This window comes from Lissotriton helveticus, chromosome 1_1 (assembly GCF_964261635.1).
Source record: "Lissotriton helveticus chromosome 1_1, aLisHel1.1, whole genome shotgun sequence".
Classification (NCBI taxonomy): Eukaryota; Metazoa; Chordata; class Amphibia; order Caudata; family Salamandridae; genus Lissotriton; species Lissotriton helveticus.
In genome coordinates, this window is record NC_136057.1 from 307,371,862 (window position 1) to 307,843,815 (window position 471,954).

The 471,954-nt window shown below is 44.7% G+C and overlaps 1 protein-coding gene across 1 annotated transcript; it reads left to right on the forward strand.

The window, feature by feature from the left end:
* Positions 1 to 31,399: 31,399 nt before the first annotated feature.
* On the forward strand, positions 31,400 to 408,653 carry LOC144799650 (solute carrier family 23 member 1-like). Its single transcript, XM_078671141.1, has 12 exons — positions 31,400 to 31,759; positions 252,264 to 252,431; positions 253,182 to 253,339; positions 329,581 to 329,740; positions 350,039 to 350,220; positions 364,783 to 364,903; positions 366,878 to 367,034; positions 379,795 to 380,048; positions 389,853 to 390,017; positions 395,005 to 395,113; positions 396,283 to 396,378; positions 407,949 to 408,653. The coding sequence occupies exons 1-12, from the start codon at positions 31,682 to 31,684 to the stop codon at positions 408,191 to 408,193; spliced, it is 1,893 nt and encodes a 630-aa protein (XP_078527267.1). The 5' UTR covers positions 31,400 to 31,681; the 3' UTR covers positions 408,194 to 408,653.
* The last annotated feature ends 63,301 nt before the right edge of the window (positions 408,654 to 471,954 follow it).

A 471,954-nucleotide genomic window follows, 5' to 3' on the forward strand; every position in this document is an offset into this window, starting at 1 on the left:
GTATACTACATAACACAACATAAATAATATGAACAGTTATAACAAATGATGTAAGTCTTCAGTTGTATTAAGCCCATTAGGATATTTGCTATCCAGCTCCACTATGTACTCTGTTTCTTTTTTCCTTAGGAGTCCCTCTCTGTCACCTCCCTGACTGAGAGGTGCCACCACATCTATAACAAAATATGTCAACTGTGACAGATCATTGCATTGAGTTGATTTGAAGTGGCGTGCTACTGGGTATGTGTTATCGTTATTTACTATTGCACGTAGGTGTTGCAAGATCCTGACATGCACCTGTAACTTGGTGCTGCCCACATATCGCAGACCACAGGTGCATGTCAGGACATATATTGCAAACTCACTGTGACAATTGAAATTACCTCGAATAGTCTTACTGATGGGACAAAACGGCGTGCTGTAGTGAGTGGTGTTCACACCGAACTTGCACGCCCTACATGTGGAGCATTTAAAAAAGCCTTTGTATTTGAGCCAGGTATTGCCACCACCTGACTCTGGGCTGGTTTTCACTAGACTGTTGTGCATGCTATATGATTTTTTATAGGTTATTGTTGGAGTAACTTGTAATAACTCACTATAAAAACCATCTGTCATCAAAATGGGCCAATGTTTTCTAACAATAGACCTAATTTGTCTTTCTTGTTTGCTATAGGTCAGAATCAAGCGAGGAGTGTTGTTCTCAGTTGTGGGTTTTGATGCCTCAGATCTGAGTAATAATTCCCTAGATTTTTCTCGGCTTCTTCTCAGAGCACTATTCAAAACCTTATCACTGTACCCTCTGGCTTTGAGTCTGTCGATAGTGTTTCGGGCTTCTCGTTCAAATATTTCAGGGGTACTACTTATTCGCTTGACCCGCACCAATTCTCCATATGGGACATTATTGATCACATGTTGCGGATGGTTACTACTGGCATGTAATATGCTGTTTCCAGCTGTCGGTTTACGGAAAAGAGAGGTGGTTACAGCATTATTTTCAATGATTAGATGAACATCTAAAAAATCTGCTTGTACCTTACTGATATTAGAGGTGAAGAAAAGATTTTCTTGATTATTGTTAAGTGCATCGACAAATACCTGAGCACTAGCCTCATCCCCTTTCCATATGCAGAAAACATCATCTATAAACCGTTTCCAGTATCGCACATGTTGAAATCCCGGTGTGGTAATGAGACCGCGCTCCTCCCACCAGCCCACGTGAAGACACCCGTAGCTGGGGGAGAAGCACGATCCCATCGCCACACCTCGTACTTGTCTCCATATGCTTTTAGCAAACATGAAATAATTGTTAGGCAAGCACCAATGTATTAATTCACATAACATTTTGTTGTGAGCATAGTATTCACATGATCGTAGACCAAGATAATGTCTGATTGCTTCTAAACCTTTAGAATGATCTATTGACGTATACAACGACTCTATGTCTAGAGTAAGTAGACACCAATTCTCTTGCCACATGATAGAGGACAATTTCTTCAAAAAATCCCCTGTGTCCTTAATGTAACTCGGTACGTTTTTTACAATGTCTTGTAGAAAAAAATCAATATAACTTGAAATGTTCTCTCCTACACTATTAATGGCCGCAATGATAGGTCGGCCAGGTGTTGGAACTTTCTGTTTGTGTATTTTAGGGATCAGATATAATATGGGTATCACTGGATGTTCAACATGTAAAAAATCAAACTCAGTTTGTGAGATCAAATTGTTTCTTTTGTATGACATCAGCATCTTTTTACATCGTCCTTTGCTCGCTTGTATGCCATTCCATTTGATCTATCATAACAAGAGGTGTCATTTAATTGTCTCATGGCTTCTACAATGTATTCTTCCTTTTTCCATAACACATTATTTCCACCTTTGTCAGATTTGTTGACCACCACTTCTTGATTCTGACTCAGTTTTTTCATTAACATGTTATATTGATTCACTTTGGCATTGTTTTTGTAAGTTTGAGCCTGCACTGTGCGGTTTAATTTTTTAAGATCTTCTATGACACATTCATGGTAAATGTCTACCGCATCTTTTGGCATTACAGGCAAAAACGTGCTTACCGGTTTAAACGGGCTGTCACCAGCTCCTTTCTGGCAGATGTCCACGTTGTAAAGTTCGCGTTGCGTGGATGCAGCAACATCATCCTTTGTAGTTAAATTCCCGGATTCCCCCAGGTCGCACAGGGTCAGAAGCAATCTGGCATCTCGTGCTGCTGGCGCTGTTGCATTGCCAGCAGTTTGCATCGTTCGTTTGGCAGTCTTTTCTTTGTCTTTGGTTGCCGGTTTTGAAGAAAAGAATTTCTTGAGTTTCAATTTGAACTTGAAAACATCCGCTCTGGTGTTTGTATAATTAAAAGAACTCTCAGGACAAAAGTTTAATCCCAGGGCTAAAAGTTGTTCTTCAGCCGTTGATAGAACCACGCTGGTGAGGTTCGTGATGGTACAGTCCCTTATTATTTCCTTTTGTTGTACCATTGCCTCTTCTTTTTTTGTGGCTGCTGCTGAGGCTTTTCGTTTTTTTCGTCTTGCGTGACGTTTTGCATTGCGCCTTTTGCATTGTGATTCTTTCGCACTCTAGGTCGCAATGTTTGCAACCGGTCCTCGACTAAAAAATCAATCTCTTCCGCAAGGTTAAGGATTCTACCCATGTGGCCTCCTTCTGCATTACTGAGATCTGAAAGCGAGGTGCTCGAAGTGCTGGCCAAAGAGAGTGATTCTACATCAGAGTTCTCGCTCTGTTCTTCCACTGGGTTGGCACTTGCTGCGCCATCAACCCTGACCGTTTTCTTGGTCAGTTTGGATTGCCTCGCTTTGTCAAATTTGCGGGAAAATGTATATATTTGGCCAGATGTGTAGTCATTCAGATCCCTCGCAAATTTGTGAATTTTTCTCACTTTAATGCGCTCCTCATGTTTATGGAGCCGTTCACTTATTTCCTTGCGTGTTGTCGTTACCAACGATTTGGTGTCAGGGTCGGTGATAGCGTCCAATTGATCATTCAGACTTTTGATCTCCTCCAGTAATTTTTCCCGGTCTATCACGGCATATTCTATGAGAACTTTCACCAGGTTCATTGAAGCATCCATATATATATATATATATATATATATATATATATATATATATATCCACAAGAAACTCCTTTCGTCACCGAAACACAGGAGACAGACCACAAGACCAGATGTCAGGTTTCTTTTTTATTTGCTCAAGTTCGTGGAAAAGTGCATAACGCGTTTCGGGCTACTAGAGCCCTTGTTCACATGCAACCAATGTTTGTACATTTTTTATTTTTATAGTGCACACTTTCCCCAATCGCCTCCGCCCCCTCAATACGTCACGTGATCATGGAAATCAAAGAAATATTCAAAATAGAAAAGCCTATATATCCGTATAAATACATAGATACATTTAAATAAAATCACATATGTACACAAGTTTGAGCCAGAAGTCTCCGGATAAATCCATCAAAATACTTGTATCTAGAGGGGGACAAAAAAAGGGCGAATTATAAAAAATCCTTCTTTAAATAGTTAGAATATTTATACAATGTTCAACAAGAACAAAGTCATAAATGGGTAAGATCTTGTTGTGCTATTTTTAAAGTACAAACAGTGCATGTCCATAAAGTGCAAAAGACCAATTATGACAAATATTTTGTCTAGAGGAAGAAAAAGTGCCAATGTGCATGATAAACCAGCTTGTAAACATTTGCCTCATCATAGCATTTTCACCAATTAGGTAAGACCACATTTTGCTAAAATTAAAAACATGATAAAAGCATTTTATGATCCAAGCAAGCATAATCATAAATAAGTAAATATTATAAAAACACCCCGTGTATAAAAAATGTGTAAAAATACAGAATAAATATAGGTAATAAATTACATATATTTACAGATAGGGAATAAACCAAGAGAATTTCATAGTTTCCGACTAACAGGGAACCTGACTAGACAGAATGAGAATGTAATAATTACATAGAGGGACTGTCTTTACATATGAAAAAAGCCAAAGCAACCTCCAGGCAACAGGGAACCTGACTACCTGGAAGCAAAGATCAGTGACTGACAATCAGACCCAAAAAAAGAGAGAATTTTTTGACAGTATATGGGGGATTCTAAAGGAAAGTATGCAGATCCTCCGTATTATTAAGGCCATTCAGACTTTTACTATCGAATTCCAATATCATGTTTGATTCCAATTGCCTTAATTTTAAATCCCTGTCACCACCTCTTCGTAATTTCGGTATTGCCCCCACAACATAATAGGATAAACAGTTTACATCCTTATTATGTGTTGACTCGAAGTGGCGTGCCACTGGATAACTAGAGTCACTGTGCAGAATTGCACGTAAATGTTGCAGGATCCCGACTTGCACTTGTTTGCTGGTACTGCCGATGTAATTGAGGCCACAAGTGCACGTCAGGACATATACCGCAAATTCAGTTTTGCATGTATATTGACCTACAATCGGGATTGCAGTCTCACTGAATGGGGTAAAGTAGTGGGTTTTATTAGTACCAAATTTACAGGCCCTGCAACTGGAGCATTTGCGAAATCCACCTGCTGTCTGCATCCAATTCGCTTTTTGCTTAAGTTCTGGACTTGGCTGGTCCAGAACGGCTCCCATATTGCGTGCCCTGCGGAAGGTTATCGTGGGTTTAGGGGGTAGTAATGCACCCAAGACCGAATCTGTCATAATAATGGGCCAATTTTTGGTAATGATCTTCCTGATTGTACTTTCCTGGTCACTGAATGCTGTAATAAACCTAGGGCATGTCTATTGTTTGTGTCTCCTTTAGAAGGGGAGTCTTCTATGACATTATCGACCGGGAGGAGGCTATCTCGAGTTCTCAAATTTGCTTTTGTCAAAGCTTGGTCAAAGATCTTCTTGGAGTAGCCTCGTTCCCTTAATCGAATTTCTAGGTCCCTCACACAGTTTGTAAAATCTTCATTGGTGCTACAGATCCTTTTCAATCGAAGGATCTCTCCATAAGGGATGCTGTGGATGGTATGTTTGGGGTGAAGACTAGACGCATGTAGGGTGGTGTTACCTGCGGTTGGTTTCCTAAATAGTGTTGTTTGAATTCTGTTGGCATTATCAATATATACTTTAACATCTAGAAACTCAACCTCCTTCCTACTGATGTGGGATGTAAATTTTAGGTTCAAATGATTGACATTGATGTCATTGACAAAAGCGATAGCCTCTTCTATTTCACCCTGCCACACAATGAACACATCATCAATGTACCTGAGGAACTTGATTATTTTTTCATTTACCCATGTTTTATGTATCTTGTTGAGGACCTGCTCCTCCCACCAGCCCACGTGTAAACACGCGTAGCTGGGTGAGAAGCAGGCCCCCATTGCTACACCCCTCACCTGGCGCCAAACATCTTTTTCAAAGGCAAAAAAGTTATTGCACAAACACCACTCTATTAGGCTTAATATAGCCTTATTATGTTCATAGAATTGTGCAGGCCTACGGCTCAAAAAGTGTTTAACAGCATTGAGACCGTCAGTATGGGCTATGCTGGTGTATAATGATTCGACGTCAAGCGTCATTAACACCATATCTTCCTGCCATTCTACTGTTTCAAGTTTTTTCAAAAAGTCAGTGGTATCTCTCACATAACTCGGTAGTTGTTTCACAGGTTCTTGCAAGAAGAAATCTATATATTGGCCCACTTTCTCACCCATGCTGTTTATTGCTGAGATAATTGGTCTCCCAGACAAGGGTGAGATGCCTTTATGTACTTTAGGGATAAGGTAGAAAACTGGCTGGGTGGGGAATTCATTGTACAAGAATTTGAACTCCTCTCCTGAGATCAAACCTTCTCTCCTCCATTTATTCAACAGTTTGTATAGGTTATCTTTGGCCTGACCATACTCTTTGTTGCTAGCCTTGATATAGCACTCGCCATCATGCAACTGTCTGTGTGCTTCGGTAATGTAGTCAGATTTTGGCCAAAGGACCAAGTTGCCACCCTTATCCGCTGTTTTAATCACAATGTTCGGATTGGTACCTAGCTTCTTCATCAATGCAAAATAATTTGCCCGTTGCTGACTGAACTTGTCTCTTATTTCTGTTAACTTTCTTATAGAGTGTTTTTACGTCTGAAATAACACAGTCATGAAAAGTATCAATCGCATCCTTTGTCATTAGTGGTACAAAATCAGACTTTCCTTTGTATGGAGTTAATCCCGCGCCTTTCTGTACCATATTGATTTTACTCAATCGTCTTTGAATTGAGATTTCTTCATCTTGAGCTATCGATTGCAAATCCGATGTTGCATTTAAATCATGCATATCCAAAAATAAGGGGACATCAGCTGCAATTATCTCAGGAGCCCCAGAGACTGAAGCAGCAGTACGGGTGTTAGTGCCGGTTTTCAATTTTTGCAGAGCAAAGAACTTTTTTTGTTTAATCTTGCGTATATAGCAGAACACATCAACACGAGTTGGTGCATATTTGAATGGTTGTGTTGGGCAGTAATTCAAACCCAGAGCCAGCAATTGTTCCTCTGCTTTTGTCAGAACAACATCCGTAAGGTTAATGACGGAACTATTTATTGATGTTTCTTTTTCCGCCAACCTTGTGGTTTCTTTTGCTGCACATTTTTGTTTTTGCTTCTTTCGTCTCTCGCGTCTTTTCGTGTTCCGGCGTTTCCGCCTAAGTTCCTTTGCCGCGGTCGTAGTGTTAAGAGTCTTTCCGACACTAAAAAATCTAGCTCTTGCTCTAGATTAAATATTGTCTCCGGTTGTTGTTGAATAAGTGAGTCCACACTTGAGACACTTAAAGCACTCGAAAGGGTATTGGATTCCACTGAAGTTATACTCAATGTATCATCATTATTTCCACCGCTTGCACATGTACTTATATTTGTTCCCGCAGCTGTTGCGGTCTGCTGCTTGTTACCCTTTCCCATGTATTGTTGTCGTTTTGTATTGTTGTACTTTCGTGCAAAAGTGAATATCTGGCCGTTGGCATAGTCTGCCTGGTCTCGTGCAAACTTACTTATTTTTCTCATTTTGATTTTGTCCCCTTGTTTTTTCAGTTTTTCCAGCATTGCATCCTTTAGCTTTTTTGAGCTTTCAGTTTCCGTAATTTTGTCGATATCTTCTTGGATTTTTTCGATGGTTTGCAAAATCTCTGCCCGGTCTATGGCCGCATATTTTATTAAAATCCGAACCAGGTTCATAGAAGCAGCCAAATTGCTTTCGCCCCATTCTTTAAGCATAAGTGGGTTTGGTTATATATATATATATATATATATATAGTTCCACAAAGTTCCAAAGTAACGGTGCTCTCAGACCACAAGATAACACGACACCACTCAAGGCTCCAAGGGTGTTTATTTAACTAACAACATGTTTCGGCTGCGGACAGCCTTGATCACGTTAGTTTGTGCAAGACAGTTTCCGGAAAATAAAGCACAATTCATGGCCATAGAAACAGGACTGGGTTAACATAAAACGTAAATGTAAAGTTACATGTGTATAATGGATATGTGAGCATTAAACACATCAAAACAGGTCAGGAAATTCAAATACATATCCCAAACACCACAATTGAATTAATTTGTCTGTTGCTCATATTTCATGCTCTGACAAATAACGTATGGATAAATGTGTGCCCATGCTCAAATACTCTTCTGTTAACTTCACAGGAGGATATATGCATAGTGTCTCTTAGAATTCGCCTCTAAAATAGAAAGCAAACTCCGGCAGGGGCGTCCTACGCCATATTTGTAGTTTAAGTAAGCCACAGAACTACCCGTTACTGTAGTAACCAAACGTGTTGGAAATACATCATGGAATGGCAGCCCAGCAACATGCGCTGAGCCTGGAAACCCACTTCACACATAGCAAAAATATATAACGGCACATCTAATAACTGCAGTTACTCTAGCCTGTAGCATAAAATAAATATAAATGATTGTATGCAAATGGTCCCAAATGGCACAAACTAACGTGATCAAGGCTGTCCGCAGCCGAAACATGTTGTTAGTTAAATAAACACCCTTGGAGCCTTGAGTGGTGTCGTGTTATCTTGTGGTCTGAGAGCACCGTTACTTTGGAACTTTGTGGAACTATTTGGACTACCGGCGTGCTCGGCCGGCATTGGTGCCACTTCCCGAGGGGCCGCGGTCAGCGTCTCTTCAGCGGACTAAGAAACTGATATATATATATATATATATATATATACACATGTACATATATATAATATATACAATATATTATATATATATATATATACATACATATATATTATATATATATATATATATATATATATGAGTTGCCCCTGGGTGGGATGCACTTACAGGTAGGAATTAAGGCCAACGCAAGGGCGCGAGCCGCGAACAAAGTCATATTCCTGCCAGACGCGTTTCGGGCCAACGCCCTCTTCAGTGGCAGACCATGTGACATGACGGCAAGCACCATTAAATACCCACAGTAATTATACGCAGGTGTAACACCTGCAGCAATGCTTTCTGGGACCTCAGTTTTTCCGCGGTAGTGCAAACTCGCGACCGGGCCGGCCGCTAACAAATGGAAGAAAGAGTTGCCCCTGGGTGGGATGCACTTACAGGTAGGAATTAAGGCCAACGCAAGGGCGCGAGCCGCGAACGAAGTCCTTTTCCTGCCAGACGCGTTTCGGACCAACGCCCTCTTCAGTGGCAGATCATGTGACATGACGGCAAGCACCAGTAAATACCCACAGTAATTATACGCAGGTGTAACACCTGAAGCAATGCTTTCTGGGACTGGTGGTTTAGTAGAACCCAAGTGGGCCGCCGCCGCCATTCACATGCAAAAAAGTATTAAAAGGATTGCTAATGTCCCCGCAAGCACCCCGCAAGTAAAAGGCACCTCCCGTACCACACTAAGCTGCCCAAATGGGGTAGCTGTGGACCCGCAGTTTTTCCGCGGTAGTGCAAACTCGCGACCGGGCCGGCCGCTAACAAATGGAAGAAAGAGTTGCCCCTGGGTGGGATGCACTTACAGGTAGGAATTAATGCCAACGCAAGGGCGCGAGCCGCGAACGAAGTCCTTTTCCTGCCAGACGCGTTTCGGGCCAACGCCCTCTTCAGTGGCAGACCATGTGACATGACGGCAAGCGGCAAGCACCAGTAAATGCCCACAGTAATTATACGCAGGTGTAACACCTGCAGCAATGCTTTCTGGGACTGGTGGTTTAGTAGAACCCAAGTGGGCCGCCGCCGCCATTCACATGCAAAAAAGTATTAAAAGGATTGCCAATGTCCCCGCAAGCACCCCGCAAGTAAAAGGCACCTCCCGTACCACACTAAGCTGCCCAAATGGGGTAGCTGTGGACCCGCAGTTTTTCCGCGGTAGTGCAAACTCGCGACCGGGCCGCCTGCTAACAAATGGAAGAAAGAGTTGCCCCTGGGTGGGATGCACTTACAGGTAGGAATTAATGCCAACGCAAGGGCGTGAGCCGCGAACAAAGTCATATTCCTGCCAGACGCGTTTCGGGCCAACGCCCTCTTCAGTGGCAGACCATGTGACATGACGGAAAACGGCAAGCACCAGTAAATACCCACAGTAATTATACGCAGGTGTAGCACCTGAAGCAATGCTTTCTGGGACTGGTGGTTTAGTAGAACCCAAGTGGGTCGCCGCCGCCATTCACATGCAAAAAAGTATTAAATGGATTGCCAATGTCCCCGCAAGAAAAAGGCACCTCCCGTACCACAATAAGCTGCCCAAATGAGGTAGCTGTGGACTAGAGGGAGTATCCTCGAAACGCGTCGAGTGGAGCCTGAATAAAAGCTTGTATTTCTGCATAAGTTGGCCCAGACAATCCTTTCTTCAAACTGATCGTGGATAAAGTTTGGTATCTTTTGAGATTCGCTTTCCCGTCGGGGCCCGCCGCCGGAAGAGGCAGGGGTTTAGAGCGACTGACAATTTTATATATATATATATATATATATATATATATATATATATATATATATATATATATCCTCCTCGAACAACAAGAAGAAGAGGCCACACAGGGGAGACAGCGGAGACGTCTTTAATTTGCAGGTAAACCAATCTTTAAGGGCGAATGCATTTCGGCGTTGTGTGTTGCCTTCATCAGCACCAGATGGTTCAAGCAGGAAATGGGCGCAGTCACAGGTTTAAATACCTTGTGCCCCTCCTGTTTAGTGTCGGCATGCTCCGCCCCCCGGATAGTGAATGTTCACAATGTTCGATGTTATTCACGTAGGACGCCCAATGTCACATCACTACAAGTCCCAGCATTCAATGCATTGACCTGGTCGAACCTCGGTGGGATATATATATATATATATATATATATATATATATATATATATATATATATATATATATATATATATATTCACTGAAAAAACCATAGGTTATAGACCATATATAGTTAGGAATTAGCATTTAAAAAACCTTATTTTACTCACACAAAACCATTGAAATTCCATATATAGTTAGTTGCACTAACTATATATCGCGCACCCGCAATCCACTGCTGATCATGTCACATATTACATCATTCATGACATGGTCAGTGACATCACTGATGACATCACTGATGACATCTCAAATGACATCACTGATGACATCACTGATGACAACATCCAGTGACTGTATGTTTCTGTAAAGTTAAAATATGTCTTACATATTGAAGAATGAGTGGATGTATAAGTGTCTGGATGAAGGATTTAGTAGGTGCGTGACTGACTGTATGAGTGAGTGATTAAATGTGTCTCACTGAATGCATGGGTTAGTGACTAAACTGTCTTAATTTGTGCATCATTATGTCTGTTGTGATGTAAACTGCTGCATGTGTTGATCATTAGCTATACGAGAGGCTATATGTGTTATTAATTGGTTGCCCAAGTATTTCTATGGGAGATTGAGTTTGTGTGGGGGTGGCTGGAAGGTGTGTGACTCTATGCATAGATGTGTGAGCAGTTTATTCACTAGGTGTATGAGTTCAAGAGTGCATGTGGAAACAGCTACATGGGCAGTTGACTGTGTGCATGAGTGTATTGATGAGTGAATGGATATCTCAATGCTACATGTCATAGTAAGTACATATGTAAAACACAGTACATGTGAGAGTTGGCTTATATAAATAACTGTGCATGAGAGCCACTGAATGAGTGAGTGGTTGTATCGATCATTGTGAACTTGTATCAGGGATTGTATAAGAGAGTAAATATGTGTTAGTATATGTTTCAATAAGTAAGGTGTGTTTAACTGTATAGTTGAAGAAATGGAGGTGAGATTGTTTCTTTGCATGACTGACTGGGTGTGTGAGTAACTCCATGGATGAGTGGCAGTGTGTGAGTGTCTGTATACACTGAGTGTATCTAAGGTTATATTAGAGTCTGAAGAGGTTTATCGTATTAGCACAAGAATGATGTCAAATGAGATGTCATCAGTGATGTCATCAGTGATGTCATTTGAGATGTCATCAGTGATGTCATCAGTGATGTCACTGACCATGTCATGAATGATGTAATATGTGACATGATCAGCAGTGGATTGCGGGTGCGCGATATATAGTTAGTGCAACTAACTATATATGGAATTTCAATGGTTTTGTGTGAGTAAAATAAGGTTTTTTAAATGCTAATTCCTAACTATATATGGTCTATAACCTATGTTTTTTTCAGTGAATTTCAATGGTTTTTTAATAGCAAATATCATAAGCTGTCGAATGTCAAGTACGTGGTAAGTAAAAACATTTTCGTGTTTATGCACACTGATCTGCTTTGAATGCTGCCCCCCACCCCTCATTTCTATTAGGAGTACTCTCTCTTTGCAGATAGTGAAGGGTAGTTAACGCAGGCCTTTGCCCCCGTTGTAATCCGTCGTGCCTGCTTCTCTCTCCATTTGATTGATTGTTCTCTTTGGTTCATTCTCTATTTACAAACAAGCACAGAGTCGCAATACTCTGTTTAGTCTTTGCAGATAGCGAAAAATCGTGTAAAAAAACAAAAGGAATCGAGCAAAATCAGTAGGCCACTAATGGGATCTCTTTTTGACCTCCCTAAAATAGAAACATTAGGAACAACCTGTTGATAATACCAATGTGTATGTACATAAGCGGCGTTCATTTGTGTTCACAGTACCCCTTGTTGATTGTTTGAATCGAGCATTGAATTGTTCGAAGTTGGTTCTCTTAAGAATCTTCTCTGCCTGCAAACGAGGAAGAATAGGAATATTCTCTCTCCCTTTGCAGATAGTGTAGGGTAGGTAACGCAAACCTTTAACACGTCGTGCCTATTTCGTTCCTCATTGATTGATTGTTTCCCCAAACATTGACTGTTTGGGAATTGGTTCTTTTTGGAGGTATTCCCTGTTTGCAAATATACGTAGGAAAATCTTTGCAAATAGTGAAAGGGTACGTAATGCGGACCTTTCTCCCCCGTTGTAATCTGTCATGCCTATCTACTCCCCACTGATTGATGCACCTGTTTCACCCGGACCATTTACTAGAGATACGTCATCTGGCCCGACCAGAGAGCACCCCTAGTGAAAAGGACATATGCAATAATAACGAAGTGATCACTGTATCCTGTTAACAGAAACTTTAGCATGAAACAACCTGGAAAGAAAAGAATAGGAAAACGAAAATCAGTAGGCCACTGATGAACATGAACTTTTATTAAACAACGAACAAAGAAACGATAACATAACGTAATGATAAAACCTATTAATGTCCTAGAAACAAGAAAACGTTAAAATATGCCAGTGGTGAGAGACCAGAAAAACAGTAAGAGAAACCAAATCACCCCTCGCTGTCCCACCGCCTGCCACGCCAAAAAAATCGATAGACTAGGGAAAATGCAAGTCAGTAGAACATCCGCCCCCACTCTGGAAACTTCCAAGGTGGGGCAGGGTTGCGGCTACGCCCAGCCAGGAGCAGCCCATATAAGGCGGGTCCTGCTGCCACGCCTCGGCCAGGAGATCCTAACGTAGGGTGTAGCCGGAGGAGAGGCCGAGGCCAGCGGGACCCGGCCAGGGGATTGCCTTTACAACGCTGAAGAGTTGCAGGGGGGGGAATATCTCCTCGACCCTCCCCTCTCTCTCCCAGTCCGGCCGCGGTGGCCCTTGACAGTTTCAGGTAGTCCCGCCACATGCTCTTCCGGTCCGGCCACCAACGGTCGGGGGGCCGAGGCCGACGGGATCCGGCTGCAGCCGATAAACCAAGGAACCCGTTCATGGGGCCAGAGCCAGGGGCGTCCGGCCGACATCCACCGGAAGCCCGGCCCGAAGACGGACGGGACACTTCTTCTTTCTTGAATAATGGCTGCGACAACACTGGGGGGGGGGATGTCTTGCACATGCCTCCGACCCCCCCCCCCTCGTCCTCATCGCCTGGTCCGGCCATAACAAATCTCAAGCGAGACGCCGTGGGGTGCACTGGGAGGGAGAGACGGTGCGAACAGGCCTCTCCCGCCTCCCCAGGTGGAGGCTTCCCAGCTGCACCCTCAGCGCTCCAGGCGCCCGGAAAAGGGTTCTTCCACTGTGGCCATGCTGCAACGTCTCGCCCGGCAGGGTGGAGCCCGTCCGCTCATTTGACCCCGCGATCGCCAGTAGCTACCGAACTCTCAAAATGGCGGTCGACCTGGCAAGAGCGGGCCCAGCATAAAGAAATGGCCCGGTCACTGGTTGACTCCACCACCGTAGTCCTCCACGACCTTGAAGATTCTAGAGGAGCCACGGGAGTCTCCGACCCCCGATGGGGAATGTCTGCCATGATCGCCCGTGGAGTGACGAAACTGTATCCGCGGGACGTCGGCGCTCCCATGCTGGCGCCAGCCTCACTTTGAATTACTAGAATCCTGCAGACCTCAGTTCCGGTGAAAGCACAGTGTGACCCGGTAGGAAAAATTGTTGCACCCCCTCCCCTTTTTGACTGATAGTTCAAACCACCGATCCTTTCCTTTGCCCTTTTAACGGAACTTTGGACTGCCTCCCCCTCTTTTACATTTTCTAGAGAAAACAAAACATTAACCACTACATTAGCATAGCAGTTGACACCAGAACTGTTTTCAAATTGAAAACCAACAACATCTTCAACAGAATCCTTTTTGTTTCTGCTGTGACCCTGCTACAGCACAGGCATTGTCCCCAGCAGTAATTCTGCAATGCCGGTAAGAATAGCTGTGGTGCCTACTGGACTCACTCACCCCCGCGGCGCCCCACGCCGTTATTTGCTGGGCGGCAACTTACTAGACATCACTTTCGTGCCATCTAGATTTCAGCGCGTTCTGCTGCCTTGGAACTATTCGCACAACAGACTGCTACTGACGACCCACCCCCAGGCAACATCTTCTGAATTTTCATAATTTGAAAGAACTAGTAACATGTCCTCATCAGGAATTCAAAAGAAATTGCCACGGTCTCTTCGTTGTTTAAATGTTTTTACTGTTTTTGTTTTGTTGTATATATTTATATGTTATTAAAGTTTTATATTCCTACTACTTTGTTGGAGTGCTATATATTTTTAATGTGACACATAATTGTAAAAACTTGGATGTACAAAGAGTCATTCCTGGAATCTTCCGCTTCAGGCTCGGTCCCCTCCCCAATCACAATACAGGATGGTTTTCAGATAGTAGGAACACGTGTGGTGTGACGGATCTCATCGGGTGTGGGCCTTGATCTACTATAACTCCTTTGAAGAGGGGTGATTCTTTACAGCTGGAGCCATAAACTACATCTGCAGGGCTAGCTGATAGCCTGGACAATCGGACACAGAGGAAGAGGAGTGTCAGAGGGTGCGGTAGTGAATAGGGCGAAAGGGAGGTGTCGGGCGGGCACAGAGTGTGATTCTCAGGGAAGAGCAGCGCAGATGGGGGGAGGTTTATTGCCCATGCATAAGACAGAGAGCGGGGTGACCAGTGCCTGGGGAAGATGCTTGCGAGGGTGGGGAGCCATGTTACGAATCGACAGCGTGCAGAGAGTGGGTCTGGTCAAGGCATCTAAAATGGCTGCCGTGCACGACAAAAGTGTGGCATTTCAAAAAAGGCAAGATGGCGCAAACAATGTTTTTCAACACTTCCTGATTTCCTTCGAATCGAACGTTAACAGACGTTGGTGCATATTACCAAAGTTAAGCGATATTTATCGCTAACGATGCTTACCAACGAATTTTTTACCGCTAAGCATCGTCAGAAATTATCGAAGATAAACCTTGCTATTATCAAGGTTTATCGCAAATGCAATAATAAACGGCCGCAATGCATGAATATCGCTAAAAAGTCAGCGATATTCATGCATTACCGAGCTAATGCTCTTAGCCATGTTATCCACCTCCCATTGGATAACATGGCTAAGAACTGCTCAGGGCAGGTGTTACTTTTTGGAGATATTCGCGCTTAGCGCGAATATCTCCAAAAGTTGGTAATAGGAGATAGATATCTTGCATGTTGTAATGCAAATTATTGTGGTATATGGAACTCATACCATAATCTCTCAGGAAAGCAGAAACTGATCCTTTTGGGACCGCCTGAAAAGGCCTAGGGGGTGAGGGGTACTCTACTTTGCCCCCTTTTCACGTTCCGAACTATTTTATTTTACTCTCTTCTGTAATTACACAAAATAGCAGCGATAAGATGCATCGGAGACACACAGTGAGAGAAAGGAGGCCGGAGATGAAGAAGAGATGTCAAATACACATTGGAGATAATATAGTGGCAGAAGGAAAGTAAATATGAGTAAACTTACCATGTAACATAAAAATTTTGCACTCTATACTATAAGTCTCATTTTATACTACAATCACTTCGCTACAACCTCATAAATTAAAAATAAAAATGAATGTCTCAAACAATTTTTGATTTCTAAATATAAATTTATTCTTCAGAATTTTCTAAATTTGAAAGAACTAGTAACATGTCCTCATCAGCAATTTCCTCATGAAAAGTCTGCAATGATGATTCTTGTAACTCTATGGTCTCCAAACATTCGATAAATTCGCCATCAACAGATTGATCAAAAAAATCATTCAAGTCATCTCCTCCTTGTGACAATATTTCATTATTGGTGCTGTCAATTTCAATCAATGTAGTGGAATCATTCAAGTCATCTCCTCCTTGTGACAATATTTCATTATTGGTGCTGTCCATTTCAATCAATCTAATGGAATCATACAAGTCATCTCCTCCTTGTGACAATATTTCATTATTGGTGCTCTCAATTTCAATCAATGTAGTGGAATCATTCAAGTCATCTCCTCCTTGTGACAATATTTCATTATTGGTGCTGTCCATTTCAATCAATCTAATGGAATCATACAAGTCATCTCCTCCTTGTGACAATATTTCATTATTGGTGCTCTCAATTTCAATCAATGTAGTGGACAATTCAAAAGAAATTGCCACGGTCTCTTCATTGTGAGCCATTTTATTTTGAAATTGCTTGCTGTAAATTGCAGAAAAAAATAATCACTTTCATTTATCGTTTTTAGTAATACATAATATAAAACTAACTTTATCAAGTATTTAGTATAACAGAAGGACTGCAAATAAATAACAGAAAACATTTTTCAAATTATCTTCAAGTGTACAACATAGTTCCCCTTACAAATTAACAACTCACCTTTTTAAAAGTAGGAGAAGTGTCAGTACTGTGTAAATCAAACACCAGAAATTCACCACCAAAAATTCCTCACAAATGTACCTCAGACAGTAGTATCACAAAATGGCTGTGGTTTCCTCTCATTTGACATATATACATAACCAATTAACTTTCATCACACACAAATACAAAACCAAAGTAACATTTTAATTGGTTCTAAATTTCAACACTTTCAAATGTGTTTTCCCCATGCAATTTTCCATAGGACATTTACATACGTCTACATCCTGAATGGCTGAACGGAATTACACCAAACTTGGCAAAATGGTACATCAAACCTAAGAGGTCAGGAAGGATCTACTATGCCCCCTTATGGTCATTTCCCCCTTCGCTTTGGCCTCCTCTTGTCTCTCGATCCTACCGAGAGACAAGATGGAATGTTGACAGACGCCGGAGAACCAATCAGCTTCGCAAAGCTCCGTAACGCGAAAACTACGCGAAGCGGAGCGCTGTTACAGATATATATTTTTTTTTAACGTTAATTTCTCAAAATCCACTGGAGCACATATATTGAGACCTAGCAAAGGCACATCGGGCTACCAGTCCCTAATATTTTGCCAAGTTTCGTGCAAATCCATTCAGCCGTTCGATTATTGACATTTAGATACGTCTACAGCCTGAATGGCTGAACGGAATTACACCAAACTTGGCAAAATGGTACATCAAACCTAAGAGGTCAGGGAGGATCTACTATGCCCCCTTATCGTCATTTGCCCCTTCCCTTTCGCCTCCTCTTGTCTCTCGATCCTACCGAGAGACAAGATGGCGGCCGCTACGGACTGTTTGGAATGTTGACAGACGCCGGAGAACCAATCAGCTTCGCTTCACAAAGCTCCGTTGCGCGAAAAGTACGCGAACTGGAGCGCTGCCCGGTCCGCTGTTACAGATATATATCTTTTTTTAAACGTTAATTTCTCAAAATCCACTGGAGCACATATATTGAGACCTAGCAAAGGCACATCGGGCTACCAGTCCCTAATATTTTGCCAAGTTTCGTGCAAATCCATTCAGCCGTTCGATTATTGACATTTAGATACGTCTACAGCCTGAATGGCTGAACGGAATTACACCAAACTTGGCAAAATGGTACATCAAACCTAAGAGGTCAGGGAGGATCTACTATGCCCCCTTATCGTCATTTGCCCCTTCCCTTTCGCCTCCTCTTGTCTCTCGATCCTACCGAGAGACAAGATGGCGGCCGCTACGGACTGTTTGGAATGTTGACAGACGCCGGAGAACCAATCAGCTTCGCTTCACAAAGCTCCGTTGCGCGAAAAGTACGCGAACTGGAGCGCTGCCCGGTCCGCTGTTACAGATATATATCTTTTTTTAAACGTTAATTTCTCAAAATCCACTGGAGCACATATATTGAGACCTACAAAAGGCACATCGGGCTACCAGTCCCTACAATTTTGCCAAGTTTCGTGCAAATCCATTCAGCCGTTCGGGCTAAAAGTGAGGCCAACCGCCCTATGGAAAACTCAATGTTAAAAACACGTTTTGGGACCCCCCTTTTTTCTCGACCCCCCTGGACGAACCCCCCCCCAATTTTCAGGGGCTGCTCAGAAACAAAATGTGCCATTTTCCTGAAAATTTCAGCCAATTCCGTCCACAAACGCCAAAGTTATTAGACATAGAATTTTCAAAAAACCATAGAGAAAAAATCCTAACTATATATACCTACTGGCGACCGCCAGTAGGTAATATATATATATATATATATATATATATATATATATATATATCCCACAGCAAACAGTTCGCTCTTACCCGAGCCTCCAACTATGGCGTTCTGTGACGGGGAGGGGAGTCCCAATCAATCAAAACAACGCTGCTCTCCCATCACAATAACAGCATGCCACGGACTCCCAATATTGCAAAGTGGTGATTTATTAATGGTATGGCAACAACTCAACGCGTTTCAAAGCCTGCGCTCCTTGCTCACGAGTAATTTTGTTGTATTGACACAGATTTGTAAATAAACATGTGACCTTTCATCAACAACATGGTACACAGACTACAAGCTTACATCGAGTTCGTCCACTCGAGAAACATTTCATAGTTTAGTTACATTTTACAAACATGACCAAACAATAATAAATGTTGTGGTTGGTTTGACAAGTGTGTAAAGATTAACAAATAAACATTAGACTACAATTGTACAACTCCAAGTCTACCGATTGTTCACTGCCCGTCTCAAAGATTGAATAAAGTTTTGATCTAGCTTTATTGTCAATTCTCATGGAGCCCAGCCAAGAAACAAAATGGCAGCTGACTCTTTCCTTTTAGGTTACAGCCAGACAATTGAGGCCTTGCTTATCAACCAGATCAGCGGGTACCTGTGGAACCCAAGCAGATCTGCGAAGGCTCTGAGTCCCTGGATATCTAAATTTTTCTTTCCTTAAGAACTCCAAAACAACTGCACATTTTTACCCCTCTCACAAAAAGCACATTCAGCAGTTTGGGCTGCAGCCATGTCAAAAACCTGCAAAATACCCATAGACATTGCATGGAGAAAAAGTGTTTTTCTTGGCCCCTGCTTCATGAATCACCCTGAACCTTTCCAAACAGCAGCTCAACAAACGTGTATATACCAGTTTTGAAATATCATGTTGATTCGTCAAATGGCACTAAAGTTAATAGCAAAACAAAAAACACTCCATCTATGGGGAAAGTTGGTACTAACTATAACTACCTACTGGCAATCCCCAGTGTGGGGGTGGGGTGGGGTGTGCGGGGTTGGGAGGGTGTGGGTGGGGGGGGGTCACTTGTGTAGAACGATCTACACAAGTGACCCCTTGATGAATCCAAAATGTTGTCTAATTTTTAGAAATGTATAGATTTCCAGGATCCATCATTACTTTCATACCCATTTTTACCATTAACTGGAAGGAGGTTGAAAGCACAAATAACAGCAAAAATAGGCTATGTCCCAAACAAATGCTAAAACTGCGTAAAAGATTATTTTTTTTGACAGAAGCCTGTTGTCCCTGAAAGCTGGGAAGATGGTGATTTCAGCACCACAACCCCTTTGTTGATACCATTTGTAAGGGAAAAAAGAGACACTTTCATCTCGAGCCCTTTTTTCCCATTTTTACCAAAAGAAAACAAAATGTAGCTGTATTTTGGCTAATTTCTGTGTCCCCTCCAGGGGAATCCACAAACCTTGGGTACCTTTAAAATCCCTGTAATGTTGGAAGACAATGACACAAATTTGGCGTGGATACCTTATGTGGGCCAAACGTTACAGGGGTCTAAGTTCAAACTACCCCAAATATAAACAAAAAGGCTTAGCACGGGGGGGGGGGAAGGCCGAGCAGCGAAGGGGTTAAGTTGGAGGTAGTTGAAGTGTTTGTTGGGTGGTAAATTGAAGTCCCTGTGACAGTGTTCCAAAGTTAGTATATCATAATTATGAAAGAGATCCTTCAACATCAAACACCCTCCCTCCCTCCAGGCGTCAAATGGCCCTTCCAGTAATGCCAGGGGAAACTCTGGGTTAAAGTGAATTGGTGTGTAAGGGGAAGGGAATGTCATCCATCCCTGCTTCTTAGTTACCTCAGCCCAGACCCTGAGCATGGTCCTCATGAGTGTGCTTAGATAGGCGTTTGGTGGCCTGTCCTTTTTGGGCTTCCAGATCACATCCCAAATTGTCCTTCCCACAATAGCTCTATCCATGTGCAACCAGTGTTTGTCCGATTCCCTCATGGACTATTCCGCTATCACCCGTAGCTGTGCCGCTATGTAGTAGAGATCAAAGTCTGGAAGCGCCATCCCTCCCTCATCTCTCTGCCTTCTTAGAGTTTTATTTATTTATTTATTTATTTTTTACACTTATATGGTGCACAGCTACCCAAAAAGGGTTTCCTGGCGCCGTAGAGTTTGAAATGGAACGCGAGCCTTGCCAGTTTGCAATATATATTGTGTGATAAGTGACCGCAATTTGGGGAGAATCGTAAGTTCCTGAAATACATATAAAAATGTTTGCAGCAGTCATTGTTTTGTGTGTATCCGCCCCAGCCAGGAGATATATAAGTGGGTTTCTAGCGTTTGAGGTCCTGTTGTATCTGGTGTAGGAGGGGAGGATAGTTAGCCTTGAATAGCCCATCCAAGTGTGGAGTGATCTGAATTCCCAGATATATAAGGGTGTGTTTGACCCAATGGAAAGGGATCTCCTCCCTCAGGCAAGTCGCCTCTCCTTCTGGTAGCGTATTGTTCAAGACGAATGACTTATTCAAATTCACCCTGAACCCTGCAATGCCCTCAAGTGTTTTCAGCTCTTTCTGTAGGGCGGATAGTAAGGTGCGTGGAGAGGGGAGTGTCAATAAGACATAATCGGTGCACAGGGACAATTTTATGTTCTTCTCCTCTGAATGGTATCCCCTAGTTCTCCGGTGTGGCTCGGATTCATGCTGGCAACGGATTCATGCTTAGGGCAAACTGCAGAGGGGACACGGGCACCCCTGCCTCGTCCCCCTGCATAGACTGAACGGCTGTGAACACACCCCATTCACCTGTACCCGTGAGCTACCCGTGAGCGCAGGAGCGCGTAGTTAGCTTTGATCATGTTAATAAAAGGGGCCCCAAACCCAAACCTTTCCAACGCCTGAAACATAAAGGCCCAGTCCACCCTGTCGAAAGCTTTTTTCGCAGCCATCCCTACCACTATCGCGGGTATTTCGTATTTGGATGCTTTCTCTATCAGATGGAGGGTACGGCGGATGATATCATGGGTCTGCCTTCCCTTTGTAAAGCCCCATTGGTCTGATGGATAAGGTCGGACATCAGAGTTTCTAACCTAGCTGCTAGAATCGCAGAGTACAACTTCGCCTCTAGGTTTAACAGGGTGATTGGCCTATAAGAGGCACAGAGTTGAGGGTCTTTCCCTGTTTTTGGGATCACTGTTATGCTGGCTTTGACCATATAATCTGTCACATTTGTCCTTTCTGCAATGGAATTAAAAAGAGTAGTCAGCTGGGGAATGAGCTCCAGGGCATACGTTCTATAGAATTGTGCTGTCAGACCATCCGGTCCTGGGGATTTGTTGGGCTTGAGCCCCTCTACCACTTGTCCCACTCCCTCTTTAGTAATGGGGGCATCCAATTACTTTCTCGTCTCCGGGGAGATCTAGGGAACGAGACTGACTCTAGGTAAGATGCTTGGGCTGCTGGGTCTGAGTTTCCTGCTTGATAGAGAGCACTATAAAAGGACCCAAATATATCTGCTGTACCCTTATCTGAGTGTTCCACTACCCCAGTCATCCTTAATCCCTCCTACGTATTCCTTCTCTCTTTTTTCACTGAGCTGTCTATCCAGGTAGGATCCCACTTTATACCCCTGGGTATAGAATAACTGACACAATCTAAGGAGGGTATATTCCGTCCTATTGGTGTAGATAGCGTTAATTTTCCCTTTGATGCACTGATCTGGTGTTGTAGGCACCACAAGGGGGTCTTTTTATGCTCTGTTATTCTATCTCGAGCTCCGCTTCTAGTGCTTTGCATTCTTTAGCTCTTTGCCTATTTAGCGTGGCGTTCAGCTCGATGCATTTGCCCCTCAACACCGCCTGAAAGGCATCCCAATTGTTCGCGGGGTAGGTGGTAGTGGGTTGGTTCAGTTGAAAATATTCTTTGATTGCTGCCCTTAGCTCATCTCTTAACAATCTGTGTCTTGTCAATGAGACATGGAAGAACCATTGCGGCGGGCCCGACGGCGGACTATTCCAGGACAAGCAGACCTTTACGAGGCCATGATCGGAGATGGTAATCGATTCAATCTTTCCTGCTTGTAGGGATGCCATAAGACTCTGGCTGACAAATATGTAGTCCAGTCACGAAAACGTTTGGTGTACATGCGAAAAGAAGGTGTAATCCCTAGTGGTTGAGAATTTTGCCCTCCACCCATCGATGAGACCCATTGTATGGAAGGCCTGTTTCAGACCTTTAGGGAAGTTGCCTGTGGGTGTCCTGTGTGAGTGTGTGCTATCTTCTGTTGCTTGCCGAGTCTTAAGTCCCCCATGAGCATTAATGGGCCTTCTGCAAACCCTCCCAACATATTCAACATGGAGGTCACGAACCCGGGCAGACCCATGTTGGGTGTGTACGCTGAAACATATGTGCATAAACTCCACTTCAGTTTCCCTTTTACCATTATTACTCTCCCGTCCTTATTGGCTTTTATGCCTTCTGTTTGGAATTTAGTCATGTTGTGGAAGAAAAGAGCTACCCCTTTTTGTTGCATCCCTGCGGATGACCTGTATATTAGGGAGTAGTTTTTATGTCTGAGCCTATGTTCTCCTGAATGCTTTAGGTGGGTTTCTTGAAATTCCACTATATTGTGTTGATGATCTAGTAGATATTTCCACATTTTCTGGTGCTTTCAAGGGGAATTTACCCCTTGGCATTCCAGGGGGCCATACTATCCATCTTGATTTTTAAGCACCCTCTCTTCTTGCTCCACCCTCATCAAATTGTGTACTGCAGCTTTCTCCCAATTGCCCCCCTCAGGCTTCCCCATCAATTCTGTGATCGGGCACTCCCCATTGCGGATTTGCAGTGTGGACTGACTATGACCACTGTTTGGACATCACCTTCCCCCGAAACAAGTCCCTCCCCCCCAACAGTAAAACCCCACACCATATTTAAACCTGGGCCAAAGTTGGCCCTCAGCTATGCCGTCCATCGTGTTGAAGAACATGTTGGTGGGCATCGCGGTCTAGGCCCGCCGCCCCAGCTGCTTCTGATCCTTAATACATGTAATGTATCTGTATGTTGTCCTTATCATCCCTAGAGTCCTTAGAAGGTAGACCCTCCCTGCAATTCGAGTCAATGTCCTCTTGACCTGTCCAGGCCATCCATTCCGTCATCTCTTACAAATTCACAAATGTGATAGTCTGTGGTCACCGATGTATCTCTAGCATATATTGAGGCCATTTTACATCTTGGTTTTCCTCCCCTTTGGTACAGTTTGCCACTGAGGTGGCGTTGTTTGAGAGGTTCTCCCCACTTTTGTGGAAGCTTGAGACTCTTCAGCAGGAGTTCCAGGCCCTTCTCCAAGTCTGTGACATGCCGTGCCTTATTATTCAATTCAAAGGCAAGCCCAAACGGGTAAGTCCAGTGATAGCTGAAGTTGTCGGCTCATAGCTTTGTTGTCAGGGGCCAGAAGAGTTGTCGTCTTTGCAGTGTGGACTGGGCCCGGTCCTGAAATAGCGTACTGCTGAAACCTTGAAAGGAGATCTTGTCTTTCTTCCTAGCCACTTGCACTATAGCTTCTTTCACCTTAAAAGAGTGCAGCTTGATCAGGATATTGCGGGTTCATCATCTCTCTCCTTCAGACAGTGCCCCCACTCGATGTGCTCTCTCTATTTTGATTGTCATTATACTTGGGCTTACTATTTCCGCAGAGAGCACTTCGACAAACGCTTCTAGGTCCGATCCTTCACCTTTTTCCTCCAGGTCCCTGATTCGAATATTGTCTCTCTGAGACCTATTTTCACAATCCTATTTTTTCAGCAGTGCTTGCTGTAGCGGAGTATGAAAGGTCCTGAACTCTTTTGTGCATGTCTACTGTCCTGTCCAACTCCTAAGCCTGGGCCGCCACCTCAATTTCCATCTTACTAATGGAATCAACATCTTGTTGGAGGGTGGTCATACGATCCGCGAGGTCGTACTTAAGTTGTTTCATGGAGGCTTTTATATCTAGCTTCAGTTCTGTGCATAGCTCAACTTTAAATTCCCTTAGGGAGGCCAGGAGGTTGTCTTTAGTAAGTGCCATGCTAGCGTTGGGGTCTCCCTGGTCTCGTGCAAGCCTGTTCTCTATAGGAGTGAAAACAATTGTGACCTTACTTGCTGACTTTTTAGGTGGCATAGGTGCGCGGTTGGTTCTGCCCGTGTGTGGGCGCTGATGCCCGTTGGCCACCACTAGTCATGACCCCCTTCCATGGGGGGGGGGGGAAGTGTCGATTGCAGGTCTCTGTCCTCTCTGGCTGCCCCCACCTACTCGTTGCCTTGGTCCCTGGTCTCCATCTTAGGGTCAGGCGGGAACATCCCTGGAGGGCTCCTCTCTTTCTCTGGTCTGTTTGCTCTCCGGTCTGTGCTTCACTGTGCCAGCTGAATTTCATTGCATTCTACCACAAGGCATACCTTTCGTATCAGCAGTCCTTATGGCAGCATTCTCTCCCGTCTTGCTCATCTCTCTCCTGGAGTTGCCATCTAGGGGTCAGGCAAAGCGGATGTCTCGCCTGAGCTCGCCTATGAGGCCGTGCTGTGTTTTCTCTCTGCCCTCCCAATCGTCTCTCAGACCCCTATAAAGTCTTATGTAACGGCTAGCCTCTTTCCCAACTCATGGCTGGCAGCGAGTGCAGTGAGCGTGGGTACTCTTGTGTAGTTTCTTCGTCGGCATAGTCATTCCCAGGGCCTTCTGCGGTTCACTGTCCATGTCAGTGTGAGAAGTTGGCCTGCCATATGCTGTCCACTATGCTAGTGGCCACCATGCACCAGTCCAAACAACCCTTATTGATGGTAGGTTTAAGACAACCTTTATAGAAAGCTATCCTAGTGGTAGCTCTGGAGAGCAGCCTTCAGGCTAAGTCTTGAAGGAATGTAAAACAGCTTATTTTACCAGTCTATAATCTCATGAATGACCAAATGAAAATAGAATCATACCAGGTATATGTATAAAATATATGTATTTATTCTAAACACACCCCTCTAGTCTCTTTATGGGGCTAGATGCAAAAGTACTTACAGAAAAGTTAAGTAGCACACAGTAAATTAGCACAGTATATGTTTTGCCCTAGGGGCCTTACAAACCATATACTAAGAAAGTGGTATAAGTACCGCTGTGGACATAGAGACAAGGCCTAGGGCCTGTAGAACTGCTGGGGCAACCAGGAACCACCCAAGGTAGGGACGCAGGAGACCCATGGCGGACGCATGCAGTGTCTAAACACAGCAGCGAATCACTATTGACTTCTATGTAGAAAGTCGCGATTAGATTTTTAAGGAATAAGGACACTTAGGAGTGGACTAGGAACAAACCCCTTCAATATTGGACAGTTCAAGAGTCAAGACCCACGGGAGCACCGAAGTACTTGTGTTACCTCACCCAGAGAAGCCCCGGGTGCATAGGTGTCTTTTCATGTCGGTTTTGTCGTCGTTTCCTATGGAGAGCTGCAAAGAAGTGCTGCAGGCAACTAGATGAAAAGTGTCCGGATGGATCCAAGGGTGGATCTGAGATCTAAAGAACCTGAAAGCATAGAGGACAGAGTCTGGGTCACTTGCCAGTGACCAGGGAAGCAGTAAGAAGATGCCCCCTGATGTCAGGTGATTTCAGGTGATGCAGGTGAAGCTTGACTCTTCAGCCACGAGGACCAGGAGGCGTCAACGATGATCAGGAGCTGGATTTGAGCTGTCCCACGTCGGATGTCGAGTGCTTCAGCATCGGCATCCGGATTGGACCCAACAAGCCTTGGCAACAGCAACCCACGAAAGATGCAAAGATTGGCTTCGGAGCAGACTAGCAAGGTCTGAGGGACTCACCCTTTGGAGGGGAGTCAGTTCACATTTGGAGCAACCGGGGAAGCCCAAGAAAAAAAAGAGATTCCTTTGCGGGGACCCACCAGTTGACGGACCAGGGATTGCAAATGGACCTTGAGCAGAAATGCAGGAAGCAGGCCCATGGAACACTCGTGGAGTGTAGGCCCACAAGCTTTGGTGCAAAAGGTGCTCAGGACTTGGACTACAACTAGCCCAATGCACAACGTCGGGAAAGCTTGGGAAGTTGATGCACTAGCAAATGTGCTGGGTGTCCAGGAGTTACGGTCCCATGTCTCTCGTAATGGCTACAGGTCGCTGCTCTGCAGAGATCTCGTGTCGGCCTCGGAGATGTCTGGAAGTCCATGTCCTATGTCGCAGATTCTTCGGGATCCAGCAGGAGCCTTGAAAATGCAGACCGTCAAGGTGCTTCTTTGGTGCCTGTTTGAACAGGGGAGTCACTCCTTGACCCCAAGGGAGATTTCTTCCGTCTTCTAGTCGATATAGAATGTCAAAGGTCCAAGATATATGTTGCAGAGTTTCGTCCAGGGTAATCTAAAGTCCTAGGGACTGGGTTCCTATACTTATACTAAGTTTAGGGGATGGACTAACTCTATGGTCCCACCTATGGGAGGACCTGGGGAGGGGGTGGTTACACCCCTTCCCCTTTGTCCAGTTTTGTGCCAGAGCTGGGGCTGAGTGCCCCAACACCCGGTTTGAACTGGGGTATGCACAGGGACACCTTGTGTGCCCCAGGCACTGTCTGAAAAGCATTCACTGAATGCACCCACCCTGCCCCAATACACTAAAGCCTGTCTGGGGAGGTGGTTACACCTCCCTGGGCAGGAAACCTATTGTCCAGGCCTCCCCTGCTGGAGTTTCGTCCAGCAGTAGGAGGTCAGACTTGTGTCTGTGGCAGCAGCATCCATTTTGTGATGCTGTGGCTCTGTTTAACCTTTACCGGTTAGACCAGTGTGTACATGTCTTCTCCCTCTAGAAGGGTGGAATGCGGGGTATTATTCCAAAGTGTTTGACACCAACCACGACATGTTTTGATGCAGCCATTCCAAAGTTGGCATTAACCGCGAGGTTATAATGCACTTAAGAGTATATGGTAGCTTTGTATCACAGAATAGCTGTAAGAAAGGGATTCCGAAAGCTGCAGAGGGGCTCAGCTAATGCTTGGGCACCATCTTACAAAAAACCAAGCACTCTGCCTTCAGGATTGTCAAGGCCTGCCATAGGAGTGACTTATAGGTTTATATGATTATTTTTATTTAAAAGGTTTTATAGAGCCCTGGCTAAACCCGGAGGTATTAGAGCACTTTACATGGGTATCAGACAATAAATTGCAGGTTACAGCTTTACAAAAGGTTACACAGTTATTGGAGCATGGCAATTTTAGTTACAAGTAAGGTTGAGAAAAACAAAAAGGAACCTGTAGGTAGGGGAAAAAGCTGGCAAGGGGAGATATTCCGGGGAATGGGGGGTTAGAGCAGGGGAAGTAGACCGAGAGTGGAGGAGGGAAAGAGGAGGGGAGGGTTAGAGACACGGCATTGCAAGAGGAAGGGGAGGGTGACAGGGACACAAACCGGTAGGTGTGTCAAAGCTGTGCCCAAAGTCCAGAGGCTGTGATCCCAGGGGGAGTGGTATAGTTTCCCCATCTCTGTTGCGAATGGCTCCCTTAGCGCAGTGGACTCTCTCAGAGGGGTCTCTGAGACTCCAAGGCCTATTTACTCGATCCTTCCCCAAAAAGGGGAGAGGGAGTGCTTTGGCAAGGGGTGCCATACCATACCTCAATTGTGAGTGGTTTCCTTGGCGCTGTGTACTCTCTCAGCGGGTATTCTGAGACTCCAGCGTATATATCTTGGATCTTTCCCCAAAAAGGGGAGAAGGAGTGCTTAGTCAACGGGCACAAAAGGACAGGGGGCTAGGTGGTGAAAGCAGGCAAGGGGAGATATTCCAGGGAATGGGGGGGTAGGAGCAGGGGAAGTAGACAGAGTGGAGGAGGGAAAGAGGAGGGGAGGGTTACAGACACGGCAAGGCAAGCAGAGGGGGAGGTTGACGGGAACAAAAACCAGTAGGCGAGTCAAAGCTGCACCCGAAGTCCAGTAAGCTGTGAACCCAGGGAGAGTGGTATCATTTCCCCATCTCTGGTGTGAGAGGCTCCCTAAGTGCAGTGGACTCTCTCAGAGGACTCCCTGAAACTCCAAGACCTATTTTACTGGATCCTTCCCCAAAAAGGGGAGAGGGAGTGCTTTGGCAAGGGGTGCCACACCATACCTCAATTGTGAGTAGCTCCCTTGGCGCTGTGGACTCTCTCAGCGGGAATGCTGAGACTCCAGCATATATATCTTGGTTCTTTCCCCAAAAAGGGGAGAAGGAGTGCTTAGTCAAAGGGCACAAAAGGACAGGGGGCTAGGCGGTGAAGCGGGCAAGGGGAAAGATTCAGTTGAGAGTGTATATGAGCAAGGAAGTAGACAAAGAATGAAAGAATGCTGAATAGGAACAGATAGATAGGAGACAAGGAAAAAGCAGAGTCACAGAAATACAATGGGGGGTGAGGATGGGCAAGACAGGTAGATGGGGAGAAAAACTGTACCCAAAGTCTGGCTGGGTAGGTGACGGTCAGGGGATGAACCAAGGCCGATCTCAATAGCTGAACAGAGCAGCTCCACCGGGCGTCAGACATAGTGCTCGGACTCTGCTGTCAGGATGGGGATCTGGGCTGGGCACTGCCAGAGCTGTTCCTGGTCTTTGGTACGGGTGTCCACTGTTTTTTCAAGGTCATCTGCCCTCTCCCCAATGTCTGTTACCTCCTTTCTGATGTCCTTAATAAAAGTCTGGCCATCAGATTTAAGAGATCCAATTTCAGTTTTAATTTCCTGCAGAAATTGCGTCATAATAGGTCAGGTTAGAGGATCGTCGGGGCTTTCTGATGAGGACTCCATAGATGCAGTGGCAGTGTGACCAGCTTTGCTCCACAATGAGGTGACAGGATCCTCTTTTAGGGACAGTGTAGCCTCTTTGCCTGCCTTGTTGCGTGGCATGGCCCTCCAGCCAGCAGCTCTCCCTGAGAGGAGTTATGGTAGAGGGATCCAACCAAGACCCTGCGTGCCCCAGAGCACAAAAGCAAGCCACTCACAAGAAGGATAAACAACACCACCAGGATGAGCAGATGACGCCTCCAAATAGGAGTAGTGGCTGTGTAGGCGTGAAGGGCGTGGTTAATACGCTACTAAGCTCTGGTTGCAGAACCTGTAGCAAAGATATGGGCAAGAGCAGGCAAAGGGCCGGTCGCTTCTCAGGGCGTAATCAACTTTTAGCAGCCCCAGAACATCACTGAACTCAATCCGCAAGAACAAGGAGCCAGATTAATGCATGGAGCAAGACCGCTCATAGGGGCCACATCTGAGTAGCAGTCTAAGCTGTGTGCTCTAGGCGATGAAGAAGATCGAGGGAGGCGGCGGACGAGTCCAGCCCTCCTACACACCCCCACAAGAGGCTGCACCAGAGTCCCGCATCCCAGGTGTGCACAGTGCAGCCATTCCGCAAATGTAACATATAATGTATATAGATAGATGTAGGTATACTATATCTTAGTAAGGGGTACAGGTCCCACCTTACCCAGCCTGCAGTAGCAGACCTGTGGTGCCATTTTGGAAGGCTTCCCAGGGGTGGCATAATACATCCTTCAGCCCCTGGTAGGCCTCTGGGGTACCTATGCCCTTGGTACCTAAGGTACCATATACTAGGGACTCACAAGGGTAACGCAGTAACCCATCTGGTGTGTACCTAATGTACATGCAATCAATTTAGAGAGGGAACAGCTAGGCTGGGGTCCTGGTCAGCAGGGCCCCAGCCTGACTAAAGTCGATAAATCCGTGAAACACAGCAAAAAGTGGGGGTAACCATAGGAAGCAGATCCTACTCTCCTACAGTTGGCGCAGTCCCGCCCACAGGGTGGGCTAGAAATCTAAAAAATAATTTTATCAGGTTGTGGTTTGGGGTCCTTCCTGGTCTCTCCTACGCAGGGCCTTGGATCTAGGACATACCAAGTACTCACTGCAGACTGTGTAAAATGGGGGAAGAAAACATTATTCATCTAACTTTACTAGTGAAAGAAAGGAAGAGGCTGTTAAAATCACTCTTTAACCAGCGTTGAGTGCACATGTGCCAGCAACCAGGATTTGCAAGCCTTAAGTCATCAGTTACCCCTTGAACAGCAGTTATACAAAGGGGCTAATTTACAAAAAAAGTGACCTACCGACGGCGCAAGGGGCTTGTAAATAAGCCCCAAAGTTCTGAAATCTGGCGGCAAAAAAAAACGGCAACTGCACTAGAGTATCTCGACTTAAATCCGCCGCTCGCAACTAACTCTGTAGTTACAAACGGTCCCATTCAATATTAAGGACACTATTACTGTGAAGGATTCTGAATGTGTATACGGTGTTTTAGAATAATGTATTGCTGCTTTTGCTTTTCTATTATTGTTTGCTACTTTTAATCATAGACAATGCACTTTATAGAAAAATATGAATGGATATTTTAATGGTGATTTAATATCCAGCGGTTTTTAACTAATTGTATGTATCTGACTTAAATGTTAACAATTTGGCAGGTTATTGTAATATTTTAATTAATATAACAATAAAAATGTGTACTTCTTTTGTCACTTACCCTATCATATATTTACCTTGCATGGAAAGGCATGAGAGGGTAAGGCATGCGTTGCATTGTCAAACAACCCCTAACCACGTACATTGTCGTCACACATGGGTGCACTTTGCTCATCTGTGTGTACAGTCTACAGTGTAGGGAGTTAAGGTAAGGGATTTGGAAAGTGCAAGGAGGTCACGTTGCCCCCTTACATGATCTGAGGTCTCGTTTTATACCGATACAGTCCTGCGTTTATAATGTAATATCAAACCAAGCGGAAAAGTGCACAAACCGGGCAGGGCTGGGTGTGTTCGCCTCAGCCCATGAAGAGCAACAGATCCGTGATGGCGACATCATATGTCCCTTGTACAATGCCCTGGTACCGGCGACGGCTAAAACAATCGGTCTTTCCTCCTTTGAGTGCCTACCTGTGACTGATGGTCCGCGCACAGGCACCTCGCGGACACCCCCCGAGTGTGTTGCCTCTTCCTTGCAAACAAAGTCCAAACCCAAGGGGCGGTGCCAGCCTCCGCCTCTCGGGTTAGCTATTCACATTTATTTCCTTACGTTGGCAGGTTTTCCCCCTGTTAAGCTCTTCAGAGAGGCTTAATCAGCGACACATAGTCGTGCAACCACGAATCGAAGGGAAATCTCCATGCGTTTCACATGAGGTAACTGATTGGATGTGGGAATCTGAGAGAGGTAGCCACTCGCTCGCCACTGCCAACAAGAGGTCCCGGCAGAGGAGGCAGAGCAGGGCAGTGCCGGCCACCGAGCGAAGACGCTGTTACCCCCTTTGAGACGGCCCCACTTCAGCCATCCGCCACTCTGCCATGAGGGGCACAGAGGAGGGCATACCACTGCCAAGCAAGGACCACAGCTTCAACGGGATGGACAACCCCACGTTTACGGTGAGTGGCCTGTTGGCATCTGCCTTGAGGCGAGGGCTTCAGGGAGCCGCACAAAGGGGGTGGGAGGCACTTCCATGTTCCAGAGTTATCAATCTATCGCGTGACATCATTTCATAGCATTTTAATCTGGCTCTGTCTTTTTTTTTTAGCTAGCGGCATGTTGCATATCAACCAACGGTCCCAGATCCGTGCCGTGAGTTGATTGGTCATTCATTCCCTGTGTTTTCTTAGAATTCTGGGACTTGTAGCCCTGGTTAAATACTGGTTTAAATAAGACTACAAGTTCCAGAATTCTAAGAAAAAAAACTAGCATTGACTAATTAGCCACCATGGGGCATGTGGAACTTGGCAGCTATGACTTTGCATACTAGGACTGATGCTTCCAAAAATCCTGCACTGAATAAAGGTGCGGACGCACGGTTACAAATTCTTTTTACAAATTTGTTGGCGTTGAAAAGACCAAGGGACAACCAATTTCATTTACCAGAATGTTTTGGAAATGAGTTGAAATGCAAGAATTATACTATAACTATAATAGGTGGATGGCATAATGTTAAGAAAACTTCCAGAATGCAAGTAGAGCCCTCGTGTTGTCTAATGTCGGCGTGAGATGTTCTCCCTCATCAGTGGCTCCTTAACATGTCACATACACCACCGTGAGCCAGTCCTGGGTTTTCAACCAGCAGCACATTGCATGCTAGGACTTGTAGTTTAAATTCTAACACTGTAAACAAGGACTTACAAATCCAAGCATTTCAAGTGCTGATGACTGTTGGCTGTTTTGGATGTAAAGCTATAAAGACAGGACTGGCTGAAAGTGTCAAACATCTATTCCCCTCAGCTATGGCTCTTTATCACTTTACAAATACTTACATGCCACATCTCTTGAGGTTCCATAGTTCGTGTATGAGCAGCTCGTCAGGAAGGTTGTTTCCCTTTGCATTTTGGTATTTGTAGTCCAGTTAGCCCATTATAAATTCAGGACCATAACTGTAGAATGCTAAGAAAAGCCTGGATTGGATGAACTACCCGGTCATTGAAGCAATATCCTCGAGAGCTCAGGTAGTTCGCTGGGCTTTTATAATGGTAAAATAAACTACAGGTACCAGAATGCAAACTGATTCGAGCTCAGGAGACTTAGCACAACCGGTTATTCTGATTCATAGGATCGTTCCTAATATTGACCCTCGTGACATGGGGCCATTAGGTGGGCAGAAGTGCACCCGTCAGCAGGCACCTTGAGATTTCGGGAGAAAAGGGCATAAGTAGCTAATTAACTCCAGATAATTGGAGTTAACACAAACCCACCCTCGCGCCGAGATAACAGGTTTACGAATAAACCAAAAGATTGGAATGAGCTGTCAATGAACAATGGACAAAGTTTGTTTGAGGAAACGAGGGTCTGGCTGTTGAAGAGTCAGTCAGACGTCAGACTGGAAAAAACCCCATCTCCAGGCACCTGCAGTGGTGACGTGCTTAATTTGTGCCGGTGCTTAGCACCGGCACTTAAATATCAGGGCCGGGGCTACGCATCAGCTGCGCTCACACCCACATTGATTTGTTTTATAAAAAATAAATATACGGTGTATATACCTTTCACTGCCTTTATTGTTGAACTCATACTCTCTGCAACCAAAGGCACGGTTGGCGGCCGCAGCGTGTTTTTTCATGTGTATGTATCCCGCCGGCCGCCGAGTGTGAGGCGTCGGGGCATTTAAACTGTTTAGTATTGCGAGTGCGACTTGCAAGTTAGTGAGTGAGTGCCCGTCCTCCGTGACTCACATTTCTTCTTAATCACGCGAGGTAGCACTAGCAGCCCTGGTGCCCCTGCCCAGGCCAAGAGGTGGGGCCGGGCTGGAGGTTCTGATGGGGGTAGGGGATGTGCGCAGATTTATTTCACTTTGGCTCAGGCTGCCACGCCCAAGCATAATCACCGCGCTGCGCAGTTACGACAGGTAGCAGCTCCCCACGCTACGGCCCACGAGTAATTCACATTAAGTTAGCCTGCCTGCCCCGGCCGACAGCGACCAACAACAACGACAAAGCCGAAGGGCAGAGCTGGCTAGTGGCTGCCTGTCCTGGCTGTGCTGCAACTGCTGAATGCCGTTACCGTCCAGACACCGAGAGCATAAGAAAGGTGCGGGGTGAGTGATTTTCCTAATGAGGAAGAATACACACGTTTATGTATCATTTATTTTAGTTGCCTGTGTGGCAAGTGGCTTGGGTTTTAGTAACTGCGGAATGACAAAAAGCCTGCATTCAAGCCCTCTAAACCAGCAGCCCCTTTAATCAGTGCCCGGTGTTTTCCGTTGTCGAGACTGATGTTGGTATCCCCGAATCTCTTGAGATACTTCCACAAGCAGCTTCGACTGTTAAGGGTGGAGTTACAAGTTGTGCTGCATGGCCATAGCCTGTCAACAATCAGCACATGTGTGTGTCCAATTACAAGTCCTCCTCGAGGCCCAACTGGAGTAGGAAAGCTGGTCCGGGGGTCGTAAGATGCAAGGGATGAGTTAGGATGGGGGTTGGGCCATAAAGGTACAAGACAAGAGTAGAAATATAAAGGGCAATGCAGTGGGAGTAAATGGCCTGGCTGGTGTTGTGAGTAGTAAGGTGCAAGACTGGCATTGTACACGGCAAGGCGGTGGTAGTAAGAAACAAAGCAGGGGGGAGTATAGAACCCGGGGTTAGGAGAGGCTCTAGGCTGGTCTGGGGGTCACAAAGTGCAGATGCTTAGTCTAGGAGAGACTGTGTTGGAGGAGGTAAGATCGGTGCAAGACTGGCATTATATGGAGTAGTAAGGGAGAGTAACGGGCCTGTCTGGGATAAGAAAAAATGGCATCAGGTTTGTGAGGTGTAAGAGCTGGCTGGGCTGGTGGAAGAAAGGCACAAAAATACGGGGAATAAATGCTGGCTCCTCCTCTATTATTAAAACACCGGCATGACATCACTCATCTAAATTAGCAGTGGAGTGGACACTGTAATTAGATTAGATCTTAAGGGAGGCAATGAGGGGTTTGAATCTTCAAATGCCTCCTATGAAATACTGACACACACTGTGCAGAAGTTTTTTCTTTTTATATATAATGCCTACCATCAGAGAGAGAATTATTCCGGGCAGGGGATGCGAGTGAGACGAGGAATGCGGTGCCTGCCTTTTTGAGCTCCTCTGACTCTATTTGTGCAGCAGCGACTTTCCCATTACCTGCTTCTCCTGTGGTCCGACCGACCTTTTGATTTATTATCACATCACATTTGTTGAAAGTGAAGGCATCCCAGAGACCATGATTTCCACCCAGCACTCTGCCATGGTTTGTTAAAGGAGCCTGTTCCTGTCATCATACAAATTATGAACTGCTCCTCATGGAGGTTAGAGTTCCTGAAAACTTGAAGCAGACACGACTGTCACCACTACTACAGAAACCATCATTGAGCCCAGTACAGCGCTACAGCACAATATTAGATATCCTCTATTTGTAAAAAAAATATGGGCAATGTGGTATTAAAGCAAGTTTCATCACACATGGAATGGAAGCCATTGGTCTACTAGAGGACTTGCAGCCTCGGTTTAGATCCCTCCGCGATATATATAAGGGAGCACTTTTGTATGATCGCAGACCAGGGGGAGGCAGCATTACTGTTGTAGGACCTCTCAGATCTGTTTGGACTTTGGTACCATTGATCATAGCACCCCATTGAATCAACAACAGCTTGATGGCCAGGGCATCACATCAGCAAATACTTTTCAGTGGATTGACTCATTTCTCTCGGACAGGACTTTCCTAGAGATGGAGTCCTAGAGTGGCCCAGTGTTTGGGTACATTTTTATCGTAGCTTCCACTGGGTCAGAATTTATTGGTTTGCTAAATAACTCCCAATCACAAGTTTGTCCCCATTAATGGGAAATAACATGAATTGTTATGCTTAATGGACCAACATCTTTCTGCCGTGAATTTTTACACTTAATGCACCAACATCTTTCTGCCCTGGAAACTATCAGGCATTTTTCCCTTGACAAATTTCACCAGGTTTTACCTGCCGAAATGTATTGGGGGAAGCTATGAAAGTTCAGTGTTAGTCACCAGCCTCCTAATTGTGATATTTGACTAGTAACAGGACTTATCACACAAATTGTAATTAATTGGATCACTCATTATGAGAACCTATGAGATGGCTGTTCTAAAAAACCAATGTATTAAATAGTGTTTAGGACCTAGACCTGGGACCCCCTCCCATAAATGCACAAGACATTAAAAGTGCATTGTTTCCTAACAGGGAGCCAATGTAGACTTTGGCAGCAGAAGAAGGAGCATCATAGCTTGTTGTTGCTAGCTGGCAGGCAAGAAGGAAGAGTCTATAAAGACATTGCACAGATTAGTCATGACCTTGTAAATAGGACTGAAAGTATATGGGGAGTAGAGGGTTGAAGCAGACAGCCAAACATCAGGGTAGTGGAATGAATCTAGTCAATATGTGAAATTCACTCAAAAACATGTCCGGCTGAGGTGGATAGAAAAGGTGTAACAAGGATCTCAGCACTCTCTGTTTTTTTTAAGCAGCAGGTGCCATGCCCCTCCCTGCCCGTTGTTTCTTGCTGGCTGCCACTGCCAGTCGCCGCCTTCTTGTAAATTAATATAGTGCCAAAGTGCCGATACACATACATCTGCAGCGCAGTGCCAGTGCCTACCCTTTAACCTGCCCTGGGCTGGTAACTACACCCCGCTTTAATCTTTTTCAAAATGGTTCACGGGGAACCTCCTATCAAAACCTTACGAAGACTCCCTTTCTGAAATTCAGATCAGGTATTATATTTGACTTTTAGCAGTGCCACTTGAAGATGTGGGTGGAGCTAATAGAGTATGTGGGTGGAGCCAGTGGAGGGAGTGGGTGGAGCCAGAAAAAGTAGGTGTGGTCTCCGACAAAAATTTGAGCACCTGCACTTCATATTTTACAAATTAAGCACTGTGACTGAAGCCGGGTGCAGGGGAGAGGTGGGAGATAGGAAAAGGGGGTGTGCATAGTTTTTTTTTACCTAATATTTACTCTCGTAGCATGGGGTCATTACATGAGCAGAAGCGCAGCAAGTCACCAGACACCTCGAGATTTCGGGAGAAACTGATCTAAGTAGTTAATTAACTCTAGGTAACTTGAGTCAATATAAATTCACCTTGTAATGAAAGGAGACGGTTTGGGAGGCGGAGGGGGAGCTAGCAAAAGTGTGTGCGCAAAATTTTCTTAGCTAATTAACTCTCTAAATAATTTGAGTCAACATAAATCTACAAAAGGGGGTATGCACAGTTTTTACTGGTGCGCACAAACTGACAGGGACTTATTTATGAGGCCCTTACGCCGCCGTTGTCACGTTTTGTGAGGCTGACGTAGTGTAAAAAATGCACCACGCTGCACCAAATTTACGAAGTGACACATCTAGTCAGATGCATCACTTTGTAAACCCCTACACTACATTATACCGGTGGCAGGTATAATGTATGCGGGGTGGGCGTTCCGACGTAGCTAAGCCACGTAGAAGTGACACAGTCAAATCTATGAGATCTCACTGCAACACTTCTACGGCGTCAGTGCGTCAAATCCTTATGCCTGCTTAAAGCAGGCATAGGAGGTGACGCAGTGCCTTTCACATGGGGCTTGCCATACCAAAGGGTGAAATGAGGCATTGCTGGAGTTGCGTCTGTTTTCAGACACACTCCTACAGACACGTCAGGATTACTGAAGTATCTGTAAATCCTTGCAACATGGAGCGCTGTACAGTAAATACGGCGCATTCATAGTGTCGGAAGGATAATATTATGAAAAGTGTTGCATTGCTGTTTTTCCACAGCGATGTGACACTTTTCATTAATGAGGCTCTCATTGTTTACTCGCAAGTGTTTTAAATAGCGCTGAAAATTAATGTGCGTTTTTCTTGCAAATTAACTTTAAAATACTATTCCACAAGACTTCAAAACAAAACTGATGTTGCAGAATGCAGCATACATAGAAAAAGGAAAAATAAGGATAAATAAAGATATTTGTCCTCGCTGTGCCTTCCTTACACCTCCCATGGGGCGGCGTAAGTTTTTGGCGTTGCCTCAGAGTTACGGTTTCTAGTAAATCTGGGGCAGTGTCAAAAAACCAAGGATGTTCCTGGGAACACCCATTGTATGCCCTTTAACGCATGAAAACAACATTAAAGGGAACGATATTTACAAGCCAGCATTAAGCTGAAAAAATGGCTTTGTGGTGCCTGGTAAATATGGGGCATACTCCTGCGCCACCTCAGCGTCACAAAAAGTGAGGCACCCGCGGCACAATGGGCTTATAAATAAGCCCCCCTGGGTGGTAGTTGTTGTTGCTTTTTCCAAAGCTCAGTAAAGCTCCTGAAAGAAAAACGTTGTACTTCCACACATTTCCGTAAATAGGATTTTGGCCTATACTCAGAGCCACTGGAAATATGCGGCAGAGGAGGACCAAATTATTTGGCATGGTTGACTAAATTATGAGGGAAGAAAAAACTAATTATATGGCATAATGTGACATATTTTGTGATAGTATTACTGAATTATTGTGTAATTTTACAACTGGCAACACGATCTAGGAAAATAGTTCACCTTTGTAGTACCTATTTCATACGCAAATACACCAATAAACAACTGAAAGAGGAAAAATCAAGCTTTGTGATGGGCCTTCAGATATGCAGGAACATGAGTCGCCATGTTTTTAGTAATTTTTGTTCCATTAGAGCTAGCATAACTCCAGTAGCCCTGCCTTTACTGTGACTTTCAGACACAGTAGTTGACAGTGGCCATACCGGTTCCCTTCTTGGTAGGTGTGTTGCTTATTTAGCTAAGTTGTTCTTTTAGACACACCATACTTATTACCTAGCACAAAGTGGTCTAAGGTGGAACGCTGTGCTTCCAAGAACAGCTGTTGATGGCAGGGGCAGCTTGTACATTGAGTTCCTTTATGGCATACCGTGCCAAGGCATTTTAACAATAGATATCTTCTAAACCAAAGGGTCTGGATAAGGATTTACAATGGACTTTCATTAATTACTGACTGTAAGAAATAGGGAAATTAGTTGAGAGGGGAGGAGGCCCACTCAAATAACAAACAAAATCCTTGTTAGGGTGAACCACAGCAGGCACTAAATTAACCTGTGCTTAAATTACAGACACAAAAGCAGTACAACTTAAATTGGAGGTAATGCGTAAAGTATATATGCAGCACTCAAACGGTAACAAAGTGAAAACACAACACAAGAAAAATCCTAAACCAATTTAGAAAAATAGAGTAAATTGTAATAAAGAATACTTCTCCCATTGTAAAAAGCATTTTCTGACACTGTTGCGGCTGGGGTAATTCTTCCGAAGGACTTGACCCCGAAATGGAAGTTTACATGGCCGGCAAAAGAATGCCCCTTGTGCGGACAGGGAGAAGAGACGCTGCTACACCTTCTATGCATCTGCCCCTCACTATTAGAAACTCTAAAAACTGTGCTTCGAGAGATCTTTATGAAAATTCAATTAAGGTCATGCAGAGCCGCGGTCATACAAAGCCTTGGAGGCCTGTCAATCCAACTGTCCTGCCGAGCCATTACTTTTTGAAAAATGGCAGCCAAAGAATTGGACAAAAAAATTAATTAATCCGAGTGGCTATGACATGACTGCCCAGACATTTTTTACCTGCACTGACACTATTTTCTGATGTTTTTTCATTGAACCGCCATGTATCTTTTATAAATTTCACATATTACAAATGTAATATTTTTTATTTTAACCGCTGATGATGATTGAGCATATGATCGCACTGTGTTTTTATCTTTTGTACTTTACAGACCCCTATTTTAAATCATTTTGTGTTACGTGCTTTTGCCATTCTTTTATGATTTTTGATGAAATCAAATAAAAGTATTATTAATGACTGGCTCTGCATGCTGGCATTCACCTCCGAGTAAGACACAGGCTTCACTCCTAGACCCATACCTCTCCGCTGTGTCACACCACCTTGAATTCAGCAACAGATCTCAAACCCAGACACAGATTCACTACCCTGTCATCCAAGCACATACCTTACATCTTGACACACGTCCCTGCATGTTGGCATAGGCCCCTATGCACAGACACAAACCCGGTACCTAGAAACATATCTCAGGCACAGGTTAAAATTCTGCACTCGGGTAAAGACTGTCACAGCCAAATTCTAACTATAACTTCCACCCTGCCGTACACTGCTTATAATTTCACATATGACATCACTCAGGGAGAGGTGTGGTGCAGTAGCCAGGGCAGCTGAATCCAGAGCACGGGGCTCAGGGTTCAATTCACGGCACCAGCGGTAGCTCAGCCTAGCACCCTGTGACTCTGGGCAATAGCTCGCTTAATCTCCCCAACGGCCCTCAGCGCCTTGAGACCCTTAGGGGTGATTAGTTTGCGCTTTACAAATACCAGATTATTATCATTATTATTATTATTATTATTACTCAAGACATGTTCTATGACAATTTATGATATCATTTAGGCCATGTGGCAAACCTACTCCAGCAGGCAGTCAACATCATGCAGCATACAGCCTTTGCCGTGTGCAGCATAACGTTGACATTCAGACCTTTGGGCCGAGAGCCCACCCAGGGCCAAATATAAGAAAAATGAGGAGGGGGGACAAGCAGCTCCCCTTTCTGAGCCTTGTTAGGCCCCAGGAATCCTGGGGCCATACCAGTGAAAAAGGGGCATGTGCCCCCCATCTCCAAGCCTCAATTTGCCATTGGGCACCTCATCCCCATGGCCATTTTTCTTTACAAGGGTAGGTGGGCACTAACCTCATTAAGCCATGTGCACCCATCCTCCAGGGCTGTTTATTGTTTAAGAGGGGAGGGGTCAGCCCCCCCAGAGTCTTATCAGGTCCCAGGAACCCCATCCCTGGGGCCAAAATCTAAGGGAAGGGGGGCATTCACCGTTGTTAGGGCCCATGGAACCCGTTGTTTGTTACAATCCCTCAGGGGTCCTGCGGGATCTCAGCTAAAATTGCTGATTTTATTTCTAGTTTGATCCCAGAGGGGGATCCCTCTGTTACCCCCTTCCCAATGCGGTTTAGGGGTCCGGGTATCCCTATCCTGCCCCTTTACCTTTTTTTCATACTTCAGGACTTTCAAAACCCTGAGTCCTTTAATGGTTGCTAAAACATTTTTCTGATGTTGCTGGCAGCCCTTCCGAGCGCTCAGTCCCGCAGAAGTCTGACTCCCATGGTAGTGAATTGGCCCCAGTGAAATAAAGCTCTTTGGGCCAACCAGGATGCTGTATTTTTTAATTGGACTTAACCTTCCAGATATACAAATAGTTTTGACTCTTAATTTCTAACAAAACTACTGTACTGATTTACACCAAATCACAATAAGCACAATCTACTTGCCAATATCTAGCTTCCTGTCAAATTACGAGTAATTCTGTTCAGCAGTTTTTGCTGGAGCCCAGACCTAAAGTCTATAGAAAATGCATGGGGATTTTGCATGTTGGGACCCCCATATGACGGGTCACCCCTACATTTTTTATGCACAAAGTAGTCAAAATAGAGAACTTTTTTGGGAAGATTTGTGGAGATTTGTCAAACGGTGCTAAAGTTATTAGTAATACACAACACCCTTACCTAACTTGGAACAGCTGACCTAACTACACACATATATATGATCATGTAATCTGTCCCCAACCTGTTTTCTCATCTACGAAATCGGAATGTGTTTGATATATATGTATATATGTGTATATATATATATATTGATATATGTGTGTATATACATCTATATACTAATATTATAAAGAGAGAGCCCTAACCTTTGAGGCGGGTAATCTCAGTAACCACAGCACCAATCACAACACCCAATACAGCATTGGAAAGGGCAGTTGCAGCAGAAGGACATAGGCTATACAGATGGCCACCATATACATTTGACAGGTAAAAGAACCTTGCCAGCAAAGTAGTCCCTTGTGGGCGTGGGCGGGGTGCGACATGACGACAAAAAAAACGTTCCTTAAACGTGTGCGTTGTGCTGGGGGTGTGTGCTGGGGGCGTGACAAAGGCTGGGGCGTGTGCTGGGGGCAAGACAAACGACAATGGGCGCGGCAATTGCAGAATTGCACGGGAGCAAGGGGCGTGGCCAATGGGCGCGGAAATGCACGGGAGCAAGAGCGTTCAATGGGCATCTGACTTCAGCTGGAGGCGCGCCAATTGCGCAACTGCGTGGGAGCAATGGAAAAATGCAGCTGTAATCCCACTACTAAAAAAAGCCGGCGCGGATATAAACGATCCAGCCAATTACCGTCCCATCTCACAGCTTCCATACCTATCAAAGGTTTTAGAAAGATTGTTAACTAAACAGTTGTCAAGTTTTCTGGAAATTAATAACCTGCTGGACGTCTCTCAGACAGGTTTCAGATCGAATAATAGTACTGAGACAACGCTCCTGGCTGTGATGGACGATATTCGAACGCAGATTGATAAAGGCAAAACGGTCGCCCTGATATTACTTGATTTATCAGCGGCGTTTGATACCGTCTCCCACAAACTGCTAATAAATATGCTAGCTGCTAAAGGAATACAAGGTAAAGCCCTGAACTGGCTGGAGTCTTTTCTATTGAATAGATCCCAGTCCATTTGCTTAGGAAACTTTACCTCCACTCCTCGGAAGATCAAATATGGGGTGCCACAGGGAACAACATTGAGCCCAACATTGTTCAATGTTTATGTTTCTTCATTGGCATCCATAGGCAAAAAATGGGGTATCAATATCTGCTCTTACGCTGATGATACTCAGCTGATGGTAACCCTAAATGATGAAGAGGACGCCAAAAATAGGCTACATAACTGCTTGTCAGAGCTATCTAACTGGATGCATGGTCACTACCTGAAATTAAATGCTGACAAGTCGGAAATTCTTCTATTTGGTGGATCCAAACAGCTTTGGGACAACTCTTGGTGGCCAAATACTTTAGGCACTCCACCAAACCCAACCCTGACCGCCAGAAACTTGGGAATCCATATGGACACTACTTTATCCATGAAGCATCATGTTACCACAATATGTGGCAAAGGATTTGCCACATTAAAAATGCTGAAACGTGTCTTTCCCTGGATTCCGATGGAATGTAGACAGATTTTAGTTCAATCTTTACTGATTAGTAGGCTGGACTACGGCAACTCGCTGTTTGTTGGTATGGCGGATTATTTATTCTCAAAACTACAGTTGGTCCAGAATGCGGCAGCCAAAGCTGTCTGCGATAAGAACAAGTACGATTCTGCTACAAACTGCCTGAGAGCGTTACACTGGCTGCCTATGAGGCAAAGAGCATCTTTCAAAATGTTATGCATTGCTCATAAAACTTTGCATAATACTGGTCCTTACATTATGCGGAACAGAATTAAGCTCTATGCACCAGTTCGGAACTTCCGCTCACAAGCCACAGCCAAAGCAGTCACCACACGAATAAAACTATCCAGGATGGGTGGACGTGCCTTTTCGCACCTTGCCGCCAAGTGTTGGAATGACTTGCCTATCGATCTACGATGTACTGACTGTTACCTCACTTTTAGAAAAAAACTAAAAACTGCATTATTCCCTAAAACAGAATAAATAGTAGTCTCGGGAAATTGCTCATGGTTTACTGCTCAATTTTAGCGCCGTGATATCTTTGTTGGATGAGTGTTGCGCTTTAGAAGTACATATAACAATAACAATAACAAGGGCCGTGACAAACGAGAATGGGCGCGGCAATTGCCGAATTGCACGGGAGCAAGGGCGATGGCCAATGGGCGCGGCAATCGGCCGCCAACAATCGCGCCACATTCATAAATTATGATGCCAATCGCGCACCTGGGTGTATGCATTCAATGGGCGTCTGCGTTCAGCTGGAGGCGTGGTAAGTAACCATTCGCTCTACTCACTTGTGGGCCTGCACGTTGTGCTGGGGGCGTGTCACACATACTGGGGCAGAATGCAGTGTGTGCCTTGTGCCGGGTGCGTGTCAAACAGACTGGGAACCAATGCCGTCGGTGCTTTACTAAATTGCCGTTACGTTCCTGCCTTCACGCCATGTGGGTCCTAAAAAAATGATAATACTGGGAAATAACTTTCAAGGGTCACATAATTCGCATTGTAATACGGTCGCAGCTGGAGCCAGGACTCAAGCGTGGTCACACGCCACTGAGCGTGCCTGCGGGAACAATAACTGCAGCGTCTCCTGCGCGCTGTCACTCAACTCTCTGCATAAACAAATTTACACACGGCGCCCAACATCATCCAGGGCTGAAGCCGGCCTCAAGCGGTGGCTGACGCGACTAAATGGCCCTGCTGGCACACTAACCTTGAAACTGACTGCACTTTGCCACACGTGCAGCGTCTCTAGCGCGACCTGTCACCCACTCAACTCTTCATACCCGGACAACGTCGGGACGGGCTGCTAGTATATATATATATTGATATATGTGTGTGTATATATATATATATATATATATATATATATATATATATATCAATCCATACAAGTTGCCCTGAAGCAAGATAAAGCCAACAGCAGGATGGTTTGAAAGCCACGTATTTATTAAAACAGCACTCGCCCAGTCTAGAGTATAATCATCATCTCCTGTCGCGTTTCAAGGCTACCACGGCCTCTTCATCAGAGGAGTAAAGTCACAACCAACAGTCTCTGCCGTTCACGGCACCTTTAAACACATGCTAATTAATTTCACAGGTGTGCAACTTTAGCAGCATGCTGGTACCTGAAGTTCCTGATAGCCGGCGCTGTTTTACCCCAGTGGGTTCCGTTGGTTTGCAACTATTATTGTCCATAAAAAACCCCAGTGGGCCTCCGGGTCAAGAAGGTGAGTATTATTCAAATACATTTCTTGCTGTGCCCCTAATTTCGACACAAAAGTTATTTTCCGTCGAAGGCCCCGCAAAAAACTGTCCCGGTGGCTAAATCTCTGCGGCCGGGCTGCCACAAATAAATCCATCCACACAAGTTGCCGTGATGCGAGATAAAGCCAACAGCAGGATGGTTTGAAAGCCACGTATTTATTAAAACAGCACTCGCCCAGTCCAGAGTATAATCATCATCTCCTGACGCGTTTCAAGGATACCACGGCCTCTTCATCAGAGGAATAAAGTCACAACCAACAGTCTCTGCCGTTCACGGCACCTTTAAATACATGCTAATTAATTTCACAGGTGTGCAACTTTCGCAGCATGCTGGTACCTGAAGTTCCTGATAGCCGGTGCTGTTTTACCCCAGTGGGTTCCGTTGGTTTGCAACTATTATTGTCCATAAAAAAACGCACTGGGCCTCCGGGCCGAGAAGGTGAGTATTGCATTCCACATGCATACAGTTGTGCGCTTTCTGCCAGTACGTTTGTATTAGAGGGCACTGCCACAATATATGAAGGAAAGTCCCCACCTCCCCACAGCGTCGTCTACAGAGCCCGTCCTCACTCCTGCCCATCAACACCAATCGAGAGCCAGAAATATAATCTCGGTGTAGAACTTTCAATTGTATCAATCTTAATTTTGCTGATATTGCTACGTCTTTGGGCGAGGAGAGTGCTTCCCTCCACTATTCGTCGTCAATCTCAAGACCGTCCGCCTCCCACTTTCTCCTGAGTGCAAGTAAGGGGTCTGGGGTGTGATTTATACGTTTTCTTTATGTGAGGGAGATAGCCTTTTCCGGAAGGTGTCCGTCCAGAAGTCTATCCTCAAGGGGGGAGGGTTCCGGGAGTGTCGTCCTGGGCGGGATGTTTGCCTGGAGGGAGTGCCTGACCTGCATATATCGAAAGTGTTCCGTTTGTGCTAAATCATATGTGTGCTGAAGCGATGCGAATGAAACCACCCCATTAGGTCCCATAAGTGTTTTACATGTGAGATCCCTATCAGATCCCAGTTGTGAAACCCCTTGGTGCGACCCAACATACCCAACTTTTCGGAGACCCAAAGCGGGGTAGCCATTGTAAGTTTGTCAGCCTATCCCAGTTTACGGTTAACAATATGCCAAAGTTGGACAGAGTGTCTAGTGGGCCCCGTCAAAGGATACCTGCTGGGTTTAGAATAGAGTGCAGCTTCAAAGTTCCCACACAAGAGGAGCCACTTATCCATCCCATAACTGGGATCATCTCCACCACAATACGTGCCCTGATTTATAGCCGAAAGGTGTGCTGCCCAATAGTATTTCCGGATATCTGGAAGTGCTATTCCCCCGTCATACCATCCCAGCGTGAGTTTCTGGAGTGATATCCGAGGCGCACCGACGCACTAAAGGTCTCTTTGATGGCCTCAAGTTCCACAAAATAACAATGTGGGATTAAATCTGGATAGTTTTGGAGGGCATATAAGAAACGTGGCAACAACATAATTTTGAAAAGGGCTGCCCTACCCAGCAGGGACAGCGGGAGCTTCTTCCAAACTGTGTCATCTCTTTTGAACCTCTGTAAGGAGGTTTCTTTCATATCGCGTCATCACATCTTTGGAGATGAAGATTCATAGATACATGAAACCCTCCGTGGCCACTGTAATCGTACAATTGCACAGAATTGCGGGGGGGCCCCCGTGGAGGACGTATAGGAGTGACTTCCCCCAGTTAACCCCTTTGCCGCGGGGCTAATTCCCCTGCGGCGCGGGGGAGGGGGAGCGCGCCCAGCACCACGGCGCTTGTGACGAGCTCGGCTCGTCATGCTGCACGGTAGCGCTGTGCTCCTGACGAGCTGAGCTCGTCATGACCACGCCCATTTTCGTGAAACGCACAGCAGGGGAATTATCCCCGCATGTGAGCGCCGCGTTGGTCATGATGAGCTCAGCTCATGATGAGCACAGTGCAACCGTGCCTCATGATGAGCTGAGCTCGTCATGGGCACGGAAGGTGTTAATGCTATACCCTGAGTTCCTCCCGAAACTGGTAAAGATGTCTAGGGCAACTCTGAGGGACTTGGAAGGGGATGTGAGGTATAAGAGTATGTCGTCCCACCCATCTGCCCATCTGAGCCCCCGCAAAGAAAGATCTTGCTGTATCTAGGCCACCAGTGGCTCTAGGGCAAGGGCAAAAAGTAGGGGCGAAAGGGGGCAGCCTTGCCGTGTCCCCCTTTCCAAAGTAAAAACCTCAGAAATGTTATTGTTCACCACTACCTGTGCTAAGGGCTCAGTATAGAGGAGGCGCACCCATCCTATAAAATTAGGACGCGTCTTCCTGGATCGTGTTGCAGCGTCCTAGCACTCCATGGAGGCGTCGAAAGTTGAGCACAGTATTCCGGTGTGGCATAAAGCCTGATTGGTCTGTGTGGACCGGAGTTGTGATGATCGGCTTGATCCTATTAGCCAGCACCTTCGCGAGGATCTTGGGCTCGGCGTTTAACAATGATATGGGCCTGTAAGAGGTGCACAGCTCTCTAGGTTACCCTTCTTTAGGAATGGCCACCAATGTAGAGATGCGCTGGTCTCTCGGTAAAATCCCTTGATCTTTACTGTCCTCGAACATAGTTTTAAGATGGCGACTCAGGCAATCAGGCTTGAGCTTATAGAGCTCAATAGGGAGGCCATTGGGTCCCAGGGCTTTCCCAGGCCGGAGGTCCTTGATCGCCTTGGTCTGTTCTTCCATTGTGAGCGCACCCTCCAGAGTCTCTCGATCTCCTCAGAGAGGGTAGGTAGCTTGATGTCAGTCAATAGCGTGGAGGAGTCTTCCTCTGGGAGTTCCGACCCCTTCCTATACACTCTTTGGAAATGGGCCGTAAATTCGCTAATTATCTCTTGAGGTTCAACAAGAACGGCACCCAAGTCGGTCCTAAGCTCAGACACCACCTTCTGTGCCTGTTTCTTTTTGTCTAATCAGGCTATTAATTTGCCCTCTTTGTCACCTTGGTCGTACAATCCACCCTGTCCCTTGCTAGGGTTTTAGCAGCGTCGGTGGCCAATGCCTTGTATTTGGCCGCTTTAAGCTGCATCTGATGTTGAGTTCCCGAATCCCAGTCGCTTTGCGCTGCCCCCTCCAATGCGAGCAGGTCTCGGTCAATGATTAACATTTGTGCTTCCTTTTCTTAGCATTGCCCAACAATTGCGGAGAGGGCTTCAGCCCTCCGCACAGTTTTAAATGCTACCCATAGAACAGCAGGGGACTCCACCATCCCAACGTTTTCTTGAAAGTAGTGTTCGATCGAGCGGGTGATCCTCCTCTTAGTCTCAGAATTGTGAAGGTACCAGGGGTTTATGGGCGCAACACAACCTACCCTCTTATCCCCAACAGTAAGGTGTGCCCATCTAGGGGAGTGGTCATAAATACCCCGCTGATTTCTCGACTGGTTGTGTCCTGCTGCAGAGGTGTGAGGATGTAATCTATCCTAGAGAAAGTGTGGTGCGGACTCGAGAAGAATGTATACTGTTGTAGATTCGGGTGGCGCAAGCGCCAGAGATCAACTAGACCAAATGTCTCAAGGAGATGGGAGAGCCACATTTGTCCAGCAGCTATGTCCCGAGGTGGATGCCTATCCATTCCTCCCGCCACTACTGCATTGAAGTCCCCTCCTATTAGGAGCTGCCCCTCAGGTAGGGAGAGGAGAAGTCCACCCAAATCATGATATGACATAGTTTGGAGACCCTGCGGCATATAAACTGTCACAAAATTGACTCGGCTTCCCTCCCACCTCCCCGAGAGTGCTGCAGAGCGCCCCAGTGGATCAGTCTCTGCAACGCAGCGCAGTGGCACTTCCTGGAAGCACCTGGTGGACTACTTGGCCCCCAGGGTCCCTCAGGATTGAAGATGAATTTTTTCCCCAACTTAAAACGAGCCACATGGCGTGTTTGCACACGTCACCTCAGGCCCCGTCCCCTCCCTTCACCACTGTGTAAACGTGCCCCGTGACGCTTTTTAAGTTGGGAGATTAAGTCCCCTTGAATCCTGAGGGTCCCTGGGGTCCAACTAGCCCACCAGGTACCTCCAGTAAGCGCCACAAGGCTGCGTTGCAGAGAGGTGTAAAAAGTGGCATGGCCTGGACCATCTCTCTGCAACGTAGCCCTGTGGTGCTTACTGGTACCTGGTGGGCTACTTGGACCCAGGGACCCCCAGTTTTGAAGGGGAATTAATTCCCCCAATTTAAAACGCGCCACAGGGCGCGTTGCAGAGTGTTTTTGTGAAGGGGCGATTGAGTGTCTTTATTAAAAAAAAAAGAAACATTTGGGAAAGTGGGCTGTGTGGCCCTCCTTCCTTTTACTTTTCTGGCCCCCAAATTAAAATAAAAATATTTTATTTACGGGAAGGGGGCCGCGTGGCCCCCCCTCCCATGACCAATTCCGGGCCCCGGGGACCCCATCCCCCGGGGCATTGTCAATGTTTTTTATACTTTTATGAAGGGGACTGCGTATCCCCCCCTCCTCAGGCCACTTAAGGCCCCGGGGACCCCATCCCCCAGGGCCGGCCATTGTTTTTTAAAAATGTTTTATTTTGATGGGGGCCGCATCCACTTCTGGCCCTGAGGACCCCATGGCCTCTCGTTGGGGACAGTGGGGGGTCCCCAATCCCCCCACGGTCCCGCCGGTTCCCCGCCTCCTGCGGGAGCCGGCATTGCTCAGACCCCCCAGGATATAGTGGCATAGATTTGCAAATTTAGCGGCACAAAAAGTTTAATTTAGTGGCACAAAAATTGAAATTTTGCGGCATCATAGTGGCACTTTATTTTACTCATAATCATTCCTTTTCAGTCTTAAATCAATGGAAACTGTTTTATCAGAGTATTCCACTTTCAAATAGGCATGTTTAAAGTGTCTGAGAATATTTGTTTTCTATGCTAAGTCATATGACTTCGCATAATATTTGTTTGCTATGGTAAGTCAACGAGGGAGGAACAGACACTTGCACCTGATTAGGGATGTGCTTGTCCCCACACGAAGAGCTGCATACCCCCATGTAGTGAGTCTGTAGTCAGGACTTCCATGATATACATCGCAGGTGCAACTGCACTTGGAGTTCGCCCTAACGTAACTAGGGCCACAAAATGTACCTATCTCAAGATTTGCCACACCCTTAGATTGACAAAAGAAAAACACACTTGCAGCATGTGTCTTGTTCGAAATGAAAAATGCAAAATTCTAGTCCAGCAAGTAGATGTTTTTTAGACGACAACATGCAGTCATTACAAGCCAACAATTTATGGAACACCTCATTGTCAACTAGTGAATTAAAAAACATATTAACAGAATGGGCAGATCTGTCTCCTTGCAAGACAAAGCAACTTTGACGAAGCTGGACCATGCCTGGCAAGTCATTGACACCTACAAGTCATTACGCCTCAGTCATATTTTGATAATAGAAATTCAAGTCTTATAAAGTGTTACATGCAATATGCTTTGTGCTACAATGGGTGAGACATGGGCGTTCCAAAGCAACCACATATGGATTTTAAAGCAAAGCCTTATCTGCCAGCGGGCTTTGTGCCAAAAATATGAACCTCTCAGGAAGGTGTAACATTGGAGAACAATTTTCTTTTCTCCAACTTTTCCATCTTTCGCTGTGTGCTGTAATGTAGGGCACACATACAACTTGGAAACGTCTTAAACTATGTCTAGGCATAGAATTTAGTATTGGAAGGTTTGCCTTACAGTCCAAAACCTATGGTAGACATCAAGCACACGCCTTTGCACTATTGTGCTGCATGGCACGAGGCGGACTATATTGCATCAGAAAGAGAGAGAAACTGCGCCATATCTTATAGGTACAGCACTGTTCTGATCTCTCCTGTTGACATAAAGCAGTGCAGCAAGTTCAGTTCTTGCAATATCTGTAATCATTTTTCTGCCATATGCATTTTAACAGCCAGGGAACTGTTTGTTTTTACACTGGTTGTATCCATGGATATTTTACTCACAGCCACGTTATTGTACATTTAAAGCAGCAGGAATTCTGTAGTATTCTCAAGGCAGGAAGGGTACTCTGATCAAAACCATAAAAATTAACCTGTGTATTCAGCAGGGGAGTTGCACTTCTTGTCATTGCCGGGGACATGAAATGAAGCCTGTTAACACAGTGATCGTATATTCACTGCCTAACATATAGGATGGCTAGAATGGCAGAACGTCTTGATAAGCATGCTGAACGGCTGGATATGTCTGAAAGGCTCTTAACGGAAGTTGAAGAGGCACACACCACCCTTGACGCTGACCATAAGCAACTAGGAAAGGTTCTGCGCGTCCTGCAGGACAAGACAGAGGACATTGAATCGCGTTCCCGGTGCTGCAACCTGCGACTCGTTGGCCTTCCGGAATTGACGGCCACAGGAAATATGGAACAGTTCGTCGAGAAACTACTAGTGATGCTGTTGGGAGACGATGTCTTTTCGGCAATGTTTGTGGTGGAGAGAGCACACAGGGCTCTGGGACCTCGACCTCCGCCAGGTGCGACACCGCATCCGATAATAGCGAAGTTACTTAACTACCGGGATCGAGATGCGGCCCTCCGTGTTGCGAGGGAGAAGGACATTTTGCAGTATGAGGGGTCGGAACTATCTCTGTATCCTGACTTCACTGCCCGAGTGCAGGAGGCTCGCAGACACTTCGTACCACTCAAGAGACAGCTCTGAGATATTGGTGTGGACTACGCCATGCTGTACCCTGTGAAGCTGTGGGTAAACAGACAAGGGAGATCGCATATTTTTACGGACCCTAAGGTTTTGCAGAAAGCCATCAAGAGCTGGAAGAAATACCAGAAGGGTAGCCGGAACGACTGCAGCTGGAGGAGTCGGAGGGGACTGTGCTGGAAGAACAGAACTAAAAAGTTGAATTGGAAGATATTGGGTGGTGAGAGGTGCTGGGGACTGTGGGGCGGGGTGGTTATTGTTTCCAGATATGTGCTATTATTGCAAAAATTTATGTAATGCCTGGTTATAGTGGGCACTCTGCTGCTCTCCACCTGGTTTAGACAGGGAGGCTGTGAATAAGGGAATTAGTCTCTGTGTAGTAACTGGGATTGCCTCATAACAATAGAATTCATAAAGTGAACCTGGGTCTGGTGACACTAGGGCATCTCTGTGAGTGTAAGCTGTGATTATTAACATGAAGAGTACTTTGGAGGCCTGTCTATATGCTTGTGGAGCGTACAACGTTTAATTACTTATGCTGAAAATATGATTGTGATGACACGTTGGGGCTAGGGCGGGTACTAATTGTTGTTAGTATTTGTAGAACTTAGACACGAGGGGCTACCTCCGCTCACGTGTGCCTGGCACTGTTGTTGCTCTCTCCTTCAAGGTTGGGGGTTATGGGGAGAAGGGGACATGGGATTGGATTACATGCGGCCATGTTGGGGGAGGTCTGCTGAGGGAGGGGGGAGGAGGGGGGGAGAGGGAGGTTTATCATGGGCGGTTGTTCTGGATGTTGGTTGTTTATTAAGTGGATGATGCATTGCACGCTAGTTCAGAAACATACTTGCTACACAATATGTACTGTCTACGTAGTTAATGGCACGTGATCCGCAGGAGACCCGGGAGCGGGTGGGGAAAATGTGTGTACTGTCATGGAACGTGAGGAGACTCAATGATCCCCGTAAGCTTAGGAAGGTCCTGAATTACCTCAATAGGCAGAATGTGGATTTGGCTCTCCTACAAGAGACGCACCTGCCGCAAACGAGCACCATGCTGAGGTCCAAAGGGCTGGAGGGTAATATTAATTCAGCGGGATTCACTACACATGCCAGAGGGGTGCTGAACTGGATTAATCCCAGGTCATCACTCAAACTTACATTGCTACGAGAAGATCCGAATAGCAGGTATGTCGTGTCTAAGTGCCGGGGCCGGGGTCGGGGCTTGGACTTTCTCATCATTAATATATACGGACCCAACTATGACTGCCCTGAATTCTTTGGGGACATTGCTAGGATTATCGCCCATTATTGGGATTCCAAGATCCTTTGGGGGGGGGACTTTAATTTGGTTAGGGACCCGGACATAAATAGATCAGCGGGCCCTCCTAGAAGCCCAGCGGCGGCTGTGAGAAAGTTGGAGGAAGTTCTGGTGTGTCTCGACGTGTGTGACGTGTGGCGAACGAGGAGTGGAGAGGCATACCACAACATACACACACGTATCGATTATTGGATGGTATCTGCTACACTGATTAATCTGGTACGACAATGTACGGTATTGCCGCGTACCCTATCGGACCACTCGCCATTACTGCTGGTATTGGAGCCCCCTAGTAAGCACCTACCGCCATTTACTTGGATGTTTCCTCCATACTCCTTATTGGATCCAGTATTTAAGGAGGAGATGGCTGACGCCATTGAAACCTTTTTTGACACTAATATTGGCTCAGTAGATAGTTTCCAGACAGTCTGGGAAACGTTTAAAGTGTACCTTAGGGTTCTTGCAATGGCTAAGCACTCGGGTGTTCTTAAGGCTATCCGGAAGACTCTGACTGAACTAGAAGGTAAATTAAAAAACCTAGAGCAGCAGCGACTCGCTGGGGGCGATGAAACTTTAGATGGGGAGATTAAGTCAATGCTTGAGGAATACCATGCTGCTGCTGATAGCGAAGTGAAGCACTTGTACAAGTATGCTACGGCACGCTCATATGGAGAGGGAGAAAGGTCGGGGTCGGTACTGGCACGAATAATGAAAGTGCGGCGTGGTAGGACTCAGCTAACTGAAAATAAGGCGGAGAGCGGTGTGCTATTGACGGAGGAGGCGGCAGTGGCTGAATGCTTCCGACAGTACTATGCAGAGCTATACGGGTCCCGGTCTGCAGGGACCGAAGACCAGATTGCGGAGTATTTGGAGCATATACAACTCCCTTTTCTTCCAGACTCGCACAGGGAACTCGTAAGGCACCCGATAGAGAGGGATGAGATCATTGAGGCTTTGGGCGGCATGAAAGCGAGTAGTGCCCCGGGGACTGATGGCTTGATACAAGACGTTTTTAGAACAATTACTCCCTCACCTCGCAGCCCTGTTTAAAGATGTGTGTGCAACGGGCACCGCACACCCATCTATGAGGGAGGCCATGTTGGTCGCCATCCCTAAACCGGGTAAGGCATTGGATGAATGTAGTTTGTTTCGCCAACTATCCCTGCTTAATATGGACACAAAACTATTCGCTAAAATATTGGCTACTAGACTTGCTCTGATGTCTCATATACTAGTTGCTCTGGAACAGGCGGGATTCATTCCATCCAGAAACTTAACTTATAATATTCGTACGGTGTTCGGCACGATGCAACATGTCCGTCAGCAAAACAAGGCGGTAGCTGTTTTTCTAGATATGGGAAAAGCATTTGATTCTGTGGAGTGGTCGTTTTTAAAGCAGGTGCTGACTAGAATGGGGCTTGGGGCGTTTTTTTTGCAGTTGCTTGGGACTTTATATTACAAGCCCATGGCTCGTGTGCGGATTGGTGACCTAGTTACCACCCCTTTTAATATTACGAGAGGCACCAGGCAGGGCTGCCCCCTATTTCCGCTGTTATACGCGCTGGTGGCGGAACCTCTGTCTTGCGCCCGGTGGGACTATCATAGTAATGAGGGTATTGGATTTCCGACGTATAGAATAGTAGTATCAACCTATGCTGATGACACGCTCCTGTATGTGAGAGAACCTGAGAACAACTTGGCCTCAGTTATTAGGGAAGCGGTTCGCTTTGGGGCGTTGTCGGGGCTTAAGGTTAATTGGGAAAAATCACTTGTGTTCCCACTTATGCCGGCCACTACTGAATTTGCAATGGAATATCCGTTGCAATGGACTGAGGACTCTGTACGATATTTAGGCATCAGACTGCATACTGATGCTGACATTGTATTTAGAGAAAATGATGGTACGGCCAATGCTAGGCTGGTAGACGATGTAGATCTAAGGTGCCGCCTTCCACTGTCCTTAATGGGGCGTATTTCCATTATGAAGATGGTGGTCCTGCCTAGACTACTATTCCTTTTCACAAACATTCCCTTGGTGCTACCACGCATTTTCTTCCACAGGCTTAGGCAGTCTATGTTAAAACTGGCTTGGGCAGGTAAGCAAGCTAGGGTCCAGTGGGGAGTGCTCACACTTCCGTACCATTTCGGGGGTCTGGGTGCGCCGGACTTCGAACTGTATTATAGGGCGGCGCAAGGAGCCCAACTCCATGCCTGGATCCACGGTGGGGCTGACATCCCCTTCCTACGAATGGAGAGACTTTTCGCTGAACCTATCCCTTTGCCGGCGATAATTATGGAACTGGTCGATCGCAGGACTGATATCACGGACTCCTTAAACACTACTAGGCATGCTTGGCACTGGCTCCTGCAGAATCAGGCAGGTGCATTTCTGTATTCACCCGCTATGCCTATAGAGTGGATGAGATGGCTGGGACCTTGTACAGAAATGGGTGTTATTCTGGCATTGCGCGCATTGAACTTGGTGGTGGCGGGGGAACTCTTCCATGAGGGGACGGTTCGTACCCCAGAGCAAATGATGGGTACTCCGGAAGGTGCCACACTCCTGAACAAATTCCAATTTCATAGGGTGAGGGGGCCCTCCGGGCACTGCTGGGTGACCGTATGGAAGAACCCCCAGAGGTACTGGAGTTAATACATCTTATCAAGACCACATCCCCCTGCAAAATTATTACAGATATTTATAAGATAGCAGTTTCGCACAGGGCGCATAAGTATACCGCAGCTAGGCTTGCATGGCAACGAGATTTGAATGCTCAGCTGGAAGATGATACGTCATTCTATTGTTGCATGAATACTAGGAAAATATCGCTCCATGGTAGGCATAGGTTGGTCCATTTTAAATATCTTAATAGGACATATTATACCCCCGAAAGACTATGGCCTACGGGAGGATGCTAAATGTGAGAGATGCCACTCCTCAACTGCTGATTTCCTGCACCTGGCATGGCTGTGTCCGGGAGTTTTCTCCTTCTGGGAAGGTGTATTTGAGGAATTGGGAAGGGTGGTTGAAACTGAACTCACACTGGATCCATTGATGGCGCTCCTGGGGTACACTAAGGTGCTGCCAAAGGCAATACACCGATTGGTAGACATGGGGCTGCTTATGGCCAAGAGAAGAGTGGCTCTGTGCTGATGAGGGGGCCCGTCCCGACGCTGCGGCAATGGTCTTGGGACATGATGTACTGTTCTACACAATCGGAAACCTATAGTGAACTGCTTCCACCCAGGAGCCGACCAAAAAACTTTTGGGGATTATATATCTCATATATGCAGGGTGCAGGGAGTGACAATGGGGAGGAGACAGCGAATGTGCAAGTCATGGGTGATGCAAGTGTTGATGAACCCGTGGGAATTGGCTGAGGTCTTGGGTGGACGACCTGCCTACTCAGTAGCGTGAGATGAGAATGATGTGCATGCTATTAGTAAAGTATATGCTAACGCTGAGACTACAAGCATGGGAGATATGAGGAAAGATACCCATTTAGAGAGCTTGATTTGAGCACGCTTGAAGGAATGCGACTAGGAGGGCCACGCCACCATTATACTCCTGGGTGCTAGTTGATGTTACTCATACCTTTTAGTGATTTCTTGTTCCTCGCTGCCTGCCCAAATTGGGATTTTGGCAGAATGGCTTTGTAACAAATTCAGTGACCGTACTAAGTGAACTATGTGAAGTTTGGCTGAGTGCGCTGTATCATGACGTGTATTTGTGTGCTATTATAATAACATGTTTGAAAAAAGTAGTTTGCCTAGGACTGGAACCAGATGACCTCTGTGCCATGGAGTCTTTTTTTTTTGCAGTATTATAAAGCACGAAGGTTTCACAGCGCTTTACATGAGCACCAGTTGCATTACAGACGTAAACGGGGAGATGAGGTGATTTGCCAAGAATCACAGAATGTTTAAGCCTAACGCCAGACTCGAACTTGATCCGCCAGACTCGAACTTGATTCCCCAGCTTCGAAGTTGGCCGCTCTAGCCGTTAAGCTACATCCTCAGTGGTAACACTTACCATGGGTTGATAGCACAACAGTCAAGCTGGCACCCATTTGGCACATGAACGATGTCAGGAAATAAATACTTGGATAGCACAACTAATGTTTACAATAACAATGTCTACAACACATTCCCTCGGGCCTGTGACACACACATCTCCGGCACGGTGCACGCTTTCCAGGTAGAAAACTGCATTAGACCTCAAGATGCATCGTCACTGTGCCATATAGTAATCAAAGCACAGGGGTGATAAAACCCCTCCTTGTGCAAAGACTTTGAAATTGTTTTATTTACGGAAACCAACACACAAAAGTGGCAACCTATTGTTTTAAAACTCCCTCAAGGATATAGTTATATAAATTAACCTGTTTACTGCTGCAAAAATGTTGCCGCGTGCGGGCGTTCGCGGAGTGGGCGGGGCTGCGTCGGCCATTGGTCGCGCGCAGTACCGTTGGCCGACGCGAGCACGGAAGGGGTTAAGCAACAGTGGAAAGAGACCATGATGTTTTCCTTATGATTTTTACATCTCTAAAGCTTCTCTGTAAGACTTTAACAAGCCACGGACTTCCCTCGAATCAAACAGTAGGAAGATGTGGGTATGCAAATTGTCAACTAGGACTGCCCACTATTTGAATTTTCTCAGAATTAATGGAAAAACGCACCATATACAAAGACTTTCAGATTCGCTCGGACCTGTCCAGATTCACTCTTGACAAACAGTGGGAGTTGGGTAGAAGAATGGATGCTTTTCGAAAGTTAGGCGCTACTGTGCAGATGGGTTTTCCTGCATCCCTAAAAATAATGCATAATAACAAAATGCACAACATCCGATCGGTTCAGGCTGCAGATGAACTGTTATTGTCTTTGGGTAGTAGGAAGGAGCCAGCAGATTAAGATAGGCAAGCGGCTTATTTTTCACTGCTAGCAGGTTAATCCTGTTTTTAAAGTCCTCCCTCTTGTATCTCTTATAGTAACAGGCTTAGATCTATGGTATTGCTGGGAAGCAATTTAGAATGAGCTGGGTAAACCCTAAGCCAGGGTATGGTATTATATTATATCAAAATTTTAAGGATGAAATAACAAATCACGTGCACAAAAAAAAAAAAATATATATATATATATATATATATATACATACAAAATAGGGCGAATTGAACACAAGTAAATAGCAATAAAGAGGCACTTATGGGGGGGTTCGGGTAGAGTAGGGGTACCTTCTTCCGGTATTTCCGGATAGTGAGTACAAGGGTTTCTCATGGGAGGGTGGGTGGTTGGGGGGGTCACTGGGGGGTGATGGGTTGGGACAAAAAGGGAAAAAAATACTCGTTCCCAATTGAGCTCCAATCAAAGTTTATTTTGAAGGGAATCTACTTCTTATCGGCAGTTAGACAGGGCATCGTTTCAGTGCGGGACACATCCGACAGCATTTTCTGTTACCACCAACTCTCAGTGCTATGAGTAAGCTCAGGATCTTCTCCTGGAATGTAAATGGTCTGCGCACAGCAAATAAAATCTTGCAGTACCTTCGTGACGTAGATGCGCGGATCATTATACTCCAGGAGACACATCTAATTGAGGGTGAGATGCTTGAGCTAGTGAAGAAGAATAGGTGGTTAGATACCTCAGTCTCTACCTCCCGTTATCGCTAAATATAAGGGGTGTGACTATCTTGTTTAAAAAACCCATGAACATGAAAATCATACAGCAAAAGGTGGACACTGGCGGGAGGTGGGCCATTGCAGCGGTTGAGATGGGTGGCATTGTTTTAACATTGGTTGGGTATTATGGGCCGAATCGTGATGACCCTTCGGTACTTGAATCTTTATTTTTACATCTCCTACAATTTCCAGAGCCGGTTATAATAACTGGCGACTTTAACATCGTTTTAAATCCTTTACTGGATAAGTCCCCAACAAGTAGGCAGCAGGTTCTTTCAAAATTTAGAAACTGTCTTCTTGGTTGTATGAGCCAATATGGCTATGTTGATATTTGGAGGGCAAGAGCAGGGCAGGGGCAGGGATTTTCGTTTAGAAATCTCAAATATCGACATCGGTCGAGGATAGACTTTATCTTAGTTAGTCGTGCCCTGGTTGACTCCGTTAAGAATGTAAGCTATGCTCCTTCACATCTTTCTGACCACTCTTCCATGATGTTAGACCTTGAGTGGGGGGCTAAGCTTCCCACTAGGATCTGGTCGTTTGATAGATCTGTCCTTACCTCTTCTGAGGACGTGGAGTTCATTCAATCTGAAGCCCAGGAATTCTTCGTAACTAATACTGGTTCAGCATCACCTGGTGTTGTTTGGGACGCCTTTAAGTGCACATTAAGAGGGCTGATAAAAAATAGGACTGTTTACAGAAGAAGGCAGTATATGAAAGAGGTGTCCTCCATTGAAGCCAGTATGATAGCAGTACAGACAGACATTGATGATTGCAGGGTTGATGGTAATCATGATTTATCCCTGAAACACGAAAACTTGCTAGACTTGAAAAATAAATTGTCTTCTGTTCTTGATAAGCGTATTCTACAGAGATGGGAGGCTAGCAAACTATCTCACTTTCAATACGGGGAGGGGGCCGGCAGGTTTCTGGCATGGAAAGCAAAATCAGATCGGGCACAAAATATTATTGAGTCGGTTACAACAGATAGAGGTACCCTTATAAAAGATGCAGATATTAGGGCAACCTTTAAGGATTTCCTCCAGGCAATATACCAGGAGGACCTTAGCGTGACATCTGAAAGTATTACGAGTTGGCTGGAGGACATCTCTCTACCATCTTTGTCGGCTGAACAGAGTAACTTCCTAGACAAAGAAATAACAAAGGTAGAGGCGGCCATACGCGGAGCTAAGGGAGGTAAGGCTGCAGGAACTGACGGCTTGCCGTCTGAAATTTATAAAAACTTGCTATTAGAGGTTGCTCCCGTCCTGGCAACTTTGTTCAATCAGATATTGAGGGAGGGTGAGGTTCCTCCTGCCTCCTGGGACAACGCCTCCATAACACTTATCTTGAAGCCAGGAAAGCCCCCAGCCGACTGTGGCTCGTATCGGCCAATTTCGATATTAAATGCCGACTACAAGATTTTTTCTACAATATTGGCTAAGAGGCTTGGTCAGGTAGCCCCGGATATGCTGCATTCTAATCAAAAAGACTTTGTAAAGGGGAGGCAGATGTATGAGCTTATTTATGATCTTATAGGCGCCATAGATATTGCGACGAAGGAAGGTATGCCCCTGTCGGTTCTCACGTTGGACGCCACCAAGGCCTTCGACAGGGTGAACTGGCTATACCTGTCGGAGGCCTTGTCGAAATTCAACGTGGGGGATAAGTTCCGCAGAGCAATAAATTTGCTATATAGGAGTCCGTCTGCCTCAATACTGGTTAACGGGGGCCTATCCGAGCCATTTCAGGTAACGAGGGGTACGAGACAGGGTTGCCCCTTGTCTCCCCTGTTATTTGATTTATATATCGAGCCGTTTGCGCAGAAATTAAGAGAAGACACCTTAATTAAACCTTTTATTTATTGCGAATGGGTTAAAAAAAGTGGCCCTTTATGCCGATGATATTATGATCTTTTCATCAGACATTAATACAGCATTCCCAGCGGCTATAGACTTAGCCCTCGAATTTGGAAGGGTTTCAGGATATGAGGTGAATGCCTCCAAAACTGAGTCAATGTCATGGAATGTTGACTTAAATAAGCACAGAGATATATCAAGTGTCAACCTGCGGTACCTGGAGATAAATATAGATAAAGATATAAAATTGATCGCCCCTTTAAACTTTGCTATAGTAGCAGCGCAGTGCCGAAAACAGATGAGAGCTTGGGCGCATCTCCCGCTTACCATCTTGGGGAAGGTAAACCTTGTTAAAATGTCTATATTGCCGAAGGTTTCTTTTTTATTTAATTCAATTCCGTTGTTTTTTGACCCTAATATAATTTCAAAGCTGCAGAGCGAGATTTCCTCATTTATTTGGAATAACAAGAATCCAAGAATTGCTTGGAATAAGATAAGGCGTCGAAGGGAGAAGGGCGGGTTGGCGGGCCCTGATCTCCAGGCTTATGCGTGGGCCTTTCAGTTATCACATGCATGAATGCTATTGAAAACACCTACGGAGACAGGCGTGGGCCTTATGTTTTCCACCTTGCTGAGCTGTGAGGGAGTTGGGCAGGGTAGTTTTTTGTTTAAATTCGGTGACCCTAAATTAAAAAAATAAATAAAGCTGAAGGTACTACAGGGGATGGCTAATACCTGGTACAGAGTGAGGTTCTCGATTAAACTAGGTTATCATTCTAGTAGAGCTCCAATATGGGATTTACCTGCGCCCCCAGCCTGGCCGGGAGATGCATTAACATTACCACTTAAAGAGGCTGGAATTGCATCTTGGGGCGACTTGTTTATCGACGGATCTTTGCTTCCATGGAACTATTTGGTCAACAAAGTTGGGCCAAGACTTCCAAGATTTAAATATTTACAAATCTCAAGTTGGGCTCAGGCACTTCATATACAGTTTACACGGAACAGCAGTTTCCTATAGGGGGAGAAAGTGAATTTGAGGCGTGTCTGGTTAATAAAACCCCCTGTAAAGAAGGAGATCTCGCTCTGGTATAATATGATCTTAGAGGAAGTAGACGGCAAATTTTGTCTTCCAACGATGGTGTGGGGTGAGTTGATGCCAGGAAAAGACATGGAAGAACTCTGGGCAACTTCATGTAGGGTGTTGTGGGACTTGGTCAAACCCGCCTGGCTCCGAAGGAAGCATTTATTCACAATGCATAGGGCCTACTATTCCCCGCAGAGGCTGTCTAAATTCTCCCTGACAGGTCCGGTCTCTTGTGCATGATGTGGCTTGGAGGCGGCGTCCGATATACATATGTTTTTCGAATGACCGCAAATTACCTCCTTCTGGGACTCCATAAGCAACAAACTGTCCTTGATGTTGGATTTTCCCATCTCCATAGATCTGGGTCTTGTCATTTTTGGCCTGAGCGGGAAATCCCGTAGCGCAGCCTCGAACCTGGTGTTTTATTCCATTCTGGCGGCTCGCAGGGAAGTTTGCAGGCACTGGAAGGATGCCTTGCCTCCCTCTTTCTATGAATGGCGTTCCTCTATCCTCCAAATCTCGAAACTTGATTTGGAAGGGGAGGGAATCAGGAAAAGAGAGCTTTTTGGTATCAGCTGGATTGGTCACGTTGAACCTGGGTTTTGGTTTTTTTTTGTTTTTTTTTTTCTTTTTTCCCCAGGTCCAATGATTACGCAGACATGGTTCACCTTCTGGTTCTGCTGCAGCATGCAGCGGTGCTTATGGGGCCCCGGTGGGCCGGGCGCTATCGATCAACAAAATAGCCCACATGTCAGAGATTTCTGGCTTGCCAGCAGTTACTGTTGGGATTTGGTCGCCATCCTCCCTATGTTATCCCTGCCAGCCGACGCTGAGGCAGTACAGTGGCACTGCCTGCTTTTCTGCTCTGTGGCAGTTTTGTTTTGATAGATTGGAGCCATGCACGCGAATGAGGATAAAAAAAAAAAGAAAAAGAAAAAAAAAAGAGCTGCGTAAAATGCTTTGAACTAAACTAAGTGCCCCAAAGTCAAACATGCCTGCTCACCTCTGTGGATATCGTGCACACTTGCGAGAATCAAAGGACGTATGATAGCATTATAAGCTAAGATCACATGTAAAGCCAGTCATGAAGTTATAGGTCACAACACGTTGCATTCTGGTACTGGTAGTTTTAATTTTGCCTTTATGGCCGTAAGTGCTGAAGTTCATAGCGACGACCACAGCTGACGCTGAAAAGCCGGATTGCTGCAGGGTTCACAGCTATAAAACGATGTTTCACCTTCCTAGAGTATGGTCGCTGATCACTGAGGAGGAAGAGAGTCACGGTGAAAGGCAAAGGGCTGGGAGACAGGACATAGAAGTGGGAGGAGTGGAAAGGTAGGACTATGGAGAAAGAAGGCAGATGCCTTTAGAGGAAAACAAATATATAGAAAACATTGTGAAAGAAGTGGCAATTAGATTAAATCTCGAAAGGAACAGAGCCAGTGGGGAAAAGGAGCAAGCAGGTTAGAGAGAAAGGGGAGTAAATGAGGGGTAGATGAATTGAAGGCGGGATGGAAAGGGTACAGCAAAACGCAGGATAAGAGACAAGCCCGGGAGTGTATATAATGAAATGAATGAAAAAGAAATTTCTAGAGCGCACTGCGGCCAAGCGGCTTCCTGGCGCTGAGGAACACAACCCTAACTGCCAGGGGTCCAGGGGAATTAGCCAGGGAAAGCCTGAAGAAAAAGGAAAGTTTTTAGAGCTTTACGGAAGTGTGAGAAAATAGGAATGGAACGAATAGAAAGAGGGAGAGTGTTCCAGATCTGAGGAGCCCGCACCGAAAAGCGGGTGCCTCCGGTGCGGGATTTGCGGAAGCGGGGAACGTGAAGAAGAGAGAGAGAGGACGAACGAAGAGAACGGCAAGGGGCGTGAGAAGAGATTAAGGAATTGATAAAGAGAGGAGCGGAGCGGGCATGCGCCCGAAAAGCCAAACAGGCAAGTTTAAATTGGGATCTGAAATGAACGGGGAGCCAGTGAAGAGATTTAAGGGCAGGAGTGATGTGGGAGAACTTAGGGAGCCGAAAAACAAGACGGGCCGCCTGGTTCTGGATGGCCTGGAGCCGGCGAGTTTCGTAGGCCGGAATGCCTACGTACAGGCCGTTTCCATAATCCAGGCGGGATGTAATAAGGGCAGAAATGATGGCTTTGAGGGCATCAACAGAAAAAAACCGGGAAATTTTTCGAATGAGGCGGAGGGAAAGAAAACAGGAGGAGACAACGGAACTGATGTGCGCATGCATAGAAAGATCATTACTGATCTTGATGCCCAAGGTCCGGACAGAAGAGACTGGGGAGGGGGGAGGACCAAAGGAAAGGGGCCAGTGAACAGAGGACCAGGGGTTAGAGGGACCACCAGTGAGAACAAGCTCTGTCTTGTCAGGATTGAGCTTCAAATGATTGAAGCTCATCCATTGGGAGATGAAGACAAGAGTAGAGCTGAGCTTGGGGAGAGAGTGAGTAGGAGAAGATAGGTCAAAGATGAGCTGGAGGTCGTCTGCGTAGTTATACACCGAGACCCCCAGCTCAAGAAGAGAGGAAATGAGGGGGCGGATATAGAGATTGAAGAGAAGAGGGGAAAGAGAAGAGCCTTGGGGTACCCCACAAGTGACCGGGAGGGGGGGTGCAGAGAAATCAGAGAGGTGAACTGCCTGTGATCTGCCCTGAAGAAAGGACGCGATCCAAGAGAGGGCGGTGCCCTGGATGCCCGCTGCGCTGACACGGTCGAGAAGAATGGCATGGTAGACTGTATCAAACGCAGCGGACAGATCCAAGAGGACTAAGGCCTGGGGGAGATTACTGTCCGCCTTCCTTTTCAGTTCATCCAGGACCGCGAGGACCACACTCTCAGTAGAGTGGCCGGGTCGAAAGCCGGCCTGGTGAGAGGCCAGGATGTTATTCTCCTCGATGTAATTGGAGAGACAAGATGTCACGTAGCTCTCAAGAATCTTCCCAAGATAGGGAAGAAGGGAGATCGGCCTGAAATTAGATGGAAGGGAGGGGTCCAGGCCAGCTTTCTTCAGGATCGGAAGCACAATGGCAGTTTTAAAGGAAGAGGGGACAGAGCCCAGAGCTAGGCAAGAATTGAGAAGAGTTAGAGGAGGGGTAGGACAGCTGGTGTATAGGGTTCTAAGGATCCGAGCGGGTGCACAATCCGCCGGAGAGCCGGACTTAACCTTAACAAGAAGGTTGCGGAAGAGCTCAGGTGGAATGGGCTTGAAATGATCCAAGACAGAAGAAGAAGAGAGGGAGTGATCCGGCAAGTTAGGTTGGAGCACGATCGGAATGTTAGCCTTGATGGTGATTATTTTATTAATAAAATAATCATTAAGAGAATGGCAGAAAGATTGAGAAGGAGCAGGGGAAAGGCTAGCACGGTCGGAGGTGGCAAGACTACGCACCAGAGAAAAAATCTCGCGAGATTTATTGGCCGAGAGGGCTACGCGCTCCGTAAAATATTTGGATTTGGCCGCTAAGATGGCCAATTTGTAGTTGTTTAGAAGAGCCTTGTAATTGAGGCGGAGGGTGGGGCAGTAGTTACGGCGCCAGCGACGCTCAGAGCGCCTGAGCTCTAGTTTCAGGGATCTGAGGTCGTTGGTAAACCACTTGTGAGCATCGTAAGGGCGGGCTGATCTGATCTTTTTTAATGGAGCAGCCTGGTCACAAGCCGAGGAAAGCCAGGTGTTAATGGCAGCCGCCTGATTCTCCACAGAGAGGTCGGTCAGGGTAGGAGCCGATGAAGACAGCGAGGAAAAAAGTTCATTAAGATCAGTCTTATTCCAACTCCGAGCCCAGATGTTTTTTGGCAGGGGGGCTTTCTCGGGATGGCCTAGGTGGATAGAAAAAGAGATCAGAAAATGATCTGACCAGACGCAAGGAGAGATCGAGTTGACCGAGGGACAGCAACGTAAAGACCAGATCTGGTCCAGGGTGTGACCATGGGTGTGGGTGGGAACGGAGACGTGAGGGAGAAAGTTAAGACAACGAAGGGTGGCAGAGAAGTCTTTAGAGGAAGAATCCTCCCTCAGGTCACCCGGCCAAAAATTGAAATCCCCGAGCAGGAGTAGCGAGGAGTTATTTACAGCCAAAGTGGCCAGGAGATCCTGCAGGGTGGACACAAATGATGGCATGTTTTGAGGGGGGCGGTACAGGAGGATCACCGTGAGGGGAGACAGGAGGTTAAGCGAGCGGGCCACCAGAAAATCAACACCAGAAATGCTAGGATGCGGCAAGAGCTGAAAGTGTAAAGAACGGCGGACTATCATGGCCACTCCACCTCCAGTTTTTCCGTCAGGGCGGTCAGCACGGAGGGCATAGTGGGTGCCAGGGAGAATGGCCAGAAGGTCAGGGAGAGAATCCGAAGAGAACCAGGTCTCAGTGAGGAAAAGGAAATCCGGGGAGGCAGTATCCAAAAGGTTGAAAAGAGCAGTTTGGTTTTTTACGGCGGAGCGAGTGTTAAGAAGAACAGCAGAGGCAGCAGGGAAGCCAGGGGTAGCACCGGTGAGGGGAGGCGTGGAAGGAGTTAAGGGAGGGGGGGTGGATGGAGCAGAACCAGTATGGGGGGGGACATAGATGCCATGCGAGGATAGGGGTTCGACTGTGGAAGGGGAAAGAGGGGTAGAAGCAGAAAGAGAGGACAGTTGGGCAGAAGAGTACATCAGTGGAAGGGCAGAGTCTATGGCCACAGGTCCCGGCCCGTCGCGGACGGGCGCAGACGGGCTCGCCTTAGGCGCGCCTTCGGCGCGCAAACGGCGCGCCCGCTGCGCTAGTCCGCTGCGCGTACGAGGAGCGCACATGATTTATGGGGCATTCAGGGCGTGGCCAGTTGTAAGTGGGCGTGGCTTGTATGGGCGGGACGCCGAAGACGGCGACCAGCAGAGCCTCGACCCGCTGCAGCGACCACCTCGGCTGCGCGGAGAGGACTGGGCAGGCAAAGTGCTTGCGAGCAGAAAGAGGTAGGAGTTGGTAAAAGGCAACACAAGTAAAACAGAAAAAAAAATGGTTTTAAAAACAGAGCGCTACAACTAGGGCTTCCGCGGAAGGCAAGGGAGTGTCCAGGGACGAGCTAGCGATCAGCTCCTACTTTATGCCCGGAGGGGGCGTGGCCAGTTGTAAGTGGGCGTGGCTTGTATGGGCGGGACGCCGAAGACGGCGACCAGCAGAGCCTCGACCCGCTGCAGCGACCACCTCGGCTGCGCGGAGAGGACTGGGCAGGCAAAGTGCTTGCGAGCAGAAAGAGGTAGGAGTTGGTAAAAGGCAACACAAGTAAAACAGAAAAAAAAATGGTTTTAAAAACAGAGCGCTACAACTAGGGCTCCCGCGGAAGGCAATATGTATATATATATATATACACACATCATATATATATATATGCATTCTCCAGTGAAATTATATACATGTGTGTGTATATGTATGTATGTATATATATATATATACACACACACATCATATATATAATTTCACTGGAGAATGCATGCAATTATGGTTGCGGTGTACTCCGTAGTTTGTTTGTAGCCACGCCCTATGATGAAGGTGAAAGTCACCGAAACGCGTCAGGAACCCTTTTATTCTTTGAGAAATGGTGTGCTGCTTCTGAAATAAAAGGTCATATATATATATATATATATACACACACATCAAAAGGTCTTGGCTAATGGCAGACCAAACAAACATTGGCAAATGCAATAGGTTTAGCCTATGTGTTTAATAGTGAGATGTTTCTTTTTTGTAGCTTGGTGAGCAGTAGTGCAATATAAGTTACTGAAGCCCCTTTTAAGATTTATAGTAAATACAATAGATTTCACAAGCACAGCTCAAGCACTGTGCAGGTGAAAACTAATAAACACAGCACAAGCGCTATGCAGGCGAAACCTAAAAAAGAAAAAACAGACCAAGCAATTCACTTTTGGGCATTTGCAAAGCAGATACCATGCTTTGGGGCATTTAGTGTCAGAAGAGAACTATGCCCAGCCTCATCTATTTACTTAAAGTACAGTTAACACATCGTGTAAGTGAGGCTGTGGAAGTCCCTAAAAAAAAAACATTCAAAGGTATTAATCCTATACAATGTTTAAAAACTAGAACACCATTTTCAACAAAACGATGCTGTGCATTGGAAATCACTAATTTGACGATACCTTTGAAACCTTTAATGTTCCCCAAAAATAAAGAGTCTTTTAATATAATTATATTTGAATAAGCATCACACGTGGGCTGAGTAGGAAAGTGTAAGATCACCAGAACACAGGAAGAGCAACTAGAAATGCGGCGCCCATTGGCAATCCTTGTGGGCCTGGGAAAAGCGTATCTTTTACTGCCTCAGTTAAACTAATTGTAATTTGTAAAACGCCCTGTAGCTCGACCATAGACTTGATTGATTACCGTAGGCTGTTGTAGGAAATTGCTGATTTCAACTCTTGGTTTGTGGTTCTTTTTAATGTTAAGGGTAAACCTTACGGCCAATTAAAATGTCTGCCCTAAATTATGCATGCTTTATTGTAAACTCGAAGCAATAAATACAAATTATGAGTTCTTATGTTTAAACATTTGAGAGCAGCATGTGTATAATTTGTACTTGACATATTTACATTATTTCGTGTACTTTCATGATTTTAACAAACTTAATCTCAACTCCTCTACACGTGTCTTTAGTGATGTCATCTACTATAGCTGTCGTATGAGATGTATTATCACCACGCGCCGTCTGCTAATATCACAAGCATTGTGATTTTAGGGGCGGAATGCATCCCCTTTGCGCTTAGAGATCCGTTTGTGGCTGGGTTGTTTTCAGAGTATTTATGTGGGCGCTTTAGTTTTCTTATGTTTCAGTTCGGCGCTACTTTAGTGACGGTATACGGTAGGGCTTTAAGTGGGCCGGGTCTTACCAAGTCTGATCACCAGCAGATATTTAAAGGGGGGCCTCGAAACCAGGGCTGGCACTAGGCATGGGCAGTGTGGACGGCTGCCCAGGGCCTCTCACTCAGCCAACCAGCATGGGGCCCGCACCCTACCAGCATGGCGCCCCTTGCACCCTACCAGCATGGGGGCCCGCACCGGTGGTGTATCCTGATGTTTCCCTAGCAATCGATTTGGAAGAAAGGTGTCTCCTTGCAATTAGGGTACAGGGGAGTCCCCCCCTCCTTGGGTCTCTCAGGGATGTTGTCTGGAGGCCTAGGGGAGGGAGACGCTTCCTCTTGTCCCGATTGCAAGGAGACCCATTCACAGACACTGCGGGCTACCCATTGTCCAGCATATTACCGCCCCCATGGTTTTAACTTTTAGGCCACAAGCAATTCTGAGGGTGTGAGAATTGGTTTTGGGTTGAAAGTTAAAACTGTGGGGCGCTAAAATGCTGGACAATGGGCCTCCCGCAGTATCTCTGAATGGCCTCCTTTCAAGGGGTCACTTATTTAAATTAGAGGGGTCTCACACATTCTTTTTTGGCCCAGGGCCCCGCAAATCCTAGAACCGGCCCTGCTCGAAACAGGTCTCCATAGGGCTCTGTATTGTGCGCCGGCACGGGCGGTCCATTTTTCCCAGACTTCAGTGACAGCAGGCACATCGATGGGCGTGTGCTCACACTGCTCACTGCTCACTTCTCAAACGTGGAGAAGCTACGGCATGACGTCCTGACAGATGAGCGTTGTTGTAGAAGGGGGAAAACCTTAAAATTGAGTCATTTTCTCTCTGGATTTCCCTTTTCTTTTTGCAACTCAGGAGCAGCAACATTGTCCTGATGTCACCAGGGCTTTAAGTGTAAGCTTTTTCAATATTATATACAAGCCATAGTTCCTGCTTATTCATCTTATGCAACTAACAGCCATTGACAAACCCAATAGTCCTGACTTGTAGGTATGATGTTACGTGTTGTATCATGTATCTGGATGCAGTGACAGAAACAGCAAAATACAAGTCGGGTGGCACATTATGCTAAGCACATATTTTTAGCTTATGTGTTTAAGCCACGCCCTTAATTACATTGGCCTAGCCCCTTCGAGATACCCCCCCCACCCCCAGTTTTTGTATCTCACTTAAAGCCCTAGGTATGTGAGCAAAAATGATTGAACGCTTGCCCCTGACCAATAAGTTCTTCTGAAAGCCATGCTTTGGAATTTGGTAAACCAAATCCAGCCTTCCATTCTCCCGAAATAGTTAATTTTAGATCCTTATTTGTTAATAAAAGCATAATTTATTTGAAGCGCTTAGAAACTACCTTAGTGTAGTATGAAGCGCTATATAAAACAGGCTATTATGACTGGTGTGATAAAGCTTTTCGGTAGGGTCCCGATCCCCTTGGCCAGGAGAGGTGGCTGAATTCTCAGTCGGTTAGAAGCAGATAGGCAGACCTCTTCTCTCTGAAGTGGGAGGGAACTGCCTGTTTGGCAGAGGTCTGACAATGAGAACAATTATTCAGAGGAAATGTCTGGGTCCTTTTCACCTGGGCTTTGTGGCATCAAGGGAGGGCTGGCCCCATGCCCTGTCCTCTGGGCTAAAAGGCACGTCTGGCCCGTGCAGCTCAGATCCTTGGTCCTGTCACGCTGTAGCCTTGTCTGGGGAGCTTTTCTAATCTTTCAAGTGAAAAGTTGTTAAGACACTTATGTAGTTTTCTTAGATCACTGCTTTATCAAAGAACCAGTACAGTAACACCAGCTCTGCATGCAGAAGGATTGTTCTCCTTGTGTTTTGTAAGGCTTGTATAGGAAGGCATATCTGTGAAGTTATTGAATCAGATATATGTGAAAGATATTAATTTTAGGAGACTGGGGGCTCCAATAGGGATCTCGCTACTACACAAATAGCATTACCTGTGCGGAGACAATAACAATCTGTGGGAGGAGCAACATGGGAGGTCAAGCTGCTGCGCCTAAGGAAGAGGTTGGGGGAGGAGGGTTCAAGCAGGCAAGGGCTGGGCTGTCTGTAGTGGGCAACGGGTGTTTCCCCGGTGGGCCTCTAGGGTGGGGACTGGGTTTGGGCCCTAAAGGGGCCATTTATGTTACCGGGGGTTGCAATATCAGGCCCCTGTAACAAAATTGTCCGGAACCGACCCTGGCAAACAGTTCAGGTGCCGCTCACCCTGCCGTCGGAGCAGTTTGCCTGGGCCGTTTTCGGTTTCTAGTCCAGCTATCCTGGCTGATGACGGCTGATAGCCAGAAACCGGTCCTAGGATGCTTGATTCCGGTCCAGGGAAGACATGGCTTGGCAGTTCGGGATGCACTGTTCCCATGAGGCATAGGGTCAAGGCTGATTTGCATGTGGCCATGTCTGAACTTGGGTGGTGTGGAGTGCAAAAATGATGGATTTAGGCCCAGATCTCTGTACTGGGGTGAATGTCTGACATTGTTCTGCATTCTGTTCATCAACTGTTGTTTTTGCATTTACCACCCCGAGTGGGACGGGTTTGCTCAGACGTGAGTCCCGTGCTCTCCACACCACTGGAGTCAAGCTATACTGGCTGATGATGGCTGATAGCCAGAAACCGGTCCTAGGATGCTTGATTCCGGTCCAGCGAAGACATGGCTTGGCAGTTCGGGCTGGACTGTTCCCATGAGGCACAGGGTCAAGGCTGATTTGTATATGGCCATGTCTGAACTGGGATGGTGTGGAGTGCAAAAAAAACGATGGATTTAGGCCCAGATCTCTGTACTGGGGTGAATGTATGACATTGTTCTGCATTCTGTCCATCAACTTTTGTTTTTGCATTTATCAAATGGGCGTGCCAACATTTCCATCTGTATCTATGCGGCCAGGAGTTCCATGTTGTGACCGACCATAAACCACTGCTCCCGCTGTTTGCAAGCTCATCCTGGCTGGCGCCCCCGATGATCGAATGGTGGGCAGTGCAGTTACAGTCGTACAACTTCAAGGTAATCTATTGTCCAGGGGCCCACAACCCAGCCGACTATCTGTCTCGTCACCCAGAGCCAACAATGCCATCAGACCCGTCGGCGGATGCATGTATCACCGAAGCCTTCATCGACATGGTGTCGCAAGGGGCATGTCCCACAGCCATGACGCTCGAAGAAATTGGCCGGGCCACCCAGGAAGACCACACTCTGTCCCGAGTGAGAGAAGCACTGGAGAGCAACGGATGGGCCCACTTCATGGATGGAGCACTCGTCCTCCAGCCTGAAGCCAGCCACGCCCGACAACAGCTCTGGCAAGTCTGCCATGAACTCAGTGTGGGGATACAAGGAGTTGTGTTAAGAGGACATCTGATAGTAGTCCCGGAGAGGTTGCAGAAACGGATCCTCACGCTAGCACACGTTGGCCATAAAGGAATGGCGAAGACAAAGGCCCGGTTGCGGAACAAAGTCTGGTTCCCCGCGATGGACTCCATGGAGGAGGAAATGGTGAGACAGTTCCACGCCTGTATGATCACCGGAGGAGATTCAATGCATGTACCCATGATCACTGAAGAACAGAGCAAGACCCCCTGGACACACATTAGCCTGGACTTTGGGAGTTTCCCTGATGGACATCACATGCTGGTTATGGTTGACTCATTCTCAAAGTTCCCCATCGTTGAAGTAGTGTCGTCAACGGCATTTCCCCAAGTGAGGAGGGTCCTGGACAAGACTTTTGCAATGATGCGACTGCCGGCAGAGGTAAAGTCTGACAACGGACCCCCGTTCCAGGGCCGAGAGTTCCAGGAGTACCTTGAGAACAACGCGATTCGTCACCGGAAGATCACCCCCGCTATGGCCACAAACAAATGGGGAAGTGGAACCTCTGATGAGGACACTCAACCGAGCACTGCGCATCTCTGTGGATGGGGGAGAAGACACCAAAACAGCTCTCGACCAATTCCTTGGTGCGTATCGACAGGCCCCGCACAGCACAACCAAGTGTGCTCCAGCTCATCTACTGTTCAGGTGGGCCCCACAAGACAGTATCCTGTCGGACCCGACGTGGGTGCCCGTGGAACGGGATGATGAGGCGATCCAAACAAGGAGGGAGACAACAAATCGAAAGGCCAGCGAAGCCCGAAGGGCACAAGAACTTCAGCTAAGAGTGGGAGACCGGGTAGTTATCAAAGACCGACACCCCGGTTTGAAGTTCTGAAGGCCCTACGAGCCAGAGGTATGGATCGTCGTGGGCATTCAAGGGACCATGGTCACGGCTCAGAAGAGACAGCACTGTGTAACGAGGAATGTGTCCAGCTTCAGGAAGACGGCTGACAGGGAGCTGGACCAAGAAACATCCGACTACCAAGATCCACTTCCAAGCTTCTCCCCTCCTGCCTCACCCAGTATGGGAGTCCACCCCTGGAGACACCCCAGCAAGTCAGCCAAGGTGGTGCTGACGCTGCCAGGTCAACTCCTCAAGACACCAAAACTGAGTCGTCCGAGAGTCTTCCATCCAGTGCTTTGGCCGGGTCCAGTTCCCGGAGCCAGAAGTATGGTCTCCGGCCGAATCCGGCGCCAAGTCAGAGACTGAAAGACTTTGTATATACATCTCCATGAACTGGGAGGACTTGATGGTCCAGAACCGAAAGAAAGGAGGGATGTAGAGAGCCACTTGGGCCAGCTACTACATAGTTGCAGTTTTTCATGCATCCCTACACCCCTTGGGGCGGGGTCGACCCGAGGGGATAAATAAACGGCCGGAGACCGCTCGGGGTCTACTGGCCACGAGAGTGAAAGTGTTTGCCTTGTGTAAGTATTATAGCGTTGCTGCGGCCTAACTTTACCCAGGCCCCGCCGCGCTAAATTTATGTCATTTTTTTTGTTTACTATACCCGAATGCACAAGGCAATGTATAGATAACATGTTGGACTTTACACCAGGCCCATGCATAGACACTAGGGTGGTCCTATGCTATGTTTGATACAGTCGATCAGTCCTGGCTTTTTTACCAATAGACTTGCAATGAGGGGACAGAGGGAACAAAAGTACAATTCACAGAATGCAAAGTGCATTTGGCAAAAAAGTTAGAATTAGCTGAAACTGATATTAAGTGCAGGCAGATGTATTTGAGTTAGTACCCCGCTGAGGGAAGATGGTCCTAAGTGAGCTACTATTCAAAATGCCAGCGTATTATATTAGCAGTATATTACGCTGTAGAGGAGAAAAATACGAATTGCTTCACGGACTCGCATCATATTCGACGCTATCGAATCTCTATCAGGGACATATATATGTCCGTCTAGTACCATTCATTGAGTGCTTTCTAACATTTAGCCCACAACTTCAAATACCAATATTGTGGTATCTTTCTTGTAGCATTCCTGGACTTTCATACATTCTTACATATATTTTTATTTGGGATGCGGCCGTAATGGATTGGTGCAGAATAACAAAGTAGGAATCTTAGACTCAACGGAAGTAACTCTATGAGGTATGCCAATGTGTATTAACCCAGTAGAATAGTAATTAACATCGGGAGGCCTTGGCTCTATATCTTTGGACCTAACATTCTTTTCATATTCCCCTTATAGGATATTGTTCTATCGATCATATATTTGCATTGATGCTTCTCCAATTGCACAGCGCATAAGAGAAATTTTGGTAAGACGTTAATGACCATCGCTAGACTTCTACTATGGTATATAATTTGGTCATTGGTACTTATGATATGCAGTCCTCTATTTACTCACAGAGTCCGGCCACAGTACTTAGAAAAAGATTTCCTAAAGTCGATAATAGAACTCTGGTGGAGTAATATTGGTAGTAAGTACAATAGAGGAGCTTCTATCCTGTATATAAAAAATGCTGTCCATTCTCTTATACAGAGTTAACAGGACACTTCTCATTACCGGTGGTGCTCTTATTCTGGTCCACTCTCTTGTTCTGTTTTTCATGGCACATTTGTGGTGGTGGTGGCACAAGAATTATTAATATTCTTTTAGACTTTAATAAAATCCTTCCTGAGTAAGTAGGTGTTAGAACCGGGGTCACCGATTCCGACAAGGTAACTTGGCGCGCGGCAGGAAGGCACCCGAAGGCAATGTGTTAAGCAGTGGTGCAGCACAGACTCACACTGACTCAGTAATACTCTTGCAATGAAGAGACACCACACCAGGCTGTTTTATAGAACAAGACACTTTATCTACTTTTGGTTCAGGCAGGTAACGCTAGGTTCTCACATGAAACAGGGTAACCAGTTCTCATAACATTAGGTCCATGCAGGTAACACTTCTTAGGCACTTGGCTAATGTATGCAACATTTCTTAGGCATAAATATAATCCAGATAACAATTTCCATATTCAGGGATAACGTAGGCAGTATTCCTTAAGCACACATCAATTAAAGTCAACATTTCCCATGCAGGTGAACTCTAAAAATAACAGTCCCTATGCAAAGGGTAATTCGGGGAACATTTCTTAGGCAGTGTAAACACAACTGGGCAACACTCCCTACACACCAGGCGATATAAATGAACCGTCTCAAGGTTCCTACTCAACGTGGGCATTCAGGCTCGTTTAGGTCGGGAAAATCAGTGACAATGCCCATTCTAAAGGAGCAGCCAGATAGCAGTTATATTGAAGGCACCCCTTCTTTACCAGCAACAACTCTTAGGCAGGCCTATCTTCAATTTAGGCCCCCAGACCCCCCCTTGCACTCATTCACATAAGGCAGTTGTCAGCAACAGAGGTGCCATATACGTAACTACTCCTAGGCTGTGGGTCAATGCAGGCGATATGCATTCTGTGGTGGTTCAGGGCAGGGTTAAAGGAGACCCCCGCGCCGAGGAAGAGGCATTGCCCCGGCTGGTGTCACTCATGGAGGCAAGATTGGAAGGGAGCACAGGCCCCCGGAGCATCTGGGCTTTCCTGGTGGTGAATAAGCCAGAACCTCTCATCGGGGTAGGCCAGAGGCAGCAATACAGCTGCGTAGTGCAGAAGGGGGGTTGAGTTCAGTCCCCTCAGGTTGGGCCTAGATCTCCCTCAGCAAGCGGCGGTCACGGGGCTGCCGCCTCCCTCCAGCCCCAGTCTCCAGCAGCCCCTCTCCCCGTGTACGGAAGCCTCCCGCCCAGGGTGTTACCTGGCACGGGAGGGGGGGTCAGAGCCCCTACGGTCTCTTCTTCCTCCTCGGGGCTGAATCTGTGATCTCAGAATCAGCACCACCCCAGGTAATCAGCGGTCTCAGCACGGCCTTCCCACAGGAAGCTGACGGCAGCGGGGGCAAACTTCGCGAGAGGCCCGGTTGCTGGGAGACGCTCCTAGGAGCACCACTCTCAGCGCGGCTCCCCTGACGTCACGGGAGGAGCCTCCTCGCAGCGCCCAAGCCGGAGGCAATGATCCCCGGCCCACAGCGCTCCACAGACACAGCACTCCTCTGGAATATAGCCAGCACTGCGGCAGGTCCCGGACAGCACAGTGAGTATGCGACTACCTGCACTCCTTCTCTTTCCTCCTTCCCGGGCCGCGGCGGTGATCTTGGACAATTAGCGTGTCTTCAGGCACAGTGCTTACTCCTTAGGGCACAAGCAGGACATTGGGGGTACAGCGCTAGCAGCGGATGACAAGGTCTTGACGTGCAGTGCTTAGTCGGCACAGCACTCGCAGCAGGGGGGCAGTTTGTTGAAACGAAGCGCTGGGAGGACACAGTACCAGGAGGAGGTGACAGATTTTGGTAATCCAGCGCTTTCGGGGGGCACAGCACTTTACCTGCCGTTTCCCAGCAGTAGCAGTGCCCACAGGTTCCTCAGCGCCAGCTGGGGTGATCCAGATGCTATGTAGCCAGTGCTGCTTCTCTCAGCGCTGGCAGTAGATGGCAAGGGTTAGTTGTAGAACTTAGTTGCAGTGGGAGGGGATGTTGGTAGGCACGAGAGGCAGGATGGTTCCCTGCGGCACACTGGAGTTGGTCTCCTGGGTTTCCCCCTCACTGGGCAAGGTCAGCAGGCTGGCAGAGTCCCTCCAACCTCTTGAGTGCAGTGGGTCTTAAGCTCAGTCAGACTCAGTAGTGTAGCTTCCCCCCTAGGCCCAACCGCCTATACTCTGGCAGAGGTTCCCTCAGGTCCAGTGGTGCCCCAACTGACTAGTTAGGTTTCCCTCCTTTCCTCTTATACCCCTAGGTCAGGTGACCCTCCTGAAAGGCGGCAAAGTATAACTCCTCCCTGGGCTGGAAGGTTCCAGGGGCTTCTACCATGTCTGTCTATGTGACAAAAAGGCGGGACGGCAAGGATACAGTAACAGTGTGTCCCAGCCTGATCCTAACTACTGGTGCGTGTATGTACAATGGCCACTCCGCAGTAGCAGGGGCCTGTGGCAGCCATATTATTAGGGGAGAGCACCTGCGCCTCAGCACTGTTTGGCAGTGGTAAGGCACCCAGAGGCCTTGGTCCAACAAAGAGATGGTGGCAAAAATGAGGCCAAAAGGGAAAAAAACGGGGTAAGACCACCCTTGGGCTGACACGTCTAACGGTAGGGATAAGAAAAGCTGGAATACTCAGCTGACAGATGGGATTCACTTGTCGGTGCTGTGCACTGTCTGTGTATATGTAGTATGTCTGGTCACAATCCACTATACTTGTACACTTTTAAGTCCATGTATGAGGGTCCAATCAATAAATTATGTTGTAAATCATGGGCTGTGAACTTACTGTACTTATACCCTTTCAGGTATCCGCTGGGTTATTGAGATTGGTCTGATATCTGGCAGGTCCTGAGGAAGGTGGTGTTATCCATTCTTCAAGCCACCGAAACGAGTCAACCCATGCTGTTCAGATCCTGCTATATGCAGTTGCTCTAAATGATCGTGGAGACTTGAAACAACTTTTTGTCTCCCACTCTCCAGATATATGTTTTATTGAATGTGGTATGAATGTAATTGAGGAGGTATGTATGTGAGACAGCTTGTATGAATGATTTATTTTCTTTTGTCTTTCTACCCGAGGGTCTAAGATGATGACACATGACAATTACATGTCATTATACTGCAAAATTGTGCGTATATGTTGATGAAATGGGTTTTATATGTAAAAATATGTAAAAGAAAGTATAGAAAGAATTTTGATAAAGCAAAGAAAATGTAATAAACAATGTGAAGATTTATAAATATGTGTATGTTCTTGAATTTTGTTATTGCCTAAATCTATTTCAACCCATGTTGAATACATTTTCAAACAGATAAAAGAAATATAGATCACAAGGGAGCATTCTCTGATAGTATTGATGTTCTCCCCTCTTCTCCTTGCCCTCAAAAGTTCTTGTGTAGAGGGGGTCCCCTTATTTTGCATAGCAAATGTAAATTAAACTCCTGAAGGGCTGTCCCTTTGTTCAGGTAGATAGGCTAGCAGCAGGAACAGAGAGGGGAAACCACTGCGCAAACTGGGTTTTCAGTGGGTGTGTAGCCCCCTGGTAGCCACACTTCTAGGGTTGAATACCAAGCTCCTAACATCCAAGGAAGCTTTCAGACATCTTGGCAGTGGGCAGAATAGTGCACTCTAGGATTGATAGAGCCACACATAGCCAGAAATCGTCATAAGGCAGGAGTGATCCTGGTAGCCTATTGGATAGTGACCACATAATCCTCCAAGGGCACCCTGATCCTCAGATCATGTCAGAACTTGAGAAAGGACCCAAGAAGGACTCCCCTGCTGACCCATGGACTTGGCAAGAGAGGCTGCACAGTCTGCTGGACTGCACCTGCCGAACCTTGAGCAAGCACAGAGAGGACTGTGGCTCCTACGTCGAGGGAAGTCGCTCCCAAACCCCAGACCAAAGAAGTGACTCCAAGGGTCAGTCAGCTGATACCCTGGAACCAGCACCAGGCCCATCAAAGCTGAAGAAGCCCCATCTGCCAAAAGTTGCATACGAGTACTCTGGACTCTGGAGTGTTGCTTGAGTCCGAGTTAGTCAGCCACAATGGACACTAGCCTCCACAAAAGGATACCGCTGACCCCGCTGTGTACAGAGACCAGTAGCCCAGCAGCAGATGACCCTCTACTGGCTTAAAGAGAACTTTGAGGGACCCCCAACCTCTGTGGCTGAAGATGCTCCACCTCATCCGTGCACCGAGGAATACCTGCAAGGATACCCCTGCCGGCTGACCACACCGAACCCAGAGCATCCTCCGCTTACTGCACCCCCAGCATCAAGACCACTCCATTAATGTTTACGGCAGTTTTGATGTAAAGTGTGGAACTGGATTTGAGACTGGTTTGGTGATCAGGTAACTGGTGGATTTTGCTCATCTTGGTGTCTAAAATCCATAAAAATATGATCTATTTTTATGAATTGGTGTCAGATTTTTTTTGTGTTGCATGACTTTCTTATTTCGTTGTTTGGTATTTCTAAATGCTTTAAACTAGTTCTTTGTTTAAGCCTCGCTGTTCGAAGTCACAACTACCCAGACTATAGATAAACGTTTTATAAACAAGCATGACTGGACCCAAAACAGTTGGCGAGTGTATTACACGGTAACGTTGCACAATCACTCTATATAATACACCACAATCCTCACATCCGCTGTATAGTTTTATCAGTAAAAATGTATGTCTGTGCAAATGTTATGGTCATTTCAATTGAATATGTGTTGTCTACAATGGCAGTACGCGACCACACCATGCATACTCCACACTATGCTACTCCACTCTACACCACTCCATCCTATGCCTCTTCACCCTATGCCACTCTATTCCACTCTGTGCCCCGATACTGCACTCTACGCCACTGTATGACACACAACTCCACTTTACGACAGTCCATTCCACTTTACAACACACTCCAATCCACACTACAACACACAACTCCATGACATTTCACTCTCCCTCACTCCATTTCACTGCATGCCACTCTACTCTACACCATTCCCCTCTATGACCCTCCATTCTGCACCACTCCACATTATGATACCCCACTCACTTCTATGACAGCCACTATTCTACGGTACAACACTCTACTCTATGATAGGCCATTCTACTTTACTGCAAGCCACTACACCCAACACCACTCCACTCTATGACGCTCCACTCTACACCACTCCACTCTACACCACTCCACTCTATGACACTTCACTCTACTCTACAAAGCGCCACTCCACTCTACCCCACTCTAATGTACGGCACTCTAATCTACACCACTCCATTCTGCTCCACTCCATGACACTTTACTCCACTCTACGCCTCTTCACTCTAAGCCACTGCACTCTCAGCCACTGCACTTTATGCTACTCCACTCTATGCCACTCCACTCTATGACACTGTACTTCACTCCACAACACTCTATGCAAGTCTACTACACTCTATGCAACTCCCTCTACCCCACTCCATGCCGTCTTACTCCACCCTACTCTACGACACTCCACTCAACTCTTTGCCAATCTATGCTACTCCACTCTAACACTCTGCACCCCTTCACTCTGTGACACTGAACTCCACTCTGTCACTCCGCAACACTCTTTTTCACTCTACTTCACTCCATGACACTATGAGACTCCCTCTACACCACTCCACGTCTCTTTACTACACTCTACAACACACTACTCTACTCTCTGCTACTCTACTCCAATTTACTATTCTCCAATCGATGCCACTCAACAACACTCTACGCACCTCCACAACATTCTACACCCCTCCATGACACACTACGCCCCTCCACCACACTGCATTCTACTCTACACCTCTCCAATCTGCGATACTCTACTCTACGGCGCTCACTTTTAGCCATGCTGAACAGCAGCCAAGCTGGTGTACAACATGACTAAAACACATTGGCAAAAGCAAACCAATAGCTCTTGCATAGGCTTAGCCCAATGGCTTTGTCAATGTTTGTTTTCCTAGGATTCTGGTTTTGTACTGTTTTAAATAAGACTAGAAGTCCCAGAATTCTGCAAAAAAGGGGACTGGCCTAACTAATCACGCATGGGCCTGGGAAGCTTGGCAGCTAAGGAAGGCTAATTTACATCTATTTGCTCCCAGTCTGCATTGGCTCAGTAAGCAATATAAGTGAATGCACCCTGTCGTTGTCACCAGTAGTAGAAGTTAATTCCAGCGATTACCCATCACTTCTTTGTTTTTAATCTTTTTGAAAAAGCCACGAGGCCTGTGGCAAAAGTATACGTTTTGGGCATCAGTGGAGGTCCAAACACTGTGGTACACAGAAACAGTACTTTGGGAAACCCTAGACAGGTGATCCTTCACGGTATAAGCTGAAATACCTTCCCAAAGTCCTTTGAAAGACATCTGCATGGAAAACAGCAATAAGTCCCCGAGGAACTTTTCCTTGCAAGTTTGCCTTTAGCTGAGTTTTCTATTAACCAGTGGCAACGTGACAAACTTTGTAATTTTCGTGTAATAAATAAATAAATAAAATAAAACCAAACAATCCATTGGCATTTGGACTGAGTAGAAATAATTCCATAGGCAATGTTACTGTGTAACTGCATGCACAACATGTGGCATGAAAGAAGTTGAGGGCAAAGTTACTGGTAAATGTAGGTGCTGGAGTATGATTAACTCTTTGGAGTAAATACTACACAACACTAATCCAAGTGCCTCGAAAGCACTGGGGAAAGCAGGAAATGAATAAACAAAGTAGAATCGACTCAGAGTGGTGGTGATCCCTAACGTGATGGGGAACACACAGTGTTGTTTAAATGCCCCTCACACACCAACAGGCCCCTTGGTGTCATGCTTCATCATCGGGGCCTTCGCACCCCTCTACGGGATGCGGTGTGCTACGACTCGCGGGTACGCAGGAGCACTTGGAAGTGAACTATGTGAGGGGGTGTGTTGCTAAAGTGTGAGTGAGGTGAGGTGAAAAAATGTGAATGGTTAAAAAATACCTGGCACGTGGGTGAAACAATTTTATTAAATCCCCGGCTGGTATTATTAAAAAAGAAGTGCAAGGCGTGGTTGTGAGAATACGAATTAGGGTATTACAACCACTGTAAAAAGTGTCAACATGTTTCGGAGCTCAGAGGCTCCTTCTTCAGGACAAGGATAGCACTTACCCTCCCCTTACTCACATGTAAATGTAAAAGTGTAAAAAATAATTACAACAATGTGTAATATACCTAACAATGTTATATATGTAGGTGAGTGTCGTTGCGCCCAATTGGCGATGAAAACCTGTAGAGAGAAAGCATACATAAACACACTGGTCTAAGATGCACAGACCATAGGAGAAGAAAAAAACTTCTCTGAATACAACAGGGTCAGTCCAAAAATAGTGGAACCCTGTAAGGAATAAAAAGGAGAAGAATATATATACATGGACATAACACAACTCTCACAGATATATATATACACAAAACACAGAATTACTCTCTGCTCTGATGGAAAGAGAGCACAAAGTAGGTAATTCAAGGCTTACTTAAAGTTCTCAAATATAAGACCTCATGAGCCTGTGCGTGTTATTGGGGGGTCCTTCCTTTCTGTTCAGAAAATGACCTATAAAAACATTAATATATGGGATTCAGTTTGTTGTAGGTACAAATGCACCAAAGCGCCAGAATCAAGCTCCTTTCTATGACCCAAACTCACGGTTACTGCAATGACTAATCGCCTGCCTTCCCTCAACGCGGCTCCGATGAAGTGAGCGTGCATCGTGTCAGTTACCTTTTATATACTCTGCCGTTTGGTCATTAACGATGGTAAATTGAATAATGAGGCCCGGGGGAAGCCCAAATACGGAATTCGCATGTCGAGGAAGTCCGGTGCTGCGCGATCGGCCACCGCTACACACCGCGCATGCGCATACCCATCAGAACTAGTGTTGAATGCGCATGCGCGGAAACAGAAGTAACCGCGCATGCGCAAAACAGCGGCACTGCCGCTAAGGGTCAAAACGCATGTGGGAGAGAGATGGAGGTACAGCGAGCATGCGTGCTGAGATGGAATTGACACAAGAGCCTATGTCTCAAAGTTTAGAAAGAATGCTATATATAGAATGAACATACGAGCCTACGTTTAAAGGTTACAAGAAGAGGCAGAAAATAGACAGGGCTAAGAGGAGATAATCCAGACAGTAGTTTACCATATATTCTGGAAGGGGCAGTGGGTTTTTATGATGGAAATGGAGACTAGCTTAATTGGCTATGTCTACAAGAACCCAGATTAGTTATAACTAGCCCCATCAGCTATGTCTTTCTCATATCAATTCACAGGGGTACTGGCAGAAGAAGAAGGAGGGTGAGACTAACTCTATGGTGACAATATGACCTGATACAACCCAACATAATGATTCTAAGGAGTCATCCAAACAATGTTAAGTGGAATGACCCAATACAGTTTATCTCAAGAGGTTCCAAGGAATGGAATCATTGAGCCCAGTGGAATTCCGTATTTGGGCTTCCCCCGGGCCTCATTATTCAATTTACCATCGTTAATGACCAAACGGCAGAGTATATAAAAGGTAACTGACACGATGCACGCTCACTTCATCGGAGCCGCGTTGAGGGAAGGCAGGCGATTAGTCATTGCAGTAACCGTGAGTTTGGGTCATAGAAAGGAGCTTGATTCTGGCGCTTTGGTAGCATTTGTACCTACAACAAACTGAATCCCATATATTAATGTTTTTATAGGTCATTTTCTGAACAGAAAGGAAGGATCCCCCAATAACACGCACAGGCTCATGAGGTCTTATATTTGAGAACTTTAAGTAAGCCTTGAATTACCTACTTTGTGCTCTCTTTCCATCAGAGCAGAGAGTAATTCTGTGTTTTGTGTATATATATATCTGTGAGCGTTGTGTTATGTCCATGTATATATATTCTTCTCCTTTTTATTCCTTACAGGGTTCCACTATTTTTGGACTGACCCTGTTGTATTCAGAGAAGTTTTTTTCTTCTCCTATGGTCTGTGCATCTTAGACCAGTGTGTTTATGTATGCTTTCTCTCTACAGGTTTTCATCGCCAATTGGGCGCAACGACACTCACCTACATATATAACATTGTTAGGTATATTACACATTGTTGTAATTATTTTTTACACTTTTACATTTACATGTGAGTAAGGGGAGGGTAAGTGCTATCCTTGTCCTGAAGAAGGAGCCTCTGAGCTCCGAAACATGTTGACACTTTTTACAGTGGTTGTAATACCCTAATTCGTATTCTCACAACCACACCTTGCACTTCTTTTTTAATAATACCAGCCGGGGATTTAATAAAATTGTTTCACCCACGTGCCAGGTATTTTTTAACCATTCACATTTTTTCACCTCACCTCACTCACACTTTAGCAACACACCCCCTCACATAGTTCACTTCCAAGTGCTCCTGCGTACCCGCGAGTCGTAGCACGCCGCATCCTGTAGAGGGGTGCGAAGGCCCCGATGATGAAGCATGACACCAAGGGGCCTGTTGGTGTGTGAGGGGCATTTAAACAACACTGTGTGTTCCCCATCACGTTAGGGATCACCACCACTCTGAGTGGATTCTACTTTGTTTATTCATAAAACTAGGGAGGCTGAATCCACTGACTCTCTCTCTCCCTCCTCTTGTTAAATTCTTGAAAGCAGGAAATGGCAATGAGCATGCGCAGAGGTGAGCGGCTTCTCATGTGACGCCCTTTACAGACTCAACCGGAGATTGTTTGCTGCTTCTGAGAGGCCAAGTAGGCGTTCTAGAAGCGCCCCTTGAAGTCGGAACATCCGACAACCCATTTATAACATGCAAGTGGTCTTTTGAGGTTTGTGTTGGGGCTTCCGCCTTTGCGCACGTTGGCAGAGGGTATGTTAATTTATTTCATTTATTTCCACAGCACTCGCATCTCTGAGGAGATCAAGGCGCTGGGAGCATTTGATAGCCAGGCTGCAGCTGACAAATCTAACATAAAAACTATGGTTGTTGTAAGGCCTTCGTGAAGGCCAGATGACTCTCATTTTTTCATCTGTGTAATGGCACAATCACACTTCCCCCGCACACCTTCTTGGGCTTTCCTCATCCCAGAGCTGCTGAAAGTCACAGGTGCCTCAGGGAACGAACATGTTTGTAAAGAGTTTGTAAATTAATAACAATGTTATCACATAACTGGCAAAAAGGGATTTTGACCTAATTAGCACAGATACAAGGACTGCAGATCTGCGAAGTACTGGTGCTGATAAAAGATTAATGTTATATGGCAGCAGTTCTTACCCTTTTGACTTCTTTGAATCCCCACTGAATCACTACCAGAAGTTCAAGGCCAAGGTAAGCAATTTCTATGATTTGAACCTCAAAACAATACACAAAAAGAAACAAGTATACATCAAACTAATTCACATATATAAAATATTTAATTTAATTTATTATTATTATTAAAACTTTTATAGCGCGCTCTATTACCACGGGGTATCCTGGCGCGGTGAGTAATTTAACAGCAAGAGTGATAGATCAAGAGCAAGTCTGTTAGAGTGGAACGTTAAACAGATAAGTCTTAAGTTCTTTCTTAAAAACAGTAATGGTCGTAGAGGCTCTGAGGAATAGAGGGAGGGCATTCCAAGCAGAAGCTGCCTTAACTGAAATTGATTGACCGCCCAGTCGGGCGTATTTGTATTTGGGAATGGCCAATTGGCATTGGTTGGCCGATCGTAGGGCACGATTGGGAATGTAGAATGAGAACCGTTTCTGCAAATACGTCGGTCCCTGGCCATGAGCTGCTCTAAATGCCAACACAAGAATTTTAAACAAAATTCGGTGTGGCACTGGGAGCCAATGCAGGCTTTGTAAATGGCTCCGCACGCTCGACCTCCTGGGAAGAGAGAAGAGCAGACGTACTGCAGCATTTTGTATCACCTGAAGGCGATGAATCATGTACCCAGGCAAGCCGCTAAATAAAGCATTAGCGTAATCGAGCCGAGACAAGATCAGGGCTCGAAGGACAGTCTCCTTGGCTGCCCTGGGAAGGAGAGGGAAAAATCTTCTCAAGGCTCGCAGGGAACCGAAGCAGATGCCAGTCAATTTTTTAATATGGTCCGAAACCTTCAGGTCCTGACCGAACCATACCCCCAGGTTCTTAGCTGGGCCTCCCATCGCACTAGGGCAGGGCAGGTCTGGGGGCCAAATCTGGTCCTTGAAGTTGACAGGAAAGGAGCCAAAAAACAGAACCTCAGACTTGTCTTCGTTGCACTTAAGTTGGACTTGTGCAAGCCACCGAAAAACATCCAACAGACAATGCTGGACTGCTGATGGGTCAGACACACCCTTAGGCCAGGTGAAAAGCAGCTGTGTATCGTCAGCGTAGGCCATTATTTTGGCTCCCAGCTGTTCCGCTAGATAGAGTAAGGGGGTCATATAAACGTTAAACAATAAAGGGCTTAACGTAGACCCCTGCGAACTCCAGTTGTCAGTCGCTTCGGGGCCGAAGAGTAGGGGGGCATCCAAACCTGCTGGGTTCTATCGCTCAAAAACGATGATAACCAGTCAAGGGCCAGCCCTGAAATACCAACGGCTCCCAGTCTTGCAATAAGCAAGGCATGGGGCACCGTATCGAAGGCGGCAGAGAGGTCCAGTAGAATCAGGACCGCTCTGCCGCCCCCGTCCAAGCACTCCCGAACTGCCTCCGAGACCTCGACTAGTGCCGTCTCGGTACTGTAGGCCGCTCTAAACCCTGACTGAGCAGGATGTAGGGCGTGAGAGGACTCGATGAAACTATCCAGCTGTTTGAAAGCCACCTTCTCACACACCTTCGCCAGAGCTGGCAGCAGTGAGATGGGCCGATAGCTCGATGGCGTTGATGGATCTAGACCAGCCTTTTTTAACAGAGGAAGCAGTTTTGCCTCCTTCCAGCTTCTCAGAATCGAGGCAGTAGAAAGGGAGAGGTTGATGATCTGAGTCACCTCTTGATTAATGATATCCACTATCCCTCCCAAAACCCTGGCCGGGCAGGGGTCCGAGGGAGATCCGGACTTTAAAGCCGCCAGGATTTGCCGTATGTTAGATTCCGAGGTCGGCCGGAAAGCAACAAACTGAGCCTCTAGACATCGCCTATCCGATAATGAAAGGGCAGATGAAGTCGCAAAGGTCTTTTGAGCCGCTTCTAGGTCCAGTTGGATTTTTACAATTTTGTCCGTAAAGTAACAAGACAATTCTTCACACCATTGAGCGGAAGAGGGGAGCAGGGGTTGGGCAGCACATGGGGATAAAAAATGTTGGACAATCGAGAAGATCTCTTTACTGTTGTTGTCCGCCTTCTCGATTCTGTCCGAATAGTATCTGCTTTTTGCTGCCTTAATCGCAGCGTAATATTCCTTTTGAGCTGCCCGTAAAGTCTTCTTTTCGGCTGGCAAATAGGCTTGTCTCCATACTCGCTCTAATTTCTTACAGACCAACTTCTGTTCGCGCAGAGCATGCGTGAACCATGGTTGTGAGGGTCTCGATCGCATCCGACGGATACCCCCCACATTAGTGGAGGCAGCGGAACCATTCGCAATCCAAAGATTGAATGCGTCGACCGCCGCTTCCGTTTCCGTCATTGGGTCCGGACGGGTGCCGGAGAGAGACTCAGATAGTGACACCAAATTAATTCGTGGCCGATGTACCAGAGAAGGAATTTTTCTCAGATCCTTATCTAACTGCCAAGCGAACTTAATCAAACAATGGTCGGACCACAACATAGGCATCGGGGGGGACAGACTAATGTCAAAGTTGGTACAAACCAAATCAAGAACGTGACCTCCCGCATGCGTAGGGGCATCCACCCATTGAGTGAGGTGAGCCATACTAAAAGTCTCACTGAGACGAGTAACTACAGTGGTATTCCCGGAATCCACATGAATGTTAAAATCGCCCAGCAGTAGATAACGGGAGAACCGTAAAGCTCGTGGCACGATAACCTCCTCCAAGGTTCCAATAAAGTTTCCAACATAACCTGGGGGACGGTACACTAACGTGCCACCTAAGGTAAAATGCGGACTAAGCTCCAAACAAAAGTGGAGAAGTTCTGCCTCTATCAGCTCATCCGGGTATTCGCAGGTGAGGGTCCAATGATCCCGATAGATCACAGCAACCCCTCCACCTCTTCCCTGTTGGCGATCTGCACGGCAGATCCTAAAACCACGGGGGATAGCTAACTCGACTACTGGCGCGCAGGAGTCGGTCATCCAGGTCTCGGTGACAAAGAGCAGATCAAAATCATTTTCTGCTAGTAGGTCAAAGACCTCAGCCGTGTGGCACACCAGTGATCTAACATTGATTAGGCCCGCCTGAATGCTCTTGATTTCATGGCCGGGTTGGGTAGGCGGGGGTACAGGACTATTAAGTTGATAGTTACAACAAGGGCAAGCTCTGAACCGACTATCAATAACCACCCAGGTATGCGCAGCCTCACAAGAGAGGACATTTAAAGTCCTTAGATCTGCAGATGAATACCGGAGAACTACAGGAGGGACAGATTTAGAAGGAAAACGGCCGGGAGTCATGGCCCTGTGCCCGGCCGAGGCACGGACGGGCACAGACGGGCCATCCTTTGGCGCTTCTTCGGCGCGCAAACGGCGCAAACTGCAAATAAAAAATATACAACTTTGGAAACTTTAATTTCAATGGAATGGTTGAAGTTTTTCAAAATGTATTTTTATTTGTAAATGATGAAGTAATATGTTAGACTCCCACTAATCAATGAAGCTAAAAACACCAAATCGAATCCCTTCACATTTAAAAGGCATTTACAAAATCTATCTATCTATCTTTTTTTAATCTGCTAATATTAGATTTTCTAAGCATTTTCAGACCGACTGAGTATACGTTATAGACCCCAGACTAAGAACCTCTGTTCTATGGGTTCATTATGGACTCCCACCGCTGGTCTGGTGGTTGCTTATATAATATTCTGCCTTCTGAAAAATGAATCACTCATGGGGATGCTGCTGTGGTCCAGTAGATCTTATCTTGATTTTATTGTTCTACCACATTAGCCAAAGCTTTGTTGGCTATCGATGTACTATGTTCATCCATACTTGGTATGTTGTGCAGTGTGTCAGACTCACAGCGTTCAGGCTAAGCCCATAGGAGGAGGAATCTTGCGGTTCTATTAGAAGAGCGGGCGGATCGCCGCTGCCCTTATGGCAGTGGCGATCCGCCAGCAATTCTTCCCCGCCCGTCTACCATTTCCCCCCGCCATATTACGATGGCGGGGCGGACCCCGGCGGACGGAAAGACTGTCCGCCGGTTTTCCGCCCGTCTGCGAGTTAACCAGGCGGAAAAGGGGTAGAATATGGTGGTGGTGTCGGCAAGACACTGCCATATATAATATAATGCAGGCGGTTATGTGCCTTTCCATGGCGGCGTTGCTGCCATGGAAAGGCATGCCGTGTCTGCATGTGGAAGCCCGTTGTGGGCCCCCAGGGTGTTGGGGGGTGCAGATGGGGGGTACCATAGCCCTGCATTTGCATGCACAACGTGGCAGGCACCGTGCAGTGCCTGCCATGTTGTGCATGCAAATGCACAACATGCCTTTTTAGGTCTCGCCTATGCTGCGCGCATGCGCTGCATAGGAAAGAAACCTCTTGAGATCGCTTCACCTTTCTAGGCAAAAACGTGCACGCATTGCATTGCTTTCATTGCAACGCGGGCATGTTTTGGCGATTTCCTTCCAGGCGAGAGTGCGCCATATGGTGGTGCCATATGGTCGCACGCTCCCACAAGGGAAAGGCTGCCTGCTCTCGGACGTCTGACCCCACACTCCCCCCGCCCCCGTCCTCCGCTCTAACAGGAGAGGGTCCACACTAGCAGTGGATGTAAGATGAGGGAACAGGGGGTTGATTTTTACGGAGAGTTCTTCTCTTTCCTGTTTGCTTGTGTTTCTTGCCTTTTGTGATGTAGGTGTCAACAATATTACAATGTATTTTTAAGACCGAGTAGAGACCCGTCTGTGGCAGATCAGTGCACCAAATACGGAGAACGCCTCCAGTGTTTTGCGCGTGCACTTGAAGCACACAGGGTTGCACGTATTGCACAGTAACATGTCTCTTGGGATGGCGGAATTATCTCTCAAATTAGTTTTTACCGAATAATGCACTTCATACAGGAATGTGTAAACACCACTAAAGATAGCTTTGAACTGTCATTTAATCAGAATAGTCGTAGATTTTTGTATTCCTAAAACGAAACAGGCTATTAAACACAGGAAATGCGCACCTAAGCTGGTAATGATAATGATATTTATAAAGCGCGCAAATACCAGAAAGGGTGTACCGTCGCTAGAACCATGAGCAGAAAACCAACCGACACCCCTCACTGGAACAACCAGGTTTTCAAGTTCTTCCTAAAGCTCATAAGAGAGCTGGCCTTCCTAATCTCGGGTGGCAGCAGGTTCCACAACTTAGAAGTGCCGTGATGGAAGCTCCGTCCGCCCCAATGCAAAGTCCAAATCTTCGGCACTGTTAGTAGTTTTGCACCCGTAGAGCGGAGTGATCTGCCTGGCTGGTACCACACAAACAGCTCCTGCAGGAACAACGGACCTTTTTAGGCCACGCAAAACGCCTTGAATTTGATCCGTTGCACCACTGGAAGCCAGTGCAGCTTCCGAATCTCTTCTGAGATGGATTTATGCCGGGGTAGGCTCAGCAAGAGGCGAGCCACTGAATTTTGAACTGCCTGAAGTTTTCTCAGGCACTGCTTCTGGGCATTCAAATAAAGCCCGTTACAATACTCCAACTTGGACTGTATAAGGGAGGTGATGACCACTTTCTTGGTTTCCTCAAGGATATAGGGAAGTACCTTCTTGATTTTTTTTATCAGGAAGTAAGAAGCAGACACGATGGCATTGGTTTGTTGAATGAAAGTCAGTCTATTGTCAACCAGAATACCCACATTTCTAGTCTTAGTCGTTGGAATGGGCGGTGGGCCCATTTCTGCAGGCCACCAGAGATTACTCCAGGAAGGTTGTACGTTGCCAAAAATCAGCACTTCCGTCTTATCGGAGTTTAATTTAAGGCAGTGACTACTCATCCAGATGTTAATGGCGGCCTTGCAATTATGAAATTGCACAGCAGGGGAGCTCTGTTTTTTATGAGCTGCAACCACAATCTGAGAGTCATCTGCGTACGATGTTAAAGAGAAGCCATGATCACCTCTCCTGCAAAAAGGAGGCCAGCAAGGCCAGCGCCTTGCCATCCACACCTAAGGTTTTTAATCGGTGAATCAGGAGAGTATGATCAACAGTGTCAAACGCAGCGGAGAGGTCGAGTAGCACCGGTGCCTCCGCCGACCATGACCGCTCTGATATCTTCGGTCGCCTTAATGAGTGCTGTCTCGGTGCTGTGTTCCTTGCGGAAGCCAAACTGAGAATGCTCCAGCAACCCATTGTCATCAATAAACTGCGTCAATTGGACGTTCATAATTTTGTCCACGATTTTGGCAGGAAGAGGAAGGCATGCAATAGGACGATAGTTTGATGTCATAGATGCATTTAAAGTAGGTTTCTTAAGAAGCGGGATAACAGAAGTCTCCTTCCAACTAGTGGGAAAGCTTCCCGAGGAAAACATACTATTAAAGATGTCTGCCAACACAGGACTTACCAGATCTACTAGTTCCATCAGAAAGGCTGACGAACACGGGTCCGAGGGGGAGCCTGATTTAGAGGCCAAAATGTAATGGCTCACTGTATCAGTCGACACAGGGGAAAACTTGAGAAATCCACTGGTGCCGGTAGCTGCAACCTGCATGCTGGGGGCGATTGAGCACCTAAGCAGTCCTTAAAATTGCAGACAATATCCAGAACTTTGTTTTTAAAATTGGACGCCATATCGTCAACAAACTGTTGACTGCCCAGTTTATTCAAAGCCTTGGGAACCGTTAGTTTATTTATAACTAAAAACAGCTCTTTGGAAGAGTATTTTGCAGACTCAATCTGAGATTTAAAATACTTGCTTTTCTCTGTGATCACAAGTGTTTTATAGGACCTAGAGTCCTATAATTGCATGGTGGATGGCAGAACCCTCTACTAGTCGATGTCACTAGTACGAAAACTAGATTGCAATATATCCAGCCATCTAGACCCCAGTGCAGGAACAACAACTAGTAAAGATGACCACCCTTTGTACTGAAAGGGTCGTTAGAGCTACCTAAAAGCAAATAATATGACATACTCCCTCTCTCACTATACTAGCACGTGAGAAAGTTACACAATAAAATCGGACCAAATAAAAAAAATCTCTAAATCTGTATGCTTTGAGGCAGTACTTCTGATGTCACACACATCCAGACTTGGAGAGAGACAGTGTAGTGGCTGCAGAATAGTTAATGGCTAAACTGCTGAAAATTATGGATCTTGCACACACGAACACACTGTTTGATCCTGGGCAAACCACTGTGTCTCCCCTGTGCCTCGGTTCTTCCAACTACCAGCAACACGTCAGTCCTAGGTTCGAGGTCGAGGAGGGCAGTGCCATCCAGTAGGAGTCAGGCTACTCTCAGGCAGCGCTGATTGGCCGCCTCGGGATGTTCCCTAAATGACCCTATATTAATCTTATCTCATTTGTCCAATTGTCAATTGTTGTCCTCTCAATGGCTTCCTGGACTAGCGTGGGCACGTGTCTATATATAGACCGTAGGGATGTTGGCTTCAAAGGGCAGGGAGGAAGCGGGTGCCAGGAGGAGCCGGCTTTTGTTCTTATAGTCGGAATCCAGCTGCCTTGCGCCAGTAATGAGCAGGAAAGGACATTAATTCTGTTCTGTCCAATTGAGCAGTTACAGCGACTTCAAATCTTAATGACACTTCCAGTGAGCCTTCCTGCAGATTTTTTTTTTTTTGAAGTTTCAAAGACCTTTATTGTGCACTTCCGCCAAAACACAGCATCGAGCCTACAACCCAACGGGCCGGCTGCGTGAGATTTAAGTTTCACTCATCTCTTCCTAAGAAGTCATGCACAAATCAATCAGTCCCTGCGGAGTACTACCAGCGTATCATCATTTCGGATATGATCCAGATCTGTACATAATCCTCCCCATCTCCACTCGTCTAGGTCCAAAGCGACTATAATACAGCAGTCATATGCGCTCTAGAGTCCCTGAAACCAGACCACTTTTCAAACAAGAACGTCCCCCTCCCCCTCCCCTATGCACACACAGAGTTCAGGAGATTGTCCACACAACACATTAGATTAATTTAGAATTACGCATGTAAGGAATTGTCTATGCCAATCTATCTAACAAGCTTGCATCATTATGGTGCAGCGGCCGCGCCCACCCGATTCCATACAGTCTTGCGTAGTACAAAGTAGCTCAGCGCACTCTCAATAACTCGCTCTATTCCAATACGCTTCTTAACCCTGAGCATCTCTAGGGGGTGCATCTTTCACTCGCCTATCGCCCCTCTGTCCCAGTGTATGTTCCCGACCCATCAGCAGTGTTATCGTGTGTGCCAGAGGGGCCATCTTCCACATCTGAGGCCCCTTCTCGTGTGGCGTCACTTAGGTATGCTTGGTATAAGCCCCAGAAATTTTTAGGACGGCTCTTTGATGGGAGGAGTTCGCTATAGTGTTCAGTTTGGGTACTGCAGTACAGCATATCTCTTGCCCATCTGGCAGTAGTGGGAAGTGGCCCTCTCATCCAACAGTGCGCCACCACTCGTCTAGCGATCAACATGCCCATATCAGCAAGCCTTCGGATGGCCACCGGTTGTGTTCTAGAGTATCCGATGAGCGCAAGGGCCGGATCGGGAGTCAGCTCCACATCCAATATCTTACTCATCTCTGCGAAAATGTTATTCCAGTATTTTTGTATCCCTGGGCAGTTCCAAGCCATGTGCAGGAAATCAGCGATAGGTGCCCGGCATCTCTCACACGCCGCTGTCTGGCGTAGGCCGTATCTGTGCAGCCTCTCGGGGGTGTAATACACCCTTTGGAGAAATTTAAAATGTATCAATCTATGTCTCCCGTTTAGGGAAATGTGCTTTGTGTTAGTACAGCAGTAGCGCCACATATCGTCATCGATAGTAGTCTGTAGGTCTCTTTGCCATGCCACTCTGGCCTTCATGAGCTGGTGCTCTCCTCGGGACATAGCCAGTCTGTACATATTTCTTAGTAGTTTATGGCGTGAGACAGATTTCATTACATAAGTCAGCTCTGGTACCTCGGGTGGTTCCGCCAGGTCCGGGCCCAGCAGCTCCAAGAAGGCACTTCGAACTCTGTGAAATTGGAAGCGGGACAGCAATAAACGTCATTCCTATTGCCCACCACCTGTTCCCAGGTTTTAACTACTCCGTCCACGAAGATATCTCCCACCTGTAATAAACCGAGTAGCCGCAACGCCCATACCACTCCTCTCTCCCCCGCTGGGGGAAGCCATAGCATCCATTCTATAGGCATGGCAGGCGAGTAGAGCAGCGCCCCCCCCCCTCTGGAGTAACAAATGCCAGGCATGGTTGGTAGCCGTGATCGAAACCAGGATCCCAGTCCTGCGATCCGGGGGTAGGCACATCGTGGCCGGTAGCGCAAGTTGTGATGTATTCCTATAGGTTCTGTATCGATCCCCCTATTCCTGACCCTATTCTGGTTAACAAGTTAACTAGCAGCCATCCCATGAGGCAGAAAACCCCCATGATGCAGGAACCGTTATCTGATTAAGCCACACTACGGCACAGGAACGTGTTATCTGATTAGGTCATAAAGCTTGCCATCTAATTAGACAAGCGATATTCCTCCAGCCCCTGATAAGGCATGCGGAGTTCTCAAAACAAATCAAACCTATGACAGACCTGGGAAAAACCCTGCGGCCATTGTTTTGATTTCACCGAGAACTTCAGCAAAGAATGTGCTAACGACCAGGTCGTATGACATCCTTATTGACGTATCTATGTCCATCCTTACGTCAATCTCGGCACCTTAAAGGTATAAATATTACCGATATTGCCCTATGCAAAGACACGCGGTGGTGACGAGATCGGAGCAGCCAGACGTGCCGAAGCCCAGAGCAGAGCAGACCCCGCTGGCGCAGCCCCGCCTTCCTGACGCGCTGAGAACGAGACGCTGCTTTCTCCTGCCGAGAAATCCAGCTCCGGCGCTTCCGGGTAGCCCTCGCAGGCAGCCTGGAATATCGAGACCAGAGACGAGAGATACCATCCCTCATTCATCCTAGATTCCAGGTACAGAACTGAATAACCCCTTGCAGAGAATTCTTTAGTCAGTCACTTGGCAAAACAAACTTAACTTAAACTGTAACTTTCTATTCCCGCCCACGTATTAGGCTTAGGTCAGGTACACGGGAAAGGGGTCCAAGACAAATAACATGAAACTGCAAAATGTCATTCACGAAAAATTCGGACAGCAACGCTAGTAAATACAAGAAAAGGTTTAATCAATTCTGTATACTCCCTGTATATGGGATAAAGTTCATCATATATATTTCATTGCATGTAAAACAGATTATTGATAAGCATAGGTGCCCACATTCACAACGGGGAGGGGGTGGTGAAGGTGAAGTGAGGGAAAATGATGGGATCACGTAATAGTGAGATTCATTCAGTGACACAAGATATTATAGGTTTGGGAGTCAAATCATATGGTCCCAACAAAAAGGGCCAAATCAAAAGCGCTCAAAAGAGTCCAACCAAAATTGTTACATCACAGATCCAAAATCCCTTGCAACCATTAATGTTCTGCTCGGGGTAGGAGATTTGGTCGTGTGTTTATAGTCGACGTTTCGACCCGTAAACAAGGTAGGTGAATATTCCTTATGCGGTGGGTCTTCTTCAGGACAATAGAAGTTGTGGGTGAGCAACCTCCTAAAAGGTAGAGAAATTTATTCATTATATGGTAAACGCCATTCTTGTTAATTAATAAACATAGACGGCGGATCAGTGAGAAAGCAACTTAAACTATTAAAAACGTGTTGTCAAAGAGGTAATCCGATTGATATACGTAGATGGGTGGATCAATATAATACAAAGGACATAGTCATGGTCTATCGTTCAAGAGTTGAGGCAGAATTCCTACCTCCTGATTACTCCGTAGGTAAGATAAAAGACAAAGGAAATTATTCTTCCCACTAGACACAATCAGGGGCTTCATCCCCTTCTATTAAATAAATAAACATGATCCTGCTTACCACTGTTGTATTCTGGCAGTGGGTATTCTTCAAAAAACATAAAAAACGTCTCATCCAGACTGACACTCGAATTATTCTATCTAGATGCAGAGGTAGAGAGGCAGTAATTGGCAAGTGTATTACAAAAAAAGAGAAGGAAAGATCACAGGTTAGACCAATAACCAAGGGGAAAAGCTTACCAGAAATCCTCAATGGGAAATTGGAAAATTGGAGACGGATAATTCAAAAAAGCAAGGAATGTGAAAGACTATGTTGTGTCATCTTTCTTGGAAAGTCCGCCTGAACCCACTTTGGCATCATGTTGGAACCAATTGCCAGTTGTTGGACATTTTAGATGTGGCAAATGTAAAGCCTGTCCATCTACTATCCAGTCCAAAGAATTTGTCTTTAAGAACCACCGACACATGTATAAAGACCACACAAAAAATGTGATTTATGGGATTATCTGTCCTTGCAATTTAATTTATGTCGGCCAGACCCAACAGTGCGTCAAAACCAGATTCCTATCACATTGCAGTAGAATAAGATGCAAGGTTGTGGGCGCACCCCTGGTTGAACATTGTGAAAAACACAATCATCTGCCAGAAACACTGAAATGGGCGGTTCTGGAACACATAACACTGGGTCCCAGGGGAGGGAATTTATCCAGCATCCTAAACACAAGAGAGATGAAGTGGATACACATCTTTAACTCGGTAATAGAGGGACTTAATGAATCAGAAAGTAGCTTTGTACAACTAGCAAACTTATGAATGTGTTTTTTCTGAACCTGATTTTGATATTTCAGTTCTGTCTTATACATGCTTCATACATCAGGATATGACTACTGAGAAAGTACACTGTCACCTAGAAAACCAATGTGATGGTTATATGATTAAGATTCACGTTTATCTTGTTTTTCATGATGCATAAACACATGAGTTTACACCATCCTATGAGATAGGTGCACTCACGACCTGATATATAGAACCAAATGGCCTGTTTATTAACCCTATGTGATGTTTTGATCCGTGGTTATCTTGATCTCCATTCTGCTTTAAACACATGAGTTTACACTATCCTGTGAGACAGGTGCACTCATTATCTGGTATAAGGTATAGAATGGCATGTGTACCAATTCTATAGAATGTAATATGTGCTATGATCACCTGGTTACGAAAATGGTATATATCTTGAGATGATTAATGTTCTTTGAGTAAAAAAAAAAACCCTTTTCTTATATGTTCAGCGTCAGCGCTTATAATGATTTGGCCAATGGTGTAAGATGACTATAACCCTTTATACTAAATATGTCACCTTTGCAATTCCATGTTGCTCAGAATACTAAAACCATGCGAAGATGCATTTAATGTGATGCATCCACAGACCCATTTATCAATATGACCTTATTCTGATGGTTGGTCACAATGAGGGACGGTAGAACTACGTGTTATCTATCCTGGTGAATATTTTAATATATTCCTCAATAAATGCAAATGTATCTGCAAATGCGATACGTATTTGCCATTGTGCAGCATTTAGATGCTTGTACAATTCCTTTTTTCCATACGGGTAGTCTGTCCGCGATTTCTATGAAACCTTGGGACGTGACTCCGCCCAGTGGTTCTGACAAACCAGGAAGTGAATAGACAGACGCTGTTCTGTGTGAAGACCGGTGATACACGAGCCTATTGGATTCTCCCAGGTATAAGCCACGCTGTTGTTTTCTTTTCATTTCTTGTAGAATTAATAGCAGAAATACGCGATATATCGTTAGTATGCGGACTGACACGCGTTTCAATTTTCCATAGGGGCTTTGATTCAAAAATCGCTCCTACGACCCTTTGACTCTGCTAAGGAAGTGCAATGATGTTTTAAGAGCGGTGCATGTTTTGCCCGACGGCGGCTGCCTGTCAAACCCCAAAATTTGTTTTTTCTCTGAGGTATGTGATACTTTATTGGCTTATCCACTTAATCCACTTCTTGATCGAAAGTTGAACTTCATTAGGCGGTTATACTGATCCCTGATGTTTTATGTCCCCAGGCTATAACAATAGGGCATACTATCTGTCTACAATCAAATAAGAAATTTATTCAATGAATCCATCGGGCTGGACTCTGATTACTTTCATAATGATGACTTCTGGTAAACCTCCCCTTTTTACATTAATCTTTTACGTTGGTCCGTGTCGGTCTGTGCTTCTTCAATCACACCACAGTGTTCTGTAGATATCACATTGTTGTTAATTTGACCATTAACGTGATTCTTTCGACACGTGCATCGCACCCCGTTAGGGGGGACGTAGTTTCTTTATATTGCTTGCTTTAGGCATAATATACAAGAATATCTGACCGGTAACGTGTTTTTTAATGACGTGTGCATTAAACCCCGGGAGGGGGTACGCTGACTCTTTAAATTACATGTCCTCAGGTTTCACATACGAATAACTATTTATCTTCAATCAAGAATCTGACCCTACCACTTATGAATTATCCGTCTCCAATTTTCCAATTTCCCATTGAGGATTTCTGGTAAGCTTTTCCCCTTGGTTATTGGTCTAACCTGTGATCTTTCCTTCTCTTTTTTTGTAATACACTTGCCAATTACTGCCTCTCTACCTCTGCATCTAGATAGAGTAATTCGAGTGTCAGTCTGGATGAGACGTTTTTTATGTTTTTTGAAGAATACCCACTGCCAGAATACAACAGTGGTAAGCAGGATCATGTTTATTTATTTAATAGAAGGGGATGAAGCCCCTGATTGTGTCTAGTGGGAAGAATAATTTCCTTTGTCTTTTATCTTACCTACGGAGTAATCAGGAGGTAGGAATTCTGCCTCAACTCTTGAACGATAGACCATGACTATGTCCTTTGTATTATATTTATCCACCCATCTACGTATATCAATCGGATTACCTCTTTGACAACACGTTTTTAATAGTTTAAGTTGCTTTCTCACTGATCCGCCGTCTATGTTTATTAATTAACAAGAATGGCGTTTACCATATAATGAATAAATTTCTCTACCTTTTAGGAGGTTGCTCACCCACAACTTCTATTGTCCTGAAGAAGACCCACCGCGTAAGGAATATTCACCTACCTTGTTTACGGGTCGAAACGTCGACTATAAACACACGACCAAATCTCCTACCCCGAGCAGAACATTAATGGTTGCAAGGGATTTTGGATCTGTGATGTAACAATTTTGGTTGGACTCTTTTGAGCGCTTTTGATTTGGCCCTTTTTGTTGGGACCATATGATTTGACTCCCAAACCTATAATATCTTGTGTCACTGAATGAATCTCACTATTACGTGATCCCATCATTTTCCCTCACTTCACCTTCACCACCCCCTCCCCGTTGTGAATGTGGGCACCTATGCTTATCAATAATCTGTTTTACATGCAATGAAATATATATGATGAACTTTATCCCATATACAGGGAGTATACAGAATTGATTAAACCTTTTCTTGTATTTACTAGCGTTGCTGTCCGAATTTTTCGTGAATGACATTTTGCAGTTTCATGTTATTTGTCTTGGACCCCTTTTCCTTCATTCTGATATTTACCCAGGTCCAAATGACAGTAGTGGGTTTAACCCTGTTTTCTATAATCAGGTACACGGGGTAGGCGTAGTTAGAAACACCAGTTGAGTACGATTAGTCAAATGTATATGTGTATGTATTCATTTTATTCATTTTAAACCATCATATGGCTTAGAAACCATATCAATGTTTTTACAGTATTATTTTATACTTCTGCTTTTAATGTATGCACTTTACTTAACCATAAGTATTGCAATAATATCGATCCATTTCTCTTGTACGAGAAAAGAGACTGATCAATAAATAACATCTTTTATTGAACACGCCCGTCTCTTCCTTTTCTCTACAATCTGGTGAGACTAAGAATGCACGTACTGACTGAGTAAAATAAGTCGTCTTTTGTTTTCACACGACTCTAGAGATACACTCTTGATTAGGGGAGAGCAAAGTTGTCATGTTCTATGGTTGTCAGAAACTAAATCCCTTCTTGTCTATCCAGGGAGGTTCGACTCCTCCTTGCCTAGTCGAGAAAGTTTCTAGTGAACTCTGAGCTAGCTGGCAAACCCAAAACTTTAAGTCTAATATCGACAGTAGTAGACCTAGTTAACGTCTGGTCTAGGCCTATACTATTGAAGGTATTATTCCAATGCGCAGAGCCTATTGGGATAATAGGAACTACACTACATGGCGCCCAACGCGTTTGGAAGGGCGATAAAACTAACGTAAGACATTTAGAGTAACTCAGTCGTGCTTTTTCACTCAGACCCCTTTTTTCCCATAATACTCCAAAGACGTCTGGAGTGGGTGAAAGGTAATATCCGCCAGACCTCGCAGGAGGAAACTCCTATGTATGGTTCTTGGTTTAGTCAACGTTGAAGGATACACTGTTCCAAAATATTGTGCATCTAATCTTTGTTTCCATAAGACCCTGATCTGCAAACAAACTAAATAACCTTCTGGACAGTACAATGTCAGACACTGAAGGAGAAAGAGAGGCAGTTAGGATAGCAACTGAACTCGCAGCAGCTGATAATGCACTGCAAGACGCTGACCAGGATATAATACTCATCCCGGTCAACACAAGAAAATCTATAACTTTAAAACTTATAGAAAATGGACTGACACCTAGAGGTGGCACAGTCATATTCGTAATTGAGGCACACGAATATCGGCAGACAGAGGTATTCTATTCATGGATACACTTTCCAGCAGCAAATGCTGTAACAAAGGTCTTCCACTATTACAAAACAGAGGAACCTCCTAATGAGTACACTCCTTTCGAGGAGGTGGTAGTACCACTTAAATTTCAAGAGCATCTGCTCTTATTTAATGGCGCCCTAAAACATAATAATCACATCACCAGGCTCGGTCCCTTAGGTAGACCAGGAGCAACGTGGCCGGTCCTAGCCGGATACAGACCACATCCAGACATCGAAAGAATGCCTGCACCAGAGCTTTTGACACAGCTAAAACAATTAATAAAAGTACATAGACAATTAGTCCAATATGTAATGCGGACTTCAACAATTCAACCAGCAATTAAAATTCCACAGCTGACCCCTCACCAGGGGAACACAAATAAAATTACACCACAGAACATACAATCCTGCCTAGGTAAAGTACCAGCTAGACGGGAACAAATACCATTCTGGTTAGCACAGAAAATCACCCAAATAGAGGCGGTGCTTCTAGACACCACCCCGTTAGAAAAACACAGGATTCTGACTATCTGTCTTCCAATGGGAATCGCACCACACGTGGAGGACTGTGACACTTGGGGCACAGTCTTTGCTTCCATCTACACAAAAACGCACGGTGTTCCATCCATTTCGGTAATACCAGATGTGCTAAAACAAATTCAAGACGAATACGGTCCAGAACCTGCTTTAACTCTTGGTATGAAATTACTAAAAGACTTCAAGCAGGTCTCGGCTATATTATTAGCCAACATAAAGGGAGAAGCAGCAAACGTGGCGATCCGCCAGAGGTTAAAGGAGACAGATATAGCAGACCAACCAGCTGAAATTGCCAGAATTATAGAAAAGTCCTATGAGGAACTAGGTAGAGATAGTTTAGGTGGAATACCAGTAAAACCACAACTGATTGAAAGTCCTAAAAAATATTTTTTAATAATAATTCAACATCACAAAAAAAGAGCTGGGATGGAAACAAACAATCCAATCCTAAAGAAAAGAAATTCCAGTCCAGAGGAAGGTCTCCTCGGCGAAGAGAAAAGTCTCCGAACCAAAGACACAGGTCACCCCAAAGTGACCCCTCTGGGAAAAGATATAACCTTAGAAATAGGGATAATATAAAGAAGCCTGATAGATATCAAGACATTGATACACGTCCCTCTCAATCTTTTCAGACTTCCTCGCAGAAATCGGAAAGAAGAGGACGATCAGAACAAAGAGAAGAGCACGCCAAGTCCAAAGACAAGGAACCTGCTCATCTAAAAAAGAAACTACAATTTCCAAAAAAGAAGGTAGCCAGTATCAAGGTAGTTAACAATGCCGAGAATACTGAGGACACAACTGAAAAACGGAGAATGGGCTCAGACAATGCTAGACAGCGCAGCAGAAGTGAGCATAGCTCGCAAAGTCCTTATGAATCATCTGGAGACAGTGGACACGAATGAATATCTTCAAGTGGAAACTGCAGACACCAGAGTTAGCAAACCTCACAAAATATATGAAATAACTTCACGTATAGAAGGGGATAAGACTAGAAAAATAAGGGGACTATTTTGGGATAATCTCTCCAAGGGCTATGACATCCTTCTAGATGAAAAAGACTGGCCACCAGAGTTTGTCAGGGAGTGCCCTCAGGGCGAAGAAATAATTATGCCTGCCTTCTCAAATCATATCCCAATTCATAAAAAATATACACTTGCCAGAAAGTGGGCAGTAGCTCTAGCTCCTGCTTTATATAAAAATCATGTAGGATGGGATGAGGACTCTCCTCCTCACAAAATCCAGTTAAAATCACAACCTACTGCACAAAGACAGTACCCAATTAAGCAAGAAGCTAAAAAACAGGTAAAAGAAATTCTAGATCAATTAGAATACCAGGGGGTGATTGAAACTTGCACCTCACAAATGAACAACCCTTTGTTTCCGGTCTCCAAACCAGACAATTCATATCGTCTAGTTTTGGATTACCGACACCTTAACTCATGTTGCAAAACTTTTGCAGTACAAAATTCGCATAGTGCTGCACTAATGAATAACATAGTGCGCAAAAAATACAAAACAACATTAGACATCTCTAATGGATTCTTTTGTCAAAACATAGCACCAGAGAGCAGATATTTGTCTGCGTTCTCAATAAATGGCACTCAAAAACAATTCTGTCGGTTAGCCCAGGGGTACAAGAATAGCCCAGGGGTATTCTCAGCGAGAGTAACAGAGTTACTACAAACATATGATGACGAAGCATTATCTTATGTCGACGACATATACCTAACAGATGATGACTTGGATACTCATTTGAAGAGAGTGAACACCATAATACTTGGGTTCGCAGCAGAGGGTTACAAATTCAACTTTAAAAAATCGAGAATTGCCCATCTAACAGTCCTGTTCTTAGGATATGAATTATCAAGTGAAGGCAAAAGCCTGGCTGACAATTTCCTAGAGAAATGTGCCGTACTCCAAGCACCTAGAACACTAAAAAACCTACAGTCAATTCTAGGCTTCCTAAATTTCGGAAGAACATACATTGCAAATTACGCAGAAAGGGTCAAACCCCTTTATGATCTAATAAAACCAGATTTTAAAAGAACCAATTGGACTCAAATACACACAGAAATTCTGAGATCCTTACAAACAGACATGTTAATTAAAACAAAATTAGAAACACGTGATAACACACGCAATCTTGTGATTCGAGTCATCCCAGGAAGATGCGGATTCACATACCTGACATCTAATGAGGGAGAAAAGGTACCAATTGCATTCAAATCACACTTGTACACTAAAGCTGAAATGAAATTCAGCCCAACGGAAAAAATTCTAACTGCAACACAGACAGCTATAGCAAAAGAAAGAGCCCTGGCACAAGGTAAACGAATAATAATCGTGACACCGATACCAGCCCTAGAGGCTGTAACAAAAGCAAGCATTCCAAATGCTAAAGCGCTCCATCCGAGATGGATACAATGGGCTAATTCTCTTGCTGCAACAGACGTGGCATACGAATTTGATCCTAACTTAAAAACACAAGAATTTCTCCAATATGAATTTGAATGTCCTCCGCCGACCGAAATTCTGCCTCTAGAACATTACGGCTGTATAATATATACAGACGGATCAGCACAACCCGCAGTAGGGGGTAAACAAGCTTACAGTGCTGCGTGCGCGATTGTTAAAGGTCGCTGGCACGAAGGGAAATTCAAACCGGCTATCACCAAGACACAATCTCTAGGAGATTGTACAGCTCAGCGAGCTGAACTACTGGCGTTCAAGATGGCGCTTGAAAATACCGATCGAGAATTCCCCACACTCATAGTGTGCGATTCGTATTACTGCGTTCAGTCTTACAATGAATACTTGCAGATCTGGCTTCAGAATGGATTTAAGGATGCAAAAGGAGGCACAATCAAGCATAAGACGCTCTGGGAGCAAGTAGTTCTATTACAAAAAGAACTACCAAAGACTCACGTGATACATACGCTGAGTCATCAACGTGATGGCGTTCACGTTGCAGGGAATTCATTGGCTGATGAGGCCGCGAAGGCAGCTGTGCAAACGGCTTCCGTAGCTGCCATCACACGGTCAAAAACAAAAATAGACAGCGAAATATTACAGGCTGTCAGCGCTACAGAAAAGGATTCGATAGAAACACTCCCGAAAGGCTTTCCAGTAAAATACTCATACATAACTGATGCAAACAATGTTCCTTTTGCTCGAATCCCTGGAGTGGGGGATAGGGCAATTCCAAACATGGAACATAGGTTAGGACTGATAATAGCGGCACACGAAGGGCTTGCTTCTATACATGCTGGCGTCTCAGCCACAGTATCATTATTAAAACAGAGATACTGGTGGCCACAAATGAGAAGACAAACAAGGAACTATGTTTTAGAATGTGAAATATGTCAAAGAATGAAAGTATCAACGGTGAGACGTCCAGCGCAGACGCCCCTTCTAATCTCGGATAAACCATTAGCCTGTGTTTACCTAGACCACTGTGGTCCCCTTACAAAGGGATGGTAACTATAAATATATCTTGGTTGCAGTGGACTCATGCACGAGATTCATATGGATGTGGCCCCAGCGAACGGCTGACGCCAGAACTGTTATAAAAGATTTGCGAGTCTTTATCGGCACATACGCAATTGGCATGCTGCATTCGGACCATGGTCCTGCTTTTAGCTCTAAAGCTTATAAGGAGGCCATGGTCAGCATGGGCGTTACATTGCGGTACTCTTGTCCATTTCACCCTGAGGGGAACGGAATTGTTGAAAGAAAAAACCGTGACATAAAGCAATCTCGGCAAAGGTATTAGGTTCGGGAGCTGGGTGGGTCAAACATCTAATAAGTGTCCAACGTAGTCTAAATAACTTGCCAAGAAATTCTCTGAAGGGGTTCAGTCCGTATGAATTATTGTTTGGAACTAGGATGTTAGTCTTAGACCTCGACAGTCAGACTTCAGTGGTGAAGGAAAAAAGCTTTGATATCAAAGATCGTTTGGCTATTTTGCAGGACTTAAACGAAACAAGAAAAGACCTGAGCAACATAAAGTTGAAACAGCAGCCAACAACCACTGAAGAACCACCACCTGTCCCAGCAAGACCTGTCTGGATTCCAAAAGTCGGGGATCTAGTCAGAGAAAAGATCGCGGTAAAGAAGGAATTTGGGCCTTCTTACAGAAAAGCAGTTCCTGTCTTGTCCATCAACGGGACAAGATCAGTTGTACTACCGCCGCTTGCTGGTAAAAAGGAGAACCGAGTTGTATCCATCGACCTGGTAAAACCACAATCATGTGGCCGATAACAAATAGTAGGCCAAGTGGACTCCCGATAAGTAGTAGAACACCAAGATTTGCTACAAACACAGAGGTTCAATCTAAGAGGCTAATCACATTTGAAACGCCTACAGAACTACAACAAGGACTATGCAACAATGCAATGGAACTTAGACCTCTGAAAACCCAAATAAAAACATTTAGCAGAGACACACCAATCTATAATGAAGTAACAAACGACTATGCAAGAAACAGTAATCCTGAAGCAATCGGAACAATTGACAGAACTGCATCCGGCTACTTCATAAACTTCGATGATTCCTCTGAAGGCTTCACTGAATCAAAAACACAGCCATCAACAAAAACCTTTAAAGATAAAGTTAAAGTACTTTTGAAATAACTGAAAGAAACATATCTGATTTCTCCATGGATTGAATTTTGGGTGGGTTTTGGTGCATTTATCCTCATACTTTGGCTCATCACGATACTAACTTTGGGACGCTTCATTGAGGGAAAATATGCTAAAATGGACACAGCAAGTCAGAAAATCAACTTGATCCTCAAACCACACACATCTTCACACGTCGAGAAAAGAGAACTTTCTTCAGTCAACTTCACAGCCAATCCTATACCGGGTGGGGTAGCATGGGACAACACTGACTACGAAATTTATGGTCCGGTTGAAATTCTGAAATATCCACACCAAATTAAGATCTCGTTGAGTGACTTTGTAAAACCAAGCTCATTTGCTGATGATTGGGACTTTGAAAGTATAAATAATATGATGTCTGACTTAGTAATGTCTGCTAAATTTACCAAACATGATTATTTGCAGGGTTCGACAAATTATGATAGTATGTACTGTTATAACCACTATGGTAACCATTTTCTACATAGATCTGCACAACCTAGAAATGTTTTAAATTATAATCAATGGGAACATTGTGCAACCCCTCCAAAAGGAAGCTCAAGAACCGTTTATGACAAATATTCATACTTCTCAGGTTTTAACATAAGTAATGCTGAAACATTTTATTTCAAATTGTCAAATAAGACAGGGACAAAGACCATGATAACAAACACGAAATTGATATATTCAGACTCATAGTGTTTGGGGTACAAAAGAATGGCAAGTACAGGGTGTAGAATCTTTGTTTAGAGCCTGCATGATCCCAGAACAAATTATATTTTTAAATGACACTGTTCAACAAACTACCTGTCTTGGCTTAGCCAAAATCAAAGACTTAAATAAACCGTCTATTCCAAAACCAACAATGAACAGCAATATCTCTACAGATGAGGAGATAGACGTAAATTATGTATTAAACAAAAACAGAACACATCCAGATTGGAAAAAGTGGTTGATCTGGCCCACAGATACTAATAACTGTCAAGACAGATTCCTGAACAAAACACAGGGGTTCAAAATGACCAGGCCAGACCCTAGATATTCCCAAAGACAACACCCAGGGATAATAACCACCTACAGTGTGGGCAAATTATGCCTTCAGTGGCTACAAACTTCCACACTGGCAGAAATTAAGCAACACCTAACTTTACTTACTGATGGTGCTGACTTGCGTGATTTCATTATGGGACCGCGCAAACAGCGTCAGAAACGTTTCATAGCAGCCTCTGTATATGCAGCATACAACGAGGCCTGGAAGGTGACTCAAATTGAGACAGCAGAAAGTATACGGGAAATTGACCGTATTAATTTGGAAAAATCACTTTCTGTAGTGGACAATGGGTTAATGACTCTGTCCTCCAGAATTTTTTCTCTGGACAGCATTGTGTCTTCAGCAATCGACATATTATCGCAAGACTTACTGTTGTTACAACACGGTCAGTCTCAATTGCGTTCTATTGTACAGCTTGGCTGGACGTTACAAAATCTGCGTTCAGGCTATGTGCCTTGGCGTTTAATCAACACAACGTCACTATTCAATATCTTTAACCTTACTGATAAACAAATCAGTATGGCACAAAAGGGTGCTGATTATACAATCCTGAGCATTGAGAAACTCGAGAGATTACCAGTGACAATGTCAGAACAACCTGTTAGTGAATGGATAATACATGGGATAATTAATATTCCAATATCTACCTTCAGGTTTCAATACTGCCAAAAATATATACAGGCTGGCATGTACGAAAAATTGGGAAAAGGGTACATTAAAACAACATGGAACCTGCCCTATTCACATGCATGTGTCAGTAATAAAGGACAGAAAGTGTTTCTTAGTGGCAATAATTGTGCAATGTCACTAAGCGGTACACTTCTGTGTAACGGAATTAGTTTGCATGGAGCCTGTGAAGGGAACTCAAATAACCTTTCATGTCACCAGCTAGGCACACCTGCAACAGAGATAGAACCATTCTTTCAAAGACTCTATAATGGGAGTTACATTCTAATTGTGGACCGCAGATGTTGTAGTCTTATGCCCGGGACTCCTTATCTCGTAACTACGACTGCGAAGGTCAAGTGCTGTGGACGCTTATTGTTCCCCAGCTCCCTTCCAGACAGGGAGGCAAGGGCATGGCCCAACTTGAAAATTACTTCTATTCGAATAGATACTTTAAGCAGAATGAAAACAGTGCTTCTACAGACGCCGACCAGGCTCACGTCATCAAAAGAAACGTATGATCTCCTAGTCGCAAGGACGACTGCAGAGATTCACTCCTTATTATCAGCTAATTACCCCATACATTTCGCAGAAATCCTGAATGAAATCTTAAATATTTCTGATACCAGTGGAGTCTCAAAAGTATTTAAGACAGTATTTTCGATGGCATTAACACCATTCAAAGCCATACTGGGTATTTTCCAGATTTCGTCCATTCGATTTTTGGCGGACTTCCCCTCATTTTGGGACTAATTGCAGGAATCCTATTCTTAGTCCTTATATTTCGTTATGGCAAACCATGTCACAGACAAAACACCTGCGTCAAGGGAAGAAACAATCCTAGCCATTGGATACCGGGACCGGATGTCAAAAATCCTGGGACTATCCCGGCTTAGAGACCTGAACATGACTTGGTTTCTTTCATTTCGACCAATGTGGCATCGATGTGTTTTACCTGTATTAAGGTGCTTGCTATGCGGAGAAGAATGCGTGTTAGACACCTGTCTGACGCTACAATCAGATGCGCCAATGGATGCAGAAACATTGTTGAGTCCGATAAAGGCTCATGCTTTGTGCTGCCCTCAACGGCTACCAATCCTGATGACGGCATTCGTGGAAGCTTCACCACTACGATTAAGGGGTAGTGAAGTTCAAGATGAAAGCAGCATTGATCAGGTACGACCTTCTGTCAGCAATACTAATCAAAATGTCAATGGAGACAATCATGCGCACGAATGCATGGTTACACCTTTTTCCGAGTTAGTGGAACTCTCCCAGGAAGCTGTTGACAACTTTTTCGAGAGTCTAAATGATATAATGTTCTCACCAGAGCAGAAATAGAGACTTTTGAGCAAGCTCGTACACGGCGTTCCCTGAATTTGGCCTTCAACTAGAAAAGCAAAATACCATGAACACTTTTCCCTCCAGTTCACGGACAGCAATTTTTTCAGCAGCCCCAAAATATTTTTGCATATTTTTCAGGACACTATCTTCTGCTTAAAGTAAGAACTATTCTTAGAGAACTAAAATTTCTAATTTTAGATAGTTTACAGACATTAGCTGCCCGCTGGTATGTTCATAATTATTTTATTTTGTGATGGAATGGTCTCAAACCTTTTTTCTGTATTAAGAGCCATTTCATGTGTAAATTCTCATATACAAATTAGTGATAATGTATAGATATGCGTGATTACTTTAGCATTATTCTACAGCTTGAGTGCATATATTACATGTGACTGTTTTTTCCGTATATTTGATAATTTCAAAATGCATTTATGTATTTTGGGGTGGTAAGGTATACACGATACTCTACAGTATGTTTTACTATGCATAGATTCGTAAATATGTCCATAGTTAGCGTGGAGTGGGTGTGATGTATTCCTATAGGTTCTGTATCGATCCCCCTATTCCTGACCCTATTCTGGTTAACAAGTTAACTAGCAGCCATCCCATGAGGCAGAAAACCCCCATGATGCAGGAACCGTTATCTGATTAAGCCACACTACGGCACAGGAACGTGTTATCTGATTAGGTCATAACGCTTGCCATCTAATTAGACAAGCGATATTCCTCCAGCCCCTGATAAGGCATACAGAGTTCTCAAAACAAATCAAACCTATGACAGACCTGGGAAAAACCCTGCGGCCATTGTTTTGATTTCACCGAGAACTTCAGCAAAGAATGTGCTAACGACCAGGTCGTATGACATCCTTATTGACGTATCTATGTCCATCCTTACGTCAATCTCGGCACCTTAAAGGTATAAATATTACCGATATTGCCCTATGCAAAGACACGCGGTGGTGACGAGATCGGAGCAGCCAGACGTGCCGAAGCCTAGAGCAGAGCAGACCCCGCTGGCGCAGCCCCGCCTTCCTGACGCGCTGAGAACGAGACGCTGCTTTCTCCTGCCGAGAAATCCAGCTCCGGCGCTTCCGGGTAGCCCTCGCAGGCAGCCTGGAATATCGAGACCAGAGACGAGAGATACCATCCCTCATTCATCCTAGATTCCAGGTACAGAACTGAATAACCCCTTGCAGAGAATTCTTTAGTCAGTCACTTGGCAAAACAAACTTAACTTAAACTGTAACTTTCTATTCCCGCCCACGTATTAGGCTTAGGTCAGGTACACGGGGTAGGCGTAGTTAGAAACACCAGTTGAGTACGATTAGTCAAATGTATATGTGTATGTATTCATTTTATTCATTTTATTCATTTTAAACCATCATATGGCTTAGAAACCATATCAATGTTTTTACAGTATTATTTTATACTTCTGCTTTTAATGTATGCACTTTACTTAACCATAAGTATTGCAATAATATCGATCCATTTCTCTTGTACGAGAAAAGAGACTGATCAATAAATAACATCTTTTATTGAACACGCCCGTCTCTTCCTTTTCTCTACAATCTGGTGAGACTAAGAATGCACGTACTGACTGAGTAAAATAAGTCGTCTTTTGTTTTCACACGACTCTAGAGATACACTCTTGATTAGGGGAGAGCAAAGTTGTCATGTTCTATGGTTGTCAGAAACTAAATCCCTTCTTGTCTATCCAGGGAGGTTCGACTCCTCCTTGCCTAGTCGAGAAAGTTTCTAGTGAACTCTGAGCTAGCTGGCAAACCCAAAACTTTAAGTCTAATATCGACAGTAGTAGACCTAGTTAACGTCTGGTCTAGGCCTATACTATTGAAGGTATTATTCCAATGCGCAGAGCCTATTGGGATAATAGGAACTACACTACAAAGTGGGTGCGCAAATAGTTGTTCCATACGGACGTGTGGTATCTGTTTGTCTCCATGTATCCATGTGTGTAAATGTGATGCCTGTGCAATTCAATAATAGAGTTCTAGGTCCGGCGCTCCTAAACCTCCCGCACTGTATGGCAGGGTGAGTAGTGACCATCTAACTCTGGGCTGCTTGCCCGCCCAAACAAGGCTAATCATGAGCTGAGTTAGTCTTTGGAAAAAGGCCTTGGATAATACAATAGGGATGGCGTTAAATAAGAAGAGGAGGCGTGGCAGCACCACCATTTTCATTATGGCTATGCGACCCATAAGGGAGAGAGGGAGCCTGTTCCAAGCGGCCACATCATCCTCCAGCCTGCTTATCGCAACGGCGTCGTTTTCTCTGAGGAGGAGTTCTGGGTCAGTATGGAGTCGTATCCCTAGGTATCTAATTGGGTCATCCGACCATTGAAGCGGGGACTCCATCATGAACTTCGTAGTAACTGGGGTGAGAGGAAAAGCTAACGATTTCCCCTAATTAACTCTTAGACCCGAAAGTGCACCAAAATGTACAATCTCTCTAAGCATTGGAGCTAGGTTAGTTTCAGGGTCGTGGACATAGACCAAGGTGTCATCAGCGTACATGGATACAACTATCTTGTAGGTCGGAAAGCGTATACCCTCATTGCCATGGTATTTCCTCAGAGCGCATGCCAAGGGTTCTGCCACCAGGGCATATAATAGTGGGGAGAGTGGGCATCCCTGCCGCGTGCCTCGTCCAATAAGGAAGGATTCCGATACTATGTTGCCTATACGTACCCTGGCCGAGGGCTTGTTGTATAGGGCACCAATCATTTGGAGAAAAGGGGCGCCCAATCCCATCCTCTGCAGCACCTGGGTCAGGAACTGGCACTCCACCGAGTCAAAGGCTTTTTCCATGTCCAGGAACACAGCAATAGCCTTCACATCCTGTTTGACATGTTGCATTGTTCCCAGGACAGTGCGAATATTGTATGTCAAGTTCTTGCTGGGTATAAAGACCGCTTGTTCTGCTGCCACAAGTTCCGGGGCAAGTAGCGCCAATCGTGTTGCTAAGACTTTTGCGAATAACTTTGTATCTACATTCAACAGGGATAGTGGTCTGTAGGAGCTGCATTCATCTTGTGCCTTCCCCGGCTTCGGTAGCGTGATTATCAATGCTTCTCTCATGGACTGTGGCATACACCCTGCCACGCAGATTTCGTCAAACAGTGCGGAGCGATGGGGAATCAACTGGCCTTGAAAGGCCGTGTAAAATTCCACAGTAAGACCATCGATTCCGGGGGCGCTACCCTACCGTATAGAGGCGAGTGCTTCTATGATTTCATCCTTAGTGATTGGGTGCATGAGAAATTCCCTATCTTTATCAGAGAGCACGGGGAGCTCTATGTCCTCCAGATACTCTTGTGTTTCAGCAGAGAAATCCCCGCCTTTCGAAGAATACAGATCTGAGTAGAAGCCTCTGAATGTGTTAGCGATTTCCGTTTCGTCCGTAGTAGTATGGCCATTGGGGTTTTTCAGCTCCGTGACCAGCGGTTTCCCTGTCTTACCCTTCAGAATCCTCGCAAGGACCGAGCCAGGCCTGTCACCCTCCCCGTAAGTTCGGGCTGTGGCATTTTTGCCCATATGTTTTACTTCCCTATCCACCTCTTCGTGGTATTCCGCCAGAGATGGCAGCGTCTGGTTCCCTCAACTGACGACTCTCAAGGGTCAACAGCTGGCGTTCCAGCGCAGCAAGCCTTTGCCTAATGGACTTCAGCACACTGGAGTGTTTGGATAATGCAATGCCCCGTATGTAGTCCTTGAAGGACTCCCATACCGTTTGGAAGTCCTCCACCGAGCCCACATTGCTCTCGAAAAAAATATCTATAGCTTCAGCAAGTTCCCCCCTAAAGGGAGGATCCAGGAGTGAGAACGGGGGAAAGCGCCAGGTGAAGGGAGGGATCGCCCTCGTGGGGGCTTCCAGCGTCAACAAGAGTGGCGAGTGGTCCGATAAAGTACGCGGTAGTACTGTACAGTCTTTGATCCGACGTACTACAGATGAGGTCACCAACAAATAGTCTATTCTGGTGTGAATGTCGTGATAGGCAGAGTAATGTGTGTATCCCCCCGTGGTAGCATGCCAGCGCCTCCATACATCCTCCAGGTCTAATCTGGTAATCCAGTCATTCAGCATCTGGCCCGCAGCCGAAGGCCTTCGCGGAGGGCCAGCTGATCTGTCTAAGTCTGGGTTGAGTGTAAGGTTGAAATCCCCACCCCACAGCACCTGTGAAGCATCTAGAGTGCTGACCGTTTGAGCCAAATTTTGATAAAAGTCCGGGGAGTCATAGTTTGGACCATAGACGTTTACCACCACTATGTCTATTCCCGGGCCCTTGCAGCGTGCAATCACAAAGCGCCACTTCTGGGTCAACTCTCATGGGGGTCAGTGTAAATTTTGACCCAGGTTATCACTCCTCTGGCATGTATTGTGAAGCCTGTGGCTACGATGTCACCCTCCAGTCCCTTACTACGTAACATTCTACTGTTGTGTGGCAAGTGTGTCTCCTGTAAAAGCGCTATGTCTACTTTTTGCCTGTTCAGGTAGCTCATAACTTTCCTGAGTTTACGGAAGTCATTAAGGCCTCGTACGTTCCATGTGAGGATGCGGGTCATGGCCCACTGGCCGTGATTCTCCACTCTAGGTGTACTGGCTATTGTGTTTAAGGTTGTGTTGTGCAAGAACAGTGAATGTTCCCAAGGCAAACATATTCTGTGTGTGCATTATGAAGCAGAACCGTACCCTCCCCCCCCAACTGTCTGCAGGAAAAGCAAAGAACTATACCCTCCCCCCCTCCTTCTGCAGTATGATACAACACAAACGGCCACCCTCCCACAGCAGACCGCCCCTAACCTGGCCTTGCCGGTTCCCAGACCCTCCCCCCCATCTTCATCTTTCCTCTCAACTTAAGTAACACAGAAGCGAACTTCGGGAGCATTGCACACAGGGGTAGAGGTTGCCACACCCCCAGCAATCAGCGCTTGCCAGCACTGCGTTGGGGTCGCCCCAATTGCCTAACCCAAAAGAGAGCTTCGTTTGGGTTTTATCTCCTCGCCCCATCCTGCCGGGCACTCGGTCGTGTGTTCAGCTTCGCGCTCCGCGTGAACCGCTGGGTGCCCCTTTACCTCCGTCGCCCACAGCCAATAATTGCTCTGTGCCTCTCGCTGGTTGCCCCCACCAAGCTCCTGTATGCTCCACCACTCGCCACAGTCGCCTCGTAGTCAGCAGACCCTATGTCGCTATGCACTTTTGCAATGGTTGTTCTGTGGTGTAGCCCCACTGCAGCAGCGCCGTTCTACTTGCGCCCCATCCGATTCTGTTACTGTGGGCTCTCGAGCCGCCTCAAGACACTGGCGCGCTCTCCCAGGTGAGCTCCCAGGCAGCACCTGCTTTCTGCTGCCCACGCCCGTAGGGCATATGGTAGGGTAGTCTGCCCCCTTCACAGTCTTTCGTTAGGCAGGCGCTCTTGGTTTCCCCTGGGGCACTGCTATTTCTCTGCAGACATGTTACCCTATGGGTTGGGTCCTCACCACCCCCGTATCAGAACCCCACACAACAATGGAGCTCCTCTACTTAGAGACTGTGTCCGTGCTCCAGCTCAAGGCTCCACAAGTTGCATTTAGGAGCCCCCACTCACCGGCAGATCGCTTCTCTTCAGGCCCAATCCTCCTGTGCTATCCCGTAATGGCCGCCACCACCACGCGCTCCATCGTCCCTTTCGGATCGGGCCTGCCGGGGGTGTGACGTTCGCGGCTGAGTGTCCAGGCAGTGCGCTGAGTCCCACAACAGAGGTTTTATCCTCCGGTATTACCTCCGCATATTCAGCGGCTGGCGCGCCGCGACAGTGAGTCCGGGCCGATGCAGTCTCGTGGTGGGCGGGGCTAATCTGCCGCATGCTCTATCACGCCAGTCGGCCCGTGTCCCAACTTCAGGCCGCGGCTTGCGGCCTAACAGGTCTGATCCGAGCCGCTCTCGTCCCCAGGGCAATCGCCTCTATGCAGCAGCATCGGAAGGGCAGTCCCGGAGTCCTCCGCCCCTCGCAGGATCAGGGAGCCGCTTTACCGCTGTTGTTTCGCCGTTTGGTGCAGGATAATGCAGGATAGTAGAAAACCACAGAGCGGAGCTCTCGCTTTACCCGATCATCTTGTTTGCCGGCAAGCTCCGCCCCCCCAGCCTTCCTGCAGATTTAATAGGCTCTGCCACAATACAGATTGTGTTGCAAGTGCAACGCAAAAAGTATTGATGCACCTTTACCGTTTTGCAACATTTATATAGCACTCTGTGGCGTGGAGGCGTTTGGCTTCATGGGTAGCATGGTACCCCATGTAGGGTGTGTGGTTTGCAAGCCTGCTGTTTTTGTTTTGATCCTATGTGGGAAGCATTTCCATGTCTTGCGTTATGACCACGAGGTGTGGTTATCATGGAACGCTACACAGCGCTTAGCAGTGTGATGGATGAAGAGGTGTGAGAAATAGACACACAGGTTATTCTTTTTACTAAGCTGGCAGCATGGAGTATCTCCGCTGGTCCCTTTATAGTATTTCTTATAATTGCATTCTACTCAGCTGCTTACTGCACTGGGTTGCCCCAGAGATTTTGCTTATATAGTTTACCATAGAAAGTGTTCCACTGATCCACACAGCTACCAAGTGGCATGGTGTTAAGTGTCTTTTTTATTTATTTATGTTTGATTATTTAAAATCATTACATATAATTCTCTTAAAAATAATAAATAATCGGATTTTCAGATGGATGAATAGTAGAAAAATATAATATAGAGATGCGTAAAATTTGGCGTTTAACTAGAGTAATCCATTAAGATCAGTTATTCAAGGCTTGTGTCCTCTTCGTCAGGAGTCTCGCTTGTTTTTGTGAGGGTTTGCAGTAACGCATTTACAAGAGTTTGAGCTATTGGCATTGTAAGTGACAATGCCTTTTATGTATGTGTTAATTATCAAAACAGACAAATAAAAGGCATGGTCATTTACAATGCCAATAGCTCAAACTCTTGCAAATGCGAGACCTATTGCATTGCAAATGTTTGTTTGCATTGCATCGAGTGCTGCTGAAAGCACCACCCGCCGCAATGTAAAAAATGCTGGATGAGCCCGCCATTGTGGCGGGCGTATCCTAATCTGCATCCTGGGACCGCCGAACATATGGCGGGCGGTCACTTTTGCCGTTATGGCCGCCATCATAATAGACCCCTTGGATCAGATAAAAAGCAGCAATTCCCTTAAGATGGCCATCATAAATTTTCCTGCTCTTGGCGGGCATGCAACAGGGTCATGATATATTACTTTATCAGCTAAAGGAAGGATCACTGAATTTATGAAATGCAGCTGTATTTTTCAATTAGTTATATAAGTGCCGCACAATACCCATCTGAATGAATGAATCAATGAACGAATTGCCTTTATTGTATATAGTTAATTAAAACTGTTTACAAAATTCATGTTTAAAAATCAGATTCAATACAATCACATCCAATATTATAATATGTACAGGTTAGTTTTTTTCTTTTTTTTAAATTAAAGATTAAGAACTAACTGCCCGATGTAGGTCACCAAATACCGGTCGGTAACGGCCGAATTCGGCCGTTACCGACCGGTATTTGGTGATTGAGATGTAGGGGGCTATATTTTACAGAATCGGTAAATTTACCGATTCTGTAAAATACCAAATCGGTAATGTTTCCGATTCTGAAAATTCCTGATGTAGGTAGCACTGTTTCCAGTGCTACAGGCCTTTCATGTTCTGTATTTTACCACCCAATCCAACTGGGTGGTAAAATACCGAATCCAGGTGTGCATGCACATGTGTGCATGCACACCTATGCCATGTGACAGACAGACATGCCCTTAGGGCATGTCTGTGTGCCACATGGCACACATGCCTGTATTTGGGGTGCTAGAGGGTGTCAAAGTGACACCCCCTGCACCCTTGCTGGAATCGGTATTTACCGATTCTGTAAATACCGATTCGGTAATGCCCATTGATTCCTATGGGCTTCAATGCCCATTGGAATCAATGGACATTACCGAATCGGTATTTACAGAATCGGTAAATACCGAATCTTAACGATTCTGTATTTACCGATTCTGTATTACCTACATCCCCCCCTCTATTTTACCACTTCTTAAATACCGATTCGGTATCATTCGGTATTTAAGAAGTGGTAAAATAAAATTACCTACATCGGGCCTATTGTCTGATAGAGTCTTCTTGGTCAAATTGCCCTCGGCTTGTATACTTCGTTCAACTTAATCGGCCATGCAGGTACTCAGTGTGCGTAATTCTTCCATTTTATTTTCTACCATATCTAAAAAGTTCACTAATTTGCAGTTCAACTGCGTGTCATCAGAGTTGAAACACGCTATCACAGCTTGCCGTCTTGGGCAAATCCCCCGGACATTAAATTCAGGTTTAAGTAGCCGTGCCCTTTCTCGCTTAAAGTACAGACAGGTACAAAATCAAATGAGCCATATCCTCCATCCCATTTCTACACAGACGACAATTAGATGTGGATTGGAGGTGCCATGGAGGGAGGTGCAGGATGGATGGCAGCTTTCCTAGTCTGTGTTTGAGGAATCTTTCTTTTGTGCACCAAGAGTACCCCAAACTGAAATAAGATTGTAAGCTGAGTGTTTTGCTACCGATAGCCATCCATGCTTGGCTCCGTTTAGCAAAGGCGGCTTTGTCATCTATTAGTTAGAGGGACTTGATTGTTCTGCGTACTGCTTTTTTGAAGAGTGTATGCGAGGTTGGTATTGGCCCAGAGCTCGGAGAGCCCTGTAGTTACGAGACTGCATTTTACACAGTTCCTGGCTGCCTTTGTGAGCTTAGCTGTAGTTCCTTCCATAGTAAATGATTTAGGAAGTTCTCAGGGGCATCCCTTATTTTGTGCCAGCTAGTTCGGTAAGTCCCCGTCTTGCTAGCTGTTGGTTGGTGAGTCTGAATTCCAGGCTGATCTGGGCCGGCGATGCGAAAGTTGCAATGTCCTGTAAGGGGTCCTGTAAGCTCTGATGATGGTACTGTCAAGAATTTTAGAATCTCTCACCCTCAGAGCAATGCTTCCATATGAGATGGGTGGTAGGATTTTTGCTTGAACAACCTGAAGTAAGGGAGAGAGTCTAGGACCTGTCATCTTACATTTTAGTTGTTTCAGAGTTGTTGCTTTAACCCAAGCATTTTCTTCTAATTGATTTGAGTTGGTTAATAAATTGTCCACTGTTATCAATGTTTATGCCTAGATATTTATAATTTTTAGCATTCTGAATTCTGACATTTCCCAGATACCAAGCATAAGAATTATTTAAAGATTTTTTATGGACAGAGTTTTTGTCTTGTCGAAATTTACTTTCAGGACATTTTCTTTAGCGTAGCTCTCTAGTGCATTCAGGAGGTGCTGCAACCCTACTTTCGTGTGGCTAATCAGGACTACATCATCTGTGTAGGGTTTGCTAAAGAAGACCTTATCTCCTATCCTTGGGGCATGTGCATTAGATAGGTTTAGGGATTGCGTCCTGGCTGCCACATATAGTTTGAAAAGGATCGCCGCGAGCACACAACCCTGATTTTGAGACCGTTGGTTGTGTGGATGCGCCTTGATGAATGACTTCCATTCCCCAATTTAATCTGAACCCAGGTGTTAGTGTGTAGTTGTATAATCATTTCCATGAGAGAACTCGGAATATTCCAACCTGCCAATTTTTTCCACAGCCTTGCCCGATCGATGCTGTCAAATGCGGCTTTAAAATCTATAAGGCAAAAGTGTAAAGAAAGATCTGTAGCCCTTGCTTTATCTATAAGGACTGACATTGTTAAGATGTTAGTGGTTTTGCCAGTTGATTTACAAAATCCGGTCTGTTTGTATGGAATAAAATTATGGTCTTCGGCCCGCTCTTGTAGTTCCGCTAGTAGAGTACCAGCAAAATATTATGCTTCTATATCGATCAAGGTGATGAGGTGATAGTTTTTCAGGAAGGCTTTGTCGCCTGCTTTGTGGATTGGTGAAATAACCGAGCCCTTCCATGAGGCTGGAAGCAGGCTCGTTGGCCTGATTTGGCAGAAGAGTGGATCTAAAATGTCTGCCCAGAATATTACATCCTGTTTGAAGAGGGAAGGTGGAACTCCGTTTGGACCTGGTGCACCATCTTTTTTACCCGTAGATATTTGTTGTTTAATTCTAGCTAAGCGAATTGACTTTGCTACCTCCAGATGTTGTTTGGGGCTCCCCTGAGTACTTCTAATCTGATATATACTATTTACAGTGGGCCCAGAGACATTGTGGTTAACTTTAGGTTCCCCGATGGTAGATTAAAGTGGGATTCCAGATACTGAGCCCGCCTCTCCTCAAGTATGCCACTCCACCATGAAAAAGTGCTTTGGGTTCAGACAGTGCAGTGTGCTTAATTAGGATGTCACAGGGAAAGAATCCACTTATGGAGTCCATTAGGGGAGTTATATTGGCTATCTGAACCCTCACAGCAGTATCAAACTGTGACATAAAATAGACCCAGGCACCAAACTAAAAGTGGACCTCAGTAGTTAATTAAATAGCTAAAAAGTGGCTCATCTTTGCAAACTCGGGCAGTTTGAACTTGTAGAAGTGTTTTGCAAGGTATGGACAACTGTATGATTTGACCTTGCTGCAGGAAACGTTTGTTTTAATATTAGGCAAATTAACAGTAAATACTGGCCCAGTAGACCATAAAACAGGTCCACAAACAGCTAAACCACCGAACAACACACAGACCTTACAGACCAGCATATCAGGCACTCCCTGCTAGCATCCAAAGCAAGGATGAGCTCCATACTTGGGATACCGAGGAAGACGTCATCGTTTGAGATCTGGTGGGACACCAAGATTCCATGTGGCTACCTGCCCTCAGATATAATGATGTAAACAAGCGGTAGGCCGCAAAACTACATTTGGTGAGATACCTAGCCTTGAAAAAAGCATTAAACATTTAAAGTGCCAGTTTCCATATTCAAATGCAAAAAGAACAATTGATGGGCAGAATGCAGAACAATGTCATACATTTACCCCCGTACAGAGATCTGGGCCTAAATCCATCGTTTTTTGCTCACCATGCCATCCCAGTTTGGACCCAGCCATATGCAAATCAGTCTTGACCCTGCACCCAATGGGAACAGTCTAGCCCAAACTGCCAGGCCAAGTCCTCCCTGGACTGGAAACAAGCATCCTAGGACCGGTTTTAGGCTTTCCTCCCTCATCAGTCAAGATAGCTTGACTCCAGTGGCATGGCGAGCACGAGACTCACATCTGGGCATCCCCGTCCCACCCGGGTGACAAATGCAAAAAGAACGGCCTGGTGAGCAAAAAACCAATATATTTAAGCCCAGATCTCTGTACTGCGGGGAATGTATGACATTGTTCTGCTTTCTGTCCATCAAGTGTTCTTTTTGCAGTTTCCGTATTCAAGCACCTGTTGTAAGAAAGTGGCTCTATATATACTGGACCAAAGTAAGGTACAGTGTGTATAGAGTCCCCAATCTCCAGAGGTATAATAGAGGCTAAAGTCAGATCTGACCTTACTCTCTAAAGTGGTAGCTTGGTCGAGCAGTAAGGCAGTATCAGAGGACAGTATAAAGCATTTGTTTTACACACTCAGTCAGCAAGAGGTTTCACACACTCAAGAACTGAACTCTAGGCCAATTGTTTTTATGTCAAAAGATATAGTTGTTTTATTTTAGAACCAACAGGTATCAAAATATACTTTTCTTAATATGAGTGACTTTAGGTAATTACTTTGCAAAAAGGCAATAGACTTGGTAAGTACAATAGTTACTGGGGTTGCAATAGGCAAAACAATTCTAAACACAATTTAACATTGAGCTCAATGGGTTTTCTATAAAAATGCAGTTGATTACTTTCAGAATTACTTTGTTAACCACAGGACTGGATCCTGGATTCAGTCCCGAGACCTAAGCTGTAAACAGTTGAGTAAAAGCGTTTTGGTTACAATTGTAATTTTTAAAGGATATAAATGTATTTTCAAAGTTGACACTTCAAAACTTTTCAGAGAAAAACTAGCAATGTTATCCTATGGAAGGAGATTCAAGTCACAGGTAAAGTTAGTTCTCCTTACTTTTGTAATCCAGTACTGGACTCCTAGGTTCAGCACTGGTACCTCTACCTAGGACAGGTAAGTATTTACGTTACAGTAGTTGGTACGATTTTTAAGGAATATTTGTAATTTGCAAAAATCGACACTTAGAAGAAATCTCAGAGAAAAACAGTCAATGGTTTCCTATGGAAGAAAATACAGGTAACTGGTAAGTACAGTTAAGATTCCAGTTGTGGTTAAGTACTGAACTAGAAAGTACAGCACTGGCTTCTCGTTACTCGGCTGATTTTAGAGGAATATTTTAAAGATTCAAAACTCCACACTTAGAAGTAATTTTAGTGAAAACCAGTCAAGTTAGCCTATGGAAGGAAAGTGAGTTATCGGCTTTCAGGTGAGTACTCGACTGGTGAGGTTAACGTTCTGGGCATAGACTCAGGAGTCTCCCAGGGTCGGAAAGGTACAGTTGTTACACACTCAGCGGCACAGGGGCAGCCGGGTGCAGAGAGAGTAGGCCCAATGCAATACAATGGAGGGTAGTGGGCCTTTGGTTGGTGGCTGCAAGCAGGCAGGCCATGCGGCTGTGGGAGCTGAGCTCCTGGCCACTTACTCAGGGCAAGTGGGGAAGTAGAGTAGGGTAGTAGATGCACTTCCAGCGGCACTCAGGCGGCTGGGTGCAGCGTGCTTTTCAGCCGTCGGGCGCTCAATGTTATCCAATGGGAAAGTTACAAAGTGAACAAAGGCTGCAGGCGCAGGGACGGAGATTCTTCAGGTGCGACTACCACTTCGAGAGGTAAGTTGGGTTCTTGAAGAAGAGGTAAGTACCCCAAAGGAGGGCACAGGGGCTGTGGGGCGCCGGATGCAGGGGCGTCTTTGGAGGTCGGGAAATCTTACTCTCGGCTGGTCGCGGTTGGAGCGGTTCCTGGTTCTGAGGCTGCAGGCGTCATCTGGGTAGTCGAGGAGGGTCTTTGGGCACTGGACTGGGTGCCAGTTGCCGGGGGGACGTCCTCGTGGTCTTGGGTCACTCGGGCACAGGCCGGGTTCGGAGGGTGCAGAGTGGGCTGGATTTGCGGTTCCTGGCTGGCACCAGGGGTATGGTTGTTGGAGCAGAGCCTCTGCTCAGGAGAGTCCCAGTCTTTGAGAGGGTCAAGGTAGGCAGGTCCTCCGGGTTTCCAAGGTTGCTGTCCGCAGGAGTCGCCGGGATTTAGCAGGGGCAGGTTCCAGGGTCGACAGGCCGGTAGGGCTGGGGCCAAGTCAGTTGGTGTTGTCCTGTTGTTAGCAGCTGCACGGCGGGTCTTCTTCTTCTTGATCTTCTTCTTGTTTTCTTATCGGGATCTGAGGAAGGAAGGTTCAGGGTGCCCCTAAATACTGAATTTAGGGGTGTTATAGGTAGGGCAAGAGCAGGGACCAATAGGTCCCTGTCCTGGGGTGAGTACACCCCCTAGTCTGTACCTCTCCTGTGGGAGGGGGTCAGGAGCCTAGCTGTGATTGGGCAGGGCTCCCCATCCTCAAGATGGCCGGAGCCCGGGGTCATGCTTCGCCTCGCCTCTCCCACCTGAGGGGTGGGGTTGGCACAAGCTGGCACACCCCCTTTCTGATGTAGGGTTTCCCACCAGTCTTCCCGCCAGAGTGGGGGTCAGAACTGGTGGGGGCCAGTTGCTGAGTACAGCAAGCGGTCTGGAGAAGCTCACAAAGGCGGCAGGCCTTTGAAGCTTCCCCCTGCCCATCCTGGGGGAGGAGGCTTAGCACCTTGCCCAGGATGTGCATTGTTGCAGGTCCAGGAGAGCGGGGGGCTCTCCACCCAGGGGTCCAGCAACATGTCTGCTGTGTGACAGCCTAGGCAGCCTCTCAGTCCAGATGTGGATTGTAGGTTAGGTTTTCAGGGGCATCTCTAAGATGCCTTCTGGTGCATTTTGCATTAAATCCCACACTGGCATCAGTGCAGGTTTAATGTGTTGAGAAGTTTGATATCAAACTTGTCAGTCTTCAGTGTAGCCATTATGGTGCTGTGGAGTTTGTAATGACAACCTCCCAGTACCATATACTCTTAATGGCATCACTGCACTTACAGTGCCCAGGAATGGCCCTGGGTACTGTAGGGACACAGGGCTCATGCATCTGTGCCCATACCGCTGGCATAGGTCACCCAGCTAGAGGGCTGACTGAGGTATGCCAGGGCAGTGAGTTTTGTGGGCATGGCATACAGGGATGGGTGCCATGTCGATTCTTTGTTTACTTTTGCACTTAGACACTCAGCCTGCAAAGGCAGTGTGTGGGTGTCAGGGTACAGAGCCCCTAAGGGTGGCACAATAAGTCCTGCAGACCTTAGGGGTCTTTTCTGGTCACCATGCCCTGGGTGCCTAGAGTACCATTTACTAGGGGCTGACATGTGGCCAGAGATGCCAATTGGGTTTGAGTTTCAACACAGTTTTTAGGGAAGGAACACAGGCCCTGGGCACCTGGTTGGCAGGAGCACAGGGCACACTCAGTCAAAGCACATCAGCAGTTCAGCAGAAAGTGGGGGCATACCAATGCAAGAAAGATGGCACCTGTTAAGAACCCTTGAAAGGTAAATGAAATGTGACTAATGCAGGAATCCTGGTTTAAGACTGTTAAGCTTTTGAGTGTTCCCCAGACCCTCTGGCAGCTCAGTCTCTTTGAAAAATAACACACACACTTTCTATCTCACTCGTTCAACAACCAATAAAAAGCCTTTTTCTTGCAAAAATCAAGACCAACTGATGTTATCAATGCATGCTATTGTGAATTTTATATACGAAAGGCTATCAATAAGGCTTTACAAATAAGTCTGGCTGATTCACTTACCCGACTGGAATATCCCCCATCCACCCACCCCCCCCCCCTCCCCCTCGCCCCCTCGTGTTACAGTCTTGGCACTTGCATCGGCGTAGTAAAGATGCAACGGGCCTCTTACACGTGGTGCTCAGTACAGGGTACCGCTGCACCTGCTGCACTATTGAAAGGTACGACACAGGATATGGAAGCCATCTGAAAAATGTTACTGTACATACATTTTGCTTATTTCAAAATCATTTTGTCAAATGTATAGTTGTTTATTCCCGACTGTAAACGAGGCTGGCATTGCAGGCCAATATGGCGGGTGGAACTGTTAGAATCTGTGAGGTCATCGGAAGCACGAGGCCACGTGCAGCTCTGGGACTGTCGGCGGGACAGCAGGCGAGAGAGGGTCCGCGAGGCGTCGTGGAGTCCACCCTTGCTGCTGCTGCGCGTGTTTTATTTGTGTAATTACAATTACGTCCGGTCTGTCCCTTTCCTCCTCTGCAGTAATACCACAGTGGCTACGGTTGTCCGGAAGGAGCCGCTCACGAGGTTTTTGTTTTTATTTTACAGGGGGATCAGTCAGTTCTGCGCCGTAACTAAATGTTGTGGTGTTCCACTGAGAAGGGAGCGGAGTGCGAGAGACAGCCCACTATCCCCTGGCACAGCTGGCGCCAGTTTGTATTCAGTTGCGCCCTTCATAGTCACATCAGGGCCACATGAACCCCCGCCCCACATGCCCAAACCCGCAAATAACACAAGGACACAAATGTTAGGTTTGGGTAAAAATTGCTGCAGGTTTATTACATACAACATATGTAATGACGGTGGGTTAGCTTACGGGCGATCCTAGGGCAGGCCGCATTCTCGCTACCTGCCCGCCTGTTGAGCCAAACAACACAGTGGCGAACCACCCAACTGTTGTACAAATACCATAATTATACTGACACGCCCATTTACTGGGCGTGACTAGGCAAACCCCCGGTTGCACAGGCCCACAACCGCCCGAAGGACTACTGGGGCGCCGACACGGATTCCTGCACCTCCCATGAGGTTCCAGGTTAGGCTCTGAGGTTATGCTCTGGCACCCCTATGTGCCCGCTGACGTCCAGCGTTTGCACCTCTCTTCTTCCGGATCGCCCAGTAACTCCGCCTGCAACGAAAAAGAAACATATTAAAAGCTCCCCCCGGAGCCCCCTCAAGCCGACACTCTGGGTTCGAGGAAGGGCGGGAAAAGAGTGTCCCAACATGGAACAGCGACGTCCGGGGCGGCAAAGAGGCCTCCCCAGCAGGGCAGAGGTCTGATGAACTCCAGACGGCTCCTCCCCACCGCCCCGGACGTGCATCACTACCAGTCTCCACCAACCAGGGGAGACTGCCTCAGGAGAGGAACTACTGCGTCATGCGGGGGCGGGACAGCCCTCCGTGACTAGGAGCCCGCCCTCCTGATGGCCACTGCGTGGCCTCGGGCAGGCGCATAGTCACATCAGGGCCACATGAACCCCCGCCCCACATGCCCAAACCCGCAAATAACACAAGGACACAAATGTTAGGTTTGGGTAAAAATTGCTGCAGGTTTATTACATACAACATATGTAATGACGGTGGGTTAGCTTACGGGCGATCCTAGGGCAGGCCGCATTCTCGCTACCTGCCCGCCTGTTGAGCCAAACAACACAGTGGCGAACCACCCAACTGTTGTACAAATACCATAATTATACTGACACGCCCATTTACTGGGCGTGACTAGGCAAACCCCCGGTTGCACAGGCCCACAACCGCCCGAAGGACTACTGGGGCGCCGACACGGATTCCTGCACCTCCCATGAGGTTCCAGGTTAGGCTCTGAGGTTATGCTCTGGCACCCCTATGTGCCCGCTGACGTCCAGCGTTTGCACCTCTCTTCTTCCGGATCGCCCAGTAACTCCGCCACAGCCCGTGAGGTGGTTCCCGCTGCCGCACGGGCCCCCCACCATTATTACTGCTCTTTACCTGCAACCTACACCTAGAATTGCTACCTCCAGACAGAGGAGGAACAGGGCAACGCCCAAGGCGTGGGGTGCTACCATCAGGCACCAATAAACCTGTCCTACAACCCCTCAGGGAAACTAAAGGGATAGGAAGGGGCCCCTACCACAGAGGCCCTCAGTAACATGAAATAGGCTGTCCAGCGCAAGCCGTTGGGACACCACCATATCCCTTCCCACAGAGCGTCAGAAAACTGCGCCATGGAGTCACAGATACATCTGAATTACTGTCTTCATAATCCAGCAGGGAGAGTAATTGTGCTCACTGACACGAGGGAATAGGAGGGCACCGGACATACTATAGAACTTGGACGAGTCCCAGATAATGGATAATCCGGGTTCCCAGGCCAAACAGCCGGCATCCCCTGCCCTCTAGGTTTTAGGCTGGAAGCAGCTTCAGACATACCGTTAAGTTAGCTAGACTGAAGGCCGACTTGGGTTTTGGGCTGGTAAGCAGCATCGGCCATGATACCATAAGTTAACTAGTCTGTAAGCCACCTACAACCACCTCCCGGGGAGAACTGCGCCTGCAACGGGGAGCCCCCTAAGCTCCAGACCTGCGCCGGGATATGCCTGGAGAAATAAAAGCCACTCAGGCACCCATTGGCATAACCCCTACAGAATACAGAAGTCTATTGCAGTATGCAAATGTATATATTGGAATAACTAGCGACGTGGTCTAACAAGTGAAAACAGAAAAAACCACGGGGACGGCCGATAACACATGCCCCCCAGTCCGGCCTGCCGGCTGCCAGTCTATCCTACCACAGGGATAGCTTGTCCTAAGTTAACTAGGACCCCCCCCCCCCAGGGATAGGGAACCGACACCGGGGGGGGGGGGGGGGGCACCGGGTAAGATACCAGATAGAACATTCTCTAAAGGACTTCTAGGGACCCACCTCAACGATTATAGACAGTCCGGGCTCGGGCTGTGGTAGCCACGGATGTTCTCCTTATACCTGAATTGATTGTTACACTAAGGCTGCAGACCGCGGGTGGGCTGCCAACAGGTACCCGAGCCTAAGATGAAAGATAGACAGCAGGACCAAAGGAAGGAGGGAAATGACTATTGACATACGACCTTCCCTATTCATGGTAGAGCAACACATGTGCTGTTATCAGGAGTGTACAGGTAGTATTTCTCAATTTTACGTGTTTGCCATTATTGCAGTGCTCCCTATGTACCAGTGTGTGGTACTCTTTGTTGCCAGCCACGCCACTTCTCTGAACGCACTGTTTGCTATTTCCCACGTGTTTATCTTTGCACTTACACTTTCTCACGTGTTTAGCTTGCACTTACACCAGCGCTAACATTGCCAACGTCCCGTATGTTCTAATGCCCTGGTGTCTATTGCGTGCTATACCTATTGCCTCCACACTGGGTGGCAAGTTTGCCGACCAGCATGGCACAAGCGCTTGTGCTGCACTCCCTTCATCTGCCCAAAATACCAGGGGGGGGTACTATCAACTCCCGGAGTTTTTAGCATTTTTGATAACCCTAGTCAGAATACAACACTCAGAAAATCGCTTTCAGGTTCTGGCCAGAAGAAGCCCAAGAATGGCCACACCACTAAAATTGCCTGGCAAGAAAACATGTCTAACAGGGACGATTTAGTTGGGAGAAGGTTTATTCTGAATGAGATATCATAGGGGAAGAGTCTAGAATGTAGATCCATTCCGAATTCTCCGGTGTGCCACAGCACTAAGCCTGGTGATGGCTACAGCAGATTTGATAAGTGTGAGGCGCACAATACATACCCACCCACCCACTCACAAAGTACAGTCTGGGTAGCTGGGACATGCCAGGAGGAGGTGTCTGGCCACAATTTAGTATATTATCGTAGCAAGAAATTGTTGGTTAGCATGTAAACAAAACATTTGGGAACAGTACATCTTTACTGGCGCTAACAGACTACAGGGCACGCCAAGGCAGTCCCATATGGCCTTGGCTTATTTAACATGAACGCTCACTCGTGTAACATGAAACTTAACTGACGCAGGGGAGTTTACGCCAATCCACATCCTACCAAGTGCCGGCTGCTATGTGAGACATTTTATAATTTGAGTGTAATTATGAGTGACAATTCAATAGCTCACAGTGCTGCTTTCTCGTGAAAACGAGGGGAAAAACAGTTGCTCCACAAGGGCTCGAAATTAGCGGCTCAAATGACTTGTGCCCTAGCGCATACACTGTTTGTAGGCTTGTATATTCACACCTCATTCACACCCATACATAATATGTATTGTACCTGTAAAACAATTGAACCCCTAGTATTTAAAATAATAGCAAGCCTCCTGTATAACTTCCTGGAGTAAATACGGGGACCTATACATAGCTGACAGTTTGAGACTAAGTATGTGTGGCATATCCATTCATTTTACGTGTGACATATGATGTCTAATATCTAGCACTTCGCCGCATGTTAGAAAAAGGACTGAAAAGAGATCAGCCGTAGAGCCTATCAGTATGATGACCACCTCTTGTGTGGTGAATGGGACCAAGTTATAACGAAAGTGCTTCGAAAATAATAATAACATAAAACTATACTGGATTTCCTTTAAGATTACCTGCGGGTCAGATACAAGGCAGAACTATCGAATTAAAGTAGTCGTGCCTTGCCAAAGCGTCAGGTTACTTTCCGAAACATGGCCCGGCGTGCAGCATTATCTATAACTGCAAATGCCTTGTTTTCTTTGAGCAGGAATCGCAAGGTGTGGGTGCGGGGAGCAAGCCTAATAGAGTAGTTGGTGTGTCATAGGCACTGTTACCGGAAAGATATGGGTCCCAGGATAGAGATAGAATGAAAATTACAGCCATGATCAAATACAACAATAAGGAGGAGACAGGCGTCCTCGGTGCCACTGCACCCGCTGCCGCTACGCTCTTGTTTGCCTGTCTCAGTGAGGGAGTCTCTTCATATAAAAACAGGAATGGGTTTATTCTCAAATCCTGTCCAGCCTCCAGCTATAATATTATTAAACCAGTTCTATCACATGCTATGCTGATGACATACTCCCACCCACACCGTTGTAGATAACTACCTGCAAAGCTGATCAGTTCCCGTATGGTTAGAGGGTTACTTTCCATTTTTATTCCTGATAATAGCAGAAAGAACACAGCACTAATCTCTGTCATACATGGGGCTTAAGGTAATGTATTATTAGGAATAGAAGCAGGGCTCGACTGAAGGATCGCTTTCAATAAGTGTATAATGAACCACTCGCACCCTCCATCGCCAGAGAAACTGTCCTGCTAAACTCAAGATGACGCTGGTCGAATATCCAATATTTATCTTGGGTGATATGATCGTAGGCATGTCATTTGCCACCAAAATGCCACACATTGTAATGGAATGGTTAGACAACTTATAGTAAGATACCATTGGGACAGGAAGTTGCGCATTAGCCTCGACTTCCCCCTATGCCGGGCTCCCAAACCGGACCAAATTGGCGTACAGGGGGGTCAATGAATTTGAAAATATTCTTAACTGCCCATCCTACAAGATGAACAATACTGATGACGTTTAAGGCTTGTGCACTCGCACCTGTTCATAGAGACTTATAGGGAAGGCACAACCGATGCAGGGTGAAATTACAAAGAAGTAACATGAATCAAGGGTTAGCACCGCACGGCTGGTCCCCATTCAAATCGTATAGTGCCCTTCCTTATAAATAGCTTGTCAATTTCATAATAGGGGTACATGTGAACACACCAGAATAGTTATTTCAGCCTACCAGAATTACCTACTTAAGTATCTGTGCAACCCTTTCAGTTTGGGGCCCGGGCCTCTAGGTTTGTGCTTGTCTGCTAGGCTGACATGGCTACTCTACACCCCTCATTTTCCGGGCTAGCGGCATCTAAAAATTCCGATTTAGGTAAGAGGCCTAAATATTTGAGGCTAGTACTGGGAACTGAGCTAGGGGACTTGCTCCCATGGGGGGGAAAGATGTGTCTTTGGAATACCATGATGCTACCTCTAAAAATGACGGACAATATTGAGCATTTCTTTAACCACAGGCAACACCCATCAAAAACATATCCAACACGCCGAAGATTTCATAAAGACATATCATTCTCCCACCCACAGCCAAGGCTTGATACAGCCGCGGTACACACCAACGTGCTTCGTTAAGGAATAAATAATTTAGCCAGAAGACCATCTACGTATCCGGCACAGGTAAGAACTAGTGGTCCCGGACGTCGTTCCTAACAACTGCAATTACTCAAACCATAAACATACCGTAATGTCAACCTGCACGCACGAGAGGCTGAAGAAGGAACTTGTGTATGGATTAGACGCGTGAATCAGCAGATGTGAGAATACAAAGACTTGGATGCGCGATGAAGGTGTAGACCAAGAAGTTTACAGAGATTCAGACTGCCCCTTTGAGATGATATATTTTTTCGCTCTCCAAAACCTTCACAGCAAAATTCTAAAGACTGCGGGCGAGTCCATTTTTTAACAGGGTGGCGTAATTAGACATTCATCCGTACATATATCTCGTGCAAAAGAATTAAGCAAGTGCAGGTACACAAACTACTGAGTACCCGAATGCTCCTTAGAGGTGCGGCAATCTCCCTTAAATGATTTGCAGCAGTACTGAACTTGCAGGTAACTCCCTTTCAAATCACACGACGTTAATGTACTCTGCACGAGACAATACCAACCCATAATCACTGCTTGTATATGACAATATAAATGAGGTGAGACTTAATGTAACAGAAGCCAGATGACAAAATTCGCGCTGTACTTGCAAAGGAAGGAGACTAAACATGACTATGACCCCATCTGATAATACTACCTAGCAGGAGGCCTGATGCAACGAATCGGATACCTGAGGCCCCCTCAACACCACACCCTCCTGTTTGCCAGCATACATACCTCACAAGGAGTGGTTGCAGGAGCTGCCTGGTCAGCGCGGCGCCGGGAGTTCGCAAAAGGGGGCGCGGGGGGGGCGAACAAAGGGGCGGAGTCTGAAATAAGAATGGCAAAATTAGGTATAGAAGCCCACACCAGAAGTGCTGCGTGGGTCGGAAGCAACAGTCACATGCTTAAGAAGCTGAACCTCGTGACTAACACCGCAAGTCATAGAGAACCCGGCTGCATCGCAAGCCAGGCGGAGCGAAAAGGAAACATAATGGGGGAGGGAGGACCCGAACACAGTATCCTCTTAACCATGCATTCCACGGAAATGTCCGTCAAAATTGTCCTCACTTACTCACATGCGCCGATATCGAAGAACCGTGACCCAAATTCACCGCCAACAGGCGCCATACACGTCTTGCGCCGGTCAAAGGAAACAAACCACCACCAAAAATAGCCGCACTGGACGCCATTACCCTTAAGCGCCGGACATCACACCATGGTGTCCCTAAAATGGCCGCACCCTTCAGCCATTACACACGTGCACCAGGATAGTAGTAAGCAACTGCAAGGAACCAGGACCATCCCCACGCTTGCCCATATATGCATGTATATTAACAAACCACACTGCGTTATAGAATCGCGCCGTTCTTAGTCGTTGGGAGACTGGTGACCCAAGTGTCAGCACAACAAACCTACAACAGACATGCCGCGAAAGGCCCGAGGATGGCCGACACCCAACAATGGTAAGACTGAATGATGTGCTCGGAGTGAATACACCGATGTCGCAGAATTTTAAATATACCCATAATGCGAGTAATAAACTGAATTAGCGCCGCGGTCGGAAGCATGCCACAAGCAACCACAGCCGCCGCGTTATGGATCCGAATAGCCCGGGGTTAGTGCAATGAAAATGACTCCATGCCTCTTACAACCGCCCCTACGTGACAAGTCCCGGGCCGCAACCACAACATGCCGAAGATGACTCAGTTTCCCCCGGGGCGGAAATCAGCATAGAACTGGCGACGCCCGCCTGTGAACACCTCGCACCAAGATACCCGCGGAGCTGCGCTCAGCACAATACGACACCACCCGTGCTCCAGCCGAACTCCCGACAACTTGCCCCACAATAAAGATGACCGCAACCCATATGCGCAATACTTATTGCCCCCAGAAGTGCGAACCCGCCCGACGCACCCGCTGCTCTACCCAGGATGCGCTTGAACCCGCTTGAGCCGCGACGTGACAATACCACCGGCAGCAAAGGCCTCCACGCCCACGGGACGAGACCAGCCGACTCCCCCGGCAGCTACCGCACCTGCAGGAGACCCCTACTGCCATCACACCAAGCACACCCGTTACTTGCGCGCAAACCAGCCACTCAGAAAGTGCCACGATTCAACAGAGTCAAGCTGAGGTAGCGGTATGAATCTATCCCCCGCGCCCGGGTGCTGCTTTGTTCGCGCCCCCTCACAGACTTCAAACCTCGGGACCTGCTGTTCTCCCGCCGCGTAAAAAGGGGGGGGGGGCGCAATGCAAACTGGTGTATCCCGCAATAAACAACGCCGGGCAAGACTCACCGCACCGGAAGACGCCAACAAACACGACGCCAGACCATCGAGGTGCCCCCATGGGACCTCGGCACTGAAGGAGACCTCCAGCCGACAGGAAAAGAGAGTCCCTCTCGAGGACACTACCACGCGTCGAGGCAAAAAGAGTGTCCCAACATGGAACAGCGACGTCCGGGGCGGCAAAGAGGCCTCCCCAGCAGGGCAGAGGTCTGATGAACTCCAGACGGCTCCTCCCCACCGCCCCGGACGTGCATCACTACCAGTCTCCACCAACCAGGGGAGACTGCCTCAGGAGAGGAACTACTGCGTCATGCGGGGGCGGGACAGCCCTCCGTGACTAGGAGCCCGCCCTCCTGATGGCCACTGCGTGGCCTCGGGCAGGCGCAAAGTGCATGGGATCTTGTGTACCCGCACCGCGTTAGGAGTTTTTGTACACAGTAAAATTCAGAAACTGAGCTGCGGTGACTTCGCTCGGCCCTCAGGTCACAATTGACTCAGGGAAGTTCCAAGATAAATGTATGCATGGCACAAACAGGCAGACGGGTGCACCGTGTGCAAGCTTAGCTCATGTCAGTATGTCAGTGCCAGTATTTTGTCATGGTTGCACCCATCCTATATGGCGCAGTTATGCTCCCTTATCTCACATTAACCCATACACCCAGACTTTCCTCCAGTATGGCAGTGTCAGCATTTTCTAAGAGTACCCGTTATGACCAGTATTACCTTCTGTATTCTAACACCAGCATTTTGCCATGGGTGTCTGATATGCCATGTATTCCTCTTGTATACCAGTGCCGATATCTGGTCATAGGTGCCTCTTATGCTGAGAATGGGCTCCAGTATGCCAGCAGCAATATTTTGCCATGGGAGCCTCTGAGCCAATAGCAGGCGAGCAAGCATGACACAACCTTCACATTGATACTCCCATTCACTCACTCCCTCTCATTTGCACCCCCACTCCCTCGTATCTCATTCATTCTCACTCAGTCTTGCACTCACTTTTTTGCTCACTTCTTTATTCACACTCTTTCACATTCTCTCACTTCCTTGCACTCACGCTTATTAATGCATATACGTGCTATCAGTGGATCACTAGTAGCATCCCCATGGGCACACAATTTTCTCCTCCCACAATTTCTTAAAGGAGGAATTCACTCTTTTTGATTTTTTAAAGTTACTTCTTTATTCCATTGTTTTCATGAAATTGTAGTTGATATCATCGTATACTTTTCATCATATTCTTTTCATTTTTCAATTTTTACATCTTTTCAGACATGACATCATTGCAAATGATTACTCCTATGCATTTCGGGCAAAAGAGAAGCCCTTCCTCAGGGAGTAGCACTATAAAATCTAAATATAGCATGTTGTGGGAGGAGAAAATTGTGTGCCCATGGGGATGCTACTAGTGATCCACTGATGGCACGTATATGCATTTTAGGACGCCCAAGGCTGGAGGACGTCACCCACGGAGCACCTTGAACAATTACAAAGAATATATAAAAAAACTAAATTTATTTAAAAAAAGGCTGTGTATCTAAGTGAAATCTTTACTCACGCTTATTAACTCATACTTACTTATTCTAACTCAGTCTTATTTATTCTCAGTCACTCTGACTCGCTCAGTCTCACTCATGTATTCATACTTACTGGATCTCTCAAACCTCATTCTCTTGCACTTTTTCTTACTTTCTCTTAATCCATCTCAATTATTTTCATCCACTCAATCACCGCCACTCTCGCATTTTTACTCTCAATATCCCTCACATTCATTCTTATTCATTCTCACTCGCTCGCACTCACTTGCAGTTATTCTTACTCATTCCCAGTGTGAATTGCTCATACTGACTGGCCCTCACTCATTCTATTAACCCTCGGGGCAGGCCCACAGCTAAAGCAGGAACCTGAAAGCTTGAAGCTATGCGGTTGCACATTCTAGGTTTCAGCGTCATGCATTTTCATCCTCCTATTCCTGACTCTATCATGAGCTGGCAAAGGGTGGGGTGACCGGCTGATTGGTATGTAGAACTGCAGCATGTCACAAATGGGAAGCCCTGAGGTATGGCAAGCTTCTAAATCCAGGGATCGGACTATGATACCCCTGGACAATCTGGCCTGTGGTTGTTGCTGGTGCCTCAATGCATCTGTGGCAGCCTTCTTATAGCGGCCACTTATTGCTTCAGGCGATGACCTTAACTCACAGCCAGGGTTGGCATTTTTTAGGTTTAAAAAATGATTTATAATTCACTGTTAGTTTAATAGAAACAGGGCAGAAAACAAGGGTGGTGAAGCACTGAGGGTGAGCAGCACCTTCAAGTGATTCAGATTTCCATATCCCAATGCACCACTACAGTTGCCCCCAACTTCTCCTACCAGGCAGACTGCAGATATCAGGATTTGTACGTATATACACGACCACCAGAAGAGCTAACTAGAACTTGACCTCCTTCAAAGGCTTCACAGAGCTCTTTGGTTCCATCCAATGTTTCCTTCACTCCCCTTCCTTCTCCCTCTGATAACAGCTTCTACAACCACCACGGCTCTCGCAGTCGTGCAACAACCACAGATTGTACATCAAGTGCGCTTTCCCTCAGCAGTGTCATCATGGTGAGCACTACTGGGGCCCCTTAGTGGTACAGAAGAAGTCCAGGTTAGTCCCAGCAAAGCAGGAAAGGGTAGGAGTGAAGCAGAAGTTAATCTTCTAAGGATGTGATAAGTGATCTGTCCTTTGCGCGTCGATGGGATCTGAACACACACTTTTGTACTGAACATTACAGCAGGTTAGTGAAGGCATTTTTTACATTTAGCTCCAGCACTTGATTTAAATAAAAATATATGTTGAGACAATATTTTTACGCAAATTGTAGATGTGTGGATAACACCTGTCAGACATAGGGGGTCATATAAAGTATGGCAGGCAGTCTGCCTCGACCCTTCAAGGTGAGACAGGACATTGGAGGTTATCACCTTCCCAGAGGATGACTACTTTCCATAATTGAAGATCCCTGCCAGGCAGGCAGGGATCTCTCTGCCTTCAGTGGAGCTGCTGCAACTTCATTGGAGATATTGAAGCTTTGCCAAGTGTGATTTGGCAAGCAAGCAGCATATCTGATTTGTGCACTCAGCTAAGTTTTTTACTTTTCAAAAATAAACTACCAAAGTGGTAACTAATTCTTGAAAAACAACATATTAAACGACCCAGCTGCATGGGGAGCCATTGATCAATTTCCTTGAGTTTCCAGTTATTCACTTATAGTTTGTGCATGCTTGCTGCCCAAACATAAATTTGTAAGTTTCATTAAGTACTTGCTTATACCACTGCCACAGTTGGGATAGATTCTGCCTTAAATGCCCATATATCTCCACCCAATGCCCACAATATGCGAAGAACTACCACCAATATAGCAAGGCCACATTTTGTTAGCTAGCTTTTTACATAGGGTGGCCACCATCGCGCTGTGGCCTTATACTATTCTTTTAACCCATTTCCAAATTCCGCTTTATCTGTGCATGCTGCTTATGTAGGCATTGATTTCATATTTCTTTTTAAGATTCTACATTTTGTGTCATATCTTTTTTATACAAAGGCAAAAGTGTTTCAATGCTTTAATAAAACAGAAACCAAGCAGACTCAATGCAAAAATGCTTCTGTGCTTGGCAACCATTTGCCTGTTGAAATCAAACAACTCATTGCAAAGAGGGGTCAATATGTGACGCTTATATAAGAAGGTCAACTTGTCGCTATCATTTCAGTTCTTTAGACAGATGGTGATATCTCCAGATAGACTCACTTACATTGTTTACGGGTATAATAATTCCCAGACAATATTTCAAAGTAGGCCCATTTCACTCTTACCTATTGGCTATGCAATCTACCACTCTGATTCTGATATATTGAGTCATAAAGCTGTATTTCACTGCTTGCGCGACCTAGTGACGCATAGTATTCAATACAAGAGTAGGCAATACAACAATATAACTCTGCTAAAATAGTTTTGTGTCCGACACATGCTGTCACCTATTTAAATGTTGATAAAACACACTGTATAAACTCAGGCCTTTAGCCAGGAGTATATGTTCTGTGGAGGGGATGGGGCCCTTGTAATCACAATATAAAAGGGATATAGGGGAAGGGTCGAGCCAGTTCCCTGGTTAATTGTTTTTTAACTATTATATACCATTGTTAGATTTTAGAGGACATAATACATTTCATTGTATTTTTTATTTTTACTATTCTACCGTGAGACATATTTTGAAAAATGGTGATTTACATTTACATTAGGGCACTTTAAAGCACGTTTTGCCTGGTACGTCGGTCAAAAGTGGAAATCATTACACATTTTTGTAAAGTACATGTAATGATTTCCACTTTTGACTGATGCACCAGGATTGTGTGCTCTTAACCGTTACTAGGACATTTGTGGAAATCATTTATTTCAAAGCAACTTAGAGTGCATTTGGTGAAAGCTGAAACTAATTTAAATACATAATTGTCAGAAATGGGGGTCTCTAGTTAGCAGAGGTATGCACCTTGTCCACATAGGGACCCTTGCTTCCAGTCAGGATAAGGGAGTTACACACTTTAGATAACCCCTGCTCACCCTCTTGGTAGCTCAGCACAAGCAGACAGGGTTTTTTGTAAAGTATTTGCAGCCAGACACACAGTAACACAGTGAAAACACTACAAATGAACACCAGACCAGTTTAGAAAAATAAAGTATCTTTATCTAAACCGAATAAGACCAAAACGACAAAAATCCAACATACACAATTCAAAATATGACTTTTAAAATGATTACTGCATAAAAAAAAGATAATAGAAACATATAGCTTTAACTGGGACTTTTACGATATGTTGACCGGCAAAAATCCAAAGTACGGCACAAACCACGAGGTGTGTAGAACAGCCACTGAGTCCCATAGACCCCCAAGTAACAATACCTTGGAGAACGAAGTCAACGGATGGCGCCCGGCGTCGTTGAGGTGAGGCTTCGATGGTCAAGGCAAGACCGGCTCGTTACTGCAATAGGGGAGGCGAGGCATCAAGTCCAGGCTGGCAGTGGAGGTGAGGCGGCTCTGGTGGTGAGGCTTTGGTTCCATTCAGGAGTGCTGTGTCGATGAGTTTGGGAAGTCACCCACATCAGTAACTGGCTCCGTGATGTCCAGATTTAGGCGTTGGCGGCAACCGGTGTCGGTCCGAGCACTAGCGCCAGGGAGATCGATCACTTGTAGGCGTCAGCGGACAACAGAACTGGGGTGCAGGCAGTCCACTTCCAGAGCCGTGTCCACGGCCTCGATGTAGATTACGGTGTCACTGATGGCATCAGTGTTGGTTTTCTTGGGTAGAAGCACCAATCTCACGATTTCAAGGGCCCAGGAACTGGAATTGGCACCTTTTGGCAATCAGGAGTCCAACAGAGGAGTCCAGGTGCTGTTTAGCAAGATGCAGGTGAAATCTTTGTGTTTCTGAGACTTCGGAGCAGGAGGCAATCTCTACTTAAAGCCCTTAGAGAATCTTTTTAAGCAGGAAAGCAAGGCAAACGTCCAGTCCTTTCCACTGCCCACAGACAGAAGGAGCAACTGCAGGCCAACCCAGCAAAGCAGCACACAGCAGGGGGCAATACTCCTCCTGACAGCAATTCAGCTCTTCTTCTTGGCTGGGTCCTTTAGTCCAGAAGTAATCTAAAGTTCTAGGGCTTTAGGTATAATATGTATACCTTATTCTCTTTTTGAAGTCTTTGTTGCAGCTCAGTAAAAACAGTTCTCTCCTCCCTAGTCCTGCTTCACTATAGGAGGTGGAGATAGCATTGTGCAGAGCAGACACAGCTTATTCAGGTGCTAGTGAAGACTCCTCCAACCACTATAAATGCAGAAGGGTCTAATCAGCCTGGCTATGAGTCACCAAGGAAAGGCAGGGCACACCTCAACCCCCCCCCCTTTCTGACTGTCTAGAGTGGATGCACATCCCCAGCCCTTGTTACTCCAAAACCAGAGGGTGAATACACAAACAGGCAGAGGCACACCTGATGGTTAAACAAGAATATGTCCACTTTTTAAAAGCAGGGTTTTCAAACACACAATTTAAAAAAACACGTTTACTAAAAGATGTACTATTAAATTCTGAATTCAGAGAGCCTAAACTCCAAATCTCTAGCTGTTCCCAATTGAAAGTTACACATGTAAAATGTTACAGTGCAGCTTCAATGATATCCCATGGGCCAGCCAGACTTTTAACAGTGAAAAACGAAATACACAGTGTTGGAAAACGAGGCAGCATCTGTGAGGCCTGCACAAATAACATGACTACATTTGTCCTTCACTGGGAACCAAACACCCCATTGTAGCGCCTGACTCTCAGAGGGTAGCGTTGCAGAGCAGTCTGAGGCTTACTCAAGGGAGGTGGTGTGGGCTAGTAATCGCCATTTGCAGGTGCGCAAAAATAACACTCAATAATTGATTGTCCAGTCTGTATTTTGCTTTATAAAAGTAAGAGTACATTTATTAAACACACACACCACTCAATACTATACACCAATTTACACATATACATAAGCTGATGGAATTACTTTGTGACATTGCATAACATCTCCACCCCTCCCGCAGGGGGGGTGGGGTCTAATACCACCACTCCCATGTATGCACATCATCTTGCCCCAATGCAGTGAATTGGTCTTAACCTGGAGCGAGGGCCCTGCGCACTGGCACCATCCCAGTGGCGACCCCCCCATTACCTCAACAAGCATTAAACAGGCTACACCTGCCTTTTTGACACATGACTCTGACTGAGCATCTCCTACTGACCATACAGTATGCACCTCTACATCTTAAGGGCTAATAGTCTGGGGTCTTCACCTAAACGCAGCAGCAAGAATACATGTTTAAGCACACTTTAGAATGACAGTACTCCGCACATTTGGATATCATTAAAAATGCATTGCAATTACAGCCCCTAAAGGCATCACAGATGATCACAGGATTAAGTTGTAAATACTGCCAGACACCCTAGCGAGAGTGTCTGGCCACTTAGCTTATGACATCACCTTACACCAATACTTCACATTGAACATCAGTCCCTCTAAAAGAAATAACCATTAAAAACTGCATTTCTGTGCAGTTACACCTCTTCACATCCTGGGGATGCCCTTCTGCAGACATCCCCAATTCAGCCCTTCACTCCTTGATGCGTTTTTTAAATCACCCTCAGCTGAAGAACAAAAATTGCAGCCCAGAAGGTGTTAACTGCAAGTTGAGCCCTGGAGGGGTTGATTCCTTTGAATCACCAAGACACTTGGGGTGAGACTTTGCTCTTCGTGCTGTGGGGAGACTGCTCTTCCTCAGCAGCTCCCCAGCACCTTTATACATGTAGGGTGGTGATCCCGTTCTCCTGGGGCCACCACAAGCCAAGAAAACGCCGGGTTGCCCTTGCAGGCCGGTCCTGGCCGGCAAGGCATTATGGGCATGTCTGCGTAAATGATGAGCCTTGGTGGGGGGCCCGGTCCCACCTGGACCCCCAGGTAAGAGGATGCGGCTCAGGGAGCCCACCCCCTGCAGCTCTGTCTCAACTTTGTTGTTCTGAGGGCCCCGAACCCACCTCTGGCTGCTCCCGCCGACTCCCCTTGCAGCTAGCACTCTTCTGTGCTGCTGTGGGAGCCGGCCGAGCACTTTTGGTCTGCTCGCTCTGGCGGGCAGACGCGGCCTCAGCGGTCCCGTCGGGACCTAGGCCTTCTCCTCATCGTTGGGGCCTGGGAATGGGGTCCCGGGCCCCCGGACATCTTCGGAGAGGGGCGCGACGGTGCTCCCCTGCTTCCCGATTCCGCAGGGGGCCAGGGTGGGTTTCTGGCACCCCCTGGGGGCAAGTTTCATGGAGGGGGCACGACGGCGCACCCCCGCCCTCTTCCTTCACATCACCAGGGGCCAGGGTGGGCTACTGGCTACCTGTTGGCATCTTCACGGGTAGCGCGATGGCGCTCCCCTGCTTTGCTTCCTCCTGGGGCAGCCCCCGGGACCTGACCCACCCCAGGGGCATCTCTGAGACCGGTGGCGGAGCCCCACGTGCTTCGTCATCGGTCTTCTTAGGGGTCAAAGGTCACCTACCTTCCAGGGGCCATATCTCAGCCCCTGGGGGTCCGATCTGCCCCATTTTCGCGTCTTCTTGCTCCTGGTGGTGACCCCCAGCCACTGGGAGAACTCTCCTTCATCCTCCGGGTCTTCAAGAGGGTGCATTCTGCAGGGAGCGGTCTTCACTGGCTCCCTGCGCCTCTCTTCTCCCTGCGCAGAGGCCTCTTCTGTGCTCCGGTCCTGGGCTCTTCCTCTGGTGCTTTTAGGGGCCTGAGCGGCAGTCAGGGGTGTCCTCCTTCCAACTGCCCATTGCGCCAGGCTCCAGCACCTTTCACCTCAGGAGACCACACCCCAGAGAGAGCTTCTCTTCCTGTGCAAGTACTTTTTAAAAGTTGAGTAGGGGGCTAGCAGGAAGTCTCTGTGTGTCCTATCAAACAGCGACACATCACTTCCCTGCCCCTGCTCCCTCCTTCTTGTCCAGCCCCTGGGTTTGTTCAAAATGGCATCGTCCAGTGTCTTTGGCCACATGGCCTCTGAAACCCAACTCCTTCCCCCCTCACTGTGGTAAAGCTTGGTGCCTGGCACCCAGCGACAGCAGTTGATGGATTGGCTTGTAGCTTCACCTATCGTTTCACCTTGGAGGGAAGATCTTTGCTCTGGGAAGAAAAGTCATTAATCTAACCTGCCAGGGCCAGACCCCAGCCAGGGACTCAGAGAAATATGTCATTTCTGGCTACACTGGACATTAGTGCGTGTCTGGAATCTGTAGGCTTTGTGGAAGTCATTTTAGCCATGGGCCCCACATCCCCATAGGGGAATAATGAAGTGAAAACACAGTAAAACACACTGACTTTCCCTGGCATGTTCCTTCCCAGCATATAAAGCCTATTCCATGTCACCACCCAATTCTGCATAAGTCCTGCCATACCATTCACTCTGTAGCTGCTCCTGGACTGCGCACGCTAGGAATCTCCCCTGCGCAGCCCCTACATGTGTGCACACGCATGTATACCCGTGTCTGCATGTAACCTGCACGGTGTCCCATACTCCAGCTGCTGCGCTGGGGCCTAGTCAAGCCAGGGGTACATCAGTAAAATCTCCATGCAGTCTCCTTCATTATGAGTTCACTGTGGGTGAGGCCCAGATTATGAGGCTCCCCCACAGTAAAAGCTCAACAATTAGGAGCTCAAACTGCGAAAAATCCGGGCGGCCCATAGTGTCAGAACCACCTTCTAACACACACTGCACTCAGCTGATTCCTACAGGGAAGAAGTAGCCACTCTACATGGGTACACTTCCCGTAGTCAGCGATAACTAGTTATAAGGGGTTCTGGCCAGACCCCCCTTACTCACCAGTTATCCCTTCAAACCACCTGCTTCTCCCATCCATGAAACCTCCACTCATGACAGGGATCCCAGAATACCCTAAGAACCCACCAGGCTCTAGGTTTGATATCTCCAGGTCACTTATGGTCTACATGGACTCAGCCTAACTAGGCCCACCTTTGCCTGTGGGCATGCAACACTATGCCTACCCCTTCTCTGGACAAGGGTACAGTGCCTCAGCACTGATGCGGTCTCCTGGGATAGGTCTACATCCCATCCCCGGGTCACTAGCTGGTCTTCCTTTCAGAGTTTGTTCCAACCAGTACCCTCTCTCCGTTTTGGTCGATGCACACCAAAGATGCAACCTCTCTGGACCCTCACCCTCAGCCTGCCGCTGAGGTCATTCTGCTGCCACCACCCTTTCGGGATGACTGGCTTACCTAAAGAAAGCACAGCCACTCATGCTTTTACCACACAGAAAAGCTCCTCTGGCCACTGGCCTGACTCCAAAAATAGGACCTCAGATCGGCCTCACTACCACACTGGCAGTGCTAGGGAGGAACACTGAGGGTGCCTCGTCCGACCCCCTACAGCTCATTCCCCTTGTCAGTAGCTCCACACAGAAACTACCCCGGGAACCTAGACCCCTTCCTTGTTCTCCCTATGCACCCTTCCCTCCGAGAGGCGCACTCTCCTCCCGGAGTACCCTTAGAGAGCCTGTGTGCCCTGAGTTAGCTAGACCCAGGTCCACTTCTCAAGGCCTTGGGAGCCTTAGGACCTACATGGTCCATGGATGGCCTGCACTACCCTTTCTGAAGAGCAGGGTCCCTTCACTTAATATAGGCCCCACCTGCCTTCAGGGTAGTACTACCACTCTCAGCCAGGGACCCTAAAGATCCAGGCTAGGCCTGCACCACTCCTTCATGAAACACAGGGTCCCTTCACTGAACATAGGCCCCACCTGTGTTCAGGGTGGTACTACCTTGCAGAAGTCCACCTCCTGCCTCGAGCTAGGGGAACATCCCCATGCCCCTGGTCCTTGGGTCCAAGTCCCACAGGACCTACCTGACTGGTTACCGGCTAGGCATCGCCCCAGCCACCACTTCAGGTTCCCTCCACCAGCTCCTGGGGTTCAAGTCCCACAGGAACTACCGGACTGATCACCGTCCACCACTAACCCTTCACCTGGAAACTAGGGAGCACATCCCCCCCACTTAGATCTCCACTGGGTCAGTTACCTAGCCCACCTAGGGTACCTAGGGGCTACCACTACACACCATCACTCAAGAACGACCCTCCTTTGGGGCCACCCACTACCTGGGGCCACCCCTGGGTTGCTCACCTCCCCACCAGTTAACCTGGGGGGCCTACCGGACACTCAACTCTACCACACCCTCCTCCCACCAGGGTAAATGTTTGTTGGGGTCCCCCACCATGGGAACCCCTGGGGTGTTACTACCCAGGGTGAAGAAACCTCCTGCCCCACCCTTCCAGTGATTTTGGCCTGCACCAATAGCTAGAAACTTTCAGCGGGGAAGGATATCTGGGGGCCCCTTCTGTGGAAACCCTCCCTGCTCTTAATAAGCACCGGAACCTCCCAGGACCCTTTTTTTTCTCCTGTCCCCCATAAAGGTCAATCCACCCCTACACCCCCCTCTGTGATGTAGGTATCAGTTGCTGTCCCTATCTCTTGAGGAGACACCCTCCTCATGCAGGTGTAGTGCGTGTAGTGTTAGGGTTCAAAGGTGTACAATATGGTGTAGAACATTTGTTTGTAATCATTTCCAGGAAAGCACCATCCTGCTAGCACATGATAATCAACATAGCACAGTCCTATCAATACAGTTTTCATTTAAATCATAACATCTTCACATGACACATATGGGTGCGGGGCTTTCCTTTCCCATACCTTTAGTTCGCCTAACCAAAACTTTGAACCCTTCTCAGAGCCTTGCGCTCTTCCATTTGCTCATTACTGCATAGGTAATGTGTGGCTAAACTGGACTTATCAAATGCTATAAATGCGCACCAGAATGGTATACTATGTTTCCCGTCGCTAGACACCAATGTTGGAAAACGAGGTAGCATCTGTGAGGCCTGCACAAATAACATGACTACATTTGTCCTTCACCGAGTCATCTTTATGATCGGAATACTATTGCCTGTCTCAGGCGGATTGGTTGAGTCCATTTTATGTATGACGAATATCACTACCCTATTGTTCAATAGCTGTATGTAGTGTAAAGCTTAGCTGGGGTGGGTCCCTCTTGGTCTTATCTATACACTTCTTATCCGTTGGGATTCAATCGTGGTTATAATATGTATATTTGGTAGCACATTCACCTAATGTTCTTTAACTGTGTATTGTACTACGTCCTGCAGTTTCACAGTCCTCTGTTTGTTATTCATATATTTTATATTCCTTTTGTACGAATTGACACTTTCGAATGTATGTATACCACCTCAACCATTTATGTTCTTATACTGTAAAGTGCTCTGATACCCTTGTGGGTCATGTTCATGCTATATAAAACTTTATAAATAAATAAATAAATGAAAATAAATAAGGGGGAGAAGCAGGGGATTACTAGGACCATGGGAAAACTTCTTCGTAGCAGGTAGCTCATAGCCTGTGTAGGTGAAATGTGTTCTTGAACTTGTTATTTCACCACTATATTGTTAATATGTTGTGGCTTCCTCTTTTTAATTTTGTTATACTTTTTGTGACTAATACCACCATCCCTCAACAGGGATGCCATACATTAAGCTGTACTACCACTACCCAAGAGAGCTTCTGTGTTTTATGTGGAGGAAAGGAAATATTTTGAGGAGGGCTATCGCACATCTGAACACCTCTGTGGGCTGATAAACCTTCCACAAATTGCCACACTTTTATGGTTTAAATTTCTTTATTGTAGTTGCATGTAGAACAGATAAAGATGGTTGGTGACAAGGGGCACCAGCTGCATTGAATACAATTGTAAATTAACCCCAAAACTCCACCCCGGACCTGGCAACTTGTTTAAAGAAAGCTATAAGAAAGAGCCAGTATCTCCCCCTCCTAACCCAATTCAATGGCCATGGGTTGGTGTAATGTTGGCTTCCGACAAGCGAAGTAAGCATAAGTACTTGGGACATGTGAGCTCGTGAAATTCGGTTGTCAGTTAAATAAAAATTGGCCCCAGAGCTTGGGGGATGTTGAGCCCTGATTCGTTAATGTGAGGGTGATTCGCTTCATCCCCATTATATACCGCAGTCTGTGGAGTCAGCCTTGGTGTGTGGGAATGTGTCTGGTGCCCCAGTGCAATAGTATATTCTGGAGAACCTCAAGTAGCGCCAGTCCAATCTGTCTACCCTTCGGGATTTTAATAAAAAGGTAAGCGCATTAGGGAGCCCAAGAAGAATGTTACGGGCTGTGTGTCTGGCATGGTAGTGAATATCTTACAGTTCTTTTGGAGATAACTCCCGATCTATCTCGGATTCCCATCAATTTTGGCCTGGGGATTTCATGATTGTGCTTTCAGAGGCCAGTAGTTTATAAAAGTGGTTAATGTGTCGTGTATCCGTCGTTCTAGAAAGTAACAAGCGTTTGTATGCGGTAAGGTGTTGTTGTGCCCCGGGGCAGTTTGCCGGAGGCATCACCCAGTGGCGGATCTGGGTGTAGTGCCAATGTTCACCTTCGGGAAAGCTGTGTTCTTGGTGGAGGGAGTCAAATGGAATGGGGCCTTCTGTATCAAACATGTGTCCCACCGATCTGCATCCCGGTTGGTTCCAACGGTGAAACCCCGCTTCAGTAAGGGGCGGAGTGAAGTCGGGATTCCCTAATATGGGTGTCACGGCAGAAGGGAAGGAGGTGAGGGTCCTCTTAGTTGGCACCCTGTCCCATATTTCTAGCACAAGTTTAGTGATGGAGGAGAGATACAAGTTGGGGGGGCGTGCGCTTTTGGGAAGAAAAGGTATTTTCCACAAGAGTTGTTCTGCAAGTGCCCTCTCCATGAAAAGCCAGTGTTTTCCGGACTCCGCGCGTGACCACTTGATAAAAACTCTTAGTTGGGAGGCCTGATAGTACCGCCCATACAAAATGGTTCAAGGTGTCCTGGAGGGAGCAAATCGAACCCGGTGGTGGTTCTAGTGGCAGAACCTGGAATAGGTAAAAGATCCATAGAAGAACTGACATTTTCACTGCGGCTATCCTCCAAAGCCAAGAGAGGGAAGGGTGTCGCTAGCGGCCAAGATCGGAGCTTATCTGACGAGTCAGAGCACGGTAATTTAGAGTCACTGTCTTGAGTATCGTAGGGGCAATCTGAAGTCCTAAGTACTGAATATGTGTAGTGGCCCATTGGAGAGGAAAGGTCTGTCAGAGTGTGGTTAGCGATTGTTGTTGCAGACTTAGGCTATGGGATTGCGACTTATGAATGTTTATTTTAAAACCTGGTACTTGGCCAAATGCTGCAAGCTCATCAAGGAAGGCCGGTAGGGAGGAGGTTGGGTTCTCCAGAGTCACCAGAACATCATCTGTGTATAGACTGATGGTGTGTTGATCGCCACTGAATGTGATTCCCTGTATTGCCGGGTTGGATCTGACTCTATGAGCCATAGGCTCCATGTGTAGAGCAAAGAGTAAGGGTGACAGAGGGCACCCTTGTCTGGTGCCCTATTGATTGTGAGTGGGGTAGAGGGATGGCCATTTACCCGAATTCCTGCAGTCGGGTGGTCATAGGAGCTAGAGGTCACTTCCTGAATCTTTTGCCTATATCGAAGTGCTGCAAGGTGGCTTTGAGTTAGGGCCAGTGGACTCTGTCAAACGCTTTCTCAGCATTGACTGATAGTAGCATTACCTCTGGCCATGTCTCTGAGCTTTGTCTATGAGACATAGGACCCTTTGCGTGTTATCGCCACATTGGCGTTGTGGGACTAAGCCTGCTTGGTCTGGGTCTATGAGGCCCGGTAGTAAGGGATTGAGGCACACCGCTAAGATAGTTGTAAAGATTTTAAGATCAACATTTAAAAGGGAAATCAGTATGAACGAGGAACATTGCGTTTTATCTTTCCCCGTTTGGGAACCAGTGCGATTGAGGCATTCTTCATCGATGGGGGGGAGGGGTGCTTTTGAGCTCCCTTGGTCATTAAAGAGTCGAATAAGGAGGGGTACCAGGGTCAGACAGAACATTTTGTAAAAATGGGCTGGGAAGCCATCCAGGCCCGGGGAATTAGCAAGCTTTAGACAGGATTTACAGGAGAGGACTTCCTCGATTCTAAAAGTGTAAACCAATTCTTCACTCTGTTCCGAGGTTAGGGTGAATGTGTGCGTGTGTGTGCTTCTTGTATATATGTTAATATCCCCTGCGGATGGAGGTTATGTGCCATGTATAGCTCTTCATTATAGTCTCTAAATGTCTCCGCTATGAGTGGGTCCTCTGTCTGTGCCCGTCCCTCAGAGTCCCAGATCTCCTGGAACCGGTGCTCCTGTCGCTGGATCCTCAAACTGTTGGCCAGAAGGCACCCAACCCTGTCTCCTCTGACATAATATTGGTGCTTTAAGCTGAGTGCGGCCTACTTTCCCCTATCTGCATCAATGCCAGCTAATTGGGATCTGGCGTCCTCCAGCTGTCTCCACACCCTGGGGGCCCCAGTTGTTTTGTGAATGTGCTCAAGTTCCACTACTTGATGGGAGAGGGCTTCTGTTTAGTGCCTGCGTTTTTTGTTTTCAGCTGATGATATGGCGATCAGTTCCTCCCTTACTGGTGCCTTAAGTGCGTCCCATATAATGGAGACAGCAGAGTCAGGTAGCCGCTGATGACTTCGGTAATTTGATCTATGTTTTCCGGACATTGCAAATGAGTAGACTGTATAGTCTCAGGTCTGTGTATGAGTGTTCTTCCAGATATGGACTAAGCCCATGTCCTTCAGCCAGTCTAATCCCTCTTTGGATAAGGCACCTGTCTGACCCTGTCGTTGTGCGTATCTGTCCATGTCTTTATCAAAGACAAGGTTAAGGTCACCCCCCGCACCAGGATTGAACGTTTCAGGGTCCCCATGATCTCTGTCACTGCTTGTCTTAGAAAGGTCTCCTGCCCTTCATTAGGCGAGTACGTACATGCTATTGAGAGAGTTCTGAAGCCCATTTGAAGTGAGTAAGCTAACAGCCTCCCCCTAAATTTGGACTTGATAGTACTTTCCCCCTGAAGTGTCGGGAGATTAGGATGGCCACCCCGCTGTTTTATTCTGGAGGGATGAAAAGTATTGGTTTGGGAAATGTTTGGTGCTGAGCCTATGCTCATTCTTCGGGAGGAGGTGTGTCTCTTGCAGTAGGCAGACGTGGGCCCCTGAATGCTCGAGATATGATAGGAGAGACTTTCTTTTCAGGGGGTGGTTAAGGCCTTTAACATTCAGTGTGAAAACCTTCAATTGGTCTGTCATTGGGCACTAGGAATAGAATCTACACAGAAGTCACAGTTGAACGGACAGGGAGGTTTGCGGGTGCAATGTGTGAAATGTTTTGCGCTAGCCAGCAGTGAGGCCAGGGGCTCACATCGGCAGGTCCCAGGTCCGACCCAAAGAAAAAACATTAGATTATCTAAGCCCATAACAGGTAACAACAATACAAGATGAAAACAAACATAAAAGAAGGTAAAGTCCATTTTTGGTGAGTCCATTTGGTCACATGTTGGGGTTGTGGATGCAGCTCCCCATCCCTGCCTGGGCTAGCCACCCAGTGCTCAATTAATGAGACCAAGCACGGAGACCCCAGGGTTTCCCGACCATCTTCAGGGAATTGCAGGTCTTGAGATGCTCCAGATAGTGTGTCTTTAACAGCCTACTTCTCCCTAGCTATTGTTTCAAGGTCTGGACGGAGTCCCCCCAGGGAGCCTCAGCACCCCGCCCCAGGACATTTGCTCTGCCTGGCTCCCCTCCGCTGCCCCTCATAGTTTCTGGTGAGACTCAGTTCAGGCCTAGTGTACGGCATGCTTTCTCCAGTATCTGGATTTGGTGCAATTTTCTGTCATGGTGGAAGATTAGGCAAAGGGGATGCTCTCAAGAGTAGCGTACTCCTGACGAACGGAGGTGCGTGGTAATCGGGAGAAAGTCTTTCCGTTCTGGAGGGTCGACCCCGCCTGTTCTTGGTAAAGGGCTGGGTGAGGACCTTGATATTGGAGAGGATGTTTGCTTCTAGCGTTCTGGAGAATGCTTTCTTTCAGGGGGAAGGATTGTACGCATGTGAGGATATCTGGCGGCAGGGCTTTAGACAAGTGTCTGGGGCCCACTCTGTGCGTTCTGTCGAGCTTAAAATTTGTCTCTGGGGTGACGCCTAGGATATATCGGAATAGGTCCTGTACGTAGGAGGTGATGTCTGATCCTTCCATTCCAGAAGGAATCCCAGTATGCAAACATTATTCTGGTGTGATCTGTTCTCCAAATCTTCTGTGTGAGCTTGGAGGTCTAGACGTTGGTCTCTGAGGCGAAGTATTTCTTGTTGAAGTTGTTCTATTTCCTCCTCCCTGCCTGTTTCGTGGTCTTCCAACGTGGAGACCCAGTCCATCTAGGTCATGACGGGTTTCTTTTAGTTCCTGCGTGAATTCCTTCACCTCCTGGTCCTCCTGTTGTCTTAAGGAGAATGTCCTTAAGAGTGCAGTCTTTCTCCACCCCATGAATATTTTGGGTGATGTGCCAAAAGGTGGTCTGTAAGGGTGGTGGATGGGCCTGCCACTACCCTGAGTGGGGGACTGATGTCTAGATTAGCTTCTGGGAGATGCAATGTAGGCCTCACCAATGTTATGCAGCCCAATTCTGCTGCCACTACTAGTCCCGGTGCACCTCCAGCGGCGCAGGCTCCTCCGTCTCAGTTATCGGTGCCTGTTAAGTGGTCAGGAGCCGCGCAGGGTGTACAGGAGGGGGTCAACCCCAGTCGATTGCCTGTAATGTGTTATGTGGCTTCTTGGAAGCTTAGGTTCTGACACGGAGCGATGTATATCCTTCAGTAGAGGTGGCACGTACTGCCCTGCTCCTACGCCACTCTCCAGCTAGCGGATTCAATGCGGTGGGGCCCTGGATGTCTGTGATGCTCTCTGCACACTGTTCAGACCACGATGCAGGGAAGGGGCACCCACTGGTCGAGCAGCGCTAGGTTTAGGGTCACTGGCCTTTAGTCCTTTTCATCCAGCAAGGCCAGTGTGTTGCTCCACAATGTAGGACCCCAGCTCCTCCACTGCAGGGGGCCACAGTTCTCCAGTGCTGAGTTGAATCCCCCTCTCCAGAACCCATTGTTTGTGGTCCGTCCCCTTCGCCCTCTCACCTGGCATCCGGGATAGGCGATCTCTGCGGGCGGTGGCCCCCTCTTTACTTCCACGATCTCCTCTGCGCAGACTCGGCTCCATACAGGCTCAGCCTCCCCGCCTGGCCGGCCTGCCATGAGAGCAGAAGTCAAACCGGTCTCTGCCACGGGAAGGGCCGATTGCGAGCAGCACTCTCCTGCAGCTGTCTGAGCATCCATGCCCGGTGCACATGCCGCGTCTCCACTCCAGAGTATAAGGCCGAGGAGAGGGCATCCACACAGCCTGTGAGGCACCTAAGCCTCTCAGGCTCCTCAGCCGGGCCATGGGTTTTCGCAGCGAGCTCCTGCCACCTCTGCATAGTGCCGAAATAGGCAACTAGACCCAGCGGCAGGGAGAGGAGAGACTCGAAAACACATCTCAGCCATCCGCTATCTTAGCCACGCCCCCCAGTGCCACACTTTTAGAGGATTAACAAATAGCCAAATACACTGGTTAACTTAACACATCTAATGCAATGATCTTTGCTTGAACTTTTGTCATAGCTTTGGATGACAGCTTTACCACTCAGCCTTTCATCATCATGAGGAAGATGAAATGTTTATCCTGGAGTATGGCAACAATAAGCATCTGTTATCTGACAACCGTGCCCTGTGACTACTAGGGATAGATGCATGCCCTAAGAATTAACATCTCACTTTAAGCATTTCTGCAATCTATATATTGCGAGGAGTGAACAGAACTGCCTACTGATCCTATGCCAGTCTTGCTTTTTGGCATGTTCATGACTCTGTCTTCAAGGATTAGTCACCACCTTCCCATGTCTTGTTTCACTGTCTCTGCATGCACTTGTCATTGTTCAGGTTTGGACTTTGTTAATGCCCTCCTGTACCTATGTTCCAGTACGCGAGCCACAGAATCAATAGAATTTGTGCCTGAGTGAGTTGGATCCATAACCTTGAGACAATGTCCCCATGTCTGTCACATAGTCCATTTCTGCGTGTCAGGAACACATTTTCAATATCTGTGTTCCCAGGGCCATCTTGTCAGTTTTAGTACATAAATGTGCCCATGCCAGTGTCACCAAGGGTAGTGTTTGGTGTCAGTGGACTTGGACCCCAGTGTTTTTGTGTCACTTGCCCTATGAAGGCACCTTTTGTGAAAGTCAACAACCCCATAGCCATCTCCCTGTGTACATCTTCTCATGCAAAAAACACAGTTGATGGACAGAATGTAGAACAATGTCATACATTCACCCCAGTACAATGGGCTGGGTTGCTCAGACGTGAGTCCCAGTCGCTCTACACACCGCTGGAGTCAAGCTATCCAGGCTGATGAAGGCTGATAGCCAGAAACCGATCCTTGGATGCTTGATTCCGGTCTGGGAAAGACATGGCTTGGTAGTTCGGACTGGACTGTTCCCATGAGGCACAGGGTCAGAGCTGATTTGCATATAGCCAGTGTCTAACCCAGGGTGGTGTGGAGTGCAAAAAAACGATGGAGTTAGGCCCAGATCCCTGTACTGGGGTGAATGTATGACATTGTTCTACATTCTGTCCATCAACTGTGTTTTTTGCAATTTTCACCCCGAGTGGGCTGGGTATGCTCAGACGTGAGTCCCAGGCTCTCCACACCGCTGGAGTCAAGCTATCCAGGCTGATGAAGGCTGATAGCCAGAAACCGGTCCTTGGATGCTTGATTCCGGTCTGGGAAAGACATGGCTTGGTAGTTCGGACTGGACTGTTCCCATGAGGCACAGGGTCAGAGCTGATTTGCATATAGCCAGTGTCTAACCCAGGGTGGTGTGGAGTGCAAAAAAACGATGGATTTAGGCCCAGATCCTTGTACTGGGGTGAATGTATGACATTGTTCTACATTCTGTCCATCAACTGTGTTTTTTACATCTTCTCATGTCCATCTCCTTGGATGTGAAACAGCCCTTACAACGCAGGCAGAGCCATGCATGCCATTTCCCCTCAAGCGCAACCACACTTGCCTTAACCACGCATATGTGTGGGTCTAGATGCGTGAATGATCAAGTGCAGGAAGAGGAAGGATCAGGAGAGGACGCGGGCTGGTAAGTGTGGCTGGGGCCAGGTTTTGATGGGGCGGGGGTAATTTAGGGATGGGGGTCGAGGTTGTTTATAGGGCAGTGGTGAGGATTTTAGGGCTCTAGGACCCTTCATGTTTATGGGGTCGCCAGTGAATTGGACACTGAGCAAACCCAGTTCCAAACTCGGCCAGTAGGTGATTTCCTCAAGGGCATTGTGATAAAATATCATCTCTTTTTTTGCAATGGACATGTGTGAATGTGTGATTCATCTGTGGACCTAAAATGAACTTTTATTGGCAAAGATGCCATCTCTGTTATTCGTTTTATTTTAACCTCAGAACACTGAGAGCTGTATGTTTCTGGGCTGTGCCGATCTGTGCACATAAACCCATTGTCTGTCTTTCAGTTTTGGATTACTTTTCCCAGACAGACAACAGAGTATAAGGGTCCAGGAAGTCGAGGTTGGACAAAACAAAGGGGTATTATTAAAATGGTCTACCCTTGACCCTAATAAGTAAGTTGTTTATTGTTCAGTTAATTAAGATAACAGGAGTGCAGCCAGAGAGTGCAATGCCAAATCAAATAATTAAAACCTGATTTTTGCATAAACATGGCCAACAATTACAAACCTAATGTAAGTTAAGACTTTGAGCCCCACTGAGTGAGGAAGTTAATTAAAATACTAGCATTAAAGTGACCAGAGGGTCAAGACAGGGGTGCCCATGTTCCCCACTATTATTCGCTATATTTATAGACCAGTTTATTCGTAGGTTAGAAACCAACTTAGCCATAACTCCTATGAAGACCCCAAACGGAGAAACTAAAACACTGGCGTATGCTGACGATATTGCAATTGTCACAAATAACCCAAGCAAAGCAGTCAAACTAATGGAAGAGGAAGCTAGTCATTTTGGAGAAATCTCTGGCTACAAATTAAATCAAGACAAAACCCAGATAATAGTTAATAATAAAAGTATCTATAATGACGCTAGGATAGTGGATAATGCATCATATTTAGGTTTAAATATCACTTCAAATTTAGATAATCTGGTTAAAATTAATATGGACCCACTCATGAAACAGACGGAAAGAAGCCTTAGTAGATTGCATAATTTACATCTAGCTATTATTGGGAGATGCAATCTAATTAAAATGACATTTTTCCCAAATTCTTATATTTTTTTAGAACTATATGCTTAAACTTTAACCCACAGATCTTTAAAGAAATAGATAATATATTCTCTTGTTTTATTTGGGGGTATAGCAAGTCACGAAGAGCTTTTAGATACATAACTCTACTGAAGGAAAGAGGTGTCCTTGCTGTACCCAATCTTAAAGCTTATTGGTGGGCTACAATACTTGAATATAGTAGGGCACTTCTGATCCCAAATAGAGACCCCGATCTAGAGAGGGGAGTTCCAACTCCACAGGAACTTATCCTCGGTAACGAAGCGGGAGAACATTTGTGACGACTAACATACGATTGTCATTTCAAAAAAGTTTGTTTTAAAACTTTAAAAGGCATCTATACCGCATGGAATCATATACGTAAACTCCTCGGGATCGGCAGGTTCTCTAATTATACGACCCTCCATAGAAATAATAACCTCCCAAAGATATTTACTGATGCATGTATGACGAGATGGGTCAGGTTGGGCATCACTCAATGCGGCTCCTTTTATACTCGAACAGGCTTCAGTTCATTTGAAGAGTTAAAAAGCGAATTTTGTCTGGAACATCGAGATTTCTTTAAATATCTACAAATAAGAGATTTTCTAATGAAAAAGGGGGGTGGTAGAGCTGCATTCCAGAGAATCCAGACAATCGACCTAGTTGTCCAAAATACTAGAGTTAAAATCGGGGAAATATATATTAACTTAATTGCTGGATTTCCCGATGATTTGGACAAATATACTCAAAAATGGCAGAACAAATTAGAAATACTGGAGAGCTCAATCCAGCGGGCATTCAAACTCTCCCAAATGCTATTAATGTCAACTAAATTGCAAGCTCAGTTTTATAAAACATACTTTCAATTGTATTATACCCCCACCAGAATAGCCAAATGCAGTACGAGCAAAGGCGCGCAGTGCCCACGATGCGTGTTACCTGAAGCAGATTTAATACACATGTTCGCTACATGCAAAGCACTTAGCCCCATCAGACGGGAAATCTCTATCTTTCTATCAGGAATTTTTGAAACAAGAATAGAGATGACAACAGTGGAAATAATGCTAGGGGCAGATGGGGACACTCGACCGAACAGAATGAAAAGACTTTTGTTTGTCTCAATGGCAGTGCTTAGAATATGCCTGGCATCGACCTGGCTAGACCTAAACCCACCCACATTTCAGCAATGGCGGGCACGATTGCTCGCAACACATAGCCTAGAGATAGCCATTTACAGTAGGAGGGGTAGGAATAAGAAAAGGAAGGGATTAGAAATATGGGACACCCTTACACGATGGATAGAATGTACTGATTAAAATGTTGACCTAGGATATTGTTATAAATATGATTGGAATATTTTGGAATATGCCTAAAACCTGACTACGTATGTATATATAAAATTAAATGCCTGTATGGGGGAGGGGTCAGGGGTCGGTTGGGCAAACAAAATGTGAAAATATCTCAATAAAGAATTGTTAAAAAATAAAATACTAGAGAAAGTGCAAAGAAGTTGGTTAAAACACAAGAGAAAGTGCAAAGAGCAGCGAAACACAATGCCTTAGTTTGGTTCATGTGTAGAATAGCAACAGGGTAGCAGCAAAGCATGGCACCGGAACTTGGAGAAAGCAAATAAAGTTGCCTCAAGCCATATTGGATGCCACAATTAAAATCCTAGTGTGTTGGTAGACTTTGGGATTATCCTTCACTGAGCAGTAGATAAAGAGCTTGCTGTAAAGTGCAGGGGGAAGGATAACAGCAAAAATGCGACAGAATAATGGTGATCGGACAATGGAAGTGCAAAGGAGAAAGTGCAAAGAGAACAGAATGGAGGCCAGGTTCGGTGCAACAAGGCCAAAAAGTTAGGGAAGCTTGATAAATAGGTGCCCAGTGCCAAGGTACAGAGAAAAGAAAAAAAACGAGAATATTAAAGTGCAGTTAGATAAAACAAAGTAGTGGTGGAACTGCATCCCAGGGAACTGGATTGAGTAGTAAGTCAATTAAGTCCAGCTTCCAAAGAAGCGTTATTGTTGGCAGTTCCTAGCTTCGCTACAGCAGCTTGGAGGAACTTGACTTACTTTAACATTTAACATGGTGTTCTCGGAATTCAGGCCTGCAACTACGGCCTGACTGCAGGTTCAAAGACCCAGGCAGGTGATGTCTCTGCAAATTAGATCTTTCCTAAACTGGAGCAGGGAGAGGCAAATGCAGATAATGCGGATGATGGTTTCCTTGCTCTGGTTGCAGAGTCAGCACATTTCTCCTTTTTAAGTCGAGCCAAGCGGCTGCATGCATGGGCTGCTCGCTCTGCGAGACTGCTGTAGTAGAGTATGGGAGGTATGCCAGCGCCCACTCTCCGCCCATATTTTTCATTGGCTTATGTCATTGTCTTTCGTAAAGACAGCCTTCGGATTCGTTAATAGGCTTGTTAGTCCCTCCTTAGTATGGCCTTGTCTTCATTTGTAACCTCCCATGGCCACTGGCCCCTTTACTTCAGTTGTTACACAGGACCTGTTATTTAGTCTGTAAGCACTATTTACTTTATTGAGTTTCTCTTACTGCAGGCCAGACATGTGCTGCTTCAGCTGAAGCCGCTTGTGATTTTTAAGCAGCACTGCCGCCCCCCTAACACGGGCGCCCGCTTTCAATCACCTTAAACTGGCATTATCTTGTGTCTGTTTCAACCCCCTCCAAGTAAAATGGATTTAGCAATGAGTAGTGAAATAAGTCATGTCAATTCCAGGTAGCACATAATCGTGTGCTAATGGACTAAAGCTGACAACAGCACATCTGTGTTACATGTCATCTGCACTACAGCCACCTGACAAGGTTGTTTTCAAAAGCTTGTGTTATTAACAACAACACCACCACCACCAATTCCACTAATGCCACCATCATCCACTACCACCACCAATACTACCACCACCACCAATACCACCAACACCTAGACCAATACCACCACCAATACCACCACCAATACCATCAATACCAATTCCACCACCAATGCCAATATCACCACCAATACCAATACCATCATCACCAATACAACCACCAATACAAATACCAACACCAATACCACTAATACCATACCACCACCACCAATACCGCCACCCATACCACCACCAATACCTCCGCCACCAATTCCACCACCAATACCACCATCACCAATACTGCCACTAATACCACCATCAATACCACCAATACCACCACCGCCAATACCACCAATACCACCACCACCAATACCATCACCAATACCACTACCACCACCACAAATACCACCACCACCAATACCACCACTACCAATACCATCAGCACCCATACCCCCACCACCAATACCAATAACAACACCATCAATACCAATACCACCCCCAATACCACCACACTACCACCAATTCCACCACCACTGATACTACCACTTCCACCAATACCCCCACCACCAATACCACCACCACCACCAATACTAGTGCCACCACAACCAATTCCACCATCACAAATACCAATACCACCACCAATAATATCACCACCAATACCAGCACCACCACCACCAATGCCACCACCACCACCACCAATACCACCACCACCAATGCCACCATCACACCTATCCAATACCACACCAATTCAATACCACCTCCACCAATACCAACACCACCGCAAATACCACCACCAATACCACCACCACCAATACCACCACCACCACTAATACCAGCACCAATACCGTCACCAATACCACCACCAATACAACTACCAATACCACCACCACCAATACTACCACCACCAATACCACCACAGCCAATACCAATATCACCACTGCCAATACCAATACCACCACCAACATCACCACCACCAATACCACCACTGCCAATACCAGCACCACCAATACCACCACCACCACCAATACCACTATCAATACCAATACCAATACCACCATCACCACCAATACCACCACTACCAGTGCCACCCGAACACCACCAATGCCACCAATCAATCAATCAATCAATCATGCCATTTGTATAGCGCACTACTCACCCGGGAGGGTCTCAAGGCGCTTGGGGGGAGGGGTATGCTACTGCTCTAACAGCCAGGTCTTGAGGCGTTTCCGTAGTCCAGTCGGCTGGTGACGAGTACCTGGGTGACAGTCTTCCTGGTCTCGGTCGGGATCCAGCGGAAGATCTTGCGAAGCATACGCAGGGTGTTGAAGCACGATGAGGAGACGGCGTTGACTTGTCTGGTCGTCGAGAGGGAGGGGTCCAGGATGAAGCCCAGGTTGCGTGCGTGGTCGGTTGGCTTGGGTGCGGTGCCCAGGGCTGGGGGCCACCAGGAGTCATCCCAGGCGGAGGGCGAAGATCCCAGGATGAGGACTTCCGTCTTGTCCGAGTTCAGTTTCAGGCGGCTGTCCTTCATCCACTCGGCGACGTCTTTCATCCCTTTGTGTAGGCAGGTTCTGGCGGTGTCGGGGTCTCTGGTGAGGGAGAGGATCAGCTGGGTGTCGTCGGCGTAAGAGATGATGTTGAGGTTGTGCTGGCGTGCGATGGCTGCGAGAGGTTTCATGTAGATGTTGAAGAGGGTGGGGCTGAGTGAAGATCCTTGCGGGACGCCGCAGATGACTTCGGTGGCCTCGGAGCGAAATGGGGGAGGCGGACTCTTTGTGTTCTTCCGGCGAGGAACGAGATGATCCACTCCAGTGCCTTCTCTTGGATACCGATGTTGCTGAGGCGCTGGACTAGGGTGCGGTGGCAGACCGTGTCGAACGCAGCGGAGAGGTCCAGGAGGATGAGGGCCACTGTTTCCCCCTTGTCGAGCAGGGTCCGGATGTCGTCGGTGGCTGCGATGAGGGCGGTCTCGGTGCTGTGGTTGGCTCTGAAGCCGGACTGCGAGGGGTCGAGGGATCCGTTCGTCTCAAGGAAGGCGGTCAGCTGTCTGTTGACGATCTTCTCGATGACTTTAGCAGGAAAAGGGAGGAGCGAGATGGGGCGGAAGTTTTTGAGATCGGTGGGGTCCGCTGTAGGTTTCTTCAGGAGGGCGCTGATCTCGGCGTGCTTCCAGCTCTCCGGGAAGGTGGCGGTGTTGAAGGAGGCGTTGATGATGTTCCGGAGTTGGGGTGCGATGGTGGAGTCGGCCTTGTTGTAGACGTGGTGTGGGCAGGGGTCGGTAGGTGATCCGCAGTGGATGGTGTTCATCGTGCGTGCTGTGTCTTCGGTGGTCACCGTGGTCCAGGTGCGAAGGGTGGCGTGGGGGGCGTTGGTTCGACGGTTGGGTGGGGCGCCGAAGCTGTTGTGGATGTCGGCGATCTTGCGGTGGAAGAACGAGGCGAGGGAGTCGCAGAGGTCTTGTGACGGAGTGATGTCGTTGGTGCCGGTGCTGGGGTTGGAGAACTCCTTGACGATAGTGAAGAGCTCTTTGCTGTCGTGGGCGTTGTTGTCCAGTCGTTCCTTCAGGGATTTCTTCTTGGTGGTGCGGATGAGCTGGTGGTGCTTGCGGGTAGCGTGTTTGAGGGCGGTCATGTTGTCGGTGGTCCGGTCGAGGAGCCAGGCTTTCTCGAGGGTGCGGCAGGTCTTCTTGGAGTCCTTGAGGTCGTCGGTGAACCAGGATGCCTTCTTGCTTCTGGGTCTGCTGGGAGGGTTCTTTAGTGGCGCGAGGTCGTCGGCGCAGGCGGTCAGCCACTGTGTGAAGTTGCGGGCTGCTTCGTTGGGGTCCGTTGTGTTGGCGGGTAGGCTCTGGCTGAGGGAGGTGGTGAGCTGGTCTGCGGTGATCTTGCTCCAATTCCTGTGAGGTACCTGTTGCGGGTGGTGGTGGGTCGTGGATCTTTTGAAGCTGAAGTGGACGCAGCTGTGTGTATTTCATTGGTCTGAATACTAATTAGTGTTCTCTCAAGTTTGTTGTCTATTGTTTGCGTTTTTCAGTTTGGAATGCAATGTCATGTTTTTATTACATTGAAATTCCTATTTTACCGGGACGGTTGAGTTATTGTATTTTCAGTTTCTCTCACATTTTCCTGTTACAGTTCAGTTTTCCTCCTGATATCCTTTATTGGTATACCTGTGGATTCTGATTTCTATTCTTGTTGTTAGTTATTCTCTGTCTGTCTTTCACCGTTATACTTTTCGTTGTTCTGTGATTATTGTTGTGCTATGACTTGTCTCCTGCCTGGCCAGCAAGTATCTCTTGAGGTAGTCATTGGTGCTGTTTCTTTTGGGTCTGTTATGTTAGGAGATATCCTTTACTGTTTTCTCTCCATTTGCCTCTTCCGTTGCTTTTCCGTCTTTCTTATATACATCTTTGTGTTCTCGCTTTCTTGCTCTCTTTTCTCATTGGTTTGCAACATTTCTGATCTACTCTTTGTCTTCTCTCTATTTTGGGTTTTCTTCTGCTCATTCTCTCCAATTTGGGTCGGGAGAGTTCCTCTATCAGATCTCTCTCAGGGTTATTTGAAATTTCCTTTGTATCTGAAGGGTACCCTTGAGGTGATTGAGATGGTGGTGATGCTTTGGGTTTACTGGTTTGTTGAGAAGTGTAGTGTCATGTAGGATATCTAGGCTGATTCAGAGATATTTGCACTGGTGCCTCTCTTGCCTCCGACTGATATTTGATTGACCATCAACCAAAATGGTTTGGTGTTCCTCCTCTTGCTCACATATAGGAAAGGAGCCCAAAAGTTGACGTAATCTTGACCCATGCAAAGTTACTGAAGATTTATTCAAGGCTTTTCTATCAGATGTTCACTCATGTCTAATTAATTTTGTCCCCAAATTAATTGTGCATGCTTGTACAACCTGTTCAACTGCCTATAAGCTAATGATAAGAGAGATAAGAGCTTGCAAGTCTTATCCCCATGGCTGTTTTGATAAAGTCTGTTGCGTTTCTCATAATAAACTTAAGGCCCCACTTAAAACTAAGCCCTAGATTGTTTCACTAATTTGGGACTGTAGACTTAATTATAAAAAGGTGACTGAATTGAGAGAACCCTGCATTAGAAAAGACGATGGGGATTCATTGCCATAAGCGGATGAGTGTTGAGATAATACACTCTTCCAGAAAGTAGTGACCTCTTGTGTAAGGAAATGCCTCTTTTTGAATGGGCACCTCCAAGTTTTTCAACTGATGCTGCTGGTTTTTTGACTCTGAGAGTGCACTGTCACCTGCTAGCCAGTGCCAGTGCCCTGACCCAAAAAGAATGTCGAATTGGCTGTACCCAATTGGAAATGGCTAAGTTACCTGTTAGTCCCTACTAAATGGTGCCCTGGCATCCATGTAATGTAAGTTAGAGGGGTATACCAGGGCTTGCAGCACTGGTTGTGCCACCCTGGTGGTCCCCCAAGTAAAAAAAAAAACCAGTCCGCCATGGCAAACTGGTAGAGCAGTCGTGCACTGCTAGCCCTACTTTGCCATTGAAAGCAATGACAAAGCCACCACTTCCCTCGGACATGTGTGTAAGTCACTCCTCTGACAGGCCTACTAAGCCCTAAAGGAAGGGTGCAACATATGATACAGGTAGGATATGCACTTCACATGTCCTGGCAGCAAGACGTGTGAGACAACCATTTTTACTGTAGAAATACATGGTTTCTCCATTGGCGAGTACAAGGTTACACTCTGACCCCTTAGCTGTGCTAACCCCTGAACGGGTTAACCAAAGCGGGCACTCCAAGGTATTAAATAACTCATTACCTTAGGCCCGACTTGTATCTCAAGTCAAAGTTAATGTAACTTGTTGCAGTGGGCAGCTTTAGCAGAGCTGCCACTTTGTTGCCTTTAATACTCCTGTGCCTTCCCAGGCATACATAGAGCCTGCTCCAAGAGACAGCTTTCGGCCCTCCTGGAGAGACATGCCAATGACTCCCAGGAAGGAAAATAATGAGGGATCACAGGCCAGGGAGATGTCACCTGCCTCCTACACTAAGCCAATTAGGTGTTAGCCCATAAGGCAGGCTTCAAAGAAAAAGCCTGCCGAAAGAGCAGATGTGGTTCACCAACAGGGAGGGCTGCCCCATTGTTGAGGTAGACAGGCTCACACAGGGAGCAGAGCTGGGAAGCCAGTTGCAAAACCAGTTTCCCCAGGGGCGTACTTGTCACCAGGTGGGCACGTTCAGAGCATAAAGAGGGCACCCCCCGCACCCAGACCTCAGTTCTTGACCGACTCGGAAGGTGGACCAAAGAAGAACTGCCTGATGCACCAAAGGACCAGCAAGAAGAGGCTGCCCTGGTGGCTAACAAAGCGAGGGACTGTGCCTCCTGTGTCCTGCTCAAGGAGAAGTTGTCTACAGAGCCCAGTCAAGCCAAGAGAACACCAAGGGTCAACTGACTGGCCTCATGTTTGCAGCACAGGGACACAACAGCTGATGCAGTCTGCTGGGGCAAGTTGGTAGACCAAAGTCATCAAGCCGCTACCACCACGCCTGTGCAGCACTGAGGACCAAGAGCCAATGCACAGAGTTGCACGTGAGTTCGCTGAGACCGGTAGTGCTGTCAGAGAGTTGCTGAGGTCCTCAATAGGAAAAGTATCGACCGAAGAAGGATTGACCTGTGTCTGCAACAATGGGCGACTGGTAGTCCAGTGGTGACTCGACTTTAGTTAGACTCGAGAATACTTCATGGGACGTCAGCCCTGCAAACTGGACCCCCTCACCATCTCTGTGGACTGAGGAATCCCTGCAGGAAGACCCCTGGACCTTGTCGCATCCACAGCATCCTTGCAATGTCTTCAGTATCCTTCATCCCTTGCATCAGGAACACTCCATTGGGACCCACTACAACACGGATAAAGCACCTGGAACTGCTGAAGCACTGCTTCACCTGAGAAGGTAACTGTTCTTGAGGACATTGCCAGTCCCCTTCAGTAACTTCCTGCTGGAGCTGGTTGCCCCAAGTACTTCTAACTGACCACATTGACTCTTACCCAGGTTTTCTTTTAAAACGTTTTGAAGTGATGAATTCGTTCACCTTGCCTAGGCTTGTTCTCAGTTGAGTGAATATGCTTTCATTTATTATTGCTTGTAAAATCTATGTCTCTGGGTCACTCCAGTGGATCTTTTTCATTCTAGTGTCTAAATTCTTATAAAAATACAGTCTATTTTCATAAATTAGTGCCTGATTTCTTGAGTGTCGTGTCAATTTCGTATTCAATTGTTTTGGTGCTGTTTAAATTCGTTATACTTGTTCCTTTGTGCAAGCCTTGCTGCTCAGTGCCATAGCTACCGAGGGTTGGGCTGAGGGTTTTACAGATGAAACCTATTGGAACTAGAGGGGATGGAAAGTATATTACATGGCGAGGTTGCACAACCAAACCATATAATACAACCCATTCCCTCACAGCCCCGTATTTTTAGAGATAGGATGGTGCCTACCCTACTTACTGTGGTTGCGCCTGCTAAGTATGAAGGACATTATACTGAAGTATACTCTAAATGTATATTTTAGTGATTTTGTTATGGAGAAGCCTCCCACTCCAGTTACTTTCGATGAAGATGAGGTAAAAGAAGCAATTATGAAAAGCTCAAGAGGGAAGACCCTGGGACCTGATGGTGTGCCAGTTGACCTCTTACAGACTACTGTTGATCTCTAGGCATTATTACTACTAAAGCCCTTAGGGCAGCTGAGACAGTCCACCACCCAAAATCCTGGTCTGAATCAGTAACAGTGCCAATCTATAAGACTGAAGACAAAGCTAACCCCACCTGCTACAGCCCAATTTCCTTACTTGATTCCATCATAAAGGTGGCAGGAAGGGTCCTTCTAGCAGAGTTGGGCCCAAGATGACACTATTGTGTCTTGGGTCCAATTTTGTTTCTGACAATGGCTTTGTACCATAAAGCAGTGTCTAACTCTATATCTTCTAGTCTCTAAATACAGAGTAGTAAAGGCTGGTTCTCTGCACTTGCTGTTTATGGACTTGTCAAGTACATTTGACTTGGTGAACCAGTTCAAATGATAGCAAAAAATGTTAGTTGATCCACCTATTGTTTTGTACCGGTCCAGTTGCACAGATACATGACTGCATGTGTGTGTTTTGGCCTAGGGGGTGAATGCATTACTTCTTTTAAGATCAGCAAGCGTTGTGTCCTGGCCCCTTTGTGTGTATTATTGAAAAAGAGATTTTTTTTTAGGTTAAGAGGTTAGGACATGCCTCAGATGGCTCATGCTGACTGCCAGTAGTTCTTAATGCAATCATTGATAGACTCATATGTTCGTTTTACGGAAAATGTAAAATGTAGATTTGCAGATCAATGTCCCCAGATCCTTCATGATGGTCTGAAGCCCACTAGGTTACATCATACTGATGATGTCCTAGTTCTGCCTGTAAAAGCTTTTCAGCAGCTTGGAGTTATCTTTGGTTTAAGCCTTAAGTGGGAGAATTGTCATAATGCCAGAGCATGCCATTTCGAGAAGGCCATTAAAAGTGTTTTAGATTTTCAAATAAATCCAGCTCAAAACTGGTTAAGGAGATGTTAGAGATTTACAAAACTAAATGCATGGCCATTGCTAACTATGGGGCTGGAATTTGGATGGATAGTGATCCTAAGGCACTTCAGTTAGCGAAGAACACCTTTCCGGAAGGATTTTGTTTGTACCTAAATCAACATCTTCTTGTATCTGTCATACTGAGCTTGGCCTACCTTACTCAGAAAATGTTATTTAGCTCCACCCATTGACCATGGGGTTACAGATTTAGGGCTTGCTTAAGAAGCGGTCGGAAACAGCTCCGACCGTTGGTCGGAACCTTTCCCAACGCATCGTAATATGCTAGTCGGATTCCTTTCTGACCGCCTCATTACGATGGAGGCAGTTGGAAAGGAATCCGAATGGTCTTTCCGACGGGCTCAGAGAGCCCGACCGCCAGTCGGAATGCAGATAGTAATCCCAAGGGCGGCTCTTTCCACCCCTGGGATTATAATGTTGGGTTTCAGCAGCCTTTTCGTGCCGGGATTTCCAAGTCGGAAAGGCAGTCAGAACTCTACTTTGAGGGTCCCGAGCATTGCCCCCTTAGGTGCATGGCTTCCGGTTGGAGGCCAAGGGGGCACCATGCCCTCCTGTTGATCCCTGCACCCCGTGGCAGGCACCTTTAGGTGCCTGCCACGGGGTGAGGGAGGAACTGCACCTCCTATTTTATAATGGGAGCATGCATTCTGGCCGGAATACATTCTTCCATTGTAAAGTATTGGAATGTGACCGACCAGTGTTCTGCCGCATCGTAAATAGTTGGTTGGGACTGCCGACTGGGTGTTGGTCGGTCCCTTGATCGAGACGATGTCGGGCGGACTAAACTCCACCCGACATCGTAATCAGGGACTAGGAGTGAAAACTAAACCACGCTCAACTGTAAAATTACTCTGGATTATTTTACTCTAAGCTACGGTCACCTCATACCCTGGATGAAATATGTTTAAAAGACCTTTGAAAATATTGGTTTACTGGGATTTTTTTATCCTCAACAGAAGCAGAAAATCTTTGTTTCAAAGAAAAGTTAAAACCACTCTTACTGGGGAAAAGCAATGAGGATAAACTGTTGCTGGAGACAGACAAACCCTATTGTTTGCGCTTATTTCCCACACATCACTGCAAATTTGATTGAACTATATCTCAGATGTGTACCTAATGTCTATCTTAGAAATTTACTAACAAGGTTTTGTTTTAACATTGGTCATTTTCTAGTAACGTTTCCAGAGTAGGGGCTTTGGAATGTTAGACTAGGTCCTTGCCTTTTTGATAAGAAGTCTGAACAGCCTACAATGCATTGTATTTTATTCTGCAATTTTTATAAAGTATTAAGAAAAAGGTTTTATTACCCATATTTCTTTCAAACGATTTTAGGAACCGCCTTCCTTTTTTTTTTTACAATGAATATAATCTAATTTGATTTGTGCATCTGTTGATAGCTTTTTACATTGCTCAATCAAACTAAGGAATCATTTGTTTTTACATAAAATGCTTTTTGGAAATAGAAAAAACCTGCGCTCATTCCCTATGCTGCTATGCCTTTTACAGTTTCGAATCTTTGCAAATAGATACATTGTATTTTCTATTATCTATTTGATGTATTTTATGTGTTTTTAAATTATGTTTTTATGGCCAATATGAGCCAACTAAACCATATTGGCTGACTGAATGCTATGTAATCATACAACAACCATCAGGTAAAATATGCTTAAGTCCCTTCAATTTTTTTTTAAGTGTATTTCTGTTGACGTTAATATGTCACATTATAGTACCGCACTTAGAAGTACTTTTATCAGTGATAGCCTTTAAACACGAAGCTAGAACCATTCCTACCCCCATCCCCACATTGGGGGCAGTGCCATTGGTAAACTAAGAGGCAGGGCAGTTTTCATGTGAAGCCTGTATGTGGCCCCGATTCTTATATATAGAGCAACATTTTGATCTGTTAAATTAAACACGATGGTTTCCTTTAGAGCTGTTATTCTGAACTCAAGTATTTGAAAGAGCTTTCTTACGCGATTATGAGGGAAAAGGGGCTTTGGTAAAATAAAATATTTGGCCAAGATCGCGAGGAAGCCCAGATTTGCCAGGTTTTCTGGTTTCACTTTGTGAAATCAGCTAGTAAATGGTTATCTATTTGCCTTTCATTTTAATGGTAAAACATTGTTTTGACTTTTTTTGTACACTTTTTGGCAACTTTTATGTTACACGAACTCGACCCAAAGGTATTGGAGACCTTTGCATAAGCACCAGTTACATTACACATGGCCACTCACATTCATTCTTTCAGGCATGGGGTGATTATGTGATTTTCCAGAATCACAGAAAGTTACCGAACGTCTGTGTTTTACTGAGGAAAGTTGGGCAATCTACTTTTGTGCCTCGTTATTATTACAGTGACAGAGTGGGTACACTCAGGGCTTTAAGTGGAATGAAAAAACTGGGGGTCTCTCAAAGGGACGTGGCCACTGTAATTAAGGCTGTGGCTGAAAAACATGCAAGCTAAAAATCTCTGCTTAGCATAGTGTGCCGCCCGACTTGTATTTTACTGTTTCTGTCATGGCATCCAGATATAAGATACAACAAGTAACATCATACCTATAAGTCAAGATCATTAGCTTTGTCACTGGTTGTTAGTTGCATAAAATAAATAAGCAGCAACTATGGCTTGTTGCATATAATATGGGAAAAGCTTCCACTTAAAGCCCTGGTGACACCACATTGTTGCTGCGTTTCAAAAAGAGAAGGGAAATCCTGAGAGAAAATGACTTCCCTTCCCCTACAATGCTCACCTGGCATGACGTCATGCCGTAACTTCTCCACTAGTGAGAAGTGAGCAGTGTGAGCACACACCCATCGATGTGCCTGTTGTCACTGAGGTCTGGAAAAAAATGGACCGCCTGTGCTAGGGCACAAAACAAAGCCCGATAGAGGCCTGTTTCGAGGCCCCCTTTAAAAAACTGCCAGTGCTTAGCACTGGTGAGACCCGGCCCACTTAAAGCCCTGGGTGCACTTGATTTGATGCAATCTTTATGTAGATCTGGTGAAAGTGTAAAGTGGTGTGAGATGAGATACAAGTGACCTGTATTTCCACTGGGATGCAGGTATTGTGCTGCACTGAATTCCTCTTCCAAACAGAACTGGTCCTCTCTAATTTGAGGAAACGAGAGCTTTCCTCTCCTGGTAATCTAGGACAGCACCAACTGGCCTATTCCGAGTACTATAAGCGTGGCACATACGAGAGGGAGTGTGGTGCTCACTCACCTCTGAGACAGGGATCTGTTTGTGAGACTGTGTGTACCAGTGCTTAATTTGAACAGGTGGTTTCCGGTGCTCAGCACCAACACTTAATTGTCAACACCGGCGCTTGTGACAGTCTGCCACAGGGTGGCGCTGTCTAGCTAATTTAGAGATGTCCACAGCAGCAGCTAATTATTAGTTGAATATACATGAGAAATTGCTATTACATGCCACCCAAACCATTCCTTGAGCTTTGTGGGCCTGAAATAGTCCGAATTGTCACACTTGTGGAAGTGTGATGGTTAGTAGTTGTGTTGTTACTATCATTGGCAGCATAGCAGGGGCAATGTGTGGTGCAAGATACAGTGACATCCCTGTCACTTATTGTTTTCAAATTAAGCACTGTCAAATACATGTGAAAAGGTGTCTAAACATACTTTAAAGCGGGACGGCGTGCACAGAAACCTGTATATGGTACAGGACACTCTGAGTACACACAGTCATTCACAATTCTAAACTTTTGCTTTTACCCCATCCACGGGAACGCTAACTGGATCCACTTCAAGGGTGCTTTTAAGTGAAGTTGTAAAAATGAACGGACAAACTGCCATTTTTCAACTTCACGGGGGGGTGTTCTCTTTGGGGGCCTGATGTAGCCTCCCACAGCTAATGCAGCAGCAGGCAGACTACCTTGCTCTCAGATGCTTGTGTATTTGTTCTCAAGCTTCAGCTGTCTTTCCCCACACCCTGCTCTAACCTTTTATGACTTCCACGTGTCTTTTTTTATTCCTCTAGTAAGAAATAACATATATCCCATAAGTTATTACGGCTGCACAAACAATGCATATACTATAATTGTCTGCTATCTGTCTTTATATTTTTATTTTTGAGTTGTCCTTTCTGATGCTCTGCCTGCCATCACCATGCCTCTGCCAATTTGACACATCTTTGTTTTGCAACATTATTTAAAATATTGTTTGTTAGAAATGGGGGTCTCTAGTTGGCAGTGGTATGCACCATGTCCAAGTACGGACCCTTTCTTCTAGTCAGGATAAGGGGATTACACACCCAAGATAACCCCTTAGTAGCTTGGCACAAGCAGTCTAGCCTATCTCAAGGGCAATGTGTAAATATTGGTACATAACACACTCTGTAAATCCATATTTAAATCTATATTTGAATCCATATTGGTAAAGTGTGAACATATCACCCCTTAAGGTTTAAAGGCGCTGATGACCATCTGGGAGAATAAGTGAGATTTTGTCCAGAGTCACATGGTTCTGAATTTAGCTGCCGCCGGCTCTGGGGATTGAACCATGAGCCTTGCGCTCCGGAGTCAGCCACTCTGGCCGGACCACACCAGTTTAGAAAAATTAAGTATCTTTATCTAAACCAGACAAAAACAAAACGATAAAAATCCAACATACACAACTCCAAATATGACCTTTAAAAGGTTTTACGAATTCTGTCCATAGAAAACTATGAATGCGGTGATTTTACACAAAGTACCTACAGATGCATCAAAATTCACGAGGCAAATGGCAGCAGAGGAGGCAAGCGTCTTAAAACACATTTATGCGTTTGTTCCTGAGTCCGCGCGAAGACAATGCGTCAGTTCTGATGCACAAAGAAGAAGTATTGCATTAAATCCGGACTGTAGGGGGAATCGATGCTTCAGAATCCAAGACGGTTCTGGTCTGCGGGTGATCTGTGGGAAAAACTTGGCGCACAAGTGAGATGTGTGGAAATCTAGATATACTGGAGATCGATGCAGCCGCAGCAAACAGGCGCTGTGTCGATTTTATCCGCTGTGGTCCCACTGTGCGTCAATGTCCTGCGTCGGAGTTAGTGCTGGTGTCTCGGACTTCGAAGACACAGTGCACTGGATGTTTTGGCAGCGGGCAGGTGCTGCGCCAATTTCCCAGATTGCCTGCCGGTGATGCATGGAAACTTCACGTGAACTTCATCAGAAAAACAGGTGCTGGAAGGTGGATGCGTCAATTTTGATGTCTTCTTGATTCTTTTTGCAGCAGGAACACCCTCCAAGGGCACATAACTTTAATTGGCACCACTAGGCAGGTCAGAACTCCCAGCAGTGGAGTTCAGGGATGCTACAGATGAAATCTTTGTGTCCCTGACACTTCTTAACAGGAGGCTAGCTCTTCTTCAAGCCATTAGGGAAGGATACAGCAAAGTAAAAGTCCAGTGCTTTCCACTGCCCACAGACAGAAGCAGCAACTGCAGTCCAACCCAGCAAAGAGAGACACAGCAACGGGGCAGTACTCCTCCTGACAGCTATTAAGGTCTTGTTCTTGAGAGGGTCTCTTCAAGTGTGCTAAACGCCTGGGATTTTAGGTCCATTAATTACACCCCTTTTGGCCTTTGAAATCTTTGTAGGTTACAAGTTCCTGCCTTGCTTGGCCTTGGCCCAAACACATTCCAGGGGGGTGGAGGCAGCATTGTGAGAGGACAGGTGCAGCCCTATTCAGGTGCAGGTGATGGCTTCTCCCACCACTCTAGCTCAGGAAGTTCCACCAGCCTGGTGATGGGCTGTCAGCATATGCAGGGAACACCTAAACTCCCCTTGTGTGACTGTCTAGAGTAAATACACAAACAGGCCCCTGTCAGCCTCAACCAGATGTTGAATCCAAACAGGCAGAGGCACAGGATGGTTAAACAAGAAAATGCCTACTTTCTAACAGTGGGTATCTAAATGGGGGTTACGTCCATTAAGGGGGCGAGGTGGGACGTGAAATAGTTTTAGAAAAAATAAGAACCCAGCCACCAATTTTCAAGACTGCTATTTGTTTCAGCAGACTATGAAGCAATGCGGTTAGTCATTGCACCATGCTTAACATTTTGCCAAGCTTAACACGTCGTTTGAATTTTCAGTGAGGCATTCAAAGATACACAACTCATTCTTAAATGAAATAACTATGACATAAAAACTCAACACATAGTGAAAAACACATGAACGTTGTGAAACATGAATTCAATACATTACAAACAATTACACCAGTGCACACTGGGTGTATAAATAACACATTGAGCTCTCTCTAACACGCCCTCTGCTTGGCTTTGTTTTTAAAAGAGAGAAACTATCCAAGGGTGAGGCATAGGTTTCTGTGGGGATATATATGTACACTGGACCCTCTCCAGAGACCGTTATTAGTTAGTACACCTTCGTGGATAAAACGGAAATGCCAACGCTTTTCCAATCCCCAGACTGCTTAAGGGATTATCATCAGGGCTGAAACAGTGTAATCAGTGAAAAATTAGGAAAAAATAAAGGAAAAATGTGCTTTAAAAACGTATTCCCTGTCCATCTGTTTAAATATTCCTTAGTTACCTAATTTAGTGGTACCCATCGTTTTTAATGCATTCTTTCCGTTAATTGAAAATTGGATCTGCAATAATGGACATTATTTTAATTTAGTGTATTGTCCGCTGTCTAACTTTCTATTATACAGGCGTTTAATTATTTCAGCAGTGACGTTTACTTGTTTCGGGGCCCCGACTTTGGTTTAGGTTTCTCAACAAAGGGGCAGTGGCGGGACGCCTTCAGTAACAACTTTGTGTAGGCTGGGACACCAGCGTGCAGTGTTGTCAATTTTATTGGAGCGATTCACGTCTAGAAACAAACCGGAGAAATAGTGCAACATTGTATCACTTCCATTTTGAACGTTACAAAATATATTTCCCTTCTCCCCGACCAGGACGACTCATGCTGAAAAGATGTCTGCTTACCCTTTGTGCAGCAGTAGATCAGATTTGTGATATTGGGGTAGTTAAGCATTAATGCTGCTATCTTATCAACAGTAGAGAGAGTGAAAATGACAGAGGTCAGGCCTGCATACCTTGTAAATTGTGTGTATCTAAATGCCTGTGATTGCCGTTATTCCAGGAGATAAAGAATAATGTACTATTAAAGGTTTGCCAAAATGTAGAAACTTTGTTCTGGTGGAAAAATCTGATAAAAGTGTTTTATGGACAGTGCAAGCATAGGAAGGGGAGAGGGAGTACTTGACTCATATCTGTTTGCCGTTGAATCTTTTGAGGTTGCCTTAGTATGTAGGCACTGGTATTTATCCACTAATGACATAGAGCCATGCAGTAGAGCACAGCACATCAGGGCAGAAAGAATTCAGAAAAGTTTTAAGAATGTGTACATTTTAGTAGTAAATGGAGTGGGCATTAGCAGTTTCTCTGCTAGGATCAGATGAGTTATGGAAGCCCAGCGGCTCCTACTCGCAGACAGATGTGTCTTCAGCTATCTTCTTACTTGGGTCAGGCTTGTTTGCTTTGTAGGGAATGTAATTACAAAGTCTCGCGACTACGAAGGACTGCTAAGAACCCTAGGGACTGCCGATCTATCCTTGCCTTCCAGGCCAGTAGGGCACTTGTCCTTTTGCCATACTCAACATTTTCCATATTGCGAACATGCCACTGGGCCTTGCATTTCAGATCCAGGAGTGTCCTTGGATCCTGCCTGACCTCCTCAAGTCTCTTCTCTATCTGTTCCAATTTTCCTAGATTCTCCTGAGGAGTATGGCTCCTTTCTTCTTCAAGAGCAGAGATTCTGCCCTCCAAGGTCTGTAGTTCTAATGCATTACTCCTATTCTTTGAGCTTATTAGACTGCGTAAAGTCCCTCTTAGATTTGCTTTGTAGGTGTCCCACACAAACTCTATTGAGGTAGAGCCTAAATTGAAAGAAAAAAAATCCAGAGAAGATTTTTTAATTGCCTGAACTATTCCAGAATCAGAGGGGAGCATGATCCGAAAGATGGCTCTGAAGCACGGATATACTGACAACAGTATCTGTGATCTCTCTATTTATCAGGACATAATCTATTGTAGAGGAGTGATGATATTTCTTACAATGAAATGTAAACCCATCTACACTCCCCATCTTGGCTCTCCATAGATCTACCAGGTTAATATTGGATAGTAGGTTTTTCATGACCCTGCGAGACCGCGGGGACACTATAGCGTGGCTCACATTGGATCTATCCTTTACCGGCTCGAGCCGAACATTAAAGGCCCCACCTATTATTAGGGGGGATTTGCAATTATTAAGTTGTCCTGAAGTTTGACCAAAAAGGATGGATCATCCGTATTAGGGCCATAGAAAGATGAACAAGTCATCTCCTCCCCCTCAAAGTCTAGCTGTGCGATGATCCATCTTACTGTTTGGTCTGTCTGGACTGATTTTATCATGCACGTAATTCCTTTCTTTACCAGAATTGCCACCCCACGGATATTTAATGATTGCTGAGAGTGACAATGACATTGTATCCAGGGGATTTTAGAGAAAATGGTTTCAGACTCCATTTTGTTTGAATGAGTTTCTTGCAACAAACATACCTGAGCTGGAGACAGCTCTAAATATTTAAAAATCAATCTTCGTCTCCTAGGACATCTCAGGCCATTCAGGTTCCAGGAGATAAATTGAATGTTCCGACTCCCCTTCATTTTACCTTTCTGCAGCTTGAATACCTTTTACCGAGGTTTTGAAGGAGTTCTCTGATTAAACCTAGAAAAACGGAATCTGTTTTACTTAACCTGTGGGGTGAGGAGTATTTTTTACCTATTTTTCCCCCACCCTCTATCTCACCCTGTGCCCACCACCTCTACCCCCACCCACCCTGATCCCCCATTCCCCTACTACCCTGAAGAACCCTACCTTCCAATAGGCAAACGCCTATTCGGGCCCTTCCCCCTCAAGGCTATATGAATGACATTGAACCTACTAGAAACTAGCGGTAGAAAGCCGAGCTCCCGGAATGACCTCTGCTTCCCTCCCCTATAGCCCTCCCTGTTTCTCTAGCTGAATCTTTGCTACGAGTGTATCCACCTCATTGGTCGTCCGGATCATGTGCATATGATTGTTCCACATAACTCACTATGTAGCAGGGAACCTTAGTTGGGCCTTTGCCCCTAAGCTGTTTAATTCTGCCAATCTTTTGCCCAATTCCCACTGTCTCACAGCCGTTATGTGGAAAATGTCGGATCTGATGAAGAAAGAAAAGGGAGACAGATCAGTGAAAGGAGAAGATAAAACCCCTTATTTTAGGGCTGCGGAGAGGACCGGTTCTTTAATTGAATACGATAAAAAATTAACCAGGATTTTTCGGGGTTTCTGCCTACCCGGATTCCTTTTAAAGGGGTCTCTATTAGCCCTCTGAATTTCATGATTTAGATCCACATTAGGAAAGCTTTTAAGAACCGTACCTTTCAATAATGAGATCAAAAACTCCTTCATGTCCTCTCCCTCCATTGCTTCTGGGATATTTAAAAATGTCAAATTGTTTTTTCTCGAATGGTTCTCCAATCTTTCAAAATCCAGCAAACCCGCAGAAATGCAGAATCGCCTTTTGTCCCTCTTCTCGAACCTGTATAAGGAGAATACTGATTCCTCACAAGATTCAATAAGTTTGTGACTAAGGGATAAGTCTATACCTGCTCTTACAGAATCTGCCAGAGATCTTTTAGATTCACCTATATCTACAGAGGAAATTATGGGCCCAAATAAAGAGGGCTAAAAATAGGAAGGCGGCAGGGCTTGATGCCCTCCCTAACGAAGTTTATAAATTGTTACTCAACGAACTTTTGCCTACACTCCTCACCTTATTCAATTTAGTCTATAGCTCTGCTGGGGTGATCCCCAGATCTTGGAAGGAGGCCACGATTGTTTTAATATTGAAGCCTGGTAAGGATCCCCTGATGGCTCTTTCCTACCGTCCAATCTCCCTGCTGAATGCTGATTATAAGATCTTTATGAAGCTGTACATCATCACCTTTGGTTTTTCTTTATAAGATCTTTATGGGCATTCTAGCAGGGAGATTGGCAAAATTGGCACCAAGACTGATTAATACCGACCAAAAAGACTTCATGGTTGGGACTTGGGAGAGTCATTCAGGAACAAACACAATTACTTATTGGCAACATCGATCTTGCTGAAATTAGGGGGCATCCCCTGGCAGTATTGGCCTTAGATCGTGTGTGCTGGAGATATCTTTGGACGGTGTTGGAGGTCATGGGTATGGGCCCAATCTTTGTACATACTTTAAAGAACTGTTATTCTGGGGCTTCGGCGAAGATTTTGCTAAATGGCGCCCCGATTCCAAGCTTTGAAATCCAGAAAGGGACAAGAAAGTCGTGCCCCCTATCTCCCCTTCTATTCAATATCTTTCTTGAGCCCCTTGCACAGGCCATAAGCCCCTTTAAATCGCAAAATTATCAGTGCAAAATTGCCTTGTACGCGGACGATGTAATAATCTATACCGGTGACCCTGATGTCTCCATTCCGCGGCTTGAAACCTTGTTGGGGGAGTTTGGCTCGATCTCAGGATATCTCCCCAACTCAGATAAAACCGAGGTTGTGTGTTGGAACACAGTGTACAGTCAAGGCCCCATGAGCAGAGAATTCAGGTATCTAGGGATAAAAATAGTTAAGGACCTGAATACAATTCCCCTGATTAATCTGAGAAAAATCGAAAAGGATATTGATTATCTCTTTGCCAGGTGGAAAAACCTCCCTTTGACGATCTATGGGAGGGTCAACTTGGTAAAGATGTCAGTATTACCCAAACTGACGTTCCTTTTTGGCGCGGTGCCTCCTACTTTTCCCCAGAATAACATTAGTAAGATTCAGGGCACAATTGGTAGTTTTATATGGGGTCAGAAAAGTGCTAGGCTATCCTGGAAAAAACTAAGAAGGAAACTTTTAAAAGGTGGTTTTGCACTTCCTGATATTAATTGGTATTTACTGGTTTTTCAATTTAAGTCAATAAGGATGCTGTTGTCTACTACGGAGGAACCTACGTGGGGTAAACTTTTGGGTGAATTGGCCTTAGTGGAGGGTGGCAGTGGGCAAGCGGGGTTTTTATATAAATTTGGGGCACCCAGATTCTTCAAGCGTGTATGTCTCAAGGTTCTGAAAGCTGCCTTGCTGACTTGGCACAAATTAAGACGTATTTGGGACATAGGTTATTTCTCCGCCTTTGCACCAATCTGGGATTCCCCCGGGACCCCCCCTGCCTGGGTGACAGCTTGGCGATTCCGATTAGACGAGCAGGTTTTTAGAGGTGGTTGGATCTAGTGGACTCAGATGGGGTTCTCCCTTGGGAGACATTGCAAGATGAGATCGGTCCCTCATTCTCAAGGTTTAAGTACCTCCAGTTAAGACTTTGGCACGAGGCGGAAGTTCAAGAAACAGCAGGGAACTGGGAACTTCAGCAGTTATTCAAAGACTCACGCCCAAGGAAGTAAGAAATATCTTTGTGGTACTTAAGCCTTCTCGAAGCAGGGGATCAAGAGGTGCCCCCTCAGTCATCGGTATGGAATTCTTCCCCATTTGCCCACGATATAGAAAGCTTTTTTGAAACCTCCGTTAAGTTACTGTATTAATATATCAAGCCTGCTAGGCTAAAGAAAAATCATTTTTTGTATTAAACAGGCTTTATTACACCCCGGCCAAAATGGCCAAATTTGCTCCTGGTCCTGCTCAAGTATGCCCAAGGTGTTCTCTCAGTAATGCAGATGACATCTATATGTTTTTTGAATGCGCAGAGCTAGCCCTATTTTGGAAAAACGTGGGGGAATCCTTGACAGCCAGTTTTTCAAACTCATTTAGAGATGGATCTCCCCCTGGTGATTTTTGGTATAAATATTTATGTAAAAGGGTCGCTGCCACAGACCCATTTTGGTTTGCTTCTTTATCTTGTGATCCTGGCTAGGAGAGAGATATGCATTAGATGGAAAGATCCATCTCCCCCTAATAGAGAAAGCTTGCTGAAAGCGGCATTGCGCATGGCATGTCTTGAGCAAGAAGGTGTATTGGGAATGCACGATAACATCTGGTCTCCCCTGTAAACCTGGGGTTGCCGCCTGCATCTGTTAACCTGTTACGAATTCTGGCTTGGTGGGCGCGTCCAATGATTACACCACTCCTTAGGATCAAGAGGAAGGCCGTGGTGGGCCAGACTAACGCAGTGAGTCGAGGGGCGCCCAGTTAAACACAAGTCGACTTGTCAAAACTGCCAGAGTCTTTTGGTGAGATGAGGACAAAAAAAAAGAACCCTAAGGACCGCAACAATCGAACACAGCCTGAATCTGCATTGGTAGATAGTGTGCAGTAGCTCACCAGTGTGCTTTCATCCGTATATAGATATTCATTTGCCATAAATGGAGCTTCATTAGCCATGGCTACGAAGAGAGGCTAATCCAGAATCACAAATATGCCAAAGTTGATACTGTATTACTGGGAAACAAACGTCTTTGGCAGAGACTCATGAGGAAGCTACTTCATGGTAAGTCATTTATTATAATAAAGAATGGGGCTGCTCTGAATCACTGAATTAGTCCATGGCAAAATTAAGCAATCCATTATTAACCATTTTCTACAGCTCTTTAGGTATCTAGAAATTTCTTTAATCTTGGACTGTGGAGCTCTGTCCCAAATAGCCCACATGCACAGAGGTCCTGGGTAGCATCTTTGCTCCTTTGTGAGGAACCCGTCTTCTCAAGCTGTGAAACCCACCTCATCAGAACAATAAAGAACTCAAATTTTATCAAAGTGTGGGGTGCCTTTTAGGTATAGCAAAATAGCTGAGTATTTTTGGAGACCAAGGGGCAGATTTACTCGTTTCTCATGCAGTGCTGCGTGGGAAGAAGAGAGCAAGAGAGCACAATATTTACAGAAATATGGCACTCTCTTCCCCTCTCCGTAGTGCAGAAATATGCTGTTGTGAGCCACGGAGTCACCTTTGTGCTGAAGCATAGGTTTTTTACTGGAAGATTAACCTTCCAGTACAAAATACCATGCTTAGACTAACTTGAAACCTTCTCCCACTTTGTATGCGTGCTGTACAGTGCAGCACACATACAAAATCTGAAAAGAAAGGAGAAATAAAAAAAATCTCACTCATAGAGTCTATTTGAAAATTGCGCTATTTTTTCCACACTAAACCAGTCTACTTTTTTTGTTAAACTTTTTTTATTGGTACATGTATAATGGTTTGTTCATAGAGGTATTGAATATACTTCAGTAATATTGCGTTTCTACATTTCTGCACATTATTCAAGTTGCAACTTCCGTTCTTGGGAACAAGCGTGAATCTTATTACATCATATTATTTATCTTATACACCTCTGTTAGTCTGCCATACCCCCCAGATTGTTTCTCCTTTTTTGGTGCATCCCCTGCTCTTATATATCATACAAATCTGCTTGCCAACACCAGCCCAATCGTATTCCCACTCCTCCTGTGTCAGAACTGCAGCCATCTCTTTCCCACATTTCGCTTTGCCACTACTGCTGCTAGCATTGGCCACTGTTGCACATGCCTCGGGACAGTCTTTGTTTCCAGCAATTATCAGCAAGAACCATTTAGGCTCTAGTGGGACCTCCATTCCTGTCACAGCAGCCATTGCCGCTGCGACTCTTTGCCAGTACTCCTGTAGGATCTGACACTCACAAATTAGGTGGTAGAAGGTCCCTTCTTGCCCACATCCCCTCTGACACTGTGAATTTCCGCTCCTTCCCATCCGCTGTAGCACTGACCTGGGGTAATATACCCTGTGTAGCACCTTTGGCTGTATCAGTCGGAATCTTGCTCTAATTGCTACTTCTCTCGGACCTTGGAGCACCTCAACCCATTCCGCTTCCTCCAAGGGGCCCATGTCCCGTTCCGAAGTCGTCCTGAATGTACCCGCTGGGTCTGGAGCATTATTTGCTATTTTTTGTAAAGTAAGGAAATAGATTTCTTCTGCAAGTGGTCCCTCAGGGTCCTATCCTCTCATGGTGTGGCAGCTGTTAGTGTCTCTCCTTTTATCAGATGTTGATTAAGCGCGTGTCCCGACTGGGTATATCTAAGCCTCTCTCCCATCCCAAACTTATATTAATGTTGTAGGACAGCGAACATGATGTATGCTCACCCTCTCCATATATCTCCTAGCGTCTCTAGCCCTAGCAGTTCCCATTTGGCAAAATCCCAGAGTGTGTTAATTCCTTTCAGGCGATCGCTCGTCCAGAGGGGTGTCAGCTCTGTGAGTTCATCTTCGCATCCTAGGTATTTTCCCACTGCCCTCCATGTCCTGACAACAGTTTTTGTATGATTTGGGAGGTTCCTGTCCATTTGTCTAGTGTATAAAACTTTCCTTGGACCTCTTGCCCCCATGGCAAGTCTATCCACCAAATATTCTGGTTCCGCTCTATGATTAAACATCCATCCATTTACTGTGACTAATTGGGCTTCCCAGTAGTGATTACAGATGTCGGGCACGGCTACGACCCCATCTTCTATCCCTCTTTGAAGTTTCTTCAGGGCTATTCGCCCGCCCCACAGCAGCAAACGGATTTCTCACTCGTTGGAAGAAAGATAGGGGCAACTTGAAGGGCGTGTTTTTCAACGCATATAGAAGTTGCGGGAGGGCAATCATTTTAAACATAGCTGCCTGACCCATCATTGTAAGGGGCAGGGACCGCCAGTGTTTAGCATCCACTATGAACCTGTCTAGCTGTTGGCCCAAGTTCGTACGATAGAACTCACTGGTTTCTCTTGTAATGTGAATCCCAAGGTATTTTAAGCCTTTTGTCTCAATAGGTACCTCACATCTAGATGTAAGGGCCGGCGTTCTCCTCAACAGGTGGTATAATAAAGACTTGTCCGAGTTGATTCGATATCCCGAATATTCCCCATAAATACAGAAAATCTGCAATATTTGATCTATCGACTATCTAGACTTTATCACACATAGGAGAACATCGTCCGCGTATAATGAGATTCGGTCCTCCCACTCCTCCCCAATCGCTTTCCCCCAGATCAAAGGGTCCTGCAGCACCTATGCTGTAAGAGGCTCCAGGGCAAGCACAAACAGAATCAGAGACAGCGGGCATTCCTGTCTAGTCCCCCTCTGGAGGGGGACTAGACAGATTAGGGCACACCTAAACTCCCCTTGTGTGACTGTCTAGAGTAAATACACAAACAGGCCCCTGTCAGCCTCAACCAGATGTTGAATCCTAACAGGCAGAGGCACAGGATGGTTAAACAAGAAAATTGGGTATCTAAATGGGGGTTACGTCCATTAAGGGGGCCAGGTGGGACGTGAAATAGTTTTAGAAAAAAGAAGAACCCAGCCACCAATTTTCAAGACTGCTATTTGTTTCAGCAGACTATGAAGCAATGCGGTTAGTCATTGCACCATGCTTAACATTTTGCCAAGCTTAACACGTCGTTTGAATTTTCAGTGAGGCATTCAAAGATACACAACTCATTCTTAAATGAAATAACTATGACATAAAAACTCAACACATAGTGAAAAACACATGAACGTTGTGAAACATGAATTCAATACATTACAAACAATTACACCAGTGCACACTGGGTGTATAAATAACACATCGAGCTCTCTCTAACACGCCCTCTGCTTGGCTTTGTTTTTAAAAGAGAGAAACTATCCAAGGGTGAGGCATAGGTTTCTGTGGGGATATATATGTACACTGGACCCTCTCCAGAGACCGTTATTAGTTAGTACACCTTCGTGGATAAAACGGAAATGCCAACGCTTTTCCAATCCCCACACTGCTTAAGGGATTATCATCAGGGCTGAAACAGTGTAATCAGTGAAAAATTAGGAAAAAATAAAGGAAAAATGTGCTTTAAAAACGTATTCCCTTTCCATCTGTTTAAATATTCCTTAGTTACCTAATTTAGTGTACCCATAGTTTTTAATGCATTCTTTCCGTTAATTGAAACTTGGATCTGCAATAATGGACAATATTTTAATTTAGTGTATTGTCCGTTGTCTAACTTTCTATTATACAGGCGTTTAATTATTTCAGCAGTGACGCTTACTTGTTTCGGGGCCCCGACTTTGGTTTAGGTTTCTCAACAAAGGGGCAGTGGCGGGACGCCTTCAGTAACAACTTTTTGTAGGCTGGGACACCAGCGTGCAGTGTTGTCAATTTTATTGGAGCGATTCACGTCTAGAAAAAACCCGGAGAAATAGTGCAACATTGTATCACTTCCATTTTGAACATTACAAAATATATTTCCCTTCTCCCCGACCAGGACGACTCATGCTGAAAAGATGTCTGCTTACCCTTTGTGCAGCAGTAGATCAGATTTTTTGTGATATTGGGGTAGCTAAGCATTAATGCTGCTATCTTATCAACAGTAGAGAGAGTGAAAATGACAGAGGTCAGGCCTGCATACCTTGTAAATTGTGTGTATCTAAATGCCTGTGGTTACTGTTATTCCAGGAGATAAAGAATAATGTACTATTAAAGGTTTGCCAAAATGTAGAAACTTTGTTCTGGTGGAAAAATCTGATAAAAGTGTTTTATGGACAGTGCAAGCATAGGAAGGGGAGAGGGAGTACTTGACTCATATCTGTTTGCCGTTGAATCTTTTGAGGTTGGCTTAGTATGTAGGCACTGGTATTTATCCACTAATGACATAGAGCCATGCAGTAGAGCACAGCACATCAGGGCAGAAAGAATTCAGAAAAGTTTTAAGAATGTGTACATTTTAGTAGTAAATGGACTGGGCATTAGCAGTTTCTCTGCCAGGATTAGATGAGGTATGGAAGCCCAGCGGCTCCTACTCGCAGACAGATGTGTCTTCAGCTATCTTCTTACTTGGGTCAGGCCTGTTTGCTTTGTAGGGAATGTAATTACAAAGTCTCGCGACTACGAAGGACTGCTAAGAACCCTAGGGACCGCCCGATCTATCCTTGCCTTCCAGGCCAGTAGGGCACTTGTCCTTTTGCCATACCCAACATTTTCCATATTGCGAACATGCCACTGGGCCTTGCATTTCAGATCCAGGAGTGTCCTTGGATCCTGCCTGACCTTCTCAAGTCTCTTCTCTATCTGTTCCAGTTTTCCTAGATTCTCCTGAGGAGTATGGCTCCTTTCTTCTTCAAGAGCAGAGATTCTGCCCTCCAAGGTCTGTAGTTCTAATGCATTACTCCTATTCTTTGAGCTTATTAGACTGCGTAAAGTCCCTCTCAGATTTGCTTTGTAGGTGTCCCACACAAACTCTATTGAGGTAGAGCCTAAATTGAAAGAAAAAAAATCCAGAGAAGATTTTTTAATTGCCTGAACTATTCCAGAATCAGAGGGGAGCATGATCCGAAAGATGGCTCTGAAGCACGGATATACTGACAACAGTATCTGTGATCTCTCTATTTATCAGGACATAATCTATTCTAGAGGAGTGATGATATTTCTTACAATGAAATATAAACCCATCTACACTCCCCATCTTGGCTCTCCATAGATCTACCAGGTTAATATTGGATAGTAGGTTTTTCATGACCCTGCGAGACCGCGGGGACACTATAGCGTGGCTCACATTGGATCTATCCTTTACCGGCTCGAGCCGAACATTAAAGGCCCCACCTATTATTAGGGGGGATTTGCCATTATTAAGTTGTCCTGAAGTTTGACCAAAAAGGATGGATCATCCGTATTAGGGCCATAGAAAGATGAACAAGTCATCTCCTCCCCCTCAAAGTCTAGCTGTGCGATGATCCATCTTACTGTTTGGTCTGTCTGGACTGATTTTATCATGCACGTAATTCCTTTCTTTACCAGAATTGCCACCCCACGGATATTTAATGATTGCTGAGAGTGACAATGACATTGTATCCAGGGGATTTTAGAGAAAATGGTTTCAGACTCCATTTTGTTTGAATGAGTTTCTTGCAACAAACATACCGTAGCTGGAGACAGCTCTAAATATTTAAAAATCAATCTTTGTCTCCTAGGACATCTCAGGCCATTCAGGTTCCAGGAGATAAATTGAATGTTCCGACCCCCCTTCATTTTAGATTTCTGCAGCTTGAATACCTTTTACCGAGGTTTTGAAGGAGTTCCTTGATTAAACCTAGAAAAACGGAATCTGTTTTACTTAACCTGTGAGGTGAGGAGTATTTTTTACCTATTTTTCCCCCACCCTCTATCTCACCCTGTGCCCCCCACCTCTACCCCCACCCACCCTGACCCCCCATTCCCCTACTACCCTGAAGGACCCTACCTTCCAATAGGCAAACGCCTATTCAGGCCCTTCCCCCTCAAGGCTATATGAATGACATTGAACCTACTAGAAACTAGCGGTAGAAAGCCGAGCTCCTGGAATGACCTCTGCTTCCCTCCCCTACAGCCCTCCCTGTTTCTCTAGCTGAATCTTTGCTACGAGTGTATCCACCTCATTGGTCGTCCGGATCATGTGCATATGATTGTTCCACATAACTCACTATGTAGCAGGGAACCTTAGTTGGGCCTTTGCCCCTAAGCTGTTTAATTCTGCCAATCTTTTGCCCAATTCCCACTGTCTCACAGCCGTTATGTTGAAAATGTCGGATCTGATGAAGAAAGAAAAGGGAGACAGATCAGTGAAAGGAGAAGATAAAACCCCTTATTTTAGGGCTGCGGAGAGGATCTGTTCTTTAATTGAATACGATAAAAAATTAACAAGGATTTTTCGGGGTTTCTGTCTACCCGGATTCCTTTTAAAGGGGTCTCTATGAGCCCTCTGAATTTCATGATTTAGATCCACATTAGGAAAGCTTTTAAGAACCGTACCTTTCAATAATGAGATCAAAAACTCCTTCATGTCCTCTCCCTCCATTGCTTCTGGGATATTTAAAAATGTTAAATTGTTTTTTCTCGAATGGTTCTCCAATCTTTCAAAATACAGCAAACCCGCAGAAATGCAGAATCGCCTTTTGTCCCTCTTCTCGAACCTGTATAAGAAGAATACTGATTCCTCACAAGATTCAATACGTTTGTGACTAAGGGATGAGTCTATACCTGCTCTTACAGAATATGCCAGAGGTCTTTTAGATTCACCTATATCTACAGAGGAGATTAGGGACCAAAGAAAGAGGGCTAAAAATAAGAAGGCGGCAGGGCTTGATGCCCTCCCTAACGATGTTTATAAATTGGTACTCAACGAACTTTTGCCTACACTCCTCACCTTATTCAATTTAGTCTATAGCTCTGCTGGGGTGATCCCCAGATCTTGGAAGGAGGCCACGATTGTTTTAATATTGAAGCCTGGTAAGGATCCCCTGATGGCTCTTTCCTACCGTCCAATCTCCCTGCTGAATGCTGATTATAAGATCTTTATGAAGCTGTACATCATCACCTTTGGTTTTTCTATATAAGATCTTTATGAGCATTCTGGCAGGGAGATTGGGAAAATTGGCACCAAGACTGATTAATACCGACCAAAAAGACTTCATGGTTGGGACTTGGGAGAGTCATTCAGGAACATACACAATTACTTATTGGCAACATCGATCTTGCTGAAATTAGGGGGCATCCCCTGGCAGTATTGGCCTTAGATCGTGTGTGCTGGAGATATCTTTGGACGGTGTTGGAGGTCATGGGTATGGGCCCAATCTTTGTACATACTTTAAAGAACTGTTATTCTGGGGCTTCGGCGAAGATTTTGCAAAATGGCTCCCTGATTCCAAGCTTTGCAATCCAGAAAGGGACAAGACAGGCGTGCCCCCTATCTCCCCTTCTATTCAATATCTATATTGAGCCCCTTGCACAGGCGATAAGCCCCTTTAAATCGCAAAATTATCAGTGCAAAATTGCCTTGTACGTGGACGATGTAATAATCTATACCGGTGACCCTGATGTCTCCATTCCGCGGCTTGAAACCTTGTTGGGGGAGTTTGGCTCGATCTTAGGATATCTCACCAACTCAGATAAAACCGAGGTGATGTGTTGGAACACAGTGTACAGTCAAGGACCCATGAGCAGAGAATTCAGGTATCTAGGGATAAAAATAGTTAAGGACCTGAATACAATTCCCCTGATTAATCTGAGAAAAATTGAAAAGAATATTGATTATCTCTTTGCCAGGTGGAAAAACCTCCCTTTGACGATCTATGGGAGGGTCAACTTGGTAAAGATGTCAGTATTACCCAAACTGACGTTCTTTTTTGGCGCGGTGCCTCCTACTTTTCCCCAGAATAACATTAGTAAGATTCAGGGCAAAATTGGTAGTTTTATATGGGGTCAGAAAAGTGCTAGGCTATCCTGGAAAAAACTAAGGAGGAAACTTTTAAAAGGTGGTTTTGCACTTCCTGATATTAATTGGTATTTACTGTTTTTTCAATTTAAGGGAATAAGGATGCTGTTGTCTACTACGGAGGAACCTACGTGGGGTAAACTTTTGGGTGAATTGGCCATAGTGGAGGGTGGCAGTGGGCAAGCGGGGTTTTTATATAAATTTGGGGCACCCAGATTCTTCAAGCGTGTATGTCTCAAGGTTCTGAAAGCTGCCTTGCTGACTTGGCACAAATTAAGACGTATTTGGGGCATAGGTTATTTCTCCGCCTTTGCACCAATCTGGGATTCTCCCGGGACCCCCCCCTGCCTGGGTGACAGCTTGGCGTTTCCGCCTAGAAGAGCAGGTTTTTAGAGGTGGTTGGATCTAGTGGACTCAGATGGGGTTCTCCCTTGGGAGACATTGCAAGATAAGATCGGTCCCTCATTCTCAAGGTTTAAGTACCACCAGTTACGATTTTGGCACGAGGCGGAAGTTCAAGAAACAGCAGGGAACTGGGAACTTGAGCAGTTATTCAAAGACTCACGCCCAAGGAAGTAAGAAATATCTTTGTGGTACTTAAGCCTTCTCGAAGCAGGGGATCAAGAGGTGCCCCCTCAGTCATCGGTATGGAATTCCTCCCCATTTGCACACGATATAGAAAGCTTTTTTGAAACCTCCGTTAAGTTACTGTATAAATATATCAAGCCTGCTCGGCTAAAGAAAAATCATTTTTTTGTATTAAACAGGCTTTATTACCCCCCGGCCAAAATGGCCAAATTTGCTCCTGTTCCTGCTCAAGTATGCCCAAGGTGTTCTCTCAGTAATGCAGATGACATCCATATGTTTTTTGAATGCGCAGAGCTAGCCCTATTTTGGAAAAACGTGGGGGAATCCTTGACAGCCATTTTTCAAACGCATTTAGAGATGGATCTCCCCCTGGTGATTTTTGGTATAAATATTTATGTAAAAGGGTCGCTGCCACAGACCCATTTTGGTTTGCTTCTTTATCTTGTGATCCTGGCTAGGAGAGAGATATGCATTAGATGGAAAGATCCATCTTCCCCTAATAGAGAAAGCTTGCTGAAAGCGGCATTGCGCATGGCATGTCTTGAGCAAGAAGGTGTATTGGGAATGCACGATAACATCTGGTCTCCCCTGTAAACCTGGGGTTGCCGCCTGCATCGGTTAACCTGTTACGAATTCTGGCTTGGTGGGCGCGTCCAATGATTACACCACTCCTTAGGATCAAGAGGAAGGCCGTGGTGTGCCAGACTAACGCAGTGAGTCGATGGGGGGGCGAGGAAAACACAAGTCGACTTGTCAAAACAGCCAGAGTTTTTTGGTGAGATGAGGACAAAAAAAAAGAACCCTAAGGACCGCAACAATCGAACACAGCCTGAATCTGCATTGGTAGATAGTGTGCAGTAGCTCACCAGTGTGCTTTCATCCGTATATGGATATTCATTTGCCATAAATGGAGCTTCATTAGCCATGGCTACGAAGAGAGGCTAATCCAGAATCACAAATATGCCAAAGTTGATACTGTATTACTGGGAAACAAACGTCTTTGGCAGAGACTCATGAGGAAGCTACTTCATGGTAAGTCATTTATTATAATAAAGAATGGGGCTGCTCTGAATCACTGAATTAGTCCATGGCAAAATTAAGCAATCCATTATTAACCATTTTCTACAGCTCTTTAGGTATCTAGAAATTTCTTTAATCTTGGACTGTGGAGCTCTGTCCCAAATAGCCCACATGCACAGAGGTCCTGGGTAGCATCTTTGCTCCTTTGTGAGGAACCCGTCTTCTCAAGCTGTGAAACCCACCTCATCAGAATAATAAAGAACTCAAATTTTATCAAAGTGTGGGGTGCCTTTTAGGTATAGCAAAATAGCTGAGTATTTTTGGAGACCAAGGGGCAGATTTACTCGTTTCTCATGCAGTGCAGCAGCAATAATACTGTGCTGCGTGGGAAGAAGAGAGCAAGAGAGCACAATATTTACAGAAATATGGCACTCTCTTCCCCTCTCCGTAGTGCAGAAATATGCTGTTGTGAGCCACGGAGTCACCTTTGTGCTGAAGCATAGGTTTTTTACTGGAAGATTAACCTTCCAGTACAAAATACCATGCTTAGACTAACTTGAAACCTTCTCCCACTTTGTATGCGTGCTGTACAGTGCAGCACACATACAAAATCTGAAAAGAAAGGAGAAATAAAAAAAATCTTACTCATAGAGTCTATTTGAAAATTGCGCTATTTTTTCCACACTAAACCAGTCTACTTTTTTTGTTAAACTTTTTTTATTGGTACATGTATAATGGTTTGTTCATAGAGGTATTGAATATACTTCAGTAATATTGCGTTTCTACATTTCTGCACATTATTCAAGTTGCAACTTCCGTTCTTGGGAACAAGCGTGAATCTTATTACATCATATTATTTATCTTATACACCTCTGTTAGTCTGCCATACCCCCCAGATTGTTTCCCCTTTTTTGGGGCATCCCCTGCTCTTATATATCATACAAATCTGCTTGCCAACACCAGCCCAATCGTATTCCCACTCCTCCTGTGTCAGAACTGCAGCCATCTCTTTCCCACATTTCGCTTTGCCACTACTGCTGCTAGCATTGGCCACTGTTGCACATGCCTCGGGACAGTCTTTGTTTCCAGCAATTATCAGCAAGAACCATTTAGGCTCTAGTGGGACCTCCATTCCTGTCACAGCAGCTATTGCCGCTGCGACTCTTTGCCAGTACTCCTGTAGGATCTGACACTCACAAATTAGGTGGTAGAAGGTCCCTTCTTGCCCACATCCCCTCTGACACTGTGAATTTCCGCTCCTTCCCATCCGCTGTAGCACTGACCTGGGGTAATATACCCTGTGTAGCACCTTCGGCTGTATCAGTCGGAATCTTGCTCTAATTGCTACTTCTCTCGGACCTTGGAGCACCTCAACCCATTCCGCTTCCTCCAAGGGGCCCATGTCCCGTTCCGAAGTCGTCCTGAATGTACCCGCTGGGTCTGGAGCATTATTTGCTATTTTTTGTAAAGTAAGGAAATAGATTTCTTCTGCAAGTGGTCCCTCAGGGTCCTATCCTCTCATGGTGTGGCAGCTGTTAGTGTCTCTCCTTTTATCAGATGTTGATTAAGCGCGTGTCCCGACTGGGTATATCTAAGCCTCTCTCCCATCCCAAACTTATATTAATGTTGTAGGACAGCGAACATGATGTATGCTCACCCTCTCCATATATCTCCTAGCGTCTCTAGCCCTAGCAGTTCCCATTTGGCAAAATCCCAGAGTGTGTTAATTCCTTTCAGGCGATCGCTCGTCCAGAGGGGTGTCAGCTCTGTGAGTTCATCTTCGCATCCTAGGTATTTTCCCACTGCCCTCCATGTCCTGACAACAGTTTTTGTATGATTTGGGAGGTTCCTGTCCATTTGTCTAGTGTATAAAACTTTCCTTGGACCTCTTGCCCCCATGGCAAGTCTATCCACCAAATATTCTGGGTCCGCTCTATGATTAAACATCCATCCATTTACTGTGACTAATTGGGCTTCCCAGTAGTGATTACAGATGTCGGGCACCGCTACGACCCCATCTTCTATCCCTCTTTGAAGTTTCTTCAGGGCTATTCGCCCGCCCCACAGCAGCAAACGGATTTCTCACTCGTTGGAAGAAAGATAGGGGCAACTTGAAGGGCGTGTTTTTCAACGCATATAGAAGTTGCGGGAGGGCAATCATTTTAAACATAGCTGCCTGACCCATCATTGTAAGGGGCAGGGACCGCCAGTGTTTAGCATCCACTATGAACCTGTCTAGCTGTTGGCCCAAGTTCGTACGATAGAACTCACTGGTTTCTCTTGTAATGTGAATCCCAAGGTATTTTAAGCCTTTTGTCTCAATAGGTACCTCACATCTAGATGTAAGGGCCGGCGTTCTCCTCAACAGGTGGTATAATAAAGACTTGTCCGAGTTGATTCGATATCCCGAATATTCCCCATAAATACAGAAAATCTGCAATATTTGATCTATCGACTATCTAGACTTTATCACACATAGGAGAACATCGTCCGCGTATAATGAGATTCGGTCCTCCCACTCCTCCCCAATCGCTTTCCCCCAGATCAAAGGGTCCTGCAGCACCTATGCTGTGAGAGGCTCCAGGGCAAGCACAAACAGAATCAGAGACAGCGGGCATTCCTGTCTAGTCCCCCTCTGGAGGGGGACTAGACAGATTAGGGCACACCTAAACTCCCCTTGTGTGACTGTCTAGAGTAAATACACAAACAGGCCCCTGTCAGCCTCAACCAGATGTTGAATCCTAACAGGCAGAGGCACAGGATGGTTAAACAAGAAAATTGGGTATCTAAATGGGGGTTACGTCCATTAAGGGGGCCAGGTGGGACGTGAAATAGTTTTAGAAAAAAGAAGAACCCAGCCACCAATTTTCAAGACTGCTATTTGTTTCAGCAGACTATGAAGCAATGCGGTTAGTCATTGCACCATGCTTAACATTTTGCCAAGCTTAACACGTCGTTTGAATTTTCAGTGAGGCATTCAAAGATACACAACTCATTCTTAAATGAAATAACTATGACATAAAAACTCAACACATAGTGAAAAACACATGAACGTTGTGAAACATGAATTCAATACATTACAAACAATTACACCAGTGCACACTGGGTGTATAAATAACACATTGAGCTCTCTCTAACACGCCCTCTGCTTGGCTTTGTTTTTAAAAGAGAGAAACTATCCAAGGGTGAGGCATAGGTTTCTGTGGGGATATATATGTACACTGGACCCTCTCCAGAGACCGTTATTAGTTAGTACACCTTCGTGGATAAAACGGAAATTCCAACGCTTTTCCAATCCCCACACTGCTTAAGGGATTATCATCAGGGCTGAAACAGTGTAATCAGTGAAAAATTAGGAAAAAATAAAGGAAAAATGTGTTTTAAAAACGTATTCCCTTTCCATCTGTTTAAATATTCCTTAGTTACCTAATTTAGTGGTACCCATAGTTTTTAATGCATTCTTTCCGTTAATTGAAACTTGGATCTGCAATAATGGACAATATTGTAATTTAGTGTATTGTCCGTTGTCTAACTTTCTATTATACAGGCGTTTAATTATTTCAGCAGTGACGCTTACTTGTTTCGGGGCCCCGACTTTGGTTTAGGTTTCTCAACAAAGGGGCAGTGGCGGGACGCCTTCAGTAACAACTTTTTGTAGGCTGGGACACCAGCGTGCAGTGTTGTCAATTTTATTGGAGCGATTCACGTCTAGAAAAAACCCGGAGAAATAGTGCAACATTGTATCACTTCCATTTTGAACATTACAAAATATATTTCCCTTCTCCCCGACCAGGACGACTCATGCTGAAAAGATGTCTGCTTACCCTTTGTGCAGCAGTAGATCAGATTTTTTGTGATATTGGGGTAGCTAAGCATTAATGCTGCTATCTTATCAACAGTAGAGAGAGTGAAAATGACAGAGGTCAGGCCTGCATACCTTGTAAATTGTGTGTATCTAAATGCCTGTGGTTACTGTTATTCCAGGAGATAAAGAATAATGTACTATTAAAGGTTTGCCAAAATGTAGAAACTTTGTTCTGGTGGAAAAATCTGATAAAAGTGTTTTATGGACAGTGCAAGCATAGGAAGGGGAGAGGGAGTACTTGACTCATATCTGTTTGCCGTTGAATCTTTTGAGGTTGGCTTAGTATGTAGGCACTGGTATTTATCCACTAATGACATAGAGCCATGCAGTAGAGCACAGCACATCAGGGCAGAAAGAATTCAGAAAAGTTTTAAGAATGTGTACATTTTAGTAGTAAATGGACTGGGCATTAGCAGTTTCTCTGCCAGGATCAGATGAGGTATGGAAGCCCAGCGGCTCCTACTCGCAGACAGATGTGTCTTCAGCTATCTTCTTACTTGGGTCAGGCCTGTTTGCTTTGTAGGGAATGTAATTACAAAGTCTCGCGACTACGAAGGACTGCTAAGAACCCTAGGGACCGCCCGATCTATCCTTGCCTTCCAGGCCAGTAGGGCACTTGTCCTTTTGCCATACCCAACATTTTCCATATTGCGAACATGCCACTGGGCCTTGCATTTCAGATCCAGGAGTGTCCTTGGATCCTGCCTGACCTTCTCAAGTCTCTTCTCTATCTGTTCCAGTTTTCCTAGATTCTCCTGAGGAGTATGGCTCCTTTCTTCTTCAAGAGCAGAGATTCTGCCCTCCAAGGTCTGTAGTTCTAATGCATTACTCCTATTCTTTGAGCTTATTAGACTGCGTAAAGTCCCTCTCAGATTTGCTTTGTAGGTGTCCCACACAAACTCTATTGAGGTAGAGCCTAAATTGAAAGAAAAAAAATCCAGAGAAGATTTTTTAATTGCCTGAACTATTCCAGAATCAGAGGGGAGCATGATCCGAAAGATGGCTCTGAAGCACGGATATACTGACAACAGTATCTGTGATCTCTCTATTTATCAGGACATAATCTATTCTAGAGGAGTGATGATATTTCTTACAATGAAATATAAACCCATCTACACTCCCCATCTTGGCTCTCCATAGATCTACCAGGTTAATATTGGATAGTAGGTTTTTCATGACCCTGCGAGACCGCGGGGACACTATAGCGTGGCTCACATTGGATCTATCCTTTACCGGCTCGAGCCGAACATTAAAGGCCCCACCTATTATTAGGGGGGATTTGCCATTATTAAGTTGTCCTGAAGTTTGACCAAAAAGGATGGATCATCCGTATTAGGGCCATAGAAAGATGAACAAGTCATCTCCTCCCCCTCAAAGTCTAGCTGTGCGATGATCCTTCTTACTGTTTGGTCTGTCTGGACTGATTTTATCATGCACGTAATTCCTTTCTTTACCAGAATTGCCACCCCACGGATATTTAATGATTGCTGAGAGTGACAATGACATTGTATCCAGGGGATTTTAGAGAAAATGGATTCAGACTCCATTTTGTTTGAATGAGTTTCTTGCAACAAACATACCGTAGCTGGAGACAGCTCTAAATATTTAAAAATCAATCTTTGTCTCCTAGGACATCTCAGGCCATTCAGGTTCCAGGAGATAAATTGAATGTTCCGACCCCCCTTCATTTTACCTTTCTGCAGCTTGAATACCTTTTACCGAGGTTTTGAAGGAGTTCCTTGATTAAACCTAGAAAAACGGAATCTGTTTTACTTAACCTGTGAGGTGAGGAGTATTTTTTACCTATTTTTCCCCCACCCTCTATCTCACCCTGTGCCCCCCACCTCTACCCCCACCCACCCTGACCCCCCATTCCCCTACTACCCTGAAGGACCCTACCTTCCAATAGGCAAACGCCTATTCAGGCCCTTCCCCCTCAAGGCTATATGAATGACATTGAACCTACTAGAAACTAGCGGTAGAAAGCCGAGCTCCTGGAATGACCTCTGCTTCCCTCCCCTACAGCCCTCCCTGTTTCTATAGCTGAATCTTTGCTACGAGTGTATCCACCTCATTGGTCGTCCGGATCATGTGCATATGATTGTTCCACATAACTCACTATGTAGCAGGGAACCTTAGTTGGGCCTTTGCCCCTAAGCTGTTTAATTCTGCCAATCTTTTGCCCAATTCCCACTGTCTCACAGCCGTTATGTTGAAAATGTCGGATCTGATGAAGAAAGAAAAGGGAGACAGATCAGTGAAAGGAGAAGATAAAACCCCTTATTTTAGGGCTGCGGAGAGGATCTGTTCTTTAATTGAATACGATAAAAAATTAACAAGGATTTTTCGGGGTTTCTGTCTACCCGGATTCCTTTTAAAGGGGTCTCTATGAGCCCTCTGAATTTCATGATTTAGATCCACATTAGGAAAGCTTTTAAGAACCGTACCTTTCAATAATGAGATCAAAAACTCCTTCATGTCCTCTCCCTCCATTGCTTCTGGGATATTTAAAAATGTTAAATTGTTTTTTCTCGAATGGTTCTCCAATCTTTCAAAATCCAGCAAACCCGTAGAAATGCAGAATCGCCTTTTGTCCCTCTTCTCGAACCTGTATAAGGAGAATACTGATTCCTCACAAGATTCAATACGTTTGTGACTAAGGGATGAGTCTATACCTGCTCTTACAGAATATGCCAGAGGTCTTTTAGATTCACCTATATCTACAGAGGAGATTAGGGACCAAATAAAGAGGGCTAAAAATAAGAAGGCGGCAGGGCTTGATGCCCTCCCTAACGAAGTTTATAAATTGGTACTCAACGAACTTTTGCCTACACTCCTCACCTTATTCAATTTAGTCTATAGCTCTGCTGGGGTGATCCCCAGATCTTGGAAGGAGGCCACGATTGTTTTAATATTGAAGCCTGGTAAGGATCCCCTGATGGCTCTTTCCTACCATCCAATCTCCCTGCTGAATGCTGATTATAAGATCTTTATGAAGCTGTACATCATCACCTTTGGTTTTTCTATATAAGATCTTTATGAGCATTCTGGCAGGGAGATTGGGAAAATTGGCACCAAGACTGATTAATACCGACCAAAAAGACTTCATGGTTGGGACTTGGGAGAGTCATTCAGGAACATACACAATTACTTATTGGCAACATCGATCTTGCTGAAATTAGGGGGCATCCCCTGGCAGTATTGGCCTTAGATCGTGTGTGCTGGAGATATCTTTGGACGGTGTTGGAGGTCATGGGTATGGGCCCAATCTTTGTACATACTTTAAAGAACTGTTATTCTGGGGCTTCGGCGAAGATTTTGCAAAATGGCTCCCTGATTCCAAGCTTTGCAATCCAGAAAGGGACAAGACAGGTGTGCCCCCTATCTCCCCTTCTATTCAATATCTATATTGAGCCCCTTGCACAGGCGATAAGCCCCTTTAAATCGCAAAATTATCAGTGCAAAATTGCCTTGTACGTGGACGATGTAATAATCTATACCGGTGACCCTGATGTCTCCATTCCGCGGCTTGAAACCTTGTTGGGGGAGTTTGGCTCGATCTTAGGATATCTCACCAACTCAGATAAAACCGAGGTGATGTGTTGGAACACAGTGTACAGTCAAGGACCCATGAGCAGAGAATTCAGGTATCTAGGGATAAAAATAGTTAAGGACCTGAATACAATTCCCCTGATTAATCTGAGAAAAATTGAAAAGGATATTGATTATCTCTTTGCCAGGTGGAAAAACCTCCCTTTGACGATCTATGGGAGGGTCAACTTGGTAAAGATGTCAGTATTACCCAAACTGACGTTCTTTTTTGGCGCGGTGCCTCCTACTTTTCCCCAGAATAACATTAGTAAGATTCAGGGCAAAATTGGTAGTTTTATATGGGGTCAGAAAAGTGCTAGGCTATCCTGGAAAAAACTAAGGAGGAAACTTTTAAAAGGTGGTTTTGCACTTCCTGATATTAATTGGTATTTACTGTTTTTTCAATTTAAGGGAATAAGGATGCTGTTGTCTACTACGGAGGAACCTACGTGGGGTAAACTTTTGGGTGAATTGGCCATAGTGGAGGGTGGCAGTGGGCAAGCGGGGTTTTTATATAAATTTGGGGCACCCAGATTCTTCAAGCGTGTATGTCTCAAGGTTCTGAAAGCTGCCTTGCTGACTTGGCACAAATTAAGACGTATTTGGGGCATAGGTTATTTCTCCGCCTTTGCACCAATCTGGGATTCTCCCGGGACCCCCCCCTGCCTGGGTGACAGCTTGGCGTTTCCGCCTAGAAGAGCAGGTTTTTAGAGGTGGTTGGATCTAGTGGACTCAGATGGGGTTCTCCCTTGGGAGACATTGCAAGATAAGATCGGTCCCTCATTCTCAAGGTTTAAGTACCACCAGTTACGATTTTGGCACGAGGCGGAAGTTCAAGAAACAGCAGGGAACTGGGAACTTGAGCAGTTATTCAAAGACTCACGCCCAAGGAAGTAAGAAATATCTTTGTGGTACTTAAGCCTTCTCGAAGCAGGGGATCAAGAGGTGCCCCCTCAGTCATCGGTATGGAATTCCTCCCCATTTGCCCACGATATAGAAAGCTTTTTTGAAACCTCCGTTAAGTTACTGTATAAATATATCAAGCCTGCTCGGCTAAAGAAAAATCATTTTTTTGTATTAAACAGGCTTTATTACCCCCCGGCCAAAATGGCCAAATTTGCTCCTGTTCCTGCTCAAGTATGCCCGAGGGTGTTCTCTCAGTAATGCAGATGACATCCATATGTTTTTTGAATGCGCAGAGCTAGCCCTATTTTGGAAAAACGTGGGGGAATCCTTGACAGCCATTTTTCAAACTCATTTAGAGATGGATCTCCCCCTGGTGATTTTTGGTATAAATATTTATGTAAAAGGGTCGCTGCCACAGACCCATTTTGGTTTGCTTCTTTATCTTGTGATCCTGGCTAGGAGAGAGATATGCATTAGATGGAAAGATCCATCTTCCCCTAATAGAGAAAGCTTGCTGAAAGCGGCATTGCGCATGGCATGTCTTGAGCAAGAAGGTGTATTGGGAATGCACGATAACATCTGGTCTCCCCTGTAAACCTGGGGTTGCCGCCTGCATCTGTTAACCTGTTACGAATTCTGGCTTGGTGGGCGTGTCCAATGATTACACCAGTCCTTAGGATCAAGAGGAAGGCCGTGGTGGGCCAGACTAACGCAGTGAGTCGAGGGGCGCCCAGTTAAACACAAGTCGACTTGTCAAAACTGCCAGAGTCTTTTGGTGAGATGAGGACAAAAAAAAAAGAACCCTAAGGACCGCAACAATCGAACACAGACTGAATCTGCATTGGTAGATAGTGTGCAGTAGCTCACCAGTGTGCTTTCATCCGTATATGGATATTCATTTGCCATATATGGAGCTTCATTAGCCATGGCTACGAAGAGAGGCTAATCCAGAATCACAAATATGCCAAAGTTGATACTGTATTACTTGGAAACAAACGTCTTTGGCAGAGACTCATGAGGAAGCTACTTCATGGTAAGTCATTTATTATAATAAAGAATGGGGCTGCTCTGAATCACTGAATTAGTCCATGGCAAAATTAAGCAATCCATTATTAACCATTTTCTACAGCTCTTTAGGTATCTAGAAATTTCTTTAATCTTGGAAGGTGGAGCTCTGTCCCAAATAGCCCACATGCACAGAGGTCCTGGGTAGCATCTTTGCTCCTTTGTGAGGAACCCGTCTTCTCAAGCTGTGAAACCCACCTCATCAGAATAATAAAGAACTCAAATTTTATCAAAGTGTGGGGTGCCTTTTAGGTATAGCAAAATAGCTGAGTATTTTTGGAGACCAAGGGGCAGATTTACTCGTTTCTCATGCAGTGCAGCAGCAATAATACTGTGCTGCGTGGGAAGAAGAGAGCAAGAGAGCACAATATTTACAGAAATATGGCACTCTCTTCCCCTCTCCGTAGTGCAGAAATATGCTGTTGTGAGCCACGGAGTCACCTTTGTGCTGAAGCATAGGTTTTTTACTGGAAGATTAACCTTCCAGTACAAAATACCATGCTTAGACTAACTTGAAACCTTCTCCCACTTTGTATGCGTGCTGTACAGTGCAGCACACATACAAAATCTGAAAAGAAAGGAGAAATAAAAAAAATCTTACTCATAGAGTCTATTTGAAAATTGCGCTATTTTTTCCACACTAAACCAGTCTACTTTTTTTGTTAAACTTTTTTTATTGGTACATGTATAATGGTTTGTTCATAGAGGTATTGAATATACTTCAGTAATATTGCGTTTCTACATTTCTGCACATTATTCAAGTTGCAACTTCCGTTCTTGGGAACAAGCGTGAATCTTATTACATCATATTATTTATCTTATACACCTCTGTTAGTCTGCCATACCCCCCAGATTGTTTCCCCTTTTTTGGGGCATCCCCTGCTCTTATATATCATACAAATCTGCTTGCCAACACCAGCCCAATCGTATTCCCACTCCTCCTGTGTCAGAACTGCAGCCATCTCTTTCCCACATTTCGCTTTGCCACTACTGCTGCTAGCATTGGCCACTGTTGCACATGCCTCGGGACAGTCTTTGTTTCCAGCAATTATCAGCAAGAACCATTTAGGCTCTAGTGGGACCTCCATTCCTGTCACAGCAGCTATTGCCGCTGCGACTCTTTGCCAGTACTCCTGTAGGATCTGACACTCACAAATTAGGTGGTAGAAGGTCCCTTCTTGCCCACATCCCCTCTGACACTGTGAATTTCCGCTCCTTCCCATCCGCTGTAGCACTGACCTGGGGTAATATACCCTGTGTAGCACCTTCGGCTGTATCAGTCGGAATCTTGCTCTAATTGCTACTTCTCTCGGACCTTGGAGCACCTCAACCCATTCCGCTTCCTCCAAGGGGCCCATGTCCCGTTCCGAAGTCGTCCTGAATGTACCCGCTGGGTCTGGAGCATTATTTGCTATTTTTTGTAAAGTAAGGAAATAGATTTCTTCTGCAAGTGGTCCCTCAGGGTCCTATCCTCTCATGGTGTGGCAGCTGTTAGTGTCTCTCCTTTTATCAGATGTTGATTAAGCGCGTGTCCCGACTGGGTATATCTAAGCCTCTCTCCCATCCCAAACTTATATTAATGTTGTAGGACAGCGAACATGATGTATGCTCACCCTCTCCATATATCTCCTAGCGTCTCTAGCCCTAGCAGTTCCCATTTGGCAAAATCCCAGAGTGTGTTAATTCCTTTCAGGCGATCGCTCGTCCAGAGGGGTGTCAGCTCTGTGAGTTCATCTTCGCATCCTAGGTATTTTCCCACTGCCCTCCATGTCCTGACAACAGTTTTTGTATGATTTGGGAGGTTCCTGTCCATTTGTCTAGTGTATAAAACTTTCCTTGGACCTCTTGCCCCCATGGCAAGTCTATCCACCAAATATTCTGGGTCCGCTCTATGATTAAACATCCATCCATTTACTGTGACTAATTGGGCTTCCCAGTAGTGATTACAGATGTCGGGCACCGCTACGACCCCATCTTCTATCCCTCTTTGAAGTTTCTTCAGGGCTATTCGCCCGCCCCACAGCAGCAAACGGATTTCTCACTCGTTGGAAGAAAGATAGGGGCAACTTGAAGGGCGTGTTTTTCAACGCATATAGAAGTTGCGGGAGGGCAATCATTTTAAACATAGCTGCCTGACCCATCATTGTAAGGGGCAGGGACCGCCAGTGTTTAGCATCCACTATGAACCTGTCTAGCTGTTGGCCCAAGTTCGTACGATAGAACTCACTGGTTTCTCTTGTAATGTGAATCCCAAGGTATTTTAAGCCTTTTGTCTCAATAGGTACCTCACATCTAGATGTAAGGGCCGGCGTTCTCCTCAACAGGTGGTATAATAAAGACTTGTCCGAGTTGATTCGATATCCCGAATATTCCCCATAAATACAGAAAATCTGCAATATTTGATCTATCGACTATCTAGACTTTATCACACATAGGAGAACATCGTCCGCGTATAATGAGATTCGGTCCTCCCACTCCTCCCCAATCGCTTTCCCCCAGATCAAAGGGTCCTGCAGCACCTATGCTGTGAGAGGCTCCAGGGCAAGCACAAACAGAATCAGAGACAGCGGGCATTCCTGTCTAGTCCCCCTCTGGAGGGGGACTAGACAGATTAGGGCACACCTAAACTCCCCTTGTGTGACTGTCTAGAGTAAATACACAAACAGGCCCCTGTCAGCCTCAACCAGATGTTGAATCCTAACAGGCAGAGGCACAGGATGGTTAAACAAGAAAATTGGGTATCTAAATGGGGGTTACGTCCATTAAGGGGGCCAGGTGGGACGTGAAATAGTTTTAGAAAAAAGAAGAACCCAGCCACCAATTTTCAAGACTGCTATTTGTTTCAGCAGACTATGAAGCAATGCGGTTAGTCATTGCACCATGCTTAACATTTTGCCAAGCTTAACACGTCGTTTGAATTTTCAGTGAGGCATTCAAAGATACACAACTCATTCTTAAATGAAATAACTATGACATAAAAACTCAACACATAGTGAAAAACACATGAACGTTGTGAAACATGAATTCAATACATTACAAACAATTACACCAGTGCACACTGGGTGTATAAATAACACATTGAGCTCTCTCTAACACGCCCTCTGCTTGGCTTTGTTTTTAAAAGAGAGAAACTATCCAAGGGTGAGGCATAGGTTTCTGTGGGGATATATATGTACACTGGACCCTCTCCAGAGACCGTTATTAGTTAGTACACCTTCGTGGATAAAACGGAAATTCCAACGCTTTTCCAATCCCCACACTGCTTAAGGGATTATCATCAGGGCTGAAACAGTGTAATCAGTGAAAAATTAGGAAAAAATAAAGGAAAAATGTGCTTTAAAAACGTATTCCCTTTCCATCTGTTTAAATATTCCTTAGTTACCTAATTTAGTGGTACCCATAGTTTTTAATGCATTCTTTCCGTTAATTGAAACTTGGATCTGCAATAATGGACAATATTTTAATTTAGTGTATTGTCCGTTGTCTAACTTTCTATTATACAGGCGTTTAATTATTTCAGCAGTGACGCTTACTTGTTTCGGGGCCCCGACTTTGGTTTAGGTTTCTCAACAAAGGGGCAGTGGCGGGACGCCTTCAGTAACAACTTTTTGTAGGCTGGGACACCAGCGTGCAGTGTTGTCAATTTTATTGGAGCGATTCACGTCTAGAAAAAACCCGGAGAAATAGTGCAACATTGTATCACTTCCATTTTGAACATTACAAAATATATTTCCCTTCTCCCCGACCAGGACGACTCATGCTGAAAAGATGTCTGCTTACCCTTTGTGCAGCAGTAGATCAGATTTTTTGTGATATTGGGGTAGCTAAGCATTAATGCTGCTATCTTATCAACAGTAGAGAGAGTGAAAATGACAGAGGTCAGGCCTGCATACCTTGTAAATTGTGTGTATCTAAATGCCTGTGGTTACTGTTATTCCAGGAGATAAAGAATAATGTACTATTAAAGGTTTGCCAAAATGTAGAAACTTTGTTCTGGTGGAAAAATCTGATAAAAGTGTTTTATGGACAGTGCAAGCATAGGAAGGGGAGAGGGAGTACTTGACTCATATCTGTTTGCCGTTGAATCTTTTGAGGTTGGCTTAGTAAGTAGGCACTGGTATTTATCCACTAATGACATAGAGCCATGCAGTAGAGCACAGCACATCAGGGCAGAAAGAATTCAGAAAAGTTTTAAGAATGTGTACATTTTAGTAGTAAATGGACTGGGCATTAGCAGTTTCTCTGCCAGGATCAGATGAGGTATGGAAGCCCAGCGGCTCCTACTCGCAGACAGATGTGTCTTCAGCTATCTTCTTACTTGGGTCAGGCCTGTTTGCTTTGTAGGGAATGTAATTACAAAGTCTCGCGACTACGAAGGACTGCTAAGAACCCTAGGGACCGCCCGATCTATCCTTGCCTTCCAGGCCAGTAGGGCACTTGTCCTTTTGCCATACCCAACATTTTCCATATTGCGAACATGCCACTGGGCCTTGCATTTCAGATCCAGGAGTGTCCTTGGATCCTGCCTGACCTTCTCAAGTCTCTTCTCTATCTGTTCCAGTTTTCCTAGATTCTCCTGAGGAGTATGGCTCCTTTCTTCTTCAAGAGCAGAGATTCTGCCCTCCAAGGTCTGTAGTTCTAATGCATTACTCCTATTCTTTGAGCTTATTAGACTGCGTAAAGTCCCTCTCAGATTTGCTTTGTAGGTGTCCCACACAAACTCTATTGAGGTAGAGCCTAAATTGAAAGAAAAAAATCCAGAGAAGATTTTTTAATTGCCTGAACTATTCCAGAATCAGAGGGGAGCATGATCCGAAAGATGGCTCTGAAGCACGGATATACTGACAACAGTATCTGTGATCTCTCTATTTATCAGGACATAATCTATTCTAGAGGAGTGATGATATTTCTTACAATGAAATATAAACCCATCTACACTCCCCATCTTGGCTCTCCATAGATCTACCAGGTTAATATTGGATAGTAGGTTTTTCATGACCCTGCGAGACCGCGGGGACACTATAGCGTGGCTCACATTGGATCTATCCTTTACCGGCTCGAGCCGAACATTAAAGGCCCCACCTATTATTAGGGGGGATTTGCCATTATTAAGTTGTCCTGAAGTTTGACCAAAAAGGATGGATCATCCGTATTAGGGCCATAGAAAGATGAACAAGTCATCTCCTCCCCCTCAAAGTCTAGCTGTGCGATGATCCTTCTTACTGTTTGGTCTGTCTGGACTGATTTTATCATGCACGTAATTCCTTTCTTTACCAGAATTGCCACCCCACGGATATTTAATGATTGCTGAGAGTGACAATGACATTGTATCCAGGGGATTTTAGAGAAAATGGTTTCAGACTCCATTTTGTTTGAATGAGTTTCTTGCAACAAACATACCGTAGCTGGAGACAGCTCTAAATATTTAAAAATCAATCTTTGTCTCCTAGGACATCTCAGGCCATTCAGGTTCCAGGAGATAAATTGAATGTTCCGACCCCCCTTCATTTTACCTTTCTGCAGCTTGAATACCTTTTACCGAGGTTTTGAAGGAGTTCCTTGATTAAACCTAGAAAAACGGAATCTGTTTTACTTAACCTGTGAGGTGAGGAGTATTTTTTACCTATTTTTCCCCCACCCTCTATCTCACCCTGTGCCCCCCACCTCTACCCCCACCCACCCTGACCCCCCATTCCCCTACTACCCTGAAGGACCCTACCTTCCAATAGGCAAACGCCTATTCAGGCCCTTCCCCCTCAAGGCTATATGAATGACATTGAACCTACTAGAAACTAGCGGTAGAAAGCTGAGCTCCTGGAATGACCTCTGCTTCCCTCCCCTACAGCCCTCCCTGTTTCTATAGCTGAATCTTTGCTACGAGTGTATCCACCTCATTGGTCGTCCGGATCATGTGCATATGATTGTTCCACATAACTCACTATGTAGCAGGGAACCTTAGTTGGGCCTTTGCCCCTAAGCTGTTTAATTCTGCCAATCTTTTGCCCAATTCCCACTGTCTCACAGCCGTTATGTTGAAAATGTCGGATCTGATGAAGAAAGAAAAGGGAGACAGATCAGTGAAAGGAGAAGATAAAACCCCTTATTTTAGGGCTGCGGAGAGGATCTGTTCTTTAATTGAATACGATAAAAAATTAACAAGGATTTTTCGGGGTTTCTGTCTTCCCGGATTCCTTTTAAAGGGGTCTCTATGAGCCCTCTGAATTTCATGATTTAGATCCACATTAGGAAAGCTTTTAAGAACCGTACCTTTCAATAATGAGATCAAAAACTCCTTCATGTCCTCTCCCTCCATTGCTTCTGGGATATTTAAAAATGTTAAATTGTTTTTTCTCGAATGGTTCTCCAATCTTTCAAAATCCAGCAAACCCGCAGAAATGCAGAATCGCCTTTTGTCCCTCTTCTCGAACCTGTATAAGGAGAATACTGATTCCTCACAAGATTCAATACGTTTGTGACTAAGGGATGAGTCTATACCTGCTCTTACAGAATATGCCAGAGGTCTTTTAGATTCACCTATATCTACAGAGGAGATTAGGGACCAAATAAAGAGGGCTAAAAATAAGAAGGCGGCAGGGCTTGATGCCCTCCCTAACGAAGTTTATAAATTGGTACTCAACGAACTTTTGCCTACACTCCTCACCTTATTCAATTTAGTCTATAGCTCTGCTGGGGTGATCCCCAGATCTTGGAAGGAGGCCACGATTGTTTTAATATTGAAGCCTGGTAAGGATCCCCTGATGGCTCTTTCCTACCATCCAATCTCCCTGCTGAATGCTGATTATAAGATCTTTATGAAGCTGTACATCATCACCTTTGGTTTTTCTATATAAGATCTTTATGAGCATTCTGGCAGGGAGATTGGGAAAATTGGCACCAAGACTGATTAATACCGACCAAAAAGACTTCATGGTTGGGACTTGGGAGAGTCATTCAGGAACATACACAATTACTTATTGGCAACATCGATCTTGCTGAAATTAGGGGGCATCCCCTGGCAGTATTGGCCTTAGATCGTGTGTGCTGGAGATATCTTTGGACGGTGTTGGAGGTCATGGGTATGGGCCCAATCTTTGTACATACTTTAAAGAACTGTTATTCTGGGGCTTCGGCGAAGATTTTGCAAAATGGCTCCCTGATTCCAAGCTTTGCAATCCAGAAAGGGACAAGACAGGTGTGCCCCCTATCTCCCCTTCTATTCAATATCTATATTGAGCCCCTTGCACAGGCGATAAGCCCCTTTAAATCGCAAAATTATCAGTGCAAAATTGCCTTGTACGTGGACGATGTAATAATCTATACCGGTGACCCTGATGTCTCCATTCCGCGGCTTGAAACCTTGTTGGGGGAGTTTGGCTCGATCTTAGGATATCTCACCAACTCAGATAAAACCGAGGTGATGTGTTGGAACACAGTGTACAGTCAAGGACCCATGAGCAGAGAATTCAGGTATCTAGGGATAAAAATAGTTAAGGACCTGAATACAATTCCCCTGATTAATCTGAGAAAAATTGAAAAGGATATTGATTATCTCTTTGCCAGGTGGAAAAACCTCCCTTTGACGATCTATGGGAGGGTCAACTTGGTAAAGATGTCAGTATTACCCAAACTGACGTTCTTTTTTGGCGCGGTGCCTCCTACTTTTCCCCAGAATAACATTAGTAAGATTCAGGGCAAAATTGGTAGTTTTATATGGGGTCAGAAAAGTGCTAGGCTATCCTGGAAAAAACTAAGAAGGAAACTTTTAAAAGGTGGTTTTGCACTTCCTGATATTAATTGGTATTTACTGTTTTTTCAATTTAAGGGAATAAGGATGCTGTTGTCTACTACGGAGGAACCTACGTGGGGTAAACTTTTGGGTGAATTGGCCATAGTGGAGGGTGGCAGTGGGCAAGCGGGGTTTTTATATAAATTTGGGGCACCCAGATTCTTCAAGCGTGTATGTCTCAAGGTTCTGAAAGCTGCCTTGCTGACTTGGCACAAATTAAGACGTATTTGGGGCATAGGTTATTTCTCCGCCTTTGCACCAATCTGGGATTCTCCCGGGACCCCCCCCTGCCTGGGTGACAGCTTGGCGTTTCCGCCTAGAAGAGCAGGTTTTTAGAGGTGGTTGGATCTAGTGGACTCAGATGGGGTTCTCCCTTGGGAGACATTGCAAGATAAGATCGGTCCCTCATTCTCAAGGTTTAAGTACCACCAGTTACGATTTTGGCACGAGGCGGAAGTTCAAGAAACAGCAGGGAACTGGGAACTTGAGCAGTTATTCAAAGACTCACGCCCAAGGAAGTAAGAAATATCTTTGTGGTACTTAAGCCTTCTCGAAGCAGGGGATCAAGAGGTGCCCCCTCAGTCATCGGTATGGAATTCCTCCCCATTTGCCCACGATATAGAAAGCTTTTTTGAAACCTCCGTTAAGTTACTGTATAAATATATCAAGCCTGCTCGGCTAAAGAAAAATCATTTTTTTGTATTAAACAGGCTTTATTACCCCCCGGCCAAAATGGCCAAATTTGCTCCTGTTCCTGCTCAAGTATGCCCGAGGTGTTCTCTCAGTAATGCAGATGACATCCATATGTTTTTTGAATGCGCAGAGCTAGCCCTATTTTGGAAAAACGTGGGGGAATCCTTGACAGCCATTTTTCAAACGCATTTAGAGATGGATCTCCCCCTGGTGATTTTTGGTATAAATATTTATGTAAACGGGTCGCTGCCACAGACCCATTTTGGTTTGCTTCTTTATCTTGTGATCCTGGCTAGGAGAGAGATATGCATTAGATGGAAAGATCCATCTTCCCCTAATAGAGAAAGCTTGCTGAAAGCGGCATTGCGCATGGCATGTCTTGAGCAAGAAGGTGTATTGGGAATGCACGATAACATCTGGTCTCCCCTGTAAACCTGGGGTTGCCGCCTGCATCTGTTAACCTGTTACGAATTCTGGCTTGGTGGGCGTGTCCAATGATTACACCAGTCCTTAGGATCAAGAGGAAGGCCGTGGTGGGCCAGACTAACGCAGTGAGTCGAGGGGCGCCCAGTTAAACACAAGTCGACTTGTCAAAACTGCCAGAGTCTTTTGGTGAGATGAGGACAAAAAAAAAGAACCCTAAGGACCGCAACAATCGAACACAGCCTGAATCTGCATTGGTAGATAGTGTGCAGTAGCTCACCAGTGTGCTTTCATCCGTATATAGATATTCATTTGCCATAAATGGAGCTTCATTAGCCATGGCTACGAAGAGAGGCTAATCCAGAATCACAAATATGCCAAAGTTGATACTGTATTACTGGGAAACAAACGTCTTTGGCAGAGACTCATGAGGAAGCTACTTCATGGTAAGTCATTTATTATAATAAAGAATGGGGCTGCTCTGAATCACTGAATTAGTCCATGGCAAAATTAAGCAATCCATTATTAACCATTTTCTACAGCTCTTTAGGGATCTAGAAATTTCTTTAATCTTGGACTGTGGAGCTCTGTCCCAAATAGCCCACATGCACAGAGCATAGGTTTTTTACTGGAAGATTAACCTTCCAGTACAAAATACCATGCTTAGACTAACTTGAAACCTTCTCCCACTTTGTATGCGTGCTGTACAGTGCAGCACACATACAAAATCTGAAAAGAAAGGAGAAATAAAAAAATCTCACTCATAGTCTATTTGAAAATTGCGCTATTTTTTCCACACTAAACCAGTCTACTTTTTTTGTTAAACTGTTTTTTATTGGTACATGTATAATGGTTTGTTCATACAGGTATTGAATATACTTCAGTAATATTGCGTTTCTACATTTCTGCACATTATTCAAGTTGCAACTTCCGTTCTTGGGAACAAGCGTGAATCTTATTACATCATATTATTTATCTTATACACCTCTGTTAGTCTGCCATGCCCCCCAGATTGTTTCCCCTTTTTTGGGGCATCCCCTGCTCTTATATATCATACAAATCTGCTTGCCAACACCAGCCCAATCGTATTCCCACTCCTCCTGTGTCAGAACTGCAGCCATCTCTTTCCCACATTTCGCTTTGCCACTACTGCTGCTAGCATTGGCCACTGTTGCACATGCCTCGGGACAGTCTTTGTTTCCAGCAATTATCAGCAAGAACCATTTAGGCTCTAGTGGGACCTCCATTCCTGTCACAGCAGCTATTGCCGCTGCGACTCTTTGCCAGTACTCCTGTAGGATCTGACACTCACAAATTAGGTGGTAGAAGGTCCCTTCTTGCCCACATCCCCTCTGACACTGTGAATTTCCGCTCCTTCCCATCCGCTGTAGCACTGACCTGGGGTAATATACCCTGTGTAGCACCTTCGGCTGTATCAGTCGGAATCTTGCTCTAATTGCTACTTCTCTCGGACCTTGGAGCACCTCAACCCATTCCGCTTCCTCCAAGGGGCCCATGTCCCGTTCCGAAGTCGTCCTGAATGTACCCGCTGGGTCTGGAGCATTATTTGCTATTTTTTGTAAAGTAAGGAAATAGATTTCTTCTGCAAGTGGTCCCTCAGGGTCCTATCCTCTCATGGTGTGGCAGCTGTTAGTGTCTCTCCTTTTATCAGATGTTGCTTAAGCGCGTGTCCCGACTGGGTATATCTAAGCCTCTCTCCCATCCCAAACTTATATTAATGTTGTAGGACAGCGAACATGATGTATGCTCACCCTCTCCATATATCTCCTAGTGTCTCTAGCCCTAGCAGTTCCCATTTGGCAAAATCCCAGAGTGTGTTAATTCCTTTCAGGCGATCGCTCGTCCAGAGGGGTGTCCGCTCTGTGAGTTCATCTTCGCATCCTAGGTATTTTCCCACTGCCCTCCATGTCCTGACAACAGTTTTTGTATGATTTGGGAGGTTCCTGTCCATTTGTCTAGTGTATAAAACTTTCCTTGGACCTCTTGCCCCCATGGCAAGTCTATCCACCAAATATTCTGGGTCCGCTCTATGATCAAACATTCATCCATTTACTGTGACTAATTGGGCTTCCCAGTAGTAATTACAGATGTCGGGCACCGCTAGGACCCCATCTTCTAACCTTCTTTGAAGTTTCTTCAGGGCTATTCGCCCGCCCCACAGCAGCAAACGGATTTCTCACTCGTTGGAAGAAACATAGGGGCAACTTGAAGGGCGTGTTTTGCAACGTATATAGAAGTTGCGGGAGGGCAATCATTTTAAACATAGCTGCCTGACCCATCATTGTAAGGGGCAGGGACCGCCAGTGTTTAGCATCCACTATGAACCTATCTAGCTGTTGGCCCAAGTTCGTACGATAGAACTCATTGGTTTCTCTTGTAATGTGAATCCCAAGGTATTTTAAGCCTTTTGTCTCAATAGGTACCTCACATCTAGATGTAAGGGCCGGCGTTCTCCTCAACAGGTGGTATAATAAAGACTTGTCCGAGTTGATTCGATATCCCGAATATTCCCCATAAATACAGAAAATCTGCAATATTTGATCTATCGACTACCTAGACTTTATCACACATAGGAGAACATCGTCCGCGTATAATGAGATTCGGTCCTCCCACTCCTCCCCAATCGCTTTCCCCCAGATCAAAGGGTCCTGCAGCACCCATGCTGTGAGAGGCTCCAGGGCAAGCACAAACAGGATCGGAGACAGCGGGCATTCCTGTCTAGTCCCCCTCTGGAGGGTGAACTCCTGGGATACCGTGGCATTGACTCTCACTCTAGCTAGTGGTTGTTCATATAGGAGTCTGACCCATTTTATACATTTGGGGCCCACGCCTAGTTCGGCCAGGACCGCGAAAAGGTAGTTCCACTCCACACTGTCAAACGCCATTCTGGCATCTAAAGACAGGAGAGCTGATTGCTCTGTAGGGTATTTTTCGGTCAGTTGGAGTATGTCAAACAGCCTACGGAGATTTAGTCTAATCCCTCTCTGATGCATAAATCCCGATTGGCCTGGATGTATAAGTGTGGTAATCACACTGGTCAATCACGTAGGCAGGAGTTCAGCCAGTACCTTAACCTCATAGTTTAGAAGTGAGATCGGTCTGTATAACCCACACTCTGCTGTTGATTTGCCTGATGTTGGTATTACCGCAATTACCGCGGTTCTTTGGTCAGCTGGAAGTTTGCCCTCTTGCTGTGCCTGTTCAAACATATGTGCTACTGTTATGCAGTTATGCACAACACCCTGTCTACTTTTGTAAGTAAATAGGGTTTAGCATCACAAAACTTGGGTGGTTCCACGGGAATGCCAATGCACCACCAGTGGTATGCCAGCTTAACACTTACTAATGGAAAAGAGTGCAATGCAGTGCTTTGCGCTACTTTTGAGTGTTTTCCAGCACAAAAAAAGTTTTGCGCTGGAAAGTAAATTAGTAAAAAAAGGTTAAACATAATTTTGCATCACTTTTGTGACGCAAACATGGCGTTAAATCTTAGATAATAGAACGCAAAGTCTTCTGTTCTTGATGGTGTGATGCCTCCAAGAGCTGTAGAGGGTGCCTCAGTTAGTGTGCCTGTGAAGTAAGGGACATCATAGCTGAGTGGCAGAGTAGGGTGACCAAATATTCAGAATGAAAAACCACGACAGTCGTAGATATAGAAAAGGGACTGTGTTATGGCTGCTGCCGGATCATGGTCACAAAAGGTGTACACTAAATATACTTAAGAATATTGTTAGAAATGGGATTCCTGGTTGGATGAGGTATGCAAGGAAAAACAACAATGGGGGGGAGAGAGAGAGAAGTGGATTCAGTCTCCCTAGGCGTCATGAATAAACAAAATAGAATCCACAGGGTGGTTGTTCAGTGGTCCCTAAGGGATGGGGAACACACCGTGTTTTTTAAATGCCCCTCACACACCAACAGGCCCCTTGGTGTCATGCTTCATCATCGGGGCCTTCGCACCCCTCTACGGGATGCGGCGTGCTACGACAGAACGACTACGCAGGAGCACTTGGCAGTGAACTATGTGAGGGTGTGTATTTACGTGATGTGAGTGAGGTGAGGTGAAAAAGTGAATAAAAAATACCTGGCACTAAGGAAAAAAGAAATTTTTATTCAGTCCCTGGCTGGTATTAGTAAAAAAGTGCAAAGACTGGTTGAAAAATACGTGCTAGGGTATATCAACCAACAACAGTGTCAACATGTTTCGGAGTACAAGACTCCTTCTTCAGGACGAGGATATGCACTATGATCCTCACCTTACTCACATGGAATGTGAAAGTGTTCAAAAAAATATTTTATAAAAACAATGTGTAATGTACCTATCAATGTTTTGAGTGATGGTATGCTTGTTGCGCCCAATTGGCGTATGAAATATCTGAAAAGGAAAAACATAGTAAATAAACTAGTCGGATGTCCAGGAACATAATAGACTTGCTAGTCGGATGTCCAGGAAACAAGAAAAAGAAAAAAAGGGGGGGATTCCTTTTATAACAATGGTAAGTATGCAGAACTCCACTGTGGATCTGGTACCTTGCGAGAGAAAGACATTTAAGGGGGACATACAATTCTAGACACAATCGTACATACATACATGCAATCTCCCTGGTATAAATGGGAATGAAAAGATGGTATTTTGTAGTGGTACAAGCTTACTTAAGTTCAAAATGCGGATGGCCCCATGAGCCTTAGCGTAGTATTGGGGGTATCACTCCTCATTGCCCAGTCAGCAACCTAAAAGATAGTAAATAGCGGTATTCAGGGAGGTGAAATAGAGATTAAAAAGCCAGGTTACTTGTGAGTGAAAATACACCCTCAGTCTCAACTGGCTTTTACTCACGATGACTGCTAGGACCGAATGCCTGCCTTCCCCTCAACGCTGCTCCGCTGGAAGTGAACTGTGAAGGCGGAGGTTCGCATTTTATACCCTCAGGTGCGGTTAATTGGTTAGTGAAAAATGGTTAATTGTAAGCGGAAAGGGCCCATATAAGGGTAAATGCATGGTCTCTGTTTGGAGGAGTCCCGGAGCTGCGCAGAGCATGGACGCGCTGGCTCCAAGGTAGAGAAATGCCAGGCGCGCATGTGCAGGGCCGCGCCGGTGTTGCGGTAGTGGTGCGCTAACCGAGCATGCGCAGAACCCGTTGTGGTAACTAGAGGTCTGTTGCATGTGACGCGCCGCGCATGCGCGAACGTGTTAACTTGCGGAGTTTAGGCATATTAAGTCATGGCAATTTACATCAAAAAATGAATATTCACTGGCTAACTCAATCATTGTCTTTTTAGGATAGAGAAGCAGAGTGCAGGTAAAATAGCCAGGGATACTTTGTAGTAGGGTGTTTTGTATACATGCAATGGAAAAAGTCAAGTGGCCCTAAACAACCCCCTCAGTGGTGGGGGGTGTACCGCTAGGGTCAAGAGAATACTTAAAGGGTCATAAATGTAAACATGATCGCACGGGCGCTCCCTATGACATATTAACCCTGAAGACGCTGGTTTGACAGAAATGGGTTACAGTATTGTGTCACTCATCATATCATTCATGCAGTGTTCAGAAGCTAACGTAATTGGCTCCAGGGAATTGAGTCATTAAGCCCTGTGACATCGGTGCCCAGCCGGAACACCCAACGTTGCTCCTTTTCCAACAGACCAACGTCTGAGGGAAGTTGTTCAATCACCGTCCAATGTACATCGTTGACACAGTGCTGAAGTTCCAGGAAATGTGCTGACATTTTTGTGGTTACCTTTTTGCATCTAATGTTGCTCTTATGCTCATTTATCCTGACTTTAACTTGTCTGGTGGTCATGCCCACGTACTCCTTGCCGCAGGGACAGGTGATCAAATAGACCACATTCTTACTATTGCAATTTGTGAACATTCGTTGTTCCCAGCTTGTCCCATTAGCGAAGGAGAGGATCTGGCTCTTCTTAGTGAGGTGACAGCAGTTGCAGTTGCCACATTGATGGTGGCCCTGTACCCCTTTAAGTCTTTTCTGCTCTGCCTTTGGTGGTTTTGGCCTTGTGTGGACCAAGATGTCCTTCAGATTCCTGCCTCGTCTGTGGGCGAACATCGGTTTCTCCAGGGATAGTGTGCCACATGTGAGGGTGCGCCAATGCCTATTAACCAGTTTCGTCAATTGGTTGGTGACCGGGCTGTAGGTGGTTACACAGACCGTTCTGTTCATCTGGTTATCGGATGTGGGTTTGTCTTCAAGGAGGGACTCACGATTGTTATTTCTGGCTCTTTTCATAGCCTTCTGAATAACAGGGATTGGGTACTTCCTTTCTTTAAGCATGGTGCAGAGGTCTTTTGCTTGACATTTATATTTCGCCAGGTCGCTACAATTCCGACGCAGGCGGAGGAACTGCCCATAGGGAAGGTTCTCCCTCAGGTGACGCGGATGGAAACTGTCGAACCTGAGGAGGCAATTTCTGGCCGTCGGTTTGAAATGAGTTTCTGTTTTGAGAAAACCACCCTCATGATAGATATTGAGGTCCAAGAAAACCATAGACCTGTTTGACATCTGGTGAGTGAACTTGAGGAAACTGTTCTGATTGTTCAGCCATTGCATGAACTCAGTGATGGAATTCTCGTCCCCCTCCCAAATTACTAGGACGTCGTCAATATAGCGTCGCCACGTGTGTATTCTAGTTCTGTAGGGGTTGTTCGGATGGAGGATTTTGGAGGACTCCAAATGATGGACATAGAATCCTGCCAGACTCGGAGCAAAGGTGCTCCCCATGCTGGTCCCATGGCTTTGCCAGTATAGAGTTCCCTCGTATTCAAAACAGTTCTTTGTGAGCGCTAAAGAGATGCATTCCATAACTACCCCTCTAGGGGTTTGGTATTTCCAATGGGTGGAGTGGAGTACCTCCTCAATGATCAGAAGTGTCTCATCATGAGGGAGGCTCGTGTAGAGACTCTCCACATCCAAGCTCAGTAGCATTTGTGATTCAGGGTCAAATGGGTGACTCTGCAACAGTTGGAGTACTGCCTTTGTGTCCCTCAGATAGGTATCAGTAGCCTGTACAATTTCTTTTTTCCTTAGTGCCAGGTATTTTTTATTCACTTTTTCACCTCACCTCACTCACATCACGTAAATACACACCCTCACATAGTTCACTGCCAAGTGCTCCTGCGTAGTCGTTCTGTCGTAGCACGCCGCATCCCGTAGAGGGGTGCGAAGGCCCCGATGATGAAGCATGACACCAAGGGGCCTGGGGCCAAGGGGCCTGTTGGTGTGTGAGGGGCATTTAAAAAACACGGTGTGTTCCCCATCCCTTAGGGACCACTGAACAACCACCCTGTGGATTCTATTTTGTTTATTCTGGATGAGGTATGCACCTAGGCCAGACAGGAACCGCCTATCTAGTCAGGGTAAGCTAGATACACACTAAAAGATAACCTGTGCTCACCGTCTGGTGGCTTGGCACCGGGCAGTCAGGCTAATCTAGAGAGGCAATGTGTTAGGTATTTGTGCAACACACCCACACAGTTCAGAAAAATAGAGAATATTTATCTGATTTTGGACACTGGCTTGGGAGAATCTCTCCCAAGACTACTCCCCAATTTGGAGGGCTCTGCAGGGGCTTGAGGTGCTGCCAGCACACCGCAGTCATTCCTGCAGGTTTGAGACAGCTTGTCCTCCATTACTGTGTGACTGTGCTCTACTGCTGGAACTAAGAGAGACCCATAGAGTGGAGGAGCGATCGATCGGCTACTCTCTTTGCCACAATTGGAGAGCATGTAACTACTTCGCTCTCCTTGGTCCCACTTGACTTGACACCTTCTGCGCTGCGCTCCTGCTTTAGTGGATGTCCTTGATGAGGCTCAGCGAATGACTGCTGCAGCAGAGGTCGGACCTATCAACTCATGAACTTGTTACTAACTATACTGGTTGCTTCAACCTGGGGGTGTTCCCTTCCTGCTGCACCCCTTGGGACTCTTCTGGCTCCACCGGTGTCCCATCCCTCTCACATCGCTGGCAAGGCATGAATGGTCCTGCACAGCTTACTTGGAGCCTGTCCTTATGATACAGCACTCTTTTTGGAAGCAATTCAGATTTTAATGACTGTCTATCCTCCACCTCATGTGCTACAGGAGAGCACTAGAGGCCACTACGGAGACTCCTGTTGGCGCCTCCGTGCCCTGGGTTAAGACTTTTTGTTGCCACCTGCCTGCCTCGAGGCCCTTGGTATACTGTACTCATGGGGAAACCAAGGACAAAAGCTGCCGGAGCACAATTGGGCACTTGAGGGCTCTCTCAATCCCTGGCTGTAGAGACCGAGGAGACAGACGAGGCGTTGATATCGATTCACCTTGTTATGTTATGTTATAATTAGTTTTGTATAGCGCTCAGCTACTCCGAGGAGCGTCCCGGCGCTTTGAACCCACAGCGGTGCAGAGCAGAAGAAAGCAGACAAAAATGTACTGAACAAAAAGCCAAGACTTAAGGTCCTTCCTAAATGCCAATATATTTCCATTCATCCTAAGAGACAGAGGTAGGGCATTCCACAGCTGTGGTGCCAGGCATTTAAAGGAGCGGCCGCCGCGACGGGCACGCCTGAAAGCTGGAACGAAGGTCAAGGCCAAGGAGGATGATCTAAGTGACCTGGATGGCTGATAAAACTTCATCCGTTTGCTGATGTACTTAGCACCCGTGCCGTGAAGTGCCTTAAAGGCCAGAGTAAGCGCTTTAAAAACGATTCCTTTTTCTCAAAGGAAGCCAGTGAAGAGTTTTTAGAAGGTCACTAGCACTATATCTCCGCTGGAGGCCAAAGATGGCACGCGCGGCAGAGTTTTGGACAATTTGCAGGCGCGTTAGGAGAAATTCCGGGAGACTAAGGTACAGCACGTTGGCATAATCTAAACGAGAGCCTATCAATACCTACACAGTAATTCTACAGTGGTCCAGAGTAAATAGGGGCAGGAATTTCCTAAGCATTTTTAGGAGAGCAAAGCATTTGCCCACTAGGCCCAGTACCTGAGGTTTCAGGGTGAGGCCATTATCGACCTGAACGCCTAGATTTTTGGCCACCGAAGAGGCGGCAGCGGGCGGAAACATGGCAGCCGGCCACCAGGACTTCCACCTCCAGTCTGAAAGGCACCCGAAGAACAGCACCTCGGATTTGTCCAAATTACACTTAAGACTGTTACGCTGGAACCAGTCAAATACAGCCTCAAGACAACTCCGGATGTTCTCTCCATCAAAATCAGAGTCCCTGTCACCAGCAAAGAGGAGCTGGGTGTCGTCAGCGTACGACATGATCTGGGCACCATAGGACTCCGCCAGTGCCGCCAGAGGGGCCATATAGATGTTAAAAAGAGTCAGGCTCAAAATTGAGCCCTGGGGAACTCCTACCTCCAATGACGGCACTAAAGCAGAGAAAGGGGGGACCCAGACCGTTTGTTGGCGGTCAGCTAGAAAAGACTCGAACCAACTGAACAGTCCCACTCAGATCAATCTCCCGGAGTCTTAAAAGGAGACGGCCGTGGGGGACGGTGGCAAAGGCCGCCGAGAGATCCAGCATCACCGGCATCGCCTTTCCCCCGGAGTCCAAGATTCCCTTGATGGCCTCTGTGACTTCCAGCAATGCCGACTCGGTGCTCATATTGGACTGGAAGCCCGACTGAGAGTGGTGCAAGATGTTATTAGTTTCCAAAAAGTTGGAAAGGGTCAGATGGGCGTGTTTCTCCGCAATCTTGGCAAATGCTGGAAGAAGAGATATGGGCCTAAAATTAGCGTGGACCATGGGATCCAGATTAGGTTTTTTTAGGAGTGGCAGAATAAGGGCCTGTTTCCAGGTCTGAGGAACCACCCTGTGCAAAAGGAAAGATTGAGCACCGGATTAATCAAAGGGTTGATCACCAGAGTAACTTTTGCCAGGAATTTGGCAGGCCAAGGGTCAAGTGGGGAGCCTGACTTAAATTTCATTAGAGGATCCAAAGAGGCCTGAGAGGAAAGAGGAGGGAAATTCGAGAGAGTAGGGCCCTCAGCAGCTGAAAGCAATGTAGTTATAGGCAAGTCCTTAGCTGCGCCTACACCCAAGGATGAGAAGGAGTCCTGGATGGTTTTAATTTTACCGGCAAAGAAGTAAGCTAGCTCAGTGACCCACAGCTCAGAATGTGAGCTATTGGGAATACACCAAGAAGGAGAGGTGAATTCCTTTACTATCACTATCCTTTACTATCACGAAAATTTCTTTACAAGAGTTAGTAGCTGCCTTAATTCTCCTTGCCAAATAAGACTTCACCTGGATAAAATACTGGCTGCCATAGCCGACACTAAAAATTGTCTGACAAAGGGCGCATCTTGAAACACCGCCCTGCAGATGTGGAAGAGCGCAATTGATGCAACCACATTCGGGTGGTTGAGCTCGCTGAAGGTAAAGAAGGGGACAATATGGTGGCTTACCTATAACAATGGCTCCAGACGTAGGTCGTCCCCAACCATCTCTCTTCCTTTTCCGCTCTAAAACCTGCCCACATGGTGCTGGCTTCCCCCCCCTGCACCTGGCCACCCACCCTGTCCTGTGGTGGCTAAGTTGTTACATTTTAAGGACAGGCATACTATACTGCAAAAGGCGCGGACAGCGGGGCCATTTACCGTGGTAAAGTATTGGTGTTCCCTGACTTCACAGCGGCTGCGCTAACCAAACGGGCCTCCTGTCGGGAGGTTAAAAAGGCTCTCAGGATGGAAGGCTTGCAATACTCTCTACACACTTTTGTGAAGATGCAGATACGGCCTGGGAATGGTTGGAGGCCTATTGAGCAGGGACCTCTTTGCCTGCGCCCTACTCAAGCCAGATGCATCTGAACATAGACCCTGGAGGCGCACGCGAAAGGCTCTGATGGGCCAACTGTGGAAGAAACCTTCCACCTCACAGACTGACTGGAAGCGAGGTGCGGCACTCCAGGCTGGGGTACAGCTTGCAATGCTGCGAAGGTCAAGCTTTGACTATGGCATGTCATCAGATAGGAGATCAGAGGTCTCAGAATCTGGGACTTCGGCCATGGATAGTACTGTCTTACCTGTGGTAACTCCGCAATTAGTGGATGATCTAATCTGAAAAGTTGGACTGCTGCCCGGGGGCGGGGGGTGTACTACATGGCACTGGTGGGCCATAATGTGCTTTCTCTTCTGTATTAATCAGGGGCGTGTTGACGACTTAATAATAGGATGGTAACCACTGAGTAGTTCTTTTTGCTTCTTTGTGAGTTCTGACGATTGTACCTGGTTGAGGAACTCGGCTGATGAGAGGCTTGAGTAAAGGGCTGACTAGGAGCAGGCTCTTACTTTCCAGTATAGCCTACCCCTCTAGGACTGGAGCCTACCAGGGGACTGGAGGTTACTTTCTACTAACACTGTTTTTCTTTTCCACGTATTGGGCGGCCGGCCCGCCATTGCTGGGCTGCTCCTGGGTTGGGAAGTTGATGTTGAGGTTGTTATGGTTTATCTCAGGACCTACATTACCTGTTGATGATGAGGGAGGCGGACCTACCGGGAGATACCGTTGAGACTGGCGGAGCCCTTACAAGTTACTCACTTTGATGCCTTGCAATCACCATACACTAACCTTACTGACCTGGAATATCCGAAGACTGGGCTCTGCCTCCAAACGCCATACTATTCATAGGTATTTGAGATGGCGAGGGGTGCAAGTGGCCATGCTGCAGGAAACTCACCTTGTTGGGAAGGAGGTGGAATGCTTAAGGCGTAAATGGCATGTCAAGTCAAGTCAAGTCATGTGATTTATATAGCGCGCTACATACCCAGAGGGTCTCAAGGCGCTTGAAGAATGGTGGGGAATTACTTGTCGAATATCCAGGTTTTAAGTTGCTTTCTGAATGATAGGTGGTTTTGAGTGAGGCGAAGGTGAGTGGGGAGTGAGTTCCAGGTTTTAGCTGCCAGGTAGGAGAAGGATCTTCCTCCCATGGTGGATTTGTTGATGCGAGGAACAGCAGCAAGGGCTTGGTTGGAAGAGCGCAGCTGGCGGGAGGGGGTGTAGAAGGAGAGTCGCGCGTTGAGGCATTCGGGTCCAAGTTCGTAAAGTGCTTTGTGAGCGTGGGTGAGGAGGCGGAATGTTATCCTCTTATTGACAGGGAGCTAGTGGAGGTTTTTCAGGTGACCAGAGATGTGGTCTTTACGCGGGATGTCTCGTATGAGTCTCGCAGATGCGTTCTGGATGCGTTGTAGTTTTTTCTGGAGTTTTGCGGTGGTACCGGCGTATAGTGTGTTTCTGTAGTCCAGGCGGCTTGTAATCAGTGCGTGGGTGACCGTTTTTCTGGTTTCGGTGGGGATCCAGCGGAATGTTTTTTTGAGCATGCGAAGAATGTTGAAGCAAGATGATGAGACGGCGTTGACTTGTCTGGTCATCGAGAGTGAGGAGTCCAGGATGACGCCCAGGTTCCGTGCGTGGTCTGTTGGGATGGGTGCTTTTCCAAGAGCCGCTGGCCACCAGGAGTCGTCCCAGGCGGAGGGGGAGGTGCCTAAGATAAGGACTTCTGTTTTGTCTGAATTCAGTTTTAGACGGCTGTGCTTCATCCACTCTGCTACTTCTTTCATTCCTTCATGTAGGTTGGTTTTGGCGGTGTTAGGGTCTTTGGTGAGTGAGAGGATCAGTTGAGTGTCATCAGCGTAGGAGATGATATTGAGGTTGTGTTGGCGTGCGATGGTCGCGAGGGGGCTCATATATACGTTGAAGAGGGTGGGGCTGAGTGAAGATCCTTGTGGTACGCCGCAGATAACTTCAGTGGCTTCTGACTTGAACGGTGGGAGGCGGACTCTCTGAGTTCTTCCGGTAAGGAACGAGGTGATCCAATCGAGTGCTTTTCCTTGTATTCCGATGTTTCTGAGGCGTTGTAACAGGGTGCTATGACAGACTGTGTCGAAGGCTGCCGAGAGGTCGAGGAGGATGAGGGCGACTGTGTCTCCATTGTCCAGTAGTGTTCTAATGTCGTCTGTTGCTGCGATGAGTGCGGTCTCAGTGCTGTGTTTGGCTCGGAAGCCGGACTGTGAAGAGTCAAGAGATTTGTTGGTTTCGAGGAAGGCGGCGAGCTGGTTGTTGACTGCTTTCTCGATGACTTTGGCCGGGAATGGGAGGAGCGAGATGGGGCGGTAGTTTTTGAGTTTGGTGGGGTCAGCTGTGGGTTTTTTCAGAAGGGCGCTGAGTTCGGCGTGTTTCCAGCTTTCCGGGAAGGTGGCGGTGTTGAAGGAGCAGTTGATGACGTCTCGGAGGTGTGGTGCTATGATGGAGTCAGCTTTGTTGAAGATGTGATGAGGGCATGGGTCAGTGGGGGATCCTGAGTGGATGGAGTTCATCAGGCGGATGGTGTCCTCCGTGGAGATTGGGTTCCAGTCATTGAGGATGCTCAAGGGGGGTGAAGGTTCGGCATGCGGTTGGGAGGGTTGTTCTCCGGTTTGGTTGTCGAAGCTGTTGTGGATGTCTGCGATTTTGTCGTGGAAGAACGAGGCTAGGGAGTCGCAAAGGGATTGAGAGGGAGTGATGTCGTTGGAGTTGGCAGTGGGGTTGGTAAATTCTTTGACGATGTTGAATAATTCCTTGCTGTTGTGGGCGTTGATGTCAAGTCTGTCTTTGAATGCTGCTTTCTTGGCTGTCCGGATCAGTTGGTGGTGTAAACGGGTGGCGTTTTTGAAGGCGTCCCTGGTGCTGTTGTTTGGGTCTTTTTTCCAAGCCTTCTCAAGGGAGCGACAAAGTTTCTTGGATTTCTTAAGATCATCGTTGAACCAGGGGGCGATTTTGCTGCCTAGTTTGATTTGACATTTTTTCAAAGGTGCTAGGTTGTCGGAGCTGTTGGTTAGCCATTGAGTGAGGTTAATGGCTGCTTGGTTGGGATCCGATGAGTGGGCAGGAAGGTTTTGAAGAAGCGATGAGGAGATCTGGTCGATGGTGATTTTGTTCCAGTTTCTTCGCAGAGTAGGTTGAGGATGGTTGTGGGTTGTGGTTTTTTTGTAGACAAAGTGAACGCAGCTGTGGTCCGTCCAGTGGAGAGTTGTGGTGTGACTGAAGGAGATATGTTTGCTGGAGGTGAAGATAGGGTCGAGTGTGTGTCCTGCATAGTGGGTGGGGGTGTTAACTAGTTGTTTGAGTCCGAGGTTAGCGAGATTGTCCAAAAGGGTGGTGGTGTTGTTGTCGTTGTTCTTTTCTAGATGGAAATTGAGGTCTCCCAGTAGAATGTATTCTTCTGAGGGGAGGGCGTGTGGGGTGATGAAGTCAGTGATGTCTTCACTGAATTGTGCTCGGGGTCCTGGCGGTCTGTAGAGGAGGGTGCCTCTGAGTGTGGTATTGGGGTCGGTGTGGATCTGGAAGTGGAGGTGTTCGGCGCTAGCGAGGTTGGCGTCTGAACTGGTCGTGATGTGGATGGTGTTCTTATGGGCGATGGCGATGCCTCCTCCTGTTTGGTTGGTGCGGTCCTTTCGGATGATCTTGTAGTCTTCCGGAATGGCTATGGTGATGTCTGGAGCTGAAGAGGCGTTCATCCAGGTTTCTGTCAGGAAGGCGACGTCTGGAGAGATGGTGTCTAGTAGATTCCAAAGGTCGATGGCATGTCTATGGATCGAGCGGGTGTTAAGCAGGATGCATTTAAGGTGGTTGGTGTCGGGTCTCTGTTTGGTGTTTGTGGATGTGGACTTGGTCTTGGTGCCGTCAAACTTGCAGGAGTTGCATGTAAAGGGTCCATGGGTCTGTCCAGGTGCGGCTTGGGCGCAGTTGGGGAGACGGCCGGGGTTCAGTGCTAAGAGGGTGGAGGCGTCGTATGTAAGGCGGGTGGGCTGGGCATAGCGGGGACCAGGGGGTCTGGCGCTGGGCGCGGGCCAGGCGCGGACGGGCGTAGACGTGCTTACCTTTGACACACCTTCGGCGAGCATGGGGCGCGATCGCTGCGCATTAACGCTGCGCGTAGAAGCATCTGTCATATATGGATAGTGTAGGGGGAGGGGCGAGGTAGGGTCAGCTGGGAGGCGGGGCGGAGGTCAGGGCAGGGAGGGACAGCAACAAAGCACAAAATGGCAGCAGGACAGTAAATGAACCTGAAATGGAGGTACAGTCTGAAACGCGACGCTATGCACAAAATAAACACATGTGTCCAAGCACAAGACAATCCTCCTGGCTGCGCGTTTTAAACAGTGGCACGACGCTAATTAATTACTGTGCACTAATTGGTTCCAAAGCGTCTAGACTATTTCAAGCGCTACAAGTATTAATTAATGCAGACGAGCGGCTGAAATGTAATAAAGCTCGTGGGCGCTGCGAGGTCAATACGGTAAAGGCGCGCTACGTTTACACAGCTGATAGAAATGATATGCTCCTGGGCGCTGCGAAGTCTCTACAGTGATGGCGCGCAGACAGTCAGGGCAGTGCAGAGTCAAGAGGGGCGATGCGGGTGAGCGTCAGCAGATTGGCAATTTAAGAGCAGCGAGAAATGCAGGTGAGCGCTACGATACCGCAGTGTTCAGTGCTGGGAGCTGCGAGGGGAGCGACCATAGCTGAGGGAATCAGGGTGGTCACAGCGTATGAGTCGGAAGGAAGTGCATGTAGTATCTGTGGGAGGTAGGGTCAGCTGGGAGGCGGGGCGGAGGTCAGGGCAGGGAGGGACAGCAACAAAGCACAAAATGGCAGCAGGACAGTAAATGAACCTGAAATGGAGGTACAGTCTGAAACGCGACGCTATGCACAAAATAAACACATGTGTCCAAGCACAAGACAATCCTCCTGGCTGCGCGTTTTAAACAGTGGCACAACGCTAATTAATTACTGTGCACTAATTGGTTCCAAAGCGTCTAGACTATTTCAAGCGCTACAAGTATTAATTAATGCAGACGAGCAGCTGAAATGTAATAAAGCTCGTGGGCGCTGCGAGGTCAATACGGTAAAGGCGCGCTACGTTTACACAGCTGATAGAAATGATATGCTCCTGGGCGCTGCGAAGTCTCTACAGTGATGGCGCGCAGACAGTCAGGGCAGTGCAGAGTCAAGAGGGGCGATGCGGGTGAGCGTCAGCAGATTGGCAATTTAAGAGCAACGAGAAATGCAGGTGAGCGCTACGATACCGCAGTGTTCAGTGCTGGGAGCTGCGAGGGGAGCGACCGTAGCGGAGGGAATCAGGGTGGTCATGGCCAGTTGTATGCTACCTCCTACTGTGCCTACACCTGAGTGGCATTGATCTGGATTAAGGCAGGGCGCCTTTTGAACTCACACACTCCTTCATTGATGGAGAGGGACACATTGTTCTACTGGTTGTTTGACAGGGAAATCACCTTGGGGAGTATTTATTCACTGAATCGAGAACCAGGTGGACTTCCTTCACTCACTTTCCACACCCTCGGCGTCCTTGGTGACGGATGACCTCTTGCTGGGCCGGGATTTTAACGGTCTCCCGGATATTCACATGGACTGATCCACCCCACCGTTGCCCGAGGCATTAGCACACAGTATAGCTGAGGCCTTAAGTGACGGGCTCGGTGGGAACTTTTGGTTCCCTGAAGACCCATCATGGCCAGACACAAGACTGCTCCTTCTATTCCCATGTTTATCAACTCCACACTAGCCTAGAAAAATTTGTCTGCTCCGACAGGCTTAGCCAATATGTAACGAGTAGCGAATACTTAGGTCGCACCCTCACAAATCATAGTCCCTTGTTGTTCTGCTTTTGGCTGGTTGGAGGAACCCCAGATGTCCCCATGTGGTGAGTAAACACTCTCTCCTTGGACTCACTGGGACACCCTGGGAGAAATGTTTGCCCACTACTTCGAACTCAATGAGGGTTCTGCTTCCACCACCCTAGTTGAATGGGAAGCCTTTAAGGTTGTGGTTCTGGACCACTGTTTGGGTCACTCGATTGGGGTCAGGAAATAACTAGATCAGGTTTTGCGGATGCTAGATGGCAAGTTAAATGATTTAGATAACACTCCGGGTAGTGATAGTGATGTGGCAATTCTCCTTCGGGAAGCTCGAGAACAATATACTGCTGCATTAGAATGCCTCAGCTTTCATGACTATGGGAGCTACATTACCCAAGCACATGATGAGGTGGGGTGACCGGGGAGGATTCTGGCCTGGTAATTTCACCCGGAGTCCCATGGAGCTCCTATTATTCAAATTCTATTGGTGAGAGGAGTGCCACTGTACTCTCCCTGGGCCATTAACACCTTGTTTTGAGAATACCATGAAAGGTCTCTAGAGGACCTTCTGGAGGGCAATCTCGGAAAAGTCCTGATATCACTTAAAACCTGTGTCCCCTTCTGGAGATCTTTTAAACTATCCATCATGGCAAGGATCTCAGTGTCTAAAATGGTTATGCTCCTGAGACTACTGCACTTTTTTGTTAATCTCCCAGTTGGAGTGCCTTGTTCATGGTTCCGACAGTTAGACTCGCTGCTACAGGAACTGATCAGGGTAGGAGGTCACCGTAGGGTCTCCTCAGAGGTCCTTCGGCGCCCCGCTTTGAGATGTATTTCCTGGCAGTACAACTCCAATGGGTCACTCAGTGGCTAGACTTTGAAGAATAGGGTTCAGAGGGACTTGACCACAATCCGAGTATGCTCTTGCAAAGCTGCTTTTCCCAGTGACAGTACTTTTTCGACCTGGAGTGCCTTTGGCAACAGCCCTATAGTGTTGGAGGTGTTGCATGCAGTGGACGGTGGGGACCCCCCTTTATGTGCCTTCTCTGCTGTTGGTTGATCTCCCTCATGGTGACTCCCTAACTTTTTTCACAGCCAGACAACTGTCGACCTAGACAGATGCCGGCTTGATAACAGTAGGAGACTGCTTTCGATTAAGGGTACTACTCTAGACAGAAGGCCTAAGGACCCAATATGAGCTTTCCCGGGCCAATTACTCACTTACCAGGCACTGACGCTGTCTTTTAGGGAATTGTGGGCCAATGGACAGGACGAACCAGTGCCACACAAAGTACTACAACTGTTGGTGTCTATGGGCACGGCGCGCCACTTGGTCTTTGACCAATATGGTGTGAAGGCCTCTGCTGGTGCCCAGGCTTAGATGGGGAGAGATACTGGGTCAAGCCCTTACCGATTCAGAATAGAATAAATTCCTAAGAAAGCCTTGAGGAACATGAGACTGAAATATACTCAATTTAATTATATCCATATGACTTACCTGATACCTGATACCATATGACTTACCTGATACCTTACAGACTGCAGGTCATTTATGGAGGGGAACCACACCGCTGCCCCAAATGTACACTCTTGGATGCAAATTTGTATCATATGACCTAGAGCCGCCCCTGATTGCAACCCTTCTGCATGGCAGAGATTAATGCCTTAAATACCACCCTGAACCGAGCACGCAATTGCAGTCTGGAGGTTTGCCTGCTACAACTGTTTTTTAGACCCCAAAAGCGTAAGGTGGTTCCTTGATTGTTTGTACTCACTAGGAGGCGAATTACGATGGCTTGGAAATCAGCACTAGGGCCAGCTGTGGGTATCTGGACAAACAATGTCACTGTATGGACTGGGGCAGAGGAGAGGGCCCTGCTTTGTGAAGAAGCTAGGGGAGTGCAGCAGCGTCCAATAGCGGGTTGTATTCTGACGTTTTAGAGGCCTGTGCACATCCAGAGGATACTGCAGCAGCGTGTCCCGACGGGACAGCCAGGACTGCTGAGAGAGTTGGAGGAGACTCCTCTGGAGACTCGGAAGTTGAGGAGAATCGTTCCTTGAGATGACAGATAGGTGTGCCCTTGGACTGCTCTTCCCTCTCCCCCCATTGGACTTCTTGTCACCCTCCCTGGCATACAGGGATCTCCATTTAGGTATTTTGTGGTGTTATCCTTCCTCTTCCATACTGCTCTGTTGTCCTCCTTCTTCTCAATTGGCATATGCGACCCCTGAGATTGTTTGGTTTTTTGTTTGTTACTCGTTTTACATGCAAGGGCATTGATACTGCCCCTTTTCCATTCTCCAGAGACTGAGGGGCCCATGTCCACCCGCCACCATAACGGTAAATGGGACCGAACCACCAGAGGTGCGGCGGTCCCGCTGTGCCCATTAGGATGCGACCACCACCCTGGCAGTCGCATCCCGCATATTCAACATTGTGGCGGGCGGTGGTGTATGCAGCACTCGCCACAATGTTGAAAATGCATGTTGTGCACTGACATGCACAACGTGACAGGCACCACGCAGTGCCTGCCACCTTGTGAATGCCCATGTAGTGGGGTACCATGGGTACCCCCCCAAATGCAGCCACTCACCCCCATGGGGACCCACAACGGGCCCCCAAAGTAAACTCTGCATGCCTTTCCATGGCAGAGTCTCCGCCATGGAAAGGCGTTCCACTGCACACATCATAATATGGAGGCGGTGCTTGCAAGGCACCGCCACCATATTATGGGCCTTTTCCGCCCGGCAGGCAATCGTGACGATTGCCTGCCGGTGGAAAAGCGGCGGACGGTCTTTCGGTCCGCCGCGGAACCCCCTGCCATGCTAATGTGGTGGCGGTAAATGGCCGTCCAGCGGGGTGTTTTGGTGGGCGTATCGCCACTGCGGGTAGGGCGGTGGCGATCTGCCCGCCATGCTAATAGGCCCCTTACTTTGTAAGGGGATGAGGACTAGACAACTTGGTGAATTTTTTCTATTTTTCTTCTACTCTTTGAGGCTTTTCATGCGGTAGATACTGGGTTACGCCTGCAATGGGACAGGACAAAATGAAAATGGGCTCAAATTGTATGTTACTCCTGGTCCCAATTAAATCTTCATTATGTACATCACAACCATCACATAGGCGCATCGGATACATGTGTGTCTTGTTCATCTGATTGTATGCCTGATGAACCGCTTGGTTAATATGTATTATTTGGAATATTACATTGTGGAACAAAATGTCAATTCGTGAATGTACTCACTGTTCTAAATGCTAATAAACATGTTTAAAAAAAAATTGAGACTGATCTTTTATTATGATATGTAGCCCAAGGAATGCTCGCTCACGCAGATTTACCATTGAGGAGACTCCCATTATGAAAGGCCTACATTTTAATTCTTTAGGGATCCTGATGGATGCTAATTTTAACTGGGACAAGCTATTCACTCAGCATGGGCTTCAAATGGAAAACACGCCTGATGCAATATTTCTGTTTGCTAGAAAACTTAAACAAAAACCTATAAGGGATTTAATTGCCCTATATAAATCAAACTGCTTTTCTCCGGGCACTTATGGGGCGGGAGTCTGGGGGTATGCAAATTCCAACTATTTGTAAACCGTTGAAAATAAATCTCTCACTAGACTACTGGCAGTCCTAAAGAGTACTTTCAAATGTATTACCCATTTAGAGGTCAATTTGTCTTATAGTGAGGATGCAAATAAACTGGCTCCTCTTTTACTCTGGGTAAAAGTCTGGAGTTCACCGTTTACTCATTTGTCCCACCTTTTTCTTGCAATGCTGTAGATCACACCAATTGCTTTGCATGATTGGCATATATTAGAAAATCCTTTTTTAGGTCGAGCTGGCGTTGGAGCGCGAAGCGCTCCCGCCAGCGAGACTATAGTCACCTTCCTCCCTGTCAAGGGAGTAACAGCTGTGAACGAGCCCGATACAGACCTGGGCACGAGCCGACCCAGGTCTGTGAACGCGCTTCAAGGTTGAGCAGCTTGTGCACGTTTGTTGGACGTCAGGCGCTGCAAGCCCGCCAGACCAATTATCCCAGCATGAAACTCTACTTCCTGAGGCGCCACAAGACCAATTATCCCAGCAGGAGTCTCCACTTCCTCAGGCGCCGCAACAATTATCACAGCATGAGACCCACTTATCACAGCATGTCAACAGGCGCCCCAGGCTGCTGGAGCACTCAACTATAATTAATGTGCAGTTGAGTGCTCCAGCAGCGTGGGGCGGCTTCTGCATGCTGTGATAATTATCACTTTGGGGCCTCATGCTGTGATAATTAGGGCGGCATGCTCTATTTGCAGCACTGAACATTTTCAAAGAAGGCATAGGAGACACTCACCCTCACTAACCCTCACGCCCTCACCCCCTCACTCGCCCTCACACCCCTTGACCCCTCACACACCTCCTCACCCTCACACCCCCTCACTCTCACACACCCTCACATACCCTCACACACCCTCACTCACCCTCACACACCCTCACACACCCTCTCACCCTCACACCCCCTCACACCCTCACACCCACTCACCTTCACACCCCCTCACCTTCACACCCCCTCACTCTCACTCACCCCCTCACCCTCACACCCCCTCACCCTCACACCCCCTCACCCTCACACCCCCTCACCCTCACACTGCCTCACCCTCACACCCCCTCACACCCCTCACCCTCACACCCCTCACCCTCACACCCCTCACCCTCACACCCCTCACCCTCACACCCCTCACCCTCACACACTCTCACCCTCACACACTCACCCTCACACACTCTCACCCTCACACCCCTCACATACCCTCACTCACCCTCACTCACCCTCACTCACCCTCACTCACCCTCACTCACCCTCACACACCCTCACACACCCTCACACCCTCACCCTCACACCCTCACCCTCACACCCCCTCACCCTCACACACCCTCACCCTCTCACCCTCACACCCCCTCACCCTCACACACCCTCACACACCCTCACCCTCACACACCCTCACCCCCCTCACTCACCCTCACACACACTCACACACACACCCTCACATACCCTTACCAGCATAGCATAACAAAACATAGCATAGCATAACGAAACACAGCATAGCATAGCATAACAAACAAAAGCATAGGATAGCAAAAGCACAGCATAACAAAACAAAGCATAGGATAGCAAAACACAACAAAACAGCATAGCAAAACACAACAAAGCATAGCATAACAAAACACAACAAAACACCATAGCATAACAAAACAAAGCATAGCAAAACAAAGCATATCATAGCAAAACAACAAAACATAGCATAACACAACAAAACATAGCATAACAAAACATAGCATAACAAAACATAGCATAACAAAACATAGCATAACAAAACATAGCATAACACAGCAAAACATAGAATAGCATAACAAAACAAACCATAGCATAACATAACAAAGAATAGCAAAACAAAACATAGCATAGTGAAACAAAACAAAACATAGCATAGCATAACATAACACAACAAAACAGCAGAACAAAACAGCAGAACATAACAAAACATAGCAAAACAAAGCATAGGATAGCAAAACAAAACATAGCATAGCAAAACAGCATATCATAGTAAAACAACAAAACATAGCATAACAAAACACAGCAAAGCATAACACAGCAAAGCATAGGATAGCAAAACACAGCAAAGCATAGGATAGCAAAACACAGCAAAGCATAGGATAGCAAAACACAGCAAAGCATAGGATAGCAAAACACAGCAAAGCATAGGATAGCAAAACACAGCAAAGCATAGGATAGCAAAACACAACAAAGCATAGGATAGCAAAACACAGCAAAGCGTAGGATAGCAAAACACAGCAAAGCATAGGATAGCAAAACACAGCATAACATAGCGCATAACATAGCGCATAACATAGCGCAACATAGCGCATAACATAGCGCATATAATTAGCGCATAACATAGCGCAACATAGCGCAACATAGCATAACATAGCGCATAACATAGCGCATAACATAGCGCAACATAGCGCATAACATAGCGCATAACATAGCGCATATCATAGCGCATAACATAGCGCATAACATAGCGCATAGCACATAACATAGCGCATAGCATAGCGCATAACATAGCGCATAGCGCATAACATAGCACATAGCATAGCGCATAACATAGCGCATAGCGCATAACATAGCGCATAGCATAGCGCATAACATAGCACATAGCATAGCGCATAGCGCATAGCATAGCGCATAACATAGCGCATAGCATAGCGCATAACATAGCGCATAACATATCGCATAACATAGCGCATAGCATAGCGCATAGCATAGCGCATAGCGCATAACATAGCGCATAACATATCGCAACATAGCGCATAACATAGCGCATAACATAGCGCATAACATAGCGCATAACATAGTGCATAACATAGCGCATAACATAGCGCATAACATAGCGCATAGCGCATAACATAGCGCATAGCACATAGCATAGTGCATAACATAGCGCATAGCGCATAGCATAGCGAATAACATAGCGCATAGAGCATAACATAGCGCATAGAGCATAACATAGCGCATAGCGCATAACATAGCGCATAGAGCATAACATAGCGCATAGCGCATAACATAGCGCATAGCATAGCGCATAACATAGCGCATAGCATAGCGCATAGCATAGCGCATAGCATAGAGCATAACATAGCGCATAGCATAGCGCATAACATAGCGCATAACATAGCGCATAACATAGCGCATAGCATAGCGCATAACATAGCGCATATCGCATAACATAGCGTATAGCGCATAACATAGCGCATAGCGCATAACATAGCGCATAACATAGCGCATAACATAGCGCATAGCATAGCGCATAACATAGCGCATAACATGGCGCATAGCATAGCGAATAGCATAGCGCATAACATAGCGCATAACATAGCGCATAGCGCATAACATAGCGCATAGCGCATAACATAGCGTATAGCGCATAACATAGCGCATAACATAGCGCATAACAGCGCATAGCATAGCGCATAGCGCATAACATAGCGCATAGCATAGCGCATAACTTAGCGCATAACATAGCGCATAACATAGCGTATAGCGCATAACATAGCGCATAACATAGCGCATAACATAGCGCATAACAGCGCATAGCATAGCGCATAGCGCATAACATAGCGCATAGCATAGCGCATAACTTAGCGCATAACATAGCGCATAGCATAGCGCATAACGCATAACATAGCAAATATCGCATAACATAGCGCATAGCATAGCGCATAGCATAGCACATAGCGCATAACATAGCGCATAACATAGCGCATAACATAGCGCATAACATAGCGCATAGCATAGCGCATAACATAGCGCATAACATAGCGCATAGCGCATAACACATAACATAGCGCATAGCGCATAACATGGCGCATAACATGGCGCATAACATAGCGCATAGCATAGCGCATAGCATAGCGCATAGCATAGCGCATAGCATAGCGCATAGCATTGCGCATAGCATAGCGCATAGCGCATAACATAGCGCATAGCGCATAACATAGCGCATAGCGCATAACATAGCGCATAACATAGCGCATAACATAGCGCATAGCGCATAACATAGCGCATAGCGCATAACATAGCGCATAGCGCATAACGTAGCGCATAGCGCATAGCATAGCGCATAACATAGCGCATAGCGCATAACATAGCGCATAGCGCATAACATAGAGCATAGCGCATAACGTAGCGTATAGCCCATAACATAGTGCATAACATAGCATATAGCGCATAACATAGCGCATAGCGCATAACAGCGCATAGCATAGCGCATAGCGCATAACATAGCACATAACATAGTGCATAGAGCATAGCGCATAACATAGCGCATAACATAACGCATAGCGCATAACATAACGCATAGCGCATAACATAGCGCATAACATAGCGCTTAGCGCATAGCGCATAACATAGCGCATAGTGCATAACATAGCGCATAACATAGCGCATAACATAGCGCATAACATAGCGCAACATAGCGCATAGCGCATAACATAGCGCATAGCGCATAACATAGCGCATAACATAGCGCATAACATAGCGCATAACAAAGCGCATAACATAGTGCATAACATAGCGCATAGCGCATAACCTAACCTAACCAAGCATAGCGCATAACCTAACCTAACCAAGCATAGCGCATAACCTAACCAAGCATAGCGCATAACCTAACCTAACCAAGCATAGCGCATAACCTAACCTAACCAAGCATAGCGCATAACCTAACCTAACCAAGCATAGCACATAACCTAACCAAGCATAGCGCATAACCTAACCTAACCAAGCATAGCGCATAACCTAACCTAACCTAACAAAGCATAGCACATAACCTAACCTAACCTAACAAAGCATAGCGCATAACCTAACCTAACCAAGCATAGCGCATAACCTAACCTAACCAAGCATAGCGCATAACCTAACCTAACCAAGCATAGCGCATAACCTAACCAAGCATAGAGCATAACCTAACCAAGCATTGAGCATAACCTAACCAAGCATAGAGCATAGCCTAACCAAGCATAGAGCATAGCCTAACCAAGCATAGAGCATAGCCTAACCGAGCATAGCCTAACCAAGCATAGAGCATAGCCTAACCAAGCATAGCATAGCCTAACCAAGCATAGCATAGCCTAACCAAGCATAGCATAGCTTAACAAAACACAACAAAACATAGCATAACATAACATAACAAAACATAGCATAGCTTAACAAAACACAATTTTCAATTTTATTTATTATGTTTTGGCTCTCAAAGAGGGCCACATAAATTACACAAAAATACAGAAAATAAAACAAAACACATGCATTTACAAATACACAAGGAAAATATACCCTTTACATCAATAAAAATTAAATACCGAGCTAACATACAGGTCACTACTACACAAACATCGGAAAATCAAAGCATCGTCCAGGACATATTAATAAATAGCTAAAAATCCTTTAAAAAAATTAAAAATATAGAAGCAGAACATTTCATTAGGAGGGCAATAAAGTGCATGCAAAAAATCATTTAAGGTGACAATGCCGAGGCGGAGACAAATAACTTTTAACTATCTAGCGCGCAATTTACGCAACACAGGACAGATCAATAAGACATGCGTGCAGTCCTGAATATTCAATTTACATAAGTTGCACAAGGCAGAGGAGCCATACCACTTGGATAACAGTAGATTTAGAGGGATTAAGTCATAACGTAAAAGAAACCAAAATCTACGGATACCATGCGGCAGGTTCCATGTAGCATAGGTTTGAGGTTGCTTCATCACATATGAGTCAAGAAGAAAATCTACCTTCCTTTTACCGCAGATAAGCTTTTTGTCTGATTGAAAACTTAAGTCCCAAGAGGCAGCTTTCAACGCAAGTTTTAACTGCGGGGGAGAATACGAAAACAAAACGTTTTCATCTAATTTTAGTAGGGCTGCCGCTTTTCTAAAGTTACATACCAGTTGGGAAAACTCATTAAAATTACCCAGTAGTTCACTACGGATAAGAGCTCTTATCGTCCCTTCTTTTGCTCTAGCAAGGCAGGCCACCCATCTCACCAGGGCACATAATCCCTGTACCCAACTACTCCTAATGCCAAAGTCAAGTCTACAGGCGGCCAAAGAGCATGCAGTATTAAGAGAAGAAAGAGCTCTAAGGAGTTTCCCCTCAATCTTATGGCAAAAGGCCCAATTTTTCACTTCTATAAGTTCAATACCATTCAGAATTGTTGCGGGGATTTTTGATCTATATACCTCCAATAAACTCTGGAAGTGTCGCTTCCCCGTTGCCAGGTATAGAGACTTGAGACCTTTGCCATGAGCTAGAGCTTTGCGCGTGCAATGCTCAATATGGAGCCTCTCACTTAAATTAGCCATGATGATTTTTCCCAGGAAAGTATAGGACTTCACAACCTCCAGTTTATTGCCCCCAATGTGCCAGTGGTAATCTACAGAGCGGCACTTCTTTTTACCGGCTATACACATCACCTTACTTTTGGCAATGTTAATTTTCATGCAATGGGCTACAGCAAAAGCATGAAGGGCATGTAACCGATTTGCAAGTCCTTTAGGAGTCAGATCAAGCATAAGGACGTCATCGGCATACATCAAACAAGATATGGAGGTCCCCCCCACCACCGGAGCGATGCCCTCACTAACGGACACAACAGCGGGTAAATCTGCTGTGTACAAGGAGAACAAGAGGGGCGCCAATAAGCATCCTTGCTTTAGTCCATTCTTAGATGGGATTACAGAAGAAATTCCCCTCTCGCCCCCCATCAGGACCCTGCACCAAGTCTCAGTATGCAGAGCCCGCACCAACTCTAACAAATAGGGTGGGAGACCAAGCGCTGCCAATTTTCTCCACAGCGTTCCACGATCAACTTTGTCGAACGCTGTGGAGAAATCAATAAAGGCAGCATACACGACCCCTCCTCTCACCTGGACATATTTATCTGTCACCACATGCAACGCAGTGAGATTGTCCAACGTACCGTGATCCCTACGGAAGCCCGTCTGTTCAAGGGGCAGAATGTTATACTCCTCTACCCAATCGGAAAGGGATTGCAGGAGACATTTCGCAAAAACCTTTCCGATAGAGTCGAGGAGAGCAATAGAGTCGAGGAGAGCAACAACAAAACACAACAAAACATAGCATAACAAAACAAAACAAAACATAGCATAACAAAACAAAACATATCATAGCCTAGCAAAACATAGCATAGCATACCAAACACAACAAAACATAGCATAGCATAACAAAACATAGCAAAACAAAGCATAACACACACCACACACACACAACCACGCACACACAACCACACACAACTATCTATCTATCTATCGCCCTCACTCTATCTGTCTGTCTATCTATCGCCCTCACTCTATCTGTCTATCTATCGCCCTCACTCTATCTATCGGCCGCACTCTATCTATCTAATCGCCTTCACTCTATCTATCGCCTTCACTCTATCTATCGCCTTCACTCTATCTATCGCCCTCACTCTATCTATCGCCCTCACTCTATCTATCGCCCTCACTCTATCTATCGCCCTCACTCTATCTATCTATCGCCCTCACTCTATCTATCTATCGCCCTCACTCTATCTATCGCCCTCACTCTATCTATCTATCGCCCTCACTCTATCTATCTATCGCCCTCACTCTATCCATCTATCGCCCTCACTCTATCTATCTATCGCCCTAACTCTATCTATCTATCGCCCTCACTCTATCTATCGCCCTCACTCGATCTATTGCCCTCACTCTATCTGTCTGTCTATCTATCGCCCTCACTCTATCTGTCTATCTATCGCCCTCACTCTATCTATCGGCCGCACTCTATCTATCTAATCGCCTTCACTCTATCTATCGCCTTCACTCTATCTATCGCCTTCACTCTATCTATCGCCTTCACTCTATCTATCGCCCTCACTCTATCTATCGCCCTCACTCTATCTATCGCCCTCACTCTATCTATCGCCCTCACTCTATCTATCGCCCTCACTCTATCTATCGCCCTCACTCTATCTATCGCCCTCACTCTATCTATCGCCCTCACTCTATCTATCGCCCTCACTCTATCTATCGCCCTCACTCTATCTATCGCCCTCACTCTATCTATCTATCGCCCTCACTCTATCTATCTATCGCCCTCACTCTATCTATCTATCGCCCTCACTCTATCTATCTATCGCCCTCACTCTATCCATCTATCGCCCTCACTCTATCTATCTATCGCCCTCACTCTATCTATCTATCGCCCTCACTCTATCTATCTATCGCCCTCACTCTATCTATCTATCGCCCTCACTCTATCTATCTATCGCCCTCACTCTATCTATCTATCGCCCTCACTCTATCTATCTATCGCCCTAACTCTATCTATCTATCGCCCTAACTCTATCTATCTATCGCCCTCACTCTATCTATCTATCGCCCTCACTCTATCTATCTATCGCCCTCACTCTATCTATCTATCGCCCTCACTCTATCTATCTATCGCCCTCACTCTATCTATCTATCGCCCTCACTCTATCTATCTATCGCCCTCACGCTATCTATCTATCGCCCTCACTCTATCTATCTATCGCCCTCACTCTATCTATCTATCGCCCTCACTCTATCTATCTATCGCCCTCACTCTATCTATCTATCGCCCTCACTCTATCTATCTATCGCCCTCACTCTATCTATCTATCGCCCTCACTCTATCTATCTATCGCCCTCACTCTATCTAACACCCTCTCTCTAACACCCTCACTCTATCTATCGCCCTCACTCTATCTATCGCCCTCACTCTATCTATCGCCCTCACTCCATCTATCGCCCTCACGCTATCTATCGCCCTCACTCTATCTACCTATCGCCCTCACTCTATCTACCTATCTATCGCCCTCATTCTATCTATTTATTTAGATACTGATCGCCATCACTCTATCTATCTGTCTAGCTATCTATCGCCCTCACTCCTATCTATCGCCCTCCCTCTATCTATCTATCGCCCTCACTCTATCTATCTATCCCACTCACTCTATCTATCGCATCACCACAGCATCACTCAGCACCACCACAGCATCACTAAGGGGCACAACAACATCACTATGCGCTACCACAGGATCATTGAATGCCACAGCATCACTAGTCGCCACCACAACATCACTCAGCGCCACCACAGCATCAATCTGTGCAACCATTCAACAACAACTGGGTCAAATATGATCTCTCAATGTTTCAAGCTTTATTACAAATGTCACAAAAAGAGGTTAGTATTTCACTTCTGTTCTTAGATTTTCGTCACAATAAAATACACTGAACATTTTCTTCACAAAAGTTATTTACAAAAGTTTAAGCTATTGCCATTATAAATTACAATAACTTTTATTTAAGTATTAATTATTAAAAAAATTCAAAGCCATTGTTATTTGTAATATCAATACATCTAAGTCACGTGAATACAACACATATTGCATTACAAATGCTATAGGTGTCACAAGTTATAACTATTGGCATTGTAAATGACAAAGCTATTATTTTTGCTATTTTAAAAACCAACACATATATAAAAAATGTGTCATTTACAATACCAATAGCTCAAACTTTCCTAATGCGAGACCTTATGCATTGCAAATGCTTGTTTTATACCCCTACTGTAATTGACAGTAATTAAAATGCTCTGATTCATTCTCTTTTTTTAAGCAGTAGTACTTTAAGCTGGTCTAATAAATCCTTGGAGATGCACTCGGTGAGCTATTTCATGGAGATTGGTACTCCGGATCGATCCATATCTTATTTTTTAACTGGATCTCTAATCCAGACCATCGATTTTATTTAACTCGATTTAGGCTGAATATTGGCCATTTCCTGGTTGTTTAACCACAAAAGGGCAGCTGGTTTTAATCCCTACCCTGTTGCTCTTGTAATGGCACTAGCCATGCTGCCTGCATTTTATGTTTCTGTGTAGATTTTATTCCACTCATAGAACTACATTTTTACATTCTATGCTACATTCATATGACTGTAGATCTGCCAGAGTCTTACATGGTTGCAGTGTTTGCCATCTAAATTTGTTTGTCATGCTGTTAATATTTTTATTTGCACTGCCATTAGGATTAAATATGCCATACGGCAGGGACAAGTTCTTGTTTTGAATTTGCCTGAATGTATTTTATCATAAATTCTGTATGGCATATAAGTTCTGTATACATTTGTACTGTGTTTCTTTAATGGCCGAATTAAGTTATTTGACTTAAAGTGTTAGAAGTGTCCTCCAAATTAAACAGGATAACATTTGATTTTTATCCTGGGCAAAGTTTACTAAAGTACCATTGATGAAACAGAGTCCAAGAAATACCTACAGTCAGATAAACAAAGGCAACTGATCAAGGAATTTACAACAGCATTGGCAAGAGGAAGGAACTGATAAAGCTGGAATGGGATCTTTGCTCACTTCAAAGGCATCCTGCTGTCACATCAGGCAACACTCAAGTAATGAGAATGTAAAAACTAAAATATTGCCACTAAAGGAAAACCACTACCTTGTGTGCAGATGTGCTTGTTTTGAAAGAGCAAAATGCAGTTTCTCAGAGTGAAGTTATCTAGTGGCTTAAGTGGACTGACCCCCTACCCCTTGATATATGCTCTACTGGGTTGAAGCAAAATGTGAAGGACACAATAACTGAGAGTTGACTGAGAAGTAAGTTTATTATACATTATTTTAGTAAAATCAAACAGTTTTTGCTAATGCCAGGGCTAAAAGGGGGGCAACAATAAAGCAGGTTGGGGAAATGCATTGAGTTGCTAATAATGTTGGGACAGTTTCACAGATTTGAATGACACTTGGCAGGCTCTTAGCATGTTTAGTTGGCATGCAAATCCTTTAGGTACGGGCATAGTTGATGGAGGTTGGAGGGGTCAACATCTGTTCATCTTCTGCTAATTTTATTTATGATGTTTTATGAATATATATGAAATATTGCAGGCTCTTCGTAACTTTAGCACAGCACAGTGATGTCTGATTTCAATGGGATCTGATGAGAACAAATATAAAGGGGTCAGAAACTTTTAACTTGTAAATAGCATTGGTGATGTTTAATGGATCTGTACGAAATGTGGCAGGCGCTTGGCGTGTTTAACTTCTGATATGTTGTGTTTCATGCAGATTTTTCAGAGTATGCACGATAAGGGGAGGTCAAACAAGTTCATTTGCTGATAACTTTGGCACCCTTTGACAAATCCGCATAAATTGTGTCCAGAAAGTATATGTCATGTTAACTTTGACACAATTTGACATATTTACATGAAAGATGAGATAACAAAATTGGGGTTAACTGGAAAACTGCATTACAGTTGATGACTGGCTGCATGGTTAGCCACAAGTTGAGATTGGGTCTGCACTCAACCTTTGCTGCTCACAGCTGAAGGCATGTAGAACAGAGGAAGGCTTCACCACGTTACAAAGGCATTATCATTCACCTCCACATCAACCCCACATGATCACGTATAATCACACAGCCAACAGCAAACCCCTTTTACCTTTCCGTCTAAAGAACACATAATTAACATTAAGTTATAGTCCAAACCAAAAAACAAAAAAACCTTTAACATTCTCCAGATGGTCAACTAAACAACCCATAGTTACTACACCTGCTATGCAACCTATAACTCACAAACCAAATGCAATGCCATGACCTTACGATCTTTAGGCATACCACATCTTCAAATGTCAACCTTTATGTCACCACTCTTGCCACTTTAATTAAGGCATTTGGCTTTACGGTGGTGTCATATGCTGATGACTACCAGATAGTGGTGTAATTGGCGGGTAATCCGGAGGATACCGCTCTTAGATTCCATGAATGCATGCATGAAGTTGGGAAATGGATGTCCAGAAATTGTCACAGGCTGAATTCAGGAAAGACGGAGGTTCTTTTGTTTTGGACGTGACACTTTGTTCTGTACACCTAGTTGGTGGCCCTTGAAATGGGAGATTTTCCTAACCTGGTCTCTAAGGTAAATAATTTAGGAGCCTACTTCGACAATAAATTGTCCTTCGAAGGCCATAGAAATGCCATCACCTCCTCCTGCTTTTTCATGATTAAAACTCTCAGGAAAGTTCTACGTTTTATTCCTTTAGATCTTCAGAAAGCCGTTATTTTGGCACTTACTTTTATCAAAGATGACTATTGTGTTGTTTACCATAGCTGGCGAATTTCATAGTTTTTTTCTCATTGTATGTTTGTTGAACCATAACTAACCTTTAACTGTAATTTATTCTTTTGGGGGGCAGGAAGGACTTGAAATTCTAAGAGTTTTTTCAGGAGCTACTGCATTAACCTGCTATGTAACCATTCCATGGTGATCACTGCTACACTGTGTGTAGTGGAGGGTTTGCAGGCCCTGCACTCACCCTGTCATACATTCTACCATTTTACTACATTCTGCACCTAATTATAGAATGAATGGCTATACTCCTTTTTTTCTTTTTTAATTCACGATTTCCTGTTAACATGCAAATTTGGTGAAACAGTGGCCGTTTCGTCTTACAAAATGATGGCCATGTGTTTGCGAATTTCATTAAATTCTTAAATCCATCATTTAACCAATGCATTTTTTGCTATTTTGCTTATTTTTCAAATCCTATGTGATCCTATTTTACACTGTGTGATCATTATGCCTACCCGTCTTTCTGTGATCTTTTTTTCCCAACACCAAATTAGTGAATTTTGCTGAATTTGCAAATTTCAAGATGGCTAAAGAAGATTGAACTCATTAATCAGCCAATCAAATTGCTTGTTAAAGCTCACAATTTCATAGCTCGCAAGTTTGAACAGCCAAGATATCTCTAAATTTGAGCTCTACAATGACGTTCTACATTCTCACCAAGTTTGTTGTAAATCTGTTTAGAAGTTTTTGCTGTAGTGTAGAGTAAATTTTTCTATGAGAGCTTGAGTGATTATTATAACTTCCCAACCCCCATTTCACTATTTTCTTGTGCATGGTTCTGCATAAAACATTCCAAACCGTAGTCACTTTCCCAGAGAGACTGAACATTTCATGCAGATTTCTCAAACAGCACTTAAGTTCTTTGCAATGCATTTTTTAATTTTTAAATGGAAATAATTAAGCGTGACCAATAACTACATAGTTTTATTCAGATGCAGTAATATATATGCATATATAAGTTTTATGAAAACGGGTAAGTTTAAGATTTTATTTTTTAATTTCATATACTTGCCTGCAGGGTAATGGTTCTTGTAATGTAGCAAATTTTGGTGGAAGTTTTATTAACACTTGCTTTGGACATAGTGACTCCTGATATATTGCCTAAGAAGAACTGACTCCAGATTTAGTGGTTGCAATGTAATGGCAGAGCACCACATAAATCCATCAATTTACTGACACTTGAAAGGTAATAGTCTGTGTTTGTCCCATTGTACACAGTTCTACACAAACAGGGTGATCAGGTGATGTGAGACAGAAAGGCATGGCTATCTCAAAGTTTTAGCCTTATGTTATCATCATGAATCAGTTAAATTAATGAGCAGAATAAGGCCTTCTTTATAGAATGCACCCAGGTAACCCTGAGAAATAAAGAGCAGGGAGGCCATTAAACCTCCAATTGAGTCAGAATATTTATGAACTTCAGGAATAAACTTTGGGAAGGAGAACAACAAGTGAAGAACTTGTGATACTGAACGCGCTTATCAGATAAGTAAAATGTTTATCGAATTGCTTGACAACACGTGGATTCCCTGCATATGACAGATCATCTGAAGCCTTTAACCCCAGCAACGGACTGTGGTTGTAGATGTAACTCTTTGTAGTTATATTGCCTTTCAGGAAATAAACAGAGCTGTAGATTAACTGTGTTTGCCCTTGATAAAGCACACTGCAGAAGGTTAAGTAAGGGAATCAGTACAAAGGGACACAGTTAAAGTCAGATATGGCGGCCACCCAAGTGCTTAATTTGTCCCAAATAATTGTGCGGGGTTCAAAGGAGGTGCTGCCTAATGCCTGGCTGCTAAATAATACCAAGGTTGCCTGGTCTGGTCTTGATCTCATCTCATGCCTCTTTCTACCACCCGCACATGTCCTGTCTTTTTATCTCTTTCTTGCAGGTTATTTTTCAACTGTGCTTTCTCTCATCATCACTCTTTTCTCATCTTAATCAATTTTCTACCTTTCTCTTTCTTGCTCTGGATGAAATCTGATGATGAAAAATAAGTGCCTGTCCCCAAATCGAAATGCCCAAGAGGATATTTTCTGAAGAATAGTATTAAACTATTGGACATTTAAGTTCACTTCCCCTACCATTCTTCGGGACTTTAATCTGCATCTTGAAGATACTTCAGACAAAGAAACTGCTATTTTTTCTGATCTCCTGGAAAGAGTAAGTCTAACACAGTTTGTTAAAGGCCTACGCACGTTGCCGGCCATACCTTGGTTTGTTTTTTGTCAGATAATCCCAACCTTAGATTTTCATCTATTCTTCCTTTAGTCTGGTCAGATCACTCAGCTGTGAAGTTCCACATCTCTTTGGAAGCTGCAGTCGACACTGCATGCCCCCCTTTGGCTAAAATGCTAAATCGCCCATGGCATAACATTATCCCGGAGACCTTTAGGAAACATCTCATTTGCTCTAAACATGAAACTCCAGCCAGTCTGGATGAGGCCACCATCATGTATCATAATTAGATTACAAGCAATCTTAACCTTTTGTGCCTTTAAAAATCATTAATAATAAAAGGATGTCTCCATCTGAACCTTGGTTCGATGACAGCCTCATATTGCAGAAACATATCTGCCGTAGGCTTGAGAGGAAATGGCGTACGCAATACAATAATACAATCTTCGTCTGCCCTTCCCAGTGAAGATTGTAGAGAAGGCAGTGAACTTTGAACTATCACAGTTCATTAAGGATTACAATCTCCTGAAAGACATACAATATGGGTTTGGATGCCAGCATAGTATAGAGTTGGCATTGATAAATGGGTTGGAGGCGATTAGGGAAGTCTTGGACAGAGGTGGGAAGATGGCCTTGATCCTGTTGGACCTCTCTACAGCGTTCAACATGGTCAAATATGGTCTACTCATCGATCAACTGTTTACCCTGGGCATAAGGGGTAGGGCACTCAAATTACTTAACTCGTTCCTAGCAGATTGACAGCAATTGGTTGAGCTTGATGGATTTAGGTCCACCTCTTTCTCCTTTCCCTTTAGGGTGCCGCATGGCTCAATGTTAAGTACAGAGCTTTTCAACCGTTATGTCACCCCTCTTGCCACTTTAATAAAGTCATTTGCTTTACGGTGATGTTATATGCTGATGACATGCAGATTGTGGCGTCATTGGCGGGTAATCCGGAGGATACCGCTCTTCGATTCCATGAATGCATGCATAACGTTGGGAAATGGATGTCCAGAAATTGTCTCTGCTGAATTCAGGAAAGACGGAGGTTCTTTTGTTTGGACGTGACACTTCGTTCTGGACAACTAGTTGGTGGCCGCATGAATTGGGAGATTTTCCTAACCTGGTCTCTAAGGTAAATAATTTGTCCTTCGAAGGCCAAATAAATGCCATCACCTCCTCCTGCTTTTTCATGATTAAAACTCTCAGGAAAGTTCTACTTTTTATTCCTTTGATCTCCTGAAAGCCGTTATTTTGACACTTACTTTTATCAAAGATGACTATTGTAGTGCCTCTATTTTTTAATATTCAATCGAGACTTTTAAATAAACTGCAGATCCTTCAAAATACCACAGCACACCTTTTGCTTGCCATACCAAAATATCAATCTGTTTCTCATGCTCTTCCTATACTGCATTGGTTGCCGATTAGAAGGCACATTTAATTGAAGTCCCTCTGCATTAGTTTTAAAGCACTACATGGCCCTGATTATTTTAAACACAAATTCCGGACGTATGTTACAGAAAGGCAGCTTCAATATTCTTTTTCTTAGAATCTGGTAATTCCATGGGCTAAAACAGCATCGTGGGGGGGTAGAAGTTTCGTGGTACACACAGCCAGGCTGTGGAACTCACCTCCGCTGGTACTTAAGAAAGCAACTGATCTCTTTATTTGTAAACTTTTAAAAACTCGGTTATTCAAAAAACAATAAAATAAGGTATTTTAACAGGATATTGCCACTCTATGACTCAGTTTTTCTTTCCATCTGTTTCAGATCTGAGTTCTCGCGCCTAGACGCCCTGGGGTATAAGTGCGCCTTACTAATAAAAAAAAAAACAGCACCCATTAAGTACAACCAGAGGTACTGATTAAGCACTGGGGCTATTTCCTAGTAAACATCCATGGGAGTTTGGGATATGATTTAATGGATAGAATCTGTTTTATGATTAATATGAGTTCCCCATTTTTGCTTGTGGACTGAGCCATTCCCTTATTTCCAACCTATTTCCTGTTTTCCCCTTCACTATAACTTTGCCCTTCTTATGTTGGCTTGCATGCTCTAAGCCTGGACTGGCCATATCAGAATCCAAATGGAAAACCATGAGACACACTGGCATAGCATGCTTGAGGGTGCCATGGTTGTGCTTAGTACTTTCCTAGGTAAGGACGGTCTTCAGCCCATATGCCCTGCAGACAGTTTCCATGCATGATTTGCTGCAAAATATTGCACTTGTAACACTCCAGAGTCCCGGTATTTCGGGCCAGATGTGGGTTGCCATTTACCGGCCTGTAACGGACGATTTCGGCCGTCACCGACCGGTAAATGGGTTATTGGGATGTAGGGGGCCAATTTTACAGAATCTGTAAATTTACCGAATCAGTAAATTTACCGATTCGGTAAAATACTGAATCGGTATTTTTACCAATTCAGTAACTTCTAGATGTAGGTGGGACTCTTCTGAGTCCCAAAGGCCTTTCAGATTCGGTATTTTACCACCCAATCCAATTGGGTGGTAAAATACCGAATCCAGGTGTGCATGCACATGTGTGCATGCACACCTATGCCATGTGACAGACAGACATGCCCTTAGGGCATGTCTGTGTGCCACATGGCACACATGCCTGTATTTGGGGTGCTAGAGGGTGTCAAAGTGACACCCCCTGCACCCTTGCTGAAATCGGTATTTACCGAATCGGTAAATACCGATTCTGTAATGCCAATTGATTCCTATGGGCATTGAAGGGGCATTACCGAATCGGAATTTACAGAATCGGTAAATACCGAATCTTAACGATTCGGTATTTACCGATTCTGTAATACCTACACCCCCCCCCCTCTATTTTACCACTTCTTAAATACCGAATCGGTAAAATTCGGTATTTAAGAAGTGGTAAAATGAAATTACCTACATCTAGGCCTACATCTCTTAAATGAGGAGTTGTCTTTTTTCTGCTTATTTATAACAGCAACATGCGGAAGGAGCTTCAAAGAAACCAAAAGTTAGTGTAAGAGCGGCTCTGTTTTAGGTAGAGATTACCACTTTTTTGGTCTGTGATAGAAAGTCATACTTGTAGCAACAACTCAGAGTTAAACAGTGACCTCTCACCATGCTTTAAACAAAGTTTTTACCTAAGAGGACTTTCAAAAATACATTGACATCCAGCTGACGGTCTCTGGATGCCTTGTTCTATCTGTTGACTTCTCAATCAATCAAATTAAATTTATAGAGCGCCTGGTTGCACTAGCTAGATCTTAAACCTCGCATGGGAATGTACGGGGTAAGAAGATCATGTAGGTAGGCGGGGCCATTCTTCTGCAGAATACGGTGACTGATACACATAGCTTTAAACAGAACAAGTTTCTTCATCGGAAGCCAGTGCAGAGCAGCAAGAGGCTTGCTGGAAGAAGCTCTATTCGGGAACATTAAAACAAGACGTGCAGCCGCATTCTGGATGTGCTGGAGTCTCTTAACACACTTGATATTGGCTCCTAGATACAAAACATTCCGATGGTCTAAACGCGATGTCACAAGGGCGTGGACAATTGTCTTTCTTGCTGACCCTGGGAGTACATCTAGGGTCTTCCGGAGCATGCGTAGGACCTCCACACAACTTCCCATCACTCGACTGGTGTGGGTCTCAAAGGACAATTTGGTGTCCAGCCATATCCCCAAGTTCTTCACCTGATCCTTAGCGAAAGGGGGCTGGCCCAATGCTTGGTGCCACCACGCAGAGGACCAGATCGAGGGGGCCTTGCCAATAACTAAAACCTCTGTTTTATTACCATTTAGTTTCAGGCAATTAAACACCATCCAAGATGCCAACTCTTGAAGACACAGTGAGAAATTCTGTGCTGCCTCCTCAGAAGCTTGGGTCAGGGTCACCACAAGTTGTGTGTCGTCAGCACATGACACCACACTAACTCCAAACCGATTCACAATCTCTGCCAAAAGGGTCATATACAAATTAAAGAGAGTGGGGTTAAGTATGCAACCTTGTGGGACCCCCTGGTCCAGCTTGACGCTTCTTTACATTGATAACTTTGGCATGGAAAAATGTTATTTTCTAGAGACATTTATTTCAGTTTTCTTTCGTGTGTGTCCAGTTTTAAAGGTGGATGAGTGTGTAGTAACGCTTTATGTCAGTTCTTTAATGAAGGAAAATGGAGTGTATTATGGCATATCCCTCCATATAAGTGGCATTCAATGCAATATAGGAAGGTGGGTTCTGTTCTAGCAACTACCGATTCACTGTGTCTATGGCCCTGATGCCTTGCTGCCATTAATTGCACATTGGTAAGGAGGTAGGGCGAGAAATTGGGCACTTTCACCAATCTGAAGAAACATTACTGCTACTGAGATGGTGATGTGGTCTGAATAAAATAGTAATGTGATCTGACCATTTTAAAAGTGGTTATCAATTTAATTGGCCTGGTAGAACAAACCTGTATTTTAAGTGTGCACTGACCCAGCCAGTGCTTCAATTAGTTACCGGTAATTGCATTACTCTGAGACCTTCCGCGCTTTAATACATTACTAAATGAGACAGCCTTGCCTCTCAGACACCACCAATCCGATCCCAATAGCAATTATAAAAGCCCTCTCCTTACCTCATCCTCTTCATGTACAAGCCACAACAACTTCAGTTGGCCTGGAATACAACAGGGTGAGAGGGAGGGAAGCAATGAAGGACTAAGAGTAATGCAATTACCAGAAAGTATTTGAAGCATTATTTCCTTGCCCTTTCACTTTAATTCCTTGCAAAATGAGATTTATCAAGCAAATACGCCCAAGACAATGGAAAGATGCATGTCTAGAATTTAATAGATGATACGACCCTCCCCTATTCACTCCATTGAGGAAAGAACCTTTGAACCAAAAACATCTTTAATGTCCACCTTCTGCATCATTCTATAATGTTTTACAGTCGTGAAGCAGGTTGTCTAGGTTGCAGCCCTCCATATCTCGGCCTAAGTGGTTTACATTCCCCTGGTTAACTGCCTGGACTCCCAGAGTGGAAGGACTCCCCTCTGCCTCCTTGTAGGCCAAAGCATACAAAGATGTCATCCATCTACTAAGGGTCTGCACTGTAGATTTGGGTCACATTTTGGCCAGACTAAATTTTACAAAGCGAGAAGAAAAAAGCCTGAAACTTACTCCATCTAGCGAGTGAAGACACTCCTTCTGTGAACACTTAGAATAAGTAAAAACTGGGAGAATTAAGTCTTGATCCCTATGAAATGAAGAGTTAACCACTGGGGCAAAGGAGGGGCCGCAATGTAGAATGCTTCTGTCATTAAATACTCTAAGAAACAGGTGTCTATAGAACAAGGAACCCAAATACCCCATCTTTTGTCTGATGTTAGTGCAATTAGGAAAAAAAGTTTTAATGTCAAACTCTTTATATACACAGTTTCCAACGACTCAAAGGGGGAACCCTAAAGAGCCTCATGGACCAAAAGTAAATCCCAGGTAGGAAGGCATGGGTCAGAGTGAGGTCTCAAATTGTTAAGCCCTTTAAGTAATCTGTGGAGTAACCCCTGCTCGTCTGAATTGTTATCCCAATAACCTCTAAATGCCCTAATGGCTGCCCCAGTGTTCTCAATGTGGAAACCTTCACGCTTAATGAAAACCCACCCTGAAGAGAGGAATTGAACCAATCGGCCTGGTATGGAATTAATTCCCTTGTTACACCTAATTTAGAGCAAAAGCTTTCCTGGAAGAATGAAGAGAATACGCTAACACCTCAGAAAGACTCCTCATTTCTAGGCCTTCCCTTTCAACCTCAATGCCATCAACTTCACTCTAACTGAGAAATCATGATGGGGAGGTTGAACATGCAGAAAAGATGGGGAAATCTGAAGCAGACTCTCTTGACAGGCCTTCATTGAGATCTGAAGAGGATACCAGCAAGAGCGGAGTGAGGCCCTCTGTTCCCTGAGCAGAAACCTGAGGATCAGGCGAAAGGGAGGAAAGACATTGAGGATTCCTTGAGGTCCATTTCAGGAAAAAACATTCAATCCCCATAATCCCTTTTCCCTCATTGTCGAACAAAAAACGTTCAGAAAAGAGTTCTGGGGGTGATGCAAAAAGATTTATTATCAGCTCACCATGTTTGACAAATCATTGCAAAAGCTATGTGTTTTAGGCAAAGTTTCCAGGGGGAAGAAATCACCCGGCTCAGCCGGTACAATATTGAATTTGACACCTCTTGAATGAGAATGGCCACTTTGTGCACCTTGTGAGCTTTGCCCAAGAGAAAATCTTAATAGAAACCATATAATCTTAGACAAAGAAATTATTTTGTACCCCCCCAGTCTCATATTCTAAGTCTTCTCTGCCATATTGTCAGCCCTCACCAAACCAATCTTCATATAAATAGGTAGGAAAATCCTGAGAGAGCTATCTGAATGGCTTCCAATTACCTCCAGTTGGAAAACCTGGTTCTTTGAAATGGCCACCAGGGACAACGTATCCTAAGAGAATCCATCTAAGCCTCCACCCCACTGTACTGGCATCTGTTATTATCAGTAAGGGAGTCTGAGTTGACAACAAGGATCCCTTGGTGACGCTTAGAGAGAATAGCCACCACCGCAGCTCCTAGGCTCTTCTGGAGACACTGGAATCTGAATCTCCTGAATTCTCTTGTCTGGAAGAGTCACAATCCCCAGATCTGTTTGAAATCTTGCCTCTTTAAATACCTGATTGCGTGAAGGCAGCAGCTGGAAATTGTGTATGTTTATCAGAAAACTCAAAACTAACAGTACGCTCTTTGTGTGAGTCTTTGTCATGTTGCTCGAAGAAGAATGCACTAGCCTTTATAGGATAAGGTCTACTTTCTGTCATTGAAAGACTTGATAATCATGGGGTTTAGTTTAACACCAAACAATTTGAGACCCTCGAAAGAAATTTTTACCAAGTCAGATTTCTTGAAAACATCAGCCTCTTAGGCTCACATCCATATATTCCTCCTGGCTAACACTGAAGTAGCAGGAGCCAATGCTGTAGATCTTAAAATATCTGCAGAAATATTTGGCAATCATTTTGCCACCTGCTCTATTTGCACCAAGAGATCTGAACAGTGTGTGCCTTCCTCAGTTGCTCCTGCCAAGGGCTCAAAGTCAGTCACAAGGGACTGAGCAATGTAAGCAGCAGAGGAGCCTGCCTTGAGAATGAGATTGTTGGCAGCGAACAACTTCTTCAGACCACTTTCCACCTTTTTATCAACTGCATCCACCGATGAACAGTCCTCTGGATTGACTGCGGTATTTCTAATCAAAGGAGCTAAAATAGAATTGACCTTAACAGTATGAGGAAGAAACGTATTCACCCCCTCAAACGCATAAGCTTTCTACAGGAATCTTGGGGTTGTGATTGGTCTAACTCCTTCCATTGCCTCATGATTACGTCCTTGATCTTGTCATGCATAGACAATGCAAACTGGTGAGGAGAAGACATTCAGAATCACCTGGCATGAGTACCGGGCAAAACACCAAATTCTCTCTAATATGATTGAGCAGTTGAGACATCTCTACTCACTGCACATATGTACCTGCGGACGAAGTGTTGGGGCCTCAGAATCAGACTTATAGGAATGCTGTGACAAAATTTGGACCTATCTTCTATTTTCCCAGCCATTTTCTGCAATCCCTTTAACACTGCTGCCAGAATTTCTTTTAGTTTGCCACTGTGGGGTTCTGGCATTTCTTCTATGCATTCCAAATAATAAAGAAGAACATTGAAATATTAATTAACCATTATTTTATAACTTCTGGCCTAAAGTCTTATAGGCAATTTAAAAAAATGTGGAGTTGAGGCTCTGAATCTGCCAAATTAAGTTTCTCATTGAAAGAAAAGATCTGGTTACTGTTTTCCCTGTTTGCATAAATACTTTAAGCACGACCTCTCAATTAAGCCTGGTTGCCCTGCGCCATAGGTACTACGAGGTTGAGCATGGGATTATTTAGTGACTTTTGTGATTCAGCCTGACAGGGATTGTTATTAGTATAGTATTTGAAGTGGATTCTCACAATCCTCAACTAATATCCCAATTTCGTACACTCACAGTTGTAAGACGTATTTATTACAGTTATTTTTTTTATTTTTTTAGGACAAATCAAACCTGTCATGGTTGCAGAATGCTTAACATAGTGGCCCTTACTCTGGACATCAGATGACCAGAGGTGGTGTTGGGAGTTCCTTTTAAGGGGCCAATCTAAATTTTCAAGATATCTATCAGATGGTAGATGCTGTAGGAAATCCTATGTTTGGTTTCGAGTCTAGAGAGGACTAGTGCTTGTACCATGGTTTTATATGCAGTCTGCTGCGATTATGGACTTCATTCCATGAAGGAGTCTGATTTGATAGTACGCTCCTTTATCTTGTGCATCAACTTGGGCATGCAGAGGGAGTTTTATTATTTTGTTATTGAATTGATAAAGGCTTACAAACCAGCTGGTTCGTTGGATTGAGTCAGGCCTGAACTACACGTCTAATAACAAAGATAGGGCTGGCTCTAATCAGTAAGGCTGAGCCTAGAAAGCAAAACAACAGGAGAGATTGCCAATACTGATATCTTCATTTAGCAAAGACTTTTTCCGAAGTACAAACAACAGTTCAATACCTGGAGGTGCTATTCAATAGCTGTTTATTCAAAAATTATTCGAAAGTAAGCACACTTTATACTTTACTGCGCTATTTCGGATTGTATTCTTATTAAGATAATCAAGAATACTGTTGTTTGTACTTCGGAAAAAGTCTTTGCTAAATGAACATATCAGTATTGGCAATCTCTCCTGTTGTTTTGAACTACACGTCAGCATTTTTGGCTGGCTAAGAGGAGCTCGGCATTTGCAAGGTGAATTCCAGATAGGACTGACTGCTACAAGTGTGGCAGTGGAAAGAACTGTCGCAGCAGTTGTGCCAAGTGTGGTCTCTATCATGTCCGAGATGCACCAAGAATGTTGGGAGAGGGGTCACTCATCACCATGAATGAGTGAATGTAAAGATGTTTGTATGCTTATCCACTCCATCTCTTTGTGGTTCATTGTCTTTGTCCTGCAACTTCATGTACAGATGTAGGTCACCCGACACCATCATGTATTTTATCTTTGTGTGCATTCAACATATGTAAGTTTGTAATGTTAACCATTTTGCATTCACTAATTGCGTTGCTTGTATGTACTCACCTCACTCAAAATATTACCTTCCCACCAAAGAAAACAAAAGAATATTGTATTGTTACAAAACTAAATGTGCACAATTCATAGTGTAGTAAATACAACTAACCACTATTAGGGGACGGTCACAAGGAATAACGAGTATGGATGCACCATTGACTGTTAAGTGTACCATTGCAGGAGGCTGTTGCATGACACTGGATTTTACAGCAAGCACAATAATTGACAGTACTTCTATACACCTGTCTGACACAAAATGAGGATGAAGTCTAATGAGGAAAAACTCCACCCACGTCCAGTCAGAGTTGGCAGTCACCCTAAATGGTGAAAAGGGCAATAAAAGTTAACAGCCAATACAATTACCAAGCATATACCCCCTGTCCCATTTAGAATCCATCCTTCCAGTACAATACCACATCTCCTACTCTTAGTAAAGCCACTCGCCTGGGTAGTAGAGGCCTTTGGTGCTCTTGATCTGCAGCAGGTGGAGTTTCTGGCACCAGGAGCATCAAGACTTTCACCCCCTCCTTCCCCACCTGTGAGGAGGATTCCAAGAAACTGACCAGCATTGGAGGAGCATAGAGGACCTCCCGGGCTCTGCCTCCACACGACTGTGTGAGGCACTCGCGGGCACCTGCCGCTGCCCTTTCCAGTCTATGTGTGAGGAACTGGAAGGGAACGTGCTCCAATACACTGGTCGCTCAATTCCTGCTGGTGCAGGTAAGACTGAATTGGGGCCAGACTGCCCCAGGAAAAATTCCCTCCATATAGTGTTTCAGTACTGGAGTAATTTTGACTATAATAAATAGTCAGATTGGGAATTCTGAGACTCGGACTACTAGTGGGGCTTACACTTAATGACGCTAAATTTAGTCCCTGCCTTCCCTTCCAAATTTAGCACAGATGGTCTTTTATTTGCCAGCTGAATGTGGTTGAGGGGAGTAAACACTACAACATTATACTTACAATTTATTCATGTTTGAAAGACCACAGACTCTGAAATTCAGTTCATGGATTTTATTATACGGCCAAAAATAATTGAGTACAAACACATCTGAGAATCCGCAAATATAGGTACATAAAAATCAATACGGAGCTGAACTTACGAATATAATTAATTCTGCATAAAAGGCATAATATGATGAACTCCAAAATCAAAATGCAACCCAGAATTGAGGCTGAGTCCAAATCCTTTTTCATTAAGAAGAAAAGAATCAATTATCTTTCCCTACACTGCTCTCATTGAGGATCCTGCCTATTTCCCCTATATCATTTCCCAAAGGTGTCAGCACGTGTAGACTTCCTAAGAAGTACTCACGTCAAAATGGGTCAGATAGCTTCAGGCTATGGAGCTCGTTCTAAGATGCTCCTTCTTCTTCAAAAAATGTGGAAGTCTGATTTTCTGTCCCTTCGAATCATACAAAAAGACAATCTTCCGCCTACACTACGTCATCTAAAACTTTCCATTTTTCCCCTGGTTGTGTTTTTCCACAAAAGCTGTGTTGTTCAGCTCCTGTTCTGTGACCTTGATGCAGCCAGACACGATAGGCATCCTCCCTTTTTCGCCTTCCAGTCATCTTCAAAGACATTCCGGGTATCTCCTTAAATCTAAGAATAACGAGGTCGAATTCTTGCACCTGAGAACATAGTGTTTTGCTCTATAAAAAGGATTTTTTCAATTAATTCTTGAGCAACCAAGGAGAATATCAACAACAATCTACGATGTTGGGACTAAAATGCAGGCAACTTAAACGACACACAGTTACATTTATATGAATATAATGTCATCCTGCACATTATGCATACAGGAATGATAGTGTCTCAAATACGAGGCTTAGAGGATTTGCTGACTTTTAGGAAGGCCATCAAAACCCACCTCTTTCCTTTAAAGTAGGCTTCTGGTGGCTGTTATGTTGAGTGATGTTGAGCTTTCTCGCCGAGGCAGTTAGTTCTTCTTACTGTTGAAAGCGCCGGGACGCCCCTTGGCTGGGGCAGCTGAGCGCTATATAAAACCCTATAACTTAACATGTAAATCCTGCTTGAGGGTGCACATTACATTTTAATGCTTAGGATGTTAAATAAATGCATTTGATAAACATAATACACTGCAAATGATAAAAATACATGTGAGTGTGTTTGAACCAGAGTATAATCCACCCATACAATTTAGAGTGCTGTAAGTGCTCTATCACACTGAATGCCACCTATAGTGAATGATGAATAACCACTACTGCTAGAGAGAGGGGAATGGGGCTCAGTGACATGCCTATAAAATGTGAGAGCCCTGACCTTGGGACTGTGTGTATTGCTGAATGTTGTATTTTACTTTTTTCCGTATATAAATACTCCTTTTTTCCTAAAAGCAAGTATTTGACTGGACAATCATGTATTGTGGCAACAGAACATATTTTGAGTTGTGAGCCTGTGTTCACCTCCCCGTGTTTACCTTTCCCCGAAAAGCCTTGGGGTGCTCATCCCACACTTCCACTGAGAGTGAAGTGCTGAAGGGGTACTTGACCCAGATGCTCAGGAACCGTAGTTGGTTGGGCCCCAGCACATCGTGACTAAAATGCCTCAACCCCCATAGTTGGGCCCAGTATCTCCTGCTTGCCTGTTAGCCTTCTGAACAAAGTTCTGACACTCTACAAATATGTACTGTCTCTAGCCCTCTATCTCCATTATCGGTGGTGTGGGCCTATCACCCCCCCAACTCAAAGGTTGATCATGGCCTTTTATTCCATCGGGCATTCTCCTAGTGAACTGGAGCCTTTGGAGGATGGTTTGGAAGACAGGGAGCCGGTACTGGCACATATTTCATTTTCTTCAGATAGTTCAGGAGGTACAACCAGAGCTTTATGCGAGAGAGAGATGAAAGATATAGAGGAAAGAGAGCAAGAGAAAAAGGAGGAAAGAGAAAGATGAGAAAGTAGGAAGGGAGTGGAGCTGGTCTGAAAGTTTTGCCAGGGCTGCTTTTGATTCCCAGTCCAGCTCTGGCATTGACCCAAACAGGCTAGGGTTCCAATCTGACATGAATGGCCAGTCAAGTAGGCACCCAACTATTCGTTTTATAAGGACATTGCAGCACCACACCCTGCAAAAAACACATTAGCAGAAAATGGGAGTCCTAATTTTTCTGTAAAGAGTGACTAAGTAATTCCGGGCTCTTTTGTTTTGGATTTCTTTTTTCTTTTTAAGGAAGGTTGTTTGCATTTTTCTTTGACCTGGGGGTTGTAAATGGGCATGTTTTGGGCTTAATTTTTGGATGCAGTGCTTTATATAGGTGTCTTTCAGCAGAGCCTGCAGCATGCTTTGTGCTTTTTGTGTTGTTGGATTTGTATTTTTTACTATTGCATCTACATCTAATACAACACACTGGGGTGACTTTGCACCGAGGGTGTGTTTGCACTTACATAATTGTGTACCCCTACTAGTGATTTCTCGTGTTTCTAAATGTCATTTCACCTTCTAAACGGGTTTCCTTACACATACTGATGATACACCTTCATATGACGTTGTTTCCACAGTCGTCCTTACTTATCATCTAAAGGTGATTTTACAGTGAAAAGTGATTTTGTACATACATATTATTTGTGCTCCTGTATGAGTCCACAGTCAGGTCAATGTTCCACCAAGGGCGATCTGACACTGTCAATCAAACGTGAGGTCATACTGATGCCCAACTTTTACACCTACTATGACATCTCGTTGTTGCATTTTCTACCTGTACTGAGTGCAATTTCACTGCTGAATATTGTTGTTATTTCATATTAACCCTGCTTCTCGATATCAAGAAGAATATGGTTGGTGCTCTGATGGGCAGCAAACTTGAATGAAAATGAACTTCTTTATTAGATCTGACTCCAGGAAACATGCAACAACATCTCAGAGATCCTATTTCCCCCGATCTATCCAAAACTACCTTCATAGACCACAGACACTAAGGCCTGACAATGCACCTCGAAGGTATATTCTGTGGCAAATATCATGGTTTTAAGCTCCAATAAAACTGATGTATTTTGTATTAATTACTTTCCCTCCTGGGTCAATACATTGTGCATTTCTGTTTAGTGTTCTCAAAGACTGCAATAATCGCTATTAGAAAAAAATAATCCCCCAGATTGTTAAAACCAGAACTGTGAGTTACATATCATTCTGTATGAAATTGCGAAGGTCATGACCCCATCCTCTCATATCCACCTCCATATTCCAGCCACTTTGTTTGATACACTGAAGGCCCTAAAAGCGTAAATCATGTCTTGAAAGTTGAGAGTGAATCAGAGCCTAGATTGTAACGTCAGTTTCAACTCTCCCCACCCTGGCCCCATTATCACCCACAATTCACTGGGGAAAGGACAGCGCGATACCAGCAAAAACCAAGGTTGTTGGAACCATAACTCATAGCAAGGTACTCCAACTCTACCACAGACGAAAATGCTACCTAGTAACTAACCCCGCTGCCTTCCTAGTAACCATCAGCTGCAGTGATGCCTCCTCCATCTCCCTTTCTAGTGCAGATTCACTAAAACAACAGCACACACTGGTGTCTCATCACAGAAGGGCTTGGCTGCTCATACAGTGTTACAGCCATTAATACTGACCATTGGACGAATCTCCTTTGTGAACTGTCTGACCTCTGCCTGAAGCTGAATCACCTGCATGCCATCATTCAAAGTCAGCTACAATACTGCCGATCTCTCGATCCCACAAGCACTCGCCTCGCAGTGGCGTATGCTTGGCGTTTACTCCTTATGTGCCTCCATTGCATATTATTTATTCATGGATTTGTGTTCTCGTTTCACATTAATACATGTGTGCTGCATCTTGTATTAATTGCACAAGTTTAGCATGTAACATTATAGGTTTTACAAGTAATCTTTTACATGTAAACTCAATAGCTCAACAAACTCCTTTTTTGACCATATTTCTTCTTTTCCTTTCTCATCTTGGGACTGTGCTTTTGCGCTGAGATACCCCTTCTGGGGTGATGCGCTGCGCTATATTAAGTTTGGATAACATAAAAAGTCTAATGGCAACTCATAACTGTTGTCTCTGCAGGGTACTCCCGAGCTAAACACACTGCTTATCCTCTAGACGTGGCAGGAATGCAGGCCAGTTAGAATTTAATCTCGGCTCGAGTGTCGGCTACAATTGACTTGGCAGTGATGCCCTCATCATCCTTAAAACCAAGCCCTAATCTTGTACCCTATACCTTATACCATGTACCCTTAAACTCGAATCCTTAATCCCTTCAACTGTTTTAGATTGTCCTACTACAATATATTTTGACAGCAAATTCTGTGGGGAGTGCTCTTTTTTCAAATATGTTTACCCTAATAATGCCCACAAGCTGTGAAAAAGAGTGTTTCAAGTCTATAGAGCCTGTTGCTGAGATGTAAAATGATACATCCCTTTCATTGTTGCCATACATACATATCCAATTCTCCAATACCTGATAGAACTCTTGTTCCTCTTCCTAACAGAATGAAGACGGAAACCTTTACTGTGTGGTCACAGAGAGCAAGGCAAAGAATGAAAAGACGATCAAAAATGGTACTATAACCACTCACAAAAAGAAGGACTCGAACAAACTTGCCTACTGCGTCACTGACGTACCACCGTGGTACTTGTGCATCCTTCTGGGTATTCAGGTGAGAAGGGTCGGCGGCAGGAGATGGAGGTTGGTGAGGACTGACAACCACCGAGACAGACATATCATTTGGAATATTTGTCTGTGAATGGGTCAAAAACGTCATGTGGGTACACATTTAAATTTTTTCCAGAAGCCATAGGTACCTGCTACTAACTAGAAGCATAAATGTAAGTTTTCCAGGAAAAGAACACTGACATGTATAGCACATCTGGCAGTGTTTAGTAGTATGGTCACGTAAACCACCTTATTCTGAATAAAACGAACATACTTACTTTAACTTACAAATTTGTAAATAAACTTAGCTCTAGGAATGCGGGACCCTGAAAAGTGTAGGAACTGAGTTATAATTCCGTTTCTGCCCTCCCCAATTTCTTGTGTCAGCCATGGGGTTATGAAGCAGCAGTAGGGGAATGCAAGGTGTGACCAATGAGAGGACGGATTATCGCCAGGATAATGGTGTTTCTTCCTTTTTTTAGGTGATATTACATTGAGTTCAAAGGTGGTGGAGACACTTGGAGCCTGATTTAGATCTTGGCGGACTGGTTACTCTGTCACAATGGTGACGGATATCCCATCCGCTGAAATGTAAATCCCATTATATCCTTTAGGGTTTTATAATCCTCACGCTTCTTTACTGGAAACCAGGAGAGTTTACATTTGTTACTGAAGAGCTGAATTTATAAACTATTGATCTGTAAAAGTGGGGATTGTCCCTTCTCATACTGTGTGTTTTATCTCTGATCACCAGCACTACCTGACTGCCTTGGGTGGTATTGTGGCCATCCCATTGATCCTGTCCAAAGGGCTGTGCCTGACACATGATCCACTGACTCAAAGTCACCTCATCAGCACCATCTTCTTCGTATCCGGAATCTGTACCCTGCTTCAAGTCGTTTTCGGAGTCAGGTTAGTGAAGCTTTGAACCGTCTGAATTAAGACGCTTGTTTTAATCTAGACTGCCAAAATATAGACCATTTCCTTGACAGTCTAAACCCTCTCAATTATACACATTCTTTGAAGTCATATTTTTCAAATGCGCTAGTTCTAGTTGGAGCAGATCCACAGACAATTGGAATGTGTAAAAAAAAAAGGCACACAAAGACAAGTTTGTTAACATAGCTTTCAGGACAGCCCATCATACTCCACTTGGCGTATGTTAATGAATGGTAAACACGTCGTTTGACTAGGAAAGAATGGGTGACTGGGTGTTTTTGTCACAGGCAGAATAAAGGAGTATGCTTTTGATTCTAAACTGTTTGCATAGTTATAGAACCAGAGTATTGAAACTTCAAAATTGTGGAACCACATTTATCAAAGCCCAAATATTGACGACCAAAATATCAATAAGTAAAAGATCTATCTGTAAGTATAGGTTAAGTATACTTAACTCTAAATATATGCACCTTGATAATATACATCTTCAAGGCATCTATATGTAGAGTTAAGAGTTGTAAATACATACATATAGATAAACATTTTATTTCTCAATATTTTGATTGTTGTTTACTTGTGGAAATGGTGAGCTATGTCACTGTAAAGATGGGTTACTAAAATAAAAGGCCCTGATGGCTCACTAATCCGGGCCAAACTGACCTTGGAAGGACCTGACCACAGTGGGGGTCATCTGTCGGGCTTGGTGTGTTATACATGATTGACTCCTAGCATCCAATTCCAGGCTCTTCTGATATTCCTGCAGGGGACATTCTTTCTGTGTCTATACTTCTGAAGGCTACAAATGTCCTGATTGGCACGACAAATCTATTCCCATGCTAAAGGAAACATTCCAAGTTGGAGGCAAAAGTCTATTCAAATACATTTCCACAGCAACCAGCCATCTGGCCTAGCATGAACCAACATGTGGCAAGTCTAATGTAACTAGGGGATTTTACTCTGGGTCCGTCTTCAGAGGTGTCTAGCGGATCACAGGCCATGCCTGGTTTCCTCTCAAACTCCTTCTCAGAGAAAGCCTACAGGGTCTTCTAAATAACTGGATGTTAAAGTCTGGGCTTTTAAGTTTAGGTGCATACAGATAGGGTTCTTTGATATCAACTAACTTGTTCATGACTGAGATACAAAAAGCCTGTACCATAATGCTATTTGCTTATGAAAATCATTTTCTTTTTGCAAATAGCATTTTTTTTTACAATGGCAAAATAACTTTTGGAATTCTCAAAAGTAATTTTTTCAGTTTTAAAAATATTTACACAGAAAAAGATGGTGTGTGAGTGTTGGATTTGGCCCTTTTTGCAGAGTCATCCCTGAACTTTTTGCCTTCCTCCTAGCCTTATTGAGGTTTCGCTTACGCAGCGCGCAAGCACGGCATTGTAAAAAAATCTTTAGTGGCGGCACAGCTTTGGAGGCAAAAACGTGCACGCGTTGCATTGCTTTGAATGGCAATATGTGCACGTTTGTCGATTCCCTTGCGGGAGCGAGCTTTTAAACCATGTGTTAATTACAAACATATGGTTCCTGCTCGCTACCGCAAGGGAAACAGGTGCAGGCCCCCTCCTCTCTCCCTTTCCCCTCCTCTCCTCGTTTCCCCCCCCCCCCTTCAGCGCAAGACGCGTGCGCTTGTTTTCCATTCATTCGTCTTACTGATTTCTTTATGGAGCTAATTAGACTCTCCAGGTATATTTTGGTGTTTGGCTATTTTGTTACTTTGTTGCCACACATGGTATTGAGTGAATGCATATTCTGGGAGGTATTTCTGACTGTGGTTTTGTAGAAAAACAAGAAGAGGTGCTCTATTTATCTTGCCAGATTTTTTTCTGGTGAATCAGTCGTACACAAAAATCCCCGCTCCGACTTAAACTTACTAGAACTGCCCAAGTAGAAATGTTACCATTGAACTCACCGAAGGGTTGGACCTACGTTGGACCGGTGGACCGAGCCTCCTGCTGCCCTCATAGCACCCACTCCTCACGGAGGAGAGCTTGTGTCCCTTCTGTTGAGCGCTCTACCAGTCTGCACACTGAAACCTCATTGTGCAAATGTCCCTCAGAGAGCGTATGTGCAAGGAACTCCTCAGTTAGCTTCTATATTGTTTTTAGGATCCCTAGTTTGTTTGTGGGTAACTAGCACCATTTTTATAATTTGAAGAATCGGTTTGACTCTAAACTCCGCTTGCAGCCTGGCCAACAACACCTGGGCGTGGTGAGCAGTGATATCTCCTAGGGGCAGCTGGCAGTGCTAGAACTGTAGAGGGTGATGCATCATCCACGGAGTCTGATCAGGCGACTGTATGGAGGTGGACGCTTGCTCACGTTCTTTGTTTTGGGAACACAAAGGTACCCATGTCTTAGGCTTTACTCAGTTCAGAAGGTTGGTGCGTGAGCTGCGCCAGAGGGTTTAGGAAAACAGCGTTTTGGCAGTTCGTTCACTGAGACGGAAGGGCACCTGCAACAGGCACGTGGAAGTTTACCATGAATGGTACAGCGGTCAATATTCATTTGATTGTGACCGATAAAGTCTGCATAGCATTTATCTTTATGTGTAGCCAGCCAGGCTCGTCTCGTCCTCCTCTGGCCCAGACCCTCTGTGGGGCTGCAGAGTGGGGCACTCTTGAAATGATTTAGGCCTTCAGGTGTTCGAGGCTCTCTCTCCTGGCCCTCTGGCTCTAGCCTCTCCCTTGGGAGACGCATGATTACTGATTCCCACTGGTGCTCCTGGTAACTCCCCAGGTGTGATCTGCAGGGCTGCAGCTGCAGTGAATGGTGAATCAGTGTCTTTTTGAAAGGCCCCAAACCTTCACTCTCCTGTCTCTGCATCTCCCCGAGAATGTATGCATCCGTATTCCCCATTGCTGTTTCGAGCACACCACCAGAGACATCTGGAGGTTCCGGCAGATATTTTCCTTTAGTAAGCTCGTAGGGCTGGGGCAAGGCAAGTCCTGTCTGCACGTCCATCATTGGATTCCCTCTGCCCGAACTTTAATCTCCTTCCAGGTGAAGAGGCCTGTGTCACTTCCCATTACCCTTCAGGTCGAGCCGGTCTCTGGTGGCAGGAAAGCCCTGCAGCCTATGTGATTACTGGGCCTACTTTCTCTAGCAAAAGTGCATCTGACTTTCCTTTTTGTGACACGGCAGTCCAGTCTCATTGCTATCGTGGGTTTCAGTTGTCCTGTCATGGTATTCGTACGATGACTAAAAGCTTCGCTGGGACAAGTGGAACATCTATTGATTTCAGAGTTGGGTCAAATATTAAACATAGCTTGGCCTTTAAAGTGCAGCCCCATTCCACGTCCTTCGCACTATTCATAAAGAACTGTTTTGTGTGTTACTGGGTGGAGGTCAGTTCCTTTCAGTTGCAAACCAGCCTGGTGGTAAATTTCAATGGTTTGCACTGGCCGACGCTTAACGCATTGCAAGGTCTGTTCACCATGTTTGCCCAGTCTAGGGTACAGATCACCCTACAGTTTTCAAACTAGGCCTCCTGTGTTCTGCATACTTTAGCACATGCATCAGGACTCTGAGTTCATGCCGGTGTAAGCGTCCTCCTCGCAGTGCTGCGCGCTCAGGCGCTATCCTGATCAGCATAGATGGGTAACAGAGCCATATCTGAGGAAATCACTAAATCCTGTATTTTCAGTTCGAAATAAAAACCGAAAGCAACAGAAGCAGAATGAAAACACCTCGAAGAACTCTTAGTGCTGGCTAAACTATTCCTTTACAGTGTTTAAAAAATACATATAGAGACTGAATTGCTGCATTAAAGACAAGCATTGGCATAGCCAATAGGTCTCGCCTTTGGGGCCTTATAAGTATTTAGTTATGCACGCACAAGATTCTTTGTGCAACAACATCAAATGTTGCATGGCTAAATCAATCAATCAATCAATCATTTGTAAAGTACACTGCATACCCGCGAGGGTCTCAAGGCGCTGGGGGCGGGGGTTACTGATCGAACAGCCAGGTCTTGAGTATCCTCCTGAAGGTCAGCAGGTCTTGGGTCTGTCTAAGGCTCAGTGGGAGGGTGTCCCCACCGGTGGTTGTTCTTCGGATGCGCGGACGGTGGCGAGTGAGAGGTCGGTGGAGTGTACCTGGCTGTTGGGGATGTAGAAGGAGAGCTGTCTGTTGAGGTAGGCTGGGCTGGTCTTGAGGAGTGCCTTGTGTGCGTGGGTGAGGAGCTTGAAGGATATCCTCTTGTTGACGGGGAGCCAGTGCAGGTTTGGCAGATGGGGGGTGATGTAGATCTTGCGGAGCATGCGGAGGGTGTTGAAGCAGGAGAAGGCGACGGCGTTGACTTGCTTGGTCATTGAGAGTGTTGAGTCGAGGATGATTCCCAGGTTGCATGTGTGGTCGATGGGTGTCGGGGCTGCCACCAGGAGACGTCCCATGCTGAAGAGTTGGAGCCGAGGATGAGGACCTCTGTCTTGTCCGAGTTCAGCTTCAGACAGCTGGTCTTCATCCATTCCTTCGTGGAGGTTGGCTTTGGCAGTGATGGGGTTCTTGGTGAGGGAGAGGATCAGCTGAGTGTTGTCAGCGTAGGAGATTATGTTAAGGTTATGATGTTGGGCTACGTGTGCGAGCGGGCCATGTAAATGTTGAACAGCGTCGGGCTGACGGAGGATCCCTGGGGTACTACGCAGATGATCTCAGAGGCTTTGGAACGGAATGGGGGAGGCGGACACTCTGGGTTCTGCTGGAGAGGAAGGAGGTGGTCCAATCCAGAGCCTTGTCTCAGATCCCTGCGGCGTGGAGGCATGTGCGTAGTGTGCAGTGGCAGACGGTGTCAAAGGTGGCAGAGAGGTCTAGGAGGATGAGTGCTGAGGTCTCGCCGTTGTCCAGCAGGGTCCTGATGTCATTGGTGGCGGCGATGAGGGCAGTCTCGGTGCTGTGGTTGCTGGGGAACCCTGACTGGGAAGGGTCCAGGATTCTGTTTTCTTCAAGGTATCGGGTTAGCTGTCTGTTGACGGTTTTCTCGATGACCTTGGCCGGGAAGGGGAGCAGAGAGATGGGCCGGAAGTTCTTGAGGTCTCTTGGGTCTGCCTTAGGTTTTTTGAATAGGGCGTTGATCTCGGCGTGTTTCCAGATCTCTGGGAAGGTCGCGGTCTTGAGGGAGAGATTGATGACGTTGCACAGGTGGGGTGCGATGGAGCTGCTTGCTCTGTTGAAGACGTGGTCGCCCCACTCACTGCTGCCGCTCCTGCCTGCCTTTGCCGCCACCTGCCTGCAGATTCCTTCGCTCGCTGCCCGTTGCTCCTGGGAATTTCCCGCTGCTCCTGGGAATTTCCCGCTGCCCGCTGCTTCTTGGAATTTCCCGCCGCTGCCTCCCTGCGGCCCCGCCCCCCTGTGATTCCATTCGCCTCCCCGCTCCCGCCACCCAGCTGCTCCTCCCTCCCGGCTCCTTACTTATGACGCCCCCAGAGTGAACGCGCAGCGGACGCGAGCAGCGGGAGCGCCGATTGAGCGCCGAAGGTGCGCCAAAGGTAAGCCCATCTGCGCCTGGCCCGCGCCCAGCGCCAGGACCCCTGGCCCTCCCCGCCGAGGCAAAACGACCCGACTGACCTACTGTGGTATATAAATAAATAATACCGGATCTAGGTTTGACTGGACATAGCAATAACAGATAGCTCAATAAATAAGAGTCAAGATTCGAGGTAGTAGGAGTTTGCAGGTTTAATACAGCATAAAGGACAGGAACAGGACAACCTGCACGGGAACAGGATGGCAGGGCCCTGCAGGGGGGACAGGGAATGAGCGCGCTAACTTTAATAACAATGTACAAGCATATATATACTAAAACAGTTGCATTACAGTGAATACAGTAGGCGGAGCAGTGGGTGTGGTCAATAGCAGTCGCGAAAGATAAGGGTGAAAGTGGGTGTAACAAGAGGCGTATACATAGACATGTGATGTAAACGTAACAGAATATGTCATAAATGGGGCGGAAACATGGAGGGGGCTACCTAAGGAGCCGGGACCTCTAACCTAATGGTGCGCGCAAACTGACAATGACGTGTTACTAGGAGAAGCTGGGGGCTATGAACTCTGTGCTAGGAGTAGAGACTGGAGTCTGGAGAGTCAGGGCGACATGTACCTAAATCCTATCTAGTATCTAATGTTTAGAGAACATGTTGATATAAACTAAGAATCAGGAGGGGAGAGGCTAACAGACTCTAAGACTGGAGCATGCATTATTCTACATGTAGTGCGTGTTGAGGAATATTAAATGACCATTAAATGCAGTATTTCTCCTACATGGAGACGTAAAGGCTAGACAATGACGGAAACTATTGATGCGATTCAGTAGCTTAGGAATGCAGAGAAGGAGGGCTGAACTGATAACTAGAATCATAACATACTCTTGGCAGACTCGTAGGCAGAGCCAGGCCGAGCCGGGCACTGTGAGGCAGGAAGTAAGTGAAGGGTCGAGGATACAGGTGGGGGCTGTATCGCTCCTCAGCGAGGGTTCATGAGACAGGAGCTGAATCTGGTGTCCGGGCCCTTTTGAGGCCTAGAAACGGGGACTTTACAATGAAATAACGTGCACACTGAGAAACGTGGCAACGTAACTTTACATAGGCCTGATATTCGTAGTATTCACGAGAACTGGGAACTAGCATACTAGAGATGGACACAACTATAATTGCGTCTTTAATCAAACATGGGGAATACATATGCATATTTAATCATGCACACATAACATAAGATGGGGAACACGTAGGGACACAGAACATGGCAAAATTTACTTTTCCACATTCCCTCCTTGTCACTACGTTTCCATCAGGAAACATCAATATTCATGATACCATCTATCATTTCATACAGTATCATTTGCTCGTCTCGAATTTTCTTGGAACTGGATTTAGAACGGGACTTGGGACTAGGAATACAAGAGGTAGCACAAATGCCACAAATCGCAGGGCCACATTGTATACAGAGGCAGCAACTGAATATGATCGCTACTGCAATACCCAGAAATGACAATACTTTCCATCCCCAGGCGGAAATTATATTCCAGAACCAACCGGACCATGTCCAGGTGCCTGGATCTTGGTGTAACATATGGGCAATTTTATGGAGTCTGGTAATAGCTGAATAAACAGACGGTGCGTTATTAGGAATGAAAATGCAGCAACTAGATCCGATGACTCTACATGCCCCGCCCCTATCGGCCAGTATGACGTCAAGGACGAGACGATTCTGGAGCACGACAATTCTCATAAAGGATTGCTCTTCGGTTAAGTTACCTAGAGCAGAGGTAGTCTCAATCACTACTGCTTCAAGGGTTCTCGTTAATCTACGTATCAGTTTACTATTCACGACAGTACCTAAGTAGGGAAAGACACCTTTATTGATGTCTATGTATTGTTCTAGAGCAGTTTCAGTATAATCGACAATCGGGAGGTCTCTCTTGTGTCTAGTATGTACTAGGTGGGAATTCCTATGATAGTCAGGTGGGGCTAGAAAAACTGGTGGCAGTAGGAAGGCAATGTAACAGGTACCCTCCCAATCGAGGGGCAGACGAACATATGCGGTCTGACCACAAACAAAATAAGAATGACGTGAAGCTTTGAAAATAGATTTCCTACTGTCACTATACTTGACAATAGTGGTACAATCACTATGTCCTACATGTACGGAACCATTCTTTCGGACACATAATTCGCCTTTTACTGGTAATACTGTCATAGAGGGTAAGTCTGGAGTAGTATCAGACTGAACATTCAGGACCATAAAATTCGAAGAATAATTACCTAAATTATAAACTTCATTTTCTAGATCTAACCCTGTTCTGTGGGGAAGACCTTGCTTGTCTGGAAAACATGTACTGTTAAGAAAAGACATATCTGTTGAGGATGACGTTAACGTGGACCATGCTCCACACGAACCATTATGTGAAAATGGATAAGGAAAGAGTGGCAGAACTCCCTTCGGTGTCTGGAAAGGGGGGAGTCGACCACACACCCAACAATTAGTGGCATTGCTGGTCTGGTGTGAATAATGTAACATGCGGATAAAGGAATTATTTCGCATAGCAAGACGATAAGATAATTCATGAGGAGGTAGATCACTAAACGTGTGCTCTACTGTAGCATTAGCAGACTTATTTACATGAGAAACTGGAAAATACAAATAAAATGCATAACTTGTGCAGGTAATCATAAGGCTGAAAAACAATATGAAGCTTAGAAAAACGATACATCGGATTGAGTTTTGACTAACTCTCTCACTATGGGGGTCTATTATATACATGTCAGAAACCGGTCTAACCGTTTCACCTAGGGGAGGACTTAGACAATCAAACTGGCTGACTTATTTTACTAGACCTTAATTTTAGCTTGTACTCCTGCTGCGGAGTTTTCTCTAACAGGGAGGAATCTGTATCATTGTCTTTTGCGGGACAGTCCTTGAGAATAGTACTTTGGCAGTTTTTAAAATCCTCGGAAATGTTCTTTGAAACAGTCTTTAGTCCGTAAAATATTTTCACATGAGACAGGTGGACCCAGCCCTTCCTGCATTCCAGCTTGACGGCAGTACGGGTGGCCAGGATGACCTGTTTTGGCTCCTTCCAGCGGGGCTCCAGCGGACTTGAACGATCAAAGTTCCTCACAAGAACCATGCATCCGGGAACGATTTCATGCGGTGCCACCTCGGTATTGTCTGGAAATGCGGCGGCAACCTGTGAACGACAAGAGTGTAGGGCAGACATCAAGGAAGCTAGGTAATCTGTCAGCATATTACTTGAAACATCTGTAATACTTAGAGGTCTAGGTGTACCCCACATATTAGGGGGGCGGCCGAATACGACCTCGTACGGGGACAGACCTGATCTGGAATGTGCGACCATGCGCATATAAAACAGAGCGACTGGCAGAGCTACCAGCCAGTCCACACCTTTCTCTTTACATACTTTGGCAATGCGGATTTTCAGGGTCTGATTATGTCTCTCTACGAGACCGGCTGCTTCAGGATGGCGTACACAATGGAACTTCCACTGGTACCCTAACAAAAGGGAAATATGTTTCATGAGCTCAGATGAGAATGGCTGGCCGTTATCAGAATATACGACCCTAGGGAGTCCGTAGCGGGGGAAGAATTCACGAACCAACTGCTTGGCAGTGGTCGTGGCTGTGTAATCTGGAACTGGATATGCTTCTGTCCACCTGGACAAAGCGCATACAACTACAAGGACATACTTGAAACCTCGACATCGCTCCATCTGAATATAATCCATTTGGAGGACTTCAAAAGGGTGGTCAGAGGGCTGGAATCCACCTTGTTCCACCGGGACACTTTTACCTGGATTAAACTGGCAACATATCATACAGGTACGGACCTTTTGCTTGGCTGCAGCTCGTAAATGCTTGTTAAACCAAATGTTCTGGATACTATCTAACATAGCTTTTTCTCCTAAATGTGCTGGACTATGTGCGGTATTGATAATGACTTGAACCATAGAGTCGGGGAGAAACCATGTGGCTTTTCCCTTCGTTACCCATCCCTGATCTGTCTGGACCCCTCCTTGTTCGGACCATTTCTTGATTTCATCGGGAGTAGCATGTAACTGGATATCTATGACATCTTGAGTGGGGTCCTTAACTGTCATACAGGTAGTCAGATCTGGAGTATGTGTCTGTGTCGGATTAACTGAAATGTCTGGAGTCTGTGCTGTAAGCTTGGCTGTGCGATCTGCTAGATCATTACCTTGAGAAATAATATCAGTAACTTTCGTATGTGCTTTGCACTTCATGATAGCAATAGATGTCGGTAAGTGTATGGCATCTAACAGAGCTTGAATAAGGAGACCATGCTGAATCTTGGTTCCATGAGAAGTCATGAAACCTCTCTCCTGCCAGAGCACTCCAAAGTCGTGTACGACTCCAAATGCGTAACGTGAATCTGTGTAAACATTGACTTTCAGGTTCTTGGCGTGTATGCAGGCTTGTGTCAGAGCAACTAGCTCTGCTGCTTGAGCGGACAGAGTGTCAATACAGTGTGTTTCTATAACTTCAGTGTCTGTAGTCACTGCATACGCGGCTACTAGTTCTCCTGTACTTGTTCTCATACATGAACCATCCACATAAAGTGTCAGGTCAGGATCTGGTAATGGAATATCTGTCAGATCTTGTCTTGGCTTAGTCATAATATTAACTACTTCCACACAGTCGTGTGTGGCAGGATTCGAATTAACTGACGGTAACAGTGTAGCAGGATTTAGAACGTTGCAGCGTCTGATTTCTATGTGTGGCTGGAACAGTGTCAGTTCATAACCTGTTAAACGTGCAATAGTCAAGTGCTGAGTCTGTGTTCGGTTTAAAAGAACTTCCACGGAGTGTGGAACTTGTACTGTCAAGGAATGTCCTAATACTATGGAATCACTTTGTCTGATAGCTAGTGCTGTGGCTGCAACTGACTTGAGGCACGCAGGCAGAGCCTGGGCTACAGGATCTAATGTGCTTGAGAAGTAAGCACAGGGCTTGTATTGTCCTGCTTGATCTTGTGTGAGAACAGATAATGCTGTACCTTCCCGTTCAGTGACGAAAAGTGTAAAAGGCTTACTGTAGTTCGGTGTAGCTAGAACTGGAGCTTGGCATAAGGCTTTCTTTAACTCATTAAAACTAAGTGTATGTTCAGATGTCCAAGGGAGGACAGTCGATACGGCTGCCTCCTGTGTCGTTAACTGTATCAGTGGCTTGGCTAGGAATGCATACTGAGGAATCCATTGTCTGCAATAAGAAGTAAGGCCGATAAAAGCACGTACCTCCTTCTGGGTCTTGGGTTGAGGAAGACTCGCTATTAACTGGATACGGTCGGGTGTCAACTGCCTACCCCTCTTGGACAGTAAGTGGCCTAAATAGATCACTTGCTGGACACAGAATTGAAGCTTCGAAGGGGACACCTTGTGCCCCATCTCGGCAAGGAAATACAAGACTGTAAGGGATGCTCGCTCGCAAGCACGTTCAGAATGGGCTGTGATCAGTAGATCATCGACATACTGGAGCAGGGCAGTGTCTGTTGGCATGTGAATATTGTCTAGTTGTCTCTTAAGTGCTTGACTGTAAATACTAGGACTTTCTGTGAAACCTTGAGGAGCTCGTGTGAACATATAGCTCCTTCCATTTAAACAAAATCCGAAAAGAAACTGGCTGTCTGGATGAATGGGGACACTGAAAAACGCGTTCTTGAGGTCTATGACTGTAAAAAATGAGGCTTCGGAATCAATGGCTGTCAATAGGGAAGAGATATCTGGGACAACTGGGTACTGGGGAATAATACATTTATTAAGTTCTCGAAGGTCAATCACTAATCGATATACTGGGGGTGCATTTGGATCAGTACGTTTCATGACTGGAATGATCGGAGAATTACATACATTGGAGTCAGTTTCTACAACTACTCCTTGAACGATGAGCTCGTCAATAATTTTGGATAAGGCTGCTACAGCCTCAGGTGGCAATCTGTACTGTCTGATTCGTGGTAACACTACACCTGGCTTGAGAGTCACACGATGGGGTGTGATTTGCATATAACCTACATCAGTTGGACCTTGCGCCCATAGATGCTGCGGAACATTGGACAATCTCGGATCAAAATCTCGTAATACATAGTGACCCTTGAAGTCACGTAGAAACAGTCGTATTCCCTCTGGGGAGCAGCAAATAACTGCACCTAATTCTTTCAGTGTTTTAATACCTAACAGGTTTTCTGGACACGACTTCGTAAGTAACAGATCAGTAGTGCGGGACAATGGACCTACTTCTAGAGTAACTGGCTTAGATATCTCGTTTACAATAGGCTTTCCTGAAAATCCAAGGGAAACATTTCTAGAGCCTGAGAGCGGAGCCCCTGGAACTTCGGCGTGACTAATGGTGGTCCTACTTGCCCCTGTATCAATCAGAAACTTTCTGTCTTTCCCTAATACTTGACTGTGAACATAGGGACCTTCTTGATCTACAGGTATCTCGATGAGAGGCAAGCCTACCTCCCTCTCTAGGCTGTTTCATGAATATGGCTGATACTCTGGATACTCGGACTGTGCATACTGGTACATCTGCTGTGTAACATGCTGTGTTGCAGCAATAGGCTGCGGTGCTGGAACTGTCTGTTGTGCATTCTGTGGCTGAGAAGTCTGTGAAACTTGTTCTTGTCTAGGCGGACGTGGTCTTTCTTTAGTCTTACCAGTAGCTATGTTGTGTTTCAGAACTGCACACTCGTTTATAAAATGACCTGGCTGTTTACAATAATTGCAGGTCCCTTTAACGGGAACTGCAGGATGACTGGCTTGATTCGTACCCCTCTTCTGACTGTCTTGAGGAACAGATTGTGCAACTAGTACTTTCATTTTCGTGTCTTTCATACGTTTTCTCTCATGATCTTGCTCTTCTCTGATTCTATTCTGGTGATACTGAAGCATCTGTAACATTTGGGACGGGGTATTAGCTTGCCATGTACTTTCGACTTTCAAAACTCGGTTCTTAACTTGTGGACTCGAATTCTCGACTAATTTAGTAACAAAAAGATGAGGGTATGACTCGCTACTCGTCTTGAGGCCACTGTTTATAATAAAGCATTTCTCAAATCTAGAATAAAAATCACTAGTATCTTCGTCTTGTTTCTGTTTACAGGCTGAGATTGCATCCCAGTCTTCCTTTTTAGTGGCTAATAATCTTGGCAAAACTTGAATTAACAGCTCAGGTAATTCTTTACATTTCTCTCCAAGACCGGTACCTGGTACTCGTATCTTATCTTCAGCTTCTAGAACTGCCCAATCGATCTTTTTCTCTCCCACCTCCCATTCTTTTTCCTTGAGTTTTTCATATACCCCTGCGGGTAACAGGACTTTTAACATTTTAATAATATCTGGATACGTGTATTCTCCCATACGGAGCATGTCTTTTAATTCTCGGTGGAACCCTGCTGGATCTTTGTCATGACAGGGAATTAGTTTCTTCATCTCTAAGAGTTCCATCTTTGTAATCGGAGTGTAAACAAACACTCGTTGCATTTCACCATCTGCTGTCCTGACTGGGTGTACTTCTCGTAACGGATTCTGTCTATCTATGTAAAACGGTTTACTTTCTGGAGGTGAGACATGAACAAAATGTGGGTTCAGGAACGTTCTATATTTGTGGCGCTGTTCTAGAATGACACTAATTAAATCGGTACCTAGACCTTTCCATCTATACTGGAGTAACTCGTTCAGGACATCGTGTAACGGACCTGGATCAGAGTGCTGACCCTCATACAATGTAATGAGGTGCTGGATCATATACATACCCACCAGTCGTTGCTCGGCTGGGGGCAGTTTCAGAAACATTTGAGCCACTATTTCGTCTGGAAAAGTGGTAGAATCAGTAATCCATCGGACTGCTGATCGGGCTAGTTCTTGTTCATGCATAGTACTTAACTCACTGTAACCGATTCGTGATTTCAGAATGTGATCGGTAGCTTGAAATACTTGTTCTAGAGAACCTTGTTCTGGTGCTGGATGATGAAAGATTTTCTTGTGTTCTAGACGTAAATGGCGGTCTGGAAATCTAGATTTTCCTACATACGCTATTCTGGCGGGATTCTCGTCCTCTACCTCTTCTGTAGAAGAGTCATTCTCTTTCTCGTTTACTAGTGCTTCTTTGCGTTTCTCGTGTAACCTTATTATTTCCTTACGAATTCTCTTGTACATACTCTCTATACTACTGATAGTTCTGTGTTTACCCTCGGCTATATTATCACTCCACCTTGTCAGGATTCTCATTTCGGCTTGATCTTTGGTCGGATAATCTTGTTCCCTTATTAAACAATTAATCAGAAACTTTAATAACATGAGCTGGATCTCAGCTTTCCTTTGAGACATGGCTTCGCCAATACTTTCTGGATCATCCCCTGTACGGATGAAACGATATATTCTGTCTAGATCTTCTTTCATATTCGGTAGGGTATCCAAATACCCGGTCACCCGTCTTACACGGATGGAATATATAACTGTACTATCATCACCTGCAACTGGATCATAGCGGCATTCAGTAAGAGCTCGTCGGATATCTGCAACGGACTTATATTTGGGCGTACGCTGTAACGCACGTTCATGTAACTCGACTAACGTTACACGTTGGTGTGGTGGCGGGGTGCCAGGAGGACCTCCTCCTGCGGCCCCTAAACTGGAATCGTCGACTGATACTCTTCGTACTGGCGCGGCGGGAAATTGTAATGTAGGCTGGACCGGGGGTACCGTGGCAGGTACTCCGGTGACTGGAGGAGCAGGATTTACATTATTTACCGGAGCTGGCGGAACAGGATTTGTATATTCTGGGACTGTGTCGTTCAAATAGGACGAAATAAAAATATCAGCTGCAGTCGGTTTGTGACGTAGCTTGATCGGAACTAATGGTGGCGGAAAATTACTGGATGCCTCCGGGGTTGCTTTTGGCAAGCCCTCGGCAAGAAGAGGGTACATACCCTTAATGAGGGCATGCCTCTGTCTGTCTGACTGTTCGGTTTTAACTCGTTCACCTATCTCGATTAATTCCCTTTCTTGGGCTCGTTCTAAGGATTCTCTACTTAGTTCTGACTTTCTGATTTCTTTTTCGGTTCTTTTATGAGATTCTTTGCGCCATAACTCGATGGCATCTTTCTGTGACTGTCTGGCTTTCTTTTTCCATAATGCTTCTTCTACTCGCATGATGCACTCGGCATCCCACGTACCTGATACGGGCCATCTATACTTTTCTTCTAATTCCTTGGTGTACTCTACCCATAAATCTAGATACAATATGGCACTTATGCCATGCTTTTGATACATAAAATGACCTGGACTGTCCCTAGGCGGGACAGGAACTGCTGCTTCTAACAGACCTTTTCTAGTTTTCAACTGACGTAGTTTAGAAAATAAGGGCATGACTGAACTGTAATCTAGACACAATACAATACACAATGAACACGATAATTACACCACTTTCGTACCACGACATTAAAATACATGAAGAACATTTAAAATAACAGTTCGAACAGAATACTACCTGGAATACTGAAAACAGAATACATGAATCTTCTCGAGAACAGAACTGACTAGAACAGAAACTAGATGCACTGCTAAAACAGTACGAAACTTACCGGTCTCATAAAGAGACACGTCAGGACCCGCATCCACCGAAGTGGACACTTCGTTTTGGGTCTGTGTACCACCAAAACCCACGGACCAGAGTCAATTAGATTGACCCTGTCTAGATACTACCCCAGCAACGGTACTCACCGGGCAGCAAGAACGGAAGGCCTCGGACTGGACTGGACTGCTTCGACGCCGGACGGACGAACTTCGGACTTCAGTTACGGGTGGGCCTCCGGATACCTCGGACCTTGGACTCTCGGCTTGGGCTCTGGTCGGGACTCGCCGCGTTCCTCCACCGCCTCGTCTGGATGCTGGACCGCCACCTCCGTCTCCTCCGTGGGCCTGAGGGATACTTGAAGCAGAAATATCTGCACGTGCACGGTATGGTTCCGTCACGGCTGCAGAGGGTCAGGGGGCCGGCGTGGCTTCACCGGCGCGTGGGGAAAGGGCAAGTCCCTATTCGGGCGCCATTATGTGGTATATAAATAAATAATACCGGATCTAGGTTTGACTGGACATAGCAATAACAGATAGCTCAATAAATAAGAGTCAAGATTCGAGGTAGTAGGAGTTTGCAGGTTTAATACAGCATAAAGGACAGGAACAGGACAACCTGCACGGGAACAGGATGGCAGGGCCCTGCAGGGGGGACAGGGAATGAGCGCGCTAACTTTAATAACAATGTACGAGCATATATATACTAAAACAGTTGCATTACAGTGAATACAGTAGGCGGAGCAGTGGGTGTGGTCAATAGCAGTCGCGAAAGATAAGGGTGAAAGTGGGTGTAACAAGAGGCGTATACATAGACATGTGATGTAAACGTAACAGAATATGTCATAAATGGGGCAGAAACATGGAGGGGGCTACCTAAGGAGCCGGGACCTCTAACCTAATGGTGCGCGCAAACTGACAATGACGTGTTACTAGGAGAAGCTGGGGGCTATGAACTCTGTGCTAGGAGTAGAGACTGGAGTCTGGAGAGTCAGGGCGACATGTACCTAAATCCTATCTAGTATCTAATGTTTAGAGAACATGTTGATATAAACTAAGAATCAGGAGGGGAGAGGCTAACAGACTCTAAGACTGGAGCATGCATTATTCTACATGTAGTGCGTGTTGAGGAATATTAAATGACCATTAAATGCAGTATTTCTCCTACATGGAGACGTAAAGGCTAGACAATGACGGAAACTATTGATGCGATTCAGTAGCTTAGGAATGCAGAGAAGGAGGGCTGAACTGATAACTAGAATCATAACATACTCTTGGCAGACTCGTAGGCAGAGCCAGGCCGAGCCGGGCACTGTGAGGCAGGAAGTAAGTGAAGGGTCGAGGATACAGGTGGGGGCTGTATCGCTCCTCAGCGAGGGTTCAGGAGACAGGAGCTGAATCTGGTGTCCGGGCCCTTTTGAGGCCTAGAAACGGGGACTTTACAATGAAATAACGTGCACACTGAGAAACGTGGCAACGTAACTTTACATAGGCCTGATATTCGTAGTATTCACGAGAACTGGGAACTAGCATACTAGAGATGGACACAACTATAATTGCGTCTTTAATCAAACATGGGGAATACATATTTAATCATGCACACATAACATAAGATGGGGAACACGTAGGGACACAGAACATGGCAAAATTTACTTTTCCACATTACGACGCCACCACTCTCAAAGCACTCAATGCCGGCCGGACCCACGCCTGCTGCCGAGCCACCCCGAGACGCACCCACGGACCCTTCACCTGCTGCACCTGCAAGTTCACCTGCCTCCGTACCTGCCCCGCACCTGCCAAGACAAACACCAGCAGCAACCACCTCAAGTGCATCCTGATCAACACCCGCTCCGTCCACAGACACGCCGTGGAACTCTGGAACCTCCTCGACGCTACATCACCGGACGTCGCCTTCCTCACGGAAACCTGGATGAACGCCTCCTCTGCACCCGACATCGCCATCGCCATCCCGGACGGGTACAAGATCATCAGGAGGGACCGCATCAACCAGACCGGAGGTGGCATCGCCATCGTCCACAGGAACACCATCCACATCACGACCGACGCCAACAACTCCTTCGTCGCAGCCGAACATCTCCACTTCCAGATTCACACCGACCCTAAGACGACCCTCAGAGGCACCCTCGTCTACAGACCCCCGGGACCACGCACACAATTCAGCGAAGACATCACAGACTTCATCAGCCCGCACGCCCTCCCCTCCACTGACTACATCCTCCACGGGGACCTCAACTTCCACCTGGAGAACAACAAGGACCGCAACACCACCGCCCTGCTGGAAAACCTCGCCAACCTCGGACTCAAGCAACTGGTCAACACCCCCACCCACTATGCCGGCCACACGCTTGATCCCGTCTTCTCTTCCAGCAAGTACATCACCTTCAGCCACGCCACCGGACTCCACTGGACCGACCACAGCTGCGTCCACTTAAGCTTCAAAAGATCCACGACCCATCACCACCCGCAACAGGTACCTCACAGGAATTGGAGCAAGATCACCGCAGACCAGCTCACCACCTCCCTCAGCCAGAGCCCACCCGCCAACACAACGGACCCCAACGAAGCAGCCCGCAACTTCACACAGTGGCTGACCGCCTGCGCCGACGACCTCGCGCCACTAAAGAACCCTCCCAGCAGACCCAGAAGCAAGAAGGCATCCTGGTTCACCGACGACCTCAAGGACTCCAAGAAGACCTGCCGCACCCTCGAGAAAGCCTGGCTCCTCGACCGGACCACCGACAACATGACCGCCCTCAAACACGCTACCCGCAAGCACCACCAGCTCATCCGCACCACCAAGAAGAAATCCCTGAAGGAACGACTGGACAACAACGCCCACGACAGCAAAGAGCTCTTCACTATCGTCAAGGAGTTCTCCAACCCCAGCACCGGCACCAACGACATCACTCCGTCACAAGACCTCTGCGACTCCCTCGCCTCGTTCTTCCACCGCAAGATCGCCGACATCCACAACAGCTTCGGCGCCCCACCCACGCACCCAACCGTCGAACCAATGCCCCCCACCGCCACCCTTCGCACCTGGACCACGGTGACCACCGAAGACACAGCCCGCACGATGAACACCATCCACTCCGGATCACCGACCGACCCCTGCCCACACCACGTCTTCAACAAGGCCGACTCCACCATCGCACCCCAACTCCGGAACATCATCAACGCCTCCTTCAACACCGCCACCTTCCCGGAGAGCTGGAAGCACGCCGAGATCAGCGCCCTCCTGAAGAAACCTACAGCGGACCCCACCGATCTCAAAAACTTCTGCCCCATCTCGCTCCTCCCTTTTCCTGCTAAAGTCATCGAGAAGATCGTCAACAGACAGCTGACCGCCTTCCTCGAGACGAACGGATCCCTCGACCCCTCGCAGTCCGGCTTCAGAGCCAACCACAGCACCGAGACCGCCCTCATCGCAGCCACCGACGACATCCGGACCCTGCTCGACAAGGGGGAAACAGTGGCCCTCATCCTCCTGGACCTCTCCGCTGCGTTCGACACGGTCTGCCACCACACCCTAGTCCAGCGCCTCAGCAACATCGGTATCCAAGAGAAGGCACTGGAGTGGATCATCTCGTTCCTCGCCGGAAGAACACAAAGAGTCCGCCTCCCCCCGTTTCGCTCCGAGGCCACCGAAGTCATCTGCGGCGTCCCGCAAGGATCTTCACTCAGCCCCACCCTCTTCAACATCTACATGAAACCTCTCGCAGCCATCGCACGCCAGCACAACCTCAACATCATCTCTTACGCCGACGACACCCAGCTGATCCTCTCCCTCACCAGAGACCCCGACACCGGCAGAACCTGCCTACACGAAGGGATGAAAGACGTCGCCGAGTGGATGAAGGACAGCCGCCTGAAACTGAACTCGGACAAGACGGAAGTCCTCATCCTGGGATCTTCGCCCTCTGCCTGGGATGACTCCTGGTGGCCCCCAGCCCTGGGCACCGCACCCAAGCCAAACGACCGCGCACGCAACCTGGGCTTCATCCTGGACCCCTCCCTCTCGATAACCAGACAAGTCAACGCCGTCTCCTCATCGTGCTTCAACACCCTGCGTATGCTTCGCAAGATCTTCCGCTGGATCCCGACCGAGACCAGGAAGACTGTCACCCAGGCACTCGTCACCAGCCGACTGGACTACGGAAACGCCCTCTACACCGGAACCACAGCCAAGCTACAAAAAAGACTCCAGCGCATCCAGAATGCCTCCGCCCGACTCATCCTGGATGTCCCCCGACGCAGCCACATCTCCAGCCACCTGAGGAACCTGCACTGGCTCCCCGTCGACAAGAAGATCACGTTCCGGCTCCTCACCCACGCACACAAGTCTCTCCACGACCTGGGCCCCAAGTACCTCAACGACCGCCTGACCTTCTACACGCCCACCCGCCAGCTACAGTCCACCAGCCTCGCCCTCGCAGCCGTACCACGCATCCGAAGAGCCACCGCCGGAGTAAGATCCTTCTCTTACCTGGCTGCCAAGACTTGGAACTCCCTCCCCATCCCCCTTCGGCTGACCCAGGACCATCTCGCCTTCAGGAAACAACTCAAGACCTGGCTGTTCGAGCAGTAGCATACCCCTCCCCGCAAGCGCCTTGAGACCCTCCCGGGTGAGTAGTGCGCTATACAAATGGCATGATTGATTGATTGATTGGTGCGGGAATGGGTCTGACGGAGAGCCGGAGTGGATTGTGCGCATGGTCTTGATGGTGTCATCGATGCTCATGCTGGCCCAGGCTAGCAGGGGGTCGTGCTCGATGGTGTGCGGAGGGTCTGTTGTGTTGCTGTCTGTTGGGGCTGTCTGGGTGTTGAAGCTCTCGTGGATGTCTGCTATTTTGCGGTGGAAGAAGGTGGTGAGGGAATCGCACAGGGCTTGCGATGGCGGTATGTCGTTGGTGTTGGAGCTAGGGTTGGAGAGTTCCTTCACGATGTTGAAGAGCTCCTTGCGATTTTGTGCGTTGTTGTCAAGGCGGTCTTTGAAGGAGGTCCTCTTGGCCGCCCTGATGAGGTGGTGGTGGTTGAGGATGGCGTCCTTATGTGCTGCGTGGCTGTCCGGAGTTTGTTCACTGTGCCATTTCTTCTCTAGTTTCTGTCAGGCTTGCTTGGAGGCTAGGAGTTCTGGGGTGAACCAGCTGGCCCTTTTGCTGGTGTCTCTGTGGGGGGTTTCTTCAGCGGGGCGGGGTGTTGGCACAGTCCTCTATCCAGCGTCTGAGGCTGTGGGCAGCGTTGTAAGGTTCGGTGGGTGGGCTGAGAGCAGGGTTAGCATGTAGTTGGTCTTCGATTATTTTGCTCCAGCAGCGGCGGGTGGTCTGTTGGGTGCGGTGGTGTGTGGTGGGCTTTTGGAAGGCGAAGTGGATGCAGCGGTGGTCTGTCCAGAGGAGTTCAGTGGTGTGGCTGACGGAGACGTGCAGGCTTAAGGAGAAGACGGGGTCGAGCGTGTGGCCGGCGGAGTGGGTGGGCGTTGTGACGAGTTGCTTCAGTCAGAGGTTGGCGAGGTTATGGATCAGGGTTGTGGAGTTGTTGTTGTTGTTGTTCTCAAGGTGAAAGTTCAGGTCTCCGAGGAGGATGTAGTCGGTGGAGGTCAGGGCATGCATGCTGATCAAGTCGGCGATGGGGTTGCTGAACTGGGGGCGGGATCCGGGGGGTCGGTAGACGAGGATACCTCTGAGGGTGGAGTTAGGGTCTGTGTGGATCTGGAAATGCATGTGTTCGGCGGTGATGAGTGCTTTGTCCGTGCTAGTCTAGACCCTGATGCTGTTCTTGTGGACGATGGAGATTCCTCCTCCGACCCCGTTGGTGCGGTCTCTGCGGGTGATCTTGTAGCCGTCTGGGATGGCTATTGCGATGTTGGGTGCGGAGGAGTCGTTAAACCAGGTCTCTGTCAGGAAGGCGACGTCCCAGAGCTCGAATGCATGCTTGCGTGAGGAGCAGGTGTTCAGTAGTATGCATCGGAGGTGGTTGGGGTCTTTCCTGGCGGGTGGTTCGTTGGCTCTGAGGCTGGTGTAGCTGCAGTTCCGGAAGGTGAAGGGGCCGTGTGTGCATTTCGGGGCGTCTTTGAAGCAGGTGAGGCTCCGTCCAGAGGTGAGAGCGTGCAGAGTGCTGGCACAGTAGTAGCGGCGGTCGTCGTGGTGGGTGCGGGTGCCAGGGGTTCTGGCGCTGGGCGTGGTCCAGGCGCGGACAGCCGCTGGCATATATTGGGAGGGAGGAGCAGCTGGGAGGCGGGGGCAGTAAATGGGCTGTGGGCCGTGAGGGGGGCAGGGTCGCGGTGGACACGACGGCAAGTGCGGTGAGGGACAACAAAGGTAACAGAAGGAAAAAGGGGCACAAAATCGAGGGAATAACGAGTGGCACAGAAGGCAAAAGGGCACAAAAAACGAGTGGAACAGAAGGCAAAAGGGGCACAGAAACGAGGGAAAAACGAGTGGCACAGAGGGCTGAAGGGCACAAAAACGAGTGGAACAGAGGGCAGAAGGGCACAAAAAATGAGTGGAACAGAAGGCAAAAGGGGCACAAAAACATAGGAAAAACGAGTGGCACAGAAGGCAGAATGGCACAAAAAACGAGTGGAAAAGAAGGCAAAAGGGGCACAAAAACGAGGGAAAAATGAGTGGCACAGAGGGCGGAAGGGCACAAAAAAACTAGTGGAACAGAGGGCAGAAGGGCACAAAAAAACTAGTGGAACAGAGGGCAGAAGGGCACAAAAAATGAGTGGTTCAGAAGGCAAAAGGGGTACAAAAACGTGGGAAAAAATTAGTGGCACAGAAGGTAGATGGGCACAAAAAACGAGTGGAGCAGAAGGCAAATGTGGTACAAAACCGAGGGGAAAACGAGTGGCACAGAAGGCAAAAGGGCACAGAAATACGGGAAAAACGAGTGGCACAGAGGCAAAATACAGAACACAGAAATACAGGGCCAGCGAGGGGGACTCAAGGGAAAACCGGGCAGAGACACGAGGGCAGTGAGGGGAACAGAAAGGAAAACCGGGCAGAGACAGGGGGGCAGTGAGGGGTACAGAAGGAAAGACCGGGCAGAGAGAGCACGGGGACAGCGAGGGGAACAGAGGGAAAAAAAAGGGGCACGGACCAAGTACAGGCAGCGGGGAAGACAGACAACAGCAGTCACAGACACAACAATGAAAATACAGGCAATACAATAAAAGCAATAAAGCGGAGGATGAACAAACCTACCTATGGCCTACCACTGGCCACCAGGTATGAGGCGCATGTGGTAGCCTGCGGGGGGGTGGAGGGCCTCGAACTTCCTCAGCAGCGGCAGCTGGGGCAGGGAGACATAGGCGGTGCTGTACGGATGAGGAGCGACCTACCTGGTGGGGTATAAACACTTATAAGGTACCAAAAGTGAGACCTATTGGCTATGCCAATGCTTGTTCTGACATGATGTTGGTGGTTTTAGGACTCTGGGCACTTTAGCACTGCAGTCCAGTGTAAAGTGCGTGTGCTGTCTGTGGAAAACATGGTAAGATTGGTCTACACCTGTTTGGTGTATATAATTTACCTGTCAGTCCCTTGTAAAGTGGTATATCAGATACCCAGGGCCAGTAAATTAAATGCTACTGATGGGCTTGCAGCGCTGATTGCGCCACCCTCCAAAGTAGCCTTTCAAACCTGTCTCAGGCCTCTGCCATTGCAGGGTTTGTGCGCACAATGTTACTGCCGCTGTGACGTGGCACATAAAGTGTGTGTCACATCTGTAACCCCCCTTTTACTGTATGTCAGTCATCCCTAAGGCAGGCCCAAGCTAGGGTGCATTGTAGGTAAAAGGTAGGACATGTACCTTAAGTGCGTGACATGTCCTGGTAGTGACAAACAGCCATTTTGGTTTCTCACTGCTGTGAGGCTGCCCTTTCATAGGAATGCATTGGGGATTCCCTGACAAGTGTTTCAGTGGTCATTCTTGATATGAGAGGAGCAGCGTGGTCAAGTTTGGTATGTTTGGAATAGTGATAATGAATTCTGTACAATGGTGTGCGCAGATTTATGATCACTATTTTAGAAAGTTTAGAAGTTGGCATTTCTGTGTGCTATGTGTCTGCCTGCCTGATGTGTATTGCATGTCTGGCTCTGGAGTGACAGGAGCTGGTGAGGTGTGTGGCTCCAGGGAGGGCAGGGTGAGTCAGCGCTCGGCTGAAAAGGAGATCTGCATTCGGAGTAGTAGGAAGAGGAGTCCCATGACCCTGAATAGGTCTGTGCCTGCCTAGATGAATGCTGGCTCCGCCTTCCCTGTGGTGTGTCTTAGGACCGAGCCCCATCTGACAAAGGAGGGTGGAAGCCTGGTAAACAGAGTGCTCCACTACCCCCAGAACCAGTTGAGACTGGTTCCCCAAGCCCTGTACCAGGGCAGAACAAAGGAAAATGCATAGTGGGGCTGTGACCCCATGAAAGTGTGCTTCCTTGTGCTGCTTGGGGTGCTACTTGTGCCTGCTGGTCCCCAGGAGGAACCGCTACGAGTGACTGCCCCTCTGCTGGAGGGCCCTGTGAGCTGGCCTGCCTGGGTCCAACCTCTGCCATTGAACTCTGATTCTAGCACCTCGTGAGTGTTGCACCCTTTGCCTGTTGCTTCTGGACGAGAGGAGCATGTGTGCTCTGCAGCGATGGGATGCTGGAGCGTTCCGAGGGAATCCCGGCATGGGGATTCCCCCACCCCGCCTTATGGTAAAGTGGTAGCCTACCCTGCATTTGTGGTCCTTTGGAAGCGGGAGCCTACCCCGCATTTTTTGGGGACTTCTGAGAGGAAGCGGGAGCTTACCCCGCCTTTTTGGTACTTCTGTAATGGAGCAAGAGCCCACCCTGCATTCTGGCGCTGGGAGGTTGCCGCACCACGCCCGGTGAACCGGAAGCTAAGCAAGCTGCCTGGTTGTAGGCGGGACCGAAGAAGGAGGCGCTTAGACCAGAAGTCTGCGCATGCCTGAGCGGGGCTCCCGTAAGGAGAGGGAGAGCCCCGCGTGTTTCCTGATGACCACTGGTGGAAGAGGAAGCCAGGCAGTGGTCGCCTGACGTTGGGTGTGGATTCGGACCTGAAGTCTGAACCAACCTAAACGGGGCTCCTGTGACGAAAGGGTGAGTCCCAGTACCTGAAGAACCGGGGGCTCCCAGCCAAAGTCCGGTGGATCCAGGAAGAGTCGGAAGAAGGTCCCGGTGAGTGGGGTCTGTGCGAGGCACTGTAGGTGCCTATTGGAGGCTTAAATTGCACCCAGAGGAGCCCCGGGAAGGAGGGGCTCCCCAGGCACTGTTGGTGCAAGTTCTGGCCCCTCAGCTGTACCGTCAGATTACGGGGCAGCAGTGCAACGTGGGGGCAGTTGTAATTAGAAGTCCCGGAGTATGGCTTCCCGGGCAAGGTGGTGCCAAGGCTAAAAGTTCCTCCAGCTGCACCGTGAGAGCGCGGGCAGCTGCCATGGAAAGGGGCATTGTTTCTGGTCTTTAGAGAAACCCTGGTGGATCACACCCTCGCCCTGATTTCTGGTGCTGACCGGGTGGGCCTGCACACCACTGCTGTGGCAGCCAGAGGGCTACTTGGGAGGCCCTATAATTTGAGCCCTGACTTTTGGGACAGAGGGCATTTGGGCCACAAGGAAGGCCAGTTGGCCTGCGGTCATTTTTGATGTATACTGATAGGGTGCAAGGCCCTGAAATAGTGCATAATGTGTTTATGCTGAAGGTGATGTATGCACCTGGGGAGTGTTACTACAGTGCACTCCTAAATGTAATTATTGCATAATGTGTTTATGCTGATGATGATGCCTAATGTCATGCTATGATGTTTATGCTAAGGATGATGATGCCTAATGCTAATGTGATATGATGCTAGGTACAGTATTTTTACCAGTAGTTACTGGTTGAATTATATTTGCTACTTGTGCATTGTGAAGGTTCTGACAGTGGCCCGATTGGCCCTGTCATGTATATAATCCCCTGTGAATTTCTACCTGGTGCCAGTTGGCACAGTGTATATTGTGTGATTATGATTCTAATGTTTTTATGATAATACAAAGGCTATTTTTTATACAAACTTGTGTGGAGTTTCTTTTGTAGTGTGCCTAGTGTGTCGCTGCAGTGTGTGCTTGTTGCGCAAACGCTTTACACATTGCCTCTGGGATAAGCCTGACTGCTCGTGCCAAGCTACCGAGGAGGTGAGCAGGGTTTATCTTCAGCATGTAACTCCCTTGCCCTGATTAGAGTGGTGGCTTCTGCCTGGCTCAGGCACAAGCCCTAGCCGACCAGAAATCCCTTTTCTAACAGTGAGTAAATCTGTTCAAAACATGCAACTATTGCAGATTTCTAGGCTTTATCTGGGAAAATTCTGTGAATTCAAAAAAATAGTAAGTGTACATCTATCCAAGGTTGGAAACCTCCAAGCATTTCTCCGAGAATCAGGTATAGACCTCATATTTTCCTTGATGAGCCAGTCATGGGATTCCTACTCATTGTGCCATTGGACATAAGCACTAATGAATCTGAAAAGCGATTAAACTGGGTGGAGTTGCCTATGTTACCGTCTGGAGCGGACCCCTCCTGGTAGTTCAGTCTGGACTTTCCTAGGGGTACAGGGCTAAGTCTGATTTGCATATGGCTAGTCGCGTGGAATCGTGGACAAACATTGAAGGACAGAAATGGGGCCAGTGACTGAGATTAATTCAGGCCCTTCTCTCATTATTTTTTTTGTTTTTCTTAGAAAGATGCCTTAAGTGTGACTGATATGCCCAGAAGTATGTCAACAGATTCAAGTTGCTTCACACTGGTGAGGTCCAGCTGGTCTGGTGTTGCTTGGGTCTCAATTCAATTTGCGATTCCTTAACAAAAATTTGCAAAAATAAAATGCTTCATACATAGCATTTAAGGAATTGCAAAATTTGCGATTCCTTAAATGCTATGGCAAATTAAGGAATCGCAAATCTTTGCGATTTCTTAATTTGCGAATTTTTGATACATTCTAAAACATGCAAAACAACCATTTGCAAGTCGCAAAACGGTTGATACATCTGCCCCAAACTTTCTTCTGAATGGCATGCAGTCTTAGCCCATGATTGGCCTCTGCCCACCCTGCTGTGTTAATGGTTTACTCTAGTTTCATCTGGGTGCACTCCATTATTCACCCATCATTATGGGTAGAGTCTATCCTACCTTCCACCAGTCAGCAACAGGGAGTCTCAAAGACCAGGTGTGCAGTGGCAGAATCAGAGAATGAGGCTCCCCATAAAGAAGAAGATTTGTTTAAAAGCTCTTTGTACTGCCTTCAGGGCCCTACACAATGTTGGACCTGATTATCTCAAACACCGGTTCTCCCGGTACATCTCTCAAATAAATCTTTGTTCTTCTTCAGCCAACTAGGTCTAAGTTCCAAGACATCAGCTCGAGAGATGGGGTGGGAAAAGCTTTGTCTCTTTTACTTCCAAACTTTGGAACACCCTACCCTCTCCCCTGAGACCGCACCTGGGCTAATAGCATTTAGAAATCCTTTCAGAACATGGTTTTCACTCAGTAAGATGGTCTATGCATGTATTCAGTTTCTCTTTTAGTCGTCCATACCTGTTAATTCCTCTGTTCAGTCTGGGTAGCGCCTAGACGCCTCGGGGCAATAGTGTGCGCTTTATCAATATGAAATCAAATCCGAGGCGACCTTTCTCTACCCCTACAGGAGCAGAGGAGATCACAACAGAGGCTGGGAAGGTGGCATAAAATTCATACGTCTGACAGTTTCGCAAATGAAGAAAAAACAGTGAAGGTGTGTTTAGAGGCACAAGTTTTGCACAACTGGGGACAAATCTCGTGTCTAGAAAATCATAATTCAACACTCTTCTGACCAAGACCCAATCGGGGGGTAGAGTGCAACCAGCCTGCGAAGAGGGAGGTGCAGAGCTGCCATTTAGTGCAGCATAAAAGTAATAACACTATATTTGCACTATTTGGTGCACCTCTATAAAGTGTTGCCACCTTTCCCAGAAAAAATACTTGCCTTCGGTTTGTGTTTAGCTATTCTGAAAGGGCACGAGCTGGCATGAAATCCTCAGAAATATTTTTTCAAAATGATAACATCCCTCTGATTGCTTCGATAATAATTAGGAAATAATTTAGACGGCTCTCAAATATCTTTCACTCAATTTGTTTACGTGTTTGCAGTATTAAGATTTAGAACTCAAAGGGTAAACCATACCGGGTTTCACAGAATTTCGCAATGTTCATTCTGGCCTTGCCCTACAAATACTGCCCTGCCCTTTTCAATGCAGCCCTGCTGTCACGTGCCCTACCTATGTACTCTCTGTGTAGAATTACCTAATCCCATTAATCCTCTAAAATTATTTGCTACGTAACAGATATGCTTACTTAAAACAAGCCTGTTATTTGTAAGACACTCTCACGGGAAGTGCTGGCAGGGAAGGCATCTCTAGATGACCGCAGTGCAGCTCACCGCCACGTGCTGGTCCTTTCAGCGGCTCTCGCCAGTATTCGCTGGCGACGGAAGCTGAGATGGGACATAGTGAGCTGGACAAACACAGACATGCCAACCCTCCCGATTCAGGCGTGAGACTACCGATTTGAAGGCTAGTCTCCCGCCTCCCGATTCCTGCAAACAAAAACCCGATTACTCTGGGTTTGTTGACAGGGCTTAGTATTGTGTGAAGTGCTAATTTTTCCAGCAATAGTGAAAGTGGCCATGCAGGGGCTCGCGATGGGGTGAAAAAACAACAAAGGGTCATTTACAAGGCAATAGTCTTTTGAAGACCTGTGAAGTAGGGGGGGGGGGCGTGTGTGTGCACAGGATGCTGTTTTCGGCTGGGTGTCACACAGGGGGGTGGGGGTGGGGCGGGGGGTGGGGGGGACAACACTTGCATCACCCTCTCTGCCTGCCATTGCGCTCCATGCTTGTAAAAGGTAAGAAAAAAAACGTACATTTGTGTTTCAAATTGTCCAATCCTGCAGCAACACACTTCCAAAGCCCATACACGCCAGTAACCCAATTTGAAGCCCCATTCTCCCGATTTTTAAAAAAAAATCTCCCTCTTTGCTCTTCTGAAATGTTGGCATGTATGCAAAGAGCCGCGTTGTGCTGTCAGATCCTCTGAGGCTCTGTAAGCAATGCTAAGCTGTTGCACGTTGAGGTTTGGTGCTGCGCCAGTGTGTCTTGCTGCACAATGGTTCTTTCAGTCGGGTGACCAGACGACCTGGATTGGGCCGGAAAGGCCTGGTTTTTTGGATACAGTCCACTTTTAGTTCAAATTAATACATGTCTTGGTTTCTGAGAAAGATCGGATGAGAGCGCCCTTTAATTACCAGACAAGTGCATGCTCACGTGCTCACCGGCCCTTTTCACACCAGGGCAGAAATTGAAATACTAAAAGAATCGCCTGCCGTGCTGCCTCGACTCTTGCACGCAGCACAGCAGGCTTCTAGGAGGGGGTTTTGCCTTCTCTTCTGGTACCTGTAATCTTCTTTCATCATTATAAATACAAGACCCCACGTTGCAGAGTGTAAACGAAGTGGACTATGCTTTCCATGTGTGATATTAGACAACTTGAATGCTTCGCCCTTTCTTGTACTGTCCATTCTTTTTTAAATAGAAGTTCGCAGCATCTGAAATGCTGTTCTTTTGTATATGTAGTGTTTTTTATAGCTTTGTCGGATGTGGCAGTGCAGACCGTAGCTGTGTTGATGAGGGCTGTACATTGTAGGCCTTCAATCCTGTCCACACTTAGTCCGACATCTATGTCTGTGGCCGTCCCAGTTTTTAGGTCTCACAGACCTGCGTTGCAGCACACATGCGCTGCTCGCTCTGCGAGGTTTCTTGTAATCGGGATATTTCAGAAGTGGAGTTGAAGCCACGCTCATCTTTTTGATTGGCTGGCGACATCGTTTATGCTAAATAGTGGCCTTCGATTGAAAATGAGGCTTCTTTTTTACCGCCCTGTCTCCTTTTTGGACGGCCCATCCGGACTGGATGTTTTACTTGCAGCGTCACACTGTCTCCTATTAGTGGGTAGGCACTTTCTTTTTATCATTCGGCTGCAAAGTGCGATGCTGCAGCGCTATACACTCTAAATTGTATGTTTTGTTATGACGTTAATGAGCGCCGCACCCGCTAGGGACTCAGCACTCACTTTATTTATTTATATTTTCACAGCATCAGTCATGCGGACTTTATGGTTTTATAGAAGCATTTCCTTTGTTTTGTGGTCTGTTTTATCAGAACTTTTGACTGCTGATTTCCATGTGTGAGGATAGGTCGACTCTGACTCGCATTAATTTAACAACTTGTTGGAAAGGTTGGAACAGCTCGTCGGTGCTTGTTCCTTGAGACAGTCTCCCTGGACACGCGCTTGTGTGTTGTCACTAGGGACATTGCTGCCTAGACTGCAGCCTTGCTGTGCTCGAGGTGTCTAGCGACAAACTTTGTAACAAACTGAGAGTGGGAGAAGCATTCCCTGCCCATCATTCAAACTGATCGCCAATGACAACCGTCAATAAATCTGGCAAGCACTCGGCTACTGGAGCTCACAGGAGCAGAAATGCTGACTAATTACATGTAGGCACCACTGAGATTTTATGGCGTTAAAAGCACATTCGATTTACAGTCTACTCTCCATAAATTAAGTCTACTTTAATGTTAACAGTTGATTGAAAGACGCTGTTAGTCTTGAAAAAAATATATTTCGCAATCGTAGGCAATGGTTGCAAAACTCGAGTTGCTTTTCGCCATCAGGAGATACAAGGCTGTTTAACACTGTACTTTTGCACTGTTTGGTCTCCTTTCCTGTTGCTCTTCATACGTTTGCCCCGAGTTTGTCCACAATGATTGGCGGGGTTTGGCAGAGGGAGGCACTGCGGCGGTGGTGATGTAAGCGGAATAGATTGATGTTTAAAACATAATTTCATATTGTAGGCTGGTAGCTTGCACCGTTGCACCAATGTCCCTCCCGGTACAATCGAGACCTTATTTCAGAGGCATGCTCTTGTTATCAGCATCTGTTGACATATTTAAAGCTCAGCTTGGTTTCTTTGTGTCCAGGGCTTTAATTGGGATGAAAAAACTGTGGGGTCTCTCCAAGGGGCGTGGCTTACAAACATGTAAGCTAAAAATCTGCCTTAGCATAGTGTGCTGCCCGACTTGTATTTTCCTGTTTCTGTCATTGCATCCAGATATATGATACAACAAGTAACATCATACCTACAACAAGTCAGAACTATTGGCTTTGTCAATGTTTGTTAGTTGCAGAAGATAAATACGCAGCAACTATTGCTTGTTGTATATAATATTGAAACCGTTTCCACTTAAAGCCCTGGTGACACCACAACGATGTTGCTGCTCATGCGTATCAAAAAGAGAAGGGAAATCCAGAGATAAAATGACTCTCTTTAAAGGATTTCCCTTCCCCTACTACGCTCACCTGGCATGACATCATGCCGTAACTGCTCCACTTGTGAGAAGTGAGTGAGCAATGTGAGCACCACACAACGATGTGCCTGCTGTGACTGCAGTCCGTAAAAAAAGGACCGCCTGTTCTAGGGCCCAAAACAGAGCCCGATAGACACCCGTTTCGAAGCCCCCTTTAAAAACTGCCGGTGCTCAGTACCAGTGAGACCCGGTCCACTTAAAGCCCTATTTGTGTCCTAGAGTCCTTGAGAGTTTTTCCAATGGTTTATAACGGTGTAATATTGTTTGTATGAAACCTGCACCCACTCCTGGCATTGTAGCCAGCAGCTCTTTGCATTATGGGACTTCCGGTTTGTTTTTCCTACTATAAGTGTGTACTCCCGAGTCCCACTATGCAGTGCTCTGCTGAGTAAAAGCCAGGACGGGATGCGGGTGACATGACTAGCTAAAGAGATATGAATGAGTAATACTGTGTTGTGCTGTACTGCATCACTTATATAACGCTTACTACTCCTATTTGGGGCACTGAAGCCCTTGCCTACATGAGTCACATTCTACATCATTTAGGGTGTGTGGTTGAAATTGTGTTGTCTTTATTTTGGGTTTGATTCTATATGAGAGGTGTTTTCATGTACTACTTAATGACGAAGAGTAAAAGAGCAAAAGAACTACGTGGATGTAGGTGACTGTCAGTCATTATCAAACTCAATCACCAGCCTTGATGCAGAAGCCACCACTGTCTAAGGACAACAACTTCACCAGTGCACTCCACATGACATTAGAACAGGAATCGGCAAGGCGATAAGGGCCCTGGGTGTAAAACCACTTAATATCGATTCAAAAAATGTTACCTGACTATTTCTGGTAGCCTTTGGCACCTTTCATGAACCAATCCATAGTCTGAGAGGACAGTACACGAACCTGTAGTACGAGTGTGAACCCTGCCAGGTTGAAATGCCTTGCTGTTGCTTAGGAAACAAATATACGCGTTCTTATAATGTAACATCACTGTTTGTATTCTCTCATGACCTTCAGCTTATAATTAGTGGAGAACAAAAATCACACATTATCCTAACAATGGCGCTAACAATAAGAGTGCGTTCCTCCAGAATCCATTGCATTACAAGCATTTACAATGCAATAGGTCTCACATTTGTGAGAGTTTAAGCTAGTAGCATTGCAAACGACAATTCCTTTTATTTGTTTTAAAAACCAAAACATAAATAAAAGACACTGTAATTTACAATGCAAATAGCTCAAACTCGCATAAATGCGAGACCTATTGCATTGCATATGCTTGTTGGTTCTTCCAATATGGTCACCATTTAGTGCAGTACTCACTCTGGTTGTCTTTCAGTGTTTTTCAGATTTAGGTTTGTCATTCACAGGAACTGAACTCTGCTGTACTTACAGGAAAAGGGTAGGAGTGGCAGTGGGCAGACCTCCAAATGGTGAAACTTCTCAGGAGTGAGAACTTATTGTAATATTTGATCACCTCGCAGGAAGTGATGTCACACAAACATAGTCATCAATGACAACATAGGAACAGACATTGTTATGATAAAATAACCAAAACCTCTCTTAGGTAGATGTAAACCTGACAAAAACTGTGGAGTAATACTCTGATGTGTCCAACGCTGCTCCTTCCATCAAATGGCAAAGCCAGTAGGAGGGAGTGCCATTGGTGGTGTTTCTTCCTGAAGCTTCTGTGTCACTTAGAAGCTGCTCTCTGCTACGCAGAGGTCTGGACACTGATACCTGTAGATATCTAGGTCTACACTTAAACAAAGTTAGAGGGACCCTGTTAGAACTGGGGGTCTCTAGTTGGCAGGGGTAGGTACCACTGTCCAAATAGGGACCCTTGCTTCTAGTCGGGTAAGGAGGAAACACTCTTTAGATAACCCCTGCTCACCCCTTTGGTCGCTTGGCATGAGCAGTCAGGCTTATCAAAGGCAATGTGTAAAGTATTTGTACTAACACTCACAGTAACACAGTGAAAACACCACAAACTGACTCCACAAAAGTTTAGAAAAATAAAGGTATTTAATCTAAACCACACAGGACCAAAACGACAAAAATCCAACATACACAGTTCAAGAATATGGTTTCAAAAGAGTTCTTAAGGTTGTGTTAAAATAATCCACAGTTGCGACAAAAGTTCCAAGTGAAAGCTGTAGCGGTGAAAAGCAAGCAATGCATCACTCCTGAGACCCTGGGGAGGCGATGCAACAACCCCGCTGGACGGAGCGGGTGTGTTGCGGTGACTCCGGTCTGTATGGGGAGGGATGCGATACCTTGCGTGGATTCCGGTGCACAGGTTTCAGTGGAAGCGGCTCGCAAAAAGGTACGATGCGACGATCTTCGGGGGGGCAACGATCTCAGGTGCGGTGACGATGCGCGGATCAGCGTCAATCTTCTCCTCTCACAGCCCCTCGATGTGATGGCTCTGCAACGACTCTCGCAGCGACATGATGCGGTCCACAAGCAATCGGTGCAACAATCTCACCCAGTGACGACAGGCTCCGCAACGATACTCACAGCGATGGTAATCTTCCCGCATCGGACTGGTGCGTTCCGCAAAAGAAGGATGCGATGGCTCTGGCAGCGGCACCAGGCGCTACGTCGATCTCGGCCTTCCTAGCAGCGGGAATTTCCTCGCACTGACGGGGATGCGCTCCGCAAACAAGCAATACGATAAAGCTTGCAGAAAGTCTTTAAGATCTTGGTTTCCAGCTTCCCAACACAGGTACAACTTCCAGAAGCACCACAACTGGTCCAAGCACTCTAGGAAGGACAGAACTCTCTCAGCAGAGTTCAGGGAAGCTGGGGGTGAAGTGTTTTTGTTTTTGCGACTTCTTCTCAGGCCCTTTGAGATTCCTTCAAGCAAGGGGACACAGCGCAAAGCAAAGTCCTTCCCCTCTCCTTGTTAGCAAAGCAACTGCAGGTCAGTCCAGCAAAGCAACAGCAGGACAGTCTTCCTTCTTCAGTCTTCCAGCTTACTCCTTGGCAGAGGTTCCTTCTTGATTCCAGGATCATCTAATTTTCTGTAGTCAGGGGTCCTGTACTTATACCCCTAAAAGTCTTTGTTCCTTTTGTGCAGGAGGGCTCTGAGCCCTGTCTGAACCAGTTCTGAGTGTTCCTTGAGCACTTTGTTTTCCTGGCTTCTCTTTTCCTTTCAGAGAGAGGGGTAGGGCCGTCAGCCACCCAGCAGGAGGTGGAGCCAGCATTGTGGAAGGCAGGCACAGCCCTATTCAGGCCCAGGTGCTACCCCCTCCCACCACTCTAGATGCAGATGGAGCCATTCAGCCCGGGGATGGCCCACTCAGCCTCTGGGAGCCACCCAGCCGCTGCCACTCACAAACCAGGCAGTCAATTCACAAACAGGCCAAGGCACACAAAAAGGTCAGACAAGAGAACATCCACTTTCTAAAAGTGCTGTTCTCAAACACAGGATTTAAAAACCACCTTTCCTAAAACATGTGTTATTAAATTCTGAGTTCAGGGATACCAGACTTTCATGTCCTACCTTGCTCCTATAGGAAGATATACTGGTAGCCACTGTAGCCAGCATTCCCCATGATAGCCTGTGGGCAAGGTAGCCTTACAATACTGAAAAACGAAAATGGCTGTCATTCACTACCAGAGCAAGTCAGCATGTCACCTGCACTAGAACATGCTCTTCTTTTCACACACACTGCACCCTGCCCAAGGGGGTACCTTGGGCCTTCCATAGGGGTTACCAATGTGTACAGAAAGGGAAGGATTAGGCCTGATCAGTGGGGACACTGACCAGGAGGACATGGCAGTTCACAGACTGCACACAGGCACTGCGGTGGCAGGCCTGAAACACCATTTTAGGGCTACTCATGTGGGTGGCACAATCAGTGATGCAGGCCCACTATTAGCATTTGTATCACCAGCCCTGGCACACTCAGTGCACTGTACTAGGGACTTCTTGGTGATACCAATATGCCAATCATGGATAACCAATTACAATAATAATTTACACAGAGAGCACTTGCACTGTGACACTGATCAGCAGTAGCAAAGTGCCCAAAGCATCTAAACCAGCAAAAACGAAATCCAGCACAGCGTCAAAAATACAGGAGGCAGAGGCAAAAAGACAGGGGAAACCACGCCAAAGATGCCAGGTCTAACACGTGTCCCCTCCAGCTGAAAGTGGGGAGAACTTCCTATCCTCTTGGGAGTTCTCTTCACTAAGGCGGAAGAATCTGGACAGACCATCCGCGTTGGCGTGTTCTGTACCAGGGCGGTGTTCCACCATAAAGTCCATTCCCTGTAGGGAGATGGACCACCTCAACAGTTTTGGGTTCTCACCCCTTGTTAGATCTGGGGGTCTCTAGTTAGCAGAGGTAGGTACCACTGTCCAAATAGGGACCCTTGCTTCTAGTCAGGGCAAGGAGATAACCCTCTGAGATAACCCCTGCTCACCCTCTAGGTAGCTTGGCACGAGCAGTCTAGGCTAACCAGAGGCAATGCGTAAAGTATTTGTACCAACACTCACAGTAACACAGTGAAAACACCACAAACTGACTCCACAATAGTTTAGAAAAATAAAGGTATTTTAATCTAAATTACACAAGACCAAAACGACAAAAATCCACATACACACGTCAAGAATATGGTTTCAAAAGAGTTCTTAAGGTTGCGGTAAAATTCTTCAAGTTGCGATAGAATTCTCTACTGATGCGTGAAAAGTTCAGTTGCGTCACGTTTACTCACAGTACCTTTTAGTTGCAACAAAGTTCCAAAAGCAGAAGCTGGTGCGGTGGAAAACAAGCGATGCGTTGCTCCTGAGACCCTGGGGAGGCGATGCGACAGCCCCGCTGCAGCAGCGGGCGTGTTGCGACGAATCCGGTCTGTATGGGGAGGAAGGCCACTTGTATGGATTCCGGTGTCTAGGTTCCGTAGGAAGTCTGTTCTCGCAAAGGCACGATGCGACGATCTCGTAGGGGCTGCGACGATCTCCGGGGCGACGATGCGCGGTCCAGCGGGGATCCTCTCTCTCGCAGCTCCTCGATGCGTTGATTCTGCGACGATGCTCGCAGCGACGTGATGCGGTCCGCAAGCAAGCGGTGCGGCGATCTCACCCAGCGACGACAGGCTCTGCGACGATACTCGCAGCGATGTTTGATTCTCCCGCACCGGTCTGGTGCGTCCCGCAAACGAAGGGTGCAACGTCTCTGGCAGCGGCGTCAGGCGCTGCGACGATCTCGACCTCCGTAGCGGCGGGAAACTTCTCGCACTGTCGGGGATGCGCTCCGCAAGCGAGCGATGCGACACTTTTCAGTTTCAAAAGTCACTCAAGCTTAGTTTCAAGCTTCCCAGCACAGGTACAACTTCCAGAGGCCCCACAACTGGATCAAGCACTCTAGGAAGGACAGAACTCTCTCAGCAGAGTTCAGGGAAGCTGGGGGTGAAGTCCTTTTGTTCCTGGGACTTCAAAACAGGGAGCCAGCTCTTCTCAGGCCCTTGGAGATTCCTTCAAGACAGGGGACACAGCTCAACAGCAAAGTCCTTCCCCTCTCCTTGGCAGCAAAGCAACAGGTCAGTCCAGCAGAGCAACAGCAGGACAATCTTCCTTCTTCAGTTTCAGCTTTCTCCTTGGCAGAGGTTCCTTCTTGATTTCCAGGATGATCTAATTTTCTGTTGTCAGGGGTCCTGTACTTATACCCCTAAAGTCTTTGTTCTCTTGGTGCATGTGGGCCCTGAGCCCGGTCTGAACCAGTTCTGGGTGTTTCCTGAGTACTTTGTTTTGCTGGCTTCTGACTTCCTTTCAGAGTGAGGGGCAGGGTCCTCAGCCGCCCAGCAGGGGGGTGGAGCCAGCATTGTGGAAGGCAGGCACAGCCCTATTCAGCCCAGGTGCTAACTCCTCCCACTACTCCAGTTGCAAATGCAGTCATTCAGCCTAGTGCTGACTCATCCAGGGGAATTCCCTGCTGGGGAATTCCCCAGCCCCTGTCCCTCTCAAATCAGACAGTCAATACACAAACAGGCCCAGGCACACAGAAGGGTCAGACAAGAGAACAGCAACTTTCTAAAAGTGCTGCTCTCAAACACAGGATTTAAAAACAACCTTTCCTAAAAGATGTGTTATTAAATTCTGAGTTCAGGGATACTAGATAGTTATGTCCTATCTTGTTCCTGTGGGAAGAAATGCTGTTAACCACTGTAGCCAGCATCCCCCATGTTAACCTATGGAGCAAGATAGCCTTACAATAGTGAAAAACGAATGGCTGCCATTCACTATCAGAGCATGTTACCTGCACTAGTACATGCTCTACCTTTTACATACACTGCACCCTGCCCAGGGGGGTACCTTGGGCCTTCCATGGGGGTGACTGATGTGCACAAAAAGGGAAGGGTTAGGCCTGGTCAGTGGGGACACTGACCAGGAGGACATGGCAGTTCTAAACTGCCCATAGGCACTGCAGTGGCAGGCCTGAGACACCATTTTAGAGCTACTCCTGTGGGTGGCACAATCAGTGCTGCAGGCCCACTAGTAGCATTTGTCATCACCAGCCCTGGCACACCCAGTGCACTTTACTAGGGACTTCATGGTGATACAAATATGCCAAACATGTATATCCAATCAGAATATCAATTTACATAGAGAGCATATGCACTTTAGCAATGATCAGCAGTGGTAAAGTGCGCAGAGTCCTATTGCCAACAGCCACGGGTCAGGAAAAATAGGGGAGGAAGAAGCAAAAAGTTTGAGGATGACCCTGCAAGAAGGGCCAGTTCCAACACCCCTCATCTGCATTAACCATCTGAGGGGCCTGTGGTCTGTCTGAACCCGGATGTGAGTTTCAAACAGGTAGGGATTCAGCTTCTTCAAAGCCCAGACCACAGCAAAAGCTTCCCTTTCAATTGCACTCCACCTCTGTTCCCTGGGTATTAGCCTCCTACTAATGAAAGCTACAGGTTGGTCCCTACCCTCGTCGTTGATCTGTGAGAGTACTGCTCCCACACCATGCTCTGAAGCGTCTGTCTGCACTACAAACTCACTGGAGAAATCAGGTGCCTTGAGCACCGGTGCTGTACACATGGCAGGTTTTGGGCATCAAAAGCAGTTTGGCAGGCTTCGGTCCAATTCACTTTCCTGGGCTGCTTCTTTGAAGTCATCTCTGTCAAGGGGGCAACGATGGTGCCATATCCCTTGACAAAACATCGGTAATACCCGGTGAGACCTAAAAAGGCTCTCACCTCTGTCTGGGTCTTGGGGGGCTCCCATGCCAGAATGGTATCAATGGCTGCTCCCCACCTGGTGTCACAAATAAACCACAGATCCCTGCCCTATCTGGCACTTGCTGGCCTTGATAGTGAGGCCTGTCCTTTGCAGAGCCTTCAACACTTCACAGTGGTGTTGCAAGTGTTCCTCCCACGTGGAGCTGAACACAGCAATGTCGTCCAGGTGTGCGGCGCTGAATTCCTCCAGCCCGGTCAGTACCTGTTTAACCAGTCTCTGGAATGTGGCAGGGGCATTCTTCAACCCAAAGGGCATGACTCAGAACTGGAAGTGCCCCTCTGGCATTGAGAATACAGACCTCTCTTTGGCCCCCTCAGTTACGGCAATCTGCCAGTACCCAGAAGTTAAATCAAACGTACTGAGGTACTGGCCAGCTCCCAACCGATCCACAAGCTCATCAGCTCTGGGGATGGGATGTGCGTCAGTCTTCATGACCGCATTGAGCCAACGGTAGTCCACACAAAACCGGAGTTCTGGAGTGGCATCGGACGCAGCAGCCTTTGGCACCAAGACCACTGGGCTAGCCCAGGGGCTGCTGGAGGGCTTAATCACCACTAGCACCAACATCTTGGAAACCTCTTCCTTGATGCTGGCCCTGACCTTGCAGCTACCCTGTAAAATTTCTGTTTCACAGGCAGACTATCTCCAGTGTCCACATCATGGACGCACCAATTGGTGACACCTGGGGTCAGGGAGAACAGGGAGGCAAACTGACCCAACACCTGGCGACAGTCCCTCTGCTGTTCTGGGGTCAGAGTGGGTGAGAGGACCACACCATCCACTGACCCGTCGTGCTCCTTGGCTGCCAGGAGGACAGGAAGAGGGTCACTCTCCTCCTCCATTCCAGCATCTATAGCCAGGAGCATTGTCACTTCAGACCTCTCAAAGTGGGGTTTGAGGCGGTTCACATGCAAGACTCCCAGGGGCTGCCTGGGAGTCTTCAAGTTAACCAGGTAGGTTACTTCGCTCTTGCGCTCCACCACCTCATGTGGCCCAGTCCACTTGTCTTGGAGCGCACAAGACTCCACTGGTGCCATCACCCACACTTTATGCCCAGGTTGAAATTCGACCAGAGTGGTATTCTGGTAGTACCATCTTTTCATTTCCTCCTGGCTAGCTTCTAGGTTCTCCTGTGCGAGCTTCCTGAAGCGTTGTGTCTGGTTGTGGAAGGCCAGCACATAGCTGAACACATCCTGGGGGGTTTTCCCATGGGATTTCTCCCACCCCTCCTTCACCATTGTGAGAGGTCCTCTAACAGGGTGGCCATTCAGGAGTTCAAAGGGACTGAACCCTAAGGACATCTGAGGTACCTCCCTGTAGGCAAACAACAGGCATGGTAGAAAGACATCCCACTTCCGTCTCATGGGCACCGCTAGGCCCATAATCATACCTTTCAGGGTGCGGTTGAACCTTTCAACCAACCCATGTCCTTGAGGGTGGTAAGGAGTGGTGAACTTATAAGTTACCCCACACTCCTCCCACAGAGACTTCATGTACCTAGAGATGAAGTTGGTACCCCGGTCGGAGACCACCCCTCTGGGGAACCCCACACAGGAAAAGATCCCCATCAATGCATGGCCTACCACGGGGGCTGTGATTGTCCTGAGAGGGACAGCTTCCGGGTTCCCGGGTGGCATGGTCCACCAAGACCAGGATGAACCTGTTGCCTAAGGCTGTCTTGGGGTCCAGGGGCCCCACGATGTCAATGCCCACCCGCTCGAAAGGGGTGCTCACAACAGGAAAGGGTTGGAGGGGTGCCTTGCCCTTCCCTCCGCTCTTGCCACTGGCCTGACATGTTTGGCAAGATCTACAAAAGGTACCGACGTGCTTCTTCATCTGGGTCCAGTATAAGTGGATGACAAGCCTTTGGAAGGTCTTGTCTTGCCCCAGATGTCCTGCGAAAGGCACGTCATGAGCCAGACCCATTAGGAAGTTCCTGAAGTGCTCGGGTACCACCAGCACACGGGCTGCACCGAGCTCAGCGAACTTAGGCTCACTATAAAGCAATTAATCTTCCCAGTAAATGAGATGATCCTTGGACGCTCCACCTGCTGCCTGGTCTGCAGCCTGTTGCCGCACACCAATGAGGGAAGGGCACTCCTTCTGTGCCATGCAGAATTTCTCCCTGGAGGGGCCACCTTCTTGCTGCCAATGGGCCAGCTCAGGCAGTACCCCCAGTTCGGCCACCTGTTCCCCGGTAGGCTCCAGGGCATCCCCCTTAGGTTCTGCTCCTTCCTGGGCCGTGGGAACAGCCGGGGCGGGTTTCCCGTTTTCATATCCTCTTCCTCTCCTGGCAGGTCTCTGGGCCACTGTTTCAGGCTCCAAATCTGCTGAATCACCCTTACTGGCTGTCATAGCCCGCGTGGTCACGCAGATCCACACAGGCAACCCCAACATCTCCAGATGAGCTTGGTGCTCCACATACTTCCATGGAGAACTCTCCAGGTCATTACCTAGCAGACAGTCTACAGGCAAGGCTTCACTGACAACAACTTCCAAGAGACCAGAGACACCCCTCCACTCAAAGGGAACATGCGCCACTTTGCAGAGGCGCACTGAGCTGTCAGCTGCAACTACTGGGCGGAATACATTGGGAATGACCTGCTTTTCAGATACCCACTGACACCTCACGGATGCCACGCTGGCTCCTGTGTCTCTCAGAGCCTCTATCTCCCTCCCATTGTGATCACCTTCTGTCCGTATTTCTTAGTGTTAGGGGGCAGGAAGGTTTCCTGGACTATCTCTTGGTCTGCTAAAGAGACAAGGGTCAAAACTGCTAGTCCCTGTTCCCCACTAGAAACCAAATCCCCTCCCAAAGCTACACTTGCTAACCCTAGGGCTGGAGCACCAGTGGGTGCTGGGGGTTTCTTGGGGCATTTAGGAGCAAAGTGGCCCACCTCATTGCAGTGATAGCAGGTACGGGGACCGCTGTTGTCCCTGTTGTCCCGCCTGCCCCTAGGAGGCCATAGCTGTGTACGTCTGGGGGGTAGGAACTCCTTTCCCTGGGAACTATTTTGGGGCCCTTGAGAGAACTCCTTCTGGTTATCCTTGTCCCCCCCACTCTTTTGCTGGAGACCCTGCCCACCTTTGGCTGTGGTACCCACAATTAGTCTGTGGACCCTGGTACTGGTCCAGCGGTCCGCCTCCTTAGCAAGCTCAATGGGGTCGGTTAGCTTGCTGTCTAAAGAATGCTGGCAAAGACTACTCAAGTGCTCCCAACTAATTAAATGCAACAACCCCTTGTAATCAGTTACTTTGCTGCCCTTCATCCAACCTTACAGTGCACGCGAGTACAAATTCACACACTCCATCCAAGTCTCAGACTCTATCTTCTTAGAGTTCCTAAACTGCAGTCTGTACTGCTCGGGAGTAAGTCCATACCTGAGACATAGGGCCTCCTTCATATTGGGGTAGGTCATGGCACCTGCTAATTCTAAGGGCTCTTGAGCACTCCTCCCAGACGCCTCAAAATGTTTCCACAGGCCCACCCCCCAATGCTGTTCAGGCACACCATTCATTCTTAATGCAATCTCATAAGAAGTAAACCAGGCATAGATATCCTCACTCCTATGGGAATTCTGTACCAGATCCTTGGGAATTTATACTTTACCCCCCTGCACTGGCTGTGCGCCGCCACCATTTGAACTGGAATCCACCTGCTTGGCCTTGATATCCAGTTCCCTCATGCTCAACTCGTGAGCTAAAAGCAATTTCTTCTCTTCCGAGGCACAGGCATTTTTGCTCTCCTCCGCTGCCTTTTCTCTCTCTTTCTCCATTTCCAATTGCTTCATCTTTAACCTCATGACTTCCAAGTCATAGTCTCTTACTCTCTGATTCTCTTCTAACTCTTCTGGGGTAAGACCCCGGCTGGAGTGGTGACTGCCAGCCCTTGAGTTTGGTCTGCCCACTGGCAAATCCTGGGGTTGAAACCCCCCTTCCACTTGCATCATTTCCTTCTTGGGCCTCCCACCAGGCCTTCAAGACGCTCTGCAGCTCTTCCTTCCTGAAGCTGCTCTTATGAGGCACTCAAACTTGTTGCAGAATTGTCTAAGCTGTGTAACGTTGTAGGAATACAAATCTTCAATGACAAACTCCAATTCTGCCTCCACACTGGGTGCCTTTCCACTCACAGACATGATGCTTTGAAGAGCTACTCAAAAATAGAACCAACCAACAAAAAAACTCAACCTTAGTATGTGGTGGCGTAGTGGTCTGCACTCACTAGTGATGTACACCAGTCACTGTGGGTCTAGTACAAATGCAAGTTCAAATCCCACCGCTGACCAACAATGTTAGAACTGGGGGTCCTAGTTGGCAGGGGTAGGTACCACTGTCCAAATAGGGACCCTTGCTTCTAGTCGGGGTAAGGAGGAAACACTCTTTAGATAACCCCTGCTCACCCCCTTGGTAGCTTGGCATGAGCAGTCAGGCTTATCAAAGGCAATATGTAAAGTACTTGTACCAACACTCACAGTAACACAGTCAAAACACCACAAACTGACTCCACAACAGTTTAGAAAAATAAAGGTATTTAATCTAAACTACACAAGACCAAAACGACAAAAATCCAACATACACAGTTCAAGAATATGGTTTCAAAAGAGTTCTTAAGGTTGCGTTTAAAACAATCCACAGTTGGTAACGTTTTAGCTAACAGTACCTTTAGATGCGACAAAAGTTCCAAGTGAAAGCTGTAGCGGTGAACAGCAAGCGATGCATAACTCCTGAGACCCTGTGGAGGCGATGCGACAACCCCACTGGACGCAGCGGGCGTGTTGCGGTGACTCCGGTCTGTATGGGGAGGGATGCGATACCTTGCGTGGATCCGGTGCACAGGTTTCGGTGGAAGCGTCTCACAAAAGGTACGATGTGATGATCTTCTGGGCGGCGACGATCTCCGGTGCGGCGTTGATGCACGGCTCAGCGTCGATCTTCTCCTCTCGCGGCCCCTCGATGCGATGGCTCTGCGACGACTCTCGCAGCGACGTGATGCGATCCGCAAGCAAGTGGTGCGACGGTCTCACCCAGTGACGACAGGCTCCTTAACGCAGCAATGGTAATCTTCCCGCACCGGACTGGTGCGTCCTACAAACGATGGGTGCGATGACTCTGGCAGCAGCAACAGGCGCTGCGTCGATTTCGGCCTTCGTAGCGGCGGGAATTTCCTCGCACTGACGGTGATGCGCTCCGCACGCGAGCGACACGATAAAGCCTGCAGAAAGTCTTTAAAATCTTGGTTTCCAGCCTCCCAACACAGGTACAACTTCCAGAGGCACCACAACTGGCCCAAGCACTCTAGGAAGGCCAGAACTCTCTCAGCAGAGTTCAGGGAAGCTGGGGGTGAAGTCCTTTTGTTCCTGGGACTTCTTAACAGGGAGCCAGCCCATCCCAGGCCCTTGGAGATTTCTTCAAGCAAGGGGACACAGCACAAAGCAAAGTACTTACCCTCTCCTTGGTAGCAAAGCAACTGCAGGTCAGTCCAGCAAAGCAACAGCAGGACAGTCTTCCTTCTTCAGTCTTCCAGCTTTCTCCTTGGCAGAGGTTCCTTCTTGATTCCAGGATGATTTAATTTTCTGTCGTCAGGGGTCATGTACTTATACCCCAAAAAGTTTTTGTTACCTTTGTGCAGGAGGGCTCTGAGCCCGGTCTGAACCAGTTCTGGGTGTTCCTTGAGCACTTAGTTTTCCTGGCTTCTCCTTTCCTTTCAGAGAGAGGGGCAGGGTCGTCAGTCGCCCAGCAGGAGGTAGAGCCAGCATTGTGGAAGGCAGGCACAGCCCTATTCAGGCCCAGGTGCTATCTCCTCCCACCACTCAAGTTGCAAATGCAGTCATTCAGCCTAGGGCTGACTCAGCCAGCCTCCTGGGAACTCCCCAGCCCCTGTCACTGTCAAACCAGGCAGTCAATTCACAAACAGGCCAAGGCACACAGAAAGGTCAGACAAGAGAAAATCAACTTTCTAAAAGTGCTATTCTCAAACACAGGAGTTAAAAAACACTTTTCCTAAAAGATGTGTTATTAAATTCTGAGTTCAGAGATACCAGCCTTTTATGCCCTATCTTGCTCCTATGGGAAGATATGCCTGTAGCCACTGTAGCCAGCATCCCCCATGATAGCCTATGGAGCAAGATAGCCTTGCAGCAGTGAAAAAAAGTAAATTGCTGTAATCCACTACCAGAGCATGTCACCTGCACAAGTACATGCTCTACCTTTCACATACACTGCACCCTGCCCAAGGGGGTACCTTGGGCCTTCCATAGGGGTGACCAATGTGCACAGAAAGGGAAGGGTTAGGCCTGGTCAGTGGGGACACTGACCAGGAGGACATGGCAGTTCACAGACTGCACACAGGCACTGCAGTGGCAGGCCTGAGACACCATTTTAGGGCTACTCATGTGGGTGGCACAGTCAGTGCTGCAGCCCACTATTAGCATTTGTATCACTAGCCCTGGCACACTCAGTCCACTTTACTAGGGACTTCATGGTGATACCAATATGCCAATCATGGATAACCAATTACGATAATAATTTACACAGGGAGCACTTGCACTTTGACACTGATCAGCAGTGGCAAAGTGCCCAAAGCATATAAACCAGCAAAAACGAAATCCAGCACAGCGTCAAAAATACAGGAGGCAGAGGCAAAAAGACAGGGGAAACCACGCCAAAGATGCCAGGTCTAACAGACCCTAAGCACCCAAAGGACTAGGGTTCAAACCAAAAAAGCACCCTCTGGGAATAATTTGAAAATTGTTCAGCACTTCCACACACACCATACCATACCCCAATCACTAAACATCCAAATTGGAGGGTTATTGTTCAGACCAAATCCACAAAGTGTTAAAACAAAATCTTTCATGCTGTACGTCTGTCTATTCAATTTATTAAAAATATTTCACAATATAATATTAAAAATACTTAACATGCAAAGTACTTTATATAGAGTAACAATCATCAATAGAAAACCTTCATATGGCTTTCAATAATTTCATACAAAGAAATAAGAATTAATTAAAAACAATGTTAAATACAGAACACAAGAGTAGAAACAGACATTAATATTTGTCAAAAAAGACCACATCTGTCTATACAAATTGTTCATATGAGCCCTGGTACACTGCAGTCCATCAGCAACTAGATTGACGGATTTATGGTGACAAAGCTTCAGCGCGTTTCGATGGTTTAGTCTGGTTGGACCATCTTTATCAAGACAGTAATTTATATACTCTCGATGAATTCATACATTCCTAGCATCCTTTAATATGTAGAAATTATTTGGGGGATTGTTCCGATGATCCAATTCCCAATTTCATAAAACCAGAGACAGATTCGCACCTTATTTCTATATTATTGAGACTTGCTGAAAACTTATCATAGTCCACAGAAAGGATGGAATCGTCATTAAAATCTCCAGGCCATAAATCCCGTGCTACTACGATCCCGTCAATTAGTTCCACTTCTAATTTTGGAAATGACCGCTATTAGTTTCGAGCACATTTCGTATGGCCCTCCGTGTGCTCTAATTTAATTGAGCACAATGTTATTTCGAGACACGGGTGGCGTTCCTTCATGTCCGTCCTCTTCCTCGGTCTGATAGATATCCGGGTCTAGCTTTCAGTACACTAGTAGCTGATCATGTGACCCAGAGAGACAGGCGTAGGAAGATGCTGGGTTGACAGGATGCATGTACAGTTAGAAATTCCTGAAGAGGCCTCCCTCCCTTCAGGCAGAAAGTCAAGGGCTGGGCTTGCTTTGAAGTAAAACCTTCCGGGCCTCTCGTGACTTTCATTTGATGACCCCCGGCCATGGTGCCTGAACTGGTAGAGTCCTGCCAAGTAGTGAATCTCTGCATGAGAGAGGTAAACACCAGCAGCATAGCGTAAATGGTGGTCTTCTAGGATCCTAATAAGATTGGCAGTCTCAGTGAGCTGCAGTTGCTGATTGGTGGCTGCCAGAAGGGACGTTGTAAGGTGCTATGAGCTTTGCCTACTAGGCTGGAATGTTCACCAGTCTTCTAGAATTGTAGGGGTCCGCTTGAATGTGGGATCATAGAGATTACAGCTGAGACAGTTGGAGACTGGCGCTTTAGCAGAGAACTGCCATGTCTGCCATGTCTTCCATATACCAATAAATCTTCAGGACACTTCCCTTGCTGTGTGTCTTCATTGTGAGAGCACTGAACACTGGTGATGAGCTGCCTGGAAGGAGACAGGCACTCTTGAATATGAACCTCTCCTGAAGCCACAAGTTTCAGCCGTCACACTGCTCATCTGCAGGAAATTCTTTAGAGCTGTGATACCTGCATCCAAGGTATTGAGCAGGTTGGGCATGACTGTTGCTTTGAGGCAGTTTTGTGATGCCAGTGTATGTGGCGCTGCCTTAGCAGTGCACCCCAGTTTCAACAGGGCTTGCGGCTCGGTGGTTAGAGAAGCACCGGCATTTCCCCTGCATGCGTCAGTGACATGCAAAGCAAGTGTCTGCTGCAGCGTGCTATGTTGAGGGAGCCATTGTGCCTTTGGCATTCCCGTCACTGAGGACACGTAATGTAGCACCATATTGAACTGGGAAGCACTAGCAATTTTCCCTGTATGTGTCAGTGACAACCATTGCCTACATCTGCTACATCATGCAACTTCGAGGGAGCCATTTTGCCTTGGATATTTGCCTGAGGAACTATGGACAGCTCAGAGGGCAGGGTGCAGTCTATTTAAAAAGTTGGACATGTACGTTTATGTTTCATATATCCTGGTAGTGAAAAACTCCAAAATTCGTTTTTCACTATTGCAAGGTCTAAGTAGGTAAGTATAGTTTTTATAGAGCGCACAAATGCTGACACATGTTGGTGCTAGCTTCCTAGAGCAGGGCTGACAAAAAAGGAGAGTCTACTTCTCTCATAGGATAACAATGGAGTTATCTTATTACATTTAATAAGCTGTAACTTCCAATTGGGAGCAGGTCACTAGTTTTGTTTTGTGTCTTTGGAATTGTAATGAAAAACGATTCCTTATGGTAAAGTCAGATTATAAATAACAATTTAAAAAATGCCTGTTTTCGAAAGTTGGCATTTTCCTGCCTTAGCTATTTAGTGCTTCTACCTGTCTCTGGGTCACATGACTGAGTGTAGCTGCCTGTTGGCCTTTATGTGTTTCTCCTAGAAAGCCATAAACAATAGAGAGCTTGGGTGTTTCTGGATGGGCTGTCACTGCCAGGAAGGGAGGATGGAGCTGGGCAAAGCCCTACTTACACATGAATAGGCTGTGTCCTGCCTCCACACAAAGGGCTACCTACCCCTGTAGTTAGGCTGGCTGGAGCCATGCCAGGGAAGGCAAGTAGCATGAGCAATTCAAAGAGAATTTCTAGAAGCGTCTCTCACCTTCCAAAGGAAGGACACCAGATATAAATATTGGACCTCAGAAACCACCTTTTCAGTACACTTCTGGACCTGTGGATACTCTACCATGAAGAAGGAATGCTGTGCTGCTGAAAGGACTGCAACTCTGCTGGACTGCTGCTCTGAGGGACTGCTGCCCTGCTGTGCTGACCTATTGCCTTCTTGCTTAGTTGAGCAAGACTGGGCTTGCATCTGTTGAACCCAAAGTGATTCCAAGGCCAAATTGGCTGACCTCCTGACTAAATCCTCTAGGGCAGAAGGCTCCAAAAGCCTTAAACTTAGCACCTGGACGCAGCCATCTATGAGTCCTACCATGCCAAGTGGTGCCACCCCAGTCCTGGACCCTTGAAAGTGGTGCTCAGCCAGCCCATCTGTGGATACAGTGGAACCAACGCACCTCCTCTGCTCCATCATGAAACACTGAGCAGGCCTTTGCTGCAAGGTTTCTCCCACAGAACTCAGCTTCTGCCTCGCAGCCGCATCGGAACTGCTGCCTGTACGAAGATTTTCCAATGCAGGCCCTCATATTGCAAATCCGTTGTCAGTGGCAGCCTCAAAGACGATGCAGGTTCTCACATCGCAGCCTCACAGCTCCTCGGAACCAACGCATCTCCTTGACTGCATGACACTTGCTTGATGTTGGACTTCGCATTGCAACCCCTCGTCGACGAGATCCTCGATGATGATGCACCTCGCATCGCTGCTCCACAGCATCTCGGGACTGACGCATCACCTCGAATGCGTGTCCCACCATCTGCTTCCCCAGGTGATCCAGTTGTGAAAGTGACCAATCTGAGTGGAGGATGCAATGATGATCAGATTTCAAGAGTGAAGGCTGAAGTAAAATTACTGATTGGAAAAAGAGAGAACAAAAATGTTAAGATGAAATTTTACTTATTTTGTACTGATGTTGTAATCCTAGTCATGCTGTTAGTAGTGCCCAATGTTACGCTAAGAATTCTGTGTGTAGGAAGTGTGGGAAGAAAGTTCATTATTTTCAAGACTGCAAGGGTGACAAGGGTCAAGGAGTTGATATAGTGTCTGATGATCTAACTAAATTGGTTTTGAATACCAAGCCCAATCCAGGTGATGTAGATGTGGGCCCCATTATCATGCCTGAGAGTCATGTCACATTAGATGGTAAGGAGATTGTGATTAAAGGTATTGGGAAAAAGTCTTTAGTGGAGAGCATATTTCCCTTCTTCCCCCAGATATTAACCCAATGAGTTTCAGGGGATTGATGGTTCATATCTTAGGGGACACCATCCTAAAAATTGAGTTTAAGGTAAAGAAACAGTAGGGAAAGTATATGTGGCCAGGCGTGGGGACAACTTTTTGGGATGGCGTCACTAGCTGTACATGGGTATCATGTTGAACCCTAATGCTGGACAGCATGGTATGACTGTAACAAGGTCAATGGACATGAAGATATAATGTTACAGTTTCATGAAGTTTTTAGCAGGAGGTTGGGTCTCCTTAAATAATTTGAGCATAAGATAATCTTAAAGGTACCGATGTTCCATGTGTACACAAGGTTAGGAGGGTTCCTAATCTCATTTTGTAGCCTTTAAAAAATGAGACTGAGAAGTTGACAGCTGAAGGTATAATAGAAAAAATTAAATCCTCGGAGTAATTTGCTCCGATAGTGTTGGCACCAAATGATGGAGCAAGCAAATCCGAATGTATGTGGATTGTAAGGATTTGAACAAACATATATGGGTTGACCGTCAACCTCTTCCCAAAATCTCTGAGGCTTTGTTACCCCACTTGGTGCTTATTGCTTTATCAAGATACTATTTGGGTGGGAGACTGTTTTCATTGGGTAACGAAAAAGGTGTTGGAAGGTCTACCCAATGTCCTGTTATTTCAGGACAATATTTTGGTTTATAGAAGGAATTCGGATGAACATAACGTACCTCTGAACCTAGTCTTGAGGAAATAGGCAGAAGCTGGCCTTACACTAAAAAGGAAGAAATGTACATTTTGGGTTACCTCTATGTCCTATTTGTGTCCCACTATCTTGGCTGAGGGTGTTAAGCCCAAGTTGGAGTTAGCTTATTTAATTTTGAATGCCCTAGCTCCACAACATAAAGATTCAGTTAGGGCTTTTCTCATGCTGGCAGAGGTTTACTCCACATTTGTCCAAAGGTTTTCAAGTGTAGCTCAACATAGTAAGTCTTTTCTCAAGAAGGGTATCAAGTTTGATTGGTCTAATGATTGTGAGATGGCTTTCAGAATCATTAAAATCAGCATAAGCAAAATGCCTACTTTGGGGCATTTTGATGTAATGAAGAAAACAATCTTGATGCTAGTTTCAAGGGTCTTGGTGCTGTTTTTAGTGCAAGTTGAGGGTGGTGAGGAAAGTGAAGAAATTGTAGTGGCATTTGCTATTCAGTGATCGAGAGGGAGGCCTTCTCATCTGTGTGTGCAATCAGACATTGTATATTTTATCTGTGGGGATTGTCTTTTGTGGTTCGATTTGATCACAGAAGATTAACACAAATCTTTTACCCCAAAAGAGCGATAAAGTCACCCCGAGGATCAAGAGATGGTTGGAAGTGTGTGAGTGATTTTAATTTCCATGTCAAGCATTTTCCTGATACAAAAAACAGTGTTGCTGATTGTTTGTCCAGATCACCCATAAATAGGGATGTTGAAGTGCTGGTTGTATTTCCGCTCAATTCGATGCGGGAGGGAGGGCTGCCCTGGTGCTGCTGGACCTCTCCGCGGCCTTCGATACGGTCCACCATGGGATCCTACTTTACCGTCTGAAGGCCTGCGGAGTACAAGGGAAAGCGCTTGACATACTTAAAGCCTTCCTGTCCGGCAGAGTCCAGAGTGTGGCCTTAGGAGAATATGAGTCAAAACCCTTCATCTTGCCCTGCGGAGTTCCTCAGGGCTCGTCTTTGAGCCCTACGTTATTTAACGTTTATGTTAGCTCATTGGCTCCAGTAATACGGGCACATGGTTTTGATCTTACATCATATGCTGAGGACACCCAGATTGTGGTGTCTGTACGACCAGGGATGGAAGAAGACGTACCAAGGAATTTTCAGGACTGTATGCTGGCGGTTGGAAACTGGATGGCAGTTAACTGCCTTAAATTAAACTCGGCTAAAACCGAAGTTATAGTGTTTGGTTCAAACACTAACTTCTGGAGCCCAAGCTGGTGGCCAGACCAGATGGGCAAGGCCCCCACCCCAGTAGCGAAGGTGAAAAACCTGGGGGTGTTAATCGATGATCAACTCACCTTTCGTCCCCAGGTCAATGCACTATCTTCCTCGGTGGCCTACCTGCTCAAATCCATCCGTAAGATCCTTCCATTCATTCCTGGCAGCGATAGAAAAACTGTGGTCACAAGGCTGGTTATGGCAAAGTTGGACTATTGCAATAGTCTATTTCTTGGTGCCCAACAGGGGGTACTCAATAAATTGCAGGTACTACAAAATGCGGCGGCTAGGCTCATTTTGGGGATCCCAAAATTTGTCCCCGTGTCCCAGGAACTAGTTAAGCTTCATTGGCTTCCAATGCGAAAGAGAATCCTTTTTAAAGCATTATGCCTAGTATTTAAATCTTACAAGGCAAGGGGCCCCTATTCTTTCGGCGGTACTTTCATTGGTACCGTCCGACTAGAAATCTGAGATCAGCTGACATGATGTTGATCACGGTGCCTCGTATCAGGAGAGCGCGTTGGGGAGGCAGAAGCTTTGTGCTGCGCGCAGCCAAAGCTTGGAATACCTTGCCTCACGCTCTCAGAAAAATGACGGACCTCATGGCCTTTAGAAGAGCTTTAAAGACATGGCTGTTTACTATCTGATTCCCTAACCTGCCTCTGTCTCAGGAGTAACACTTAGCGCCCGGACACCTACGGGTAACAGAGCGCTGTACAAATGCCAAAAATAAATAAATAAATAAATACATTCGTTTTGTGAGAGTTCTATTTAAAAGAATGAACGTGGGGTGTCTTTAGAGGAAGACACTGAGGCCAAGGATTTCAGAGAATGTAGAGTATAAAACTGTTCTGAAAAATTTGAAGGATTTTTGGAAAGTGAGGTAAAAGTTGAATTAGACAGGAGGTGAGTTGTTTAAGGGGAAAGAGTTATTCCACACATAAGATCACCTTGAGAGAACTCTCACCAAAGCAAGAGTAAGAGAACTCTACTGATGGCCAGGGTTGGATTGTCAAGTTGAAGAGGTAGTCAAGGATTGTGTTTCTTGTGCCAGGAATTATAAGTGCAAAGAGGTGTTGTATGCTCCTATGTCTCCTGTTGAAATTTCAGTAGAACCATTGAAGAAAATGGGTTTGGATTTTGCAGGTGCTTTCTATCTCTCACCTGTGAGAGAGTGTTATGTCATACTGATGGTGGGTTACATTTCTAAGTGGGTTGTCCCCAATTGTGTACGTTTCTTAGATAACAGAGTGGTGATAGAATATCTAAAGGAGGAATTTGTCCGGGAGGGTATACGCAATTACATTATTACAGACAGTGGGGCTCAACTAATTCCACAAGAGGTGCAAGAGTTTTTAAAGAGCCTTTCCACTGTTCATCTCAAGGCGGCTCTAAATTCTCCCCAAGCGAATTACTTGGCTGAGCATTTGAATAGGTTAGTCAAGTCGTGTCAACAAAAAGCTGTTGATGTGAGAACGCCTTTGCCTAAAGTTTTGGATGAATTATGGTGCACTGTAACACCCCAGATGGTTAACCTCCAAGTCATATTTCTTTTGGAGTAGAGGAAGAGTTGTAATACCAAGATGAATGTAGATGTTCATGATTCTGGAAATCTGTATGACAATGAGTACTTGAGTGCTTGTAAGAGTAGGGGAACATTTTTGTGAGAGGTGTATTAAGAAAGATACAAGTGGAGGTGTAGCAGGGATCCTGTTCTCCTACAGAACTGTGCATAGGGACTTGGAACCTTAGTAAGTTAGGGTGTGCCAAAACTCACCTTAGTACCCAAAATCCCCTTACCAGACTAGCTACAGTGTCTTATTGGTCATTACAAACTCCCAATATTTAGACAAACCAGAACATGGACTTAGATTACCTCAGGTAACGTGGAACACATGAACACTCTTTTGTTATGCACTCATTTCAATTCAAAACAAGGAGTAAATTAGGACACGTGCATATTTGAAATGTTTATTCACTAATGCAGGGTTCTCAAACGCAGTATCTTAGATAATACCAACAAACATAATATAAGAAGCAAAATAATCAGCATAGCCAGTAGTCCATAAAATACACAAGGTGACAACATACTAAAACGTTGAAATGAATCGGGTTTAACAACACCTGATTCTCACCCTCCCTAACTAGCATATTATATTATATCTAAGAAGGTCTCATTGGGTTTTAACAGGGCGGCCCCATACCTCAAGATCCTAGTGGTAGGGGATCACATCATCTTCCACCAGCTCTCTGCATGCGAAGCACCTTCAAGTGTGTTTGGGTGCACTGCGTGAAGCAATATAAAACGTGCCTAAAGCCAGAAATTGGCTGCCGCTGTATGTATGTTATGTCTAGGAAGGTGCGAAGATCAGACCACACAACAACCACTGTGTCAAGTTATCCTTGAAGGCTTCAGCACTCAGTGTACAGACACAGTTCATTAAGCAAAGCTGATAATAGAGCAATAACATATTATTCTCCTGCTGAATACAAGCAGTCCCTCGCTCCGCTGATTACGAGCGGCTGGCTTGTTTTTGACTTTTAAATCGCTTCCCAACCCGCCCTGCTGACTCCGCCCCCCACCCTCGTCATCCGCCTACTTAGGCTTCTCCTCCCTTTGCTTCAGTGTTGCGTGGAGCCCGGTGGCAGAGGGCTAGCGCGAGACTGCTGGCGCACTTATTTTTAAATTACCTCCTTTCCTGCTGAATACAAGCAGTCCCTCGCTCCGCTGATTACGAGCGGCTGGCTTGTTTTTGACTTTTAAATCGCTTCCCAACCCGCCCTGCTGACTCCGCCCCCCACCCTCGTCATCCACCTACTTAAACGCTCCTAATGCGTCAGCGCAGCGGACGAGCGCAGCGGGCGCGCCGGCTGCGCGCCGGAGTTGCGCCAGAGTTAAGCCCGTCTGCACCCCTCCGCGGCCGGCCGGGGCTAGGGGCATTGGACGCTGTCCGTTTAATCACATATTCCCCCTCCCAGCTCTGCTCCTACTGGGTTCATGGGGACATCGATCCCCGTACAGCAGCCCGTCTAAAGCATCTAGGTGTATTCTCTTCCTCTTCTCGTTCAGCCCCAGAGAGAGCAGTCTCTCCAGCTTTACCTCCCAACATGACCCTGTCTGCCCCCTCATCACCTCTGGTTCCTCCTGACCCGGTATTCAGCACCTCTGCTACGCTTCTAAACACCAGATCTGCGGTCACTCACCAGTATGAACTTTTCGATTATATCGATTCTTATGATCCAGACCTTTTATTTCTAACCGAAACCTGGTTCAAGGATGACTCCCTACCTAATGTGTTAGCCGCTTTACCATCTACCCACTCGGTTATCCGAGCGGATCGCTCTGACGGCAGGCGGGGAGGAGGAGTGGCTTTAATCGCTCGCACTAATTTTAATTTTCAGATTCTCCCTTCCCCTCCTATTCCTGACATAGATTACCTTTTAGCCCGCTCGATCTCACATCAGGCCCCCTTCACTTTTGTTTTAATTTATCGCCCCCCCCAGCTTACCCCTTCTTTCCTTCCCAGTATTCAGACTCTCTTGGCCACCCTGGTGATTAATAACTCATCAGTATTGGTCCTGGGGGATTTCAACTTCTGGCCCAATGATCCTGCTGAGAGCCTTCAATCTAGGGAGTTTACCAACTTCATGACTAGTTTAAACTTTTCACCTCTTGTTCATAGCCCGACTCACTCGCATGGCCACGTACTAGACCAAATTTGGGCACTAAACATCCCGTCCACACCCCCTATAATAGCCCCTTGTTCCTGGTCGGATCACTTCACCATCACTTTTTCCCTTGCCTTAGCCCCTTTGACCAAACCCCAACTTCCCAAGAACACCTGGGTCAGGAAATGGGGAAAAACTGACATGCCCTCCCTTTGCTCTACTCTGGCCAAAACCTGCCCCGAGCTATCTGGCCTTACAGCCATTTCCCAGCTGTCCGCCATCGACAACTGGCTGACTTTGGCAGGCGACGAGTTTGCCCCTTTAAGGCGACTCACAGTCAGGCGAGCCCATGCAGCCAACCGTTGGTTCACCTTGGATCTAAAAGGTAAGAAACTGGCTGCACGGAGGGCCGAGCGCGCTTGACGCAGAACTTACAGTCCCGAGCAAAAGGCAGTTTACCTGTCTGTACTACAAACTTATAAAAAGGGCATCCTTGATGCTAAAACAGAGTTCTATACGAGCAGAGTAATGGCAGCAGAGTCTCACTCTAAAGAAATATTCTCGACTGTCCATGAACTCGCATCATCTGGCAGAGCCACAGCGTCAATTCCTCCCTCCCAGTCCCTTTGCAACTCACTCAATGAGTTCTTCATTGACAAAGTTGTAAAAATTAAACTTAACATCCCCCTTCCTTCCCCTGCATTTACAAACCCTTCCCCTCCCCTCACGGTTTCCAAACTGTCTTCTTTTCCTTTGTTGACCACTGATACTCTCTCACCGTTGTTGGACCAAGTCAAATCAGGATCTCCCCTGGATTTCGCCCCAGCCCATATTCTTAAGGAAATTTATTTACACTGTCCTATCCCGCCCCTGACCCTTCTTAATGATTCACTCACTAACGGCACCGTTCCCAGTCTACATAAATCAGCGGTTGTCGTCCCAATCCTAAAAAAATCCGGCGCCGACTCATCTTCCCCTTCCAATTATCGTCCTATTTCCCTTCTGCCCTACCTAGCTAAAGTTGCAAACAGCAAAGCCCCTGCACTATACAGTTACAATTAATACTTGGTGATAATGATATCGAATGCAAGTAGTGAAAAATAATTTGAGCACATCAATATGAAATCTTGAAGCATTAGTTAGACATATATCAGTACAGAAACGTTCTTTTCTTGTTGAGGTATTCTTGTTTAATGTTCCTTTGTATGGGCCAACACGTGTTTCATCGCAGGGAACAGACTGCGAATCTTCAGGGCCTCATATATGAAAGACAGATTGTCGTCAAAAGAAAGCACCCGGTATGGGCATTTTTTGGAAATCAATATTCGGCGTTTCCAGCAATATAAGTTCGAGTGGACGAGATTTCGGTGAATCCAATATGTTAAGCAATCATGTGGTTACCGGGAGGAGAATTAGGTAAAGGTACCGATTCGTCGGCGGATACACCTGACTGGTACCGGTCTCCCTCTTGTGGTTCCCGGCGCCGTACACCAAGCACGTGCTTGGTAACCACATGATTGCTTAACATATTGGATTCACCGAAATCTCGTCCACTCGAACTTATATTGCTGGAAATGCCGAATATTGATTTCCAAAAAATGCCCATACCGGGTGCTTTCTTTTGACGACAATCTGTCTTTCATATATGAGGCCCTGAAGATTCGCAGTCTGTTCCCTGCGATGAAACACGTGTTGGCCCATACAAAGGAACATTAAACAAGAATACCTCAACAAGAAAAGAACGTTTCTGTACTGATATATGTCTAACTAATGCTTCAAGATTTCATATTGATGTGCTCAAATTATTTTTCACTACTTGCATTTGATATCATTATCACCAAGTATTAATTGTAACTGTATAGTGCAGGGGCTTTGCTGTTTGCTGTGATTGTGGGGATCCCTTGGGGTCCTTCTTAGAGCGGTTGTGAGGGTTACCGTTCGCCTCATTGCCTATACTGATCATTTACTGTCACCATCACCTTGCGGTCACCCAGGTTGTGCGCCTATATATTCTGGAACAGATAAAAACCTCCTAGTTGTTTATTTTGTACCTAGCTAAAGTTCTTGAGACTCACGTCACGACTACCCTGAGTGCCCACGTAGAGGCAAATCATTGCCTCTCCTCCTGCCAAGCTGGGTTCAGGCCCCTGCACTCCACGGAGAAGGTGGTAATCTCGGTGATGGACAGGCTGCGGGAGGGTATTGATACCAACGTACCACAAGCCCTGATACTTTTGGATCTGTCCGCCGCTTTTGACACGGTGGATCATTCCATCCTCCTCAGCCGTGTCAGGGCGGCGGGCATAGAGGGCTTGGCCCTCTCGTGGCTTGAGTCCTTCCTGGCGGGGAGCACTCAAGCGGTCCATCTGGCTGGCTTCGCCGCGGCCTCCCGCAAGGTGGAGTGCGGGGTTCCTCAGGGATCGTCACTTTCCCCCCTTTTGTTTAATCTATACATTTATCCCCTCATTTTTATGTTACAGCAGCTGGACGTCACGGTGTTTAATTATGCCGATGACCTCCAGCTAATCTTTAACCTTTCCCACTCCCCTTCATCTGCCCAGAACGTCCAGTCAGTCATGACATTCATCCAAGATTGGATGAACTGCAACCACCTCAAACTCAATCCAGACAAGACCGAGTTGGTCTTGACCGGAGGTGGTTGCAGTCCATGGTCCCCTTCCTTTTGGCCCCCTTCACTTGGTGTCCCTCCACTCCCTGTTTCTAAAGTTAAAACCCTTGGGATTTTCTTGGATTCACAACTTTCTATCCATTCACACATTGGTTCGGTCGTCTCTTCTTGTTTCTTCTCCCTAAGAATAATTAGGAAAGTCTCCCGCTTTTTTTCCCTCCCGGCTCTGAAAATCATTGTCATGGCCATGGTACTGTCCCGCATTGATTATGGTAATGCTATATACAATGGGGCCCCAGCTTACGCGATCCATCGTCTGCAGCTGGTGCAGAATCAGGCTGCCCGCCTGATTCATGGCCTCCCTAAATATCATCGGGCCAGTCCGCTACTTAAAGCTCTACACTGGCTGCCGGTGCGAGAGCGTGCCCTCTTCAAACTTGGCTGCCTCACCTTTCAGGCTAGGTCAGGCACTGCCCCTGAATTTATATGCTCTGCCATTGTGCCCTACCTTCCAGGCAGAGAACTACGCTCCTCTCACTCGGCCCTCCTAGTCACCCCCCGTTTTAAAAAACGGAGGGCAGGTGGAACGAAGTTCGCTGTCCTGGCCCCAGCATTCTGGAATTCTCTCCCTGTTGCCCTTCGCACAACGCCCTCTTACACTCAGTTTCGGAGGGAACTCAAAACCCTCTTATTTGCGCAAGCTTACCCCGTCTAAACTCCCTCCTACTGCTGCCGTCCATTGCAACTTAATAGCGCCATGAAACCGCTGGGTGAAAGCGCGCTGTATAAATGTTTTTAAATTCAAATTCAAATTCAAATGAATCCAAAGCGCTCTACTAGGCTCAAAGCTAAAACAACAATTTATGTGTTGTGTGCAAAAGCAGCAGACAGGAAAAATGGTGTTTAATCTTCTAATAAGCTCATGCTAACTTAACACAGCATATAGGTAAAGCGTATCAATATGACAGAGGTATAGCCAGAGAAAGTGTGTGAAGTTGGTGCCATTGTTGGTTAGTAATATTGTGTTGGTGAAAAAACCAAGGTTGTGGAGAAAGGAAGTTAAAATTTCAGGTGTCCTTTTGTAATAAAAAAAGTAATGAAAAATGTTGTGGATTTGGAAAATGGTGATGTTTGGACTATGTGCAGGCTGTTGAAGAAAAAGGGGATCAGTTTTGGTTCCACTAATGTTCCATCACAGAATTGTGATGCAAGGGATCAGACTGGCTGTATAAGTGGGGCAAGACTTCCTCGCAGACCAGTTTGGTGGAAAGATTTTGAAATGTCTTGGTGTGTTATGTATTTTATTTCTGCTTATGTTATGTTAAAAGCACTTCTAAAGTGCACGTACACCAAACGGTTTCATGGCGCTGACGACGGAGAGAAGGGCAACAGGAAACTAGATTAAGTCACCAAACGCTTGAGTAAACAGTTGAGTCTTAAGCTGTTTTCTGAACTTATGGTTTATTTGTTCGTTCCTTTTATTCACTGTTTTGTTGTATTTGCATATATTAGCTTATGGGCCACTACCTATTCATGCATCATGTTATGTATTCCTTTAGTGCACTTTTGAATTTTTAATACTATGTACATACATATTCAGTTACGCTATTTTCTTTACTTTGTTTCTTCTAGTTCTTGGTACAATTGTATTCTGGAATATTTTTCCCTTTTACCTTTATATATTTAATTATTTGTATTGTGAAGAGGGGGGTGTGCTATGATCTTTGCTTGCTAGGGTGAAATGTTCACCAGTCTTCTAGTAAAGTATGTGTGAGCTGGAATGTGGGGTGGTAGAGAATCCAGCTGAGACTTGTGCTTGAGTGGTGTCTTCCACATACCAATGAATTTTCAGGACGCTTGCCTTCCCATGTGTCTTAATTGCGGGACTACTGTAACATAAGGCTGAAAGGGAATGGTTATTGATGAATATGGGTGCCTCTAATGCAAAAAACAGGACTGAGTTAAATGGTGTGTGCTGTTTCACAAGCAGCCCATAGTGTGGAAAGTGTTTCTTACTAGAAGACTTTGTATAGTTGTAGTTCTTTATAGAAGGGAGATGTGTTGTAATCTACCTGTTGGAAAACGAGGCAGCATCTGTGAGGCCTGCACAAATAACAGGACTACATTTGTTCTTCACTGGAAACCAAACACCAAATTGGAGCGCCTGACTCTCAGAGGGTAGCGTTGCAGAGCAGTTGGAGGCTTACTCAAGGGACGTCGTGTGGGCTAGTAATTGCCATTTGCAGGTGTGCAAAAATAACATTCAATAATTGATTGTCCAGTCTGTACTTTGCTTTATAAAAGTAAGAGTACATTTATTAAACACACACACTACTCAGTACCATGCACCAATTTACAAATATACATAAGCTGTTGGAATTACTTTGTGACATTGCATGACATTTTCACTCCTCCCGCAGGGGTGTGGGGTCTGGTACCACCACTCCCGTGTATGCACATCATCTTGCCCCCAATGCAGTTAGTTGATCATAACCTGGAGCGTGGGCCCTGCGCATTGGCACCTTCCCAGTGGGGACCCACCCCATTACCTCAACCAGCATTAAAAATGGGTACACCTGCCTTGGTGACACATAACCCTGACTGAGCATCTCTTACTGACCATAAAGTATGCACCTCTGGTGACAGTCTGGGTTGATCCTCACCTAACAGCAGCAGCAAGAATACCTGTCTGGGTTGTTCCTCACCTAACAGCAGCAGCAAGAATACCTGTTTAAGCATCACTTTAGAATGACAGTACTCATCACATTTGTGTGCAATTACAGCGTCTAAAGGCATCACAGATGAAATCACAGGATTACACCTATACAGCCAGACACCCTAGCAGGAATGTCTGGGAACATAACCCCTCTTTGCTTATGACATCACCTCTATCATGTACTTCACATTACACATGTGGCCTTCAGTCCCTCTAAAAGAAATAACCAAAGTAAAAGCATTTCTGGTGCAATTACACCTCTTCACCTCCAGGGGATGCCCTTCTCCTGACATCCTCAACTCAGCCCTTCACTCCTGAAGACACCCTTAGCTGTAGAACAAAGTTCCAGCCCAGAAGGTATTTAATTGCTGGCTGAGACCATGAGGGGTTATTCTCTGCAAGTCCCCAGGACACTGAGGGTGGGACTTCTCTTCGTGCTGGGGGGAGACTGCACTTCTCCAGCAGCTCCCCCAGCACCTTTTCACAATGGAGGGTGACCCCCCCTCCTCTGAGGGGCCACCACACACAAAAATGAGGAATTCCCCATGCCTTGCAAGGCATTTTGGGGCGCTTCAGCTCCTCTTTATGAATATCTGATGAGCGGCTCTCCTGCTGTGCCGGGGAGAGCCGCGCTGTGCTGCCTGTGGCTTCGCCGCATCGTCAGACTTCGTTGGGGGGCACAGTCCCACCCTGACCCCCAGGTGAGGGAATGAGGCTCTGGGAGCCCACCATCGGCCGATTGGCCCGTTTTCGGGGGCCCGCTTCCAACTGGACCTTCGCATTGGAAGGCAGCCTGGGGAGCCCACCCCCGGCTGCCCCCACCGGCTACCCTCGTGTGCTGCCACGGTAGCCGGCCGATCACTTCTGGTCTGCCAACTTCAGCGGGCAAACGTGTCCCGGTAGCCAGTCCGGCTGGATTGCGGGAGAGTGCGGTGGCACTCCCCCAACCTCCTATCATTCTTGGGGGCCCAGGGATGGGGTGCCGGGCCCTTGGACCTCTTCGGGGGGTGCGACGGTGCCCCCCCTTCATCACATCACTTTGGGGCCCGGGGTGGGAACCCGGGCCCCCTCCTCTTCGCGGGGAGCGCGCCGGCACTCCCCATACTTTGCAGTTTGCGTGGGCACCAGGGTGGGCTCCGGGCACCCCACTTGGGGCATCTTCACGGGGAGCGCGACGGCACTCCCTGACTTTGCTTTGGGGCCCAGGATGGGGTCCCGGGCCCCTCGGGACCTCTTCACAGGGGTGCGATGGTGCTCCTCGCCCCTCTCCTTCCTTGGGGCCCAGGGATGTAGTCCCGGGCCCCTTGATCACATTTTCACAGGGCACGACGTCGCTCCCCCACCTCTTGTTTGGCTCGGGCCAGGCTGGGCTCCTGGCACCCCACTGGGGAACCTTCTCCTAGGGGCAGAAAGGTTATCAATCCATCCAGCTGAGGTCAGCCCTCAGCCTGGCCCTGGTTATGGCTGACTCAGAGAAATGTGACATTTATGGATGACCCAAAAGCAGTACAAATATGACTTTGGACTTTGCAGAATACTCCTTTTCACATCCGCTACAGTGGAATTTAGTGTGTGTCTGGATCTGTAGGCCTTATGAAAGGTAATCTAGCACATGGGCTCCACATCCCCATAGGGGAATAATGAAGTGAAACACAGTAAAACACACTGACTTTCCCTGGAATGTTTCTTCCCAGTGTATAAAGCCTATTCCATGTCACCACCCAATTCTGCACAAGTCCTGCCACACCCTTCATCTTGTAGCTGCTCCAGGACTGCACACGCTAGGAATCTCCCCTGCGCAGCCCCTACACGTGTGCACACGCATTTACATATGTGTCTGCATGTAACCAGCCCGGTGTCCCTTACTTCAGCTGCTGAGCAGTAGCCTGGTCATGCCAGGGGGTCACCAGTAAAATCCCCATGCAGTCTCTTACATCTTGAGTTCACTATGGGTGAGTCCCAACACAGTAAAAGCTCAACAATTAGGTGCTCAAAAAGCAAAAGATTCTGGTGGCCCATAGTGTCAGAACCACCTTCTAACACTACCCAATAGTTATTATATATGTATTTCATGTTACCCCACCTACCTCCCTCAATAGCGTTTTTCACTCCTTTCTCTCTCCCCCCTTTCTTAACTTCCTTTAGTGACCCCGCTTTGACACTTGAAGATTCTCAGATACTGGTACTGACAGAGTGGTGCTTGGAGTTTCATTTTGTCAACAGCTCTGGTTCTTCAAAAAAAAATCTTTAGTTACTCCAGACTGCAATCTTAATTCATAATAGATACATAATATTGATTGTTACGATGTGATATCCGCACTGTTTTACTCCTACTGCCATTTTAAGATACCTTACAGTGAGTACCAACGCTAACCTACACAGTGGTTTTAGAATGCAGATTTTCCATCATCAAGGTGCGAATTAATTGCAGTTCTGCTTAATTTTGTTGAGCAAAGCATGTCAGAAAGGTCAAACGCAAAGTTTTAGTGTCTGAAAGCGACTAATAGTTTTCCTTTTTGGTGAACAGTTGGTGAAGAATGGTGGTTTGAACCTTTGTAGCTGGCCTTCTCTAAATTCACTAAAAAGGGATGGTATATGGAGATCTTCCTACCATTTCTATAAATTTGTTTGAAGCATCTTTACTGATTGTAAACTGGTATGGTGGTGCTGTTGTTCCATGTTCAAGAAAGGACAATTCATGTAAGCACAACTTAAAAACAACTTGTAGAATAGGCATCTAGGGCGCTTTAACAAGCACAATGCTAAAATTGTCACTTCCCTGCACCTTTTGATGACTATGCAAATTATTTGTATGCCATTTTGCAATAGTTGGGGATAGAGGGGAATAGGACAAGAGAGAGAAACAGATGCACCAGAAATCTTCAGGCTCAGCTCTCCTGTTCTTCCTGCTGATCTCAACCTGCACTATGGGGGTGTGGGTATCTACAAGAGATCTTTCTGTTTGGTTTTGGACAACACAGGTATAATTCAAAGGTTCCACTATGTCATATGATGTACTATGTGATGCGTTCAGTATAGCCCTATCTCTAAGGTGATTGACAACTCTATGATTTCCTTTAGTAGTATGTATTGTGTGCATAGTTATCTTTAGAAGTTTGGAAGTTAAATCTTTGATGTGAATAATTCTTAACACTCACAGTTAATGGTCTGCCACATAATGAGTACACATTGATACACATTAAAATCATGTTTTAGCTTCTGACAATATGTATTCACTTTCCCATCACTTGTATACAGAATCAAGTGAAGTAAACAAAGTCTGAACCATAGAGTTTGAAATACAAGAAGGACGACTCCAGTATAGAGTTTGTACTTCTATCCAGCATATAGTTCACATTTTCCAACAAGATGACTTTGCCATAAAGTGTGTGTTACCAAACTGAATGACTCTGGTACTGACTTTGTAATGCTAAACAAAATCACTCTTTTTTATAGAGTTTTCAATTTCAAAGAATATTCTAGTATAGAGTTAATATAATAGTCTCAGTGCTTAGTTTCTAATGCTATCCAGCATACTTTTCTGTATGCAATTCCCTAAATCACTCTGACATGAAGTCACAATCAAATCAAATCAAATCAAAACGAGCTTTATTCGATTTTAAGTGTTAAAATCATAAAAGCATACATACAGAAGAAAAAAATTCATCATCAAATATCACATAAAAAAATACTTTTATATGCCGCAGGTGAGCGGGTAATACTAATAAATTCATGATCTAATTTTAAGCATATTTTAGATCCCATGGGTAAATTTTCCAATACATTTATCCCAGAATTCACTAATTGATCGTTTTCCTTACCCTCAATACATTTTTTAGGTAGCCCACCATAGAACCAATACAATAACAGCTATCCAACATCTGCAAATGTATAAAGGCAGGGCGGCATTGCCTCCAGCCTCCCTGTTTTAATAATGGCTTTAACTATCTTAACCTCTCGATAGTGTAAAACTTGCAGAATATAACCGCGTGTCTTGTACTTTGTTGTGAAACATTATCACTAGGGAATCAACATAATTCCCTAGACCAGTTGTTGATAGTAGGGTACGTAATTAGATGGTGGAAGGTCCCAAAACCTAAATCTGGTCAGGAGATATCTGTCATATCTACTCAGGAAGTGTGGCAAGTATGGTTGAATATTACACATGATTGTAATCAATTGATGATGGATCACTATGGGTTTATTCAGTTTGAGAGTTAACCTGTTTTCTCCTAAATGTGTCATAACAACTATTTTAAACTCTTCACGTTTAATAGCATTCATGCTATCGGGCAGGCTAAAATATTCAGGATGGCCAATGTCCTGCATAAAATTCTCAACATATTTCAGCCATAAAATGTTGCGGGCGTTGCCTAATGTCACAATCAAATCCGTCTTCTGGAGCAAGGCAAGGATTCTAGCTGCAGCAACTAGTGTATTGATTGCCTAGCAAGGAATGTTATGAACCACAAAGAACGTATAGCTAGTGGGTCAAGGATGGCCACCACCACTGTACATCTTGAGAGAGTCCCATGGCAGTCTGGGAAATGTAGTTTTCCTTTGTTCCCATTGCATGCTTTGCATAAGGTAAGCATTACAACGGCAAAAGCCTATTACAAGCCGCACCCACACTCTGTATGCACCTTTGATCTCCTCTGCAGCGGAGAACATGAATACTAATGAAGTTCATAGGTCTGTTTCTGTGCTCACACAACATACACAGGTGAGTGTGGATCATAACAAGGGGTCTCCACTAGATATGGACAGTCTTTCAGCCCCATCATGGACCAGGCATATTTTTGTTTTCTTCTGGACTCTACTGCTAAATTAATCTAATGCACCAAGAACCAGCCTAGGATCTCTTCAGTTCTTTCTTGGCTGGTTAGACGTAATGTGGATGGCCCAACATTAATGGTGAATTGTAGATCTACTCAACCAGCGGAGCAGAAAGTAGTCTTGCAATGAGACACCCATACGTGGCTGAAATATGGGCATTCTTGTTGGTAAACAAGTTGGAGAAGCCCATGCTCACCATTCTCCAAAATGTTTAGCAGGCTGTGTTTTTAGAAGCAAGGTCAAATTCTAACCAGTTTCTGTCTAAGCCATCTTTTTTATTCCTGTGAAGTATATCTTAATAATAGTTTTAGAGGACCTCATTTTTAGAGTAGCCAAGCATGAGCTTATTCTTTTGCATTTGCTGTGTAAACAAGGTATGCCAAATATTCTTTAGTGATGAATTTGGATGCCATTGTTTCTTCAAGAATAGATAACAAATGTACTCAGCTGCTTAGCAAAAAACAAATTACTGGAATCTTCTTTTCTTTCTTTACCCTACTCTCGAGGAGACTGCTTCAATGAAAATCGTTTTAAGCCAGAATTTCGGAAAAGTGGGAAGCATTTGTTTTTTTAAACCTTTATTTTCCATTTTCAAAAAATAGTTGTCAGAGGTACATATACATGGTATCAGCAGTTAGATTGAGTTCATAGGTACATGGTTTCATAAGAAGTTAATTCACAAGCCTTCTATCTAGAGTGGGCTCTTCGAAGGGCTCCCTCAACCCTGTAACTCTGTGGACACTCATAATATCTACCAGGATGAACAGCCCCCCTCTTGCTCCCTCTTCTTCACTCACTTCCATACCCGTGCACCCCATGGAGTCAGTGTCTACCCTCAGCCTGATAACAGCTTCACTGAGCTCCCTCCAGTCTCTGAGGTCATCTACCAATTTGTCAGCCCCCCTATGTAATTTCATATGTGACTCTTCAGCCCATTTCTGTACATCTCTGTCCCAGCATTCTACTGTGGGGTAGTGCTGCCCCATCCATGTGATGGCCACTCTCTGTCGGGCTAATACTAAGGCCAAGTGTAAGAATTTGTATACCATCCTATGTTTCTTCAGTTTTCTAATATGGCCTAACAGGCAATGCAGTGGCGTGTTGTCTATATGGATATGTGTGATCCTACACAATACTGTCACCACTTGTGTTCAGTACCCCTGTACTGCAGGGCACCACCATGCTAAGTGTAAAAAGTCGGCACTACCAGTTCTACATCTCAGATAACCATCAGGTCTAATAGGGTTTATTCAATGTAGTGTCGCTGAATAAAATTGTAAAGAATCAATTTAAATTAGCCATTGCAAGATAGAGTGTGGGTAAGCCCTATAATAGATCGCCACTCACTATCCTCCACTGGGGTACTGAGGTATGTATCCCATACTGCATGAGACCTAGGTGAAGGACATGAAGGATCGTGCCTCGTGTCCCTATATAGGTGGGTGATCAGGTGGCACCCCCGCCACAGGTCAAACTGTATGTCCAACATATATGTGGGTTGTGGGGCAGCAGAGTATTTGGGCTAGGTCGCTTTGGTAATGTCAGCCAGTCTGGCATAATGTAAGTATTACCCCTGCCCTAGTTTAAAGTCCTCACAGGCCTGCTCGTACGTGAGAAAGAACTCACCGGGGTAAGGGTCTCCCAAGCTCTTACACCCACCCTTCTGCCATACTTGGAAGGACATATTGTTCATCGTTTGCTGAGCAGTGGCTGATATCAATATGGGGAGTTCCCAGTGAAATGGGGCATGTTTCAGTGTTGTTTTAACGTACTGTTGCCATATGTGTGCAGTGTTACACACCATGTATCGTTGATCCTGCTCGACTCCTGATCCCTCCATGAGAGCCACAGGCAAGCGTTCTGCCGTCACCATTCCTGCAATAAAGCGATTTTCCCAATTATCATCAGCCTCTAACCATCCGGCCATTTGTTGCAGCTGCGTAGCATAATGTTTCTGTTAGAAATGGGGGTTTCTAGTTGGCAGAGGTAGGTTCCTTTATCCACTTTCTTCTAGTCAGGGTAAGGGGGATACACACTTTAGATAACCCCTGCTTACCTGGGCAGCTTGGCACAAGCAGACAGACTTATCCCAAAGGCAAGGTGTAAAGTATTTGTACTCAAAACACACAGTAATACAGTGATAACACCACAATTGGACACCACACCAGTTTAGAAAAATAAAGTATCTTTATCTAAACTCAACTAGACCAAAACGACAAAAATCCAACATACATGTGATAAGAATAGGACTTAAAAAAGGTTTCCAGCAATTTGGTCCATAGAAAACTATGGATGCGTGATTCTACAAAAAGTACCTGTAGATGCGTCAACATTCACAAGGCCAAACAGCCAGAGAGAGGGGTAGAGTAATGAAACAAAGAGATGCGTCAGTTCCTGAGACCTTGGGGAGGAGATGCAACAGTTCTGCTGCACATAGGAGAAGTGATACATTGAATCTTGTCTGTATGGGGAAGTGATGCGTCGACTCCAAGACGGGTCTGGTCAGCAGGTGATGTGCCAGGAAGACGCACCGCACAGGTGCGATGATTGGAAACCCAGGATGCATCTGTGATCGATATCCGCTTCTTCAGCTGTGATTCCTCGATGCATCAGTTCTTGCAGCTGCAACAGGCGCTGCATCGTTTCTGCAGGGGCACAGTGATGCGTGGAGATTCTTCTCTCACGTCTGTGCTGCTCCCGGGAAAACAGCTGCAAAAAGACAGATGCATCAAATTCTTCAGGTTTCCTCCAGCTCCCAACAGGAGGAACACCCTCCAGAGTCCCACAACTGGAATAGGCACCTCCTGGCAGGTCAGAACTCTCAGCAGCAGAGTTCAAGGGAGCTGAGAGTGAAGTCTTTGTGCCCTGAGACTTCCAAGCAGGAGGCCAGCACTCACAGGCCTTTGGAAATTCTTCTTCAAGCAGATTCACAATAAAGTTCCAGTCTTTGTTCTTTCCTTGGCAGAAACAGCAACTGCAGCCCCCTCCGCCCCCCACACATAAAATGAGCTGTACTCCTCCTCACAGCTCTGCAGCTCTTCTCCTTGGGAAAGGTTCTTCTTGAGTCCGAAAGTGATCTAAAGATCTGGGGTTTTAGGTCTACTACTTATACCCCATTTTGTCTTTGTTCAGGGGTGTCTGGGGCCAGTTCAAACCAGTTCTGTCCTCACTGGTGCAATATGACCACGGGGTGGAGAAAGCATTGTGCAGGGGAGAAGGCCCTATTCAGGTGCAAGGAAATCTCGTCCCCCTACTCTAAATGCAGCCAAGCCCCATTCAGCTCAGCTCTGAGTCATCCAGGAAGAGCCAGGCACACCTCAAACCTCCCATTGAGTGTCTACAGTAAATACACATCCCCAGCCCCTGTCGCTCCAAAACCAGACAGTCAATCCACAAACAGGCAGAGGCACACCGAATGGTTAAACAAGAAAATGCCTACTTCCTAAAAGTGTCATTTTCAAACACAGACTTACAAAAACATCTTTACTAAAATATGTGTTAATAAGTCTGAGTTCAGAGAGCCCAAACTTTATTTCTCCATCTTGTCCCAATGGGAGGTATACTTGTAAGATGTTATAAAGCATTCCCCATTCTATCCAATTAGAGAGATAGCCTTTCAATAGTGAAAAACAAAAATTGGAAGTATTTCACTATAACCCTGCCCAGGGGGGTACCTTGGGCCTACATAGGGGTGCCTTACATTTAAGAAAAGGGACGGTTAGGGCCTGGCAAGGGGATGCACTAGACAAGTTGACATGGCAGTTCAAAACTGCGCACAGACACGGCAGTGGCAGGTCTGAGATACTTTTACGGGCTACTCATGAGGGTGGCACAATTAGTGCTGCAGGCCCATTAGTAGCATTTGATTTACAGGCCCTGGCACACTCAATGCACTTTACTGGGAACTTACAAGTAAATCAAATGTGCCAATCAGGGATAACCAATTGTAATAACAATTTACACAGGGAGCACTTGCACTTTGACACTGATCAGCAGTGGCAAAGTACCCAAAGCATCTAAGTCAGCAAAAACGAAATCTGGCCCAGCATCAAAAATACAGGATGTAGAGGCAAAAAGTCAGGGGAAACCACGGCAAAAATGGCAAGTCTAACAAATGCAAATCTAGTCAGGACCCTCTAGTCCCCCCTCCACAATCCCCCCGATTTTTGCAGATTGTTTAAAGAATATTATTTATAACAGCAAATTAGATGTGGCTTGTGACCAATCAAGCGAAAGCAAGATTTGGGCTGCTTGGGTGGACTGAAGGAAAAATTAAAGTCTGTCCTATGATTAAGCCGAGGTACCATTGGTCCTGTCCTCCTAAGTAACATTGGACGCCTCATGAAATGTGAACAGGAGTGGGAAAAGGTAACGGTAACATCTTGGAGGGAAAGACCTCTTTTCTCTCCAAATGCCTCACCCAAGGGTCGGTAATAGTTGGCATGGATTGAGCGGAGGAATTCCGTCAAGAGCTTTTTTTTTGGCAATATGAGGACAAAAAAAAAGTCCCCCCTCCTCATATCTCTGGGACAGCGCTCGCAACGCCACTTTACTACATCTACTGGCCTTTAGCTACGAGGTAAGCGTAGATTGCAGTCGAGTAAAAATCATCTTAGGTATGGGGCAAGGTACGTTCTGCAGCATGTATAGGCATGGGGGTAGCACAAACATCAATGATAGCGCTAGAGTATTCCAGAAAGCTATTGACTTCCATGATGTGTCAGTCCCTGAAGTCATCCAACAGTGTCAAGAGCCTGGGGAGTGCCTCAGGTGGTGAAGTTATATAAAAAAGGGCATCATCCGCATACAGCGTGATCACGTGGTTAGCACCCCCCAATCTATCCAATTCCCATCTCGCCCAAATCTCTAAAGGTTCTATGACTAAGGCAAATATTGGTGGGGACAGAGGACATCCCTGCCCCGTTCCTCATCCCAGTGGGCATGTTGCAGAGCGACTCTGCCCGACCCTAAAGTGACCAGTGTTAATTTCCATTTCAGGGACTTCTGAAAGGCAATTTCAGTGGTATTTGGCATGGTCCATAAAAACAATATTTAGGATCTTCCTTGAGAGTAAAATTGGATTACTATCATTTTACTCATCCACTATTTGATGGTGGCTCCATGTCATTTGGCATCTCATTTGACACTTCATATGTAACTTCATGAGTAGTGCACTGGGGAAGTGTAGGAATCCTGCTCTTTATATAATATATCAAAATGAGATATATTGTGCAAAGAGTCCAGGCATTCCATTATGAGTGTATAGGGGCTTGCTCTAACAATCCCAAGGTGCTCTTCAATCACAATCCAGTTTTACTCACAGGACGATAAGATCCTGAATACTGTTTATATGGAGCTAGCTATTAGTTAGAGACTCAAGGTGTGTGTGTCAGAAAAAAACATTTGTTTTTTATGAAGGCCCTCACCCACCAACCTAGTTGGTGGCATGCTTCCTCATTGGGCCCCACCCAAGGCACCGAGTGTGCCTCGGGCGTGCTGCGACGTCTGTTTACAGCGGAGCGGATTGTGTTAAGTGAGTGTGCAGTGATGGTGTTGAGGGTATAGGTTTAAAAGCTGTCCTAAGGGTCCCAGTGTCCACAAGGGTAATTTTTAATAGTGGTCTCCTCAGAAGCAGGACAGGTCCTCTGACACTTTTGGAGACAACACCTCTATCTCAGCGATTCCAGCATGGGCTCTTATAAACAGAGAGGCCACAATGGCAACAACCATGGGGCACAGCACAACATCAAGGCCAGAACTTTGGACCACCACCTTTTACCCACCCACCCCAGAACCCGTACTTCGGATGGCCACCCCTGAACGACCCAGCACCTCAAGCCTACTATCAACACAACTAAATGTTGCCTTTTTTAGGACAAGGCAGGATATCAAGGGGTCGGAGAAGGAACAAGCAGCAGGTCCACTGGGCAGAAGAAGATGGACCAGTCAGTGCCAACACCAGGAGCAAGATGAGGGAACCGGGACCGAGCGGACATCGCTAACAACCAGGGACCCAAAATCAGTATCCCTGGTATTCAACTTTGCGTCAACCCTCCTCACACCAATCGAAGAAAACGTACTCAACAATGGGCTATCTTTTGTCCCTACAATATGACTGGATAAATTTCAACTCCACATAACGTTGGCGGATTTCTTCCACAAGCTCAAATTAAAAGCCTTCTTTGAGAAACAACCACCGCAGATTCTTCTACTACTAACACTAATAAAACAGGCCTGAGACCAAAATTCATGTCACGTTCATTCCTTCCCTGTCGGGTATCCCTGTGGAAATAGCTACCTTTGAACAAGCCGTCTATAATGAGGTGGAGAACATGAATTTACCCACAGCCTACAACAACTTCTCCGAGCAAGAAAAGGAAGCTGTACACCAACTACAAGAGAACCCCAGCATAATCATCAAGCCGGTGGATAAAGGGGATGGGATCGTCATCCAGGACAAGCAGGACTACATCACTGAATGCCGCAGATTACTCAGTGGGGGACGAAATTACAGACGCCTGAGAGAAGACCCCACTAAAACGCTACAAGCCACCATTACATCACTGGTGGAATCAGTAGAGGATCACCAATGTATCTCCAAACAGGAGGCAGACTTCTTATATACTAAGAAAGCCAAGGTCCCTTACTTCTATACGGTGCCAAAGAGCCATAAAGAGACAAGACCACCACCTGGACTACCCATCATTTCAGGGATTAACTCACTTTTGGAACCTCTCTCTAGGTACCACGATTTGTTTCTGAACCCATTGGTTCGGAAGGCTTCCACCTACATAAGGGACACCAAACATCTGCTTACTCTCATTAAAGAGACACATATTGTGACCCCACATCACAACTTATTGTGGGGTTAGACATTGAAAGCCTCTACACGAGCCTCCCCCAAGATCCCACACTAAAGGTTCTCTATGATGTGCTGATGGAGACTACTTGGGAATACACCACCCCCAGGGAGTTCATCTTGCAATGTGCCACCTTAGCTCTGAAGGAGAACTACTTCGAGTTCGAAGGTGAGTTCTACCTCCAGACTAATGGCACGTCCATGGGCAGCATTTTTGCCCCCAGTGTGGCGGGTCTATATGTATACCACTTTGAAAAGGCACAAAGCCTTCCAGCCACCAATCCATATACCAGCAACATCAGGTTATGGCGTCGGTACATAGATGACATTCTTATGATCTGGGCTGGCACAGAAGACTCTCTGTCCACTTTTCTCAACTGGCTCAATGGACGTGAACCCTATTTATGGTTCACCAGCAAAGCCAGTGCACAGAGCATAGCCTTCCTGGACCTCACAATTGAGGCTGAAGCAGGAACCCTGAAGATGAAGCAGGAACCCTAAAGACCTCTACCTATTACAAGCCAACCGCTAGAAACTCACTGCTACAATTCAACAGTTTCCACCCTCGCCCTCTCAGAGAGAATCTCCCCTTTGGTCAATTCCTCTGCATAGGGCGGAACTGCAGCTCAACTTCAGATTAGCAAGGACAAGCAGCTGATCTCACCTTAACACTAAGGGAACTAGGTTATCCCAACAAGATCATCCAAACCACCAAAAAGCGTGCTCGCAACAAGAACAGGGAGGCACTCCTGGAGGACAACTCCAGGAACAATACACCAGCACCGGTCACATGCGTAACGACCTATAATGAAGCATCAAACAAGGTGGCAAAAATAGTACGCAAAAACTGGCGTATTCTCAATACAGGAGCAAGAAATGGGGACCAACCACTCTTTGCATACAAAAAGGCAAGCAGCCTCAAAGACCAATTCGTTTCCACCCGCCCGAAGATAAACCACAACACTACGGTCAACACAGTCCTGAACGCCTGGGGATTGCCAAAAATGGTTGGACATTACCCATGCGGGGACTACAGTGTTTGCCATTTGACACAACCTACGAAGACACTTAACCTGGAGCCAGGAAAGGTGTGGCGTAAACTAAAACATACAAACTGCAACTCAACCAACATAATATACCTCATTGAATGCCACTTCAAACTCTGTTACGTTGACATGACAACACGAAAAGTGAGGACAAGATCTGTGGAACATCATAGCACCATCCAATGTACACACCAGCAAACTCATGGATCACTATATAGAAGAAGGCCACACCACAAACGATATGTCATGGACAGTGATAGAACACATACCATATCAAAACATTAACAATGACAAATTCCTCCTTGCCAAAGAACAACGCTGGATATACCGCCTTTCTACCCATACCCAATGATTAAATGACAATATCCCTTGAAACAGCCTTAACAATTGAGTCACGTTATCTAGGTGACTAACTCGTCTTCTGTATCTTCTCTAAAGTTAGAACTAACTGCAGACATCTCTACACTACAGGCAACCCTAAACTGGCTTAATACTGATATGGCCCCAGTCCGACACGAAAGGGAGCAGTAATGCCACCATTAGCACCACTGTCACCAACCCCATTTGACAGGTGAGCAGGCCTTATTTAGCCCTCTCTTTACCATGACTGAGACTTTCCCATCTGCCGTATAAAATTTTTGGGGTAATATAAATTCTTCGCTGACACCACTCTCCACCAAGCGCTATCGCGATTGCATTGTTCTAGTTAACGTTATTGGCTGGAATACAGAATTATAGTCTCTCTTCTCTTCCCCACATACTTTAGAAAGCATTTCATGTGGCCGCTACAAGGGATTAGTCCGTTTATTGTGCACCGGACTTGCCCCCTTAATACTATGTGGCCCCGAAACATTAACCTAACCGAGCCTTGTCGGCGGAATCATCAACACTTTCCTTAATAAATCAATGCCCTTATTAGAAGAGGCAGGTGACAGTCAATACTCCCATGATGCTATAAGGCTAGGTCTGTCTTCTGTTTTTACTGTTCTCCATTTTAGACGCTGCTAGCGCCTGATAGGAAATTGCCTTCATCTGCGGGACAATGAATGTATTTAAACACCGCTGGAACCCAGTACCTTCACCGACAGAGTCCCTGTACAGGCCAAGTAGGTGGAGTTTCGGGTACCGAGCTGTGAGGAAGTAAGTGTGGGGGTATGGGGGGATGCTGTAATGAAGACCCTGACACAGGGGACTTTTCTCGAGACTACTGTAGGGTCCCGCCTCATTTCTCTTCTTCTTTTAAACCGCCAGAGTGTGACATAAAGCCGGACCCCCTCAGGGGACTCATGGAGTTTTACTCTAATATTATCAGAGTAAGAAGTGAATGCCTTACATGCTTTCTTTGGCACAACTGTCACTGCATATGTATACATGTTTCCCGCTATTGAACTTATGGCATGATACCGCATAATATGATCAAAAATGATAATTCAGAACCATGAGCCGACACTTACCTCATTACACCTCAGTTTTTATTCCGATTACTAAACAGGCACGACGGCATGATACCACACAATGCTAATGTGCCTGACCTGATGTTGACTCATCTATGTGTGTTTGTCTGTCTGGTTTTTACCCCTAACAGGTACAAAACTAGAGGAAACCATCCTCTCACATATGGCGCAGCTTATCGAGTGCATCACTTAGGGGCTTAAAACACATTCTGTAAACCACCTACTTAATTCACATTTCACATAAAGGTCCTGATGAAAGCCAGAATTAACACGTCGCCTTGCTGAAACATGTTCACCACACTGGATGTGGGAGCTCATAGTCATCTCCATACACATCCGCTGCTCTGTTTTTAATACTGCCAAGGGCCTACTTTAAAAATTACCCTTGTGGTCACTGGGACCCTCAACACCATCACTGCACACACACTTAACACAACCCGCTCCGCTGTAAACAGACGTCGCAGCACACCCGAGGCACACTCGGTGCCTTGTGAGGGGCCCGATGATGAAGCATGCCACCATCCAGGTTGGTGGGTGAGGGCCTTCATAAAAAACAAATGTTTTTTTTCTGACACACACACCTTGAGTCTCTAACTAATAGATAGCTCTTTTTGATTTTTACATATACCATGGGGAAGTGAACTCACCTATTTCGTGTTCCTCTCACTCTTATTGAAACAAATTAATTACTGTTTATGTGGACCATACCAAATACCACTGAAAATGCCTTTCAGAACTCCCTGAAATGGAAATTAACACTGGCCACTTTGCCAAAATTAAGATGGCTAACTCTGAAAAGTAGTTTGCACTTCAGTTTATGCAAACTTAGGAGTGGTATTAGCCTGGGGGGTGGGCACGTATACATGATGAGCTAATTTCCCCCACCTGTCTAGGTGCCAGTGGGCTTTGGGCAAAAGGGGTCGGCTTCCTCTACTGTGAGGGAAGCCGGACTTGAATTCCAAAGGCGGTAGTTTCTTTGAAGCTCCCCTACCTTGGAATACTAATTAGCATGTCATCCTGTGGGAGAAGGTGTGAACACCCTCTTACCGAGCAGGATTTTTTTCTGACCTCCTTAGATCAAAGGCTCTCACCTCTGGGTGCTAGAAAGTCGTCTCTGTTGGGAGGCTGGCAGAAACTAGTCAGCCAACACACCAAGTGCTGGTAGGTTTTCAGGGGGCACTGTAAGGTGCCCACTGGGTCCATGCATTAATACATCCATACCCTGGAATCAGTGTGGGTTTATTAATATGAGATGTTTGATACCAACCACCCATATTTTCAGTGAAGCCGTCATGTATCTGGGGAACTTATTTTCACCAGTGTCCAGTACATGTTTTAAAACGGCTTCTCTGCTCACTTACACTGGCAAAAAATGGAACTGACCAGCACAGGGGCATATCTGCTGAGGCGGATATGTCCTCACATGTAATATAAGGAACCTTGCATTAGGGTTGTAAGGCCTGCTGTAAGGGAAACTTATAAATATTACAAACAGTTTTAGGGGACATGACACACAGGGATGAGTGCCATGTAGTGCTTTCACTTTGGTCCGCACCAAAACATGCAGCCTGCAGTGGCAGTCTTGCATGTGTTTGGTGAGGGGTCTCCAAGGGTGGAACTATTTGTGCTGCAGCCCTTAGAGACCATCTTTAGTACCACAGGCCCTAGGTACCAAGGGAACCATTTACTAGGGACTTAGACACAGAGTGCTAAAGGTATTGCAAATTGAGGGGAACAATTATACGGTTTTGGAAAAGAGATCTGGCACTGGGGACCTGGTTAGCAGGGACCCAGTGCACCTTCAGTCGAAATCACATTTAATATCAGGCAAAAAATGGGGGTGACCATGTCAGAAAGGGGCTCTTTCCTACAGGAATTTGAAAAGTTAAGCTTTTTATGATTTTGCAGTTTAACCCTAACATCTCTTCAACATTTGCATTTTGTAGAGAAATATGATCTTTCTCAAATAGCTAAGGAACTCTTTAGAGTAAATGTGTTAAGTGCAGTATATATTTTAAGTCCTTTTGCCATTTTAGTCAGTGAAATATGATAAAATACACATGATCTGATATTGCATTGTGCAAATTTGTCAGAAATACCAATACATGCAAATACAAAACTGTGAAAAAATACAATTGATCTGTAGCCATGGAAGCAAAACACATAGGACTTGGTTATGAGTTACTCGTTATAGTCCGACCCAAGCATAAACCCCTGTTTATGCACTGGCCGCAATTACGAGTTAAAATGTATTTAAAGCATGCAGTAATTATCGAATAGGTTAAATATCTCAAGCTTTGCTAAATTTTGGTGGCTCAAACCTGCTGAAATTTAACGGGAAATGTGCATGGTATTTATTGTCCATGCCGATTTTGATGTTTTAAACACCAAAGTGTGCATGTTTTCCCCAATAACTCATATTAGATGCTATTCATCGCACCAATACATAACTAAACCCAGGGTATCATTATTTAACAGGTGCGATAAATAGCACCTTTACTTGTAACAGGCCCTTTAGTGAAGACCAATTGATTCTTAGGAGGTGGGTGATTCATGACCAAGGACTTGCTTTGTTACCAACACTGTTTCACCCACTGTTGCAGATGACCTGGTCCAATAACTATTCGCCTTAATGTTTTTCAGACTCCCAATCTTGCAAGGTGGCACCTTTGCCTTCTTGACCCCCACCCTTGCCATGCTCTCCCTGCCGAAGTGGCAATGCCCGGAGTGGACGCAAAATGCTAGCCTGGTAAATGCCACATCCCCGGAGTTTATTGAAGAGTGGCAGTCGAGAATACGAGAGGTAATATTTTCATGGTTCTGTAGTCTGTATTGTTTTTGGTGAGCCTTTGAATACATTAGGAAATTAATGATGTTGACAATGTTATAAGGCAGGCTTACCTGAAAGAACACCTCTGCATATGAAGCATGATCATTCGAAGTAAAAAATTCCACACTCCCTAGGACTACGTACTCTATTTCAGCATTATCGGGGCAATGGTGCAAGCAAAAATGAATATACTAAGCTACAATAGAGACACTCAAGCTCAATGTTAATGTAGGAGATTGCTCATTGCTCAAGAAAGGGGTTATAGAAGGTCTGCCTCCATCCTTTAAGTCTCAAGATATGATTTTGATCTAGGGAGATACTAGACAGAAACTGCACCTCTCGTTTAGATGTGTAGGCATATAGTTCATATATGTACACCCAGTTTGTCCATCAAAAGATTCATTTGCACCATTTACCTTACAGTCCATCGATGACACCGAGTACGTCCATGCAACTGACATCAACCACCCTAAAACACAAGCACATAGTCTGAGCCGAAACTTCACTTAACTGAATGCTCCTTTGCTAGCTACTGGTCCGAGGATGGACTGGGAATCGGGTAAGCTGGCAAGCTGCCCCCCAAAACTAATAAGCCTGGCAAGGTGCTATTATCTGTTTTTAGGAGATGCATTTGGCACTCAAAGTTGATTTTGCAAACCCTTGTGTTTACAAATCTAAACATTGAACATTAACACGTTGTCACCTCTTTGCATTTTTATCATTTTCATCATTCACTACTTAATATGTAATAGATTGTTTAAAAACTTACCATGGTGGTACCTCTAGCTCCATGAGGACAAATACGAGAATAGGTTAACATTTCAAAAATAAAAGAGAAGATAAGTCAGAAAATGAAAGCCTTGGGAAAGAATTTATAAGAAAAAATAATTTGTTGGAGTGAAAATGAGAAAAATCGATGCAAACAATAGAATAAGATTTGGCAAACAATAAAATATGAACTGGCAAACCTAGTAGGTCTGGCTAGTGAAAGTGCGTATTTATTATTTGGTAAGTTTGTGGTGATGGGGATGGGTGAGCAAGAACGGCCTGTGCAGGTAGGAGCGGTTGGGCGGAATGGGGTGTGGGGGGGAGAACTCCACAGACCACGACGAGGCAAAATTAAAAAAATAATTAATTTTCCCTCGTCGTTGTCTGTTGAGTCCCCTTACCCGCCCTACCGCTCTTACCTGCATGGGCCGCTCCTGTAGGTGAGTAGATGAATGTGACAATGCATCCATGACTGAATGGATGAGTCAGATTAGTAAGTGAGTGAGAGTGTTTTGAAAACGGATAAGTGAGTTTATGCAAAATGGCTGAATAACTAACTGCATGGATGAATGGATAAGTGTATGGGTGAGTGCATGAAAGGATGCATGGGTGGATTGATAGATGCTGGCGGGTTCCACCAGTCTTGGAATTGAGGCCTCAGAGAGCAGTACTGATAATGCTATTACGAGGTTGGTCATAATATGTTTTCCTAGATATTCTCTTTACTGAAAACTTTACAAACAGACTTGGGGTCAGTTTTATGAAGTCTTTGTTCGATCACAAATAGCACAATGCACAGAATTGGCCCATTTGCAACCACAAAAAGGCATTTTCTGATGTATCAAATTCAAATTGCGATTCGGTAACATATTTTCAAATCGCATGTTGGTGTTTGGGACCAGATACAGCGGTTTGAGGGCACCCCTTCCAAATACCAAATTGGAATGGCATGTATTAATGTTTTGAGACTGAATTCTGGTCAAAAAATATTCCTCTTTTACCATCTCCTAAAAGGAGATGGTAAGCCATTCTCAAACTGAAAGGGAACCCCAAGGACCCCTTCCTAATTGTGAACATTCAAAAACACATCTTTTAACCCCTTTCCTGCGGGGCTAATTCCCCCGCTGTGCTAGGGGTCGGGGGAGCGCGAACAGCACCCCGCGGCTCATGACGAGCTCAGCTCGTCATGAGCCAAGGTGGCCGTGTGCTCATGACGAGCTGAGCTCGTCACGGCCACACCCGTTTTTGTAGAACGTTCAGCACAGCGGGGGAATTAGCCCCGTGTGCGAGCGTTGCGGCCGTTATGACGAGCTCAGCTCGTCATGAGCACACGGCCACCGTGGCTCATGACGAGCTGAGCTCATCATGAGCATGGGAGGGGTTAAAAGAAGGAAGTGGTCGAGTGGACCACTTCCTACTCTTAAAATTGAAAATTACAAATATTTATTTTTTGTTAAAACACATCCTGTTTTCCTTTAAGGAATGGTTGTATTTAAAGAAAATAATGCTTTATATAAAAGCAATCACAGACCTGGTGCTCTGCTGACTTCAACAGGCCACCATACTTATGATTGCTGCAATTCCTAGTAGGTTGCAATTTGCAATCTACCTCATTAATATTCATGAGGTGTGACCCACTAGAAATCAGTCATTTGAAAATCGACCTATTTGTACATAGGCTAGTTTGAAAATTAGCACTCTGGTCGCAAAAATACTGGTCGGAAATTATAACGGGTATTTTGAGACTAGATTAGTACATCTGACCCATGGTTTCATAAATCAAATAGAGATCAAACCAAAAAGCTGCAAAATGGGCTGAATTAAACCAAACATATGTGGATTTGGAGATAGGATAAAGACAAATTTCTAACAGAAGATGGTTTATGAAATCTTACTGATGCATCAAATAATCTGTTGAAGTACGAAGTTGAAAATATAAAAAGGCAGAACACAAAAAAGTACCACATATAGACAACTAATTACTGATGCAAACATTCACCACACATGCTACAAAGACAATGTGTCTGGATTGGAGAAATCACAGAGAAGGCTTTCAATCAAAGTGGATAAGAGACAGGCACTGGGACTTGGCAACCAACAGAACAGGAGCTCACGTACGTGTGGTTGGGGAACGTGTAGTAGCTGAGAAGTGAAATGCATGGTGGCTCTTTTGAACTCTCTATTCGTACCAAATGTCTTCTTAATTTAATGGTATTTTTATTAAGAGAGAAGTGTTTCGATCAATAACCATCTCAAAGCAGTTTTAAAACACATGGATAGAAAAATATCTCAAGTTTCTAAATGTCAGAATCTGTTAATACATCGCATAAGTATCAGTAAAGGTAGAGTTAATTATATTCCAATTGCATAGAACAGCTAGCATAGAGAATGCAACATATTATAATGTTCAGCTGTTGCCCTAATTGGAGGTCTCTTTCTGGAGGAGGCATGGGGTAAGATTCAAGATATCCACAAAATGAAGTGATACAGCATTTTATTCTTCCATACTCTGTGCAGCACATGCACATTTGTATTGTTCAGTATTGACCCAATTTTAGATAAGTCAGCTATTGGAAAAGCCTATGGTATTAACATATCAGCTAACACACCAACCACACAAATGAAATAGCAGGGGTGGTTTAGGGTAGATCTCTGGAATGTTACACTACGGGACCTATAAAAAAGATTCTGGAGTATTTGTATAGAGTATTGAGTTCCTGTGTTATTTATATCAGTATAAACCCAAATAGCATTTCATAATGCATTGGGGTCCTGGCAGATACCCATCCAGTGCATAGGTCCTGTTAGGAAAGAAAAACCAAAGGTGATGATGGACGGAGCGTTGACAATGCAAACACTCACCCCCAGTCAACTGATCTGGGTTTAATCCATCACCGTTCTTTAGCTCACTCCGCCACCCCAGTTCAGACATGGCCATATGCAAATCAGTCTGACCCTGTGCCTCATGGGAACAGTCCAGCCGAACTTCCAAGCCATGTCTTCCCTGGACCGGAATCAAGCTTCCCAGGACTGGTTTCTGGCATTACAGCCGTCTTCAGCCGGGCTTGCTTGACTCCAGTGGCAAAGTGAGCAAGGGACTCACGTCTGAGCATACCCTGCCAACTTGGGGCGAACAAAGAAAAACCAAAGGTGATGATGGACGGAGCGTTGACAATGCAAACACTCACCCCCAGTCAACTGATCTGGGTTTAATCCATCACCGTTCTTTAGCTCACTCCGCCACCCCAGTTCAGACATGGCCATATGCAAATCAGTCTGACCCTGTGCCTCATGGGAACAGTCCAGCCCGAACTTCCAAGCCATGTCTTCCCTGGACCGGAATCAAGCTTCCCAGGACCGGTTTCTGGCATTACAGCCGTCTTCAGCCGGGCTTGCTTGACTCCAGTGGCAAAGTGAGCAAGGGACTCACGTCTGAGCATACCCTGCCAACTTGGGGCAAATAAAGAAAAACCAAAGGCGATGATGGACGAAGTGTTGACAATGTTATGTTATGTTATGTTAATTTATTTCTTCTATAGCGCACGGCAACTCCGAGGAGCATCCCGGCGCTTTGGCGAAGAATATCAGCATAAAAGCAGCCACACAACAGAGAAAAGGAGAAAAAAGACAGAGATCTATTTCGTGAAGAGCCAAGTTTTCAGGTCCTTTCTAAAAGCAAGAAGACAGGAGGCCTGTCTCAGGGACAGTGGTAAATCGTTCCACGCCTTAGGTGTTAAATGGCGGAAAGACCGGCCTCCCAATCTTGCCCGTCGAATTGCAGGGACTGTCATCATGGACAGACCCGATGACCTCATGGTCCTACTCGGTGTATACCGGGAAAGACGTTTCCCAATATACTTGGGGCCAATACCATGTAAGGCCTTGAAGGCCATAGTCAGGCATTTGAAAAGAATTCGCTTGGAGATAGGTAGCCAGTGTAAGGTGTTCAGTAAAGCAGAGGCACCAGCTCTCCTCGGGAGTCCAAAGATGGTACGGGCTGCCGAATTCTGGACTACTTGCAAACGGGTCATAAGATATTTCGGTAGCCCCAAAAAAGAGCGTTTGCGTAGTCCAGTCGTGAACCGACCAATGCCCGAACAACTGTTTTCCTGTGGTTAAGTGATAGAAGAGGAAGAAATTTCCTCAACATCCGTAGAATGCCGAAGCATTTCCCTGAAAGAGACGAGATGTGAGGCCCAAAAGATAGTTCACAGTCTACTATCACTCCCAAATTCTTGGCCTTGAGGGACACCTTGTCAGGGGGAAACATGTCTTGTGGCCAACAAGATTTCCAATTGGGTTCCGGGGCGCAGCCGAAAAAAAGGAGCTCAGACTTATCTGAGTTACATTTTAGGCCATGACATCTGAACCACTCAAACACCGCACCAAGGCAATCCCTGATCTGTATGCCATTGAATGACCCGCCCCTATCGCATGTGAACAGGAGCTGGGTGTCATCAGCGTATGACACGATCTGGGCGCCAAATAATTCCGCGACTTCCGCCAGAGGGGCCATAAAGATGTTAAATAGCATAGGGCTAAGGATGGAGCCCTGAGGGACTCCCACCTCTAGCGGAGCCATATTAGCGGAAAAAGGCGGCGCCCAGATCGTTTGTCGGCGGTCGGCCAGAAAGGATTTAAGCCAGTTCCACACCGTTCCGCGAAGGCCACATTCCCAGAGTCTTACAAGGAGGCCTTCGTGAGGAACGGTGTCGAAAGCCGCCGACAAGTCAAGCATGACTAACAAGGCCTTTCCCCCAGAGTCGAGTACTTCCCTGATGGCATCAGTGACCTCAAGCAAAGCCGACTCCGTGCTAAAATTAGCACGGAAACCGGATTGCGAGGCGTGCAACAGGTCGTTTCCTTCGATGAAACTGGAAATTATCCTGTGCACGTATCTCTCGGCCACTTTCGCCAGAGCAGGGAGAAGGGAGATTGGCCTGTAATTGGCATGGATGAGGGGGTCCAAGGTAGGTTTCTTGAGTAGTGGTAAAATCATGGCACGCTTCCATGCCAGAGGCACCTCCCCAGTAGACAGGGAAGTGTTCAGCAGGGGGTTCACCAAAATATTAATGGCAGATGCCACTTTCCCCAGATATTTGGCCGGACATGGGTCCAGAGGAGAACCAGATTTCAAGCCTGACAAAAGCTCCAAAGATGTATTGAGATCAATATGAGGGAATTCGAAGAGGAAAGGGCCAATGCAAACACTCACCCCCAGTCAACTGATCTGGGTTTAATCCATCACCGTTCTTTAGCTCACTCCGCCACCCCAGTTCAGACATGGCCATATGCAAATCAGTCTGACCCTGTGCCTCATGGGAACAGTCCAGCCCGAACTGCCAAGCCATGTCTTCCCTGGACCGGAATCAAGCTTCCCAGGACCGGTTTCTGGCATAACAGCCGTCTTCAGCCGGGCTTGCTTGACTCCAGTGGCAAAGTGAGCAAGGGACTCACGTCTGAGCATACCCTGCCAACTTGGGGCGAACAAAGAAAGACCAAAGGTGATGATGGACGGAGCGTTGACCATGCAAACACTCACCCCCAGTCAACTGATCTGGGTTTAATCCATCACCGTTCTTTAGCTCACTCCGCCACCCCAGTTCAGACATGGCCATATGCAAATCAGTCTGACCCTGTGCCTCATGGGAACAGTCCAGCCCGAACTGCCAAGCCATGTCTTCCCTGGACCGGCATCAAGCTTCCCAGGACCGGTTTCTGGCATTACAGCCGTCTTCAGCCGGGCTTGCTTGACTCCAGTGGCAAAGTGAGCAAGGGACTCACGTCTGAGCATACCCTGCCAACTTGGGGCGAACAAAGAAAAACCAAGGGTGATGATGGACGGAGCGTTGACAATGCAAACACTCACCCCCAGTCAACTGGTCTGGGTTTAATCCAGCACCGTTCTTTAGCTCACTCCGCCACCCCAGTTCAGACATGGCCATATACAAATCAGTCTGACCCTGTGCCTCATGGGAACAGTCCAGCCCGAACTGCCAAGCCATATCTTCCCTGGACCGGCATCAAGCTTCCCAGGACCGGTTTCTGGCATTACAGCCGTCTTCAGCCGGGCTTGCTTGACTCCAGTGGCAAAGTGAGCAAGGGACTCACGTCTGAGCATACCCTGCCAACTTTTGTACCGCTTTTGGCCGCCATAAGTGTGGCAGGGTATGCTCAGACGTGAGTCCCTTGCTCACTTTGCCACTGGATTCAAGCAAGCCGGGCTGAAGACGGCTGGAATGCCAGAAACCGGTCCTCCGAAGCTTGTTTCCGGTCCAGGGAAGGCATGGCTTGGCAGTTCGGGCTGGACTGTTCCCATGAGGCACAGGGTCAGACTGATTTGCATATAGCCATGTCTGAACTGGGGTGGCAGAGTGGGCTAAAGAACGGTGATGGATTAAACCCAGATCTTTTGACTGGGTGTGAGTGTTTGATTGGTTCAGATGCTCCGTCCATCACCACCCCCTTTTGTACCGCTTTTGGCCGCCATAAGTGTGGCAGGGTATGCTCAGACGTGAGTCGAGTCCCTTGCTCACTTTGCCACTGGATTCAAGCAAGCCGGGCTGAAGACGGCTGGAATGCCAGAAACCGGTCCTCGGAAGCTTGTTTCCGGTCCAGGGAAGGCATGGCTTGGCAGTTCGGGCTGGACTGTTCCCATGAGGCACAGGGTCAGACTGATTTGCATATAGCCATGTCTGAACTGGGGTGGCAGAGTGGGCTAAAGAACGGTGATGGATTAAACCCAGATCTTTTGACTGGGTGTGAGTGTTTGATTGGTTCAGATGCTCCGTCCATCACCACCCCCTTTTGTACCGCTTTTGGTCGCCATAAGTGTGGCAGGGTATGCTCAGACGTGAGTCCCTTGCTCACTTTGCCACTGGATTCAAGCAAGCCGGGCTGAAGACGGCTGGAATGCCAGAAACCGGTCCTCGGAAGCATGTTTCCGGTCCAGGGAAGGCATGGCTTGGCAGTTCGGGCTGGTCTGTTCCCATGAGGCACAGGGTCAGACTGATTTGCATATAGCCATGTCTGAACTGGGGTGGCAGAGTGGGCTAAAGAACGGTGATGGATTAAACCCAGATCTTTTGACTGGGTGTGAGTGTTTGATTGGTTCAGATGCTCCGTCCATCACCACCCCCTTTTGTACCGCTTTTGGCCGCCATAAGTGTGGCAGGGTATGCTCAGACGTGAGTCCCTTGCTCACTTTGCCACTGGATTCAAGCAAGCCGGGCTGAAGACGGCTGGAATGCCAGAAACAGGTCCTCCGAAGCTTGTTTCCGGTCCAGGGAAGGCCTGGCTTGGCAGTTCGGGCTGGACTGTTCCCATGAGGCACAGGGTCAGACTGATTTGCATATAGCCATGTCTGAACTGGGGTGGCAGAGTGGGCTAAAGAACGGTGATGGATTAAACCCAGATCTTTTGACTGGGTGTGAGTGTTTGATTGGTTCAGATGCTCCGTCCATCACCACCCCCTTTTGTAGGTCCTGTTAGGAGGCACTCCATCGTGAGGCAAAGAAGGGTTGTCTAGTCTCACAGGAGACTCCTTCGAGAGTCAGACCTCTGGGACAATGCATACTATCGGAACCAGACTCTGATCCAACTTGAAATTAAATACCAAAAATATTTGGGCAAATGAGCTTAAGTTACCGCCTGTGCAAAATTTGAAAGAAGACCACTATGGAGGACAAGACGACTCAATGAGAATGGATGTCCTTAACGTGTCCTTCGTTGATGTGTCGTGGATGGTCACAAAGGACTTTTCAAAGCATCACAGCTGACCTTTGCTTTCATTAGTTTCCAAAGTACGTAACATTGCTGGATCTAGGTTCCACCTTGAGAGTCAATGCCATCTTCTGGTTCAATGACTACTTAGTTGTGGCTTAGCTCGAAGAAGACCAGATGGAAGAATGCAGAGGTTTAAACAACAGTCTAGTGCCCGGAATTGGTGTGTGCCATCTCCCCTATTGCTTCCAATGGATAAATGAATAAAATGATGATATGTTGTGTCTATCTAGTTGAAAATGAGCATGCCCTGAGACAAGTCGAGCCCTTGTAAAAGTGCCTCTACCATTCATCGACTTAAGACAAAAAATAGTCTGAACCCTCTATTCCACCTTCAGCACTCGTTGGAACCTGGCTAAGTGTCTACCCTTAAAGGGCATTCTCATCTCTCCCAGACACGGTGCATATTAGTCTGCTTTGCTTTCTTTCCCTGTTTCAAGACTGCTCGTACAAGGGTGTGCTCCATTCCAAGTCACCAGTCACCTTAGAAATGTGAAGCGATCATGGGTATGACCAAGGTGCAGGGAATGAATCACGACCCACAAACAGAGAGGAAAGACTGGCACAGTACCACAGTGACAATACAGGTTAACACATGCACTGCCGCAGTGTTCCAAGATTTGTATCAATGTAGCGTGCTGCTGGGGATTCACTTTCCAATCCTCAAAGTTTATGTTGAATCAAATAACTGACTATTGACTGTCTTAAAAACACATTAAATCCAGCATCTCAATGCCATATCTATTAGGCGATTGAACATGCCTTTCCCTCTACTTGGCCATTGAGGTAGGCTACTAACCTACCCCGCTACTAAAAAAACAAACATGACCAATGAAGCACACAGTTGACCCAGGTCTTGTGGATGGCCCTGCTATGTGAGGAAAAGCCCCTCATTTAATATGGCCACTGTGGTACTGTCAAATAACCAAGGTGCTTCTCCTGATTAGGGGATGTCCCCCAGTGCACAGCTGTTTGCCCCTCTGGGGGTGTATTTTAGAGATGAAAGTAATCTTGCAGATGATATCCGTTGTATGATGATGTTTTATTCACATCAATTCAAAAAACGTTTGAACTTCTTCAAATTGTCTTGTGTTCAGAAAATCCATTTACATTTCAACATCAATGTATTTAATTCCCGATGCATTTTGGGCAACATGGTGCCCTTCGTCAGGGGACCCATCTGTGAGTAAATCCAAAATATATAGAGCTTATAAATTGGACGCACCCCACTTGGGTGTAAGTAGTACTGGTTAAAAGAACATCATGTCCACATGCACATGATCTCCGTTAGATGAGAAATGGCAGTCACAACTAAGCTGCAAATGTGAGTGGCGTGTGAAATATCACTGTGTAAAGCTGAAAATTAAGAAAAACACTAGGACATTTGAGAGTAAAGCCGTAAACCTGGTGTTCTAGTGCCGGGTGAACTGAGAGATCTCGCCGTGTGTAACAGGAAATTCAATAAACGCTATGACATGCGAAAGTTAACAGTAAAATCGTGGACGTTATATGCCGGGTGAAGCGTGAAACGTGATAGTGACGTGCACATGAAAGTAGTAACACAAAAGTGAGAATCTATAGCCAGATGTGATGTGAAACTAGACAAAAATACATAAAAACTGGAATCTTACGGAATCTTGTTGTCCGTACAACAATATCCGTGTAAAACCTGAGAAAATAGCAACAAAAGTCAATAGTGTATCTCAAGTAGAACACTCTGATACGCGTGGCTCAAATCCACCTGAGCGACTTACCTCACTCATCTATCATTCTTATATAATAAGCCAGCCAGGCAGTGGAGAAGAATAAACAAGTAATTTTATTAGGCCACAAACTCCCATATGAGAGGGCCCTGTCTGACCTCACTCTCTAAGAGTGTGTTGAGAGGACTGACTCATATCATCACAGTAACACATTATAATACAAAAAGGCAGAGTAAAACACGCTAATACTGGAAAAGTACTGGACCCCGGAGAGGATAAACAATGGCCTCATACAAGAGGCATCTGCACCTGGAATTGCAACATTCTCTCTTCTGACTCCAAGGACACGGAGCCAGGCCTTAGCATCTCCAGCACATGAGAACAGAGTGATAAGGGGTTTCGCTAGTAATTTCAGTCACAGTGAGCTGAGAGACAAAACTGCTGACATGTGGAATATTCCTATTCCTACGGGAGGGGGATGAGCAAGTGCAACTCGCACAGAAAGGGAGATGCTTTAAAATGGTGGCACACAGGCTAAGCTAAGAATAACTGTAATAATGTTGCACGCATAAATGAATAACTAATAGAAGAATATAAACGTAAATGCATAAATGAATATATCAGTAGTTAGACACATTCTGCTAACTCATAAGCGTAATGTATGCAGTGGGCGGGGCATGGAGAAATGAAACCTATCAACTCGAGACCTATTAAACGGGAAAAAAGCCTTCGCTAGGCAAAACTTAAGTGGGCGCGAATGCTGGTAACCTTCTGCTGTGGTCAGCCGGTTTCGCAAATGAAATGCTGGTCGGATGTCGACAATGTCGTGCAGGAGACTGAAAACTTTATCAATCCGAACAAGATACGCGTGAAACGATCACGTGACGTGCAGGTGAGCTGAATTACAAAGGCGGATGCCATCATTGAGTGGAGGGTGCCGTAAAATCAAACACATGGTGAGGGAAAAAGCGGTGAAAAGAAACCAATACCTCACGAATGGAATGTTTAGTGGATGAAAAATTTATGCAGCTGTACACGATGGTGAAAATACAATGTACATAGGAACCATGACTCTAAAAAAAGACGTGTATGGATGCATGATCGTGATGGTTCCGAACAAATAGAGTGATGACTCTATTCAAGGCATATATAGCTAAATAATCATGCTGATTCAAAACAAAGAGCTTAATCTGCTGTCAATGATCACTGTATATAAAGCACATGAAAATTAGTAATTTTATAGTTCATAAGTAACATAGAAATTCCATTCTGTCGTTCAGTCCGTTCGGTTGCATCATGTTCAAGAAACTGATCCAATGATTCTCTCTCTGCAACTGTCTGTTTTTTGTTGTCAATACCTTCTCTTATTTCCAAAACTTCCAAAATTTAAATTTTTAGTTGAGAGATGTTATGTTTTTTATCCAAAAAGTGTGCTGCCACTTTTGATTTCAGGTGTTTTTGTCCGAATGCTGCTTTTACGTTCTAGGATACGTGTTCTGATTTTTCTGGTAGTTTTTACAATTGTGACAAGGTTGTGGCCCTTTGTATGTTCCAACATTAGCAATGGCCAATGCTTCATGATGATGTTTCTGTCAACGTTATCGAAGCATCATCATGAAGAATTGGCCATTGCTAACGTTGGAACCTGATTTCAATGGAATATTCACCAACCAACCCATCTTCGCCTACACAAGAGGTCGCAACTTTAAGGAACTACTGACTAAAACACCAGACAACACTATTGTCACCACATACAAAGGTCCACAACCTTGTCACAATTGTAGTAACTGCCACAATACCATACCAGGCTCTACAATGTCTCACCCAATGAAAGGCACGAACATTAAACAGAAGGTGAATGCAACGTACAACACATCCAATGTCATTTATTTGATTAAATGCCCTTGCGGCTTGGGTTACATTGGAAAAACTACCAGAAAAATCAGAACACGTATCCTAGAATATAAAAGCAGCATTCAGACAAAAAACCTGAAATCAACAGTGGCAGCACATTTTTTGGATAAAAATCATAACATCTCTAAACTAAAATTTTTAGTCTTGCAAGTAGTGGAAATAAGAGAAGGTATCGAGAACAACGACAGAGTGTTGCAGAGAGAGAATCATTGGATCTATTTCTTGAACATGATGCAACCGAATGGACTGAACGACAGAATGGAATTTTTATGTTACTTAGGAACTATAAAAAATGTTCATGTGCTTTATATACAGTGATCATGGACAGCAGATTGAGCACTTTGTTTTGAACCAGCAGGATTATTTAGCTATATATGCCTTGAATAGAGTCATCGCTCTAATGTGCTTTGTATACTGTTATTGCAGACAGCAGATTGAACACTTTGTTCGGAACCATCACGATCATGCATCCACACATGTCTTTTTTAGTGTCATGGCTCTTATGTACATTGTATTTTCACCATCATTTACAGCTGCATGAATTTTTCATCAGCTACACATTCCATTCGTGAGGTGTTGGCTTCTTTTCACCGCTTTTTCCCTCACCATGTGTTAGTTGTACAGCACCCTCCACTCAAAGATGGCACCCGCCTTTGTAATTCGGCTCACCTGCACGTCACATGATCGTTTCACACATACCTTGTTCGCGCATTTCCGGATTGATAAAGTTTTCAGTGTCCTGCACAACATTGTTTACATTCGACCAGCATTTGACTTGAAAAACCGGCTGACCACAGCAGCAGGTTCCTAGCTTTCACGCCAACGTAAGTTTTGCCTAGCGAAGGCTTTTTTCGCCTTTAATAGGTCTCGAGCGTTCCACTCGATATACACTATTGACTTTTGTTGCTATTTTCTCAGGTTTTACACAGACATTGTTATCCGCACAACAAGATTCCATAAGATTCCAGTTTTTATGTATTTTAGTCTAGTTTCACATCACATCTGGCTATAGATGCTCACTTTTGAGTCACTACTTGCATGTGCGTGTCACTATCAGGTTTCACGGTTCACCCGGCACATAACGTCCACGATTTTACCGTTAACTCTGGCATGTCATAGCGTTTCTTGAATTTCCTGTTACACACGGTGAGATGTCTCAGTTCACCCGGCACTAGAACACCAGGTTCATGGCTTTTACTCTCAAATGTCCTAGTATTTTTCCTAATTTTCAGCTTTACACAGTGATATTTCACACGCCGCTCACGTTTGCAGCTTAGTTGTGACTGACATTTCTCACCTAACAGAGATTATGTGCATGTGGACATGATCTTCTTTTAACAACTACTACTTACACTCAAGTGGGGTGCGGCCAATTTATAAGCTCTATATCTTTTGGTTTTACTCACAGATGGGTCCCTTGATGAAGGGCACCATGTTGCCCGAAATGCATCGGGAATTAAATACATTGATTTTGAAATGTAAATGGATTTTCTGAACACAAGACAATTTGAAGAAGTTCAAATGCTTTTTGGATTGATGTGAATAAAACGTCATCATACAACGGATATCATCTGCAAGATTACTTTCATTTCTAAAATACACCCCCAGAGGGGCAAACAGCTGTGCACTGGGGGACATCCCTTAATCAGGAGATTCACGTTGGTTATTTGACAGTACCACAGTGGCCATATTAAATGAGGGGCTTTTCCTCACATAGCAGGGCCATCCACAAGACCTGGGTCAACTGTGTGCTTCATTGGTCATGTTTTTTTTTTTTAGTAGCGGGGTAGGTTAGTAGCCTACCTCAATGGCCAAGTAGAGGGAAAGGCATGTTCAATCGCCTAATCGATATGGCATTGAGATGCTGGATTTAATGTGTTTTTAAGACAGTCAATAGTCAGTTTAGGCACCCACTTCACCATTGGTGGAGTTACCAAATTAACTCTTGGATGGAGTCTGTGTTACCAGCGCTTGCTGACCTACACAGGGTCGACCGACTTCTCACCCTAACCAAACTGGTGGATAAATCTGGGTTGCCCCTCACGCAGTTCCTGACTTGTCCAAAGCTATCCTATAATGTCAGATGACGATGGGGACCCTATGCCACCGAGCCGATGACACATGGGGTTTTTTCACTTGTTATACACGACCGAATATGACCACAAATCACTACTTAATATGACTAAATCTCCTTTGATGCAGACTAAAACTTTAATGGGAAACTCACTTGGGTGTGGAACTGTTGACCAAAGAATGGGATAGGGTGGTACATTATTTTAAAAGAGTCTCTAGGAATGTAAGATTCAAATACATTCAGTTTAACTACCATCACATGACTTGCATGTCCTCTAGAAGGTGAAACCTCATTAGAGCTGCGCTATATGTGGTCTTTGTGATGCTGTTAATATTTTTATACTTGGCCTTGCTTAAAATTCAGTTACACTAGAGGGGTATCTCTGAGTTAATGTGAAGGGGTGGTGCATACACCCGAGGCCTGTATGATGGGCTTAATGGCCAAATTGAGGAACAGTCCTGCTGGCAAGGGGTTTCTAAATTTGGCCACAGTGCTGGCTAGGCAATGGTGATCTGGATCCTCTGCTCCGAAACATAGATGCCACTCTGACCTGTCTAGGTGAGCTAACTCCGAAATGTTAGCTCCCTGATTCGAGGACAAGAAGAATGTCTGCAGTATACCGGTATCACGATCGTGGAATTAAATCCTATGGTGATTGAGAAACTGGATGACAGTTCGCTGTTAAAAATCAAACTGCTCTCTTCAACCTTTTGGACACTGATTCCCCGGATTTCCTTTTCCTTACTGAGACATGGTTCTCTTCGGATTCCCTTCCTGATCTTCTGGCCATTCTCCCTGGCACCCATTATGCTCTCCGTGCTGACCGCCCCGATGGTAAAACTGGAGGTGGAGTGGCCATGATAGTCCGCCGCTCTCTCCAATTCCAGCTCTTGCCGCATCCTAGTATTTCTGGTGTGGATTTCCTGGTGGCCCGCTCGCTCAACCTCCCGGTTCCCCTCACGGTGATTCTTCTCTATCGTCCCCCTCAAAACATGCCGTCATTTGTGTCCACCCTCCAGGACCTCCTGGCCACTCTGGCTGTAGATAATTCCTCGTTACTCCTGCTCGGGGATTTTAATTTTTGGCCGGGTGACCCGAAGGAGGACTCCTCTTCCAAAGATTTTTCCGCCACCCTTCGTTCTCTTAATTTTCTTCCTCACGTTTTGGCCCCCACCCACACCCATGGTCACACTCTGGACCAGATTTGGTCTTTACGTTGTAACTCCTCGGTTAATTCGATTTCCCCTTGTGTCTGGTCTGATCATTTTTTGATCTCCTTTTCTATCTGCCTAGGCCAATCCGAGAAAGTCCCCCCGCCCAAAAACATCTGGGCCCGGAGCTGGAACAAGACTGATCTTAGTGATCTTTCTTCCTCTCTGCTTTTATCGGCTCCCACCTTGACCAACCTCTCCGTGGAGAATCAGGCGGATGCTATTAACAACTGGCTTTCCTCGGCTTGTGACCGGGCCGCTCCACTCAAAAAGATCAGATCAGCCCGCCCTCACGATGCACACAAGTGGTTCTCCAACGACCTCAGATCCCTGAAATTAGAACTCAGGCGCTCTGAGCGTCGCTGGCGCCGCAATTACTGTCCTAACCTTCGCCTTACCTATAAGGCTCTTCTTAATAGCTATAAATTGGCCATTTTAGCGGCCAAATCCAAGTATTTCTCGGAGCGCGTAGCCCTTTCGGCCAATAAATCTCGTGAGATTTTCTCACTGGTGCGTAGTCTTGCCACCTCCGACCGTGCTAGCTTGTCCCCTGCCCCCTCTCTATCTCTCTGTCACTCCCTCAATGATTATTTTATCAATAAAATAATCACTATCAAGGCTAACATTCCGATAGTACCTGAACCTAACTTCCCGGATCACTCCCTCTCTTGCTCTTCTGTTTTGGATCATTTCAAACCCATTTCACCTGAGCTCTTCCGCGACCTTCTTGTTAAGGTCAAGTCCGGCTCTCCGGCGGATTGCGCTCCCGCACAGATCCTTAGGTCCCTTTACACCTCCTGCCCTACCCCTCGCTTAACTTTTCTCAATTCTTGTTTGGCTCTGGGTTCTGTCCCTTCTCTCTTTAAAACTGCCATTGTGCTTCCTATCCTGAAGAAAGCTGGCCTGGATCCCTCCCTCCCATCGAACTTTAGGCCGATCTCCCTTCTTCCCTACCTCGGGAAGATTCTTGAGAGCTATGTGACATCTTGCCTCTCCAATTTCATCGAGGAGAATAACATCTTGGCCTCTCACCAGGCTGGATTTCGACCTGGCCACTCTACTGAGAGAGTGGTCCTCGCGGTTTTGGATGAACTGAAAGGGAAGGCTGACAGCAATCTCCCCCAGGCCTTAGTCCTCTTGGATCTGTCCGCTGCGTTTGATACGGTCGATCATGCCATCCTTCTCGACCGTGTCGGCGCAGCGGGCATCCAGGGCACTGCCCTCTCCTGGATCGCGTCCTTTCTTCAGGGCAGATCACAGGCAGTTCACCTCTCTGATTTCTCCGCACCCCCTCTCCCGGTCACTTGTGGGGTACCCCAAGGCTCTTCTCTTTCCCCTCTTCTCTTTAACCTTTATATCCGCCCTCTTATTTCTTCCCTCCTCGAGCTGGGGGTCTCCGTGTACAATTACGCAGACGACCTCCAGCTCGTCTTTGATCTATCCTCTCCCACTCACTCTCTTCCCAAGTTCAGCTCTACTCTTGTCTTCATCTCCCAATGGATGAGCTTTAATCATTTAAAGCTCAACCCTGACAAGACTGAGCTTGTCCTCACCGGTGGTCCCTCCAACCCCTGGTTCTCTGCTCACTGGCCCCTTTCCTTTGGTCCCCCCCCTTCCCCAGCCTCCTCCGTCCGGACCTTGGGCATCAAGATCAGCAATGATCTTTCTATGCATGCGCATATCAGCTCCGTTGTTTCCGCCTGTTTCCTCTCCCTCCGCCTCATTCGTAAAATCTCTCGTTTTTTTCTGTTGATGCCCTAAAAACCATCATTTCTGCTCTTATCACATCCCGCCTGGATTATGGCAATGGCCTGTACGTAGGCATTCCGGCCTACGAAACTCGCCGCCTCCAGGCCATCCAGAACCAGGCAGCTCGTCTTGTTTTTCGTCTTCCTAAGTTTTCCCACATCACTCCTGTCCTTAAATCCCTCCACTGGCTCCCTGTTCACCTCAGATCCCACTTCAAACTTGCCTGCTTGGCTTTCCGGGCGCATGCCCGATCTGCTCCTCTCTTTATTAATTCTCTAATTTCCTCTCATGCCCCTTGTCGCTCTCTTCGCTCGTCTTCTCTCTCTCTTCTTCACGTTCCCCGTTTCCGCAAATCCCGCACCGGAGGCACCCGCTTCTCGGTGCGGGCTTCCCAGATCTGGAATTCTCTCCCCCTCTCGATTCGCTCTATTCCCATCTTCTCGCACTTTCGTAAAGCTCTCAAAACTTTTCTTTTTCTTCAGGCTTTTCCTGGCTAATTCCCCCCGGACCCTCTGGTAGATATGGTTGTGATCCTTAGCGCCAGGAAGCCGCTTGGCCGCAGTGCGCTCTTATAAATATTTGTTTAATTTCATTTCATTTCATTTCTCACTACCCTTGTTTCGATATCCACTAGGTTTATGTTATGTCATGTAATGACATGTCATGTCATTGTATGCAGAATTGCAAAGCACACTATTACCCAGACGGGCATCCTGGTGCAGAGCAGGTGTGAGTGTAGCCACACCTAAGCCCTAGTTGGACTACTCAAACAGCCAGATCTTTAGCTTCTTGTAGAATTCAAGAAGTGAGAAGAAGGCTCTCATGTGTAGCAGGAGGTCATTCCATGTTTAGGAGCAATGTAGGAGAAGGCTCACCGCCAGAACCAGTTTTTTGTAAATGTGGGATAGTGCAAATAGTAGTCCGGATGAGCAGAGGTGTCAGGAAGATTTGCTGATGCAATTGTTGAGGTATGTTAGGCCAGTATTATGTAGTGCCTTGCAAGTGTGGGTGCAAAGTTTGAATGGTGCTATTTTGTGAATAGTGAGCCAGGGGAGCACCTTCTGGTGTTGTGTGATGTGAGTGCGGCGTCGGAGGTTGAGAGTGATTCTGACAGCCGAGTTCTGAATGGTCTGCAGCCTTCTGGTGAGTTATTTTGTTGATCCGGGCATAAAGGGTGTACCAATAGCCAAGCTTGCTTGTAATCAGGGCATGTGTGATGGGTTTCCAGGTGCTTATAATGAGCCATTTGAAAATCTTCCTCTACATCTTTAGGGTATGGAAACATGAGACATTAATGGCATTGACTTTGGCGGTCATGTTAAGTTTGCTGTTGATGATGATCCCAAGGTTCTTGGCGTCGTCGTTAGAGATGGGTGTTGGTCCTTGCTCTATTAGCCACAGGGTTATGTGCTCTTCCCAAAGATTACAATTTCAGTCTTGTCAGTGCTCAGCGATGAGGGCTTTTTCCATGCTATGGTTGGGTCTGAAACCAGACAGATTGGTGTTGAGGACTTGGTGATCAATGAGGTATTTGGTGAGGTGGGTAGTAGGGAAATTGGCCTGTAGATGGTGAGCATTGAAGGGTCCACAGAGGGTTTCTTAAGTAATGGAAGTACAATTACATATTTTCAAGCATCTGGGAAGGTCTCAGAAGATGGGGAGACATTCAGAATGGCTTTGAGCATGGCGCTGATAGGTGGCAGTCCTTTGGAGAAAGGGTAGTGGAGGCAGGGTTTCGACAGGGACCCTTAGACTTCAAGCTGGTGGCAATTTTGTCTGCGGTGATGATTGGCCATGTGGTTAGCATCAGTTCTTTGACAAAATAGAGAGTTGTTTGGCGAGGTCTGTTGGGCCCTCTGGTTGTTGGTTGGAGTTGATATATAGGTCGTTGCCTGTCACTAGCATGCTAACTGCAGTATTTGTTGCCCCCTCAAACACTTTATAATTATTTATTTATATTGAGTCTACATGTGCCATTACAAATTGGTTATTTGTTACTGTTGCTATGTTCCTATTAAATAAGATCCATAGTTGACATCCACCATATTCCCAAGGCCATGATAGAATGCATTACTACCTGAGACAACTGATCAGACTGTTTGCTGATTTATTGTGAACATGTTACAGTGTAGACTTCACTACTTTTTATCTGCTGTTTTGTGATGCATAATGTAATAAAAACAACAAAAGCCAATAAACAGATTTAAAAACAAATGATTGAAGTAGAGGTGGAAAGTGAATACAAGTTAGAAGTGAGATGTGACTATAGTTTGTGAGGCTTATTGGCATGCCGGAATACAGGAGCATGCGTATAGAAAGGAAAGGCTAAGATAAAAAGGTGATACTTTTGTACAAGAAGAGTATGAAGTGCATGTTAGGATTGGTTAGGTACATAAACAGAACTCAATGGCATATGGTTTGGGTACAGGAAAAATAGGGGCTTCCGCTAAGGAATGAGTTAACAAAAAGGGCAGCGACTTCAAGTTAAGATTTAGAGATACATGGAGTGCAAGGGATTTTGGGCATCACAAGGAAAGGACTGAAGTTGACCTTGTTTGGTTACTGAGAGTATAAGTGTGTTTAAATTGTTTTATTTTGTAATTTGAATGTTCTTGTTCCATTTCCAACTTCCTTTTTCTTATGTTCCACTTATCCCACTCTCTCATCTTCTAACTACTCAAATTGGCTCTTTTCCTTTTCAAAAATGATGTTCCTACTTTTAATCTAATCTTGCCTTTACTCAATTAAATTCGTTCTTTGTCCTCTTCCCGTTCACAATAAACCAATCCTTCTTTCCTCTTACCTCCTCTTTCATTATCATTCCCATGCCATGCTGAAAACTCATCTTCATTTATGCACTCCCTATGATGAATGATGCTTACTAACATGCTTACTTTACTCCATGCATATTCTTCGTTTATTCTTCCCTATGCCTTGTGTTTTTCTTTCTGTCTTCCCCTCCACCTTGTTCTTTCTCTATCCTACTTTGGCCTACTCCCATTCAAACTCATTGAACCTCTCTCCCACAATTTCCTCTCTTGCATTCTTCCCACCTGCACACTATTCCCAGATTCAAGGTGCCGTCATGGTTGCTTCCTGTTTCCAAATCTTCGTGGGATTCACTGGTCTGATTGGACTCCTCATGCGCTTCATTGGACCATTGACAATCGCCCCTACCATCTGTCTCATTGCTTTGCCTCTCTTCGAGTCTGCAGGCAATGACGCTGGATCACACTGGGGGATCTCAGCCATGTAAGTTTTACCACTTCCCCCTTATCCATCCTTTCCAGGTTCAAAGGACCATTGGGGTTGATTGGGTACATATTACCCCCCCCCCCCCCCCAGAAGCACATGAAATATGTGTGCCATGGCCGAATATATTGCTCCATGAATCGTATAAATAAGTATAATAAAGTGATTCCTCCTGACCAAACCTTAAAGGGGATAACATTGCAGCTCTATTTATTCCTTCAAGCCACAAGAGAAACCAATCATATTAACCATGTTAGTGACTAAAGAGAAGAACTTTACATATAATTTGTACTTAGTGATTTATTTATTAAATAAAATGTTGTCTTTGTAAATACCGTTGATTTTGTGTTGAGTTCAACTAATCTTACTGATATTGTTTGTGGGTAGGTGAATTGCCCGAGTGACTATAACCCAACTGTGTGGGGTGTTTGGTTGGATCTAAGAGTGGATAAACCTATATACTTTGTGAATGACATAGACAATTAGGTACAATTGAAGAAGCATCCAATGGGCAATCATAGACCGTACTGTGTTTCTATCGACCTTGGTTACACAGAACGTAAATGTTGTTTAGAGGAGGATGTGAGTGATACCAGGGTTAGATTCTCCTTAATGTAGTGTAGTTCTATTAAGACCTTCCTTATGAGAACTAGAGGCAAGTCAATGGAAAATATCAAGGATAGTTGTATGTATGAACACAAAAAGTTGATGACTGCTTTACGAGCAACTCCTTAGGAGTGTGAGGAGGTATGTTGCCTTACAAGAATAAATGGGTATTTCAATCCTGGGGAAACAGAATTAGAGAGGAAGCTTGGGAGAATTTGGTTACAGGTAGTGAGATAAAAAACTATACCCTATTCAGGAAAACTGATATTGCCCCATTTTTTACAGAAGCTGTAGGGCCCTGTACTGAGTGTTATATTCCTGCCTCAGAATGATTTAATCGTGTTAGTATTATTTTTTAGTCAAAGCAGGAACAATTAACCACTAAAATAGAAAGCAAAAGTAATGAGGAGCTCAAACGTACCACGATTCTATGAAAGATGTATGTGCTGCTATAAATAAAAGTATCTCAGGACAAGCACCAGGGTCAGATTGTGTCCATGTAGACATTTTTTAATGCAATAATAAACTGTGGGCACCAATTTTAACTTGAGTCCTTTGGACTGTTACAAGAGGAGATTTGCCTCTAACATGGACCCAATTAATAATAGTCCCTATTTATAAAAGAGGAATAGGGCCAACCATGAATGCTATCAGTCCACTTCCTTTTTAGATTCACCTGTCAAGCTACAGGCGAGAATATTACAAGAGACACTATACTCATGGGCGGTGAAATATTCCATATGATTATGATCAGATGTCCATTACGGATTTAAGAAATGTTTGGGCACTGTAGAGCAAAGCCTAAACCTTAATCTTTAAATGTATTTATTTATTTATTTTACCGTTGTCTATAGCGCGAACATGACCCGTGGGTATCAGAGCGCTTTACATTCTGTGATCAGGTTACAAACATAATATATATAGCAATTTAGATCGTAAACGTTTGATATGGTGGAAAACACTAATGTGATGGAATTGATTGCGATTTAAGTTACACTGTTCTGAGGTAGTATTTCTTCACAGTTAATTTTTGCTAGCTTTAGGATTCTGGGCACTTTACCATTGCTGACCTGTGCTAAAGTGCAGGTGATCCTTCCCTAAAATACGGTAACATTGGCTGATACACAATTGGCATATTTAAGTTACTTAGAAGGCACTGATTGTGCCACTGTTAGATTTGGGGGTCTCTACTTGGCAGAGGTAGGTACCTTTCACCAAATAGGGACCCTTGCGTCTAGTCAGGGTAAAGGGGTGCACTCCTAAATTAACCCCTGCTCACCCCCTTGGTAGCTTGGCATGAGCAGACAGGCTTATCTCAGAGGGAGTGTTTAAAACATTTGTGACCCAGTGACAACACTACAGATGGACATCACACAAGTTATAGTATAAAAATAAGTATTTTTATATAGACTTAACACAAGACCACAAACGACAAAAATCCACAATACTGTACTTAAAAAATGGTAGAAATAGCTTAGTTCTCTTTAGATGTAAAATGCGACACTTTGAGTTCAATGTACTGTAGGATGCGTAACGCTATATAACAAAGAAGGTGCAGGGAAGGTGATGCGTCGGTTCCTTACACGCAAGAACGGTGATGTGTCAGGTCCCTACTGATGCATAGGGGATGCGTCAGTTCTTCTCTGCGAGGGGAGGTGATGCGTCGATTTCTTACTGCGCTTCCGTAGTGATGCGACCCGCAACGCCGTGATGCGATGAAGGTCCGGTGCAATGAAACAAAGATGGCGTCTTCTCTTGGATGCGACACGCTGCGTGCACGCCCGAGAGCCGTACGGCGACTCAACGATTCTTCCAAGCCACGGCAGGCCCTGCGACACGCTTCCCAGTCATGCGTCGGCATCTGATGCGACGTCGATCCTCTTCTCCGGCAATGCGAGGCGCTTCGGCAACAATGCAACAGCTTGCAGCGGCAACACGCTTTCCCAGCGATGCGACGACAGAAGCTGCGGCTGCGACACGCTTCTCCGATGATGCGGCGGCGTCTGGTGGGACTTCGATCCTCAGCTCCGGCGATATGAGGCGCTTTCGCGTTGTGAAGCGACTGCAGCAGTTCGGCGACACGCTTCTCCTTCGTGAGCCGCTTTCCAGCTCCTTGCAACATGCAGTCCCTCAGAAAGCCCAGCACAACTGCAGGCACTTCCAAAGAACTCTTGGGGAGCTGGTGGTTGAAGTATGTTGTCCCTGGGACTTCAGCAGGAGGCAAACTCTTTCTCAAGTCCTTGGAGAGCCTTCACAAGTTGATAAAAGTACACACCAACTTCCACTCTCCTTTCTTTGGCAGTCAGGCAACCACTGCAGGCCAATCCCCAGGCAGTTCCTCAGCTTAGGGATAGTCTCTCCTCAGTCTCTCTGGTTCCTCTCCTCAGCAAAGGTATCTTCTTGTTTCCCAAAAGTGATCTAAAGTTCTGGGGTCTGGGTCCCCCTTTTTATACACAGTTTCTCTTTGTTCTCTGAAGGCAGAGATGGCTTTGCCTAGTCCAAACCAGTTCTAGTCAGTCCTGGAGCACTTTGTTGACAAGACTCCTTTTTTCCTTTCACAGTGCAGGGCAGGGACATCAGACCCATCACAAGAGGTGGAGCCAGCATTGTGGAGGGAAGGCACAGTCCTATTCAGGTCCACGGTGCAACCCCTCCCTCCCATCTGCATGCAGATCTCTCTATTCAGTCATGTGCTGAGTCACCCTGTCTCCTGGAATCCCCCAGCCCCTGTCACTCAAACCCCAGACAAGGAATACACAACCTAGCAGAGGCAGGCTTGGATGGTTAGACAAGAAAGTACCTTCTTTCCAAAAGTGGTATTTTCAAACACAGAATGTTAAAACCAACTTCACTAAAAGATGTATTTTATCATTCTGAGTTTAGGCATACTAAAATCGATTTTCTACCTAGTTCCCTGAGTCAGTTAGGATTATAAGATGTAATAATCAAACTGCCCATTATGGCCTATGGGGAACAGGTAGCCTTGCAATAGTTAACAACTAAAATGGCTGTAATTCACTATTAAAACATGCCACACACATCAGGGTTTGCCCTACCTTTTACCTACAATGCACCCTGCCCTTTGGCCTTCCACAGAGGTGACTAATATGCAGAAAAGGGAAGGTTTATGAGTTGACAAGTGGGTGCACTTGCCCTGTCAGCATGGTAGTACCAGACTGCACACATGCTCTGCAATGGCAGACCTGAGAAACATTTTACAGGCTGCTTCTGTGGGTGGCACAACCAGTCCTGCAAGCCCACCAGCAGCATTTGATTTACAAGCCCATGGCACACCCAGTGCACTGTACTAGGGTCTGACAAGTAAATCAAACCAGCCAATCATGGAGTCACTAATCCATACATCAATTTACAATAGGAAAGCATATGCTCGTTAGCACTGATCAGCAGTGGTAAAGTGCCCAGAGTCATGAAACCACCAAAAACAGGTCAGACAAAATACAGGAGGAAGGCAAAAAGTTCATGGGATGACCCTGCAAAAAGGGACAAGTCCAACAGCCACCCACTTCAGTAGCCTTTTAAACATGTCCAGGCCTGCCACTGTGTGTGCAGTTTTAAACTACCATTATGACCTGGCAAGTTAACTCACTTGCCAGGCCCATATATATAAGTCACCTCTAAGTTAAACCCTGGACAGCCCCAAGGGTAGGGTGCAGTGTATTTAAACAGTTGGATATGTGCTTTTACATTTTACAAGTCTGGGTAGAGGAAAACTCTTAAATTTGGTTTTTCAATACTGTAAGACCTATCTTGCCCATATGTTAACATTGGGATTAACTTATTGCATCTTATAAGTATACTGGGACAAGATAGAAATTTTGAGTTTGGTGTCTCTGGACTCTCAATTGAAAATCACAACTTATGGTGAAGTTGAATTTTAAATTGTAAGTCTGAAATGCCACTTTTAGAAAAGTTGCCATTTTCTTACTTTAACCATTCTGTGCCTCTGCCTGTCTCTGAATACACGTCTGAGGTGGATGACAGTTGGGCTTTGTGCGTTCCTCTAGTCAGTCACACACAAAGGGAACTGAGGTGTCACATTCACATCCTGATGGCCATCACCAGGCTGATGGGCCTTCCTGGGCTAGATGGAAGGTTGCAGCCGACACTTGCACCTAAATAGGGCTGTGTCTGTCCCCACACAAAGAGCTGCACCTCCCCCTGTATTGAGTCTGGAGCCATGGCAGGAAGGGAAGGGGTCTTGTGTACTTTAAGGACTCTCTTCGAAGTCTCCCTCACTTCAAAAGCACAACTGGGTATAAGTACTGGACCCTGACACCACTAATTGAGTTTTCCCTGGACCTGAGGACACTCTGCCAAGAAGGACTGCTGTGCTGCTGAAAGGACTGACACTCTGCTGGACCCTGATGGATTTGCTGGACTCCTGCTGTGCCTGCCTTACTTCCCCATGCCTAGTGGTGAGAAGGACTGGACCTGAATCGCTACATCTCTAGAACCAAGTGACTCCGAGGGCTTTCTGGCTTGCCTCCTGTTCTGAAGTCTGAGGGACATCAAATTCTTCCTTCAACTCTGCTTCAGCTGCTGGACTCTGCCATCTTTGAGTCCTGCTCTGCTCAGAGGTGTGATTCCTGCCCTGGGCCTGGAAATGAGGTTCTGCAGCTGTTTTCTTCAAAAACCCATGCATGGCCTACTTTTTGCCGTTCGGAACAGACATATTCGCCTACGATGTTGTCACAGCGCCAATTCAAGGACATACCTGCATGGCTTGGCGACGGAATGCAAGGTCAATGACTACACATTGCCTTAATCACAAAGGGGTTCGACAATGACAAGGGACCCGACTGCGTGATTTGGAACTGACTCAGCTGTTCCCTTCGACATCAACGTATCCTCCGGAATGGTACTTTTTTCAGCCAGGCCTGCATGGCTTCTGTACCCGACCCACGCTCTATTGCGATCAGCTTGACCTTGCTGATTTGACCCAGTCCGGTGCAACCAGATTGCCCCTGTTGGCACTATATTTCAACTTATTCTTTAAAAATACATAATTCCAGTTCTACTTATTGGACGTTTGTTGTTTTGGTCTTGTTTTGTTCATTAAATTAAGCAACTGATGTAACGAAACTTGAGGTGGCCCCCCTGCAAAGTACCTGGAGGGGCGCCCTCTGGGCTCAATCAGAAGATCTCTGGCCAGAATCCTGTGCTGAGGGGGCCCCCTAAAGCTTCGGGCCCCCCTTACTGTGGGGGCCTGTGTTACGCCCCTGAATTAGGCTCCTCACCTGGTATGGCTCCTTTTTGTTTGTGTTTTTCACTTGTTTACTGTAATAAGTGTTGCACAAATACTTTACACATTGCGTCTTAAATTAAGCCAGACTACTCTGTGTCAAGCTACCAGGGGATAAGCACAGGTTAATTTATTGTGTGTATCTGACTTACCCTGAATAGGGTTTTGGTCCCTACTTAGACATGGTGCATATCTCTTTCTAACACACTGCTACTAAAGGTTGTTTGACAAAGATGGAGAGTGAACTACTACTTTCCAGATTAAAAGGGGTGATAGACATGGGTGTGTCCTTGCCCTGTATATATTCACTTCATAATAAAGAGTAAGATACACTTTTAACTGCAGTAAGTAATGATTTGCTTGCAGCAGGTGGTACCAGTCTTACTATACACAGACAATGCAGTTTTAATGGCAAGAATAGCAAATGTCCTTAAAAAATGTTTAAACAGGTTCACTTTGTTTATGGATCAATTTATACCTCAAAATAAATGTTTACTCTGATCTGTGGACAGGGTGTAGACAATACAAGTATGCATGCTATTAATGGTGTTCAGCTACTGGGTTGGACTATGGGGATAAACAGACTGCAAGGCCCTCCAGAAGTTGGAGAATGTATTTTTACTGTTCCACAGAGCAGCTCATCTTATATCAGTCATCAAGAGAATGAACTATCCTGAAGACATGAGGTTGCAAACGATTCTACTATGGCATTTAATCTGGACTAAACCAGGGGCTTCTCTTACAATTATACATGACTGTTTATCCCTTGAGCAGGGTTTTAATATCCATTGTCTTAGTTAGATTAGAAAAAGTAAAAGACCTTAGAAGACCCAGATTCAGCATATACTCCAAATTTAAAATCAAACATCCATTAAACCAAGCCAAGAATGATGAGAGGGCAGTGTTTGAGTTCAGAAAGGCAACAGTAAGAGCACACTCACTAATAATATCCAGCAAAGGCATTCCATTTTAGCTTAAGATGATAGTGAACACACACCACAGATTTATATTGACCATTATTAAAATATAGTGCACCCTATAAGGGCCTTTCAGAGAATGGATCGTGGGCTGATGGACCACCTCCTTCCATGAGGTGGGTGTCTTGAACATGGCATTTTGTGTATTTTACAGATCCTACATAGTTTGATGGAAGCACTACTTGAAACAACTCTTGCCTAAAATTAGTTTCCAACAATGTAGACCGGCTCTCATAAACTTGCAATTTTAGACGCTCTGCCTATTTGGTTTGCATTTATTTGTTTTATTCAGCAAGGTATCAGGCTGAGGAAATTCTTAAATCAATTATTTATTTAGCACATGTATTTGCTATTAATGAAAATAATGTTATTTTTTAATGAATTTGCTTCTAATTAGAGTAAGAACTTGTCATTATTGTAGTTTTTAAATATCATACTCGAGTTTTTTTTTTTTTACTGATATATGTAATCCATGATCTTATCTTTTTATTGGTTTGTTTTCTGAACTGAAGATAGATTAATCTGGTTGATTAAAGAGAAAAAAGTGCAACTGACCATTTAAGCCTGTCCCACATGACAAGACCCCGAAGGCTAGGGGATGCTAATGTGGGATGCTACCTAAGAGGGAAAGAATGTTCAACGTTCACGTCTCATTATTAAGAGGTAGATCCAATCTATGTCTAATAATGTAACCACCATAGATTGGAGGGGGTGCTAAGGGTTACTTTTTGCTTACAACTATGTATAGAATTAGAGATCGGAAATATTAAGTAACAGAGATGATTGTTCACCAATCGGTTCTGAATGACCTCAATAGACGGTGGCCTGAGCTAAGTTCCCACTGCCATGCTGTCACAAGTGAGTGATACATAATGGGATGGTCATTCTTTTCATGCCTGAAGGAAGTACTTCTATTGTTTCTGGTGTGAAAAGAATTAAATAAAGGTAGCCATCCTATTATATCAATTTCTCTATATGATGGCTAATTGAACTAATAGCCAGAGATCTAAGTCCTGGTTGCTCCACTCATCCTCTTTTCCTCAAGGTTGATAAAATGAGTACTATTGAGCTTCATACCATAACAAACCTATGATATAGTTCACTGTAAAGAAATGCTTCTTTTTGCATGATCATCTCTGTGTTTTGGTGCCGGTTTTTCAACTTTTTAGGTGCACTATGTGCTGCCGAATAGGCCTCCATGCCAGTGCTCTGACCCTTAACATCTGTATGCCTAATTGATTAACCCACAATTGGCATAAATTAACTTACATATATGTCCTTAGTATATGGTTCCAGGAGTACCTAGTGCTGCGTTGTACGTTAAGTGTCCCTCAAGGACTGCAGCACGTATGTGCCACCACAAGTGTGACAAAGCAAAGAATGACTCCCATTGCAGGCAAGCAGAGCAATTTTTAAACCAACGACAAAGCTCAAACATTCCTTTTTAATATTTATATGCCAACCCTAAGGCAGGCCTACAGAGCCTTAAAGGCAGGGCACATTATATCAAAAAGATAGTTATGTGTTTTGGTAACTTTTACAAAAAACCCTGCATTGTTGTTTCTACTGTGGAAATGTTAGTCTCCCATTGGCGGTTATGGATTTACACACTGACAACTCAGCAATGCTAACTTCCAACTGAGACTACTAAATATTGTACTTCAAGGCATCAAGCAAATTGTTGCATTAAACTAAACTTGGTGCTGAAGTCGATTTTAATGTAACTTTGCACAAATGACAACTTTAGAAAGTTGCCACATTGCTGCCAAAAGTTGTCCAGTACCTGTTTACGGTTGCAAACAAGTTGAAGTCCTCGAGACAGCCTTCTGACCCCCCTCCTCCCGGTGAGAGTTTAGAACAACTCTCACGAAGGGAAACAAGGGATCTGCAGAGAGTAGAGGCATCACATCCTCCTGGCAGGATGGCCAATTTGGGAGTGAGCCCAAAGTAGAGTTTCAAAGGGAAAGCCGCCTTTGAAGGGTAAATTGTAGTCACATGTGAGAGGGGCTACTCTTTTGTTTTAGCAGATAGGCTGGCATCTCGTATAGGGAGAAGTCTTTGTCTACCAGTTTTTTCCAAGGGCATGAAGCCCACAGTTAGCTACACCTCTGGATTGGGCGAGTTAGCTCCACACACCAGGAGAAGGTTTCTGCCATGTTTGAAGTGGGCAGAGTAGAGCATTCTGGGATAGCTTGATGCCACACTTTTCAGCATGTTGTAATGTTTGTGGAGGTGGACCTGGCAGCCCATTGGCTAGTTGGTCACCACATACTCTAGGCTTGTGGTGGGCATAAAAGCGGTACCTGTGGCAAATAGACCTGATATCAAGTCTATACTGGAGAGAGGACTGAAGAAGGACTGGCCTACTATTCCCTGAACCCAGCAAAGAAAGGCTTCTCCAAAGCTGAACTGCACCTACTGCAACTCGGGCTAGCAAAGGAAGAACTGTGCCTTTGGTGTCCCATTCACCGGAAAGTTGTCCCGGCCCCAGACAGAGAAGGTGACTCCAAGAGTCTTTTGGCTGACTTCCTGTAATAGACATGTGGCCATAAAAGCAGAGAGGCCTGCTCCTCTGAGAGCCCAGTGCCAAAAGCCTGACTGCAGCTGGATGTCGAGGTGCAGCCTGGGAAACAGTATCCCAACGTTCAAAAGTCACAACCAAGTCTGATGAACCCAGGAGAGTCATCTGATTGCATTTTAGTCACCTGGCACATAATTTATTGTGAGTTAAAGAGAACTACTGGTTTTGCTGTAACTGGGTACCAGTTGACAAGGGCAACTGATTTGTGCCGGACTTTGTGGGACATTAACCACAGAGGCCAAAGTCACCTGCTCATGGACCCAGGGGTGGCTACAAGAAGCCCCTCGATACCGGCTCAGCATCCTGAGCATCTTCAGCATCCTGCATCCTTTGCATCAGGACCACTCCATTGAGGTCTATGGCAGTTCACCCATGGGATATCCATCTGGACTGGAGACTGCTTACACTTCAAGGTAACTATTGAATTGGTCCTGACTGAAACCTGTGACCTACTCCCTATCAGAGTTGGACCCCGCAAGAGTGCCATTATAGCTGTTTTCAAGTTACTTGTTGTGGCTAACCCTAACAATGATTCACTGTATATTTCATTGATTTAGTGCATTGAGTTAAAAGCTGCAATTTATTGTTTCTTCAAACATTCATAGCTCTGGAACCCTCCATTGGATGTTTGGCGCTGAGGTGTCTATGTAAAGACAGAAATAGAACTAATTTTTATAAATTGTTATCAGATTATTATTGTGTTGTGTTTTCTTTGTATTCAACAGTTTTGGTATTTCTTAATGTTTTACACTTGTTCCTTTGATAATGCCTGACTGCTCTGAGCCACTGCTACCCATGACTGAGTTAAGGTTTTACAAACTAACCTGACTGGAACTGTACAGAATTGTGCCTTTATTACACAGTGAGGTTGCACAACCACGCAATATTAAAAAAAACACTTTCCTCACTTTTACCAAGAAAATACTTACTATTTGAAAGTGTGCTTTACAAATGAATGTAATTTTTCTGGAAATGTCAAATACTATTATCTGAATTAGAGAACATAGACTTACATTTATTTCTATGGCACTGTAGAAGAAATGCTACATTGTAACTTATGCAATACAGATTAAAGTATTTCTATCATTTCTATAGTCCTAAAGATAATGGATGCAATACAAAAGGTTTTCTATGGTGCAGCGCCACTGCTGCTGATGGTGCGAATGGGCTGAAGCAACAATGAGTGGGCAATAGATTTGCAGGGGTATGCAATGAGGCCTCCTGAAGGCAATTAACCCATGAATATATGGGTGTCACCAATAGTTAAAAATGGTTGCCAGCAAATAGTTGCTGATCCGTTATTTTAATGTGTTCCTTGACCTGGAACACCTGAAACAAAAATTTGGCTGAATAAAAAATGTGTAGACAAATGCACCTTCATTGAACTGTTCCAAGTTGAAACATAGGGACAACACCTGTTTGTTATCTATATAAACAACTGTTGCCACAAACCCTCTGCTGATCTCAAGAAATAATTCCTAATCCCCAACAAGTGATTCAAGAATTTCTTAAAATTGCAAAAGGCCATAATACATTTATTTTTACACCATGAATATCCAAGGGTCGGATATTCATGGTGTATAAGTGTTGTGAGTTGGGGCAAGATATCCAAGCCGGTCTTTAAAGATTGCCTCAGACCCTATCTAAAATTGTGTATTTTCTCTTCCATAATAAATGTATGCCATGAACTGATGCACACTCTGTTGGGTTCCAAAGTCCAAATTAAAACACTGTTACGTGACATAGGCAAGGATCAGGCAGGTGAGTTAAGAAAAAGATCTCAGACTCCAAACTGCTAGATATCATGTTCACCATAGGTTCAAAAATTGTCGCAACTTTTTGGTTGAATACTGCTTTCAAATGGAGACTAAATGGCGGAACTTCCTATGCTTAGTTAATAAACTGAAAAAGTCGTAGCGTTTCATACACATACATCAATTAATGGAATAAGTTACAACCTACCCTTCAACTGATCATCTGCAATATAATATTGTGGAAGGACTTGTATGTAGCACAACCTAGCCGACAGGCAGTGGAGACAAGACAAGCTTTAAGTTAATGAGTGATAGTAGCTGGTTTGTGGACTATTAACTCTGCAACTCTTACTTAAATTGGAGCAAAGTTGGAGTGGTCCTGATGGATGCAAAGATGTGGTATCCCAATCTTGGGCGCTTTAATGGAAAAAGCCTTATGCTTTGTTTTTTAACTTTTTTACACATCTTAGTCTGCATGCGGATGGTACTTTCGCTAGCAAGAGTGCTGACCGCTACCGGAGAGGGTGAGCTTGACTGCAGGATAATCGCAGGTGTTAGTCATGATGGCTTTGTAAATGATGTAGCTGGTTTTGAACTGCTGTTGGCCAGCAAGGGGTGCCAACAGAGGTCCGTCACAATGGGTATGATGTGAGACTATTTCTTTTGGCCCTGGATGAGATTTACTGCCTTGTTTAGTATGCCCTTAAGTGACGGCAGTGTGGAGATTGGGAGGCCCTGGAGCAGGACATTAATGCCATTCAGATACAAGAGTCAAAGCGCTTCAACAGCAGTACTCCAGTCACTTCGCTTTCTGTAAAAAACTGCTTTACTTTCTTAGAAGAGAGAGCTGGAACCAGGCATCTTTGTTGTTTTGGCAATGTTTTCTTGGGGTTGAGGGTGGTGTCTAGAATGTATCCAGATCACTTCCATTCAGTGAAATTTGGTGTTCAAATCTATAAAGTCCAAGTCATTGAGCCAGGTTTGTACTATTTCTTGTTTGTTATTCTTGGTAAATAATAGGAAGTATGTCTTGGCTAGGCTGAGCTTCAAGTTGGTGCTGTACACCCAGGTTAGGATTATGCGCAAGAAGTGACTGAGGCATTGTATGTCTGAAGCAAAAGAGGCTTTCACGTCGAGTTGTGTATCATCTGCATGTTGCCGCTTGGTAAGTGGAGCACCAAGTGGCTCTATGTAGCTTTGCATGAAATAAGGATCTTTTGGGATCTTAAGTTGTCCGGGTGAACAAACTGGTGTCATTTGGAAAGGCAGGAGCAGAACCAGTGATGGACATTGCCGGTGAAGTGCATTTAAGGCTCCAGGGTGCATATGAGGGTGAGATAGTTGATTGGGTTGAGGCAGCTGTTATCTTCCACTGTTGTCAGGAGCGCGTTGTCTTTATAGATGTTTCTGTGCTGTATTTTAAGCTGAAGACAGGTTAGCAGTCGTGCAGCATATGGTTAGCATTAATTAGATCATTGAGTTGAACATAAACTGATTTTTCACTGATCTTGCCTATGAATGATAGGTGAGTATTGAGCCTGTACGCAAGATCATCAGGGTCTACTGTAGGTTTCTTTAAGAGTTGGAGGCTCTGGCGTCCTCCTGAGAGCTTCAGGGAAGATGCCTTAAGTGATGGAGGCATTGGTAGCTGGGGCTGATAAAGTGTTCCTAAGAGAAAGCATTGATGAAGGATTAAGGTAAGGCAGTGTATTCTTAATTTGACATTGTCCTTTTCGGTGGAGTGAGTAATGGGTGGGCAGGCAATGGGTTGATGCAATGCTTGATTGTCTTGAAAAGTGCTTTGCTTATGTAGGTGGTTTCATTAACGGTGTTGGTATAGTATTTTGGCTGATGTGAAGAGCTGTCTGTGTGTTGCTCAGGGGGACTTTAGTATCATGAGGTCATTGGAAGTTCATTTTTTCTTCCATTTTCGTTACTGTCTGTAGGTTGATTGTTTATTGGCAGCACGGTCTTTCGAAGTTCTGAAGCCTTTGGCTTGCATTTGTATGTTGTAATTGGGGTGTAAATGTTCACATAGGTTTCCAAAAATGTTCTAACGTTTGTTTAGAAGAGTGTTTGCATGGGGCTGATAGGGTAACAGATGAGTTCAAGCTTCACGTTGTCTATGGAGAAGGCTTAGAAGGATATGAAGGTTTGGTATTCTGCTTGGCGTTGACCCGTTTTTTGATAGCATATTGAGCAGGAAGATAGTGATTGCAAAGTGGTCAGTTGAGCCCATGGGTCTGGGTAGTTTGCATTGGAGTGTTGAGACCACAAGGTCGATCATGTAGCCTTCGAAGTATGTTGATTGTGTTACATGCCAAACCACTTTGGAAATTCAATGATTGCACTCTTTGATTGAATATTTGATCGTGAACTCGTATTTGGTATAATAATACTCGCATGCCATCTCATCCTTCTCAATCACCTTGCATGGTCTGATTTGTATGTGTGATCCCAATTGTGAGGAATTGGATCGTTAAACTACGCAAGAGAGACCACAATCTTGATGTGAGCCATTACTGATATCCCATAAGGTCCAAATTAAACTTTTTTTGTGAGGAATTCCTGGTTTCTCACTGGTAGGCAGTTGGTCATACTGAAAATGGTTGCTTTCGCATTTATTAACTTTATTTCCAGTAAGAAAATCTTAAGTTGGGCAAGCCTTGAAAATATAGCCAATCAGAGCTCCACAAGCTCAGGAACTTTCCTGAGTTGTTCCACTGTAGATTTAAACTTCCCACCCAAAACTCCTCTAAGATAAAACTGTTAACGTTGCATCTTTTTCAGAAAAGGGGGGTGGGCTCCTTGTTTCATATTTAATGTTTACATTTCTCAAATGGGAATCATGTCTTATTGCTGTAAGGAAAAAACATGATATATGTTAGTTGTAGGTTGGATAAACATTCCACTGTACACCATTGCTTTACTCTTTACAATTTCTTAGGGGACCTGCACACTGACAGTTATCTTTGCAGAGTGATAGGCAACTTGGACATAAAAAGAGTTGTCCATTTCAATAGAATAGGTATATCTGACACATGGTTAATAGGGCACAACACTGCACACATTAGAAACCTCAGATCTACAGAGAAATGTAACGTGAGACTGGAGGAACATTGTAAACATTTTAGATTTACAACACTCTATTGTCAATATGCCCCATTTTCTCACGTCAGAGACTCCTAATTGATCAATGCTCTTCCTGTTCAAATAAATGTTAATTTAATCTTTCTAATTTCTGATGTTACTGAAAATAAATGAAATAATCAATTCCAACAAAGTGAAGAAGTTGTCCTGGCAGTCCATTATGACTTCCATTTTAAGCATTAAGACTGAGCATTCCTGCAGTCCTTTCATGTGTGTTGTTTTCTCTTTCAGGACCACCTTTCTAATCATCTTGTTTTCTCAGTATCTACGCAACGTTCCAGTGCCCATGCCAACATACAGCAAAACTAAGAAATGTCACTTCTCGATGATCAACCTCTTTCAGATCTTCCCAGTGAGTGCCGTTTGAGTTAATATACATCATTTTTTAAGGAACAGCAATTATATAGTACAATCTTGGCTATGCCACCATATTCTATGTTATGGCGTTCGTCAATATGGGTCTATAAAAGATTAAAACATACACTTTGATTCCAATTTCATTTCATATTGACATATGAAAGTATTCCTAGGCCTCAATAAAAAATGACAATTTACACATTCTTTTCCAGTCACTTAATTTCTGGGTTTTGTAATTATATACTTATTTTGACAATGTAATGGCAGCCAGTGTACTGAATGCAATAATTTTGTAGGTCAGTATTTCGAATATGGTATAATGTCCTACAACTGTAGCTGGGCGTGCTAAGAACGGTTATTACAAACAACATGTTGAATTTGTAAAAGTGAAAGAAATCCTATTCGGCTATGTGGCAGATGTCAAGACTTTGAGCCTTATTTAGAGTTGACCACATATTGAACAGGGTGAAGATACAGTGGCAGCCGTGATCGATTGGGATACAGATCTCCTAAAGCTATGATCTGATTTGAGGATTAAGTGCAGGATCACGGTAGCCAAAAGCATACAATAGTGATATAGAACAAGTTTGGAATATGTAGGGTGATGATTGTGGCTATAGAGGTCAGGCCCACAACTGTTAGCCTTTTTAACTGAATCGTAGAGCTGCTGCTGTTTTTCTTGAATATATACTTTGTGTAATTGTTATATTTTCTTATCTTAAAAATGTATGACCCTTTATATCTTTTATGAAAGCACTCTGAATAAATATATGAATTGTAAGTATGCACATTTACATAACCCACCCCCAGGCAAGAAGCCATGGGCCTGCACACAGTTATTGGAAGGGTTATGAAAAAGGGTGATATGTGCAGCTATCTTATGTGAAGTTGTGGAAGGTAATGGGAGTGATTAGGTATAAGTATTTACATTATTTAAAACGGATTACTTGTTTTTGCTACAGACTTTCATCTCTTAACTTCAGTTTTTTCTGAATATTGCAATTACCAATTACTACCTATAAATAGATACAAGAATCCTCTTGTGGAGACCCAGTGATTTAAGCAAAGCATTGTATTTGTACCTCATCGATCTCCATCTGTGTACCCAGCATTAAAACTTGAAAACAAAAAATCACCTTGGCCCATCTCACACACAGATCCATAGCTGGATTTCTAAGACTCTTTATTATACACTGGCATGGCTCTTCTCAGTGGAGGCAAGATTACCTTTAATATTCCAAGTTTAACATAATTTCCCAATCTATCCTCACCCCTTTCATAGATCACCCTGCCGTATGAATTGAAACTCAATTTTTCTGGTATTTGCTGTGCTTAGTAAATAAGTACAAGAACTTTTAATAGCCAGTATTTGTATGGAGCTATTACATTTTAGTCTTCATGCTCATTCATACTTGGCATTTCTTTAGAGTAGGCACCGCCAATGAAGAATTATCGAAGCATTGCCTGTGAGTGAATAAGAGAGACTTGCATTTTATCTCTGTACAATCCCTGTCTTCCTTTGAGGTCTGAGTGCCTTTCAAGATTTCTGTATCCATGCCCAGCTCTGTTTACACAAGTGTGAAATCCCAGCATTCTGATTGGAGGGAAATTGTACTTTATATGAAAGGGAAGTACAGTCCTGTAAAAATAGACAGTGGTTTGTGTCCATCTCAAGTGGAATAACCTCAAATGGATGGAAGGATATGCTAAACTCTGTTATTGTAATCAAGGCTGTCTAGCTGCAGAATTTACCCATCCAGATTGTGCTTGTTCAGTCCCAATGCCTGTATTTGCTAAGAAACAAAACTGGGGCAATTGTCGATAACTTTTGCTTATGGAACTGGAGAGACAATAACTGATCTAAGCCATTGAGGCACCCTGATGTGAACAACCTTACTTTCCTGCTGAATTACTGATCAAAGTATAGAATATACTGTGCCAATTAATTGTCTTCTTTCTGATTGAATAGGTCCTTTTTGGAATTGGCATCTCTTGGCTGGTATGCTTTGTCCTGACTGTCACCAATGCCCTACCTTCAAGCCCGCAAAGTTATGGGTACTTGGCTCGAACAGATGTGAAAGGAGATGTCCTGTCGCAAGCACCTTGGTTTCGTTTTCCATACCCAGGTACAGAATCAGTCTTTCTACTCTAAATGTTCTTTTTTGCGGTTTATTAGCTATATTGTTCCCTCTACAGCCTTGCATATTTTGGGCCATATGTGCGAAGGCAATTTTGCGATCACAAATGCCGAAATTTGCAGAATTTCGCCGCTTGCGATCGCAAATCACCAGTGTCCAAATTTTGCGATTCCCTATTTTGCGATTGCATTTAAGGCATCGCAAATTGCGATTCCTTAAACGCAATTTAAGAAGCACAGAAAAAATGCAATTTGGACTTAAGGAATCACAAATTACCACCAACTTCAAGTTCCAGAACTGGCAAATTATGCATTGGTGCTGGACGAACTGATCGTCCTGAATAGTGCTAATAAGATACAGTCGCTCAACAAACTGAAACAGCTGGTTATGAATCTGGGATTGGCAGAATTTTGGATCTCTCGGTCCCCACCTCCGAAGCAAGCTGTTAAGAAAATCTATTGGGAGTGGGTTCAAGCTGAGGAACTGAAGAGCACAAAATGGGGAGCATTAACTACCCAATTTTTGGAATATAAGCCCATTAGGAAGCTTGAACCATTCCTAGACTTCATTCAATCCCAAAAGATAGATCACTTTTTCTGAAAATGAGGTATGGGACACTCCCTCTTAACAAGTTCATGGAGGGCTGGAAAGGAACTTGTGCGTCACACTCTACCTACCCAAGCTGTTCATGTGCGACTGAATCCTTACCCCACTTCCTGTTTGCCTGTAAAGCACACCAAAGACCTAGATCACGATGGTTAAAACCAGTATGCAGGGAACTGGGAGTTAATGACTATAGGGTCGCCCTACGCATCCTTTCAACAGACACAACATCTCTGTTCATTATATGTGGGGTCGCAAAGTATCTATCAAGTACCTGGTTGATACGAATTAGGGCGATAAATACAAACAAAGCCGAGAATTTGCCTGTTTAGAAAGTCTATATATATATTATTGCCTTGCACTTTATTTCCTGTTATCAGGTTTTTTAAAATTGTACATAGAAATTTTTATTGCTTTTTATATTTGTGGATTAGATATACTCTTTTCATAAGTGATTTTATGTCTGGAATGTATGTACTTTTATGATATGCAATATATCGAATAAAGTAATTCAATATAAATTACCACCAACTTCAAATTGGTGGTAATTTGTGATTTCTTTGAAAAATGCACTTTTTTGCATTTTTCAAAGTGCCATATTACTCACATACATGCTCTTAGGGCATGTATGTGCGCCACATCTGCACCCATGCTCATTTCAGGGGTGCAACAGGGTGTCCTTTTGACACCCTGGCACCCTTGAAATTGCATTCTCAATTTGCGATTCTCTAATTGGGAATCGCAAATTGAGAATGTCTTCCCAGTCATTCCTATGGGCCTCTAGGCCTATAGGAATGAATGGGGAGGTATTCTTTAATTTCGGATCACAATTTGCGATTCGCAATTAAGGAATATGTAGGATTCGCAAAATGTATTGTAAATCCTACATACATAGAGTTTTGCGATTCTCAAAAAGCGATTGGCAATATATCGCTATTTGAGAATCGCAAATGGACTTTTTCATCCATATGGCCCTTTGTACTGAATTAAAGGCTTTATATTCATTGGGCAATGGTTCATTGGAGCAGCAGGAGAGCTTCTCAAGACATTAGATAATGTTGATGAAGCAATTATAGTTTAATAAAGAGATTGCATACTTCTGAACTCGTTGGTGAAATTTACCGAATTTCTCACACACCCTTTGAGAATGCTGTCTGGCTGAGGACCACAAAACCATAAAGGCATATTTCAGCTTTTATGTGTAGCCTTCAGTCCATACGTCTTGGCCAAATTGTAGCCCACACCTTTACTACCGTTCAAGCCAAGACAAAGCTATACTTTTTCAGTTTTGAAATGAATTCATCTTCCTAGCTTCCCATCCCTGGCTCCTGGGCAGATGTAATCCCAATCTTCAGGCCCTCTGCTCCTATTCATCGGGAGCAAGAGTTATTTAAGGGCCTCAATACCTCACATAAGACTAAAGTTAGCACAAACATTCTCTATTATACAGGCTGACACAAAGCTATACTTTTTCAGTTTGAAAATTAATTAATCTTCCTAGCTATCCACCCCTGGCTCTTGAATGAATGTCCTCACACCCTTTAGTTCAATTCTCTAGCCCTTTACTCCTATTCCTCAGGAGCGACAGTCATTGTGGTGCCAAGAATAAAGCTCGGGCCCAAAGTAAAACCCTGTCTGCCTTAGTAATTGAAAACTCAAGCACTTTCACTGTGTCCTCTGCAGTCCCAGCAACAAATAAACGGAATGCTCCCTGGCATCCTGGAGAAATATATCTACACATGATTTAACCTGACACTTTTGGTTTATTTAACAATTATATTAAGGGTTTCAAATTAATTACCAGCATGAAAGAAGTTAATGTAATTTAACACAATAATGATAATATGAAAAACAACTTGACAGTTCTGATATTTACACATTCTTTAAAATTAGACACCTGTATGAAAAAGATTTGTGAAGTGTCTATGACCAAAATAATTCAAATATGTAATTTGAAATGTTTAACATTAATAGAAATTACTGTGGAAGAAAGAAAACAATAAACGATAGAGAAAATGAGAGAAAGGTAGGAAAGAAAAAAAGAAAGAAGGAAAAGCATTGTCAAATATACAGAGCTTAAGCATAAAATTATATATGTAGTTGAGGCAGAATGAAAAAGTATAAAACAAATACATCAAATGTTATTAGAAAAACAACTGTATCAATGAAGGATTTCATGGAGGGTTGAAAACTACTTCTGGAAAACAAGAAGTTTGAGTACAGAAAAAGGTTTTCATGAGAAAAATCTAGTTAATGGTAACCAAAATATATCTCTTTTGGTGAGGTTTTGAGTGGAAGACCCATGTGTATATTTCCTAGTTGTCAGTACTTTTAGTCTTGTCCAAAAGTGAAGGAGATTCACAATTTTTTAAAAGTAAAAGGCACATTCAATTCAAGAATGCAGTTCACCTGATACCATATTAGGTTCTAGAAATCGAACACTTTACCACAAGAAAGCAACACATGACACAAGTCCTCTTTATTTTCATGACATGACTGGAATACATTTTCCACAATATTAGAAATCGTATATAACTTCAATATTGTACATAGTAAATAAAAAAGTTACACCATACTATACATAAAAAGAAATTGAGTGACTGTGGTGGCTTTGAAAATGTTAAACATTTTGGTCAAAGTGTTATCCCACCAATTACAAGACCACAACATACAGAAAAATCTCTTTCTCATTGTGTTTCAATCGGAGATGTAGTTCTTGGAGCGATACATTTGTGAAGCTCTGTATAAATAAATGACATTTTCAATTAAGTACTGTCCCCAAAAAAGGCATGTAATTTTGTAGGAAAGCAGAGTAATTAGATATTGATAGAATATGAGAATTAAATGTATTTTATATAATAATTTTTAATTTAAAATATTGTGGAAAGTTTTGTTGGACAGATTAACCATCTCTTGTAAGTACCTAGAAGGACTAATTTAGCTATTTGTCAATAGTTAAAAAATCTGAGAAAGATGCATAATTCTTTCCAAAAAATAAACTGTTTATTCATTTTTATTGGCTGGTTACACCAGAAGAACTCATTTTGGTATCTTTCAATAGTTAAAAGAAATACAACGGCCTTTCCTGCATACATTTTTCCCAAACATTTATTAGTTATTAATTTTTATGGACTTTTAACACCAAATGATAGATAATGTAATATTGTCAAAATTAGACACTTTAGAAAATATAAATTCTTGCAGTAAATCCCAAATGTGTTTGATAGGAGTTTCTTTAATTTGGGCCATTTATTAATTTGAGTGCATTAATTCATTGAAAGAAAAAATGAATCAACATCACATATTCCAAAATAACCAATCTTGGTGTTTTATTGTCAGTATAATTATATCATTAACACATCATTTGTCTAATAGGAGAAGCATGCTGATGAAGTCTCAAATTGGGAAATCTGACACGATCTTCTGTTTTGAATCTTGTAAAGTTAGTCAACACAATTCTAGGAGTTGCTTGTTCCATAAAAATCTTGGCAACATTGAATCTAACCGTCTAAAGTTATAACTGTGATTCTGAAAGGTGACATTGATAATTAATATAAAGCATTAGGCACTGGCATAATTTTAACTGAATCAAGCCTTTCCTATCATGACAAAAATAATGGAGAACACATATTAATCAGTGAAATTACTTTATCTTAGATGGGTGCAAGAATAATTTCAATAGTAGTGGTAGCTACATAAGGTTTTTAGGGCTTCAATAGAAGTTGGCGTTGTTAAATATACAATCTAAATACAGATTACTAAGGGGATGAGACTTCTATTTTTATCAGAGTCTAGTTTATAGCCAGAAACTGTGTCCTAAAAGATAATATCCAATAGAAGAGATAGTAAGGAGGATTCAAGACCTGACATGTATTGTAAATTATCATCAGCATTGGCTAAGAGTTTAATATTTTCATCATAGAAAGTGACCCCTTTACTTTGAGAATAATTTCCAATACATTTCATGGAAAGGTTTAATACATAACACAGAAAATATGGGGAAAGTGTGCAAACTTGCCTGGTTCCATGAAGTGTTAAAATATTAAGTTTTAAATAATGAATATCGAAATATGATGTTTTAAATGAAAAGGGGACATTTTATAACATAACTTTTCAGCATAAAGCAATACAGCAACTAAGAGTTGTTATAAAGAGGATGCTTTCAACATAATATTTGAATCAACTCTAACAATATCCAAAGACGTGTCCTTTAATAAATCTGGATTGATTAGGATTAACAGAAAAATGAATAAAAGACTATAGCCGGGTAGCTCAAATTTTAGCATGAATCTTTCAGTCACTGTTTATCAACAACATTGGTGTAAACGTTTTACAATATTGATAATCATTATCATGTAAAGTTAAAAAGTTCAAGCAAATTAGGAGCTAATACAACAGAAAATTAGTAGATGAGATCTACTGAAAGTCCATTAGAACCAGGAGCTCTAGCTTTCTTGAGGGAGGATATGATATTTTTGAATTCCTGTACAGTAATGTCATATAATTACAGAATCCAAGAATTCCGTAATTATGTTGCTCGAATATGAATTTACCTTGAAAAAACAAAGACAACAGTTGGTTTAACAGTTGGAAAAGGTGGTTTAATCAAACACTTCATGCGGGAGCTCAGTTACAGAGTCGGGGTCTGAGGACTGTCTCAAAGTACAACTGATTTGAGGGCCCTTATATTAATTTCTTGGAGCATCATAAAACAATTTATAGATGCTTTTTAGGAAGAGGAATGTGGGCCTACTCATGGAATCATAAATTACTCCCACCTGATAGCAAATGCAGGTGGGTCTCAGACTTGCGTGCATACAATAAGGGTCAGTGGAAAAGAGTCCAAATGTGTGGCAAGGGGAGCACGTGATCACTGTGTGTGCTGTGTATACTGTGCCCTAATTGCCTGAGTGTTCATAACTTTATGTGGCTTTTAACTTTATGGTGTTTTGGGCACACTAGTCCTGCAAGCCATGTGTGCTTTATTGGGGCCAATGTACCCAGACCATTATGGTGTCGCTGCCATCTGTGGGATTAATATGGGTTTTTCCTGTTCGCGCATTTCTTCTGCTGGTTACATGCCACCCCTCCTGTAACCTGTCAATCAGTTGCCTCAGGCCTAGGTTGCAGGGAATCTGGGTTGATGGAGAGGTCATAATGGGTGATTTTGACAACAATGATTTGATTTTGGTTTCATGCACACATGTATCATTGCATACATCAACTTTTTTAATATTAACAATTCCATTAACATTTGTTTGTTTAGGAATATTTGAGAAGTAATATTCAAGAACAAATTGAGAAGCATGAGTATCTTCCATAAGCACACATTGTATAATGCTCAAATGCTTTATTTGCTGCCCAACAATATTTAGCATCAACCAAAAGAATATTACTGTAGCAATCATTGTTAGTTCAAACTTTGTAGTGACTAGATAAGACATCATCTGAGAAGATTTAAAATATAAATAAGTTAAAGATTTGATTTGCATATGTATGAGAAATTGAAAGTAGACTGTTTTTGCAAAACATAAAATACCAGTAGCTCTTAATTCAGGTTTATTTGAATGCCTTTTACTAAATAAGCATTCAGAGTTGTAAAATAAACCACCAGATAAAAGGGAATTATTAGAACAACTTCTCCCTATTGATTTCCATACCCAATTATGATCAATAGATGTTATCACAGGAGCACAGTTGAAAATAGATATAGATCCTATTTCTGATTTCTTAAGGTTTGCAGTAATATAATTCAAATTCAAGATTTAATCACTTTGTGATAAAGAACCATGTGGATATGAGACAAAAGTATATTTTCTGGAACTAGGATTGTGAATTGTTCATGAATCAAAAAGTGCTGTAAGTTTAATGCACTTGTGAAAGCTTTGTGTCATCCGGGTCAGATTTGCACTATTTCTTATCAAGTAAAAAACTGCTGATACAATCACCAGCGATACTAAAATGTTCATTGTCAACCAAGGCCACTTCTAATTCAGTATTATGCCAGAAAGTTGGATCATTGCGTACTCGTCCATATCCATCATCGTCATGCTCCTGTGATATTACATCAGCATTTATGGATTTGTGAAATAAATGTACATACCACTATTGTGAATAATAACTGTTGAGCAAAAATATCACACACTCATTGCTTCTTTAGTTTCAGAGAGTTATTGTTATCACAATGAGACTCTTGCAGGAGCCCTGTTGGTGCATTAAGTTTGAATAAAAGTGTAAAAACCTTTTGTCTTTTTACGTGGTTATTAAGCCTTGTACATTCTAATGCACTACATTTAACATAGTAGCAATGGAGGAATGCATGTATATTAATTTATACATCATCAAGTACTGTTTATGGGGGACCATAAAGCGTTAGATTGTTGCATTAATTTCCATCTTGAGTTGAGCTTGCTTTTTCAATGTAGTAAATGTATATTCTAGATTAGTGACTCTACTGGATCCATCCTCTACTGGATCCATCCTGCACATCACATTTGTTCAACATTTTAACCGGTTTCTCCATACCAACCCAGCTATTTTCGATCTGTTGCAGCAACTGTTAATACCCCTTAACGATTGATGATCCATGATGATGTTGAGAATCTTATCTAGTACATGGCTGGAAGGTGATTCAATAGGCAGCGGAGGAATATTATGGATTCTTTTTGACTTTGTGCCCGGGAGTCAGAAACATTCTATATGATTAGCTGGACTGTAAGGTGAAACATGGCTGTTACTCCTTTTGTTTCTTTGTTTTAAAATGATGCCCTTGGATCTATCAATAGAAGCTTAAAACTCATAAAATGGATTGTTTAAGATTATTTAGTTCTAGTCGACATATACACCAATATACATATTGGGTCATCAATAAAAATATTAGAATAATATCAGTAAGACAGCCAGCACTTAGCATCACATGTGTCCTAGTTGTACATAGAGTTGCGCTAGCATAAAAGAAACCAATTTTTCAGATATAATGTGAAATATTATAAAATGTGTATAATTGATAAAAAGATTTACAAAGAAGCGATCCCTAAAAACAGACGCAATATTAGTATGGATATATCTAACGTTGACTAAATGTAAGCGATTACCATATGGAGGTTGTGCTACGAGTGCGCACAAAGAAGCATGCATTGTATTTATACTTTGAAGAGTCAGAATGCCGTTCATCTAGATGAATGTGCGGCATGTCGAGATCTGCTAAGTACACAAAGACACAATAAAGCAGGTATATAGTGGCAAAATGTTTAGGGAACAGTTCAAAGCAAAAAGCAGAGTACATAAGCAGGTCTAGAAAAGCATTTTAATTAGGGTGGCTTATTTCTGTGTGGCAACCCAGGCATATTCACATACAAATGTAGATTATGCAGCACTGAGAGTCTGGTGCAGTAAAACTAATTTACCACATCTCAGAAAAGACACATCAAGGGTTTCCAAATACTCCTTTAATTAACTATACCATAAACCCATCACAAATCACAGTGCATTCCATTGTGTCAAGGCTCATAAATAATATTTAAGTAGTGTGGGATTGAACTAGTAAAAAATAAGAAAAGTCCAGATTTAACACTGAAGTCTAAGAGAGGGTGGTCACTACATTCAGTGGCATCTAATATTAAAAATAATCAAAGCACAGCATTTCTTTTAATGTGAATTAATTTGACATGTTCCGAAAATATATTTTCACATGCTTTTCTGTGAACAACACTGAGATGCAACCAGGCATCCATGTTAGAAATTATGAAAAGCATTTAAAGCTTTAGCAACGCATGATGTCATGTGCACTTCAGAAGCAATGCTTGGTTCTGCAATGGATTTTTTTCCTTGATGACTTTGAAAGCACTTTTTTGAACAGCCTCCTCCTTGGGCACCAGACCTGGTCCCTAACTGCCTCTTTTGTCAATATATTTTCTGTGTTATATTGACTAAACAACTGGAACAATTTCTCTGCCATTGATCAACACTCAGCAGCCGCTAATTCATAATTACAGTAGGGCCATTGAAAGCCCTTACATACCTTCTGGCAAACATATTTTTAGAGAAACCCGAACCGTGTTGAATAATGTATTTAATTGTGTTTCAAAAGTTACCATGGAATCTGACCAAAGACGCAGCTCCTCTCACCAAATCTGTCCACATACACATCAAAAATATTTGTGAGATCTGGCTTGACAGTACAGCTGTCGCCAGAACTTGTGTGATCATCAAAAAAAGAGGCAACAGAAGCATTATTTTTTTTTGCAATGATTCTTTATTAGTATATGAACATCATTTCAGTGTCAACAGTAGCATTACTGACAGAAGGGCGTTGGCTCTGCTCACATGTATATTTCCTTGAGTGCAGCATCTCATTGTGGAAAGGTTGGGTGCATTCACTGAAAATGAGTACTTGTGTTGCAGATTTTGAGGAAGTTTATACTCAGCACAGAAGGACTGATTTGGTAATGGCACCAATTCAATGATCAATCTTAAAGGCCTAATCCATTTATTATTTAATGTTACTACAAATATATCAAGCCTGGCGTATGTATTGTGAAGGGCATAGGTTAAATCCAGTATGGATTTAATGGTGGATTGTTATCACTCTAAGTTAAAGCATGTAGAGACCTATTTTAACATCGAATCCCAAAGATCATCACAGTAAACAAATGTTTTGGTGCCGCTCACCTCTTGTGAAGATTTGTACTGTGATAATCCTTGCTAGCCCTTCTTTTAATGTGACTTTATCACATGTGTAACTTTATGACTGTATGCCTGGACTATGTGGACTCGAGTTTATATTGACAAGCCAATGATAAATTATGTAGGCATCATGGATTCACAGTTAAAGGTATGGTGAATGCTACTGTTCTGATGTGTTGATTGGATCTTTAACCCTTTTCCGTGTTCATGATGAGCTCAGCTCATCATGAGGCACGGTCGCGCTGTACTCATGATGAGCTGAGCTCGTCATGTAGTTGCGCCGCGCCCACGCGGGGATAATTCCCCTGCTGTTCTGGGCGTTCCATTGGAACGGGCGTGGTCATGACGAGCTCAGCTTGTCATGAGCACAGCACCACCGTGCTCGTCATGAGCACCGCGGCGCTGCACGTGCCCCCCTCCCACCAGCACAGCAGGGGAATGAGCCCCGCAGGGAAGGCGTTAAGGAAAGATTGTTATTCCACTGTGTTAAAGGCCGTAGACCGGTATTGTGTTACATGGAATCTCATAAATTAGTGTAGTAGGCAAGGGTTTTGCTGTTGGCAACCCCGCTGATATTCAAACATTTTCATTGTCATAATGCTTTGTAGCTTCTTGGAAGAGGTTTATTTGTTTTGCCGGATGTGATTTGTATATATTTGTAATTTTATGACTCTGTGCCTGATGGTTGCCAGGATATACTCAATACAGTAGGCCTGCACAGCTTTTGTAATATGCTAATGGCTTGATTTAGTTCACCGGGAACAGCTATGTCAGATGCCACGTGTCAGAACTATTTATTATGAAAGGTAATGACCTATTTATTATGAAAAACATACATTATTCGCTGAAAGGGTATAGGGGAGTTCCTCAACATTAGACCCCGCTTGGTTGTTTGCCCATTAATGCCTTTGGCTGACTACATTCCGTTGAAATGTATTCTCATATATCAATAGCATTACTGGTTGCCTACTTTCATTTTTTTTAATTTAATCCCTTACCTCTATTATGGATACTATTCTTGAACACAATTCAAAAGTGTAATGTACCCTAGAGTCTCTGCTGATTCTTTGTAGTGTGATTTCTATGATTCAGGTCTTGCATAATGTGTGCTTAGATGTTATACTTCATACTATGATGCTTGAGTTGTTCTTCCTTGAATATCACAAAATAACTAAAAGAGAATGTAAAAAAAATATATATATATTTTTAAGCAATACACTTTTAAGGGTAGATTGCTGTTTCACTTTCTTAAAAACTGTAACCAGATATGTTGCTGCATGAAATCTAACGGATTCCCATTTTAGGGAATGGTCACCGCCTCTGACAAACCCCTGGGGTTGAAGATTTGCATTTTGATATTGTGATAATCCATGTAAGGCTGACTTGAGCAGGCTGCATATTGTTTTGACATCTGTAATTTTATATGTAATATGACTGTATGCCTGATTGTTTCTAGTTTATGCAAAATACAATAGGCCTGAGCAGTTTATGGTGATAAGCCAATGAGAAAGGCTAATGTCTTGATTGGTTCATTGGGAAACACCATGTCAGATGCTACGAGACTGATCTGTTTATGGTGAAAAGTTATGACAAGGGCAAGGGAACTAGGACTGTCTTATTTATTGTAAAAAGCATTTGTTCAAGTCAATCAGCCTATTGAGTGTGTGGACTAGTATTGCACTCTGCTAAAGAGTTTTGGCGGGTATTTTGTGGCAAAAAAAGCCAACAGATCACGCTACTAGGGAACGATACTGGTGCTGGCTACTCCCTTTGCCAAAGCCTAGGAGTTGAAAATTTGCACGGTTAGAATCCATGTTAGGGCCCCATAGGAGGACTGATGGTTGCCTTGTGAAAGCTTACACTAAATACAGTTGGCCTGAGTTGGTTATGATGGCAAACTAGTGATGAATGCTTTAAGGCTGAGTTTGCTCACTGGGAAACGTTGTGTTAGATGGCACAGGTCTGATTTGTTTATTATGTAAAGTTATGACAAAGGCAGCAGGCCTGGCATATTTATTGTAATAGGTATTTGTTAAATATAATATATCTGTAAGGGATAATTGTTATAACATTGTGTTAATTGCTGTAGGCAGGCATTTGGTTACATGGAATCTAAGATCACCATGCTACTCAACGGTGTCGGTGTTGTTCACCCCCACTGACAAAACCCTGGAAGTTGACTCTTTTCACTGTAATAATCTTTACTGACCCCTATTAGAAAGCGCATACTGTTTGTCCACTGCAGTTTGCTATATTTTCAATGTTATGACAGTGTATCTGATGGTTGCCTTGTGGGAAACCTTCTGCACAATTTAGTAGACCTGAGCTGCTTATGTGACAAGCCAATGATGAAGGCTAATATTAGAGTTGGTTCACTAGGTAATGTTTTGTATGATGCCATATGTTGGATCTGTTTTTTTATGAAAAGTTATGACAAAGCCAGTAGGACTGACTTATTGTGAAAAATATTTGGTAAAGCCAATTTGCCCTTAAACGAGGATTAGAATTCAACTGTATTAGAGACCAAGGTATTTTGTAAAATGGAAGTTTACAGATCACACTACTAGGCAAGGACCCTAGTTTTGGTACCCCCTTTGCCAAACCCTGGGGTATAAGATGTGCACTGTTGATGTCCTTGTTAGGCTCCCATGAGGCCCGATGGTTGCATAGTAGAAAAACCTATGCTCAGTAAAACAGGCCATAGCTGGTCAATGCTCTAGGCCCTCGCTTGCTGCTGAGTTCATCTGCAGTGCACCGCAACCAGCACAGCCTCTGCTTCTAAACCCGGCAGCCATCTTGGAATGGCATTGTTTATAGTATACCACTTTTTATCGTTCCAAAATGGCCATTATGTTGGAACTAAATGTGATGGCTATGGTGGATCTTTAACACAATGGTACACCATCACTGCACGGTGACCACCTGCTGCTATGTTTATTTTTGTTGTTAACAGCGTACCGTTTAGATGACAGCATGTTTTCTTTTTTATGCTTTTATTCTTCTAATTTATCTTGAATATGTTTGAGCTTTTTTGTTTCTTTTAATGTGGATGGCTAAGTGAGTGAATGCAAGAATGAGTCACTGGATAGATGAATGAATGCATAAGTGCAAGGATGAATGTTAGACTGTATTAATGAAGTACTGAGTACCTAAACTTACTAGTGACTGTAGAGGTAGTCATAAGTCAGAAACTGTAAATGCTTGTTTGAAATGTGTCTCTGTATAACATAGACAACAATTATGCTTTCACAAATGTGTATAGAGATCTCCGGGCAGTCCCCTTCCCCAGTGTGTGGGATTGACAATACCCGAAAAAAGAAATCACAGCCGCAAAAATAATCATTGGCCTACTGTATTGGAAGCCTGATTTTGACCCTTTGCTGATCAATCTTTATATTATGTGACATTCATTTGGTCGTCAGCTGCCTAACAAAAATCCTTTCCTTTATTCTGTTTCTAGGCCAGTGGGGGGTACCCACCATCAGCCTTGCTGGTGTGTTTGGCATTTTGGCTGGAGTTATTTCATCAATGGTGGAATCCGTGGGGGATTATCATGCATGTGCCAGGCTGTCTGGGGCTCCGCCCCCTCCGAGGCATGCAATTAACCGAGGAATTGGTATAGAAGGCATTGGGTGCCTTCTAGCTGGAGCCTGGGGCACTGGTAATGGGACTACCTCTTACAGCGAGAATGTTGGTGCTCTTGGGATAACCAAGGTAGGTGAGAGAAGAATTATCTTTTAAAGTATCCAAGTAAGCGCGTAAACTAAACGCAGAGTTAAATAAAACATATAGTCTTGCAATTCATAAGGTAAGCAGAACAGTCAGTGTTTATATTTATTTCATGCTACAGTTCGAAAAAAGTAAATTGCAGCAACACAAACCTGTTGAAATCCTGGGTGCAATTCAATCCCTCAAACTACAAGAGAGCCACTTTCCCCACTCCTCTGAAATTGCAGCTCTTCGCTCTTCTTACCTCTTCACTGAGAAACAAGGGACCACCAAATTTAAAATAGATTATTGAGTGCAGCTTTGGATTACTCTTGTTGGGGGTCCTTGCAGATTCTCATGCAACTTGGCTGTGTTATGCCTATGCAGGAGCACAACTGAGATTGTTGGGGCAAATATCTGCCTGCAGGGTTCTCCTTAAGGGTCCAGCAGTGGCTTGTGCAGGGGACCTGGTGGCTTTCTGGCACCAGCATTTCAAGTTCTAGCACCAGAAAGCTTTTTCTCTCTGGAAGGCCTCATGTCCGAAATGTGTTAAAGTGAAACAAGACGAAGCTTCGAGTGGGAGAGAGACTTTGTGTCAGATTTGGCTTTCTTGTGGTTTTCATCAAAAGCGCCTGTTGTTTAGGGCGGAGGGCTCCAGCCCCCACACCTTTCTGCTAACATGAAGAGCGTCTGTCAGGCTGACATTCTTCATATTCGATTCATGCAGCCAGGAGCTGTACATGTGTTAAATGTGCAGGCACCTCGCTAACTGAGATGAACTCTAACCAAGGTGTGTCTTAATGGTACTGATGGGGTGCAGTGCTATGATGTGAAAACGTGAGTGAAATTAAAAATGACTACCAAGACAAAAAATATGTTTAATCAGTATTGTCTGGGTGCCAAGGTTAAAAATAGCGCCTGATAGTCTGAAAGTATGCCTAAACAATGGCGATGTGCAGAGGGGTCGACATGTTTCAGCCGGTTGGAGAACACTGTCCGGCTTTCTTCAGGACCAACTAGATGAAAAAAGCTACTGCATATATACAAACTCGTGCAAGATAGTGGAAAAAGTGTGGTAATAAAATTCATACCATCCCACCAGGAACTTGGATCCCCAATGTATTCTGGTGGAGATGAAGTACGTTTTACTCTTCCTAGTAAGATAGTTGGACAGGAAAAGATATAAGTATACCCCATTAAAAAGTTGCATGTATAAATACCCACACTCAACAGGGGACAACACAGAACACACACAGGCGGAGAGCGTGTCCACTCCGCTAAACAGAACTATATTCAATTACTATTATACTCCATTCATTCAATGAAAAATGTATTTTCTAATATTGTTATGTACTCACCCAGCTTTTTGTGGGGAATGGCCTCACCTCACCCGGCAAACGCTCGGGAATATGAGGCTCCGCTCTAATGTATATTGAAAAAATGGACATGATCATTACATCAAGTTTTTTGTGTCCAGCTAATTAGCTTTAAACAATCTTCATAACAAATTTGAACCTAGTAGTAGATTAGTGGACACTTATTTTATTTTATTTTATTTTATTTTGAAAGTTTTATATAGCGCGAACAAGATCTTTGCAGATATCAGAGCGCTTTACAAACGAAGGCTATAGCATGTGAGTACATAACAATTGGGGTGCTTATCACTTTACCATAGGCTGAACAGACCTGCTGAAGTAAATAAATGATGTTGTTTTTATAAAAAAACCTTCATAAAGAGTGTTACTATAAAAGCTGTTTTTGACCTGTGGCATATTTAGAGGCATACTAGAAAAGCCATGTTTAAATGTAATCCAAAAAATGTGCCAAAGAGAGGGGTCAAAACAAAGTTAATGTCATAAATCTAATGAGCCTCTAAAGAATGTTTAAAAAGGCTCAAACTCCTCCGTTGTAGAAACCTAAGGGAGAGATCACCCCAGACCTACCTATCCGTCGGTACCTCTCTCCGGCGTCCGAGAGGAAGTGGAGGTGATGGAAGCGCTAGCTACCGAGCTATTTATACTCGTCAGGATTGGTTAATTAATCCCATATGCTGCCTAATTGCCTCAAAACGCTGGTCACTGCGACCGCGCGCTAGAACTAGTCAAGCGACGCGTGCGCCGTAGAATGCTGATAAATTGCGCATGCGCTTTGCCGCGTATTCAGGATTGTTTGACGACCAGAGACGCTAGTCCTTCGCGCATGCGCGATTGAGCAGAATGAACTGACTCATGTTTGTGGGCTGCGCAAGCGCTCCCTGGCACACCAATGTTTGTAAACAAATGCACTGATCTTGCATTTTACACAAGTCACTCGCGTGTAATCCCTAGCTGTATAATAACAGATGTTGAATTATTTCACGTAAGGCCTCGCTAATGTGCTAAAAAAGGGGGGGTGGTAAGACCTGAGGAATCTGTGTTTTACAGATAAAGGACATAGATATTCTATGGGTCTTTATTAGGATAAATCAGCCCAGCTATAACAGTACCTTAAAGGCTAACACTGCAAAGGTCAATCAACGCTGTTGATCTTAATCTATATGTCAATGTTAGATTCTCAAGGACAAGAATGGCAAACTCCAAATCGAATTTGGACAAACATCTTGGTGTGTTATGCTCTGAAAATCAAGCGTGTGAAAGAGTGAGAGTCTCTACGCTCAGCATAATCATATTGCCAATCCATGTGAAAGTGAAATGCTGTGTCCTCCTATGTGGATATTGATCAACAACTGTACTGCAGTATTTCCCTGCCCAATGACTACCTTTATTGTTCCTAGATGGACAGAAAACGTTTTTCATAATTGCTTACAATGGTATCCATGGAATATCATCGTTCAAGCCCTGAGGGCAGACACTACAGGAGCCGCAAGGGTAATGACCCTGAACTGGCGGGAGATTCCAAAGAGTATTAGTAGTATCTACTGTTTGTGCCCTTGTTCTCGTATGGACCAGGGTGTCACGTAGACTGGGTGCTCTTTTGAAGGAAAACAGTGGCAGAGGGACACTTGAATCTGCTACATTTAAAATGCCCCAGTGTTTGCGTACTGTTCTTTAAAGATTGTTAGAAAGAACACTGAATGTGCTTACAAAGGTAAGTCTATCAAGTGGAACCTTCTCAGGACATCTATCCAGTAGGGCATCTCGCGTCCCACCTCCGAAAAACAATCAACAGCTCCTTCGAGACAGCAACTTTCCCGGAAATCTGGAAGCACGCCGAGATCAACGCCCTTCTGAAGAAACCCAAGGCGGACCCTAAGGACCTCGAGAACTTCCGGTCCATCTCCCTGCTCCCGTTCCCGGCAAAAGAGACAGAGAAGATTGTCAATGAACAGCTCACCCGCTACCTCGAAGACAACAACATCCTGGACCGCTCCCAAACCGGTTTTTGCAGCAATCACAGCACAGAGACCGCCCTCATCGCCGCCACTGACGACATCAGGATCCTGATGGACAAAGGAGAAACAGCCACCCTCATCCTCCTGGACCTATCAGCAGCCTTTGACACAGTCTGCCACCGTACCCTATCAGCACGCCTCCAGGGCGCCGGAATTCAAGAGAAGGCCCTGGCCTGGACAACATCCTTCCTCTCCGGCAGAACCCAGAGCGTCCGCCTCCCACCCTTCCGCTTGAAATCCACGAGATCATCTGCAGCGTCCCACAGGGATCCTCCCTCAGCCCGACACTGTTCAATATCTACATGGCACCGCTCGCCCACGTCGCTCGTCAACATGACCTCAACATCATCTCCTATGCCGACGACACCCAGCTGATCATATCCCTCACCGAAGACCCCCACACCGCCAAAGCCAACCTCCACAAAGGAATGAAGGCCGTAGCCGACTGTATGAAGAACAGCAGACTGAAGCTGAATTCAGACAAGACGGAGGTCCTCATTCTCGGACCCACCCCATCAGCCTGGGACGACTCTTGGTGGCCCACATCGCTAGGCACAGCCCCGGAACCCACAGACCATGCACGCAACCTGGAGGTCATCCTCGACTCCACCCTCTCCATGACCAGGCAAGTCAACGCCGTCTGCACCTCCTGCTTCAACACCCTCCGCATGCTCCGCAGGATTTTCAAATGGATTCCTCCCGACAAGAGAAGAACCGTCACCCAGGCACTCATCACCAGCAGACTCGACTACGGGAATGCCCTCTACTCAGGAACAACAACCAAGCTCCTGAGACGACTCCAACGAATCCAGAACGCCTCGGCACGACTGATCCTCGACGTCCCCCGACGCAAACATAACACACCCTAGCATAGCAGAAGGGTGAATGCAAGACTTTATTGTAAGTGTTCAAGCAGTCTGGAAGAGTTTATGATGACTTGTAACTGTGGGTGTACACCAGGGGTGCACAAGTGCTATGTAGAGAACAACAGCCTTATCCAGGAGGAGAAGTGAAGAAATTCCGGTCCGTCTGAACAACAAAACCTTAAAAAAAAAAGTGTCACCCTCGAGGCTTGTAAATGTAATGATAAAAGACTGGTTGTAATACTTGAAATAATCACGTTGTACTCATAATCATTTTTTTGTAACTTTACTCAAAAAAGAAAATCGAAAACGACATTGGCCAACACGTGTTTTCACAACAGTAAGAATTACAATGTTGCTTTTTCAGGTCCTTATTGGTCAATGTGTGTGCTAAAGAAGCGGTATTTCGCCATTACTACATTTGGTAAAAAGCTTTTCGTTGCATGTCTCATTTGTGAAGGATATTTGAAAGATATAATATTAATGGTCTGTTGAAACCAATTCTGAGTTGAGTAAAGAGCATGACAACTCCTAGTTGTTTTATGCGGGCACGTCTTAGCTAGAGAATAGGGGTGCAAGGAAGGAGTATTAGCATACTTAACAAAGGCACAGGGGGAATAACGTTCGGGGTGAACTAATGCTTACAACCCCTACTCTTAAGGCAGCAAAGCCAGGTCCAGTGTCTCCTGGCCTGAAATTATTACGTCTGCCGTTTCGGGTGAAATATCCCAAATCGTAATAAGGGCCAATGTGTTTTTGGAAAGGCAGCACTAAGGAATAGTTTCTTGTTTAAGATATTTGCTATTCTGTTTTATCGTACATGCCATTAACATTTATTTTTAAAAGGAAATACATTTCACATGTTGGTCCCATTGTTACGTAACCTCGCTCATAGAGTGCTCTGCCCCATTGGTCTGAGAACTATTCACAAAAGTCTGTTTGGTTGCAAAAGTAGGTTTATGACACAATTTGACTTTTTTTATGTCATGTATTCATCAAGGGTTTCCAGACAGGTGTAGTCCTATTTACTGAATGTGGAAATCTTGCAACCATAAACTCAATTCAAAGGTCGAGAAGTGGCCACGATTTACAGGTCTGTTTCTCCTGCATGTGCTTTATGTTTCCTTTAAGGTGAAAGTGTGTCATGTGTATGTCATTTCGTATGGTTTGGACGGTTGCAGCCGTCAGGAAACGTTTACCTGATTTTAAGATGGCACCTTGAGAAGCAACGTGCCCATGCGCAGCTGTGTGTAAAGCATAGAAACAAGCATTTGCAATGCAAAAGGTCTCGCATTTACGCAACTTTAAGCTATTGGCATTGTAAATGACAATGCCTTTTAATTATGTTTTAAAAAACGAATATATATAAAAAAGGCATTGTCATTTACACAATGCCATTAGCTCAAACTCTCGTAAATGTGAGACCTATTACATTGCAAATGTAAGGCATCACGGACAATGGGTGGGCGGTAGGGTGGGTGGGGGGCTGCGGGAAGAGAGAAAGGACGGACAGTGGAAGGGCAGGGGGTAAAGACGGCACCAAACCATGTTGTGTCTGCCGTAAGAGTAAATGAATAAAGAAAATAGGGCTCACAGTCTGAATAACACGTACAGTGTAAAAAACGAAGTAAACAGGTCAGTCACCATGGGAGGTGACAAATGGAGAGGAGGCGGTACTAAGGCAGGACTAACCAGCCTATTTTTTAATCAGAAGCCAGCATTTAGGACAGAAGATGACACAAGCCAATGGCAGATATGGGCGGAGAGTGGGCGGGAGTTCTATTCACTACTCCACCACAACAAGTCCCGCAGAGCAGCGCATGCACGCTGGCGCTAGGCTCGACCTAAAAAAAAGTGCATTCTACAGGGGACACTACCTTCACTGTGCGGAGTTTGCTGCCAATTAGACCTCGGTACAGTTAAAAGAGGTGCCCGCATAGGATGTTAGATGACCTTCCCTAGGAACCCGGAGCCTGGAGCCGCAATTTTCCAAGCGTGCGTCTAGGAATTTTTAAGGAATAGAAACAAGTACAAAAATATGTTCAGAAAAAAGGTACAAAACATGTTCTGCTCGAGGCAGCGATCTCCACCCATATTTTAATTACTTTTTCTATGAATCGTGCCTTCTACTTTGCCTGCTGGGTCCTTGATATTCTCACATTGGTGTTCATCAATATAGATTTTTTTTTGACCTGACAAAAACATATCACAACAGAATGCACACTATTATAAATCAGGGAGACAACTTGCCTGATAAGGCCATGCATAGCCCCTTGAAGCATAGACGTAGTTGTTGTCCAACCTCTATGCAATTTACCTTGTTATATGTGACTAGTGTGCTTAATTGGTATGAGCACATAGAAACATGGCTTTGATGATTTCTTTCTTTTTGAGAAGACATCGCTTTAGACTGATGCAATGTGACAAGCCTCATTTATGGGGTCAACATTGCAGACACAGTATTTGAGTGTGTGCTACTCTCCACAGTGTGTTTGTGGAGTACTGGGGAATTGTAATTTCTGGTTGAGGTAATAGGGGTTAACTGTTTGAATGCAATTTGTTTAACATGTTATCAGTGTATCAATGCAATGTTGTTTTGATTTACACTTCTGGCACTCGCTGCGAACAATCTAACAGGCAGCTGTGTTCATTTGGTACATATTTACATATTTAGTTCGAGGCCAACCTTGTTAAATAAATCCTCTCCCTCATCCCAATATCTTATCAATTTCAAATTCTGAATAACTTATTATTCATCACAGGAAAACCATTCTTGGCCGGGGCGTACCTTAGTCAGTAATACTGGCGGATTTGAGCTTCAGATTTTCACGCTGGCTTATCTTGATAAAATACATTATGTGAGAAGCAGGGCATGAGGGGGCTTAAGGAATAGTGGAAGAGGAGAACCATTTTCAAGTCCTTCAAAATAGAGAGAGAGAGAGAGAGAGAGACTGTGTGTGTGTGTGTCTGTGTCCGTCCATTCGTCTGACCCCCAAACACCAAGCCAGTTCTCCCCTGTAGCAGAAACAAGCATCCTGGAGCCGGTTTCGGGGCATCACCCCTCATCAGTCAAGCTAGCTTGAATCCGGTGGCACAGTGAGCCCGGGACCCACGTCTGGGTATATCCAAAGCACTTAGGGCGGGAAAGCTAAAGACACACAAATGATGGACGCAATGCAGATCAAATCAAACATTCACCCCAGTCAAGAGATCTGGGTGAAATCAAAAATTATTTTGCTCACCATGCCACCCCAGTTTAGAGCCAGCCATATGCCAATCAGTCTTGACCCTGTGCCTCCTGGGAACAGTCGAGTCCGAGCTCCCAAGCCAGGTACTCCCTGGACCACAAACAAGCATACTGGGACCGGTTTCAGGATATCACCCCTCATCAGCCAGGCCAGCTTGAATCCAGTGGAACAATGAGACCGACACCCATGTCTGGCCATACTCTGCACACTTAGGGTGACAAAGCAAGAGACGCACAGATGATGGATAAAATGCAGAGCAAATCGGAGATTCACCCCCAGTCAAGAGATCTGGGTTCAATCCATCGTTCTTTTGCTCACCATGCCACCTCAATTTAGACCCAGCCATATGCAAATCAGTCTTGTACCTGTACCTCATGGGAATAGTCCTGCATCAACTGCCAAGCCACGCCCTCCCTGGACCAGAAACAAGCATCCTGTGACCAGTTTCGGGGCATCACGCCTCATCAACCAGGCTAGCTTAAATCCAGTGCCACAGTGAGCCCGGATCCTCTTCTGGGTATACCTGGCGCACTTATGGCAAGAAAGCAAAAGACACACAGATGATGGATGGAATGCAGAGTAAATCAAACATTCACCCCCAGTCAAGAGATCTAGGTTACATCCATCGTTCTTTAGGCCCAGATCTCTGTACTGGATTGAATGTATGACATTGTTCTGCATTCTGTCCATCAATTATTCTTTTTGCATTTTTCACCCCGAGTGGGATGGGTATGCCCAGATGGGGGCCCCCTGCTCTCCATGCCACTGGAGTCAAGCTAGCCTGGCTGATGAAAGGTGAAACTCCCAAAACGGTCTCAGGATGCTTGATTCCAGTCCAGGGAGGACCTGGCCTGGCAGTTCGGACTGGACTGCTCTCATAGGGAGCAGCGTCAACACTGATTTGCATATAGCTGGGTTCGATCTGGAATGACATGTGGAGCAAAAAAACGATGTATTTGGCCAAGATCTCTGTACTGGGGTGAATGTATGCAATTGTTCTGCATTTTGTCCATCGATTGCTCTTTTTGCATTTGTCACCCGAGTGGGACGGCTATGCCCAGGTGTAGGCCCGTGCTCTCCATGCCACTGGAGTCAAGCTAGACTGGCCGATGAGAGGTGAAACTCCGAAACCGGTCCTAGGATGCTTGTTTCCAGGGATGATCTGGCCTGGCAGTTCGGGCTGGACTGTTCCCATTGGGCGCAGGGTTAAGACTGATTTGCATATGGCTGGGTTCACACTGGAATGGCATGGGGAGCAAAAAAACGATGGATTTAGGCCTAGATCTCTGTACTGGGGTATGAAATTGTTCTGCATTCCGTCTATCAATTGTTCGTTTTGCTATTGTAGCCAGCATGTATTTAGAGTGTGCTTTGATATACCCTTCGATCATGATTTGATGGGTCTCTTGTCTATCATGGTCCCCTATTCACGATTTGAGAGTTTTTCTCCATATTATTGTGTTTGTCCCTCCAAAAGACCACTTTGATTTTTCGTGTTTTGATTGGATGAGTTGTATCCTGCCACTTCTGATGTGAGGGGACTATTTTGACTATTTTATTCTTGTGCCTTTGGCACGCCAATCGAATGCATTGCTTTCCTTGATACCTTTCTTGTTCCCTACCCTTCAGTTTTCTTTTTCTTTTTCATTTATCTTTTTTTTTGTTTGTTTTTTACTTTTCGAGAGGGCCCAATACTGCACACTGCTACCGGGCCCCTTGCATATGCTGTCTGAGCACAACCACACAACCCCCCCACGGCACCCTCCCACTTAAACGTTTTGTTTTCTTATTTTTGCGAGGCCCTGGCAATTGGACACTGCTACTGAGCCAACCTTTTGTACTGCAATCTCATCACTTGGTGTAATTCAACCATGTTAGAGAGTAACTCGGCTTGATTTGTAACAGAATTAAAAAATAGACTACTTTGTCACTGGTTAAAAGAAGAATGAGGGGAACATTGTTTATTTGGCACCTGAATTTTCCTGAAATTTGTTCTCAGATTAGCAAGCTGTCTATTGTTCGGCATCTATTTTTAATACCATAATTTAAACCAATAGGTTTTTACTAACTTTTACATAAAATGTATTTATGAAATAACACAGCTCATTCACTTACTTTTCTTCAGTATTACCAGTTAATTTTAAAAATCCATTTTATAAATTATATATTTTCAAAATATTTCTTTATTTTCAGGGATAGATTTGCTGGTTACCATTTTGAGTTCCGATTGTTACTGAACATTGATAAACATCTCCTCTTCTTTTGAAAAAAGTAATTTCTCAGTTTCTTTTCCCTCTCCTTGAAACAGGTGGGAAGTCGGATGGTAATAATCGCTGGAGGGATAATGATGCTTCTGATGGGCATCTTTAGTAAGATTGGAGCTGTATTTGCCACAATTCCAACGCCTGTGATTGGAGGAATGTTTATGGTGATGTTCGGCGTCATTGCTGCTGTAGGAATTTCTAATTTGCAGGTATATAAATTTTGTTTATGATTTCACGAATATTCAGTCAATGTTTATTGTGGCACTGGATTGTGGAGAAGTGTGTGTATGTGTGTGTGCATGCGTGTAGATATGTCCCCAAAAGTCACCGCTGACGGTGCCCACATGGATCCTTATCTTTAGTGGAGGGGCATCTGTGCCTCCATCCAGCTCCATTAACTTGCACCTCTCACACAGCTCTCCAGATTCTCTTGCAACGACAGAGTGTCACTTTTTGTGTCGCTCTGGCCTTGAAATCTTATCTAAAAGGTCACGCAAAGCCCCTCCGCATGCCTAGGAGATACCGACCAGTTACCAGCGGGGAGCTACTCAATGGGAGGAAGTGGGCATTCTAACTTTATATGGTGACAGACAACCCTGCCATATGACACCCTTATGGAAGAGACAGCCCTTCCCCGTGGTCAGCGAGCTGCAGGGAACATGGGGCAAGATTACTTAGGAGCCGACCACGCACTTGACTGTGCAATATTTGCATGAACTGGGGGCTGAATTCTTAATAATACCTACAACGCCTCGACTGGAGTCCCTTCGAGCCCATTGGGACACAGATTTGCAGCGCCACAGAACTGACCGAGAATGGGAACATATTCTCCGAGCTCCCACTCGTATCCTTCGCAATGCTAGATTTCGGCTTATACAATACTACATAGTGCATAGAGCATACTTGACTCCAGCCAAAATAAACACATATTTCAATTGTGCTGATGCCAGTTGCCCTCGCTGTGGCGAGCTAGGTGGGGATTTACTACATGTACTATGGTCCTGCTCATCCATACAGACATATTGGGAAACAGTTACCAGAAAATTGGCACAGTGCACTGGGCGCACACTTACCTGGTCATGGGAGGTGGGTATTCTCGGGCTATACAAGAGATCTAGTAAATACAAGGTGGCATCCCGCTACATTGACCTAAGGCTAATAGTAGCCAAGCGCATCCTTACAAGACAATGGAAATCCCTGGAGCTCCCCTCTGTGAAATCCTGGTTGCTAATATGCTGGGTGCAAGCCGAAAGCCTGGGGCTACTTCGAGAAGATTCAATAGGCATTAGGAAGCAACCAATGGTGGCACAGTCGGAAGCAATACTGGTGGACTTTTGCGCCCTATGGCAGAATGCCTCTGAGGACTCAGGTACTATGTCTGAGTAAACGACAAACTAACAGCCAGAGTCTCATATAGAAAGCACATAACGAGTTAACGCATAAGATATAGCTGCAGCGATGCGCGTTGCGTGAAAGGTCTAGGTGTTCCAAAGTCCCCTCCGGTCAGCATACAACCAGGTCTAACAATATATTGCAGAATACTCATACATCAGATAGTTGGCAGTCTGGCGGAGGCATGCACTTGTGCACTGGCGCAGCAATGTCCAAAGTGAATGCGCGTAGATTAACAGCAAGGCAGTCAAGAAAGTATAATTCTGAAACAATGCACTACTATAAATACCTTCACTTTATGACATGAGAGGAGAGAACTGTGTTGTTCACCATGTTGTATCAATGTTATGTTGCAAACTGTTTTAAAAAAAATAATTTGGTTTTCGTTGTAACATATTCCGCGCCAGGATACTCCGGCAGTAATTGAGCGCGCTACAAAACAGCTTAATAATAATAATATTGGTCTGTACGACCGCTCCGACTACCGGTTGATGTAACAAGGGAAGTAAGAAATAGAAGAGGGGCAATAACCCTTACATTGTTATGTAACTTGTGAGTGATTGTGTACTACAAAATGAGAAACAATAAGCAAATTTAAACAAAAGAAATGAGGTCACGTAAAGCCACTTTACGTGGCTTTCAATGTCCTCATAGATATGGAGTAAGGCAATGCAGAGAAGATCACAGCATTACCTTACTCTGCGCTCCGGAGAGGCATCCTATGGGTGTTGCAGTGGTTGTTCCCACGCAAATTGCTGCATTGCCTTACTCTGCACTCGAGAGGTATTCCGTGGGCGTTGCGGTGGGTGGTCCAATGGAACACCCATGGATTTGAATGCTTCCCCAGATTTACAAGACAATGTAAACTTGGGGATGCACCAAAACCTTACATCTCCTGAGGTGAGGCGTAACTAGGAGAAATATCTTAATTTCTCTTCATTTTTTCCACTTTCTATGTGTGCTGCATCTGCAGCCCATAATAAGAGGAAAACGCCATTCAGGGTTGTTTTTGCGCAGGAAGGTATACCTTACTGCACAAAAACATTCCTGACAACAACACAGGCACCCTTGCGCAATGGTGCATGGGTGCCTGTGTTGGCACTCGGGTCCCAAAATGGTGCCAGCGCAAGGGGAAAAGACAAAAATGCACCGTCTTGGATAAATATGGTGCATTCCTGCCCTTTCACTGTGGCGTGGGGCAGTGCAACAAGGTGACTTGCTGTGTTGCCCTATGCCAAATCCCCATAAATTAGTTTCCCTATTCTCCATTTGCCATACACAAAAAATGGAAGAGTCCCTTCTTTCAGAGAAGCATATCTTAAACTTTATCAGTGTTGGAAGTTCCTAGCCACTGGCCCGTCCTGTGTGCCTCTCTAGAAAAGCATTGGCATAGCCAATAGGTCTCGCCATTGGGACCTTATAAGTGTTTAGCCATGCAACAGCTGATTTTGTTGCACCAAGGATATTGTGCTGCATAACTAAATACTTAAAAGGTCCCAAAAGTGAGAGAGCAGAAGTTTACGCATGGGCCGGAATATTAAGAACAACCCGTAATCAGGCCCTATGACTACAATGGAGGTATTGTGCCCTTCAGTTAATTATATGTGAAGCTATTGATACTATAATGTAGTTCAGTTACCATGATGCCTGTGCTTATTTCAGAAATCTAGTACAGCCTGAGCGCTGTACTCTGCTTGGCTGACGACAGAGGGCAAAGGGGAAAAAGCCAGTAGGCGACAGGACAGGAAACTGCATTATGAGCTGGGTGGTATGCTGGATCTGCAGCCTATCCAGCTCCAAAAGCTGTTGCAATTTCCCTATATTCGCATACACGGCTTACAGAAGCAGAGCATTAACATTTCTGTCTCATCTGCATGTAATCCAACCGGCAGGCCAAGTGGGTGAAGGGACACTTTGCTTATGTGTGACCTGTGACTGACCTCCCACCCTGCCCAAATAGAAGCATCCTCAAGTCCAAACAAACTTGCATCTGATAACTTGATCAGAGCATCAAGGGAACCCTTCAGAAAAAACAAGGCAAGACCATATTTTTGCTTCCGGTTTCTTCAGGAATACTTCCAGTGAACCAAATACACTTCGGAGAGTTTTAGCGTAAGATCCCCAAAATAGACAACAGGTTTATAAGATCTTCCTAGTGCTCCACCAATTATCTGTCAGCAAACGTTCTCTGTTGTAGGACCAATGAGCACAAGGGACCTCATGCGATGACTCCTACAGCATGCTGCAGGTCTCTCACATGAGACTGTATTCACAGTCCTGGAATAGGTTCCGATCAGGCACAGATTTAGGCTGGGGAACCATTCAACTCTTTTGGTATTTCCTACTCCAGACAGTAAACATAGTCTTCATATTCTCATCAAGTAGAAGTCTTTCTCCTTCATCTTCTCTTCCTTCCTATGTGCAATTCAAAGAGCAGAGGGCTCTGCGTAGGCCTTTCAAGGGTGCCAGCGAATATGTAAATAGTAGACATCTGAAAATTAATTCTAAGCCATCCCTTGTGGCATTCTCCAGCTTTTTCAGCAATGTGATGTTCACAGAAGTATCAAACAAGTCAAAGAAGATTGCAGCCTTAATCTCTCTATTGTTCAGGAAATATTTGAAACTGGGAGTGGAAGATCAACACTGGCAGGCCCATTGGCATCCCTTAATTACTACTCACTTGAGTCCAACGGTGTGAATAGCTCATAATTTGCTTTTGGCTGGCGAAAGTATATAATATTTATTCCCCATAACTTTGTAGCAATTTGATAACTGACATCTGTTTTCACATTGCTGACCCACAAAGACCACATAAGCTATATTTGCCTATGTGATATAAATGTGTCACTGCACAACCACATAGTATCAGACAAGTTCAGTGGCTATGCTGGCAGTATGTGAAAGTACACACCAGTTTAAACAGAACATCTGGTGTGGTTCTTGTAACTCTGGATGTGACCCCTGGGTGGCTTGCTATTGCTTAAAATGTGATGTCAGTGGAATAGTCAGGGCACAGAATAGGATTCGCAACACTTTGCCTGCTCAACGCATCAGTTCCTCCCATTATCATGGATGCTGGAGCTCGCTGTGGACATGGTGGTGGTGCATCTACTTGTGCTGCTTAGTATGAAGGGCCCCTTTAACAGATACAACACACATTGAGTCGCAGAAAGCAGTCTATCTGGAAGTATAAAAAACTATTTTCAAAGTTTTTAACATGCCTGGTCTCTGCTTCTGCCTTTGCCAATGCCGGTAGATTGTAAAAGCCCCTGAAATTGGCAAAGCTAGATTGGCTAAAACCTATGGCGCAAGAGATGAGCCGTGGAGGGGAACATCCTTTTCAACGCGGATGTTACCCCGCAGTGCTTTTACGACGCGTCCTTTACAACGCAAGTCGTAACCACGACTTGCGCTGGTGGGCGCTAAAGGATAAAGAATAGTATATTTACTATTCCAACACCTTCCCTACTATCCACGGGGACTGGTGTTAGAATAGTAAATTATACTATTCACTATCCGCGCCCAACAACGCAAGTCGTTGTAACGACTTGCGTTGTTAAAGACGCGTTGTAAAGGTACGCGTTGAAACGGTACGCGTTGTACCGTCATACATCCGCCGTGGAGGAGGGCGACAAAAATATAAAATAAGGAGAACACAAAAAGGCACACAAATGCAGCAGAACAACTTTCTGGGCATCATTTGTCTATCAACTGTGGAAGTGTGTGCATGTGTGAGTGTCAAAATATGTATTTATGTTTTTAAGACCATGCCCATTTAGGAAAAAATCTGTTTTCTATCCCCAGTATGCAGATATGAATTCCTCAAGAAATATATTTATTATTGGATTTTCCATTTTTTCTGGACTTACTATTCCTAACTGGGTCAACAAGAATACAAAACTAATAGAGACCGGTGAGTACACATATTCTTAGAGCTATGTTTAGGAAACAAACATCTAGACAGTGGAATAGATAAAAAGAGCTTAACATCATAGGAAGGAGCTAACAGATAATGAAAAATAATAAACATGCTATAACTAGTCATGCTTACTTTCTAAAGCACCAGTCCTGTTCTTTGCTACTTTGATATCTGTGACAGGTGAGATTTAAAAAAAATCGAAACATTAATTTCATTTGATATATCTCGAAATTAAATATTTAATTAAAAAATAAGTGAATAATTCTATGGCCTTTTATTTGGTCCTACATTTGAATAAATAACATTAATTTGCATTATCAAACATAACTATTCTTGCAAAAATTTAATACACTGTTTACATTTTCTCTATACTTTACTATAGGGAAACGTTTAACCCAGTGGGGTGGACTCTGTTTACATGTGAAGAGCTAGTGGTAGTTAATTGGGAATTTAATATTGATTAATTTAAAATATATTCAATTAAATTGAATTTCATTTGTAAGGATTTATTAAAAAAATAGTTCCACCGAAAGTATGTTTCTATTTATTACTTATCTATTAAGAATTACAAAAAGTTATGTATAGAAATATTTAAATTAATTTGTGTTTTTACATTTAATTTTAAATTAAAAAAATATTAAAATATTTCCTCAATATTTATTTATGATATATATAATTTGTTTAACATTAAATTACATTTAAAAAAGATGAAATAAATCAATTTATTTTAACATTATTTGCTGTGGTGTCCTATATGAAACCTGTCCGATTATTTTCTGCTGATGATTTTGTACGAATGGTTGGTTATGTGTGGTTCTGGACTTACTCCAGGGTCCGTTATAGCTGTAGTAATTTAACACTCACAAATGTGGCGCCACTTCCTGTTTCAGGGGGTGATGACATGTTTGTATAACATTTGTAGTAAATTTACACTCGGAAATTATAAATAGCGAATAGTAGTACATTTACTACAAATTGTAAGAGTACATTTACAAGTGTGAATATTGTCATGTATAAATTAACTTTTGTGAATATACCTCTATAAGCCTACAGTATACCACAGCAAGAAGTGCAAAATCAGACTGATGATTACTTCATAACATTCTTTTCTGATATGAATAATAATGACTTGTTTAACTACTTTTCTTTTACGTGCTTTATAGGGATTGTCCAGCTTGACCAAGTGATCCTCGTGCTACTCACTACTGGAATGTTTGTAGGAGGGTTCTTCGGCTTTATTCTGGACAACACCATTCCAGGTAATTCATTGCATCACCATTCTTAATCTAGGATTCCCAAGGCTTTCTACACCATTTGCACTAGCAGGATTATCAAAAAACAATGGCCATTTCTGTGAAATATTCTTATTGCATTGGCTCACAAATGCCATAACCAATTGCTACTCTCCATCATAAAGTCTACAAAACAATCACAGAACTTATTTTTTCAGTTGAAACTGCAATACCAGCGACTGATCAGTCAAGAGTCCGGAGAGGTATCTTGGGTGAATTATTGAGTGTTTCTCTGCAGGAGAAATGGAGTTTACAGTTAAGGACTATTTCTTTGTGTTTCGACTTGATTCTTAGAACAGCTTTACAGTTAGGTTTTGATGACAACTGTGGGGCTAATTACATGTCAAATGAGAAACTCTATTTGCGCCTGAGAGAATTCCAAGTCAGGTGACATTTGCTCTTATGCTAGTTGTCCTTTCACAAATTGTGTGCTGCTTACTGATTATATTAGAAATCTGAGAAACTGTAATGTTAATGTGTTGGTCAAATGCCTATGTTCCACTTGTAAGTGTTGCTTCTATGTTCATGGATGCAACGAGGTAGAAAAATATTAAAATAATTCTAAATTTTACTTCAAAATGCACTTTGAAACATATGGGAATTTAGTGCATCTTGGTAATCGAAACTAATAAATGTGTGTTTAAAATGCTGATGACTATTCAGTACATGACAGCATCGCGTTTTAATCTTTTGTACCTTTTTAACCCCCTTTTTTTTTAACATTGTTGTACTAAGTGCTTTAGCCACTCTTTTATGATTTTTAACAAAATCAAGTAAAAGTATTATTGACTGACTATGTGTTTAAAATGCATTCATCCCTCTGAATATATTTAACACCTTGTGTTCTGAGGCAGCCCACCCATTAATGCGCTGGAAAGCCATAGTGTTCTAAAAATTATGCACAATTCTGAATTCAGCAAGAGGTTATTTGTGTAGATTGCTCATGATTTTCCAAAAGAAACCAATCATTGAAATAAAAATAATGATCTAAGTGGGAAAAAATAGAAATAAGTAGCAATAAGTAGCAATGGTCAAACTCTTCCAGTTGCTGAAGTATATAGTGATTGTTGGTTGTCCAAAAACATGTGATACCCAGAACCAGAGGAGAGGAGTTGGCCTAACTGCTAGGGTGCTCGACCTCGGACCTGGGGATCTGGGTTCGAGTTTTGGTAACAACGCCAAAAACCTCCTGTGATTCTGGGCAAATCACTTAATCTCCCCGTGCCTAAAATGAATGTGTGTCCGTCCTCATGTAACGTTACTGGTGCTATGTAAAGCGCTCTGATACCTGATTCGGTTCGGGTCTAGTTCGCGCTATATAAAACTCTGCAAAAAAAAAAAAACATCATCAGAGCTATGGCTTGTATTTTTTATTGTGGTTCTCCCATGCATAACTTCATAAGGTGAAATCTAATAAAGAAACGCTCTTGAGGTTGTTTAATCAAATGTGTTCTCAGACTTACAGTTGATAGCCAGAAGTGTAGAGAAAATTAATAGATAAACATTCCCAAATTTCACACAATTAAAATAGTATCCCACATACGTGAGAGAGCATTTGACACAAGGGAATACAGGGAAAATTTGACTTGAAGTCACCAAGATTTTTTTTTTAAATGCAATCTTTGTTGGAATGAGGTTGGCAGTGGTATTTGTGCCCAAGGTCTGCCAAAACCCAAGGCAACGTACCTACCTCAAACAGGTCCGATAACTAGAGAGGGCGGAGTCCATAGTGGTGTGGATTGTGTGTATCCCATCAGTTTTTCTCACCCATACAGCTCTGCTTACATCAAACTTTGTGAATAAATCACAGATTTTCCTCAGATTTCTAGGAAAGTTCAAAAATGTTCAGAGTTTGCCAAAAGACCATTGTCCCCACACTTCTCCTGATAAAATGTGTTCTGTCTTTTCCAGTCACGTGCATTAGGACCATCTACAGATGTGATGTACTATGTTTCTCAGGAGAAATGTGGGAATGCGGTATAGTCCTGAGATTTTTGTCACATAAATATGGGGAAATTACACAATTTGACCCTGACATTTGCAAGGATTTCTTCATATGAAAACAGGTTGGGATCCATGCAAGCCACACAAGCTTGGTTTCCCTTCAGTTACTGGTTTTCAAAAATGCCAACAGTTGATAGGGTTCCCTGGATACTGGTGGACTCCAGACCCAAATATTGCTGCCATCTCTCATTGATTGTTAACATTTGCAGGGCATGCAGGATAAGAAACCATGGGTTAAACCCAATATGCACATACCCCAAGGACCTGTGTAGGCCCCTGCTACGGTGGTAAATTCCCCAATCAGCCCATCCCCAGGAAGGGCAGAATGGCCTTTGGGGTTCTTGATGGGCGAAGGGAGAGCAGTTGGTTATGCATTGGAGGAGGGTCTGAATCAGTCCAAGAGAACCCTACCAACCCTAGACATTTCTGCAAACCTGCTTAGGCATCACCCTGCTGCGGAACGGGGAGAGTATCACTTTTCTATTTATACCTTTCCCATTGAGCTCAGTGTTTGAAGAGCTGAACAACGTCCCTGAACACCGATCAAACTGAAAGCAAATTGACCTTTTGGTCTCCAGCTGCATTCACTTTCGCATCTGTGACATCTCCATTGATGCGGCGCTTTCGGCCAACCCTTTTAACATTCGTCCTCCGATGGACCTTTCCTACAGACTGAGAGTTGAGGGGAGTTAACATTACATCAATCAATTCCAATTAACACAGAATCCATTTGGCTACAGAATAAGGACCAGGACTCAGCGACTATAGTTAAGAAGGTTAATTACAAATTAGCAATCAAGTTAAGGTACACAAATCTCAACACCATGCTATAAAGATATAGGCTAACAACTGGGATACCCAACCTTCTAAAGATGTTTAGGCGTACCAGTATTAGGCAAACAAGAAGTTCAGTCACAGCAATACAAAAGATCAGCAATAAAATCTGCTGCTCAGAGAAGAGTTTCTGGTCCTCTCTTCTATCCATGAGTAAATCTAGACTCGTCTTAGTTAAAGTCTAAACTAAAAGGATGGTTCATTAGTCTAAGGACTGCAGAAAAATAGGAAAATACGAGAAAGTACGGGAAGTGAGAGAAGGTTTCAGTTTAACAGAAGCTCCGTCAAGAGTCTTCTTGCGTGAGAGGTACTTTGAGTATTAGCCTAAGCCACAATCAGCAAGAATCAAAGGCAACAAGCATGTAGGTCTAAACCTCTCAAAGTCCAAAGAAATGTGGCTCTAACATCAAACAGAGTAGACTCCAGTTGTCTGGTCTCTGTTCACATCATCAAGGGTTCCATTGTCCTTTTCTATTCTCACATTGTAAGCTGTAACATTTACAAAGTGTTCTACACTGAACATGAGAATAACATCGTCCTTGCTCAACCAAGCCATGTTGTAACACTGCTGAATAGGACTCTTCAGTTAACGCTCAGTTTCTCCATGTTCATTCAGCAAGGTATTCTTCTTAGGCTCTTTCTTTATCGCTAATACAGTGTTGTATCTATTCTCAAACTAACAATGTGTTTGAACGTACCTGCAAAGGAAAAGTCATATAAGCAGAATTGATAAACTACAGTTTATGCAGAATGAAAACCGGCCTATTAAGGGCAAATGTAAAATATTATGTAAATAGTGCACATTTTATATGCATGTGCACTTTCAAATACAAATTAATATAACTTGACATTAGATTCATATTGCATGTGGTATTCAGTAAATCCTTAATAAGCTTGTGTAAGCGTGTCTAAGATCTATATTTTATATGAAATATACATGAAACATTTGTGAGCACATTACGTAAATTCATTATTGTTTCTAGAGTAAACACATTCCAAATAGGTGAGGGTGGTTTATTCATCAAGTCTTCATAGAATATCTCATTTAATACAGTTAAGGCACACAGTGTTATGTATGAATTCTCTAATTCTACAGTGAATACACTTCAATAATAAGGTCAAGCGCAACATTTCGTAATACTGTCATTAGGCTACACAGGAAACTTGCTAAGTGCACGTTTAGGTACGCATTAGTGACGTGTAAAGGTGGGGTCGAAATTACGTTGTATAAGTGTGCATAGGACGCAGGGCATCACTGAAATAAACATAAATATCCAGGTTTGTAACAAAAACTCTTCCCTTGCAGTCTGAGTAGAGAACTTCAAAAGAGAATCCCTCTGGCATGCTCAACGAACCAGAGGAATTCCCTTTTCCTGGTGTCAGGACGTGATGTTAAGTTCCCTGCACCACAGAGGTAGTACAGAGAACCTGATTGTCATGTCACTAGCACTAAAAGAGTTAATGGTGATGATAAACAGTTTTTATTTATGAGAAATGGAAAATATAGGACTCATTAAAATGTTTACTTAACTACTCAATAACCTTTATTTTGTTTTGTTTGAATATATTTTTATTAATTTCAATTTTGTTGCTATTCACAATACATACCATTGTATTTATACAGGATAAACTCAACATAACACCCCGCAATCGTACAAATAAGTTCGGAAAAGAAAACAACGGGTTAGTACAGGGCATTATTCCCGTAACATGTTACATTGCATAAAGATGTTCTCAAGGGCATCACATTTCAAAATAAAGGACATTTCCAAGAAATAATAGATTCATTCTGTAAAAGGATAACGTAACAAAATTCAGGAAATCACAATTAGGCCCAAGGTGTAGTCTGAGCTAATGTAGCAATTTGCTGTGGTAGAATTGCCTATGGAGAGTGCCTGGTCTTGCGATCATAATAGCTGTTCGCCCTGAGTTTTGGGACCCAACACTGAGGAGTAGAATTCCTCAGCTGTATGTCTCCTCTAGCTCGTTGCAGAAAAACGGGCGTTGGACACAGTGCCTAAGTCGGTTTCAACGATAAATGGGTACCGGTGTAGGGCAACTTATGTGTAAATCGCCATTCTAAACTTTTTCAACAACTGGTTCAAGAAATTTTAAGAAAATAGAAAAGAGAAAAAGAAAAATATAAATGTTGGAACACTAAAAAGTGCAACATCAGAGGGAGCGAGAAAAAAAAAAAAAAAAAAAAAAAAAAAGAAAGGGATATGAAAGAAATGTGAAATGTAGAAGCAATTAGTGCATCTGTGTGATGGTAATATCTCGTGTCTTCAGGTCTGGGGAATGGCTAGTGTGGGAGTTGGGGGGCAAAGAGGTGTCACAAGTGAGATTCCCCTAGAGGGGAAGAGTCTATTCTGTGTGTCATACAAATGCCAGGTTCCCAGCGCCGTGGGGGGTAGGGTCCTCGATGTATGGGCCAGTAGTGGAGTTACGTGGTGTGGCTGAGTTGTGCTGTGGATAGGTACCTGGTACTAAACAACTACATAGGTGTGCAGCTTCCAGGTTCGCTTGCCCAGGTGAGACTAAGGGAGAGTATGTTTAATCGACTCCTCTGCTAAGGCACACCCGATGGAAAGTTTTTAAGGTATCATCCCAGAGTTGTGCAATGGGGTATTTCCATAATCCCACTGTTTCCTCCCTATGGAGTATTACGCTTTCCGCCTTTGCCCAATTATCAAAAGAGCTACGCCAATGTGATGCCTTCGGGGGTTCGCTGTGTGATTAGCCTCTTTGCCGTAATAAGCCCGAGGTCCCAAAATCTAGAAGGGACCTTGTTTTGTTCTTTTGTATAGGCCCAGTATGCATGAGCGAGCATCTCGGGCACGCGGATGTTGTGACGTCAATATACTTCAACGTCAATATACTTGTTAATTTTATCAGGTGACAAGTACGCGCGGTGTACTATATAAAATTGAATGAGTTTAAAGCGGGAGTTTTGCGGAACATTAGTGGCCCCGGCAAGCACCACCGCCCATTCCCCATCTGTCCAGGCCCTTCCCCTGTCCATTGTCCATTTGTCCCGCAGAGTTTGAGAGGAGCACTGCGTATGGGTCAAGAGAGCCTGTGCTAGCCAGTGAACTACATGGGAGCCATTACCCATAACATGTAAGTACTGTATCAGCAAATGTGTAGGCAGTTCTACTGAAATGTCGCCCCAGGCCCTCGTGAGCGTATGTATAAGCGTTGCGTGTAGGAGAAACTGCCCGGCTGGTAGGCCTGTGTCTGTTGCTAGTGTTGCAAAGGGAATCAAGGTGCCTTCAGTATAGAGGTCTCCCATTGTGTCCACCCCAGATTGCGTCCATCGTTCTAGTGTGGCTTCCGTCACCGTGCCTCCCTCTCTGGGTGTTCCCAGCAGTGGAAGTACCGGAGTGTACGGTAGCACAGCGTGGGTAAGCTTAAGGCTTCTCACATAACATTTACGGGCCACTGCTAGGTGTACCTGTGATGGGCAAGGGGTCTTAGTGAGGGGGTTAAATAGCGTGTGGATTTGTGCATGAGTCAAGATCGTTGTGTCTCTAGCAGTGTCACACAAATTCTTCCCACTCAGCCACCCAGTCACCCATTGCAGCTGTGCCGCTAGATAGTAGAGCTCCTGATTGGGAACTGCTAGACCCCCAGCATCTGGTGGAGCATACAGTTTCTTCAGCGCTACGCGAGGACTCCCGGTGTTCCATATAAGGTTCCTAATCAAGGTTTCTAGTTCCCGGAATATACGGGTCGGGACATATACCGGGATATTGACATAGTAATACAATAGTCTAGGCAACACTATCATTTTTGTTAATGTAACTCGACTGGGCATATTGAGGGAGAGGGTTTTCCAAAATGACATCTGCACTTGGAGGGAGGAGATAGCTCACACTAGGTTGCCGTCTAGTATATCTGGCAGAGTTCTATAAATGTGAATTCCGAGATAGCGGGATGTGGTGGGGTACCAAGAGAGCCTCTCATTGTTGATGGTGACCTCGCACTCCTGCGTGTCTATGCTAAAGGAGTACACCCCAGTTTTGGCCCTGTTGACCTTGAGCCCCGATACTGTCTCGAAGGTGCAGAAAGTATCAGATAGGGTCAGTGGTAAACAGGTCAGGTCCCTGACATATAAGAGCAAGTCGTCTGTGTATAGGGAGACTGTGTGTAGGCCATCTACTAGGGGAATCCCCCATGCTTCGCCGTGCGCTCTCAGTAGTACCGCTAGGGGTTCCATCACTAACGAGAAAAGTAGCGGGGACAGAGGACATCCCTGCCTTGTGCCCCTCTTAACTCAGATGGCGTCCGACAGTAATATACCGGTACATACTCGTACTGTAGGTTTCTGGTAAAGTAAACTCACCATATGTATATAATCGTCCCCCAGATCATATTTCCTTAACACTGCTACAAGGTATGGCCATTCTACAGAGTCGAAAGCCTTTTCAAGATCTAGCACCAAACACCCACATCGGGGCCATTGCTGCGTGGCATATCTCTTCACTCTGAACAGGCGCCGGATGTTGTGGGAGGTACTTCGAGTGGGTACAAAACCCGTTTTGGTCGCTATGTACCAAGGCGGGTACCAAGGGGGCTAGTCGTTGGGCTAGGGCTGAGGCTAATATCTTGTAGTTAGTATTCAGAAGGGCCAGTGGGCGATATGAGCCCAGTTGTGTGCAGTCTCTGCCTGGCTTCGGAAGGGAAACGAGGTTGGCCTCATTTAACGTGCGAGGGAGGGAGGAGTCCTTGATGGCCACTGTGTATACCCTCAGTAGTTCAGGTATCAATAGAACGGAGTAGGCTTTGAAGAATTCGTCCGGCAACCCATCTGGGCCCAGGGATTTGCCATTAGAAAGGGAAAAAATGACCGTATGCAGCTCTTCAGGAGTAAGTGGGGCTTCCAAGTCATCACGTTGCGTGTCATCTAACCCCGGCAGTGCTATGTAAATGTAAATGTGTTGTATTTGTAAAGCGCACGGTTGCCCACGCGACGGGGCGTCCCGGCGCTGCACTCATACCCTTCCTGTCTTTTCCATGTGAAATGTCCACTCCTGGGCACCCCCAAGGTGAAGCCAGACATCCAAGCACTGCTGGGGCCGTTGTGGAGATTAAGCAAGCTATTGCCCAGAGTCACAGAGTGGGACCCATGATTAGACAAGGCACCGAGGCAAGAATTATCAGGTCCGGGGAGATTGAGTCCAAGAGCCGCCGAGGCGGGAATTGAACCCTGGTCCCGGGCCAGACCTCTGCATCAGGGTCTGCCGCTCTAACCATTGAGCCACGCTTCTCCTGCATACCTCTCTATGTCAGAGAGGTATGCAGTTATGTCAGTGAGAGGGACTCGCAGTCTGGAGTGGTATAATTCTGTGTAATGGTCTACAAAAGCCGCATGTATACTGCTCTGCGTATATACAACGTTACCTTGTTTAGTGCGTATTGCCGCTACAGGCACCATCCGTGAGTCTTGTTTGATCAACCAGGCCAATAGTTTACCCGGCTTATCCCAGAAATGATGAGTGCGTGCTGAGTGGGCTGCATAATTAAGATGACACAGTCTCTCTAATAGTGGTGTATGTTCTGTGCGTGCCTCCTGCAGTGACTCTCCGTCTCCCTCTACCGCCTCATGCTCTCTCCGAAGCAGGTCAGCATCAAGGCGCGCCACCTCCTTATCTAATTGTTTCTGCATGCCTGCCTGAGTGCCTAGACAGTGCCCTCTAGTCACGACCTTAAAGGCGTCTCACTCGATTTGGGGGGTAGATGCAGTGTGGCTGTTCTCTTCAAAATATTGAGCAAGCTGAGTGCCCAGTGAGTTGCGGAAGGGGGCGTCTAGTAACATGGCAGGTTGAAGCCTCCAGGTGGGTATGGGTGGGTACGGTCGTTCCCATGCCATCTCTAGTATGTGGGGATTGTGAACAGAGTGGGTGCGACCCATATAGTACGCATCGGCAACATGAGGGAGTAGGGCACCCGACATCGTGTACCTGTCTAGCCTGACATGTAACGCGTGCGCACCTGAATAATAAGAATACATTTTCGTGCTTGGGTTGCGACTATGCCAAGCGTCATGTAGATCCCATTGTTGGGCCCAGTGCATAGTGTTTTCATAGCTCCATGTACGGAGGCGCCCGACAGGTGCGGAAAAGAGCGGTCCAAAGCAATATTAAGTATGCAATTATAATCACCTCCCAGCACCCTCGGGATCCCATGCTAGGGCGCTAATACCGTAGAAAGCTGTGCATAGAAACCCCCTGATCTATATTTGGGGCATATAATGAAGCCAGGACCACTGGCTGGCCATCCAATTTACCTTGGACAATTACAAATCTACCCTCCGGGTCCACACGCGAGTGCGAGATAGCAAAGGGGGTCCCAGGTCCCACCCACAATAGTGCCTCACGAGCATAGGTTGAATACTCAGTTGCATAAAGTTGCCCACGCCACCTGCGACGTATTTTCTGTGCCTCCGTACCATTCAGGTGTGTCTCCTGTAAGAGAGCTATATGAATGCGGTGTCGTTTAAGGTAAGAGTATATTTGGTACCTGCGTGAGGGTGTATGCATGCCACGTACATTCCATGTACATATTTTTATCATTGACATTTATATCCGTAAGTGATCTCCCCCACAGTACGTATCCAGTTCGATGCTCCCACCGTCCACCCACACAGAATTACCAAAGACACATCAGTGCTTGTTTGTAAAAAATGCGTAAAATAAAAATAAAAATACAATCCAAATAGTGTATCAAACCAAAGGAAACACAACAGGTGTATAATACCAAAAGGTCGACAGCTGAACATGCCGTCGTCCAAACTCTCCAATGAGGTAACTAACTTTTAAATCCAGGGAGGTGCTGTGCACTTGGCACAATTAAGATGTTACAGCAGCTGCTGGACGAGTAGTAGGAGTTTCCCCCATTAGGTGGCCTGTGTCAGTTGTGGTCTATACAAAATTGTCCAGCCAGAGAGTGTGTGGGCCCGTATGCAATTATCTCAGGGACAGAAGGTCAGACAGTCCCTGTAGCTCCCCACCCAGGCAGCTAGGCGCTAGTTCGGTCATGTCCAGTCCGTGCGCCGGGGACTACTCAATAACCTTTATGCAGAGATTCGGGTTTTTATTTTTGTTTACTGGAAAATATTATTTCTAAAATATGCAGAAAACGATGATGATGATCACACTAATTCACCTTCTCCACCATAACATGTTTCCACTTTAGAAGTGAGAAACATTGCCAGTCACCTGGAACAAGGGGACACATAACAGCTCCCCAACCTTATAAAATATTAAAAACTGTTGCTACACCTTATGGCTCGAATCTCTAAGGTTGGAATAATTAATAACAAGCTACTCTGTAAAGTGTTCTTACTACAGCCAAATCAAGCTATCAAACAAGTGATTTGGCCTCCAAAAGGCATTTACTCAAGGTGTCTGAAGGGTCTATAAGAAATGCAAGCCTGTTTCCATTTTGCAGACCCCCCATTGGACACTAGAACCCTATAGTTATATTTGGCTCTCATAGAGAGGCTCTCTTTTACTTCAGTTTTGGTATTTCATAACCCACTGTTCTACCATAGCAACATTTGTTAACAAAACTGGTTGACCACTGTTCTGATGTTAAAAAGGCCTTCCAGGCCAGGGTGGTAGACCTCTCAGAGACCCTGTTGGCACAGATCTGCTTGCCTGATTTGATTGAAAGAAGAAGCACAGCTGCAGGAGGGGTAAGGAAGGCAGGGAAGGTGGGGGGGGGGGCTTGGTCAAGGATGGCAGGTACATTTGATTTTTTAATACAGAACAGAGATATGTGGCAGGGGCCATATTATGTATGGCTCCCCCATTACTGCTTTGCCACTGTGTAGCAGTTGAAAGTAGGGTAAGATGATTTTAGAGGTCATATATAACATAAAATATAGATGGGGAAAAATACTAATTTCTATGACGTAGCAACAGTTCATAACAACACTCACTACCCCCTGCTGCTACATTATAAAAGCAGGCACATAACAGAATAGGAAATTCATTCAAAACCTGAAGACTCCACTAAATACAGCACCTCCAACCTAAGCTAAGAGCAGGTTTGGAGGTTTGCTCCTTTTCACGAAGGCATGGAGGAAAGAATTATGCATAGCGTGTGTAAGTGAAATGTTAACAACATGATAAGAGATACATTATTTGCATATTTATGTTTGTATACCACACAACTATTAACTATAAGAAGCACTTTAAGGCTGGGGGAAAGAGAGAGTTTCCATGTTTGTATTGATTCCTAAGTGGGCATGGCAAGACGTGTCTCTTAACCGATTTCAGATTTCCCTTCTGTAGTGTATAATAAAGCCTTACAAATCATTATATATATTTTAACTATGGCAAAGATATACCAATGCTTGGTGACTTAATTACTGGAAGTCTGCACAGAGGCTCCCTTTGTGCCTATTGAGTTGAAGAACATGGAAACCAAAGCTTAATTTCATGCAATATAATGTGTCTTTTGAATGGGAAGAAAGTATTTGAGGACAGTATTGTTGATTGAATCTTTAGAATATAGTGTCACCGTTGCAGATGGCAGCCTAATGTCAATTGCAGTTCTTACACAGATGAATGTGTGGATATTTGAAGCTTGCCCTTTCCTTAGTTGGGGCTTCTATGCTTGTTAATCGATTGCCAAAAAACATAACTAGTACTTTGGTATTAATATGCTAATTTATCTTTGCCCTCTATTAGGCACACAAGAGGAGCGAGGGATTCTGGCGTGGAAGCAGGTCCATGAGGATGAATCTGCTGACATCCTTGATACTGAGGACATCTACAACCTTCCCTTTGGTATTGGCACCAGGTTCTGCACAGGATCTTGGACTCGGTACCTCCCATTTTGTCCCAAACCCAGGGAGCAAGACCCCAGTACCAGCATTCAGCAGGAGGACAGCCATGACCAATCAAAAGACAAAGAAAAAGAGACCAAGCACTGACTCACAGGGCAGATCACAGTGACGATCAGCCCATCAGATTGACTCTACCTCTGAGATGCTGTTAGTGAATGCATCCCACATAAAAGTTGACCAAACACAAAACTGGTTCTATCCAGGATTGATGTTACAGAGTCAATGTGTGCAGTGGCTCAGTTGTTCTCCCAATGTCAAATAATGAAGTAGACTGCACTGATATCTAGCACTGACTAAATAGATCTAGAAATAATTTTAAAATGAACTGTTGAAAAGGTGGGATAAAAGACGTTTGTTGTGCTGGAAATTAGACCCATGAGTTGCTCCTTTTCTACTTCCGTCATTCTAGGTTTGTAGTTAATTATGTATTCTTGCATACTGTGGCCAAAGAAACTGTAAAGTTGTGACTAGCTCACAGCCAGCTTAAGATACATTTTTAAATAACAAGTGGATCACAGGAGAATTAAACTGTGTTTTGTATACAAAATTATTGCAGTATGCCTTCCTTAGTGTTTTTCCCTGTTGAATATCTTAAGGTGAATCATCACAGGATTGTACGATCTAAGAAAGGTATACCATCAGGTAATCTCATTTCACTGCCTCTGATATCAAAAAACTGCTTTAACAGATAGGTCTAATTCAAAGATAAAACACAGCCATGGAAAGCAAAAAAAATCTATTTCGTCAACCTCTCTCAGCACTGGGTAAGTCCTGCCTGTTTTACGATGTACGTTGATCGCATCACTACATAAGAAGCGTACTCTTTATCCCAACTACTGATCCATTTCTCAGAAAGGGTATATGAAAATGTATTCAAATTAGCAGACTTCAATCTCAATTTAATGTATTATATCCTAGATGACTTCCAAGCTGATTTCCACCCTGGACATGGACAGAGTTGGGCCTGGTTTTTACTACATGAGTCCCCACTGACCAAGTGTTCTTGTCAGCTCCTGTCATGCCTGACATATCTATGTCCTTTGCTACACTGGCGGATTTCCAGCTCACCCTAACCACAGCACAGATAGTCAAAACCCAGCTGGAGATCGATAGACAGAACACCAATCGTACGTCATGCACTGATTTTATTAGACCTCAGTGCGGTTTTCAACACTGTGTCACATGAGTTCCTAGCTGAAAGACAGGCTCAGATTGGTCTCCAAGGGATGGCTCGTGAATGGCTGACCTCCTGCCTAGCGGATCGTACCTTCCAGGTCCTTTCAGAAAATGCAGTGTCCAGCCCTCATGCAGTTACCTAGGGAGTCCCACAGGGATCAGCCCTCAGCCCTATGTTATTCAACATATTAGTCCAGCCTATAGTGGATCTGTTGGAAAGTTGTGGCCTAATTTTGTTCTCCTACGCAGATGGCACTAAAATCATTTTTTCTCCATCGTCAAAGAAGGAATATAATTCTGTAGATCTAAACTCCTGCCTTTGTTTTGTCTCCTCCTGGATAAATACCAGCTCTTTAAAACTAAACTGTGATAAGCCTGAGGTAATGGTACTGGGCAAAAATCTCAAGCCTTGGGGACCCCAAACACTGGCCTGGTACTCTAGGGGCTCTTCCAGAACCAGCACATAGGGTGAAGAAGCTAGGCTTCGGGTTGGATTCCACCCTGTCCATGAAGCAACAAGTGCCCAAAATAGCTTGACATGCTTTGTTACCATGCAAATGGCTAAACCACGATCCTATGTACGCTTCCTTTCTCGGCCCAAAGCACAGTCATCCAGGCCATGATCTTATCAAGGTTAGATTATGGCAACATACTGTATCTTCTTGGGACAGGCAAGACTTTGATAAGACGTCTTCAAGTGATCCACAACTCTGCCCACAGGCATCTGTTCTGACTCTTTAAACATGCCTCAGTGTCTGGCTTACTTTGTGACCTTCATTGGGTCACAATAGACAAGTGAATCCAGTTAAAGGCACTTTCCTTTATGTATAAAATCAATTCTCCACCCCTACCACCCCTCCGGCACATTACACTCTAGCAATAGTTCCCTATACACAGTCCCCAGAATAAAATAGACACGGATGGGTTGCCGTTCCTTCTCTTTCCGAGACCTCAAGCTATGTAATACTCTCCCTGAGTCCCTGATAAGCTGTACTTATCTAACCACTTTCCGCAAGGACCTGAAAACATGGTGATTTTAAGCCGTTCGTGTCCATCCTGCCCTTACTGCCATCAAAGCACTGGGAAACCCTCTTTGGGTAGCTGCGCACTATATAACATTTTAATAATAATATACTTTGCCACACATTTCTGTCAGACAGACTGAAGTCCTATTCTGGCATGTATATGTCGATTAAGTTTTCTCCAACCCTCCTCAACATGTAAGCTGTTGTTCATTTTCCAATTTTCTCTGATCTTTTTTAAAAAAAAATTTTGGTTTCCTACAAACATTCATAGTTTATAGTCATTTACAAAACTTCAAGAAAAAAAGAAACTGAAAAACCAATGATTAATTGTCAGATACAATACATTCACTTTCAAAGCAACCCCCTTTTTTCATACTTATGTATAGTGTATTCATTTGTTTAAAATAAAAACATGTCTATTTGACATATTCGTTTCATTTTCTGAATTCAAGAATGAACTGGAGAGGATTTTTGCCTTTCTGTAGTCCTGGATTAATGGATAGATCTACTAGCTTTTCAATGAACCAACTTCAGTGTCTTCCTGCAGGAACTATTCCTAGTTATTTTGAACACCTTACTGATAATACATTTGTATCTGGAATCCTTAATTTACCCATCAGGTTGCCTATAAAATCATAAATAGAGTTTCAATATAACTTCATTTGCGGCCTGTCATTATCCTATGAGTCCAGCTTTTTTAGTCTGAGCGTCTATTGATTTGAAATGCCTGGCTTTTGCTCATGTAGGTGTAATCAACAGGCCATTTGGGCAAATAATTGTAATTTTTTAACTTTCCCCACACACAGCATGTTAATTATGATCGCAAACTGCTCTCCAAATTTCCAAATTCATGCAACCTCCTCTTTAAATTTTCCATTTATTTATTAGCTTTCTAATCAATGCCTCTTGTGTATTGTTCATGGTTCAGGTTTACCTAGCCCATAGGTCAATGCTCTGATATCTATATTTTTCTGTCTAATCTATTTAAACTAAAGGCATAGACCTTTTAATTTCTCTGACAGATAATCTACACAGAACCACAGTAATTTGGATATAGGCTAAATGGAACCATCCTCAGTGGGTTTTATCTTGGAGAATATATCTGTTCCCATGTAATAATATTATCCTTTTTAATCCTACTTCCTATTTCTCCCTTACCTTTTTTATTCAACCTTCCATCTTCGATGTGGCCTGGACTGTGCTCCATGGGAAAATCCTCTCTCCCATTGATCTGAAACCTCTAGCTGACCTCTAAAACCTCTTTCAAATTCAACTATCACAAGTACACAGACAGCATGCATATTTTAAGTAAACCTGGCCAAATTGAAGAATGGTTCTCTCCCCCGCTTGACCCCTGTTCCATTCAACAACTGCCACTTTGACTGTCTTCCTATAGTCGCGGTCCTTTTTCCATACACAACTTTGTAGTGGGCTGGTCCCACGCTTGCGGTAGGCACAAGTAGACACTGTGGACAGTGCCAGGTAAATGTAGATGAAGTTTATTAAGTTCTTAGAAGTAGTTACAGCAAACCCCACCAGGAGCAGCCTCCTAGCTGCTCCGCCCATCTCTCAAATGACAACACTCACACCCAGGCACCCAAGCATTTCACTCAAACTAAGTTCTAACTGGAACACTCACACTGGCTGAGCAGCTAGGTACAGAGAACATAACAACATGACCTGAGGATATTACATATTCTATCCCTTCTATACTGAAAAATAAAAAGAACCATACTAAAACAAAAACAACTATACACAATAATGAACAAGATATGTATATAGTCCATAAACCCAGGAAAGCATGATGGAACACACCACGAGAGGGAAAACAGACACACAAAGGAGGAGAGAAGGATGAAAGGATAGAAAGACACACTAACACCATCCTCCTCCTTTAATAGTGAATAAAGAAAAATCTAAAAAGACCAAGAAAAACTCACATACAACAGGTGAGCATAACACACATGACATAAGAAAAGGGTAAATGTAACCCAGACTAGAATACAATAGGTGGAACGACACCCAAGAAAGTACTTCTCACATGTGAAGACTGTGGCGAAAACACAATACGCCACCCCTCATGTGAGGGACACTGTGGGAATAAAACTCAAGTGAAACCCCCCCCCCCCAAAAAGCACGATGTTTGGGACTGACACCCAAATGTACAGATTAAATCACATGGGACTAACCCCCAAGGACTTGTGAAGCATGGCAAAACAGATGCAGCACAGTGTGGCATCAAAAGATGACTACCCACACACATGACAACGAACATCAAAGTGAAGGGACTGACACCCAACACCAAAATAACAAAGGTGGGACTAACACCCCCTTTAAACTGAGTAGATGGGAGAACACTGAAACCCATCCCAGATGTAAGTAACTGTGAACGTGGGGTGATGGGATTAAAAACCCACTCCCATCCCTAAACAGGGATAAAATATCTGAAACAAGAGGAAATGGGACTAAAACCCACTCCTATCCCTTAGGCAGGGATAACAATATCTGAAACAAGGGGACATGGGACTAAAACCCACTCCCATCCCAAGGCAGGGATAAAATATGTGAACGTGGGGTCATGGGACTAAAGACCCACTCCCTTCCCTAGACAGGGGATAACAATATTTGAAACAACTCACATATACGTCATTAGAAAAAACCACAATACTTTTATAATGTGCGTAACCATAAGCATTTTGTACGTACTGAATGCTAAAAACATTCATTTAATATGCTAAAAGTGAGTTCTTCAACACTAAAATATCCTCTGTAAGTATAATATTCTCCAAAAGAATACAAATATCCCTAGATGGCAGCATAGCACAGAACAGTGAATACAGAAATGAAAACTGCGGGCCATATTATCAAGGCCAGGTGTTAAAATTATCGGCGTTTTATCGGCAGGAAACTGCCAATAAAACGGCGATAATGGGCTTGATAATACGCCCTTGTTAATTCCCATAGAAGCCCATATTATGGTGTTAACATGGGCGTCTATGGGAATTAACAAGGGCGTATTATCAAGCCCATTATCGCCGTTTTATCTGCAGTTTCCTGACGATAAAACAGCAATAATTTTAACACCGGGCCTTGATAATATGGCCCAAGATTTCACAAATTGGGACAATTTTAAGCTGCACTTGTGAAAAGAAAAGGCACCTCCAATGTCACTCCTACAAAAAAAAACTACACACCAATGTTTTTTTTTTAATTTGAAAGTCACCTGTGCTCTTGTTAAGTACCGGTGAGCGGTTTCTCACCCGTGATCGTCACACAAAGTTCCATGTGGCTGTTGCCGCATAGCGCCCCGTAAAGCCGGTGAAGGGTGACTCAAGATGTACTGTGGCATCCAGCACATCACACAACTATAATGCGAAGTACAATGTCCTCCGTTTGGTGAAAGGCTTGCACTCGCAAGCCAAATATCGTACACTCGCAGGGGAACAAAGTTCAACTGCAGGAATGTTGCGATTGAAAGGAGGGTATATCCACGTCCCTTGTTGAAATGCTGCAGTCTAAGTGATAGCGATTTCAATTATGTTTTTTGCAATCCCGCAAGCAACAAAAAAAACGTGGTTGACCGTCTTGAACTTCACCAAGAACCCTCTATGTGCTATTTCCAAGCACAAGATGGCGGCAGAGCCGGGTAGCTCACGGCGCGTTGTTGTATGTGGGCGTCACTAGGCAGCTGAATGGAACAATTGGAGAAGGACATTATCCAGCAACAAGGAGGGAAAGACGTCACCAAGGATACAGCTTGCCTCCGCGCAGCACTAATGAATCGGTGAGGAACGCGTGCATTTTTAAAAATTTAAACGATGTGCTGCAGTTGCTGGTAACCACTTGAGCATTTAAACAAAATAAATTGGCCCCCACTCACCAGATTTCACTCGGCCCCAGTCTTGAATCTACGTGACTTCACACTAACTGCCACTGGTTATCAAGGCTGGCTCTTTTGAAGATTCCCTTGAAAGACGGGTCATGTTATTGTCTGGTTCACTCTGGGGCACAAAACGGCAACAGCAAAGAACACTTACTCAAAGTGGAAACATACAGTCTCTTCAACAACAAACATGTGCAAGAGATCACCCAAGGTGCCGCTACTCGTATAACAAAATGTTAAATCGGTTCCTCTGAGAAAGTACTTCAAATTTGCTGCAGTTGTCACTGGTTCCACACCGCTATCCTCCTTAGATGTATTTTGCCTATGTAAATACTGCAAGTCTCTGCCAATAAAGTAGTTAGAACACTCCATACTTTGTTGAAGACGCTGTTAAAAGTGCACAAGCAGACTCTGCTAGTTACCGATTCTAGCTCCAGATAAATCATTATTTCACTGAAGAAGTAGACGAAACCTGCTATTAACCTCGAAGCTTCCCACACAGGATGGGGTCAAAAGGAAACAGGGAGCCCCAGCAGGAGGAAGCTTGTTGCTCGAGAGACAATGGCAGAAGTCTTCTAGGTGACAGCAGGATCTTGAGTAGGTGACAAACGCCCAGACTGCAGGCTGTCCTGGTGATATAGGACACTGGTGGGGCTGACCAGTGCGTAGGCTTTAATTCTCAGGTTACCTTAAAGTCTTTAGTTCCTTGTCTTTTAGTTCCTTGGTCCCTTAGTTGTCCTTACTACTTTCTCCAAGGGTAGGTTCAAGATCGTCGCCAAAAATGTAGTGGGCTGGTCGCACGCGTGCGGGAGACACAAGTAGACGCTGTAGACATGGCTGGGTAAATGTAGATGAAGTTTATTAAGTTCTTAGAAGTAGTTACAGCAAACCCCCCCAGGAGCAGCCTCCTAGCTGCACAGCCCATCTCCCAACTGACAACAATTCACACCCGAGCACCCAAGCATTCCACTCACATTAACATTTTAACTGGAACACTCACACTGGCTGAGCAGCTAGGTACAGAGAACATAATGACATGACCTGAGGATATTACAAACTTCTGCTAATTTAATTTGTGACGTTCCTTCTCCCTCTCCCACTTTCAAGGTCCCATCTGTAGTCACATACGACTTCTTTCAAAATCCAAAGCATCTGCAGTATCTTTTCATGCTTTTCCCCACAATGTAACATTTGTAAATGTCTTGACTTTTGGTCGCAGATTCCATGGCGAGGCCATAAGTGGAGTGGATTCAGACCTGTCATTGAAGGATTTGCTCCAGTCCAAGTGTCAAAGTTATGCTCCAGTGTGGATTCTATGGTATTTTGTGCAAATACCGTTCCCCCAACCAGGTCTCTATGGCTGGATTGGGGGCCACATTGCCGAACGCTGCTGGATTTACACAGGAGCATAACTCAATCCATGTTGGAACATAACATTGACACTGAAGCGATTGATTTCATTGGAACACAGCATTGACGATCACTGTGAGTCTATCATTACCCTGAAGAAACCGGTTCGACACTTACAGGAGACTACCCTTTGCCTTCATGCCAGAGCGAGTATGCAGAGAGGAGGTTCAGGTGGAACAACGTCCAGTTGGTGGCACATGACCCTGAACACTTCCTCGTAGAGTTCATCAGGATGGTGGTCTGCTGTAAAGACCTCTTTGAGCACTTCATGATTGAAAGGGTGTAGAGCCTGTTTCTAAAACATGTCTGTTTACTCCATTCTAAGTGTTGACTCATCCTTTTGTTTCAGTGTTAGCGCTGAGATGCCTCTCAGGGCGCTTTACAATTAAGTTAATTGATTCACAGTTTGTCCAGAGCACCAACTGGCATAACAAAACTTGAAGGGGCCCCCCTCGCAAGGAATGTGAAGGGCCCCCCTCCAGACTCAATCAGGGCTCTCCGGCCAAAGTACTTTACTGTGGTGGCTCCATGTAGCTGGAGGGGCCCGGTACCGCAGGGGTTTCGGGGAGGGGGGGGCTGTGTTAAGCCACTTAGGGCACCCTCCTCGGCCTGAAGCTTGGGCTAGACCTGTCATTGTCAGGGCGATCAACTACAGGGACCGTGATGCTATCCTCAGAGCTGCACGTCCAAAGAGCCCACTAGCCTGTGAAAACAGCAGTCAGGCTATTACTGGACACACAGGAGTAAACGCGGAACTGCATGAATTGAATGTCCATTATATGATGTTATTTCCAGTGAAATTGAAGATTCTGAGAGCAAATCATGGCATTTCATGTCGCCAGAGGAATTCTGGAAGTGGCTGGAGGAATGGCACTCAGTAGAGAATAATAGACAGAGAAGGGACTGGGCCCCACTACAACGCAGGGAACCAGGTATCATATCAGCAATGTAAGAGGGAGAGAAAACGTGGCAACAAGATGAGGAAGATGAACGGACAGAAAACAGGGGCTCGTGATCCGAGAATTGCAGACTAGAATTGTCAGGACAACTTGGGGGTGGGAGACAGACATGGCCTTAGGATTTTAATGTGGAAAGTTAAAGTTTGGTCAGATGTGGGGCGCTTTTTATGCCCCAGACCCAGTCACACAGCAGTTAGCATGCGTGTACACAATTTTACAATTCAATTTGATCATCCATGTTTAGCCTTTTTATTCCATTTCATCCATAATTATTACGAATCATTCAACATCTACATATATGGTTGCATGCTTTTCCTTTTCCTCTTCCATTTAACCATTTCTATTTCAAGCCATGATGATTTGTGTTCCAATAAGTGGCTGGAAACTGTGCAATTCACAATTATATATAATACATGCAATCTGGACTAGAGTAACAGTAAAAAGTACATATTGGTATTGTAGCTGGAAATTGGAATGCAGGTATGCCTGGGAATAACTTTCAGGAATGACTAAACTGCAGATTAGAATTAAAAATGCAATGCAGGGCTACATTAAATATAAATGGACCTATAAACAAGATAAATGAAAGCATAAAACCAATCAGGGTTTGGGACACAATGTTAGAATTAATAAAATGTAGATTAGACTTTGGAAAACAATTGTATTGAAATGTACTGTTTTTTTTATGTAGCAAGGAGCCTGTCCCTCGCAAGGCCGCAATCACATTTCTGGGTGTTCCTGTTCCAATATTTATATGCAGCTTCATGCTAGTGACAAGGACATTGAAGCACATAATGTGTATCAATTGCTTTGTGCAAGGTTGAAAGGATTGTTGTGTGGTTTGACCTTTATTGGACATGTTAGGTGAAGAGAATGAGGTATGATAGGAGAGGATGTGCTGACCAACAAGTCTCAGCATCGGCTCAACATCCCTTGATTCTGGGCAATTCTCTTAATCTCGCTGTGTCTAAAATAAATAAATGTGACATTGTTTAATGCAACTGGTGCTCATGTAAAATACTCAAATACCTCTGGGTTGAGTTTGCAAGATATATAAAACTGCAAACATTAAAGAATATAAAAAAATCTATTAAAATGTGATAACATAGTGGGCAGATGTCACATGGAGTGTAGCTGCACATAAGTGTTGCAGAGGGTGCGAATAAGCCGCACCTGCATGCACTATAGATGGATTCCACTGATGTGCATCAGGAGATCATATGTATTTTAGATTCATAGTTAAATTACCAAATAGTATTATAAATGGGTTAACGTTTCCCCTGATGTACATTATAAGGATATTGCAAGTCACAAAGGTGTTCCCAGACCATATAGAGGAGCAAAGTCGAAGGACCAGTATAACTTCCCCTTCCTGCAAACATCTTAAAAATTTGGGCCCAGATAATAAAAAATGTTACAAGATGCAGCACAGCAACCAAAGTTGCTGCGCTGTGTCACGTGACAAGGAAAGAGGAGAAAAGTGCCAAATCTACAGAGATATGGGACTCTCCTCCTATCTCCCTTGCACCACACTTATCAGGCTGCTGAGTGCCATGCACTGACATTTGCACCATTGTGCAGGGGTGTCTGCATTAGTCTTGTACATGTTTTGTACTGGAAGGGCACCTTTCCAGTACAAAGTACTATGCTTCGACTGACTTTAAAACTTTTCCCACTTTGGATGTATGCTGTGCAGTGCAGCACACGTGCAACGTGGGAAACATTAGGAGAACTAAAAGCATTTTTCATTTTTAACACCCGTTTCAAAGTGGCATTATTTTTTTTACACAAAACCCTGCCTTCTAATATTAGTAGGCAGGGTTTTTCATAGAATAACATTGGTGGTTGAATGAGAATGCACATATACAACCCATGTAATGCCCCCTTTGCAGTACAGCACACATGCGAAGTGAGAACAGTTAAGAGAAATAAACGTATATCTCAATTTTAACGCTTGAATCCAACGCAACACCACTCTTTGAAGAGTAATGCAGAGCTATGGGCTTATTTGCGTTTCTTTGAGAAACTCAAGTTTTGGGCTGGAGAATAAATTAAAAAACAATTGCACAGGTTTGTGCCACTTTATGACACACAAGCAGCACAAAATGTTTGGTTTTCTGGGGCTTGGTGTCTTCCGCTTTCATGTTCATTACATACAAGAAGTGTAAGTGCAGAATTCGTAGTACGACATTAAGCACAACAAATGCACATACAATTTGTTTAAAAAATATAATAGAATCAGTTTAATGCTAGTTGGGTTAAAAAGGCTGTGGATCAGACTGTGTAGAAACTTGTGGATATTCTAACTTTATTGCAATGACGAACTGTGTGGGGAAAAAAATTAACACCTTGGCATGAATATCTCTTCATTGCTGTTCGCCTTTTTCTTTTTTTTTTTTAGAAAACTATATCAAAAAGAATAGCTAACTCCCATTTTAATTGGTTAAACTGACTTTCATCCTGGCTGCTGGCAGCAGCCATTCTGATGTCTGAACTCAACTTTAGTAACTTATTGTAGTAGAGCAGCTATATTGTTTCTCTATTATAGATGACTGGATGTGTCCCAACTCAACAGTTATAAAGAAATTAGGTATGGGCTTTCATACAGGGTTTGGAGATTTCAGCGTGTTATGCGAAGTCTATCTAGAAGCATCAGGGAGACACAATCAATCAATCAATCAATGACATTTATAGAGCGCACTACATACCCGTAGGGTCTCAAGGCGCTGGGGGAGGGGGGGTGCCGCTACTGCTCGAACAGCCAGGTCTTCAGCTTCTTCCTGAAGGAGAGATGGTCTTGGGTCAGGCGCAGGTCGGCCGGGAGGGAGTTCCAGGTCTTGGCGGCCAGGTAGGAGAAGGACCTTCCTCCTGTAGTTGCTCTTCGGATGCGGGGGACGGCGGCGAGGGCGTGGTTGGCTGATCGGAGGTGGCGTTTGGGAGCGTAGAAGTTGACTCGGCTGTTGAGGTAGCTCGGGCCTTGGTCGTGTAGGGCTTTGTGTGCGTGGGTGAGGAGGCGGAAGGTGATTCTTTTGTTGACGGGGAGCCAGTGAAGGTCTTTCAGATGTCCGGAGATGTGACTGGTTCGTGGGATGTCGAGGATGAGTCTGGCTGAGGCGTTCTGGATCCGCTGGAGTCTCTTCTGGAGCTTGGCGGTGGTGCCGGCGTAGAGGGCGTTGCCGTAGTCCAGTCGGCTGGTGACGAGGGCCTGGGTGACGGTCTTCCTGGTCTCGGTGGGGATCCACCAGAAGATCTTCCGTAGCATGCGTAGGATGTTGAAGCACGCCGAGGAGACGTTGTTGACTTGCCTGGTCATGGAGAGGGAGGAGTCCAGGATGACGCCCAGGTTTCGTGCATGGTCAGTCGGTTTGGGTGCGGTGCCCAGGGCGGGGGGCCACCAGGAGTCGTCCCAGGCGGAGGGTGAGGAGCCCAGGATGAGGACCTCTGTCTTGTCCGAGTTCAGTTTCAGGCGGCTGGTCGTCATCCACTCGGCTACCTCTTTCATCCCTTCGTGCAGGTTGGCTCTGGCGGCGGCGGGGTCGTTGGTCAGGGAGAGGATCAGCTGGGTGTCGTCGGCGTAGGAGATTATGCTGAGGTTGTGTTTGCGTACGATGGCCGCAAGGGGGCTCATGTAGACGTTGAAGAGGGTGGGGCTCAGAGATGATCCTTGGGGGACGCCGCAGATGACTTCGGAGGCCTCTGACTTGTACGGTGGTAGGCGGACTCTCTGTGTTCTTCCGTCGAGGAAGGAGATGATCCAAAACTGATAGGAGGTGCTGTTGAAACATTAAACGATTGATCTATAATGTTCACTCAGGAGAAACAAAGGAGTGATCCATTGGAGGGATTGTTAAACCACAAAGGAGTCTATCTATGTGTGACATAGAATCAACCACCAAAACAGTAGTGCAAGGAGTTCACCCAGGGTGGAGTGGGTAGAGGCTCAGAGAATAAGATAACAGAGATGCAAGGTCACCAAACTTTGGCTCAACCACTCGCGTCTGTCAGGCACAAACAGGGAACACACCAAAGACAGACACTTTTATCCTTCTTTCTTTTAGTTGAATGCCTGAGATGGACACGTTGATGGGAGAGAGAAACTATGTGAGTTGAGCAACATTTATCAGCGGGAGAAAAGAGGGGCTGGTCTGCAGCAGGCTCAACTACTGCCCCTGCAGGTCAATAGAGACATTAAGAGACCAGCCCTTGAGGTGGAGGTAGTCAGCTTAAGGCAGGGAGGAACCAAGGGACTGCAGGGTATAAACACAGCTCAATAATTTGAGCACAATGCTAGACGCATGAGAGGAAAAACCACAGAAAGAAGAGGAGGAAACATTTTAAACATAAACTACTGTAGATGCACAATGACAATAAATGGATGACTTTAAACTTTCTGACTATCTTGTACATAGGTGGGGTACCTAAGACCACTCACACATAACAGCAGGAGCGCACAAGTCAAAAGTAAAACCTGAGGCCTCTATGGTATTAGTTCATCACATGGATAGAAGTTGTGCAATTGGAATCTGATAGCCTATCTATTTCACATGTACTCACAAATACCTGTCAACAGTTACCATTGACATCTTCAGTCAGACCACCTTATAGCCAACATCTCTTTACAATATGCAACTCGAACATTGTTTAAAAAAAGAGTCTGCAAAGCCCAGAATACCAGAAAGGTGTTGGCTAAAAAGACAGCCTTACATTTTGGGGCCAGTTGGCTGTCCTGACCACCTCTTCATTGAGCTGCAGACATTAGGCCATTGCATCAGGCCTATTTGTTTTCTGCCGCTGGAATTATACAAATTTTTCCCCCCAAGAAGAGAGACTCCCAAGGAACAACAGTGAGCAGTGTAAAATACTCTGCCCATGCTCTTTCTTATGTTGGGTTAAGATCTAAGGGGGGAAGGAACAGTTTCCCTATCTCTTTGAACCAATAACAACAAGAAAACTGCTAATAATAGAAATCTGTTATTTGTATAACCCTCTGCAAAGGGCATTTACTATGCAATTATTATTAGCAAATCATAACAGAAACCTAAGGCCTGATGTACATAATTTGTAACATATATTTTTGTGGCAACCTAATTATTTGGTGAACCTACCTATGTATTAATAGGTCGGTTCATACAATAAGGATTTGGAGTGGGGAACAATCCAACCTACCCCATTACTCTTCATGAATTGGGTAGCAAATTGTGACTTATTCCAATGGATGGACATTTGAGGAATGGTGGCCTGCTGTCAGCGGATCACCATGTCTGTGATCCCGTTTTCAATATTTTTTTTAAAAGTTCCACTGGACCACTTCCCACTCCAAACTTATGTTTTATATTCACAACAGGGAAAGTGTCTTAAGATACCCACTTTCCCTTTGTGAATGGGTTAGAACCACCTTTGTGGAGTTGGTAACCTAAGAATGGTTTGCGACCCAAATTTTAATTGCAAACAATTGTTACATAGCATTTTGAAATGCAATTTAGTAGGAATGCTGTACCCACCACTTCCACATTTCGATTCGGTAGGCATTTCTACACCCATTGTGTGATCTGGCAAGGGAGTGCTTGGCAATCTATTGCTTCTGTAATGGTTATCAAAGATAAGGTAATTGTGTACACTAACCAAACCAAAAACCTTCTGTGAGCCCTTCCCACACTATCCCAAAATGTATACACCTACTCTCACTGTCCTGCTTCCAGCAGTCTTTACAATCTTATCAAAATGTAAACCATTTGTTAAACAATTCAAGGAGAAAGCTTATTTCCCCACCCAGGGAGCAGTGGCGGCTCCTCCACTAAGGTGGAGGAGTGTTGCCCCACTGATTTTTTGCAGTGAAACTCAGAGAAAATGAAATGTATTATCATTTTATTTTCTCCTACTTTCACCCACAGCATTGCTTGAAGGGGCGGGCAGGGAAGGAGCGGTAGCACCCTCCCAAAGTACGCAATGAATGCTTGGGCAGCCCTCTCGTGCCGCCCAAAAGAGTCTTGCGCACTTTGCATATTCTCCTTGAAGGCTGCATTATATCCTACATGGAGAACATGCCCAGGGTTCCAGCCAGCATATGAGCACCAAAATATTGTGCTCAGACCAATCACAACACTGCTAAGGCAGCATTGTGCTTAACTGACTGGGAGCGTGGGTGTGCTTCCTGAGGCCGAGCGAGTGAAGGACTACGGAGGAGAGACGCTGCCGAGGAAGTGGCGAAAAGGTAATTAAAAAAAGAATCATTTATAGCCGCTTTCCCGCATCCTCCCCCCTCCCACATTCTCCCCTACCTCCTGCATCCCCTCTCCAATCCCTACCCATCTGCCTCCGATCCATGGTGTCCGCAGCTGCCACTGAACCACTCTTATGTTGCTGTCATTGCTCGGGCCATGCCCCCCAATCAAATATTCCTGGCTACGGGCCTGTCCACCTGGGTTCAAAGAGCTGGGGGAGGTAGTCTCACCCCAGCCATGTGTAGCAAGGTTGTGACAGTAGGTGAGTGCAGGGAATACCGGTTCAGGAGTGTCTGGCATACCCCTCTCCCTTGCCCGCCTTACACAAGCGACAAGGGTGGAGACCAGCACAGATAAAGAGGGTGGTTCGTGACTAGAACACACTTAGCGTTCAGTTACGAATCCTCCTTGCCATGCCTGTAATCCTTAATTCCCCTCTTACCTGTATGAGCCACATCCTCTGCAGTCGGGTCTGTCCATTTCCGCATCTCGGGCATTTCCATTGTGTTCCTCGGATGCTCGGGATTTCCTCTTACAGGTGGCGGCTTTCTCCTTCCTGGGTTCCTGTATGGTGCCGCTTCTCTGTGAATCCTTTGTGTTCCTCGAGCCTCCAGTTCCCCACCTTATCACTCTGTGACAGTAACAGACATGAGAGAGGATATTCAAGCTACACAAAGAATCCACATCTCTTGGGTATCGACTGAAGGATTAAATTGCTCTGATTCCATAGACTGCTTTACTTATTAAAAAGCTTTGATTCCACGGTGAGTGGAGTGTTGCTGTTGATTTATTTGATTTACTGGCTGGGGATATAGAATGATAAAAGAAAACAAATCAAACTACAGGTTGGACTCCTGATTCTACAAGGAGCTGCATTTACTGTCAGACCTAGCACCTTTTTGTGTAGTGTTCTTTATACTATTGACATCCTGCCTAGGGAAATATGTTTTTAGTTTTTTTCCTTGCGCGATGGGGATGATATTTGTAGGTCTCATGGATGTGTACGGTGTTATACGTTCAGGTTAGTTAACTTGCTATTTTCTTGCATTTGCGTTGTATTGTTCCAGTATAGATAAATGTAACCCTTAGTTTCTTTTATTTCCATAAACATTTTAGTATTATTAGTGTTTCCTGCTTCCCTATGCATCAGTTGCCCATTTAAAAGAAAATTAACCAGGTACATATTACGGACAATATTTTAGGAATTATTACACACATCTATTTAAACATTTGAATGTAGAGTAACCTGCTGTATTTACTTTTGACTAGGAGGGGCATGCAGTCCACCCATACTGAAACCAGGCAGGACGTATCATCGTGACACATCTCCTTCTCCCTTTCCTTGTTTTGTTTCCCCCGATGGAAGAACGTCAGATCAGCTTAGCTGACATTGCTCACATGGTTGGGAACCTGCAAAAAAAAAATGCAATGATGCAGGACACTAGCAAATTTGAGAACTGTGGAGACCAGTTTCTCTGGTAGATCAGATTTGATGGTCTCCCAACTACTGACTCATAGCCATGCCTTTACCTCCCTATGTCACATTTTTGTTGGGGTACATCTTACCTGGGTTGATCGCTCTGTAATTGTCCAAATAATGCTAGAATCCGGGGCGACAGTGGATTTTATTGACTCTCAACAGGCTAAACATATGACGATCCAAGTCAAATCTAAACTCACAGTTGAAGTAGTAAAGACCATCAATGGGAGCACAATAAAACCAGGCGCGTTATACATACCACTGCAGAACTGGATCTCTGCATTCATGGACATCACCAAAAAACTGTTCAGGATGACTTGATATCTTCGCCCCAGGGGTATACTAGGAATCCATTGGTTAATGTGGCATAAACCAGAGCTAAATTGAAGAGATCAGTCAATACTCTTTGCATCTGATTATTGTGCAATGCACTGCTCAAAGGGTTATACACAACCACACCACATAGTTTTGTCTACAGATTCCAGACTACCTCAATTGCCTGCCTGTTATCAATCCTTTAAAGAGGTGTTTGATAAAGAAAAGCCCTCCGTCCTACCACCTCATTCTCCGTACAATTGTCACATAGACCGAGTGCCTAGAGCTAAAATACCATGTAGTTGAATATACGCTCTGACTGAGAAAGAAAACATTTATTTGAGAGAGTACTTGGATGACACGTTAAAGAAAGGATTTTTTCGCCCTTCTAGATTGGCTGCTTCTTCTCTCCTTTTTTAAAATTCCCCAAACAGGAAGGAGGTCTCCGGTGTTGCATCGACTATCGAGCCCTAGACGACGTAACTATAAAGAACTGATAGCCTCTAACCCTTATAGAATCCTTACTCGATCAAGTGAAAAATGCCATTATCTTTTGGATCTGAGAGGGGAGTATCATTTAGTAAGAGTGCAAGAGGACAGTGAGTGGAAAATGGCTTTTCGTACCACGTTTGGTGTTTATGAGTATTTTGATAACACCTTTTGGCCTTTGTAATGCCCCTGCTGCCTTCCAGTTTTTCATCAATAAAGTTTTGATAGAGTTTTTGGATATTAGTTCCATCGCAAACATAGATGACATTTTGATATACTCCTCTACAACTACAGAACATATTGGACATGTAAGAGCTGTATTAGAATGTCTCTGGGAGAACAATCTTTATGTTAAATTGTACAAATGTGAATTCCACACTACAAAAGTAACCTTTTTGAGTTTTGTGTTGTCCCCAACAGGCTGACAATGGATCCCCAAATGGTCGCTGCTATCACTAAATGGCCCTCCCCTTGTACTGTGAAGGGTGTGCATAGCTTTCTAGGCTTCGCCAATTTCTACTGGCATTTCATACATGATTTTGCATCCATGGCTGCTCCCATCACCAGGCTTCTGAAAAAAGGAATGCTTTTTGTGTGGATGCTAGCTGCTGGAGAAGCTTTTTCTGAGCAGAAAACCGCTTGTCTTACCACCCCTACCCTACAACATCCTGATTCTTCAGCCATTTATTGTCAAATCAGATTTCTCATAAGTAGGCTTTGGGGTGTGTTATCCCAGAGAAACAAACAGACAGGTCAGTTACACCCTGTTGCCTTTTATTCACATAAACTAACTACTACTGAACAGGAGATCGAGAACTATTGGTCATTAAACAAGCTTTTGAGAAGTAGCTCCAATACCTGCTAGGGGCTTTACATACCATCACTGTTATTACAGACCGTAGAAACCTATAGTTCTTGAAAGCAGCCAGGGCCCTATCTATGCAACAATTGCGTTGGACACACTATTTCAGTAATTCTGATTACATAATACAGTTTCAGACAGGCAGGAAACATGGAAAAGCTGATGCCCTATCCCATTATGGCTATGATATTCCCGAAGTTGTGAACCCTCAGTGTTAGACCTGGCACCATTGGCGTGGTTTTCCCTTCCATTTTTTCTGTTGCCTCATGTATTTTTGCTGCTGTTGTATGCTTTGGGTAAGGAGTGCCTCCAAGGGAGTTTAATGAAACAAATATTCAAATGTTTTAAAAGTAATTTGGGAATAGGCTATTTAATAGTCCTCGTTGAGTTTTGTGCAACAAAATTATCAAACTTGACAAACATCTATTACAAAAAACAGTTAACATTAAACAGAAACAACAGACATGTGTATAGGCAAAATAGAAGACTTTATCAAAAAATTCTCAAGGGGTTATGAAATACAAATATACAAACAGAAATACAGGAAAATTATATTGGAATGAAATCAATTTCTCTGTAAAAACTGTAAACACCTATCCAACACACAAATGTTCTAAATTCTTTTTGCATAAAGGTAAAAGTCGACGTTTCGGTCTCCTATGTGTAAATCCTTGTGACCATCTTCAGGACTGGTTAATGAATATTTGTAAAGCCCTATTGTAAAACGAAATAAGAAATATTTACTATTACAATATTAAACTAATAAAAAAGCACTATACACACACAATTTACACTTACACTAACGAAACATACTAAACATGACATATTAAAAAAGTTAATCTTGACATTGAATACATATAGTACATATAGTAATACAAATATTGTTTTTATACTAAGTGCGTTGTTTATATTTAGAGAGCATAATTTCATCAGTTGTGCTGCTAAAGAAAATCAAATGTGTCAACCTATACTCCAAGAAAGAATGATATTGTTATCATCATTGGGTCTATACCAATGCAGACTACAACTCTATGACGAATATATAACCTTTTTTGTCATCATTTATAGTCCTATTGAGGGGTTAATTAGAACCATGTTACTCTAGATTCTCTGAACCACTTGTTTCGAGAAATTTTGTCCTTATTGTTTAATATAGCGTGAAAGAATAGCGCCTCAACTGTATGTAGAATCATTAGAACCATGAATACCTTATATTAACGATCAGCGAGGTGGCCAGCACGATACTGGATGGAGTGGAATGATCTGTCACAAGTAAATCTGTCAAAGATAAAGTTATATTTAAGTCTCTTTTCCAATGTCCACTAATGGTGCTGCACAAAGAGTAGAATATTCAAAAAATAGTACCTATTTACAGGGGTCCTTATTGCGCCTTGAGTGTGGCAGTTTGGGACATCAAACGAAAACTTGTGTGCATATCTAAGAATAATCCAATTTAAATGTCCATTAGTAACGATAATATGCCACATAAGGTCGTTAAATGAAACCTTTATAGCGTAATTCGTACCTTATTCAGAATCCCAAAAATGTTTATTTGAATATAGCGGAGTTTGTGATATCGCTGGCCGAAAACAGATGGCACTCTGTAGGAATAACATAATGAGCCATAAGTTTTTAATTATACACTGTACCTGCTAGAAAAGGTGCGTCATAAAAGGAAATTACCTTTGAAAGGAGTGAACAACTTAAATTATAGTTGATTAATTTATATGGCGAAGATCGTCAAGGGATCGATCTGGAAAGAAAAATGGAAGGAAACTATCAAAAATGGTCTAATCACGCTAGATTAGCACTCTAAGTCAAGTTGGGGAGCACTAGTACATTGATGTAAGCGCAGTTACCTGTTAGACAGTGTCAGGCATCAAAAAACCACCGTCCGTCGCAACCCGAGGAAGAGGATTATCAGGCAAACGGGAGCATTTAAGTCCTATCGTTTGGAGATCGAAAGAGGGCTGCACTAACAACTATACGAGCGCCATCTTGGAGCGGCTAAAGTTTAACAAAGATATACAAAAATGCCGTCTTGGTTAACGGACCCTGTTGACAAGCGGAGCATGTAAAAACCACTTTGTCTTCAACCTATGGTTACAAATCTATTATCACGTAACTCCCTTGGAGGCACTCCTTACCCATTTGATTATTTCCTACCCAAGCCCTCAAGGGTATACCGGGTTGCTCACTGTGTTTCACATATCCTTGCGCAGACGCTGGTCTGTTGTGAGCCGCTTAACTAAGTGGTCATTCTTTTGTCTTTCTCATACTTATGTCTGAGGCAGAAACTCTAGCATACTCTGATGAGTACATTCTTAAGATTGCTGCAGGTCCCTCTTTGCTAGGCAATAAGGGCCCAGTCACACAACTTCCATACGAATCGGACATTAATCAGTTAGAACGATTAAAGAAAAAACGTGTCCGAACCGAACTCCATCACAGCTGACCGACTGCTTAAGCTCTAATATTATACCTGTAGGACTCCAAATACGCAATATTCCTATCATCTTCATTGATGATGAGGAATTTAAAATAGGTTTCAGCTTCTCCGCGAATCGCTGTTCAAGAACTTGGATGGTCCTGAGTATTGAAACAGCTTTGAGACAAATTAAAATTTTGACCAAAGAAATTGAAACCTTAGAAAGTAAGATCTTAGGCGATAGTACCATCACTAACAGTAAATTCCTCCTTGATAAAGTCAAACAAACAGTCAAGGAATTCGAAGAATTTAATTCTCATAAGAAAACTGAGAAATTACAGAACGATATTAGGCGATACAATAAAGAACGTACGTATCCCTACTTAAGAAAAGATTTTTATACCAACCAAGGGGCCAATCAACAACCACCTAAAAGAACCACTTTTTCAGATACAGGGTCTGAATCAGGGAGTGAAAAATCTTATGATACCAATTACCATCATTACGACCAACAACCCTCTACCTCTAACCGGGTTTTTTTAGCAGAGGACCAAAGATCAACCAGACCCCCAAGGAGACCACAACAATCCAAACGAGGATGGTATCGCAACCAATATACCCCAGGATTCCGACAAACACGGAATCAATATTACGAGTGGTAGATGATGACCAGACCATCCCTATTTTTAATCTCTCCACTCACCTTCTATCAGAACAAGAAATATCTGTATTGTCCCACGGTTTGAGTTTTGTTCCAACATACAAAAATGACATTTTTAACACCAAACTTGATCTCTATCGGTTTTTTCGAACTATTCGTCTCAGAAACTTCTTTGCCTCTAACATCTGTGACCCTAAAAATGGAATTACGGGTTTAAGAAATCCATCTACCTTTTACCCTACCAATGCAATGGTAAGAAGAGAAATTCCAACATTTGAGAATGCCATACTTATTGAGATTGAAAACCTTTTCAAAAAGCCTGTAGGTTATAAATCAAATCTATCCAAGCAACAATATCAGGCTTTACAAAATCTTCAAAATCTCCCCAATGCTTTTCTAAAACCAGCAGATAAAGATGAAGGAAGAATAGTTCTCTGGGATAAATCTAAATATGAAGAAGAAATGCTAAAACAACTAACAGTTCCAACTCATTATAAAAAACAGACAGGTAACCCCACCACACGATTAATGAAAGAAATAGAGACTCTAAGTAAACAAGGTCTCGAAGGTGGTTGGTTAAATGACAAAGAAGCTTCCTTTTTAGTAAACAAATCTGCCACCATCCCTATAATATACCTATTGCCAAAGGTACATAAGGATCCAGTTGACCCCCCGGGTCGCCCAATTGTTTCCGGGTGCAACTCAATCCTTAAACCTCTGGCACAATATGCCGATTTTTTTAACAGGCCTTTTGCAGTGGATAATCCAAATTACATCAGAGATACTATGTCAGTTATCAACGCTGTTGAGCATGTAACTTTTGATCCTATTAGTGATATTTTGGTTTCTATGGATATAGAAAGCCTATACACTAATATCCCTCAACTTGAAGTACTCGATCTCCTGAATAACCTTCTAGAGTCAAGACCACGACCACATTCTGTACCAACTCCATTTATATTGGAATGCATCAGAATATCTCTGTGTGAAAATTTCTTTCTCTTTCAAAACAGTTACTTCCAACAACTTAAGGGTGTAGCGATGGGAGCTATTTACGCTCCGGACATTGCTAATATCTATGTCTCTGCTTTTGAGAATTTAACACGTGCTTAATGTGTCGAATCCATTTGTGAATCATATTCACAGATGGATTCGTTACATAGACGATATTTTTATGATATGGCACGGTAATACTGAAGAACTCAATGCATTCCACCAATGGCTGAATGCTAGAAATGTCAATCTTAAATTTACTCTGGAACAAAGCTCGCAAGAGATGCCATTCTTGGATATAACAATCAAAATTGACGATAACAACTGCTTATATACTACTCTTTATACTAAGAAGACTGCAAGAAACACACTCCTTAGTTGCAAAAGTCATCACCCTCAAGCTCTAAAAGACGGCCTCCCCTTTGGTCAGTTTCTCCGTCTTCGGAGAAATTGTACATTCAAAAATGATTATTTCTGTGAGGCCAACAAACTTAAACTCAAATTAATGGCACGGGGTTATCCATCACGGTTACTCCGTAGATTTCTGAAACGAGCATGGTACTACAACCGTGAAGCACTTCTCACCACACGAGAGCGCCAAAACAAGAATAACATAGTTTGTGTGTTCACTTTTGGTACTCATTCGAATTACATAAAGAAAATAATTGTTAAAAACTGGGACTTATTGAAATCTATTCCAGAGTTCACACAAAACCCTATGTTTGCCTTTAAAAGAGGCACTAACATCAGAGATAGACTTGTCCATGCGTACGAAGATTACTCTAACAAGAATTCAATTACCGATATGTTACAACTTGGACCCATTACAGGCCACTGTAAATGTGATAACTGCACAGCCTGTTCTACAACCTTAACAGTTAAGACCTGTGAGATCAATGGTATTAAATTTACAGCAAAAACCTTCTCCAATTGTAACACTATGAATGTTATATACTGTATTCAGTGTACCTGCCAACTACATTATATTGGCAAAACGATCCAACCAGTTAAGAAAAGGATCTTACAACATCAATCCCGAATTAGGTGCAAAAAAGAAAATGCTCCTTTAGTAGAACACTATCTTCATTTGGAACATAAGGAAACTGAAATGTCTTGGTGGGTTCTTGAAGTTGTTAAATCTAGTAAAAGACAAAACAACATGAACAAAATTCTTTCCCTTAGGGAAGGGAAACTAATTTGCCTCACAGACACAGTGAATCAAGGTCTGAATTCGTTGACTGAATGGCATGCTTTGGCATGTATGACATAGGAATTACCTGTAATCTACAACATTTCTGTCTTTCTTTTAGAAGGTATAACATTAATTGGGCACACATGATGTATTTGCCAACAATGCATAGTATGTTATGATAGCCAATAGTATACATTTTCTGATGAAGCTCATTTTTTTGCAAACATTTTTTTGCAAATGTATTTTCCGCTATTGCTTATTCTTGTATTTATATGACAATGTATATATTATAGTACTAATATACACATAACATCATACATATATTGCATTGTTTTATCATCTTTGCTATGAGAGGTGACTTATAATGTATTGTAAATGTACACATCTTGTCATGAAATGTTTCCATCATGCCGTACATTTGACAGAATTGTAAATGCACACATCTTGTTATGAATGTCTGTCAATCTTAGACATCTGTGAATTTTACTATATTGCAACTTGAGATTCGATCAAAAAACAATGCTGTTTACACTTTTAGCATCATGAATATCATCACTATGAACTTTTGTTAGCAGCACGGGTATTTGGAATATTATTGTAAAATTCGGTAATTACGTGATAATAGATTTGTAACCATAGGTTGAAGACAAAGTGGTTTTTACATGCTCCGCTTGTCAACAGGGTCCGTTAACCAAGACGGCATTTTTGTATATCTTTGTTAAACTTTAGCCGCTCCAAGATGGCGCTCGTATAGTTGTTAGTGCAGCCCTCTTTCGATCTCCAAACGATAGGATTTAAATGCTCCCGTTTGCCCGACAATCCTCTTCCTCGGGTTGCGACGGCCGGTGTTTTTTTTTTTTTTTTTTTTATGCCTGACACTGTCTAACAGGTAACTGCGCTTACATCAATGTACTAGCGCTCCCCAACTTGACTTAGAGTGCTAATCTAGCGTGATTAGACCATTTTTGATAGTTTCCTTCCATTTTTCTTTCCAGATCGATCCCTTGACGATCTTCGCCATATAAATTAATCAACTATAATTTAAGTTGTTCACTCCTTTCAAAGGTAATTTCCTTTCATGACGTCCCTTTTCTAGCAGGTACAGTGTATAATTAAAAACTTATGGCTCATTATGTTATTCCTACAGAGTGCCATCTGTTTTCGGCCAGCGATATCACAAACTCCGCTATATTCAAATAAACATTTTTGGGATTCTGAATAAGGTACGAATTACGCTATAAATGTTTCATTTAACGACCTTATGTGGCATATTATCGTTACTAATGGACATTTAAATTGGATTATTCTTAGATATGCACACAAGTTTTCGTTTGATGTCCCAAACTGCCACACTCAAGGCGCAATAAGGACCCCTGTAAATAGGTACTATTTTTTGAATATTCTACTCTTTGTGCAGCACCATTAGTGGACATTGCAAAAGAGACTTAAATATAACTTTATCTTTGACAGATTTACTTGTGACAGATCATTCCACTCCATCCAGTATCGTGCTGGCCACCTCGCTGATCGTTAATATAAGGTATTCATGGTTCTAATGATTCTACATACAGTTGAGGCGCTATTCTTTCACGCCATATTAAACAATAAGGACAAAATTTCTCGAAACAAGTGGTTCAGAGAATCTATAGTAACATGGTTCTAATTAACCCCTCAATAGGACTATAAATGATGACAAAAAAGGTTATATATTCGTTATAGAGTTGTAGTCTGCATTGGTATAGACCCAATGATGATAACAATATCATTCTTTCTTGGAGTATAGGTTGACACATTTGATTTTCATTAGCAGCACAACTGATGAAATTATGCTCTCTAAATATAAACAACGCACTTAGTATAAAAACAATATTTGTATTACTATATGTACTGTATGTATTCAATGTCAAGATTAACTTTTTTAATACGTCATGTTTAGTATGTTTAGTTAGTGTAAGTGTAAATTGTGTGTGTATAGTGCTTTTTTATTGGTTTAATATTGTAATAGTAAATATTTCTTATTTCGTTTTACAATAGGGCTTTACAAATATTCATTAACCAGTCCTGAAGATGGTCTCAAGGATTTACACATAAGAGACCGAAACGTCGACTTTTACCTTTATCCAAAAAGAATTTAGAACATTTGTGTGTTGGATAGGTGTTTACAGTTTTTACAGAGAAATTGATTTCATCCCAATATAATTTTCCTGTATTTCTGTTTGTATATTTGTATTTCATAACCCCTTGAGATTTTTTTGATAAAGTCTACTATTTTGCCTATACACATGTCTGTTGTTTCTGTTTAATGTTAACTGTTTTTTGTAATAGATGTTTGTCAAGTTTGATAATTTTGTTGCACAAAATCACCTGAACTAAACTCAACGAGGACTATTAAATAGCCTATTCCCAAATTACTTTTAAAACATTTGAATATTTTTTTCATTAAACTCCCTTGGAGGCACTCCTTACCCATTTGATTATTTCCTACCCAAGCCCTCAAGGGTGTACCGGGTTGCTCACTGTGTTTCACATATCCTTGCGCAGACGCTGGTCTGTTGTGAGCCGCTTAACTAAGTGGTCATTCTTCTGTCTTTCTCATACTTATGTCTGAGGCAGAAACTCTAGCATACTCTGATGAGTACATTCTTAAGATTGCTGCAGGTCCTCTTTGCTAGGCAATAAGCGCCCAGTCACACAACTTCCATACGAATCGGACATTAATCAGTTAGAACGATTAAAGAAAAAACTTGTCCGAACCGAACTCCATGCGAAATTCTTGACCGACTGCTTAAGCTCTAATATTCTACCTGCAGGACTCCAAATACGCAATATTCCTATCATCTTCATTGATGATGAGGAATTTAAAATAGGTTTCAGCTTCTCCGCGAATCACTGTTAAAGAACTTGGATGGTCCTGAGTATTGAAACAGCTTTGAGACAAATTAAAATTTTGACCAAAGAAATTGAAACCTTAGAAAGTAAGATCTTAGGCTATAGTACCATCACTAACAGTAAATTCCTCCTTGATAAAGTCAAACAAACAGTCAAGGAATTCGAAGAATTTAATTCTCATAAGAAAACTGAGAAATTACAGAAAGATATTAGGCGATACAATAAAGAACGTACGTATCCCTACTTAAGAAAAGATTTTTATACCAACCAAGGGGCCAATCAACAACCACCTAAAAGAACCACTTTTTCAGATACAGGGCCTGAATCAGGAAGTGAAAAATCTTATGATACCAATTACCATCATTACGACAAACAACCCTCTACCTCTAACCGGGGTTTTTTAGCACAGGACCAAAGATCAACCAGACCCCCAAGGAGACCACAACAATCCAAACGAGGATGGTATCGCAACCAATATACCCCAGGATTCCGACAAACACGGAATCAATATGACGAGTGGTAGATGATGACCAGACCATCCCTATTTTTAATCTCTCCACTCACCTTCTATCAGAACAAGAAATATCTGTATTGTCCCACGGTTTGAGTTTTGTTCCAACATACAAAAATGACATTTATAACACCAAACTTGAACTCTATCGTTTTTTTCGAACTATTCGTCTCAGAAACTTCTTTGCCTCTAACATCTGTGACCCTAAAAATTGAATTACGGGTTTAAGAAATCCATCTTCCTTTTACCCTACCAATGCAATGGTAAGAAGAGAAATTCCAACATTTGAGAATGCCATACTTATTGAGATTGAAAACTTTTTCAAAAAGCCTGTAGGTTATAAATCAAATCTATCCAAGCAACAATATCAGGCTTTACAAAATCTTCAAAATCTCCCCAATGCTTTACTAAAACCAGCAGATAAAGGAGGAGGAATAGTTCTCTGGGATGAATCTAAATATGAAGAAGAAATGCTAAAACAACTAACAGTTCCAACTCATTATAGAAAACTGACAGGTAACCCCACCACACGATTAATGAAAGAAATAGAGACTCTAAGTAAACAAGGTCTCGAAGGTGGTTGGTTAAATGACAAAGAAGCTTCCTTTTTAGTAAACAAATCTGCCACCATCCCTGTAATATACCTATTGCCAAAGGTACATAAGGATCCAGTTGACCCCCCGGGTCGCCCAATTGATCCGGGTGCAACTCAATCCTTAAACCTCTGGCACAATATGCCGATTTTGTTATCAGGCCTTTTGCAGTGGATAATCCAAATTACATCAGAGATACTATGTCAGTTATCAACGCTGTTGAGCATGTAACTTTTGATCCTATTAGTGATATTTTGGTTTCTATGGATATAGAAAGCCTATACACTAATATCCCTCAACTTGAAGTACTCGATCTCCTGAATAACCTTCTAGAGTCAAGACCACGACCACATTCTGTACCAACTCCATTTATATTGGAATGCATCAGAATATCTCTGTGTGAAAATTTCTTTCTCTTTCAAAACAGTTACTTCCAACAACTTAAGGGGGTAGCGATGGGAGCTATTTACGCTCCGGACATTGCTAATATCTATGTCTCTGCTTTTGAAAATGAACACGTGCTTAATGTGTCGAATCCATTTGTGAATCATATTCACAGATGGATTCGTTACATAGACGATATTTTTATGATATGGCACGGTAATACTGAAGAACTCAATGCATTCCACCAATGGCTGAATGCTAGAAATGTCAATCTTAAATTTACTCTGGAACAAAGCTCACAAGAGATGCCATTCTTGGATATAACAATCAAAATTGACGATAACAACTGCATATATACTACTCTTTATACTAAGAAGACTGCAAGAAACACACTCCTTAGTTACAAAAGTCATCACCCTCAAGCTCTAAAAGACGGCCTCCCCTTTGGTCAGTTTCTCCGTCTTCGGAGAAATTGTACATTCAAAAATGATTATTTCTGTGAGGCCAACAAACTTAAACTCAAAGTAATGGCACAGGGTTATCCATCACGGTTACTCCGTAGATCTCTGAAACAAGCATGGTACTACAACCGTGAAGCACTTCTCACCACACGAGAGCGCCAAAACAAGAATAACATAGTTTGTGTGTCCACTTTTGGTACTCATTCGAATTACATAAAGAAAATAATTGTTAAAAACTGGGACTTATTGAAATCTATTCCAGAGTTCACACAAAAACCTATGTTTGCCTTTAAAAGAGGCACTAACATCAGAGATAGACTTGTCCATGCGTACGAAGATTACTCTAACAAGAATTCAATTACCGATATGTTACAACTTGGACCCATTACAGGCCACTATAAATGTAATAACTGCACAGCATGTTCTACAACCTTAACAGTTAAGACCTGTGAGATCAATGGTATTAAATTTACAGCAAAAACCTTCTCCAATTGTAACACTATGAATGTTATATACTGTATTCAGTGTCCCTGCCAACTACATTATATTGGCAAAACGATACAACCAGTTAAAAAAAGGATCTTACAACATCAATCCCGAATTAGGTGCAAAAAAGAAAATGCTCCTTTAGTAGAACACTATCTTCATTTGGGACATAAGGAAACTGAAATGTCTTGGTGGGTTCTTGAAGTTGTTAAATCTAGTAAAAGACAAAACAACATGAACAAAATCCTTTCCCTTAGGGAAGGGAAACTAATTTGCCTCACAGACCTCAAGGTCTGAATTCGTCGACTGAATGGCATGCTTTGGCATGTCTGACATAAGAATTACCTGTAATCTACAACATTTCTGTCTTTCTTTTAGAAGGTATAACATTAATTGGGCACACATGATGTATTTGCCAACAATGCATAGTATGTTATGATAGTCAATAGTATACATTTTCTGATGAAGCTCATTTTTTTACAAACATTTTGTTGCAAATGTATTTTCCGCTATTGCTTATTCTTGTATTTATATGACAATGTATATATTATAGTACTAATACACACATAACATCATACATATATTGCTTTGTTTTATCATCTTTGCTATGAGAGGTGACTTATAATGTATTGTAAATGTACACATCTTGTCATGAAATGTTTACATCATGCCGTACATTTGACAGAATTGTAAATGCACACATCTTGTTATGAAAGTCTGTCAATCTTAGACATCTGTGAATGTTGCTATGTTGCAACTTGAGATTCGATCAAAAAACAATGCTGTTTACACTTTTAGCATCATGAATATCATCACTATGAACTTTTGTTAGCAACACGGGTATTTGGAATATTATTGTAAAATTCGGTAATTACGTGATAATAGATTTGTAACCATAGGTTGAAGACAAAGTGGTTTTTACATGCTCCGCTTGTCAACAGGGTCCGTTAACCAAGGCGGCATTTTTGTATATCTTTGTTAAACTTTAGCCGCTCCAAGATGGCGCTCATATAGTTTAGTGCAGCCCTCTTTCGATCTCCAAACGATAGGACTTAAATGCTCCCGTTTGCCCGACAATCCTCTTCCTCGGGTTGCGACGGCCGGTGGTTTTTTTGATGCCTGACACTGTCTAACAGGTAACTGCGCTTACATCAATGTACTAGCGCTCCCCAACTTGACTTAGAGTGCTAATCTAGCGTGATTAGACAATTTTTGATAGTTTCCTTCCATTTTTCTTTCCAGATCGATCCCTTGACGATCTTCGCCATATAAATTAATCAACTATAATTTAAGTTGTTCACTCCTTTCAAAGGTAATTTCCTTTCATGACGTACCTTTTCTAGCAGGTACAGTGTATAATTAAAAACTTATGGCTCATTATGTTATTCCTACAGAGTGCCATCTGTTTTCGGCCAGCGATATCACAAACTCCGCTATATTCAAATAAACATTTTTGGGATTCTGAATAAGGTACGAATTACGCTATAAATGTTTCATTTAACGACCTTATGTGGCATATTATCGTTACTAATGGACATTTAAATTGGATTATTCTTAGATATGCACACAAGTTTTCGTTTGATGTCCCAAACTGCCACACTCAAGGCGCAATAAGGACCCCTGTAAATAGGTACTATTTTTTGAATATTCTACTCTTTGTGCAGCACCATTAGTGGACATTGCAAAAGAGACTTAGATATAACTTTATCTTTGACAGATTTACTTGTGACAGATCATTCCACTCCATCCAGTATCGTGCTGGCCACCTCGCTGATCGTTAATATAAGGTATTCATGGTTCTAATGATTCTACATACAGTTGAGGCGCTATTCTTTCACGCCATATTAAACAATAAGGACAAATTTCTCGAAACAAGTGGTTCAGAGAATCTATAGTAACATGGTTCTAATTAACCGCTCAATAGGACTATAAATGATGACAAAAAAGGTTATATATTCGTTATAGAGTTATAGTCTGCATTGGTATAGACCCAATGATGATAACAATATCATTCTTTCTTGGAGTATAGGTTGACACATTTGATTTTCATTAGCAGCACAACTGATGAAATTATGCTCTCTAAATATAAACAACACACTTAGTATAAAAACAATATTTGTATTACTATATGTACTGTATGTATTCAATGTCAAGATTAACTTTTTTAATACGTCGTGTTTAGTATGTTTAGTTAGTGTAAGTGTAAATTGTGTGTGTATAGTGCTTTTTTATTGGTTTAATATTGTAATAGTAAATATTTCTTATTTCGTTTTACAATAGGGCTTTACAAATATTCATTAACCAGTCCTGAAGATGGTCTCAAGGATTTACACATAAGAGACTGAAACGTCGACTTTTACCTTTATCCAAAAAGAATTTAGAACATTTGTGTGTTGGATAGGTGTTTACAGTTTTTACAGAGAAATTGATTTCATCCCAATATAATTTTCCTGTATTTCTGTTTGTATATTTGTATTTCATAACCCCTTGAGATTTTTTTGATAAAGTCTACTATTTTGCCTATACACATGTCTGTTGTTTCTGTTTAATGTTAACTGTTTTTTATAATAGATGTTTGTCAAGTTTGATAATTTTGTTGCACAAAATCGCCTGAACTAAACTCAACGAGGACTATTAAATAGCCTATTCCCAAATTACTTTTAAAACATTTGAACATTTTTTTCATTAAACTCCCTTGGAGGCACTCCTTACCCATTTGATTATTTCCTACCCAAGCCCTCAAGGGTATACCGGGTTGCTCACTGTGTTTCACACAGTTGTATGCTTTGGGCACTGTGCCACTGCTATTCAGTGCCACCGTGCAAGTGCTCCCTACAGTAAATTGTTGTATTAATCAGTGGTTCCATGTTTGGCTATTTGGTTTACTTGTCAGACCCTTGTCTAGTGCACTGAGTGTGCCCAGGGCGTGTAAATCCAAATGCTGCTGGTGGGCTTGCAGCACTGGTTGTGCCACCCACAGAAACAGCCTTGTAAAGTGTGTCCAAGGTCTGCCATTGCAGAGCCTGCGTGCAGTCTGGTCCTGTCCTGCTGACTGGGCAAGTGCACCCACTTGCTAGTCCCTAAACCTTCCCTTTTCTTCATATCAGTCACCCCTATGGTAGGCCCACGGGCATGGTGCATTGTAAGTATAAGGTAGGACAAGCCCTGATGTGTGTGGCATGTCCTAATAATGAATTGCCGCCATTTTTGTTTTTCACTATTGCAAGGCTACCTGTTCTCCATAGGCCTGAATGTGCTGTTAGAGGTATTACATTTTATAATCCTAACTGTCTCAGAGAACATGGTAGATATTCGCGTTTAGTATGCCTGAACTCAGGATAATAAAATACATCTTTTAGTAAAGTTTATTTTAATATTCTGTGTTTGCAAATACCACTTTTAGAAAGTAGGCATTTGCTTGTCTAACCATTCAAACCTGCCTCTGCTAGGTTGTGTATTCCTATGTCTGGTTTTGTGAGTGACAGGGCTGGGGAATTCCAGGAGACAGGCTGAGTCCCCTGGTGGTGAATAGAGAGATCTGCATCTAGATGGGAGGGAGGAGTTGCACCTGAACCTTGAATAGGGCTGTGCCTGCCTTCCACAAAGCTGGCTTCACCCCCTGGGGAGCGGCTGATGTCTCTGCCCTGCACACTGAAAGAAGAGAAGGAGTCCTGTAAACAAAGTGCTCCAGGAATGTACTTGCCTTCCACAATGCTGGCTCCACCTCCTGTGGGGCATCTGATGTGCCTGCCCTGCACTGTAAAAGGAAAGGAGAAGTCTGGTAAACAGAGTGCTTCAGAACTGGTTTGAACTGGGCAAAGGCCGCTCTCCCCTCACAGAACAAAGGATTTTGGGGTATAAATATTGGGACCCTGATCCCATGAAATTAGATCACTTTGGACTACAAGAAGAAACCTTTACTGAGGAGAGGAACCTGAAGAAACTGAGGAGAGACTATTCCCAAGCTGAAGTACTGCTTGGGGGATTGGCCTGTAGTGGTTGCCTTACTGCCAAAAGAAGGAGAAGGGAACTTTGTGTACTTTGCTTTCAACTTGTGAAGGATCTCCAAGGGCTTGGAAAAGAGCTTGCCTCCTGCTGAAGTCTCAGGGACAACAGACTTCATCCCCCAGCTCAGCAGAGTTCTATTGGAAGAGTCTGCTGCTGTTTTGGGCCTTCTGAGGAACTGCGTGTCGCAAGAAGCTGGAAGCGCGACTCAACGATAAGAAGCGTGTCGCCGTCGCTGTGCCTGCTGTCAACTCAGAAGGAGGGTGTCGCCGCTGCAACTGTCGCACTGCACCGCATCGGAGAGAAGCGTGCCACAATGAAGCGGAAGCGTGTCGCCGTCGCTGCTGCCGTCGCAACTCCAAAGAAAGAGGGTGTCGCCGCTGGAGCTGTCGCACTGCACCGCATCAGGGCAAGAATCTCCCAACAAGGTCGGAGCGGGTCGCCGACGTTGTGCCCGCCGTCGCAACTCCAAAGGAGGGTGTCGCCGCTGGAACTGTCGCATTGCACCGCATCGACCAAGAGCACCTCGCATCACCAAGAAGCGCTCCGCCGTCGGAGCTGCTGCCGTCGCATCTTGGATGTTGCCACTGTAGTTGTCCCATCAAGCGGAAGCTTCATGCATCGTGGGAGAAGAGCATCGCCGCTGGAGCTGTTGCCGTCGCATCGTAAGGGTGTCACAGCTGCAGTCCACGCATCGAACCGAGACCTTCTCGCATCCCCGAAAAGCGTGCTGCATCTGGAAGATCTTTACGTCTTTATTTCTTTGTATCTGAACTCTGCTGCATTACCCATCGCTGCGACATTGCTTGTCGTGGAAGCGCAACGCAATTTAAGGTACATTGGCGCAGTGTCGCATCTAAGAACTGAACAGAACTAAGCTTAAATCTACCATCTTAAAGTAATCATAGTGTGTATTTTTGTTGTTTATGATCTTGTGGTAACTCTATATAAAGTCTACTTATTTTTTATATAAAACCTGTTTGGTGTCCATTTGTAGTGTTGTCACTGGGTTACTGTATGTGGTCACAACTGCTTAACTTATAACACCTCTGAAGTAAGCCTTGACTGCTCACGCCACCCAACCTAGATTGTGAGCAGGGTTATTTTAGGAGTGTAATCCCCTTGTCCTAACTAGGGGAGAGGGTCCCTATTTGTCACAAGTACCTACCCGTGCCAACTAGAGACCCCCAAATCTGACACTCAGGAACAGGCTCTTATTTTGAGCCCTGAACGAATCTTAGGGGCTATATGTTCGGAAGATGCATTTTTGGAAGAGGTGCTTCATACCGGAGATACAGACCAAACAAAAGAAATGGAACACAAACAGATGGGAATAAGAGTACATGATAGACTATATATCCAGGGAGGCTCGTCCTTCCTAACAAATCATGACAACAACAAGCCTTTGACTGGTATCACTCTCACGTACTAGCAGGGCATCCAGGTAATGAAAAGACCATTGCCTTACTTCGAAGATCCTTTTGGTGGCCCTCTATGATTCAAGATACCCACCTGTAATTCAACACTGTCATGTCTGTGCCCAACGTAAGAGCTCGCATCAAGCATCAGTGGAGTTATTGTCTCCTAAGCTCACATCCCTTATGCCATGGCATTCCATTTCCATTGATGTTATGGTTGTGCTTCCACCAACTACACAAAAACATACTGTAATTTTGGTTGTTGTCGACATGTTGACAAAAATGCCTCATGTTATACCTCTCAAGAGCATGCCTACCTCTAAAGAACTAGCTGCCATTTTTTTGCAGCATATTGTGAAAAATCATGGTCTTGCATCAGTTATTGTATTGGACCGGGGCCCCCAATTTGTTTCCAAGTTTTGGAAAGGGTTGAAAAGCAGTATTACAGATAGACGTGAGACTCTCTTCTGCACATCATCCCCAGACTGATGGACAAACTGAAAGAGTAAACCAGTATCTAGAGCAATACCTGAGGTGTCAACTGCTTCACACTTCTGAAGATTGGGATAGCGATGGGAGCTATTTACGCTCCGGACATTGCTAATATCTATGTCTCTGCTTTTGAGAATTTAACACGTGCTTAATGTGTCGAATCCATTTGTGAATCATATTCACAGATGGATTCGTTACATAGACGATATTTTTATGATATGGCACGGTAATACTGAAGAACTCAATGCATTCCACCAATGGCTGAATGCTAGAAATGTCAATCTTAAATTTACTCTGGAACAAAGCTCGCAAGAGATGCCATTCTTGGATATAACAATCAAAATTGACGATAACAACTGCTTATATACTACTCTTTATACTAAGAAGACTGCAAGAAACACACTCCTTAGTTGCAAAAGTCATCACCCTCAAGCTCTAAAAGACGGCCTCCCCTTTGGTCAGTTTCTCCGTCTTCGGAGAAATTGTACATTCAAAAATGATTATTTCTGTGAGGCCAACAAACTTAAACTCAAATTAATGGCACGGGGTTATCCATCACGGTTACTCCGTAGATTTCTGAAACGAGCATGGTACTACAACCGTGAAGCACTTCTCACCACACGAGAGCGCAAAAACAAGAATAACATAGTTTGTGTGTTCACTTTTGGTACTCATTCGAATTACATAAAGAAAATAATTGTTAAAAACTGGGACTTATTGAAATCTATTCCAGAGTTCACACAAAACCCTATGTTTGCCTTTAAAAGAGGCACTAACATCAGAGATAGACTTGTCCATGCGTACGAAGATTACTCTAACAAGAATTCAATTACCGATATGTTACAACTTGGACCCATTACAGGCCACTGTAAATGTGATAACTGCACAGCCTGTTCTACAACCTTAACAGTTAAGACCTGTGAGATCAATGGTATTAAATTTACAGCAAAAACCTTCTCCAATTGTAACACTATGAATGTTATATACTGTATTCAGTGTACCTGCCAACTACATTATATTGGCAAAACGATCCAACCAGTTAAGAAAAGGATCTTACAACATCAATCCCGAAATAGGTGCAAAAAAGAAAATGCTCCTTTAGTAGAACACTATCTTCATTTGGAACATAAGGAAACTGAAATGTCTTGGTGGGTTCTTGAAGTTGTTAAATCTAGTAAAAGACAAAACAACATGAACAAAATTCTTTCCCTTAGGGAAGGGAAACTAATTTGCCTCACAGACACAGTGAATCAAGGTCTGAATTCGTTGACTGAATGGCATGCTTTGGCATGTCTGACATAGGAATTACCTGTAATCTACAACATTTCTGTCTTTCTTTTAGAAGGTATAACATTAATTGGGCACACATGATGTATTTGCCAACAATGCATAGTATGTTATGATAGCCAATAGTATACATTTTCTGATGAAGCTCATTTTTTTGCAAACATTTTTTTGCAAATGTATTTTCCGCTATTGCTTATTCTTGTATTTATATGACAATGTATATATTATAGTACTAATATACACATAACATCATACATATATTGCATTGTTTTATCATCTTTGCTATGAGAGGTGACTTATAATGTATTGTAAATGTACACATCTTGTCATGAAATGTTTACATCATGCCGTACATTTGACAGAATTGTAAATGCACACATCTTGTTATGAATGTCTGTCAATCTTAGACATCTGTGAATGTTACTATATTGCAACTTGAGATTCGATCAAAAAACAATGCTGTTTACACTTTTAGCATCATGAATATCATCACTATGAACTTTTGTTAGCAGCACGGGTATTTGGAATATTATTGTAAAATTCGGTAATTACGTGATAATAGATTTGTAACCATAGGTTGAAGACAAAGTGGTTTTTACATGCTCCGCTTGTCAACAGGGTCCGTTAACCAAGACGGCATTTTTGTATATCTTTGTTAAACTTTAGCCGCTCCAAGATGGCGCTCCTATAGTTGTTAGTGCAGCCCTCTTTCGATCTCCAAACGATAGGATTTAAATGCTCCCGTTTGCCCGACAATCCTCTTCCTCGGGTTGCGACGGCCGGTGTTTTTTTTTTTTATTTTTTTTTTATGCCTGACACTGTCTAACAGGTAACTGCACTTACATCAATGTACTAGCGCTCCCCAACTTGACTTAGAGTGCTAATCTAGCGTGATTAGACCATTTTTGATAGTTTCCTTCCATTTTTCTTTCCAGATCGATCCCTTGACGATCTTCGCCATATAAATTAATCAACTATAATTTAAGTTGTTCACTCCTTTCAAAGGTAATTTCCTTTCATGACGTCCCTTTTCTAGCAGGTACAGTGTATAATTAAAAACTTATGGCTCATTATGTTATTCCTACAGAGTGCCATCTGTTTTCGGCCAGCGATATCACAAACTCCGCTATATTCAAATAAACATTTTTGGGATTCTGAATAAGGTACGAATTACGCTATAAATGTTTCATTTAACGACCTTATGTGGCATATTATCGTTACTAATGGACATTTAAATTGGATTATTCTTAGATATGCACACAAGTTTTCGTTTGATGTCCCAAACTGCCACACTCAAGGCGCAATAAGGACCCCTGTAAATAGGTACTATTTTTTGAATATTCTACTCTTTGTGCAGCACCATTAGTGGACATTGCAAAAGAGACTTAAATATAACTTTATCTTTGACAGATTTACTTGTGACAGATCATTCCACTCCATCCAGTATCGTGCTGGCCACCTCGCTGATCGTTAATATAAGGTATTCATGGTTCTAATGATTCTACATACAGTTGAGGCGCTATTCTTTCACGCCATATTAAACAATAAGGACAAAATTTCTCGAAACAAGTGGTTCAGAGAATCTATAGTAACATGGTTCTAATTAACCCCTCAATAGGACTATAAATGATGACAAAAAAGGTTATATATTCGTTATAGAGTTGTAGTCTGCATTGGTATAGACCCAATGATGATAACAATATCATTCTTTCTTGGAGTATAGGTTGACACATTTGATTTTCATTAGCAGCACAACTGATGAAATTATGCTCTCTAAATATAAACAACGCACTTGGTATAAAAACAATATTTGTATTACTATATGTACTGTATGTATTCAATGTCAAGATTAACTTTTTTAATACGTCATGTTTAGTATGTTTAGTTAGTGTAAGTGTAAATTGTGTGTGTATAGTGCTTTTTTATTGGTTTAATATTGTAATAGTAAATATTTCTTATTTCGTTTTACAATAGGGCTTTACAAATATTCATTAACCAGTCCTGAAGATGGTCTCAAGGATTTACACATAAGAGACCGAAACGTCGACTTTTACCTTTATCCAAAAAGAATTTAGAACATTTGTGTGTTGGATAGGTGTTTACAGTTTTTACAGAGAAATTGATTTCATCCCAATAAAATTTTCCTGTAGTTCTGTTTGTATATTTGTATTTCATAACCCCTTGAGATTTTTTTGATAAAGTCTACTATTTTGCCTATACACATGTCTGTTGTTTCTGTTTAATGTTAACTGTTTTTTGTAATAGATGTTTGTCAAGTTTGATAATTTTGTTGCACAAAATCACCTGAACTAAACTCAACGAGGACTATTAAATAGCCTATTCCCAAATTACTTTTAAAACATTTGAATATTTTTTTCATTAAACTCCCTTGGAGGCACTCCTTACCCATTTGATTATTTCCTACCCAAGCCCTCAAGGGTGTACCGGGTTGCTCACTGTGTTTCACATATCCTTGCGCAGACGCTGGTCTGTTGTGAGCCGCTTAACTAAGTGGTCATTCTTCTGTCTTTCTCATACTTATGTCTGAGGCAGAAACTCTAGCATACTCTGATGAGTACATTCTTAAGATTGCTGCAGGTCCTCTTTGCTAGGCAATAAGCGCCCAGTCACACAACTTCCATACGAATCGGACATTAATCAGTTAGAACGATTAAAGAAAAAACTTGTCCGAACCGAACTCCATGCGAAATTCTTGACCGACTGCTTAAGCTCTAATATTCTACCTGCAGGACTCCAAATACGCAATATTCCTATCATCTTCATTGATGATGAGGAATTTAAAATAGGTTTCAGCTTCTCCGCGAATCACTGTTCAAGAACTTGGATGGTCCTGAGTATTGAAACAGCTTTGAGACAAATTAAAATTTTGACCAAAGAAATTGAAACCTTAGAAAGTAAGATCTTAGGCTATAGTACCATCACTAACAGTAAATTCCTCCTTGATAAAGTCAAACAAACAGTCAAGGAATTTGAAGAATTTAATTCTCATAAGAAAACTGAGAAATTACAGAAAGATATTAGGCGATACAATAAAGAACGTACGTATCCCTACTTAAGAAAAGATTTTTATACCAACCAAGGGGCCAATCAACAACCACCTAAAAGAACCACTTTTTCAGATACAGGGCCTGAATCAGGAAGTGAAAAATCTTATGATACCAATTACCATCATTACGACAAACAACCCTCTACCTCTAACCGGGGTTTTTTAGCACAGGACCAAAGATCAACCAGACCCCCAAGGAGACCACAACAATCCAAACGAGGATGGTATCGCAACCAATATACCCCAGGATTCCGACAAACACGGAATCAATATGACGAGTGGTAGATGATGACCAGACCATCCCTATTTTTAATCTCTCCACTCACCTTCTATCAGAACAAGAAATATCTGTATTGTCCCACGGTTTGAGTTTTGTTCCAACATACAAAAATGACATTTATAACACCAAACTTGAACTCTATCGTTTTTTTCGAACTATTCGTCTCAGAAACTTCTTTGCCTCTAACATCTGTGACCCTAAAAATGGAATTACGGGTTTAAGAAATCCATCTTCCTTTTACCCTACCAATGCAATGGTAAGAAGAGAAATTCCAACATTTGAGAATGCCATACTTATTGAGATTGAAAACTTTTTCAAAAAGCCTGTAGGTTATAAATCAAATCTATCCAAGCAACAATATCAGGCTTTACAAAATCTTCAAAATCTCCCCAATGCTTTACTAAAACCAGCAGATAAAGGAGGAGGAATAGTTCTCTGGGATAAATCTAAATATGAAGAAGAAATGCTAAAACAACTAACAGTTCCAACTCATTGTAGAAAACTGACAGGTAACCCCACCACACGATTAATGAAAGAAATAGAGACTCTAAGTAAACAAGGTCTCGAAGGTGGTTGGTTAAATGACAAAGAAGCTTCCTTTTTAGTAAACAAATCTGCCACCATCCCTGTAATATACCTATTGCCAAAGGTACATAAGGATCCAGTTGACCCCCCGGGTCGCCCAATTGATCCGGGTGCAACTCAATCCTTAAACCTCTGGCACAATATGCCGATTTTGTTATCAGGCCTTTTGCAGTGGATAATCCAAATTACATCAGAGATACTATGTCAGTTATCAACGCTGTTGAGCATGTAACTTTTGATCCTATTAGTGATATTTTGGTTTCTATGGATATAGAAAGCCTATACACTAATATCCCTCAACTTGAAGTACTCGATCTCCTGAATAACCTTCTAGAGTCAAGACCACGACCACATTCTGTACCAACTCCATTTATATTGGAATGCATCAGAATATCTCTGTGTGAAAATTTCTTTCTCTTTCAAAACAGTTACTTCAAACAACTTAAGGGGGTAGCGATGGGAGCTATTTACGCTCCGGACATTGCTAATATCTATGTCTCTGCTTTTGAAAATGAACACGTGCTTAATGTGTCGAATCCATTTGTGAATCATATTCACAGATGGATTCGTTACATAGACGATATTTTTATGATATGGCACGGTAATACTGAAGAACTCAATGCATTCCACCAATGGCTGAATGCTAGAAATGTCAATCTTAAATTTACTCTGGAACAAAGCTCACAAGAGATGCCATTCTTGGATATAACAATCAAAATTGACGATAACAACTGCATATATACTACTCTTTATACTAAGAAGACTGCAAGAAACACACTCCTTAGTTACAAAAGTCATCACCCTCAAGCTCTAAAAGACGGCCTCCCCTTTGGTCAGTTTCTCCGTCTTCGGAGAAATTGTACATTCAAAAATGATTATTTCTGTGAGGCCAACAAACTTAAACTCAAAGTAATGGCACGGGGTTATCCATCACGGTTACTCCGTAGATCTCTGAAACAAGCATGGTACTACAACCGTGAAGCACTTCTCACCACACGAGAGCGCCAAAACAAGAATAACATAGTTTGTGTGTCCACTTTTGGTACTCATTCGAATTACATAAAGAAAATAATTGTTAAAAACTGGGACTTATTGAAATCTATTCCAGAGTTCACACAAAAACCTATGTTTGCCTTTAAAAGAGGCACTAACATCAGAGATAGACTTGTCCATGCGTACGAAGATTACTCTAACAAGAATTCAATTACCGATATGTTACAACTTGGACCCATTACAGGCCACTATAAATGTAATAACTGCACAGCCTGTTCTACAACCTTAACAGTTAAGACCTGTGAGATCAATGGTATTAAATTTACAGCAAAAACCTTCTCCAATTGTAACACTATGAATGTTATATACTGTATTCAGTGTCCCTGCCAACTACATTATATTGGCAAAACGATACAACCAGTTAAAAAAAGGATCTTACAACATCAATCCCGAATTAGGTGCAAAAAAGAAAATGCTCCTTTAGTAGAACACTATCTTCATTTGGGACATAAGGAAACTGAAATGTCTTGGTGGGTTCTTGAAGTTGTTAAATCTAGTAAAAGACAAAACAACATGAACAAAATCCTTTCCCTTAGGGAAGGGAAACTAATTTGCCTCACAGACCTCAAGGTCTGAATTCGTCGACTGAATGGCATTCTTTGGCATGTCTGACATAGGAATTACCTGTAATCTACAACATTTCTGTCTTTCTTTTAGAAGGTATAACATTAATTGGGCACACATGATGTATTTGCCAACAATGCATAGTATGTTATGATAGTCAATAGTATACATTTTCTGATGAAGCTCATTTTTTTACAAACATTTTTTTGCAAATGTATTTTCCGCTATTGCTTATTCTTGTATTTATATGACAATGTATATATTATAGTACTAATACACACATAACATCATACATATATTGCTTTGTTTTATCATCTTTGCTATGAGAGGTGACTTATAATGTATTGTAAATGTACACATCTTGTCATGAAATGTTTACATCATGCCGTACATTTGACAGAATTATAAATGCACACATCTTGTTATGAAAGTCTGTCAATCTTAGACATCTGTGAATGTTGCTATGTTGCAACTTGAGATTCGATCAAAAAACAATGCTGTTTACACTTTTAGCATCATGAATATCATCACTATGAACTTTTGTTAGCAACACGGGTATTTGGAATATTATTGTAAAATTCGGTAATTACGTGATAATAGATTTGTAACCATAGGTTGAAGACAAAGTGGTTTTTACATGCTCCGCTTGTCAACAGGGTCCGTTAACCAAGACGGCATTTTTGTATATCTTTGTTAAACTTTAGCCGCTCCAAGATGGCGCTCATATAGTTTAGTGCAGCCCTCTTTCGATCTCCAAACGCTAGGACTTAAATGCTCCCGTTTGCCCGACAATCCTCTTCCTCGGGTTGCGACGGCCGGTGGTTTTTTTGATGCCTGACACTGTCTAACAGGTAACTGCGCTTACATCAATGTACTAGCGCTCCCCAACTTGACTTAGAGTGCTAATCTAGCGTGATTAGACCATTTTTGATAGTTTCCTTCCATTTTTCTTTCCAGATCGATCCCTTGACGATCTTCGCCATATAAATTAATCAACTATAATTTAAGTTGTTCACTCCTTTCAAAGGTAATTTCCTTTCATGACGTACCTTTTCTAGCAGGTACAGTGTATAATTAAAAACTTATGGCTCATTATGTTATTCCTACAGAGTGCCATCTGTTTTCGGCCAGCGATATCACAAACTCCGCTATATTCAAATAAACATTTTTGGGATTCTGAATAAGGTACGAATTACGCTATAAATGTTTCATTTAACGACCTTATGTGGCATATTATCGTTACTAATGGACATTTAAATTGGATTATTCTTAGATATGCACACAAGTTTTCGTTTGATGTCCCAAACTGCCACACTCAAGGCGCAGTAAGGACCCCTGTAAATAGGTACTATTTTTTGAATATTCTACTCTTTGTGCAGCACCATTAGTGGACATTGCAAAAGAGACTTAGATATAACTTTATCTTTGACAGATTTACTTGTGACAGATCATTCCACTCCATCCAGTATCGTGCTGGCCACCTCGCTGATCGTTAATATAAGGTATTCATGGTTCTAATGATTCTACATACAGTTGAGGCGCTATTCTTTCACGCCATATTAAACAATAAGGACAAATTTCTCGAAACAAGTGGTTCAGAGAATCTATAGTAACATGGTTCTAATTAACCGCTCAATAGGACTATAAATGATGACAAAAAAGGTTATATATTCGTTATAGAGTTATAGTCTGCATTGGTATAGACCCAATGATGATAACAATATCATTCTTTCTTGGAGTATAGGTTGACACATTTGATTTTCATTAGCAGCACAACTGATGAAATTATGCTCTCTAAATATAAACAACACACTTAGTATAAAAACAATATTTGTATTACTATATGTACTGTATGTATTCAATGTCAAGATTAACTTTTTTAATACGTCATGTTTAGTATGTTTAGTTAGTGTAAGTGTAAATTGTGTGTGTATAGTGCTTTTTTATTGGTTTAATATTGTAATAGTAAATATTTCTTATTTCGTTTTACAATAGGGCTTTACAAATATTCATTAACCAGTCCTGAAGATGGTCTCAAGGATTTACACATAAGAGACCGAAACGTCGACTTTTACCTTTATCCAAAAAGAATTTAGAACATTTGTGTGTTGGATAGGTGTTTACAGTTTTTACAGAGAAATTGATTTCATCCCAATATAATTTTCCTGTATTTCTGTTTGTATATTTGTATTTCATAACCCCTTGAGATTTTTTTGATAAAGTCTACTATTTTGCCTATACACATGTCTGTTGTTTCTGTTTAATGTTAACTGTTTTTTATAATAGATGTTTGTCAAGTTTGATAATTTTGTTGCACAAAATCGCCTGAACTAAACTCAACGAGGACTATTAAATAGCCTATTCCCAAATTACTTTTAAAACATTTGAACATTTTTTTCATTAAACTCCCTTGGAGGCACTCCTTACCCATTTGATTATTTCCTACCCAAGCCCTCAAGGGTATACCGGGTTGCTCACTGTGTTTCACACAGTTGTATGCTTTGGGCACTGTGCCACTGCTATTCAGTGCCACCGTGCAAGTGCTCCCTACAGTAAATTGTTGTATTAATCAGTGGTTCCATGTTTGGCTATTTGGTTTACTTGTCAGACCCTTGTCTAGTGCACTGAGTGTGCCCAGGGCGTGTAAATCCAAATGCTGCTGGTGGGCTTGCAGCACTGGTTGTGCCACCCACAGAAACAGCCTTGTAAAGTGTGTCCAAGGTCTGCCATTGCAGAGCCTGCGTGCAGTCTGGTACTGTCATGCTGACTGGGCAAGTGCACCCACTTGCTAGTCCCTAAACCTTCCCTTTTCTTCATATCAGTCACCCCTATGGTAGGCCCACGGGCATGGTGCATTGTAAGTATAAGGTAGGACAAGCCCTGATGTGTGTGGCATGTCCTAATAATGAATTGCCGCCATTTTTGTTTTTCACTATTGCAAGGCTACCTGTTCTCCATAGGCCTGAATGTGCTGTTAGAGGTATTACATTTTATAATCCTAACTGTCTCAGAGAACATGGTAGATATTCGCGTTTAGTATGCCTGAACTCAGGATAATAAAATACATCTTTTAGTAAAGTTTATTTTAATATTCTGTGTTTGCAAATACCACTTTTAGAAAGTAGGTATTTGCTTGTCTAACCATTCAAACCTGCCTCTGCTAGGTTGAGTATTCCTATGTCTGGTTTTGTGAGTGACAGGGCTGGGGAATTCCAGGAGACAGGCTGAGTCCCCTGGTGGTGAATAGAGAGATCTGCATCTAGATGGGAGGGAGGAGTTGCACCTGAACCTTGAATAGGGCTGTGCCTGCCTTCCACAAAGCTGGCTTCACCCCCTGGGGAGCGGCTGATGTCTCTGCCCTGCACACTGAAAGAAGAGAAGGAGTCCTGTAAACAAAGTGCTCCAGGAATGTACTTGCCTTCCACAATGCTGGCTCCACCTCCTGTGGGGCATCTGATGTGCCTGCCCTGCACTGTAAAAGGAAAGGAGAAGTCTGGTAAACAGAGTGCTTCAGAACTGGTTTGAACTGGGCAAAGGCCACTCTCCCCTCACAGAACCAAGGATTTTGGGGTATAAATATTGGGACCCTGATCCCATGAAATTAGATCACTTTGGACTACAAGAAGAAACCTTTACTGAGGAGAGGAACCTGAAGAAACTGAGGAGAGACTATTCCCAAGCTGAAGTACTGCTTGGGGGATTGGCCTGTAGTGGTTGCCTTACTGCCAAAAGAAGGAGAAGGGAACTTTGTGTACTTTGCTTTCAACTTGTGAAGGATCTCCAAGGGCTTGGAAAAGAGCTTGCCTCCTGCTGAAGTCTCAGGGACAACAGACTTCATCCCCCAGCTCAGCAGAGTTCTATTGGAAGAGTCTGCTGCTGTTTTGGGCCTTCTGAGGAACTGCGTGTCGCAAGAAGCTGGAAGCGCGACTCAACGATAAGAAGCGTGTCGCCGTCGCTGTGCCTGCTGTCACAACTCAGAAGGAGGGTGTCGCCGCTGCAACTGTCGCACTGCACCGCATCGGAGAGAAGCGTGCCACAATGAAGCGGAAGCGTGTCGCCGTCGCTGCTGCCGTCGCAACTCCAAAGAAAGAGGGTGTCGCCGCTGGAGCTGTCGCACTGCACCGCATCAGGGCAAGAATCTCCCAACAAGGTCGGAGTGTGTCGCCGACGTTGTGCCCGCCGTCGCAACTCCAAAGGAACTGGAACTGTCGCATTGCAACGCATCGACCAAGAGCACCTCGCATCACCAAGAAGCGCTCCGCCGTCGGAGCTGCTGCCGTCGCATCTTGGATGTTGCCACTGTAGTTGTCCCATCAAGCGGAAGCTTCATGCATCGTGGGAGAAGAGCATCGCCGCTGGAGCTGTTGCCGTCGCATCGTAAGGGTGTCACAGCTGCAGTCCACGCATCGAACCGAGACCTTCTCGCATCCCCGAAAAGCGTGCTGCATCTGGAAGATCTTTACGTCTTTATTTCTTTGTATCTGAACTCTGCTGCATTACCCATCGCTGCGACATTGCTTGTCGTGGAAGCGCAACGCAATTTAAGGTACATTGGCGCAGTGTCGCATCTAAGAACTGAACAGAACTAAGCTTAAATCTACCATCTTAAAGTAATCATAGTGTGTATTTTTGTTGTTTATGATCTTGTGGTAACTCTATATAAAGTCTACTTATTTTTTATATAAAACCTGTTTGGTGTCCATTTGTAGTGTTGTCACTGGGTTACTGTATGTGGTCACAACTGCTTAACTTATAACACCTCTGAAGTAAGCCTTGACTGCTCACGCCACCCAACCTAGATTGTGAGCAGGGTTATTTTAGGAGTGTAATCCCCTTGTCCTAACTAGGGGAGAGGGTCCCTATTTGTCACAAGTACCTACCCGTGCCAACTAGAGACCCCCAAATCTGACACTCAGGAACAGGCTCTTATTTTGAGCCCTGAACGAATCTTAGGGGCTATATGTTCGGAAGATGCATTTTTGGAAGAGGTGCTTCATACCGGAGATACAGACCAAACAAAAGAAATGGAACACAAACAGATGGGAATAAGAGTACATGATAGACTATATATCCAGGGAGGCTCGTCCTTCCTAACAAATCATGACAACAACAAGCCTTTGACTGGTATCACTCTCACGTACTAGCAGGGCATCCAGGTAATGAAAAGACCATTGCCTTACTTCGAAGATCCTTTTGGTGGCCCTCTATGATTCAAGATACCCACCTGTAATTCAACACTGTCATGTCTGTGCCCAACGTAAGAGCTCGCATCAAGCATCAGTGGAGTTATTGTCTCCTAAGCTCACATCCCTTATGCCATGGCATTCCATTTCCATTGATGTTATGGTTGTGCTTCCACCAACTACACAAAAACATACTGTAATTTTGGTTGTTGTCGACATGTTGACAAAAATGCCTCATGTTATACCTCTCAAGAGCATGCCTACCTCTAAAGAACTAGCTGCCATTTTTTTGCAGCATATTGTGAAAAATCATGGTCTTGCATCAGTTATTGTATTGGACCGGGGCCCCCAATTTGTTTCCAAGTTTTGGAAAGGGTTGGAAAGCAGTATTACAGATAGACGTGAGACTCTCTTCTGCACATCATCCCCAGACTGATGGACAAACTGAAAGAGTAAACCAGTATCTAGAGCAATACCTGAGGTGTCAACTGCTTCACACTTCTGAAGATTGGGATACTTTTTTTTCAGGCTGCCGAATTTGCATATAACAATGGGGAACACTCCTCCATAGGTTATTCTCATTTCTTTTGTAATTACAGTTTTCATCCTCGCTGTGGGCTTTTGTCTCCTTCTACTACAACTGCCTCTCCTACAGCCTTAGAAATCGTGAATCACCTTCACGAAACACATATGTCAGCCAAGCGCAATCTAGATCAGGCAAAGAGCAAGTACAAAGATGGGGCAGATCAACATCGACAACCATCTCTTGAATACACAGTTGGTGAAAAGGTATGGTTGTCCACATGAAACATTAATATAAAAGGGACTAAAAAGTTAAAAAATGTTTCATTGGTCCATATGCCATAACAAAAGTGATAAACTCTGTTGCTATGAAATGAGACCTACCAGCTTCCTGGAAAATTCACTGTGTCTTTCTCGTTTCCTTACTGAAACCTGTGGTTGCTGGGAAGGGTATGGCCCTGAGGACTGTACGTGGGAACCTGCTGGCCAGGTCCATGCCCCTAGGCTATTGCAATTGTACCACAGATGTTTCCCTGATAAACTCAGGCCTGTGAAAGGGTTTCTGGGGGAGTGTACTGTCGGGCGTGCCCCGCTCCCTTGCGCGCCTTGCACAAGTGACGAGGGCAGAGACCAGCACGGATAAAGAGGGCGGTTTGTGACTAGAACGCGCTTTGTCTTCAGTTACGAATCTGCCTTTCTGTGCCTGTTAACCTTAATTCCCTTCTTACCTGTACGATCCACATCTTCTGCAGTCTGCTTTGTTCCGTTTCCGTACCCGGGGCATTTCCATCATGTTCCTTGGGCCACTTGGGATTTACTCTTCCGGGTGGTGGCCTTTTCCTTCCTAGGTTGTCGTCTGGCACTGTTTCACCTCAAATCCTTTCTGTTCCTTGAGCCTTCGGTTCCTCGCTTCTTGCTCTGTGACTGTAACAGAAGCAAAAGATGATATTCAAGCTACACATAGAATCCACATCTCTTGGGTATTGACAGTAGGATTAAATAGCACTGATTCTATGAACTGCTATACTTCTCTGAAATCTCTGATTCCACAGTGAGTGGAGTGTTGCTGCTGATTCATTTGATTTTCTGGCTAGGTATATAGAATGATAAAAGAAAAGAGAACACATCAAACTACAGGTCAGACTCCTGATTCTAAAAGGAGCTGCATTTACTGTCAGACCCAGCACATTTTTGTGTATTACTCTTTATACTATTGACATCCTGTCTAGGGAAATATGTTTTTTGTTTTATTCCTAGCACTATGGAGATGATATTTTTGGTCTTATGGATGTGTGCGATGTTATACGTTCAAGTTATTTATCTTGCCATTTTCTTGCATTTTCAGTGTATTGTTCCCGTATAGATAAATGTAACCCTTAGTTTGTTTTATTTCCATAGACATTTCAGTGTTATTAGTGTTTCCTGCTTCCCTATCCATCAGGTCCACGTTTAAAAGGAAATTAACCAGGTACACATATAAGAAGAGTATTTTAGGAATTATTACACACCTCTATTTAGGAATTTTAATGTAGAGTAACCTGTTGTATTTGCTTTTGATTAGGAGGGGAATGCAGTCCACCCATACTGAATCCAGCCAGGACGTATCATTGTGACACATCTCCTTCTCCCTTTCCTTGTTTTATTTCCCCACTTCACCACCTTCACCTCATTGGCTTTGACTAGGTTGGGCTGATAGTGGTGGGTGTGGGAAGTTGGGAGCCAGCATCAGGTCTTTCATCTTGCCTCTGTGAAAACATCAGGTGAGACTCACAAGGAGTCACCCTCGCTGTGGGATGCTGCTGGTGCTCTTAAGAGCATTGACTTGGCCCCGCCCGTCCCAAGTCCCACCCCCACCAAGTGTAGTGAGTTTGTACCAATAAGTGTGGGCAGGGAACACTGCTTCATGAGTCACCGGTGCTGTGGGATGCTGCAGGCGCTTTTTAGTGCATTGATTTGGCCCCAACCCTCTGGAATGCAAAGAGATGGGGGAAGAAGTCCCACCCCAGCCAGGTGTAGCTAGTTTGTGGTGGGTAAAGCGGGCAGGGAGCACTGCCTTAGGAGTAGCCTGCCTCTGCAGGATACTGCTGGTGATTTTAAGCACATTAACTTTGCCCCTCCCCTCCTGGACACAAAGAACTGATGAACAAAGTCCGACCCCAGCCAGGTATAGCACGTTTGTGGTGGTAAGTGAGGAGAGGGAACACCACTTCAGGAGTCTCCTGTGCTGCAAGATGCTGCTGGCACTTTTAAGCGTGCAGACTTGACCCCAATCCCCCTGGGCACAAAGCAAGTTCTGGTTGGTAAGTGCATTCAGGGAACACTGCTTCAGGAATCACCCTCGCTGCGGGATGCTGTAGGCGCTTTTAAGTGCATTGAGATGGACCCCCCCTTCTTGGACACAAGGATGCTGGGGGACAAAGTCCCACTACAGCCATGTGTATCAAGTTTGTGGTGGTAAGTGAGGCAGGGAACACTGCTTCAGGAGTCACCTGAGAATTAATCCTAGTTCATAATGTAGTCATGACGTTATCAACATCAAATTACTTTTCTAAATTAGCCCTGTGAATTTCTCCTATGAGCTCAGTGTCTCTTCACCCCATCTAAAGTGGATTGTTACCATTGCTGGCATAACATCTCCAAACTGTGTGTAGTGACAACTCCTGAATGTTGTTTCTGCACATGACGTGGGTCTGGTTTATATATTTTTAAACCTTCTGTGTTGCCTAAAAAACACGCAGTAGTATTTAATGGCCACACTAGCCACCCTATCTGAACTGAAGTTTGACGAAGTGTATGTACCATTCTGTACCATGTTATTGAGTTGTTCCTCAGTGGAATTTGTAAAATGTTGCCAATTATCAAAATGTGCAATTGCGGTAATGTTGTGTGTATTTATGTCTTAAATTTTAGCCATACCCAAGCATTTTGTTTGCTTTAATGTTTTGTTCAGAAGAATCATTTGTCTTGATGTTAGACACGCCTTAAACAGAGAGTCATTGCCGTGGACTTGCCAATGTGTTGTTCTCCAAATTTATTTCAAATCAATATTGTCTTTCTAAAAGTCATAACCCGCATTATTTTACAACACATGCCATACCAATGCATTATTAAAAACTACCATTACAACGCATACCATTACAACGCATTTCATTACAATGCATACCATTACAACGCATACCATTACAATGCATTACACTTTTAGGGCATCCGTATGGTAAGTGTTGGATAGTGTATGGGTAAAAATTACTATTCCCTCTCCAGTGATTGCAACAGTAGGCTAAGTGTTGGATGGTGTAGGGGTAAAAATTACTATTCCCACTCCAGTGAGTGCAATAGTAGGGAAAGTGTTGGATAGTGTAGGGGTAAACATTACTATTCCCATCTACCCCAAAGCCCATACCCACCCTCAAACTAAAAAATGCCCATTACTTACCTTACAATGCGTTGTAATGGCATGCGTTGTAATGGTATGCATTGTAATGGCATGCGTTATAGTGACATGTAATGGCATGCGATGTAAAGGCAGTTGCGTTGTAACAGTTGCATTGTAAAAGCAGTGCGATGTAATAACCGAGTTGTAATGCATGTTTCCCATTGGGCAATATTCCTATTGTGGGTAATTAAAACAAGCTACGTGTAAATAATGGTGAGCATATTGAAGATAATGGAACAGTTCACCCTAATTTGTTGTTCCACTATACATATCTTCACTTTCAAATACAGTATAATATTCCAGCTCAGAAAGCATGGCAATTACTGCACTTACATCTCACTCACCAGTAAAGCCGCCAGGAGTTATTATATCACAATTTTTTTTTTTTAACATAAGGGATCTGTAAAGTCTCTTTAGGAACACAAATATCAAATGAGACCTTATCCCAAACAATGCCGTCCGGGATTGGAAATTCAGAAATGTTCTCAAGGACAGGTGTCTTGGCACTTTGTGATGAAGAATGAGGCTTCAATACCTTGGTTATTTGTTTGACAGCAGAGCATTCTGGGAGATAGTGTCCATTTAGGAGCAATAAGAAATCTGTTACAAAGCCAATCCAAACAAAAAAGAAAAGCAATGAAATGGCAATCCAAATATAAATCCAAGGTGTAGTAAGGTGAATCTGTTTTAGCCAAAAATTAAATGCATGAATTCCATGCAATCGTGGGTCTAACTAATCTGAGGAAAAGTCATCAATGTCTTACTCATTTCGGTATTCACTCCTAAATGCCTTCTGTGAATGCTGAATGTCTTAATGTTAGAATTTTTCTCAGTTTAGGAGTTATAAAGTTAGGAGTCCTAACTTTACTACCCCTAAAATTAGAAAAATCCTAACTTTAAGTCTTAAAGTTAGGATTTTTCTCAGTTTAGGAGTCCTAAAGTTAGGAGTCCTAACTTTACTACTCCTAAACTGAGACACATACTTACTTTAAGACTTTCTGTATTCACAGAAGGCATTTAGGAGTCCTAAAGTTAGGACTCCTAACTTCTGTGAATACCGAAATGAGTAAGTGCCTTCTGTGAATACCAAAATGAGTAAGTGCCTTCTGTGAATACCAAAATGGTTGTAAATTTAGGATTTGTCTTAAGTTAGTTCTGTGTATCGGGCCCAATGCTTTTATATGATAACATGAACATTTTAGTATCAAGGTTGAGCATACCTACTGCTGTTTGAGCCTCTTTACTAAAATGTCATTCCTTTTTTAACCCCTTACAAGTCAATGCCCACATCTATTGGCCTGGCAGCCAGACTGACAGCATTTAGAAGCTCTAAAAAAATAATCCAATTTACGTTTTATTTCATATTTAAAAATAAAAACAGACAGGAAAATAAATGTATTCTGTCTGTATTTATCTGTAAAAGTTAGTAAAAATGGACAGGGAGCCGTTATCATAATAAATAACTTTGTTGTTAGGAGTGGCATTCGAAGACCGTGAATTAAAATACGGTGTGTGTGGTGTTGGTAGTTAGTAGTTGTAACTGGAATTAGCAAAACTTCCGGGTCTGATATCCCCTGCTGGGAACCAGAAAGTTCTATATTATTTAATGCTTGTAAAGAGATTTCCTATGTGGTAGTGAGAGGAGACCGGCAACTACCCAGGAGCCCTTGTGGCCTACTGTGTAGGACTGGCCACATGGTGTGGTTTGATGAGATCTATTGAGACAAATCTTTTGCTTATAACCAGCAAGGGATAGTAAAAGTACTGTTTTGGGACCTGCAACTGCCAGGACTGGCACCGGTGCTCTGTAGCACAGTCCAAATTCCTTCCTGTAGACAATCTTTTCTCAAACTAGATCCCCAATTTTTCGAAACCAGACAGGGGTTGCTGGTTACACCCTCACTTCTTCAGTGGCAGAACATTTCAATTGTTGATTAGAACAGTCATCTCAGAAGTTTTTGAGTTCCTGTAAGGCAGTCAAATGTTAAATAATGTTAAAAGGCGTATCTACCGCCACTGTACCAGGATTATCAAGGTCTAGAACCAACATCTGGATGCCACTATAGAATTTTCCCCAGGATAATATGGAGAGGAATAAGGCACAGACACACCCAGGCTGCCCATGAGACCTGGCAAACAATAGTGATGCAGTAAAAGTGTAACTGTAGCCGCCACACCTGCATGGGCAGAAGCTATTCCCTCATGAACAATACTAGTCTGCGGTCTGAATTTGCAATCACTCGATTCCCTACTCCAGGAATACGAGCAAAAAGTATGTTTTGTGCACTCAGTAGCTAGGAATATTTGGCTGGATATTTAGGTTATGGAGTGCCACAGCGTGAAGTTGTAAGTTATCCTGATGTCTCCATCCACTCTCCAATGGGAACGAGTAATTGCAGCTACAACAGCAGTCTGAACTACTGTCTTTTTAGCTTCATCAGCCAGTGAATTCTCAGCAAGGTGTATCCCAATATAGTGGTGACTCAGTGTATGAATTACATCTGCCCCTAGCAAATTTTCTGTAAGATGTGCCACCTTTCCTCAAAGCAATTTGTGCTTGATAGTATTCCCTTTAGATTCTCTGAATCGATTCCGGCACCAATAGAGTAAGTGCTTATTAAAAGACTGGACACAATAATACGAATCGCACACTATTAGTGTGGGGGATTCAGGGTCAGTTCTTTCTGATGCCAGAATTAGACCATTGAGTTCATCCATCTGTATAGTAAAATCACCTAGTGATTGTGTAAAGATTTTAAGAGGCTGGAAGAGTTTTTCACTATAACGCTGTCCAAATGGTAGAGTATTGTTGTTTAGTTCCAACTGTGGGCTAGGCAGAGCCATCAGTATATACAATGAACTCATACTGGACAAGAAACAAAACATCATCGGGCACAGGGTATTCAAGTTCATATTGTAGGAATTCTTGTGTTTGTAGTTTAGGGTCAAAGACATCTTCGAAGTCAGTTGCTGTTAAGGAGGTGGCCCACTGTATCCATGTAGGATGTAAGGCTTTCATGATTGGAACGCTGGCCTTTGTGACAGCCTCTAAGGCTGCAATGGGATTCACAAAAATTATTCATTGCCCCGAGCCAATGATATTTCCTTTATAACAGCTGTCTAAACTGCAGTTAATGTTTATTCTGTAGGTGCAAAATCCATTTCTGTATTGGAATAAAAGTGTGATTTATAGGCAATTGGTACAGTATCACCTTCTTTGAAAGTGAAATATGGCTGGTTGTGCCAAAAGATATCTCCTCCTACATTACTCATAAGCAGGTGGCAGTTCCTTTTCTAGAGAATGATCTATATGCCAGTCCACTTCTTTTGTGGCACAATATATGGAGTAAAGCGGGACAAAGCTCAACAAGGACATAATATTAGATTGATTAACTTTAGACACATGGAGTAAGATAAAATAGCTGACATATAGACAGTCACCTAAGAAAAGTGGATAATAGCATTGGAGTCAAGGACACAGTTAAAATCCTACAATATAGCAAAACTGAGGCTGAATTTATACTTAAAGGAGAGCGAGAGAGATAGAAAGAGATACCCGTGAGTGTAAAAATCTACGATGTGTTGATCCTGTCTGGCCCAGTACAAGCGGACCTGAAAAACTACCTGTTAATGGTGAAGAACACCCAGCATACGTTCTACCTCACTAGATTATGCCTAGGAACATTACATCTGAGGGTTGCTTTTCCAAAAACAGGGGATTGGGAGTATGCATTACCAAAATGCAATGGCAGAACCAGCCAAAGCAAAAAGCAATTTATTGTGTTCTGTACCTTCTATAAGTATCTCAGAAAAAAATTCTTAGCACCGATTTTTAAAACTTGTAAATATATTTATTATCAGGATGCTTTTAATTATTTATGTACACTAGAAAGTGTGGATATTTGTTTTTCTGTTATTTCATTCATTATATTTGCTCTTGGTAGAAGGCAAAATCTTGCACATTTAGTAGTTATGTCCTATAAGGCTGCATTACAAATCTTTTTGAAGACGTGTAGCTACATTCATTATGTGCCTTTTGATTGACTTACTTGGTAGAGTCTTTCTAATTTTTTATTTCTTTTAAAAAGTGTATAGTCTTAAAAACAGCGTATCCAGCTGCGGCCGGTGAAGGGAGTTGTGGTGGGGCTGAAAAGCGGGGCGGGGAGGGGCAGGGTGGGGGTTCTAAAAACCGGAATATGGGTAATTGGAGGTAAGTAAACAATTTAATTAATAAAACGAATTTCATAGCGCGCCCTGCATTGCAAAATGCTATGCAGCGCGCGCTACAACATTTGTTTCATTAATTAAATTGTTAACTTACCTCCAATTATCCATATTCCGGTTTTTAGAAACCCCCACCCTGCCCCTCCCCCGCCCCACCTTTCTGCCCTACCGAAACTCCCTCCACAGGCCGGGAGCTGGTAATGAACATAGAATTTCTACTGTTTCTGCTTTAACATTATCTCAGAAAATCAAACTGATTTACTCTGGCTCCCTTTCACTTCTTTCTTATATTACAGTATTCCATATATAAACCAAATAAAGAAATGAAAGTGACATATATGTAGCTTGTGGACCCCCACAATTACGCGGACCACCGCATTTGTGGTGCTAACACGAGTGTGTGAGTGCTGAGAAGCGAGCATGTTAGTTTCCACTGATCTCATAATCTGTGTATGTTCTGGTGTTGAATTTGTGCAAGAGAAGTCTGAACAGTTTCACCGGTTGTCCATAATCTGGTAACCCAGACTAAATGGATGCAAAAGGTGGCACATACAAATAATCACTCATCGAAAAGAGCATCTTCATGGCGGAAGATAGATCTTGTTTCATTAAATGTTCATAAAAACTAAAGATCAGTCTCAACAATGCAATCGGTGTTGATCCCAAATACATATTATTGAGTGTCCCAGGTAATGTAGATATTGCTAGATCACAACTTATCTTCTGCAACCTGGGGCTTGTGGTGGCTCAATGAGACATGGCGCACCACTATGTGTACTGAAGGTCCCTATCATGATAGAATGAAAGGTGGGGATGGACCTATATATGGCTGCTGAGAATGTGGAGTGCAAGAGTAGGGGATGCCCATGCACGTTCTTCAAGGTCTGGGAAGGATGGCTAAAGGCCTACAATTTACACCCCTTAGGGGGTGCAGCAGATCCCTTAGTATGACTGTGACTCCTAATGCATACTATGGTGTCATCCCAGTTAGTATTGTATTCCATCCGTATTGACATTCAATCTTACTGCAATGTTCTTGTCCTATGTAAACAGTTGCATGTGTATTCTCACCTCCTCTGCTGGTTTATTGTTGTCTCCAGTGTGGGTTGGCACCCTAAATTGTTATTTAATGAAGAACAAAACTTAAATAAAGATATATATTTTTTTAAATCAATGAAACGAGTGCCTATTTCTACATCGACTCACTGAATAAGACAGGCTGTGCTAGAGAGCATTTAACCCTTTTTGCGAGTGATGAATTGGCCATGTTCATTTTCATTCTGAGTTTTTAATCCATATAGGATGGATTGCACTCATTCTATCATTCTATCGATCTGCATCAAGAGTCTGTTAATGGAATTTCCTCGTCGAGGCTCCCATCTCAGCACCTTGACCAGCTGCCATGTAATTACCTCCACCATGTGGCCAGGTTGTTCGAAATGCTCCGCTAAAGGTGATCCCTGGTCTTTTGATTCTGCTGCGATATTGAAGGATCCAGGGTTTCACTTCTGCATCGTTTGACCAATTTATGTATTGGAGCATGAGCATCAAACTGTATAAATCACATTGTTGGAGTTACAATTGGAAAAGGACTATATTTCATATTTCACATTTTCATGCAGAAACTACTTAGTTTCAAAGCAATATTGATATCCTAAACATTTCCCACACTTGTAATGGCCCTTAATATGAAAATGACCACACTGTAATTGTATTGTGGGGGCAACTGGGGCTGGTAGGACAGCCCTCACCAGTTTGCCTGGTATATTTGGTCCGCTTTTGAAAGAACATAGTGGTAAATCCTCATGTTTAACAGTGTCACTGATCAATTGCTAATGTTTGTAAATGATATTCCTAATGCCACTGCTATCCGTGTGCAATGTACTCACAAATATGATAAGATCCTCTGTGCTGAAGTGTACCTTGAGTGTTAACAGGTGTTTCCTATGTGTATACCAGGCTCTCTTCTTTGCTCTTTTGATAAGTCTAATAGGATAACCTCTATCCGCCAATTGTTTAATCAATAGATCTGATTTACAGGAAAAATTGTATCTTTTTTGTGCAATTTCTGCATGCCCTCAGAAGTTGGCCATAGAAAGGTTGTCACCCAGGCCCTTTGGGTGATGGCTTGAATCCATAAACAAGGAATTTCTCTCTGTTGGTTTCCTGAGCATTGAGGTATATAGTAATCCCCTTTCAACTTTAATGGTCAAGCTAAGAAATGTTATGCTAACATTGTTGTGGGCCAAAGTGAATTGAATGTCAGTGGAGCAGGAGTTATTTATTCTAAGGCCCATTATATTTTTTAGATGTACACACCTGTTCCTTAGATCCATTCTAGTCTTTTCCGAGTACTGCCTGTAGTGTTGTGAGACCATGTGCACTAGGACCCAAGTGATTCTGGGCGGACTCAACAGGAACTTGCTGGGAAGAGTTAAGGTGTGGTAATTAACGGTTATGACGTAATGAGAGTGCGGTGTGTGATTGTAAGCAGAGGAATAAAGACATCTGTTACAGAGCTCCATGTGTGGCATATTCATTTGCATGCTCCCAGGTTGGGGATGACGCTACTTCTGGTGACGTGTAGGGGATATGTGCTCTTCCAGAGAGTCATGCCACATGCACCCCGAGTCTATGCAAAGCAGTCTGAAGATGTTGTATGTGGAGTCAAAGCTTCGCTCTAACCCAGACACTGATGTTGAAGAAATTGTATGCTCTATGAGCAAGCCCACTCGAGTCGAAAGCCCGCCAGAAACCCACTGGTAATGCTGAAAGAAGAATTACTGTGTTGCGTCATCAAACAGAGCCACCCATGCAAAGGAAATGCTAAAGGCAGGGATAACCAGGTACAATACTTAAACGTCCTTAACAGTACAAAGATCTGGGCCTAAATCCATCATTTTTTTGCTCCCCATGCCATTCCAGTTTGAGGGAAGTGCCACACGACCCTGAATCAGGTGTGATGACAAAGGCCCAGGTGAGAGGCTGATGCGTGCACAGCAGGAAGTGGTATCCAAGGAAATGAAAGCCATCGGAATAGCGAAATTTTTCAATGGCTGCAGAAGGGAGCGCAAAGAGCGATGCAGCTACGTTCCTAACACCACCGCCGCCATTCAACACTGCCAAGAAGCAGAATATTGGCAACAGGTGGACTGCGTGGATCAAGATGTTCTATGACTTCATAGATGCCCTGGAAGAAGTAGATGATAAGACAGTCATTGGGGGCCTCATTTATAAGACCTTGCATCACTTTTGCGCCACCGTTGCATGTTGTGCCCTATTTACAAAGTGACGCATCTAGGCAGATGCGTCACTTTATACCTGCACCAATTATAATGTATGGAGAGTGGGCGTCACCCCGCAAAAAGCCTTGTAGAAGTGGCGCATTGGAATCTATAAGATTTATGTGCGCCACTTCTAGGATGCTACTGCATCAATATCTTATGCCTGCCTCACAGCAGGCGTAAGACTGATGCAGGCCCTTTCACATGGGGCTTACCCCATGTGAAGAACAAATTGCTGGAGTTGCGACTGTTTTCAGACACACCCCAGCAATGCGCAACTTTTGCACCTACGGATACTTCAGAAAAACCGAGGTATCTGTAACACCTTGCGACATGGAGCGCCGTACATTAAATAGGACGCATCCATGGTGTCGTAAGGAGGACACAGTGAAAATTCTTGAAGCGCTGTTTTCATGCAGTGATGCAACAGTTTCCATAAATGAGGCCCTAAGTATTTAAAGAACCTTATAGGTGACAGAGTAAAAGAAGTGCTGAAGTAAACTTTGCAGACTGATGCAATATTGTACCTTCAGATCAAAGAAGCATTGGGAACCAAGTTCAATCCTATGCGGAATTTCGACTATTAAAGGTACATTTTCAATCAAGCAAGACAGCAAGCTGGTGAAATGGTGGCTGAATTTGTTGAGAGATTTGATGTGCTTATCAAACACTGCAAGTTTAGTGAATTCAATGATGAAGCCATGCGCCTTAGAGTCATTGATGATTGTCTTTTAGATGCGGTCAGAAGACACATGTTGAGAAAGACACTCAGTTTAGAGAAAGTGCTAATAGCTGCAAAGGCAGAAGAACATGCAGATTGCCAGGCCACTTATATGGAAGCAGTAATAGCCTGGGGTGAGACAGCATTGATAATGAAAAGCAGACACAAGCGCAAGTTTTGTTTCCAATGTGGGTTAGCATATCCTCATGAAGGTAGATGTCTAGCCAAGGGACAGACATGCAAAGAAAACCAATTTTTAACGGTCTGCAAAGGGAAAAAGAAACTAAATGCGTCACTGCAAGAAGAGAAAAGGGGCACCAGAAGGTTCCAGAAGCATTTGCGCCACACCCACAAGGCCAAACAGCAACAGCAGTTATGACAAGTATAAACCAAAGAAGATCGTCATCGAGGCCACCCTACAAAGGCTCTTGAATGTCATTATCAAGCGCCAGTGAAGAAGTTGAATACGCACAGATCATATGGTCTGAGGAACAACTGGCACATGTAGGTTTGACTGCTTGCAGGGAAGAACAAAAGTCAAAGGAAAACCACCAAACGAAACTACTGAATTCATTTTGACACTGCCCCAAGATTACAATAAAGGTCAACGGTTGCCCCATAACCTTTATCATAGACAGTGGTGCGTCGATTAACGTTATGCCAGTTGAAAAGTTCAATAGCCTGTCTCCTGTGCCACGCCTCAAACTGCAAATACCAATGTATCCATGTGGACTGCTTCTAAACCGTTGCAGAATCAAGGATCATTTACACCGACAATGTGACATAAAGCAGTATCAGTGCAAGTGCCAATTCACGTTCTTCAATTAACTCTATCCATTGCATGCCTACTCAGTTGTGCCACTGCTGCTGACATAGGACTGATACTGCTCAATTGCAATCTTCACACTCGATCTGAAATTGAGAGTCAGTTCCCGTCGTCGTTTCATGGCCCACAAAGGCTCAAGACAATGAAAGTGCTACTTCATATTAATTAGGACATTTGCCATGTTGCCCAGCGGCATTGCATAGTTGCTTTTCATTTGCAAGAAGCCTTTGAGTAAGAAGTAGAAATGCTGTTGAAGCATGACATCATTGAGCACTCCACCGGTCCTACGCTCAAAATGGTGGTGGCAAAAAAGGACAGTGGTGGTGTAGCACACATCTGTGTTGGTATGCGCAAGCCAACAAAGCAATAGAGAGAAAAAGGCATCCTGGTCCACACAAACAGGACACTCATGCAACTGAATGGTACCAAAGTCTACTCCCTTCTTGACCTGAACAAGGGATACCATCAACTCGAATTGGAAGATAAATATAGGTACATCACTACTTTTTGACTCGTGTTGGTTTTGTGTGGCAGTTCCTTGCTGGTGCAGGCCTCACTATAAATGAAGCAAAGTGTGAGTTTTACAAGACCAAACTCAAATTCTTGGGGCACATATTCTCTGATGGGGAAATGACTCCTGACCCAGATAAAGTGCAAGCACTGTCAGCTACTTGTGCCCCACAAAATGTCCATGCTGCGATTCTTCTTAGGCATGGGAAGTTATTGCTCAAGGGATATTCGTGAGTTTGCTACTGTGAGGGCCTCATTGGGAGACTTGACAAAACAAAATGTTCCTTTCCATTGGTCAGCTGACTGAGATCACAGCTTCAAAAACCATAAAATATGCAATTGAGCATGCAACTGAGATAGCCCATTTTGATCCCAAGTTAAATACTGATATCACAGTAGATGCACGCCAGGTGGACTTAGGGGCAATCCTTGGTCAACATAATGGTCATCCGAATGCTCAGAGACACATTGTGGCCTATTTCAGTCGAAGCTTGTCTGACATAAAACACAGGAGAAGAAGAATCTGACTATAGTGTGGGCCTGCAAACATTGTCATGCATTTTTATATGTAAAACATTTCCCTATCATTACAGACCACCAGACACTGCTCAATATTTTTGGATACCCAAAAACCAAGATGCCCCCTCGCATTGAGAGTTGGGGGTTGGTACTGCAAGAGTACAACTAATCGACTGTACACTAACCGGAAATAGACCGGAACCTTGCTGATTACCTTTCACGAGTACCACTACATCATCACAGTTCAACAACCAAAATAGCTGAGGAGGGCATTAACTTCATTGTGAGGTGCAGCACGGCAGCAGCCCTATTCATTGAACAGATTATTGGTGCTACTAATGTAGATAAGAACATACTTATCCTCAAACACATCATTTCAACTAAATCGTGTAAGAAGAGTGCTCAACCTTTGGTTGACAATGTTGAATAAAAAAATGTACAGGATGAACTGTCTGCGACCAAGGAAGGTGTTGTATTGAGAGGCTCAAGAATCGTCATACCTGAGAGTCTAAGACAGCAAGTCATTGAAAAAGCCCTTGAAGGACATCGTGTCATTGTAGCCACTAAAAGAGCCCTTATAGACCAAGTGTGGTTTCCCGCATAGAGGAGCGAGTGGAGCAAGAACTAACGGTCAGATGTACAAAATCGTCTGTTTGCAATTTCATAATAGCCAATTTTAGCGATTTGCTATTAGGAAATCAAAAACTGCGATGTACAACAGTGTGTTTGACATTGTTAACGATTTGCAGTGGGTCAAAAATGGACCTACCTCATTCATGAGGCAGGTTGCAATTTGTGACCCATTGTGAATGGCTATAACCACAGGGATGGTGGCCTGCTGGGGTCAGCAGGCCACCATGTCTGTGATTGCTTTTTAAAGAAACCAATATTTTTTTGTAATGCAGCCCGTTTTCCTTAAACTAAAATAGGATTCATTTAAAAAATATAAATGAAAAGCTATCTTTTCAATTTCTAGGTTTTGCCTGTACAGCTATTGCGCCGTGCTTAGGAAATCTATAGTTTTTAATATGAATCTTAAAAGGGACTCACATCTTGCCCCCTCGCTTTCCTGTCTTTCATTGGTTCCTGTGCTTGCCACTTTCTTTTACTCCATTGCTATTGGCTGTCACATGTTTTCCTGCATTTACCAATGCTTGTTCCTCCTCTGCTTCTCTCATCAGTTTCCCGTTGCTCAAATGCTATTAACATCCGCGTTGGTGGAACTTCATTTTTCATAAAGATTTTCCTCTTAATGCTTTTTTGTCTTGCAGCAGCTTTATATAGCGTAACGTATCACCAGAAAAAATTAAGTGATTTGCCCAGAATCACAGGATGTTGCACCGCTGAGATTCAAGCCGGGATTCCCAGCTCTCGAGTCTGCCACTCTGGCCATTGTGTCACATCCTCTCAACTCCAATGATACTTACTTGCTGAGTTGTTGTTTGTTCTTTTACTTATCCAGCTGATTTGAGTGTACGGCAAAATTTGTAGGGTTTTACCAAAGCACGCACATGCATGCTGATAAAGAGGCGCAACGGGATAGTTTGATGTACCAGTTGGTGTGAGCAGGATTCGTGCCCATTATGCACTGCCCATGTGTTTGTGCCAGCTCACCTTCCAGCCCATGTGCCCCTCCCTTCCCACCAACATGCTTCTGGCATGCTAAGCTTTTAACACTTCACTGCCAGCCACAGCGTGGCGGAAAACAAAGAAAATACACTACAGCCTCGGGCTATGAAGATATGTGCGTATGTGTGTAATGTGGGGCATTCAGAGGGGTATTCAAACAAGCATCCTAGAACTGGTTTCGGGGTTTCACCCCTCATCAGCCAGGATAGCTTGAGTCCAGTGGCATGGAGAGCAAGGGACTCACGTCTGGGCATACCCCTCCCACTCTGGGTGACAAATGCAAAAAGAACAGTTAATGTACAGAATGCAGAACAATGTCATACATTCACCCCAGTACATAGATCTGGGCCTAAATCCATCGTTTCTTTTGCTCCCCATGCCATTCCAGTTTGAACATAGCCATACGCAAATCAGTCTTGACCCTGTCCCCAATGGGAACAGTCTTTTATTTGATTTTTTTTATTTAAAAAGGTTTTATATAGCGCTGGCTGGACCCAAGAGTATCAGAGCGCTTTACAGGGTAGGTTAAACAAAAGACAGTTCAAACTAAGTATAGATGTTAAAATAAGGTAAGGAAGTTGAACACTGAGAGTGATTTACAGATGGGAAGTTAAAAATCAAGAAGCAAAATGAGGATATTAGATTGGGAGGACAGAGAAATTGTATAGTAAGTCAATAGTTGGAGAAGGGCGAGAGATAAAGGTATAAAGTTGTGGAAGGGAGGGATGAGGTGAGTAATAAGTAAGGGTTAGCCTGAAAAAGTAATGAATAGCGTGGGAATTCAAGGCCAGAGACAGTAAGTATAATTAAGGACCCAAGTATTTGTTGAGAAGGAGCAGCTTAAGGTATTTTTTTAAGCAAGGGTGGGAAGGGTTACAGCGTAGGTCTTTGGGAAGGGTATTCCAGATGGACGGGGCGTTACCAGAGAATGAGCGAGTTTGAGTTGCTTTCTTTTTTAGCTGAGGCGGGATTAGAACAAGGGTGTTAGTGCTCCTCAAAGTTCTAGCACACCCAGCTTTTTGGAGTTTATCTGATAGGTAAGAAGGGGTATTTTGGTGAAGTGCTTTGTGAGTGATGCAGGCTATCTTGTAGGTGGATCTGCCTTCGATTGGAAGCCATTTGAGATTTTTGAGAACAGGGGAGATGTGATCGTATCGCTTACAGTCAGAGATGATCCTTGCAGCAATGTTGAGAACGTATTTGATAGGGGCTCGGTGGACGTTAGGGGTGCCAGCGAGAGTGACCACTGCGCCTTTCAGTAGGCCGGGTCACCCCCCTTGTTCCAGCCGCTACCTGCTCCTGCTGGGACTCCCGCCCGCCTGCTCCTGCCGCCGCTGCCCTCCCTGCACCCGAGCGACCCAGCCTCAGCTGAGCCGCACGGCCGCCAGTTTTTCTTGCCGCTGACCCCCTGCGGCCCCACCCACCACCAGCCCATTGGCCGCCCCGCTCCCGCCAACCCAGCTGACCCGCCCTCCTGTCCCCCTACTTAAGGGATCGTCGGGTGTGCTCGGGAGTGACCACTGCGCCTTTCAGTAGGCCGGGTCACCCCCCTTGTTCCAGCCGCTACCTGCTCCTGCTGGGACTCCCGCCCACCTGCTCCTGCCGCCGCTGCCCTCCCTGCACCCGAGCGACCCAGCCTCAGCTGAGCCGCACGGCCGCCAGTTTTTCCCGCCGCTGACCCCCTGCGGCCCCGCCCACCACCAGCCCATTGGCCGCCCCGCTCCCGCCAACCCAGCTGACCCGCCCTCCCGTCCCCCTACTTAAGGGATCGTCGGGTGTGCTCGGGAGTGACCACTGTGCCTTTCAGTAGGCCGGGTCACCCCCCTTG

Coding starts and splice junctions, on each gene's coding strand:
- LOC144799650 (XM_078671141.1), top strand. CDS start 31,682: ATGAGGGGCACAGAGGAGGGCATACCACTGCCAAGCAAGGACCACAGC. Junction 329,741..350,038: donor GGCAGTCGAGAATACGAGAG/GTAATATTTTCA, acceptor CACTATTCCCAG/ATTCAAGGTGCCGTCATGGT. Junction 396,379..407,948: donor TCTGGACAACACCATTCCAG/GTAATTCATTGC, acceptor GCCCTCTATTAG/GCACACAAGAGGAGCGAGGG.